At 47.3% G+C, this 478,601-nt stretch overlaps 2 protein-coding genes and 1 pseudogene across 6 annotated transcripts; 2 read left to right on the top strand and 1 right to left on the bottom strand.

The window, feature by feature from the left end:
- Nucleotides 1-10,264: 10,264 nt before the first annotated feature.
- LOC144758201 (uncharacterized) lies at nucleotides 10,265-132,579 on the top strand. Its single transcript, XM_078646416.1, has 23 exons — nucleotides 10,265-10,415; nucleotides 25,724-25,846; nucleotides 26,522-26,755; nucleotides 26,929-27,084; nucleotides 28,211-28,396; nucleotides 38,467-38,589; nucleotides 39,484-39,717; nucleotides 39,890-40,045; nucleotides 41,211-41,396; nucleotides 51,458-51,580; nucleotides 52,475-52,708; nucleotides 52,881-53,036; nucleotides 54,202-54,387; nucleotides 87,328-87,450; nucleotides 88,106-88,339; nucleotides 88,502-88,657; nucleotides 89,811-89,996; nucleotides 92,210-92,332; nucleotides 93,004-93,237; nucleotides 93,400-93,555; nucleotides 98,339-98,524; nucleotides 108,151-108,264; nucleotides 131,598-132,579. The coding sequence occupies exons 1-23, from the start codon at nucleotides 10,265-10,267 to the stop codon at nucleotides 131,603-131,605; spliced, it is 3,768 nt and encodes a 1,255-aa protein (XP_078502542.1). The 3' UTR covers nucleotides 131,606-132,579.
- Nucleotides 132,580-153,722: 21,143 nt separating this feature from the next.
- LOC144758185 (uncharacterized) lies at nucleotides 153,723-203,355 on the bottom strand (annotated as a pseudogene). The gene is made up of 4 exons (XR_013595596.1): nucleotides 203,194-203,355; nucleotides 194,056-195,538; nucleotides 173,509-173,790; nucleotides 153,723-156,125 (listed from the first exon to the last, which is right to left on the bottom strand). The product of XR_013595596.1 is annotated as an uncharacterized LOC144758185 (transcript).
- Nucleotides 203,356-203,956: 601 nt separating this feature from the next.
- Nucleotides 203,957-373,910, top strand: LOC144822806 (uncharacterized). Of its 4 annotated transcripts, XM_078680748.1 has the most exons (4): nucleotides 203,957-204,066; nucleotides 226,375-226,435; nucleotides 325,549-325,602; nucleotides 367,670-373,910. In XM_078680748.1, exon 4 carries the CDS (start codon nucleotides 368,863-368,865, stop codon nucleotides 370,255-370,257), a length of 1,395 nt encoding a protein of 464 aa, XP_078536874.1. In that variant the 5' UTR covers nucleotides 203,957-204,066; nucleotides 226,375-226,435; nucleotides 325,549-325,602; nucleotides 367,670-368,862; the 3' UTR covers nucleotides 370,258-373,910. The 4 variants fall into 4 exon arrangements, with proteins under 4 accessions (XP_078536874.1, XP_078537042.1, XP_078536952.1 ...); XM_078680916.1 differs by lacking the exon at nucleotides 325,549-325,602; XM_078680826.1 differs by lacking the exons at nucleotides 203,957-204,066; nucleotides 226,375-226,435 and adding an exon at nucleotides 284,002-284,347.
- The last annotated feature ends 104,691 nt before the right edge of the window (nucleotides 373,911-478,601 follow it).

Below are 478,601 nucleotides of genomic sequence, written 5' to 3'. Positions count from 1 at the left end.
CCGTCAATGCGCCAACACCTTGTACCTGCCTTTCAGCAACTATGACGTCTTACCGCTCTGCATTTTATTGGTTTAGCTTGTCCTCGACATCTTGACTGGTTAGTTGATATTAATAAATCAAACATGTCCCCTGTTGAAATGCTTTCAGTTTCAATTCCTTGCTGGGGGCAGAGCCAGCTGCTGTTACCTTCCAGCTGTGAAGGGCTCCGCGCACTCGTGAATAATTAGCGTGGCGGCCAAAATAATAGCCGGACACTGTTCATTAGTTAACTGCGTGGTCCTGACTGCTGGAGCCGGGCCACGCCTCTTTGTTTATACCTAGTGCGTGACGACACGCACCAACGCTACCACCCCGAAGGACATTACATTCCTTCCAACCTTTATTAAACAATAAACAAAACATCAAACATATAGATCCGTTACCAGTCACCATCCACTGCGAGTCCTTGGTTCAACACACCATGAACCCTGCTAGGTGGGAGGAGGGAGCCGGATTGCTCCTCAAGCCTTATCTGGAATGTTCTCCCAGTGAGGGTGAACGGGATGGGGCAACTTCCTGTGATCCCCAGCCCTCTGGAGATCTCCCTGGGTATCCTGGCAGTCCTCTGTCTGGAGTTCCGAGCAGCGATGGGATGACTCTGTCAGATCTGTCTGGATCTTCCATGGGGATCATCCCCTGGCCTCCATCTATTTTTTTTTAATGGACTGTTGATTTAGCCTTGCATCCATACTGTCCGATATCGGCTGGTCAGGAGTTCCGGCATGGACTTTTTTGAAGAAAGATATGTTGTGTGTGAGTTCTTCGGTCCATCTCTGGGCTATTATCATCGTGCCGGTTCGGCGGATCACTGTCCAAGGACATCATTCAAAGGTAAGACGGAATTTGCTCCCTGGGTACCTGTCTTTGACATAGACCCTGTCCCTTATGTGAATGGTCGATGATTTTCTGTCCTGTTGGTTAGGACCTTTGAGGTGTCGATCTGAGACGGGGTCCAGTTTGGGTGATGAGGGCTGCTGTCTCGCACCACTCGACCCATGCTTGCTGGTCAAAGGGCTGTCTCAGTCGTGATATGGGGCATCAAATGGTATTCTCTCAGGAAACTGTAGATGGCTCTCTCTAGGGGAGCTCCATCAGCGTGCACAATGCGTATCACCTTGTTGAGAGTGCGCATGAATCTCTCTACTTCCCCGTTTGCTTGAGGCCAGCGCGGGGTCACTTTTCGGTGTTGAATGTCCCAGGTCTTGAGATAGTCTGCAAATTCTTGCCCCTGGAAAGGCGGACCGTTATCCGTTCTCACCACCTCAAATATTCTGTGAGTTGCAATGGTTTTCTCCATTTTGGAAATCACATCCGTGGCTGTTTGACTTCCCACGAATTCAATCTCGGGGTACTTTGTGTAATCATCAATAATCACAAGGGTGCAGCGCCCATCCGGAAGATGCCCAAAGTCAACACTAATGCACTCCCATGGCCGTCGGGGGCTGTCCTCGGTGATGACGGGGTGAGGACGATCCGGTTGGCCTGATACCTGGCACCATGAGCATGTTCTGACTGCTGGACCATCGTGTCCATCTCCAGGAACCACACCTTTGCTCTTAGCCGACTCTTTGTTTTTACCATGCCTTGGTGTCCTCTGTGCGCGAGGTCCACAGCTTGTTGAGCAAGGCTTGATGGGATCACCAGTCATGGACCTCTGAGTAGGTACCCACTGATGTGGACAGAAAGTTCTTCCTTGATCCGCATGATTGACTAGAGGATGGTCTTTGCTTGGGGTGTCCATCGGGTCATCGTGGACTGAATGGGACGCCAGTCGATTGCTCGAACTGCGACAATGGCCAGTTGCAGGCATTCATCATTCCGGGTGGCTTCCACAATAGCTTCAAGGCTCATCGAAAGTGGTTGGGACCTTTCCGCTATGAATCAGACTTATTCCTCAGTGTCCTTGGCATCCTCTTCTTTTGCTTTTGTTGCGGCCCTGGGATGTCTCGACAGGTAGTCCGCAGGGTTGGATGAGCCTGGCTTGTATTCCACTGGGTAATCATAACCCTGCAGATGAAGGATCCATTTTTCAATCCTCAGGGAAGGCTTGGATGCCGACCCTTGAAACAGGGGGATGAAGGGCTTGTGGTCGGTGGATGACCATACACGTAGACATGGAACAGCCGACAGGCCCAATGGATGGCAATTGCTTCTCTCTTTATCTGAGAGTAGGGCTGTTCCATGTCTGTCAGGGAGCGGCTCGCGTATGCAATCAGGCACACTCCCCATTGCCTTGTAACTGCATGAGCAGTGCCCCTAGCCGGTAGGGACTGGCGTCAATGGCGACATTGGTGGGCTGGGCCAGGTTGAAGTACTACAGCGTGGTGTCTGCCGAAAGGGCTGCTTTGGTGTCCTTAAAAACTTGTTCCTGGTCAGGGCCCCACTGCCATGTGGTGATGGACTTCGTCAGCCCCCTGAGGGACTTTGTGCGGGTGCATAAGTCCGGGACAAAGCGCCCACAGACGTTTACCATCCCTAGGAAGCTCCGTACTTCTGAGATGTTGGAGGGTGCTGGGGCTTCCTGGACGTCTCGCACCTTGTCAGGGTCAGGGGCTACTCCTTTGTCGGAAAACGTGTAGCCAAAGGAACTGATCTTGTTCTTTAAGAACTGGCACTTTTCTCTGTGCAGGGTAAGTCCGGACTCTTTGATCCTTTGGAAAACACTGCGAAGTCGACGGTGATGATCTTCCATTGACGATGCATATACCAACAAGTCGTCACTTACATTCAAGACTCCCAGGGGTCCGCTGAGGACTTCACGGATGGTGTTCTGTAACACCTTCGCGGCACTCGAGATCCCGAAATTGAGGCGTCGGTATTTCCGCAGGCGCTGTGCCTAGAGAAAGTAGTAATGTATCGAGAGTCCGGGTGTATGGGCAGTTGGTGATAGCCGGACCGTAGGTCCATTTTTGAAAACCACACTGTGCCGTTCAGTTCCCCCAGGATGTCGTCGATGGTATGAGTTAGGTGGGGTTCCCTTTTTACAGCTACGTTTGGGAGGCGCATGTCGACACAGATGCGGACCTGCCCTGGCAGTTTTGGCTTCCGTGCCACTATGATCGGGGATACCCATGGGGTGGGTCCACTGACCTTCTCTATAATTCCTTGCTACTCTAGTGCTTCCAGCTCTTCTTCGAACGTCTTTTGCAAGCGGAATGCAATGCGCCTGTGCCTCAGCGCTACCGGTTGGACTGACGGGTCAATGTGGAGAAAGACTTCTTTCCCTTTCAGGCATCCAATGCCCTTGAAGACGTTGTCAAACTCTTCCATGATGGCCTCTAGTTCCTCTTCTTGTACCGCCAGGGCAAAGGAGATCAGTTTCAGCTCTTCTGCTGTCTGTCCGCTTACCAGCATTCCACTTCCTTCTTTGGTCACATACACTGTGGTGGGGATCTTGAGGTCCTGGTGCCAAAGCTCAGTTTTAAAACATCCTAGGAGTGGCGTAGGGGTTTTCTCTCCGTAGGCAAATACCAGAATCTTTGCTTCGCACACAGGTGGGCGTGGGCTTAATTCGTTGTATACATTGGCAGCCATCAGTTTGATCGAGGCCCCTGTGTCTATGGTGGCTCTTACGTATGGTGGTGGATCTTGAGTATGCACCTTGGAAGTCATCGTCTCTTCCGTCGTGGTTGGTCCACCACGAATACATAATGGACAGGGTAGTCTCCTGTGTCATCGTCCATGTCTTCACTATCTTGTGCTTCAGCCACTGTCCGTGCTGCTTCTTTACGGGACTTTGATGACCTGCATACTGCTGCGAAGTGGTTCATCCACCCGTAAGCTGTGCACCACCTCCCTCTCACTGGGCAGTCCTGCATGTGATGGGGAGTGCATCAACAGTAGCACAATCCTTTTTTTTGTCTTGCTGTCTTTTTCCTGGGTTTTGGCGTGATTTGGGTCTCACCACGTTCACCTTCTCCACCACGTTGACTTGTTCCGTCTTGATGGGGCGGTGGAGGCAGCCTCCATATGGGCTCTGGCCTGCGAAAGTTCTTTTGACCGACCCAGGGTGAGGATGTCAGCCAAGGATTTACCTGACTCCTGAAGGATATTCACTCTGAGCTTGGACAAGTAGCATCCCTATATTATTTGACCCCGGATCTCCTCTTGTTCGTCTTGGAAGCCGCACGTGCTGGCCAGTTCCTTAAAATGGCCGTGGAACGCGTCCAACGATTCTTCTGTTTCCTGATTGTCCTGGCGAAAGATGAACCTTTCAAAGTCTCTGTTCGCCATCGTCTCAAAGTGTGCATTGAGAGTATTGAGCAGTGTCACATACGTTTTGGGTGTGGCCTCCACTAGTGTTTTGTAAATGCGGTGTATGTCCTTGCCCCCTAGGTGGAGGAGTAGGGCTCTGCGCCTGTCCCAGGCTATACCTTTCCCTTCAAAATAGATCTGGAGACGGGCGGTCCAGTCCCTCCATCGCAGGGCGAGGGATGAAGGGGCACCGTCCACAACAATGGGCTGAATGGCTGGGATCGACGCCATTCTGATGCAGGTGCGGTCACACCCCGCGGCACGTGCACTGCCTCCCTTCTGGGCGTGGCGGCAGCCACCTGGCTGAGAGTGACGGTGGACCAGTCGGGCTTCTCCCTTGCGCTCTGTGGGTGCTTGGCCTCACTTTCACACCCACCTCCTCCAGGGTGCTGGGGCAGTCAAGTGCGTGGGCTCAGACAGAAGGTATCAAGAGAGGGTCCCTAGTCCACACAGGCACTCCCAAAGGCTGCAGGGCTTTCACAGGAGGCAGCAGGCTTGCACTGAGCAATGGCAGGCATGCACAGTTCAGCTGGCACCTCACGTGACTGCAAGGCCTGCATCAAAGGCTCAGGCCACTCATGGATATCAGCACAACAAAGGCAGCAATTAGGGTTCGTTTACATAGCCAGTGTGAAGGGCTCAGCGCGCGGGTGAATAATAGCGTGGCTGCCGCAATTATAGCAAGACACTGTTCATTTGTTAACTGCATGGTCCCAACTGCTGGAGCCAGGCCACGCCTCTTTATTTATACCTAGCGTGTGACGACACGTGCCAGCGCTCACGTAACACCTCCAAGCGCGGGTAGACTGCAACGCTACCCCACTGGAGGACATTACACCTGCGTCTCCTGGAACACGTCATTGCATTAGAGCACAGTGGCATTCAACCCTGAGCTTCAATGCAGATGTACAGTCAAGCATATTCATCATTGTGGATGCAACACTCACCTGCGAGTACGGGTACACTCAAACACAGGAAAGCAGCGTGCGTCTGTCTGATATTTGAACACATTTTTATAAGGCAACAAGTAGTTCATAGTGCATGCAGCCCTTGCTATGTGGCCTTCAGCAAGCTTCGCAGCTCTTGATTAGTCAGTTTCCAGGAAATGAAAGGGACGTGTATTCAACCGGTCTTCTGAAAAGCATATCTTGCATGCTGGCATCACTCAGTTCAATTCAGTTGGACTTTATTGGAATTTGCAGCTCTTGCTTGCTGTATTATTATGTCTCGCACTTGCCAGGGCTAGATGTGCAATTGTTGGGATTGTCCCAGGATAGTGGATTACTGGGACAGTCTCCAAGTTGCTGGGACTGTCCCGGCAAAACAGGACAAATGGCAGCTATGGCTATCACATGGAAGAATGTTCACAAAACCAACTCCTACAGTGGCCATAACAACAGACGCCTCCCAGACGGGATGGGGAGCACACATGAACAATTTTAAAGCCAGAGGAGTCTTGAAGAACCAGGGTGCAGTGTAACACATGTACATCCTGGAGCTAAAAATAGTATTCCTAGCCTTAAAAGCCTTTCAGAAAGAGCTCTCACAAGTTTTTTAAGAATGGGGAACACCGGAGAAAGATCTCTTTGGGACACCCTAGAATGAGAAATGCCGAAGCTTAGTCTTCATACAACAGTGCCAGCAGTCAATTGGGAATGCACTGTCAATAGTTTGGTTCTGGAAATTTGCGTACGCCTTCCCCCCCGATACCACTTCTTCTCAAGGTGATCAGCAAATGCAAAATCAGCAGCATGACTCTAAAACGAATTACACCACAGTAGGCAGGACAAACATGGTTCTCAGAGCTAATTAAGCTGTCACAGGCGAATATCCACTACCAAGCAGGCAAGATCTGCTTTTTTTATTTTTTATTCTAAACAATTTGTATTGATTTTTTAACACACATAACCCACTTTTACATGGCAGCTTTACAATGGGACGCACAATTTGAAATACATTGCATGTATATTCAGCATCCATAGTTGAGACAACATCAACATCATTAGTCCATAACGTCTTGTATTACCTCCCGGTGACGTTGCTAATCAAGGTCTTCTCCAACATACACTTTTGAAGTCATCCCATGACGCAATGCTCCCTTAACTTAGTGCCTCCCACATGTACCTATCCTACTCCCCCCAACCCCTAACTGCCCCCACCGGTGTGCTCCAACAACATAAACAAGAATAATCTGGGATCTATTCGTGCCTGGGAATTCAGCTCTCCGATCTCGCTCCAGTCACTTTGCCAGTTCCGTGGATTCTACCCCCGCTCCCCCGAGAACTACTCATATCTAACTAAGTGCGTTGTGATCCGCGTGTTGCCTGAGGGCCCTCCAGTGAGTCTGTGTCTGAGTCCGCCTCCGGGCGTGTCAACAGCTCCACTAATGCCTCCCAAGCCTGCGCAGCTTCCATCGCTAGTTCACTATTCTCTCTCCTGGCCTGCTGAAGTCTAACCATGCTCTCACTGGATGCCCATTTTTCAAACTTCTCTCTCCATCGTTCTACACTAGGGCCCTGCCTGGATTTCCACTGCATTGTCAATTGTCGCTTAGCCAGCAATAACCCCAGGTCTAAGAACTTGCTTGTGACCTTAGTGCGCTCCGTGTGTGGAAACCAGTGCAGTATGCACGCCCCCATGTCAGGTTCTACCTATCTGTCCGTCACCCCGTTCAGGGCCTCCACATCACCTCCTCCCAATACGTTCCGAGCTGGGGGCAGCTCCATAGCATATGTTGGAAATCTGCTGCTTGTATGCTGCATCTGAGGGCAGCACACCGTCTCTACGCGAAAGTATTTAGCAATCCATTCAGGGGTTTAGGTAGGCCCTATGTACAATGTAGAAATGAATGAGCTGATACCTGGCATTCCGTGTACCTTTAAATGCCCTCTCTACTATTTTGGTCCATGCTGTCTCAGGAATATCTCTTCCCAAGTCCACTTCCCACTTTTCGCGCAGCTGCGTCAGTGGCTGCAGTCCTCCTCCACCATCCAGCTGTATAGGCATGTTAAAAAAAAATCTTTTATGAATAGGCAGCAAAAGCAAAACTTCAAGCGCTGCTGACATGGATGCTCTGCGTGGAAGCCTCAGAACAAGGCGTGCAGCAGCATTCTGGACCACTTGTCATTTTTTTAATCGTAGCTTTATTTGCGCCAGCAAGGAGAATATTGTAGTAGTCCAAATGCGAAAGGATTAGGGCCACTGCTATTGACTTCCTTGCAGGAAGCGGAATCAGATCAAAAAAAGACTTTAGTGATCTTATTAAGCTAAAACGGGACCCTGCTGTAGCTAATGCATGCGGCAGAAAAGACAAAGCGGTATCAAATTGTACCCCTAGGTTTTTTGCTACTTTGACGGTGTCTGGTGAGCGTAGTTCCCTCTGGCCACCACACCTCCGGAACGAAGGTTATTTCTCTCCCAATGGGCAGAATTTTTGTTTTATCAGTAGTACATTTCAGATGATTGTCCCTCATCCACTGTATGACTTGGGAAAGACAGCATTTAAAGTTCACCTCGGCATCTGTATTGTTGTTATCAAGGGATACAATAACAATTGAGTATCGTCTGCATAGGACGTTACTTCAATTCCAAAGGAGCTTATGAGAGATATGAGCAGGGCCATATAAATATTAAACAACAACGGGCTCAAAGAAGAGCCTTGTGGAACTCCTGTTGTTAAGATTTTCTCTGTTGGGAGAAAGGTACTTAAGGTCACAGCTTGTCTCCGATTGGAAAGGAATGATTTGATCCATTTTAGAACCGTACCTGAGATGCCGCTGCGCTCGAGTCTCATTAAAAGGATGTCATGCGAGACGGTATCGAACGCAGCTGACAAATCAAGTAGGATCAAAACTGCTTTCTTACCCTTGTCTGCTAAGTTTTTTAACCCCTCAGTAACCTCTAAAAGGGCTGAATCCGTTGAATGTTTCGGACGAAAGCCCGACTGTTGAGGATGGAGAATATTAGCTACTGCAAAAAATCTCGTACGTTCTTTATGTACAAATTTCTCAGTTATTTTACCCAACACTGGGAGCAATGAGATGGGCCGAAGGTTAGAAAGCACCGAGGGGGTCAATATTCTGTTTCTTTTTGAGAGGTTTTACCAACGCCAATTTCCACTCATCTGGAATAATGCCCGTCCTTAGTGAGGAATAAACTATTGAATTTACAACAGGATTGATTATGTCAATAATTTTATGGAAGATCATGGGAGGACATGCATCTAGGGGAGAACCTGATTTGCAGGCCCTGGTGGCCTCATAAGTCAATTCTGGTGCTACCAATTTAAAGGAATTAACGTAAGGAGCACTGAGACTAAAAGCAGGTTCAATGGGGTCATCCCTATATTTGCTGGGGCTAATAGGGACATTCTTTTGAATAATAAAGATTTTTTCTTCAAAGTAAGTTGCAATCTCGTTACACAATGTTTGTGAAGGAGGCAAATCCTTCTGCTGCCCATTGGGATGAGTAAAAGATTTGACAATCCTGAAGATCGCCTTTTGATCTAAATTGGCCTCCACTATTTTCTTAGAATTGTACTCTTTTTTAGCTTTTTTAATATGGTGATGATAGAGTTTCCTACTCCTTTTGTAAGCTATTCTGTCTGTGCTATTATACGATCTTCTCCATTTACGTTCCTGTTGCTTACAATTGGAATGATTTAAGGCTAAATCGGGGGTGAACCAGGGGGCCTTTTGAGTTTTTCATTTCTTGAAACATGCCTAGGCAGCCACCTGTCCTCTGGCCCATCCAGACCCCTAAATTCCCTAACTACTGCCTGCGTAAACCACTGTAATTGGGCCGCCAAGTAATACCCCTCAAAATCAGGGACTGCCCATCCTCCCTCGCCCTCAGGCCTCATCATCGTGGTCAGAGCCATCCTCTGTCTTCCAGTTCCCCACAGAAAGCCCTCCTCATGGACCGCAGTGTCTTTCATATTGAGCCCGGAACTCCGACTGGCAGCGTCCTGAAGTAATATAGTAATCTAGGAAGTGCTACCATCTTCAGCAGTGCCACTCTACCCGCTACTGAGAGCAGTAGAGTGCTCCAAAAGGCCATACTCCCTTTGATCCCTCGCACCGTCCTGTTCACATTGCCCTCCAAGAGGTTCGCCTGTTCATGGTAAATGTTAGTTCCCAGGTCTTGTAAGCAACAAGGCTCCCACCTCAATGTCTCCAGTCCTACTGGAGCTGTCATTGTCCTGCATGCCGGGAAAAAGCAAGTCTTCTCCCAGTTCACACCTAGCCCTGACACTTCCCCAAATGTCCACAACATCTCCGTCGCCCCCGTATTTACCTCAGCAGGGTCCGCCAGAAACATCAGCAGATCATCCGCGTAGAGTGAAGGCAAGATCTGCTCTTGATGCACGAAGGACGGGTGCTCCACCCACAATCGTAGTCTTTAAGCCTGGCAGCCTGGCTCCCGAATACTCAGAATTCGGATATCCGAAGTTACCGTAAAGGACAATGGCGGTCTTAAGAGAAGCTAGAAGAGCAACAGCTAGAAAGTGTTATTTAGCGAAATGGAAAAAATATTCACTCTGGTTCAGGAAAGAAGATTAATTTAAAAGGCTTTCCAGGGAGAAGACAGTGCTCAAATACTTAACATACCTTCTAGAGTGTGAGCTGACCTATTTATCTTTAAAGGTACATTTAGTATCAGCGGTGGCATACACAAGTGTCACATTGGGAGAAGTCTCTTCACATCACCAGTCATCAAACTGTTCTTAGAGGGGCAAAAAGAATTGTACCTCCAAAGAGGATGCCTGCTCCCACATGGAACCTAAATGTTGTGCTTACACAATTACTGAAGACTCCCTTTAAACCATTACATAAGGCTACATTACAAATGCTCACACTGAAGACTGCCTTCATAGTGACTATATCGTCACTATGCGGAGTTAGTGAGTTACAAGCACTCATATTACAGGAATCTTACTTTCAGCTTCACAAAGACAGAATTGTCATGAGAATGGACCCACAGTTCATGCGAAAAGTTATCTCACAGTTCCAAATGAACCACTGCATTCTGATACCAAGCTTCTTTCAAAAACCAAAGATGCATGCAGAAAGAATATTGCACACTGAAGACGAGCATGTCGGATGGATGTACGGAAACAGAAGTACAAAGTTCAAATGGCATGGGATAGTTTAACAGTGTACCACACAAAGTAGGACCAGCCTGACCCACCCTCAAAACATTCACGTTGAAAGGCCTCCTCCCAGTTCGACCCCCATCTCCCTGAGTTCCTGTTGCAGGGATTCCGTTCTCATACTGAACGTGCATAGAGACTTGGAACCTCAGTGAATTAGGGTGTGCCAAAACTCACCTTAGTACCCAAAATCCCCTAGCAGACTAGCTACAGTGTCTCATTGGTTATTACAAACTCCCAATGTTTAGACAAACCAGAACATGGACTTAGAACACCTCAGGTAACGTGGAAAACATGAACACTCTTTCGTTATACAATCATTTCAATCCAGAACAAGGAGTAAATGAGGCCGCATGCACATTTGAAATGTTTATTTTCTAATGCAGTGTTCTCAAGCGCAGTATCTTAGCTAATACAAGCAAACATATTATAAGAAACAAAGTAATCAGCATCGTTACTAGCCCATAGAATACAAAAGGTGAAAGCATGTTAAAATGCTAAAGCAAAGAAGGTTAAACAACACCTAATTCTCACCCTCCCGTGCTAGTATATTATATTATATCTAAGAAGGTCTCTTTGGGTTTTAGCAGAGCAGCCCATACCTCAGATCCTAGTGGTAAGGGATCACATCATCTTCCACCAGCTCTCTGCATGCGATGCACCATCAAGTGTGTGTGTATGCTCTGTGCAAAGCAATATAAAATGCGCCTAAAGCTAGAAATTGGCCACAGCTGCATGTATGTTACGTCTAGGAACGTGCGAAGATCAGACCTCACAACAACCACTGTGTCGAGATATCCTTGAAGGCTTCAGCACTCACTGTACAGACACAGCTGACCAAGCAAGGCTGATATCAGAGTAACAACATATTATTCTCGTGTGAATCAAAACACTCTACTAGGCTCAAAGCTAAAGTAACAGTTATGTGTTGTGTGCAGAACCAGCAGAAAGGTAAAATTGGTGTTTAAACTCCTAATAAGTTCATGATAACTTAACGCAGCATATAGGTAAAGCATATCTATATCACACCCTCCCATGATCCGAGCACGGATAAGATAAGATAAGATAAGATAAGGGGCTCATTTTTTAAATGCAGAGTTCAAGAACGATAGTCAGTCCAAATTTGAGTAAGTGAGAAAAAAATATTTTTGTCACCCAAAAAACCAAAATCTCACCATTATGACAATTTAGTGTTGGCTTTAATCAAAGTCAATAGGTCCGGGACTTAAAAGTTTTTTCATGTCTTAAAAAAAAAAATTACGAAAAATTTCAATGTCAACAAAGACATCGATAGATCTCAGCCTAGCACTGAATATGCAAAATAAGCAGCAACAGCTTCCAGAAGGAAGTCACTGTTATCATCCGAAAAAAATTCAGCCATCCAATTCAATAGTGGGAAAGAACAAACATGCTCTTCAATTACCGGAGCCTCTAGCACTATCAGAGGACAACTCGGTGGGTTCTCGATGAAGCTGTGTGCCAAGAAATCTTGCGCCACTGCAAATATATTCCAACAACCCAGTATTCCATGCATCGCTGCAAAGGGCATAATCCCTCCGTCAGATCAAAGCAATTCATGAGCAACTAAGGGGCTCATGAGTTGATTAAAATCCACTTCAGGAGACACCATATTGCAGAGACACAAATTCAGGGCCCAGTCGAAATCGCAGCTCAGGCAATAAAAGACAGGCTGGATACATGTAAAATAGGAAAATCAAAATGATAATCCATAAACTGCACTTAAGGTGGCGAGCGGCAGCGTTCCATAGTATTCAAGCATCCTGTTGCGAAACAGTGCCAGCCGCGACAGCTCGTCTTGGAACACAGGATGTGCATCCATTTTTAATAAAACAAAATAGCACCAGAACGCCTGCAGCCAGCGCCAGTAAAACGGGAAATCCACCAAATAGGCTGGAAAAGATTGAATGGAAGAAAGCAGAAATGACCCCAAATATCTTTGGAACCGAAGTCACAAGACCACTGCTAACTACTTTAAAAAAGTGCGCCAGCCCCGTTGTGGAGGATGCGCTAAAGATTGTATGAATCAGCTCACCGAAATGCAATGGTAGGTCAGTATTTATTAAAGCATGGACCTCTGTGCGGGTGTTAGCTACGTGAAGGACAAATGTTTCACGAGCAGATGTCAGGGCAACTTCTTTTTGGGACAATAGAGCTCTTATGCGACTCATCTTATTGAACTCTGCTTTCAAGGTCGGAATCCTCGGCCAGATGGAAACATCCAAGTTCCCATGCGTGGGTGGATACAACACATTTTTACAGCAAACCACACGTTCACTGACTGTAACGACATAAGCAATGCCTTTTATTAACCCACAGCAATCCTCATTATTTAAAAGTAAATAACTGCTGTTTGCCCGTAATGTGAATGTGGGGACGATAGCGGGCACGGGGGTACCTTTCAAAACACAGGCTAAATTAGGCTGTTCTTTATTACAAGAGTCGTGTAATTGAATATGTCTACACATTAATGAGTGATCTGGTGTTTCGGTGCACTCTTCACCTTTCAGATAAACTTCCGTCAGTAAAAGGGAGCGACCAGGCTTCATGTAGATAGGGGCTACCAAGAGGCTCGTATCTACCAATGGCAAAATACTTCATACAATTTTTAAATTCGAAAAGAGCCATGGATATGCCACGTTGCAGTACAATTCTCTGCCACAGAGAATTGTAAAGACTCCAATCGTTCAATGTGTAACATGGAAAAAGATGCATCTCTCATTGAAAGCAAATGTTGCTTATCAGGCAAATTAAATGGGGCAAAGAGAGAAGAGGTATTCATGTAATTCCAAGGCACTCTCCCGGCCTTAAGCGTCTGCAGGGTCCACGCAAACTGCATAATAGAACGAAATTGATTTTGACCACGGTATAATACAGACACATCGGGCCCGATTCACAGAACTAACTTAAGACAAAATCCTAAACTTACTACTTTTGGTATTCACAGCAATTAGGATTTTGTCTTAAATTTGTCTTAAGACAGACTTAAGTTAGGATTTTGTCTTAAGTCTGTCTTAAATCTGTCTTAAGACAAACTTAAGACAAAATCCTAATTTCTGTGAATACCAAAAGTAGTAAGTTTAGGATTTTGTCTTAAGTTAGTTCTGTGAATCGGGCCCAACATCTTGCACAATATCAACAACAGATGAGACAATATTATCCAATATGTAAATGCGGGAAGAAAGCGGGTTAATGCTATTATCCACAACTGCAAGCACTTTTTCTAGATTAGCTTGATCAATAGCCCTAAAGCGGGTAGCCGCCTCAATTTGTGATGTTTTCCAGATTTCACTATAAACTGCATATATCCATCTTCTAGATCTACCTCTAGCCGGGCCTTTTATGAAATCATTCAAATCAACATCGTCAGTCAGTTTAGATAAATGCAGTTTAACTGACGCCAAGGTAGAATGTTTGAGCCAATTCTGACATAATTTTCCTAATGAATAGGTGGTTACAGAATGGTAACTCTCAAAACGGGGATCGACCCTGACCTGTGTAAAGCCATCAGCTAAACCCAGAAAACGATGTTGGCACGAGTCAGCACTTCTGTGCCAGAGCAACCAACCCTTGGGATCCAAACTGGATATGTTAAAGGACGAATTTAGCAATAGAGTTTGCAACTCTCTGATCGAAAATTTTGTAGTATTACTCCAACCTGAATATTCTATCAAATCAGGGAAGGAAGGGGTATTTAATTTTTTAGAAGTAGCCAATCCAAAGCATGTTGTCTGTGAAATGGTAGAAGTCAAAAACAACATATGATTCGGGTTGAGACATGCACGGTGCAAAGCCTCAGTGCCTTGTACCTGCCAATTTTTAGATAGAACCCCAAACAGATTTAAGGTCAACTGTTTCCTTCCATAACCCGTAGCCTCCAACAGCTAGCTGGTCTAGAAAGGACTTCGAGTACAATAATTTAGTATCGGTAAGTCTAACCTTGGACATGGACTTTTCTGTCATTTTAAAATAAAATGAAGCGGGATTGGACTGATTAAAGTCAGTAAAATAAGTGTACTTTTTCAAAAAGGTACTCGAACTGCCTCGCAAAGGAGCTGGGCAATGCTCCCATTGTGTGTAATTCACATTGCTCCTCCTGGAATTAGTTTTATGTAGGTAGTGGTTACCAAAATGTTGGGAAAAAAATAAATCACCATAATTAGCAGATTCTAAATACAAATCTTCAGCATCAAAGGCAGCATAATATTTCAAATCAGAAAACAGTGCCTCTACGGCCTGAACATCCTAATCATCAGAACGTATGTTTTGTTTAACTACATCCCCCATGTTAACTCTAAGCACATTATAACATTTATAACCTCAGTGGGGCCATGGATTTGAAATTTAACAGCATCCCATACAATCCCATCCAGGACAGGCCAAGCAGTGATGTTAACAAAAGCCAAGTCTCTCTTCAATCTGTGTGCAGTATGCGATGAGTAATGGGGTGCCAATGTTCCATTAAGATGTCGAATGCATGTTCTCTCTTCGACATAGTGTCCATTGACGATTCGGAAAAAATAAAACACAAAACCAATTGACATAAAAAGGTAAATCAAAAAAGCACCAGCCAAATATATGTCCAAGGGGGAATCAAAAAATTTTTTTTAAATAATCTTGCATAGACTGTAATCCGTGAGGGCTTTCCTGATGTGTGTGAACAATGTCAAATGAAAATCTGCATTCTGTGGCTAAACGAGTTTGTAAATCAGGCATCGATAAGTCAGTTGGGTAAGTGAAGTCAGTTTCATCAAGTTGAGTACCAGGCAATGTACTCAATAAAGGACTAGAAATTGCAGGCATCTCGAGGGCCACCTCCGGCTCAGGATTCGAAGCAGTGGCCAATACAGAATTTCTCACAATTGAAGGACAGGAGACCGCCGGTGTCATACTAAGAAGAATCGGCCACTCTGTGTATCTTGACATTGTAAATGGAGATATACCTGTTTTCTTTACGACCAGGATGTGGTGGTAAAATGACTGTGCTTGTGCCCTTCACCCCAAGCAGAGGAACTGGAGCTCGGTAAGAGGGACTAAATTCCTTCTTGTTTTCGATCTTCTCCCGAACCAATTCTCCAACTTGGGGTAGCCAGCCAACTACCGGGATCTGCAATGCATCATCCGAAGCGGAGGGCAAATGTTCCTTTGCAAGACTGTCTCTTGTCTTTTGTAGAGTCTGTAAAACATTGCAATGTTCACCTATGTCAAAGGAGGCAGCAACAGCCACTGAGTCTAGACCGTCAAGGTCCGGTACATACATCTTGATACCAAAGAGCATTTCGTATAGGGTCCGCCCACCCAGAGACCTTCTAGGGAGATTATTGAGAGCACGCTGCACGCCATTGAGATGGGCCAGCCAGTTCCTGCCAGTGCCTATAACTCGAGCTGTCAATGATTGCTTTAAGTCACGGTTCATTCGTTCCACTACACTATTATCCTCAGGTCTGTATGGAGACGAAAACTTTACTTGAACCCCCAACGAAGCCATGGCATCCTTATACGCCTTAGAGGCGAAAGCAGGACCCTGATCCGAATGGAAGGTACCACAGGCAAAAATCCCTACAAAGACACGCAAATCTCTTATGACAGTCCGTGAATCAGCCTGCGGTGAGGGCAGACCCATAAAAAGCATGTGCATGAATCAACTGCGACTAAGACATACTTATATGCAATATCAGATGAAAAAGGACCGCAGTGATCTAAATAAACACAACCTAGTGGTTTATTAGAAATGAACAACTGTGTTTGGGGCGGACGCGCAGCAGTTGAAGGCTTAATCTGCTGGCAAATGTCACATTATTATTATTATTATTATTTGCTGTTTTATAACGCGCTCCATTACTCCAGAGTATCCTGGCGCGAAATTGAAGGACATAATCGCGCGTCTGTTTGTACAGTCCCCGCCACCAAAAACGCTGTTGTAATTGAGACACAGTGGCAGAAACGCCCGCATGCGCAGACGCAACACCTTCATGGGCCGCTGTGATCAATATATTTCTGCGATCCGAGTTGGGAATCAATCTCTCCCCAACGTCAGGTATTTTCACATAAGGAAACTTACCGGGACTTAAGTGGTATGAGTACTTCGAAGGGAACCCCTAAGGATATTTAATTCCCTTCTCAGTGGCAGCAACAGCTGCCAAGATATCATCATCAATCTTACTTTTGGACCGTGTAACTGCTGCAACTAAATATGTCGATACTGCTGATTTCGCTGCCTCATCAGCAAGCGAGTTGCCAACAGCGTGGACTCCCACGCGCTGATGACCAAGAGTATGAATTACAAACACGAGTGGTAACTGCTCTTTAAGCTCAGCCACTCGGACCCAGATCATTTTATGTTTTATTGTGCTACCCTTGGAATCACGAAAATCATTCTGAATCCAAAAGAACAAGTTTTCATTGTAAGACTGGACACAGTAGTAAGAATCACTTACAATAAGAGTAGTCGGATTGGTGTCACTACAACGCATGCTTTTACCACGCATGCCTTTACAACGCGGTTTTTACCACGCAGTCCATTACAACGCATAATGCTTTTAGGCGCTGGATAGTGAATTATTTAATTTACTATTCCAACTCCAGTCCCCGTGGATAGCAGGGAAGGTGTTGGATAGTATATTAAATACATTCCCTATCCTAGAGCGCCCCCCAGCGCATTGCGTTGTAATGGTTTGCGTGGTAAAAGTTGCGATGTAATGGTAGTGCGTTGTAAAAAATTCGTTGTAACCGTGCTACACCGAGTAGTCACACTAGGATCAGCGTACTCCAATGCAAGCATCAGAGCACGAAGCTCTCCTAATTGTGCGGTGCAGTCCCCTAGAGTCTGCGTGTGCACGACTCTGGACTTGAACTCATCGTTCACCATGGCACCTACCACAATGGCACATGCAGAAACGTATGCATGTTTAAACCCATGCGCAACCTGCACCGAACCATCAGTGTATATGATGCAATGGATCCAAAGGCCGCATAGCCAAAGGTGCAGGATGAACAAATTCATATTGCAAAAACTCCTGCGACCGTCAGGAGGCATCAAAAATAAATGTGACATCCGTAGATGTCAATGAAGTAGCCCATTGTATCCACTGAGGGTGCAAAGCTTTAGACTATGGTACACTGGCTCTCGTAACTGCCTCCAAAGCAGGACACGGGTTAACAACCAACATGCGTTTTCCCTGTGACAGAGCACATTCCTTAAGAATCGCCATCTGTACAGCCGTCAAAACTTTCTCCACAGTGGAAAATCGTATTTCAGACGAAGTGTACAAGTGTGACTTGTAGGCAATAGGTACTGTGTCTCCTTCATTAAAAGTAAGGTATGTGAAACCCACCGCCCCAGGGACGATTCTTATCACCAGGTTGGTGTGGTTATCACGAGTCAGTAAGTATTTAGATTCAAGCAGATCAGCCTGCAAAGATTGCAGAATAGCTGAGTGTTCTGGCAGCCAGCATGATTTGGTAAAAGTTGGTTGTATCAAGGCATACAGAGGCTTGATACGCTGGGCATATTCCGGAATGTATGTCCTTCCGGAATTTAAAAATCCCAGCAAAGACTGTAATTTCTTCAGAGTTATATAAGCGCGCAGTTGTGCGCATTTCTCCAAGAAGTGAGGAGCCAAACCTCTACTTTCATTGTTGAGCTCGTAGCCCAGAAACAACACTGTGTACTCTGCAATGTGCGAAGTTGAATTTGTAACCGAAGTCCGCAAAGATACAAATTATGCGACACAGATGCTCCCAAAGTTCGTCGTCTGTGAGATAAATGTCATCCACATACGAGCATGCATCAGGGTTGATTCTCTCTAAGAGAGAGACAATGCGGGCAGCAAATACCCCAGGACTATTCTTATAGCCCATCGGTAAACGCCTGAACTGTTTTTGTTCGCCGCCGCATGTAAAACTGGTCCATTGGGAACTTAGACCATCCAAATGGTGGGCATAAAAACCGTTGGAAATGTCAAGCGTGGTCTTAAACCGCTTACGCACAAGACTATCCACTAAGGCAGAGTCGTGAGTATTCTGTACTGCACAGGTACGGCAATGCAAGTTTAAATCCCGGTAATCCAATACCAAACGATATGATCCGTCAGGCTTGGTCACAGTAAAAAGAAGGTTATTCATTGGTGACACACATGTTTCAATCACTCCTTGATATTCCAATTGTTCAAGGATTTCAGCAATGGAAGCCTTAGCTTCACGTCTAATGGGATATTGAGGTTGAAGCTGTGGCTGAGACTGCAAAGGTATTTCGTGGTGTGGGGAAAATGTATCCCAACCACAGTGTGTACGGTACAGAGCCGGCGCAAGGGCTATAGCCCACTCTTCTGCAAAATTCAGCACATGCTCCTTCGAGACCATGTGCGCGAAACTAGGGAGGATTACCTCCTCCCCTCTTGGAGCTGCGAGAACAAAAGGTGGGGGCTAGTCACCCTCCACTAACAAAATGTCATAGGTAGTTGTAAGATTCTCCCAAAACACCTCCTTTATGGTACGCTGTATGTCACCTTCAATGAACAAGACTATTTCATAAAGTCTATCAGGGGGAGCTACTCTGGTGTCAGCTGTCTCCACAACAACATAACGATCAGTCGCTGTCACCATCAGAAGTGGACGCAGGGCCTCTCGCACTATGGTGATCTCCGCCGAGCTGTCCAGCAAGGTCAGAGCCCATGTCTCATTCTGAAGCTGCGTTCTCACTATCTGTGTCATATCTCGCTGGTAAAGCGGTGACTTTCTTTTTCTGAAACTGGGATCTCTTCGGCGTAGAATCGTCCTGCTTGCCTTTACCGTCTTTCGGGCGGGGCTGGTCGCGTCCTTGCTTGCCACCCCGACCCCTGCCGCCGCCTACACCACCAGTCGATGAGGCCGATGACTCCTGAAAAGAACGTGGAGAGCGTTGATCAGAAACCTGAAAACGATCAGGTGATTTTATCATCGCGCGATCGCGCAAGTCATAAATACGTTCTGGGGCGCAGGCAAAGGAGACGCAGGACGAGACTCCTGTCTCTGTTTCTGTTGTTTTCCCTGTTTTTGTTTTTTCGGCCAATTTTGTTTTTTTGTCTTGGACTGTTCGTCAGTTTCTGACTTCTGCCCTTGGGGTTGTTTTTTCTCTTTAGTAGAAAAAGGCTTGAGACCCACACTATTGCGGCCCATGGTTTTATAAGCCGCCACAATAATCCTTGCCAACTGTCGGGGTTTTTCGACATCGGGAATCGCCTGCAAAGCATTGGACACCTGAAAGTTCCGCATCCCCCTTGGCATTTAGAAGTATGAGATCGGAAACTACATTAATGGAGCCACATAGGCGCATACCCAATTCAACAGCCGCCTCAGGTCCGTGCTCATCCTGAACACGCTTAAGGACTGTTGTCAGGACAGTCATAGGCGGAGTGCCGTAACACCTCGCATAGACTGCCGCAAATGTTCTACCCCATGTTTCACAGTCACCAATTTCTGGGGTCAAGTCTTTCGGCATGCTAATTGTCAGAATCCTGTGTTTTTCACCAGGAGTCGTGTTAGGAAATACTGCTTCCGGCTGGTCAAACTTTTCGGCAAGCCAGAAAGGAAAATCATCCTTATCCTGGGGACGCTTGCCCATCACAGCGTTGACTATTACAGGACTAAGCTTCATTCCGCCCTGTCCGCCAGGAATGTAAATGTAAATGTACAGGAATTTATATAGCGCAAATCACCAAGCGGTTTCTAAGCGCTTGCTTAGGGAACCCGTCCTGGTATTCCCCTGTGAGATAACCCCCGCAGGGTATCCGCAAGGTGAAAGCCAGGCATCCCGCCGCGAGGGGCCGTTGTGGAGATTAAGCAAGCTATTGCCCAGAGTCGCAGAGTGTGAACCCGTGAATCGAGTAGGCACCGGAGCGAGAATTGTCGAGTCCATGGACATTTTAGGACTCAAGACCCCGCCGAGCCAGGAATTGAACCCTGGTCCCGGGCTGACCTCTGCTTCCAGGTCTGCCTCCTCTAACCAGTGAGCCACACTTCTCCACCACCAGGAAGCGCCACACCACCTGGGGCCCCGCCCGGGAGATTACGGGTTATGTATTGCACTAACGACCTAATCACGCTAATTGCGACTACGTGTAGTCGTCTTAACTCACGGAACACGCCCCGTGTTGAGGATGAGGTGTAAATCCAGCCAAAACAGGCCAATTTGCGCCGGGAATGGACAAAGGACCTAACCTCGGAGCTGTCAAAGAGTGGGGTAGGACGCCATCAAACCAAACGCGGTACTGCCAAGCATCATTAGGAACTTCCTGTGCCCTATATGGAGTATATTCCTGTGGCACAGCAGTGGGAGTGTACGTGTCGAACACAGTAGTATTGGCGTTCACAGCCGGGAAGGTGACCCACGAGTAAAACATTTCGTATGGGTAAGCCACCTCTGCACTCACCACCATTATTACGGCCATGCCATCCACGGGAACATTATAAGTCTGCAAATGATTACGCACCGCAATGCGACTATGTTGCGGAATGTTCACCGTGGCCATAGTGACACAGAAAGAAAGAGGTACAAAGTAAACTTTGTAACACAACTGGGTAGTAATTCAAGAAAACCGTTTAGAAAGATTCAAGCTTGAAAAGACCTATGTAAATACAGGTAGGTTTGTCCGACACCACCGTTAACCGGAAACAATAGTGAAGGGGTTAAGGACTGAACATTGCACTACTCAAGTGTCATGTAATAAGACCACCAACGATTGAGCGCCATGTCGCAGGGATTCCATTCTCATACAGAACTGTGCATAGAGACTTGGAACCTCAGTGAATTAGGGTGTGCCAAAACTCACCTTAGTACCCAAAATCCCCTACCAGATTAGCTACAGAGTCTCATTGGTTATTACAAACTCCCAGTGTTTAGACAAACCAGAACATGGACTTAATACACCTCAGGTAACGTGGAACACATGAACACTCTTTCGTTATACAATCATTTCAATCCAGAACAAGGAGTAAATGAGGACGCTTGCACATTTGAAATGTTTATTTTCTAATGCAGTGTTCTCAAACGCAGTATCTTAGCTAATACAAGTAAACAAATTATAAGAAACAAAGTAATCAGCATAGTTACTAGTCCATAGAATACAAAAGGTGAAAGCATGTTAAAATGCTAAAGCGAAGAAGGTTAAACAACACCTAATTCTCACCCTCCCTAGCTAGTATATTATATTATATCTAAGAAGGTCTCTTTGGGTTTTAGCAGGGCGGCCCCATACCTCAGATCCTAATAGTAAGGGATCACATCATCTTCCACCAGCTCTCTGCATGCGAAGCACCATCAAGTGTGTGTGTATGCTCTGTGCAAAGCAATGTAAAACGCGCCTAAATCTAGAATTTGGCCGCAGCTGCATGTATGTTATGTCTAGGAACGTGCGAAGATCAGACCTCACAACAACCACTGTGTCGAGATATCCTTGAAGGCTTCAGCACTCATTGTACAGACACAGCTGACCAAGCAAGGCTGATATCAGAGTAACAACATATTATTCTCGTGTGAATCATAACACTCTAATAGGCTCAAAGCTAAAGTAACAGTTATGTGTTGTGTGCAGAAGCAGCAGAAAGGTAAAATGGCGTTTAAACTCCTAATAAGTTCATGCTAACTTAACACAGCATCTAGGTAAAGCATATCTACATGACATTCCCTCCAAGGTACCCAGATCTTCCTCCATTTTTTAGCACATCCACTACCTTTGTAGATGGTTTCCTCCGCTCTCTGACACCAATCGAGATCTCGCACCCATTGATCACACTGTGGAGGAGCCTGCGCCCCCCAGGCCCTGGCTACATTTCTGTGTGCGACACAAGCTGCCACCTCCAGCCAAAGTTCCCCAAATCTAGTCCAGTCTGTGGCCCCCTTGATCATTAGTAGTAGCCTCCTGGGTTCCCTTGGTACTGGAGAGCCCACCACCTCAGCCATCGTATCCGTGACCCTGGCCCAGAAGGGCACTATCTTAGGGCACTCCCACAAGATATGATAGAAGGAGCCCTCCCCTTGGCATCCCCTTACGCATAGGGACGACTGACACCTGCCCCATGTATACAAGTGGGTGCGCGGTTAGTACACATGATGCGCTGCGAGGACTCCGGGTAGTTACGCGCTATACAAGTGCAATTTTTCATTTCATTTCATTTCATTTCACATGATGTAAGATTTTGAGCTGTACCAACCGGAACCAGACGCAAATCGCAATTTCTCGAGGGCTCTGCAGGGCGTCCTGCCAATCTTCATCTTCCAATCCGCTCCCACTGCGCTCTCAGCGACACTAGGGGGTCGGGCATATTATTTATGAGCTCACAATAGATCGTTGATGCAGGCTTCCCAGGGATGGGATCAGGGAGAAGGCGATCCTCCATTGGAGAGTACTCCGGGATGGAGCTGCCTCCTCTAATGTGGGTGCGCAAGGCGTATGTGAGGCGCAGGTAGTGACACCTCTACGAGTCGTGCATGTCGTATTCTTTCTTCAAATATTCAAAGGAGCGGGGGCGGCCCCCTTCCACACGTCTCCCAGCCTCCAACCGCTGAAGCCCACCAAGCGGGACACCTCTGCCAACTGCTCACCCATCCACAGGGGGTCCTATCAGTCAAGGAATCCGACAACCCCAGAAATTTGTTCACCTATCTCCAGCGCTGTACCACCATCCCAGTGTAGGAGGGCCAGTCCGCACGCGGCCTGCGGGCATATAACAATGGTTCACAGTTCCCTCCCGGTATCACCAGCCGGTCCACCCTATATGCCGGCTCCACCCTATATGCCGGTTCAGATCTGTAATATGACAAATATCTTCTCTCTTGTGGTTACAGAGGTGACACATCCTCTCACTACTCATCATTTTCCATGCAGGGGCGTCTCCAAGAAATTGGCTATTTCCAACTCGGAAATTCATAAGCTTCAGCATTGCCCTTTGGCTATTTGAGTCTTCTAGCTAGCTCTGAGGTTTTAAGATACGGTACGAAGCAATAACTGTCCACGTATGGGATATCTTTGCCAGTACTGCTTTATCCCATAAAGACGACAATTTTTTACTACACCCATTTATAACTTTATTAAAAGCCGCCTGTGAAAGTGGTCAGGCCCATAGTTGTTTCGCCTTGAACATGTCTATCGCCAGTTTACAATATTCATGAGCTGCTTAGGTTTGTTATCACATATTGCCTCCCAGACCACTGTCATAAGCAAGGAATTATTATCCCTTCTAATTTTATGCCAGCATTTTAAATATGCTCCTAAACCATTTAGGTTCTGTCGTTTAATTCCGAAATCAAGTCGGATTTGCTGTGAAAAAAGAAGAAAAAAACGGTCAGTGGACTGGCCTATCTCTACTTCGGTTTTACCGTCACCACACCCGAAGAAAAGAATTTTAAGGGAACGCAAAAGGAAAAGAAAGAAAATTCGGCTTCTAGACTACTCCTATGAGTCAACGCCAGGATACCGTGAGCTTTCTTTCATAGCCTAGAAACGGTCTGGTTTAGGGGATTCCTTCTCCCCTATTCAAAACAGCCATCCGGAAGCCAAAACCCAGGGAAAGGAAAATAAAAGGAAACGTTGAAAAGGTGTGAGGGATGAAGGAACTTTCTCTCAAGAGACGTGACAATAGTTCCACGGTCTTTACAGGAGCAGCAGCTTGCAGTCAGCACCTCTAAAAGGGAAACATCCTTTACAACGCAACTTTTACAACGCAGTGCCTTTACGACGCAACTATTTCAACGAAAACCATTACAACGCATTGCACTGGGGGCGCTCTAGGATAGGGAATAGATTTAATTTACTATCCAACACCTTCCCTAGTGTCCACGGGGACTGGAGTTGGAATAGTAAATTAAACTATTCACTATCCAGCACCCCTAAGCACTATGCGTTGTAATGGTTTGCGTTGTAAAAGTTGCGTCGTAAAGGCATGCGTGGTAAAAGCATGCGTTGTAACGACGTACATCCCCTCTAAAAATGCTGGGGTAGTGTGGAATAACAACAACCAAAGACCCGTGGTGCATTACCGGCAGAAAAGGAATTTAAAGGTCAGTTTTCAGTTAGGTACTCTCTCTAAATTTGCTATGTCGATCGAGTAATTAACAATTGTGAAGTAAAGGGTGTTGAAAGGAAGTGCCCTACGCATGAGTGAGGAACTTATCTTGCTGATTGATATGAAACCATGACTAGGAAGATGAAAAGGCAATGCCGTCTGCTCATCATGCATGTAGTTTGGACTTTACTACCAATGCCTTCTGCTCCTCTTGTTTGTAGTTTGCACTTTCCTACCAATGCCTTTTGATCATCATGCTTGTAGTTTGCACTTTCCTACCAATGCCGTCTGCTCCTCATGCTTGTAGTTTGGAGTTTACTACCAATGCCTTGTGCTCAGCATGCTTGTAGTTTGGAGTTTACCACCAATGCCTTTTGATCATCATGCTTGTAGTTTGCACTTTCCTACCAATGCCGTCTGCTCCTCATGCTTGTAGTTTGGAGTTTACTACCAATGCCTTTTGATCATCATGCTTGTAGTTTGGACTTTACCACCAATGCCTTGTGCTCAGCATGCTTGTAGTTTGGAGTTTACTACCAGTGCCTTCTGCTCATCATGCTTGTAGTTTGGAGTTTACTACCAGTGCCTTCTGCTCCTCATGCTTGTAGTTTGGATTTTACTAGCAGTGCCTTCTGCTCATCATGCTTGTAATTTGGACTTTACTACCAGTGCCGTCTGGTCATCATGCTTGTAGTTTGGAGTTTACTACCAGTGCCTTCTGCTCATCATGCTTGTAGTTTGGAGTTTACTACCAGTGCCTTCTGCTCATCATGCTTGTAGTTTGGAGTTTACTACCAGTGCCTTCTGCTCATCATACTTGTAGTTTGGAGTTTACTACCAATGCCTTCTGCTCATCATACTTGTAGTTTGGAGTTTACTACCAATGCCTTCTGCTCATCATGCTTGTAGTTTGGAGTTTACTACCAGTGCCTTCTGCTCATCATGCTTGTAGTTTGGAGTTTACTACCAGTGCCTTCTGCTCATCATACTTGTAGTTTGGAGTTTACTACCAATGCATTCTGCTCATCATGCTTGTAGTTTGGAGTTTACTACCAGTGCCTTCTGCTCATCATGCTTGTAGTTTGGAGTTTACTACCAGTGCCTTCTGCTCCTCATGCTTGTAGTTTGGACTTTACTACCAGTGCCTTCTGCTCATCATGCTTGTAGTTTGGACTTTACTACCTCTTTCTAACATGCTGTTCCTCTTTCGTGTTGCTCAGGGTTCGGTGGCCAGAATTGCGAGATCAACATTGATGGCTGTCCAGGCCATAAGTGCAGGAACGGAGGGACTTGTGTGGACGGGGTGAACACCTACAGCTGCCGGTGTGCTCCGGAGTGGACTGGTAAGAAGGATTTGAAGGGAGAGGAGTCCTTGTTGGTTAGCCCCTGCCCCCTCCTCTTTACCCACAGCACCAGCACATGCTCTCCGGGAACTGCTGAGGTCTTGTCCTGGTTCTGGTTCTGAAAGCCTTGCTCCCCCACCCATCATGGTGGAAGCATTGGAGCTTGCTTTTTCATGCTATTCACCCTTTACCATCGCGCTGTGGAGGAGTAGGGTGATATGAAATGGATACACTTTCCAAGAAAGCTGCAGTGAAGCTGTTTTGAGAAGAAGCTTCTCGTTCAGGGGGCTTCCACATGAGATAGATGGTCCCCCAAGTGAGAGCTGTGAGCCAGACTGGCACAGCACGATGGAGTCCGTTTCACAGAAAGGGAGGGTGTTTCCATGTCTTATTCAGGAGCTTAAGAACAAGGACGCCTCAGTAATATTGAGACTTTTAGGGAGGTATGGTCCCTCATCTTACTGTGAAGTGCCTTGAAGCCCTGCTTCACCTTCACTACCGTACAAGGCGTAACAAGTGTTCCAAGTCCTGAATTCTACAGGAACGCTGTGCCACCTCTTCAATTAATGGAGAAACCCACAGATTGTAGGTTGTGAATAGATTTTCACTTCTGGATGATGGTTAGTTTTATATTTGACTTTATCCTTCTCTTTCCTTCCTTCTCATAACTATTAGGTCAGTTCTGCACAGAAGATGTGGACGAATGCCGGCTGCAGCCCAATCCGTGCCACAATGGTGGGACCTGTTCCAATACCCACGGTGGCCACACCTGCGTCTGTGTGAATGGCTGGACAGGCAAGAGCTGCAGTGAGAACATTGACGACTGTGCGAATGCCGTTTGTTTCAATGGGGCCACCTGCCATGACAGAGTGGCTTCTTTCTACTGCGAGTGTCCAATGGGGAAGACTGGTGAGTAGAGCCTCGGGGAGACTCTGGGAGCCTCGAGGAGCTAAGTTACTCATAGAAAAATGTCTCTTTTTTTAGATCACTCTCCTAGCAGGTGGAATTGTGGCCGGCCTCTAGGGCTCTGATGGATTTTACACTACTTCAGTTATGAGCTTTTATTTTTTTCAATCTTCCAGGTCTGCTTTGCCACCTGGACGATATATGCATCAGTAACCCATGCCACGAAAATGAAATGTGTGACACCAACCCAGTGAACGGCCGTGTCATCTGCTCCTGCCCTCCTGGCCTCACTGGCCGTGCTTGTGACCAGGATGTTGACGAGTGCTCCATAGGTAAGTTAAGGTGGTCACCGTTGGAGCAGCTCTCCCTGGGCTGGCTCCGCGTTATGCCGTCCAAAAAAGGTAATTGATCATCGTACTGCTATCTGAAGTATTAATGGCATTTAGTTGGCAAGTGTAATCCATAGTGTAGGGAAATCTTGAGTTCTTGACATGGCTCTTGAAGCAGGCAGTTATGGGAATTGATCTGCTTGTTTTACAGGCTTTGAGTTGTCTTCGGCCCTGGCCTTGCTGACCCTAAAGGGCAGAATAACCGGCCTCATCCATCCATGCATGCCTTAGCACCAGAGTCTTACTAACTTTATGTAGCAGCGTCCATCAGTGAGAAGAATGCTCTTGAGGTTGAAGGTAGAGGTGTATTCATTCTGGAAGGTTGGTAGCTCAGTTATGGACTATGATACCTTTAGCTGGTCAGTCTCTCATTAGAGCAGTGCAGGTTTGTTGGACGCTCTTGCAGCTGTGGTGTCCACAGTACGGTATTTTATCTGCTTTGGAGTGGCGATGTTGTAGGATTGAAGCCCCGTCCAGTGCAAGAGCGCTGCTCTCCTCTAGAGACATCCTCCAGGGGAGCAGACGTACACCAGTAACATCGGCTGTGTTTGGGTTTCCAGAATCGTGTCCTTCATAGTGTTGAGCCAGTGAACGGCTGAGGAGTGGCACAGATTGGGAAGACGCCAACATATCTTGTGTGGGTTTTAAACAGCTTCATAGTGTGTGCAGGTATGATTTGAAGAGTTATGAACTTGAGTCCTGAAGGTAATCCTTCATCTCTAAATTGTATAGGGAATCGTAGGCGCCAGATCTGCAACACAATCATTCATTCATTGATTGGACCCCTTCGCCAACTTACCCACAGAACTTGAGCAGTGCCTGTTGCTTCATGCCAGACAAGATTTTGACGTACCAGGTCCCCATCCCTTGTGAGTCTCATATGTGGGTCAGAGACTGCTAGCTAATCAACGAAGGCCCTCCAGAGTGACCCTGCCATGTCCAGGTGAGTGCTCAGAGATTAGTTTAAGAGGCCAGACGGTCATTCCCTGGAGGGTGCCATTGTTTCGGTTGTAGTGATGAAAGAAGTTGCTGCCTCCTTCATCAGGTCGTCTTTTCTCCTTGTTTCTAGGTGCCAATCCATGTGAGCACTTTGGAAAGTGTGTAAACACACGGGGCTCCTTCCAGTGCCAATGTGGAAAGGGGTACACGGGTCCCCGCTGTGAGACCGACATTAACGAGTGCCTGTCCATGCCGTGCCAGAATAACGCCAGCTGCGTGGACCGCATTGGAGGGTTCACCTGCATCTGCATGTCTGGTAGGATATAGTGTCTGCTAGGGAGCGCCAGTGTCTCAAGACTCTCAGTTTACAACGCTGCTCATCTTTTACATGCTGTAGATCGCAAACTCACTCGACTGCATTGGTGGTGCCACAAGGTTGGGAACTTAAAAGTATAATAATAATAATAATAATAATAATAATAATAATAATAAGTCAGAGACAGACTGTGGCATAGTCTGTCGGGAGCTGCTGTGACTCATGGTAACTTCTAACTGGCATTTACGCGCTGCATGTTGTAATCTGCATTTTTAAAAGAACAAATGTTTTAAAACTTACTCACTGTTAGAATCTGTGCATCTCCTCCTGCCCCGATCCGTCACGGCGTGGTCTGTGCCGATTTAACGGAGGGCAGGGAAGGAAGGAGTGGTACTTCCGGTCTCCCAGTTCTACACCCAGTCAGAGGTCTAGTGTGGAGGCATGAGGGGACTACTTCGGGCGCATGTCAGGTAGGACGCGCAGCAGACGCACGCAGCGGGCACGCCAAAGGCAAACCCATCTGTGCCCTTCCGCTCCCGGCCGGGACCAGGGGCCATGAACCCTGGCAGTTTTCAACCAACTCTTACCTATAACGCCCAGATACTATAAACCTGCATGGAGTCTCGGTCACTAAATGTCTACACTCACTGACCCTCGCTAACAGTCCCACCAATTGCCCTCACTGCGACTTGCTCCCTCATTGAAGATCTCAAACCTGACATTTTATTCCTGACAGAGACCTGGTTGCAGGATGAAGCTGATCCATCCATCATCCAGATCCTGCAGTCAGGGTACTTAATACACAGAGTGGATCGCAAGACAGGAAGAGGCGGAGGGCTAGCTATTATCTTTAAAGATAATTATTGCTGCCGGTCTTCTACGGAGGATTTACCTGACGTTGAGAGCATCATCTTCACCTTAGAACTCTCATCTACCAATTCTTTCTCGGGCCTGCTACTCTACCATCCCCCTGGTCCCTTAGGTCAGTTTCTCAACTCACTTCCCTTCTTTGTTTCCGATTTAGCCCTAACCTCTGCTAATTTTACCGTACTAGGTGATCTTAATATGCATCTGGACGACCCCTCCGACCATATTTATTTATTTATTTGTGTATTTTATAGAGCGCACAGCTGCCCCAACGGGGCGTCCCGGCGCTGAGATCTTTCAAAGTGGAGGGCACAGAAGTATGTTAAAGGGAGAATAGGTGGGTCTTCAGGGACTTGCGGAAGGACAATTCTGTTTGGGAGGAACGTAGGACCAACGGGAGCTTGTTCCAATGCTGAGTGGCAAAGACCTCAAAGGTTTTTCCACCTGCACGTGAGCGTTTGAATCGTGGGGTTTCCAGGAGGAGAAGAGAGTTGGACCGTAGAGCCCTTTGATTGGTGTACGGCCGCAGGGTGTTTTTCAAATGGGCGGACCCCATGCCCCGCGAGGCACGGTGAGCCAGCGTCATAGCTTTGAAAATGCACCTCTTGGCTATAGGCAGCCAGTGCAGTCTGCGGAGGTGGGGAGAGATATGGTGTCTGAAGGGGATTCTTTCCACTAGCCGAGCGACGGCTTTTTGGACCATCTGGAGTTTTTGACATTGGCCTGCTGTGATACCTAGATACAGGGCATTAGCATAATCAAGATGTGAAATGATCAGTGTCTGGATCACAGTCTTACGGCAGTCCTCGGGTAGATATTTAATAAGCCGTTTGATGGTCCTGATCTTGCCAAAGCAGGAGGCTGTCACTGTTTGTACCTGGGCGTTGAAGCTGAGGTGGTTATCCCAACGGATCCCAAGGTTTCTTACCGAGTCTTTCGGCGTGGGGGCTTGGCTCAGATATTCTGGCCACCATAAATTGGAGTCCAGAGGGGATGGAGAATTAAAAAACAGAATCTCCGTTTTTCCTGCATTGAGTCGAAGGGAGTTGGCATCCATCCACTTAGAGATGTCCCTAAGGCAGGTTTTTAGCGGATCAAAAGCAGAGGAAGAGGGGGAGTCAAAAGTGAAAAGAAGCTGAATGTCATCAGCGTAGGAAGTGGATTTGATCCCTGTCTGAGCGATCAGCTTTGACAGGGGGGTGAAATAAACATTAAATAGGAGCAGGCTGAGAGAGGAGCCCTCTGAGACTCCCCATTTGAGAGGTCTGGCTGTGGAAGTGAACGGAGGGGTGAAGACCTGCTGTGTACGGTCTGAGAGATATGACGTGAGCCAATTCAACACAGTGCCGCCCACGCCTAGGTCCACCAGCCTCCTCAGCAGGATCCTGTGAGAGACAGGGTTGAATGCTGCTGAAAGATCCAGCAGCACTAACACCGCCCTTGACCCTCGGTCGAGCGTCCACCTCACCGAGTCGGCCATTTCAAGAAGGGCCGACTCCGTGCTGTGGCCCGACCTGAAGCCGTGTTGGGACTCATGAAGTAACCCGTTGGTTTCAATGAAATTCGCCAACTGGGAATGAACCGGTTTTTCCAAAACTTTAGCGGGGGCGGGCAGGAGGGAGATGGGCCTGTAGTTGCAGGGGAGATCCGGATCCAGATTTGGTTTTTTAAGGATGGGGACCAAGGAGGCGTGTTTCCACTTAGCGGGGAAACTGCCTGATCTGAGGGAGTCGTTCCAGATGAGGTTCAGGAAGGGATTCAGAAGGGGTACCAGTTTTTTATATTGATGGCAGGCCATGGGTCGTTGGGGGAACCTGATTTACATTTTAGTAATTCGGACAAGGTGTCTGCTTCCGGGATGGCTAAAAATTCGGAAAAGGTAGCCTGTGGCGTCGAGAGAGTGGAGGGTGCCTCTTCCCAGTCTTCTTTATTAGGGATGGGGAAGGAAGAATAAATGGTCTCAATTTTATCCTCGAAGAATTGTGAAAGTTTGTCGCATAATGACTGTGATGCGGGCTGAGTTCGGGTCAGAGCGTTGGGATTTGTAAAAGAGCGAACAATGTTGAAAATCTCTCTAGAACTATTGCTAGCTTGTGTGATACTGGCGGCTAGAAAGACCCGTTTATGTTCTTCGATCATTCTCCGATATTCTTTGAGTGCTGTTTTGTATGTGCTTTTCCTTTCGGGAGAGAAGGTCTGTCTCCAAAGGCGTTCGAGAGACTTACAGGCAGATTTTTTCTGCCGGAGCTCGTCTGAATACCAGGGTGCTGAGGGTGCGGTCCGATAGGTCTTAATGGGTTTAAGAGGGGCTAGGGCATCTAGGGCCTGGCAGATCCAAGCATCGAAGTGATCGATCTTTCGGTCAAGGTCAGGGAGCTGGCTAGGGTAGGAGTTTTTTAGATAGTCCAGAAGAGTATCGGGGGTGATGCGGCTCCAGTTTCTACCTGCGGTTTTTGGGGCGATGGTGGTTCTGAAGGAATGGGGAATACTGATCTCAAAAGGGATAAGGAAGTGATCTGACCAAATAACCGGTGTAGGGGGGGTCACCTGGATGGAAGATAGGTTGGAACAGATCAGATCCAATGTGTTGCCTGCTTTATGCGTCGGTAGAGTTAGTAGTTGGACTAGGTTGCAGGCCATAAGGCAAAAGACCTACTAGCGAGCCTCTCGGCACTCCAAATTGTGAAGAAAGGCTTTGCCTTTCCCCCAAAGAACCACCGACTAAGGACTAAGTTTGAAGATTTATTACAAAGCCAAAAACAACTGAATGTATAAACACCTCAGCAAAAGGTTTAGAAGATAAACAGGCACTAATACAAACATAACCCTACGGAAGAGTCTCAGACAGCTCAGGAATAATACAAGAATAAATTCAAGAATCATCAGGCTAACAAGAATTGCTATAACCTGAGTTCTAGTATGCATTGATAAAAAGTATAAATTCAGGTTAATCTGTCCCTACACTATACTAAGTGATATCCCTACTCAACAATAGCCCAATCTAATAAAGGTGTCAGCAGTGGCGCCTTCCAAAGAAGTTCACTCTCTTTCTTACGACTTAGTCTAAAGACTCCTCAGCCATAGCTAAGCTCTCTGCCTGGTCAACCGCTCCCTCTCGCTCCTCGGCTCATCTACTCTAACTTCTCCCTCGGGGTGCTGTCCCTAATACAAAACCCCACAATGCGGACAACACGCCTTCAGGTACGCCCCTCTCGAAGGTGTTGGTTTTCAGATTTTTCCATTATGGCACCTTTCCATCCTTGTCCGTTAAAACGTCCTTGGGTCCCAGGCTCTCCTTCGCTTCAAGTTGCTTCCTTAAATTCCTCGGCTACTCCTCCATGTCTGAGCCTAGTATCCTAACACTCATACACAATGGGCCTTTCTACTCCACTATCTACTTGGTCCTGCACCTGCAAAGGAATACATGTGAATCGGCTCACAATTTCTTAATTTTGCAATTGACTTTAGCTAAAGGCAGCTTTCTCCAAAAACATTTCTACGATTTAATGCTAAGCAAGGCATCTTCGATCAGGCCTGCGCCCAACATCCTAACATAAACAATATCTTTCGTTCTTTAAGCCTCCATATTTAAAGCAAAATACATGTTTCTATCTCAAGCAATTTTATCACGTTTAAAAGGTACAACTATGAATTTTAATAAAGCAGATCTAGAGTCACAATGATGATCTATTAAAACACATCTCTTATTAATGAAAGACTTCACATCAAACGACATCTCTATGTTAAAACGGCATTATTGATTTTCAAACTCTTAACATTAGCTCTCCATGTAATTCTAATACCAAGTACATTAGTTCTCAGCCCTACATTGCATTTGAACACGATTAGTAAATCCTCTAAATATGCGGGTGTTAACTACTTGTGCATATGATACACCCCTACAAATTTTACTTCTGTTTGGCGCTCTCTCAGATAATATCCTGAGACTTTATCGAAATCTTTTGCTTCCCTTTCTTAGTTAGTTGACATTATAGCTAGGTCATCCGCATATACTAAAATCGTAGTATCTCCTCCAATCGAATGGATGGCCTCTATCTTATCATTCTCCGCAATTTTTCTAATTAAAGGATCTATTTAGAGTGCAAATAATAGCAGAGAGTCGAGGCACCCTTGCCGCGTACCTTGACTAATTTTAATTAGATCAGATGTGTGGCCCATCATAGCTGATGACCGCTCAGCCCTCCACAGGGCTTGGTCGCCCCACTCACTGCTGCCGCTCCTGCCTGCCTTTGCCACCTCCTGCCTGCAGATTCCTTCGCTCGCTGCCCGCTGCTCCTGGGAATTCCCCGCTGCTCCTGGGAATTTCCCGCTGCCCGCTGCTTCTTGGAATTTCCCGCCGCTGCCTCTCTGCGTCCCTGCCCCCCTGTGATTCCATTCGCCGCCCCGCTCCCGCCCCCCAGCTGCTCCTCCCTCCCGGCTCCTTACTTAAGGGGACCGTAGGGGACCACAGAGTGTGACCGCTCAGCCCTCCACAGGGCTTGGTCTCCCCACTCACTGCTGCCGCTCCTGCCTGCCTTTGCCGCCTCCTGCCTGCAGATTCCTTCGCTCGCTGCCCGCTGCTCCTGGGAATTTCCCGCTGCTCCTGGGAATTTCCCGCTGCCCACTGCTTCTTGGAATTTCCCGCCGCTGCCTCCCTGCGGCCCCGCCCCCCTGTGATTCCATTCGCCGCCCCGCTCCCGCCACCCAGCTGCTCCTCCCTCCCGGCTCCTTACTTATGACGCCCCCAGAGCGACCGCACAGCGGGAGCGCCGAAGGTGCGCCAAAGGTAAGCCCGTCTGCGCCCGTCTTCGCCTGGCCTGCGCCCAGCGCCAGGACCCCTGGCCCTCCCCGCCGAGGCAAGACGACCCGACTGACCTATGACGCCGCCACTCTCAACGCACTCAATGCCGGCCGGACCCACGCCTGCTGCCGAGCCACCCCGAGACGCACCCACGGACCCTTCACCTGCTACACCTGCAAGTTCACCTGCCTCCGAACCTTCCCCGCACCCGCCAAGACAAACACCAGCAGCAACCACCTCAAGTGCATCCTGATCAACACCCGCTCCGTCCACAGACACGCCGTGGAACTCTGGAACCTCCTCGACGCTACATCACCGGACGTCGCCTTCCTCACGGAAACCTGGAGGAACGCCTCCTCTGCACCCGACATCGCCATCGCCATCCCGGACGGGTACAAGATCATCAGGAGGGACCGCATCAACCAGACCGGAGGTGGCATCGCCATCGTCCACAGGAACACCATCCGCATCACGACCGACGCCAACGACTCCTTCGCCGCAGCCGAACATCTCCACTTCCAGATTCACACCTAAGACAACCCTCAGAGGCACCCTCGTCTACAGACCCCCGGGACCACGCACACAATTCAGCGAAGACATCACAGACTTCATCAACCCGCACGCCCTCCCCTCCACTGACTACATCCTCCTCGGGGACCTCAACTTCCACCTGGAGAACAACAAGGACCGCAACACCACCGCCCTGCTGGAAAACCTCGCCAACCTCGGACTCAAGCAACTGGTCAACACCCCCACCCACTACGCCGGCCACACGCTTGATCCCGTCTTCTCTTCCAGCAAGTACATCACCTTCAGCCACGCCACCGGACTCCACTGGACCGACCACAGCTGCGTCCACTTCAGCTTCAAAAGATCCACGACCCATCACCACCCGCAACAGGTACCTCACAGGAATTGGAGCAAGATCACCGCAGACCAGCTCACCACCTCCCTCAGCCAGATCCCACCCGCCAACACAACGGACCCCAACGAAGCAGCCCGCAACTTCACACAGTGGCTGACCGCCTGCGCCGACGACCTCGTGCCACTAAAGAACCCTCCCAGCAGACCCAGAAGCAAGAAGGCATCCTGTTCACCGACGACCTCAAGGACTCCAAGAAGACCTGCCGCACCCTCAAGAAAGCCTGGCTCCTCGACCGGACCACCGACAACATGACCGCCCTCAAACACGCTACCCGCAAGCACCACCAGCTCATCCGCGCCACCAAGAAGAAATCCCTGAAGGAACGACTGGATAACAATGCCCACGACAGCAAAGAGCTCTTCACTATCGTCAAGGAGTTCTCCAACCCCAGCACCGGCACCAACGACATCACTCCGTCACAAGACCTCTGCGACTCCCTCGCCTCGTTCTTCCACCGCAAGATCGCCGAACTCCACAACAGCTTCGGCGCCCCACCCAGGCACCCAACCGTCGAACCAACGCCCCCCACCGCCACCCTTCGCACCTGGACCACGGTGACCACCGAAGACACAGCCCGCACGATGAACACCATCCACTCCGGATCACCGACCGACCCCTGCCCAGACCACGTCTTCAACAAGGCCGACTCCACCATCGCACCCCAACTCCGGAACATCATCAATGCCTCCTTCAACACCGCCACCTTCCCGGAGAGCTGGAAGCACGCCGAGATCAGCGCCCTCCTGAAGAAACCTACAGCGGACCCCACCGATCTCAAAAACTTCCGCCCCATCTCGCTCCTCCCTTTTCCTGCTAAAGTCATCGAGAAGATCGTCAACAGACAGCTGACCGCCTTCCTCGAGACGAACGGATCTCTCGACCCCTCGCAGTCCAGCTTCAGAGCCAACCACAGCACCGAGACCACCCTCATCGCAGCCACCGACGACATCCGGACCCTGCTCGACAAGGGGGAAACAGTGGCCCTCATCCTCCTGGACCTCTCCGCTGCGTTCGACACGGTCTGCCACCGCACCCTAGTCCAGCGCCTCAGCAACATCGGTATCCAAGAGAAGGCACTGGAGTGGATCATCTCGTTCCTTGCCGGAAGAACACAAAGAGTCCGCCTCCCCCCGTTTCCCTCCGAGGCCACCGAAGTCATCTGCGGCGTCCCGCAAGGATCTTCACTCAGCCCCACCCTCTTCAACATCTACATGAAACCTCTCGCAGCCATCGCACGCCAGCACAACCTCAACATCATCTCTTACGCCGACGACACCCAGCTGATCCTCTCCCTCACCAGAGACCCCGACACCGCCAGAACCTGCCTACACGAAGGGATGAAAGATGTCGCTGAGTGGATGAAGGACAGCCGCCTGAAACTGAACTCGGACAAGACGGAAGTCCTCATCCTGGGATCTTCGCCCTCCGCCTGGGACGACTCCTGGTGGCCCCCAGCCCTGGGCACCGCACCCAAGCCAACCGACCACGCACGCAACCTGGGCTTGATCCTGGACCCCTCCCTCTCGATGACCAGACAAGTCAACGCCGTCTCCTCATCGTGCTTCAACACCCTGCGTATGCTTCGCAAGATCTTCCGCTGGATCCCGACCGAGACCAGGAAGACTGTCACCCAGGCACTTGTCACCAGCCGACTGGACTACGGAAACGCCCTCTACGCCGGAACCACAGCCAAGCTACAGAAAAGACTCCAGCGCATCCAGAACGCCTCCGCCCAACTCATCCTGGATGTCCCCCGACGCAGCAACATCTGCAGCCACCTGAGGAACCTGCACTGGCTCCCCGTCGACAAGAGGATCACGTTCCGGCTCCTCACCCACGCACACAAGTCTCTCCACGACCTGGGCCCCAAGTACCTCAACGACCGCCTGACCTTCTACACGCCCACCCGCCAGCTACGGTCCACCAGCCTCGCCCTCGCAGCCGTACCACGCATCCGAAGAGCCACCGCCGGAGGAAGATCCTTATCTTACCTGGCAGCCAAGACATGGAACTCCCTCCCCATCCACCTCCGGCTGACACAGGACCATCTCGCCTTCAGGAAACATCTCAAGACCTGGCTGTTCGAGGAGTAGCATACCCCTCCCCACAAGCGCCTTGAGACCCTCCCGGGTGAGTAGTGCGCTATACAAATGGCATGATTGATTGATTGATTGATAGCTATTCTAGCCACGGGTTACTGATACATACATCTGATAGCTCCATTAAAATCCTTGCCCAAACCTTTCCTTTCCATAATTGCCCATAAAAAGGGCCAGGAGACCCTATTGAACGCTTTTTCAGCATCCAGTAGTATTGCAGCCATAGGGTCTCCTGAAACCTTTGTATAATCAAATAGCGTGAATATACGCCGGATGTGTTCCGTCGTGCCCCTTCCCGGGACAAACCCATGTTGGAACGGCGATACTAGCTTCTTAATAACTACGGCTAGCCTATTTGCCAAGATTTTAGAGAAGATTTTTACATCACTATTAACCAGCGTAATTGGCCGGTACGAACCCATTTTTTTGTGTGGATTTGCCTTTTTTTAGGAAAACTATAATATTAGTGCTTTTCCAGGAATCGGGTGCCAACAAATCTGATTGTGCTCTGCGAAATACCTCCAGCATGGGTGCCAAAATCTGTATCCTAAACTTTTTATAAAATTCCCATGGTATTAAATCCGTTCCCACGGCTTTACCCAATGGTATAGAATCTATTGCTGCTTTTAATTCATCCATTGTAAATGGCGCACATAAGCTATCTTTCTCTTCAAGGGATAACTGATCAAAAATGTGCCCCTTTAAATAATCCTCAACTTCTTGATCCCTGATAACATTTTTGAAATGCAGTAAGGTTGGCTTCAGGCTCACTTACCATACCTATGCTAGGGTCTCTAATTTCACTGATCCGAGTTTGTACTATTTCTCCCTCGTACGTTCAGCAAGTAGGTGACCCACCCTCTCACTATTCTCATAAACCCTGCTCCGCCACGCCATATACTTCCCAGTCGATTTCTTGATAGATATCTCAGTAATGGCAGATCTAGCAATAATAATCTTTGATTGGGCTGTCTCCGATTCTTCCCCTTCAGACACTACCTTAATTAAGTCGGCTTCTGCTTTACCTAATTCCTCATACAGGGTTTGTGACAAGATTGTATCCTTCCTTTGTGCCTCCCAGCCATACTTAGAGGTTTCTCCTCTGACCCCTGCTTTTTAATGTATCCCATACTAAGCCTATATTGATACTTCCTAAATTCTCTCCAATGAACCTAGGAATCCACTCCTCAAAGTGCTGTATGTTCTCTTCTTCACTTAATAGAGCACTATTAAATGTCCATCGTGTCTGTGAGGATTCTAGCTTGATATTTATTTCTATCACCAATGGATTGTGATCAGACATAACATTGGGATATTTACTTTACTATTTACTTTACTACCACTTTCTAACATGCTGTTCCTCTTTTGTGCTGCTCAGGGTTCGGTGGCCAGAATTGCGAGATCAACGTTGACGACTGTCCAGGCCATAAGTGTAGGAACGGAGGGACTTGTGTGGACGGGGTGAACACCTACAGCTGCCGGTGTGCTCCGGAGTTGACTGGTAAGAAGGGTTTGAAGGGTGAGGAGTCATTTTTGGTTAGACCCTGACCCCTTCTCTTTACCCACAACACCAGCACATGCTTCTTCATGCTTTGCACCCCTTCCCATAGCGTTGTGCAGGAGTAGGGTGATATGAAATAGATACACTGTCCAAGAACCTGCAGTGAACCAGATTTGAGAAGAAGCTTCTCGTTCAGGGGGCTGCCACATGAGATAGATGGTCCCCCAAGTGAGAGCTGTGAGCCAAACAGGCACAGCACAATCGAGTCTGTTTCACAGAAAGGGAGAGTGTTTCCATGTCTTATTCAGAAGCTTAAGAACGAGGACAACTTAGTAATATTGAGACTTTTAGGGAGGTCTGGTCCCTCAACTTACTGTGAAGCCCCTTGAAGCCCTGCTTAACCCCTTGGCCGCGGCAGTAATTCCGCCGCGGTGCTAGGGGGGAGGGGTTTGCGCGGCGCCACTTTGTTTGTGATAGAACCATTCCGTCACGAGCCAAGGGCGCGCTGTGCTCATGACGGACTGGTTCCGTCATGGCCCGCCCGCTCATTAATTCACCCACGCAGGCGGGGAATTGATGCCGCGTGGGCGGAGCGGCCGCGGCGTGATGGAACCACTCCGTCATGAGCACAGTGCGCCCGTCGCTCGTGACGGAGTGGTTCTGTCATTAGCACGGGACGGGTTAAACGTTCTGGTGCTCTGGATTTCACATTCCCTACTGTGCAAGGCGTAACAAGTGTTCCAAGTCCTGAATTCTACAGGAACGCTGTGCCACTTCTTCATTTAATGGGTAAACCCACAAGTTGTAGCTTGTGAATAGATTCTCGCTACTAGATGATGGTTAGTTTTATATTTGACTTTAACCTTCTCTTTCCTTCATTCTCATAACTATTAGGTCAGTTCTGCACAGAAGATGTGGACGAATGCCAGCTGCAGCCCAATCTGTGCCACAACGGTGGGACATGTTACAATACCCACGGTGGCCACACCTGCGTCTGTGTGAATGGCTGGACTGGCAAGAGCTGCAGTGAGAACATTGATGACTGTGCGTCTGCCACTTGTTTCAATGGGGCCACCTGCCATGACAGAGTGGCTTCTTTCTACTGCGAGTGTCCAATGGGGAAGACTGGTGAGTAGAGCCTCGGGGAGACTCTGGGAGCCTCGTGGAGCTAAGTTACTCATAGAAAAATGTCTCTTTTCTTAGATCACTCTCCTAGCAGGTGGAATTGTGACCGGCGTCTAGAGCTATGATGGATTTTATACTACTTCAGTTATGAGCTTTTATTTTTTCAATCTTCCAGGGCTGCTTTGCCACCTGGACGATATATGCATCAGTAACCCATGCCACGAAAATGAAATATGTGACACCAACCCAGTGAACGGCCGTGCCATCTGCTACTGCCCTCCTAGCTTCACTGGCAGTGCTTGTGACCAAGATGTTGATGAGTGCTCCATAGGTAAGTTAAGGTGGTCACCCTCGGAGCAGCTCTCCCTCGGCTGGCTCTGGTTTACGCCGTGCAAAAAAGGTAATTCTAATGAGAAGTATGGATATGTGTTGATCTTCGTACCGCTATCCGAAGTATTCATGGCATTTAGTTGGCAAGTGAAACTCATAGTGTAGGGACAGCTTGAGTTCTTGCCATGGCTCTTGAAGCAGACAGTTATGGGAATTGATCTGCTTGTTTTCAAGGCTTTGAGTTGTCTCCGGCCCTGGCCTTGCTGACCCCAAAGAGCAGAAGGACCATCCTCACCCATCCATGCATGCCTTAGCACCAGAGTCTTACTAACTTTATGTAGCAGCGTCCATCAGTGAGAAGAATGCTCTTGAGGTTGAAGGTAGAGGTGTATTCATTCTGGAAGGTTGGTAGCCCAGTTACGGACTAGGATACCTTTAGCTGGTCTGTCTCTCATTAGAGCAGTGCATGTCTGTTGGAAGCGTTGGTAGGTCCTGCAGATGTTGTGTCCACAGTACTGTATTTTATCTGCTGTGGAGTGGTGATGTTGTAGCATTGAAGCCCCATCCAGTGCAAGACTGCTGCTCCTTGACTCTAGAGACATCCTTCAGGGGAGCAGACGTACACCAGTAACATCGGCTGTTTTTGGGTTTCCAGAATCGTGTACTTCATAGTGTTGAGCCAGAGAACGGCTGAATGAGTGGCACAGATTGGGAAGACGCCAACATATCTTGTGTGGGTTTTAAACAGCTTCATAGTATGTGCAGGTATGATTTGAAGAGTTTTGAACTTCAGTCCTGAAGGTAATCCTTCATCTGTAAATTGTATAGGGAATCGTAGATACCAGATCTGCAACACAATCATTCATTCATTGATTGGACCCCTTCGCCAACTTACCCACAGAACTTGAGCAGTGCCTGTTGCTTCATGGCAGACAAGATGTTGACGTACCAGGTCCCCATCCCTTGAGAGCCTCATATGTGGGTCAAAGACCGCTAGCTAATCAATGAAAGGCCCTCCAGAGTGACCCTGCCATGTCCAGGTGAGTGTTCAGAGATTAGTTTAAGAGGGCAGACGGTCATTCCTTGGAGGGTGCCATTGTTTTGGTTGTAGAGATGAAAGAAGTTGCTGCCTCCTTCATCAGGTCGTCTTTTCTCCTTGTTTCTAGGTGCCAATCCCTGTGAGCACTTTGGAAAGTGTGTAAACACACAGGGCTCCTTCCAGTGCCAATGTGGAAAGGGGTACACGGGTCCCCGCTGTGAGTCCGACATTAACGAGTGCCTGTCCATGCCGTGCCAGAATAACGCCAGCTGCGTGGACCGCATTGGAGGGTTCACCTGCATCTGCATGTCAGGTAGGATATAGTGTCTGCTAGGGAGCGCCAGTGTCTCAAGACTCTCAGTTTACAACGCTGCTCATCTCTGACATTCTGTAGATCGCAAGCACACTCGACTGCATTGGTGGTGCCACAAGGTTGGCAACTTAAAAGTATAATAATAATAATACTAATTATAATAATAAGTCAGAGACAGACAGTGGCATAGTCTGTCGGGAGCTGCTGTAACGCATGGTAACTTCTAACTGGCATTTACGCGCTGCATGTTGTAATCTGCACTTTTAAAAGAGAAAAGGTTTTAAAACTCACTCACTGTTAGAATCTGTGCATCTCCTCCTGCCCCGATCCGTCACGGCGTGGTCTGTGCCGATTTAACGGAGGGCAGGGAAGGAAGGAGTGGTACTTCCGGTCTCCCAGTTCTACACCCAGTCAGAGGTCTAGTGTGGAGGCATGAGGGGACTACTTCGGGCGCATGTCAGGTAGGACGCGCAGCAGACCCACGCAGCGGGCACGCCAAAGGCAAACCCATCTGTGCCCTTCCGCTCCCGGCCGGGACCAGGGGCCATGAACCCTGGCAGTTTTCAACCAACTCTTACCTATAACGCCCAGATACTATAAACCTGCATGGAGTCTCGGTCACTAAATGTCTACACTCACTGACCCTCGCTAACAGTCCCACCAATTGCCCTCACTGCGACTTGCTCCCTCATTGAAGATCTCATACCTGACATTTTATTCCTGACAGAGACCTGGTTGCAGGATGAAGCTGATCCATCCATCATCCAGATCCTGCAGTCAGGGTACTTAATACACAGAGTGGATCGCAAGACAGGAAGAGGCGGAGGGCTAGCTATTATCTTTAAAGATAATTATTGCTGCCGGTCTTCTACGGAGGATTTACCTGACGTTGAGAGCATCATCTTCACCTTAGAACTCTCATCTACCAATTCTTTCTCGGGCCTGCTACTCTACCATCCCCCTGGTCCCTTAGGTCAGTTTCTCAACTCACTTCCCTTCTTTGTTTCCGATTTAGCCCTAACCTCTGCTAATTTTACCGTACTAGGTGATCTTAATATGCATCTGGACGACCCCTCCGACCATATTTATTTATTTATTTGTGTATTTTATAGAGCGCACAGCTGCCCCAACGGGGCGTCCCGGCGCTGAGATCTTTCAAAGTGGAGGGCACAGAAGTATGTTAAAGGGAGAATAGGTGGGTCTTCAGGGACTTGCGGAAGGACAATTCTGTTTGGGAGGAACGTAGGACCAACGGGAGCTTGTTCCAATGCTGAGTGGCAAAGACCTCAAAGGTTTTTCCACCTGCACGTGAGCGTTTGAATCGTGGGGTTTCCAGGAGGAGAAGAGAGTTGGACCGTAGAGCCCTTTGATTGGTGTACGGCCGCAGGGTGTTTTTCAAATGGGCGGACCCCATGCCCCGCGAGGCACGGTGAGCCAGCGTCATAGCTTTGAAAATGCACCTCTTGGCTATAGGCAGCCAGTGCAGTCTGCGGAGGTGGGGAGAGATATGGTGTCTGAAGGGGATTCTTTCCACTAGCCGAGCGACGGCGTTTTGGACCATCTGGAGTTTTTGACATTGGCCTGCTGTGATACCTAGATACAGGGCATTAGCATAATCAAGATGTGAAATGATCAGTGTCTGGATCACAGTCTTACGGCAGTCCTCGGGTAGATATTTAATAAGCCGTTTGATGGTCCTGATCTTGCCAAAGCAGGAGGCTGTCACTGTTTGTACCTGGGCGTTGAAGCTGAGGTGGTTATCCCAACGGATCCCAAGGTTTCTTACCGAGTCTTTCGGCGTGGGGGCTTGGCTCAGATATTCTGGCCACCATAAATTGGAGTCCAGAGGGGATGGAGAATTAAAAAACAGAATCTCCGTTTTTCCTGCATTGAGTCGAAGGGAGTTGGCATCCATCCACTTAGAGATGTCCCTAAGGCAGGTTTTTAGCGGATCAAAAGCAGAGGAAGAGGGGGAGTCAAAAGTGAAAAGAAGCTGAATGTCATCAGCGTAGGAAGTGGATTTGATCCCTGTCTGAGCGATCAGCTTTGGCAGGGGGGTGAAATAAACATTAAATAGGAGCAGGCTGAGAGAGGAGCCCTCTGAGACTCCCCATTTGAGAGGTCTGGCTGTGGAAGTGAACGGAGGGGTGAAGACCTGCTGTGTACGGTCTGAGAGATATGACGTGAGCCAATTCAACACAGTGCCGCCCACGCCTAGGTCCACCAGCCTCCTCAGCAGGATCCTGTGAGAGACAGGGTTGAATGCTGCTGAAAGATCCAGCAGCACTAACACCGCCCTTGACCCTCGGTCGAGCGTCCACCTCACCGAGTCGGCCATTTCAAGAAGGGCCGACTCCGTGCTGTGGCCCGACCTGAAGCCGTGTTGGGACTCATGAAGTAACCCGTTGGTTTCAATGAAATTCGCCAACTGGGAATGAACCGGTTTTTCCAAAACTTTAGCGGGGGCGGGCAGGAGGGAGATGGGCCTGTAGTTGCAGGGGAGATCCGGATCCAGATTTGGTTTTTTAAGGATGGGGACCAAGGAGGCGTGTTTCCACTTAGCGGGGAAACTGCCTGATCTGAGGGAGTCGTTCCAGATGAGGTTCAGGAAGGGATTCAGAAGGGGTACCAGTTTTTTATATTGATGGCAGGCCATGGGTCGTTGGGGGAACCTGATTTACATTTTAGTAATTCGGACAAGGTGTCTGCTTCCGGGATGGCTAAAAATTCGGAAAAGGTAGCCTGTGGCATCGAGAGAGTGGAGGGTGCCTCTTCCCAGTCTTCTTTATTAGGGATGGGGAAGGAAGAATAAATGGTCTCAATTTTATCCTCGAAGAATTGTGAAAGTTTGTCGCATAATGACTGTGATGCGGGCTGAGTTCGGGTCAGAGCGTTGGGATTTGTAAAAGAGCGAACAATGTTGAAAATCTCTCTAGAACTATTGCTAGCTTGTGTGATACTGGCGGCTAGAAAGACCCGTTTATGTTCTTCGATCATTCTCCGATATTCTTTGAGTGCTGTTTTGTATGTGCTTTTCCTTTCGGGAGAGAAGGTCTGTCTCCAAAGGCGTTCGAGAGACTTACAGGCAGATTTTTTCTGCCGGAGCTCGTCTGAATACCAGGGTGCTGAGGGTGCGGTCCGATAGGTCTTAATGGGTTTAAGAGGGGCTAGGGCATCTAGGGCCTGGCAGATCCAAGCATCGAAGTGATCGATCTTTCGGTCAAGGTCAGGGAGCTGGCTAGGGTAGGAGTTTTTTAGATAGTCCAGAAGAGTATCGGGGGTGATGCGGCTCCAGTTTCTACCTGCGGTTTTTGGGGCGATGGTGGTTCTGAAGGAATGGGGAATACTGATCTCAAAAGGGATAAGGAAGTGATCTGACCAAATAACCGGTGTAGGGGGGGTCACCTGGATGGAAGATAGGTTGGAACAGATCAGATCCAATGTGTTGCCTGCTTTATGCGTCGGTAGAGTTAGTAGTTGGACTAGGTTGCAGGCCATAAGGCAAAAGACCTACTAGCGAGCCTCTCGGCACTCCAAATTGTGAAGAAAGGCTTTGCCTTTCCCCCAAAGAACCACCGACTAAGGACTAAGTTTGAAGATTTATTACAAAGCCAAAAACAACTGAATGTATAAACACCTCAGCAAAAGGTTTAGAAGATAAACAGGCACTAATACAAACATAACCCTACGGAAGAGTCTCAGACAGCTCAGGAATAATACAAGAATAAATTCAAGAATCATCAGGCTAACAAGAATTGCTATAACCTGAGTTCTAGTATGCATTGATAAAAAGTATAAATTCAGGTTAATCTGTCCCTACACTATACTAAGTGATATCCCTACTCAACAATAGCCCAATCTAATAAAGGTGTCAGCAGTGGCGCCTTCCAAAGAAGTTCACTCTCTTTCTTACGACTTAGTCTAAAGACTCCTCAGCCATAGCTAAGCTCTCTGCCTGGTCAACCGCTCCCTCTCGCTCCTCGGCTCATCTACTCTAACTTCTCCCTCGGGGTGCTGTCCCTAATACAAAACCCCACAATGCGGACAACACGCCTTCAGGTACGCCCCTCTCGAAGGTGTTGGTTTTCAGATTTTTCCATTATGGCACCTTTCCATCCTTGTCCGTTAAAACGTCCTTGGGTCCCAGGCTCTCCTTCGCTTCAAGTTGCTTCCTTAAATTCCTCGGCTACTCCTCCATGTCTGAGCCTAGTATCCTAACACTCATACACAATGGGCCTTTCTACTCCACTATCTACTTGGTCCTGCACCTGCAAAGGAATACATGTGAATCGGCTCACAATTTCTTAATTTTGCAATTGACTTTAGCTAAAGGCAGCTTTCTCCAAAAACATTTCTACGATTTAATGCTAAGCAAGGCATCTTCGATCAGGCCTGCGCCCAACATCCTAACATAAACAATATCTTTCGTTCTTTAAGCCTCCATATTTAAAGCAAAATACATGTTTCTATCTCAAGCAATTTTATCACGTTTAAAAGGTACAACTATGAATTTTAATAAAGCAGATCTAGAGTCACAATGATGATCTATTAAAACACATCTCTTATTAATGAAAGACTTCACATCAAACGACATCTCTATGTTAAAACGGCATTATTGATTTTCAAACTCTTAACATTAGCTCTCCATGTAATTCTAATACCAAGTACATTAGTTCTCAGCCCTACATTGCATTTGAACACGATTAGTAAATCCTCTAAATATGCGGGTGTTAACTACTTGTGCATATGATACACCCCTACAAATTTTACTTCTGTTTGGCGCTCTCTCAGATAATATCCTGAGACTTTATCGAAATCTTTTGCTTCCCTTTCTTAGTTAGTTGACATTATAGCTAGGTCATCCGCATATACTAAAATCGTAGTATCTCCTCCAATCGAATGGATGGCCTCTATCTTATCATTCTCCGCAATTTTTCTAATTAAAGGATCTATTTAGAGTGCAAATAATAGCAGAGAGTCGAGGCACCCTTGCCGCGTACCTTGACTAATTTTAATTAGATCAGATGTGTGGCCCATCATAGCTGATGACCGCTCAGCCCTCCACAGGGCTTGGTCGCCCCACTCACTGCTGCCGCTCCTGCCTGCCTTTGCCACCTCCTGCCTGCAGATTCCTTCGCTCGCTGCCCGCTGCTCCTGGGAATTCCCCGCTGCTCCTGGGAATTTCCCGCTGCCCGCTGCTTCTTGGAATTTCCCGCCGCTGCCTCTCTGCGTCCCTGCCCCCCTGTGATTCCATTCGCCGCCCCGCTCCCGCCCCCCAGCTGCTCCTCCCTCCCGGCTCCTTACTTAAGGGGACCGTAGGGGACCACAGAGTGTGACCGCTCAGCCCTCCACAGGGCTTGGTCTCCCCACTCACTGCTGCCGCTCCTGCCTGCCTTTGCCGCCTCCTGCCTGCAGATTCCTTCGCTCGCTGCCCGCTGCTCCTGGGAATTTCCCGCTGCTCCTGGGAATTTCCCGCTGCCCACTGCTTCTTGGAATTTCCCGCCGCTGCCTCCCTGCGGCCCCGCCCCCCTGTGATTCCATTCGCCGCCCCGCTCCCGCCACCCAGCTGCTCCTCCCTCCCGGCTCCTTACTTATGACGCCCCCAGAGCGACCGCACAGCGGGAGCGCCGAAGGTGCGCCAAAGGTAAGCCCGTCTGCGCCCGTCTTCGCCTGGCCTGCGCCCAGCGCCAGGACCCCTGGCCCTCCCCGCCGAGGCAAGACGACCCGACTGACCTATGACGCCGCCACTCTCAACGCACTCAATGCCGGCTGGACCCACGCCTGCTGCCGAGCCACCCCGAGACGCACCCACGGACCCTTCACCTGCTACACCTGCAAGTTCACCTGCCTCCGAACCTTCCCCGCACCCGCCAAGACAAACACCAGCAGCAACCACCTCAAGTGCATCCTGATCAACACCCGCTCCGTCCACAGACACGCCGTGGAACTCTGGAACCTCCTCGACGCTACATCACCGGACGTCGCCTTCCTCACGGAAACCTGGATGAACGCCTCCTCTGCACCCGAAATCGCCATCGCCATCCCGGACGGGTACAAGATCATCAGGAGGGACCGCATCAACCAGACCGGAGGTGGCATCGCCATCGTCCACAGGAACACCATCCGCATCACGACCGACGCCAACGACTCCTTCGCCACAGCCGAACATCTCCACTTCCAGATTCACACCTAAGACAACCCTCAGAGGCACCCTCGTCTACAGACCCCCGGGACCACGCACACAATTCAGCGAAGACATCACAGACTTCATCAACCCGCACGCCCTCCCCTCCACTGACTACATCCTCCTCGGGGACCTCAACTTCCACCTGGAGAACAACAAGGACCGCAACACCACCGCCCTGCTGGAAAACCTCGCCAACCTCGGACTCAAGCAACTGGTCAACACCCCCACCCACTACGCCGGCCACACGCTTGATCCCGTCTTCTCTTCCAGCAAGTACATCACCTTCAGCCACGCCACCGGACTCCACTGGACCGACCACAGCTGCGTCCACTTCAGCTTCAAAAGATCCACGACCCATCACCACCCGCAACAGGTACCTCACAGGAATTGGAGCAAGATCACCGCAGACCAGCTCACCACCTCCCTCAGCCAGAGCCCACCCGCCAACACAACGGACCCCAACGAAGCAGCCCGCAACTTCACACAGTGGCTGACCGCCTGCGCCGACGACCTCGTGCCACTAAAGAACCCTCCCAGCAGACCCAGAAGCAAGAAGGCATCCTGTTCACCGACGACCTCAAGGACTCCAAGAAGACCTGCCGCACCCTCAAGAAAGCCTGGCTCCTCGACCGGACCACCGACAACATGACCGCCCTCAAACACGCTACCCGCAAGCACCACCAGCTCATCCGCGCCACCAAGAAGAAATCCCTGAAGGAACGACTGGATAACAATGCCCACGACAGCAAAGAGCTCTTCACTATCGTCAAGGAGTTCTCCAACCCCAGCACCGGCACCAACGACATCACTCCGTCACAAGACCTCTGCGACTCCCTCGCCTCGTTCTTCCACCGCAAGATCGCCGAACTCCACAACAGCTTCGGCGCCCCACCCAGGCACCCAACCGTCGAACCAACGCCCCCCACCGCCACCCTTCGCACCTGGACCACGGTGACCACCGAAGACACAGCCCGCACGATGAACACCATCCACTCCGGATCACCGACCGACCCCTGCCCAGACCACGTCTTCAACAAGGCCGACTCCACCATCGCACCCCAACTCCGGAACATCATCAATGCCTCCTTCAACACCGCCACCTTCCCGGAGAGCTGGAAGCACGCCGAGATCAGCGCCCTCCTGAAGAAACCTACAGCGGACCCCACCGATCTCAAAAACTTCCGCCCCATCTCGCTCCTCCCTTTTCCTGCTAAAGTCATCGAGAAGATCGTCAACAGACAGCTGACCGCCTTCCTCGAGACGAACGGATCTCTCGACCCCTCGCAGTCCAGCTTCAGAGCCAACCACAGCACCGAGACCACCCTCATCGCAGCCACCGACGACATCCGGACCCTGCTCGACAAGGGGGAAACAGTGGCCCTCATCCTCCTGGACCTCTCCGCTGCGTTCGACACGGTCTGCCACCGCACCCTAGTCCAGCGCCTCAGCAACATCGGTATCCAAGAGAAGGCACTGGAGTGGATCATCTCGTTCCTTGCCGGAAGAACACAAAGAGTCCGCCTCCCCCCGTTTCCCTCCGAGGCCACCGAAGTCATCTGCGGCGTCCCGCAAGGATCTTCACTCAGCCCCACCCTCTTCAACATCTACATGAAACCTCTCGCAGCCATCGCACGCCAGCACAACCTCAACATCATCTCTTACGCCGACGACACCCAGCTGATCCTCTCCCTCACCAGAGACCCCGACACCGCCAGAACCTGCCTACACGAAGGGATGAAAGATGTCGCTGAGTGGATGAAGGACAGCCGCCTGAAACTGAACTCGGACAAGACGGAAGTCCTCATCCTGGGATCTTCGCCCTCCGCCTGGGACGACTCCTGGTGGCCCCCAGCCCTGGGCACCGCACCCAAGCCAACCGACCACGCACGCAACCTGGGCTTGATCCTGGACCCCTCCCTCTCGATGACCAGACAAGTCAACGCCGTCTCCTCATCGTGCTTCAACACCCTGCGTATGCTTCGCAAGATCTTCCGCTGGATCCCGACCGAGACCAGGAAGACTGTCACCCAGGCACTTGTCACCAGCCGACTGGACTACGGAAACGCCCTCTACGCCGGAACCACAGCCAAGCTACAGAAAAGACTCCAGCGCATCCAGAACGCCTCCGCCCAACTCATCCTGGATGTCCCCCGACGCAGCAACATCTGCAGCCACCTGAGGAACCTGCACTGGCTCCCCGTCGACAAGAGGATCACGTTCCGGCTCCTCACCCACGCACACAAGTCTCTCCACGACCTGGGCCCCAAGTACCTCAACGACCGCCTGACCTTCTACACGCCCACCCGCCAGCTACGGTCCACCAGCCTCGCCCTCGCAGCCGTACCACGCATCCGAAGAGCCACCGCCGGAGGAAGATCCTTATCTTACCTGGCAGCCAAGACATGGAACTCCCTCCCCATCCACCTCCGGCTGACACAGGACCATCTCGCCTTCAGGAAACATCTCAAGACCTGGCTGTTCGAGGAGTAGCATACCCCTCCCCACAAGCGCCTTGAGACCCTCCCGGGTGAGTAGTGCGCTATACAAATGGCATGATTGATTGATTGATTGATAGCTATTCTAGCCACGGGTTACTGATACATACATCTGATAGCTCCATTAAAATCCTTGCCCAAACCTTTCCTTTCCATAATTGCCCATAAAAAGGGCCAGGAGACCCTATTGAACGCTTTTTCAGCATCCAGTAGTATTGCAGCCATAGGGTCTCCTGAAACCTTTGTATAATCAAATAGCGTGAATATACGCCGGATGTGTTCCGTCGTGCCCCTTCCCGGGACAAACCCATGTTGGAACGGCGATACTAGCTTCTTAATAACTACGGCTAGCCTATTTGCCAAGATTTTAGAGAAGATTTTTACATCACTATTAACCAGCGTAATTGGCCGGTACGAACCCATTTTTTTGTGTGGATTTGCCTTTTTTTAGGAAAACTATAATATTAGTGCTTTTCCAGGAATCGGGTGCCAACAAATCTGATTGTGCTCTGCGAAATACCTCCAGCATGGGTGCCAAAATCTGTATCCTAAACTTTTTATAAAATTCCCATGGTATTAAATCCGTTCCCACGGCTTTACCCAATGGTATAGAATCTATTGCTGCTTTTAATTCATCCATTGTAAATGGCGCACATAAGCTATCTTTCTCTTCAAGGGATAACTGATCAAAAATGTGCCCCTTTAAATAATCCTCAACTTCTTGATCCCTGATAACATTTTTGAAATGCAGTAAGGTTGGCTTCAGGCTCACTTACCATACCTATGCTAGGGTCTCTAATTTCACTGATCCGAGTTTGTACTATTTCTCCCTCGTACGTTCAGCAAGTAGGTGACCCACCCTCTCACTATTCTCATAAACCCTGCTCCGCCACGCCATATACTTCCCAGTCGATTTCTTGATAGATATCTCAGTAATGGCAGATCTAGCAATAATAATCTTTGATTGGGCTGTCTCCGATTCTTCCCCTTCAGACACTACCTTAATTAAGTCGGCTTCTGCTTTACCTAATTCCTCATACAGGGTTTGTGACAAGATTGTATCCTTCCTTTGTGCCTCCCAGCCATACTTAGAGGTTTCTCCTCTGACCCCTGCTTTTTAATGTATCCCATACTAAGCCTATATTGATACTTCCTAAATTCTCTCCAATGAACCTAGGAATCCACTCCTCAAAGTGCTGTATGTTCTCTTCTTCACTTAATAGAGCACTATTAAATGTCCATCGTGTCTGTGAGGATTCTAGCTTGATATTTATTTCTATCACCAATGGATTGTGATCAGACATAACATTGGGATATTTACTTTACTATTTACTTTACTACCACTTTCTAACATGCTGTTCCTCTTTTGTGCTGCTCAGGGTTCGGTGGCCAGAATTGCGAGATCAACGTTGACGACTGTCCAGGCCATAAGTGTAGGAACGGAGGGACTTGTGTGGACGGGGTGAACACCTACAGCTGCCGGTGTGCTCCGGAGTTGACTGGTAAGAAGGGTTTGAAGGGTGAGGAGTCATTTTTGGTTAGACCCTGACCCCTTCTCTTTACCCACAACACCAGCACATGCTTCTTCATGCTTTGCACCCCTTCCCATAGCGTTGTGCAGGAGTAGGGTGATATGAAATAGATACACTGTCCAAGAACCTGCAGTGAACCAGATTTGAGAAGAAGCTTCTCGTTCAGGGGGCTGCCACATGAGATAGATGGTCCCCCAAGTGAGAGCTGTGAGCCAAACAGGCACAGCACAATCGAGTCTGTTTCACAGAAAGGGAGAGTGTTTCCATGTCTTATTCAGAAGCTTAAGAACGAGGACAACTTAGTAATATTGAGACTTTTAGGGAGGTCTGGTCCCTCAACTTACTGTGAAGCCCCTTGAAGCCCTGCTTAACCCCTTGGCCGCGGCAGTAATTCCGCCGCGGTGCTAGGGGGGAGGGGTTTGCGCGGCGCCACTTTGTTTGTGATAGAACCATTCCGTCACGAGCCAAGGGCGCGCTGTGCTCATGACGGACTGGTTCCGTCATGGCCCGCCCGCTCATTAATTCACCCACGCAGGCGGGGAATTGATGCCGCGTGGGCGGAGCGGCCGCGGCGTGATGGAACCACTCCGTCATGAGCACAGTGCGCCCGTCGCTCGTGACGGAGTGGTTCTGTCATTAGCACGGGACGGGTTAAACGTTCTGGTGCTCTGGATTTCACATTCCCTACTGTGCAAGGCGTAACAAGTGTTCCAAGTCCTGAATTCTACAGGAACGCTGTGCCACTTCTTCATTTAATGGGTAAACCCACAAGTTGTAGCTTGTGAATAGATTCTCGCTACTAGATGATGGTTAGTTTTATATTTGATTTTAACCTTCTCTTTCCTTCATTCTCATAACTATTAGGTCAGTTCTGCACAGAAGATGTGGACGAATGCCAGCTGCAGCCCAATCTGTGCCACAACGGTGGGACATGTTACAATACCCACGGTGGCCACACCTGCGTCTGTGTGAATGGCTGGACTGGCAAGAGCTGCAGTGAGAACATTGATGACTGTGCGTCTGCCACTTGTTTCAATGGGGCCACCTGCCATGACAGAGTGGCTTCTTTCTACTGCGAGTGTCCAATGGGGAAGACTGGTGAGTAGAGCCTCGGGGAGACTCTGGGAGCCTCGTGGAGCTAAGTTACTCATAGAAAAATGTCTCTTTTCTTAGATCACTCTCCTAGCAGGTGGAATTGTGACCGGCGTCTAGAGCTATGATGGATTTTATACTACTTCAGTTATGAGCTTTTATTTTTTCAATCTTCCAGGGCTGCTTTGCCACCTGGACGATATATGCATCAGTAACCCATGCCACGAAAATGAAATATGTGACACCAACCCAGTGAACGGCCGTGCCATCTGCTACTGCCCTCCTAGCTTCACTGGCAGTGCTTGTGACCAAGATGTTGATGAGTGCTCCATAGGTAAGTTAAGGTGGTCACCCTCGGAGCAGCTCTCCCTCGGCTGGCTCTGGTTTACGCCGTGCAAAAAAGGTAATTCTAATGAGAAGTATGGATATGTGTTGATCTTCGTACCGCTATCCGAAGTATTCATGGCATTTAGTTGGCAAGTGAAACTCATAGTGTAGGGACAGCTTGAGTTCTTGCCATGGCTCTTGAAGCAGACAGTTATGGGAATTGATCTGCTTGTTTTCAAGGCTTTGAGTTGTCTCCGGCCCTGGCCTTGCTGACCCCAAAGAGCAGAAGGACCATCCTCACCCATCCATGCATGCCTTAGCACCAGAGTCTTACTAACTTTATGTAGCAGCGTCCATCAGTGAGAAGAATGCTCTTGAGGTTGAAGGTAGAGGTGTATTCATTCTGGAAGGTTGGTAGCCCAGTTACGGACTAGGATACCTTTAGCTGGTCTGTCTCTCATTAGAGCAGTGCATGTCTGTTGGAAGCGTTGGTAGGTCCTGCAGATGTTGTGTCCACAGTACTGTATTTTATCTGCTGTGGAGTGGTGATGTTGTAGCATTGAAGCCCCATCCAGTGCAAGACTGCTGCTCCTTGACTCTAGAGACATCCTTCAGGGGAGCAGACGTACACCAGTAACATCGGCTGTTTTTGGGTTTCCAGAATCGTGTACTTCATAGTGTTGAGCCAGAGAACGGCTGAATGAGTGGCACAGATTGGGAAGACGCCAACATATCTTGTGTGGGTTTTAAACAGCTTCATAGTATGTGCAGGTATGATTTGAAGAGTTTTGAACTTCAGTCCTGAAGGTAATCCTTCATCTGTAAATTGTATAGGGAATCGTAGATACCAGATCTGCAACACAATCATTCATTCATTGATTGGACCCCTTCGCCAACTTACCCACAGAACTTGAGCAGTGCCTGTTGCTTCATGGCAGACAAGATGTTGACGTACCAGGTCCCCATCCCTTGAGAGCCTCATATGTGGGTCAAAGACCGCTAGCTAATCAATGAAAGGCCCTCCAGAGTGACCCTGCCATGTCCAGGTGAGTGTTCAGAGATTAGTTTAAGAGGGCAGACGGTCATTCCTTGGAGGGTGCCATTGTTTTGGTTGTAGAGATGAAAGAAGTTGCTGCCTCCTTCATCAGGTCGTCTTTTCTCCTTGTTTCTAGGTGCCAATCCCTGTGAGCACTTTGGAAAGTGTGTAAACACACAGGGCTCCTTCCAGTGCCAATGTGGAAAGGGGTACACGGGTCCCCGCTGTGAGTCCGACATTAACGAGTGCCTGTCCATGCCGTGCCAGAATAACGCCAGCTGCGTGGACCGCATTGGAGGGTTCACCTGCATCTGCATGTCAGGTAGGATATAGTGTCTGCTAGGGAGCGCCAGTGTCTCAAGACTCTCAGTTTACAACGCTGCTCATCTCTGACATTCTGTAGATCGCAAGCACACTCGACTGCATTGGTGGTGCCACAAGGTTGGCAACTTAAAAGTATAATAATAATAATACTAATTATAATAATAAGTCAGAGACAGACAGTGGCATAGTCTGTCGGGAGCTGCTGTAACGCATGGTAACTTCTAACTGGCATTTACGCGCTGCATGTTGTAATCTGCACTTTTAAAAGAGCAAAGGTTTTAAAACTCACTCACTGTTAGAATCTGTGCATCTCCTCCTGCCCCGATCCGTCACGGCGTGGTCTGTGCCGATTTAACGGAGGGCAGGGAAGGAAGGAGTGGTACTTCCGGTCTCCCAGTTCTACACCCAGTCAGAGGTCTAGTGTGGAGGCATGAGGGGACTACTTCGGGCGCATGTCAGGTAGGACGCGCAGCAGACGCACGCAGCGGGCACGCCAAAGGCAAACCCATCTGTGCCCTTCCGCTCCCGGCCGGGACCAGGGGCCATGAACCCTGGCAGTTTTCAACCAACTCTTACCTATAACTCCCAGATACTATAAACCTGCATGGAGTCTCGGTCACTAAATGTCTACACTCACTGACCCTCGCTAACAGTCCCACCAATTGCCCTCACTGCGACTTGCTCCCTCATTGAAGATCTCATACCTGACATTTTATTCCTGACAGAGACCTGGTTGCAGGATGAAGCTGATCCATCCATCATCCAGATCCTGCAGTCAGGGTACTTAATACACAGAGTGGATCGCAAGACAGGAAGAGGCGGAGGGCTAGCTATTATCTTTAAAGATAATTATTGCTGCCGGTCTTCTACGGAGGATTTACCTGACGTTGAGAGCATCATCTTCACCTTAGAACTCTCATCTACCAATTCTTTCTCGGGCCTGCTACTCTACCATCCACCTGGTCCCTTAGGTCAGTTTCTCAACTCACTTCCCTTCTTTGTTTCCGATTTAGCCCTAACCTCTGCTAATTTTACCGTACTAGGTGATCTTAATATCCATCTGGACGACCCCTCCGACCATATTTATTTTTTTATTTGTGTATTTTATAGAGCGCACAGCTGCCCCAACGGGGCGTCCCGGCGCTGACAACTTTGCAAGTGGAGGGCACAGAAGTATGTTAAAGGGAGAATAGGTGGGTCTTCTGGGACTTGCGGAAGGACAATTCTGTTTGGGAGGAACGTAGGACCAACGGGAGCTTGTTCCAATGCTGAGTGGCACAGACCTCAAAGGTTTTTCCACCTGCACGTGAGCGTTTGAATCGTGGGCTTTCCAGGAGGAGAAGAGAGTTGGACCGTAGAGCCCTTTGATTGGTGTACGGCCGTAGGGTGTTTTTCAAATGGGCGGACCCCATGCCCCGCGAGGCACGGTGGGCCAGCGTCATAGCTTTGAAAATGCACCTCTTGGCTATAGGCAGCCAGTGCAGTCTGCGGGGGTGGGGAGAGATATGGTGTCTGAAGGGGATTCTTTCCACTAGCCGAGCGGCGGCGTTTTGGACCATCTGGAGTTTTTGACATTGGCCTGCTGTGATACCTAGATACAGGGCATTAGCATAATCAAGATGTGAAATGATCAGTGTCTGGATCACAGTCTTACGGCAGTCCTCGGGTAGATATTTAATAAGCCGTTTGATGGTCCTGATCTTGCCAAAGCAGGAGGCTGTCACTGTTTGTACCTGGGCGTTGAAGCTGAGGTGGTTATCCCAACAGACCCCAAGGTTTCTTACCGAGTCTTTCGGCGTGGGGGCTTGGCTCAGATCTTCTGGCCACCATAACACCATAAATTGGAGTCCAGAGGGGATGGAGAATTAAAAAACAGAATCTCTGTTTTTCCTGCATTGAGTCGAAGGGAGTTGGCATCCATCCACTTAGAGATGTCCCTAAGGCAGGTTTTTAGTGGATCAAAAGCAAAGGAAGAGGGGGAGTCAAAAGCGAAAAGAAGCTGAATGTCATCAGCGTAGGAAGTGGATTTGATCCCTGTCTGAGCGATCAGCTTTGACAGGGGGGTGAAATAAACATTAAATAGGAGCAGGCTGAGAGAGGAGCCCTGTGGGACTCCCCATTTGAGAGGTCTGGCTGTGGAAGTGAAGGGAGGGGTGAAGACCTGCTGTGTACGGTCTGAGAGATATGACGTGAGCCAATTCAGCACAGTGCCGCCCACGCCTAGGTCCACCAGCCTCCTCAGCAGGATCCTGTGAGAGACGGTGTCGAATGCTGCTGAAAGATCCAGCAGCACTAACACCGCCCTTGACCCTCGGTCGAGCGTCCACCTCACCGAGTCGGCCATTTCAAGAAGGGCCGACTCCGTGCTGTGGCCCGACCTGAAGCCGTGTTGGGACTCATGAAGTAACCCGTTGTTTTCGATGAAATTCGCCAACTGGGAATGAACCAGTTTTTCCAAAACTTTAGCGGGGGCGGGCAGGAGGGAGATGGGCCTGTAGTTGCAGGGGAGATCCGGATCCAGATTTGGTTTTTTAAGGATGGGGACCAAGGAGGCGTGTTTCCACTTAGCGGGGAAACTGCCTGATCTGAGGGAGTCGTTCCAGATGAGGTTCAGGAAGGGATTCAGAAGGGGTACCAGTTTTTTATATTGATGGCAGGCCATGGGTCGTTGGGGGAACCTGATTTACATTTTAGTAATTCGGACAAGGTGTCTGCTTCCGGGATGGCTAAAAATTCGGAAAAGGTAGCCTGTGGCGTCGAGAGAGTGGAGGGTGCCTCTTCCCAGTCTTCTTTATTAGGGATGGGGAAGGAAGAATAAATGGTCTCAATTTTATCCTCGAAGAATTGTGAAAGTTTGTCGCATAACTACTGTGATGCGGGCTGAGTTCGGGTCAGAGCGTTGGGATTTGTAAAAGAGCGAACAATGTTGAAAATCTCTCTAGAACTATTGCTAGCTTGTGTGATTCTGGCGGCTAGAAAGACCCGTTTATGTTCTTCGATCATTCTCCGATATTCTTTGAGTGCTGTTTTGTATGTGCTTTTCCTTTCGGGAGAGAAGGTCTGTCTCCAAAGGCGTTCGAGAGACTTACAGGCAGATTTTTTCTGCCGGAGCTCGTCTGAATACCAGGGTGCTGAGGGTGCGGTCCGATAGGTCTTAATGGGTTTAAGAGGGGCTAGGGCATCTAGGGCCTGGCAGATCCAAGCATCGAAGTGATCGATCTTTCGGTCAAGGTCAGGGGGCTGGCTAGGGTAGAAGTTTTTTAGATAGTCCAGAAGAGTATCGGGGGTGATGCGGCTCCAGTTTCTACCTGCGGTTTTTGGGGCGATGGTGGTTCTGAAGGAAAGGGGAATACTGATCTCAAAAGGGATAAGGAAGTGATCTGACCAAATAACCGGTGTGGGGGGGGTCACCTGGATGGAAGATAGGTTGGAACAGATCAGATCCAATGTGTTGCCTGATTTATGCGTCGGTAGAGTTAGTAGTTGGACTAGGTTGCAGGCCATATGGCAAAAGACCTACTAGCTAGCCTCTCGGCACTCCAAATTGTGAAGAAAGTCTTTGCCCCCAAGCACATCAAGGGTCATCTCCTCGATCCTGTGCTCAGTAATGATCAGGCTCTCTTGGTAGGATCCCCCATCCCTCTTCCCTGGACTGATCATTTGCTAGTTCCCTTGGTCTGGGAAACTGTAGTCTCTCCTCCTCCGCAGAGTTTTAATCCACGGCTGGAAAGGAAATGGGGAAACTTATGCCCTAGCCGGTGGTCTACGACTTTAGCTGCCACTACCCCCCTCGATATAGATCCAGAAAGGGCAAACAGCAATTTCAATTTCTGGATCCAAAACTCATTGGACACACTACTCCCAAAAAAGCTTTCCTGTAAGAAACCCAAACAAAAGCTGGCACCTTGGTTCTCCACCAAATTAAGAGAACTTAAACAAATATGCAGGAAACTTGAAAGGAATTGGAGACGGAACCTGGCGGACGAAAGGAAAATGTTTACAGAGAGGCAATAATAAATTATACGGCAGAAATTAAAATCGCGCAATCCTCACTTTACGAGGAGATTAGTTCAGCTGCAAACTCCCCCAAAGAAATCTTTCGTATCATCTAATTTCTCACCACCATACCTCACAAACCCCGCAACTCAGACGATGCACAAGTTCGTTGTGACAACCTAGCAAAATATTTCCATCAAAAAATTCACTTGATATCCCAATCCTTCACTCCCCTCCAGAATGGGTCTGCAGCCCCCAGCACCAAGAGTTCCTTCTCCAAACCACAGTGTTCACTAGCCGAGTTTCCACTTTTAGATGAGGTGACATTGAACACTAGGGTCACCTCCGGCTCACCTATGGACCCGGCTCCCCCGCAACATCTCACTCTAGTAATGGAAGCCATATGCCCAGTAATTCTGAAGACCATTAATGCCTCTATCGCCATGGGAAAGGTACCCTCAGCCTGGAAATGTGCCCAGGTCAGAGCCCTTCTGAAAAAACCAAACCTTGACACCTCCAACCTGGCCAACTACCAACCCCTTTCCTTTCTTCCCTGGCTGAGTAAGCTGATTGCGAGGCACATAAACTCTACTCTAGTCCACTACCTGGAGTCAACCAATCTACTCCATGAGTCCCAGACAGGGTTTTGTCCTAAGTTTGGGACAGAGACTGCCCTACTGGCAGTAACAGAAGAAACCAGGAGACTGGTAGACCAGGGTGGCTCAGCAGCAATCATCTTGCTGGATCTCAGTGCCGCTTTTGACACTGTTGATCATACCATCTTGCTTGAGTGTCTAAAAATCTTGGAGTGACGCACATGGCTCTCACTTGGTTCCAGTCTTTTTTACAGGATCACTTCTTTCAGGTTACTAAGGACACCGTAACATCTAACCTTAGCTGTGGGTCCCCAGGGCTTCTCCCTGAGCCCTACGCTTTTTAACACCTATATGGCTCCTTTGGCAGGGATAGTACTTCAATTCGGCATTCATATCACCAACTAAGCAGATGATACCCATCTGTTGGTGGCACTAAACCATCTAAAGGGTTCATCTTGCTCTCTGGGCACCTGCCTAGAGGCGGTTGCCGAATGGATGGAACTATCTCACCTTAAGCTAAACGGTGACAAGACAGAAATAATGTTCCTGGGCAAATCACCTTCACCTCCCTTGACACTATCCTGGCCGACCTGTCTTGGCACCATGCCTGCTCCAAAGCAGCAGATTAAGAGCCTTGGCATATGGCTCGACAGTTCCCTCTGCTCCAACCATCAAGCCGCCAAGCTCTCAGCTACGTGCTTTGGCCTCATGAGGGTGCTAAGGAAAATCCTTCCTGTACTCCCCTATCAGGCACGCCGGATTTTGTTGCAAGCCCTTATCCTGTCCCGTCTGGATTACGGGACCACCCTTTATCTGGGCGCCCCTCTTGCCACTGTCAAAAAACTTCAAGTGATCCAAAATTGCACAGCCCGCCTGCTCCTCCAGATCCCTTGGAGGCAGTCTGCGAGCCCCACTATGAGGACACTTCACTGGCTTCCCATTCAATCTAGAATATGTTTCAAGGCCATGTGCCTGGCACATGGACCTATTCGAAAAACCGGACCGGCCATTCTTCACCCTCTGGTGTCCCCCTACTTTCCCTCCAGGAGTGTTTGCTCCAGCGATGCCTTCCTTGCCTCTACAAGGAGTGTTCAGAGATCCAGATGTGGCAGACGCTCCTTTTCTTTGAATGCCTCCAACCTCTGGAATTCTCTTCCCCTGACTCTCCGTAGGGAACCCAATCTTCAAATCTTCCATAAATTGCTAAAAACCTACCTCTTTAGTGCCATTACTAACTAGCTGTGCTATCTTCTGCCAGATCATAAGCGCTACCAGGCCTCAGGGTAGACACTTGCTATAGAAAACCTATTTCATTCATTCAAGTGAGCTTGTAAAGGGCCTGGTTGCACTCACTAGTGTGTCCCTGCGCTACAGTCAATCGCCCTGTCTGTAGCAGTAACTCTGAGAAGGCTAAGTGGTGAAACCTATATATGGAGGAGCCAGGTCTTTAATTTTTTCCAGAAGAACTTTCCTGATGGTTCCATCCGGAGAGCAGGAGGGAGGGCATTCCAGTGCTTAGCGGCTACGTAGCGGAAGGATCGGCCACCTATTCTCACTCTTTTAATTACTGGTATCTTAACCTGTCCCATCCCCTGGGACTGCAAGGCCCGGGTAGGAGTGTAGGGGGACATTAGACTATGTAGGTAGCTAGGTCCATTTCCCTGCAGGATGCGTTGACAGACACATAGGGCCTCAAAAGGATTCTCTCCCTCACCAGGAGCCTGTGTAGGGAAGCGAGGGCATTCTTGGGGGATGCTCTCCTGGGGAGCATCAGAACAAGCCGGGCCACGTGTTCTGAATGCATTGTAGTCTCTGAACACTCTTACGACTGGCTCCTAGGTATAGAGCGTTTCTATAGTCCAGGCGGGAAGTCACCAGCGCATGGACTAGTGTTTTCCTGACACTAATGCAGTATAGAGCCCTGAGGGATCCCTTGAGCCAGCCCAATGCTCTTTGAATAATATGGTCTTTGGGACACTTGGAAGCTTCTGTCCCGTAAAAAGGATCTTAGCCACTTCAAGACCAGATTATCCAGTCCTTTCTTTCTGGAGGCACTGTAGGAGTAATGGCTGGGCTACGGTGCTGAATGAGGTGCTGAGGTCCAGCAGGACCAACGCCACCATCTTCCCTTTGTCTGCGTGCCTGCGTATGGTTTCTGTAGACAGAAGCAGTGCTGACTCCGTGGAATAAAGTAGACCGAAAACCCGATTGTGTAGGGTGGAGTAAACTGTGCTGGTTAATGTGCATTGTCGGTTGAGCTTTGACCAATTTTCTGCTATTTTTTGGCAAAGTACAGCAAGAGCAATACCGTTTGTAAGTTCTCCAGCTGACTTGCACTCCCACCTGGCTTTTCATTATAGGGGATAACTACCGCTTCTTTCTACCTTTGTGGGACTATCCCTGAATCAAAGGAGAGTTTAAGGAGGTGCCTGATATAGGGGACTAGGATCTTCATGCTCTCCCTCAGGGTTTTTGGTGTCATAGGGTCCCTTGGTGAGCCGGAATTAATGCTCAAGGCCGTGGTTTTGAGATCGTCACAGGAGGGGAGGTTAAATCTGGAGAGGCAGAGTGCCTCCTCCATATTGCACACTCTCGTCCACTCCGAACTCCCATTACGTGCCTCCTCCAGGAAGGTGGTATAAATCCTTGCTACCTTCTCTGCGAAAAAGTCTGCTATCAGGTTGCAAGACTCCACTGAGTTGCTGTTTGGAGCTGTTGTTCTGACAAGCGAATATAAGTCCTTAAAAATTAGAAATAGCTCTCTAGAATAGTTTTCGTCCTGCTCTATCTTAGTGTTGTAATAAGCGGCCCGAGTTTTCCTTATGAGCGAGTGGTAGTGTTTGAGACTAGTTTTGAAGTTGGCTTCCTCTGCTCCAACTTCTTTCCAAATGCTTACATGAACTCTTAGCAGTTCTGAGTTCTTCAAAGAACCAAGGGGTAGATTTTGACTGTCTCCTCAGTGCACTAGTGGACCATGTGGCAGCTGTATCTAGCGCCTCAGTGATCTGTTCATCTAGCGCGTTACAGGCAGTTTCTATATAATTTCCCCCCGGTGGCTCGTCTTGCTGAAGGGTTGATTGAAGTTGGCTGCTGAGAATCTAGCCCATTTCCTCTGCAGTCTCCCTGCACTTGACTTCTTCAAGGGTGGATTATTGGGTATCATAGTGCTAAAAGGGATCATATAATGGTCTGTCCATGGGACTGCGTTAGGGTTCTCAACCATTAGCTCCACCCAGTTGGCAAAAATTGGATCTAATAAGTGGTCAAGTTGGTGGGTAGGGAGGGAGGATTGCAGCAGCAACTGTAACGCGGGCAGTTCTTGACAGAGCTCTTGGGCTGCGGTATTATCCATAGCGTCAAGGTGTAGGTTCATGTCTCCTAACACCAGCACTGTAGATTCCCGCCGTGCCGGTTGCATAACTTGTTCTCTCAGGCTAGATGCAAGCTGGGCGATAGGGCCTGGTGGTCTGTAGATTAAGAAAACTTTCATAACATAATTAGGGGCATATTATCAAGAAACAGAGTTAAAATTATCGCCGCTTTTGCGGCAGAAAACCGCCGCTAAAGCGGCGATAATGGGCTTGATAATATGCCCTTGTGAATTCCCGCAGAAGCCCATGTTCTGATGTGAACATGGGCTTTTATGGGAATTCTCTACAGCGTATTATCAAGCCCATTATTGCTGCTTTAGTGGCAGTTTTCTGCGTTCACTTGACGACCCAGTCTAGCGATCCTATAATTCAGAGGGAGGGCCTCAAGGATTTCAGGCGCAGAATCCTCATTCAACCATGTTTCATTGAGAAACATGATATCTGGCTGGTTATCAACAAGATGGTCGTGAAGCTCATATTTGTGCTTGTTGAGGGACCTGCAGTTAACTAGTATAATTTTAAAATCCTGTCATTTTTAGTTTGTTTCTGGTTTATCAAAATGGTATAGGGACAGTGACTGCATTTCTGCGTGTGTAATTGCTATGAGGTATATGTCTGAGTAGTTAAAAAATGGGCAGGGGTTCTGGCCCCAGGCCCTGAATGGTCGCGGATGGGCTCAGACGGGCTTGCCTTTGGCGCGCCGGTGGCGCACCCGCTGCACGTGTCCGCTGCGCGTCCGTTCAGGCATGCGTGTTACGTAGTGTCCTCCCGCCTCTACACTAGACCGCTAACTGCAGCCCAGACCGGGAAACCAGAAGTGCTTCACTTCCTTTCCCTGCCCTCCATTCAATCGGCACTCAAACGCTGCGACGGACCGGGGCGGGAAAGAAAACTCAGACCAGATGATCAGTGCATTATTTAGAACCGTGAGTTACCATTAAATTAAAAATTGTACTTTCAGTGAGATAAAAAAAACAGGATTCTCTTTGGAGATGGTGCAGATTCAAGCAATTTATAAAAAATGGCTTGTATTGCCGTTCGCTGTTACTACCTCAAAATGGGTCACAGCAGACACTGCCACTGTCTGCATTTTGCCCCTTAACAAAATCTTTTCCCATCTGTATTTAATAGGTATTGGTGGTTCATAAAATTATTCATTTTAAATGAAACCTATCTTGCATATCCTAAACGTTTTTCCTTTTTAAATTCATCTATACCCACCGGCCAATGGCTGCAGTGGATAGCATTTTTTGAAGATTTGATGCTGCTCAATAGCAGTGTGTGGCGGGGTTGTAGAAAGGGGCCAGAGACTGGATCTCGGTAGATAAGGTTTTATTTTTATAAAGGTTTTATTTTTTCTCAACGTGAGTCTTTCACCGGATAGTATAGCAGGGTCCGTTGTTGCTGGTATACTCTGGGGTTTTCTCAGCTTCTTAGCTTCTCTCACGTGGCCCACTTGAGTCTGCTCTTCCTCGGTTACTCCACCGCAGGTCATGCAGAAAAGAAAGATAAAGTGGCCGTCAGGTAACAGTCCTGTTCACACAATACCCAGGAGGAACCAAGGAGTGAGGGGGAAGCACCGCAGACAAATGTGTATATACACGGATTACCTTTATACACGAAGTCGGTGAGCGAATCGTGAGGAGAGTGTGAGACGGGTAGGGAACAATGGGAGGAAAGGGGAAGGAAGGGACGGAGTATATACAAAGAATGCCCCGCAGGCAGAAGCCGGTCGGATGAGCTAGCATAGAGACGAGTCTCCCGGCCTCCCAACCCAGCCCGACACACGCTGCCGTAACTGGTTGAGCCACACTCCTCCGAGAGTGTGGCTGGGCGACTCGTTCCTCAATTTGTTGTATACTTACTGCACGGATCCCCCGTGGAACTTTTCTGGTTACCAAGAGTGTAGTAGACACTGCTTGGCCCACACATTCAGTCCAATTGCTACTATACATACTCTACCGAGTAGTGGTAGTGGGCCGCCTACCCATAATGGAGGACGTCCCCGGATTAAGTTTTGATGAAGAGGCAATAGCTGAAGCCCTGAGATCTGCCCCCTCACTCTTTGGAGCTGGAGGCCAGGCAGCCTCGGGTTCAACTACCGACGAATGGATCACCATAACCCCGCTTAAAAAGGACTGGCTTAGAATTACCGTCCATGGTGCACTCATGGCTGAGTATTAAGGTCCAACATCGCCCCACAGGGCCTGATAGTCAATATACTGCCACAGCTTTTTCTTGAAGATGGTCCTTTTAAACAAGACTGGTGCCAGGTCTCCTGGAAATGCACGAAAGACTTAATGTTTCTAATAGTGAAAACCGACAAAAGATTGGCAGATGCTCTCTTGGTTAAAATACAGGCAGCTGAGGCTGCACTTAAGAGCTCAATGCCCACTAAAACGGCTTGCACCACGAAGCTAGCCGAGATCAACAACGAAATCTCAGACAATAAAGAGTTTTTGCTCAAACAAAAAATGGCTAAATTACAAAAGGACATCACTAAGGAAAAAGTTTACAAAGTTCCCCGAAAGGGCTATGGAGGAGTGTGTGTTTTGGCGTAGAGGGTGGAGTAAAGTGTCTACACTTTCACTGCCCTCTCACACGCATGCACCATATGGCTGGAACAAAAGATCTCCGATAAAGAGCCCCTTCGCGGGTGCCTGTCAGACATTGCAGCGCCAGTCTGACGAGGAGCAGAACCCATATGATGAAGCATGGCACCTAGCTTGCTGGGTGTGTGAGGGTTTTAGTTCCAAAAAGGGAATCCCCCCTCCTTGTACTCCACCCTCTGCGCCAAAACACACACTCCTCCATAGCCCTTTCGGGGAACTTTGTACCCATCTTGTGTTATTAGTCGTTTGGACATGTACACTGGAACCCGTTAAATATTGTCCACCTTTGGTTCCTACCTTTGTTGCAAGGAAAAAGTTTACCCTTACCTCAAGGATGGTTATAAAACAATCAAAAACGGCTACTCCTCTGACGACAGCTCAGACACAGGAAGTAGATGGGGCTCTACCAACAGTGACTCCAGCGAGGGCAGCTACGGCACTCGCAACCAACGGCGACATAATGTGATGCAAGGCTATGAAAATGGCCCCGTATTCCATGGACCACCCCAGTTGCCCCCACCATGGCACTACCCTATGTACTCTCAAGGCCCCCCACAGTTCTACCCCATGAATAACCCCCCTTTTTTAGGCAGAGGTTGGGACGACTCCAATGGTAGAAACGAGGAGCACAACCAGAGGAAAGAGAGCCTAGTGGTTCACCTCACTGGGAGAACCCTTACACAGACGGAGACTAATGTTCTAGAGAAAGGTTTGGGCTTTGTCCCAACACCAGTCCCGGATGATTTTAAGGAGATTTGCCAATTGAAACAATTCTTCAGGAAGATCCGCTTACGGGCATACTTCCGCGACAGCCCAGATATCGAACATGAGGACACGGGCCTACGTACCCCCTCAACCTTCACCCCCACAAATAACATGGTCCCGCCTGAAATCCTGGCTTTTGAGGGGGCTGTCATGAAGGATCTTTAGAACAGACCTCATACTCGTATATATCATAACTTGAGTAAAATTGAAAGAGAAGCAATCCACTCCCTTGATAATGACCCTACCATAATTATCAAACAGGCTGACAAGGGGGGAGCGACTGTCATACAATCGATAATTGACTATGACACTGAATGCAGAAGGCAACTGGCAAACACCACTCACTATGCCCCTCTCACGGTTGACCCTACCCCCAGACTCGTGACCCAAATCACCACACTGGTCACAGAGGGTGAAAACAATGGTTGGATCAGTAGAAATGAGGCACTATTCCTGATCACCGCCAACCCAAAAACTCCATATTTCTATACCCTCCCTAAGATACACAAAAACATCGTACCGGTCCCTGACAGACCGATTGTCTCGGGCATAGGGTCAATATTGGAACCATTATCAAAATTTTGCGACCACTTTTTACAGCCTGTAGTGATAAAGATCCCTTCATTCCTACAGGACCCAAGGGATGTACTCCGTCTTATTGACAGCATTGATGGGAGGGATAATGTGGACTTCATAATGACCCTTGACGTGGAAGCCTTATACACTAGCATTCCTCAACAGGCCACTTTGGAAGCAGTGGAAACTACCCTGCTCAAAGAGAATTGGTAATCTCCCACACCAATCTCATTCATTATGGAATGCGCAACTATAGCCCTGACAGAAAACTTATTTGAATATGAGTCCCAATTGTTCCACCAAATACAGGGTACTTCGATGGGCAGTAGCTTTGCCCCCAGTGTAGCCTGTATCTATATGGCCACCTTTGAAGAAACCACCATCTGGGGCCCCAACAACCCTTACAGAGAAAATCTAACTCTGTGGCGCAGGTACATTGATGATATCCTGATCCTATGGAAAGGGGACCATAACTCCTGCTTAGCCTTCTGCGATTGGATCAACTCCCAGAACCCCTACCTCAGGTTCACTAACACCATCTCTGACTCCAGTATCCCGTTCCTTGATTTGAGGATCTGCCTTTCCAAGAGTGGCCTCAGTACTGATTTACACCGTAAGGAAACTGATAGGAACAGTCTCCTTCTCTATGGAAGCCACCATCCCAAATCCCTGCGGGACAACCTCCCCTTCGGACAGTTTCTCTGTATACGGAGGAACTGTTCCAACTTGTCCGAATTCAAGAAAGAGTCCCGTCAATTACAGCACAAGTTACATGACAGGGACTACCCCTCAACACTAGTTCACAACTCCTTTAAGAGGGCTATGAACAATCCCAGAGAATCACTACTTGAAACAAAAGTAAGGGAGTCCTCAGATGTAATCACCTGTGTGACATCATTTGCCAAGAACTCTAACTTCACCAAAAAAATGATTAATAAACATTGGGGTATCATTAACTCAGGTGAACTATGTATCCCCCGCCCGAGATTTGCATTCAAGCGCACAGCCAATTTGAAGGACGCACTAATACACACAAGACCAAAACCAAAAGAAGTGGTTACCCAGAGCACCCTATGGGGATTACCACCTGTCACTGGCCACTATCCATGTGGGAATTGTGCAGTCTGTAACCAGACGAGTCCTTGTAAGGAGATCAGCCTTACAGACACCTTCAATTGGCACATCAAACGCCATACTAATTGCAATACAGCAAAATGTATCTACCTTCTCACCTGCCCTTGTGGGCAGAGATACATAGGAATGACCATGAGACAGGTCAAACTGAGGATTACAGAACACAAAAGCAACATTAGATGTAACAAAACTAACACAAAACTGTACAACCATTGCAAATAAAAGGGCCATGCTGCAGAGAGCATTAGGTGGGTTATACTTGAATCACACCAACACATTTCCCACCAAGAGCTATTCAGGGTGGCGCAGAGATGGGTACACTGCCTCTCAACTGATACTCATGGTCTTAATGACTCTATCCCATGGTGCTCACTAACAAATGTCTAAGAAGTGTGTAAACCCCTAACATCACATGAGCCCGGTGCATCAGCCCCTTCCCATATTCATGTTGATAAACTGCCAAATCCCTCGTTTTTCATTCTGCAGATAGTCACAATGATACCCTTAAACAAAGTCTTTGGTGCCCATACATCACCACTGTTATTTTTCCATTCGCCCCTCTGAAGCCTATGACTCAGAATCCAATTTTGACCACAAACGATAGCCCACCACCGAAAATTGACTTCCCTTTACAAATGGCCGCCACGCTGCAACCACTAGTATAACACTCTAATGTAGCACTTGCGTGCAGAGCCGCCGTTCCTGCCGCGCATGCGCGGACTATCTAGGGACACCCAGCACGTGACCAAGGAAAACCGGAAATGAGAGTGAGACTTAAGGTACCGGGAGACCGCCGTCTCGTTGCTCCGGCTTCCTCCACCCCTGGCCAGCGTGCAGGTAGGTCTTATCGAGAAGTTCACATTGCGGACAGATAAGCATTGCGACCAGGCAAACTCTGTACATTAGCGTGTTTACTTTTGACGCGCTCAGTGTTGGGACACGATCTTTAGCTATTTGCCTACTATCTCGGCCCGGCCTGGTGCTCCCCACAGTGTAACACTCTAGATGTGGCCGCCTCACTCCCGGGACCTCTCCAACACACTGGGGGCAGACTGCGGAGTTCATGTGGATCGCGGCTTCGCGGACCATCACGGTCTCCCTTGTCACTCTTTAAGATGTGGGGATTTGTTTCTGGTCGGGGCGGTCTCTTCGCTGAGACAACACCTAGGCTGGCATCCACCGAGCCTACTGTGGTGGGGTGCCATCCGGCTACTTAGGGGCCGATATGTTGAGGCTCTGTACAACATGACTGCAATTTTTAACGGACATAACGCTTGTGATTGTGTAGTCACGTCATCTGTTTCTCTCATACCCTCTGAAGGTACCAACAACAGTGGTACTAACGCTCGGGAGAAGTCCGGTGACGTCATTCTTCTACACAAGTTGGGTAAGAGTATTTTACCTCGCCTGTGTTATTCCCTCATCCAACGATCCTTGACAATTGTCGGTTCTATTGCCTCTTTGATTATCTTAAATTTTATTGTTTTAATCAGTTAGGGTTGTTTTTAATACTTAGCTTGCATGCATATCGCAGCAGACCACTTAGGAGTCAGAACCAAGCACACTGTAATCTAAGTTTTGGAGTACAAGTACAAATGTTTGTGTTACACTTTTGGTTTTTTGTCACCCTTCTCTTAGGTTCCACTATTTGTGGTAGGACCAATCGGCCTGCTACTGGTTACTTGTGGAAGGTAACACTTGCCCTTCCCTGATATGTGTAGGACAATTTACATATAGGTCCTGATGAATTGCTAGTTTTAGCATGAAACATGTTGACCGACCACTAGGTAGAGCATACCTCACTGGATCCTAGCACCCGTGAGTATACCTCCCTACACTGTTTTTAATAAGGTAGTTAAGCCACACTAATAAAAATTCTCGTGGACTTCCTAACCTTTTTTAATCTGCACCACCTCACTCCTTGCTCACGCCTACACTTCACCTAAAACCCTCACACCCACATGCACCAACTGGCAGGAACAAAAGATCTCTGATAAAGAGCCCCTTCGCGGGTGCCCGTCAGACATTGCAGCGCCAGTCTGACGAGGAGCAGAACCCAGATGATGAAGCATGACACCAAGCTTGCTGGGTGTGTGAGGGTTTTAGTTCCGAAAGGGGGCCTTCCCCCCACTCCACTGCCCTTGGTTTCTTTGCATCTCCTACCTAGGGGGAACAGTGTATTCTTTTTAGTTTGACGGTGGCCTCCTAGCACAGCAACTCCCTCCAGTAGTTCTGCTCCCGTTTTCTTCTCATGGCTACCTCCTTTTCCGCACTCCACTCGCTCTCCGCAGCACACCACAAACTCCTCCAGGGTGTCATCACACGCCGTTCTTCTTACTTCCTTCATTTTGTCCAATCCCGTCGGGCGTGCATCATCTGTGGGTGGGGCCTCTTCATTAATGTACGCCCAATTAAAGGAACCTTCTGATGTTTCGCTGGTTTGGGCATTCCATAGTGACCGTGAGTCCGTATTCCAGTCGCTCTGGTTTGGGTGGAGAGAGGGGGGTGTATTAGAGTCAGCGACTCACCATTCTCCATATGGGGAAACCCCTTCTCCTTGCCTATTCTCCCCGCTACGCACCTCCCCCCCCTGGTTTCTCCCGATCGGGGAGAAGACAAGACCTAAATAAGATATCTGCATTACAATTCTCCGTACTCTTTTTGTGTCGGATGTCAAAGGAAAAGGGTTGTAAAAACAAGAACCACCTAAGGATTCTGGGATTCTGGGTCTCTATTGAATGTACTAAACTTAATTGTGTGTGTGCCAGCTAACTCAGAGGTCACTAGAAACTTTCTCGAATACACAAGAAGGGATTAGTTTCTGACAACCGATAAACATGACTACTTTGTTTCCCAGAGTCGCGGAAACAATAGATAAGTATTTCACCTAGTCAATCGTGCATGCTTCGTTACTACAGAGTTGCAGAGAAAATACAGAGACGGGCGTTTTCAATAAAAGGGTTTATTGAACAGTCTTCTTTCTCATGCAAGAGGAATGAACTGCTACATTCTTTATGCAGACTGCAAAGTATAATTCGTACAGCGAGAATAGAATTATAAAATAATACTGTCAGAGCATTTTATGGTTTCTAACCCAAATAAAAATATATACATAAATAACATTGACTAAAATACTCAACTGGTGCTTCTAAAATACGCCTACCCCAATGTACCTAACCTAAGTCTAGTACGAGGGAAGAAGTAAGTATTGTGTTACATAGGTTTAGTTTTGCAAGAATCTACCAAAGGTTTCTCTAGGTTCTAATCAGCGCCATACCTTGGTTTAGAATGAAGGAAGTCTGGTATCTCTTTCTCTGGACTCGATTTCCCAACACCTCGCAAGGGGAGCCGGAAACACTGGAGCTGGATTCTCGGCAGGAGAAAGGCAGCTTCTTGATCAGTGTGTCAGCTGGAGAGTCGGCTTCCTTGTGCACTTGCTGTAGCGAACTGCGTCGGGAAAGTAGGTCTTCGAACTGCTCCGAACCACCGTATCTAGCTAGAGCAAGTGAAGGTATATTTATACCTTGAAGGCGTTTAGGAATGCCATAGTTTGACGTAAAGTCAGGCTGATGAACATCAGGAAAGAACCCCTAGGGAATAGTTGTTCTTTGTAAAGTAACTGAGTTCTTGGACAAATCAATATTCAAGCAAGGGGAAGTTCCCTAACTGCTTAAGCTGGTTTTCCAAGAAATCGTTGTGACATTTGGTACGGGTGGAAGTAGCCATGCCTGTATTTTGGTAGCATAGGCTATGTCTAAATAAGGGCTTGATTTCTATGCCTATATAAGGGCAATGTGAATTGGACCTATATAAGGGCATGAATCGGGAAAATTCACTCGGAGCTTAAAACGCCACACAGCACTAGGTCATCCGCATATGCTAAAATCGTAGTATCTCCTCTAATTGAATGGATGGCCTGTATATAGAGTGAAAATAATAGCGGAGAGCCGAGGCACCCTTACCGCATACCTCGACTAATTTTAATGAGATCAGAAGTGTGGCCCATCATAGCTATTCTAGCCACGGGTTCCTGATACATACATCTGATAGCTCCATTAAAATCCTTGCCCAAACCTTTCCTTTCCATAATTGCCCATAAAAAGGGCCAGGAGACCCTATTGAACGCTTTTTCAGCATCCAGTAGTATTGCAGCCATAGGGTCTCCTGAAATCTTTGTATAATCAAATAACGTGATTATACGCTGGATGTGTTCCGTCGTGCCCCTTCCCGGGATAAACCCATGTTGGAACGGGGATACTAGCTTGTTAATAACTACGGCTAGCCTATTTACCAAGATTTTAGAGAAGATTTTTACATCACTATTAACCAGCGGAATTAGCCTGTACAAACCCAATTCCTTTGTGGATTTGCCTTTATTAGGGAAAACTATAATATTAGTGCTTTTCCAGGAATCGGGTGCCAACAAATATGATTGTGCTCTGCAAAATACCTCCAGCATGAGTGCCAAAATCTGTATCCCTGGTATTAAATCGGTTCCCATGGCTTTAGCCAATTGTTTAGAACATGGGTACTCACAAACTTTCTCTCGGGGGTCAAATTTACAGTGTGGTTTGTGTCTGAGGGCCGCTCCGGTGGGGGCGGGGTCAGTGGGGGAGGGGTTGGGGTTAGAGCAACAAAAAAACTGTGACCATGAGGTTGAACACAGGTCCCTGCAGTAGACGCCTTCGTCCACTGAGCCACCAGACCCGGCATACACACATCTCCCTCTCTCTTTCTCTTTCTATCTCTCTCTCTCTCTCTGTCTCCCTCCCTCTCTCTATCTCTCTCTCTCTCTCTCTCTCTCTCTCTCTGTCTCCCTCCCTCTCTCTATCTCTCTCTGTCTCACTCCCTCTCTCTCCCTCTCTCTCTCTCTGTCTCCCTCTGTCTCCCTCGCTCTCTCTCTGTCTCCTTCTCTCTCCTTCCCTCTCCCTCGCTCTCTCTCTCTCCCTCGCTCTCTCTCTTTCTCTCTCCCTCACTCAGTCTCTCTCTCTCACTCAGTCTCTCTCTCTCCTTCCCTCTCCCTCACTCAGTCTCCCTCACTCAGTCTCCCTCTCCTTCCATCTGTCTCCCTCCCTCCGTCTCCTTCTGTGATGTATTCTTATAGGTTCTGTATCGATCCCCCTATTCCTGACCCTATTCTGGTTAACAAGTTAACTAGCAGCCATCCCATGATGCAGAAAACCCCCATGATGCAGTAACCGTTATCTGATTAAGCCACACTACGGCACAGGAACGTGTTATCTGATTAGGTCATAACGCTTGCCATCTAATTAGACAAGCGATATTCCTCCAGCCCCTGATAAGGCATACGGAGTTCTCAAAACAAATCAAACCTATGGCAACCTGGGAAAAACCCTGCGGCCATTGTTTTGATTTCATCGAGAACTTCAGCAAATGAATGTGCTAACGACCAGCTCGTATGACATCCTTATTGACGTATCTATGTCCATCCTTACGTCAATCTCGGCACCTTACAGGTATAAATATTACCGATATTGCCCTATGCAAACACACGCGGTGGTGACGAGATCGGAGCAGCCAGACTTGCCGAAGCCCTGAGCAGAGCAGACCCCGCTGGCGCAGCCCCGCCTTCCTGACGCGCTGAGAACGAGACGCTGCTTTCTCCTGCCGAGAAATCCAGCTCCAGCGTTTCCGGGTAGCCCTCGCAGGCAGCCTGGAATATCGAGACCAGAGACGAGAGATACCATCCCTCATTCATCCTAGATTCCAGGTACAGAACTGAATAACCCCTCGCAGAGAATTCTTTAGTCAGTCACTTGGCAAAACAAACTTAACTTAAACTGTAACTTTCTATTCCCGCCCACGTATTAGGCTTAGGTCAGGTACACTGGGGTAGGCGTAGTAAGAAACACCAGTTGAGTACGATTAGTCAAATGTATATGTGTATGTATCTATTTTATTCATTTTAAACCATCATATGGCTTAGAAACCATATCAATGTGTTTACAGTATTATTTTATACTTCTGCTTTTAATGTATGCACTTTACTTAACCATAAGTATTGCAATAATATCGATCCATTTCTCTTGTATGAGAAAAGAGACTGATCAATAAATACCATCTTTCATTGAACACGCCCGTCTCTTCCTTTTCTCTACAATCTGGTGAAACTAAGAATGCACGTACTGACTGAGTAAAATAAGTTGTCTTTTGTTTTCACACGACTCTAGAGATACACTCTTGATTAGGGGAGAGCAAAGTTGTCATGTTCTATGGTTGTCAGAAACTAAATCCCTTCTTGTCTATCCAGGGAGGTTCAACTCCTCCTTGCCTATTCGAGAAAGTTTCTAGTGAACTCTGAGCTAGCTGGCAAACCCAAAAGTTTAAGTCTAATATCGACAGTAGAAGACCTAGTTAACGTCTGGTCTAGGCCTATACTATTGAAGGTATTATTCCAATGCGCAGAGCCTATTGGGATAATAGGAACTACACTACATGGCGCCCAAACGTTTGGAAAGGCGATAAAACTAACGCAAGACATTTAGAGTAACTCAGTCGTGCTTTTTCACTCAGACCCCTTTTTTCCCATAATACTCCAAAGACGTCTGGAGTGGGTGAAAGGTAATATCCGCCAGACCTCGCAGGAGGAAACTCCTATGTATGGTTCTTGGTTTAGTCAACGTTGAAGGATACACTGTTCCAAAATATTGTGCATCTAATCTTTGTTTCCACAAGAAACCTGATCTGCAAACAAACGAAATACCCTTCTGGACAGTACAATGTCAGACAGTGAAGGAGAAAGAGAGGCAGCTAGAATAACAGCTGAACTCGCAGCAGCTGATACTGCTATGCAAGAAGCAGACCCGGGTATAATAATCATCCCGGTCAACATAAGAAAATCTATAACCTTAAAACTTATAGAAAATGGACTGACACCTAGAGGTGGCACAGTCATATTCGTAATTGAGGCACACGAATATCGGCAGACAGAGGTATTCTACACATGGATAAACTTTCCAGCAGCTAACGCTGTAACAAAGGTCTTCCACTATTACAAAACAGAGGAACCTCCTGAAGAGTACACTCCTTTCGAGGAGGTGGAAGTACCACTTAAATTTCAAGAGCACCTGCTCTTATTTAATGGCGCCCTAAAACATAATAATCACATCACCAGGCTCGGTCCCTTAGGTAGACCAGGAGCAACGTGGCCGGTCCTAGCCGGATACACACCACATCCAGACATCAACGGGATGTCTGCAGCAGAGCTTTTAACACAGCTAAAACAATTAATAAAATTACATAGACAATTAGTACAATATGTGATGCGGACTTCAACAATCCAACCAGCAATTAAAATTCCACAGCTGACCCCTCATCAGGGGAACACAAATAAAATTACACCACAAAACATACAGTCCTGCCTAGGTAAAGTACCAGCTAAACGGGAACAAAATACCATTCTGGTTAGCACAAAAAATCACCCAAATAGAGGCGGTGTTTCCAGACACCACCCCGTTAGAAAAACACAGGATTCTGACTATCTGTCTTCCAATGGGAATCGCACCACACGTGGAGGACTGTGACACTTGGGGTACAGTCTTTGCTTCCATTTACACAAAAACGCATGGCGTTCCATCCATCTCGGTAATACCAGATGTGCTAAAACAAATTCAAGATGAATACGGTCCAGAACCCGCTTTAACTCTTGGTATGAAATTACTGTAAGACTTCAAGCAGGTCTCGGCTATATTATTAGCCAACATAAAGGGAGAAGCAGCAAACGTGGCGATCCGCCAGAGGTTAAAAGAAATAGATATAGCAGAACAACCAGCTGAAATTGCCAGAATTATAGAAAAATCCTATGAGGAACTAGGTAGAGATAGTTTAGGTGGAATACCAGTAAAACCACAACTGATTGAAAGTCCTGAAAAAATATTTTTTAATAATAATTCAACATCACAAAAAAAGAGCTGGGATGGAAACAAACAATCCAATCCTAAAGAAAAGAAATTCCAGTCCAGAGGAAGGTCTCCTCGGCGGAGAGAAAGATCTCCAAACCAAGGACACAGGTCTCCCCAAAGTGAGCCCTCTGGGAAAAGATACAACCTTAGAAATAGGGATAATATTAAGAAGCCTGATAGATATCAAGATTTTGATACACGCCCCTCTCAATCTTTTCAGACTTCCTCGCAGAAATCGGAAAGAAGAGGACGATCAGAACAAAGAGAAGAGCACGCCAAGTCCAAAGACAAGGAACCTGCTCATCTAAAAAAGAAATTACAATTTCCAAAAAAGAAGGTAGCCAGTATTAAAATAGTTAACAATGCCGAGAATACTGAGGACACAACTGAAAAACGGAGAATGGGCTCAGACAATGCTAGACAGCGCAGCAGAAGTGAGCATAGCTCGCAAAGTCCTTATGAATCATCTGGAGACAGTGGACACGAATGAATATCTTCAAGTGGAAACTGCAGACACCAGAGTTAGCAAACCTCACAAAATATATGAAATAACTTTACGTATAGAAGGGGATAAAACTAGAAAAATAAGGGGACTATTTTGGGATAATCTCTCCAAGGGCTATGACATCCTTCTAGCCGAAAAAGACTGGCCACCAGAGTTTGTCAGGGACTGCCCTCATGGCGAAGAAATAATTATGCCTGCCTTCTCAAATCATATCCCAATTCATAAAAAATACACACTTGCTAGAAAGTGGGCAGTAGCTCAAGCTCCTGCTTTATATAAAAATCACGTAGGATGGGATGAGGACTCTCCTCACAAAATCCAGTTAAAATCACAACCTACTGCACAAAGACAGTACCCAATTAAGCAAGAAGCTAAAAAACAGGTAAAAGAAATCCTAGATCAATTAGAATACCAGGGGGTGATTGAAACTTGCTCCTCACAAATGAACAACCCTTTGTTTCCGGTCTCCAAACCAGACAATTCATATCGTCTAGTTTTGGATTACAGACACCTTAACTCATGTTGCAAAACTTTTGCAGTGCAAAACTCGCATAGTGCTGCACTAATGAATAACATAGTGCGCAAAAAATACAAAACAACATTAGACATCTCTAATGGATTCTTTTGTCAAAACATAGCACCAGAGAGCAGATATTTGTCTGCGTTCTCAATAAATGGCACTCAAAAACAATTCTGTCGGTTAGCCCAGGGGTACAAGAACAGCCCAGGGGTATTCTCAGCGAGAGTAACAGAATTACTACAAACATATGATGATGAAGCATTATCTTATGTCGACGACATATACCTAACAGATGATGACTTGGATACTCACTTGAAGAGAGTGAACACCATAATACTTGGGTTCGCATCAGAGGGTTACAAATTCAACTTTAAAAAATCCAGAATTGCCCATCTGACAGTCCTGTTCTTAGGATATGAATTATCAAGTGAAGGCAAAAGCCTGGCTGACAATTTCCTAGAGAAATGTGCCGTACTCCAAGCACCTAGAACACTAAAAAACCTACAGTCAAATCTAGGCTTCCTAAATTTCGGAAGAACATACATTGCAAATTACGCAGAAAGGGTAAAACCCCTTTATGATCTAATAAAACCAGATTTTAAAAGAACGAATTGGACTCAAATACACACAGAAATTCTGAGATCCTTACAAACAGACATGTTAATTAAAACAAAATTAGAAACACGTGATAACACACGCAATCTTGTGATTCGAGTCATCCCAGGAAGATGCGGATTCACATACTTGACCTCTAATGAGGGAGAAAAGGTACCAATTGCATTCAAATCACACTTGTACACAGAAGCTGAAAAGAAGTTCAGTATTAAAGAAAACATTGTTCAGGCAGTTCAAACCGCAATAGCTAGAGAAAAACGTAAAGCTGACGGTAGACATATCACTGTCAGAACAGCAGAATCAGCCTTTGAGGCATTAACAACACCATGTAATTTACCAACAACAGCATTGAATCCTGAATGGATACAATGGGTGAATTCAATTACAACGGAGAAAGTATACTACTACTTTGATCCAGAATTAGAGGAATTAAAAAATCTAGAATATGAAAGAACATTCCCTCTGCCAATCGACATTCTGCCCTTACGACAATACGCTTGTGTAATCTATACAGACGGACGTGCTCAATCCTCCGTTTGGGGAGAACAAGCATACAACCCCACATGTGAGATTACAAAAGAAGTGTGGCGTGGAGGTAAACTGAGACCTCTATTAACAAAAACACACTCAGTAGAAACTAATTCAGAACAACAGACTGAAATAATAGCATTGAAAATGGCGCTAGATAATGCAGATCGCGAATTCCCGACACTTATAGTGTCCGATTCATATTACTGCGTCAAATCATATAACAACGATTTGCAGACATGGATTCAAAACGGTTACAAAGATGACACAGGTGCAACAATAAAGCAAAAACTGCTTTGGGAACAAATAGTTCTGTTATAAAAAGAACTACCAAAGACTCACGTGACACACTCACTGAGTCATCAGCGTGATGGCGTTCACGTTGCAGGGAATTCATTGGCTGAGACAGCCACAGCGGTAGCAACTAAATCGGCTTCCGTAGTCAGAAAAAAGCGTACAATAAAATACATTGACGGTGAAACAGTGCTGGCGGTGAAAACGTCATCAAAAGGCGACTGCTCAGCGCTACCGATCAACTATCCACTCAATTATACATACATAATCGATGCAAACTCCGTCCCTTTTGCTCGAATCCCTGGAGTGGGGGATAGAGTAATTCCAAACATGGACAGGAGAACGTTGTTAATTGCAGACGCACATATGGGTGAGGGTCTCTCACACCTCAAACTAAAGGATTCTCTGGAAGAATTACAATCAGTGTACTGGTGGCCAGGCATGAGCCTGCAGCATCACATGTTTGTAAAAAAAATGCCCGGACTGCAACAGGGATCGCAGTGGCGAGAGAAACGGTATACTACCGTGGCGTTTCACTCCAGAAAGAACAAACAGTAAAAAACAAAGCGTCCGATTAACATATACAGGCTAGTTTCCACTTATAATGTAGATCCCCAGCACTCGGCTGACGTCTGGACTGTTATACAAAGATTAGCGAGTCTAAATGGCATATACGCTAGGAACATGCTACGTTTGACCAATGTTTTCACATTAGCCCTCAAGCCTGTGGGGAAACATGGCCAAATGAGCATAGCACAGCGGAATTCTTCTCACTTCCTTCCTGAGGGATACGGGATGGTGTAAAGAAAAAACCAAGGCATAGAGCTATCTATAACGGAAAGGATATTAGGTTCGGGAGCTAGTTGGGTCAAACATCTAATAAGTGTCCAACGTAGTCTAAATAACCTGCCAAGAAATTCTCTGAAGGGATTCAGTCCGTACGAATTATTGTTTGGAACTAGGATGTTAGTCTTAGACCTCGACAGTCAGACTTCAGTGGTGAAGGAAAAAAGCTTTGATATCAAAGATCGTTTGGCTATTTTACAGGACTTAAACGAAACAAGAAAAGACCTGAGCAACATAAAGTTGAAACAACAGCCAACAACCACTGAAGAACCACCACCTGTCCCAGCAAGACCTGTCTGGATTCCAAAAGTCGGGGATCTAGTCAGAGAAAAGATCGCGGTAAAGAAGGAATTTGGGCCTTCTTACAGAAAAGCAGTTCCTGTCTTGTCTATCAACGGGACAAGATCAGTTGTACTACCGCCGCTTGCTGGTAAAAAGGAGAACCGAGTTGTATCCATCGACCTGGTAAAACCACAATCATGTGGCCGATAACAAATAGTAGGCCAAGTGGACTCCCCATAAGTAGCAGAACACCAAGGTTTGCTACCAATACAGAGGTCCTAACTAAGAGGCTAATCACATTCGAAACGCCTACAGAAGAACAACAAGGACTATGCAACAATGCAATGAAACTTAAACCTCTGAAAACCCAAATAAATACATTTAGCAGAGACACACCAACCTACAATGAAGTAACAAACGAATATGCAAGAAACAGTAATCCTGAAGCAATTGGAACAATTGACAGAACTGCATCCGGCTACTTCATAAACTTCGATGATTCCTCAGAAGACCTCACTGAATCAAAAACACAGCCATCAACAAAAACCTTTAAAGATAAAGCTAAAGAACTTTTGAAACAACTGAAAGAAACATATCTGATTTCTCCATGGATTGAATTTTGGGTGGGTTTTGGTGCATTTATCCTCATACTTTGGCTCATCATGGTACTAACTTTGGGACGCTTCATTGAGGGAAAATATGCTAAAATGGACACAGCAAGTCAGAAAATCAACTTGATCCTCAAGCCACACACATCTTCACACGTCGAGAAAAGAGAACTTTCTTCAGTCAACTTCACAGCCAATCCTATACCGGGTGGGGTAGCATGGGACAACACTGACTACGAAATTTATGGTCCGGTTGAAATCCTGAAATATCCACACCAAATCAAGATCTCATTGAGTGACTTTGTAAAACCAAGCTCATTTGCTGATGATTGGGACTTCGAAAGCATTAATAACATGATGTCTGACTTAGTGATGTCTGCTAAATTTACCAAACATGATTATTTGCAGGGTTCGACAAATTATGATAGTATGTACTGTTATAACCACTATGGTAACCATTTTCTACATAAATCTGCACAACCTAGAAATGTTTTAAATTATAATCAATGGGAACATTGTGCAACCCCTCCAAAAGGAAGCTCAAGAACCGTTTATGACAAATATTCATACTTTTCAGGTTTTAACACAAGTAATGCTGAAACATTTTATTTTAAATTGTCAAATAAGACAGGGACAAAGACCATGATAACAAACACGAAATTGATATATTCAGACTCATTCTTTGAACAAATGAATACTTTTGGTTTTGATTATTGGGACAAAAATGTTGAATTAAAAAGTGTTTGGGGTACAAAAGAATGGCAAGTACAAGGTATAGAATCATTGTTTAGAGCCTGCATGATCCCAGAACAAATTATATTTTTAAATGACACTGTTCAACAAACTACCTGTCTTGGCCTAGCCAAAATCAAAGACTTAAATAAACCGTCTATTCCAAAGCCAACAATGAACAGCAATAGCTCTACAGATGAAGAGATAGACGAAAACTATGTATTAAACCAAAACAGAACACATCCTGATTGGAAACAGTGGTTGATCTGGCCCACAGATACTAATAACTGTCAAGACAGATTCCTGAACAAAACACAGGGGTTCAAATTGACCAGGCCAGACCCTAGATATTCCCAAAGACAACACCCAGGGATAATAACCACCTACAGTGTGGGCAAATTATGCCTTCAATGGCTACAAACTTCCACACTGGCAGAAATTAAGCAACACCTAACTTTAATTACTGATGGTGCTGACTTGCGTGATTTCATTATGGGACCACGCAAACAGCGTCAAAAGCGTTTCATAGCAGCCTCTGTATATGCAGCATACAACGAGGCCTGGAAGGTGACTCAAATTGAAACAGCAGAAAGTATACGGGAAATTGACCGTATTAATTTGGAAAAATCACTTTCTGTAGTGGACAATGGGTTAATGACTCTGTCCTCCAGAATTTTTTCTTTGGACAGCATTGTGTCTTCAGCAATCGACATATTATCGCAAGACTTACTGTTGTTACAACACGGTCAGTCTCAATTGCGTTCTATTGTACAGCTTGGCTGGACGTTACAAAATCTGCGTTCAGGCTATGTGCCTTGGCGTTTAATCAACACAACGTCACTATTCAATATCTTTAACCTTACTGATAAACAAATCAGTATGGCACAAAAGGGTGCTGATTATACAATCCTGAGCATTGAGAAACTCGAGAGATTACCAGTGACAATGTCAGAACGACCTGTCAGTGAATGGATAATACATGGGATAATTAATATTCCAATTTCAACCTTCAGGTTTCAATACTGCCAAAAATATATACAGGCTGGCATGTACGAAAAGCTGGGAAAGGGGTACATTAAAACAACATGGATCTTGCCCTATTCACATGCATGTGTCAGTAATAAAGGACAGAAAGTGTTTCTTAGTGGCAATAATTGTGCGATGTCACTAAGCGGTACACTTCTGTGTAATGGAATTAGTTTGCATGGAGCCTGTGAAGGGAATTCATATAACCTTTCATGTCACCAGCAAGGCGCACCTGCAGCAGAGATAGAACCATTCTTTCAAAGACTCTATAATGGGAGTTACATTCTAATTGTAGATCGCAGATGTTGTAGTCTTATGCCCGGGACTCCTTATCTCATAACTACGACTGCGAAGGTCAAGTGCTGTGGACGCTCATTGTTCCCCAGCTCCTTTCCAGACAAGGAGGCAAGGGCATGGCCCAACTTGAAAATTACTTCTATTCGAATAGATACTTTAAGCAGAATGAAAACAGTGCTTCTTCAGACGCCAACCAGACTCACGTCATCAAAAGAAACGTATGATCTCCTAGTCGCAAGGACGACTGCAGAGATTCACTCATTGTTATCAACTAATTCCCCCATACATTTCTCAGAAATCCTGAATGAAATCTTAAATATTTCTGATACCAGTGGAGTCTCAAAAGTATTTAAGACAGTATTTTCGATGGCATTAACACCATTCAAAGACATCCTGGGTATTTTTCCAGATTTCGTCCATTCGATTTTTGGCGAACTTCCCCTCATTTTGGGACTAATTGCAGGAATCCTATTCTTGGTCCTAATATTTCGTTATGGCAAACCGTGTCACAGACAAAACACCTGCGACAAGGGAAGAAACAATCCGAGCCATTGGATACCGGGACCGGATATCAAAAATCCTGGGACTATCCCGGCTTAGAGACCTGAACATGACTTGGTTTCTATCATTTCGACCAATGTGGCATCGATGTGTTTTACCTGTATTAAGGTGCTTGCTATGCGGAGAAGAATGCGTGTTAGACACCTGTCTGACGCTACAATCGGATGCGCCAATGGATGCAGAAACATTGTTGAGTCCAATAAAGGCTCATGCTTTGTGCTGCCCTCAACGGCTACCAATCCTGATGACGGCATTCGTGGAAACTTCACCACTACGATTGAGGGGTAGTGAAGTTCAAGATGAAAGCAGCATCGATCAGGTACGACCTTCTGTCAGCAATACTAATAAAAACGTCAATGGAGACAATCATGCGCACGAATGCATGGTTACACCTTTTTCCGAGTTAGTGGAACTCTCCCAGGAAGCTGTTGACAGCTTTTTCGACAGTCTAAATGATATGATGTTCTCACCAGAGCAGAAATAGAGACTTTTGAGCAAGCTAGCACACGGCGTTCCCAACACCCTGAATTTGGCCTTCAACTTTAATAATAAAGTCACATGAACAATTTTCCTTCCAGTTCACGGACAGCAATTTTTTTCAGCAGCCCAAAAATATTTTTACAATTTTTCGGGACACTTATCTTCTGCTTAAAGTAAGAACTATTCTTAGAGAACTAAACATTTCTATTTTTAGATACTTTATAGACATTAGCTGCCCGCTGGTATGTTCATAATTATTTTATTCTGTGATGGAATGGTCTCGAACCTTTTTCCTGTATTAAGAGCCATTTCATGTGTAAATTCTCATATACAAATTAGTGATAATGTATAGATATGCGTGATTACTTTAGCATTATTCTACAGCTTGAGTGCATATAATACATGTGACTGCCTTTTTCCGTATATTAGATAATTTCAAAATGCATTTATGTATTTTGGGGTGGTAAGGTATACACAATACTCTACAGTATGTTTTACTATGCCTAGATTCGTAAATATGTCCATAGTTAGCGTGGAGTGGGTGTGATGTATTCCTATAGGTTCTGTATCGATCCCCCTATTCCTGACCCTATTCTGGTTAACAAGTTAACTAGCAGCCATCCCATGATGCAGAAAACCCCCATGATGCAGTAACCGTTATCTGATTAAGTCACACTACGGCACAGGAACGTGTTATCTGATTAGGTCATAACGCTTGCCATCTAATTAGACAAGCGATATTCCTCCAGCCCCTGATAAGGTATACGGAGTTCTCAAAACAAATCAAACCTATGACAACCTGGGAAAAACCCTGCGGCCATTGTTTTGATTTCATCGAGAACTTCAGCAAAAGAATGTGCTAACGACCAGCTCGTATGACATCCTTATTGACGTATCTATGTCCCTCCTTACGTCAATCTCGGCACCTTACAGGTATAAATATTACCGATATTGCCCTATGCAAACACACGCGGTGGGGACGAGATCGGAGCAGCCAGACTTGCCGAAGCCCAGAGCAGAGCAGACCCCGCTGGCGCAGCCCCGCCTTCCTGACGCGCTGAGAACGAGACGCTGCTTTCTCCTGCCGAGAAATCCAGCTCCGGCGTTTCCGGGTAGCCCTCGCAGGCAGCCTGGAATATCGAGACGAGAGATACCATCCCTCATTCATCCTAGATTCCAGGTACAGAACTGAATAACCCCTCGCAGAGAATTCTTTAGTCAGTCACTTGGCAAAACAAACTTAACTTAAACTGTAACTTTCTATTCCCGCCCACGTATTAGGCTTAGGTCAGGTACACTGGGGTAGGCGTAGTTAGAAACACCAGTTGAGTACGATTAGTCAAATGTATATGTGTATGTATCTATTTTATTCATTTTAAACCATCATATGGCTTAGAAACCATATCAATGTTTTTACAGTATTATTTTATACTTCTGCTTTTAATGTATGCACTTTACTTAACCATAAGTATTGCAATAATATCGATCCATTTCTCTTGTATGAGAAAAGAGACTGATCAATAAATACCATCTTTTATTGAACACGCCCGTCTCTTCCTTTTCTCTACAATCTGGTGAAACTAAGAATGCACGTACTGACTGAGTAAAATAAGTTGTCTTTTGTTTTCACACGACTCTAGAGATACACTCTTGATTAGGGGAGAGCAAAGTTGTCATGTTCTATGGTTGTCAGAAACTAAATCCCTTCTTGTCTATCCAGAGAGGTTCAACTCCTCCTTGCCTATTCGAGAAAGTTTCTAGTGAACTCTGAGCTAGCTGGCAAACCCAAAACTTTAAGTCTAATATCGACAGTAGAAGACCTAGTTAACGTCTGGTCTAGGCCTATACTATTGAAGGTATTATTCCAATGCGCAGAGCCTATTGGGATAATAGGAACTACACTACACTTCCCTCCGTCTCCCTCTCCCTCTCCCTCTATCTGTCCCCCTCCCTCCGTCTCCCTCTCCTTCTATCTGTCTCCCTCCCTCCATCTCCATATCCCTCTCCCTCTATCTGTCTCCCTCCCTGCGTCTCCCTCTCCCTCTATCTGTCTCCCTCCCTCCGTCTCCCTCTCCTTCTATTTGTCTCCCTCCCTTCGTCTCCCTCTCCCTCAATCTGTCTCCCTCCCTCCGTCTCCCTCTCCCTCTATCTGTCTCCCACCCTCTATCGCCCTCCTCCCTCTGTGTCTCCCTCCATCTGTCTGTCTCCCTCCCTCCCTCTGTCTCCCTACCTCTGTCTCTCTCCCTCTGTCACCCTCCCTCTGTCTCCCACCCTCTGTCTCCCACCCTCTGTCTCCCACCCTCTGTCTCCCACCCTCTGTCTCCCACCCTCTGTCACCCTCACTCTGTCACCCTCACTCTGTCTCCCCCCTCTCTCTGTATCGGTCCGTCTGTCTCCGTACGTCTGTCTTCCTCCGTCTGTCTCCCTCGGTCTCCCTTTCTCTGTCTCCCTCTCCCTTCCTCTGTCTCCCTCCTCCCTCTGTCTGTCTCCCTCTATCTGTATCCCTCTGTATGTGTTCCTCTGTCTGTCTCCCTCCCTCTGTCTGTCTCCCTCCATCTGTCTCCTTCCTCCCTCCCTCCGTCTCCCTCTCTCTGTCTCTCTCCTCCCTCTGTCTGCTCCCTCTGTCCGCCTCCCTCCCTACCTCTGACTCCATCTCCTTCCCTCCCTCTCCCTCTGTCACCCTCCCTCTCCCTCTGTCTCCCTCCCTCTGTCTCCCTCCTCCCTCTGTCTCCCTCCTCCCTTTGTCTGTCTCCCTCTCTGTCTCCCTCCCTCTGTCTCTCTCTTCCTATGTCTGTCTCCCTCCCTCTCTGTCTCCCTTCCTCTGTCTGTCACCCGCTGTCTTCCTCCCCCTGTCTTCCTCCCTCTCCCTTTCTCTGTCTCCCTCCTCCCTCTGTCTGTCTCACACCCTCTGTCTCCCTCCCTCTGTCTGTCTGTCTCCCTCCATCTGTCTCCTTCCTCCCTCTGTCTACCTCCTCCCTCTGTCTGCCTCCCTCTCTCTCTGTCTCTTTCCTCCCTCTGTCTGCCTCACTCCCTCCCGCTGTCTCCATCTCCCTCCCTCTCCCTCCTTCTCCCTCCCTCTGTCACCCTCCCCCTCCCTCTATCTTCCTCCCTCTGTCTCCCTCCTCCTTCTGTCTCCCTCTTCCCTTTGTCTGTCTCCCTCTGTCTGTCTCCCTCCCCCTGTCTCTCTCCCTCTGTCTGTCTTCCTCCCTCTCTGTCTCCCTTCCTCTGTCTGTCACCCTCTGTCTTCCTCCCCCTGTCTCCCTCCCTCTCCCTTTCTCTGTCTCCCTTTCTCTGTCTCACTCTCTCTGTCTCCCTCTCCCTCAACCTCCTTCCCTCTCCCTTCCTCTCTTTCCCTCCCTCCCTTTCCCTCTGTCTCCCTCCCTTTCCCTCCCTCCCTCTCCCTGTCTTCCTCTGTCTCCCTCCCTTTCCCTCCCTCTCCCTCAGTCTCCCTCCATTTCCCTCCCTCCCTCTCCCTCTGTCTGCCTCTATCTCCCTCCGTTTCCCTCCCTTCCTCTGTCCCCCTCCCTCTACCTCCCTCTGTCATCTTACCCTGCCTGTGTGTGCAGGGGCTGAGACAGCTTCCCGGGCACACAGACACATCTGCACCCGAGCACTTCACAGGTCTTTAAAATACCATTTGTATGTTAATGAGGCTTTTGTATTTCACCTCTTCTTAGCGCCCCTGCATCTCCACTCTGACTATCACTGGAATGCCGGGCCCCCACAGAGCAGCAGAGTCTCTCAGAGTCGCGCGCAGTGTTTGCAGACACTCTGTAAATGTTTTTTTTAAAAACATGGGTATGAGGTCTGCAAGATCAGCGGGCTGCCACGGAAGTCTTGCCGGGCAATTGGCAGCCCGGGGGCCGTACTATGAGTGCCCGAGGTATAGAATCTATTGCTGCTTTTAATTCATCCATTGTAAATGGCGCACCTAAGCTATCTTTCTCTTCAGGGGATACCGGATCAAAAATGTGCCCCTTTAAATAATCCTCAATGTATTGATCCCTATCTTGAATATCCTCAGTATATAATCTTTGATAAAAATATTTAAAGGCAGTAAGGATGGCTTTAGGCTCTCTTACCATACCTACGCTAGGGTCTTTAATTTCACTGATCCGAGTTTGTACTATTTTCTCCCTAGTACGTACAGCAAGTAGGTGACCCACCCTCTCACTATTCTCCTAAACCCTGCTCCACCATGCCATATACTTCCCAGTCGATTTCTTGATAGATATCTTAGTAATGGCAGATCTAGCAATAATAATCTTTAATTGGGCTGTCTCCGATCCTCCCCCTTCAGACAATACGTTAATTAATTTGGCTTCTGCCGTACCTAATTCCTCATATAGAGTTTGTGAAAAGATGTTATCCTTCCTTTGTTCCTCCCAGCCGTACTTAGAAGTTTCTCCTCTGAACTTTGCTTTTAATGTATCCCATACTATGCTTATATTGGTACTTCCTAAATTCTCTCCAATGAACCTAGGAATCCACTCCTCAAAGTGCTGTATGTTCTCTTCTTCACTTAATAGAGCCCTATTAAATGTCCATCGTGTCTGTGAGGATTCTAGCTTGATATTTATATCTATCCCCAATGGATTGTGATCAGACATAACTTTGGGATATTTACTTTACTACCACTTTCTAACATGCTTTCATCTTTTGTGCTGCTCAGGGTTCGGAGGCCAGAATTGCGAGATCAACGTTGATGACTGTCCAGGCCATAAGTGTAGGAACGGAGGGACTTGTGTGGACGGGGTGAACACCTACAGCTGCCGGTGTGCTCCGGAGTGGACTGGTGAGAAGAAATTCAAAGGAAGAGGAGTCCTTGTTGGTTAGCCCCTGCCCCCTCCTCTTTACCCACAGCACCAGCACATGCTCTCCAGGAACTGCTGATGACTTGTCCCGGTTCTGAAAGCCTTGCCCCTCCACCCATCATGGTGGAAGCATTGGAGCTTGCTTTTTCATGCTATCCACCCCTTCCCATCGTGCTGTGAAGGAGTAGGGTGATATGAAATGGATACACTGTCCAAGAACCTGCAGTGAAGCTGATTTGAGAAGAAGCTTCCCATTCAGGGGGCTGCCACATGAGATAGATGGTCCCCCAAGTGAGAACTGTGTGCCAGACTGGCACAGCATAATGGCGTCCGTTTCATAGAAAGGGAGGGTGTTTCTATGTCTTATTCAGGACCTTAAGAATGAGGACACCTCAGTAATATTGAGACTTTTAGGGAGGTCTGGTCCCTCATCTTACTGTGAAGTGCCTTGAAGCCCTGCTTCCCTTTCACTACCGTGCAAGGCGTAACAAGTGTTCCAAGTCCTGAATTCTACAGGAACGCTGTGCCACCTCTTCATTTAATGGGTGAACCCACAGGTTGTAGGTTGTAATGAGATGATGGTTAGTTATATATTTGACTTTAACCTTCTCTTTCCTTCATTCTAATAACTATTAGGTCAGTTCTGCAAAAAAGATGTGGACGAATGCTGGCTGCAGCCCAATCTGTGCCACAACGGTGGAACCTGTTTCAATACTCGCGGTGGCCACGCCTGCGTCTGTGTGAATGGCTGGACTGGCAAGAGCTGCAGTGAGAACATTGATGACTGTGCGTCTGCCACTTGTTTCAATGGGGCCACCTGCCATGACAGAGTGGCTTCTTTCTACTGCGAGTGTCCAATGGGGAAGACTGGTGAGTAAAGTCTCTGGGAGACTCTGGGAGCTAAGTTACTCATAGAAAAATGTCTCTTTTCTTATTTCACTCTCCTAGCAGGTGGAATTGTGGCCGGCCTCTAGAGCTATGATGGATTGTATACTACTTCAGTTATGAGCTTTTATTTTTTCAATCTTCCAGGTCTGCTTTGCCACCTGGACGATCAATGCGTCAGTAACCCATGCCACAAAAATGAAATGTGTGACACCAACCCAGTGAACGGCCGTGTCATCTGCTCCTGCCCTCCTGGCCTCACTGGCGGTGCTTGTGACCAGGATGTTGACGAGTGCTCCATAGGTAAGTTAAGGTGGTCACCCCGGAGCAGCTCTCCCTGGGCTGGCTCCGGATTATGCTGTGCAAAAAAGGTAATTCTAATGCAAAGTATGCATTTGTGTTGATCTTCATACTGCTAGCTAAAGTATTCATGGCATTTAGTTGGCAAGTGAAACCCATAGTGTAGGGACAGCTTCAGTTCTTGCCATGGCTCTTGAAGCAGACAGTTATGGGAATTGATCTGCTTGTTTTACAGGCTTTGAGTTGTCTCCGGCCCTGGCCTTGCTGACTCCAAAGAGCAGAAGGACCATCCTCACCCATCCATGCATGCCTTACTACCAGAGTCTTACTAACTTTATGTAGCAGCGTCCATCAGTGAGAAGAATGCTCATGAGTTTGAAGGTAGAGGTGTATTCATTCTGGAAGGTTGGTTGCTCAGTTATGGTCTGGTATACCGTTAGCTGGTCAGTCTCTCATTAGAGCAGTGCAGGTTTGTTGGACGCTCTTGCACCTGTGGTGTCCACAGTACTGTATTTTATCTGCTTTGGAGTGGCGAAGTTGTAGGATTGAAACCCCGTCCAGTGCAAGAGCGCTGCTCGCCTCTAGAGACATCCTCCAGGAGAGCAGACGTACACCAGTAACATCGGCTGTGTTTGGGTTTCCAGAATTGTGTCCTTCATAGTGTTGAGCCAGAGAACGGCTGAGGAGTGGCGCAGATTGGGAAGACGCCAACATATCTTGTGTGGGTTTTAAACAGCTTCATAGTGTGTGCAGGTTGATTTGAAGAGTTATGAACTCGATTCCTGAAGGTAATCCTTCATCTGTAAATTGTATAGAGAATCGTAGGCGCCAGATCTGCAACACAATCATTCATTCATTGATTGGACTCCTTTGCCAACTTACCCACAGAAATTGAGCAGTGTCTGTTGCTTCGTGCCAGATAAGATCTTGATGTACCAGGTCCCCATCCCTTGTGAGTCTCATCATATGTGGGTCAGAGACTGCTAGCTAATCAGTTAAAGGCCCTCCAGAATGACTCTGCCATGTCCAGGTGAGTGCTCAGAGATTAGTTTAAGAGGCCAGATGGTCATTCCCTGGAGGGTGCCATTGTTTTGGTTGTAGTGATGAAAGAAGTTGCTGCCTCCTTCATCAGGTCGTCTTTTCTCCTTGTTTTTAGGTATCAACCCCTGTGAGCACTTTGGAAAGTGTGTAAACACACAGGGCTCCTTCCAGTGCCAATGTGGAAAGGGGTACACGGGTCCCCGCTGTGAGACCGACATTAACGAGTGCCTGTCCATGCCATGCCAGAATAACGCCAGCTGTGTGGACCGCATTGGAGAGTTCACCTGCATCTGCATGTCAGGTAGGATATAGTGTCTGCTAGGGAGCGCCAGTGTCTCAAGACTCAGCAGACAACGCTGCTCATCTCTATGACATTCTGTAGATTGCAAGCACGCTCGACTGCATTGGAGACCTCGCCTGCATCTGCATGTCAGGAAGGATATAGTGTCTGCTAGGGAGCGCCAGTACCCTGGGGTCTCAGTAGACAACGATGCTCATCTACTACGACGCTCTGTAGATTGTAAGCTAAGCAGTATCATTGTAAATTACTGCTAATTTTTAGTTTGTTTCTGGTTTATCGCCATCGTATAGGGACAGTGATTGCATTTCTGCGTACTGGATCTCATGTGCATACTATGCTTACATGAATCTGGGATGGGGGGACACATTGTGTGTAATTGCTCTGATGTATATGTCTGAGTAGTTAAAAAATGGGCATGGGTTCTGGCCCCAGGCCTCGAACGGCTGCTTGCCTTTGGCGCGCCGGTGGCGTGCCCGCTCTGCGTGTCGGCTGTGCGTCCATTCAGGCATGCGCGTTATTTAGTGTCCTCCCGCCTCCATACTAGACCGCTAACTGCAGCCCAGACCGGGAGACCAGAAGTGCTTCACTTCCTTTCCCTGCCCTCCGTTCAATCGGCACTCAAACGCACGACGGACCAGTGCGGAAAATAAAACTCAGACCAGATGATCAGTGCGTTATCACATCACTCATGACATCATCCACGTTACAATCTGATGCACATACTGAGTGATGTCATCAGTGATGTCATTTGAGATGTCATCAGTGATATCACTGACCATGTCATGAGTGATGTAATATGTGACATCATCAGCAGTGCATTGCGGGCGCGCGAGTTATAGTTAGCTCAACTAACTATAGCAGGCGAATTTCTCTGATTTTATATGAGTCTAATGTGCAACTAACTATAACGTCACAGAAACCTATTTTTTTTAGTGAATTTCTAAGGTTTTTTAAATGCTAATTCCTAACTATAACGTGCCTGAAACCTATGGTTTTTTTCAGTGAACGCGTTTCGAGCTGAAAAGCTCTTGTTCACTGGCATAAACCGGTCGACATTGGGATGCTGATATATATATAACATTTTTTAATTTGCAATGTGGATTGTGTAATTACACTTGTGAAGTAAAGGTGAGAGTTGAAAGGAAGTGCCCTATGCACGGGTGAGGAACATATCTTGCGGATTGATATGTAACCATGGCTAAGAAGATGAAAAGGCAATACCTACTTCTCATCATGCTTGTAGTTTAGACTTTACTACCAATGCCTTCTGCTCATCATGTTTGTAGTTTGGACTTTACTACCAATGCCTTCTGCTCATCATGGTTGTAGTTTGGACTTTACTACCAATGCCTTCTGCTCATCATGCTTGTAGTTTGGTCTTTACTACAAATGCCTTGCCTTCTTCTCATCATGTTTGTAGTTTGGACTTTGCTACCAATGCCTTCTGCTCATCATGCTTGTAGTTTGGACTTTGCTACCAATGCCTTCTGCTCATCATGTTTGTAGTTTGGACTTTACTACCAATGCCTTCTGCTCATCATGCTTGTAGTTTGGCCTTTACTACCAATGCCTTGCCTTCTTCTTATCATGTTTTTAGTTTGCCCTTTGCTACCAGTGCCTTCTGCTCCTCATGTTTGTAGTTTGGACTTTACTACCAATGCCTTCTTCTCATCATGTTTTTAGTTTGCACTTTGCTACCAATGCCTTCTGCTCATCATGTTTGTAGTTTGGACTTTACTACCAATGCCTTCTTCTCATCATGTTTTTAGTTTGCACTTTGCTACCAATGCCTTCTGCTCATCATGTTTGTTGTTTGGACTTTACTACTAATGCCTTCTTCTCATCATGTTTTTAGTTTGCACTTTGCTACCAATGCCTTCTGCTCATCATGCTTGTAGTTTGGACTTTACTACCAATGCCTTCTGCTCATCATGCTTGTAGTTTGGACTTTACTACCAATGCCTTCTGCTCATCATGCTTGTAGTTTGGACTTTACTACAGATGCCTTCTGCTCATCATGTTTGTAGTTTGGACTTTACCACAATTCCTTCTGCTCCTCATGCTTGTAGTTTGGACTTTATTACCAATGCCTTGCCCTCTGCTTATCATGTTTTTAGGTTGCACTTTACTACCAATGCCTTCTGCTCATCATGCTTGTAGTTTGGACTTTACTACCACTTTCTAACATGCTGTTCCTCTTTTGTGCTGCTCAGGGTTCGGTGGTCAGTATTGCGAGATCAACGTTGATGACTGTCCAGGCCATAAGTGTAGGAACGGAGGGACTTGTGTGGACGGGGTGAACACCTACAGCTGCCGGTGTGCTCCGGAGTGGACTGGTAAGAAGGATTCGAAGGGAGAGGAGTCCTTGTTGGTTAGCCCCTGCCCCCTCCTCTTTACCCACAGCACCAGCACATGCTCTCCGGGAACTGCTGAGAACTTGTCCTGGTTCTGAAAGCCTTTCCCCTCCCCACCCATCATGATGGAAGCATTGGAGCTTGCTTTTTCATGCTATGCACCCTTTACCATCGCGCTGTGGAGGAGTAGGGTGATATGAAATGGATGCAATTTCCAAGAAAGCTGCAGTGAAGCTGTTTTGAGAAGAAGCTTCTCGTTCAGGGGGCTTCCACATGAGATAGATGGTCCCCCAAGTGAGAGCTGTGAGCCAGACTGGCACAGCATGATGGCGTCCGTTTCATAGAAAGGGAGGGGGTTTCCATGTTTTAGTCAGGATCTTAAGAATGAGGACACCTCAGTAATATTGAGACTTTTAGGGAGGTCTGGTCCCTCATCTTACTGTGAAGTCCCTCGAAGCCCTGCTTAAACGTTCACCTTCACTACCGTGCAAGGCGTAATAAGTGTTCCAAGCCCTGAATTCTACAGGAACGCTGTGTCACCTCTTCATTTAAACCCACAGGTTGTAGGTTGTGAATAGATTTTCACTTCTAGATGATGGTTAGTTTTATATTTGACTTTAACCTTCTCTTTCCTTCATTCTTATTACTATTAGGTCAGTTCTGCACAGAAGATGTGGACGAATGCCGGCTGCAGCCCTATCCGTGCCACAACGGTGGGACCTGTCACAATACCCACGGTGGCCACGCCTGCGTCTGTGTGAATGGCTGGACTGGCGAGAGCTGCAGTGAGAACATTGATGACTGTGCGTACCACGCTTGTTTCAGTGGGGCCACCTGCCATGACAGAGTGGCTTCTTTCTACTGCGAGTGTCCAATGGGGAGGACTGGTGAGTAGAGCCTCGGGGAGCCTCAGGAAGCGAAGTCCCTCATAAAAAAATGTCTCTTTTCTTAGATCACTCTCCTAACAGGTGAAATTGTGGCCGGCCTCTAGAGCTATGATGGATTGTATACTACTTCAGTTATGAGCTTTTTTTTTTTCAATCTTCCAGGTCTGCTTTGCCACCTGAATGATCAATGCGTCAGTAACCCATGCCCCGAAAATGCAATCTGTGACACCAACCCAGTGAACGGCCGTGTCATCTGCTCCTGCCCTCCTGGCCTCACTGGCCGTGCTTGTGACCAGGATGTTGACGAGTGCTCCATAGGTAAGTTAGGGTGGTCACCCTCAGAGCAGCTCTCCCTGGGCTGGCTTCGGCTTATGCCGTGCATATAAGGTAATTCTAATGAGAAGTATGGATTTGTGTTGATCTTCGTACTCCTATCTGAAGTATTCATGGTATTTAGTTGGCAAGTGAAACCCATAGTGTGGGGACAGCTTGAGTTCTTGCCATGGCTCTTGAAGCAGACAGTTATGGGAATTGATCTGCTTGTTTTACAGGCTTTGAGTTGTCTTAGGCCCTGACCTTGCTGACCCCAAAGAGCAGAACAACTGGCCTCATCCATCCATGCATGCCTGAGCACCAGAGTCTTACTAACTTTATGTAGCAGCGTCCATCAGTGAGAAGAATGCTCTTGAATTTGAAGGTAGAGGTGTACTCATTCTGGAAGGTTGGTAGCTCAGATATGGTCTAGGATACCTTTAGCTGGTCAGTCTCTCATTAGAGCAGTGCAGGTTTGTTGGACGCTCTTGCAGCTGTGGTGTCCACAGTACTGTATTTTATCTGCTTTGGAGTGGCGATGTTGTAGGATTGAAACCCCGTCCAGTGCAAGAGCGCTGCTCTCCTCTAGAGACATCCTCCAGGAGAGCAGACGTACACCAGTAACATCGGCTGTGTTTGGGTTTCCAGAATTGTGTCCTTCATAGGGTTGAGCCAGAGAACGGCTGAGGAGTGGCGCAGATTGGGAATTATTATTATTATTATTATTATTATTATTCAGACATTTATTAAGCGCACAGCTACCCCCAACGGGGGTGTCCCGGCGCTGAGGAATGCAGATCAAGGGGGAAGAAATTTATTGACCCGAAAATAGAAAGGTTTTTAATTTGCCCCTGAATTGAGACTCAATGTCAATGAGCCGAAGGCTGATGGGTAGTGAATTCCAGAGTTTTGACACTACCACTGCAAATGCTCTGCCACCCTTTCTTACTAGACGGAATCTAGGGGTGAGCAGAAGGTTAAGATGGTTAGACCTGAGATTAAGGGAAGAATGGACTGGTTTTAATCTATGTTTCAGGTATTTTGGGCCTTTTCCGTTGAGAGCCCTGAAAGCAAGGACCAGCGCCTTAAATTTGACACAGGCCGTGATCGGGAGCCAATGTAATTTCCTTAAATGGGGGGAGATAGAGTGTCGATAAGGGACTTTGCAGATCAACCTAGCAGCGGCGTTCTGCACAATCTGCAGCCTATGGAGGAGGTACGCCGGTAGTCCCACAAACAGGCAGTTCGCATAGTCCAAATGCGAGGTGATCAGGGCATGTATCACAGTCTTCAGTGCTTCCGTCGGGAGGAAGGGGGAAATTTTCTTTATCATGTGAAGTTTCCCGAAACATGCTGCGGTGACTTTCTGGATGTGTGTTTTAAAAGATAAATCATTGTCAAATTGGACTCCAAGATTGCGAGCCACTTTTACCGGAATAGGTGGAGGGTTGAGTTCCTTTGGCCACCAGGTGGAGGGCGACGAAGGGACAGTTTGATTAAAAAACAGCACCTCCGTCTTATCCGTATTAAGTTTTAGCGTATTGGCGGTCATCCAGGCCACAATATTGGAGAGACAGATTTTAAAATTTTCAGAGCCAGAAAGTGAGTTATCTCGGAGGGAGACAATAAGCTGCGTATCGTCAGCGTAAGATATTACTCTAACCCCCAGAGACTCAATCAGCTTTGCCAAAGGTGCCACGTAAATATTTAAAAAAAGGGGACTGAGGGCAGATCCTTGGGGCACCCCGCAGCCTAGCGGTTTCCTGTCCTTAGACCAGAAAGGATGGCACCAGACTTGTTGTGTGCGATCAGTAAGAAAGGAGGAAATCCAGGAAAGCGGGGAGCCACCGATTCCCAGCTCTCGTAGTCTGCTCAGGAGAATGGCATGGGAGACCGTGTCAAAGGCTGCGGACAGGTCGAGGAGCACAAGCATGGCTACCTCTCCCCTGTCCACAGTCTCACGCACGGTCTCCGCCACCTCCAGAAGGGCTGTCTCCGTGCTATAACCGGTCCTAAAGCCGGATTGTGAGTCGTGTAGCAGACCATTGCTTTCAACAAAGTCCGACAGTTGTTCTTGCACAATTTTTTCCAACACTTTGGCCGGTTTAGGTAGGAGAGATATCGGCCGGTAGTTACTGAGCACAGCAGGGTCTGCATCAGATTTTTTCAGCAAAGGAATAAGAGTTGCCTGCTTCCAGGTCTCCGGGAACTGGCCAGAAGCCAGAGAAGAGTTCCATATTGACAGGAGGGGCTGAACAATCGCAGGGGCGACTGTAGAGAAGACTTGAGCGGGCATAAGGTCTAAGGGTGAGCCTGATTTGCATAGTTGAAGTTTCTTCATTGCCGTATCTAAGGTGATGGGTTTAAACGCCCCAAGCCCATTGACCTTGGGCGTGAGATCACTGGGAGGTAGGCACGCTATGTCTAAGTTATTTTCTACCTTAAATGAGGCATAAATGAGGGCAATTTTCTCATGAAAATAATCAGACAGTTTATCGCAGAGTTCTTGGCAAGGTTCTGTTTTGCGCAGAAGGGCTGCGGGATTGGTGAAGTATTTCACCACTTGAAAAAGTACCTTGGCCGAGTTGTCTGCCGATTTGATTTTGTTGGAAAAATACTCCCTCATAGTTGTTTGTTTGAGTTTGTGAAACTTTTTCAGTGCCACCCTATACGATAATTTGGCGGCTGGGTCATAAGAACGACGCCAAAAGAAAAGATAAGGTCCAGCGTGTGACCGGCCATGTGTGTAGGGCCCACGACTTTCTGACAGAGATTAATGCCCTCCATTGTATCTAACAAGGAGCACGCCTTTGCGCAATTACTATCATCAGCATGTACATTAAAATCCCCCAGAACAGTGAAGTGAGGGTGTTTCAGGGAAAGGTCAGCTGAGATCGTGAGGAGATCTGTCATATGGGTGGGAGGGGTGCTGGGAGGGTTATAGATAAGTACCCCTGCACAGATCGAACGAGCTGCCTCCGAGATGCTAAAGTACATTGCTTCTATGGGTCCCAGATTGTCTAATTTTCTTGAAGCTATTTTCCAGTGGGATCTGAGAATAATAGCTATTCCCCCCCCCTGCTTTAGGTCCAGATCTATTCAGTCCAACAAATTGATAGTCAGGAGGGACTGCAAGGGCAATATCCGGATGCGAGACGTCTTTAGTCCACGTTTCAGTGAGGAACATCAGGTCCCAGGCGTTAGTTGTAAAAGAAAGCCAAATGTCGCTAGCATGTTTAGGTAAGGAGCGGCAATTGATTAAACAGGCCTTTACAACCCGAGGCAGAGGAGTGGGAGAGCTACTCTTGCTGGCGTCCCCACAAATATACCGTGGAGTTACACGGAGGGAAAATTGACAGGTTGGGCAGGTGTACCGTTGTTTAGCCAGCACTGGATTATACCTTATGTGATTGTCGGCTAAAAGAGGTCTGAGTTCTAAGAGGCTTTCTCTAGACCAGCTGCGACGTTCTACCAGATCGATTTGGGCATAGTGACCAGCGCTGGGCGCGGGACAGGCGCGGACGGGCGCAGACGGGCTTGCCTTAGGCGCGCCCGCTGCGCGTTCGGTGACACATGGGATATAAAGGGAGCGGAGTTCAAGATCAGCTCCGCCCCATGTGCTGCCGGCAACGCCCTGGGCGTTCTGGTGCCGGCCCTCCACTCAAACAGCACACAGCTGCGGGGACCGAGGCGGGAGCACAAAGGTACTGTGTATGTGCAAATAGCAAAGTTACATGTTAAAAAAATCGTATTTCATTTTTAAAACATAGCGAGTGGCAAATTCAAATGTTTATAAAATCGTGAATCACTTTACAACATTTAAAAGTACAGCAAAGGTTTACAATAATAATCTCCCACAGTGCTCAGAAATCGAGTGAACCACCTCAGGGGAGACACAAAAGGATGTAAGTGGGGTCAGGCAGCCGCCTACTCACCGCAATCCTCAGTGTGCAGTGAAGCCACTAGGCTTAAGTATTGAGCGGAGCTCAAGATCAGCTCCGCCCCATGTGCTGCCGGCAACGCCCTGGGCGTTCTGGTGCCGGTCTCCACGCCCTCCACTCAAACAGCACACAGCTGCGGGGACCGAGGCGGGAGCACAAAGGTACTGTGTATGTGCAAATAGCAAAGTTACATGTTAAAAAAATCGTATTTCATTTTTAAAACATAGCGAGTGGCAAATTCAAATGTTTATAAAATCGTGAATCACTTTACAACATTTAAAAGTACAGCAAAGGTTTACAATAATAATCTCCCACAGTGCTCAGAAATCGAGTGAACCACCTCAGGGGAGACACAAAAGGATGTAAGTGGGGTCAGGCAGCCGCCTACTCACCACAAGAAGGCGGCATATCTTATTTGTGCTTTAAACAGCTTCATAGTGTGTGCAGGTATGATTTGAAGAGTTATGAACTCGATTCCTGAAGGAAAGCACTATATCAGTGATTGTCCCTGGAAGAGTAGGCACCAGATCTGCAACACAATCATTCATTCATTGATTGGACCCCTTCGCCAACTTACCCACAGAAATTGAGCAGTGTCTGTTGCTTCGTGCCAGATAAGATCTTGATGTACCAGGTCCCCATCCCTTGTGAGTCTCATATGTGGGTCAGAGACTGCTAGCTAATCAGTTAAAGGCCCTCCAGAATGACCCTGCCATGTCCAGGAGAGTGCTCAGAGATTAGTTTAAGAGGCCAGACGGTCATTCCCTGGAGGGTGCCATTGTTTCGGTTGTAGTGATGAAAGAAGTTGCTGCCTCCTTCAGCAGATGGTCTTTTCTCCTTGTTTCTAGGTGCCAACCCCTGTGAGCACTTTGGAAAGTGTTTAAACACACAGGGCTCCTTCCAGTGCCAATGTGGAAAGGGGTACACGGGTCCCCGATGTGAGACCGACATTAACGAGTGCCTGTCCATGCCGTGCCAGAATAACGCCAGCTGTGTGGACCGCATTGGAGAGTTCACCTGCATCTGCATGTCAGGTAGGATATAGTGTCTGCTAGGGAGTGCCAGTGTCTCAAGACTCTCAGCAGACAACGCTGCCCATCTCCATGACATTCTGTAGATTGCAACCACACTCGACTGCATTGGAGACTTCGCCTGCATCTGCATGTCCGGTAGGATATAGTGTCTGCTAGGGAGCGCCAGTGTCTCAAGACTCTCAGCAGACAATGCTGCTCATCTCTATGACATTCTGTAGATTGCAAGCACACTCGACTGCATTAGAGACTTCGCCTGCATCAGCATGTCCGGTAGGATATAGTGTCTGCTAGGGAGCGCCAGTGTCTCAAGACTCTCAGCAGACAACGCTGCTCATCTACTACAACACTCTGTACATTGCAAGCACACTCGACTGCATTGGAGACTTCGCCTCCCTGTGGAGAAAAGAGTCACTTTCAAAATCCTCACTCATGCCTACACAACAACGGACCCGAATACCTCAAAGACAGAATCAACTTACACGTAGCCAAAAAAATCCTCCGATCTCCCAACCTCGCACTGGCCGAAATCTCACGCATCTACAGAGCCAGAGCAGGCAGAAGATCCTTCTCTCACATTGCAGCCAAGACCTGGAACGAGCTGCCGGCAGACATCAGACACGCCCCCTCCCTGAACACCTTCAGGAAGACCCTCAAGACCTGGCTCTTCGGCTAAACAAATCTGCGGACCTCCCCCCCTCAGCACCTTGAGACCCTCACAGGTGAGCAGCGTGCTTACCATTCCGTGATTGATTGATTGATTGATTGATTGAAGGACTCTTTCCCTGGGCTGGTGATCCTCCTGCTGAGAAGGGGCAGACCACCCTGTGCTCTGAGATCCTGCCTGCCTCGGATTCTAGTTTTCAATCACAGCTATCGTCAGAAAATTCATACACCTGCTGCTCTCTTTCTAGGTCTGAGCTCTGACAGCAGAGCTGTCAAATAGATGCATTGCCGCAATATGGGTAGAGGCCTTAGGGTCCACCCTACAGCCATTGGCTTGCTTTAACAAGACTCTTTCAGCCATTGGATGTCGATCCTGTCGATCAAGTGTCGGCTCAGCCCAGTGGAGTATACACTTCACATCTACTGCTTTTGGGTGGTTGAGTATATCCTTCCGCCTTCACTGCATGGGGGACTACTTCACAACTACGGATCTATGATTACTCCTGCTGGCAGCCCCTCGCGTGCCTCACTGCAGTATTAGCACATTAAAACCATTCCTTCCGGCTTGCTAGTGCTTATTGGGAAAACAAACTCAGGCAGAGAATATTGAAATAATGGAATTAATGTACTGGTTGAAACTGTTGGTACATCCAATTTTGGGCTGTTGTGGCAGCCTCCTAGTGGACGATGCGAATGGCCACTTCACGCCCATGGCCTTATCTTTCCTGCATTTTTTCTGATAAAAGTGAGAGAATTGAGAGAACACCTACTAGTGTCAGAAATCGCTGTGGTCAGCCTCCCCCCGCTCCTTCTCCAAAACCATACCCCTACCTAACGCTCCCTCCCACCGCAGAAGAGCGAAGGCCTATCTTGCATCTAACGATATCAAGGACCTACTCATTTCCTACTCAATCACCTTAGACACCAAAAAGATCACAGAGGGTCAAATTCTAACCATTCACGATACCCCTACAGAGAACACCCTCACAACCCTAGAGGCTCCAATATTGACAACCTTATGAGAGTGAACATCATACAGTCGCCTCCCCCTCATACACCGGTCTAACTTAAATGCGTACTACTCAACTGCAGGTCAGCCAGCAAACACGCCTCTGAAACATTCGACCTCATCCAACAAAATGAGATATATATCATCATCCATCATCGACCCATAAGAGAGGTTCTACCCTTGACCTTATCATCTCCAAAGAGGGCGCTATTCAACTGGAGTCAATCCAACCTTGTGACTGGTCAGATCACCATATTGCCTCCTTCCTCATCAAGGAAAAAACCAGACTTAACTCAGTTCAACCCCCTAAGCACAAAGTGTGGAAAAGAGACTTGAAGAAACTCAACCCAAACTCCCTACCACCCAACAGCTGCAATCGGCTACTTCCCCCTCCCGGCGATACAGACGTTCAACTTCTGACTGACCACTATCTCAATACTATGTCCACAATAATCGATGAGGTGGCGCCCATGCAACTGAAAAGAGTCTCGTCCAAGAAGACTTCCAACCCATGGTATGACGGAAGCCTCAATGAGGATAGACGGGCGATGCGAATGGCAGAGCGCACCTGGAGGTCAGCCCCTTCTGCAGTGCACCTAAAAAGTCTAAAGAAACAGAGAAACGCCTACTTCAGGAAAATAAAACGCTCAAAAAGAGACTTCTTCAGCCTCCAGCTCGCCCAAGCTAAAAACCGTCCAAGAAAACTGTTTGAGTTAGTCAGAACACAATCCAAAGAGCAACCCCAGACAATCAGCTCCATGGACGTTACCCCTTCCTGCGAAGACTTCTCTGCCTTCTTTATCCAAAAAACTGAGAGAATAAGAAGCGATCTCCTCAATGACGCTATCCTGTACTCCAACCCCTGACAAACAGCAGTGCCTCAACCAAAGAACAATGCTACTTGGTCATCCTTTGACACTTACTCCGTAGAAGAAATTGGCAGACTGCTCAGCGCCTTGAAACCTTCCAATCACCTCTCTGACCCCCTTCCTGCTAACGCTGTAAAAGACTTTTCCCCTTGGCTTCTCCCACTCTGGTCTAAGATTATCAATAGCTCTCTTCAACAAGGATCCATCCCCAACGCCCTCAAAGTAGGGCAAGTCACACCGCTACTAAAAAAACCAACAGCAGACCCCACTGATCTAAACAATTACCGCCCTATTACAAACATTCCCACTCTCGCTAAACTGTTGGAAAAATGCGTACAACTACAATTGACTAAACACATAGATAAGTTTGCTCTCCTAAACGCTCATCAGTCAGGCTTCCGAGCAGGGCACAGTACTGAAACTGCCATGACTCACATAGTGGACGACGCCCTCCAAATCCTAGACCAAAACGATACCTGTCTCCTCATCCTTCTGGATCTCTCCTCAGCATTCGATACAGTTAAACATGAGAACTTACTCGAACTGTTAAACACAAGAATGGGCATATCTGGGACTGTTCTAAAGTGGTTCACCTCATTTCTACACAACCGGACACAAAGAATCAAAAGCAACAACCTGCTGTCCTCTCCGGTACCTGTATCGCTAGGCGTCCCTCAAGGATCCTCCCTCTCCCCAACACTGTTCAACCTAGTTATGGAACCTCTCACTACGTTGTTACAGGCTTCTAATGTGCACTTTCACATGTATGCCGACGACACCCAACTTTATCTCAAAATACAATCTCCCAAGGACATCATGCTGCTGAACACCACGATCAGAAACACCCAATCCTGGCTTGCTGAGAATCACCTCAAACTCAATGCTCTGAAGACCGAATTCCTCCTGATCTCACCTCCCGCTAAAATATCCACGGCTCAAACATGGCTCAAGCAATTAACAGCTCTAAATGTACAGCCCATCGTAGTAGACTCAGCAAAATCTTTAGGCATAACACTTGACACCAATCTCAACATGCAGCAGCACATCAGCAAGGCAACCAAAGGAGCAAACTTCCAAATCAATACCCTGAGAAAACTTAAACCCTTCCTTCCTGCCAAAGACTTCCAAACTGCAGTACAATCTATAGTCATCCCGCACATAGAATACGGTAGCACCGCCCTCTGCGGGCTCCCCCTAACTACAACGGCACCCCTAAGAGCGTCCCTTAACGCCGCAGCGAGACTCGTCACAGGCTCAAAAAAACACTCGCATATCTCCCCGGACTTTAAATCACTGAACTGGCTACCTTTTGGAGCCAGAATTCAACTGAAAATCGCATGCATGACACACAAGGCTGTGCATGTGAATTCACCCGCCTACCTCACTCAAAAGTTGACAATTTCGGGTGGCTCCCGAACTACTAGAAGCACAAACAATCTTTTGCTGAAACCTCGAAGATTTCGGAAGGAAAAAACGTATAAACGCTCCTTTTCAGGAATGGCACCCAGGATCTGGAACTCACTCCCTCCTGAAACAAGGCTCATCTCCTCCAACACAATCTTTAAGAAAGAAGTTAAAGCGATCCTCATGGCAAAATACACATGACCTATTACTCCGTATCACTCATGAATCTGCTCTGTAAGTCCTGCCCGACCTTGGCCTATTGTACCACCCGTATTATCGAATTACGTAATTGTATACGCTCACTCTTTGTATTTTGTTATAATGTTTGATGCACCTGGTTGATTATGTATATTGTTATATTGTTGACGCACCTGGTTGACTTTGCACACTTTACCCTCTCCACCCCAACGATCCTTACTTCCCTTCTACTGTCGCACCTGTGGGACTATACATCCTGCACACACCCACCTCAACTTGGCCCACCTTTAAACTCTAAATACTCTAAACACGCTTAAGCAAGTATATGCTCCTTGTTATTGCACTTTATGCTATTGACGCAATTGTTTGTCTATACTCAGTGTACCTACACTACCACACCTGTGACCTACCTCATGTCCTTTGACCTACCTATGTAACTAGCACCTTGTACCTAACTACCTCATATATCACTTTGTATATACGCTTTATTACTTTGTATTTTTACTTTGTATTTTTACTTGTAAAGCGCTCTGATATCTGCAAAGATCTTGTTCGCGCTGTATAAAACTCTCAAAATAAATAAATCCTCACCGAAACTTGGCTCAATCCCGCTTCCACTCCCTTCCTAGACCTCTTGCTGCCTCCTACCCAAGACATAATCCATCTAGATAGAGTTTGAAGACGGGTGGTGGCCTAGCTTCTACTCCCTTCCTAGACCTCTTACTGCCTCCTACCCATGACATAATCCATCTAGACAGAGCTTTGAATATGGGTGGTGGCCTAGATTGCATATATCGGAGCTCACTATCGGTCTCATGCGAATACCTTTGTATCAATATCTTTAGTCACAACCTTCCGGTTTGCAAACTACACACATTTTACCACCCTCCTGGGGACAACCTCCCCTTCATTGAGCAATTAATGGAAATCATCTCTGGCAATGTTGATTCCGCTATGACCCAAATCTTTCTTGGTGATTTCAACTTGCACTGGTCCAACCTCAATGACCAAGCTGTTACATGCCTCAAATCATTCTTAAATGATCATGAACTGATCCAACACTGTGACCAGCCAAACCATAATATAGGAGAAATTCTGCACCTCATCATCTCCAAAGTTCACACCATCACACTGGACACCATTTCCCTGTGCGATTGGTCCAATCATCACAGCATCTTATTTTTTATCAACTTGGAAGTCTCTCTGAGGAAGGCTGAACCAGCAAAATCGAAGATTTGGAAAAGGGACCTCAGAAATATCCGTACAGCCGATCTAGCAACCCACTATATATCTGCCCTCTCTCCACAAGCTGACATGACCGAGATACATGCACTCACCAACTTCTACAACTCTGCTATCACTAGCATTAAGGATTCCATTGCTCAACTCCAACATAAAAAAAGCCTCAACTAAAATTTCCAAACCATGGGTTAGTGACAACTTAAACACGGAGCGCCGACACCTCAGGGCAGTTGAACACTCATGGAAATTGAATCCATCCTTGGACCAATTAACAATCCTTAGAACGATTAGGAGCTTTGATAACAAACAAATCAAGATTGCTAAAGCCGACTACTTCAGATCCAAACTTAATCAAGCCGCTAATAGCCCCAAGAAACTTTTTAGGCTGGTGAAACAACAATCGGTGGAAACGCCAAATTGCTCTGTCTCTGAGGTCAACCAACCTTCTTGCGAGAATCTGGCCGCCTTCTTTACTGAGAAATGCAGACGCATCAATATTGATCTTGACTCCAGGGAAGCTATCTTGCTATCCGGGGGTTCGGCGTCCCCTTCGACCTTATCAGAGAAGTTTGAACTGACCGGCCTGAGCACAAAGATCAATGCCTCTTGGGCCACCTTCACTCCCCTCAGCGAAAAAGACACCAACAAGATTTTTCAGAGTATCATTCAGAGTAATCATTTTAGCGAACTGTTACCACCGTTCATCTTCAAAGAACTGAAGGAGGTCCTCACCCCCATCTGGACAAAGATTGTCAATGCGTCTCTCACACAAGGTATGATCCTGGATTGTCTAAAAGCTGCTCAGTTAACACATGTCCTTAAAAAGCCTACAGCTAATAGTATGGACCTTAACAACTTCTGTCCTATCTCTAACATCCCCACCCTTGCCAAACTCCTAGAAAAATGAGACCATTCTCAACTCTGTGCCCACATCCAGAATTTCTATCTCCTGGATCAACACCAATTTGGCTTCTGGAGTGGGCACAGCACAGATAAGGCTCTCACGCACATCTTTAACCCTCAATGCTGATCCTCGGCTCTGCTGACCAGATGAACCTCAAAACAGCTGCCATTGACCACAGCCTTACATTTTACCTGGACATTGACACATCCACTCTTAAGAACACGTGCTCCTATTCTGCTAGCTGAGACCTCTGAACATCAAACAAACGTCTGCTTGGCCACAGATCTCTAGAGATGGTATTTGTTACACGGATGCAGTTTCTGTGGTTACTAAACAGTCTGCATGAGGTGGCCTGAAGATGCCCCTTTTTTATCAGTTCAGCAATGACTTAAGGGCACAGTCAATACTTATCACTGGTAAGGCCATTCTGAGAGCACAGAGTCCCGCCGCCTGAGCCTTTGTTTCTTGAAAGTAAAACTGCTTGTACCCGAAATCCACCACTCGACAGCTCTCTGTGGTCAAAGGCCACAGACTGTCCAACCATTCTCTGCCACACATTAGAAATAATGAATCCGATTGGGCAGGGATCTGAAAGACTTCACAAAGGTCTGCATTCCTTGTGACATGCTACAATAGTATTGAGAAAACATAATACTAAAACCAGTTTGTGTGTATAAAGAAATGAGAAAATGCTAGTTATTTTTAGTTTTATATAGCGCTGGGTAGACCCGGAGGTATCAGAGCACTTTGCATGAGGATCTGTGGGTTACAGGTTACGAAAATTACATATAGGCTTAGGAGAAAAACATGAGATTACACAATAATATTAGTTATTAGCGCGTAGCATAGCCAAGACATGGGGAACGGAAGGTGGTGGGGAGGTAAACAGGGGAGAGGAATGCAGGCAGAGCTGAAACAGCCCCCAGTGTAGCTGTTGAAGCTCACGCCACCAGTAGGGGCGCCCTTCGGTCTTTGCGCACCTGAGGCCAGGTTGGAACCTCACACCAGTGTTACGCAGAAGTTGTGTTTTTCCCTACCAAGGGCTGCTGCGTTCACCTGCTCCCTGAGTGTGTGTTTATTTTGCCAGCACAGTCCACTGCGTGGGGTGAAATATCCCCACGTGTTCTCTTGTAGGCAGAGGTTTGAGTCTTGAACCTCCACCTCCTTTCTTATGGAAAAGCCCCTTCAGGCACAGACTGTTCATTGCGTGCATAAAGGTTCTTTACTATCGGCTGTTCAAACCAGATCACAGCATCATACAGACTGCAATTATATATTATGCTATCAAGCAGTTATTTTTTGTTTTAGTTTCTTGTTCTTCTGTCCCATGAAGAAGGATTCCTTGGAGTGGCTGAAACCCAGCTGCTCTCTTTCCCATCTCTTCCGTCCTCTTATAAATATGGCGGCTTCTGCTCGGAATGGCGCGGGGTCAGCACACTGTCATCCCTGGGATGGCGCGGGTCAGCCCACTGTCCTCCCTGGGATGGCGCGGGTCAGCACACTGTCCTCCCTGGGATGGCGCCCTGGGATGGCGTGGGGTCAGCACACTGTCCTCCCTGGGATGGCGCAGGGTCAGCACACTGTCCTCCCTGGGATGGCGCAGGCCAGCACACTGTCTTCCCTGGGATGGTGCGGGTCAGCACACTGTCCTCCCTGGGATGGCGCGGGTCAGCACACTGTCCTCCCTGGGATGGCGCGGGTCAGCACTCTGTCCTCCCTGGGATGGCGCGGGTCAGCACTCTGTCCTCCCTGGGATGGCGCGGGGTCAGCACACTGTCCTCCCTGGGATGGCGCAGGGTCAGCACACTGTCCTCCCTGGGATGGCGCGGGGTCAGCACACTGTCCTCCCTGGGATGGCGCGGGTCAGCACACTGTCCTCCCTGGGATGGCGCGGGGTCAGCACACTGTCCTCCCTGGGATGGCGCGGGGTCAGCACACTGTCCTCCCTGGGATGGCGCGGGGTCAGCACACTGTCCTCCCTGGGATGGCGTGGGGCCAGCACACTGTCCTCCCTGGGATGGCGCGGGTCAGCACACTGTCCTCCCTGGGATGGCGCGGGGTCAGCACACTGTCCTCCATGGGATGACGCGGGGTCAGCACACTGTCCTCCCTGGGATGGCGTGGGGTCAGCACACTGTCCTCCCTGGGATGGCGCGGGGTCAGCACACTGTCCTCCCTGGGATGGCGCGGGGTCAGCACACTGTCCTCCCTCTGGAAGAGCGGTGCGGGGCAGACTCCCAGCACAAAGGACATGCTCGTACTCCACTTCGCAGCATTGGAGGAGGACTTTGAGACTCTGCTTCTCAAACAGGCCTGTCCAAACCAGGGCTGCATGGAGCAAGCCCCTGACACTGTCCCTAAACCTCTCGAGCTCTTTCCAGATACGGTTTCTCTTTCCATAGTAATGCGACAATCAAAATACCCATTTTTTAATCTCAGCGCAGTCCCCATTTCTAAAACTTAAACTCCATACACTTTTATTTTGGTCCACTGGTCTGTTCTTAAGCTTACAAGCTGTCCCTACATGAGTTGTGTTACTGGGGAGATGTTTTAAAATCCCCATCCACCTGCCTGCCTTTGGCTAACAAGGCTTGTGGGAAATACAAGGGCGCCATTTCGGGTCTCTAATTCATGGCGATCAATTTACTTTCTGCCAGCATTTAATGTCCCAGTCTGTGTTATTTAACATGCTAGCCTCCAGAAAGAGTTTGAGTCAGACTTCATAGTTCACATCCGGGTGGACTCAACATAGTCTGAACCACAACCTAGAAAATAGCCTTGTCCTAATGTGCAAGTTTTTAATGACTGGGCCTACATCTACTGCTCTGTGGCTTCTGAGCACTGACCCATGAACAGCTCCCCTTCAGGCTGTACAGATAGGTTTCAGGTTTGCTATGTCTTCTGTGAATGTCAGGGCGCTGGCGGTCCATTGGCGAGCCAGTGAGCAGCCGCAAAAGGCTTGAGGTCAATGTCGGAACTGATCCATCTTCCTGACTAGAGGGGTTTTCATGTGTCATGTTTTTCCTCTCACATTTCATTGTCTCCTACATCACAAACTTAAACACAGTTGATGTTGTCTTGTACACACTCGAGACAACTGAGTTGTGTGTAGCTCAAGGGCAGTTGGGCACCTCACACAACCTTTCGACAAGAGGCAAGGAAGACAGAGTAGAACAAGGAGGGAAGCTAGTTCTAGGTGAATACCCTGTTTAGCAGCCTTTATTCCCCTGGCTGTCCTTCACTTGGGACTGTCAGCTGGTTTTAGAAGTGGTCATTTGTTCTGTACCCAAAGGGCTGACTCTGTTGACTTCAGATTTGACCTCTGCTCTTCCCACAGGATTCGCCGGCTCCAGGTGTCAGGTAGATATAGACGAGTGTGCCAGCACGCCATGCCAACATGGAGCCGAGTGTGTGGACCGCACTAATGGATATGAATGTAGGCATGCCAATGGTGAGTAGAGGTGTGTAAATGTGTGTTTGTGTGTGTTGGAAATGGGATCCCCGGCTGGCCAGGGCTTTCGCCAAAGTCAGTCAGAGACCACCACTCCCTAGTCAGGGCAAGGGAGTTACACGCCAAGATAACCCCTACTCACCCTCTAGGTAACGTGGCGCGAGCAGCAAGGCTAAACTTGGAGGCGATGTAGGTTAAGTATTTGCGCACGCACCCCAGCAACAACACCCAAAGGCCCACCACAAAGGAAACTCCACACAAGGTTATATAAAAATAGCCTTTGTATTATAAGAAACATACATTAGATAAGACACACATCTTATTACACTGTGCCAGAGGCACGGGCAGAATTTACAAGGGATATTGTACAGGACAGGGCCTCTTGGACCACTGTCAGGGGTATCAGCACTTTCAGAACTTAGCACTTTGTAGAAAGTAAAATCAGTGTAGCACACAAATAGAACTTGTAACACACAACCAGTAATCACTGGTAACAGGACCTCACTAGCACCACCTGTACTAGGGAGAAAACAACCACCTACATATCACAATACCTGTAGGGGTGCAAGAACAGAACACATGATGTAATGCATAACATTCATTCAGAGGTGTAGCAATAAAACACATGATGTATCAAAACACATTCAGCGGTGTAGAAACAAGGCACATGACGCATAAAAACACATTCAGAGGTGCAAGCACAAGCAATTGCGCAAAAACCCACATGAGCCACAACCTGTGGCTGTCCCTGTGTCCCAATGTCAGGGCCTAAACGTGGCAGTTGCCCACAAAGTGCTGGGCAACTGTGCAGGGAAAGTTTAGGGCAACGTTGGAGCCTCTCTGGCTCAAGGACAACGAACTGGCACCCCGAGCCTCTCGGGGCTCGCAAAGCAACTGTGGGCGCCAGAGCCTCTCGGGCTCGAAATACGCAGATTGCCCCCAGGAGCCTCTCTGGGCTCTTAACAAATGACTGGCCCCTTTGAGCCTCCTGGCTCGGAAAGAAGATGCCCCCTCTGAGCCTCTCAGGGCTCAACACAAAATGCGCCGTCTCCAGAGCCTCTCCGGGCTCAACAACACAGGTAAGGCCCCCCTCGAGTCTCTCAGGACTCGAGACTGCACTGGCAGGTACATTGGAGTCCCTCACGGGGGACTCAGAGCAGGGGCAACAGCCCCAAGAGCCTCAACCGGCTCTACGCAAAGGAATGCTCTCTTGAAGCCCTCGTGGCTTCACTCTGTCACTTAGCGCTATCTCGCGCTACCGGCACTTCCACACTCACCGGCTGTCTGGCGGCGGCTCTGGTGCCGCGGGCGGGCTCCTCTCCCTCTCCTCAGGCTTCTTCCGATGCGGGGCTCTCTTCTCCTCACGGGAGCCCCGCGAGCAGCGCCACCCTTTCTCCCCTTCTCACGCTGCGGCGCCGGGGGCGGGACTTCCGGTCCTTCTCCCGGTCAGGCCGCGTAGGGATTGGCCGGCCGGCCCTTCACTTCCGGGTCACCGCGGGCAGCGCGGCGGCCCGATTCAGGCAGGCAGGCGGGGTGTAAGCAGACGATGACTCAACCGAGGGGTTGGCTCCCTCGAGTTGATCCACAACGGGGCAATCAATGCCGGGTGGGCACCGGCCGAAGCAATCAAGGCGGCGCCAGGCAAATCTAAAGCTCTCCAAGCGCTATATGTGGAAAATAAAGCGCTCCCTGCGCTAGGACGCCATTAAAGCGCTCACAGGCGCTTGTGGGGGGCAAAATACAGCGCTCCCAGCGCTGGGACAAAATCAAGCGCTCCAAGCGCTAGAGGACCAAGATAGAGCGCTCCCAGGCGCTATAAGAAAAATAAAGGTCCAGCAGAGTCCTTCAGCAAGGCAGGGGGGCAAGGCTGGGCCCAGAGCCAGCACACTGGGTCTCCAGGCAGGGAGACACCCCAAGTGGCGGTCCTCTGGCCCAGCAGCAGCAACAGCCCCCTCAGGATCCTGGAAGAGAACAAAACTGTGGGGACACAGCCCCATTTTTATACAGTGCATTCCTTTGTCTGAAGGTGCAGGGTGGGGGCGGAACCAGTCGCAGCTGGTTCTTGAGTACTCTGTTTACCTCAACCACCCTCTCTATTCACTGGCAGGGCTTGGGTCATTAGACACACCACAGGGGGGCAGAGCCAGCATTGTGTGGGGAAAACCCAGCCCATCCAGGACACAGGTACACTCCTTCCACACATCACTCATGCTAATCTCCCACTCACCACCGGGCAGACCCATCCAGACTTCCTGGAGCCTGGCATGCCAGCCAGCTCCAGCCAATCACACTCCAGCACCCTCACAGCACACGTACAGCCATGTCTAGAAATGGCGCTTCCCTACTAGACATATACAAGCCGCACATACCGTTGCGCAGCATTCATTCTCACGAGTTCACACATACCAGACTCAAGCCTGTACACCCCACGCATCAGGAACTACCAGGGACACATACATTCCCCATGCATTCCTATGGGCGGGCAGGCCTAGCTCAGCACATGCACTCAGAGTGCGCACGCACTTTCCACTGGGACACAGTGAAAGTGCGCAGAATCCCAAAAATCACCATTGCCAGGTCACCATTTCAAGCAAAAAGTCTAGGGGTGAACCTGCCCTAAGGCCCAAGTCCAACACAACCCCCTTCCAGCCAAAACGCAGGGTAGACCAATCACCACCGTGATGGACTTCCCTGCTTGGGGTGATAGAACACGGACGCGGGCCCGCAACTGCAGGGACACCCTCCTGTTCTACGCCACAGTGAACCCATGGGATTCCTTCTAGAACCACTATCCGGACCAACTGGGCTACCCCACTGGTACTCCCGAGCTGTCCGCGGCCAGGACCAGGCCCTGGGCCACCCAGGTGCCACCGGTCCTTGCCTATCCACAGAGTGGGGGGTAGTAACCCCTGGCACATAGTGTCCATTCTCCACTCTTCCTGTTTGCAAGACAGGGCTAGACTGCCACTGGTTCTCCAGCCTAGGGTCTACAACCTCAGGCGGACCAGGAGTCTCAGGGAAGGCTCTCCTCCCCTTACCTCTTCTTTTAGGGTTCCTCCTCCGGCGAGGGGGACACCTAGAACGCCATTCCAACCCAGGGTTTAACCCCTCAGGTTGCACCGGGGTCAGAGGCGGGCTCTCCCACCCTCTGCACCCCCTTCCAGAGTTCTGCACCCTCCCAACTGGAGAGGTACCCCTGGAAGAAGCACTGGCTAAGACTCTGGTTACAGACGTCCCACCCTTCAGGTCAGGCCGATCCTGAACCTGGCCTCCCAACCTTCGGTCTAAACCGATAGGTGGGATAATTGCCTGGCACTCCAGGACTTCTGGGGACTCACTCACCATCCCCCTGAGGCTAACACATGACTCATGTGCTGTGTGACTGTCTGTCTGGCGCAGATCTCCCGTCCCCTGTCCACCTGACAGTGCGGGAAGATCCCCCAGAACAGAAGTGGTGTCACCATGGTCACTAACCGGGAACTTCGCCCAACTGGGTAGTCCCTGACCCACTGGTTCTCCCACTGGGGAACACATCCCCCATTCACTCCTCACTTTGGACGTCTGTGCCTCCCCAACGGGAGCGGCACTGCCGGACACCAGAACCACTGGAACACTATTTAAAGATACTCCAGGTTCTCTAGACACTAGGAGATCCCCCTCAAGGGGCCTAACAGGACAGCCTAGGCCCCCAACCTGGTGTTCCCTCAAGAAACCATCCAGGTTCTGAGACTGGGTTTCGGGCACCTGGGAACACTCAGTCCCCCGCTCACTCTTACTCCACTGAGACAAGACGTGAGCCCCTACACCCCTCTCGCTACACTGGGACCTAGCTGGGCTACTCTGAGCCTCTTCCACCACACTGGTCTGGAAGATACCTGACCCACTACTCTCGGGTTCACTCACCCATGACGTGTCAGAACCTCCGGCACCTTCCCAGCGGTCTGCTTCCTCTGCAAGCTTCCAAGGACTAACATAGTCACCTCTTGACAGGTGTTTGCGCAACTCTGGCACAAAACAATTGAACAGCTGCTCTCTGATAACTAGGTTGAGCAGACCCTCAAAATCAGGTTCCCCATGAACCTCTAGCCAATCAAGCAGGGCATCATGACAATCATCCACATAGTCAGCCCAATCCTGGTGAGGCAGTCTCCTACTGCCCCTGAACTTCAATCTGTACCTGTCCTCTCGGGAACAAGGTACCACTCTTTGGAAACGGGGCATGGCACTTCCCGCACCAAACTCTCTAATGCTGCCACCACTGGATCCAACCCTCCCTGGGGAATCCAGAAAACTAGGACTGCGGTCAGGGGATAACCTACCCTCCAGGGCTATCTTCTCCCTGGCCAAGGCTCTCTCAGCCTCCGCAATCCACTCATTCACACCCAGCTGCGCCATCTCTCTGGCATACTCTAACCTGAGCTTCTCCATGACCAGCTGGTGCTCCCTCTCTTCTCTCCTATCCAACCACTCATCTGGGGACAGGGAAGGGGATGGGGTGCTACATCTGACACTGGACCCAGCAAGGGACTCCCTATCTAGGGGGTACTCGCTCTCTGCTGGCGCCCATCCACTGTCAAACTCACTCTCCACATCAGACTCTTCAGGGCTCCCCTCAGACCCACCACCCTCCTGGTGTGCGGCCCGGGCCCTCTCTCTCTCACTGTGCTCGCGTTCCCAGTCATCCTTCTGCCATAGGATCAGGTTATCCCTAAGCTTGGACTGGGTGTCTGACTCACTCACTGGGATGTCTCTCTCCTCACAAAACCGTACCAACTCATGCACACTGTACTTAAACAGGCCACAGAGGTTAAAAGGAGATTCAATCTTGACAGGATGCTCACAGACACGGGCAACACAGGGGACTTAACTGTCAGAGCTGAAGCACGAGTACACAGTTCCAAAATGTCAACAATCTCCTTAAAAAAGAGAACTCACTCATGCGTCCAGGAAAACACACCATTCATCCACACACACCCTCCCCTCGGATCGGTAAGGCAGTTTCTACCACCCCTGACTTCTCAACCTGACCAAAAGTGACACAGGTACCAAACTCTGGAAGCAGGGCGGGGGACAAATGTACTGAACACAATTATCAAATGACACTCTTCAGGAGAAGAAACAATGGAATTTCACCAAAAACAATAATCCCCAAAATGTGGTTGTCTAAAAATGTAGAGCTTTGAAGTGCGGCCAGCCGCTACTGTGGTACAACGCAAACACAAATCCTTATCCCACTCGCTGCCGCCAATGTTGGAAATGGGATCCCCGGCTGGCCAGGGCTTTCGCCAAAGTCAGTCAGAGACCACCACACCCAAGTCAGGGCAAGGGAGTTACACGCCAAGATAACCCCTACTCACCCTCTAGATAACGTGGCGCGAGCAGCAAGGCTAAACTTGGAGGCGATGTAGGTTAAGTATTTGCGCACGCACCCCAGCAACAACACCCAAAGGCCCACCACAAAGGAAACTCCACACAAGGTTATATAAAAATAGCCTTTGTATTATAAGAAACATACATTAGATAAGACACACATTGTTAGACGGGGACCCTGAGGGTCGGCCGGATACCGAGGGAGAGATCCCCGAGGGGGACCGTCTCCGGCGATCGTACAGACAAGTACCCTCCCTCCCCACAAACAGGCACCACACCAAGTCGAGTTCAAGGCTTTATATAAGGTTCTTAAGGCAAGGATATCAGCGATACAGGATAACTTGGACCCGGGGGTCCTCTCACTTCTAGTCTCTGTAGGGAAAGGGGGTAGCGGGACAGTCTTAGTACCGGATCGGTACTGGTGGTGGTAAAAGGCGAGCTCACAATCCTCGAGCTGGAGGGTCTGTGGATCGGGCCGCGGCAGCGCCAGCAGGCCAAGGTGATAGTCTCATAAAGCAGAGGGCCGCGGCAGCGCCAGCAGGCCAAGTCGATGGTTTCACGAGGCAGAGGGCCGCGGCAGCGCCAGCAGGCCAAGATGGTTTCACGAGGCAGAGGGCCGCGGCAGCGCCAGCAGGCCAAGACGATGGTTTCACGAGGCAGAGGGCCGCGGCAGCGCCAGCAGGCCAAGACGATGGTTTCACGAGGCAGAGGGCCGCGGCAGCGCCAGCAGGCCAAGACGATGGTTTCACGAGGCAGAGGGCCGCGGCAGCGCCAGCAGGCCAAGACGATGGTTTCACGAGGCAGAGGGCCGCGGCAGCGCCAGCAGGCCAAGTCACGGATGAGTTCTTCTCGGGTCTCTCGACTCCAGGATACAACTGCCTTCCTGGTCTGGTCCTGCCCCAGTTATAGGTCTGGTCCCCTTTGATGTCCGGACCCTCGCGCCTGGGGGCCGGGAGGTCCGGGATGAGGGAGTCCAGACACCCAGCAGGGGGGTGGAGCCAGCGCCCAGGCGGCCTGGGGTGATCGACACCTGGCGGAGGAGAGCCGTTGACGATTCCTTCTCCCATTGACTCGCCAAGTGGTCACTCTGCCTCCTGGGGGGAGGTTGGTGCCTCGATGTCGGGCCCGGCCGGGCCCAGGGTGAGGGTCGAGTTGAGGCCACGCGGCCTCGTGCTGCAGTGCCCCAAGATGGCGGCCGGGTCGATGTCGTGGGGTAGATGGTGACCCGGGCCAGCTGGGTCCGGAGCTGGTGTCTTGTAGTGGAGGGATTGCGGGGTACTTCGGGTGGTCGTTGGTGGACTCTGGCTGGGGATGCAGGGAGAGCCAGGGTCCTGGTCCCATTGCGGGGAGGGGGTACAGCTCGAACATGCGGCCTGTCCAACAGGCGTCCCCCCTAGCTGAAGGCGGGGAGAGTCAGCCATCTTCCTGGGGACTCTCCTCGCTGAGGCGGAAAAAGCGGGACAGGCCGTCGGCGTTGGCGTGGTCCTGGCCTGGACGATGTTCCACCGTGAAGTCCATCCCCTGCAGGGAGATGGACCAGCGCAACAGCTTCGGGTTCTCCCCCCGCATTTGCATCAGCCATTGCAGGGGTCGGTGGTCTGTTTGCACCCGGAAGTGGGTGCCGAAGAGGTATGGCCGGAGCTTCTTGAGTGCCCAGACTACGGCGAAGGCCTCCCTCTCAATGGTGCTCCAGCGCTGTTCTCGGGGCAAGAGGCGTCTGCTGATGAAGACCACCGGATGGTCGACCCCTTCGGCGTTGAGTTGGGAGAGGACGGCCCCCACACCATGATCGGAGGCGTCCGTCTGCACAATGAATTCCCGGCTGTAGTCGGGAGCCTGGAGCACGGGGGCCGTGCACATGGCGGTCTTTAGCTTCTCGAAGGCTGATTGGCAGCCCGGGGTCCAGTTGACGGTTTTGGGGCTCTTTTTGGAGGTGAGCTCTGTGAGGGGCCCCACGATGCTGCCATAGTCCTTCACGAACCGCCGGTAGTATCCGGTGAGCCCCAGGAAGGCCCGGACCTCCGTTTGGCTCGTAGGGGGTTGCCAGGCCTGGATGGCAGCAATCTTGAGTTGGAGAGGGGCCACCAGCCCGCTTCCCACTTGGTGTCCCAGGTAGGTCACGGACCCTTGGCCAACTTGGCACTTGCTGGCCTTGATGGTGAGCCCGGCTTGCTGGAGGGCGAGTAGAACCTCCCGCAGGTGGCGGAGGTGGTCGGTCCACTGGTGGCTGTACACAGCAATGTCGTCCAGGTAGGCGGCGCTGAAGTCTTCCAGGCCCGCCAGTACCTGGTTTACCAGCCGTTGGAACGTTGCCGGGGCGTTTTTCATGCCGAAGGGCATGACTTTAAAGTGGTAGTGCCCGTCTGGGGTAGAGAAGGCGGATCGTTCTTGGGCCCTAGGGGTGAGGCCGATCTGCCAGTAGCCCGCTGTTAAGTCGAAGATGCTCAGGTAGCGGGCGGCCCCCATCCGGTCAATTAGCTCGTCTGCCCGGGGGATGGGATGAGCGTCGGTCCGGGTAACTGCATTCAGCCCTCGATAGTCCACGCAGAACCGGAGCTCAGGGGCAACGCCCGGGGCAGCTGCCTTGGGAACCAGGACGACTGGGCTCGCCCAGGGACTGTCTGAGGGTTCGATCACTCCTAGGGTCAGCATCTTGGACACCTCGGTCTGGATGCAGGCTCGTACCCGGTCTGGTACGCGGTATGCTCGGTGTCGAATAGGAGGGCTGTCCCCGGTGTCCACATCGTGGAGGCACCAGGGGGTGACTCCGGGGGTGAGGGAGAACAGGGAGGCGAACTGCCTCAGGAGCGTTTGGCAGTCTTGGCGTTGCTCCGGGGACAGGGCCTCGGAGAGCTGGACCCCTTCCACTGAGCCATCCTGCTCGAAGGCCCTCAGTAACTCCGGAAGGGGTTCGGAGTCTTCTTCTGTCCCAGTATCGGTAGCCATTAGGAGGCTGAGTTCGGATCGCACAAAATGGGGTTTGAGCCTGTTGGCATGGAGGACCCGTAGGGGGTTCCGGGCAGTCTCCATGTCGATTAAATAGGTGACGGGCCCCTTGCGTTCGATTACCTTGAAGGGCCCGGACCATCTGTCTTGGAGGGCACAGGGCTCAACCGGGGACATCACCCAGACCTGTTGTCCAGGTTCGAACTCAATGGAGGACGTGTGCTGATCGTACCACCTCTTCATGTCCTCCTGACTGGCCTCGAGGTTGGCTTTGGCGGTGTCTCGGAACCGCCGGGTCTGGTTGCGGAGAGCCAGGAGATACCGGTAGATGTCCGGGGGAGTTTTCTGGGGTGGCTGCTCCCAACCTTCTTTGACTAGGCTGAGGGGGCCCCGGACGGGGTGTCCGTACAGTAGTTCAAAGGGGCTGAAGCCGAGGGACTTCTGCGGGACCTCCCGATAGGCAAACAGGAGGCATGGCAGCAGTACGTCCCACTGGCGTCGAAGGGGTTCTTCTAGACCCATAATCATCCCCTTGAGGGTGCGGTTGAATCTCTCGACCAGTCCGTTTCCTTGCGGGTGATAGGGGGTCGTGAATTTGTAGGTGACCCCGCATTGCTGCCAGAGGGACTTCATATATCTGGAGATAAAGTTCGTGCCCCTGTCACTGACGACCTCCCGGGGGAACCCCACCCGGGAGAAGATCCCCATCAGGGCCCGGCCCACCACGGGGGCCGTCACAGTCCGAAGAGGGATGGCCTCGGGATAGCGGGTGGCGTGGTCTAGGCGTGGTCTACCAGGACCAGGATGAACCGGTGTCCTTGGGCTGTTCGAGGGTCGAGGGGCCCCACAATGTCTATTCCCACTCGTTCAAACGGGGTGGTGACGACAGGAAAGGGTTGTAATGGTGCTTTGATTTTTCGGCCACTTTTTCCGCTGGCCTGGCAGGTGGGGCAGGCCTTGCAGTGGTTGGTGACATCCTTCCGCATGTGGGGCCAGAAAAAATGGGTCACCAGGCGGTCGTAGGTTTTATCCTGCCCCAGGTGTCCGGCAAGGGGGACATCGTGGGCTAAGTTCAGGAGGAAGTCTCGGAAGCGAAGGGGCACCACCAGCACCCGACTGGCCCCTAGTTCTGCAATTTTCTGCTCGCTGTAGAGCAGGTCTTGGTCCCAGTAGATCCAGTGGGCCCCCGAGGTATCCCCGGTGCTCTGGGCCAGGGCTTGCTGCCGGAGTCCTTCGAGAGAAGGACAGGTTTGTTGCTCGGCCCGGAATTGTTCCTGCGTGGGGCCTCCCTCCTGCCGCCATTGTGCCAGGTCAGGGACGTCCCGAAGCTGGTCGGGTCCTTCTTCGGTTTGGGTCAAGGGAATGGCTTCTGGGGCGGCCTCCTCTGGGATGAGCGCGGGAGGAGGTTCTGGCCACTCAGGCTCTTCTGGGCTGGGGACCGCGCGGGCGGTCATGGACCGGGTCGTGACGCAGACCCATTCGGGGAGGCCAAGCATCCCCAGGTGCTCCCTCCGTTCGACAGCTGCCCAGGGAGAGCTTTCAAGGTCGTTTCCTAGGAGGCAGTCCACGGGGGCATCATCGCGGACAGTTACTTTTAACATCCCTGTTACTCCTCCCCACTCGAAGGGGACGCAGGCCATGTGGCATAGGCTTTCGGAGTTGTCGGCTGATCGAACAGGGCAAAGAATGTTCGGCAAGATTTGGTCTGGAGTGACGAAGTGGCGTCGGACCGCCGTTACACTGGCCCCGGTGTCGCAGAGGGCTTCCGCCCGGCGGCCATTGATGTTGACCCATTGACCGTACTTCTGTGTGTTGGCGGGAAGGGGGGCCCGCGGAATCATGTCTCTCTCCCCTAAGCAGACCAGTGCCATGGCGGCGGGTGCCCATTCAGAGGGATCGGTCTCGTACTCCTCTTGGTCTTCCGGGATTATTTCTTCCCCTAGGGCCGCCGCTGCAACTTGGCGGGGAGTAGTGTTCGGATTCTTTGGGCAGCTGGGATCACTGGCGTAGTGGCCGGGTCGCTGGCACCTGTGGCACGTAATGTTGGCCCGGAAACCGGCCCGGACGGCAGGACTTCCCCGGCCAACCGGGGTCGAGGGGTTTCTGGGGGGTGACGAGGGGCCGGGGTCTCTCCCCCGACCCTGACTTCCTCCTCCCCCTCGGGGGCGATACGATCTGGATACTTCGCTGGGTGCGCTCCGGCCAACTCGGGTGCTTTCCCACCGGTCGGCTTCGGCGGCGAGTTGTCGAGGGTCGGTTAGCTTGCTGTCCAGGAGGTGTTGCCGGAGCTCCACGAAGCAGTTGTTCGACAGGTGTTCCCATACGATAAGGTCAAAGAGTTGGTCGTAGGTGGTTACTTTGTTGCCCTTGATCCACCCCTCGAAGGCTCGGCTAAAAAAGTTCACGTACTCCACCCAAGTTGTACCCGGAATCCGTTTGCAGTCGCGGAACCGTTGGCGGTACATCTCAGGTGTGAGCCCGTATCGAGTGAGGAGGGCGGCCTTCATGTGGTCGTAGGAGGTCATCAGCTGGTCCGGGAGTTGCAGCAGGGCGTCCCGCCCTTCGTTGACAAACCTCCCCCATAGTCCGGCTCCCCAATCGCTTCGGGGAATCCGGTGGGAGGTCATTGCCACCTCATAGGCTTTAAACCACTGCTGGATATCATCGTTCTTGTGGTATTCCCGGATGACATCTTTGGGGATGTGAACCTTGGGTTCGGTCGAGGCAGACGGGGTCGGTCGTTCGGGGAGCCCGAGGTCTTTATTCTGTTTCTGAATCTCCAGTGCTTTGAGATTGCGCTCATGTTCGTATTCTAGTCTCTTTTCCTCTAGCTCCCTCTGTCTTTGCTTGTCTTCCCGCTCTTCCCTGAGTCGTAAGTGTTCCAGGGTTATTTTTTGTTCTGCCAGCTTGAGTTCCCCATCCAAGCGAAGTCGGGCAAGTTCTAATTCGTGGAGTCTGGTTTTTTCTCTTTCTCGGATCTCTTCCAGGGAGAGATCCGTTCTTTCTTTAGTTGGTGCGGGGCTCGTTTCGGTTGTTTGTGTTCGGGGTACGGCCGTACCCGTTTCTGCCCAAGCTTCTAGGGCTCGTTTGAAGTCTTCCTTTGTGCTAAGACCTGTGGTTGGAAGTCCAAGTTCTATGCAATATTGCTTCAGTTCCCGGTGGTTGTAGTCTTCCAATTTTTCCATCTGAAATTTTTCCGTTGTTCCGCTCTCTATTGACATGGTTGTTGTGTGTGGTGGGGCGAGTGACTTTCTGTACGATTATGCGTAGGTTCGGATCCCGTCGCTGGCCACCAATGTTAGACGGGGACCCTGAGGGTCGGCCGGATACCGAGGGAGAGATCCCCGAGGGGGACCGTCTCCGGCGATCGTACAGACAAGTACCCTCCCTCCCCACAAACAGGCACCACACCAAGTCGAGTTCAAGGCTTTATATAAGGTTCTTAAGGCAAGGATATCAGCGATACAGGATAACTTGGACCCGGGGGTCCTCTCACTTCTAGTCTCTGTAGGGAAAGGGGGTAGCGGGACAGTCTTAGTACCGGATCGGTACTGGTGGTGGTAAAAGGCGAGCTCACAATCCTCGAGCTGGAGGGTCTGTGGATCGGGCCGCGGCAGCGCCAGCAGGCCAAGGTGATAGTCTCATAAAGCAGAGGGCCGCGGCAGCGCCAGCAGGCCAAGTCGATGGTTTCACGAGGCAGAGGGCCGCGGCAGCGCCAGCAGGCCAAGATGGTTTCACGAGGCAGAGGGCCGCGGCAGCGCCAGCAGGCCAAGACGATGGTTTCACGAGGCAGAGGGCCGCGGCAGCGCCAGCAGGCCAAGACGATGGTTTCACGAGGCAGAGGGCCGCGGCAGCGCCAGCAGGCCAAGACGATGGTTTCACGAGGCAGAGGGCCGCGGCAGCGCCAGCAGGCCAAGACGATGGTTTCACGAGGCAGAGGGCCGCGGCAGCGCCAGCAGGCCAAGTCACGGATGAGTTCTTCTCGGGTCTCTCGACTCCAGGATACAACTGCCTTCCTGGTCTGGTCCTGCCCCAGTTATAGGTCTGGTCCCCTTTGATGTCCGGACCCTCGCGCCTGGGGGCCGGGAGGTCCGGGATGAGGGAGTCCAGACACCCAGCAGGGGGGTGGAGCCAGCGCCCAGGCGGCCTGGGGTGATCGACACCTGGCGGAGGAGAGCCGTTGACGATTCCTTCTCCCATTGACTCGCCAAGTGGTCACTCTGCCTCCTGGGGGGAGGTTGGTGCCTCGATGTCGGGCCCGGCCGGGCCCAGGGTGAGGGTCGAGTTGAGGCCACGCGGCCTCGTGCTGCAGTGCCCCAAGATGGCGGCCGGGTCGATGTCGTGGGGTAGATGGTGACCCGGGCCAGCTGGGTCCGGAGCTGGTGTCTTGTAGTGGAGGGATTGCGGGGTACTTCGGGTGGTCGTTGGTGGACTCTGGCTGGGGATGCAGGGAGAGCCAGGGTCCTGGTCCCATTGCGGGGAGGGGGTACAGCTCGAACATGCGGCCTGTCCAACAGGCGTCCCCCCTAGCTGAAGGCGGGGAGAGTCAGCCATCTTCCTGGGGACTCTCCTCGCTGAGGCGGAAAAAGCGGGACAGGCCGTCGGCGTTGGCGTGGTCCTGGCCTGGACGATGTTCCACCGTGAAGTCCATCCCCTGCAGGGAGATGGACCAGCGCAACAGCTTCGGGTTCTCCCCCCGCATTTGCATCAGCCATTGCAGGGGTCGGTGGTCTGTTTGCACCCGGAAGTGGGTGCCGAAGAGGTATGGCCGGAGCTTCTTGAGTGCCCAGACTACGGCGAAGGCCTCCCTCTCAATGGTGCTCCAGCGCTGTTCTCGGGGCAAGAGGCGTCTGCTGATGAAGACCACCGGATGGTCGACCCCTTCGGCGTTGAGTTGGGAGAGGACGGCCCCCACACCATGATCGGAGGCGTCCGTCTGCACAATGAATTCCCGGCTGTAGTCGGGAGCCTGGAGCACGGGGGCCGTGCACATGGCGGTCTTTAGCTTCTCGAAGGCTGATTGGCAGCCCGGGGTCCAGTTGACGGTTTTGGGGCTCTTTTTGGAGGTGAGCTCTGTGAGGGGCCCCACGATGCTGCCATAGTCCTTCACGAACCGCCGGTAGTATCCGGTGAGCCCCAGGAAGGCCCGGACCTCCGTTTGGCTCATAGGGGGTTGCCAGGCCTGGATGGCAGCAATCTTGAGTTGGAGAGGGGCCACCAGCCCGCTTCCCACTTGGTGTCCCAGGTAGGTCACGGACCCTTGGCCAACTTGGCACTTGCTGGCCTTGATGGTGAGCCCGGCTTGCTGGAGGGCGAGTAGAACCTCCCGCAGGTGGCGGAGGTGGTCGGTCCACTGGTGGCTGTACACAGCAATGTCGTCCAGGTAGGCGGCGCTGAAGTCTTCCAGGCCCGCCAGTACCTGGTTTACCAGCCGTTGGAACGTTGCCGGGGCGTTTTTCATGCCGAAGGGCATGACTTTAAAGTGGTAGTGCCCGTCTGGGGTAGAGAAGGCGGATCGTTCTTGGGCCCTAGGGGTGAGGCCGATCTGCCAGTAGCCCGCTGTTAAGTCGAAGATGCTCAGGTAGCGGGCGGCCCCCATCCGGTCAATTAGCTCGTCTGCCCGGGGGATGGGATGAGCGTCGGTCCGGGTAACTGCATTCAGCCCTCGATAGTCCACGCAGAACCGGAGCTCAGGGGCAACGCCCGGGGCAGCTGCCTTGGGAACCAGGACGACTGGGCTCGCCCAGGGACTGTCTGAGGGTTCGATCACTCCTAGGGTCAGCATCTTGGACACCTCGGTCTGGATGCAGGCTCGTACCCGGTCTGGTACGCGGTATGCTCGGTGTCGAATAGGAGGGCTGTCCCCGGTGTCCACATCGTGGAGGCACCAGGGGGTGACTCCGGGGGTGAGGGAGAACAGGGAGGCGAACTGCCTCAGGAGCGTTTGGCAGTCTTGGCGTTGCTCCGGGGACAGGGCCTCGGAGAGCTGGACCCCTTCCACTGAGCCATCCTGCTCGAAGGCCCTCAGTAAGTCCGGAAGGGGTTCGGAGTCTTCTTCTGTCCCAGTATCGGTAGCCATTAGGAGGCTGAGTTCGGATCGCACAAAATGGGGTTTGAGCCTGTTGGCATGGAGGACCCGTAGGGGGTTCCGGGCAGTCTCCATGTCGATTAAATAGGTGACGGGCCCCTTGCGTTCGATTACCTTGAAGGGCCCGGACCATCTGTCTTGGAGGGCACAGGGCTCAACCGGGGACATCACCCAGACCTGTTGTCCAGGTTCGAACTCAATGGAGGACGTGTGCTGATCGTACCACCTCTTCATGTCCTCCTGACTGGCCTCGAGGTTGGCTTTGGCGGTGTCTCGGAACCGCCGGGTCTGGTTGCGGAGAGCCAGGAGATACCGGTAGATGTCCGGGGGAGTTTTCTGGGGTGGCTGCTCCCAACCTTCTTTGACTAGGCTGAGGGGGCCCCGGACGGGGTGTCCGTACAGTAGTTCAAAGGGGCTGAAGCCGAGGGACTTCTGCGGGACCTCCCGATAGGCAAACAGGAGGCATGGCAGCAGTACGTCCCACTGGCGTCGAAGGGGTTCTTCTAGACCCATAATCATCCCCTTGAGGGTGCGGTTGAATCTCTCGACCAGTCCGTTTCCTTGCGGGTGATAGGGGGTCGTGAATTTGTAGGTGACCCCGCATTGCTGCCAGAGGGACTTCATATATCTGGAGATAAAGTTCGTGCCCCTGTCACTGACGACCTCCCGGGGGAACCCCACCCGGGAGAAGATCCCCATCAGGGCCCGGCCCACCACGGGGGCCGTCACAGTCCGAAGAGGGATGGCCTCGGGATAGCGGGTGGCGTGGTCTACCAGGACCAGGATGAACCGGTGTCCTTGGGCTGTTCGAGGGTCGAGGGGCCCCACAATGTCTATTCCCACTCGTTCAAACGGGGTGGTGACGACAGGAAAGGGTTGTACTGGTGCTTTGATTTTTCGGCCACTTTTTCCGCTGGCCTGGCAGGTGGGGCAGGCCTTGCAGTGGTTGGTGACATCCTTCCGCATGTGGGGCCAGAAAAAATGGGTCACCAGGCGGTCGTAGGTTTTATCCTGCCCCAGGTGTCCGGCAAGGGGGACATCGTGGGCTAAGTTCAGGAGGAAGTCTCGGAAGCGAAGGGGCACCACCAGCACCCGACTGGCCCCTAGTTCTGCAATTTTCTGCTCGCTGTAGAGCAGGTCTTGGTCCCAGTAGATCCAGTGGGCCCCCGAGGTATCCCCGGTGCTCTGGGCCAGGGCTTGCTGCCGGAGTCCTTCGAGAGAAGGACAGGTTTGTTGCTCGGCCCGGAATTGTTCCTGCGTGGGGCCTCCCTCCTGCCGCCATTGTGCCAGGTCAGGGACGTCCCGAAGCTGGTCGGGTCCTTCTTCGGTTTGGGTCAAGGGAATGGCTTCTGGGGCGGCCTCCTCTGGGATGAGCGCGGGAGGAGGTTCTGGCCACTCGGGCTCTTCTGGGCTGGGGACCGCGCGGGCGGTCATGGACCGGGTCGTGACGCAGACCCATTCGGGGAGGCCAAGCATCCCCAGGTGCTCCCTCCGTTCGACAGCTGCCCAGGGAGAGCTTTCAAGGTCGTTTCCTAGGAGGCAGTCCACGGGGGCATCATCGCGGACAGTTACTTTTAACATCCCTGTTACTCCTCCCCACTCGAAGGGGACGCAGGCCATGTGGCATAGGCTTTCGGAGTTGTCGGCTGATCGAACAGGGCAAAGAATGTTCGGCAAGATTTGGTCTGGAGTGACGAGGTGGCGTCGGACCGCCGTTACACTGGCCCCGGTGTCGCGGAGGGCTTCCGCCCGGCGGCCATTGATGTTGACCCATTGACCGTACTTCTGTGTGTTGGCGGGAAGGGGGGCCCGCGGAATCATGTCTCTCTCCCCTAAGCAGACCAGTGCCATGGCGGCGGGTGCCCATTCAGAGGGATCGGTCTCGTACTCCTCTTGGTCTTCCGGGATTATTTCTTCCCCTAGGGCCGCCGCTGCAACTTGGCGGGGAGTAGTGTTCGGATTCTTTGGGCAGCTGGGATCACTGGCGTAGTGGCCGGGTCGCTGGCACCTGTGGCACGTAATGTTGGCCCGGAAACCGGCCCGGACGGCAGGACTTCCCCGGCCAACCGGGGTCGAGGGGTTTCTGGGGGGTGACGAGGGGCCGGGGTCTCTCCCCCGACCCTGACTTCCTCCTCCCCCTCGGGGGCGATACGATCTGGATACTTCGCTGGGTGCGCTCCGGCCAACTCGGGTGCTTTCCCACCGGTCGGCTTCGGCGGCGAGTTGTCGAGGGTCGGTTAGCTTGCTGTCCAGGAGGTGTTGCCGGAGCTCCACGAAGCAGTTGTTCGACAGGTGTTCCCATACGATAAGGTCAAAGAGTTGGTCGTAGGTGGTTACTTTGTTGCCCTTGATCCACCCCTCGAAGGCTCGGCTAAAAAAGTTCACGTACTCCACCCAAGTTGTACCCGGAATCCGTTTGCAGTCGCGGAACCGTTGGCGGTACATCTCAGGTGTGAGCCCGTATCGAGTGAGGAGGGCGGCCTTCATGTGGTCGTAGGAGGTCATCAGCTGGTCCGGGAGTTGCAGCAGGGCGTCCCGCCCTTCGTTGACAAACCTCCCCCATAGTCCGGCTCCCCAATCGCTTCGGGGAATCCGGTGGGAGGTCATTGCCACCTCATAGGCTTTAAACCACTGCTGGATATCATCGTTCTTGTGGTATTCCCGGATGACATCTTTGGGGATGTGAACCTTGGGTTCGGTCGAGGCAGACGGGGTCGGTCGTTCGGGGAGCCCGAGGTCTTTATTCTGTTTCTGAATCTCCAGTGCTTTGAGATTGCGCTCATGTTCGTATTCTAGTCTCTTTTCCTCTAGCTCCCTCTGTCTTTGCTTGTCTTCCCGCTCTTCCCTGAGTCGTAAGTGTTCCAGGGTTATTTTTTGTTCTGCCAGCTTGAGTTCCCCATCCAAGCGAAGTCGGGCAAGTTCTAATTCGTGGAGTCTGGTTTTTTCTCTTTCTCGGATCTCTTCCAGGGAGAGATCCGTTCTTTCTTTAGTTGGTGCGGGGCTCGTTTCGGTTGTTTGTGTTCGGGGTACGGCCGTACCCGTTTCTGCCCAAGCTTCTAGGGCTCGTTTGAAGTCTTCCTTTGTGCTAAGACCTGTGGTTGGAAGTCCAAGTTCTATGCAATATTGCTTCAGTTCCCGGTGGTTGTAGTCTTCCAATTTTTCCATCTGAAATTTTTCCGTTGTTCCGCTCTCTATTGACATGGTTGTTGTGTGTGGTGGGGCGAGTGACTTTCTGTACGATTATGCGTAGGTTCGGATCCCGTCGCTGGCCACCAATGTTAGACGGGGACCCTGAGGGTCGGCCGGATACCGAGGGAGAGATCCCCGAGGGGGACCGTCTCCGGCGATCGTACAGACAAGTACCCTCCCTCCCCACAAACAGGCACCACACCAAGTCGAGTTCAAGGCTTTATATAAGGTTCTTAAGGCAAGGATATCAGCGATACAGGATAACTTGGACCCGGGGGTCCTCTCACTTCTAGTCTCTGTAGGGAAAGGGGGTAGCGGGACAGTCTTAGTACCGGATCGGTACTGGTGGTGGTAAAAGGCGAGCTCACAATCCTCGAGCTGGAGGGTCTGTGGATCGGGCCGCGGCAGCGCCAGCAGGCCAAGGTGATAGTCTCATAAAGCAGAGGGCCGCGGCAGCGCCAGCAGGCCAAGTCGATGGTTTCACGAGGCAGAGGGCCGCGGCAGCGCCAGCAGGCCAAGATGGTTTCACGAGGCAGAGGGCCGCGGCAGCGCCAGCAGGCCAAGACGATGGTTTCACGAGGCAGAGGGCCGCGGCAGCGCCAGCAGGCCAAGACGATGGTTTCACGAGGCAGAGGGCCGCGGCAGCGCCAGCAGGCCAAGACGATGGTTTCACGAGGCAGAGGGCCGCGGCAGCGCCAGCAGGCCAAGACGATGGTTTCACGAGGCAGAGGGCCGCGGCAGCGCCAGCAGGCCAAGTCACGGGTGAGTTCTTCTCGGGTCTCTCGACTCCAGGATACAACTGCCTTCCTGGTCTGGTCCTGCCCCAGTTATAGGTCTGGTCCCCTTTGATGTCCGGACCCTCGCGCCTGGGGGCCGGGAGGTCCGGGATGAGGGAGTCCAGACACCCAGCAGGGGGGTGGAGCCAGCGCCCAGGCGGCCTGGGGTGATCGACACCTGGCGGAGGAGAGCCGTTGACGATTCCTTCTCCCATTGACTCGCCAAGTGGTCACTCTGCCTCCTGGGGGGAGGTTGGTGCCTCGATGTCGGGCCCGGCCGGGCCCAGGGTGAGGGTCGAGTTGAGGCCACGCGGCCTCGTGCTGCAGTGCCCCAAGATGGCGGCCGGGTCGATGTCGTGGGGTAGATGGTGACCCGGGCCAGCTGGGTCCGGAGCTGGTGTCTTGTAGTGGAGGGATTGCGGGGTACTTCGGGTGGTCGTTGGTGGACTCTGGCTGGGGATGCAGGGAGAGCCAGGGTCCTGGTCCCATTGCGGGGAGGGGGTACAGCTCGAACATGCGGCCTGTCCAACACACATCTTATTACACTGTGCCAGAGGCACGGGCAGAATTTACAAGGGATATTGTACAGGACAGGGCCTCTTGGACCACTGTCAGGGGTATCAGCACTTTCAGAACTTAGCACTTTGTAGAAAGTAAAATCAGTGTAGCACACAAATAGAACTTGTAACACACAACCAGTAATCACTGGTAACAGGACCTCACTAGCACCACCTGTACTAGGGAGAAAACAACCACCTACATATCACAATACCTGTAGGGGTGCAAGAACAGAACACATGATGCAATGCATAACATTCATTCAGAGGTGTAGCAATAAAACACATGATGTATCAAAACACATTCAGCGGTGTAGAAACAAGGCACATGTCGCATAAAAACACATTCAGAGGTGCAAGCACAAGCAATTGCGCAAAAACCCACATGAGCCACAACCTGTGGCTGTCCCTGTGTCCCAATGTCAGGGCCTAAACGTGGCAGTTGCCCACAAAGTGCTGGGCAACTGTGCAGGGAAAGTTTAGGGCAACGTTGGAGCCTCTCTGGCTCAAGGACAACGAACTGGCACCCCGAGCCTCTCGGGGCTCGCAAAGCAACTGTGGGCGCCAGAGCCTCTCGGGCTCGAAATACGCAGATTGCCCCCAGGAGCCTCTCTGGGCTCTTAACAAATGACTGGCCCCTCTGAGCCTCCTGGCTCGGAAAGAAGATGCCCCCTCTGAGCCTCTCAGGGCTCAACACAAAATGCGCTGTCTCCAGAGCCTCTCCGGGCTCAACAACACAGGTAAGGCCCCCCTCGAGTCTCTCAGGACTCGAGACTGCACTGGCAGGTACGTTGGAGTCCCTCACGGGGGACTCAGAGCAGGGGCAACAGCCCCAAGAGCCTCAACCGGCTCTACGCAAAGGAATGCTCTCTTGAAGCCCTCGTGGCTTCACTCTGTCACTTAGCGCTATCTCGCGCTACCGGCACTTCCACACTCACCGGCTGTCTGGCGGCGGCTCTGGTGCCGCGGGCGGGCTCCTCTCCCTCTCCTCAGGCTTCTTCCGATGCGGGGCTCTCTTCTCCTCACGGGAGCCCCGCGAGCAGCGCCACCCTTTCTCCCCTTCTCACGCTGCGGCGCCGGGGGCGGGACTTCCGGTCCTTCTCCCGGTCAGGCCGCGTAGGGATTGGCCGGCCGGCCCTTCACTTCCGGGTCACCGCGGGCAGCGCGGCGGCCCGATTCAGGCAGGCAGGCGGGGTGTAAGCAGACGATGACTCAACCGAGGGGTTGGCTCCCTCGAGTTGATCCACAACGGGGCAATCAATGCCGGGTGGGCACCGGCCGAAGCAATCAAGGCGGCGCCAGGCAAATCTAAAGCGCTCCAAGCGCTATATGTGGAAAATAAAGCGCTCCCTGCGCTAGGACACCATTAAAGCGCTCACAGGCGCTTGTGGGGGGCAAAATACAGCGCTCCCAGCGCTGGGACAAAATCAAGCGCTCCCAAGCGCTAGAGGACCAAGATAGAGCGCTCCCAGGTGCTATAAGAAAAATAAAGGTCCAGCAGAGTCCTTCAGCAAGGCAGGGGGGCAAGGCTGGGCCCAGAGCCAGCACACTGGGTCTCCAGGCAGGGAGACACCCCAAGTGGCGGTCCTCTGGCCCAGCAGCAGCAACAGCCCCCTCAGGATCCTGGAAGAGAACAAAACTGTGGGGACACAGCCCCATTTTTATACAGTGCATTCCTTTGTCTGAAGGTGCAGGGTGGGGGCGGAACCAGTCGCAGCTGGTTCTTGAGTACTCTGTTTACCTCAGTGTTTGAAAAAAGCAATTAGGAACTAGTGTTAGAAACCATGGACAGAGACGGACTAGTGACAGCACAGACTATAGTAGGACAGAAAGCATGATACAAAATTATTTTATTAAATTTTCATTATAGTAAAAAGCACAGTTGTCATTTGGATGTACATGATTATTATGTGCATGCCTTCATTATATATGTGACTTGTTATCTACATATACAGACTTATATTGTCAGATCCTATACAGATTTCATGATAGTGTAGCTAGAATTGGGATCTATGCGAAGGCTTATTGTAAAGATATTTATACATTAAAACATGGCTGAATATATCATCTACGCGCGTTTCGGCTGGAGGCCTTCATCAGGGAGCCATGTAGATATCCAAGTGGACCTGAACATGTGGTTGAATGTTGGTTCTCACATAGGTAAAGTTGAATTGGTTGTGCGAGATGGAGGATGGTCTATCTTGAAGATTTAAGCTGTGCAGTATATCGTTAGTCTATGTTCTGCACTTCAGTTTTCACATATCTTGTTATTTGAGAGTAGCCTCTGGTGTTTAAGCTGTGGAGTTGCTCTTAATTGGCAAGAAGCTACATGCTGTGGGTATCTAGTAGCTGATGTATAGATGACCTGGTGAATCGATCTAGTAGTTCTATAGATTGTGGTCTGTTGACGGTTCTGGTCACATTGGCAATCTAAAGGTACGTCAACGAAGTATCGCAGAGGGGATCTGGAAGCTGCAGAGCGGACGCCGGCGGTTGCCGTCCCGTTAATAGCAGTACGTCGTCGCACTGGCACTCTTGGTTATGCGTCAGCGCGGTATCCTGCGCAGGGTCTGTCGGCTTCACGGTGTGAGCCAATGGTTGCCGTCCTCTTGTCAGCAGTACGTGGACGTATGGGGTAACTGGTATTTTTATTTTAGTCGTGTTCCAATCGTGGGGTCTGGTCGGCGTCCGTCTGCATGCGATCTCTGTTTACCTCAACCACCCTATCTATTCACTGGCAGGGCTTGGGTCATTAGACACACCACAGGGGGGCGGAGCCAGCATTGTGTGGGGAAAACCCAGCCCATCCAGGACACAGGTACACTCCTCCCACACATCACTCATGCTAATCTCCCACTCACCACCGGGCAGACCCATCCAGACTTCCTGGAGCCTGGCATGCCAGCCAGCTCCAGCCAATCACACTCCAGCACCATCACAGCACACGTACAGCCATGCCTAGAAATGGCGCTTCCCTACTAGACACATACAAGCCGCACATACCGTTGCGCAGCATTCATTCTCACGAGTTCACACATACCAGACTCAAGCCTGTACACCCCACGCATCAGGAACTACCAGGGACACATACATTCCCCATGCATTCCTATGGGCGGGCAGGCCTAGCTCAGCACATGCACTCAGAGTGCGCACGCACTTTCCACTGGGACACAGTGAAAGTGCGCAGAATCCCAAAAATCACCATTGCCAGGTCACCATTTCAAGCAAAAAGTCTAGGGGTGAACCTGCCCTAAGGCCCAAGTCCAACAGTGTGCCTGCCTGTGTGTGAGGTCTAAATGTTACTAAGGAGGCTGGAGCTGCACAGTGTTAAATGATTGGAACAAATGGTCTGATGGACACTGTGGCGACAATGCAAGCTCTTTAGATCCGATCCACATGAGTGAAATGAGGTTGAAAGTTAACCGTTCCCTTTATATATCAGTGCTTGATTTACTGATCACAAGTGCGTATTTCACCATTGTCTAGGCAATGCTTTGGATGTTGCTACATTCACAGTCAGTTGAGTAATAGGATTGCCACTATTCGCAATAATAGAAAATGATGAAATTGGTGCAGTAACCCCTACATTAAACGTTATTTGTCTGCATGAATCGTAATTATGGAGCCACTGGTTCGGCATAATGTAGATATCAAGGGGCAAATTTACAAGCCCCCTGCGCCACCATTGTGTCACTTTTTGTGACGTCCTGGCGGCACATTTCACTTCTCCATACTTACAAGGAGAGGAAAAGCCACCCTGTGTGTCTTTTCCTCTCCATGTAAATACAGCCCCTTTACACGCAGCAGTTTGCGTGGAAGGGGCGTTCCATGGGTGTTGCGGTGGGTGATCCCTCGCAACACCCATGGACCCAGACACATTTCCAGATTTATGAGCAATCGTTAATCTGGAAATGCGTGTCAATGCTATGTCTCCCCCGGGGAGGCGTGGCGAGGCGCAACGAGGAGAATTGTTTTAATTTCTCCTTGTTTTTTCCTCTTTCAAAGCGTGCTGCATTCTCCAGCATGCATTGAACGAGGAAACCACCTCAATTGATTGTTTTTGTGCAGGAAGGTGCCCCTTCCTGCACAGAAACAATCCCCCCATGACGCAGGCATGCTTGCACCATGGTTCAAGGGTGCCTGTGACGGCGCATTGCAGCAGTTTTTGCACCAGCGCAGTGGGAAGCACAGAGATGCGACATGTTGTAAATATGTCGCATCCCTGTGCTTCGAAACTAATGCCGCACGGCACAGCAAAATGACTTGCAGCATCGCGCTTTTAGTTTCTTGTTGATCTGACCCCTAGTCGTTAGACTCGGAATTGCATCCCGTCACACGTGAACCGCTGGAGTGTTGACATAAAGCCTGCAATGCGCCTGATCAGCTTTATTCATTCTTCCATTCAAGGACTGTGAAGTCGGAGCGGTGACTGGAGAAGAACAAGGACCCCCGTGGAGCACGTGAGGACCAGGAATGGTGCCGCAGGATGTTTGACTGCTTCTGAAATAGGTCACACAGAAGACTACCATTCTTGTATCGCTCATTTTCAAACCCTATTTGAAGATTTCCAAGTCTTGCCATGAAGAGAATAACCTCTGTTTTGCTGTGAGTGGGATCAGCAGGACGCGTGCATATCGCGCACAGCTTGTAATCTTCATCCTGCAGGGAACCATGATGGGACCAGAAGGGAGGTTTGTGCACATTTTGTGGTACTGAAAATTTTGGACCTGTGTCAAACATCGTCGTATCATGACGATTTTGATATCAGCAGACCGAGAATGGCTAGTACACTATGCGCAAGCATTTTCGTCATATTCAAGTGACAGAATCACCCTGAAATCAGAGTTTTCGTCCTGAACCCTCAGGTTCCATTTTGTGAACGGCAGCCATTTTGTGATTGCCCTCACATAGGCCAGTGACTAAAGCCAAAAACGATTCTGAAGGACACGTACACCTTTGCTGACTTCTCTGTGACCTCAGCATGCTGACTCCACTGCCTGAAGCCAAACCTGTTTGGCCAGTTCCTTTCCCAGTGGCCGATCGAGATAGTATCAAGGCACAGCATGCCATAAACCTTTATTGCACACAACTATGTCTTATCTTACTCACACCTGTCTCTGCTCCTTTCGTTATGGCCTGTTTACGATGGGGGTGTGCCGGGTTTTTATTATGGGTTTCTGCAGCTTGTGTAAGAAGGAATGTTGGGTTTTTACTTGTTTGCAAAAGCTAGGACTGCCCCTTACTTTTGTACTGAGTCATGTAACGCTAAAAACATATAAAAGGCCTCTGTCCTCTGTGTTCCTTAGACTACCTCGTTCAGTTGCTACGGCTTCTGGGTGACGTGGCCTCACTATGTTTAGTTTAATAAAGATGGCTTTTCATATTTTCAGATTCTGTGCCAAGTTCTTGTTATATTAGTAAGTATTCCCTGAGACTATAAATTACAGTACTTCAGATGGCGCAGCCAACGCGGGGATCATCAGAGAAGTGGCTTTCTGTGGGAGTGATCTGGTCAGGAGACTGAAAATCTACTGAGGAGCACAGAACAGGATTCTACTAAGAAAGTACTCTGTGCACAGGGATTCTGGAGATTCTTTAATTCTGCAGCCCGGTATATTTGTGATCTTCCTGATTTTGATCCTCCACATGATGTCACTCCTGACCGATAACCTTTTTGCGTGAGTATTCTAAAAAGACCGTTAGGTCATGTAGAACTTGACAGTTAGAATTTGGATAACCTTTTGATTAGTAAAAGTAAGAGTTAAGTATAAGTGGGCCGCTCCCAGTCCTTTGGTCCTTAGTTTGGTTCTTAGTTTGTTTGGTCCTTAGTTTTATTTGAAGATTGCAATGTTCAAAAACCGAGGGTCTTGTAAATTTACGAGTGTATCGATAGAGATAGCCCCTTGAAGTTTGAAGCTAGATTAGTGAGCTATAAGATGCCTGATCTTAGCAAATTTGGGGCTTTGTGTTGGCCAACTTTGTATACGTTTGGATTAGCCGGCTTCCCCTAAAGGGGATATCTAAATAGGTTTAGATTTTTTTTAAAAAAAACATATTTCTTCCTTGGTGATTTTGTATCCCCAGGGAATTAAAATATGACATAATACAAAACAAGGATCCTTTGTTCTGTGCAATATTATGAATGGAGATATGCAGAACGATTTTTGGTGTTCTGGCAGCCAAAGCTAGTGAATTAAGTGTATTGTGGCTTCGTGCACATACAGCAGTCTGCTGGGCTGTGTTTTTTTTTGTTTTTTTTTGCAGTCTTTTGGAACCCTATTGAGACGTGTTTCTTGAAAATATGACTTACAACTAATATTTGAGTACAGTCTGTGGGCTGTCCTTTCTTTTCGTCCTGAGTGTTGATTTGTGGGTTCAATGTGTGTTTCAATGTCTATGTGGGTTTTTTCATTGGTTTAACTTCAGTATGTGAATTGCGATGGCAATTTATGAAACAATAGCTACAGCACTGTATTGTGTGTCCTGAGTGTTTGAATCCTTTCTCTTTATGTTTGCAATGAGCTCAATGTGTTTGTGGGTTTCTTGATGTTTTCAGTCTGTTAAGTAAAATGTCAGATTAATTAATATTAAGTAGAAATTAAATAACACTCCAGCAATTTACTATGTCACATGCTAAAATCGTTATATGTTGCTATTTAATTTACAGACTAAGCAAAAACGCATATGTGCAAATTGTTAAATGCTTAAAATAGATAAGTTAAAATTCACATTCACTAGGAATATGAAGGGCCTAAAAAATAATTGTGTGTTTTGTAGCAAAACGAATTTATAGCATTTTTTACTTACATGCATTGTAGTACATGTAAAAGGCGAACACCTCAGCTAAAGTGAATTTTTTTCTTGCTAGATTTAAATGCATCTTTTTGCACGCGCATTTTTAAAACTTGAAATGTCTGTTTTCAGTAAAACTGAAAGCGTGCTCAGGTTTCAGCACTATGCAAGGCCTTTCCTGACAACAGATGTTGTTTTTCGAAGGCCATAAATAGCAAAGGAATGTTTATTTAGCCCAGGACTTAGCTGTTAGTTAATCACAGTTGGCCTTTTTCATTTCAGAATAGTGTTTTAGAGGGTTACAAAAATAAGGTTCATCACTTTGTATCACTGGAAGACATTCCAAATGCGGTTTTCCTCTCTTAAAGCATTTTTTTTCAAAGTATATTTTTGGTTCTGTTGAAAATACTGATTGCCCTTTAAAAAATGGCGCGAAAAATGTCATGTTTTAAGTTAGGCTTTTTGTGCGTAGGCGCATAAATGAAGGCATCTACAAATGATAGGCAAGGGATGCAGCTTACCTTTATATGTGGAGTTATCATAAAAACAGATAATTGGTTTCATTGAACGAAAAATTATTAATTATGGAAAAATTATTTGAGAAAAAAATAAGTGCTTTTTAAAATCGTTTTTTGATATTTATAAAGCTTAATACTCATACTATGACCTCCTAGTATTAAAATTTGATTTAAGTTATGTGTTACGGTGTAATTAGGTAATTTGCATGTTGGTTTTCACCTGGCGCAGGCGTAAAAAACTTATTTTTCCAAGGATTTACATGAGATATGACTAATGTCTAATATCTGTAATGTGTAAAGAACATTCTGAGGATGATTAATATGTAAAACAATTATAGGATATTTATTTTTAAGTGCCCCAAAGATAAAAGTCGAAATTGAGTTAAATGGGTTTTTAACACAGATTCTTGTCATTTACCATAGCTTGAAAGTGTCTCTGGCTTCAGTAAATGCATACATTTGTGCATAATACAAACTTGTGGGTTGTTATTGAGGTTGTTTTTCATAGCTCAGTGAGCCAATGTGCCTGGTGCAGAGGTTTGTGTTTAATATTAGGGTTGAGGGTTCTAACTTTAGCGGGGCCCATTCAGACGTTCATCAATGTTAGGTTGCTAAAATGAGTACCATTGTATAGGGTGGTCGCAAGCATTTGTTCTAAAAACTGATATGTGTGAATCCTTCACAGTAAATGTAGTAGGCCTTCTGTCTTTGTCATGTTGACATTGTGACCTTTTAAATTCGAGCCTTGTCTCTGTGAAATGCAGAATAACCTTGCTAAACAGGCCTCAGAAATGTGGAATTTCTGGTTTAAAGTTAAAGACTTAATTCCAAAGGGAAATATAAAAAAGGTTTCTTAAAAAGGTTTTCTTTAAAAGTCCCAACATCATGACATTTGTATTTTTGCTCTAAAAAAATAATGTCTGCTAGTCGCTTTTATTTGACAGAGAGCAAGTGTTGCATTCCGTTTTAGACAAAAAATAAGATGCAGCCTTTTACTAAAATTTTGAAGCCTACATGAATAAGTAAAAACGATTTGCCAATTAAGAATTATTTTTTATCGTAGAGGCTGTGGCACAAGGCTAACATGCAGTGTCAGGGAAAATATTTTACTTTTAGAAAGTTAAAAGGGATTCATGTTGCAAGGTGACTGACAAGATGGTAACAGTTAAGTAATGGTAATTTATTTTTGTGTTTGTTAATGTGTATCATGTTTTGTCTTCTGCTTAAAAGTTACAATTGATGTCTGTTTATTATGAGAAATGTCTCTCTTTTGTGTGCTGTGTATTTTTTCTTTTCGCTTCTGCTCACAGATCATTCATGGATTGCTCTGGGGGATTTTAAGCCTAACAAGACACGTGAGTTTGGTTGGTTGAAATGAGATGTTATTTTTTTTCCGCAACTCCTTTGAAAAGAAATGTCCATGCGTTTTTCATGTTTGTGTATTTTGTTCTATCATGAATTGTTCTTGCTGGTTCTGTGTGTCCGAAAGTTGTGTTTTGACAGCAGATACCCACTATTGGTGATCTACTGTTAAAAAGGAGGGGATTTTTAAACCTGAAACGGTATTATGCGTCACCGCTCATTTATATATGCTATTGTTCTACAGCGAGTATATCTGATGGCTTGACGTCCGTTTTGTGCGTTTTTGCATGTTTTATGTTGCTGCTTAAGAAATTATTACAAATTCACCCGTGTTGTTGTGAGGGGACATGTATGACGATACGTGTCGCTGTAACAGTTGGGTAAAATTTTCGCTGATACTAAAATTCACAGAAATGATTTTTTTTTACATATTGTGAACCAGACAGACAACACTTAACCAGTGTATGTCAAATTTGGCTATAGGTATTGAAGAAAAATAAACAGCAAATTGTGTCATCTGTAGTCACGATATTGCCCTTTCCTGTAAGGAACAGGCAGCCCTAAAATTATATATCCTGATTGGACATAAGGATAAATTATAGATTTGTGACTCTTGTACATGGTGACCTAATTTCTATATTACATTAGTCAGTTTGATTCTGCTTCCTAAGAAGTATATGGCTTTGTACCATAAAAGAAACCAGGTTTCATTTTTTCCCCTGAAGAAGGAACTGGAACATTAGCTGAGATTACCGTATATGGTGTAGTGGCCAGCGGTAGAGTTAAATTTATAAACTATTGTGATTTTTTTTGTGTGTATCACCCATACTCTTGGTATTGTGTCACATGCCTGACTATCACCCAAGCGCATCGTGCCTAGTTATTGGGGATTTTAGCTGTGTCCTAGTCCCATTCCTCTTTTCCGTATTCCTTTCACCAGTCAGCTTTTATTATTATTAGTGTATTGTTCAGGTTCACACTTTCAGATTGCAGTAATGTATCATGGACCCCCATCTTATGTATAATCCCCTTTTGCATAACTAGACTGGTTCTAAGAATTTTCTTTAGGCCTATTCTGATGTTTTTCCAGTCTGTCTGTTAAGGTAGTCATGGACTGATTAACTGACTCAATACTATGATACAATAAGCTTCCCATCTCAATAGGAGACACCTTACGTTTTTTCTGAATAGGACAAATTCAATGCCTATTCTAATTTGGTTTTTAGTTCCTTTTTCTGCTGCTTTAATTTTAATGGACCAGATGTATTTTAAATAATGGAAATACCAGGACTCTAGTTCTTGTCTTTTGTTCCCACATCTTGATCATTAGCTTTTGCATTGCATAGTCCCACCTGATGCACAATTATTATGATAATATGTATGTGATCCCGCTTTTGAGATGTTCTAGATGAGGAATTTAGGAACACCTATATGTAATAATTGAGATAACATGTGTTTGCCCCATTAGACATGCCACTATGTGCGAGGACATCCATTCAGATAGAATTCCCATGTCGATGTTTACCCTTAAATGGTGAAGGATATGCTCTCACACGGAAACCCAATTGAAGAGCCTAGAGGCACTGTCTTGCCTATTGCCTTTGTGTTTGTATTGCCTTTGAGAATGACAGTGTATTTCAACGCAGAATTGTCCCATGGCGTGTGGCCACTCCTTTGAAGATCGCAGGCCACCTGTTTGCAGTCCCCTTGTTATACAATGAACTGTTTAAAGCATCACACTTGCTTCATCAAGGCGTTCAACATCAGAAAAGAAGGAGGAGCTGGTTTTGCCACAGAACCAGATTTTTAGTGCAAAAGAGCGCCTGTCATGTGCTGGTTAACCTCTGACAGTGTGCAGTCCCTTGAGATTTCAGTGCAAAAGAGCGCCTGTCATGTGCTGGTTAACCTCTGACAGTGTGCAGTCTCTTGAGCCCCTTGGCCTGAGTTTTGGCCACGCACCCCCTTTTTTTCCTTTGCTTCAACGGAAGTGCAGTGCACCGGAGGATCCAAGAGTGGCAAAAGGCACTCCATTCTGGTGCCCATGAAAGAGCGGCCTGAGCGTCCTCTGACACTGAATGATGAGTGTTGGAGTCTGAGAATGGTCCCGGGTCTGCACGAGATGATCTGTGCCCATGACTAATGAAGAGCACAATATCTGTAGTGTCTGCCGCAGAGGAGAGATACGGTGCACTGCCTTGAGACTTTGAGACTTTTTGAATGAGCTATGAGTGTTTGCCAGGAGGGCACTCCAACAGATACTGAGCATCAGAGCATGGGAGGCCTGAATCCAAAGGCCCATGCAACAACGGGAGCAGGCTTGATGGACAATAGAAGCCTGCCAGAGAGGCTTTTTGAACGGACTCTGGGCATAATTGGTTTCACAAGAGGTTTCCGTGTGATTTATAGACTAAGTGTTAGGAGAAGGATTTTATTGTTCAACTGGCATTATTTTTAAGTAGTATTCTGTTTAGTAAAAGCAGAATAAAGTCAATTTTCTGTGAAAGAGTATCCCCTTTTCACCTCAGAGCATTATTGAGGGTCACCACTGTTTCACTTGAACATATAATAAATTACAGAAATGCATAGGAAGACCTAAAAATGGTACTAGATAATTTTAGGATTTACCTTTTATTTAGGGTTGTGAAGAATTATAATTTTGTTTGTAATAGTGGTCACTACTTTTTCCTGTTGTCTATATGTTCTTAATAACGTGTTTTCTAGTGTTTTTTTTAAACATGGCATTGTCTCTTATGGGTGGGATTGTTTTTGCTACCCAATTCACATCTGTACCCACATCCCAACCTATGTCTTTTCCTACTCCTACTTCTTTGCATTCTTTCCATACTTTACCTGAACATGAACTAGTTAGGAGGTCAGAGTTTATTAATAATTCCTTTGTACAGCTTTTGCATCAACACCAGTTAATAGTGAACATCACTAATTGTTGGGTGTGTAGTCTTATGCCACATACTACAGATAGAGGTATTCCCTATTTTTTTCCTTTCCTTGCCATATATGGCCTTTGTGCTACTACGTTTGTAAGGAGACCTGTCCCGAGAGAGTTGCTAAGTAATAGGATTATGCTTCAGCAACATCTTGATGATTTGATAAATATAGACCTGGACTCAGACTAGCGTGAGTATAGGTTATTGCCTATGTAAGGGCAAAAGGAGGGTCTGTGGTACTGAAAATTTTAGACCTGTGTCATAAACATCGTCGTATCATGACGATTTTGATATCAGCAGACCGAGAATGGCTAGTACACTATGCACAAGCATTTTCGTCATATTCAAGTGACAGAATCACCCTGAAATCAGAGTTTTCGTCCTGAACCCTCGGGTTCCATTTTGTGAACGGCAGCGATTTTGTGATTGCCCTCACATAGGCCAGTGACTAAAGCCAAAAACGATTCTGAAGGACACGTACACCTTTGCTGACTTCTCTGTGACCGGAGCAAGCTGACTCCACTGCCTGAAGCCAAACCTGTTCGGCCAGTTCCTTTCCCAGTGGCCGATCGAGATAGTATCAAGGCACAGCATGCCATAAACCTTTATTGCACACAACAATGTCTTATCTTATTCACACCTGTCTCTGCTCCTTTCTTTATGGCCTGTTTACGATGGGGATGTGCCGGGTTTTTATTATGGGTTTCTGCAGCTTGTGTAAGAAGGAATGTTGGGTTTTTACTTGTTTGCAAAAGCTAGGACTGCCCCTTACTTTTGTACTGAGTCTTGTAACGCTAAAAACATATAAAAGGCCTCTGTCCTCTGTGTTCCTCAGACTACCTCGTTCAGTTGCTACGGCTTCTGGGTGACGTGGCCTCACTATGTTAAGTTTAATAAAGATGTCTTTTCATATTTTCAGATTCTGTGCCAAGTTCTTGTTATATTAGTAAGTATTCCCTGAGACTATAAATTACAGTACTTCAATTTCAGGGCTCATGGCTTCAAAATGCATAAACATGGTCTTTGCTTCTTACACACAGGTGTTGCAGCTGATGTAAAAAAAATAATGATTTCTCATGGACCTGGACAGTTTTAAAATGTGAACCAAAGAAGAATGGAAGATTTAAGGGAACATGGTCTTTGGCCTGCTTCCCACAGAACCTAACCCAGCCGGAACGCATAAGCTGAGGAAAGCGTCCACGTGTGTGGGTTATTGTCCTTCAGATATGGAGTCACCCTTCGCATGCTTATTGTCAAGGCCCAGGTTTTTCATCCAAGGAGGATGGTGTGTCTGGCCCAACCAACCAATAAATGGCAGTTATGTACAGCTTGGTACTCTGTAATGAGGTCCAAGCTGCAAAACAGCTGCTGGTGGTTAAGTATCTCTTCTCCACAAGAAATAAACCAAGGTGTCTAGGCAGCAAGATATGTGTATCTTACCAGGGCTCACGATACTGTGGCTAGATACTCGAGGAGTGTGGTAAGAGCCTTTTGGTTTTTAATCGTGAGAGGAAGTTTGTGAGATCGTTTGAGACTCTACAGAACACATGAAAGGCTGTATCCTCTCCTGCTTGGACTGCAGAAGACCATGTGCAGATTGAATGTTTTCTTAGAAGGATTCGTTGTCTAAGAAGGGCTCTGTGTCTAAGGAGGGCTCTTTGCCTCAGAAGGGTTATGTGTCTAAGGAGGGCTCTTTGTCTAAGGAGGGCTCTTTGTCTAAGGAGGGCTCTATGTATAAGACAGGCTCTGTGTCTAAGACGGGCTCTGTGTCTAAGAAGGGCTGTGTGTCTAAGAAAGGCTCTGTGTCTAAGAGGGGCTCTCTGTCTAAGATAATGAGGGCTCTGTGTCTAAGGAGGGCTCTTTGCCTCAGAAGGGTTATGTGTCTAAGGAGGGCTCTTTGTCTAAGGAGGGCTCTGTGTATAAGACAGGCTCTGTGTCTAAGACGGGCTCTGTGTCTAAGACGGGCTCTGTGTCTAAGACGGGCTCTGTGTCTAAGACGGGCTCTGTGTCTAAGAAGGGCTCTGTGTCTAAGAAGGTCTCTGTGTCTAAGAAGGGCTCTGTGTCTAAGACGGGCTCTGTGTCTAAGAAGGGCTCTGTGTCTAAGAAGGTCTCTGTGTCTAAGAAGGGCTCTGTGTCTAAGGAGGGCTCTGTGTCTAAGAAGGGCTCTGTGTCTAAGAAGGGCTCTGTGTCTAAGAGGGGCTCTCTGTCTAAGATAATGAGGGCTCTGTGTCTAAAGAGGGCTCTTTGCCTCAGAAGGGTTATGTGTCTCAGAAGGGCTCTGTGTCTGAGAAGGGCTCTGTGTCTGAGAGAGGCTCTGTGTCTATGCAGGGCTCTGTGTCTATACTGGGCTCTGTGTCTAAGAGGGGCTCTGTGTCTAAGAAGGGCTCTGTGTCTAAGAAGGGCTCTGTGTATATGCAGGGCTCTGTGTCTACGAAGGGCTCTGTGTCTTAGGGGGCTCTGAGTCTAAGGGGGGCTCTGTGTCTAAGAAGGGCACTGTGTATATGCAGGGCTCTGTGTATAAGAAGGGCTCTGTGTCTAAGAAGGGCTCTGTGTCTAAGAAGGGCTCTGTGTCTAAGAAAGGCTCTGTGTCTAAGAAAGGCTCTGTGTCTAAGAAAGGCTCTGTGTCTAAGAAAGGCTCTGTGTCTAAGAAAGGCTCTGTGTCTAAGAAGGGCTCTGTGTCTAAGAAGGGCTCTGTGTCTAAGAAGGGCTCTGTGTCTAAGAAGGGCTCTGTGTCTAAGAAGGGCTCTGTGTCTAAGAAGGGCTCTGTGTCTAAGAAGGGCTCTGTGTCTAAGGAGGGCTCTGTGTCTAAGAAGGGCTCTGTGTCTAAGAAGGGCAACAGAGATGCAGAAAGAGGAAAGTAAGGTGCAGAAAGAGGGAAAAGAGTACAGAAAGAGGGAAAGGGAGAGCAGAAAGAGGGTAGTGAGGTGCATAAAGAAGCAAGAGAAGTGCAGAAAGAAGCAACAGAGGTGCAGAAAGAGGCAGGAGAGGTGCATAAAGAAGCAATAAAACTGCAGAAAGAAGTAACAGAGGTGCAGAAATAGGCAAGAGAAGAACCGAAAGAAGTAAATCATCTTCCAATCCCCCCAGTCCTATTCCTCCCCCCCTCCCTCGTCCTCGGCATAAGACAGCCTCCTTTAGCGGTGGCCTTATCAATGCCAGATCCTTAGCGCGACACGGACAAGACATCCATGATCTTATCATAGCATCCGATCTGGATGCCTTGTTCATCACTGAATCTTGGTTGCACGATGCTTCAAATCCCGATCTTGCCACCGCTCTCCCCCCTGATTACACCATCCTCAGACGAGACAGACCTATTGGTCGGGGAGGCGGATTGGCCATCATTGTAAAAAAAGCACTTAAGTGCCACACTTTTGACCTGGCCTCCTTTAAGGACTGCGAATCCCTGGGATTTGTTATCCACACTAGTTCCTCCTCTGCCTTTTCAGGCGCACTTGTCTATCGCCCCCCCGGAAATGCCACTACATTCTTGGCCTCCCTTGATGAAACTCTGGCAGCTTTTCTTATCCATTACCCCACCTTCACTCTTCTTGGAGACTTCAATCTTCATCTGGAATCTGACACTGACCCCCACACTCTCAATTTCCGCCACTCACTGGAGATTTTCGGTCTCTCCCAATTAGTCTCCCTTCCTACCCATTGTGCCGGGCACACCTTGGACGGCATTTGTACCAATCTGTTCTCCTTAGATGCCGCTACCCCCGTACCACAAATATGGACAGATCACTGTCTCATTCCCTTCTCCATTAATAACAAAACCTTGCCCCCTCCTCCCATTAAACTCCCTCACACCCCTTTCCCTGTTAATTGGAAAAAGGTAGCTGAATACATCAAACTCAATCCACAACCGGCAGTACCCCCCCTACCATCACGGGCGACGCCTCATTAGATTCCACAAACTTCCACCTGTGGATTGAGAGAGTAATCTCTGTAAATGCAAAATCCGTCAGCCAAAAAAACGTCCGAGGAAAAAAGAAACCCAATGCCCCCTGGTATACTCCGGCCCTCGCTGACTGCCACCTCAAGTGTAGGCTTTTGGAGAGAGAATGGAGGAAAACCTACAACTCAACGTCCAGATCCACTTACACTCTCCAGAGAAAGCTATATCTCTCCGATATAAAAAAAGCAAAAAAGGCATTCTTCACTCTAGCAATAGATGCAGCAAAACAGAAACAACATACGATTTTCAATATCGTAAAATCTTTCACTCATCCCAAAGCACTGGCACTTGAAATTCCCCCCTCACAAGCCCTCTGTGATCAAATCGCTGATTTCTTTGAGGAGAAAATCAATAATATCCATAAGGACTTCCCCCCGGCTCCCATCCTAATCCAAGCGTCTGACACATCTACTCCCTCACTAAACCAATTTACAGCAGTCTCCCTATTGCAAACGCACAAAGCCATACTAGCCTGTAAATCAGGTGCACCCACAGACTCCTGCCCCCCAGTCATCTTGCACCACCTCATTGAGTCCGTCAACCCTCTAATCAATGCGATTGTGAACGAATCCCTTGACTCCGGTATTGTTCCTATTGAGTGGAAGAAGGCCACAGTCAAGCCCCTCATGAAAAAGCAAAATAAATCCCCTACTGATCTGTCCAATATGCGCCCAATCTCACTCCTCCCTGCACTAGGCAAAATTACCGAGCAACTAGTCCACGAGGAATTAAAGAATTTTGTGGAAAATCAATGCATCTTACACCCGCAGCAATCCGGTTTTCGTTCCGGCCACTCCACAGAGACCGCTTTGATTGAGTTGTCTGACACCATCAAGTTCTTGCAGGATGAGGGCAGGCAGGCCGTCCTCATCCTGCTCGACTTAACCGCGGCCTTCGACACCATCTCACACACTATTCTAATTAATAGGATGCGTGAGATCGGTGTCTCGGGCTCCGCACTTGCTTGGATTACATCATTTCTATCCAATCGCTCTCAATCGATCTCCTTAGGCCCCTTTGTTTCCGGTGAACGATCCATCACCTCAGGGGTACCACAGGGTTCCATCCTGAGCCCCCTCTTTTTTAACGTGTATATGGCCCCCCTTCTTGAGTTGATTGAATCACATGGGATTCTCGTGACATCCTACGCTGATGACACCCAGCTTGTCGTCACTATTGATAAAAGACTCCCGGTTGCTGCCATCAAATTCCAAAACTGTCTGTCAGAAGTCTTTTCTTGGCTCAACCTGCACCATTTAAAATGCAACAGCGCCAAAACAGAAATAATTCCCCTCGGTAAAGGCACATTCTTTTCCCCCAAAGACTGGTGGCCTCATAATTCCGAAGCACCACCGAGCGCGGTAGCCTCAGCACGCAACTTGGGTGTTCAATTTGATGCTTCCCTCAGCTTCGATGAACATGTGCGCATTACCGCAGGGCGCTGTTTCAGTCTGATCAGGCAATTAAAGAAATTTTTTAATTTTCTGCCTATCAGTGCCAGGAAATCAGTCGCGGTGGCGCTTATCCTCTCCCGGCTGGATTATTGTAACGGCCTCCTGGCAGGTATCAAGAAGTCCTCTCTGAAAAAGCTACAAACTGTCCAACATGCAGCAGCCAGGCTTGTTCTGAAACTTCCCCGCAGGTCCTCGGCCTCTGCAGCCCTCAACGCCCTCCACTGGCTGCCCCTCCACAAGAGAATCCTTTTCAAGCTCTTAGTCACTGTATTTAAAGCTAACAGGTGCTTGGGTCCATCCTACCTGATTAAGCGCTTCCAGCGCTACAATCCAACTTGCTGTTTGAGGTCATCGGGCGCCAACTTCATCTCTGAACCCCGTATAAAATTAAAATCCAAGGGTGGAAAGACCTTTTCTTTTCTGGCGGCCAAGGCATGGAACCGCCTTCCCCCCAGCCTTAGGCACGCCCCCTCCGAAAGCCTATTTAGGAAATTCCTGAAAACTTGGATTTATACTCAGTCCGACTCCTCAGTTCTCGCAGCCATTTGATCCATGCTCCCCATAGACGACTTTCTGTGTGCTCAGCGCCAAGATGCTCCCTCCGGAGCGAAAGTCAGCGCTTTACAAATGACAATAAATATCAAATATCAAAATAAAGAGGTGCAGAAAGAGAAAGAAAAGTACAGAAAGAAGCAACAAGTGCAGAAAGAGGCAAGAGAAGGGCAGAAAGAAGCAAGGGGAGTACAGGAAGAGGCACGAAAAGTCCTGAAAGAAGCAGGAGAGGTGCTAAAAGATGTACGAGAAGTGCAGAAAGAAACAAGAGAAGTGAAGAAAGAAGCAATAGAGGTGCTGAAAGAGGCAACAGAAGTGCATAAGGACGGAAGAGAGGTGCACAACGAGACAAGAGAGGTGCAGAACCTGGGAAAACAAGTACAGAAAGAGGCAAGAGGAGTGCATAAAAAAGAAACCAAAATGCAGAAAGAGACAAGAGAAGTACCGAAAGAAGTAACAGATATGCAGAAATAGGCAAGATAAGTGCAGTAAGAGGCAAGAGTTATGCAAAAAGAGGCAAGAGAGGTACAGAAAGAGGCACGAGCATTGCAGAAAGAAGCAAGAGAACTGCAGAAAGAAGCAAGAGGAGTGTAGAAAGAACCAACAGAGATGCATAAAGAGACAAGAGAGGTGTAGAAAGAGGTAAGAGAAGTGCATCAAGAGGCAAGAGAGCTACAGAAAGAGGGAAGAGAGGTGCAGAAAGAGGCAATAGGGGTGCAGAAAGAAGCACTAAATATGCAGAAAGAAGCAGGAGAAGTTCAGAAAGAAGAACCAGAGGTGCAGAAAGAGGCAAGAGGTGCAGAAAGAGGGAAAAGGAATACAGAAAGAGGGAAAGGGAGTACAGAGAGAGGCAAGAAAGATGCAGATAGAAGCAGGAGAAGTGCAGAAAGAAGCAAATAAGGTGCAGAAAGAGGGAAGAGAAAAGCAGAAAGAAGCAACAGAGATTAATAAAGAGGCAAGAGAACTGCAGAAAGAGGGAAGAATGGTGCGAGAGGGGTGCAAAAAGACGCAAGAGAGGTACAGAAAGAAGCAAGAGAAGTAGAGAAAAAAGCAACAGAGGTGCAGAAAGAGGCAACAGAAGTGCAGAAAGAGGCAAGAGAGATGCACAAAAAGACAAGAGTGGTGCAGAAAGAGGGAAGACGAGTGCAGAAAGAGGCAAGAGGGGTGCTGAAAGAAGCAAGAGAAGTGCAGAAAGAGGCAACAGAAGTACAGAAAGAATAACAGAGGTGCAGAAAGAAGCCAGAGAAGTACAGAAAGAACCAACATAGGCGCATAAAGAAGTGAGAGGCGTACAAGGAGGCAAGAGAAGTACAGAAAGAGGAAAGAGGTGCTGAACGAGGCAAGTGAGTTACAGAAAGAGCAAAGATGAGTGCAGTAAGAGGCAAGAGGGGTGGAGAAAAAAGCAAGAGAAATGCAGAAAGAGGTAAGAGAAGTGCAGAAAGAGGCAAGAGAGGTGCAGAAATAGGGAAGAGTGTTGCAGTAAGAGGCAAGCGGGGCACAGAAAGAAGCAAGAGAGGTGTAGAAAGCAGCAAGAGAAGTATAGAAATAAGCAAGAGAAGTACAGAAAGAACCAACAGAGGTGCATAAAGAAGCAAGAGGTGTAGAAGGAGGCAAGAGAAGTACAGAAAGAGGAAAGAGAGGTGCTGAAAGAGGCAAGTGAGTTACAGAAAGAGGGAAGAGCAGTGCAGAAAGAGGCAATAGGGGTGCAGAAAGAAGCAATAGAGGTGCAGAAAGAAGTAACAGAGGTGCAGAAAGAAGCAACAGAAGTGCAGAAAGAAGCAAATGATGTGCAGAAAGAGGGAAGAGAACTGCAGAAACACCACATTCATCTGCAGTATCTCACTCTGTTAGAGACACCTAGACCCCTTTTTTCCCCACAACTTTTTTAAATCCTCCATATGCATATCGTGAGCATCATCTCTGTCCCCCTCTTCAGCGCCATCCTTTCATCTGATTTACTGCAACAATCTCCCACACAAACACCACCACCGGCAGTAAGCACTGCATTTTGTTACTCTGTGCACTGTTGTGTAACTCCTCCAAACACTTTCCCACAGGTACAATTTGCACATGTGTGACCATCACTCTCTGTGGTGTGTGGAGAGGACAAAGAGTGGAGGTGCGTGCAGTCTGAACAGCAAAAGGAGCCACTGATATGCACTGTGAGAAGCTGACACTCCACTCTGGCTCAAATCCAGAGCGGGAATATAAAAGAAGGGAAGTCCCTGACTTATCCAATGTGGGACAAGGGGAGGTACAACGTAAAAATAGAAGGGTCCCAAGTATGCATGCAGCGCTTAGGTTTGCCTTTCTAACATCTGTATACAAAATTATTGGTACATCACACACTAAGCATAGGTATCACTAGTACAGATCATTCTATTCGTACACTCAAATATATTATTATAAGATGGAACAATAAAGTCCCCGTCTGACGCGTGGAATTTCAAAAAAACGCGTGTTAACAAATAATAAGTAAAACTTTATATTTAAAAAAAACGAACGATACAAACTGTGGGTGTGTAACAAACAGCCGCATGTGATAGGACAAAATTCAACCTATTGGCTTCGGTCTTATATTTAAAGACCTTGCCTGACAACCAATTAGATCTTGCGATATTCAAGTCGGCGAACGGTGGCGTCTACCGCGGTTCTAACTACAGTCGGAGCAGGGAGGCCTTATCTACAGACCCGGGTAAGCGCACCACGAATTTCGGGCAGAGTAACCAAACCCATGAGTAGTTTTTATATTGTCTAAATTTCCTAGACTGTCACTGCTCTTAATGACCATAGTGAAACAGTGACGATTGACCACAATGTTGCTGTATTTGAGCTTGTATGTACCCACACCTCTTGAAGCAGATCGGCTGATAGAGACGTAATTATTGAAAATCTTGCCGCTGACCTATAATATTAAAATAAAGTCGGCTTATCGTATCCACAGAAATTGGTCCAAATTGAAGAGAGACCTATCCAGGAGGCTATCCCCGTGAATGGTAATCCAAGCAAAAGGAGGATCTTAACAGACCTTTACACGGGATTATCCACACCTGTATACTAAATCAGGTGAGTAGGTCTACCAGATCACCAGTGTACACTCTACATAATCCAACTAGTAAACACCGAGTATTAATACAAAGTTGTATGTGTTTCGGCTCCTATAAAAAGCATTTATAACCGTAAACGGTGGCTCCGCTGTAGTTAGCAAAGGGAACTGCCTTCAAGAAGCAAGGTAATATATTAAGCTTCCCCAAACAACCCAGCGTAATGTAATCCCTTTATGATGATAATACTAATTGGGATTATTTACGTCTAGGTATAAGCTCTAAAATAATACCCATATTGAGAAAGGTGGTAAATAGAGCTTTTGAACTACATGTACGTGGGAAAATGGAAATGTCCCCAGTGTGCTGCTAAACTAAAGGTATGCAGTATGGTAGATATCACTTTGACTTGACTAAAGAAATAGAAATGTTATAACAATGTGCTGCTAGCTTTATCCTGTTTAATAAAATATCGTCTGAGCTATAAAGCTAGCATAAGACTTAGATGTAAAGACATACTTTTTGTCAAATCCTCCTCGCACTATGTATGAAAAGAGCATAAGCCAACCACTAGATTCACGTGTTTAATCATTACAATGTGTAGAATTTCGCTAAAGCATAGGGAAACTGAGAGTGTGAAAAGCTGAATGTCGACAAATGTAAAGCACCATATTATAAAAATCATCGTGACTGTCACCTTGTCTTGTAACTGATAATAATTATGTGTTTTTATTGATTTAGAAACTGTCCTGAAGAAGGTGTTTTTAACTTCAAAAACCAAAAAGCTGCGTCGACATAATGTTTCTTCTTTTTTAACCTTTATTTGTGGAATATATTTACAGTACAGTGATACTGATTTTTATATAAGTTAAAAATGGAGAAAGTGGAGATTCCACTTGCAAGTGGAGTTGTGCACAGTGTTATCCTGACCCTGATGGTCTCATACTCATTCTTGTATTTTTTATGTGAAAAAACGTATTCACTCTTTGTTGGAAATTTCACATCATTTCTTTTTATTTTCGTCGTTTTTCAAAGTCAATTGAATTACTCCATTCATTTATGACAATTAAAAGTTCTAACATTTAACTTCTACCCAATGCATTTCGGGTCGAGGTTGACCCTTCCTCGGGGGTCTGTGAGGGAAACAAGGAATTGTATGAGCATTACAGCGATTACAACAAGCTTTCACAGTAATCAGTATATAACTGTTCAGTCTATTCATATCAGCAAAAATATCAAATCGAGAGCAATATACCACATTTATCATGATGTTCGAGTGCATCCCACTTCTATTGTGTATTATCAGCAAACTTCCCAAACATTTGAACTAAACAGTAAAAAACGATCAAATTATATGTTCTACACGTCAATTTAAGTTTGCCATGACTAAAACAAACGTCTCATTCTTATTCGCATTGAAATAACCAAAAGCAAGTTTACTGCGATTAGGACAAACGTTTCGTTCTTACTCACAGTTAAATGCCAAGAGTTACGCGTCGTTTCCGCTCAACCAATCGTTATGCGTGTCACACATCCAAGTCTAATTTTACTGGTTAAAGCCTCCGTGATTGGTTCCTGTCGCGATCACATGATCGCTACTCGATTCTGTACTGCGAATACTAATTAAAACCACAATAAAATGTGATTTAACATCCCGGCTAAATCAAAAACGTCTGTTTTTGTGTAACCTCCTATTTACATGATATTATTCTAAACTTATTATTGTTAAACAATTTAAACAAAAAATCAAGAGTACAATGTATACTATGTGCATATGAAAAAATAAAAACCAAAAAGAAATAAAAAAAAATATATGTGTTTAAACAGTGTAAACAAGATTCAACATTTGAGAAATGTGGCAGCCATCTTGGAATGGGATCATAGTACTCTCTTCAGTGTGTTATAAACAGGGATTTAATAAAGCTTTTTTAACTGTTCATAAAAAGCAGGATAGCTCTATCCTGTCATTCAGTCCCTGTGGATGTAGGCTTCCCAATTTATGAATCCAGAAGTATTCTGATCTTAGTCTTTGTTTATGAGTGTCCTGATCAGATCTGGGTTTGATCACCTCTAGTATGGTGAACCGTAATTGAGCTATATTGTGACCTGTTTCAACCCAATGAGTTGCTACTGTTGACTTGACATTTTTCAAACGGATATTGCTTTTATGTTCCGTAATTCTTATTTTAATCTTGCGCTCTGTTTGACCAATGTATAATTTGCCGCAAGGGCATTTAATGCCATAGATCACTCCTTTGGTATCACAAGTACTTGAATGTAATAAAGGAATCTTTTTGCCTGTCATAGGATGTGTGAACATTCTTCCCACTATCACGTTGTTGCAATGCATGCAATTTTCACATCTCTGCATCCCTTTATGAGTTACTTCAGGAGCCTCAGGTGTTCGTTTTTTAAGTAATTCTTGCATGTTCTTTGACCGATGATATGCAAAAGTGATCTCTTTGGAAAATAATGAATGTAGATCTGGTTCATCCGTGACCAAATGCCAGTGTTGTCTCATGATATTCGCAATTTTTGCTGATTGCGTAGAATGTTTCAAAACACATACTGTGAGTTTAGTGTCAGGCTTTTCTTTAGGATGTAGCAATGTTTCTCTATTCATGGTTAATACTTTGTTCTTAGATTCTTCTAGCAAATTTTTGGGATATCCTCGTATTAGGTACTTTTGGATCTGTTTTTCGAACGTGGTGGCAAGATTCATGGGATCAGATGTAATCCTTTTCTGTCGTATGAACTGAGATAATGGTAAATGCTTTTTAAGTGAATGAGGGTGAAAGCTAGTAAAGTGCCAGACGAATCATAACAGAGACTGATTTTTATATACTCTTGTTGAGATTTTTAAACTGATTATAATATTAAATGTTGATTTATTACTGTGGATATAATAAACTTGTATCGTGCAAAACTTTGTGACGGTCTTATATATGGTGACTTGGTATAATTCTGTAATTTGGGAAACTTCTGAAAATATTTGAGTGTACGAATAGAATGATCTGTACTAGTGATACCTATGCTTAGTGTGTGATGTACCAATAATTTTGTATACAGATGTTAGAAAGGCAAACCTAAGCGCTGCATGCATACTTGGGACCCTTCTATTTTTACTTCAAATCCAGAGCGGCCAATCACATCCCATCATAATCACACACCAACAATTTCTACTCAATAACACACCTGGATGCAGCACAGTTTACAGTATACACTGCACAAGTGCCTTGGGTTGCATACTAAACTACTACACAACATTTGGAAACACAAATCCTCTTAGGTAAAGCAGGATGAAATAATGTGTTTTAGGTGGACTGGTAGTGGTGCGCCGCAGCACAGTGAACATGAAATACAAAGTGCTAAAGAAAGCAAGTGCTTGTAGCTATTAAACAAAAAGGTTTAGGCGATCCTCTAAATAAAAACGTTTGTTGATCCTCAGTTACAATTGACACACATACAGCATTGTTCCTGTGTCTTAGTAAGCATGTAAAGTAGCGCAGATGGTTAACGCATCCACTGCGGACATCTGCAGCACGCAGAGCACAGGCTTGAAGCCTTTTAAGATGCAACACGTCCTCGACCCTTCTTTTGTGAAGGAGTCCCCTCCCTATGATGGGGAATCCTATTCAACACTTGGAGTGCAGTATAATGGACATAAGGCGTGGATATTCTTAAAAAGGTTAATGCGTGTGTGTGTATGTCTGTTTTGTATTTCCAAAACGCTTGCAGGTATAATCCTATGTGCTGTTCATCCACTAAAATCTAACTTTGCCGTTAAATTTAGGAAGCAAACTGTGTTGTTAAATGAAACATACTGGAAACTTACTTTAGGTAGAATGAAGTCCTGCATGAACTAAGAAGAGGTAGACGAAGGGTTCCTGCCGCTCAGGCGTCGGCAGTGCAGAGACTCGTAATAACGATCATTTTATCTGATCATGGTCCTGAGAGATGGACTCTCCTTCCAAAAAGTACAGCCCTCCATCAGTGCTAGCAGTGACCCCCAGCTCTGGTTTATGCATATTTTTGGAAAGACGAGGATGCCATGAGCTCAGGTGCAAGCGAAGGAAATCACCTATTTCAATGTTGTTGGGCTGCTAATATACAGTAATTTACAAGATTCAATAGGCCCCTCACAGCCCTGGAACCCGTGCCACTGCACCTGCTGCACCAATGGTAAAGTGCACAGAAGCATAAAGAGTCAGCAAGCACCAGCAGGAGTGTGTGATGAATGGAGCAAGAACAGCAGGAGTATCTGCCGTCCGCTGGGAAAACACGAACATGGACTTCAAACAAAATATTATCTCCAAGCCTAAGACTGAAAGAGATATCTTCAATCATGAGGAGCACAAATAAATGAATGCTTTCAGTGATGAATTTGTTTAAAAAAAACAAACCTGTGCCAGTGCTCATGCCACCACTGTTGCTGCACACGTGCAAAGCTGATGCTGCACCATTAGTTTAGTGCCCTATTGGCTAGTTCTCCTGCTGGGGGAGTAAATCATTAGGGGCCACTTGTACAAAGCATTTTTAAAATCAGAAACGTCCAACCTCAAAAATGCTTTTACAAATGTACCAAATACAAATTGTGATTCGGTAACACGCTACCTATTCGCAATTTGCGTTTGCGATTTGGTATTTAAAAGGGGAGGGTTTACGGCATTTCTTCCAATTACTGTATCTGAATGGGCTGTATGAAAGTTTTGGGACCGAATTAAGGTCAATTTTTACTGACTCCCTGAAGTAGGTGGTAACCCATTTGCAAATAGGTACGGGTCCTTTGAGATGGAAAACAAATATTTATAAGAGCATGCGGCTGTCCCACGGACCCCACTGGCTACTTTAAAAAAATTAAACGAAAAAGCTTATTTTTTTTCCTTTTTAAATGCATCCCATTATCCTTTAAGGAAAACGGGCTGCATTAAAAAAAAACAGACTGCTTTATTTAAAACCAATGATAGACATTGTGGTCTGCTGACCTCAGCAGGCTGCCATCTCTGTGATGGTTGTGATTCCTAATGGGTCTCAAATTGCGACCTACCTCACTAATATGCATGAGGTAGGTCTATTTGAATCTCGCTAGCAATCGCTAATGAACCTCAAACGAGTTTCCTACATTAGGAATTCCAATTTCCAAATTGCGACTCAGAGAATCGCAAATAGGAAATCAGTATTCCTGATGCTAGTACATCCTGCCCTAAGTCTTGTTTTATTTTGCATTCTTCAAATGAGGAAAGCAACAGAACTGGGATGAAAAAATACATTTAAAAAATCAGTCTGGACACAGTACTTACTACTTACAAGAGGTAAATCAAGTTATACCTGGCGGCACTCATAGATAAGGGGCTGCTCAGTGGGTTCCCTGCTTTGTAGTTGGTTGCGGCAGCACTCTTTACTACCGAAGCCTGAGCGCTGTAGAGCTTACAGAGCGACACAAAAATAAATGTGAGCCCTATAGGAGGGGATCTTAAATGCACACAATGCTGACTCAAACCCATTCTAATGAAAGATACAGCAGGATTTATTGAGGAAAAGAGGTCTACATACATCTGCAATAAACAAAGTTCAACTACTAACTCTTAAACATATGTGGGAAAAGGTATGATGGGAAGGGAAAAGAGCCCACGTTTCTTTCTGCAGGTCCAACGGTAATCACACACCACAAAGAGCGAGCAGCACCTGGGCTGAAGACGGAAGCAAGTCTGTTCCGAGAGGCGAGTAGGGACTTTGGCATCTGTGAATAGGGGGCTGTGCTGAGAGCCCAAGCTGTGAGCTAAAAGTTGTTGTGACGTGTAAGTAGTAGTTTAGTGTGTGTTTTGTAAGACGGTGTGATAGCGTTGCGGCTGTGCCCTCATGTAATGGCGTGAGCGAGGTAGTAAATGAATCCTGTATTCGGTTGGTACAATAGAATCAACTAGCAGTGAGAAAGACTCAGAACATTTATAAAGAAATAACACAAGGATGTGATTGGTTACCAATCATATCTCCTTACATTCTTGTACGGCTGCTCGCAATCACGCTTCACAGGTGACCAGAGCTGCAATTACAGAGCCCAGGTCTAGGCCGGGAAAATGACTCATCTTAATGATGCTGCCTCACTGGGGGCACATATGACTTGGCATGCTTGTGGCAGGGTCAGAAATGACTTCTCTAAATAAGTTTAGCACAGGCATACCATTATGCACTGAGTGCTTGCCTTTGAACACTTTTAGCTGGGACTTAAACATCAGTATGCTGTACATCTTGCCCTTAAATACTGAACAATGCTAATTAGAGCATGGCCTTTTAAATTAAATTAGTCTGCAAGGCACGGATCACGCCCAGAGAGCCACAGCTGCCTGTAAAGCCCTGCAGCCTCTCTCTCCGAAACTAGTGCAGCAAAAGGCATGCGAAGAAAGATGATGCACAACTTGTGACCCTCGGCAACCCGATACACTGCCATTTAAGAGGCACGCTGCAACGTTCTCCCCTCTTCAACAGTGGTATGTTGCTAGGTCCAAGATCTGCTCTCTGTACTCCTTCACAAATGGTGCCTCAGTGATGTGTGAAGTGTATGCGCTTCGCAACGGAGCGTGCGCACTCAGGGTTATTACACTAAATGCACGTACCCTACAGGGAACACGGGCCATTAGGCATTTTTTACTATAAGCTTTCACTAAGTTACAACATTCCAGTAAAACTTACTTTGGGGTAAGCAGGACATAAGATTGTTACAGTGAAAATGAATCTATCTTGTTTGTATTAATTGGTGTTGTAGAAACGTTCAATTTGAGTGAGGTTCCTGCCATAAACTGGGCAGTGATAGTGTTCAGTTTAGTGTGCATTATTTGGTGCCGTTGCATATGTGCCTTTCGAATAAAGCTCTTCTCTCACTCAGTGCAGCGATGAGGGCTTCTCACTGGAGTGTAACCTTCAGAGCCGTAGAAGATGTGCCTTACCAGTAAAGCTCTTCTCACACACAGTGCAGTGATAAGGCCTCTTTCCTGTGTGTACACTTTGATGCCGTACATGGCCTTTCTTTCTGAGAAAAGCGCTTGGAAGACACTTTGCAGTGATAATGTTTCTCTCCTGTGTGTTTGGTGTTACAAGACTTGACTTTTGATTTAAGCTCTTCTCGCACACAGTGCAGTGAAAAGGCTTCTCTCATATGTGTACGCTTTGATGCCGTACAAGGCCTCCGTTCTGGGAAAAGCGCTTTGAACACACAGTGCAGTGATAAGGTCTCTCTCCGGTGTGTATTAGTTGGTGCGTTCGAAGATTTGCCTTTTGATTGAAGCTCTTCTTGCACACAGTGCAGCAAAAAGGCTTTTCTCCTGTGTGTATGTGTTGATGCTCCTGAAGGATTTTCTTTAGAGTGAAGCTCTTGGCACAAACAGAGCAGTGATAAGGCCTCTCTTCACTGTGTGTTCTTTAGTGATGTACAAGGCCTCCCTTATAAGCAAAGCGATTGGAAGACAGAGTGCAGTGATACGGCTTCTCTCCTGTGTGTGTTCTTTGATGCAGCACAAGGGTCGCCTTACGAGAAAAGCGCTTTGAACACACAGTGCAGTGATAAGGCCTCTCTGGTGTGTGTTCTTTGATGCCGAACAAGGTTTGCCTTCTGAGAAAAGAACTTTGAACACACATTGCAATGATAAGGTTTCTCCCCTGTGTGTTTTATTTGGTGCCGAAGTAGATTTGCCTTTTTATTGAAGCTCTTCTCACACATGGTGCAGCAATAAGGCTTTTCTCCTGTGTGTATGCGTTGATGCTGAAGAAGAATTTTCTTTCGAGTGAAGCTCTTTGCACATACAGTACAGTGATAAGGCCTCTCTCCAGTGTGTACGCTTTGATGAGGCCTCTCTCTTGTGTGTACGCTTTGATGAGGCCTCTCTCCTGTGTGTATGATTTGATGAGGCCTCTCTCCTGTATGTACACTTTGATGAGGCCTCTCTCCTGTGTGTATGCTTTGATGCCGTTCAAGGCCTTTCTTATAAGCAAAGCGCTTGGAACACACTGTGCAGTGATTAGGCCTCTCTCCAGTGTGTGTTCTTTGATGCTGTAAAAAAGTTGCCTTTTGAGTGAAACACTTTTTACACGTTTCGCAGGGATATGGCCTGAGGCTGGTGTGTCCTTTTTTGTGCTTCACAAGAAGTGTCTTACTGATAAATCCTTTGTCACACACATTACAAGCAAAGCGTCTCTCCCTCATGTGCATTCTATGCCGTTTTTTAAAGTAGATATTTTGAGTAAAATTCATCTCGCCTCCGGAACCTTTATGGCTTTCTTTCCCATTCATACTTTCTACATGTGATTGTTGTGCTGCAAAATAGAAAAAACATTGAAAATTACATGAAGAAAATACTTCTTGAAAAAGCTGCATTGTTATAATATGGAGAAGTGAACAGTTACAATTCAGGGAAAAAAATATATGTTCTAGGAAAAAGAGTCACACTTCCATTTGAGACACAAATGGTGGCTAGTCCTCCTACACAAAGTGCGGTGACTTAGTCCTGTAGCAGGAGCATGCTGGGAAATCAAGTGATTCACAAGAACCACTGTTGGACATGGGGTTTCTGGTTGGCTAGGGTAGGCACCTTAGCCAGGCAGAATCCACCACTCCAGTCAGGGTAAGCCAGATACACACCTGAGATAATCTGCGCTCACCCTCTGGTAGCTTGGCGCAGAGCAGTCAGGATAGTTTATAGAGGCAATGCGCAAAGCATTTGTATAACACACTCGCGCAGCAACACAGTGAGTTAACCACAAAAGGGAACCCAAGCAGGATTATGTAAAAATAGATTCTATATTGCACATCAATCAAGACCAAAATGACTTAAATCACACCGCTAGTGCAAATAATGCAGGTTTGACAGACAAAAACACAAACTACTGAGAAAACATAGGTCACTGCGCACCTGCACTCCGATTACACTTCATACGGTAACTGTAGTGAACGTGGTTGAAGTGATTGCATTTCGAAACCAAACGTAGGGCGCAGGAGCACCTAATAAACGCTAAACAGTAATTGAGCTTGAGTCTTCCAGCAGTTCTCCTCTATGGACAGCCCTGCACCATTCTTGAGGTCATCTCCAGAGCAGAGACAATGCTGAACAAGAAATGCCCCTCACGCTCTTGTGAATTTGGAACCCGCCGGGGCCGCTTGAATTGCGTCTCTTTGCCCAAGGGAAACCAAGCCACCCGTGAAGGGGAGCAGTGCGGCTTTACCACTTTTCTGGGCCTCACAGTACCTTTGTGGGTGCAGGGTCCGTGTCCTCAGGGCATCTGTAACTTGCTAACAATGTTGTCATGTCTCGGGAGTGGGACCAGACATTGAGAGCTTCGTGCAGTATATGCGTTAAAACCACAGGGCGAGGCTGGCTGGAATGAGCCTCAGAATGCTGGCCCGCCACATGTTACAGAACAACGTGTCGTTGAAACGCCTGCCTTGAAGCCTTTGTGCAGCTCCTGTAGCTCTGCTACCTTAGACGCTGCACTGTACCACCTCAGAGCAGTACAAGTCTTCAGGGGGGTGTTCCTCGAGTCTCATGGCCAGAGGTGCCGCACTAGTTTGTTCTTGGTGGCATCTGACGGTGGCGATATCTTGCCAGACTGGGGGGTGAGGTTCACAATACAATGCAGCTGCAGTGAGCACGCTGGCTCAAGGACGTGTTTGTTTCTCTGGTAACGCCTCCAGGCGAAACAACGCTGTTCTCACTGGAGAAAAAAAGCTCACCACGTGCTGGTTTGCAAAATATGGAGCACATCCCTAGAATGCACAAAGGCACTCACCTGGTCAGAGCGCTGCACTGTAGGCCCTTGGTGCACTGTACTGTAATGCACAAAGATTTACCTTGGTGCAGAAGGGAGCACTGGCGACATGCTAGCCCTTCTAAAATGGGCTCACCCAGCAGAAGTCTTGGAGAAAAGAGGCAACATGGTCTTTGATGGCTCTGAGACCTCGAAAGAACAGGGGGCAAGCAAACAAACCCTTGGAGAGCACTTAGGGGCACAAAAGGAGGTGGCAGGCAGCAAGCAGCACATACAGTTAGGTTGCAAATTGGCAGTCCCTCCTGCAGCCCAGCAGCAGTAGGTCAACACAACAAGGAAGTTAGTCAAAATGGTGGTTGCTCCTGGCTGCAGAGCAGTTCTCATGGCAATGAACAGTTTGTTGAGCCAACAGTGTCTCAATCAATCAATCAAGTCATTTCTAAAGCGCACTACTCACCCGTAGGGTCTCAAGGCGCTGGGAGGGGGGGGGTGCCGTTACTGCTCGAACAGCCAGGTCTTGAGCTTCTTCCTGAAGGAGAGGTGGTCTTGGGTCAGGCGCAGGTCGGACGGGAGTGAGTTCCAGGTCTTGGCCGCCAGGTGGGAGAAGGACCTTCCTCCTGTTGTCGCTCTTCGGATGCGGGGGACGGCGGCGAGGGCGTGGCTGGTTGATCTGAGGAGGCGCGTGGGAGTGTAGAAGTTGATCCTGTTGTTGAGGTAGCTCGGGCCTTGGTCGTGTAGGGCTTTGTGCGCGTGGGTGAGGAGGCGGAAGGAGATTCTCTTGTTGACCGGGAGCCAGTGCAGGTCTCTCAGGTGTCCGGAGATGTGGCTGTTTCGTGGGATGTCGAGGATGAGTCTGGCTGAGGCGTTCTGGATCCGCTGGAGTCTCTTCTGGAGCTTGGCGGTGGTTCCGGCGTAGAGGGCGTTGCCGTAGTCCAGTCGGCTAGTGACGAGGGCCTGGGTGACAGTCTTCCTGGTCTCGGTGGGGATCCACCGGAAGATCTTCCGTAGCATGCGCAGGATGTTGAAGCATGACGAGGAGACGGCGTTGACTTGTCTGGTCATGGAGAGGGAGGAGTCCAGGATGAAGCCCAGGTTGCGTGCGTGGTCCGTCGGTTTGGGTGCGGTGCCCAGGGCGGGGGGCCACCAGGAGTCGTCCCAGGCGGAGGGCGAGGAGCCCAGGATGAGGACCTCCGTCTTGTCTGAGTTCAGTTTCAGGCGGCTGGTCGTCATCCATTCGGCTACCTCTCTCATCCCTTCGTGCAGGTTGGCTCTGGCGGCGTCGGGGTCGTTGGTCAGGGAGAGGATCAGCTGGGTGTCATCGGCGTAGGAGATGATGTTCAGGTTGTGTTGGCGTGCGATGGTCGCGAGGGGGCTCATGTAGACGTTGAAGAGGGTTGGGCTCAGCGAGGATCCCTGGGGTACGCCGCAGATGACTTCGGTGGCCTCTGACTTGTACGGTGGTAGACGGACTCTCTGTGTTCTTCCGTCGAGGAAGGAGGTGATCCATTCCAGTGCCTTGTCCTGGATTCCGATGTTGCCGAGGCGCTGTACTAGGGTGCGGTGGCAGACAGTGTCGAAAGCCGCGGAGAGGTCCAGGAGGATGAGGGCCGCTGTTTCCCCGTTGTCCATCAGAGTTCGAAGGTCATCGGTGGCGGCGATGAGGGCGGTCTCGGTGCTGTGGTTCGCTCGGAAGCCAGACTGTGAGGGGTCGAGGGATCCATTCGTCTCGAGGAAGGCGGCCAGTTGTTTGTTGACGGTCTTCTCGATGACTTTGGCCTCAAGTCCCAAGCAGCGTCTAAAAACATGGGATCAGAGCTCCAGTACATATACTCAAAAATGTCTTTCATGAACGGGTGACTTCAAATGAACCCTCAGAAGTGTGCAACAATCCCTTGCAGCCCAGTCCTGGCTCCAGACGATCAGTAGGGGGTAATTCAGCCTTTTGAGTGCGGGCAGGACACAACCTATTCAAATTTAAGTGTGAATCACCTCTCTCCCAGCCAGAGAAGACTATCAGCGTGCAGATGAATGCAGATGTATCCCGTCACACCCAGCCCCTTCCATTGGGAAAGCTTGGTTGTCATGGTTCTTCCAAACATGACAGTTGCAGGGGTTTCCTCTGTGGTTGAGTGAGGGGGTCAAACGTTAAACTCAAAGAATAGTGTTCAAAACACCTTCGAGGTCGAGCTTTCCAAATGCAGAATGCTGAACAGCTTTCTTTAGAGTATTTATGAGGTGTTCTACCAGACCATTGGCCTCGGGTCAAAGGGGAGTGCTTTTTTGATGCTTTATATTGAGGTGATTTAGAACGTTTGTGAATTCTCGACTATTAAAAGGCGGGTCGTTGTCATACCAGATTGGGTATTGGGTCACCTTTATGAGCCGCTGTATGGTGTACCATAGGTACACTATGGCATAGGTGCATCCAAGGCCTACCAGGGGCTGCAGCATGTATTATGCCACCCCTGGCTGGTGCTCCAAACTGACACCGCAGGTCTGTTCACACAGCCTGGGTAAGGTGGTGTAATCACCCCTTACTTAGATATAGTATACCTACCTTATATATAGACACATATGAACCTATAAGTCACTCCTATGGCAGGCCTTATCAATCCTGGAGGCAGAGTGCGTGGTTATATGTGAGAGGGTACCATAGCATGAGCTGAGTCCCTCTGGAGCTTTCGGAACCATCTCCTTCTAGCTGTTCTATGATATAGCCATACCATACCCGTGTCCTTCAAGACCACCATCCTTGAATAAAGTTTCGCCCCAACAAATCAGAATAGGCCAGTTAAATGTAAGATCCATGCAAAAACATTGCTCGGAAATTTACGAGCTACTTTCTAACTATTCTTTAGACATCTTGTTTTTGACAGAAACGTGGCTGCAAGACGACATGAACTCTGTTATCAATCTAGCCACCCCCTTAAGATATACTACACATACGCTGAATAGATACACCAGGGGAGGGGGTATAGCAATCATGGCTAAATCGGACTTTACTTGCCACATATCGAAACTAGAAATTAAGGAGAGTGAATGTGCACTATTCACAATTAAGATAAACTCTCAACTTAGTCTGATAGGTCTTCTGATATATAGACCCCCGGGAGCAAGCACGAATTTCACTACTTCGCTCCTGGAGCATTTATGCTCTTTGATCGCCGACACTGCCAACTTCACCATTATAGGTGACTTAAACATTCATTTTGATCTTACCTCTGATACCAAGATCAATACCTTGCTAGCTGATTTAGATGCTTTTCAACTCCGACAGTTAGTGAGTGGCTCAACACATAGCGGTGGGCATCTCTTAGACCCCATTTTTTCCAATCTAAATAATGCGACTGCTGAACCCCCCATCCCGATGGTTTGGACCGACCACTGTTTGGTGATTATGACGATCCCTTTTGCTAGTGACACTAACTCAAAACCCACTCAACAAGTCCTGAAAAGACCCTGGAGGAAGCTTCGCCTTGAAGACATCCATGCACTCCTTACTATGAATTCCCCCCAATTAAGCGAACACCTTGATCAAAACTATCAACAGTTTTGTGAGTGGATCAAAAAGGCCTTAGATATTCTGATACCAGCTAAATGGATCAAAGCGCGTACACATGAATCTAGTCCCTGGTTCCCTGCAAAAGAAGGAATTCAAAAAAGCGGAACGAAAATGGAGGAGAGACTATGATCCCTCACTTAAAACCCTCTATATTCAAATGCAAAAAAGCTATCATCGGAACATTTGCAGGACTAGAACGGATTACTACACCACGGAAATCAAGAACAGTGATAATGCCTCCCAAACTATCTTCAGGATATTGAAAGAGCTCAGTGCTAAGAAAGCGACATACAACCCTAATATATCTTCTGCATTTTGTGACACTATGGCGTCTTTTTTTATCGACAAAATTAAGAAAATCTATAGTACCTTCCCAACAAACACTGTCCTCGCTCCTCAAGCTGACTTGAATGGGCCCAACCTATCCGAAATTCCAGCACTTAATCAAGTCGACTTCCTAAAACTATGCAATAAAATCAAATCAGGCTCACCTGCAGATCCCCTGAAACCGGAACTATTCAGAAACTCTGACTGGACGGTCTTAGGCCCTCTTAGAGACATTATAAATCTTTCCTTCATGACAGCCAACATACCCATTAAATGGAAGCAAGCCTGGGTGACTCCCATCACCAAAAAACCCACACTAGATCCTGCCCTACCCGAAAGCTTCAGACCCATTTCTCTCCTCCCCTGCCCGGCAAAAATCGCAGAAGCCCACGTCAACTCCATTCTGACCAACTACTTGATATCCAATGTCATTCTGGATAGATCTCAACACGGCTTCCGCGCGGGCCACAGCACTGAAACAGCTCTTCTTAGTGTGACAGAACACCTCCGTACCATATTGGACTCTGGGGGGACGGCAGCACTGATTCTTTTAGATCTCAGTGCTGCCTTCGATACGGTGTCACATGAGATCTTGCTATCAAGGCTGGAGGGGATAGGAATAACAGGGCTTGCCCTCAAATGGTTCAAAGCTTTCCTTTCGGGCAGATCCTTTAGAGTCTCTACCCCTCCTTTTTTTGTCTAAAGAACACCCCATTGAACAGGGTGTGCCCCAAGGGTCAGCTCTGAGCCCTACCCTGTTCAATGTATATGTCCAACCCTTGGCAGAAATAGCTAGAAAACATGGTCTCTCACTAGTGACATATGCCGATGATACCCAGCTGGTGGTGTCACTGGACAATGAAAACGGCCTTAGTGCACAACATTTTAAGCAGACACTTATTGACATCACCAGCTGGATGACAACAAACTGTCTCCAGCTGAACGCTGGAAAAATGGAAGTGTTACTGGTGGGAAAAGAAACAACGACCTGGGGAAACAATTGGTGGCCAGAAATTCTCGTCCAACCTCCCGAATGTAGAGACCACGTAAGAAACTTGGGAGTCTGGATGGACACCGAGCTGTCTTTCACTCTCCATACCAAAAGGGTAGCAGCTACCTGTTTTGGTATCTTACGCAACCTTAGACCCATCCTTAAGTTCTTTGACCACCAAACCCGCCAAATTGTGGTGCAGTCAGAAATCCTGTCAAGACTAGACTACGCCAGCTCTCTCTTGTTAGGGGCAAACGTAGCAGAGAAAGCGAGGCTCCAGCGAGTTCAGAACGCTGCAGCGAGAGCGCCAACCGGTATCCCACGCTACAAGTCTGTGTCTACTGTCCTTTTGAAACTTCATTGGCTTCCTGTTGAAAAAAGGATCCATTACAAAACTCTTTGTTTGGCGTTCAAAATCCTTAAAACTGCCTCTCCCCCCATGCTAAGTTCCCTCCTCACATCGTACGTTCCCCGACGTATGCTGCGTTCAGAAGGACAGAACCTGGCAGTAGTACCCCGCTTCAAACTGGAAAGAATGGGCGGTAGGTCATTTAGACACCTCGCCGCAAGACTTTGGAATGGACTCCCTATCCATATTCGAAAAATTGAAGAACTTCTACCTTTCAGGAAAGCGATAAACACCCACCTTTTCTGCTAATGTTCAACGACCTCACTGTGACAGAACTATCAATCTTTCTGACACACTTCTTACAGCAAGCGCCGGGACGCCCCTTGGCTGGGGCAGCTGTGCGCGGTACAAGTTCATTTAACATTAACATTAACATTAACATATACTCTTAAGTGCATTATAATCCTCACGATTAATGCTAACTTTGGTTTGGCTTTATCAAAACATGTTGTGTAAGGTGTCAAACACTTTGGAATACTACCACCCCACCAGTCCTGGTGGCGGGGGTAGCATTCCACCCTTCTAGAGGAGGAAGACATGTAGTTACTGGTAAACCCGGTTAAAGTTAAACAGACCCTCAGCATCACAAAATGGATGCTGCTGCTACAGACACAAGTTTGACCTCCTACTCCTGGATGACACTCCGGCAGGGGAGGCCTGGACAATAGGTTTCCTGTCCAAGGAGGTGATGGCACCTCCCCAGATAGGCTGATGTGTATTGGGGTAGGGAGGGGTGCATTCAGTGAATGTTTTTCCAGACACTGCCTGGGGCACACAAGGTGCTCCATGAATAGCCCGGTTCAAACCAGTTGCTGGGGCACTCTAGCTCTGCTCTGGCGCGAAACTGGACAAAGGGAAAGGGGTGTAACCACCCCCTTCCCAGGTCCACCCATAGGAGGGACCTGCCAGGTAGTCCAACCCCTAAACTTAGTATAGCTGTGTCCCTAGGACTTTGGATTACCCTGGACGAAACTTTGAAAGACATATCCTGGACCTTCGACATTCCATTTCGACTGGAAGATGGAAGACATCTCCCTTGTGGTCAAGGAGTGACCACCCTGTGCAAACAGGCACCACTAGTAACTTGCCGGTCTGCATTGTAAAGTAAAGTCCACATTTGTAAAGCGCACAATCACCCGTAAGGGTCTCTAGGCGCTGGGGGCCGTCGGGAAGATTAAGCGAGCTATTGCCCAGAGTCACATGGTGCTGGGCTAACCTGCCGCCGGGGATCGAACCGTGGTCCCCAGATTCCAGCGTCAGTCGCCCTGGCCGCGGCGCCACACCTCTCCCCGTCTCCCGCTGAAACTCGAAGACTCTGCGACTCCAGACATGGACTTCCAGACATCTCTGACGCTGCTCGGCGACCCCAGCAAAGCTGAGACCCGTGGAGGACACGAGAGATGTGGGACCGGAACTCCTGGACATCCTGCATTTTGTTAATTGCATCGACTCCCGAGGTATTTCACAGTTGTGCATTCTCCACGAGTTCCTAGTCCGTTGGCTAGTGAGCCCCCGGAGGACTCCATCTTGAATCTAACTTGCTTTCCTGGTTGCCCCAGGCTTGCTCCAGCTTCACTGCAAAGGAGAAGCGCCACAGACCTTGCTGGTCTGCACCAAGCCAATCTTCATCTCCTGCGTGGATTGCATTTGCCAAGGCTTGTTGTGTCCAATCCGGATACCGACACCGCAGTCAACTAGACCCTTCGTGGGAGAGCTCGAATCCAGCTCCTGGTCGTCGTCGACACCTTCTGGACCTCGTGGCTGCAGAGACAAGCTTCACCTCTTCACCTGAGATCAACGCAACATCGCCTGGTTCCTTCCTGGTCACTGGCTAGTGACCCAGACTCTGTCCCTTCTGCTTTCAGGTTCTTCAGATCTTCAATTGACCCTTGGATCCACCCGGACACCTTTCCTCTGGTCGTCTGCAGCACTTCTTTGCAGATCTCCAATGAAAACGACGACGAAACCCGACACCAAAAGGCACCTATGCACCCGGCTTCCTTGGGTGAGGTAACACGAGTACTCCGGTGCTCCCGTGGGTCTTGACTCTCGAAGTGTCCTAGTCTAAAGGGGTTTTGTCGTAGACCATCCGGAAGTGCCCTTAAACAGTAACTTTGCAACTTCTTCGTTTCCCATAGAAAGTCAATGGTAACTCGCGTCTGTGTTTAGACACTGCACGCGTCTCCCGTGGGCCTCCTACTACCTAACCTTTGGTTGTTTAGTGCAGCCCCAGCAATTCCCTAGGCCTACTTTCTATTCCAGACATGGTTCTTATACCACTATTTTAGTATATGGTTTGTGAGGCCCCTAGGGCAAAACGTATACTGTGCAACTTATCGTATGCTAATTAAGTAACTTGTATTGTGCTTTTACCTCTGACCTCATAAAGAGTGCAGAGGGGTTGTGTTTAGAATAAATACATATACATTTGATATATACCTTGTGTGGTGTCCTTTCATTTGGTACTCAAGGGATTATAATTGGTAAAACAACTTGCTTAACATCGCCTACGAAGTCTTAGCCTGATGACTGCTGGTCCACGCTACCACTAGGATAGCTTTCTATAAGGTTGACTTTACAACCACCATCAATAAGGGTCGATTAGACTGGTGCAAGGTGCCCACTAGAACTGGTGGAAATCATATGCCAGGCTAACTTCTCACACCAGGGCATACTCAGCCAGTTTCTGATCTTTCCCTGGACGATGAAGAATTGTGTAGTTGTATTCTTGTGACCTCAAACCCCAACACTCAAATCTAGGAGACATTTTTGCTGTGGGATTGCCGAATACCATCAATAATGCTTGGTGATCAGCCACTGATGGGAGGGGCTTTCCATACACAAACACATGGAAATAATTCACAAGCCCAAACCAGTGCCAAACTTTCTTTCCCAGGGTGCCAGTATGCGAGTTCAGTTTGTTGTAGGCTCTTATTGGCATGTACCACGATATTTCTCAGGGAATTTGGCGATCCCTTGTGCTGTTCAAGGATTGCGCCTAACCCTACAGGGTTCAACCCAGATCTTTTGACTGGGTGTGAGTGTTTGATTGGTTCAGATGCTCCGTGCATCACCACCCCCTTTTGTACTGCTTTGTTCGCCATAAGTTTGGCAGGGTATGCTCAGACGTGAGTCCCTTGCTCACTCTGCCACTGGATTCAAGCAAGCCTGGCTGAAGACGGCTGGAATGCCAGAAACCGGTCCTAGGAAGCTCGTTTCCGGTCCAGGGAAGGCATGGCTTGGCAGTTCGGGCTGGACTGTTCCCATAAGGCACAGGGTCAGACTGATTTGCATATGGCCATGTCTGAACTGGGGTGGCAGAGTGGGCTAAAGAACGGTGATGGATTCAACCCAGATCTTTTGACTGGGTGTGAGTGTTTGATTGGTTCAGATGCTCCGTCCATCACCACCCCCTTTTGTACCACTTTGCTCGCCATAAGTTTGGCAGGGTATGCTCAGAAGTGAGTCCCTTGCTCACTTTGCCACTGGATTCAAGAAAGCCTGGCTGAAGACGGCGGGAATGCCAGAAACCGGTCCTAGGAAGCTTGTTTCCGGTCCAGGGAAGGCATGGCTTGGCAGTTCGGGCTGGACTGTTCCAATAAGGCACAGGGTCAGACTTATTTGCATATGGCCATATCTGAACTGGGGTGGCAGAGTGGGCTAAAGAACGGTGATGGATTCAACCCAGATCTTTTGACTGGGTGTGAGTGTTTGATTGGTTCAGATGCTCCGTCCATCACCACCCCCTTTTGTACCGCTTACCCTACAGGGCTAGCATCAACTACAACCTCTGTATGGAGTTCGGGATCAAAGTTGGCCATTTCAATGGCGCTCTCAATGGCTTGCTTCATTTTCTGGATGCTCTGTTGGCCTTCCGCAAGCTCCTGAAAACCCATCTCTTCAAGGGATCGCTCTAACATTGCTGTTCCTCTGCCGCTCGGTCCATAAGCGCTGGGAGGCCTCAGGGTAGCTAAGCGGTATATAAACTTAAATTCATTCATTCATTCTTCTCACACTCATGTGACCAATGAAAAGGCACATACTTTTTGGTTAGTTCTGGTTCAAAGTCTTGCATGTATCTAGAACAGTAATTGACCGTTCCAAGAAATAATCGTAAGGTAGAAAAGCCTTGTGGGGGATTTGCAGTAGACAATGCTTGTACTCTAGATGGATCAGGTTTCATATCCCATCACAAAAGACATGGCTGAAAAAAGTAAAGCTTTTCTTGTGGAATTCACATTTTTCATCATTCAGAGTTAAGGCTGCATCATTCAGCAAACGGCATATTTGCATGAGAGTTTTGTAATGCTCTTACTGTGCAGCCCCACAATACCAATATATCACTATGGTTAAATGCATTTACTACAGGCTATATGATAAGTCAAATGACGTCTTGGAAAAGTTCTGCAGCAGAGGATATACCAAAACTCAATCGCTTTTAGCAAAACAAACCAATATGCGTAGAAAAGGTTGCAACGTATTTGGATTTTTCTTCAAGTTCCAATTGGTAAGATCATTTATTTAGGTTGAGTCGAGAGAAGAACTCTGCGCCATTCAATTCAGTTATTATATCAGCAATGTGCGGACTGTGAGGTTTCTCTCACTCAGTTGCCTTGTTGGCCTGACGCATGTCAACACTTATGCGTACAGGTCCTTCCCTGTCTCTTTTAGGCACTGTTACAATGGGAGAAAGCCGTGGTGTCGGACCACTGTAGAGTTCAATGATGCCACGTATAAGTAAAAAATGAAGTTCCTTTTCAACAGCTTCTTGCAAGAAACGCAACTCGTCTGTGTCTTTGATGAAAATTCTCATTTATGTGTAACCTTACTTTCATTGTTTGACTTTTCCCAAACCATGAAATAATGAAGGAAATCGACTTACAATTTCACGACGATCTTCCTGTTGTACAGCTGGGTTATTTTATTCCATACTCAAAAGTTGAAGAGTGAAGCCTAGTTTAAAATGGAAAAAGTATCGCCGCCTGCGTGCTGCACGCACCGAGTACAGTAATTATTTCCCATGACAGCGGGCACTATTGTGTGACAGAGGCCCGTGCAGAGGTGTTGGGTGTGCTGGTCCACGCAGCACGGTATAACTGAGGCCGTTTTCTTTTGGTAGGGCCGCGGGGCTATGTTTTGTAGCAGAGGCCTGCGACCGTAGGCGACCCAGGGCCTGCATCTGGCTTTCAGTGGTAGACACAGGGCTCTGTTGTGGTACACAGAGCCAGGGTCTGGATTTGAGTAGCCAATGGGCCTGCACAAGCCTCTCCTGGGAAGTGAGCAATATTCTTATGTCTTACGTTTGTATAGTGGCGTGACATTGCAGCGCTGTTAGAGGTCCCTGGATGACTTTTCCAGCCGTTCCGAGGTTTCCACCTTGTGTGACAAAGGCCTGTTTCAGGGACGTCATTGGACCCGCAAATGCCTGTCTGGGATGCATAGCGATGGAAGGACAAGACATTACCTTGAGCCTTTTGTCTCTAAGCCCCGTTCTTTTCAGACTGGGCGACCTGACTTCATGCTGCGGTAAAAGGTTCCTTATCTTCTTTATGAGGCCATATGTACCCATAAAGAAGATAAGGAACCTTTTACTTCAGCAGTAAGTCAAGTCACCCAGTCTGAAAAGGACGGGGCTTAAATAGAAAGAAGAACGTCACTAAGACCTCTTCTCCAATGGCTGGCTACCGTTTAGGAGGCTAGCCAATGGGGAAGAGGGGCTTAACCTCGCTAGTGATGTTCTCTCTATCCCATTAGTCTCGCCAGCTCGAATGCGCATGTGCGCAGTCTTTCACAGGCGGAGACCTAATGAGGTCCCAGTGCCACCTACTGTCCCTTCTATTACTTCATGCCAGTAAAAACAACTCTCAACAAAGTCCCGCAAAATTACAGTGTCAGAGACAATTTACATCACTGACACCTAGTGACCCCTCCTAACATATCTCACCATTAAAATGAACTCTCAACGAAGTTCCACTGTGTTAAAGTGCAAGATGTTCTCTTGCGAGTATACTGTGTCTTTCTATCTACACTGATATTCTAAGCCTACATGGTGATTGTTTTGCCCATCTTCTTCCAATATTATCTCGTGCATATACTGTCATCTCAAGTTGATGCTGCTTCCTATCCTACCATGTGCCTATAGCAGTGACCCATCCTTTGTGATGTCTACTAGTCTATGCTGATATTGATATACTACCTATAATTTGGGTGTATAACTTGTATATATGCCCTCGAATATAAAGGACGTTTCTGCAGACTGACCAATAAGCTCCATCACAACCTCCAGCTCCTAGATACCATGGCCACTAAGAACCCAGTGACATCAACACGCCCACTGGCGCTTTTCGGCATTCAAGGCCCCCTTTTCCTCAAAGGGATCCTACCAGATCGCCTTGGTTACCTTCTTCACAAGCCTCTGACACTTGCATCCCACTCTTCCAAAGAAGTGCCCACCAACCGGCCACTAAAGGGCCCAATGTTACAATCAGGCAGCGATCTCAGCTGTTGGAGGCCGCCTCTTGACCACTATGCACACCTCTGAATGCTTCTCCTGAAGTCTAACTTTGGTTATCTCCAGAAACAACTTCTGAGTATCACTTCAACTTCGGGAGCGTGGAAAGATACGCCACCAACTCATTTCTGCAAAACCTCTCCAAACATGCTGCTAAAAAGTACAAACACAAAATCCTTAAAGAACACCCAGAGACACTAATAACAGACATCTTCTACAATACAACACACGCAAGTCTTAAAATGGACTTCATCTTCTACACTCCGAAACCCGCCAAAAGGAAAGAAAACGTCATTCAACGCTTTCATGTAATAATGCTACCAATGTCCCTTATGGATCTAAACAAACTATATCCCTATCCCAGAACTTTAGCAGAGATCGGTCCATAAGTATTTACAGAAATGGGAACATCCTAATCCAAGCCACTAAACAAAATTATCTATTTTCCTTTTTCTGGAAAGGGGCTCTGGTTTACCGCCCCCCAGAACCCCTAGCCGACTTCTCCCTCACCCTCATGGAACTTATAGCCCCACACGTGATTTCCTCTAACAACTTCATACTCTTGGGGGATTTCAACATCCATAGCGAGAACCTTGACAAGACAGACACTATATCCTTCCTCTCTGACCTTGCCACACTCAATCTCACTAAAATTAGCAATGGTCCGTCTCACTCAGCTGGTCACGCTTTAGATGTGGTTTTCACCAATTCCACCTTCCTCACATGCGAAACCCCGATATCAGTCAGCTGGACAGACCATGCAATCATCCACCTCCAACTGGAGGACCCCAAGGCATGCCAACAGCCAATCCCACGCAAACAATCGCAGTTCAGACAATGGCACAGAGTCAACCCAGCCACCTTCGCGATCACCAAAAACTGGCCATGTAATAACACTGAAGATAGCCTCTCCCTTTTTAATGAATCTATCCTAGATGTCATTGACCGGATCGCACCGGTAAAAGTGGGGCACCCCAAAACCAAAGCCCTTCAGGCGGTGTGGTTCTCCATAAAACTCCAGAAAGAAAGAACAGGGTGTCAAAATCTTGAAAGGAAATGGCATCGCACCAACCTCTCAGTCAACAAGGAAAACCTCAAGGCCACCCTTACCCTGTATCCCAAAAACATTAAAATCGCACGTAAAGCACACATAGTCCTCCAACTTAGCCAGGCTGACAATTCGCCCAAAGCTATGTACCAAATCCAGAAAACCTTCACAAACCCCAAAGCCTGTGAATCAGAAGACACTACCTCCCAAACGCTATGTGATAAAATTAGTAAACACTTTATACTCTCCTTCCAAAAAGTACAGCCCTCCATCAGTGCTAGCAGTGACCCCCAGCTCTGGTTTATGCATATTTTTGGAAAGACGAGGATGCCATGAGCTCAGGTGCAAGCAAAGAAAATCACCAATTTGACTGTTGTTGGGCTGCTAATATACAGTAATTTACAAGATTCAATAGGCCCCTCACAGCCCTGGAACCCGTGCCACTGCACCTGCTGCACCAATGGTAAAGTGCACAGAAGCATAAAGAGTCAGCAAGCACCAGCAGGAGTGTGTGATGAATGGAGCAAGAACAGCAGGAGTATCTGCCGTCCGCTGGTAAAACACAAACATGGACTTTAAACAAAATATTATCTCCAAGCCTAAGACTGAAAGAGATATCTTCAATCATGAGGAGCACAAATAAATGAATGCTTTCAGTGACGAATTTGTTTAAAAAAAAAAAACCTGTGCCAGTGCTCATGCCACCACTGTTGCTGCACACGTGCAAAGCTGATGCTGCACCATTAGTTTAGTGCCCTATTGGCTAGTTCTCCTGCTGGGGGAGTAAATCATTAGGGGCCACTTGTACAAAGCATTTTTAAAATCAGAAACGTCCAACCTCAAAAATGCTTTTACAAATGTACCAAATACAAATTGTGATTCGGTAACACGCTACCTACTCGCAATTTGCGTTTGCGATTTGGTATTTAAAAGGGGAGGGTTTACGGCATTTCTTCCAATTACTGTATCTGAATGGGCTGTATGAAAGTTTTGGGACCGAATTAAGGTCAATTTTTACTGACTCCCTGAAGTAGGTGGTAACCCATTTGCAAATAGGTACGGGTCCTTTGAGATGGAAAACAAATATTTATAAGAGCATGCGGCTGTCCCACGGACCCCACTGGCTACTTTAAAAAAATTAAACGAAAAAGCTTATTTTTTTTCCTTTTTAAATGCATCCCATTATCCGTTAAGGAAAACGGGCTGCATAAAAAAAAAAAACAGACTGCTTTATTTAAAACCAATGATAGACATTGTGGTCTGCTGACCTCAGCAGGCTGCCATCTCTGTGATGGTTGTGATTCCTAATGGGTCTCAAATTGCGACCTACCTCACTAATATGCATGAGGTAGGTCTATTTGAATCTCGCTAGCAATCGCTAATGAACCTCAAACGAGTTTCCTACATTAGGAATTCCAATTTCCAAATTGCGACTCAGAGAATCGCAAATAGGAAATCAGTATTCCTGATGCTAGTACATCCTGCCCTAAGTCTTGTTTTATTTTGCATTCTTCAAATGAGGAAAGCAACAGAACTGGGATGAAAAAAGACATTTAAAAAATCAGTCTGGACACAGTACTTACTCCTTACAAGAGGTAAATCAAGTTATACCTGGCGGCACTCATAGATAAGGGGCTGCTCAGTGGGTTCGCTGCTTTGTAGTTGGTTGCGGCAGCACTCTTCACTACCGAAGCCTGAGCGCTGTAGAGCTTACAGAGCGACACAAAAATAAATGTGAGCCCTATAGGAGGGGATCTTAAATGCACACAATGCTGACTCAAACCCATTCTAATGAAAGATACAGCAGGATTTATTGAGGAAAAGAGGTCTACATACATCTGCAATAAACAAAGTTCAACTACTAACTCTTAAACATATGTGGGAAAAGGTATGATGGGAAGGGAAAAGAGCCCACGTTTCTTTCTGCAGCTCCAACGGTAATCACACACCACAAAGAGCGAGCAGCACCTGGGCTGAAGACGGAAGCAAGTCTGTTCCGAGAGGCGAGTAGGGACTTTGGCATCTGTGAATAGGGGGCTGTGCTGAGAGCCCAAGCTGTGAGCTAAAAGTTGTTGTGACGTGTAAGTAGTAGTTTAGTGTGTGTTTTGTAAGACGGTGTGATAGCGTTGCGGCTGTGCCCTCATGTAATGGCGTGAGCGAGGTAGTAAATGAATCCTATATTCGGTTGGTACAATAGAATCAACTAGCAGTGAGAAAGACTCAGAACATTTATAAAGAAATAACACAAGGATGTGATTGGTTACCAATCATATCTCCTTACATTCTTGTACGGCTGCTCGCAATCACGCTTCACAGGTGACCAGAGCTGCAATTACAGAGCCCAGGTCTAGGCCGGGAAAATGACTCATCTTAATGATGCTGCCTCACTGGGGGCACATATGACTTGGCATGCTTGTGGCAGGGTCAGAAATGACTTCTCTAAATAAGTTTAGCACAGGCATACCATTATGCACTGAGTGCTTGCCTTTGAACACTTTTAGCTGGGACTTAAACATCAGTATGCTGTACATCTTGCCCTTAAATACTGAACAATGCTAATTAGAGCATGGCCTTTTAAATTAAATTAGTCTGCAAGGCACGGATCACGCCCAGAGAGCCACAGCTGCCTGTAAAGCCCTGCAGCCTCTCTCTCCGAAACTAGTGCAGCAAAAGGCATGCGAAGAAAGATGATGCACAACTTGTGACCCTCGGCAACCCGATACACTGCCATTTAAGAGGCACGCTGCAACGTTCTCCCCTCTTCAACAGTGGTATGTTGCTAGGTCCAAGATCTGCTCTCTATACTCCTTCACAAATGGTGCCTCAGTGATGTGTGAAGTGTATGCGCTTCGCAACGGAGCGTGCGCACTCAGGGTTATTACACTAAATGCACGTACCCTACAGGGAACACGGGCCATTAGGCATTTTTTACTATAAGCTTTCACTAAGTTACAACATTCCAGTAAAACTTACTTTGGGGTAAGCAGGACATAAGATTGTTACAGTGAAAATGAATCTATCTTGTTTGTATTAATTGGTGTTGTAGAAGCGCTTGGAACACACTGTGCAGTGATTAGGCCTCTCTCCAGTGTGTGTTCTTTGATGCTGTAAAAAAGTTGCCTTTTGAGTGAAACACTTTTTACACGTTTCGCAGGGATATGGCCTGAGGCTGGTGTGTCCTTTTTTGTGCCTCACAAGAAGTGTCTTACTGATAAATCCTTTGTCACACACATTACAAGCAAAGCGTCTCTCCCTCATGTGCATTCTATGCCGTTTTTTAAAGTAGATATTTTGAGTAAAATTCATCTCGCCTCCGGAACCTTTATGGCTTTCTTTCCCATTCATACTTTCTACATGTGATTGTTGTGCTGCAAAATAGAAAAAACATTGAAAATTACATGAAGAAAATACTTCTTGAAAAAGCTGCATTGTTATAATATGGAGAAAAGAACAGTTACAATTCAGGGAAAAAAATATATGTTCTAGGAAAAAGAGTCACACTTCCATTTGAGACACAAATGGTGGCTAGTCCTCCTACACAAAGTGCGGTGACTTAGTCCTGTAGCAGGAGCATGCTGGGAAATCAAGTGATTCACAAGAACCACTGTTGGACATGGGGTTTCTGGTTGGCTAGGGTAGGCACCTTAGCCAGGCAGAATCCACCACTCCAGTCAGGGTAAGCCAGATACACACCTGAGATAATCTGCGCTCACCCTCTGGTAGCTTGGCGCAGAGCAGTCAGGATAGTTTATAGAGGCAATGCGCAAAGCATTTGTATAACACACTCGCGCAGCAACACAGTGAGTTAACCACAAAAGGGAACCCAAGCAGGATTATGTAAAAATAGATTCTATATTGCACATCAATCAAGACCAAAATGACTTAAATCACACCGCTAGTGCAAATAATGCAGGTTTGACAGACAAAAACACAAACTACTGAGAAAACATAGGTCACTGCGCACCTGCACTCCGATTACACTTCATACGGTAACTGTAGTGAACGTGGTTGAAGTGATTGCAACTCTGAGCCCTACCCTGTTCAATGTATATGTCCAACCCTTGGCAGAAATAGCTAGAAAACATGGTCTCTCACTAGTGACATATGCCGATGATACCCAGCTGGTGGTGTCACTGGACAATGAAAACGGCCTTAGTGCACAACATTTTAAGCAGACACTTATTGACATCACCAGCTGGATGACAACAAACTGTCTCCAGCTGAACGCTGGAAAAACGGAAGTGTTACTGGTGGGAAAAGAAACAACGACCTGGGGAAACAATTGGTGGCCAGAAATTCTCGACCAACCTCCCGAATGTAGAGACCACGTAAGAAACTTGGGAGTCTGGATGGACACCGAGCTGTCTTTCACTCTCCATACCAAAAGGGTAGCAGCTACCTGTTTTGGTATCTTACGCAACCTTAGACCCATCCTTAAGTTCTTTGACCACCAAACCCGCCAAATTGTGGTGCAGTCAGAAATCCTGTCAAGACTAGACTACGCCAGCTCTCTCTTGTTAGGGGCAAACGTAGCAGAGAAAGCGAGGCTCCAGCGAGTTCAGAACTCTGCAGCGAGAGCGCCAACCGGTATCCCACGCTACAAGTCTGTGTCTACTGTCCTTTTGAAACTTCATTGGCTTCCTGTTGAAAAAAGGATCCATTACAAAACTCTTTGTTTGGCGTTCAAAATCCTTAAAACTGCCTCTCCCCCCATGCTAAGTTCCCTCCTCACATCGTACGTTCCCCGACGTATGCTGCGTTCAGAAGGACAGAACCTGGCAGTAGTACCCCGCTTCAAACTGGAAAGAATGGGCGGTAGGTCATTTAGACACCTCGCCGCAAGACTTTGGAATGGACTCCCTATCCATATTCGAAAAATTGAAGAACTTCTACCTTTCAGGAAAGCGATAAACACCCACCTTTTCTGCTAATGTTCAACGACCTCACTGTGACAGAACTATCACTCTTTCTGACACACTTCTTACAGCAAGCGCCGGGACGCCCCTTGGCTGGGGCAGCTGTGCGCGGTACAAGTTCATTTAACATTAACATTAACATTAACATATACTCTTAAGTGCATTATAATCCTCACGATTAATGCTAACTTTGGTTTGGCTTTATCAAAACATGTTGTGTAAGGTGTCAAACACTTTGGAATACTACCACCCCACCAGTCCTGGTGGCGGGGGTAGCATTCCACCCTTCTAGAGGAGGAAGACATGTAGTTACTGGTAAACCCGGTTAAAGTTAAACAGACCCTCAGCATCACAAAATGGATGCTGCTGCTACAGACACAAGTTTGACCTCCTACTCCTGGATGACACTCCGGCAGGGGAGGCCTGGACAATAGGTTTCCTGTCCAAGGAGGTGATGGCACCTCCCCAGATAGGCTGATGTGTATTGGGGTAGGGAGGGGTGCATTCAGTGAATGTTTTTCCAGACACTGCCTGGGGCACACAAGGTGCTCCATGCATAGCCCGGTTCAAACCAGTTGCTGGGGCACTCTAGCTCTGCTCTGGCGCGAAACTGGACAAAGGGAAAGGGGTGTAACCACCCCCTTCCCAGGTCCACCCATAGGAGGGACCTGCCAGGTAGTCCAACCCCTAAACTTAGTATAGCTGTGTCCCTAGGACTTTGGATTACCCTGGACGAAACTTTGAAAGACATATCCTGGACCTTCGACATTCCATTTCGACTGGAAGATGGAAGACATCTCCCTTGTGGTCAAGGAGTGACCACCCTGTGCAAACAGGCACCACTAGTAACTTGCCGGTCTGCATTGTAAAGTAAAGTCCACATTTGTAAAGCGCACAATCACCCGTAAGGGTCTCTAGGCGCTGGGGGCCGTCGGGAAGATTAAGCGAGCTATTGCCCAGAGTCACATGGTGCTGGGCTAACCTGCCGCCGGAGCCGGGGATCGAACCGTGGTCCCCAGATTCCAGCGTCAGTCGCCCTGGCCGCGGCGCCACACCTCTCCCCGTCTCCCGCTGAAACTCGAAGACTCTGCGACTCCAGACATGGACTTCCAGACATCTCTGACGCTGCTCGGCGACCCCAGCAAAGCTGAGACCCGTGGAGGACACGAGAGATGTGGGACCGGAACTCCTGGACATCCTGCATTTTGTTAATTGCATCGACTCCCGAGGTATTTCACAGTTGTGCATTCTCCATGAGTTCCTAGTCCGTTGGCTAGTGAGCCCCCGGAGGACTCCATCTTGAATCTAACTTGCTTTCCTGGTTGCCCCAGGCTTGCTCCAGCTTCACTGCAAAGGAGAAGCGCCACAGACCTTGCTGGTCTGCACCAAGCCAATCTTCATCTCCTGCGTGGATTGCGTTTGCCAAGGCTTGTTGTGTCCAATCCGGATACCGACACCGCAGTTAACTAGACCCTTCGTGGGAGAGCTCGAATCCAGCTCCTGGTCGTCGTCGACACCTTCTGGACCTCGTGGCTGCAGAGACAAGCTTCACCTCTTCACCTGAGATCAACGCAACATCGCCTGGTTCCTTCCTGGTTCCTTCCTGGTCACTGGCTAGTGACCCAGACTCTGTCCCTTCTGCTTTCAGGTTCTTCAGATCTTCAATCGACCCTTGGATCCACCCGGACACCTTTCCTCTGGTCGTCTGCAGCACTTCTTTGCAGATCTCCAATGAAAACGACGACGAAACCCGACACCAAAAGGCACCTATGCACCCGGCTTCCTTGGGTGAGGTAACACGAGTACTCCGGTGCTCCCGTGGGTCTTGACTCTCGAAGTGTCCTAGTCTAAAGGGGTTTTGTCGTAGACCATCCGGAAGTGCCCTTAAACGGTAACTTTGCAACTTCTTTGTTTCCCATAGAAAGTCAATGGTAACTCACGTCTGTGTTGAGACACTGCACGCGTCTCCCGTGGGCCTCCTACTACCTAACCTTTGGTTGTTTAGTGCAGCCCCAGCAATTCCCTAGGCCTACTTTCTATTCCAGACATGGTTCTTATACCACTATTTTAGTATATGGTTTGTGAGGCCCCTAGGGCAAAACGTATACTGTGCAACTTATCGTATGCTAATTAAGTAACTTGTATTGTGCTTTTACCTCTGACCTCATAAAGAGTGCAGAGGGGTTGTGTTTAGAATAAATACATATACATTTGATATATACCTTGTGTGGTGTCCTTTCATTTGGTACTCAAGGGATTATAATTGGTAAAACAACTTGCTTAACATCGCCTACGAAGTCTTAGCCTGATGACTGCTGGTCCACGCTACCACTAGGATAGCTTTCTATAAGGTTGACTTTACAACCACCATCAATAAGGGTCGATTAGACTGGTGCAAGGTGCCCACTAGAACTGGTGGAAATCATATGCCAGGCTAACTTCTCACACCAGGGCATACTCAGCCAGTTTCTGATCTTTCCCTGGACGATGAAGAATTGTGTAGTTGTATTCTTGTGACCTCAAACCCCAACACTCAAATCTAGGAGACATTTTTGCTGTGGGATTGCCGAATACCATCAATAATGCTTGGTGATCAGCCACTGATGTGAGGGGCTTTCCATACACAAACACATGGAAATAATTCACAAGCCCAAACCAGTGCCAAACTTTCTTTCCCAGGGTGCCAGTATGCGAGTTCAGTTTGTTGTAGGCTCTTATTGGCATGTACCACGATATTTCTCAGGGAATTTGGCGATCCCTTGTGCTGTTCAAGGATTGCGCCTAACCCTACAGGGTTCAACCCAGATCTTTTGACTGGGTGTGAGTGTTTGATTGGTTCAGATGCTCCGTGCATCACCACCCCCTTTTGTACTGCTTTGTTCGCCATAAGTTTGGCAGGGTATGCTCAGACGTGAGTCCCTTGCTCACTTTGCCACTGGATTCAAGCAAGCCTGGCTGAAGACGGCTGGAATGCCAGAAACCGGTCCTAGGAAGCTCGTTTCCGGTCCAGGGAAGGCATGGCTTGGCAGTTCGGGCTGGACTGTTCCCATAAGGCACAGGGTCAGACTGATTTGCATATGGCCATGTCTGAACTGGGGTGGCAGAGTGGGCTAAAGAACGGTGATGGATTCAACCCAGATCTTTTGACTGGGTGTGAGTGTTTGATTGGTTCAGATGCTCCGTCCATCACCACCCCCTTTTGTACCACTTTGTTCGCCATAAGTTTGGCAGGGTATGCTCAGAAGTGAGTCCCTTGCTCACTTTGCCACTGGATTCAAGAAAGCCTGGCTGAAGACGGCGGGAATGCCAGAAACCGGTCCTAGGAAGCTTGTTTCCGGTCCAGGGAAGGCATGGCTTGGCAGTTCGGGCTGGACTGTTCCAATAAGGCACAGGGTCAGACTTATTTGCATATGGCCATATCTGAACTGGGGTGGCAGAGTGGGCTAAATAACGGTGATGGATTCAACCCAGATCTTTTGACTGGGTGTGAGTGTTTGATTGGTTCAGATGCTCCGTCCATCACCACCCCCTTTTGTACCGCTTACCCTACAGGGCTAGCATCAACTACAACCTCTGTATGGAGTTCGGGATCAAAGTTGGCCATTTCAATGGCGCTCTCAATGGCTTGCTTCATTTTCTGGATGCTCTGTTGGCCTTACGCAAGCTCCTGAAAACCCATCTCTTCAAGGGATCGCTCTAACATTGCTGTTCCTCTGCCGCTCGGTCCATAAGCGCTGGGAGGCCTCAGGGTAGCTAAGCGGTATATAAACTTAAATTCATTCATTCATTCTTCTCACACTCATGTGACCAATGAAAAGGCACATACTTTTTGGTTAGTTCTGGTTCAAAGTCTTGCATGTATCTAGAACAGTAATTGACCGTTCCAAGAAATAATCGTAAGGTAGAAAAGCCTTGTGGGGGATTTGCAGTAGACAATGCTTGTACTCTAGATGGATCAGGTTTCATATCCCATCACAAAAGACATGGCTGAAAAAAGTAAAGCTTTTCTTGTGGAATTCACATTTTTCATCATTCAGAGTTAAGGCTGCATCATTCAGCAAACGGCATATTTGCATGAGAGTTTTGTAATGCTCTTACTGTGCAGCCCCACAATACCAATATATCACTATGGTTAAATGCATTTACTACAGGCTATATGATAAGTCAAATGACGTCTTGGAAAAGTTCTGCAGCTGAGGATATACCAAAACTCAATCGCTTTTAGCAAAACAAACCAATATGCGTAGAAAAGGTTGCAACGTATTTGGATTTTTCTTCAAGTTCCAATTGGTAAGATCATTTATTTAGGTTGAGTCGAGAGAAGAACTCTGCGCCATTCAATTAAGTTATTATATCAGCAATGTGCGGACTGTGAGGTTTCTCTCACTCAGTTGCCTTGTTGGCCTGACGCATGTCAACACTTATGCGTACAGGTCCTTCCCTGTCTCTTTTAGGCACTGTTACAATGGGAGAAAGCCGTGGTGTCGGACCACTGTAGAGTTCAATGATGCCACGTATAAGTAAAAAATGAAGTTCCTTTTCAACAGCTTCTTGCAAGAAACGCAACTCGTCTGTGTCTTTGATGAAAATTCTCATTTATGTGTAACCCTACTTTCATTGTTTGACTTTTCCCAAACCATGAAATAATGAAGGAAATCGACTTACAATTTCACGACGATCTTCCTGTTGTACAGCTGGGTTATTTTATTCCATACTCAAAAGTTGAAGAGTGAAGCCTAGTTTAAAATGGAAAAAGTATCGCCGCCTGCGTGCTGCACGCACCGAGTACAGTAATTATTTCCCATGACAGCGGGCACTATTGTGTGACAGAGGCCCGTGCAGAGGTGTTGGGTGTGCTGGTCCACGCAGCACGGTATAACTGAGGCAGTTTTCTTTTGGTAGGGCCGCGGGGCTATGTTTTGTAGCAGAGGCCTGCGACCGTAGGCGACCCAGGGCCTGCATCTGGCTTTCAGTGGTAGACACAGGGCTCTGTTGTGGTACACAGAGCCAGGGTCTGGATTTGAGTAGCCAATGGGCCTGCACAAGCCTCTCCTGGGAAGTGAGCAATATTCTTATGTCTTACGTTTGTATAGTGGCGTGACATTGCAGCGCTGTTAGAGGTCCCTGGATGACTTTTCCAGCCGTTCCGAGGTTTCCACCTTGTGTGACAAAGGCCTGTTTCAGGGACGTCATTGGACCCGCAAATGCCTGTCTGGCATGCATAGCGATGGAAGGACAAGACATTACCTTGAGCCTTTTGTCTCTAAGCCCCGTTCTTTTCAGACTGGGCGACCTGACTTCATGCTGCGGTAAAAGGTTCCTTATCTTCTTTATGAGGCCATATGTACCCATAAAGAAGATAAGGAACCTTTTACTTCAGCAGTAAGTCAAGTCACCCAGTCTGAAAAGGACGGGGCTTAAATAGAAAGAAGAACGTCACTAAGACCTCTTCTCCAATGGCTGGCTACCGTTTAGGAGGCTAGCCAATGGGGAAGAGGGGCTTAACCTCGCTAGTGATGTTCTCTCTATCCCATTAAGTCTCGCCAGCTCGAATGCGCATGTGCGCAGTCTTTCACAGGCGGAGACCTAATGAGGTCCCAGTGCCACCTACTGTCCCTTCTATTACTTCATGCCAGTAAAAACAACTCTCAACAAAGTCCCGCAAAATTACAGTGTCAGAGACAATTTACATCACTGACACCTAGTGACCCCTCCTAACATATCTCACCATTAAAATGAACTCTCAACGAAGTTCCACTGTGTCAAAGTGCAAGATGTTCTCTTGCGAGTATACTGTGTCTTTCTATCTACACTGATATTCTAAGCCTACATGGTGATTGTTTTGCCCATCTTCTTCCAATATTATCTCGTGCATATACTGTCATCTCAAGTTGATGCTGCTTCCTATCCTACCATGTGCCTATAGCAGTGACCCATCCTTTGTGATGTCTACTAGTCTATGCTGATATTGATATACTACCTATAATTTGGGTGTATAACTTGTATATATGCCCTCGAATATAAAGGACGTTTCTGCAGACTGACCAATAAGCTCCATCACAACCTCCAGCTCCTAGATACCATGGCCACTAAGAACCCAGTGACATCAACACGCCCACTGGCGCTTTTCGGCATTCAAGGCCCCCTTTTCCTCAAAGGGATCCTACCAGATCGCCTTGGTGACCTTCTTCACAAGCCTCTGACACTTGCATCCTACTCTTCCAAAGAAGTGCCCACCAACCGGCCACTAAAGGGCCCAATGTTACAATCAGGCAGCGATCTCAGCTATTGGAGGCCGCCTCTTGACCACTATGCACACCTCTGAATGCTTCTCCTGAAGTCTAACTTTGGTTATCTCCAGAAACAACTTCTGAGTATCACTTCAACTTCGGGAGCGTGGAAAGATACACCCCCCAACTCATTTCTGCAAAACCTCTCCAAACATGCTGCTAAAAAGTACAAACACAAAATCCTTAAAGAACACCCAGAGACACTAATAACAGACATCTTCTACAATACAACACACGCAAGTCTTAAAATGGACTTCATCTTCTACACTCCGAAACCCGCCAAAAGGAAAGAAAACGTCATTCAACGCTTTCATGTAATAATGCTACCAATGTCCCTTATGGATCTAAACAAACTATATCCCTATCCCAGAACTTTAGCAGAGATCGGTCCATAACTACTTACAGAAATGGGAACATCCTAATCCAAGCCACTAAACAAAATTATCTATTTTCCTTTTTCCGGAAAGGGGCTCTGGTTTACCGCCCCCAGAACCCCTAGCCGACTTCTCCCTCACCCTCATGGAACTTATAGCCCCACACGTGATTTCCTCTAACAACTTCATACTCTTGGGGGATTTCAACATCCATAGCGAGAACCTTGACAAGACAGACACTATATCCTTCCTCTCTGACCTTGCCACACTCAATCTCACTAAAATTAGCAATGGTCCGTCTCACTCAGCTGGTCACGCTTTAGATGTGGTTTTCACCAATTCCACCTTCCTCACATGCGAAACCCCGATATCAGTCAGCTGGACAGACCATGCAATCATCCACCTCCAACTGGAGGACCCCAAGGCATGCCAACAGCCAATCCCACGCAAACAATTGCAGTTCAGACAATGGCACAGAGTCAACCCAGCCACCTTCGCGATCACCAAAAACTGGCCATGTAATAACACTGAAGATAGCCTCTCCCTTTTTAATGAATCTATCCTAGATGTCATTGACCGGATCGCACCGGTAAAAGTGGGGCACCCCAAAACCAAAGCCCTTCAGGCGGCGTGGTTCTCCATAAAACTCCAGAAAGAAAGAACAGGGTGTCAAAATCTTGAAAGGAAATGGCGTCGCACCAACCTCTCAGTCAACAAGGAAAACCTCAAGGCCACCCTTACCCTGTATCCCAAAAACATTAAAATCGCACGTAAAGCACACATAGTCCTCCAACTTAGCCAGGCTGACAATTCGCCCAAAGCTATGTACCAAATCCAGAAAACCTTCACAAACCCCAAAGCCTGTGAATCAGAAGACACTACCTCCCAAACGCTATGTGATAAAATTAGTAACCACTTTATACAAAAAATTGAAAACATCTACAATAATATTTTTACTACTAAACCTCCCTCTCCCCCAGATTTCACTCCTGACACCCCCGCTAGACCCATACCGAACCCTGACACCCTTTTAAATTTCCCCCCTCTAACCCGCGAAGAAACCAAAACCGCCATGATGGCCATAAAATCAGGCTCCCCACTTGATACCATACCTGCCAAAATCATGGTTTCCCTTATCTCCCCGGCACAACAAGGAAAACCCTAACACAGGCCCTGTTACTAAGCAAGCTAGACAATTGCAACGCCCTATTGATCGCAGCAAATGAGTCCTCCTTAAACCGATTGCAAATGATACAGAACACAGCCGCCCGTACGGTTCTGAATGCTCCCCCCAGCTATCTGGGGCAATGGCCCTCCCTATCTAGTAGAGAAACTAGTACTTTGTGCTCCAGCTCCCAATCGCTCCTCAAAACCCCCAACATTAAAAAGGCTAGATCCGGAGGCAGGTCCTTCTTGTACCAAGCACCCCTCATCTGGAATCAACTACCGCTGGCCTAAGACAGTGCCCGGACCATCTTAAATTCAGATGACTATTGAAAACTGCCCTGTTCTAACCCCCCTTTAACTACCTATGCTGCGCTTCTAAGCACCGAGATACCCCCCCAGGGGGTGATTCAAGCGCTATACAAATAATTAAATCAAATCAAATCAAATTGGCGGTGGATTAACCATTATACACAAAAACTATCTGTGCTTAACTCCATTCCTCAACACGAAATACCCTACCTTTGAATATGTAAGAGTTCAACTCTCGTCCAAAGGCTCCAACTCTATCAAAATTCATGTCATCTAACACCCTCCTGGTGAAAAATGACAAATCTTTGAGGACTAAGCAAACCTATTAACGCAAAACTACCTTAAAGGCAGCGCAGACGACTAGGAGACCTGAACCTGCACTTGAACAATGCCGATGATCCAACAGTACAAGCCCTATCCACCCTCCTGGAAGCGAACAATCTCACCCAACACTACAATAAACAAACTCATACCAAGGGCTCTACCCTTGATGCAATCATCTCTAAGCAGAACACCTTATCCCTCGATTCTATCCTACCCACCGACTGAAATGACCACCACCTAATTCTTTTCAATCTCAACGCCATCCAACCAAAGGCCCACCCCCAAAATACCTGGTACAAGCACTGAGCGAGGAACATACATTGAATCTCCCAGGCAGAGTTAGAAGCATTAGTCAGTTCCCAAATTCCAAAGTGATGATCTCACCGCCCACTACAACAGAAAAATGGGAGAACAACTTGACATAGATGCCCCTTTGAAACTCAAGAAATCAAGAAGTATTCCTTCTAGAGCTTGGTTTAACAACAACCTTAACAAAGAGGCAACAACTCCGATTGGCTGTAAGAAACTGGAGACAACAAACCTTGTTAACACATCTTGCGATACCGGGAGATAAACGCATAAAATACAAAAAACATATCTTCAGAGAAAAATTCCCCTTTTCCTGAGCCCAACTTGACGGTTCTAGGAACAGACCTAAAGACCTTCTGAACATCATCAAACAGCAAACCTCCTCTTTCCCTCAACGCTTAACCCCTTCGGCGCTGATGACAAAGCCAGCTCGTCATCAGCGTTACCTGCGCTGCGCGGATGACGAGCTGGCTTTGTCACAAACAAGCCATTTTTTAAATTTCAGCGCACAGCGGGAAAACGCGGTAGCGCGGTAGGGGTTAATAAATGAACATTCTTCTCTGAAAAAATTCTAACATTGAAATCTCTCTTGACCCACCCATCTCTCCGTCCTACACCAAAGATGTCCCCCCTAGCAAAGAGTGTCTACCCACGGCCCTACCTCCAACTAATGGTCGTCTCACCAAACTCACCCTATGTCAGTTGGACTGAATTCGACTATTTCAAGAAGAAGAGCTCAAATTACTCGCTTGCATGAAACCAACATCGCACCTTTCCGATCTTCTCCCTCCTGAGCGTATCAAGAATCTCAGTCACATCATATCTCGCCTGCATGGACCAAAATCATCAACTCCTCCTTTTCGTGAAGCTCCATGCCAACATCCCTCAAACTCGGCCAAGTCACCCCCTCATCAAACAACACAGACGCCGACTAGAACAACCTTAACAATTACAGACCTATATTTATTCACATATACCTTCAGAAGCAAGTCTCATCAATGCACAAGAGTGCCTGACAAACTTAGAAGTCCATACGCTGGTACTTTTCAGACTGGATTATTGGAACTCTTTCCTGTCTGGCCTTCCCCGAGAAAATTAGCATCACTGAGAAAATGCTTCACACAGTTATACACTTTGTGGCAGGTCACAAAGTTTTTAAATCGCATTTCTTCTATACTTCGCATCCTACAATGGCTTCCAATTGAAGCAGCAGACCAATGTAACACTGAATGCATCACCCACAAAGCCCTCCACAACTCCACACCCTCCTACGTGGTTGAAAAACTAAAAATCCCGGTTTCTGAATAAGGATCGAGAATTCGTAAAGTCGTCCTGCTGGAACAAGCGGCATTCAGGCAAGAACGCTTTATAAAGCTCACCTTCTCTGCCAGCGCTACAAGGATCTTGAACTCCCTCCCACAACCACCTTGAACAACCACAAGTCTTGCCACAATTATAAACTCAAAATCCTCCTATTTGAGAGACGCTCTGAATAATAAATCTGTGGTCACTTTTCTTCATCCACTTTTCCAATGTATCCAGATATTAACTGTTTGAACTTTCTCCCCTGACGTGAACTGTGGGATTAGTCTATTGCTTATCTGTTATTTTATGGCACAGCTAATCTGCATTTTGGTCTTTCTTCTTTAGAAAAGTGCTTCAATGCCCTTCAGCAAAGATTGTACTATATAAAACCACAAAAATAAACACATTTGGTATAATAAAGAGGAACCAGAAAAAAACTCTTTTTGAAAAGAAATAATTGCTTTTCAAAAGAAACTCTTATAACCACAAACTACGTGGGAGGGAAAGAAGGAAGAGCAGAAGAGAGAGAGAGAGTGAGAGAGAAAGAGAAATAGAAAGGAAGAAAGATAGAAAGAAAGAGAAAGACAAACAGAGAAACAGAGAAAGAGTGACAGAGAGAGACAAAGATAGAGAGAAAGAGAGAAGGCTAGAAAGAAAGAGAAACAGAGAAAGAGAGGGAGAGAAAGAGACAGAGACACCATGGTTTAAGTGAGTTGCAAATAATTTTTAAAAATAATTTAAGATGTTAAAAGCAATCCCAATAATAAACTTCAACGTGACCTTTGTGCTTTAGATCCAAGACTACCAGACTGCGCTAAAGACATTTTGAGGATATTCAGGAAGCATCAGTGGGAATACATTCCACCCATTCCTTACCATTGGATTTGTGATTTGTAATTCACATCCGTCCCTCCCGCTGCTCAAACCTTGTTTACTGTATTCTTCCACAAGCACGCTTTCTTTAAAAAGGCCTTTAAATCTTGTTTTTATCTGGTCACATTTGCTGTGCATTCAAAGACAGAGGTCAAATGTCAAGCTCTTTCTTTGAGAAAGCTTGGTGTTTACTTTTCTTCCAATGACTTCAAAGTGAGAGAATGTATGTGACAATTCTGCTGAGTATCCATACAAGAGGAGAAGGTGTAAGATTGTTTTCCTAGCACACGACAAAAAACAAGCACTGGCAAAGCCAATTGGTCTTGCCTTGTGAACCTACTGACTTTGCAAATGACTTTTAGCAGTGCCCCACACCATCAGTCGAAAAATAAATATCCTACTGCATTTTGCCGGGTTACAAAGATTGACACGTATTTAATGAGGCCTACCCTTTGAATTTCAATCAAATGTTGTGGATATGATTAATGAAAATAGAATGCCGGGAACGGAGAGTTATTACTGTGCCATCAATAAGCTCCTTAGGTACTGCACCTAAAAATGCTGATATTACATTTTTTTCTGAACGCCGGGAATGGGAACTATTAGTCTGATAAGAAACTAGATATGGTTGCTCTCTGTTGCAGGGAATCCCAGCCCACAATCAGAGCCTGAGAAGTCTCTCCCCAGTGTGAGGATGTTATTTTTGAAAAGTAGTTTGGCCTCGCCGCCGGTATTTGATTATTTTCCTAAAGATACCACTAGCAAAGTGCCCAATAATTTCCAAATCAGCCCACGGGCTTGCCGTCTTTCACGGTATTGGGTGTAAATGCCTGGGATGTCCTGATGATTTTCTGCTTCAATATGGCCACCATGCAGGCAGCATCGAGGGTGCTGGCATTGCAGGACATGAAGGTAATTTTTCAGCCCTCACACACCTTCTTCACAGCAGGCCCCAGGTGTGTGTGGAGGGGATCTCCCCGCACTCAGGTGTGTTATTTATTTATTAATTCAGTGTTTTATATAGCGCAAACATGACCCAACTGGGTATCAGAGTGATTCACAATTCTATAGCATTGTACTTCTGACATTTGGTTTGATTAGTCCTTTAAACAAACTACCAAGTATATATATTCACTTTTAAGTGGAAAGCATTTCTACTTTACAAATAATACATGTCCTAAACATTACTAGAGATCAACTTGCATTACAATAGTATGTGTCCTAAATATTACAACATGTGACATTTTAGAAATACATGTACTAAGAAGACCTCATATCATTTAGTACATTGGATTGTATGTAGCAAACAGACTGGTTACAGAATTTATAGCTATTATCCTATACTGTTTTTGGCCCGGAAACGTCGTACAGATGTGGCAGGGTCGCGTCATGATGCTGCTGGTGAGAGCTGCCAGAAGATGCTTCAATGGCACGGGCCACTGTACATGCCAATGTCCCCTCCACCCCAAGCCGTCCTTCCAGTACCTTAGGTGCCAACTTTACAGTCGACAGTGAAGTTTCTGGTCGGCAGCAGTAGACATGAGCACTTTAGTTGAAACAGCTGCTACCATTATGCGAAGGGGAGGCGGTGAAGGCAAGAAAATGAAGTCATTTGCTTTTATAAATAACAAGCAAGGAGAGGCAAGCAGCGATGAGTGAGACGGTGAGGAACTGGCTCTCTTACTTGGAAGTCAGAGAAGGAACAGGCTGTTTAGGGGAAACATCGTCTGACATTTGATCTCGGTCTGTGAATGAACAGCAAATGTGACGAGATATGAACAAGAATTACAGCCGTTTACAAAAAAGCTTTGAGCGAGTGAAAAAAGTGCGCATATGAAGTGCTCCTAGACAAAGAAAAAAGAAAAAGTGCCTAAAGCAGTTGATAATATGGGACCAATGCAAGAATACAAGTAACGGGCGGTGCTCTGTGGGAGGGAACAATCTACGAAAAGGAGGGACAATTAGGAAAGATTAGCCATTTGGAAACAAGGCTGTTTAAAGGAGATTCGAAGAAACAAATAAAAAGCAATGGGTGGGCAGTAAGCCCACAAAGTTAAGCGCTGTTGCGGCAAGACCTAAAAAAAAAAAAGAACTGGGCTGATGTTTCAGAATATATCAGAATTAGTACTAATGAAGCACATTTGTTTTGGATTACTGAAGTGTGGAGAAAAATATTTGAATAAGATTTTAACACATTAATACACTAGGGGATGACATTTGCAAACATTATCATTTATGTGCAGTAAAACCATATTTCGATGTAAATGTAATGATCATTTCAATTGAAAATGTATTGTCTGTAATGGCGGTGCGCTACCACACCAAGTATACTCCACACTATGCCACTCCACTCCAATCTATGCCACTCACTCCATGAAACAACACTCCACGCTCTCTACTCCACACCACTTACTCCACTCCAATCCACCCCACTCCACTCCAATCCACCCCACTCCACTCAAATCTATCCCACTCCCCTCCAAAGTGCCCCAATCCATCCACCTCCAATTCAACCCATTCCAATCTATCCATTACCAATTTACCCACCGCAATCTACCCCACTCTTACTCAATCTACCCCACTCTGCTCCAATGTAACCCAGTCTACCCCACTCCACTTCAATCTACCCCAACTCTAATCTACTCCAATCTAACTGACTTCACCCCAACCTACCTCACTCTACTTCAGTCCAATTTACCAAACTCCATTTCAATTTATCCAACTGCAATCTATTCAACTCAACTACACTCATACCACAATCTACCCACTCCAAACTACCACAATCTATCCAACTTCAATCTACCATAATCTACTGCACTCCACTGTAATCTACCCCACTCCACCCAATCTAAACCCTTTCCACTCCATCCTAATCTACCCCAAAAAAGCTCCACTCCAATCTAACCAATTCTACTCCACCCAACTCTACCCAAACCTTCCTCATTCCAGTCGAATCTAATCCACTCCACCCTACTCCAATCTATCCTACACCACTCCATTCCAAACGTACCTATCCCAATCTACCCCATCCAATCTACCCCACTCAAATCTACTCCCATCAATTCCACCACACTCTACCCCACCCCAACCCAATCTACCCTAAACCATTCTATATAACTCCACTCCATTCTACTCCAGTCAAATGTACCGCAATCCAAACTACCCCAATATACTGCACGCTAATCTACTCCACTCCAGTCTTCTCCACTCTACTCCAATCTACCTCATTCCACCCCACTCTTTCCCAATCTATCCCACTCCAATCCACCCCGATCCATCCTACTCCACCTCAATCTACTCCACTCCACCCAAATCTACCTCAATTCAATCAACCCCACTTGACTCCAATCTACCCCATTCCACTCTACCCCAATCTATCCCCCTTCTACCTACCCCACCAACCTCGTGCCACTAACTTTTAGCCATGTCGAACAGCAGTCACACTCGTGTACATAATGGCTGAAACTCGTTGCCAAAGCCAATAACTTTCGGATAGGAAACACCTATTTGTTTTGACAATGCTTGTTTTCAGTGGGTGTTTTTTTCATAATATTCACACGCAACAGTTCCCTACAGCCAACTCCAAGCAGGCACAGGTGTTCAACTGTGCCTGGGCACAGCAGGGGAATCCCTAAAGGGCCTGGCTTATGTTTCTTTATTTTAAATTTTTAAGGGTTCCGGACACTTTCTTGGGGTTCTCGGACCCTTGCAAACTTGTGTATCCTTATTGGATATCGATAGGGTTTCGGACCGAGCAGCAGGTCTCCGAACATCCCAAATGCCCACCAGGGTACAAGGCAAATTACTGTACCTGCGCACACACCTGCCTAAGGTTTGCGGACCTCAAGGGTCATGATGGGGAATCCAACTTCTGTTCAAAATCAGCAATTTCTTTCTACATTTTAACATTAGGCAGCCCCTGTGCCAGGAAGAGACAGGACGATACAGAAAAGGGGGTGGTGATGAACAGAGTGTCTGAATTAAGCAGACCACTCTTACCCAGTCCAAAGATCAGGGCTTGATCCATCACCGTTATTTATCTCACTGCCCCATCCCAGCTCAGAACCTGGCTATATGCAAATTAGTCTGTCCCTGGCCCAGTGCATCATGGGAACAGGGCAGACCAAACTACCAAGCCAATTCTTCACCAGAAAGGAGACAAGCTACCGGGGACCGGTTTCTGGCATTTCAGCCTCTTCGGCCCGGCTTGCTTGAATCCTGATGGAGCAGTGAGAAAGGGACTCATGTCTGAGTATACCCTGCCACACCTATAGTGGCCAAAAACGATACAGAAAAGGGGGTGGTGATGAACAGAGTGTCTGAATTAAGCAGACCACTCTTACCCAGTCCAAAGATCAGGGCTTGATCCATCACCGTTATTTATCTCACTGCCCCATCCCAGCTCAGAACCTGGCTATATGCAAATTAGTCTGTCCCTGGCCCAGTGCATCATGGGAACAGGGCAGACCAAACTACCAAGCCAATTCTTCACCAGAAAGGAGACAAGCTACCGGGGACCGGTTTCTGGCATTTCAGCCTCTTCGGCCCGGCTTGCTTGAATCCTGATGGAGCAGTGAGAAAGGGACTCATGTCTGAGTATACCCTGCCACACCTATAGTGGCCAAAAACGATACAGAAAAGGGGGTGGTGATGAACAGAGTGTCTGAATTAAGCAGACCACTCTTACCCAGTCCAAAGATCAGGGCTTGATCCATCACCGTTATTTATCTCACTGCCCCATCCCAGCTCAGAACCTGGCTATATGCAAATTAGTCTGTCCCTGGCCCAGTGCATCATGGGAACAGGGCAGACCAAACTACCAAGCCAATTCTTCACCAGAAAGGAGACAAGCTACCGGGGACCGGTTTCTGGCATTTCAGCCTCTTCGGCCCGGCTTGCTTGAATCCTGATGGAGCAGTGAGAAAGGGACTCATGTCTGAGTATACCCTGCCACACCTTCCCAGTATAAGAAGTGGCTTGGTAGTTTGGTTTGTCCTGTTCCCATCATGCACTGGGACAGGAACGGACTAATTTGCATATAGCCAAGTTCTGAGCTGGGATGGTGCAGTGAGCTAAAAAACGGTGATGGATCAAGCCCTGATCTTTGGACTGGGTAAGAGTGGTCTGCTTAATTCAGGCACTCTGTTCATCACCACCCCCTTTTCTGAATCATTTTGTCCACCATAAGCGTGGAAGGGTATACTCAGATGTGAGTCCCTTGCTCATTGCACCATCAGGATTCAAGCAAGCCGGGCCGACGAGGCTGAAATGCCAGAAACCGGTCCCCGGTAGCTTGTTTCCTTCCCAGTATAAGAAGTGGCTTGGTAGTTTGGTTTGTCCTGTTCCCATCATGCACTGGGACAGGAACGGACTAATTTGCATATAGCCAAGTTCTGAGCTGGGATGGTGCAGTGAGCTAAAAAACGGTGATGGATCAAGCCCTGATCTTTGGACTGGGTAAGAGTGGTCTGCTTAATTCAGGCACTCTGTTCATCACCACCCCCTTTTCTGAATCATTTTGTCCACCATAAGCGTGGAAGGGTATACTCAGATGTGAGTCCCTTGCTCATTGCACCATCAGGATTCAAGCAAGCCGGGCCGACGAGGCTGAAATGCCAGAAACCGGTCCCCGGTAGCTTGTTTCCTTCCCAGTATAAGAAGTGGCTTGGTAGTTTGGTTTGTCCTGTTCCCATCATGCACTGGGACAGGAACGGACTAATTTGCATATAGCCAAGTTCTGAGCTGGGATGGTGCAGTGAGCTAAAAAACGGTGATGGATCAAGCCCTGATCTTTGGACTGGGTAAGAGTGGTCTGCTTAATTCAGGCACTCTGTTCATCACCACCCCCTTTTCTGAATCATTTTGTCCACCATAAGCGTGGAAGGGTATACTCAGATGTGAGTCCCTTGCTCATTGCACCATCAGGATTCAAGCAAGCCGGGCCGACGAGGCTGAAATGCCAGAAACCGGTCCCCGGTAGCTTGTTTCCTTCCCAGTATAAGAAGTGGCTTGGTAGTTTGGTTTGTCCTGTTCCCATCATGCACTGGGACAGGAACGGACTAATTTGCATATAGCCAAGTTCTGAGCTGGGATGGTGCAGTGAGCTAAAAAACGGTGATGGATCAAGCCCTGATCTTTGGACTGGGTAAGAGTGGTCTGCTTAATTCAGGCACTCTGTTCATCACCACCCCCTTTTCTGAATCATTTTGTCCACCATAAGCGTGGAAGGGTATACTCAGATGTGAGTCCCTTGCTCATTGCACCATCAGGATTCAAGCAAGCCGGGCCGACGAGGCTGAAATGCCAGAAACCGGTCCCCGGTAGCTTGTTTCCTTCCCAGTATAAGAAGTGGCTTGGTAGTTTGGTTTGTCCTGTTCCCATCATGCACTGGGACAGGAACGGACTAATTTGCATATAGCCAAGTTCTGAGCTGGGATGGTGCAGTGAGCTAAAAAACGGTGATGGATCAAGCCCTGATCTTTGGACTGGGTAAGAGTGGTCTGCTTAATTCAGGCACTCTGTTCATCACCACCCCCTTTTCTGAATCAGGAAGAGACAGGACGGCACCACGGCTCTTTATGCTTCTTTAGTATTTTTACAGAATGCGGGGAACAAGTCTCTTCATCATGTAATGGTTCAAGAGGTAGCCAGCCAATCAGGGAGCTTCAGGTCCGTAGACCCAACTTTGGGTTTATATATCCGAAAGGGATGGGCGAACAAGCTCCCTCATCCAATCGGATCCAATATATTTTTACATTTGGGTCCGCGAGTTAAATGATTAGTGGCTTAATTTGAGGACCACAAAAAAACACTGCATGAAACTAGCCATGCCAATCCCAAGTAGTTTTGTGCATATTCATTGAACTGTGCCAAAGTTATTATATGTCTATATATATAATTATATGACATGGGATTCTGTAATCCCTGTGTAAATGGCAGTCTCTAATTTCTTTATAATCAGGAATTTGTGATGCACCAAGTCAGTGATTATGAAGAAGAGACGTCAGAACTCGGCTTTTATAAGTTATTACAGTCGAGTTCTGAGGACACAATGCCTGCTGCCAGCGCCAGCAGCTGATGTGAAAAGAAGGTCAAGTCACGAAGCATAATTGAAGCAGCTGTTTAAAGCAACAAACAGAACTTTGCTTTTATTACTTCTGCTGTATGTTACTAGTTTACTATGAGAAGCAGAGAGAATATGTTTATTAGTTTCCTTAGATGAAGGAAGGGTGGAATCTTTCTACATGTTTCTACACGTTCGAAGCTACTGCAGCTTTTTTTTTTTCAATGGACATTTATTGAACTGTTTCTAACATCTTTTTGCAACAAATATCTAACAGTTTTTATTTTTACTTTTGCACAAGAGGTTTTAAGTTCATTCTTCATGTTTGCAAACATGTTAGCTGCTGCATATATAGGAGCTACGCACCAAGGTTTGTGGGAAAGGTGATGGTGTGACCATGTATTATATGGGATAAAGTACCATCTGGTGCATATAATAAGATTATTGCAAGTCACCTCATAGTTCCAAAACCTTTGTGTATCTGTCTATCACCAGGTGGTGTGCACTCCTGGAGAACCCTGCAGTGACAACAACATCCCTGGTCAGCCCTGCTGTTGAGGCTGGGGGTCAGTATCGCTCAGTGGGTTCCATCCAAACCATAATCCTCCCTTCAGAGACTTTCTAAAATCTGCCCATACGCATTTTGAAGAGGTTACATGTGTTAGTATGCACTCCGAGAGACTATTTATAGTGAAACACATACCTGGGGTAGCTTCGAACAGCAATAAATGTGATTTTGTATTTCCTCTCTCCATTGAGTCTTCATCTGCAGTATTTGTATCCAGTCCTAGGAATGATGGAGGCACAGACTTACCCCGCTCATCAGGACAGAGCAGTTCTGCCTTGCAGTTCTGATGTTGATGCTGTGATTCAGGGTGCAGTGGTTCGAGTATGTAGTTCTGATCTGAACCCTCTGCATCAGTACAGAGAGGTTTTAGCTTGCGATTCTGATCTGAACCATGTGCATCTGTACAGGCCGGTTCTAGATTGTCATTTTTATCTGGTTCCTGTGCTTCAGGGCGCATAGATTCCAGCTCATAGTTCACGATTGGATCCTGCACATAAGGAAGTTCCTGCTTCAAACATAGGTGTTGCTGTAGGCACTGGGTTTGTTGTGACCCCAACTCATCAAAGGACAATAGCCCAGACTCTAAGTGTTCGTCTGATGACTTCCCATCAGGTGACACAGGTTGTAGGCACTGGTTCTCCTGGCGAACTTGGAAATCAGAACTCATCAATTCTTCTTCCAAGGGATCATCAGGTCCATTCCCATCTGGCAGAGCAGGGTGTATACGGTGGTTTTGCTGTGGTTCGTGTCTATCAGGAAATAGTGGGTGTGGTCAGAGGTTCTGTTGCTGGTCCCAGCTATTAGCAGACAATGGGGATGGTTCTTGCTTCAGGGGCTCATCTGGCTCCCACTCTTCTGGGAACGCTGACTGGACGCTCTGGTCTTGCTCAGGTCTCTGCCCATCAACAAATTCTGAGGGAAGACACAGCTTTGCCTCCTGTGATCTGCATGGAGGATCTGTCTGAGGGCACCGGGATAGAGGACAATCCTGCTGTACTCCATTTCTACCTAGAAACCCAGGTTGCACGCACTGGTCCTGCTGTGGGTGATGTCGATCAGGAAACATTGGCTGTAGACAAAGGCTTGGCTCCTCTGGACGCCCTTGAACATCAGTTGGCGAGGAGAGCGTACAGTCCAGCTTTGGTGCATGCTCATCAGAGACACCGGCTGAAGACACAAGCTCGGCTCCTCTGACCTGTCCAGTTGAGGTGTCGCAGGAGACCGGCTAACAGCACAATCTCTAATACTCGCCGGATAGACCACCTTCAACGTCACTCCAGCATTATCTAGGGAACCTTGATCCTTTTCTATCCAGATTTTCTTAATCAGCCCAGCGACTCTAGAAGGTACGTCCTCCACAGTATTCATCAAGTTATCCAGTTTTGCTTCCAACTCCTCCAGCATGGATAGAAGGATAATGTGGGGCAGGTTCTCCGAAAGCGGTTCCAGGTCATTGTCCCTCTGCGTATCTTTTCGAAATCCTGAAGTTGAGACGTCATGGAGAGGTAAATATGGGACTGTAGGTCTTGTGGATTCAAGTGAACACTGCGCTGTCACTTTCTTTTCTGGAGCCCGTCTTCTGCCCATTCTGGTAAATTGATGTTCAAGTCTCAAGTGTCTGCAGAGGAGAGGAAAAGAGGAAAGAGAACACATTATCACAGGACAGTTGGGTCAAAATACTCCTTCCTGTCTCACCAACCTCAGTGTGATGAGAAAATTGCTCACTTCTAAAACCAGAAAAAAATGAATCCTTAAAATGTCACAACACCCGCAACATAGTTCATATATTATGAAAGGCACGGATTTGAAATGTGTTTCCAACATTACGTCTGTTCCTTGATCTGCTCAAATTGTACACTGTGCTACCACAAAAAGAGAATACTGTAACAGCCTTGCAGCAATGAAAGGTTTGTAATACCCTAGCAGACCAGAGTGCGCTATCATCCTCACTTGCACTGTACACCTCTCTTTTGCAGTATTCAGTTCAGTGACTGAAGCGCACGCCAACATACCAAACCTCTACAGGATCTACAAACGCTTGTTATGTCATTGCATATATAGAGAGCATGTTCAACTTGGGGTTTCTTGGCACTGAATCAGAAATACATAAAAGAGGAGAAAACGAACCATAACGGGGAAGAATCTAGTCTGAATAGGCTTGTGGGCTGTCAGATTTCCCGATGAAAGGAGCTTGTACCAAAGCTGCGTCCACCTGATCTTCTGTAATTTTGGAATAGAAAGTAAATTTAAGTGAGGCAATCTCTGGTTTTGTACGGGTGTATGTATTTCCACTAGGTTTGCAATGAAGTGAGGGGCTTAACCTCTCAACCCTTTAGGGCTGAGGCACAGGGTCTGATAGTGGATTTGTTATTTCAATATAGGTGTGGCGCGTGAATGGTGATATTGGGTATTCTTACATATACACGGTTGGCATTATGCGATCTAGATAGGACTACGGCCACCGCTATTGACAAATACAAACTCTGGAGTGTTTAAGGATTACTCTATAGGTTTTATACTGGAATGGTGTGTTTCCAGTACGAATCCTATGCTTGACAGCACACACACCTCTGGCTTATGGTGTAAAGGTTATGTGTGGCACTAGGTAGACTGTGTACTAGTGCAGGGGTAGTGAGCAGCAGCGTGCTGTATTTCATAAATCTAGCTCAGCGTGGCTCTCTCCCCCTCGCACATCACAGCGCTGCACCTAACTGCTGAACTATGCTGCACTAAAAAATAATAAATCTGCTCCGTAGTGTGCATGCGTGGTCTGCCCAGCCTCAACCCTCACCTTCTCTTGTGCATGCGTGGTCTGCCCAACCTCAACCCTCACATTCTCCCGTGCATGCTTGGTCTGCCCAGCCTTAACCCTCACATTCTCTTGTGCATGCGTGGTCTGCCCAGCCTCAACCCTCACATTCTCTTGTGCACGCGTGGTGTGCCCGGATTTAACCCTCACATTCTCCTGTGCATGCTTGGTCTGCCCAGCCTTAACCCTTACATTCTCTTGTGCATGCTTGGTCTGCCCAGCCTCAACCCTCACCTTCTCTTGTGCATGCGTGGTCTGCCCAACCTCAACCCTCACATTCTCCAGTGCATGCTTGGTGTGCCCAGCCGTAACCCTCACATTCTCTTGTGCATGCGTGGTCTGCCCAGCCTCAACCCTCACATTCTCTTGGGCACGCATGGTGTGCCCGGATTTAACCCTCACATTCTCCTGTGCATGCGTGGTCTGCCCAGCCTCAACCCTCACCTTCTCTTGTGCATGCTTGGTCTGCCCAGCCTCAACCCTCACATTCTCTTGTGCATGCTTGGTCTGCCCAGCCTCAACCCTCACATTCTCTTGTGCGTGCTTGGTGTGCTCAGCCTCAACCCTCATATTCTCTTGTGCATGCTTGGTCTGCTCATCTTCAACCCTCACATTCTCCTGTGTATGCGTGGTCTACCCAGCCTCACCTCAGAGTTGAGTTCTGTGTGATTATAAGATAAACCATGTCATCTGTAATTCTACGTGCTTGGTCACCAGCACTAATGATATGTTTTACACCAAGCGCGTAGAATTACAGATGACGTGGTAATCTTATAATCACAGTGAACTTTCGCCAGCACTTATTTAGTTGGAAATGACAAGGTGCCGTACATGACGATGCGGAATTAATGCTTTTCGCAAAAGCACGTAAAAAAATCAAGAAAAATGTTTAGGTTAACAGCAATGACCTAATGTTTAATTTACATACTGCATGATGATTTTAATACAATGTCTCACGATGTATCTCCCTACATTGACTAAACAAGTCTGTTTTTCCAGCTCCGAGGACGTTCAAACACCTTGAATCTGTTGTCACTGTTTATTACGTAGAGGTGTGTTACATGATATTGTATAAACACTGTGATTTGCATTGCACTCGTACTTGTGAACAAGAAGATTGCCTCCGAAACGCGCTGAGTGACTTGGCTTAAAATAAAAACACGCTGAAAAGGAATACTTGTGGCCCTTGCATCGTTTGTGGGAAACCGGCAAAATTATTGCTGTTGAGATTTGGGGTTCGCGACCCCGCCAAGGCCCGCCACTGAAAGCGGCTCGTGTTTAGCTGTAGGTTTACACATATATAGAAGTTGAGATGGACAAGGCAGGGGAAGTGAAATAAAGAGAAAGTTATTCGAATTTCACAAATGCGATGGCGAAAATCCTGAGATCGGTGCTTTGAATCTCGCTGCTGCAGCAGAAATGCCTATGGTGAAAGGGGATTTATTTGTAATTACAAATATTCAGCCACTAAGGCTACACGTTCAAGTGCTTTATGTATAAGTCTTTTTAGGTCGAGCCTGTCCCATTCCGCAGGAATGGATAGGATCGAATTCATGTCGGCAAAATCCTCTTCAAACTAAGGGGTTTCAGCCTGCCGTTTTCTTGCAGTTCACGTGAACATGCACGAGCATTCACGGCCAGGGCTTCTCCTCCCCTAGCAGTACTCCTCCCACACCAGCAACTCCCCCCTCCCACACCAGCACCTCCCCTCTCACTCCCCGCAAACACAGCCTTGCCGTAGCAGCACTCCTCCCACACCAGCACCTCCCCCCTCCCACACCAGCACCTCCCCTCTCTCTCCCCGCAAACACAGCCTTCCTTTCATTTCTCCTCCCCCTCCCCAGCCAGCTTCCCCCAGGCCGTGTTCCCTCAGATATGCTATTGCATATCGTTTGCTACCTCTTGTATTTTGTTGCTCTTGATACTTGCACAACTGTCACTATTGTCTCATGTAACGTAACGTTTGCTTTTGTAACATGCTCACTTGTAATTTTGGCTTCATGTATCTAAAAATGCCTCCCTCGCGCTCCTTTCTCCCTCTCTCCCGCTGCCTAGTCCTCCCACCCCCTCCCTCTCCAGCGCGCGCTCCACTCGCATCTGCCTGCTGCTCCCCGCCCAGCCCCCCACTCCCCCGTCCAGCAATGCCGAGAAGCTTGTTTCCTCTAAGAACATATCGTTTGCTACCTCTTGTATTTTGTTGCTCTTGATACTTGCACAACTGTCACTATTGTCTCATGTAACGTAACGTTTGCTTTTGTAACATGCTCACTTGTAATTTTTGGAGGGACGCGTTGTAATGCTCGAAGGCTCACAAGCCCCCCGACTGCGGAGCTACACTATCTTATCTCGAAAAGACGTCCGGAATTCCGAGAGCTTGGCAGGCCGCTTTGGGCCATGGAGGCACGCTCACATCTTGCCTATGTACAGACTTCACTCTCACACAGAAGCTACAGCAGAACAAGCATTGGCATAGCCAATAGGTCTCGCTTGTGGGACCTTAAAAGTATTTAGTTACAAGGATATTGTGCTGCAAAACAAAATAATTATAAGGTCCCACAAGCGAGACCTATTGGCTATGCCAATGCTTGTTATTGTAATGTTATGCACTAGTCCACTAAACCTAGAACACATAACCTATAACAGGATTTCCTGCAATAGGAGTAACAAGCTGACTGGACAGCCACATAAATCCTTTTGCAAGAAACAATATAGACTCAAACGCAAAACGAAATACCTTTATCAATGTTTGTTCAAGCTTCTTTGATAGTACTTGGCTGGTGAACTGTAGCCAGCTTGGGCTTCTAGATGCTTTTGACGGCCCTGGGTTCTGAAGTTTTACCATTATTAAATATTTTTGAGGTATCACACGGACTTCAATGACCCTAAAAGTGGTAATAAATTCAAATGTATTCCAAATAGGGAGCCCCAAATATGTGTTGCCCGGGCCCCACAAATTATTAGCATATCAACGATCTAGAAGTCAGCTTCATATGCTAGTTATGAATAAAACAACCACCTTACTTTAGGGAACAAAGTTCGGATATCAAAGGATTCAATGTACAGAACTGTGGATAAAGGTGCCTAATAAAGATATGTATTCTGAGAGAAGAAACGAAGTTCTGTAAAAATATGCTTTTGTTTCCTCCTAGTATACCTCTTAATCCATTGCAGAGACAAACTCCCACTGAATACAAACATTAAAAAACAAGGTCTGAGCAGGTATTCATGAAAATGAGTAACAACTCCAAACGGACCCATTCTGGACGAATGTATGACGTTACAACGCATGCACTTACAAAGCATGCACTTACAACTCAGTACGCCTGCCCCCTGTACCCCCTGATGATGGTATGAGGTCAGTACACCTGCCCCCTGTACCCCCTAATGATGGTGTGAGGTCAGTGCCCCTGCACCCCCTGATGATGGTATGAGGTCAGTACACCTTCCCCCTGCACCCCCTGTTGATGGTGTGAGGTCAGTACACCTGCCCTCTACACCCCCTGATGGTGGTATGAGGTCAGTACACCTGCCCCCTGCGCCCCCTGATGATGATCTGAGGTCAGCACACCTGCCCCCTGCACCCTCTGATGATGGTGTGAGGTCAGCACACCTGCCCCCTGCACCCCCTTATGATGGTGAGAGGTCAGTACACTTGCCCCCTGTACCCCCTGATGATGGTGTGAAGTCAGTGCCCCTGCACCCCCTGATGATGGTGTGAGATCAGTACACCTGACCCTTGCACCCGCTGATGATGGTGTGAGGTCAGTACACCTGCCCCCTGCACCCCCTGATGATGGTGTGAGGTCAGTACACCTGGCCCCTGCACCCCCTGATGATGGTGTGAGGTCAGTACACCTGCCCTCTACACCCCTTGATGATGGTATGAGGTCAGGACACCTGCCCCCTGTACCCCCTGATGATGGTGTGAGGTCAGTAAACCTGCCCCCTGCACCCTCTGATGATGGTGTGAGGTCAGCACACCTGCCCCCTGCACCCCCTTATGATGGTGAGAGGTCAGTACACTTGCCCCCTGTACCCCCTGATGGTGGTGTGAGGTCTGTGCCCCTGCACCCCTGATGATGGTGTGAGGTCAGTACACCTGCCCCCCTGATGATGGTGTGAGGTCAGTACACCTGCCCCCTGCACCGCCTGATGATGGTGTGAGGTCAGTACACCTGCCCCCTGTACCCCCTGATGATGGTGTGAGGTCAGTGCCCCTGTACCCCCTGATGATGGTGTGAGGGCAGCGCCCCTGCACACCCTGATGATGGTGTGAGGTCAGTACACCTGCCCCTGCACCCCCTGATGACGGTGTGAGGTCAGTACACCTGCCCCCTGCACCCCCTGTTGATGGTGTGAGGTCAGTACACCTGCCCCCTGTACCCCCTGATGATGGTATGAGGTCAGTACACCTGCCCCCTGTACCCCCTGATGATGGTGTGAAGTCAGTGCCCCTGCACCCCCTGATGATGGTGTGAAGTCAGTGCCCCTGCACCCCCTGATGATGGTGTGAGGTCAGTACACCTGCCCCCTGTACCCCCTGATGATGGTATGAGGTCAGTACACCTGCCCCCTGCACCCCCTGATGATGGTGTGAGGTCAGTACACCTTCCCCCTGCACCCCCTGATGATGGTGTGAGGTTAGTACACCTGCACCCCCTGATGATGGTGTGAGGTCAGTACACCTGACCCTTGCACCCCCTGATGATGGTGTGAGGTCAGTACACCTGCCCCCTGCACCCCCTGATGATGGTGTGAGGTCAGTACACCTGGCCCCTGCACCCCCTGATGATGGTGTGAGGTCAGTACACCTGCCCCCTGCACCCCCTGTTGATGGTGTGAGGTCAGTACACCTGCCCCCTGCACCCCCAATGATGGTGTGAGGTCAGTACACCTCAGGCTGCACCCCCTGATGATGGTGTGGGGTCAGTACACTTGTCCCCTGCATCCCCCGATGATGGTGTGAGGTCAGTACACCTGCCCTCTACACCCCCTGATGATGGTGTGAGGTCAGCACACCTGCCCCCTGCACCCCCTTATGATGGTGAGAGGTCAGTACACCTGCCCCCTGTACCCCCTGATGGTGGTGTGAGGTCTGTGCCCCTGTAGCCCCTGATGATGGTGTGAGGTCAGTGCCCCTGCACCCCTGATGATGGTGTGAGGTCAGTACACCTGCCCCCCTGATGATGGTGTGAGGTCAGTACACCTGCCCCCTGCACCGCCTGATGATGGTGTGAGGTCAGTACACCTGCCCCCTGTACCCCCTGATGATGGTGTGAGGTCAGTGCCCCTGTACCCCCTGATGATGGTGTGAGGGCAGCGCCCCTGCACACCCTGATGATGGTGTGAGGTCAGTACACCTGCCCCTGCACCCCCTGATGACGGTGTGAGGTCAGTACACCTGCCCCCTGTACCCCCTGATGATGGTATGAGGTCAGTACACCTGCCCCCTGTACCCCCTGATGATGGTGTGAGGTCAGTACACCTGCCCCCTGCACCCCCTGATGATGATCTGAGGTCAGTACACCTGTAGCCCCTGATGATGGTGTGAGGTCAGTGCCCCTGCACCCCCTGATGATGGTGTGAGGTCAATACACCTGCCCCCCCTGATGATGGTGTGAGGTCAGTACACCTGCCCCCTGCACCACCTGATGATGGTGTGAGGTCAGTACACCTGCCCCCTGTACCCCCTGATGATGGTGTGAGGTCAGTACACCTGCCCCCTGTACCCCCTGATGATGGTGTGAGGTCAGCGCCCCTGCACCCCCTGATGATGGTATGAGGTCAGTACACCTGCCCCTGCACCCCCTGATGATGGTGTGAGGTCAGTACACCTGCCCCCTGCATCCCCTGTTGATGGTGTGAGGTCAGTACACCTGCCCCCTGTACCCCCTGATGATGGTATGAGGTCAGTACACCTGCCCTCTGTACCCCCTGATGATGGTGTGAGGTCAGTGCCCCTGCACCCCCTGATGATGGTATGAGGTCAGTACACCTGCCCCCTGCGCCCCCTGATGATGATCTGAGGTCAGTACACCTGCCCCCTGCACCCCCTGATGATGGTGTGAGGTCAGTACACCTTCCCCCTGCACCCCCTGATGATGGTGTGAGGTCAGTACACCTGCAGGCTGCACCCCCTGATGATGGAGTGAGGTTAGTACACCTGCTACTGCACCCCCTGATGATGGTATGAGGTCAGTACACCTGTCCCCTGCACCCCCTGATGATGGTGTGAGGTCAGTACACCTGCCCCCTGCACCCCCTGTTGATGGTGTGGTCAGTTCACTTGCCTCCTACACCCCCTGATGATGGTATGAGGTCAGTACATTGCCCCCTCTTCCCCCTGATGATGGTGTGAGGTCGGTACACCTGCGGCCTGCACCCCCCCCCCCCCGATGAAGGTGTTAGGTCAGTACACCCCCTGGCTGTATTCACACCTCTTGGTTGTGAGAGGTCTCACTTACCCCTGATGTGTCTATGATTGAAACTGATGGTAACTGCAGCCAAGCTCCTCCTCTCCACTGGACAGACAGACAGACAGACCTTCAGGGCTCCTCCTCTCCACTGGACAGACAGACAGACCCTCAGGGCTCCTCCTTCCACTGGACAGACAGACAGACCCTCAGGGCTCCTCCTTCCTCTGGACAGACAGACCCTCAGGGCTCCTCCTAACCCTGGACAGACAGATCCTCGGGGCTCCTCCTTCCACTGGACGGACAGACAGACCCTCAGGGCTCCTCCTTCCTCTGGACAGACAGACAGACCCTCAGGGCTCCTCCTCCCTGGCCAGACAGACAGACAGACCCTAAGGGCTCCTCCTTCCCCTGGACAGACAGACAGACAGACCCTCAGGGCTCCTCCTTCCTCTGGACATACAGACCGACCCTCAGGGCTCCTCCTTCCACTGGACGGACGGACAGACCCTCAGGGCTCCTCCTTCCTCTGGACTGACAGACCGACCCTCAGGTGCTCTGGGCTCAGCTGCTAGTGCTGACTCTGCCCCCGCTGACCCGGACACTGTTCTACCTGCAGGCCTGAGGAGCCAATCACCAGCCGATACTAGAGGAGACTCTGCCGCCGCTGACCCAGAAGCAGACATGGGTGAGCGAGAGGGGGCGGGGCTTATGGTATGCTGAGAAGAGGCCTCATTCCGCCTTCGCTGCTGATGCTGACGCTACCCCCGTGACCCGGAGACTGTTCCCCTCTCAGGCCTGAGGAGAGCTCCATCGGCTCCGCTGCTGCTGCCCCGGAAGAGAAACTGATCATGAGTTTCCAACAGAGTGAAGGAGAAGAGAAGAGAAGAGAAGAGAAAAGAAGAGAAGAGAAGAGAAGAGAGGGTGAGACTTAGAGGAGGGGGGAGAGGAGGGAGGAGGGAGGAGGGGGGGCGAGGGGCAGAGGAGGGAGGAGGGAGGAGGGAGGAGGGGAGGAGGGAGGTGGGAGGTGGGAGGTGGGAGGAGGGGGGGGCGAGGGGCAGAGGAGGGGGGTGAGGATTTACAATGTAAAGGATGTTACATTTCTAGCTATGTCACTACTAACCCTGCAGCCATCTTGTCTGGTATCGATGACACTAATAAGGGCGCTCCTTGGAACCACCATCCTGAGAAGAAGACGACAGGTGGGGGTTAAGAATGTTACACAAGTCTTGAGTTTGTATGGTATAGGTTACGTAGGCTGCTGTTCAGGGTTCTTTCATCTCTGTGATGTTTGAGTGCCGTGTGCTCGGTCACTTAGGACGCTTAGGACTTGGGATGCATCTCTCTGTTATTTCGAACTACACAATTCTATGTACTTCTTTCTATACTGATCCATATAGTATCACTATTGGTCCAACCAATTATTTATTTCTGTATTGATTAGCACTTCAAGAAGGCCACTAAGACCTTGGCAATCTCTCTCGTAGAGTCTCGATAAAACCAGGCCTAAGAACTCTGCATTGGCTCCCCATCAAGGAAAGAATTAAATTTAAATCACTGTGTATAGCCCATCAAGCATTTTGGAAAACCGGCCCCGAAATTAATCATTCCCTGATTTCACCCTACCAACCTAACAAATCGCTCCGATCATCTAATGCCTTTCTGGCTAAAGTCCCTAGGATCCAGAGAGCCAGAGCAGGAGGCCAATCTTTTGTCTACAATGTCTCCAATCTATGGAATGCCCTTCCCTACCTCCTAAGAAGCAATTCCAATCTGTTGAGCTTTCGTAAGCAGCTCAAAACTCTTCTGTTTCAGTAATTTCTGACCTTCCTTGGTTTTCCACTTAGTAGACCCTATTCCAGTTATAGCGCCTGGACGCCTCAGGGCAGCTCTTGCGCTCAACAAAAACGCTTTTCATTTCATTCATTTCATTTCATTTCATTTCATTCATTCATTCATTTCAATGCACTTCGACCATTTCATGTAGATAGTCTTTGTCCTACAACATGGTTCATTATTGGTAGTGAATAGAGGGCGTACTAGCCTTGTTCTCCTGAAGCACCACTTCAGTCAAATAAAAACGTAAGTAACATTTAATGCTGCTTTTTTTACCAAAAGGTTTTGACCAGATGTCATGCCTGGCAACAGTTCCAATAATATATAGAAACGGCTGTAATCCTTAGAACCCTAGCTGTATCAATATCTGCAGAGGGGCGGTGATTGTCATAGGCAGTGGAATATTTGAAAGTCTTCTTCTGAATTATTAAATGTGAAAGGGTAGACCCACACTGCCAGAGCAGGGTCCCTTGTAGAGGTTAGGGTCTCACACTCGGGCGGAGATTCTGTGTTCATGCAGTGATGAAGCTAATCTCATTCCCTACTCAGAGCAGGAGTTGGAACACAATACTACAGTTGCTGGTACCAGCTATGTTTTCTGCAGATCCTGACACTGCAGAGAATTGGGCTTCGCACTATTATATTTTACTCTTCAGTGAAGGCAACCATACAGGTTTCCTCCGATTATGTTACATAAAGCGAGTGAACATGGTTTGCAGCATGAGCAGAGCAAGTGGCAAGCATAATCCCAAAATCTAGTTTTACTGTTAAATACACCATTATTATTTTAAGTTCAGGTATGCTATCTGACTTTACAGTACAGTAGCAGCTCCCGTGAAAGCTGTGCTTGTAGTTTAGCAACACTGTCCAACAGTGCAGGTTCTGCCTTATGTGTGTACAAGTGCAGGCAGCCCTGCTGAGAAGTGCAGGCACTGTCCTAGTCAAAGTACAGCAGCCCTGCCTAGAAGTGCAGGTACTGGACCATTCAAGGTCTTGTTGAAAACGGAAGGCACTGTCCTATTCAAAGTACAGTAGCCCTGCTGAGAAGTGCAGGCCCTGTCTTATTCAAATAGATCATCCCTGCTGAGACTTGTAGGCACTGTCCTATTCAAACACAGCAGCCCTGCTGAGAAGTTAATTTTAACAACTCGTATAAGGCATGTCCGAATTATTGTGGGTCACTCCCAAGCCAAAGGTAATTATTGTATTTGACAGCCTTGTCATGATGCACTGGAACTTTCCAGTCGAAACACGTTCAGTGCTGTTATTCAGAGCATGAAATGCGACCTAGAGAAAGGCCTACTTGTAGCCCAGCAAGTGCTTCTTAGGATCCGCTAGCGCACATGCCTTTTGAAAGGTTTGCATGGGTGCCATTGTTCAAACAGCAAGAACAAAGGAGAGAATGCTGTCGATCCAGAAAGAGGAAGGCAGATGTAGCAATGCACTTGCAGGACCCAGACGAAGAGGGGGCTCAAATAGAGATGTCCAGGAAGAAGCAGTATGAACAGGCTTCCTGTGAGAATGGCTCTGGTAGAAGTTCACACCTGAAAAAGATGCTGGCGAATGCAGGAGTGGTTTCTCTCCATTTGATGTTCACCGGTTCACTCCAGTGAGAGCATCTCCTCTGCCGATCCTTGGGTTTGGAAGCAAAGATGTTGTTTGGAAGAATATGCAAGAATCAAAAAGGGCCTTGACTCCTTACTCAGAAAGGCTAAGTCCAACCAGACTAAATAAACAACACAAAAGCCAAATTCTGGGATATCAATTCAACAACCAAAAAAATTGCAAAGAGAGCTGCTTTGATTGAAACAAAAACAACCTGTTTGTCATTAACACCATGAAGGTTTATTCCTATTTATAACATGATCATTTTCTTTTTAGCACACTATTTGTCGTGCTTGGAAAATACAACATACAAAATGCAAAACTTTTTTATATACAATATATACAACCATATAAATATACAATTTCAAACATGCTTAACCATTCATTCATACACAATCCTTACAAGACAGTGAAAACAATAATAAGAAATAATAATACGAAAACAGTGCGTCCAAACATCGGTTAGTAGATCAGTCCTAAATATTTCTTTTCATATTTTAGCGATTTGTTGCAGTTTGTAATTGTCACAAGAACTCTCGTGAAACCAAATAAATGCAAAACAAGATTAGGGGTAACCAGACGTTGGACAAAAAGGTGGTCGACGCGTTTCAAACCCCTATCATTAGGGTGGGGTTCTCCTCAGGACCGGATTGGTTCTGAAACAATAAAGATGACTGAATTTAGCGCGTGTGTCTAGAACAAAGGAGAGAATGCTGTCGATCCAGAAAGAGGAAGGCAGATGTAGCAATGCACTTGCAGGACCCAGACGAAGAGGGGGCTCAAATAGAGATGTCCAGGAAGAAGCAGTATGAACAGGCTTCCTGCGAGAATGGCTCTGGTAGAAGTTCACACCTGAAAAAGATGCTGGCGAATGCAGGAGTGGTTTCTCTCCATTTGATGTTCACCGGTTCACTCCAGTGAGAGCATCTCCTCTGCCGATCCTTGGGTTTGGAAGCAAAGATGTTGTTTGGAAGAATATGGGCACCTTGATCTTTCCATCGGGCACGAGGCGGGCTCTGCAGCGCACGAGGCCAGGGCATGTTTGAATAGAGCATGCGCAAATGCAAAACATTAGGGGGTACACTGAAAGATGGTGGGCGTGGTGGGACATCATGTGCCGTAATGTGCGCATGCGCAAAACGGGGAAGGGGGAGTACAGAGCTCGATAGCACGCCGGCTCTGCTGCCTTATAAAGTGCCCTGACCCCCGAGCCCTCGCCGGAGGCGCTATAAATACCCAGAGAGGTCCCGCAGGTCTATTCTGCGGCAGAAGCGCGCGGCGTCCAGTGAATCCTCCGCACTCCAGGTCGGTGCAGCCCCCCCCCCCCGGAACTTACTTCACTTTTAAAGCCCCCCACCCCGGGGCTGACGTCACTTTTAAAGCCCCCCACCCTGTAACGTACTTCACTTTTAAAGCCCCCCACCCCGGGGCTGACGTCACTTGTAAAGCCCCCCACCCAGGGGCTGACGTCACTTTTAAAGCCCCCCACCCCGGGGCTGATGTCACTTTTAAAGCTCCCCACCCCGGAACTTACTTCACTTTTAAAGCTCCCACCCCGGGGCTAACGTCACTTTTAAAGCCCCCCACCCTGGGGCTGAAGTCACTTTTAAAGCCCCCCACCCCGGGGCTGACGTCACTTTTAAAGCCCCCCACCCCGGGGCTGATGTCACTTTTAAAGCCCCCCACCCTGCAACTTACTTCACTTTTAAAGCCCCCCCACCCCGGGGCTGACGTCACTTTTAAAGCCCCCACCCCGGAACTTACTTCACTTTTAAAGCCCCCCACCCCGGGGCTGACGTCACTTTTAAAGCCCCCCACCCCGGAACTTACTTCACTTTTAAAGCCCCCCACCCCGGGCTGACGTCACGTGTAAAGCCCCCCACCCCGGAACTTACTTCACTTTTAAAGCCCCCCACCCCAGGGCTGACGTCACTTTTAAAGCCCCCCACCCCGGGGCTGACGTCACTTTTAAAGCCCCCCACCCCGGGACTGACGTCACTTTTAAAGCGCCACACCCCGGGGGTGACGTCACTTTTAAAGCCCCCCACCCCGGAACTTACTTCACCCCGGACTGACGTCACTTTTAAAGCGCCACACCCCGGGTCTGACGTCACTTTTAAAGCCCACCATCCCCAGGCCTGACGTCACATTTAAAGCCCCCCCTACCCCGGGTCTGACGTCACTTTTAAAGCCCCCCACCCTGGGGCTGATGTCACTTTTAAAGCCCCCCCCTCCCCGTCTTCATATCACTTATTTATTATTTTTATTTTATTTCATTTGATGCGTTTTTACCTCGCGCGGACTTTACCCGAAGGTGTCAGAGGCTTCACATGAGGAACAATTACAAGTGAACACATTACAAAAGTAAAGATTGACTTGTGTTAGTTTATTGGTTTATAGAAACCGAAACCATCAAAGCATTCACTCAACCATCACTAAAGAAGTCTAAAAACCTGACCCGAGCCCAGGCCTAAAACTAAAGACAATCCGTCTAACTCTCGCAGTAGATGATAAACACAGCGCCTCTATTCAGAGTATCGCAGACACAGCGCTTTATCACGACATATTCAGGGCCTCCTATGGATCCCTCACAGCAGCAGATGATAAACACAGCGCCTCTATTCAGAGTATCGCAGACACAGCACTTTATCACGACATATTCAGGGCCTCCTATGGATCCCTCACAGCAGCAGATGATAAACACAGCGCCTCTATTCAGAGTATCGAGACACAGCGCTTTATCACGACATATTCAAGTCCTCCTATGGATCCCTCACAGCAGCAGATGATAAAAACAGCGCCGATATTCAGAGTATCGCAGACACAGCGATTTATCACGACATATTCAGGGCATCCTTTGGATCCCTCACAGCAGCAGATGATAAACACAGCGCCTCTATTCAGAGTATCCAGACACAGCGCTTTATCACGACATATTCAAGGCCTCCCATGGATCCCTCACGGCAGCAGATGATAAACACAGCGCCTATATTCAGAGTATCGCAGACACAGCGCTTTATCACGACATATTCAAGGTCTCCTATGGATCCCTCCCAGCAGCAGATGATAAACACAGCGCCTATATTCAGAGTATCGCAGACACAGCGCTTTATCACGACATATTCAAGGCCTCCCATGGATCCCTCACGGCAGCAGATGATAAACACAGCGCCTATATTTAGAGTATCGCAGACACAGCGCTTTATCACGACATATTCAAGTCCTCCTATGGATCCCTCACAGCAGCAGATGATAAAAACAGCGCCGATATTCAGAGTATCGCAGACACAGCGCTTTATCACGACATATTCAGGGCATCCTTTGGATCCCTCACAGCAGCAGATGATAAACACAGCGCCTCTATTCAGAGTATCCAGACACAGCGCTTTATCACGACATATTCAAGGCCTCCTATGGATCCCTTTACAGCAGCAGATGATAAACACAGTGCCTATATTCAGAGTATCGCAGACACAGCGCTTTATCACAACATATTCAGGGCATCCTGTGGATCCCTCACAGCAGCAGATGATAAACACAGCGCCTATATTCAGAGTATCGCAGACCCAGCGCTTTATCACTACATATTCAGGGCATCCTATGGATCCCTCACAGCAGCAGATGATAAACACAGCGCCTATATTCAGAGTATCGCAGACACAGCGCTTTATCACAACATATTCAAGGCCTCCTATGGATCCCTCACAGCAGCAGATGATAAACGCAGCACCTATATTCAGAGTATCGCAGACACAGCGCTTTATCACGACATATTCAAGGCCTCCTATGGATCCCTCACAGCAGCAGATGATAAACACAGCGCCTATATGCAGAGTATGGCAGACACAGCGCTTTATCACAACATATTCAAGGCATCCTATGGATCCCTCACAGCAGCAGATGGAATAAACCTGGACATGGCCACATGGGTATTATAATGTACATAAAGTGCATCGCAAAGCTCTGATGCACCCAGCTCCCCCCTTGGGATTCTTAGATCTGCCCATGAAACGTTCAGGGACCCATAACAGCATTTAACTCAGGTGGGTAAATAATCATTTACAAAAGCAAAAACATAATCAAAACACAGGCTTGGGCGCATCCGCTCGACCAGAGCAGCAGATATTGTAGAGAGGGCTTAAGTCTCATCATGTCAACCGCATCGCTGCGGCGGCTTTTCCCGCTGTATGCGGTAATTTTGAGCGCACGTCAGGTTACGCTCATGACGAGCTGAGCTCTTCATCAGCCTGGAAGGGGTTAAAACACCCAAAGAGTCCCTCTCCCCGTCATAACATAGACAAGTGTTAAAGTAAAAAGTTAATAAGGTGCCAAGTGACTAGGTTCAAAGTGACCGGGTGCAAAGTGACTGAGCGCCAAGTGCCAGGGTGCCAAGTGACTAGGTTCAAAGTGACTAGGTGCAAAGTGACTGGGCGCAAAGTGACTGGGTGCAAAGTGACTGGGTGCAAAGTGACTGGGTGCAAAGTGACTGGGTGCAAAGTGACTGGGTGCAAAGTGACTGGGCGCCAAGTGACTGAAGCAAAGTGACTGGGTGCAAAGTGCAACAAGTTCCCCTCCTGAACCCAGGAGCGAAGAGCATGTAGGATCTTGGGTCCACCTCACCCGGGATAGAGGGTGCAGAATTCCTCTCAGGCCTCATGTGCCCCTGGCAGCCTGTCTCTGGGAGCCCACTGTGCCCACACGCGCCAGACTGTTGGCACCCATTCTGAATGAAGGCGGACTCAGACCCTGCCAGGAGAGGTCCTTTACCCTAATCAAGCCTTTAAAATTGTCAAGAAACTGCATCAGCCGAATGTTCAATTGGATGTTTCGGGGGTTTAAAGACCCCACGGCCGCTGAGCGGCAAGTTCTTATTGCTAAGGCTAAGAATTCATGAGGTGGCAGGTCCCCCCGAGGCCCAGTAGGCGCGGGCAGAGGATGGGCACGAATGTTTTCTTTGTCCAGTGGCAAGTGTCCCTCCTCCGGCCACTTAGGCTTAAAGCCCAGGCTAGGGAGCAACCCAAATCTCATTAACATAAGTTTCCTCTTGATGGTCACAGAATATGCTGCTTCGAATAGGGCTGTTGCTGTCTGGCATCGCACTTTTTACTTTAACACTAGCCACCCATGTGGGAGCTTGGCTAACGCCATTTTATCCTCCAACCAACTTTTTAGCCGGATACATTTGGTCAAGGAATGGCGATAACATTATCGCCGCTTTAGCGGCAGGAAGCTGCCGCTAAAGCATCGATAAGGGGCTTGATAATATGTCCTTGTGAATTCCCATAGAAGGCCAGGTTTGATGTCCTTCATCATCAGTTTCCTGCCACAAAAGCGGCGATAATGTTAACGCTGTTCCTTGATAATATGGCCCTGCTTTCTTAAAAACGTGCTCCTTGTTTCCAGGAGCCACATATCGCCAAGGTTCTAAGTACTGTCCTGTAAATACTTATTGAAGCATCCTTTCACTCTTTGTAAGTTAATTTAATTAAACCTAAGTTGCCATCGAGTCATTAGGAGCGCTCCTCTTTGTGGCTGCATTCTCAGAAGGCCCCTTGTCTAGCTAAAGATTGCTTTACCAGTGAAACTCAAGTCGGACGTGCTCAGGCGAAGGTGAGGCCGACCTATGCAACTGAAGGACTCATTATAGGTCCATATTATGCGCTTACGCAAGAGCTGTACATCTTCACCAAGCATTATTGCGCCGCCATACGATAAAGTCGGGAGCAATTTTGACTTTATCACTGTGATGAACGATTTAAGGTTATGACCTCAGACACTATTCAATAATGTTAAAAGGCAAATTTGAGCGCAGTTGCTTTCCCTCTAATACTTCCTTTTTTTGCCGCGTAGGAGGCCCTTGAGTCCAGCATAACACCCATATATTTGTATGAGACTGTTTTCTTCTGATAGGGGCCCTTTGAGCAGCCATTTCCCTGCTTATCAATTTACCAGTTTAAAGACATTACTTTCGTTTTTTAGGTCGAGCATTTTTAAGAACTGTTGTAATTTCTCATGTTGGCTTAAAGCCATCACCCTGCTTTTGATTTGCTTGTTTCAGTGTCCTTCAAAAGTCCTTGCTTGTCAGTGGTCATCCCTGCCTCTTTCACCCTCCTTTTTCTCTTCCGTCCTTCCCAGCAGCAGGGGCTAAGTACTGTATCATTATTCTGTTGCTCTGTATCTGTTCCTTAGGGGACTATTTCTTCTTGGTTTCCTTCTCTGTTATTGTTTACCTGTGTTCAGCTTCAGAGTCATTGCTGCTTACACTGTAATATATAATTCCTCCCTCTCATCTCTTCTTAATGTCACAGTTGTATTCGTGCTGCCTGCCGCGCCTTTGCCCGCTCCGTTGCTTGTATTTTTTATTACTTTTTTTGCAATCTTTCATGTCGATTGTCAGTTGGGATTGTTTTGGTTAGATGTTAGTTTGATTTTGGGCTTCCTTTTAAGGGGGTTTGGGCTTGTTTTCCGTGGAGCCCACGATTCATTGCGGTTATCGTTAGGTGAGTGGTTACCACCTTATCCTTATAATGATAATGGTTTTTGGCTGGTGGAACACACCGTGACTTCCCTAATTAAATGTCCCTAATGCAAGTTCTATCTGACTTTGCAGGCTGCCATCCCTCCCCCCACCACAGTCCTGATGAAGACCCGCCTTGACTACACAATATGCCGCATATAGGGTTGAAACGTCGACGATATACACCTGGTCCAGCTAAAGGCTCTGCTTGCTGAGATACTGAAATGAAATAGAGTAGCAGGGTGATTTTTAGGTAGAGCCTTCGCAGTGCCTGCGCTGAAAAGGAAAATGACCTTTTCCGAGCGCTCTGTCTTTTCAGCCAAGAACGTGCACGCGTTCCATTGCCTTCAATGCACGTCAGGAGATCCACTCGTGTGGCGTGCGTGGACCATCTGGTTGCAATTATTGCTCCCGCGAGTGAATCCCACCCCCCTCCTGCTTTTTTTCTTGTTTCCCATTCCCATAGCCACATCCTCAACTTTAATTCCCCTGCCCCTCCATGTTCTATGTTTTCCCTTTGCATCACCTCCACGTGCATCCATTGCTGTTATACCCTACTTGCTCTCAGTGGTGCTGCTAGGGGAGAGGTGTGGCGCCACGGCCAGGGCGACTGACGCTGGAATCTGGGGACCACGGTTCGATCCCCGGCTCCGGCGGCAGGTTAGCCCAGCACCATGTGACTCTGGGCAATAGCTCGCTTAATCTTCCCGACGGCCCCCAGCGCCTAGAGACCCTTATGGGTGATTGTGCGTTTTACAAATGTGGACTTTACTTTACTTTTACTGCCAAGTGGCATTCACTTTATCTCCCTATTCCCCACCACTCCTCTGCTAAACGGCATCAGCCGCAAGCATTTAAAAAAAATATACTTTTTGCAGATTCACGGAAATAAAAGGCCTGCACAAAGCATGAACTATCGACATTGCACAATGTCTGTTTAATTGCAATCGGATACTTTTAATCCTCGTTTTGCACTGAAATAAACAGCAGGACTGCCAGTACGAGACTTGGAGCAGCTGAGGTACGCACCACTGGAAATAGGAAACTTACGACATTTGTCGCCCCACTTCCCAGCTCGGAAAGAAAATATTTGCCGGCCGTTGCAGCCAATTTCAACTAGCAGCCCTGCCAAGTATCGTGCATCACGCATTAGACAAATGCCTTTCAGTGTGGTGATCCGCATCACCGCACTGAAATGCATTGTCATGCATATTAGGCAGAGCTCGCGCCTCTGCTGTCAAGCCGGTGGGCTTCTATTATGACTAAACTAAGCTGGAGTGAGTGGCTGGCATCGCGCTGTGGTGAGCGAGCTGTTCACGCACCGCTTGGGGATTGGCTGAGGTAGATGTTGCAAGTGCTACAAAGTTTCATTGAGACTTTACGATTCCCCCTCGGCGCAGCATAGTTTTGAGTGACGTCATAGGCGCCCCCCGACGTTACGCCCTGCAAGCTGCTCGTGCTGCAGTAAGATTGTGCAATGGAAGTCACAGCAGTACTGCTCGCACCGCCGCATGGTGGTAAATTGGAACCCATGATCCTACTACCGCCCGACCTAACCCCACGGGACCGCAGCGCTGTGGATGCCACTGTGCAGCAGAGGCACCTGATGCTGAGCTTCAGTGCGTCTGATGCCGGGGGTGACACACCATGCACGTTTGCAGAGGGAGAGACTGTTGTTACAGCGGCCGAGATTCTGAGGAGAAAGGCGGGCGGCTGACCCACAAACTAAACTGCCAGTGCAAGCGTCTCAGTCAAGTAAGTGACAGTGACACTGTGAGACTCAGAGTCAGGCGAGTCCAAATCCATAAATTAGTTTTTTAGTGGCAACGCGATCAGCTGCCTGCAGGTCGGTGTCTGGACTGGGGTCTCTTTTCACATGCTTCATGTAAAACAGGAAATGTAAATCCAATCCAGAAAGGATCTTGTGACCTTCTATATATCGGTTTTTAGGTCTCGCTGGTGATGCAGCGAGGAAGCGCTGTCGCCAGCGAGATCTATTGTGGTCGTCTTGCCTGCCAAGTGGGACAGACTGGGGCACGCGCCGATTGATGTCTGTGGATGCGCTTCTAAAGAGTCGCGCTTGCGTAAACGTACTTCCATATACACACACAGCCCCTGCTTTCGCTTGGCTAGCATGCACTAACGACGCGCACACACACACACACACAGCCAGCCCCCCTTCCTTGAGCACACACACAAACACGCACACACAGACACATACACCTGCACACATACACCTGCACACATACACACACACATACACACACGCACACATACACACGCACACGCGCATTCCCCCCCACCCCACTCACCATCGGTGGCCTCAGCCGCCACTCCTGACTTCTGCCGCCACCGCGGGGCTCTCCCTCAGGCATGGGAGCCCCGCGTCAGTACTGCTTCTCTGGGCCAGCCACTCCGTGGGCGTGGGCTTCCCATAGAAGACGGAAGTCCCGCCCCACGACAGGCGTGACGCACCCAAACTTCCGGTTTCGGGATGTGCACGCTCACGGCTACACATCCCGACATCACGGCCTCTGGCAGGAAGTTTTCATTTTTACTGAAAAGGGGCACGGGAGCTCGCACAGAGGAGCTGGGAGCAGCATCCGCGCGGAGTCCCTCCCTGAACAGCCAACGCCGGCCACTGACCGCTCTGACCCGGGCACCCGCGAGCACCCCGTCCCGGAGGCACAAGGGCGGGTCATCATGCAGCCAGCTGGACGAGAGCAAGTGCGCCTACATCCGAGGTACGGCACCTTCGGGCGGGTGGTGGGGAGATGGGACTAGTTCTTAAAAGTCATCACTAGTGCCCGTGCGTAGCTCGCAGCATGACTCAGGAGTTGGTCACCATGGTAATACGAACACACTTGTTCTATAGTTGCAATGGTTTTTAATAACTGCGCGAATAAAGATGTGAGACATGAAAGTGTTTAAGACCACCACAGAGCACACGCTAGAAACTGAAGCAGGCTGGGTTCCAAGTGTATCCCTAGCAGGGCTTTAAGTGGGATGAAAAAACAAGGGGGTCTCTCAAAGGGGTGTCGCCAATGTAAAGGACATGGCATAAAAAACACCTAAGCCAAAAATCTGTGCTTAGCATAGTGTGCCGCCCAATTTGTATTTTGCTGTTTGAAACTCGCTTGTTCTTTCTTTTGAATGACATGTGTGTTGGCGTGTTGGGAGTTGCCAAGAGCAGAGTGCCTGGAAGGGTGAGGATGGGCCCTCTCGGCGCTTCCTGTCTGTTCACCCCGCCCCACCCCAGTGACTGATCTTCGTGTGCCCGCGCCCTGGACATCTTTAGGGAATCCTGATAGTGCGCCCACCTCGTCCTGAAACACTTGAGTAAGGTAAGACCCTGCGCATGCGCCCAGCCCTGAAAAACCGAGGGAGGTGTGAGCCTGGAGAAGGTGCTGTCAAGAGTGGAGAAGGCGCAGTGGCACCGGGGCCGACACTTTGACTCTTGCACTGCATTTGCATGTTCATGGCTAACCCATCGGGTCACAGCGCTTTTCACGCAGGAACCGCCGTCCCCCCTTCCCCCAATGCACCGACAGGCAGGGGCAGAGCTCCCACTCCCTTCACTTTGATGCCCGGTGCTAATTACCGCACTTCCTGTGAGTGATCCGGGCTGACCTTTCACTACAGTGACAATCATCAGGACTGGGCACCATTAAACACCCCGTGTATTAGCATGTCAGTGAAGTCTACAGCTGTGTGTGGGGGTGTAATACAGTATTACACCCCCACAAACAGCTGTAGACTTCACTGCCATGGATGGGATCGTTAATCCTCCCCAAGTGGCTAGTACCACACCCAGGGATGGGGGGGGATGCTTGGTGCAGTGCGATGACTCGACAGTGAAGGGTCTGTCTCTTACACCACTAAAACGCACATGCACTATGTGAAAGCAGGCCAGAGGGAGACTTTGAGAAAGTATTTTGAACATAAATTCATGGGGGGAGGGGTGCATTTTTGCCTCGTTGACGTCCGATTTACAGCGCTCTGACACCTTCGGGTAATGTCCGCGCTTTATAAAAAATACACTAAATAAATAAAATTTTAACTCATGAAGAATGAGGCCTGCGTGAATGATGGTTGGAGGATTTTCTTTTGTATTCTCCTTCTCAACCATTACTTTAATTTATCGTAAATGGACCCTGGATTCCCGCATGTTAACAATACCTGGTCCACGGTATTGTGTTCTGTGCTGAAGCATTGCCATAGGCTATTGGCTCCCCTTTCAGCCAATGGCAGTCACCTGCTGCTACTGTGTGAAAGGTCATCCCATTGTCTCTTGTTTTTAAGAGGGACCAGCCCGACCTCTTCGAATTTCTCCTCACTCAGTTTAGTAACCGGAGCAGCCAATAGGAAGACAGTTTTGTTAAAGCAGCAAATGGGAGGACACACACACACACACAACCACACACACACAACCACACACACAACCACACACACCACACACACAACTACACACACACACAACTGCAGACACAACTGCAGACACAACTGCACACACAACTGCACACACAACTGCACACACACTCAACCACACCGTCAGTGCACACTTTCACCAGGCAAAAACACTATCAGTCGTCAGTGCACGCTTTCACCAGGCACAAACACCACCAGTCATCAGTGCACGCTTTCACCGCCAATCAGAGATAGGGACCACTGGCACGTGGAGTAGGCCTCTCTACTGCGAAATATATGCCAGGGGTTCAAAGTATTGAAGGGCAGCCTTCAAGGAGGGCAGTGACCGCTCGGTATCTGCTCTGTGAGGACGCAGTGCTTGAGGCAGGGGGGGCTTGTCTGTCGTTTATTGCAATATTACCCTTTTACCTGTGCTTGGTTCTCTTTTGTAACATGCACATGTCACTTTTCTCTTGTAACACACTGTCTGCTACCTCTTACATTTTGTTTGCTTTCGATACTTGCACAAGTGCCACAATTGCCTACGTAACGTTTGTTCTTGTGTTTGAGTGTCCTCCATTTATTGCAGTACTATACCTCTACTTGTACTTTGTACGCTTCTGTAACCTGCACACTTGTCACTTTTTCCTCCTGTAATGCACCGTTTGCTACCTCTTGTATTTTGCTTGCTCACGATTGTCACTTTTGCCTCATGTAATGTAACGGTTGCTTTTGTAATTTGTTCACTTGTAATTTTCTCCTCATGTATCAGTTCTGTTCCTATTGTGAAGCCTCTGACACCTTCGGGTAAAGTCCGCGCTATAGAAAAACGTATAAAATTAAAAAATTTAAAAAAGTTAAACACATTTTTCATTTGTGTTGATTCAGTTGAGCAATCACACCCGAAAACATTTTTTTTTTCTTCAATGCGCAGGAGTGGGGCATTGTGTGCTCGCTGACATGGGGTTACCTGGTAACTAAACATACAAGGCAGTCTTTCCTGCCTCTGTAACATATTGTGATATTTTCTTTGAGCTTTACTGAACAACATGTGTCATTCATCCACTATTAATGTTCAGTAAGTGCTGCTCTTTTTGCTGTAGTACAGACTGTTCCAACATTCTAGTTTTTCTATCCGTATTTGCGGTTTCAAGTGTATGTTTCAAAGGGGCAAAACATGCCTTTACTGATTTCCCCCGCGTACCAGATTTTAGGTAAAAATGGCAGCTTGTCATTACAATATTGACAAGGTGGTAACCACAGAGGAAAGTGGAAATTATTTCACCTCAAAGGAGGGGGCAGTGAGTGTGGAGTTTCCATATCAAGGTGGATTAACACTGCTTTGGAAACACCATTTTGTTAATTTAACCTGTATTTAGACCATACTTGTGGCACAGCAGTGACGAAACTTGACATGACACCTGTCAACTTTTAACCTATACACTTATGGTTTGGGCACATCTGTTCAGATTGCCGTTTCTAAAATTGACATATATTGTGCTCCAGGTGTGATAACACTTTTGTTTAGGTCAGAGTAATCGTCATCTAAGTTCTTTAGTGCTTCTTTTGTGCTCATTCCTGGAGAAACCATTATATATGGCAGAAGGTATACCCTACTATACATTTCTAAGGATAAGGCTGGTTCCAAAAAGTGGTGACCATATTAAGGAACAATGCTGACGAATTCTTTACACAGTCGTGTAATCTCAGGAAGACTTGCAATGTATTTGTTAAGGCCACCTACGTGGTGTGTTATGGTGCAAAAAACATACCAAGCCTAGGGTGGCCAATACTTTGAAACCACCCAGGGTATACTTTGGGTGGCCTCACTAGACTAAGCTGCTGTAATTACAACACAGTGGCGACATCGTTAAGATCAAGGAGACTGGCACTGAGTGTCTATTCTGCTTTCCTGAAGAGACTGACATTACTTATAACATGTTTTCCAGGTCCTAGGTGCCCTTTGCATACACAAACTAAGGAACCAAAATCTACTCATTCCTATTTTGGGGAAAGTCCCACACTGTAAGCAGTTAAGACAAAACATCAGCACCCACATACTGATCACTCTGTGTCTAAGATCACACATATGGTTAGAATATGGACTTTTCTGGATTGCTGAGATGCATGTTGCTTTAGCTATGTTCTAAAGTGATTGAGTGTATCACTTATGTGTTGTGTTTCACCAAACTTTGATGCAAGGACATTGCGGTGTGTAGTAAATGAAGTACCTCAGCCGACTAGGGCAGCCAATGCACAGATATGTCTGAAGGTCACAAGTTTGAGTCTTGACTGGTTCACTCTTCTCCTGCTCTAATTCGGTTAAAGGTGATAAAATGAGGACTGTTGTTATTGGCACCCAGAGAAGATATGATTTTGTTTGTTTTGTAGGCTAAATAACTAGTAATCCGTATTATATGACATGAACTCCTTATAAGCATACAATCTCTGCGTATTGTTTCTGTAATAAGACATGATTACTCAACTGTAATAAGCTTTGAGCTGCCACCCTACATTCTTCTTTAAATAGTGCAGCCCTCTTTTGCATCTCATCACAGGCTGACTCGCACTTTGTTCTTGCATCGCTAGTCACTGACAAGTCACCTATAGACTAACTTGAGCCTCAGGCCTCAACACACTAGTAGCTCACCGCAACCAAACATTGACCCAATCATATGATAACTCGCATTCAATCTTCATATCGCACACCCAGCCAATCAGATGTTGAATCTCCTCATGGCCTGCAAACAATCCTTTCCTACAGTTCATTCTCTCCCTCTGGGTCCCCCTTCTCAGTCAGACATGCACTCTAGACGTGTTGTTACTCTGAATGCATACAGTCCCTATGGCTCCAGAAGAGGTTGTTCGGATCCCCTCCTGAGTCCTATTCTACTCTGACAAGGGGCTGTACCTAACCCCTTAACCCACCAAAGGAATGTCCTTATCACGATGTATCATTTACTCTAGAAATAGATTCTGTTTCACAACACTCCCATTACAGCTGCTATACCAATCTATTGGAAAACACTCAAATGCATTAGATCCTTCAACATTTTTTAATGAAAATCGGGTACACCCTTCTGAAAGTCTAGAAAGAGACATATTGCTCAAAAAGAGTTTGGCTAGCAGTAGGTCAGTTGAGATTACCCTGACAGCACAATAGCAATTTATTAGGTATTCTACAATCACTAAGATAGTGGTGTACCCTTTGACAAACCAAATATCTGCATGAAATCCAGAAAGATAGCATTACAAAGCCTTACTGGTACTAGGACAATCTGACAGTCCTTCATGTGTTGTGTGCTCATTCCCCTTGAATGTATTTAGAGCATCTGATACAGCTTTTTATAGCAGTCCATCCAATCGTCCACTAAAAATGCTTTTGATTGTGATCCTCCGTTATTCAGCTACTTAGGTTTACAACACCAATGAGGATGTGTATAATACAAACTTTTAAACCTTTTTCTTAGGTGGGTACATAGCTAAGCCACATCTTTGGTCATCATCAAAGCTTTATTCGATATAGAAATATCATAAAAGCACAGAGCAATAAAAATACAATTCATGTTATTAATCAAAACACTTAATAAATAATTAAAAAAAAGAAAATAAAACAGCATTAAACAATTTACAGCTTTGGGATAATTAAGAAAAAAATGACAGGGGATCGCCAGAGAAAAACTCATCACATAGCTTTGAGTCTGATCACCCACGCCCAGCTAAGAAATTTAGCTACCCCACAGGCTAGTACTGTATTAGGATCAGATTGTAAGATTCTTAACGCTGGGGCATAGCCTCTAGTCTCGAGTAGGCGACAGACTGGTTTTAGCCATTTGGATCTAGGCTTGTTATAGGCACTGCAGACAAAAAAGACATGTGCAATGGTTTCCAGTTCAGCGTCGCAGTGTGGGCAAGTGACAGGTGTCTGATGGGGTGGTTTCCATTTAGAAGTGCTTTCACGGACTGGTAGAGTTCCCATTCTAAACTGGATATATAAGGCCCTATCTTTAGGTTTTCTAATGAAGTCCATATATAGTTCAAGCAAGGGTACTGTCTTGTGCAGACGAAACTCGTCTGTGAGTCTACCTAGATTATCCACTCTAGATTCTTGGGCATCGACCCACAACCAGTATGCCCGCTTAACCTCCAGTTTAGATTTTGAAGCACCGGATTCCCATATAACCCACAGGCCAATGGCCATTAGGAGCTCCTTCATTTTGGAAAGCCAAACAATTTTGTGAGACCCCTGCAAGTTCATAACTTCTTTAAGGCCGTCAGCGTAGCTCTTTAGCTCTGGTGTGCGCCACAGGCTGGCTCACTAAAGAAGCGGACGCAGAATTATAAGATCTTTGATAGATCTGCGTCCAAGATCCTATTGGATGGGTTTGTTTGGGGTACTCTTAGGGACAGACAAAAGCTCCTTATAAAATTTATTCTCTGCCATTACGAGGGAATCAACATTATTGAAGCCCCAGAGCTCTGCTCCGTACAGTGCACTGCCTACTGCTTTTGCAGAATAAATCTCCAAAGCGGGAGCTATGGGTCTTGATACTGAAGATCTATGCTCCCTGCCTATGACGCCCACAACCCGTTTGTGGTTTAAAGCCATTTTTTCAATGTGAGAGTTCCATTTAAGTTGGTCGGATATCCTAATCCCAAGGTAGTCAAACATTTTGACCCGCTCCAATGGCTCTTCATTAAGTGTGAGCGGGCGATTGGCTTTCCTACTGGGATTAAAATAAAGGAGCTTGGTTTTAGAGGTGTTAATAACCAAGCCCCTTAAATTACAAAAAACACAGAACCGATCCAGCAATTTTTGGAGCCCCATGGGCGTTTTGGAGACTAGTAGCGTATCATCAGCAAAAAGCATGGCTGGAACTTTCACACCGGCCAAGCTAGGGGCATCAATATCAGATAAAAAAGAAACCACCCCATTAACAAATAAAGAGAAGAGGGTCGGCGCCAAGACGCATCCTTGGCGGACACCTCTATTCACCGTGATTTTTGCTGTTTTCTGCTCCTGCGTGCCCCACTGGATGCATGCATACGTTCCATTGTGCATGCGGGCCAACAGGTTCAGAATGGGCAGAGGAAACCCCATCTCATGAAGAACCGCCCACAGGCGCCCTCGGGGGACCAGGTCGAAAGCGGTCTTCAAATCGATAAAGGCCAAGTGCAAGCTGCCCTTACCGATCGAGACTGTCTTCCAATGGAGTAATAACAGCCTGAAAGCCTGATCTACAGTGCTTGTACAAGCCCTAAAACCTGCCTGGAAGGGGGAGATAATGTTGTTCTCCTCTGCCCAAGAGAGGATCCTTTCCAGAAGGACTCTTCCAACCACCTTCTGACCAGCATCGATCAAGCTGATCGGACGATAGTTGGCAGGGTCGCCCCTTGGCCCCTTCTTGTAAATAGGTATCACTTCAGCCCCCATCTTTGGTGATAGTGAGTTCTTTTCAGCTACTCACTTCTACATTTAGGGGTGGTAAAATCCAGAGGGTTCATATTCTGGAAATCCTTTTTGATGTAACATTCGTCAAGCCTCGGCTTTAATGATGTATTGGATTGGCATTTCTTCCAATGAGTCCTTGTCATTTTGAGTTATTGCTTGTGCTTTTCTATTGGAATGTTCTAGAGTGAGAGAGTAGTCAGAAAACAAGCATTGGCATAGCCAATAGGTCTCGCCTTGGGGACCTTATAAGTGTTTTGTTATTCAGCACAATATCCTTGGTGCAACTACATCTACTATTGCATGGCTAAACACTTATACAGTCCCAAAGGCGACCTATTGGCTATGCCAATGCTTGTTTAGTATTTTTGTTTACCCTGTCCTCTTCCACTACTTGTAGATATCTTAATCACCTTGTACATATCACGCATCCAGACATGTCACTGAGCACAGTATGTCACTTGATCACAACTCACCTTGACTTTCACCTTGTTGGCAGCCGTGTATACGAAATTTATTAAATGTTTAGTATATATAAATGATGCAATTTATATAAAATATGCCAATGCCTTGAAACACTGATTCTGTGCTTTTATTGTGTGTTCCAGAAAATGTTTTCACATTTAACCTGTGCATAAAATAACTTGTTCCTAAATTGAATTGTATTTATAAGAAAAATTTTGGTTACACCCGACAGAACCATTGTACTTTTTGCAAGACTAAACCCAGGTTCTAAGGGACACAGGATCACCCCATTGTTTATTGAGCATGATTCATTGCAGCCACTCCATTTCTCCCTTGTTCAGCCTGGTGGCGGATTCCCATGCCATGGTCCTTTCTTATTTCCTATACGGCCCGCTTGTTTATACCCTCTGCTTTCATGCTGCTTTGTTGTTCTCACCAGTATATTCCATTCTTAGCCGTTTATGGTAGCAGGCTACTCATTTAGGAGGTTAATGTTTTTCTGAATACACAGTTTGTAGATCGAGGCAACAAAGTCTTGCGCTTTGTAAACCTGTCGCTGCTTCTGATGGCCAACGGCCGTCGCGCCCACTACCTCCGTAGTGCTGGGCACGTCCGTTGGCCGTCTCGGCCCCACCCACTACACTAAACCGCCGCACTGCGGCGGAATAGCCGCCGTGGTTAAGCAGCTAAAATAAACAGCAAAGATTTGTAAACCTTGTTTCTAGTATAGTAATTTCCTTACTAATGTTTCTCTTTTAAGACGGCCGCCAATGTTGTTCTCGGCCAACATGGCCTACCCAGCTTGTTTCTCTTGTCCTTCTTCAATGTCTATGGATCGCCTGCAAACACAACAAGCTTTCATGTGGTTGCACAGCAGCAGCAATTGTCCCCGCAAGTGCTGAGCTAGTTTCAGCATGGCTGCCACACGCCCCTCTTTTTATCAGCGCGGGGCCCTTCCCTTGCCTCCCTGACTAGGAGTGCAAGTAATTCACTTCCCATCATTGAGTACAAAGTCTCCCATGCATTGCTACTGTGCATGCAGTGTCTCTTGTAGCACGTGTGCTGTCGGCAGCACGCGCAACCCGAGCTCCTCCTGTGATGTGCACCCACGCTCCCGGGGAGCCCCAGCCGGGCAGCCTTGACACCGGTCCTGGACCCCTTTCACCCCAGACAGACGCATGGAAACCACTGAGCTCTAGTAAATGCATAAGGTCTGGTTTCATCAGCTGCTGTTGCGAACTGGGTTCTGCCATTGGAGTACGTAGGCCTTGTTACACAAGCACAGCTCTTGGGAGTACAGATCCGTGCACTCTCCCTCCTCAACAAGCAATAACAGGCCCACTTTGTGCTTGTGAGAGTCTGGGACGAGGGTGAGAAGACTGTATTCAGTCTAATATTTACTGCTGTCTGTCCAACTCCACAAGTGGCAGCGGGACAGCAGAAAATCACCAAAAATGAGCACACACAGCCGACAGCCGACAGTGGCAGTGCGCCTGCCCACCCAAACTCTGTGGTAAGGCATCCTGAGGGTGTCCCCAACTTACTCTCCATTGTTTACATTAACTTTATTGGCTGCCCAAAGCACATGTGTGTCAGCAGTATTGGAATGTCAATAAACATACACAGAACAGAAGCTGAGGCAGCATATTGAGAAGTGTTGTATGTCCTGTGCTTGAGGGGACTCACAGACCCATAATTCTCCTTCACCATCTTCCTATATTTCTGCAAACCTTTATTTTTTTGCAGATTTATATAACTCTACATGAGCGCCAGATAACATGTCACATTTTTTAGGCACATAGATTTGCCTAGAATCACATGATGTTGAGCCGAGCCTGGGACTTAAGCCTGATTCCCCAGTTCCAAAGTTGGCTGCTCTGCCCATTATGGCACATCTCTCATACCCATAAAATTCACAGCTCTGTTCCTCCACTGCAGCGGGAATTCCAAGTCAAGACTAGGTATGTACCTGTCGGAGACACATGACGGCACCAACATGGACTGCCCACACAAGGGGAGAGGAGTTGGCCCAATAGCTAGGGCGGTCGACCTTGAATCTGGGGAACCGTGTTCGAGTCTCGGCAGTGATGCGAAACATCCTGTGATGCAGGGCAAATCACGTAATCTTCCCGTGCCTAACAAAAAAATTAATGTGTCCTCATGTAACGCAACGGGTGCTATGTAAAGCACTCTGATACCCGATACCTTTGGGTCAACCGTTTTGCCCTCAAAAGCTTTTGCAGGATGCTCCATGACTTTCCCTACATTTGTCACGTGGCACGAGGTCAAATGCTGCCTTGAAATCCACAGAGCACATGTGCAGCGGCGTCTTACACTCTTCGTGATCAGACACACAGCCATCAGATTGGATAGGATCCCTTGGTTCTCTGTGAAGCCCGTCTGATTCAAGGGCAGTCTTCCAGCTTCTAATGCCCACTCAGACAGGCCTTGTGACAACAGGGTTGAGAAGTATTTGACATCCACTTCTGTCAAGGCCCTACTTGTACACTCACTGTCCTCAGTTCACTCACAGTAGCAGAATGATGTGAGTTCTCTTTTCCCCCTGCAGACCTCTACACAAGTCTTCTAGTTACAAGCTCTCGCATGAACCCCGAAGGGAAAGGGGACAGAGAAGAGACTGCCTTGCTTCTGGGTTCACTTCTGCACCGCCAGGCACCCACTGTTGCTAATCTGGAGTAACACTTCTATGAGAACTGCAATTAAATAACATCAAATTAATAAGCTTCTCTAACTTATTCTTTTACACTATTTTACTCTCTTATTGAATACATTCACTTATACCACCTTTGTGAAGGCTTAGCCTCTCTTCAATGAGTCTTTTTGTACCTTTAACTTATAACTACAGAGGTATCCGGGACCATGCTCCAAATTGAAATTTTCAGACAGTCTCCAAATATTTCTTATAACTAAAACTGTATCTTTTTTCTTTCAGGTACTTGCAGTTATAAAGACTGGATTCTACTCCTTGATGCAGACCTCCGTGAGGTGAACAGGTGAGTGTAACTGATTTGCTATGAACAAGTTTCTCCAATATTTACATTCTACTCCTATTTAATAAATATATTAATATCCTATCTGGCTCATCGTCACATGAGACGCTAGCTACCCTAAAACTGATTCTACAAATGAACTTGAGCTACACTAAACCCTGACTACCTAAGAAAATTTCTCAGCTCTCCTTCTCTCTCAAACCGTTGTTGAAGTGCGCAGCTTCGAACGCTGCCAATGCACTTCACTGCTGAGCGGCTGTCCTCGCGCCTTTAAAGGCTGTGACCGGCAACTTCTGAGTCTTTAACGCGTGCCTGCAGTGATCTTTCTCTGATCACTGCAGTGGGCGCGTTCAAATCAGACAAAGCATAGCTCAATCTGTGTACCCCGATCCGACTGCAATAGATTACGGCTACACAGTCTGCCGCACAGGCAGTCGGACGCGGAGCCTTGACAGTACCCCTCTGCAAGGAACACCTCCTGGCTTGGGTTTGTGAGGATACTGATGATGAAAGGCTCGTATTAATCTAGGAGCATGAACGTCAGATCTCTCCTCCCACGATCTTTCCTCTAGTCCATAGCTTTTCCAATTGATCAAATAATGTCTTTTCTCTAACCATTTTTGAATCTAGAATCCTTTTTAACTTCATATTTTTCCTTGCCTTCAATCAACAATGGTTTCGGAGGTTGTGTTTCCATAAAATATGGTGACACCTTTTTTAACAGAGACACATTAAAGACGGGATGTATTTTGACCTGCGAAGGGAGTTTTAGCCTGTTAGTCACGGGATTTATTAACTGATCTACTGAGTATGGACCTACAAAACAGGGATGACATTTTCTATTTCCTCTGAGCCTCAGATTCTTAGTGCTCATCCTCACCATATCTCTCTTCTGCAAATTTGCCCCTGGTCTCCTCTTCTTAGTCGCACTTAATCTGTAACGTTCTTTCACTAGAGCCAAATTTCTAGTTGCTGATTCTTGAACTTTTGTTAGATGTTGAACTAGATCTTGTACGGCAGGCACCATCACCTCTTGAAATGCGACAGAAGAGTTTAGGTGCCGCCCATAATTTAAATAGAAAGGGGAAAACCCTGTGGAAGCATTTTTAGCATTGTTGTGTGCGAATTCAGCTGCCCAAACGAGATCTGGCCAATCACCTTCCTGATCTAACAGAAACAACCGTAAGTATTTTTCTAATTCCTGATTGGTTCTCTCTGTCTGACCATCAGTTTGTGGGTGAAAACTTGTGGAATACCTAATTTCTATGCCCTGCATTCTAGTAAAGGCCTTCCAATAATGAGACAAGAATTGAGATCCTTGATCAGTAATCAGAATCTTAGGGATTCCATTAATCTTAATCAAATGCGGATTGAACTGCATGGCTAACTGTTTGGCATTTGGGTTTCCCTTTAAGGCGACAAAGGGAGCCATCTTAGAGAAAGCTTCCACCATTATTAATATTAAACTGTATCCCTGACTGGAGGGAAAATCCACTATCAGAACCATGGTGACAGTGTGCCATGGGTGAGGAGGAGTGGGTAAGGGTTGTTACAGACCGTGAGGGGCTTGCCGATCCGACTTTCCTCGTGCACAAATCTTGCATCCTACTACATATTGTTGAACATCTTTTGTCATGCTGGGCCACCAAAATTGTCTCTTAAGTAATTCTTCCGTATGAGGAATTTCAGAATGGCCGGCCAAGGGACTGTCATGGCAGTCAAACAATGCTTGCTGTTGGAGTTCACAAGTTGGCCAATACAATGTGTCTGTGTGGTAATGCAATCGCTGGCGAATCTCTCTCCCAGGACCTTCTTCAACCCATTTTCGTATTTCCTCAAGCGTCATTTCTTTCCTGATCTTTTCTTCTATTAATAATAATAATCTTTATTTAGATATTACACAGATATCTTTAAAAGAAACTTACAAAGTTCACATTATATAAAAGCTATTAAAATTGGGAGAAAGCAAGCGAACGCTTCAGTGGCTATTATAAAAATGGGAATCTTCCTCGTCCTGGACCTCCTAATTCTGTAACATTTTAAAAAGGAACAAGCAAGAATTTAAAAAGTTATATAAAAAGCTGTTCACCCCTTTTTAGTTACACTGACTGTCAGAATACCGCATTCATATCAAAGACAACTGGAATTCCTAAAGGAGCAATTCGATGTATTAAACTGTCAGGTTGCAAAACATAATATCATTTCGTGTCTCTTCCCTTAAGTTTTATTAGCGGGCCTCTTTTGAGTAAGGGAACGGTATGCTTGTAGGATAAAAGTTGTTAATCCTAAATTTAAAACTGTGTTTTCAGGGTTCAGAGCCACGATAATGGCTTGCCTACATGTCCGCACACCCAACCTATTCCATTCTGCTTTGAGTTTAAGCTTACGCTGGGAATTAAAGGCTGGGCAGAGGCAAACCATGTGTAACAAAGTTTCAGATGCCTTACTACACCCTCTACAGGTTAGGTCATCCGCCGTTCGTCGCCAAGAAGGCAGATCTTGCAGGAAGCGCCAGTCACCCATTCTAATTGCCATTAGACTTCTTTTATGTACAATGAATATGTGCAAGGCAGATAGGTGGCCGGTGTTACCCGCTCGTAAGAATTGACAAGAGCCCAAGCATGCCTACGTTTGGAAAAGAGTGCTTTGTCTATTGCGAGGGAACTAATTCTCACACATTTTTTAATGACGGTTTCGAATGCCATCCGACTGGGGTTGAGAGCCCAAAGGTCGCTCGCCGACAATTGATTAATATAGTCCTTGAAAAGTCGACCAAACGTACCTCCTGGATTTTTCTGGGTAATTTCTAGCCAGACTAAGGATTCCAGTGTGCCAATGTCCGCCTGTCTCAGTTTATGACAGAGGTTTAAGTATGAGCCGATGTTAGAGGCCTCATAATTTAATAGCCCTAGCTCTAGTCTTACCTGTGCTGCAGATGCAGAGTTTGGGAGATGGAGTACTTTTTTATAGATTTTTGTTGTGTGTCGATTTAAGGCAGTGTTTAATTTGCCCCTAAATATCTCAATTCCGTATGATAGAGTAGGGCCAATTTTTGCTCTCAAGACTTCTAAGAGTGGCAGGAGAGTTGGGCCAGAAAGATTTTTTTTAGATCTTGGCTAATGAGACCGCAAGGGTCATAGCTTTAACTGCTATCTCATTCCGATGTTTGATGAGGTTACCCCTAGAGTCCAGATGGACACCTAGGTACTTATATGTAACCCTGAGCGAAGGACTACGCTACGCTCGCGTAGTTCGCGAAGTTTGTGCAACTTCGCACTACGCGAGCTGCACGTAGCACAGTGCGAACATGCGTAGCGCAGCGTAGCGTAGTGCTGCGGTCATTTTTTTGCTTGTTATTATTATTATTATGGAAATTTCTAAAGCGCCTGGTTACGCCAACCGTCGTGTCCCCGCGCTGTGGTGAGGGGCAACAAGCACAACCCTACTCAATTAATCCAGTGTAGAGCAGAATAGATGGGTTTTTAGAGCTCTCCGGAACTTAGCCTCCGAAGGTTCAAGACGTAGTTCCATAGGGAGCCTGTTCCAGCTCTTAGCTGCAAGATGTCTGAAAGATCTACCTCCCATTCGAGCTTTCTTGATTTTGGGAACAACTACTAGGCCAACACCGGTAGATCTAAGTACCCGACTAGGTTTATACGGTGTGATGAGGCTCAGCAAGGGGGTGGGCGCCTTGCCCCCGATAATGCGATGACATATGCATAGCACCTTAAAAACAATCCTCTCCTTAATGGGAAGCCAATGGAGAGCCCTTAAGGCGACTTTGGAGGCTGTTCTTTTAGGGAGCCTCAGTACAAGCCGTGCTGCGGCATTCTGTAACACCTGCAGGCGACTTAGACCTTTAACCGTAGTCCCCAGATAAAGAAGGTTGGCATAGTCTAGCCGTGAGGTTACTAGTGCATGTACCAGCGTACGTCTCGCACCAACCGGAAGCAGGTCCAGAGTCTTCCGCAGGTTTTTGAGAACGCCAACACATGTCCCAACCACACGACCAATCTGGGGAGTAAATGAAAGGTCCGAGTCAAACATTACCCCAAGATTTTTGGCCTGCTGGCAGGGTACAGGAGTACTGTCAAGGCATGCCGGCCACCATGCCGATGTCCACACAGATGGCTCGCCCCCTACCACGAGCACCTCAGTTTTGGCACCATTCAGCTTCAGGCAGTTATTAGACATCCATGAAGCTAGCTCCTTCATGCAAGCACTGAAGTTGGATGCCGCCACCTCCGGCGCCCGCGACAGCGAGACGACCAGCTGAGTGTCATCGGCGTATGACACAATTTGCAGGCCATGACTCTCCACGATGTTCGCTACAGGGGCCACATACAGGTTGAACAGGGTTGGACTCAAGGCAGAGCCTTGTGGCACTCCTTGGTCCAATTTGATCATACGGGAATAATATTCCCCCTGCCTAACCTGAAATCCCCTATTAGACAGAAAAGATTGGATCCACTTCAGTGCAGTCCCCACAACTCCACCTTTGTTCAGACACTGTAGCAGAGTGGAATGAGCTACAGTGTCGAACGCTGCACTTAAGTCGAGTAAAATAAGGGCCATCGTGTGCCCCTCATCCACTCCTTGTCTAATGGATTCAGTGGCCATCAGCAGTGCTGACTCAGTGGAGTGACGGGAGCGAAAGCCAAACTGAGTTGGATGAAGCAGGCTAGTCCTCTCCACATGAGTAATCAGCTGAAGATTAGCCACCTTCTCTGCCACTTTGGCCAAATAGGGCAACAGAGAAATTGGGCGAAGGTTATCCAGCCTCTCCCAGCTCACGTTCGGCTTTTTTTGAAGTGGAAGTACCACTGCTTGCTTCCATTTTTCAGGTACCGTATGAGTACTAAACGAAAGATCCAGTACATCTCTAATATAGGGCTCTAGGATCTCAATACTTCCCACGAGTAGCTTGGGTGAGGCCGGATCAACGGGGGATCCTGACTTAATGGATCGACATATCTGTATCAGGCTTTCATACGATGGCGTAAGAAAGTGCATGAGCCTGTTTTCCTCCCTAATATCCAGTTCTGTCTCTTTAAAATCAGAGCCCCTTCTATCACCACCCGAAAAGGCAGAGTATATAGCAGAGTATATAGTTTGCGGTCCTCAACGTCATGTTCGCGACCGCGAGCAAGCAAAATGACATCTCGGCGAGATTCTCAATGCGGGGAGGTCAGGTTTCTCATTGCGAGTGGTCGTGCATGCTCACGACCGCTCGTGATGAGAAACTACCAGTTCGCATTGAGAAAGCTGCCGCTCGAGTAAAAATCTACTCGAGCGGCAGAAAACTACAGCTCGTACTGTGCAAGATGCCGTTTTCAATGATTGCACAGTGCCGGATGCTTGTTCGCACTGTGCAATCATTGAAAATGCATCTTGCACAGTGCGAACATGCTACTACGCAGTTCGCGTAGTGCTACGTGAAGTTCGCGTAGTGCGAAGTGCACTTTGCGTAGCTTCGCGTAGCGCTACTTCGCGAACTACGCCCAGGGTTACTTATATGATTGACCTATAGCGAGGCGTATGTTGTTATATGACCATCCTCCGCCCGCATGATATTTCCTACCAAAGGGGACAACTTGGGTTTTCTTTAAATTAACCTCTAGTTGATTTATGGTCGTATAAATGAGCAGTTTATCGAGGAGCCTTTGCAACCCAACCCTCGTAAGGCTGAAAAGTGCCAGATCATGGGCATATAAAACAGATTGCTTAATGCCGTGCCTCCTATTTTTGGGGAATGACTGTTGGTTTCGTCCAGTGTAGTTGACAGATCTGCTATAAACAGATTGAAAAGCATTGGGGCCAGCACGCATCCCTGCTTCACACCTCTAGTTGTCAAGATTTTCCGCGAGAGATGCGTGCCGGACCCCAGCTTCACCCTAACCCAAGTATTCGAATGGAGTTGAATATTTGCGTCCAATAATCTATCAGGAATCCCCCTTTCCTCAACTTTTCCCACAAAGCCGCCCTTGGGACCCTGTCAAACGCGGCTTTAAAGTCGACAAGATTCACTTAAGTATACCCTTCCACGCTTATGGTGGACAAAATGATTCAGAAAAGGGGGTGGTGATGAACAGACTGTCTGAATTAAGCAGACCACTCTTACCCAGTCCAAAGATCAGGGCTTGATCCATCACCGTTATTTAGCTCACTGCCCCATCCCAGCTCAGAACCTGGCTGTATGCAAATTAGTCTGTCCCTGGCCCAGTGCATCATGGGAACAGGGCAGACCAAACTACCAAGCCAATTCTTCACCAGAAAGGAGACAAGCTTCCGGGGACCGGTTTCTGCCATTTCAGGCGTCGTTGGCCCGGCTTGCTTGAATCCTATTGGAGCAGTGAGCAAGGGACTCATGTCTGAGTATACCCTTCCACGCTTATGGTGGACAAAATGATTCAGAAAAGGGGGTGGTGATGAACAGAGTGTCTGAATTAAGCAGACCACTCTTACCCAGTCCAAAGATCAGGGCTTGATCCATCACCGTTATTTAGCTCACTGCCCCATCCCAGCTCAGAACCTGGCTATATGCAAATTAGTCTGTCCCTGGCCCAGTGCATCATGGGAACAGGGCAGACCAAACTACCAAGCCAATTCTTCACCAGAAAGGAGACAAGCTTCCGGGGACCGGTTTCTGCCATTTCAGGCGTCGTCGGCCCGGCTTGCTTGAATCCTGATGGAGCAGTGAGCAAGGGACTCATGTCTGAGTATACCCTTCCACGCTTATGGTGGACAAAATGATTCAGAAAAGGGGGTGGTGATGAACAGAGTGTCTGAATTAAGCAGACCACTCTTACCCAGTCCAAAGATCAGGGCTTGATCCATCACCGTTATTTAGCTCACTGCCCCATCCCAGCTCAGAACCTGGCTATATGCAAATTAGTCTGTCCCTGGCCCAGTGCATCATGGGAACAGGGCAGACCAAACTACCAAGCCAATTCTTCACCAGAAAGGAGACAAGCGTGGAAGGGTATACTCAGATGTGAGTCCCTTGCTCATTGCACCATCAGGATTCAAGCAAGCCGGGCCGACGAGGCTGAAATGCCAGAAACTGGTCCCCGGTAGCTTGTTTCCTTCCCAGTATAAGAATTGGCTTGGTAGTTTGGTTTGCCCTGTTCCCATCATGCACTGGGACAGGAACAGACTAATTTGCATATAGCCAAGTTCTGAGCTGGGATGGTGCAGTGAGCTAAAAAACGGTGATGGATCAAGCCCTGATCTTTGGACTGGGTAAGAGTGGTCTGCTTAATTCAGGCACTCTGTTCATCACCACCCCCTTTTTTGAATCATTTTGTCCACCATAAGCGTGGAAGGGTATACTCAGATGTGAGTCCCTTGCTCATTGCACCATCAGGATTCAAGCAAGCCGGGCCGACGAGGCTGAAATGCCAGAAACCGGTCCCCGGTAGCTTGTTTCCTTCCCAGTATAAGAATTGGCTTGGTAGTTTGGTTTGCCCTGTTCCCATCATGTACTGGGACAGGAACAGACTAATTTGCATATAGCCAAGTTCTGAGCTGGGATGGTGCAGTGAGCTAAAAAACGGTGATGGATCAAGCCCTGATCTTTGGACTGGGTAAGAGTGGTCTGCTTAATTCAGGCACTCTGTTCATCACCACCCCCTTTTCTGAATCATTTTGTCCACCATAAGCGTGGAAGGGTATACTCAGATGTGAGTCCCTTGCTCATTGCACCATCAGGATTCAAGCAAGCCGGGCCGACGAGGCTGAAATGCCAGAAACCGGTCCCCGGTAGCTTGTTTCCTTCCCAGTATAAGAATGTGCTTGGTAGTTTGGTTTGCCCTGTTCCCATCATGCACTGGGACAGGAACAGACTAATTTGCATATAGCCAAGTTCTGAGCTGGGATGGTGCAGTGAGCTAAAAAACGGTGATGGATCAAGCCCTGATCTTTGGACTGGGTAAGAGTGGTCTGCTTAATTCAGGCACTCTGTTCATCACCACCCCCTTTTCTGAATCATTTAAAGTCGACAAAGCAGCAAAGCACTGGCCTAGATGTTGAGAGTGCTTTGTCGACAATAGTTGACAGTGCTAATAGATTGGTCATTGTCCCAGAGTTGGCAACTAAACCTGTTTGGTTCATTGGGATCAGTTTATGGTCCTTTGCCCATGTCCTCAGCTCCTCCAGGAGGAGGCCAGCGTAATGCTTCGCCTCTATATCCAAAAGTGCTATATGTCTATAATTGTTAGGAGAGGCGCGGGGTCCCGATTTATAAATAGGTTGGATGATTGCACCCCGCCATGAGTCTGGGATTGTTGCAGTTCTTAGAGCATAATTGAAGAGGTTTGTCAGCAAGCCTGACCAGAGAGCTATATCAGATATAAACAGTTTCTGTGGCAGGCCATTTGGGCCCGGCGCTCAATCTGATCTGGCTCTTGACACAGCCGTAGCAACCTCTTCTTGCGACATCTGGATGTCCTCGTTGACAGCGTGAGAGCACTCAGGGGCTGTGATCTGCATATTACTAGTTTCTGTGTCATTCTCACTTAGAGGGCTGTTCTCTGTTGTTCCTGAGCGTTCTGGAGACCGAAAGTGCTCTGTAAGGAAAGTTACCCAGTCCGATTCCTGGATGTTTGCCGATCCAAACCTTGATGTACTCTGATATGAATGGTTGATTAGGGCCCAGAATTTTCGTGAATTGCGGATCTTGCTCTCCCAAACTAACTTGCACCAGAATTGGTTTTCGTGCGTCCGTTTGTCATTGGTGATCGCCAGCCTAAATGACTTTTGAGCTGCTTGATATAAGTTTAAACATTCGCTATTCCCCGGTGCCTTTCCGAGTAGCTATAGAGCTTTATTTCTCTCTTTCTTAAGTAGCTTTGACAGTTGTGAGAGTATAAACTGGCGTGAGGAGGTACTCCTTGGGGGACGCGGATTTGCTGGAAATAGGTTAATAAGGTGCGTAGCGTCGTCCATGTCGCAATCGGGGAGACATTCTGATCACTTCCATCACTAATCAAATCCATGCTTGCTTGTAAAATATTTGGACTAATATCCTCACTCCATCTGAGGCGCTTTAAGTTTTCAGAATGTATTCCCCTACAGGTTGGAGATGCTGGTTTATGCTTCTCTGAGTTAATGTTGAAGGATATAACCTGAGGCCGGTGATCGCTTTCAGATCGTGGATGGATACAGAAACTGACCAAGCAATGGAGCAGAGCTGAATTACAGATGGTGTAATCCAGGTAGGATCGTTTGTTTCCGTTTGTCCAAGACCAGTTGGGGGGGGGTATCACCCTCCGATCTACCATTCATTACCAGGTAGCCTGCACTATAGAATCGCATCACACAAAATTCTCCTAGACCGCAGTAGGCTTGATTAGGCGGATTAGTTTGGATTACTGCCTCGGTCAAGGAAAATAAGAAAGGCCCCTCGGTTTCGGCTGTTTTTCCTTGGAATAAATTAGTATTAAAGTCCCCTGTGGCAATGCAGTCTGAGTTGGGATTGTCTGCGGCTAAGTCACTCATAATTACCGTTAGACGTGTGAGATGTTCTCTTTTTGTGCGTGTACTTGGGTTGATGTACACATTTAAGAGGAAGAGTGAGCGTTGTTCCCGCCATGCGTTGATTTTGACCCCAATTAGCCAGTCTTCATCCAATTTTAGTTGTGTAATTGGGCCTTTTAAGTTGTTTGATATATATGTTTACAGGCCGCCTTTTGGGTGACCATAGCGGCTAACCCTGAGTGCTGGTTTCCATAGTTCGGTGAAGCCAATAACCGGGCATCCTTGTGTGGCCCAGGTTTCCTGCAGGGCTATTACTGTATGCCTACAAATGAAGGAATGGACTTCTGAGTTCCTTAATTTCTGCTGAAGACCGCTGATGTTCCACGAACACATTAAAAAGGTGGGATCTACTGCTAGATTGTACGCTGTAGCGGGTGAGGCAACTTGAAGGCTTATATTTTCCTGGAATTTGCGGGTTTGATCCGCGGGGACTACTCCTTGTGGTCAGTCTGAGTTTTTTGTTGACAGGGTGGCTGGAAGCCAACTCCAGCATTGACTTGAGTCGTCATTAAAGGCTGCTGTTGGAAAGGGAGTTTTCAGTACTTCAGATCCTAATGCATTTTTTAAAATCGAAAGCGGTCTAGTGTTAGGGGCAGGCATGCGAGTACCAACTTTTGCGTGTGGTGTTGGTTGGTTTAGTAATGCTGGAGGGTACCCTGGGGTGGAGTATGGATAGACTCTGATGCCCCAGTCCCGCAGGGTAGCCTTATGATCTAAGAATACTCCTGCCCAATAGGCCGACTTGAATGACACCAGGGTTACCTCAGAAGGTTGTGTACCTCTAGGTGGAAGGAATACGATTGATTCAATGTCGTCCGATACCAGACCTTCAAACCCTGGGGTGTCATTCACTAGTTTGATAATATTAGATCTGTTAAGAATGTCTTGCCGCCCTTTTGATGTATAGTCAGGAGCTAATATAATATGGGAGAGTTGCAAGTCGCTTTTGTTCTCTTTACTGCATAGGCTTGGAACTGTCTTATTAATTTTAGCGATCGGTGGGCCTGCTTCTGGTTCCTCCTGCTGTTGTGTCTGATGTTGAGGAGCCTTCCTCACTATCAGACTGTTTTTGAGCAAGGGTGTTTTAAGATTGTAAATTGTTTTTGTTAAATTCGGTCTGGTCATTAAGTTGTCCGTCCAAGATGGTATTGAATCTGGTGCTGGGTTAGGAACAACTGAAATTGCTGTAGTCCCTGATAAACTTGGTTTGTTAGCTTCCACCCTTTGTTTTTCTTTAACGTTGCTTAGATCTTCTGTCACTGTTCCCGCAACTGACTCAATTAGAGCTTGTTTGCGGCCCTGGGTCTGTTGGATGACAGTTGCAGCTGAGTCCCCTTTTTGTTGGGTTGCACTAAGGTTTACTAGGGGTAGTGATGTATCAGTTTCACTTACGGCTTTTTTGTTGGCTGCCATTGCAAAGAGAGGAAAGAAGGTTGTGGGGACAGTTGTAACTTTTGCCCTTGTTTTGTTTCTATGTTTGCGCTGGCGTTTGCGCTCTCTCTTGCTACAAGGTGGTAGGGGGGCTAACTGCCTTTCCGGGTTTGGTGGTGCCAAGGCTGATGAACCGGCCTCTGGCGCTGCCTCGATTTGGGTTATACAAATTGTGTGCCCGCTTGGGGACCGGGCATTTTTGGTTGTTGCTTCAATCAGCTCAGAGCCTGTTAATTCGGTTTGGGGTCGGTCAGCTATTAACTGCTCGCTTGGCTGGTTTGTGGCAGGGACTTTCCCTGCACTCTGCTGGGTTCCTTTTTCCGTGATAGTTGAGGGATGAGCTGGTTCTTGATTCATGCATGGCAGTACGTGCGATTGCGGACAGAGAGTTGTAAGTGAGTTACCTCCCTTCAGCAGTTTGACTTCATCTATGACATTTGATAGAAAAGCTGGAAGCGACGAAAGGGAGTCGATGATTGGAGAGCAACAACAGACCGACTGGATGAGCTTTGCAGAGGATTGCGCTCCTACTATTAGGTTGTTCAGTTTGTCCAGTTTGTTGTCAATGCCTGCAGTGAACAACGCCAAGGTATTCAGAAGATCGACCTGCACATCCAGTTTGTCAGAGTGATAGTTGAATGCATTAACAGTTTGTTAAAAGGTTTGTAGGAGCTGAGGCCAGACACCTGTTGCTGTGGGCTCCTCTTGGTTAGGCTTTGGATTTGACGTACGTTTAGGTGAGTTTTGAGAGTTTTTAAGAAAAAATGACAAGTCCGCTCAAAACTGGTCATGTGAGTCGGATTTTTTTTATGGTTTTTGCGGTGATGTCATTACTACCGGTGTTGGTGAGAATACAATTTGCTGGGGACTGGACACGGCCCGATGATCCTTTGGAGTACTTATAGTTTGGGGCAATTGAGCAGAACCTAAAATTTTGTTACAAACGTGGGAGTTTTGCACGTGAATTTGCGGAAAGATTAATTGGCGATGAGGGACCGTTATAGATTCCTCTAATGCGGCTAAATCTTGACATGACGATGATACTGATGTTTCTGGTTTCTGGGCTTGGTCTTTGAGGGGACTTGAGATATGCGAAGGGCTCAACTGAAGGGTTTCCGAAAAACAGGCTTCTTGCTTAGACATAGAAATAGACATAGAAATAGGTGGAGAGACCTGGCCTGAGTGCAGTTGTTGATGATGATTAGATTGAGGGGTTTCTTTTAGGCTGATCCCCCCAGGCCGGGGTGCGATTGAAACATTAAGAGCGGAGCCAAAAGTAAAAACATCCGAAAGTAGTACCTGATGTAAAGAATGCGGTAGAAATGGGAGCATACTTATTTTGGCCAGTTGGTCCGGTGCTCCGAGCCTGGTAGCCTCCGATGGCTGGAACTGTGTAAGAGTGTTCGACATAGATGGAATTTTTTTATAATAGTCCAACAGATTGGAAGGTTTAGAGGTGTTTGATGTGACCATACTCTTGCCGTTGTGAGTGGTGTTACTGTTGCCATTGCTAATTGGCGACGTTTTTGCTGTGTTCCCTGTTTCATTGCTTCCTTGATGGGGCTCCACACCCGTTATCGACTGTTTTGGTTTCCTCCGTTTTGGAGCGGATGCTGTTTTTCTAATTTTCCCAGATCTCATGGCTTCTGTTAGTTGAAACGGTTCAAGGCGCGCTGCGATGGATGACCTTGTCAAGAAACCGATAAGGTAGCTCTACCGAGCTGTTTCGGAGTTTGAAAACTGGTGGATCTGATGATTCTGGTAACTCTGGTGGGTCAGAAGGTGTTATCTCTGGCTAGCTAAAGTTGACCTGAGTTTTGAGTCTGTGCTGTCAGTACTATCCTGCGAGATTAATTTATTCTCGCAAGGCTACCAGAGCAACCAGGTCTGTTAATAACTGGCGTTCTTCGTAAATTGCTTTTGGCGCTTCGGTGGAGTCGCACCAGTGCTTTAATCAATACTTTACTAGTGGCACCCCCCCCCCGCACTTTTGTATTCCCAGCCCCTGTCCTCCCGCCTGCGCCTGCCCGCTCGCTGCACCACTCGTGCCTCAGGCCAGGAGACCAGATCCTGACCCTGTATTCCCCCCTCCCCTAACTGAAGCCACACAGGTACTGGGGCAAACGCTGGGGAGTTGGGATGAGACAGGACGGCTCAACCAGCCTGTGGCCCAGGTTGGCAGCGAAACTGGTGAACGCTTGGTGGATTCGAGGGGGAGCAGCCCCAGAGCTGGGTAAGAGGCCAAGTACCCCGCTCGCCCGAGAGGCCAGGCAGGGAGGTGGAAGCTGCGAGGGAGAATGGACAGGCCACGGACACAGGAGACAGGAGCCGGGGGCCGGAAGATCGCGGTGAGCGAGAAGGGCACCCTGCGGCTTGAAAAGCAGCGCAGGGAGGGAGGGGGGTTAGGTAGGCTGCAACAATCGGCACACTGCAACACCATGCGGCACCCGGGGGCGGCGGAGGGGGGCTTAAGGCACGGAGCCAGGGACCGGGGTCTGGGTCTGGCCCGTTTTCACCCAGCCGCCAGCCAGCCAACCAAATGCCCTGCTCACTCCGCCAGCGGTGACAAAGATGACCCTTGCGCCTCACAGCCACACACCCGCTTCTGCCGACTTACCGATGCGCCACGGAACCACTGCAGCCTCCCCCCTGTGCTGACAATGCCGGAGAGGAGAAGGGGGCCAACTCTCTCTCAGCTCTCAGCTCTCCCAGCTCGACCCGACTCGGCTCACGGCTCGTGCCGACGTCCAGCTCCACCCACCGCTCCAACAACAACTCGCCTCACCTGACAGCACGTCCAGAAGCACTGCAACTCCTCCCGTTAGTGGGGCGCGGCCTTAGCAAAAAAACAGACTCTGTGGATTCTTCTATTAATTCCTTCACAGTGGCCCCAATTATTTTGGTTTCAGGAATGATTCGCAGCTCCTGCAAACATGTTTTTTTCACTTCATTATCAATTCTGGATAAGGCATGCGCCTTTCCATTATTCTTGCCTGGTCGATTGGTGATGACAAAGTCGTAGTCAGCGAAGTATAGGGACCATGGTAGTTGTTGAGGAGCCAGGGTTCTGGCTGATTTAAAAAAATTGCAAATTCCTGTGGTCCGTAAATACTGTCACTACATGATTTGCCCCTAAAAGATTGTGTCTCCACTCCTGAAAAGCATTCTTGATGGCCAATAATTCTTTTTCCGTAATAGTGTAGTTGATTGCTGCCGGAAGTAGTTTCCTAGAATGATATGCGATTGGATGCAACTGTCAGGTATCTTTATGGCGCTGTGACAAGACTCCTCTGATAGCTTCCTCTGAAGCATCAGTTTCTACGTAAAATTGTTGACTTGGATCAGCATGGAACAACACTGGTGCTGAGGTAAAGCTTTCCTTTAAAGACTGAAAGACTTCTTCTGCCCCAGTAGAACATTGGAAAGGAGTTGTCTTTTTTAAAGTCTGGTGATTGGTATGACCTTCTGAGAAAAATCCTTAATGAACCTCCTGTAGAAATTGGCAAAGCCAGTAAAGATTAGTATTTCCTTCACAGTTGCTTGAGGAGACCATTCAAGTACCACTTCAATCCTTTTTCTTGTCCACAGTCAGACCCTCTGGAGCGACGATGAATCCTAAGAAATCCACTGATCTTACACCAAAGGTCCATTTCTCTAACTTTGCGTACAAACTGTTTTCTCTTAGACGCTGTAAAATTCTTTTGAAAGTGGGCCCCTAATTTTACCAATTTTCATTGGTTCGACTCCCAATTATTTCTCCAACGTTTTTATGAAGTCTGTTTGTCCTCGATCGAATCTAAGAATACTTGTGCAAAATGATCTTCTTTTCTCTCAGAGGCGGTAACCGATTTGCAGTACAAGGTCTATCAAAGCAGACACCTCATTGGGAAGATTGAGAATTTGTGCCAAGGCATCCTTCAGCCCATCCTTCAAATCTCTATAGAATAAAGCTGCTCTCTTTCATTTGGGCCACTCAGTCTCTACCACTAATTTATTGAATTGCGATAAATAAGTCAGCAGTTCACAATTTCCTTGTCTTAATTTCAGCAATTCGTTATCTGTTGCCTGAGCCATCTTTCTTCGATCAAAGATTCGCCAACATTTTTTAACTCTTCATAATCATATAGTATTGGCTCATCTTGCGTGACCAGTGGCATTGACCATGAAGCTGCATCTCCACTGAAATGGGAGAGGATAAAAGCAATACAAGACTGTGCATCTGGAAAGACGGTTGGACGGCACATGAAATGTAATGAACACTGAGTGAGGAAGATCTGAGCCTTTTGGGGTCTCCTCTAAAACGTTCTGGTGGAGCTAGGGGAATGACTGGGGCAAAGGAATGCACTACTTGTGTGGTACTACCTGGATTCAGGTTTGCACTGGTACTTGTCGTAGCTGAACTAGAAGTGGAATGGTGAAATTTAGCCCCAGGACCCTCACTCTTCAACTTGACCGCCAATTCTAAGGTTTTCCTCTTAGAGGCTTCAATTTCAGTCTTTAGGGCCATATTCTCCTCTCTAACCGCCATTAACTCCTGCTGTATTACTTCTAGAATTTTCCCTAGACTCTTCTAATCATAATGTTCCGCCATTCTGCTTGGGTGAGTTCACTTCTTGGGCACATCACTCTGTCAAGGCCCTACTTGTATACTCACTGTCCTCAGTACACTCACAGGAGCAGAATGATGCGAGTTCCAAATTCCCCCTGCAGACCTCCACACGATTCCTCTAGTTACAAGCTCTCGCATGAACCCCACAGGGGAAAGGGGAAGGGGACAGAGAAGAGACTGCCTTGCTTCTGGGTTCACTTCTGCACCGCTTGGCACCCACTGTTGCTTCTTCTGGAGTAACACTTCTGTGCTAACTGCAATTAAATAACATCAAATTAATAATCTCCAATATTTACACTCTACTATTTAATAGATATATTAATATCCTATCTAACTCCTCGTCGCACACAAGACGCTAGCTATCCTAAAAATGAACTGGGCTATACTAAACCCTGACTAACTAAGAAAATTCCTGAGCTCTCCTTCACTTTCAAACCATTGGTTAAGTGCATGGCTTTGAACGCTGCCAAAGCACCTCAAGGCTGATCAGCCTTCAAAGGCTGTGACGACTAGACCAGCAACTTCTGAGTCTTTAACGCGCACCCGCAGTGATCTCTCAGATCACTGCAGGGGGCGCGTTCAAATGGCGACAAAGCATAGCTCAATCTGCGTCCCCCAATCCGACTGCGATAGATTACAGCCACACAGTGTGCCGCACGGGCAGTAGGACGGGGAGCCTTGATAACATCTAACATCGCTATCAAGCGATATATATATTATATATATATATATACATTCTCATTTTCAAACAATCCCTTTCCCAAGAACAGATGCGAACACATGTGTCGACACCCATTCTTTGGAAGGGGATTGCTGGAATCTTTAAATATGGAGATGCGTCTCCATTTTGCCGATACTCCCCCGAGCTTTGCTTTGGAGTACAGCAGTTACGGCATTCTTGTTCGGATATATATATATATATATATATATATATATATATATATATATATATATATATATTATTGCTCCAAACACACCATCCTGCGAGTCACTCTCATAGCGGGTGCTATTACGCGGTGGTGTACCGCGTAAATATCGACGCTCCAAAGTTCTCCACCCAATCTTTGCATTGGGAAGAAATATAGCACTGAAGGGATCATCAGCAAAAAACTGATTTTATTTCAAAGACATTTGTCGTCGCTGTGCTGCGTTTATCCTGCTCTCCCCGTAGGTTTGTTTCCTTTTCCTTCATCCAATTTAACAGTGGCGACGGTGCTCTCGCTAGTAATCCATTATTGCTCCAAACACACCATCCTGCGAGTCACTCTCATAGCGGGTGCTATAACGCGGTGGTGTACCGCGTAAATATCGACGCTCCAAAGTTCTCCACCCAAACTTTGCATTGGGAAGAAATATAGCACTCACGGGATCATCAGCAAAAAACGGATTTTATTTCAAAGACATTTGTCGTCGCTGTGCTGCGTTTATCCTGCTCTCCCCGTCTCTGGTAGGTTTGTTTCCTTTTCCTTCGTCCAATTTAACAGTGGCGACGGTGCTCTCGCTAGTAATCCATTATTGCTCCCAACACACCATCCTGCGAGTCACTCTCATAGCGGGTGCTATAACGAGGTGGTGATCCAGAGACGGAATGGATTACTAGCGAGAGCACCGTCGCCACTGTTAAATTGGACGAAGGAAAAGGACACAAACCTACCAGAGACGGGGAGAGCAGGATAAACGCAGCACAGCGACGACAAATGTCTTTGAAATAAAATCCGTTTTTTGCTGATGATCCCGTGAGTGCTATATTTCTTCCCAATGCAAAGTTTGGGTGGAGAACTTTGGAGCGTCGATATATATCTCCTACTGGCGGTCACCAGTAGGTAGTTATAGTTAGGACCTTGTTTCTATTCAAAAAGCGTTTTTTCTATTGCCAATTTCCTGTCTTGAAAGTTTCTGCGTGATTCGTCAAGCGGGGCCGAGCAAAAAAGGGGGTCCCAAAACACGTTTTCGCCATGTTAATTACCATATGAATTTTGGAACTTGCTACAGCCCGAACTGCTGAACAGAATAACACCAAATTTGGCAAAAATGTAGTTCTTGGTTCAAAAAGCAACCTTTTTTTTAATTTTAGAATTTTTTTATTGAATATTTCAGTACAGCAGCTTGAATACATTGCATGTGCGGATGAGAGTACATCTGAACAGGGGTAGGGTCAGAAGGACAATTATGGCAGACACACCTTAGAAGGATTGATCACGGTAGTTTCTGTTACATTCAAATGTGACCATGGATCTTGCAGATAACACAGCATATTCAAGAAGCTTTATTGAGTCGGAGATCAAAGAGGAACAGAGGAGAGAAAGAATAGAGTTGTAGAAGATGATGAGAGGGAAGGAACAAGAGAAAGAGAAGATGAAGAGCGCCACAATGGAGCACCACGGTTCTGGTCATTTCAGTATATCTAGAGGTGTGTATGTTCTGTGCTATTGCTATGGACTCCGTGGCGATCTGGAAGTCAGGAGTGGTGGCAGATCATGGGGGTTTATGGGTTTCAAAAAGCAACCTTTTTTTAAATGGTGTAAATCCGTTCAGCAGATCCTGAGAAATTAAAACAATTCAAATATCAATATCTGAGCCCCGAGGAGGATTCGCGAATCCTCCCGAGCACAAACTTAATTGGGATTGGCTGCCAACACTTCAAACTAGAAAGTGTTGGCAGCCATCTTGTGACTCGGTTGAACCGAGTTACAAGAAAACATTAAAAAAAAGGATAAAAAACAAGAAAAGGGGGACGGATAGAAACACCATGACCCCCTAGGCCTGCTCAGGGGTTCCACTGGGACCCCCAGGCCCCAAAAAAGTATTGTTTTAAAATTTTCCACCAAATTTCTGCTGTTTGCGCAAATCCAGTTGAAATAATAAAAAAAACAAAAGCGAAGGCTACAGTGCTTTGTTTTCCTTAAGCTCCCGGGTGGGCCAGGTCCCGGGGGCAATTTATTATTGGTATGCGGGGGCTTTCTCTCAGCTTGTGGCACCTGAGGGGAGGGAAGTGACTGATTTTGCATAGCTTGAATTGCACATTGCACACGGCACATAGACCGGGGGGTGCTTAGGTGCCTCTGGGTTTCTTGCAGTGGCGGCTGATCCATTAGGGTGTTGGAGCGCCACCCCACTGCTTTCTCACAGTGCGTGAAGCAGAAAATAAAATGGTATTTTGAATACCATTTTATTTTCTGCTTCTCGCGCTGCGAGAAAGCAGAAGGCATGGATATGCCTGGTTGGGGGTGGGTATGCCTGGTTGGTTATGCCTGGTTGGGGCCGGGCAGGTGGGTGAGTCGGGGAGGAGTGGCTTGCACCACTCTGAATGCTCTGACTGTTTGGTCGGCCCTGGGGCCGACCAGCGCAGTCATGCACACTCGACATTTTCTCTATGTAGGCTCCGTGCAGCCTACATAGAGAAAATGGAGTCCCTACTGGTGCATGGCTGGGCACTGTCCGGGACTCCCCACCAATCGCAAAGCTGCCATGGCAGCATTGTGATTGGCTACAGGAGGGGAGGGAGCATGCCTGTTCCTCGGCCTAGGAGCAGTCGGCGCAGGACTGGTCAGGTAGGTTTAATTTATTTTTATTTTAACTTCCACCCCGCAGTAACCCCAGTGTGTAACCCCGTTCGACCCCCCCCCCCCACCCCGCGAGTGTTGCGAGCTACGACCGCACTGAAGGTTGTTGAGAATGGCGCTGAGATGTCTGGCTTCTCTGCGCTAGAAAGACCTCTTCCTGCTGCTTTTAAATTGGCTTTGAGAAGAGCAGTAGCAGTTTTCGTGAGGCCCGCTAGCATTCCGTTGATGTTATTGAGGTGTTAGTTTGTTTTGCAGTCCTGCACTCACAATGTCTGACGGGACGGCTGACTGAGCCCTGGAGTTTTCTGAGTGAATTATTTCCTAGCCCCTCTTAAACCCACCCTCCTTACCCATCTTACTCATGTGTGTATAGAATCATATCTTGAATTGAGTGCTGTATTATTTTTTAATTATGGTGCAGTGGCAAAATTGTAAAGATGGCCCAAGGCCAGAAAGTATTCTCACTGTTTGTTGTGTCACATTTGAGCCTTTAGGCATGTTAAAATAGGCTTTGTACACAAAAAAAGACCAAACTCACTTTTATGCTTCAGTTGGCCGTCCCTGGGTTATGATTGGTCCACTGTGTTAATGATCCTAGGTCCATCTTCTGACTCTGACAAGGCTGGACTCTTGCACCTGGTCAGTGGTGCAGCTTCTAGTAGCCACATGGCAGGTGTGATGCCCTCAGCTAGACCTTGCGTCTTACTCGGCAGCTCTTATTCTGGCCCAGGAAGTTCATTAGTCTAATAGGAGGATCCGAATTCTTAAAGATTGAGATATAAGTAATAAGAAAGCCCCTGCCTTTGGCCCTCCTGGAGAAGAGTGGGTAATAGATCAGCTTGTGTGTAATTCAATACAAATTTATATCATTAAAGTTGCATACGTTGATCTAAAACTTGCTTATTCCTCTCGGATCAAATTAAGATTGTACCATCTTAAACAGCTTGCAGGCAAATGTAGGCAAAGGCTTTTGATGCTACATGGAGCAGAGGTAATCTAACTTACTTAATACCAGATTTAGTATGTAAATGGTAAAAAGATTAATTTAACATTTCGGCATTGATACTTGGCCCTCTGTGTGTCATTGTTGTTTTTTGTTACTATGGACTTTGATTTAACTTTCCACATGTGTGCGTCGAAAGCCTTACTGCGACACATTTGAGATATTTTACTTTTACATAACCTTTGCAGTGCTGGCCACGTTTATCAGCAACTTAGCTCAGTGAAAGGAGGCACCTGCTGCACAGATATGTGCATATATAGGAGGTCTCTCTATGTAGATACATCAAATGGATAAAGTGCCTTATGCAGTACGCTGTATTCAATTTTATGTCATGGACTGAATCCTAGTAAAAAATATTGGTGAGTTCGTGCATTTGTAGTTGTGGAGACCCGTGCAAAACCTGAATTAGGTTACAAGTTCCAAACGTCACAACATCACCAAAGACTTGCACGTACTAAATTAAAACACAGTCCCTTAAACATCGCAAACGTCACACGAACTGGTACTTGGGGATCGTATAAAACTTTCCTGAAACTCGTTGCTCTTGATTGGTTATGAAGGCCGTTTTGAAGTGGTAGTTGGCAGTAAAACATGGCCAGGTGTTCCTCAGGCATGCCAATTAGTCTTACCTGCAGTCAATAGACATGTCAGCTTCCTCCCTGCCTGTTTCATCACCATGGCTACCTGATTGACATGAATGTGCGGCCAACTGATCCCCACTATCACGTGAGGTGAGCTGCCATGGCAGCCATTACCAGTATGGCCATTATGTTTTCTGTGCGACGGGATGTGCAGGCGATATTTAGATGATTTGTGTTTGGTTTCACATGACTTACACATTTGCTTCACTGTTTGCGACCTCGTTCCTGCGAAACGTGGAGGCCGTAGCAGCATGCACTTCTCGCAGTGTGCTGTTATACATTTTGGTAACATTGCAGAGTTTTGCGTATTTAAAGTCCACATAATTAACAGCATGGACCATGTTGCATAGTACATAGGTTGTGTTACAAACCCTGATGGGAGGGCTTGCATTGCATTTGGAGTGAAACAAGGCCCTCATCCTTTTCCTATTCCTGTTCAGGAAATGCTGAATATTTATTGGGCAAAATGTGCCTGATTCGAGCCTCCTTCCCTAGGTGGCACACAGCAGCAGCATCATGTCACAGTTGATGTGGTTGTACTTGTGTGTGTCTCCGCCATGGTGTTATGCTTCCATTGTTGCTGGCCTCACTTATACTGCATCAAAATAGCCTTGTGTACAGTGAAAGATGAGCCAAGACCTCTCCTGTTATCCTTTGAAGGTCTGCGACGTTTAAAGCCATCCCCGAATAGTAGTTATGTAGGGATCACCCGCAGTGGCACAATCTGTCATCTTGTTACGCATCCAGAATGCTTGGGCGTTAAGGGCACAGCCAAGGCACATGCCCTAAGTGCCAACCATGACGCAGATTCGCGGGAGCTTTGATCATCACCTGCTGGTTTATCTTGCAAGATTCTTTTCCGCCATCCTTGACTTCTGCTTTCTTCTGTATGTTCACCTCGTCCATCCTTCACACCCTCATTGTCTTTTAACCTTTTTAGGTCAAGCTATTTATAGCTCTGAACTATTGGGTTTAAACAAACTCTTGAACAAGCGGATTTCTCACAATGCATGTTGTCTACTGGAGCGTGAAGCTTTGCCAGGCGCGCGCTTGGCCTCACTCACACCGCATATGCCTGCTCCCTCTCCCCCGCCCCCCACACCTCGCACCAGACTTCATTGGAATGCGCTCGTTCCCTCCCACTCGCTCGCTGCCCTGCTTTCAAAGCAATCCCTTCCGCTCCCCGGCCACACCAGCCACGTCACACCACCATTTGTCGCTTTCCTGCCATCGGCTACGGAATTTGCTTAACTTAAAGTGCACGTACTTCGAACTCACACAAAGGAATGCGCTCCCCCGCCTTATTACCTTTCTTCCATATCTTGCATTTACTTCCTTTCCGCTGCCTAGCTCCCTTCCTCCTTGCCTTACATTTTATATTTCTTACATGTTACACTTCACCATTTCGTTATTCCTTTATCGTTTAACTCTTCCTTATTTAAACATGTATTTCCTTCTTTCTTTTTCTTGGTTAACGTTTTTCATTCAGCCTGTAATTCAGTTGCTTTTGTTTTTGTGATGGGTTTCCTCTTTATTATCTTTGTCGTTCTCTCTCACCTTCGTTTCTTTCATTGCCTCTTCTTTTCTAATGTCATTGCTTCTACAGGTTCACTTTTCAATGCTGTCCTTCTTTGCCTTTTTCGTTCCAGTCTCTTTCCTAATTTTGTTTCCCCTTTCTTACGCCCTCTCTTTGTTGCTTCTTCTTTCCCTTTCTTCCCCCCTCCTTTTTTAGGGCTCGCACTGCGACGCAATCGCGAAGCGATTGTCGCTGTGGAGCCCTATTGTAATCAGTTTAGCTTTCAAGGAGTTCAAGGGGAGACAAGAGACTGTCACGCGCAGCCTGCCGGAATCGGATCAGGTCGTGCGCATAAACACGCGCTCCGATTCCGGCAGGCTGATCCCCGTCAAAATGGAGCGTGCACATAGACAGACACACACGCGGGCACACGCACACACACAGACACACGAGCACACACACGCCACCACCCGCCCCCCCGGTGCGCGCGCACACACACACGAGCACACAGAAAGTGCCGATCTTACCTTGCGCATTCCACCAGAAGACCGAGAAACCGGATGTTCCTTTGATGTTCACCTGTCACTTGCAAAAAACCCATATCCCTCTGTCTCGAGCGCTGTCGTTGGCAGCCTATTGTACCCGGGAGATAGGCATGGTCCGAGCAAAGAAAATGCACCACTAATCCCCTGCCAAACCAAGTTAACCCGTCATTGCGCATGCGCAGTACAGACCCGGCGCAGGCGCACTCCTGCCAATTGCTGTTCGATGGGTAAAATAAGAGTCCGGCCCGGCAGGGAACAGGTAAGAAGCAGCCAGAAGGAGAGGAAACACCGGGGTGGCTCAGGGCAGGGGCAGCGCATTAGAGGGAGGGCAGTCAACACTCGTGGCTGGCCGTGCACGGGCAACGCTTGGGGCTTACGGCATCTAGCGCGAGTCAGAGCACCAAAGAAGCCGAGACTGCTGTGCCCTTCACCGCAGGGAGAGGACACCGGGGTCCCGGGGAGGCTGCACGCGCTGCATGGTGGGAAGGAACATAGCTCCAAAAGCCTGCACTCCTGAGGTGGTTGCAAAAGCAGAGTAGTGCTGTCCTCTTCAGAAAATCGGCATCGCCCTTGTCGGACGGTACTTAATGACTGTCACTGATTGTTTTTGTTCCGTGGTATCATTATTATACGATTGCCTTTCTCCACCCTGAAAAGTATTTCAACCATTTTTGTTGCTGAGGAAAATGAACTGTTCTCGTGTGCCTGCTCGGATGGTTCTCAGCGCTAGGAAGCTTCCAGGAGTAGCCGCGCACTTTACAAAACACTTTTATTCATTCATTCTTTGGAATATTGCGGTTACAGAGCTTATGTCAGCCCTGGAGTTTAGGTTTTCCTTGAAAGGTTGCATGACGAGTTCCTTCACTTAGCAACACTATTATCCCAAAAGGGGCGTACATGTATTTTTTGCATATTATATAACTAACACCTCTAAGCCATCAGGGGTGTTTATTAGTAGTTAATTGCTCGCTTCTTTATGTTTATATTATAAAAGTACTCTTTATTGGAGAGCAACGGCATCTGTTAACTTTCTTTGTGAAGTTTACCTCAGCATAACTTTCACCCATTTTTAGGTCTCGCGCCTGCGATTGCAGGCCAAAGGCCTGCAGTCGCAAAGCGAAACTATTGGAATCATTCTGAATTCCAAGGACTAACGAGGTTTGGGACAACAGACTGGCACGCGCACGAACGCAGCCTGCCGGAATCGGATCAGGTCGCGCGCGTCAACACGCGCTCCGATTCCGGCAGGCTGTTCAACCTGAGGAAAATTGAATTTTGCCTTGTCATGTGTGCCTACGTGTTCCCCATCCTATGTAATATGTGCATGATCGATATGCATATATCCCCCTATGATCGATTAAAGACGCAATTATAGTTGTGTCCAACGTTAGTATGCTAGTATCCAGTCCCTGTGAAAGCAACGAGTATTAGGCCTATGTTGCCAACGTTTTACATTATGCACGTTAATTTATTGAATTGTCCCCGTTTCTAGGCCTCAAAGGGCCTGAACACCAGATTCAAGCTCCAGTCTCCTGAAACCACTCTGAGGAGCGATGCAGCCCCTCCCGTATCCCTGACCCTTCGCTTACTTCCTGCCACGCAGCGCGGTGCCCGGCCTGGCTCTGCCTGCCTGTCTGCCAAGAATATGTTATGCCTCTAGTTATCAGTTCAGCTCTCCGTCTTCACATTCCTAAGCTAACGAACCGCATAAACATCTCCAGTTATAGTCTAGTCTTTCTGTCTCCATGTAAGAGAATTACTGTATTAATTCATAGAAGATTCATAGCACACGCAATACATGAAGAATATATGCATGCACCAGCCTTAGTGTCAAGTAGCCTTTGCCCTGATAACTTTTAGATTCTATCAACATGTACTCCAAACATAAGATACTAGATATGCTATAGGTACATGTCGTCCTGACATCGCAGACTTTAGTCTCCTCTTCTAGTGCAGAAGTCAGAGCCCCCAGTTCTCCCAGTTACACGTCATGGTCCGTTTGTGCGCACCACTAGGTTAAAGGTTCCAGCTGCCCAGGTAGCCCCCTCCATGTATCCACCCATTTATGACACTTCTGTGACGTTCTCATCACATGTCTTCGTGCACGCCCTGTGCACGCCTTCTTTTTACGCCCATGTGTTCTTATCTTACGTTTGTCACTTGTTACGCCTACTGTATTCAATGCAATTGTAACGTTTTACTATATATATCATGTACTGTTAATGAAACGTCGCAGCTGCCAGTCCATGCCATTCTATTTCAGGCTGTTCCGATCCTGTCCCTTCCCTTGTGCCTGATTAAAGCCTGTTAGACTCAGATTCCACGGATCCTGCCTCTTATTTATTGAGCTATCTGTTTTCATTAATGTATTCAAAAATAGTACCGGTAATTAATTATTTATTTACCACAAAATGGCGCCCGAATAGGGACGAGCCCCTTCCCCACGCGCCGGCGATGTAACGCAGGCCCCCTGACCCTTCTACAGCCGTGACGGAACCTTTACTGCGCACCGGCAGATATTTCTGCTCAAGTCTCCCTCAGGCCCACGGAGGAGACGGAGACTGCGGTCCGGCATCCAGACGAGGCGGTGAGGAATGCGGTTCGTCCCGACCAGAGCCCAAGCCGAGAGAGCAAGGTCCGAGGTATCCGGAGGCCCACCTGTTTCTGAAGTCCGAAGTTCGTAGTTCGACGTCGTAGCAGTCCAGTCCAGTCCGAGGCCTTCAGTTTCTGCTTCCCGGTGAGTACCGTTGCGGGGGAAGTATCTAGACAGGTTCATTAGTTTGTCCCTGGTCCGCTGGGTTTGGGTACACAGATCCAGTCCGAAGTATTCACCTAGGTGGATACGGTATGACGTGTCTCTTTATGAGACCGGTATGTTCTGTACTGTTTTAGCAGTGCATCCAGTAATTCTAGTAAGTCCGTTCTCGAGAAATTCAAGTATGTTTTCAGTGTATCAGGTAGTATTCTGTTCGAACTGTTATTAATGTATTTTTTATGTCGTGGTATGAGTGATTTGTTTGCCATTTCATTACTGTGATTATTGTGTTTAGTTCAAGTACGACTCGATTATGCCTCTGTTTTCGAAATTACGTCAGATAAAAACCAGAAAAGGGTTACTCGAAGAATCAGTTCCTGTCCCTCCTAGGGACAGCCCTGGACACTTTATGTATCACAAGCATGGCTTAAATGCCATATTATATCTAGACTTATGGGTGGATTACACAAAGGATCTTGAAGAGAAATATAGATGGCCTGTAACAGGTACATGGGATGCCGAGTGCATCATGCGAGTAGAAGAAGCATTATGGAAAAAGAAAGCCAGACAATCCCAGAAAGATGCCATCGAGTTATGGCGCAAAGAATCTCATAAAAGAACCGAAAAAGAATTCAGAAAAGCAGAATTAAGTAGGGAATCCTCAGAAAAAGCCCAAGAAAGGGAATTAATCGAAGAAGGTGAACGAGTTAGAGCAGAACAGTCAGACAGATAGAGAAATGCCCTTATTAAAGGTATGTATCCTCTTCTTGCCGAGGGCTTGCCGAAGGCAACCCCGGAAGCACCCTGTAATTTACCGCCACCATTGGTCCCGATTATGCTACGTCATAAACCGACTGCAGCTGAAATTTTTCTTTCGTCCTACTTGGACGATACAGTCCCAGCATATGCAAATCCTATTCCGCCTGCTCACCAGCTACACCCTGTTAATAATGTAATTCCTGTTCCTCCAGTCACTGGTCCCGGGGACCACGTTAATGTGCCAGTACCCCCGGACCAGCCCACATTAGGTGTGCCCGTTTTGCCAGTCACTTTACCAGCACGTACAGTATTAACTGACGATTCCAGTTCAGGAGGAGCGGGGGGAGGTGCTCCTATCACCCCGCCTCAAGTAAGACGACTGACGCCGCGAGAAGCAGCGTCACAGCGTACGCCAAAAGTGGCTACATACGCAGACCTCAAGCGACATCTTACTGACTGTATATATGATCCAGTTCCAGGCGAAGATCACATGATATTATATTCAGTACGTTTAAGACGGGTTGCCAACTTTTTGGTCACCCTGCCTGACATGAAAGAACATCTAGACAGAATATATCATTTTGTCCGTACAGGAGAGAATCCAGGAAGTATTCATGAAGCTATGGCACACAGGAAAGCCGAGATTCAAAATATGATTTTACAGTTCTTGATTAACTGTTTAATAAGAGAACAAGATTATCCTGATAAAGACAAAGACGAGATGAAAGTCCTGACTAGGTGGAGTGACAATATAGCCGAGGGAAAACACAAGACACAAGGTAGTGTAGAAAGTATGTACAGGAAAATTTGTAAGGAAATTATAAGTATACACCAGAAGGAGGAAGCAAAAAGAGCAACCGAGAAAGAGAATGACTCTTCAAGTGAAGAGGTAGACAGCGAGAATCCCGCCAGAATAGCGTATGTAGGTAGAACTAGATTTTCCGACAGACATTCACGTCTAGATTACAAGAAAGTTTTTCCTCCTCCCGTACCAGAACAGTGTTCTCTTGAACAAGTATTCCAGGCCACCGATAAAATTCTGGAACTACGAATAGGTTATAGTGAGCTTAGTACCATGCATGAACAAGAACTAGCCCGATCAGCTGTTCGATGGACTAGTGATTCTACCACGTTTCCAGATGAAATAGTGGCCCAAACGTTTCTGAAACTGCCCCCAGCCGAGCAGCGTCTGGTGGGTACGTATATGATCCAGCACCTCATTACATTGTATGAGGATCAGCATTCTGATCCAGGTCCTTTACATGATGTACTGAACGAGTTACTCCTAAACAGATGGAAAGGTCTAGGTACCGATTTAATTTGTGTTATTTTAGAACAGCGCCACAAATACAGAACGTTCCTGAATCGACATTTTGTTCCTGTTCCACCCCCAGTAAGAAAATCATTCTACATAGACAGACAGAATCCGTTGCGAGAAGTACATCCAGTTAAGGGAGAGGGGGGTGATCTAGAACGAGTATTTGTTTACACCCCTATCACGAAAATAGAACTTCTAGAAATGAAAAAGTTAATACCCTGTCACGATAAAGATCCAGCAGGGTTCCACCGTGAATTAAAGGACATGCTCCGTATGGGAGAATACACGTATCCTGATATCATTAAAATGTTAAAGGTCCTGTTGCCTGCGGGCATATATGAAAAACTCAAAGAAAAAGAATGGGAGGTGGGAGAGAAAAAGATAGATTGGACCGCATTAGAAACTGAGGATAATACACGAGTTCCAGGTACTGGTCTTGGGGATAAAGCTAAAGCATTGCCCAAATTGTTAATACAAGTCTTGCCAAGATTACTAGCCACGAAAAAGGAAGACTGGGATGCCATCTCAGCCTGTAAACAGAAACAGGACGAAGACACTAGTGATTTTTATTCTAGATTTGAGAAATGTTTCATTATTAATAGTGGTCTGAAAACAAGTAGTGAATCGTATCCACATCTTTTCGTTACCAAACTAGTTGAAAATTCTTTACCACAAGTTAAAAATAGAGTACTGAAAGTCGAAAGTACCTGGCAAGCTAATACTCCGTCACAAATGCTTCAGATGCTCCAGTATCACCAGAACAGAATCAGGGAGGAGCAGGAACATGAAAGGAGACGTATGAAAGACACGAAAATGAAAGTACTGGTTGCACAGTCTGTTCCACAAGACAGTCAGAAGAGGGGTCCGAATCAAACTAGTCATCCTGCAGCTCCCGTTAAAGGGACCTGCAATTACTGTAAACAGCCAGGTCATTATATAAACGAATGTGCAGTTCTGAAACACAACATAGCTACTGGTAAAACGAAAGAGAGACCACGTCCTCCTAGACAAGAACAAGTTCCGCAGAATTCTCAACCGCCGCAGAACGCACAACAGACAGTTACAGTACCGCAGCCTATAGCTGCCACACAACACGTTACACAACAGATGTACCAGTACGCACAGTCAGAGTATCCAGACTATCAGCAGTATTCATGAAACTGCCTAGAGAGGGAGGTTGGCTTGCCTCTCATCGAGATTCCTGTAGATCAAGAGGGTCCCTATGTACACAGTCAAGTATTAGGGAAAGACAGAAAGTTTCTGATTGATACAGGGGCAAGTAGGACTACCATCAGTCATGACGAGGTTCCAGGGGCTCCACTCTCAGGCTCTAGAAATGTTTCCCTTGGATTTTCAGGAAAGCCTATTGTTAATGAAATATCGAAACCAGTTTCCCTAGAAGTTGGTCCATTGTCCCGAACTACAGACTTGTTACTTACGAAATCATGTCCAGAAAATTTACTAGGCATTAAGACATTGAAAGAATTAGGAGCAGTCATATGCTGCTCCCCAGAAGGAGTACGATTGTTTTTGCGAGATTTTAAAGGTCATTATGTATTACGTGATTTTGATCCAAGATTATTGAATGTACCTCAGCATTTATGGGCGCAAGGTCCAACTGATGTAGGTTGTATGCACATTACACCCTATCGTGTCACTCTGAAGCAAGGTGTTGTATTACCACGAATCCGACAGTACAAATTGCCACCTGAGGCTGTAGCAGCCTTATCAAAAATTATTGACAAGCTCATTGCTCAAGGAGTGGTTGTAGAAACTGACTCCAATGTATGTAATTCTCCTATCATTCCGATTCTAAAACGTACTGATCCCAATGCACCTCCAGTTTATCGATTAGTGATTGACCTTCGAGAACTTAATAAATGTATCATACCCCAGTACCCAGTGGTTCCAGATATTTCTTCCCTATTGACTGCCATTGATTCCGAAGCTACGTTCTTTACTGTTATTGATCTCAAGAACGCATTTTTTAGTGTCCCCATTCATCCAGACAGCCAGTTTCTTTTCGGATTCTGTTTAAATGGAAGGAGCTATAAATTTACACGAGCTCCTCAAGGTTTCACAGAAAGTCCTAGCATTTACAGTCAAGCACTTAAAAGACAACTAGACAATATGCATATGCCAACTGACACTGCCCTGCTCCAGTATGTCGATGATCTATTGATCACAGCCCGTTCTGAACGTGACTGCGAATGTGCGTCACTTACAGTCTTGTATTTCCTGGCCGAGATGGGGCACAAGGTGTCCCCTTCGAAACTGCAATTCTGTGTCCAGCAAGTGGTCTACCTTGGACACTTACTGTCCAAGAGGGGTAGGCAGTTGACACCAGACCGTATCCAGTTAATAGCACATCTTCCACAGCCCAAGACTCAGAAGGAGGTACGAGCTTTTATCGGCCTCACTTCTTACTGCAGACAATGGATTCCTCAGTACGCATATCTAGCCAAGCCACTGATACAGTTAACGACACAGGAGGCAGCCGTATCGACTGTCCTCCCTTGGACCCAAGAACATACACTTGTTTTCAATGAGTTAAAGAAAGCTTTATGCCAAGCACCTGTATTAGCGACACCGAACTACAGTAAGCCTTTTACACTTTTTGTTACTGAACGTGATGGTACTGCATTCTTTATTCTCACACAAGATCAAGCAGGACAATACAAGCCCTGTGCTTATTTTTCTAGCACATTAGATCCGGTGGCCCAGGCTCTGCCTGCGTGCCTCAAGTCAGTTGCAGCCACAGCTCTAGCTATCAGACAGAGTGATTCCATAGTGTTAGGACACTCCCTGACAGTACAAGTTCCACACTCCGTGGAAGTTCTTTTAAACCGAACACAGACACAGCACTTGACTATTGCACGTTTAACAGGATATGAACTGACATTGTTTCAGCCACACATAGAAATCAGACGCTGCAACATTTGGAATCCCGCTACACTGTTACCCTCAGTTACTTCAAATCCTGCCACACATGACTGTGTGGAAGTTGTTAACACCATGACAAAGCCAAGACAAGACTTGACCGACATTGCATTACCTGATCCCGACCTGACACTTTATGTGGATGGTTCATGTATGAGAACAAGTACAGGAGAACTAGTAGCCGCGTATGCAGAGACTACTGAAACTGAAGTTATAGAAACACATCGTATTGACACCCTGTCTGCCCAAGCAGCAGAGCTCGTCGCTCTGACCCAAGCCTGCATACGAGCCAAGAACCTGAAAGTAAACATATACACAGATTCATGTTATGCATTCGGAGTCGTACACGACTTTGGAGTGCTCTGGCAAGAAAGAGGTTTTATGACTTCTCATGGAACCAAGATTCAGCATGGCCCCCTCATTCAAGCTCTGTTAGATGCAATACATTTACCGACAGCTATCGCTATCATGAAGTGCAAGGCACATACGAAAGTCACTGACATCATTTCCCAGGGTAACGACCTGGCAGATCGAACAGCCAAGCTTACAGCTCAGACTCCAGACATTCCAGTTAACACGACACAGACAGACGTTCCAGTTCAGACGACTTGTATGACAGTTAAGGACCCTACACAAGACGTACTAGATATACAGTCACATGCTACTCCCGATGAAAACAAGAAATGGTCCGAACAAGGAGGGGTCCAGACAGATCAAGGATGGTTGACGAAGGGAAAAGCCACATGGTTTCTCCCCGACTCTATGGTTCAAGTCATTATTAACACTGCACCTAGTCCAGCACACTTAGGAGAAAAAGCCATGTTAGACAGTATTCAGAACCTCTGGTTTAACAAGCATTTACGAGCAGCAGCCAAGCAGAAAGTGCGTACCTGTATGATATGTTGTCAGTTCAATCCAGGTAAAGGTGTCCCGGTGGAACAAGGTGGATTTCATCCTCCTGACCACCCTTTTGAAGTCCTCCAGATGGATTATATTCAGATGGATCGATGTCGAGGTTTCAAGTATGTCCTCGTAGTTGTATGCGCTTTGTCCAGATGGACAGAAGCATATCCAGTCCCAGATTACACTGCCGCGACCACTGCCAGGCAGTTGGTTCGTGAGTATTTCCCCCGCTATGGTTTACCTAGGGTCGTGTATTCAGATAACGGCCAGCCATTCTCATCCGAACTCATGAAACAAGTATCCCTTCTGTTAGGGTACCAGTGGAAGTTCCACTGTGTACGACATCCCGAAGCAGCTGGTCTCGTAGAGAGACATAATCAGACTCTGAAAATCCGCATTGCCAAGGTATGCGCAGAGAAAGGCGTAGATTGGATGGTAGCACTGCCAGTCGCCCTTTTTTACATGAGAATGGTCGCTCACTCACGTTCAGGTCTCTCACCTTTCGAGGTAGTTTTCGGTCGTCCCCCAAACATGTGGGGTACACCTAAGCCACGTAAAATAACTGATGTTGACAGTAATATGCTGACAGATTACCTGGCTTCCTTGATGTCTGCACTACTCTCTTGGCGTTCACAGGTTGCCGCTGCTTTTCCAGACAACACTCAAGTGAAACCGCACGAGGTCATACCAGGCGACCTCGTTCTGATTCGAAATTTTGATCGTTCAAGTCCGCTGGAGCCCCGATGGAAAGAACCAAAACTCGTCCTGATGACAACAAGAACTGCAATCAAGGTCGAGGGTCGTAAGGGGTGGTTGCACTCCAGTCACGTGAAGCGATTCCATGGACTCCGTACAAAAACTTTTTTCAAGGACTGCCCCGTTCTCAAGGACTGCCCAGATACTGACTCTAAACTTCCCCTGTTAGAGAAAACTCCGCAGCAGGAGTATAAAGAAAAATTACGGTCTAGTAAGTCAGCCAGTTTAATTGTCTAAGTCCCTCTCGGGTGAAACGGTTAGACAGGTTCCTGACATGTATGAGATAGACCCACATAGTGAGAGAGTTAGTCATAACTCTAAGAGAATACGTTATCAGAAAAATCTTCGAAGTCGATGCATTGTTACTCTATTATTCATGTTATTTCTGAGTCTTATGGTTACCTGCATAAGTTATGCCTTACATTTATGTTTTCCTATTGATTCACATGTACATTTTTCTTCTAATGATACAGTAGAGCACACCTTTAGTGAACTGCCTCCTCACGAGTTATCCTATCGTCTTGCCATGCGCCATAATACTTTTATCCGAATGTTACACTATTCACACCAGACCAGCAATGCCACTAATTGTTGGGTGTGTGGTCGACTCCCCCCTTTCCAGACACCGAAGGGAGTTCTGCCACTCTTTCCCTATCCGTTTTCACACAATGGTTCGTGTGGAGCATGGTCCACGTTAACGTCATCCTCAAACGATATGTCCCTTCTGAATAGAACATGTTTCCCAGACAAGGAAGGTCTTTCCCATAGAACAGGGTTAGATCTAGAAAATGAAGTATATGATCTAGGTAATTATTCCTCGAATTTCATGGTTTTGAATGTTCAGTCCGAGACTACTCCAGATTTGCCTGCTATTACAGTTCTACCAGTGAAAGGCGAATTATGTGTCAGAAAGAATGGTTCAGTACATCTAGGACACAGTGATTGTAATACTGTGGTCGAGTATAGTGACAGTGGGAAATCTACTTTCAAAGCCTCACGTCATTCTTATTTTGTATGTGGTCAGACCGCATATGTACGTCTGCCCCTAGATTGGGATGGAACATGTTACATTGCCTTCCTACTGCCACCAGTTTTCCTAGCCCCGTCCGATTATCACAGAAATACAGTAGACATAGAAGGGAGGTCGAGTCCCCAATTGTCGATCAGACTGAAACTGCTCTAGAACAATATCAAGACTTCAATAAAGGTTTCTTTTTCTTCATAGGTCCCGTCCAGAATAGTAAGTTAATACGTAGGTTAACCAGAACCCTTGAAGCAGTAGTGAATGAGACTACTTCTGCTCTAGGTAACTTAACTGAAGAACAATCTGCTATGAGATTTGTCGTGCTCCAAAATCGTCTCGTCCTTGACGTCATATTGGCCGATAGGGGCGGGGCTTGTAGAGTCATCGGATCTAGTTGCTGCCTTTTCATTCCTAATAACGCACCGTCTGTTTATTCAGCTATAACCAGACTTCATAAAATTGCCCATCAGTTACACCAGAATCCAGGCACCTGGACATGGTCCGGTTGGCTCTGGAGTATAATATCTGCCTGGGGATGGAAAGTATTGTCATTCCTGGGTATAGCAGTAATGATCATATTCAGTTGCTGCCTATGTTTACAATGTGGCCCTGCGATTTGCGGCTTGTGTGCTACCTCTTGTATTCCTAGTCCAAAGTCCCGTTCCAAGACAATTCGAGACGAGCAAATGATGCTATATGAAATGATAGATGGTATCATGAATATTGATGTTTCCTGATGGAAACGTAGGGCACAAGGCGGGAATGAGGAAAATTGAATTTTGCCTTGTCATGTGTGCCTACGTGTTCCCCATCCTATGTAATATGTGCATGATCGATATGCATATATCCCCCTATGATCGATTAAAGACGCAATTATAGTTGTGTCCAACGTTAGTATGCTAGTATCCAGTCCCTGTGAAAGCAACGAGTATTAGGCCTATGTTGCCAACGTTTTACATTATGCACGTTAATTTATTGAATTGTCCCCGTTTCTAGGCCTCAAAGGGCCTGAACACCAGATTCAAGCTCCAGTCTCCTGAAACCACTCTGAGGAGCGATGCAGCCCCTCCCGTATCCCTGACCCTTCGCTTACTTCCTGCCACGCAGCGCGGTGCCCGGCCTGGCTCTGCCTGCCTGTCTGCCAAGAATATGTTATGCCTCTAGTTATCAGTTCAGCTCTCCGTCTTCACATTCCTAAGCTAACGAACCGCATAAACATCTCCAGTTATAGTCTAGTCTTTCTGTCTCCATGTAAGAGAATTACTGTATTAATTCATAGAAGATTCATAGCACACGCAATACATGAAGAATATATGCATGCACCAGCCTTAGTGTCAAGTAGCCTTTGCCCTGATAACTTTTAGATTCTATCAACATGTACTCCAAACACAAGATACTAGATATGCTATAGGTACATGTCGTCCTGACATCGCAGACTTTAGTCTCCTCTTCTAGTGCAGAAGTCAGAGCCCCCAGTTCTCCCAGTTACACGTCATGGTCCGTTTGTGCGCACCACTAGGTTAAAGGTTCCAGCTGCCCAGGTAGCCCCCTCCATGTATCCACCCATTTATGACACTTCTGTGACATTCTCATCACATGTCTTCGTGCACGCCCTGTGCACGCCTTCTTTTTACGCCCATGTGTTCTTATCTTACGTTTGTCACTTGTTACGCCTACTGTATTCAATGCAATTGTAACGTTTTACTATATATATCATGTACTGTTAATGAAACGTCGCAGCTGCCAGTCCATGCCATTCTATTTCAGGCTGTTCCGATCCTGTCCCTTCCCTTGTGCCTGATTAAAGCCTGTTAGACTCAGATTCCACGGATCCTGCCTCTTATTTATTGAGCTATCTGTTTTCATTAATGTATTCAAAAATAGTACCGGTAATTATTTATTTATTTACCACAAACCAGACATGTACACACACATACAGAGCCCCCCCCCGCCGCCGCACACACACACACACATACACACTAGCACACCTACACACACACAGAGACCCCCCTCCCGCCGCACACACACCAGCGCACCTACACACATGCACGCACACATACAGAGACCCTCGCCCCCCCCGCCGCCGCACACATACACACACACACACAAGCGCACCCCCCTCCCCCCTACAACTAAGCTCCACTTACCGCCATTCTGGACTTCTGCAGCCTCCGCGGGGCTCTCCCTCGGGCATGGGAGACACGCTCTCAGGCACTCCGTGGGCGAGTGCGCGGGACTTCAGGAACTGGCTCTTCTGTACGGCACTGACGCTTCGGATACGGGAATTTCACACCGAAAATACATTCATATCAGGAAAGAAATGTCTCGGCAGAACTCAGAAACGGTGAGTAATGTGCTCGGAGAGAAAGAAGGTTGACGGAGGACTGCCAAGGTGCGGTAGATGTATTCATGCAATGAAAGACGTGAGTTTTGTGAATGCGATTTGTGACATTTCACTTAAAAGTGATTTGCGGGGAACTAACTCTCAGTAACAGTTTACAACAAGCATTAGAAATGCAATCGGGCTCGGATTTATTTGAGTTTGAGCTAATGGCATTGTAATGCCAATGTATTGTTGCTATGTGTTATGGAGTGTGTTCATGTGGTGTGTACTGCCAGTGATCTCCTTGTGAGTGTGAGAATATTGCACCGTTACTGCCTGTGATGTCCTTCTTGTGAGTGTGAGAAGCTTGCACCTCTGCTGCCTGTGGTCTCCTTGTGAGTGTAAGAAGCTTGCACTGCTTCTGCCTGTGATGTCGTTCTTGTGAGTGGGAGAAGATTGCACCTCAGCTGCCTGTGGTCTCCTTGTGAGTGTAAGAAGCTTGCACAGCTGCTGCCTGTGATGTCCTACTCACTACTCTACTCTACTCACTACTCTACTCACTACTCTGCACTCACTACTCACTACTCTACTCACTACTCTACTCACTACTCTGCACTCACTACTCACTACTCACTACTCACTACTCACTACTCTGCACTCACTACTCACTACTCACTACTCACTTCTCACTACTCTACTCACTACTCTACTCACTACTCACTACTCTACTCACTACTCTGCACTGACTACTCACTACTCTACTCACTACTCACTACTCTCCACTCACTACTCTACTCACTACTCACTACTCTACTCATTACTCTACTCACTACTCACTACTCTACTCACTACTCTGCACTGACTACTCACTACTCTACTCACTACTCACTACTCTACTCACTACTCACTACTCTACTCACTACTCACTTCTCTACTCACTACTCTGCACTCACTACTTTACTCACTACTCTACTCACCTCACTACTCTACTCACTACTCTACTCACTACTCTGCACTTACTACTCACTACACTGCACTTACTACTCACTACTCTATTCACTACTCACTACTCTACTCACTACTCACTACTCTATTCACTACTCACTACTCACTACTCACTACTCTACTCACTACTCTACTCACTACATGAAAGGCATAACCAACATTGCAGTGTTGGTCCTCCAAACTCAAAAGTTCTTTCTCATGTAGCATTGCTGTGTGCCCACTGTTTAACCCATGTGTTTCTTTTAGGCTATGGACGTCTCTGACAGTGGCTACCTATTAGTTAATTATTTGGATATTAAGTTATTTGACAATCCCCTATGTTGCAGGACTGCCTTTACGCTTCCACTGAATCCCCACGTTACTGGAGCAATGCCTTAATTACATGGATTTTAGCAACATTATAGCCATACATTTAGTAAATGTATAGATGTTAAAGCTATATATACTCTATAGCCAGATATACTGCGTAGTTTATTATAAACATATGTGGAATGCAGTCAGATATTATAGTAAAGATGCAAGCACATATAGCTCTACATGCAGTAAAGACCTACATCAAAGCTAATGGTATAGTAAATATATACAATTAACTGTAGCCAGATATATGATAACAGGATAAAGCGCGGTTAAGCATCCAATAAAGGCATGCCTGCAGTGTAGACGGGCTTACACTATAGAGAGATACGCAGTATAGAAACAAACTATAGCTAAACACGCCCTAGACATGCAGATGTAGCATGGCTGCTATTAAACAGACATACAGCCCTGACAACTAGTGGGATTGTGTGCGCCAATGGTGCAGACAGATGCGCACCATGCAGCCAGGCCACGTCAGAGACGTGTGCACGAACACACCGACGTCTGAGTGTTTGCATTGTAGCACAGGTACACTCTCGGCTGCCTTAAAAACAGCAGGCAGACAGAACGGCTGACATGGAGCTCTGACAAGGGGGAAATAGCACGGGTACCCAATGGGGTGGGTGGCAGGGAGGGAGGCAGATAACAAACAGGCAAACGGAGGTACTGACTGACCTGCAGGTCTGCGGGGATACATACTAGCACCGATACACTTGGAGGTGGGGGCAGGGAGGTATATACAACGCATGTAGACAGACGGACTGACTGACGTGCACGGTGGACGGATTTAAAAAACACGCATACAATGACCGGGATGTTGACATAAAACAAGCAGACGGGCAGACGGACAGACGGACAGCTGACGTGGAGCTCTGGCGGAGACGGATATTAGCTCAGGTACAACGAGGGTTGGGGGAGGTGCATATAACCCAAGCAGGCAGGCAGACGAACTGACTGACTGACGTGGAGCTCTGGCGGAGATGAAACGGGACAGATGGAGCGAGATCTCTGGTAGTTTGTCGGTCTGCTCTTACGCTCATGTAAATACCTTGCTCCAGGCTCCTGTGCGTCTCGCGGCGCCTCGCTTCTCCCGCTCTCGTTGACCAGCCACGGTCTCTGACTGAAATCCGGCCCCATCTTCAACCCTCGGCAGACTGCGGAGGCGCGAGCAGCCCATCTCTGCCGGAGACGATGCCACCCGCCGCCCCTCCGTCCCCTCTATTACAAATTCCCGGAGGTAATTCTGATTTTTAAAGGGGGAACTTTATTCACAAGTTTATGGGCCTTCCCTCTTGCTTGTGGTTTCTGACTTTAAAGGGTTCTCGTCTGAACCTTCACGTGCAGAGCCTGAGAGCTGGCCGAGAATCTTCCTTCAGCCCGCCACTGAGCCTGGACAGCCACAGGCCTGCAGTGAGCCAGACGCCCCTCGCCCTGTCTGTCTCACGACAGCGCAGATGTACACAGGGAAAGGCCGCAGCGTACAGTAGCAGGCGTGACCAGTAATAACGAAAGAGATCTTAAATAGAAAAACCGATACCATTTCCTTATCCACCGAAAGCATTGCCACCCTCTCCCGTCCCCACACCAGGCCATTCACCAAGTGCCGAAAATTAAATACATTTGAGATCTAGAGACATGTCACTAAGACATAGGTTAGATTCTTCTATAATCGAAATGCAGACATCGCCTGAGGACACTCGCTATGCCTGTGTGCACGTGAGGAGGACGCGTGCCCGACAAACGCAGTGCTCGATGGTGAACGTGCGCACACCATCTGGAATGCATTACACGGCCACCCTGACAGCTCCTAATTGATATTTATGGACGGCCGTGTGCGAAACCGCCGAGAATATGCCAACATGGACGCCTAATGCCCTATGGCATCAAGACTACTACAAAAACAGAACCGCGACGACCAATCAACATTCAGATAAGAAAAAACTAAGGAATGTGTCTTTCCCGAGGCCCTAAAGACTCTTTTTTTTCTAATGCATAAGAGCTCGGAAGCTCCGCCCCACTTCGTGGTGACGTAGGCCCGAGCCCTAAAAAGATGACTGTCTTTCTGTTTTGAAGATGTGTTTACGTGGCTGGGGAGCATGTTAAATTTAGAATTAAGAAGCAGCCTAAACAAATTGAGTGCACAACTGGAATTATGGCTGTGAATGAGGCTGCTTTAACCTGCATAGGCTTCGGAAACGGGAGCGCCTGCGAGCAAGGAAGCCTGCTCTTCTCCAGCCGCCCTCTTCTTTTCTGTGAACAAAACTCACGGGCACAGAGTCCATGGACTCGGTTTTCCCCAGAAGACGTTTTGCCCCTGTTGTGCAAATGTTCTGACCCGCGGTCTGTATTCTGTAGCCACGTGGGTCTCAGTTTTTAATTCCGGACATGCTTGGTGTCTTGTTGGCCACGCCCCCTGAGTGAAAACACGAATGCTGTCGCGCCTCCTCCAGTTCAGAACATATTCCGTTTCCCGCCCCTCCATTTCATATTACACATGGGGCCTCATTTATGAGGCCCTGCGTGAGTTTTGCGCTTCCGATGCGTCACTTTTTGTGACGCATCGGGGGCGTAAAACATGCCTCCTGATGCGCACTATTTACAAAGTGACGCATCTAAGCAAATGCGTCACTTTGTAAACCCCTGCGCTACATTATACCTGCGTCAGGTATAAGGTATGCAGAGGGGGCGTTCACCCGCAAAAAGCCTCGTAATAGTGACGCAGTGAAATCTATGAGATTTCACTGCGTCACTTTTAGGATGCTGTTGTGTCAAAATCTTGCGCCTGCCTCACAGCAGGTGTAAGACTGATGCAGGCCCTTTAACATGGGGCTTTCCCCATGTGAAAGGACGCATTGCTGGAGTTGCGTCACTTTTGTGACACACTCCAGCAATGCGTCACTTTTGCGCTTACAGATACGTCAGAAATACTGACGTATCTGTAACTCCTTGCGACATGATGCGTCATATTATAAATTTGACGCATCAATCATGTCGCAGGGAGAGCACAGTGAAAAGTGACGTATCTCTGTTTTCACGCAGCGATGCGTCCCTTTTCATAAATGAGGCCCATTGTGCCCAGCCAGGTCTTCCCACTGCCCTTTTAAAGCGTAGACGCGCCCTGTCACCTTTCCTACAATTCAGTCCACGCCTGTTGGTCTGCCCCACCAATTCAAAACGTGAGCTGCCCTGTGGCTTCTTTGTAAAACGGACCTGGGGCATTTCTCCACTAGTTGAAAACATACTCGTCTGGTGCCCCCCCTTAAGACCCAGTTCACACCGTACTGGTGGACTGCCCCCGCTGGGGTTAGGAAGAGGGTCGATAGAGTGGGGTCGGGGGCTGTAAAATGTTATCTATGTATGTTTTTATTGTTTTTAAGACTTTTTTCTAAATGTAAATAAACCCATCCCATGTGTGTATTGCCTCCTCTGCCACCCTTACAGCCCACACTTTGTGTGCCAGCTGTCATGCCATCTTCTCACTCTGCGCCCTCATTTCAACGCGTGCCTGTCACAGGCAGACTCCTGTCAATGCCAGACTGTGCCTGGTTCCCTATCCCGTCCAAAGCAGGCCCTCTACCATTCCATTTAAATCGCCTGTTGTATGCCAACCCAGCTGCCCACTGGCACGCATTTCTGTCCTAACGTGTCCCAATGCTAGCGCCTAAGGCAAGCCCGTCTGCGCCCGTCCGCGCCCGTCCGTGCCAAGACCGCGACAGGCGCAGGAGACTCTGGACCCGGACTCCCCACTGTAAGTTACCAGGCCAACTTTCTTTTAAACCTACGCACTGGCAACAACTGTGCTTGTAAAGTTGACATGAATACCATCAAGGGGCCATTCAGCTGCAGGCTATGCAGATGGACCTCTTCCCCGGTCAAGACCACAGTCCCCCAAACAAACCTTAGGGACAATAGTCTACTTTTTAAAGGAGGCTTGATCAATGCACGCTCCATGTGCTGCCACAACCAAGACATAAAAGATCTCATCCAGGAATTAGACCTTGACTGCCTTCTCATAACCGAAACCTGGCTTACGGACAACAGCAATCCTGACTTAGCCGCTGCCCTCCCACAAGGCTATACTATCTTCAGGCAAGACAGACTGAAGGGGAGAGGCGGAGGAGTAGCCCTGTTGCTACGCAACTCCTTCAAATGCCATACCTTCACCCTTGACTCCCTCAAACTTAATGAGTCCGCTTCCTTCTCAGGAGGACTTATCTACCGCCCCCCAGGTACTGCTACCAGATTTCTAGAAACTCTCAGTGATGCCCTAGGTCAGCTCCTGACCCGATACCCACACGTCACTCTCCTGGGCGACTTTAATCTGCACCTCGACTCCACAGAGGACGCTCAGGCACTAAATTTCCACCAAACTTTGGAAATTTTCAACCTTCAACAAAGGGTCAAGCAACCCACTCATCTAGCCGGACACACACTAGATGGGGTTTGTTCTAACTTTCCCCTTCTAGAAACCCAAACCCCTGTCCCACAAATCTGGACAGATCATAACCTGATCCCGTTCTTCATCAGAACCCCGCGCCCTAAAAACTCAATCAAACCCAGCCCACTTTCAGAGAACCACGTCAACTGGAAAACGGTAGAAGACACCTTTAAACTCAAGCCTACCATCGAGACTCAGATCCCTAGCTTGACGGGTAACGTAGAACAGGACTCCAAACTCTTCCATAACTGGATACAACATGAAATCAGAGTACGCGCCCCACCTAAACGCACCAAGAAAATAGATAAAAAAGGCAAAATAAACGCCCCCTGGTTCACGCCAGAATTAGCTAAGGCCCATCTACTCTGCAAAAAAGGTGAACGCAATTGGCGTAAAACCTACGACAGTACGGACAGAAACTCCTATGTCCAACTAAGGAAGAGTTACCACTCCATTATAAAAAGCGCCAAAAAGACTTCTACATCAAAGCCATCAATGAGGCGAAGCAAAAACAAAAAACCCTGTTCGCAATAGTTAAAACCTTCACTCATCCCAAAGCTTTACAGCCCGAAATACCTCCCTCCCAAGATTTCTGCGATCAAATAGCAGACTTCTTTGAAGAGAAAATCAACCTTATTCAGAAAGACTTTCCCCCATACCAAATCTCCCAGTCCCCCACCCTCTCGGAACAAGTAGGAAAAATAACTGGAAATCTAAAAACATTCTCACAGGTCAGTCTAGCCCAAACCCGGGAAGTAATTCTAGCGTGCAAGTCAGGTGCCCCCTCCGACTCCTGCCCTCCTAGAATTCTTCACCAGCTTATTGAAGTTGTTAATCCCATCATAAACAAAATAGTAAATACCTCCCTCAGCACAGGCACTGTTCCTAGAGAATGGAAACAAGGCATCGTAAAGCCCTTAATGAAAAAAACGAATAAATACCCCTCAGACCTTACCAATCTTCGCCCAATCTCACTCCTCCCAGTTTTGGGAAAAATTACGGAACAGATAGTCTACAGGGAACTCAAAAACCACCTACAAACTAACAGTATCCTCCACCCCCAACAATCAGGCTTCCGCCCCCATCACTCAACGGAAACAGCTCTGATAGAATTGACTGATTCCATAAAACTATTACAGGACCAAAGAAAGAACGCCGTGCTGATTCTATTGGACCTTACAGCAGCGTTCGACACAATCTCCCACTCTATACTCCTGGATAGACTTAAGGACATTGGTATCTCCGACATGGCATTGGACTGGATAACATCCTTTCTAACAGAAAGATCACAATCCATCACACTAGGACCTTTCAGCTCTGCAGAGAAAAAGATTCGATCTGGAGTCCCACAAGGCTCCATTTTAAGCCCCCTGCTTTTTAACGTCTACCTTATCCCCCTCATTTCCCTGATCGAATCATTCGGCATAACTGTTACATCATACGCCGACGACACCCAACTCATAGTCCCGTTAGACGAAAACTCAACGAATGCCGAACAAAATCTTAAAAACTGCTTGAAAGACGTCTTTCTGTGGATGGAAACAAACCACCTTAAGTGCAATACAAGCAAGACAGAAATCCTCCCCATGGGGAAAAATGTCAACTTCTGTCCTAACCTATGGTGGCCAGAGGACTCCACTGCTCCCCCCCAGACCGTTACAACAGCAAGAAACCTCGGAGTCATATTCGATACTGACCTATCCTTTACCAACACGTCAGGAATGTGGCCGGAAGCTGCTTCGGGATTATCAAATCCCTAAAAAAATTCTTTGATTTCCTACCAACAGATGCTAGAAAGGCGGTAGCCGTCGCGCTAATCCTCTCGCGCCTTGACTATTGCAACGGTCTAATGGCAGGTGTGAAAAAAATCACACTCAAAAAACTGCAGAGCGTCCAGCATTCCGCCGCCAGACTGGTGCTTAAACTCCCCAGGAGGTCCTCAGCATCAACTGCTCTGAGAACCCTCCACTGGCTGCCTCTGCATAAAAGGATTCTTTTTAAGATCCTAATCGTTGCCTTCCGGGCATTTAACCACACTGGCCCCAAATACCTAATTAAACGCTACCCACACTACAACCCCCAGAGGACCTTGAGATCCTCCAACAATAACCTGCTTCAACTCGCCAAATTCAACCTAAAAACCAAAGGGGGTAAAACCCTGACCCATCTATCCTCCAAAGCATGCCCCACCACCTGAGGTCACAGACCAAAGAAACTCATTTTAGGAAACAACTGAAAACATGGATCTTCAGTCTCTCATCTAACCCTGCCTCTGTAACTCCAAACTGTATGCATACTTTCCAGTTAGCGCCAGGATGCTCCTTCCGGAGCGGTAGTTGCGCTCTACAAATACCAAAATACAAATACAAATACAAATACTAGTGGGCGCGTTTGACTGCCGGCGCTGCCTGCCCCTGTACTTTCTAAAGTGACCTTGTCAAGTGACTGACGCTCGTGTGAATGCCCACATTGAAGGCTAGTGATCCAGCGGGCTATAGAAAATATATCATAAACTACGCTACCCAACTTCATAACCTATAAACAAAATTCTATACTAAACATGGACCCATTTATGAACCTGATATATTTTGGGCCTACTGAATCAGGTGGTCAGAATAGATCTATATACACATTATCTACACAATATATACATTTTTATACATTTGCAGAAAGAATATCGTCATTAGAATAAAACTCAACCATTTAAACGACCACCATAGGCGACGTGATCTAGCTAATGGTAACCTATACTTCTAAATAACCAAGACCAGCTTGTTTGTCAAAAGTAAGATTTTATTTTCTAAATTATGGTATATAAGTTGTAAGTTTTATAAATGAAATTTATTTGCAATAAAACAAGCATGATAGTAAGAAATAAGAAAAATACAATTTAAGCAATTGAATCAGTTTAAAGAAATTATATAAAGTTTAGCATTTCTAAAATCTATTTCCCTAACTGAGCTAAATAGACAGAAATTAAAGTAAAGTTCTTTGAGGATTCTTACGTGCTCCACGCAAAGTCCAGCAGCACATCACCCTCATCGGAAAGTCAGAAAGCAGCAGCCAGCCCAACCCTAAGGGCATGACTTTTTATACCTTTCTACGCTAACTAAACTAGCAAAGGAAAGTTTTCAGAAATACTCGACGTCCCATTGGCTGAGAGTGACAAGTGACATGTCACCCGATTCTTAAAAAGTTCCACAAAATCATGTCTTACAAAGACCATTGTCTCTTCCACGTGAAGCCAGAAGCTTCCTGCGATTGCAACTATGTATTAAGTCATCCTCGCAGCTTCCATAGTCTTTCAGTACAACTTCCGCGGATGCCAAGTTAAGGACTGACAAAAAGTTCACTTTCGACCTTGGCCATGTCCGACAGAATGATGTCAGCTCATCAGTTTTTGCTTTGTGAATGCAGCTTCAATAAACGTTTTAATTCAGAATGGGCGTCTCGTGACTTTCTGCAGAATTATAGTTCAACTCTCATTTTGCGGCTCAAATAGCTAGGCCTCAAAAGCAGGCAACTTATGATTTCTAGTATAAAACAAACACAAGAAAAGTATTAATGTAAGAAATAAAGTATATTCTGTATCCACCCCATGGTTTACTAAATAATTAACCCACCCGATTAATCAAATGTTACCTAGCCATTGCAAACAAATAAAGCAGCGTTTATATTTACCAGTCTCCGTTTTTCTATGAGACCCATATGCACCTAGAATAGTAGAAATGACATCACACAGACAAGGAAAAGCAAAACAAGCACATGCTTATTTTAAATATGCAGCAGTTAGTAATGACAAAAACGAAAACAATAAATTATTTTATTATTTTGCACGAACAAAAAAGATGCAACATTTATGCACGTTTATGAGCACACATGTTAGTCCCCCCACGTGTAAAGTTTAATCTAGGTTGTATTAGCACGACATATCACAAATCATTAATAATTTTATTCATGTTATGGAAATGTGACTTTGCGAGTTTAAACAAAATTTTGTTTTCTATCTCGCTCCATCAACTCCCTCATCTGGTGATTAACAAATCACCACACCAGCACTCAAAATTTTGGTAAATTAAATTTATAAGAAATCGATTCAAATTCATTGTATTAGTAAACCTAAAAGTCTGTTTCAGCATAATCTTTGCAATTAACATGACGCTCTCTATGTAACTCCTGCAACTCAATCTCCCTTTCCTCTTCTTTTCTGAGTTTATAAATTCTCTTCTTTTCTCTTAAATGCTTCTTTCTTTTATGCAACAGACATCCTACTTTAGTCAAAATAAAAATAAATATAATTATAATCAAAGGTGCCAGAATCTTGCCAAGAATTGAACTTCCGATATTATGAAACCAGTTTTTAATTGCTTGAAACCTATTTGAAAGTTTCCCAGTAAAATCTTCTTCTTCTAAAGGAATTATTTCAGAATGCATTTGTGTAATATTCTTAATATACATTTCAATATTTTTACTTTCATCCGGTATATATGTACAGCAATGTTGGACATGTAAAATGCCACAGACTCCTCCCTCCTTTGCTAGGAGTATGTCTAAAGCAAGACGATCTTGAATTACCATGGATCTAATTGCAATAACTTCAACATTCACTAATTGAAATCCATCAGCAGTGTCAGTTGATAATCTATCAACTATAGTGGACAATTTTCTGATTCTCCCTGCATTTAGGGTTATACCAACAAAAGGTATTACAGCTTGGAAAATATCTCCCAGAACTTCAGTAAAAGTTTCTCTTTTAGCTCTATTTACATAATTATGAATTTTAAATAATCCTTCTGAATCTCTGTCAACATGAAACACTTTAGGAAAAACAATTCCCACATAACAAGTTCCATACCAATGGTCTGGAAGGTTGTAGTAGGCCTTGTCACCACAAACAAAATAAATTCCAGGAAAGATAGGATCTTTTCCACCTTTAAATCCCCAACCTCCCAAAATCTGATAAGTATCTTCACAGTTGCTTGCACCTACAAAATAATTATCAAAAAGTGTGTTATCTCTTCTAATGCAAAGCTTTCCACTAACAGGTTTGTCTATGTGAATTGCAATATTTTCAAGCATTTTGCCATTTAGTTTCTCATCCTCTTTTTGCCAGAATGATGACTTAGTCTGCTTGACTAATTCATTTCTCTTATAAATTGCTCTTCTCTCCTCAACCATATTCAGAAATTTCTTCCCTTCAGCACTTAATTTACATGTTAGATTATTCTTGTAAGCATACTCATAAGTGAGTTCGTTAGTAACAAGGAAATATTCTCTCAATTGTTTAGCTTTCTTATGCTTATTTAAAGCATTATCAATCTTGACATTAGCAAAAATCTCATCATAATTTGAATAGTAATATTCTAAACGACCAGTTTGATAAAATAAACTAGTTAATACACTACATGTTACAGCATAAGTGAGAGGAAGCATATTATATGTTACTCCCTCAGAAACAGAAGCGGGTAACTTAACGCATACATAACAATCCTTTGCATCCATTACCTTTACATATTCACTCAAAAGCTTTGTGAAAGTATTGCTTGAAAAATCACCTATTGATTTATCTTGATGAATGTTAGGCTGATGATCAATTACTTTTGCAGATGCACTATGTTTAGTTTGGCTAACCAGAGCTTTGCTTGTTAAGTTAACTTTGTGTAATTCTCTATTCATTTCTAAAGGTATAATCACAGCTAGTACCAACCAGAGCAGAACTAAAATGAGCAGACACACCAGAGTCATCTTACAGCATCTTTTAAAAACAGAGCATTTTGAAGTGCTCTCCTTAATGTAAGGCATTTTTAGGTTAGTTTTAGCCTCAAAAATAAAATAAAAAATAAATTTTAAAATTTATATACACCCCCCTTTTAAAATATATTTTTCTTTTATAACCCTAAACAAGATTTCTTCGACCTTATGTCATACATAAGTTTTCTTCTATTAGACAGTTTTTCTTCGACCTTGTGTCAACTAACAGGATTTCTTCAGCCTTATGCCAATTTAATAATTTTGTACTTCAATCATTGTCACTAATTTCTTGGATTTCGTTTTCTTCTTCACTACTATCATATATGTCTATAACAGGTGGAATTACTAAGTAAGTCCACTCAGGAGACTTGTATTTCTGGTTTGGTCTAATTATTCTCTTCCCTTTTCTCGATATCACTTCTATTTTCCTTCCAACTCCAACTTCTTTTCCAGGACTCTTTTGACTACTGATTTCTTCAACTTGTTCTATTGGCTTTTTAATCAATCTGACTCTCAATCTTCCACCAGGCCAGTAGTCTGCTTTTCTCACGTACTTTTTCTTCGGTTCAGAATTATTCGATTCAGATTTCCAAGTCCTTTTCTTTCTGCTTTCACTTCCACCTTCCACGTCACTTTCCTCAGTTTCGTAGTCTGAAATTTCAATTGACTCAGGAACTTCTCTATTCGGCAATTTCACTCCTTCAGGAACTTCACTTTGTCTTCCATCACTGGTACTCGGTAATTCGTTCTCCTCCTCTTCCTCAATTACCTCTAGCTTCCCAGATTTCGGATTTTTGTTCCTTACTTCAGAGCTTGTTCTCTGCCTTTCGATACTCTCCTGGTCTGAAACTTCTTTTGGTTCAGCTTCTTTGTCTTCAATATAGACAACCGAACCCTCAGTTATCTTTCCTTTTAACAGATTCTCTTCACCTTCAGAATCTATTTCAATTATTTCTAAGTCTTTTCTTGTCAGATTTCCATTCACTGGCACAGTTTCCAGATGTCGACTTACTTGTCGATCTTCAGAATCTGGAATTACTTCACCTTCTGTTCTGTCTTCTGCTTCAGAATCAGAGTCATCTGTGGTATCACTTTCAACATCAGAACTCTCAGGAGTTGGTATTGGAATAGTATGACTTGGATGAATCCAGCGCTTCAATCCTCTGCACTTTACAGCATTAGTAGTGATCAAGATTACCTGCCTAGGTTTCTGCCATCTAGGAGATAGACAATTCCTCCTCCGATGTACTTTCGTTCTGACCCAGTCTCCAGGTCTCAGATCATGTGTCAAAACTTTGTCATTTGATTGTGCTTCAGTTCCCACCTGATTAGACACAGAAGTTACCATATCAGATAACCTTTTACAGTAATCCAAAATTGCACTGTCATTTATGCTCAACAGTTTACCTACAGGTACAAAAGCTTGCCTCATAACTCTTCCCATCAAAATTTCATGAGGACTCAAACCTGTCTTTTTATCTGGTGTACTTCTTATTGACATCAAAACAAGTGGAAGAGCATCAGTCCACTTAACTCCTGTCTCTAGACACATTTTTCCAATTCTGTTTTTGATAGTTCCATTTATTTGTTCAACTACACCTGATGCCTCTGGTCTGTATGCACAGTGTATTTTCTGCTCAATACTCATAGCTTCGCAAATTAACTTCAACAGTTTATTATCAAAATGGCTTCCTCCATCACTCTCAATAGTAACTGGAAAACCGTACCTTGGGATGATTTCTCTGAGCATTAGTTTTGCTACTGTAATTGAATCACAATGTCGTGTAGGAAAAGCTTCTACCCACCTTGAGAATAAGCATACAATTACAAGTACATATTTCAAACAGTTGTGTAAGGGCATTTCAATGAAATCTATTTGTAACCTGGTGAAGGGACCACCCTCTCGACCAATTATTCCTGTCCCCACCACTGATTTTCTGTTTGGATTCATTTGTTGGCATGACAAACACCTTTGACAAAAAGATTCTGCAATGGTTCTAAATTTGGTATTGAACCATGTTTCTTTAAACAGTCTGACCATAGAATCTCTTCCTAAATGTGCAGGACCATGATATAATCTGGCCATGTCAGAAATCATGCAATTTGGTAAAACTACTCTGCCATCTTTGTAAACCCACACTCCATCTTCATCACGTTGTCTACAATCTGATCTTAACCACTGGTCTTTTTCTTCATCATCTGCTTCGTTTTGTAAATCTCTAATCTCATTCCATGTTTCTACAATAGTTGTTAGCATTAATGAATTTGAATCAGTTTCTGTACTTCTATTCCGATTGTAAGAATAATTTTTCCTTGCGCAGTACTTTGCTGTTTCGTCTGCGAAGGCATTTCCTTTGGAAATATAATCAGTTCCTCTAGTGTGCGCTGCACACTTGACTATGGCAATTTCTTTTGGCAATTGTATTGCTTCAATTAATCTTCTAATGAAAACTGCATTTTTAATTGGTGACCCTGTTGATGTCATGTATCCTCTCTGTGACCAGAGTTGTCCATAATCATGCACAACTCCGTACCCATACTGACTATCAGTAATGATGGTAACTCTTATATCTTTTGATACTTCACAGGCACGAATTAAAGCAATCAATTCAGCCACTTGTGCTGAACGAACTCCTTCAAGACATGATGCTTCTTTAATGTTTTCGACTGTACAAACTGAGTATGAAGCTTTCAAGACACCACCTTCGGATCTTAAGCATGAGCCATCTACAAAGTAGACAAAATCCGATTCAGGCAAAGGTCTGTCTTTGATGTCTTTTCTTGGTTTTGTGCAGAATTCCATGACATCTAAACATTCATGTTCTGTCTCGATGTCATTAACGATTTCTGAATCAGGCAGTAATGTAGAAGGATTCAGATTCAAACATCTTGAAATCGAAACATTATCTGCTCCTAGTATGATTTTCTCATACTTTGTCAATCTGCTACTTGTTAAATGTTGAGTCTTACCTCTTGTCAGTAATATTTCAACTGAATGAGGCACAAAAACTTTCACAGGAAATCCCATAATGATTCCTTCACTTTGTTCAAGACTGATACTTGTAGCTGCAACTGCTTTCAAACAACCTGGTAATGCTTTTGCAATTGGATCAAGAACTGCAGAAAAATATGCAATAGGTTTCTTTAGGTTTCCATGTCTCTGAATTAACACAGATAATGCACATCCTTCTCTCTCACTGCAATACAATTCAAAATCTTTCTCATAATTTGGCATACCCAAAGCAGGAGCTTGGCATAAGCTCTTTTTCAAGTTTTCAAAAGATTCCATCTCAACATCACTGAGAATAATTGGATCTTTTACATCTGATTTGGTCAGTCTTTGTAGTGGTTTCGCAATTACTGAAAATCCACTTATCCATTGTCGACAGTAACCTACCATTCCCAGGAACATTCTGACCTGTCTTTGTGTTCTTGGCGGTAACATTGCTTGAATCATTTTTATTCTCTCTATTGTTACTTGTCTTTTTCCCTTTGCAATTCTGTGACCAAGATATTTCACTTCCTGTTTGCAAAACTGTAATTTTGCTGGGGACACTTTATGTCCTTCTTCTGCAAGGCGATTTAACAGAATTATTGTGTCTGTTACACAATTTTCTCTTGTCTTAGCAGCTATTAACAAATCATCAATATACTGCACCAGCGTAGACCTACCTGGTAAGTCTAAATCTTCTAATGATCTTTTTAACAGTTCGTTAAAGATTGAAGGACTTTCTGTATAGCCCTGAGGGATTCTTGTCCATCCAAGGGTCTTACCTTGGAATCTGAAAGCAAAGATTTCATAACTGTCTGGGTGTAGAGGAACAGTAAAGAATGCATTGCAAAGGTCAATGACTGTGTACCATTCAGCATCATATGGAATCTGAAATAGAATTACTGCTGGATTTGGAACCACAGGACAACATGGAATAACAATTTGATTAACCTTTCTCAGATCTTGTACGATCCTAAATGTTCCGTTAGCCTTTTTAACTCCCATAATTGGTGAATTACAAGAGCTACTCTTCATTTCTTCCAATACACCTTGCTTGATTAATTTTTCAATTACAGGTGTAATACCTTCAATTGTCTCTGTTTTCATTTTATATTGTGGAGTGTTTGGAAATTCTATTCCCTGCTTCAATGCAATTTTAACAGGATCTACGTTTTTCATCAGACCCATCTCATTCCCAGTAAAATCCCATATTTCAGATTTCACTGTTTCTTTTAGCTCTTCAGGTAAATCTTTTTCTTCAAATGCAGGAAACAATTTTGTTTCTTCTGCTTCCATCATCATCATTGTCATTCTGTACAAACCATCTTCCTCCATTGTTTGTAATTCAACTCCTTCAGGAGAACAATATATTCTGCAATTCATTTTACATAGTATGTCTCTACCTAATAGATTTACTGGACTACTATTACAAACCACAAATCTGTGTTTGTCTCTGTAATTTCCAATTTCAACTGGTACTGGATCAGTTAAGTCTGTTTTAATTTGCTGATTACTTACTCCGACAACTTGGATGGTATCCCCAGAGAGAGGTAGGTTTTCAATTTCCACTGATCTAACAGTAGAACGGGTAGCACCAGTGTCCACTAGAAAAGTGATGTCTACATCATTAACTTTCCCGTTTACATAAGGACCGGACTGGTCAACCTCAAGAGTGGCTCCAACAACACACTCTTCCTCCTCTCTCGGGCACCGTCAGCAATAATCATCAGAATCACTGTCTTGGCTTTCTGTCAATAAAAATTGTTGTGAAGCATTTTGCATTTGAACCCTTTGCTGCTTTTGCTGTTTTTGTGGTTTTATTACCTGTTCACATCCCTGAAATCCCACGTTTGGATTATATTTTTGAACTCCCCCACAATTCGGAAAAGGTGGTTGTGGCAACTGGTCCTGACGATTATTCACCTGTTGTTGTTGCTGTTGTTGTAACTGTCGCTGAATATTAAATTCATTTAACCCCTGTTGCATCTGTAGCTGTTGCTGCACGTTAACACCATTCTGCATCTGTGGATTCAATAAGGGATTCTTTAAGTTTCTAGGAGGATGAGGACACTCGTCCCTCCAATGTCCAATTTCGCCACAATTAAAACAAGGTAATCTTTGTTTCAGTTCTTCTATCTTTGGGCTAAATTTCTTTTGGAAATTATTACCTTTAAACTTTCCTTGTATCTGGTTCGTATTTCCAGTTTGAACAAAATTAGTGTTCTTATTTCCCATGCTGGCAATCTGTTGCTCAGCCACTTTTACCTGTGCCCACATGGCTTTCTCCTTCAGCTTCTTCTGTTTTACTTCTAATTCATCGCTACAATATTTTGCTTTTCTCAGAATATCATCTATAGATAGTGCTTGCCATCCGACAATGCTAGTTCTGATCATTTCTCCAATTTCAGGTTTTAGTCCATAAACAAATCTATAGATAAAATGACTCATGTCTTTCTCATCTAATTTTTCATAACCACTGTATTGTTTAAAGATTAACAGTAGTCTTTCATAAAAAGAATGAACTGATTCTTTTGTTTCCTGCTCTGTTCTTTCTATTTTAACCCAATCAACTTCTTTGGGTGGAATTTTGTTTTTCATCCAAACAATTACTTTCTCATAAAAATCCATTACAAGTGGATTTGGGGCACCTGTTTCTTTAATTCGCTCAGGTTCTGTTTTTGGCCAACTAATAGATATTTTACATTCTGTCCAAAGATCAGATGGAACAACAATGTCAAAAAATCCATCCAAATCAATCCACAGAACTTTTGACACTTTGATAAATCTATCGACTTGCCTGTACCACTCAACAGGTTTCTCTCTTAATTTAGGAAAATCATTTGTAAATAACAGAATGTCCTGTCTCGACCATGGGACATGAACATATCCTCCACCTGCAACTTCTCTCATTGGAAATTGTTTTGACATTCTTTCTAATCTTTCATCTTCCTTCCTTTTAGTCCATTTCACTCTCCATTTGTTCAGTTCTCCTAGCTTTTTGATATAGACAATTAAATCTTTAATGTGAACTATTCTTCCCATTGAGTTCAAACTCTCAATGTCGCTTTCTGAGAAATCTAATCTGTAATGTTTTGCAAAATTCTTTTGTTTACTCACATCGATTTCAAGTTCTGCAGCTAGATCCTCTAATTGATCATATTTATTTTTCGTTTTCCATTGAATACTTTTGCAAATGAATAATAGTTCATCATCCCGATAGTAATTTAAACTATCTGGGCCAATTGTTCCAATTATTAATTCTTCTATATTCGCTTTTAATTTGGCCACATCAAGCTTTGGTGTAGTTACCCTGACTTCAGGACTTCCTACATCTGACATAGCACCCATTGGTGTTTTTGGAGATAAATCCTCATTAAAAGTTAAATCAGGCATTCTCGATCTAGAAGTGTTTAATTCTGTCAAATCTGAATAAAATTTTTCAGCAGGCTTTTGAATTTCTGTATTTAAAGGAATAGTTAATCCAGTTTTGTTTGTATTTCTTTGATCAAATACAGGCTGAACAGGACCTATTGTTACTGGAACTGTGACAGCTTCCATGCCTTTTGTCATTCTTTTGATTAATTCTTCTTTAGACCTTAAGTATTCATTATAATCGACATCCTCAACATTTCTTGTCTCTCTTGTATAATCTTTTGGAGGTTCCCTTGCTCTTGGAGTCATTGAAAAATGTCTACCCTCATTTCGAGCATTCTCAAATTCTGATCTTCTAGGAGTTTCAGTGATTTCACAATTATTTGGATAAAGTTTAGGAGCTTCATTAATTGGAGGTGCACTCGGTGAAGTTTCAGTAGAAACCACCGGAGTAGACCATGATCTAGAAGGTCTCAAAGACTGATTAGGCTGTTTATTTTTAGCAGTTGTATATATTTCTTCCATAATTGCATCCTCAGATTCACTTTCCATAGATTTTCCTGTAGGAGAACCCATTACCATTTCATGAATTAAATACAATCCTTCACTCATGTTTCCCTGTCTCCACATTCGTAATCTATCTTCATGAGTTTCTCTTTTCCATGATGGATTTTTAGAAGGTCTTTTAATTCCACTAGCTTCTCTTTGTAACTGATACATCTCATCTTCCCACTCAACTAAAGCTTCAAATTGAGTTGGTCTCGGTTTTGGAACAAGAGCATTCATTTTCTCTCGTAAGTTTCTTAAAACTCTTACATTAAATGAACCATCATCAGGCCAAGCCAAAACACCATCGTTTTTAGTATAACGTTTCCAACTGTCGAACCATAAGACAGTATGATATCCATATTCACCTTCCATGTACGCTGCAGGTGTTTTATACTTATGAAGTAGTTTACCACCTCGCGTTTCGATTTTCTTGTCAGGTGAAAATAAATTCTTAAATTTCTGAAATAATGTTGTCTTTTTCTCAACATGTTTAAAATGATAACTCATTTTTAAAAGTTAAATTTAATTCACAAAATCGTTCGTAAAATATTTCCGGGATGTTCCGCAAAACAACCAATCCGTGCGCGAAACACACCAACAAGCCAACGGCAGTTGAGCTACGTCACTTTTCAGCTCGACCAATAATTTTGGAGATTTTCCTAAGGACCAATCAGCTCACAGGCCGTCAGAGACTCAGGAGCCAATCAGAATACAGCTTGTGACGTAGGTCACCCAATCCCAGCGCGGCTCTGTGACGTACACAGCAGCTGCGGTTTCTCGCTTCTCACTCCTTGCGCTTACCCCTCCTTCACAAAATCTTTTCACAGCGCCATTTTAAGAACACTTTTCAGTGTAAATTAATTCTTAACAATGACTTATAAAGACAACATCTGTTCGTTTCACTAATTAGGATAGTTTACACACATTCAAGTATCCACACTTCGGAATAGACGGCGCTATTCACACTAAGGATAATATTCAATTGTCAGTAGAGTAACCTTACTCCACCCTTCTAACACGTATAATTATGAACTCGCTTTGCTCTGAACCCACCGCGAAGTGAAAGTTCTAAGAGTTCCACTTGAACATAAAATACAATTCAAACTCGCACTTTTACACGGAAAATTCCCTAAATTCAAACACACACGAAATCCGTACAGGACTCTCACCTGTTTATAGAAATCATGCACCGTTAGCAAAATAACGACGTTATCCGTACAGGGCTCTCACCTGTTTATAGATATGAAACATGTACCCGTACAGGACTCTAACCTGTTTATAGATAATCATGCACCGACGTTAAATTTTACCCTTCACTCAAGCTTGGATATAACTAATACTCTCATCACAGTGAGTTTTATGGAAGGCGCTTTGTCCCTATTCTCATGCTGCTTTGATTTCTTAGAAAATCCTCACTATACAAGAATCAGACCTAGCCCTAAAACTGTGCTGCTCGGCGACAACACTATGGTACACGGCGATACCTCTTGTGATACTCGGCGATATCACTACAAACGAACAGATGGCTTGCGTGACTAATTTCTCGCCACACAATCTATACCGGTATAGCTTACAGATAGGCACGAAAAACGAACTTAACGAGTGTTAAAACATTAATCCTATTTGCATACCATGACGCAATCCTTAGCAACCAACATGTTACCTTGGTTACCGCTTAGCAACCATCAATTTCTGCTACCAGATAATTGATCCAGCGGGCTATAGAAAATATATCATAAACTACGCTACCCAACTTCATAACCTATAAACAAAATTCTATACTAAACATGGACCCATTTATGAACCTGATATATTTTGGGCCTACTGAATCAGGTGGTCAGAATAGATCTATATACACATTATCTACACAATATATACATTTTTATACATTTGCAGAAAGAATATCGTCATTAGAATAAAACTCAACCATTTAAACGACCACCATAGGCGACGTGATCTAGCTAATGGTAACCTATACTTCTAAATAACCAAGACCAGCTTGTTTGTCAAAAGTAAGATTTTATTTTCTAAATTATGGTATATAAGTTGTAAGTTTTATAAATGAAATTTATTTGCAATAAAACAAGCATGATAGTAAGAAATAAGAAAAATACAATTTAAGCAATTGAATCAGTTTAAAGAAATTATATAAAGTTTAGCATTTCTAAAATCTATTTCCCTAACTGAGCTAAATAGACAGAAATTAAAGTAAAGTTCTTTGAGGATTCTTACGTGCTCCACGCAAAGTCCAGCAGCACATCACCCTCATCGGAAAGTCAGAAAGCAGCAGCCAGCCCAACCCTAAGGGCATGACTTTTTATACCTTTCTACGCTAACTAAACTAGCAAAGGAAAGTTTTCAGAAATACTCGACGTCCCATTGGCTGAGAGTGACAAGTGACATGTCACCCGATTCTTAAAAAGTTCCACAAAATCATGTCTTACAAAGACCATTGTCTCTTCCACGTGAAGCCAGAAGCTTCCTGCGATTGCAACTATGTATTAAGTCATCCTCGCAGCTTCCATAGTCTTTCAGTACAACTTCCGCGGATGCCAAGTTAAGGACTGACAAAAAGTTCACTTTCGACCTTGGCCATGTCCGACAGAATGATGTCAGCTCATCAGTTTTTGCTTTGTGAATGCAGCTTCAATAAACGTTTTAATTCAGAATGGGCGTCTCGTGACTTTCTGCAGAATTATAGTTCAACTCTCATTTTGCGGCTCAAATAGCTAGGCCTCAAAAGCAGGCAACTTATGATTTCTAGTATAAAACAAACACAAGAAAAGTATTAATGTAAGAAATAAAGTATATTCTGTATCCACCCCATGGTTTACTAAATAATTAACCCACCCGATTAATCAAATGTTACCTAGCCATTGCAAACAAATAAAGCAGCGTTTATATTTACCAGTCTCCGTTTTTCTATGAGACCCATATGCACCTAGAATAGTAGAAATGACATCACACAGACAAGGAAAAGCAAAACAAGCACATGCTTATTTTAAATATGCAGCAGTTAGTAATGACAAAAACGAAAACAATAAATTATTTTATTATTTTGCACGAACAAAAAAGATGCAACATTTATGCACGTTTATGAGCACACATGTTAGTCCCCCCACGTGTAAAGTTTAATCTAGGTTGTATTAGCACGACATATCACAAATCATTAATAATTTTATTCATGTTATGGAAATGTGACTTTGCGAGTTTAAACAAAATTTTGTTTTCTATCTCGCTCCATCACTAGCTCCTCTGTGACGTGTAAATTATTGATGGGCGCTGCACAGGGGCCCGGCTCGCCCTGGGTGAGCGCACGGACGGTGTACGGTTACACTTCCCGTGTAACCGGTTCGTCCTCATTTGTCGAGATGTCTCAGCAGGGTGGAGCAGAGACTGCGCTGCCACCAGCCGGGAGCTCACTTCAGGGAAGCTCGGCGCACTCGCGAGCTCGCACTGTGATCCGTGACACATCCCGGGCAGGGGAGGGCCGGCCCTGCTGTGCCAGGATCCTTATCTCCCGAGGAGGGCAGGGAGGGGAGGGGCAGGGGCAGCCCTGCTGTGCCAGGATCCTTATCTCCCGAGGAGGGCGGGGAGGGGAGGGGCAGCCCTGCTGATCCTGTCTCCCGAGGAGGGCAGGGGTGCAGCAGGGGGAGGGCCGAGCAGGGGGGCCGCGGCTGCACCCAGGTGTCTGCTGAACCAGTCCGAGGAGGCCCAGGCGCCGGAAGTGCCCGGGGCACGCGCTGCTTTTATTTCACTTCACTTTTCGGACTTCTTTGTATGGATTTCATGGCATGGAAGCGACGCCTGCTGGACACGTGTGAAGAGGTAAGGACAGATGGCAGCGTTGTGGGGGCAAGAGGGGGGTCGCGCTGTTGTGGCTGTGACAGGCAGGCGTGGAGCCAGGAAAGCTTTAAAGCGCTGCTGAAGAAGTGCAGAGCACTCACAGCCCATGGGCACTTCGACCGTTCCCATTGTCCGGGGTCTGGAGCCACTTACTAACCTCGCGCCGTGAAGCTTGTCTTCTAGGCGTGCTTTCGAGTGGTGTTACTAGCCTAGAATGCACCGACCAGGCTGACTTGCTTCATCCCCGTTCTGTCCCATGTGAAGGTCACCGCAGTTGTGTGAATGTTCTGCGCGCCCGAATGAATCTTTTATTTCCCCTTCTGTTTAACACCCTCAGTAAAATACCGCGGCGAAGAGTGACTTAGAAACACATTTGCATTCAGGGTAAGATTGCTCCCAAACCGCAGTCCCTTGCAGGCAGTGTGCTCAGTGTGCCCCGGAATAAGTAAGATTGCGTACTTGGAGGGGTCCTTACACACAACTTTTGGGGATCATTTCTACAGGTCGTAACAAAACGTGTCTAATGATTGTTTTAATATTATGCTGCTTGTGCGCAACGGAATGGAACAAACAGCTTGTGCTCCACTTGTGAAAATGTCTTTTTTTGTCTACTTCTTAAAATGGCGACATCAGAGATAGTGTGAAACCAGTTTGCTCCTTATACTGTATTCATGTGAATTTTCTGTATTTCACACGCCAGTTTCTGGGATGTGGCCCCGATGGATTATGCTGCAAACAATGTCGCTGAATTTGTAAGACTGAGTTGGAGAGCCCCAACCCCCATTTGAGACCAGAGTAGCAGTGCAGAGAGGCCATCGCTTCTAGAGCCTCCTGCCCTTGCACTCACCTCAGAGTTTATTCAGAAGGCACCTCTTTCAGAGCGTCAGGCTCGTGCTCAGTGATTGCCAGTAACATTTGTTAAATCACAGGGCCTTCACTATTATGTGGCGTGTTAGCTGCACCCTTGACGAATCTGTCAAAGGGAAATAATGTTTACGCTTTGCAGTGAGAAATGGGTACTAAGTAAATGGGTCGTCCTGAGAGTGCACATACCTAACCGGCCACCAGGGGTCAGCAGTGCTCTGGTGTGGGAGACACACACCACACAGCCCCACACACAGCCCCACACACACCACACACACACACACCACACATACACCACACACACCCCACACACACCACACACACCACACACACACCACCCACACAACACACATACACCACACACATCCCCCCACACACCACACACACACCACACACACAACACACACATTCCCCCATACAGCCCCACACACTTCCCCCCACACACACCCCCCCCACACACACACACAACCACTCACACACACACAACCACTCACAACCCCACACAACCACACACAACCCCCGCTGCCACACACAACTCCCGCTCCCACACACAACTCCCGCTCCCACACACACAACCACACACACACAACCACACCCACAACCACACCAAGCATTGACATACCCAATAGGTCTCGCCTTTGGGACCTTATTAGTGTTTAGCCACACAACGACTCACACTGCTACACGCATCACACTGCAGCATGCCTCGCACTGCTGCACGCCTCACACTGCTGCATGCCTCACACTGCTGCACGCCACACACTGCTGCACGCCTCACACTGCTGCACTCCTGACACTGCTGCACGCCTGACACTGCTGCACGCCTATCACTGCTGCACGCCTATCACTGCTGCACGCCTGACACTGCTGCACGCCTGACACTGCTGCACGCCTGACACTGCTGCACGCCTCACACTGCTGCACACTGCTGCATGCCTCACACTGCTGCACGCCTCACACTGCTGCACGCCTCACACTGCTGTACACTGCTACACACTGCTGCATTACTCACACTGCTGCATGCCCCTCACTGCTGCATGCTGCACACTGCTGCATGCTGCACACTGCTGCATTACTCACACTGATGCATGCTGCACACTGCTGCATGCCTCACACTGCTGCACGCCTCACACTGCAGCACTGCTGCATTACTCACACTGCTGCACGCTGCACACTGCTGCACGCCTCACACTGCTGCACGCCTCACACTGCTGCACGCCTCACACTGCTGCATTACTCACACTGCTGCATGATGCACACTGCTGCAGGCTGCACACTGCTGTATGCCTCACACTGCTGCACGCCACACACTGCTGCACGCCTCACACTGCTGCACGCCTCACACTGCTGCACACCTCACACTGCTGCACGCCTCACACTGCTGCATGCCTCACACTGCTGCACGCCACACACTGCTGCACGCCACACACTGCTGACGCCACACTCTGCTGCATGCCACACTCTGCTGCACGCCACACTCTGCTGCAAGCCTCACACTGCTGCACGCCTCACACTGCTGCATGATGCACACTGCTGCATGCTGCACACTGCTGCATGCCTCACACTACTGCACGCCTCACACTGCTGCACGCCTCACACTGCTGCATGCCTCACACTACTGCACGCCACACACTGCTGCACACCTCACACTGCTGCATGCCTCACACTGCTGCACGCCTCACACTGCTGCACGCCTCACACTGCTGCATGCCTCACACTGCTGCACGCCTCACACTGCTGCACGCCTCACACTGCTGCACGCCACACACTGCTGCACGCCATACACTCCTGCACGCCACACACTGCTGCATGCCACACTCTGCTGCACGCCACACTCTGCTGCACGCCACACTCTGCTGCACGCCACACTCTGCTGCACGCCTCACACTGCTGCACGCCCCAGCACGCTTCACACTGCTGAACGCCACGCAACAGCACCACATCACTCTGGGACACCACCACATCACTCCGGGACAGAACAACATCACTCTGGGACACCACCACATCACTCTGGGACACCACCACATCATCACTCAGCACCACACCAGCATCACTCAGCACCACAACAGCACTGTCCTTGCTTGCTGCCCACAAGCATTGCCATAGCCAATAGGATTCGCATTAGGAAAGTGTAAGCTATTGGCTTTGTGAATAAAAATGCTATTAAATTATATATTTTTAAAGCCAACACATCACACACACAGCCCCCCACACAGCCCCACACAGCCCCACACACCCCACATACAACCCCCCACACACACAACGACACACAACCACACACAACCTCCCACACAACCCCCCCCATACACACAACCACACACACAACAACACCAAGCATTGGCATAGCCAATAGGTCTCTATTGGGACCTTATAAGTGTTTAGCCACGCAACAACAACTCACACTGCTGCACGCCTCACACTGCTGCACGCCACACACTGCTGCACGCCACACACTGCTGCAGGCCTCACACTGCTGCACACCTCACACTGCTGCACGCCTCACACTGCTGCACACCTCACACTGCTGCACGCCACACACTGCTGCACGCCTCACACTGCTGCACACCTCACACTGCTGCACACCTCACACTGCTGCACACCTCACACTGCTGCATGCCACACACTGCTGCACGCCTCACACTGCTGCACACCTCACACTGCTGCACGCCTCACACTGCTACACGCCTCACACTGCTACACGCCTCACACTGCTGTACGCCTCACACTGCTGCACACTGCTGCATTACTCACACTGCTGCATGCTGCACACTGCTGCGCGCCTCACACTGCTGCACGCCTCACACTGCTGTGCACTGCTGCATTACTAACACTGCTGCACGCCTCACACTGCTGCATTACTAACACTGCTGCATTTCTAACACTGCTGCACGCCTCACACTGCTGCACGCCTCACACTGCTGCACACCTCACACTACTGCACGCCTCACACTGCTGCACGCCTCACACTGCTGCACGCCTCACACTGCTGCACACTGCTGCGTTACTCACACTGCTGCATGCTGCACACTGCTACACACTGCACACTGCTGCATTACTCAAACTGCTGCACGCCGCACACTGCTGCACGCCTCACACTGCTGCACGCCTCACACTGCTGCACGCCTCACACTGCTGCACGCCTCACACTGCTGCACGCCTCACACTGCTGCAAGCCTCACACTGCTGCACACCTCACACTGCTGCACACCTCACACTGCAGCACGCCTCACACTTCTGCATTACTCACACTGCTGCACGCCTCACACTGCTGCATGCTACACACTGCTGCATGCTGCACACTGCTGCACGCCTCACACTGCTGCACGCCGCACACTGCTGCACACTGCTGCATTACTCTCACTGCTGCACACCTCACACTGCTGCACGCCTCACACTGCTGCACGCCTCACACTGCTGCACGCCTAACACTGCTGCACGCCTCACACTACTGCATTACGCACACTGCTGCATGCTGCACGACACACTGCTACATGTCTCACACTGCTGCACGCCACACACTGCTGCACGCCTCACACTGCTGCACGCCTCACACTGCTGCACGCCTCACACTGCTGCACGCCTCACACTGCTGCACGCCTCACACTGCTGCACGCCACACACTGCTGCACGCCTCACACTGCTGCACACTGCTGCATTACTCACACTGCTGCACACTGCTGCATGCTGCACACTGCTGCCGACTCACACTGCTGCCGACTCACACTGCTGCCGACTCACACTGCTGCACGACTCACACTGCTTCACGCCACACACTGCTTCACGCCACACACTGCTTCACGCCACACGCTGCTTCACGCCACACGCTGCTTCACGCCACACGCTGGTGCACGCCACACGCTGCTGCACGCCACACGCTGGTGCACGCCTCACGCTGCTGCACGCCTCATGCTGCTGCATGCCTCACACTGCTGAACGCCACACAACACCACCACATCGCTCAAGGACACCACCACATCACCCAGGGACACCACCATATGACTCTAGGACACCACCACATCACTCAGGGGCACCACCACATCACTCAGGGACACCTCCACATCAATCAGGAACATCACCACATCACTCAGGAACACCACCACATCACTCAGGAACACCACCACATCACTCAGAAACACCACCACATCACTCGGGGACACCACCACATCACTCGGGGACACCACCACATCACTCAGAAACACCACCACATCACTCGGGGACACCACCACATCACTCGGGGACACCACCACATCACTCGGGGACACCACCACATCACTCGGGGATACCACCACTTCACTCGGGGATACCACCACATCACTCTGGGACACCACCACATCACTCTGGGACACCACCACATCACTCTGGGACACCACCACATCACTCTGGGACACCACCACATCACTCTGGGACACCACCACATCCCTCTGGGACACCACCACATCACTCTGGGACACCACCACATCACTCTGGGACACCACCACATCCCTCTGGGACACCACCACATCACTCTAATACACATCCACATCATCACTCAGCCCAACCACATCAACACTCAGCACCACAACAGCATCACTCAGCACCACAACAGCACTGTCCTTGCTTGCTACCAACAAGCATTGCCATAGCCAATAGGACTCTCATTAGGAAAGTGTAAGCTATTGGCTTTGCGAATAACAATGCTATACAATTATATATTTTCAAAGCCAACACATATTTTAAAAAAAATGTAATTTACAATACCAATAGCTCACACTTTCCTAATGCGAGACCTATTGCATTGCAAATGCTTGTTCCTGAATTCCCAATACCTCAACATTAACTCCATGTTACCCTAGCAACCTAAACATCCATACACATTGCAGCCGCACAGCAGTCAATCCACCAGGCAAGTTCAGCTTACAGTGAATCCTATCCAGACTTTTTAACTGCATCAACAAAAGCAACTAGAACCTCGGCTCCATACTGCCTCACCCCGCTCATTTTTAGGTTGAGCCTCGGCGGCGCATGCGCTGTGCGAGGCGTGCAGTATTGGAGTATGGCTTTGAAGCCCCGCCCACTCTCCGGCCATATTTGTAATTGTAAACAATGGCTTCCGATTTGTTATTAGGCTTATTAGTCCCTTCTTTGTACCGCCTTGTCTGCATTTCTTACCTCCCATAACGACTGGACCTTTTACTTGTCTTTTTACACGGTCTGCTTTATCTTGGCTGTGAGCACTATTTTGTTTAATGATTTGCCCCTATGCCACCCACTACGTCGCAGCACACCGCCCACTTTTATTTTATTTACTAATGGGGGTCCGCTTTAACTATACCAGCCTCGTTTCTTTATTTATTATAGCTTTAAGTATAGGGGCCACGCATACTTATTTTTTTGTTTACTAGCACCCATGCGGCGCTTTCACATTCATGGAGGTCACACCCCTTTCTTTAGACAAGCGGCATCTAAAGAAAGGGGCACAGCGCTATTAAAGTCAAACCGCAGCATGGGGTGTTTTTACAAAAAAAAGATCCGTTTGTCAACTTGCCAAACGGATGCTTTTTTTGGTCAAAGCGCCACATGCCACGGTTTCACTTTAATGTCGGCCACGCCCATTTCTTTAGATACTTCTTGCGTAAAGAAAGGGGTACGGCCTCCATTAATGTGAAAGCGCCGCATGGGCACTAGTAATTTGCAATGCAATAGGTCTCGCAGTTGCAAGAGTTGAAGCTATTGCATTTCCAATAGCTCAAACACTCGTAAATGCGAGACCTATTGAATTGCAAATGCTTGTCCCTCTTTCCCCTCTCCCACACTCCCTGGTCTACTATATCCCTCGACCAGCCGTTGCCCTTACCTCCCTCTCCTCCTGCCCCTCACCTCACCATCCTGCCCGATTCTGGGCTGCAAGAACAGCAGCAGCTCGCGTGGCAGATTGCCGCCTAATTAGTTCAGAAGAGAAAACTTAATTGAATTAAGTTTTTCACAACTCCTGCAGCCTGACAGTTGGGGCCCTCTTTCAGCGGCTCTCCTCCATCTCCTTGATCTAATTAACTTGTTTAGCAACCTGCCTTAGTCCCAAAAAAACAGCAGCCGCCCCTGACCCTAGCAGCTGAGGGCAGGGAGCGAGTCAGAGGGTGCTTTAAAAGAGATCTCCAGCCCTGACAGATTAAAAGGTTACAGAAGAAAACCAGACACTTCTGACACGAGGACATTAGAATATCCCATTTCTGAGCAGTGGTACCATGCAGAGGGCACATGTGTGATGGGTGAATGCAGGCCACCAGTGACGCCAATAGAGGCACACATTCACAGCATTTGTAGCAGATGCCATTCACTGCAGTCCAAGGCAGGGCTCCGATAACAGGCATTGCCAATGTTATTAAATATATGATATAGGTTAGCCAGCAATAGCCATATGATAACCTTTTCCATCTTGCTATGGAAATCTCGTAAATCTCCGATTGTAAACCTCCTTAGAACGCTTTATGAACAATACATGGTGACATCTCTTTGAGAAGAATCTAGAATTTGTAATGATTTTTTTGCTTTACTTACTGCAGAAATAATAGTTTTGGGCATATCAATGATATTTTATGACAAAACGTACTTTATTCACATGTTCTCCATTACTTCATCTCTTTGCAAGGAGAATGTTTCTCACTCGGTACTACTGGCCCGGATGTGTTGTTGCACAGCAGTCTACTGACCGGTTCCTTGGCCTAGTCGCGCCTCATAAAACTTCAAAAAGAAACATATTTGGAAATGTCCTTATATGAATGGAAGCCTTATTCCGTATATAAAACCGGTCTAAAATTTCCATAACAGTTTTTATTGGTCGTCTGTAATAAGATTACGTATCTAATCAAGTGATTAGATACGATTGGGGAGAGGAGTTGGCCTAACGGCTAAGGCGCTCGACCTCGGACCTGGGGATCTGGGTTCGAGTCTCGGTAACGACGCCAAAACCTCCTGTGATTCTGGGCAAATCACTTAATCTCCCCGTGCCTAAAAAAAAAAAAAAAACATGAAAGTGTGTGTCGTCATGTAAAAACGTAACTTGTGCAATGTAAAGCGCTCTGATAACTGATTCTGTTCGGTTCTAGTTCGCGCTATATAAAACTCAAAAAAAAAAAGTGCAAGGACACAATCCGTGGTGCCAGAGCCAGTACACTGTATAAAAGGTTAGGCAACAGAATTAACACTGCTATTTGAACAAAGAAATTGATACAGCTAACAGTCCTAAGTAAATAATGTCGGCAGCATGTTTACTGTTTGCACAGCAATATTTCTTTACAGAAAGCTAAAACGTATCTACTCAGGGGCACCACTCAGGGGCAACACCACATCACTCAGGAACACCACCACATCACTCGGGAACACCACCACATCACTCAGGGACACCACCACATCACTCAGGAACACCACCACATCACTCAGGGACACCACCACATCACTCAGGGACACCACCACATCACTCAGGGGCACCACTCAGGGGCACCACCACATCACTCAGGAACACTACCACATCACTCGGGAACACTACCACATCAGGAACACCACCACATCACTCAGGGACACAACCACATCACTCAGGGACACACCCACATCACTCAGGGACACCACCACATCACTCAGGGACACCACCACATCACTCAGGGGCACCACCACATCACTCAGGGGCACCACTCAGGGGCAACACCACATCACTCGGGAACACCACCACATCACTCAGGGACACCACCACATCACTCAGGAACACCACCACATCACTCAGGGGCACCACTCAGGGGCACCACCACATCACTCAGGGGCACCACCTCATCACTCAGGGGCACCACCTCATCACTCAGGGACACCACCACATCACTCGGGAACACTACCACATCACTCGGGAACACCACCACATAACTCAGGAACACCACCACATCACTCAGGGACACCACCACATCACTCAGGGACACACCCACATCACTCAGGGACACCACCACATCACTCAGGGACACCACCACATCACTCAGGGACACCACCACATCACTCAGGGACACCACCACATCACTCGGGAACACTACCACATCACTCGGGAACACCACCACATCACTCGGGAACACCACCACATCACTCAGGGACATCACCACATCACTCAGGGGCACCACTCGGGGACACCACCGCATCACTCAGGGACACCACCACATAACTCAGGGACACCACCACATAACTCAGGAACACCACCACATAACTCAGGGACACCACCACATAACTCAGGAACACCACCACATCACTCGGGAACACCACCACATCACTCAGGGACACCACCACATAACTCAGGGGCACCACCACATAACTCAGGAACACCACCACATCACTCGGGAACACCACCACCACCGCATCACTCAGGGACACCACCACATCACTCAGGGGCACCACTCAGGGGCACCACCTCATCACTCAGGGACACCACCACATCACTCAGGAACACTACCACATCACTCGGGAACACTACCACATCACTCGGGAACACCACCACATAACTCAGGAACACCACCACATCACTCAGGGACACCACCACATCACTCAGGGACACCACCACATCACTCAGGGACACCACCACATCACTCGGGAACACTACCACATCACTCGGGAACACCACCACATCACTCGGGAACACCACCACATCACTCAGGGACATCACCACATCACTCAGGGGCACCACTCGGGGACACCACCGCATCACTCAGGGACACCACCACATCACTCAGGGACACCACCACATCACTCAGGGGCACCACCACATTACTCAGGGGCACCACCTCATCACTCAGGGACACCACCACATCACTCGGGGACACCACCACATCACTCGGGGACACCACCACATCACTCGGGGGCACCACTCATGGGCAACACGACATCACTCGAGGACACCACCACATCACTCAGGGACACCACCACATCACTCAGGGACACCACCACATCACTGAGGGACACCACCACATCACTGAGGGACACCACCACATCACTCGGGGATATCACCACATCACTCAGAGGCACCACTCGGGGACACCACCGCATCACTCAGGGACACCACCACATAACTCAGGGACACCACCACATAACTCAGGGACACCACCACATAACTCAGGAACACCACCACATCACTCGGGGACACCACCACATCACTCAGGGACACCACTACAATCTCTCGGGGACACCACCACATCACTCAGGAACACCACCACATCACTCGGGGACACCACCACATCACTCGGGAACACCACCACATCACTCGGGGACACCACCACATCACTCGGGGGCACCACTCAGGGGCAACACGACATCACTCGGGGACACCACCACATCACTCAGGGATACCACAACATCACTCAGGGACACCACCACATCACTGAGGGACACCACCACATCACTGAGGGACACCACCACATCACTCGGGGACACCACCGCATCACTCAGGGACACCACCACATAACTCAGGGACACCAGCACATAACTCAGGGACACCACCACATAACTCAGGAACACCACCACATCACTCAAGGACACCACCACATCACTCAGGGGCACCACCACATCACTCAGGGGCACCACCACATCACTCAGGGGCACCACTCAGGGGCACCACCTCATCACTCAGGGACACCACCACATCACTCAGGGACACCACCACATCACTCGGGAACACTACCACATCACTCGGGAACACCACCACATCACTCGGGAACACCACCACATCACTCAGGGACATCACCACATCACTCAGGGGCACCACTCGGGAACACCACCGCATCACTCAGGGACACCACCACATAACTCAGGAACACCACCACATCACTCAGGGACACCACCACATCACTCAGGGACACCACCACACCACCACATCACTCAGGGGCACCACTCAGGGGCACCACCTCATCACTCAGGGACATCACTCAGGGACACCACCACATCACTCAGGGGCACCACTCAGGGGCACCACCACATCACTCAGGGGCACCACCTCATCACTCAGGGACACCACCACATCACTCAGGGACACCACCACATCACTCGGGAACACTACCACATCACTCGGGAACACTACCACATCACTCGGGAACACCACCACATCACTCGGGAACACCACCACATCACTCTGGAACACCACCACATCACTCTGGAACACCACCACATCACTCGGGAACACCACCACATCACTCGGGAACACCACCACATCACTCGGGAACACCACCACATCACTCGGGAACACCACCACATCACTCAGGGACATCGCCACATCACTCAGGGGTACCACTCGGGGACACCACTACATCACTCGGGGACACCACTACATCACTCGGGGACACCACCACATCACTCAGGGGCACCACTGGTTAGAGGCGGCAGACCCGGGAGCAGAAGTCGGCCCGGGACCAGGGTTCAATTCCCGACGGGGCAGGGTCGTGGACTTGGGTCAGCGGACTCGATAATTCTCGCTTCGGTGCTTACTCTAATCAGGGGTTCCACTCGGCAACTCTGGGCATTAGCTTGCCTAATCTCCATAACGGCCCCATCAATTCCAGGGATGCCTGGCTCCACCTTGGGGACTCCCAGCAGGGACCATCCCACAGGGAAAGCCAGGACGGGTTCCCCAGAGTTATACAGCGCCAGGAAACCTACGGACGGGTAGCAGTGCGCTTTACAAGCGCAAATACATTTACATTTACATTTACATTTACATTTACACCACTGCCTTGGGAGGGTGGCCGCATGGCCCCTTCCAGTTTATTTTTTATTTTCTAAATGGCTCAAGCCCTGGGGGATGGGCTATTGATTGGTTGTCTGAGCATCTGTATGGGTGCCTGAGTGTCTGTGTGGGTGTGTGGGAGGTGTGACTGTGCATAGATGTGGGGGGATGGGGCCCCCAGGGCCCAAAAAATACTAAAAGAAGGGGGGCACACAGCCTTCCTTTTAAAAAGCACAAAAGAAAACAGAAGCCGTGGTGTCTTTCTTCTTCCCGCGTCGTCCTCCTCGTGTCCGTGTAGGAATTACGTCTTCTGTGAACTGTGCATGCGCAGTTCACGAGCTAACTATAACTCGCGCCCCCGCAATGCACTGCTGATGACGTCACATATTACATCATTCATGACCTGGTCATTGACATCACTGATGATATCACTGATGACATCTCAAATGACGACATCATCCAGTGACCATGTGTTTCTATAAAATATAAATGTTTTATATATATATGCCAAGGTGTATTGAAGAATGAATGGGTGTATAAGAGTCAGGATGGATAATTAAGTAGGTGTGTGACTGACTGTATAAGTGAGTGATTGTATCTTACTTAATGCAGGTATTAGTGACTGATACAGACATTCACACAGTTTAGGTTGTCAGTTGGTGTGTAAGTGGTTGCATGGGTTGGTTAGCAGCTAAATGAGGAGCTATATGGGCTATTGATTGGTTGTCTGAGTATCTGTCTGGGTGCCTGAGTGTCTGTGTGGGTGTGTGGGAGGTGTGACTGTGCATAGATGTGAGTGGATAATTCACTGGGTATATGTGTTCAAGTCTGTATCTGTGAAGAGCTGTATGGCTGGGTGAGTGTGTGTATGGGTGTGTTGGTGAGTGAATGGATGCCTCAGTGGTACATGTGTGAGTAACTGCATATGTGAAAGACAGTATATGTGAGTGTTGGACTGTATAAATGACTATATGTGAGAGTGAGTGATTGTGAGAGTGCCTGTATGGATCGGTGTGTGCTTGTATTAGTTATTGTATTGGAGTGTAAGTATGTGTTAGTATATGTTTAAATAAGTGAGGTGGTATGTGTATAATTGTACAGGTGAGTAAATGAAAGTACGATTGAATATTTCCATTACTGACTATGTGTGTGAATAACTCTATGAATGAGAGGCGTTGTGTGTGTGTGTCTGTATAGATATGTGACTGGATATGATAATGCTGTATTGATGGCTGACTATGTATGAGTGACTATGGGTGAATGAATGGATGTGTGTGTAGACCTAGGAATTAGTGAGTGGATATGTAATAATTGGAATTGATGTGTTCATGGTTTCGAAATGTATAGTCTGTATTTTAGAGTGGGTGTATCAAGTGTTATATTAGGGTCTTATGAGGTGCATCAGATTTTCACGTGGATGATGTCATCAGTGATGTCATCCATTATGTCATTTGAGATGTCATCAGTGATATCACTGACCATGTCATGAATGATGTAATATGTGATGTCATCAGCAGTGCATTGCAGGGGCGCGAGTTATAGTTAGCTCAACTAACTATAACAGTGGAATTTCTATCATTTTGTATGAGTGAGATGTCCAACTAACTATAACGTCCCTGAAACCTATGTTTTGTTTTCAGTGAATATATATTATATATATATATATATATCACAAAGTTTTGTCCCCAAAATGAGTCCGCACTCCTAAATCAGGTTGGTTACTTTCCATTTATTACTCCACTTCAAGCGGGCATCTTAGTCCAATTTGCACTCTCCTCTATTACTGCCGATGCGTTTCGGAGAAACATTCTCCTTCTTCCAAGGCAATTGGGTAAATTGAAGCGCCACAGAACGCCCCTTCCTCATGGACAGCCACACAAACAGCATACCAGTTTCACCTCCGTAATTCAAACGCCATTTATTTGAATTGTGACACCCTGAGTGGGTGTGATTTACAATGAAGTGGAGCAGCTTTCCACGATCCAGGCAGACCGTTGAGTTAATTCAATAAGCAATGCTTGAGTTAATTCAATTGCGCTTTCGGAAAGGCTCACTACGGCACTCCCCGCCCTCCGGGTCGATGCAGCTCCCGATCAACTTCAGAAGTAGTTACAGCTAGAACCTAGTTTCCATAGGAAAAGCGTTTTTCGTTTTCCCAATAACTTTGGCGCCGAATGACAAATCTTCTTCAAAGTTTCAAAACTTGTGGCTACGGTCAGCTCCTATCCTGAAAGTTTCAGTGAGATTTGCTAAGCGGGGCCGAGAAAAAATGGGGGTCCCAAAACGTGTTTTTTCCATAGGAAAGTTTAGACACGGCTACAGCCCGAACTGCTTAACGAAACAGTTTCAGTGAGATTTGCTAAGCGGGGCCGAGAAAAAATGGGGGTCCCAAAACGTGTTTTTTCCATAGGCAAGTTTAGACACGGCTACAGCCCGAACTGCTTAACGAAATTACACGAAATTTGGCAAATAGGTAGCCCTTTTTTCAGAAAGAACACTTATTCTTAAATGGTGTAAATCCTTTCAGTAGTTGCTGAGAAAATCAAAAAATAAAAGTTTCGATATATAGAAGTGTGTTGGATCCACGCACCCTCCCGACCACAAGCTTTATTCTAATTGGCTGTCAACACTCCAATACAGGAAGTGTTGGCAGCCAAGAAAACAGAAAAACAAACGCAAAATACAAGAAGAGGGGGCAGGGTAGATACACCCTGACCCCCTAGCCCTGCTCAGGGGGTCCCACAAGGACCCCCGAGGCCAAAAAAAAGTATTTTTTATCGGTGAGATTCGCGCACCCAGCGCAAATTTTGCCCCCCCCCCCAAAAAAAACGAAGCGCCGGCTCCCACGCTTTGTTATTATTTAGCCCCCGGGTGGGCAAGTCCCGGGGGCATGCAATATTGTATTTGCCATCTGGGTGAGGGTGCTTCTTCTTACCAGGCACTGATAGCTTAGGGACCGCTTCCAGTGCCGCCCCTACCGCAGCCATGACACTGACATCCAAGGGTCAGTACTGAGTGTGGCCACTGGCGGCTGCAGTCGGGTGCTGGATTCATAGGGTAAACCTTGGACGAAGGCACTGCTGCAGCTCACACACTGCCCAGGTAGGGGGTAGTAATGGGTGTGTGCCTTGCTGAAGGCCAGGCACTAGGAGCATAGGGGTCAGTACAGGGCTAGGGCATTGGTGCAGCACAGACACTAGCAGGGTATTGTTCGTGCAGGGTGAGGGCACGTCTGCGCTCAGAACACTGGCTGCCCGGGTACATTTTTGGGAGAGTTCATAGCAGTACCGAGTGCATGGACTGGGGAGGGGAGCAATGCACCGAAGAAAGTTTGAGAACTGTGATAAGATGGGCTTGTAGTTAAAAGCAGACTGGTTTGTATCCAGTCTTGAGACAACATCTGTTCAAGTGTTTTAATGAAACTCCTGAGATAGTGCATAGAGGGTCCTCTGCTCACTGACTGTGGCTTACACCTGGGGGATGGGGTGGGGGGAGGGAGGTGGGTAGGAGCACACCTGGACGGGGTTTTGTGCTCCTTTTTGCATGTGAGTGTGTGTAAATTCTGCATGCATTCTTCATTGTACAGGTGTTTGCCCGTTTGTGTGTCCGAGTTTATTTGCTAGTGCGTGTGCATTTGTGAGTCTATCTATATTCGTATTTTGGAATGTATGCATGTGAGGTGTGTGTACACGTGTGTATGATTTTAAATGTTTGCGATCTGTTTGTGAGTGTGTCTCAGTTTTTGCATCTTTGCTTCGGTGTCGCACATGTCTTTGCTTGCATACGTACCATGTATGTGTTTGTATCGTGGTGCATGTATTTGCTTCTGTGCATGCGTGCTTATGGCTGCTGCACGTGTTTGTGACTGGATGGTATGCCCTAGTTGTGCTGTAATCTCTGCAGACACTTCACACCCGGCTGCTCTTTGCCTGGCAGACACACACCGTACACCGATCCCCACTCTACATCTCTGCGGTGTATTTATGAAGGACGAGTTATTTTAGGCACATCCCTTAACAGTGGATCACTTCACTGTTGTTAAAAACTCAGCGTTGTTAAAACATCAGCAGGCGTCAATAACAATGACTAATAATGAATAATGAACGCTCCAGACAGAAAGAAAGGACTTGTGGCGTGGACCGCACATTCAGCGGCGCTAGAAACTCGATGAATACTTTTTTTCTAATGGCACCCACAGGGCAGTTTCTGAGGGGGCCCTCGCGGTTATTTTGGGAAGCAAAGGGGTCATCTGGTTGTGTAGTGTTTTTGTGAACCTATATATGCAGATGCATCGGATGAGCCATGATATTCGACCAGGTGGACTGCGCCTGGATGCCACACCTAGGGTTATAGCGGTACATAAAACCTACAAAATATTCTGGTGAAGACAACTGATCTCCGGAGCATGGCGTACAGCGGCCTGGAAGCAGGGGCGGGTGTGGCGGCATTTAGGGCAGTATGAGAGTAAATGGGGAGACGTGGGAGCAGAGAAGCAAAAATGGCAGCGTACAGGTAGCTTAAAGGGTAAGCCTGGTCGTGTAGAGGCTGGCCAAGCAGGAAAGAAGCATGTACTGGATCTGCGCCTACTGGACTAGGAGGGGAGTTAATCCACACCTCGGAGAGCACTGTGGCAGGTCCTAGGTGCCTTAATGACCTGTTACCATATCATGTGATCTGAGAACACAGAAACTGCTAGAAAAGCAGTAGGCCCAGAACACACGGGCAGGCCTGGTGATATAGGGACAGACCTTTGAGAACAGGGCAAGAAGGCCTGTCAGTTCACAGGGAGTTCTGGGAACCACATTACAGCTTGCAGCACAAGGATGGCCTGACGAAATAATAGAGGCCAAGTGCCCCACTGGTCAGCCCTGAAGCCCAGGGGAGGCCTGGCAGCAAGTGAGCCTTCCTGTTAGCAGAAAGTGCACAGCTCCTATCCAGTGTACAGACACTTGCCTTGGCTGTACATTTTTAGGTCTCGCCTGTCGATGCGCATGCGCATCGAGCTTGCGAGACTATTGGGGCGTAAACAGTCTTTAACCAACTTGCAAGGAATCGTGGCGATTCCTTGCAGTGCCCGTGAAATTGAAGCTTAATGCGCATGCGCTTAAAAGCGCGTGCACATGCCCTCAGCCGCCTGCCTGCCCCTGCTGCTTTCACACCCTCTCGCCGTCTGTTCCCCCTGCTGCGTCATCAAAGGCTTTCACGGCGGCCGGCCATGCTTTCAGTTTCACTGCCGGCCGGCCGTGTAAAGTGCACTTCAAAGGCCGCTCTCCCTGCTCCGCCCCCTGTAAGTGCTCTTGTTTTACTCGTTTACTTGTTTTTCAAACATTTCTCCCACCCGTCTTCCTTCTCTGTAATCCATCCCGCCCCCTCCAGCTACACGTTCTTTGTTTCCCAGCCTCTTGTTTAACTTATCCCATCCCCTTACTGTTTCTTCTACCCTGTCCCTGTTTTTCCTGCCACCTCCTATACGTGCCCCATCCCCCTTCCCCACTACAGAGCGCCCAAAGCAAAGAAACATTTGCCACCCCCTCCCTGCTGCTGCTCTTCCCAGCGCGTGCACTACACCCCCTTCTCCCAACGCTCTCAGCTCCTTGGCGCAGTTCACGGCTGAGCACACAAGCAACAGACCCTCTGTATTGTCCGTTTGATGCTGGCCTCTGGCTTTCCGTCTCACTTGTTATGTTTCATTGCCTGCTTACTCCTGTTTATTTAATCTTTTAAACTATCTACACTTCTAAACTCCTGCTACATTAACGTTTTAAATTACAAATTAAAGCGTGCGCTCTGCCTCAGGCATCTGAGCCGTCCCTACGCTCCCCACCCACCCCCATCCTTCACACCCCCTGCTTCACAGCCATCTGTTCCTCTCTCCCCGCACACAGCCTCTCTGACTTCCCCTCTCTGCTGCCAGCCTTAGGGCCGCCTCTGGGTTCCCATCCTCGGCTCTGCTGGCATCTCGTCTCCTCTCGCTCCCACCGCTCCTTTCCCCCACTCCTTGTTACTTCTGAATTCCCCGATATTACTGCAGCATAAAGGAGGTGTCTGTCACACACAACCATGAAGGGGCTCACTCATTTTTCACTTGTTTAACTTATCCCATCCCCTTACTGTTTCTTCTACCCTGTCCCTGTTTTTCCTGCCACCTCCTATACGTGCCCCATCCCCCTTCCCCACTACAGAGCGCCCAAAGCAAAGAACCATTTGCCACCCCCTCCCTGCTGCTGCTCTTCCCAGCGCGTGCACTACACCCCCTTCTCCCAACGCTCTCAGCTCCTTGGTGCAGGTCACGGCTGAGCACACAAGCAACAGACCCTCTGTATTGTCCGTTTGATGCTGGCCTCTGGCTTTCCGTCTCACTTGTTATGTTTCATTGCCTGCTTACTCCTGTTTATTTAATCTTTTAAACTATCTACACTTCTAAACTCCTGCTACATTAACGTTTTAAATTACAAATTAAAGCTTCCCCGTGCGTTTTAACCTCTATAGAATCAGAAAGATTTGCCTGCCTGTTTCTTTTATGTTTTCACCTACCTCTCTGTTTATTAAATATCCTCCTTCCCCACATGGTTTCGCAGGTTTGCTGTTAATATAGTTTTACATCATAAATATTTGCTTTCCCGTCCTGGTTCATTTGTGTCCTCCGGCATAAAACCTTTGTCTGCATGTTTCTCTTTAATTTCCACTGCAGCCAGGTAATTTCTCATGTTTCCTGTTGATTTAAACTTTTACATTATAAACATTGTATTTCCGGTTACATGTCCTCCTCCTCACAATACCAAAGCAGTGCCTGCATCTTTTCTTAACTTTGAAGCCTTTGCTGCATCTTTTGTTATTGTTTTTACTACTCTCTGGGCTCTTCAACCACCAATCTGCGCCTCTTCTGTTTATCACGTCATTTGTGCCCTACATATTCATTAAAGATGGACATACCTGCTATGTCGTACGCCCGTTTACTCCTAAACATAACACATTATAAATCACAGCCCTTGCCGCCCGGTTTCCACTCCATCATCCCCCCCACTCCATCCATCCCTCCCCCCACTCCATCATCCCCCCCACTCCATCCATCCATCTCCCCACTCCATCCATCCATCCATCCCCCCCCCACTCCATCCATCCATCCCCCCCCCACTCCATCCATCCATCCCCCCCCACTCCATCCATCCATCTCCCCACTCCATCCATCCCCCCACTCCATCCATCCATCCATCCCACTCCATCCATCCATCCATCCATCCCACTCCATCCATCCATCCATCCCACTCCATCCAACTCCATCCATCCATCCATCCATCCATCCCACTCCATCCATCAATCCCCCACTCCATCCATCCCCCACTCCATCCATACATCCCCCCACTCCATCCATCCATTCCCCACTCCATCCATCCCACTTCATCCATCCATCCATCCCACTCCATCCATCCATCCATCCATCCATCCATCCCACTCCATCCATCCCCCACTCCATCCATCCATCCCCCACTCCATCCATCCATCCATCCATCCATCCCCCACTCCATCCATCCATCCCCCCACTCCATCCATCCATCCCACTCCATCCATCCATCCCACTCCATCCATCCATCCATCCCCCCACTCCATCCATCCATCCCCCACTCCATCCATCCATCCCACTCCATCCATCCATCCCCCCACTCCATCCATCCATCCCCCACTCCATCCATCCATCCCAACACCACTCACACACGCAACACCACTCACACACGCAACACCACTCACACACGCAGCGCCACTCACACACGCAACGCCACTCACACACGCAACGCCACTCACACACGCAACGCCACTCACACACGCAACGCATCCACGCAACCCCACTCATCCACGCAACCCCACTCATCCACGCAACCCCACTCAAACACGCAACGCCACTCATCCACGCAACGCCACTCATCCACGCAACGCCACTCATCCACGCAACGCCACTCATCCACGCAACGCCACTCATCCACGCAACGCCACTCATCCATTTGCAAAACGAAAAAGGTCAAACTATTCTATTGCGAGACCTATTGCATTTTCAATGCTTGTCTTCTTTTACGGGAATTGCGCTTTCGTTGAGGTATTAGAGCAAGTACTTCACCGGGAAAAAAAACATTATGGGAAATAACAGCATGCATCCGTTTTGCAAGTAGAAGCCATTCATTCGTGCGTTTGCAGCTGCACTGGAGAAAAACATTTATTGTATGCATATAACATGGGAATGCTATCCGTTTTGGAATACCGCTTCATTGTGAAATGATTGCTGTTTAATCCATTAGTATTTTCTATTTACTTATGGGTTAATGCATTTTGCATATGCCAAAAGCTGGCAACCCGTTCTCTAAAAACTGATTTGACAACGTTTGTTTTGGCGTCAGTCAACACTGATATTCCATTATGTTCCCCGAGGTCTGTTTTGATTTGGCTTGGCCGCCACGTGTTAGCTCGGCATCCTGCGCGTGGCCGCAGCCCAGCAGCGGCATTCATTCAAACTCGGACTCCGGCCCCTTGACGTGTATGACACGTGCAACCCCTGCGAGCCTGGGGGCCCTGAGGGCGCGCGCGAAAAGACTTGAGATAAATGGAATGCGCCAAAACGAGAAGGGCTCTCTTTTCGAAGGCATGATTTCTTGTTTAGATGCACGTTTATATTTTTTCACCTTTCCTTCTCGGCAATTTCTTGGATCTGTGCCAGTCATTGGCACATAATTATATTCCCCTTACTTGCAGTTGCGTGACTAGGGTACCACGTACCAGGCAGGCAAAAAAAAATAACTCCCTTCCCCATCATTAGGTAGGGAGATTCCATCATGATTGGTTTAGTGAGGGACCCTGGAACTATTGGGCCACAGTGACATTGCAGAGGTGGCACCAATATAGCTGCACATCTTTTTACTTGTGCATTTGTTGCATCTATTGTTATGGGTGGTTGTTAGAGTAAGGCTCCTGGGGTACCATCCCAATATGCCACAGTTTGCCCTTACTAATAGTAACTGTTACCTCCGCGGTACTGCATTTCATTGTTGTGTACAATTACAAGCATCAGGGACCCTCTTTTTGCTAAACCCAGGGCTTTAAGTGGGCTGGGTCCTCCTGCCGGTGCTCATCACCAGCAATTCTAAAAAAACAGATACTAAGACGGGTCCCTATCGGGCTCTCCATTTTTGCTCTCACCCTCTGGATAAAAAAAAAGCTCAACTCTGCAGCAGTACCTTTGCTTAAAGCCTTTGATGTGACTTCAAAGAGACTCTTTTAATTTCTTGCACACTCTCATCATTTCAGAAACTGAAGCATTTTCAATATGCTATACTACGAAGGCTTGATTGTTTCTGATTTATGTTATGCAACTAACAACCATTGATAAAAGCCAATAGTACTGGCTTGTTGTAGGTGTAATGTTACTTGTATTATGTATCTGGATGCAATGACAGAAGCAGCAAATTATCTATTGGGCGGCACACTATGCTAAGCACAGGTTTTTAGCATGCTTTTTAAAGCCACGCCCTAATTACATTGGCCACGCCCGTTTGAGAGCCCCTCATTTTTTCATATTACTTAAAGCCCTGGATAAACCTATAACAATCAAAGGAGAAGCGGAAGGCTTAAAATGCAGTATCTGGGATGGTAAAAATGCTTTCACTGCATTCATGCTTCAATGGTTTTAGGCCATGGGGAAGGGAGTGTGAGGTGAGCGAGAGTCATCTGTCTTGTGGTTAATGCTTCTTTCTGTCTACAATTTACTGCTTGCATGTTTCACAGGGTAGGTGGATTGAAATTACATTTGACCAGTTGCTAATGAGTTCTGCTGGATCCCCTTGTGGCATGTGGAGTTTGGAAATTAGATTTGAAGTACCCAACACAAATGTGAAGTTCTAAAATAAATACCAAGCAAATCAAAGGGCACTAGCAGTCTATTCCAAGATGCAGCTCGAGCCAACTGGACATTTCTCAGAGCAGGTCATTGTGTATCCAAAACACAATATGCTATTCAGTAGTAACCATTTATAACTGGTCAAATTATATTACACCAGGAAAGCTAGCATAAAATAGCAATTTAGTACCCTGCAACCAGGACTACAAAAATACTCCATTTTCCAAAAGGTTTTTGTCATTTAAAATGTCCTTGCAGTCATACCTTGAAATGCAAACTAATGTATTGAATAATATTGTAATAGAGGTTGAAGCATATGCATAACGTGTTTATATGAAAATACAATTTGATATTTGGGGCAAAATGTAGTTCATATCACAGTTTCATGCATTATTACCAAGCTCATAATAAAAACCTAAGATTGGGCGTCTACAGAATTGATCAAATTCAAAACATGGAAGGTGTCCAAGGCACACCTCCCGAGTTCTGCTGTGCTGATCATTCTCGAAACCCATTCCTCGCAATGGAGCTAATTTGTGAGCAGACTCTACTCAAAGCATCCACCCTCTCAGAAACTGCGTCCGCGCAGATCCATCATGTGGGAACACGAGTGTCGATGTGGAATAGTGAGGAGCGACCACAGGCATTTCTAGAATCTCTTTGAGGTTGGCTGCTGTTGAAAGGGACTCATTAGAAACAGAGAGAGAGCAGTCTTCTTTCCAGATTCCTCCAGGACATAAAAATCAGCTGCGTGTGTTCAAATTTGGGAGGGAGATGAGAGAATTCAGTCATGGTGCGATTTGTTATACTGGCACAACCCTACTTTATGTATTTATTGCTGGTTTATTCTAATATTCAAGGGGGATGGACAGTTTAGCTCACAGTATCGAGGTCACTATTATCGGTCTGCATGTATATCGACACCACATTATCAACTACCACTATATCATCAAGGTAAGCATATACAGAGAAGTATAGATTTACTATTCTAACTCCTCATCTACTTTCCTTGACAATTCGTTGGTAGTCGATATCGTAGTGTCGATATGAGTGCAGGTCATTATCAAGACTTGAATATAATGGTACAACACCAATGGAGGCTTTTAGTGAAAGAAGTTGCCCTATATAATGAGTACATATTAACAAAAGGGATTTTATATTCATTACGTTAATTTCAAATGATTTGCGAATTGACAGAGAACAAAAGGGATTACCCACCCCCTCAATAAGGCTTGTAGAGCCAGCATTTACCCCACCTTTTCCCCTTGCTCATATTTTACATTTAAGTCTGTCTAAAGCAAGCTCCACTTTAATTGTAAAAAGGGAGCTCAACTCGTATTTAGCTAGGATTAACATTTGTAGGTACTCTGCATCTGGAGGTTCTTGATCTCTTTCCCTAAGGACCTGCAACCTTTTCCTCATGGCTTTTTGTTTTGTTTGTTTGTTTCTTCGTGCTGTTGCAGAGTCTTTCATCGTAGAGCCCCCAGGTCAGATTTTGCATCAACCACAAGACTTGCTAAGACTGAACTATTAGTTAGGTTTAGGTAATCCTATAAATGGTCCGTCAGTTTCTTCTTTTCCCTTGGTGGCGTGTACCTGAAGATATTTATCCTCCAAATTAGGCATCCAGAGATTGTAAGGGGTAGCATAAGCTCTGTTTTGATCTCTGCATGATGGTAAAACCCCACTTCCAATATTTTACACTAGACCCATGGTAGGAGATGTTTGCTGATCAAAACGAGATCTATTCTGCATCCTGTCCTTTATCCTTGGACAATAATGCGTGTTCCTCCTGGTTGGATGCAGAAGCCTCCAGAGTTCTAGTAATGTATTTATAAGCAAAAAGGTATGCAGTTCCTAGTGAACACTGTAGGTCGACGTGCATTAGTTGTGTGGTGGGTCACACACTGATAGGCAGGAAAGGGTACCAGCGGGGCTGGCGTAGCAGGGGTAGGTCTACGGACATGAGCGTGGAATCTTCCTAGACACTGAACTATTCAGTGGTTGAGCCCTCCGGCCACCGATGTAACATCACCGTGACCCTGATTGGGTTGACTCCAAATTGATCCACAGGTACCACTTTTTAGGGTGCTGTAAGGGTGGTCACTATATTTATTAATTGTGTACCACCATCAAAAAGTGTGGATAGATCTCTGTTAAAGTCCTGAAGAATTGCCTTCTAATTGAAGTAATGGCAAGAAACATGTTGACCGTAAATGCGCACAATCCTGTGACCTTATAACAGGGGTGCACCAACTTTCACAGGATGGTGGCCACAATCATTAAAATAGTACTGGGTGGACCACTACTTCCTGTTTTAACCTCACTTCTACACTCTCCACATCTACACTCACTAGGGCCCTCACACGCATGGCACCTTACGGCAAAGGAAATAAAGATCTCCGCCAAAAGGCCCCGGCAAGGGTGCCGATCGGGTATTGCAGCGCCGACCCGATTAGGACCAGACCAGATGATAAAGCAAGACACCCCACTGTTGAGGGGTGTGTGAGGGTCTCTTTTCCAAAAGAAGGAATTTTTCTCCTGCCTACAAGTGTGTGACCCCCCACACAACTAATGCACGTCGACCTACAGTGTTCTCTAGGAACTGCATACCTTTCTGCTTATAAATTCTCCTGGGCACGCATGCTGGACCTGGATAAATATTGCCCATAGTCCTCCTTTTTGTTCAATATTCTAGTAATGTATTCACACAATGTCAGGTCTAGAACTAAGCCCCTCTCTTCTATGTTAGCTGCGGAGACCGAACCTATACGATCAGTATCAGCTCTGGAAACAGATTCCAGTCTTTCCCAACAATCACCCGTATCAAGAGATAATTCATCAAAAAGTATATTTAAAGAAGTGAAAACGTCTTTTTTATTCTTGTTGGTGCACATAATGATCCAATGAGTGTTTTTGCACTTGGATTTTAGCAAATACAAAATTCCCATTAAGACAATTCCTTGTGTTCTGGATGTGGACTGTGAGACGTTTATTGAACAATGTTTCTAGTCTTCCTTTTTGTAGTAGTGCGTTTCAGCTGTTTGATTATCTGGATGTACTGCATGACCAGAAGATGCTGCTACTTATGTACTACATGACCAGAAGATGCTGCTACTTGGCCCACTCACTCTCTTTTCAACTTCTCAGATTCAGACAGGAAGAGATATATCTCTCGGAAAATCACCGTAGCCGGACTTTTCTGTCTGTATATTACAGTACCTTATTTCTTTTGACATAACTGGAAAGGCTGTTGACAAAGAGGGGCCATAGGGATAGATTCCTCAATGCAGTCAATATTACTACCATCTTCAAATTGTAAACAGTCTACTAATTCCGTTAGGAGCACAAATAGTAGTCACTATGATACCTTTGTGCTCTTAACCCGTTTACCGTGGCGGCAACTCTGCCGTGGTGCAGGGCCTTCCATTATGTGGGCGGGGCCGCGTCAGCCAACGGACGTGTGCAGTACTACCGAGGTTGTGCTCGCGATGGCCGTTAGCCAATGGGCGCACTTAAGGTGTTAAATTATTCCTGCACAGCCCCATTTAGGTGAAAGCACTCACTTCTCTTAGCTTTTTCCTTGGTGCATACAATAAGCTGGGTGTAACCTGTATGGCTCACAGTGAGTCCTATTAAACATGGTCATGATCTCTATATAATAATAAAAAAGGAACTCTCTACCATGTCATTACTTTTTCCTCCTATAGTAGTGTTAAGTCCCTGCTTCAGTACACTAGTGATAAGACACTGGTGAAGTGGTTTTTAGTGTGGAGTGACATGATTCAGGCTCCTCATGAGTGCTCAATGGAGGAAGTAAATGGTGTTTTAGATTTTTCTCTACCTTTGGCAGGGATCTCTTCTGAACAGTTATTACGGTCTTCTTCACTCTGAGGTGCTAATTATTATGTGGTGTTTGTCACATGATGCTAATCAGACTCTCTCAATCTTGGTTCATGTTCCGTTTTGTTGTGTGCTGTGCCTCCAGGGTAAATCATTTCCATTGCCATCTCCTCCATGGCCTCAAATTGTTTCTCAAATTCAACCAGATCATGCTGTTTTTGCTGTCAATTGTCACCAACATTGTTGCAGATTCACGAAGGTTAAATCTAATATCCCATTTTCTTAGAAGTTGTCAAAGTGCCACAAAACTTTTTCTAGTGAAATTGGTCTCGTAAGCAAAGTCTTCTCAGAATAAAATATGTGTTTCGTGTCTCAAGTATAAGCCATGTTTCTTTGCCACTTCTACCATCTGTCTTGCTACTTTGTGGGACAGGAAGCACATTATAGTGGGCGTATGGACATATGATTTGGTCTGCAGTCTACACCAGGTTCTGTGTGCTCATTGGAATTCGATAAATGAGAAGATATTGTCACTTTGGTTTTTTCAGGGATTCCAAAAATCCTAATATTTGACCACCTGTTGCAATATTCCAGTTCTAACACTTTCTGATGAACTTTCCACAAATAATTACTTGAGTGTGAGATGCCCATGAATGTGTCACCCATATCATCCACTTTCCTTGTGTTGTTTTCCAGTCTGACTTTGAAGGCTATGAGTTTCATTCCAATTGTTTTCACTTCTCTGTTTGTGCTGTTGCTTGTTTGGCTGCAATCATGGAGAGTTTTGTTGCCTTCAATTCCTAAAGGAGAGTGTCCAGCGTGGTATTCAATACAGCTATTTCTATCATACAGTGTTTTGTCAGTCCTGATATTGCCTTCAAGGACAATGGCTGTGATGAAGCCTTTGCCCCTGACATGAAGCAGGCCAATTTCAGCAGGGGTAGCTCTTCATGCCACACTCATGTTCATATCCTAGTATGAAATCAGACCTTTTTCTAAATATCATGTGGTCACTTAGGATGATCAGCAATGCTTGTGGTAGCATAGCAAGCAGATAATGACCATACTCCTATAGGGCACTTGTGTCAGCTTTGTCTTTGTCTGTTCTTCATTTGTACATTTTACAGATGTGGAAGGGAGATTTCCGCCTGTAGGGCAAATTGTCTTTGATGGGGGACTCTGTAGGAATAAGCAATGCATCCTATCTGTCCCATAGCAATATTGCTGCGTTGGTCTCACCGGAGTACAGAGAAAGATGGCGACCTCCACAGGTTTGAGTGAAATAATCTTTGCTTGCTGAGCCCAATTCAAAAAGTCTGCTGATCTTGCAGCAGTGCGGTCAAGAGGTAGAGAAATCTATTTGAAGCGGCCACTCTGGCAATGCAAGTATCTTCAGGGCATTACCAACACTCCCATAACATTCGTACTGCTAAACTGTTGTTTGGTCATTCACTCTGCTGACACTCCTCTCCCAGCAGTAAACTTGGGTTTATCTCCCATAGTTGCAGTTTACCACTGAAGATTCCAGGACCCATGCCAGCACCATCACCCCTCTGTCTCGCTACCTGTAGTCAATGCAATCCATTCATCAATTAGGGTGCCACAGCATGTCCTCCACAGATTGGGTTGATATGGCAGTTTACTTCTTGTAATCTAAAAGGCCTAAGAATGTTTTCATTCAGTTTCACCTCTCTTCTGGAATAAAACAGCACACCCCATTATGTTGTTGGTTTCTCTGTGGTTTTCTAGCCTCCCCATTCCATTCTGTCAGTGGGACAGAATGGAACGGGGAAGTGAGAGCTACTTCCGTGCATATTTCCTACTTATTGAGCTGGCATGGACGGGAGGCATTAACATTCAGCCATCTTCTCTCGCTTCTCTCGTTGTTAAGCCTCGCCTCCCTCGATATTGTTGAGAAGAGGTGTGGCACTGCGGCTAGGGCGACTGACTCCGGAATGTGGGTATCATGGTTCGATCCCCGGCACCGGCGGCAGAATAGCCCAGCACCATGTGACTCTGGGCAATAGCTTGCTTAATCTTCCTGACGGCCCCAAGCGCCTAGAGACGCTTACGGGTGATTGTGCGCTTTACAAATGGATTATTATTATTATTATTATTTTGGATGTGAAGATTTGTGGTATGATGCTGGCTTTTCCACTTGACCAAAATGGTGCAATTACTTCAATAGTTTTTACAGTTCTTTAGTTTTGACAAATTGAGGAGTGCTGGTACATTACAACCAATGTGTTGGTGAAGACATAAATAAAAACAAGCATTGGCATAGCCAATAGTGCTCGCCTTTGGGACCTTATATGTATTTAATTATGCAGCAAAATATCCTTGGTGCAACATCAACTGTTGCATGGCTAAACACTTATAATGTCCCAAAGGCGAGAACTATTGGCTATGCCAATGCTGTTTAGACATGGTAGTGTGTGTTTGGATGTGATCTCTGAGCTTGTTGGGTGTTTGTGTAGTGTCAGAAATAGGAATGATATTTGGTATTTTGGCTGTTTGTAGTAGAATGTGAAACGTAGAGTGAAACCACGTTTGTATGGGGGAGGGGCATGGGGGTTCTAGTTTTGTTCAGGTCGCAAACTTCTGTTGTACCTTGTCAGCCATAAGCTGGTTTTACAACTTTTTGTGTTCACTGGAAACAAGCTAGTGTTGGTATTGCTCGTCTGGTTACACAACAGCTCAAAGGCTCGGATGAGTTTTTATTTGGAAATTGGGTGGAAAGTTTTTTTTTTTTTTTAAATCAAAAGAAGATTGCTGTTGAATTAGTAAAGGGTTCAAGTATTTCACACAACGAGAAGGGAACCGGAAATATGTTAGAAATGGAAGACGGCTTCCTTGGCAGTCTGGGTTGGCGGGTTTCTTTTGGGGAGGGCCTGGACTGGGTTGCATATTTTTGGCACTACTCTGCTATGGCAGACAAGCTAAAAAATGTGGAATAGAATGCTACTGAAAGGAATTCTCGTTGCTGAAGCTCTTTGACCAAACTGTGTGATCTTGGGCAAATTCCATCATCTCTTTGTGACGTCCATTTTCTGACCTATTTGGGAGCACTTGAAAAAGACTAAAGACCTCTACCTTAAACTACACATTTATATGTGTGTGGGTACATTACACGTACATACATAATTGTTGTGCTAGACCATGCATGTGAGATGACGGATGGCTGCTCGTGCACCACAACACCGAAGCGCCAGCACCACTTGCTTTGCTATTTATTTACTGATCCAAGGTGGTGGATGCCACTTGGTTCGGTAAGTAAAAAAAATGTAAGAATATTTTTCGCCCAAAACTGGAAGAAAGCCTCGCGCTGCAGCAGGAGAGAGAGGCGCAGGGGTGCGCGCGCGCTGGAGAGATCAGTCTGCTCTTTTTCAAAGCACATACTCGTGCTTGTGGTGCACCGCTGCGCACTCCTGCAAGGCGTATGCCGCCACAAGCATGAGTATGTGCTTTGAAAAAGAGCTGTACGACGGCTAAAGGTCTCTTATGAAGCGAATGCGCGCTGTGTAAGCGAGACCCAAAAAGGGTGGGTCAGAATTTAACAGTTTTGGAGTATGTTTGTTATATATCGTACTTGAATTCCATTCTGCTGATTTCAAGTGAAATGAGGATCTTGTCTCTATCTATCTATCTATTTTGAAGTAACTACATCTAGATGAAGGAAATTCAGTCTTCTCTAGTGTGTCCCCTATTTTTAGGTCGAGCAGACGTACTCTCAATGCGTGAGCATTGAGGTGTCTGCTTCAGACCTAATGCTGCCCGTATTTAGGAATGTGGACACCAATCTGACACGCGCTTTTCCTTTCCAGTTTTGACCGCGTGAGCGCGCGTCTGAGCCGCGCATGCGCAGAGTAACTTGCTCACACACAGACACAGGCAGCCCTCACCCCCTCTGCATGCACGCACACACACACACACAGGCGAGCGCATGCACACGCAGGCACACACATACAGGCACACGGCACACAGCACACATACAGGCACACGGCACACAGCCCCTCCCTCCCTCCCCTCCCTTTAACTCACCGGAGACGGACTGGTCGCACCATCTGTTCAGGGAGCCCCGCAGAGCACTCGAGGTCCTCTGGCACTCTCCCAAAAAGCGGAGCTCTCCCCATAGGCATGGGGGCCCCGCAGTCTCCTCGCTGGTCTTCACCCGGGCCCCCTCCTGGGACCCGGGACTTCATGCGGCAGTTCTCTTCTCCGGGATCGCGCTCCGACCTGAAAACGAAACTGAGGCGTGGCGCGCATGCGCAGGCAGCCCCTGCCCTCCCACTCCTCCACGGCCGGCGAAAAGCTGATGGTAGCGCAGGGCTGGTTTTGCGGATGCTGTACTCTTAGTAAGCATGCCATTTGATATGTCACCCCAATACTACAAGTACGTCATTCACATGCTGAATGGAGCAATAAAAACTTTCGTGTATTTCGTATCCCTTTGCAGGATCTATTTACATTTTTTTACAGCATTTTGTGTGTTTCTTTTTACTAACTATCGTTTTAAAACCCTGCAATTACTGCACGTATATTATATATTTGCCGTACATTATTACGGTTATAATTACTTGCCTGTCATGTGCCGTTTTAAATCTGTCATAAAATATTTAAACAAACTATAACTGCGTATAAAATAAAATAAAACACTTTCACTTGCGCAGCGAGCTTCAGTTCGGTTCTGGAAGGATCTCCCTCTAATAGACCCCGCAATACTTCCTGTAATCTGGTTACCGTGGGGCTCGGAGGACACTCGTAAACACGTACTAGCATGTGCTGTTGTAAAACAGCGTGTGTTTTGCTTCAAAATTCCGCCATGCCACATTAATTCCCTTTATGCTTTGTTCTTCAGCGCAACTGTTAAAATTGTCTTGTTTTTTCTTGAGAGTGGTGGCTAGCGTGACACAGCGTTATGGTCACCGGCGGTAGATTAGCTCCGGCTGGGAAAGAATATCATTAAAGTCCGGGCCTCCGGGGTTAAGTTAAAGGCCCTGCACTGGCCCCTGCCTTTCTTGCAGCCTTCTTCTATCCGGGGCCGCGCAGTGGCATTGTACTTACTTGCACGCAGTCAGATGCCCTGTGCCCGAGCCGGAGGCAAAGTTTGCTCAGGGCAGGCCATGGACTCGCATGAAGTAAACAGTAAAGTGCGAGTGTGATGTGAACCAGGAGTGATGACTCCGAGTCCAAGGCCTGCCTAGAGCCATCATGCCTCTGTCTGCACGCACATTGCGTTCTGAATATCTCCTAACCCTCCCTAGCCCGTAGATCGCTACTGTCTATGTTAACTGCTCCCTACATTCAATAACCTGAGGAGCAAGACAGCAAGATGTCCTCGAGAGCCGCAGTCTCTGACAAAGTCATCACTGCAGTAGCACGTCTATAGATTGTGCTCTCCGGACTGTTCGGTAGATCTGTGGCTGACGGCCGACTCTGCAGTGATGTATTATATTCATATCAGCGCCTAAAGGATTCAGAGCGCTATATAACTGAGAAGGGCATTTGTGCTCGGTTTAATGGCTCTTTCTTATTTTTAAACAATGCTGTCAGTATCTGTCTACATTAAGTTTAATGCACATCTTTTTAGTTTTCAGTATTATTTATTTTGTATTCGGTGAAAACATTAAGTTTCAACTAGAATATTTCGATTCCTATTTAGTGTTAAATGTGCACCCACTTATGATTCCTGACAGTTTTCAGCACAATAACAAGCTGTTTTTCCCACAGGACTGCACTCGTATGAAAACATTAGATCATTGCGCAAAGACAAGTGCTCAGTTCTAGTTACTTAAGCAGCACGCCTTTATGTGACTATTCCCCCTCTCCGCCCCCCCTCCCCGTTGCTGCCTGTGTGAACAGACCCTGGCCTGGCTGCAGGACAGAGGCCTGGGAAGACACTCGGAAAATGAACTGTATCTTCCATTAAAAAAAAACGAGTCTGGTGCAAGCAAAATTTAACATCTGCGTTCATGTATAATAGTACGTTTAATTGAAAAGTATGAGTCAAATCAACATTAATTGTTATGGATGTTTCTTTAGATTCAGTGAACCACCTTTGCAGGGACACTTCCAGAGGGTACAGGTCAGGACGCTTCAAAACTGTGCTCCCTTCCTTAATTTCCGTCAGATTTCTTTTGAATTGCACATCTCATATTTGTAAAAGTACATTACTATATCGTAATTGATTTGGGGTTATGTACATTAGGCCTCTTCCTGGTACCATGTGAACGCACTTAAATTGAATTTAGATGCAGCGCTGCTCTTCGTACAAGTATAAAATGTATTTTGTTATTTAAAAGATGTGACTTTACACAGACAAATGGATTTACTCACTAGTACACTTATGAGAGCATGCTGTCATTCGAAGTGTGTGAATATCTACACACAGTGGAAAGGAGTAGGTGATGTGATGCCTTGAAAGTAGGCAAACACCCATAAGTTGCTGGTTTCTTGTGTGTGTTCTTCTACAAACGATTGTGAATTCCAGCCTTGGGTAATGTCAAATATTTACTTCTGTGTAGGTAAGAGTGGGAAGAGAACAGAAAGGGCTTCCTACATGAAAAGAAGAGTCGTGTCTATAGATTGTATAGTTGTGTAAAGCTGTAGATACAAGTCAATAAAATATGCACAGACCTACAAAGTGAGACCGCAATTGCATTAAGCGCTATATGAAAAGAGCATGTTACATTGATAGGCTGATGATCTGACTCTGACGGAAGGAAACGGTGCTCCCAATCTGCTACTGAAATGAACGCAGCCTCTGCCAACTCTTGGGGGGGGGATTGACCGAGGTCGGTGCGACCAAAGCTTATTAGCTGCAGTCACACCTGATCCCGTGCAGAGAGAGCCCCGTCGGAGCTCCGAGTGGAAACAGAGGCCGAGACTGCGCCTGCCCGCCCGCGAGGCAGGCACCAATTTCGTGGGCGAATATTCTCATAAAAAATAATAAGATAACATTTTATTCAACACTAGCGACGGGCAGGCTGCGTATAAATCTCTGAAGGGATTACTTGCACGGCAAGGAATCCAGTGTACATTCAGCCCTTGGTCTCTTTAGCTGCAAGGATGGAGTCGTGTCCATTCAGTGGGTGGCCTCTCTGCTGGAAAGATGAGGCCACCCTTGCTCCGTGCACAATCCGTTACTAGCCTCTGCAAACAGTGTGCAAGGCCTTTAAGTCCTTGGCCTTTGTTGAATATGAATGCCCTATGCAGGCGAAAGGAGTTCAGTCTGCTTGTTTTTTTTTTATTCTTTGAGTCCGTTGTCCATTCCTGCCGCAAACTATCCTTCTGCATCCTCTGTTGGTCTCGTGTCTGTTTCCGCGCGCGCACACGCGCATCTGTCTGTATGTGTACGCTTGGTTGCACGTGTATTTTATTTGTTCTTTCACAACCCAGTGTTCAAATCATCCCTTCACACGTTCGCTCCCATTAAGAGTGCACGATTCAACCCCCATTCACACGCAATCGCATTCGTACGTTTATCACTTGATCTATGAATATGATAGTCTGCGGAAGCTACCGTTTAAGCGGCCAGGTGCAGGCAGAACAGGATCATAATAGGTTCCCAGTCCCATTTCCGACTTGCTGTGACAAGTCACACTTTTAGTCAAAATGTAGGGAAACCACAGAACGGGGCTTCAGCTAGTCAGGCATCCTTATATGTTTGAGAATCATTTCAGTCAGCCCAGTTCTGGGGGAATATTGTCCTGAATATTACTTTCATAATGGGGACATCCTAAAGACATGAGTGTATTGTCCACGGTAACCGCAGGAGGGTTCCATAGTGCCTTGATATTAAGAACCTTCATTGAACCCACTCTGCCATTTGGGAATGAATGTACCTGTGCTACGCCAGGGTTGCACCAGAAATTGCTTGAATTATCCAGGTGGTTGTTCACGTCTGAGACATAAGGGATGAGAACCTCCCCTGATGCTGTCCACCCTCATACACCGCACCCTCACACACACTGCACCCTCACACACACTGCACCCTCACACACCGCACCCTCACACACCGCACCCTCACACACCGCACCTTCACACACTGCACCCTCACACACCGCAACCTCACACACACTGCACACTCACACACACCGCACCCTCACACACACCGCACCCTCACACACACCGCACCCTCACACACACACCGCACCCTCGCACACACACCGCACCCTCACACACTGCACCCTCACACACTGCACCCTCACACACTGAACCCTCACACACTGCACCCTCACACACCTCACCCACACACACCCACACACACACCGCACACACCCACACCCATACACTGTACCCACACACACACCGCACCCACACACACCGCACCCACACACACCGCACCCACACACACACCACACACACACTCTGCACCCTCACACACACACTCTGCACCCTCACACACTCTGCACCCTCACACACTCTGCACCCTCACACACAGCTTATCTGTTATTTTCTTCATTCATTGGAAAGTTTACTCCCTTTAAAATCTGAACACAGCTGCCTGGTCCTGTTTATGGCTAATAGATCATGTCTGTAGCCACACTGCACCCTCACACACACTGCACCCTCACACACCGCAACCTTACACACACTGCACCCTCACACACACTGCACCCTCACAGACACTGCACCCTTACACACCGCACCCTCACACACACTGTTCCCTCACGCACACACTGCACCCTCACGCACACACTGCACCTTCACACACCGCACCCTCACATACCGCACCCTCACACACCGCACCCTCACACACACTGAACCCTCACACACTGCACACTCACACACCACACACACACACACCTCACCCACACACACACACCGCACCCACACACACACCGCACCCACACACACACCGCACCCACACACACCGCACCCACACACAAACACTCTGCACCCTCACACACACTGCACCCTCACACACACTGCACCCTCACACACAGCTTATTTGTTGTTTTCTTCATTCATTGGAAAGTTTGCTCCCTTTAAGATCTGAGCACAGCTGCCTGGTCCTGTTTATGGCTGATAGATCATGTCTGTTGCCACACTGCACCCTCACACACACTGCACCCTCACACACCACACCCTCACACACCGCACCCTCACACACCGCACCCTCACACACCGCACCCTCACACACTGCACCCTCACACACCGCACCCTCACACACCGCACCCTCACACACCGCACCCTCACACACCGCCCCCCACACACACCGCCCCCCACACACACCGCACCCTCACACACTGCACCCACACACACCGCACCCACACACACCGCACCCACACACACCGCCCCCCACACACACCGCACCCTCACACACTGCACCCACACACACCGCACCCACACACACCGCACCCACACACACACCGCACCCTCACACACCGCACCCATACACACACACTGCACCCTCACACACACTGCACCCTCACACACACTGCACCCTCACACACACTACCCCCTCACACGCCACACCCTCACACCCCACCCTCACACACCGCACCCTCACACACCGCACCCTCACACACCGCACCCTCACACACACTGCACCCTCACACGCACACTGCACCCACACACACACTGCACCCGCACATACACTGCACCCGCACATACACCGCACCTGCACACACACTGCACCCTCACACACACTGCACCCTCACACAAACTGCACACACACTGCACCCTCACACACACTGCACCCTCACACACACTGCACCCTCACACTGCACCCTCACACACACCGCACCCTCACACACACTGCACCCTCACACACGCTGCACCCTCACACACTGCACCCTCACACACTGCATCCTCACACACACTGCACCCTCACACACACTGCACCCTCACACACTCTGCACCCTCACACACTCTGCACCCTCACACACTGCACCCTCACACGCCGCACCCTCACACACCGCACCCTCACACACCGCACCCTCACACACCGCACCCTCACACACCGCACCCTCACACACTGCACCCGCACACACACTGCACCGGCACACACACTGCACCCGCACACACACTGCACCCTCACACACACTGCACCCTCACACACACTGCACACTCTGCACCCTCACACACTCTTCACCCTCACACACTCTGCACCCTCACACACTCTGCAATGGAACATACACTCCAAATACCACTCAGTGCCACATAATTATATGCAACATAATTGCACACCTCATACTTACACTCTACTCAATGCAACATAAATACACTTTATCTATCTGTCTATCTGTCTATCGCACTCACTCTATCGCCCTCATCTATCGCACTTACTCTATCTATCGCACTCACTCTATCTAGCTATCGCATCACTACAGCATCACTCAGCACCACCACAGCATCACTCAGGTGCACCACAACATCACTATGCGCTACCACAGCATCATTGAACGCCACAGCATCACTCGTCACCACCACAACATCACTCAGCGCCACCACTGCATCAATATGTGCAACCATTCAACAACAACTGGTTCAAATATGTTCTCTCAATGTTTCAAGCTTTATTACAAATGTCACAAAAAGATGTTAATATTTCACTTCTGTTCTTGGATTTCCGTCACAATAAAATACAATGAACATAATCTTTAAATATTTACAAAAGCTATTGCCATTATAAATTACAATAACTTTTATTTAAGTATTAATTCTTAAAAAAATTAAAAGCCATTTTTATTTGTAATATCAATACATCTAGGTCACGTAAATACAACACATATTGCATTACAAATGCTATAGGTGTCACATTTGCGAAAGTTAAAACTATTGGCATTGTAAATGACAAAGCTATTAATTTCACTATTTTCAAAACCAACACATAAATAAAAATTTTGTCATTTACAGTACCAATAGCTCAAACTTTCCTAATGCGAGACCTATTGCATTGCAAATGCTTGTTCCTCTAATTGTTGTTCACTATTCCTCTAATTACTGTACACTTTTCCTCAAATTGCTCTTAACTAGTCCTCTTATTGCTGTACAGGACTTCTTTAATTTACTATTCCTCTAAATACTGTACATTATTCCTCTAATTGCTGTTCACTATTCCTCTAATTGCTGTTCACTATTCCTCTAATTCTGTTCACCTATTCCTCTAATTGCTGTTCACTATTCCTCTAATTACTGTACACTATTCCTCAAATTGCTCTTCAATAGTCCTCTTATTGCTGTACAGGACTTCTTTATTTGTTCACCATTCCTCTAAATACTGTACATTATTCCTCTAATTGCTGTTCACTATTCCTCTAATTGCTGTTCACTATTTCTCTAAATGCTGTTCACTATTCCTCTAATTTCTGTACACTATTCCTCTAATTGCTGTTCACTATTCCTCTAATTGCTGTTCACTATTCCTCTCATTTCTGTTCACTATTCCTCTAATTGCTGTTCACTATTCCTCTAATTGCTCTTCACTAGTTCTCTTATTGCTGTACAGGACTTCTCTAATTGTTGTTCACTATTCCTCTAATTGCTGTTCACTATTCCTCTCATTTCTGTACACTATTCCTCTAATTGCTGTTCACTATTCCTCTAACTGTTGTTCACTATTCCTCTAATTGTTGTTCACTATTCCTCTAATTGTTGTTCACTATTCCTCTAATTGCTGTTCACTATTCATCTAATTGCTGTTCACTATTCATCTAATTGTTGTCCACTGTTCCTCTAATTGCTGTTCACTATTCCTCTAATTTCTGTACACTATTCCTCTAATTGTTCTTCACTAGTTCTCTTATTGCTGTACAGGACCTCTCTAATTGCTGTTCACTATTCCTCTAATTGCTCTTCACTAGTTCTCATATTGCTGTACAGGACTTCTCTAATTGTTGGTCACTATTCCTCTAATTGCTGTTCACTATTCCTCTAATTTCTGTACACTTTTCCTCTAATTGTTGTTCACTATTCCTCTAATTGCTGTTCACTATTCATCTAATTGTTGTCCACTGTTCCTCTAATTGCTGTTCCCTATTCCTCTAATTGCTGTTCACTATTCCTCTAATTGCTGTTCACTATTCCTCTAATTGCTCGCCACTAGTCCTCATATTGCTGTACAGGACTTCCTTAATTGTTGTTCACTATTCCTCTAATTGCTGTTCATTATTCCTCTAATTACTGTTCACTATTCCTCTAATTTCTGTACACTATTCCTCTAATTGCTGTACAGGACTTCTTTAATTGTTCACTATTCCTCTAATTGCTCTTCACTAGTCGTCTTATTGCTGTACAGGACTTCTCTAATTGTTGTTCACTATTCCTCTAATTTCTGTACACTATTCCTCTAATTGCTCTTCACTAGTCCTCTTATTGCTGTACAGGACTTCTTTAATTGTTCACTATTCCTCTAATTTCTGTACACTATTCCTCTAATTGCTCTTCACTAGTCCTCTTATTGCTGTACAGGACTTCTCTAATTGTTCACTATTCCTCAAATTGCTGTTCACTGCTGCTCTGTTTGTGGTCTATCACTTCTCTCATTCGATTAGCTGCAGATCTTTGAATTGGCGCCTCTTGGCACTTTGAAAGGATATCTTGATTATGTCTCTGGCAGCTAGACTGTGACTGTTTTACATTCCTGTGAACTTCAGGCACGAGGAGGGTGCTCACAAGTGTGACGAGGTCCGTTGATGCGTGGTTCAAGAATGCGATTTAAACATGCAATCCAACAGTTTCTTTGCTCTTTGTTGAATGTTACTCCTCTGATCCCACTAGTGCTCTGTGTGACTTTTTCTCCTCAAAACCCCCAGAAGACAGTGTTTAAGCGCATCCAGTGGCATTGTTCTGACACTTGCCAGGGATTACACCATGACTGTTAGCCTGGGGTGGCGGGGCCGGCACCCTGCCAGACATGTACACATGGAATCAAAGGCTACTGTTAGTGGCTGTCTCGTTAATTGTGTTTACATGTTCTTGTCACATCCTCCGGAGTAACTTCTATTTGCATCGCTTTAAGCCGTGGAGGAGCATTTTTTTAAGGGGCAGAGGGGGGAGGTTGAGGCAGTTACCTGCTCCAGCACAAACAAACCAGCGTTTCCTGTGCTGTGAAGAGGTGTCAATAGTTGTACAAAAGGCTGGACAGACTTCAAAGCACTTTACACTCTTATGGTATTCAATTATGGGTGTCTGCTTGTGCATGCGTATAAACATACAGAGGGCATGCGCATACACTAACACACTCAGCACCCACACCTGTACAGAAACAAACATGCACACAGAAAGATATGAGTGTAAATACAGATCCACACGTATTTACCTTAGACGCACCTGCGCGTGCATGGCCGTAGAACTCTGGTGGCCATATGTCGAGTTAAGGGGGTTATGGTTTGCTTCATTCCTTTGCTTTGTTCATGTTACAACCGAATAACTAACAGCGCAGCAGTGTGATGGGCAGTAAACACGCTACACTCCAGTCTTTTGTTTCTGTGCCTTTATGCCTTTCTAGACATGCAAGTGCTTGACACATTATTAAGAAATCTGGCAGAGAGTTAGAAGTTTGGCAGCTACAAGTTTAATTTTTAGTGAAGCCCCACCACTGCATCTGGACTGTGAAGCACGGGGGAATCTGGGACTGGTAGTCCCCAAAACTAACGTTATGCTGAATCAATCCGGAGCAGGTGAGCCCGCCACCACTTGGAGGAGGAGCTTAAAAGGAATCCCTGGGTGGGTTAACGCTGCTAACGGACTGGGCATCTGAAGAAGGCATGAGCTGAAACCGGTAGTGCCAATGTCCTTTTAATAAACAAATAGTTACCTGCCAAACTTCGCTGTTGTCTCTAGTCTTCTTCGCCACGGAGGGGTAAAGTCTTCTGAAGAGTGGAGGGATTGACTTTTCATATATATATATATATATATTTACTAAAAAAAAACATAGGTTTCAGGCATGTTATAGTTAGAAATTAGCATTTAAAAAAAACTTTGAAATTCACTGAAAAAACCATAGGGTTCAGGCACGTTATAGAATTTAAAAAACCTTAAAGGTTTCAGGGGCGTTATAGTTAGTTGGACATTTCACTCGTACAAAACCAGTGAAATTCCCTCGTTATAGGTTTTTCAGCTAGCTATAACTCGCGCCCCCGCAATGCACTGCTGAGGACGTCACATATTATATCAATCATGACATGGTCAGTGACATCACTGATGACATCATCCAATGACTGTGTGTTTCCGTAAAGTTTAAATATGTTTAATATATATATATGTAGGGAAAGGCGTATTGAAGAATGAATGGGTGTATGAGTGTCTGAATGGATGATTTAGTAGGTGCGTGACTGACTCTATAAGTGAGTGATTAAACGTATCTTACTGAATACATGGGTTAGTGACTAAACTGTGTGAATGTCTGTATCCGTCTGGACCTGCCTGGGCCGACTGCACAGGCACTATCTTTTGCTTTTCTCTGCCAAATCCATATATTTTGGAGAGACATGGGAAAGAGAGAGGCTGTGTATTAAGACATTGTAATGTTGAGAGCAGCGGGCCTATATCAGGCTTTAGAGGCTGCTGCTGCCCCTTGTGTTCAAAGGAGATCTCTACATTCCAATGTTCTAAGCTTTTTCCTGCGAAGGTTTGAGTCCAAATTCCAGCTCTTGAGTCGCCGTCCTTTGGGGCTTTCAAGACACCGACCCTCCACATTATCCCTTTAGATAATTTATAAATAAAAAGCGGCAACACATTGATGCCTTGTTTAAAAAAATGTTTCTAAGGCTACGTATGAGTATAAATCCAACAAAGGAGGGCACCCGTTCTTGGATCAAACAGTGGCCGGATTCTAATTGTAGATTCTGTGGATGGCCTCAGGAAACTCTTGTACATAGTTGATTAATCTTAGACCTTATTTTCTGATGAGTGGTGTGAGATCTGCACGTCAGGCTTTAATCAGGTCATTATCCGGTGAATCGGTTCCACTACTATGTCAACTGGTAAAAAGGTTGAAAAAGGTTTAATATAGGGCAGATTCCCTCTAATTCTATGTCCTTGTAGCAATTAATTTTAACGTTTTTTAAATTTCATTAATTAAATATTTTTGCTACAATGGTATTAATTTGAAATGTAATAACAGCCCGTTTACCATCGCAGCCAACTGATGTACTTTCTTCACATTAGCACTTTTGAAAAGATGGCAAATGAATGCTTATTGGTTGATAATATTCCTTTGTGATATTCATGGAAATAGTATGCAAAGCACTCCGTCACTTTAAAATGTATTTATGGCATTGTTTTTGTATTATGTGGAAAGAAGATCTCTTGTTTTAAATGTAAATGTGTTTAATTTTGGTGAATTAAGATGCTGTGTTTTATTTTGGTGAATTAACATGTTGTTATTGAAATGATTGTAATTAATCAAGCAATAAAGACTATATATACTCACATTGATGCCTTGTTGCCTGTTTCTTCTTTCTCTTTTTACTCTCTCTATCTCGGTTTGTGTCTCTCCAACTTCAGTATTTGACTCCCTCCTTACACTATTCTTGTTGCTATCAGACTTCCGATGACAACCTGATGGAACATGTTGGGTGCCTAGTGCAGGTCAGGTTCCTTATCAGGTCAGGATGCACTGGGCTGTGAGCACTTGCCTCCTGTTCCTTTACAATTGGTGCATTTCTCTCCTCCTCTACACCACGTGATACTATCCTCCCTATGTCTGTTCTTTCTGCATCTCTTCTCTCTGGATCTGACTTCCACCTCTTTACGTCCTCCCATCATGACCTTTTCTGTCTTCTTTGCCACTTTAGGGGTCATGCTGGGTACTTGTGGTGAGAGTGGAAGATAGTCTATTTTTTCTCTTGTTCCTCTGTTTGTTTTGTGTTTTTTCTTTTCTTGCCCTTTTTAGTTTCCTTTACTGTTGTGATGTTTTTCCTTTGTCAGGTGTTGCAGTGCCTGGGCCCTGTCGGAGGAGTGTGATGAGTTTCAGGCCACAAAGTAAGTCCTTATCATCCCCACAATTTGAAATGGTGAATTCCACTGAGCTAACTAGACACAGCCTCAGTCTATGGTGGCATTTGAAGCAGTGATTACAACAGGCCAATTCCCTTGTTCAATTAAATTGCCCTTTCATAGATCACTGGAAAAAAATAATAAATGAACACTTCCAGTGTGCAGTGTTTCAATTTCAGTTTATTGCTTATTGTTATTAGTTAATAAAAACTGTCACAATACAAGTTAGATGCATATAAAAAATTATAACCCATTTTCATTAAAACATTGATAAATATTGGTGCAACACAAAATAATATCATGGATTTGTTAAAATAGAACGTTATTAAAATGCATTAAATTCATAATTGTTGGGACACTTCACCAGATTCTTAGTGTAGAGTATGCATCGGTAAGAAGAGACAGAAATTCGGTAGTTCTAGATATCGTCATCCTGCTATTGTTTTATCATCATATCGATGTCATATAATCTTGCGTCTGGACAGGATCCTTGTGTTGTTGAATACTACTTACAATCCTGTTTTACTGCTTTATCATGAGGTTGTAAAAACTTCAGTTTACAATTTAGCTGGGGATCTGTGGAGTCCAGACTTCTCATAATGGCTGTTCTACACGTACGAATCCCTCGCTCGTTAAATAAGCGCTTTAAAAGTACTCGACATGCATTGTTCAGTTTGGGACATATACAGACCAAATGCACAAAGTCCTCGCCTGGGGCATCACATAGTCTGCACATTTTTGATCCTTTATATCGCCAAAGTGGTTTGTCTGACAGAGACGGTAGATCACCTAGGCGCATGGCCAATAGTTTTTTCTTAAGATGCACCAGATAGATTAGCTGAAGGTAAGTTGCCGGTAGCATTGGGCTCGCCGTGAAAATATACTTTTATCATCAACTAACAAATTAATTTTTGCCGCTTTATTCATGGCCTGACAAAACGTAGGATGCGACAAGTTCAAGTCCCACAAATCACCCGCATTGGTTAGTTGTAAAGATGAGAACAGATATTTATTGTAACTTGAATTGTCATTGTTGGACACGGCTTCCCCTAACGTGCTGACTAGAGGGCTAGATTGATTATTTTGTATTTTGTGCATGGTTTTAATGAACTGGTACCTTCTTGCTATGTTTGGCTGTGTTAGTCCAAATTCCAAATGAATTTGGGCTGGGGAGGCATTACAGGGCAAATGAAATACCTGTTTGTATGTTTTGATTTGTAATCTGTCTAACATTTTGGAATCCCTACCATGCATCACCATACTTGCATAGGTTAGAGAGGGAAGCAATTTTGCTTTAATTACAGAGAGAAGTGGTTGGTAGGAGGGACCTCTAGTTTTTTTGGGAGCAAGCTGTATGCGTGTATTAAAGCATTGTTCTTCCTAACCACATACTGCTGATGGGCATGAAAGTTAAATTTTTTTATCAAAATTAAAACCCAATTACTTATAGGTACTGACTTCTTCTATGGTTACATTATCCAGCTTGATCTTTAAAGAGACACAGAGATTGTTCCCAATAAGCATGGATTTTGTTTAAGCAATGTTTATTTCTAATTTAAGTTTTGTATACACCGCTGTTTCTTTGATCAATCCTTGAAGTCCGATTTCTCTATGACTCAGCAGCACAATGTCATCAGTGTATGCTAGATGGGATATCGTCAGTTGACGTAACCTTGGAGCATGTGAGTTAACTAGATCCAGGTGGGTAGTCAAATCTGCCATAAATAGGTTAAACAGATGTGGAGCTAGCACACACCCTTCCTTAAGACCCCTTGTGTTTGGTATTTTCCTTGGTAGTTTGGTCCTGTCCCCTACCTTGATTTGAATCCTTGTTTCAGTATATAATGATTCAATTGCTCTTATAAAAATTTCTTGTATACCCAACGTCTTAATTTAGCCCATAGGAGGGGTCGATCCACCCGATCAAAAGCATCTTTCAGATCTATAAAGCAGAGTTGTAATTTTTTCTTTAGGCGTTTGCTTTTTTCCGCAATTAGTGCTACTGTTAACATATTAATTGAGGTACCATACCCTTTCCGGAAGCCTGTTTGATGGGGTGGAATCAGATTCTTAGCATTTGACCACTCTATTAGATCTTCCAATATTATTGATGCATAATAGTTTGCTTCAGAGTCAATAAGGGCTATTAATCTGTAATTAGATGGTTTTGTTTTGTCTGCGCCCTTAAAGATGGGGTTTATTATAGATCCCCTCCAACCATCTGGAATCATACCTGTATTTTCCACCTCTTTAAATAGGGGCATTATTGGATTGGCCCAATATTTTGGGTCCAATTTAAATATGGCCTGTGGGATGCCATTTGGTCCTGGGGCACTGTCACTTCTTCCTGATTTAATAACATTTTCGACTCTAGTAAGCGTACACGATGTATCATCTAAAGTGGGTACGAGCTCATGATATGGCAATATTTTAATCTCGATTTCTAACCCACGTTCAGTAGTTTTCTTAATTTTGTTGTTTTTATTTACTTTCAGCTGTTCGTCGTCAATAAAAAGTTTTTTTAGATACGCAACCCAATCTTCCTCTGTAACATTCGATGATGCTATTACTTTGTGAGTCTTGTTTAAATCATTTATTGTTTTCCAAAATGCTTTGACATTTGATTGTTTGCAATTGTAAACCAACTTTGCCCAGAACTCATCTGTTGTTTTTCTTTTTTCTTACCAAACGTTTTTCTTAAATTCCTTCTTAAGTTGTTTTAACTTGCCCCATGCATCTGGTTGGTTTCCTTGTTGTTTTACCTTCCTTATTTCTTTTCTCAGGCCCTTTTTTAGCTCTTTGACTTTTCTGTAAGGATGGGTGAATATAGATTTTGGTCCGTCTCAATGTTGAATTGATTTCGGTTTCGTTACTTAAATCACAAATTTGATCCAGGCATTCAATACGGTGGAAGATAACGATATACTATCCTCCAATATTGTTTTGGCTTTGCCTGCGAGTTCCGGAAGTTGATTAGATGACCAATTCACTAGTTTGTGAGTAGTTACTGTACTTCCCTCATCGATTGTTGGAACGGACTGGAATCTGTCCAGATGTATGTTTATTGCTATTTGCTAAATTCAATGATTGCTATCCGTTGTGCACTTAATTTTAAACGTGCTTAGTTGTTGGATTAGTGGCAAGGAAAGAATAGTATAGTCAATGACAGACCCCAAAGTTGGTCCATAATGTGTTAAACTTGGTTGATTATCATCCAGTGTTCTCCCGTTGATTACTCTCAAACCTAAATGTTCTACAGTGGTGACCAATTCCTTACCTACTTTATTAGGTATCCTCCATGGATGGGCCGTTTGATGATTTAACATACCAAATTTCATTTTTTACTGTTAGCTGGTCGTCTTCGTCTGGTGTAAAAATAAGATGGGTATTGAAATCTCCTGTTATGGCTATTTCCCAATTCGGGGTATTATATCTTACTGTGGATATTTCATGTATTAACTTTTTGAATATTATTGATTTATCTTGGACGTTTGGATGAGCGTATATGTTGAAGAAAATTAAAGAGATTATCCAGTGATTGCCGCCAAAATTGAGTCTTATAATTTGTATATTATTTGAAGTTGTCGACATTTGTTCTGTTTCTACCTTAATGTTGTTTGATATGTAGACCGATAGACTGCCCTTTGGTCTTCCGAAGCGGTTCGTTTTTACGGCATTCACCTGGTGTAATGTAAATCCCGGCAATTGAATTGAACCGGTCAGCCAGGTTTCTTGCAGTGCTATGATGTCACATAGAGCCCAGATTTCCATTAGAGTCCTATCGGTAAGCTTGGTTATTGCACCTGTAATATTCCAGGAAAATATATTTAGGTTATCAGATTGCAGGGCACATGTTGGTTCGGTAACTGGTCATTTCATATTTACGTTTTTTTATATTCGCGGTGACCAATGCCTATAGTTATGCTTTCTTTCTATTGGAGTTACTGTTTTTGTACCCATGGGTCCTCGAGCAGTATGCAAAATCGAATATACAGAAGAATGGGTGCTATTCTTATTATCCCAATGTGCCAATGGAGAGGGGTAACGCAGTGGTGTACATTTTAATTAATGTTATGCCCCATGATTCGAATTGCTCTTTGGCATCAAGCATTTGATTTCCTATTTTTTCTGACTTCCCTGATGTTACAGTTATCTCTGTCAGTTGATTATGTGTGTTTGGCCGAAACTTCACCGATATTAAGTCTGTTGTTTCGATAAAACGTAATGTTCGCACCTCCCCTAGCAGCTACAAAATGTTTCCCCTATTTAAGATATCTTGCTTGCCTCTTGACATGTATAGAGGGATTATGTGATTTGCCACCGGTCGCTGGAATCCTTTGTTTCTGTTGGTAAAATCTCTTCAGACAATACTTAATTTATATGATCCTGCATTGGAGTTTTATATTTTATTTGGCCTGTACAATTAGAAGAATTATTTCTTAATTTGATCATCATTGGGGAGCAGTGTACTGCTTCTTGTATAATAAGGCTCATACTCCGTGTTACTTGCTAATGGGGGACATGTGATCACAATTGTTTTGTCCACCCTAGAAGTTATTATATCAATTCTATATGCTCTAAACTGGGTGAATACATCGACTATCAGCTACAACCACTCATGAAGGACCTACCATCATTTATTCGGGACACTAAGGATATTCTCCTCACATTAAACAACATCCCATGGAACAATGACTGCCTGCACACCTCAATTCGTCACGATGATGGACTGGAGGCAGTTCATAAATCATTGGCTACTAAATCAGTTCATTTCTTAGAGTCTAATGGGATGATCCTTGAGATGCTTCACTTTTGTCTCACAAACAATGTGTTCACATTTAATTCCAAACACTAACTACAGACCCAAGGAAGTGCAATTGGAGCTAAATTCGCTTCTCCATATGCCTGCATTCTCATAGGGCTTGTTGAAAAATACTGGCTATGGGACGATAAGTTCACAGAGTACACCACCCACATAACCTAATGGGGTAGATACATTGATGATATTTTATGCATCTGGCAGGGAACAGAATCCATGCTGAAAGAGTTACTTCACAAGATCAACACAAACAGATGGAATATTCAAACAACCAATAACATCTCAGCTAGCCTAATAGATTTCTTAGACCTAACCATATATGTGGAAGACAACTGTGAGAAGTTGGCCTGATAGGTGATGTTTCCAATTCTGGAACCACCTGATATCAGACCAAACAATCCCTTATGGTGTCTGGTTGTAAGTCAACCTTATTAGACAAGCTATCCTAGGGGTAGCATGGACTAAGCAGCCTAAAGGCTTAACTTAAGAGGTCGTGTTAAGCGAGCTGTTTTACCACATACAATCCTGTAATATCAAATGAAAGGACACCACACAAGTATATATTATAAAAATATATGTATTTATTACTAAAAACAATCCCCAGTATTCTTTATGAATAAAGGGGCACAAGCGTTAAATCAAAAGCACAGTTTAAACATACAAAGTTGCACAATTATGGATGAGGGCGGGTGGCCACTCAAACCATATACTAAACAAGTGGTATAAGAGATGCCACTCGAACAGTGGTTAGGCCTAGGGCCTAGGGAATCGCTGGGAGCAGTCGGGACAAGCAATGCTGAAGTCGGGAACGGCCCACGGGATTCGGGAGCAGTGCGGAAAGCGCACGCATGCACCAATGTTACCCAATGGTGCGTAAAAGTTGTAAAGTTAGAGTTTAAGGACACTTCCGCTGAACCTAGAGGAACACAACTTAAGACACAGACCCTAGAGATGTGTACCAGTGTGGGAACACCGGCGGAGCAAAGTTACCTCACCCACAGGAAGCGGGTGCACAGGGTCGAAGTTGAGTCGGGTTTCGTCACGCAGGCTCTTGGTGCTTGAAGCTGAAAGGGCTGCAGGTGGGGTGAAAGTGAAGTGTCCGGTGGAGTCCAAGGGTGGACTCAAGTCGAAGAGTACCTGAAAGCAGAGGGGACAGAGTCTGGGTCACTCAGCAGTGACCAGGGTGGAACCAGGACGGAACCAGGCAATGTCGGGCGCAATCAGGTGGTCGTCGAGGAGCTTCTCTCCGCTGTCACGTGGGCTCTGGGGCATCTGCGACGTCCAGGAGCGGGTCACGATCTGTCCCACGAAGGCTCTCACCGTCGGTGCAGTCGGCTTCAAGTTTGGAGCAAACAACACTTGGCAAGAGCAATCCATGCGGAACCGGGAGATTGCTTCTCACTCGAACCAGGAGGGTCAGAGTGGGGGCTCCTTTTCAGGGGAGCTGGTGCAAGTCTGGGGTCACCAAAATCACAAGTCGTATTCATAGTTTCGTCGGCACAGGGACCACTAGCCAGCTGGCAAGTGACCGGGCCAACGCGTTGAGCCAAATGGAGCAGAAGGGCCCCACGCAGCACTCGTCGAGTGTGGAGGGCTGAACTTCGGTGCAAGAGTGGCTCAGGGTGGGGGCTTCTCAAACCCCGGTGTACAGCTTCGAGGGTCACTCGTGGGCTGCACGGTCAGCGTCTCGTGGTCAATTCAAGATGGCGTGCCCCACGCTTCCGGTCGCCTCCACGGGTCTCAGCTCTGCAGGGACTGTGGATCGGGCTGTTGGAAGGCAGGCAAGCTTGATCTCGTCGATCTCTGTTGCTCGAGTTCCGGCGGGAACTGCAACAAAGTAGACGTCGAGGGCTGGATGGTGCCTGTTTGCACAGGGTGGTCACTCCTTGACCACAAGGGAGATTCTTCGGGCTTCCACGTTGAGTAGGATGTCGAAGGGTCCAGAGTTTCGTTTCTTATGTTTCGTCAGGAAATCTGAAGTGCATTGGCACTGCTCCCACTCTTATTCGAATCTGGGGGGCGTGATTACCTGCTAGGTCCCCTCCTATGGGTGGGACCCAGGAAGTGGGTGGATACACCCCCTTCCTTTGATCCAGGCCGCCCTGGCACGAGGGCTGGAGTGCCCCAGAACCGGTTTGGCCGGATTATGCAAGGGGCAGCCTTGTGCGCCCCAAGCAGTGTCTGGTTTCTTTCAAACCTCCCTGCTACAATCCACTATCTCCTGTCTGGAGGGTGGTAACACCCTCCTGCGACAGGAAACCCTTTGTCCAGGCCCCATTTGGCTGAGTTTCGGTCAGCTGCAGGGGGCCAGACTCTTGTCTGTGGCAGAGGCATCCATTTTGTGGATCTAAGGTCCTTTTAGAAATTAACCGCATTTAAGTAAAGTAACATGTCTTACCCCTCTAGAGGGGTGGAATGCTATCCCCGTCGCCAGAACTGGCGAGGGGATAGTATTCCAAATCGTATGACACCTTACACGACATGTTTTGATAAAGCCAAACCAGAGTTGCTATATAACCGCGAGGATTATAAGGCACTTAAGAGTATATGGTATGGCATTATCCTGAAACAGCTTAGGGAGTTGTTCCCGACAGCTGCAGACAGGCTCAGCTCATGCTAGAGCTCCATCTCACATTAAACCACGCACTCTGCCTCCAGGATTGATGAGGCCTTCCATAGGAGTGGCTCACAGGTTTATATGTGCCCAGATATAGGTTTAGATATAGGTATACTATATCTAAGTAAGGGGTGATTACACCACCTTACCCCAGCTGAGTGATCAGCCAGTTGTGTCAATTTAAGAACCAGCCAGGGGTGGCAAAAGATATGCTGCAGCCCCTGGTAGGCCTTGGTGGCCCCTATGCCCTTGGCACCTATAGTGCATTATACAGGGGCTGACAAGGAGTCCATTTCCAATTGTGGTATGTGCCTATAGCACATGTATCAGTAATTTAGTGAGAGAACAGCAGGCTGGGGGTCTGATCAGCAGGCCCACAGCCTCAGTAGTCGCAAACCAGTGAAGCAAAAAGCAAAAATTTGGGGTGACCATAGGATAGCAGACCCTACTCTCCTACACAACCCTCCCCCCAAACGCAGGGACATTAAACTAACCTTGACCAGATAAGTCTTCATGTTCTAAGTGGAAGTACCTGGAGAGACCATCTGCATTACCATGGTCAGTCCCTGGGCGGTGCTCCACTGTAAAGTCCATCCCCTGCAGGGAAATGGACCACCTGAGCAGTTTGGGATTTTCACCCTTCATCTGATTGAGCCACAAGAGGGGCTTTTGGTCTGTCTGAACTAGGAAGTGAGTTCCAAACAAGTAGGACCTCAACTTCTTCAGGGCCCAAACCACAGCAAAGGCCTCCCTCTCAATGGCTGACCAACGTTTCTCTCTAGGGGTCAGCCTTCTGCTAATGAAAGCAATGGGCTGGTCTTGACCATCTTGATTAAGTTGTGAGAGCACAGCTCCCACCCCCAACTCAGAAGCATCTGTCTGTACAATGAACTGTTTGGAGTAGTCAGGACTCTTCAGGATAGGTGCAGAGCACATGGCCTTTTTCAGGTCATCAAATGCCTTCTGACAGCTAACTGTCCACTGAACCTTTTTTGGCATCTTCTTGGATGTCAAGTCATTTAATGGTGTCACTATAGACCCATAGTTTTTCACAAACTTTCTGTAATACCCAGTCAGGCCCAAGAAGGCTCTGACTTGTGTCTGGGTAACTGGAGGAGCCCAGTCCTGTATGGTCTGGATTTTGCTCTCCAGTGGCTGAACCTGACCTCCACCTACTAGGTGGCCCAGGTATACAACCTTACTCTGCCCTATCTGGCACTTAGTAGCCTTGATAGTTAGGCCTGCCTTTTGCAGGGCCTCCAAAACTTTCTTCAGGTGGATCAGGTGATCCTCCCAGGTGGAGCTAAAGACAGCAATATCATCTAGATATGCTGCACAAAAGTCATCCAACCCAGCAAGGACTTGGTTCACCAACCTTTGGAAAGTGGCAGGTGCATTCTTCAAACCAAAGGGCATTACCACAAACTGATAATGTCCACTAGGGGTAGAGAATGCTGTTTTGGCTTTTGACTCTTCAGCTAGTCTGATTTGCCAGTAGCCAGCTGTCAAATCAAATGTGCTCAGAAACTTGGCAGAAGCCAATCTGTCAATGAGCTCATCTGCTCTTGGAATGGGGTGAGCATCTGTCCTAGTGACAGCATTGAGACCCCTGTAGTCCACGCAAAATCTCATTTCTCTCTTTCCATCTTGGGTATGAGGTTTTGGCACAAGGACTACTGGGCTGGCCCATGGGCTCTCTGATGGCTCAATCACTCCAAGCTCCAACATCTTTTGCACCTCAGCCTTGATGCAATCCCTGACATGGTCAGGTTGCCTGTAGATCTTATTCTTCACAGGCAGACTGTCACCAGTGTCCACCACATGGGTACACCAGTCAGTCTGGCTGGGTGTGAGTGAAAACAAATGCCTGTGGGCCTGCAAAACTTGTCTGCAGTCCATCTGTTGCTGGTCAGTGAGGCTGCCCGCCAAGGCTACTCCATCAACTGAACCATCATCAGGGTTCTGAGAAAGCAGGTCTGGGAGAGGGTCACTCTCTTCCTCCTGATCCCCATCTGTGGCCATGAGCAAGCTCATGTCCTCCCTGTCCACAAATGCTTTCAAACGATTCACAAGGATTACCCTGTGAGGGCTCCTGGGGGTTCCAAAGTCAACCAAGTAGGTGACCTCTCCCTTTTTCTCAATGATAGGATAGGGTCCACTCCATTTGTCCTGGAGTGCTGCTGTGGCCACTGGCTCCAGTACCCACACCTTCTGTCCTGGTTGGAACTCTACCAGTACAGCCTTTTGGTCATGCCAAGCTTTTTGTAATTCTTGGCTGGCCTCCAGGTTTTTGGATGCTCTCTCCATGTATTCAGCCATCCTGGAGCGGAGACCAAGTACATAGTCCACTATGTCTAGCTTAGGCGTTTTGAGAGGTAACTCCCATCCTTCCTTCACCAAACACAATGGACCCCTCACAGGGTGGCCAAACAAAAGTTCAAAAGGGCTGTAGCCAACCCCCTTCTGTGGGACCTCTCTGTAAGCAAAGAGCAGGCAAGGTAAAAGAATGTCCCATTTCCGCCTGAGCTTCTCTGGTAATCCCTTTATCATGCCTTTTAGGGTCTTGTTAAATCTCTCCACAAGCCCATTGCACTGTGGATGGTAGGGGGTGGTAAACTTGTAGTTTACTCCACACTCCTTCCACATTGCTTTCAGATAGCTAGACATAAAATTTGTGCCTCTATCTGATAGTACCTCCTTTGGAAAGCCCACTCTTGAGAAAACTGCAATGAGGGCTTTTGCCACCACAGGTGCTGTGGTGGTCCTCAGGGGAATAGCCTCTGGATACCTGGTGGCATGATCCACTACCACCAGTATAAATCTGTTCCCAGATGCTGTTTGGGGGTCCATTGGACCCACAATATCAATTCCAACTCTTTCAAAGGGAACCCCCACCACAGGTAGTGGTATTAGGGGGGCCTTTGTTGTGCCACCTGACTTACCACTGGCTTGGCAAGTGACACAGGAGCGACAAAACTCCTTGACATTTTCTGACATATGAGGCCAGTGAAAGTGTGAAACAAGCCTGTCCCACGTCTTGTTCTGGCCTAAGTGTCCTGCAAGGGGAATATCATGGGCCAAGGTAAGGAGGAACCCCCTAAACTGCAGAGGTATAACCAACCTCCTGGTCATGCCAGGCTTGGGGTCTCTAGCCTCTGAGTAAAGGAGTCCATCATCCCAATACACAGTATGGGTACCTTGGGCATCCCCAGCAGCCTCAGCAGCAGCCTGCTGTCTGAGGGGTTCAAGGGAAGGGCAATCTAATTGAGCCTGCCTCAGGTCTGCCCTTGAGGGTCCCCCTGTCCCCAGAAACTCAACCTGGTCAGGTTCAAGTTCCTCAGAGACAGTCTCCTCTTGGACTGCAGAATCAGTTTCCTCTGAAACTTGATCCTCAACCTGGGGCAAGGTGGAAGGCTCAGCCTTTCCTCTCTTGCTCCTTCTCTTGGGTTGTGGTTGGTCTATTGTTCCAAGATCCACCACTGGTTCAGGAAGGCACTTCTTAGCCTGAGACCTTGTCACTGCAAGGACATGAGCTGAAATCCCTAGCATTTCTGCATGTGTCCTGTACTCCACTTCTGACCAAACTGAGCTTTCAAGATCATTGCCTAACAGACAGTCTACTGGCAGGTCTGCACTCACAACAACTTTCTTTAGGCCATCTACCCCTCCCCAGGAGAAGTTCACAACTGCCACACTATGGGAAGTAGTGGAGTTGCTTGCATTGGTCACTAGGTAACTTTCACCTAGTACAATCTGTCCAGGGTCCACAAAGTCAGGTGTCACCATTGTGACACTGGCACATGTGTCCCTGTAGGCCTGAGCCAGTTTCTCATTGATTAAAGGCGTCTGCCTATACTTGCCCAGGTTACTGGGACTCACTGTAGTGGACAAATCTATGTCCACATCATATAGGAGAACTGCCTGAGTAGGGGTTCTGACTAGGCCAGATCCTACTTCAATACCCAGGGTCAACCCTGCTACACCCTTGGACTGTGTTCCACCACTGCTTACTGGACTAGGGGTTGCAGTTGCTTTAGGAGCTGGAGTGGTGGGGACTGGATTTGTCTTGGTGCATTCACTGCCCCAGTGCGAAACTGATTTGCAGGTATTACACCAAGGTTTCTTTGGGCCATTATTCTTCTTCTTTTTGTTTCCATTCTGGGAACCACCCTCCTTACTATTAGTTTGGGGGCCTGAAGACTTCTGGTCTTTTTCTTTATCTTTCTGATTTCCACCCTTCTGGTCTGTTTTCTTCTGGTCACCACCTTGGTTCTGGGGTTTCTGCTTAATCCTTGTTCTGACCCATTTGTCTGCCTTCTTTCCCAATTCTTGGGGAGAGGTCAGATCAGAGTCAATAAGGTATTGATGCAACAGCTGGTTTGTACAGTTATTAAGGATCTGTTCTCTCATTATAAGATTGTACAATCCTGTATAGTCTGAAACTTTACTTCCCTGCAACCAACCCTCCAGAGCCTTAGTGGCACAATCCACGAAATCAGTCCAGTCTTGAGTCTGTGCTTTTTGGGTGTCTCTGAACAACAACCTGTATTGCTCAGTGGTTAGGCCAAACCCTTCAATAAGAGCACTCTTCAAGACAGTGTAGTTTTTGGCATCCTCAGGTCTAACTGTGAGGAGCCTGTCCCTCCCTTTCTCAGAAAAGGAGTACCATAAAATTGCAGCCCACTGATCCTGAGGAACCTGCTGTACCATGCAGGCTCTCTCAAGAGCAGTCATCCATTTGTGGATGTCATCCCCTTCCTTGTAGGGGGCCACAATTTTTGTCAGGTTTCTATTATCATAGCTCCTGTCTTTTTCTCTAGGAATATTGCTGCCACCAGTGGCATCTAAGCCACTTAATTTCTGCTCTCTTGCCAAGGCAAGTCTAGCTTGAGCCAAGGCTACCTCCTCCCTCTCTATTTGGAGTTTGACAGCCCTCATTCTGGCCCTATGCTCTAGCTTTTGAGAAGCAGTCATGCCTCTCTGTGATTCTCTTGAGGCACTAGAAATATGAGAGTCCCCTGAGGGAGATCTCACTCTTCTGTTGCCTGGGAGAATGTTATAGGGTCTGGGGAGGTGCTGGCCCTCTCCATTCCCTAGTAGGTCTAAGTTGGCCTGGTTAAGCCTGGCAACTTGGACCTGGCTACCCCTCTGATCCTGATCTTCTGTGTCCTCAACATCTGAGTCCTCTTCCCCCTCTTCTCCTTCTTCTCCTTCTTCCTCCTGAGGGGTACCAGTTACAGGTGGGTTTACTCCATCTCCTGACTCTAAGGGAATTCCATTCGCCTTCTCTAAGTCATCCTGTTCTAGAATGGCTATCAGGATAGGACAGGTGGGACTTCTGCCCCTTTTTAACCCTCTTGATACGCACAAGGCAATCAAGTCCTTTCGGGTTAGTTTGTCATAGCTGGAAGTTGCCTGGGTAAGGTCAACTGTCACAGGAGCAGACCCTGAGGCTTTTCCTGTGTCAGACATGATACTAGTGAGGTGTAAGTGGTGCACTTACCTACACTAAGTGTTTTCCTACTGTACCTTGCTAGTGAGTTGTAGTCAGGGTGTGCTAATCCCTTTAATCTACACCTACTAAGTTCAGTAGAACTTAATATGCTAAGCTTTTGATTTATATGTACCTAGAGGTACTTGATGTGATCTTTCAATTTGATAAAAGATTGCAATGGTAAAACAACAGCAAGCTCAAATCCGCACCGCTGCTCACCAATGTGAGAAGTTGGCCTGATAGGTGATGTTTCCGATTCTGGAACCACCTGATATCAGACCAAACAATCCCTTATGGTGTCTGGTTGTAAGTCAACCTTATTAGACAAGCTATCCTAGGGGTAGCATGGACTAAGCAGCCTAAAGGCTTAACTTAAGAGGTCGTGTTAAGCGAGCTGTTTTACCACATACAATCCTGTAATATCAAATGAAAGGACACCACACAAGCAATGTTCCCTCTAATTTTTTTCTTCTGTGTGCGGCAGTGTAGGGTCTCTGTGCGCTGCAGCCATGGCTATGTGCGCCAGGAACCAGACCGTGCGTGTGTGCAGCGCCAAATATCCCTCCAAACTTTTGCTTAAAAATCTGAAAAGATGGTGCATTTCCACACATACAGTGCCACGTTAAACTATACTATGTTGTGTGGTTAGGTTTGCCGTAATTTTTAGCTGACAAAATAGCAAATACAAGTTCAAAGCACTTAAAAAGTATTTTAAGTTGTGTAAACTAATTACAGTCTGTGGTACTCGTAGTACTGCCCGCAGGCCGTCAGCGGCCCGGCGACGGCGCACGGACCTTGCCTTGTCGTTTCTAGGCAAAGTGGAGATGCATGGGCTGTAAGAAGGAGTGAAAAAAACAACAAAGCTTCATTAACAAGTAAATGGAAGACATGTGAAGTACTCAGGTGCGGCTGTGTGCGCGCCCGGGAAGCTGTCTCAGCCAGGGCTGCCACAAACGGATGGGTAAGTGGGGGGGTAAGCTGGGGCTTAAGCCCTTTGAGCCCAATGGGCATTGCACACCTGGATGTAAGCACATTCAGAATTTGGAAAATTGCGCCTAGAGACAGAGACAGATAGGGACATAAACAGACAGATAGGGAAAGAGACAGAGACAGAAAGGGACAGAGACAGAAAGGGACAGAGACAGAAAGGGACGGAGACAGAAAGGGACGGAGACAGATAGGGACGGAGACAGATAGGGACAGATAGAGAGAGAGAGAGAGAGAGAGAGAGAGAGGAAGGTAGAGGGAGGGAGGGAGGGAAGTAGAGGGAGGGAGAAGGGGGTAGAGGGTGGGTAAGGGAGGTAGAGAGAGGGAGAGGGAGAGAGAGGTAGAGAGGAAGAGGGAGGGGCAGCGAGGTAGAGGGAGGGAAAGGGAGGTAGAGGGAAAGGGAGGTAAAGGGAGAGGGAGGTAAAGGGAGAGGGAGGTAAAGGGAGAGGGAGCTAGAGGGAGAGGGAGCTAGAGGGAGAGGGAGCTAGAGGGAGAGGGAGCTAGAGGGAGAGGGAGCTAGAGGAAGAGGGAGCTAGAGGAAGAGGGAGCTAGAGGAAGAGGGAGCTAGAGGGAGGGACAGAGAGGAAGAGGTAGGGGAGGGTAGAAGGAGAGGGAGGTAGAGGAGGGAAAGGGAGAGGGAGGGACAGAGAGGTAGAGAGAGGGAGGTAAAGGTAGAGGGAAGGAGAGGGAGGGAGGTAAAAGGAGAGGGAGGGACAGAGGGAGAGGGAGGGACAGAGGTAGAGGGAGAAGGAGGGACAGAGGTAGGTAGAGGGAGGGACAGAGCGGGAGAGGTAGGTAGAGACAGGGAGGTAGAGGGAGAGGGAGGGACAGAGTTAGAGGGAGAAGGAGGGACAGAGGTAGAGGTAGGTAGAGGGAGGGACAGAGCGGGAGAGGTAGGTAGAGATAGGGAGGGAGAGGGAAGGGAGAGGGAGGGAGAGTGAGGGACAGAGCGGGAGAGGTAGGTAGAGACAGAGACAGAGAGGGAGGGAGAGGGAGGGAAAGGGAGAGGGAGGGACAGAGCGGGAGAGGTAGGAAGGGAGAGGGAGGGACAGGTAGAGGGAGGGAAAGGGAGGTAGAGGGAGAGGGACGGAAAGGGAGAGGGAGGAAGAGGGAGCTAGAGGGAGAGGGAGGGACAGAGAGGTAGAGGGAGAGAAAGGGAAAGGGAGATAGAGGGAGGGACAGAGAGGTAGAGGGAGAGGGAGGGACAGAGAAGTAGAGGGAGGGTAAGGGAGAGCGAGGGACAGAGGTAGAGGGATGGGCAGAGCGGTAGAGGGAGAAGGAGGTAGAGGGAGGGACAGAGCGGTAGAGGTAGGTAGAGACAGACAGAGAGGGAGGTAGAGGGAGAGGGAGCTAGAGGGAGGGACAGAGGTAGAGTGAGGTAGAAGGAAAGGGAGGTAGAGGAGGGAAAGGGAGAGGGAAGTAGAGGGAGGGAGAGGAAGGTAGAGGGAGGGAAGTAGAGGGGGTAGAGGTAGAGGGAGGGAGAGGGAGGGACAGAGAGGGACAGAGCGGGAGAGGGAGGTAGACGGAGGGACAGAGCGGGAGAGGGGGGGAGAGGGAGGTAGACGGAGGGACAGAGCGGGAGAGGGAGGGAGAGGGAGAGCGGTAGAGGGAGGGACAGAGCGAGAAAGGGAGGGAGGGAGATAGATAGAGGGAGGGAGAAGGAGATAGAGGGAGGGAGAGGTAGAGTATTTGCTACTTTTGTGGATAATGTGCAGCCTTTAATTTTAAACTTTTGTGTGTTCTAGGAGCGAAGTTGAATATTTCCAGATTCGTTTTTGTCCTATCCTAACAAGGGTGTAAACGTTGATATAGGTGTTTCACTGGTAGTAAGGTCAAAATGTCCGGTGTTAATTTCGGAGGGCGGTTGTGGGCAGGGCCGGACTGGCCGTAGCGGGCACCGGGCAATCCCCCGGTGCGCCGCACGGGTGGGGGCTGGTTTGGGGCCCCTGGGGGCTGTTTTTGTTACAGGTCTGTTCCCTGTAACAAAATCGTCCGAAAACCGGCCCTGGCAAAGAGCTCGGCGGCACCCTCAACCCTACCGGGGGGGCGGCCGCGCACTTTGACAGGGCCTGGTTGTGGGGTAGATCATTAGCGTCAAATAGCCCAGCATTGTTCATGATAAAATCAGTATTGAGGCAATGCTATCGTTTTTAAGAGAACAATGAGACTTTGTTTTTATTAACCCTATTTTGCTTAGTAGTTTAGAGTATAGCCCTCATATGCTAGAGTCTGCATCAGGGTCATCGGATACTTCTTAAGTCAACACTATACTTCCTAAATTACATTCCACATCACTATGTACCACTTCATAACACACCATACAACTCAACTCAATGCCACTCCATAACAATGCACTCTACTTCACGTTAGAAAGCTTCACTCCACGCCACTTTGCACCAGTAATTTTTAGCCATACTGAATAGCAGCCACACTGCTGTACAACATGGCTAAGATATATTGGCAAAGCTGTAGGCGAGATCTATTGATTATGCCAGTGCTTGTTGTTTATACTTAAGCACATTATAGGATCTCCTTCATATTTTGTCACTTTTGATGTCAATACCAGCTGGGTAGCAGGAGTTTTAAATGCAACACTGCACGAATGGACCATCTCAATCTCCTTGCCCACTTCGTCTGGTTTATTGCTCTCTATCAAGGGTAGACCTATATTAGAAGCATAGTTGACTGATCTTTTTCGCACAGTAACTACAAGTTAAAGGCATTCAATGCTCTATTATTTCAATCTCCATTCGTTTTCGTTAGTATACTGCTGATTTTCTTCGTATTGTCTGGTACATCGTTTTCAGATTCCTGGGTATGTTGTGGTAAAAATATATTTTCTGAATGGCCTTCAAGACGATGTGGTTCATTAAAAAAACACGATGTCCATTCAATGCCACTAGGAACTCGTTTTTTCCCATTAAACGTTTAATCAAAAAGTTTTGCTTTCAACTTAAGTTCAGTTCAAGATCTAAAGAAATATAGCCTTGGTTTAAGTTTCATCTGCTTCCCAAGTCGAATTGAAAAGTGTCTCCTCAATTCATCTTTGCAGTGTTTCATTGTCATCTTGTGTCAACAGAAGCAGTATTGGTCCAGACGATTTGGACTCCCACGTTTTTTTTGTTTTTGACATTGCCAGTTTATAGTTTTTTAGAGAAAGTAAGAATTGTTTTTTGAGCAGATACTAACCTATGGCTCCTCTTCCTAATTCTCATCAGAATGGGAAAATTGTTCCATTGTGTTAATTTGCTGCAATTGACGTGCAAACCTTTCTTGTCACTACTGAAAACCGAAATCTTTGGACTATAGTCTACATATTTTGAGCTACTATGAACTATCTGCACTACAGTTTGGTTAAAAAAGAGTGCAGTTGTAACAAATAATATTGTCATGATCATGAGGGAGGCACTGATTGCTGACATCATGCAAGCCTAACTTAGGTAACATCCTTTACACAGTAGGCAGACAGAAAATGAAACATCCTGAAAAGACAGACACTAAACATAACCCTGTTTACTCGCAGCACGTTGGAAAAAATTGTATTCATGTCAGTTTTCAGTGTTTTTAGATCCTCTGCACTTTTTTGCTCATGTTCTGTTTTCTTCTTTCAAGGGTTGCTATAAACTCTTTCTGGGACTGATAGTGGAAAATTATTTCTGTTCGTGATTTGGATAGTGCTTCTGAATAGTATGGTGGGAAATATAAACTGAAGCTAATGGGCACTCAGTAGGGAACCCTGGCCTTATGGGCAACCTTGTTATTAAATATACAGACTGCACCTATGGCCAATGCAAAATGATACTTTTTTTGCATGCTTTTTCCTCACCCACCCACCAGCTGGTGGAACGATGCATAGCATGTGAATCCTGAGTAGAATCATACTGCAAAATATTCACAGCCTCAGCCACCAAGCACCCTTTTTGTTAGTCCACGAATCTTTCCATCAACAGCATAAAGTTAATGTCTAGCAATTTTGTTTTCCATGTCATGCTTCATCTCATCTTCATTACTCAATGTTGCTACTGTCCTGCTCTTACCACCGACTAACCAGGTCCCCAAAATCCGTTTTGTTCAACTTTTTTTTTCCCCTGTTCATCAAATTACTCCAGCTTCACGGGGAAGGGGCATATTCAAACTGTTACTTCTGTGGACACTGTGGACAGTGTCTAAGTTATTACTGCGTGCTTGATAGACTGTCTCTCCAATATCTTGCCACTTTGTTTTTTACATAAAAGTCTTGCAGCGTTTTAAATAAACGTTCTTCTAAAGCTATTGCAGCGTTTTTAAATAAAGTTGCTTGCACTTGCCTCTCCCCCTTCTTTCTTTCCTCTATCTTCGTCGCTCCTTTCTCCTTTCATTCTACTTGTTCACCCATCACCGACCTCACCTCACTCCTCTCAATCTTAATCTCTGTCACCTATTCTTGAGTGAAGAGGCTCAGAGGCAGAGCAGAGGCCTGGCCGGGGCCTCTCGTGCGCACTGCGCTATTTAAATATAATGAGAGAGGTGAGCCTCTCTCCTGACTCGGGGCCCTGGCGTGCGTGTGCAGTTCACCACTTAATTTATTAAGAGCCTTAATTCTTCTTGATGAAGTGAGGGGGCCCCTGGAGCGTGCCTCCCCCCCCTTCCCCTACCTCCGCAACACGAGGGCTGCGGGGGTCTGTGTTACGCCCCTGGTCCTCTGTCTGTTTCAAGAGCAGAGAACAGGGAATCCGTGTGTCTCAGGAAAAGGCAGGCTGAATGTGATTGGTTGCGGATTTCGACTATGCAGATTTTTAAAGCAGTGAGTTACCCAGGATCTTCTGAGAATACTTTATTGCGAAGAATGTGTCTGCCTGTGCATCTTTAGATTATTATTTTGTGTTGTTATACAGCCATATGTTTGTTAGAGTTGGTGATGCCGAAACTTTTCTTACTGTATGTATGAAGGGTTTTTACATTACCAGAGATTGTTTCCGTAGATTTTAATCGAGGAAATACGTTTCTAAAGTGTGTGATCTTTGCAAACCGTGAGGAAGAGTTGTAACCTTACGAGCGCAAAGCGACTTTGACGTTCCACATTACGTTTCTTTTAGTGCACACCTGCTGGTGTGCGCTGCAATTAGCATTAATACCAATCCCGCAGCGTCTCCCACAACGAGGAAATGGCAGTTTTTCACGCCGCTCGCATTTTGAAAGCGGCGGCACGATGGTGTCGCGGGAGTGCGCGCTAAATACAGCTCACTGCGCGCTAAGGATGACTTCTGTGCGCGCGTGCTCACGCGCGCAGCTTATTGGGAACAGTGCACACAAGTATATATTATAAAAATATATGTATTTATTACTAAAAACAATCCCCAGTATTCTTTATGAATAAAGGGGCACAAGCGTTAAATCAAAAGCACAGTTTAAACATACAAAGTTGCACAATTATGGATGAGGGCGGGTGGCCACTCAAACCATATACTAAACAAGTGGTATAAGAGATGCCACTCGAACAGTGGTTAGGCCTAGGGCCTAGGGAATCGCTGGGAGCAGTCGGGACAAGCAATGCTGAAGTCGGGAACGGCCCACGGGATTCGGGAGCAGTGCGGAAAGCGCACGCATGCACCAATGTTACCCAATGGTGCGTAAAAGTTGTAAAGTTAGAGTTTAAGGACACTTCCGCTGAACCTAGAGGATCAAAACTTAAGACACAGACCCTAGAGATGTGTACCAGTGTGGGAACACCGGCGGAGCAAAGTTACCTCACCCACAGGAAGCAGGTGCACAGGGTCGAAGTTGAGTCGGGTTTCGTCACGCAGGCTCTTGGTGCTTGAAGCTGAAAGGGCTGCAGGTGGGGTGAAAGTGAAGTGTCCGGTGGAGTCCAAGGGTGGACTCAAGTCGAAGAGTACCTGAAAGCAGAGGGGACAGAGTCTGGGTCACTCAGCAGTGACCAGGGTGGAACCAGGACGGAACCAGGCAATGTCGGGCGCAATCAGGTGGTCGTCGAGGAGCTTCTCTCCGCTGTCACGTGGGCTCTGGGGCATCTGCGACGTCCAGGAGCGGGTCACGATCTGTCCCACGAAGGCTCTCACCGTCGGTGCAGTCGGCTTCAAGTTTGGAGCAAACAACACTTGGCAAGAGCAATCCACGCGGAACCGGGAGATTGCTTCTCACTCAAACCAGGAGGGTCAGAGTGGGGGCTCCTTTTCAGGGGAGCTGGTGCAAGTCTGGGGTCACCAGAATCACAAGTCGTATTCGTAGTTTCGTCGGCACAGGGACCACTAGCCAGCTGGCAAGTGACCGGGCCAACGCGTTGAGCCAAATGGAGCAGAAGGGCCCCACGCAGCACTCGTCGAGTGTGGAGGGCTGAACTTCGGTGCAAGAGTGGCTCAGGGTGGGGGCTTCTCAAACCCCGGTGTACAGCTTCGAGGGTCACTCGTGGGCTGCACGGTCAGCGTCTCGTGGTCAATTCAAGATGGTGTGCCCCACGCTTCCGGTCGCGTCCACGGGTCTCAGCTCTGCAGGGACTGTGGATCGGGCTGTTGGAAGGCAGGCAAGCTTGATCTCGTCGATCTCTGTCGCTCGAGTTCCGGCAGGAACTGCAACAAAGTAGACGTCGAGGGCTGGATGGTGCCTGTTTGCACAGGGTGGTCACTCCTTGACCACAAGGGAGATTCTTCGGGCTTCCACGTTGAGTAGGATGTCGAAGGGTCCAGAGTTTCGTTTGTTATGTTTCGTCAGGAAATCTGAAGTGCATTGGCACTGCTCCCACTCTTATTCGAATCTGGGGGGCGTGATTACCTGCTAGGTCCCCTCCTATGGGTGGGACCCAGTAAGTGGGTGGATACACCCCCTTCCTTTGATCCAGGCCGCCCTGGCACGAGGGCTGGAGTGCCCCAGAACCGGTTTGGCCGGATTATGCAAGGGGCAGCCTTGTGCGCCCCAAGCAGTGTCTGGTTTCTTTCAAACCTCCCTGCTACAATCCACTATCTCCTGTCTGGAGGGTGGTAACACCCTCCTGCGACAGGAAACCCTTTGTCCAGGCCCCATTTGGCTGAGTTTCGGTCAGCTGCAGGGGGCCAGACTCTTGTCTGTGGCAGAGGCATCCATTTTGTGGATCTAAGGTCCTTTTAGAAATTAACCGCATTTAAGTAAAGTAACATGTCTTACCCCTCTAGAGGGGTGGAATGCTATCCCCGTCGCCAGAACTGGCGAGGGGATAGTATTCCAAATCGTATGACACCTTACACGACATGTTTTGATAAAGCCAAACCAGAGTTGCTATATAACCGCGAGGATTATAAGGCACTTAAGAGTATATGGTATGGCATTATCCTGAAACAGCTTAGGGAGTTGTTCCCGACAGCTGCAGACAGGCTCAGCTCATGCTAGAGCTCCATCTCACATTAAACCACGCACTCTGCCTCCAGGATTGATGAGGCCTTCCATAGGAGTGGCTCACAGGTTTATATGTGTCCAGATATAGGTTTAGATATAGGTATACTATATCTAAGTAAGGGGTGATTACACCACCTTACCCCAGCTGAGTGATCAGCCAGTTGTGTCAATTTAAGAACCAGCCAGGGGTGGCAAAAGGTATGCTGCAGCCCCTGGTAGGCCTTGGTGGCCCCTATGCCCTGGGCACCTATAGTGCATTATACAGGGGCTGACAAGGAGTCCATTTCCAATTGTGGTATGTGCCTATAGCACATGTGTCAGTAATTTAGTGAGAGAACAGCAGGCTGGGGGTCTGATCAGCAGGCCCACAGCCTCAGTAGTCGCAAACCAGTGAAGCAAAAAGCAAAAATTTGGGGTGACCATAGGATAGCAGACCCTACTCTCCTACAACAACAAATTGCAAACCAGGACCTTTCGCAAACCTACATCAGCAAAATCCATTCTGGCAGATAGCTGGCACCCACATAAAACCACCGGCAATATTCCTAAAGGGGAATATCAACGCATGAGAAGAAATTGCAGCAAACTAGAGGTCTATAAAGAAAGTTAAGAACTCTTAACCAAGAGATGTCTCAATCTGGGATGCCTGGAAAAACTCCTGGAGAAGACATCTAAGGATTGCGAAAAACTGTCAAGAGAAGATTTACTCAAACCTAGAGAGGTCACAGAAAACGAGATACCCAATAAGATCCGGTTCCTCACAGATTATCACAACGGACATCATCACATCAGAAAAACTTTGAAGAGACACTGGTACCTCCTAACTAGCAACTCATCACTAACCGACCAAATGGAGGAATATGCCCAAATGGGCTCCAGTAGAGCTAAGAATCTCAAACAAATTCTGTGTGAATCAGAATTCAAGGACAAAAGGACCAAAACAAAGACTAACTTTCTTACCAAGCCCTGTGGATTCTACATCTGCCATGATTGCAATGTGTGCAAACTAGGAGCGAATGAACAAAAGGAATACCAACATGACTCACACACTACCATCCGGATCATGGATTGGATTACCTGTACGTCAACGTATGTAATCTACATCATTATTTGCCCCTGTAACAAAATCTATATCGGGAGCACCATCGGGTCACTCAAAATAAGAATCATGGAACACTACCAGAATATCAACAAAGAAGAGGTGCGACCACCGCTAACGGAACACTTCCAAGAATTTCATCCGCACAGAAAGACCTTAAAATTCTTTGGACTGGAAATTGTCAAACCAGTTTCCAAGGTGGAAATCGGGAGCTGACCATGAGACGCAGAGAGAGTGAATTCATCATGCGTCTAAACGCCACCACTCTTGGACTCAACAAAGATGCAGAAATGCACGTTTGGATGTACTAAGAAGGTGGCCCCATTTAAATCGGTTGCCCTCATAAGGAACATACACCATACTGACAGGGCTCCAGCCATTAAGCCTAGATCCACACTCATTATGTCCTTAACTCTCTTTAGCTTCTGTATACTCTATCACATTTGCATGACATTTCCAATGTATTGACTCACGTGTGGTGACTCTCAATGGGGACTACCGTGGGCTCTATTATTCCCTTGGACCGAACGCTGCAACATACATGATAAGTATTCTTAATTCTCTATATATAACCTTGTTTCCCCTTTCAGATTAGCGGGGTGCTAATTTAGTGTATATATACCTCATCCATATCCCAGTTGCACGACAATTCCTATTTATGGACTTAGATATGGACTTACATGTGGTAACTTTGGGGACTACCATGGGTCCCATTACTCTCTTTTGCCGCTACTTACCTCACAGATTCCGTGGCAAATGACATGTACTTTCCCTTTGCACCTAACGCTGCAACCTAATTGTCAAGGACTCTTATTTCTTCCAATATAACCTTGTTTCCCTTCTCAGATTAGCAGGATTTTTAACTAGTGGAGATCTATTTCAATCTGCCTTGACTTTTCCTAGCTAGTCCCTTTGAATACTCCGACTCTCCTGGTTATAATATTTATGGCCTTCAAGTTCCATTTAATCCCAGCATCCATAACCAGCATTGTTCATAATCCTATCGTTAACCAGACTCTCCTTTACTATAGTTCTTTAACTATGGCCTTTTAACTTCATTGCTGAGCATAGTAACTCTTCAGTGGCCCCTGTAACATGCCACGCGTCAGAATGACTGAATTGACTGACGTCAGGACACGAGTCACAGTATAATTGACGGCGGGGAACGGAACTCCTATTGCTCCAGGACCACAGAAACGGAATACCGGCCTTTTAGAGGTAAGACATGAACGCTGACAGTAGCACAGGTCAAAAGGCTTTAAGCATTATAACACAGACCTGCAATTATTTTTAGTCAGCGCTCCCGTTTCCAGCGAGGCTCCTTGTTTCTTAATTAGCAGTGTTTTCACTTCACTCAGCATCCACTGATCACAGTCTTTTGCCCTCCCCCTCAAAGCTTTCACAGCGCGGGTCGAGGATTTGAAGGGTACATTTCAGCCTCTGCTTCTGACTGCAAATCCTTCCAACCGGGCCTCTTTCCAGCACGTCCTTGACTTCTGGCTAAATGCGTTTCTAGCACACCTCTCTAACACATAGGAGAATGGGCTGCCAGCATCACTACCCCCTTCCAGCTGTAATGACCGCTGCTGTCCTCAGGGCCTCCTAGCCCAATTCTCTATAAGCGTGCCTCCCTCACACGCAATATGTATTAATATATATTCCATATTTTGTCTCTACCTCAGAATCACAAACCTCACCTGAATACATACCTGAACTTTGGTAAGCGCGTTTCTCAATCTTTAAAATGGTACAGCTCCACTTATTTTTCAGCAGACTTAGTGGATTTATTACTTTAGGAATGCCTCCATTCTGCTGTTTTTACTCTGACTGAATAGCTGAAATCATGCCCATACATACACCACCTTCACGTATGGAACCACTAAGCATGATTACTCTATTTGAATTTGTGACACTACTGCTTTTGCATACAACACTCTCTTTTTCCGTTTTATACATTCTCAAGAATTATGTGAGAACACAGGTGGGCTCACCGGTTGAATATAGATGATTTGATTTGAAAAGGATATGTGTTAATACCAGTTTCTACAGCTTTTGCTACATTTGTAATTGCATAATATTATACCGATCATGAATCGCCTGTTGATTGAATCATCCTCTATGCACAGATAATTGACCTTGCATTGTTTTATTCAGATTTTTGACTTTCCGTGTCTACAATATTTTGAAAAAGTATGTTTAAATGTTTTACATCATTGCACTTTATTTAAATGTCACCTTCTCTCCCATTTATTTTTCTCCTTTCCTTTCTTTTCCCTCGCTCAGTCCCTTTTCCTCCTTATTTCTCCTTCCCTCCTCTACTGTGGTTTTTCTATGTTTCATCTCTCCTTCTTTCCCTATCTGATTCTCACCATTCTGCCCTGTCCTGCTTCCCCACTATCTTCTCACATTCACTCTCTAACCTTCCCTGTCTTATCTTTGGTCTTTGTCCCTCTGTCCCACGTTTTGACATCACTTTCTCCTCCATGGCTTTTGATTTTCCTACATCAACACCCTATCGGCCTTGAAAAAGCCCACAGCCATTAGGCCACCAGGGCGAAACACATGTCGGCTGTTCTTTTTTCGCATGCAACAATAAATAAAAACCACGCACGCAAAACCATTGAACGCTTGAAATTTCTTTTTGGACCAATTTTGACAGATCGGGAGGGCACAATCCTCCATTTTCCTCTATAGAAGTTATTATACGTTTGTGCTTGTTATTTTTATTACGGTGATTAATTTGGTGGAACCACTAGTGGGCTGTTATTGGTAAGTTTGGGCCTTTCCTTTTTTTTTTATTATTCTTTTTTATTGTCAACAAAAAAGCAAAGTATATAGCCAATTTAGACAAGCTAAATCTTAATCCCAGAGGTGATCATAATAATCAAGCCTTTTACCTCACATTAAAGAAAAAGAGGAAAAAAAATAAAAAAAATACAAAAGCGTAAGCGATCAGCAATATAGTAACATACATTATTCTAACACCAGAGAGCAGGATGAATAGATATCCAATTTATATATTCATTTCAAAAATTACAATTTGCCTTTTAGTGCAGTGGTCCCCAGATTAAATTAAATTTACACATGGGCTTAACGCCCTTCGATTTGGCTAGTGCTTCCTCCATATCATGTATTTGCCTAACTAATAGCCACCAATCCTTAACTGTGGGAGCTTTTGGCGATATCCAGACCCGTGCTATTGTCAATCTTGCACAGACAAGCACAATTCTTAAAAGATCTTCATTACCAAATCTCGGGTCCCTTGCCCACAACAATATTTCCATGACCGTTAGTGGTGTTTCTATCCCCAATTTTTGCATCAAAATTTGTTCCACTTTCTGCCAAAATAATGAAAGTTCAGTGCATGGAACGAACATATGTTGTATGTCTGCTGCATATTACTCGCACCTTGGACATTTTGTCCTATCATTTGCCTGATTATTTAATGACCATTTTGGAATTCGACCCAAGTGTAATATAATAAGCAGATTGTACGGAACTGTTGAATTCGCAAACTGGAAGAATGTACTACCCTACCAATTTTACTGAGTGAATATGTTATATTTTTAGCTGAGACTGGTGTCCCCGTAATTCTAGTCCAACGGGCAGCTATTCTTGGGCTATCCTCCAATCTGTGACCACATAAGCTTTCATATGCTCTGCTAATCATAGATTTATAATTAGAACCCTGTAAACAGTCCCATATATCTGAATGGGATAGATTCACCAGTTTCAGATGATTAACAAAATAGTCATGAATCTGTATATATTTAAACTGCATATTATCCGTAAGCTTATAGACAATCAGCATTTTACCGAAATTCATAAAACCATCATAGTCGTATAGGTCCCTGTTGTACACAGAAAGTCCAGTAGCCAGGTATACAAAACAGGATAGCTTTATTATTCAGGCTTAAGGTCCAGGTTACGTTCAGGATAAGAAGATGAGTAGATGGAAATGTAAACCCCACCAGGAGCGACCTCCCTGTCGCTCAGCCTGCCTGCCCTCAACTGCCACTCTACACTCAAGCCATGCACCCAAAAATTCCATGAGGTCATCAGGCATTCTAGCACACATACTAGCTGAGCAACAGGGAAGACACCACCAGAGTAATGAAAGGCATAAGTCACTTATAACACATCCCCCTTCCTTATGGAAACAATAATACAGCAGTGAAAGAAAGAGATGTGAACATCAAGAAAAACACTGCATTACATCTTCAAAAACACTGCATTACATCCTCAAAAACGCTGCATTACATCTTCAAAAATATTGCATTACATCTTCAAGAATAAAAACATTAAGATTAGCCCCATCCCGCTCCCATCGGAAGATACACAACACAAAAGCGGTGAAACAGAACAGGCACGCACCCACGACCAACATGTAACGGGGTACACACCACCCTGTGGACCAGTATTGGGGCAAAGATTGCCCCACAACCTATATGTGACAGGGTACACACTACCATGTGGCCCAGTATTGGGACAAACACTGCCCCACAACCTATATGTGACAGGGTACACACCACCCTGTGGCCCAGTATTGGGACAAAGACTGCCCATCAACCTATATGTAACAGGGTACACACCACCCTGTGGAACAAAATTGGAGCACTTATCGCTCCATAACCAACATGTAACAGGGTACATACAACCGTGTGAACCAGTACTGGGACACAAACTGCCCCACAACCTACATGTAACAGGGTACACACCACCCTGTGTAACAAAATTGGAGCACTTATCGCTCCACAACCAACATGTAACAGAGTACATAACGCCCTGTATAACATGCCTGAGCCACTGAGCTCCCACAACCATATCGCAAAAGGGTAAACCACCCTAGCAAAAAAAATTATAATATTTAGCACTTAGCTCCTGCAACCACCACACAATTCTACGCAAGACTGGCACACCTCACAGCAAAGAGTACTCACCACCCTAAGAAAAAAACTGGGGGACTTAGTTACACCACCCCACAACCTCCCCGCAACAGGGAACCTCTCTATGAAGCTATAACTGGGGCCCTTAATTCCCAGAAACTACACGTAAAAGATGACAACCAAATACATCACTAAGAAACATAACTAGGGCAAAATCTCAACATAAAATAAAAATACACCCCTCCTTAAAAACAAATCTCAACCCCCACCACCATCCTCACAAAACAATTTTGTCGCAATTATCAGATTGAGCAAATAGCAAATGTGTTGCTCCAGTGAGCGATCTCTCACCCGAGGTCCTCACCACACTGACTCATTAGTTGCAAGTTTCTGCCACTCAATGCGCCGGTACACCAAGTTCACTGCTGAAGACTTCATGACCGGGGGCACACGAGAGACGCACCATACAGGCCGACAAAAATAGTATGCTCCCTCACCATTCTGACCCGCAACAGCGCCACTGTCCCAAAGTCTGCATGGGATGAAGACAGCTTGGGACGTCGAGGCGAACTGCAGGCCACCGGAGGACTTCAATGCTTAGGAAACTTTATTGACAAAAGTTGTACACCACAGCAACAATTGCAGAGTAGAAGTGAGGCAAGATGGCGGCACACAGCACACGCTGTACCGGGTGGCTTTCCGCATGTTGCTGCTGGAAGACGCGTAACAGCAGCAATGAAAACTGGAATGAAGTGAAACGTCACAGAAGACTGTCTGGCTGAAGCGCGTGAAAAGGTGAGTAGCGCATGATAGTGCAAGCTGAGCACATTTGAATATTTGAATGTTGCGCAAAGAATGCAGCCACATGACAGTTGCTCAATGACATCAAAAAGGAAACTGACCAACGCTTAGTATCAAAGCAAAACCGCAAGTTTCTTCCTCAAAGTGCGATGAAAACCGGGATACCTCAATACATGGCAGTCATTTAATTACGTGTTTCGCTTGTGCTGCTTGCTGCTAAAACAAACAAACACAGAGTTAGTGGCCTGCACTGTGCGCTGCTCTCCCCCCCCTGGTGCCAAACAGCGCAGCAGGCACCAATCTCCCCAGAGGCAAAATAAAAGTTGTGTGTTTAACTGCTGATAACTGATGAAAGAGGCGTCCCTTTCCTCAAACAAGACACTCGTCCATGTAAACTCCTCTGGCGTGTCAAAGGGTGCTCAAGCCCTCTGGCATAGTTCACATGCATTACAAGAATCAGCACTTAGAAATGTCTCACTGGGTGTCTGTTGGTTTTGTCAGAATAAAAAGCTGCTGCCAATTCAATACAGAAGCGCAATCGTCACAGTAGTTACACGGATACTGAGAGTAGGGGTCAAACGCCTTGGGCAGCAGGCTGTCCAAATGGCAAAGGACACTGGTGGGGTTAGGCAAGGCGTTTCCATGTATTTTTAAGTAATGTCCTTTGTTTCAGTAGGCTCTTATAAGCAGATTCTCCTCTTTGCTGTAGTTTCTTTGTTTCCAATATTTCAAATACTTTTCTCTCAGTAGGTTATTTGTTTCCAATATTTCAAATGCTTTTTTCTCTGTAGGTTGCTTGGTACCTTTAGGCATAGAATCTTTAGTGCACGTTGTAGGTTCTTTAAAACGTCGCCAACATGTTGTACACAGAAAGTCCAGTAGTCAGGTATACAAAACAGGATAGCTTTATTATTCAGGCTTAAGTTCCAGGTTACGTTCAGGATAAGAAGATGAGTAGATGGAAATGTAAACCCCACCAGGAGCGACCTCCCTGTCGCTCAGCCTGCCTGCCCTCAACTGCCACTCTACACTCAAGCCATGTACCGAAACATTCCATGAGGTCATCAGGCATTCTAGCACACATACTAGCTGAGCAACAGGGAAGACACCACGAGAGTAATGAAAGGCATAAGTCACTTATAACAGTCTCCTAGGCATGTTACCCCATAATTGATCCAGCGATTACTTGCCGGGTGCTTGCCAACCCTGGATTACCCTCGCGAATCATCTTAAATTGAACTCTTTTATAATAGTTTGGGTCACTAGTTCTTAACAAAAATAAATTGCTCTCTGCTGACAACATAAATTTGTGATAGTAGGTTCTCTTCTCTCAGTGAATAAAGCTACGGAGGCGACCAAAAAAAGCAGCCCAAAAATAAATTCTAAAATCCGGGAAATTTAGACCGCAGGGCTAAAGGGGAGTTTTTAACAGATCCAGAGCTTTTCTCGCTTTTTTATAGCCCCAAATAAAACTGCTGAGAATCCCGTCTAATCGCTTAAAAAAAGACCTAGACAATCACAACTGAACAGATCTAAACAGGTACAGAAATTTGGGAAGAATCTTCATATTTATGTTGTTTATACTCTCTATAATACCAATAGGCAGCATATGCCAATTCTTAATGATTTACCCGTCTCCTTCAGCAGAGTCTCGTAATTTAAAGGAATTATTCCTTCAATCTGTGCCGCCATCTTAACTCCCAAATATATTGCAGTTGAACAAACCCCCTGTATCGGAAGCGCTAATTTTATAGTTCAGTAGAATCTGAGTCTTGTTGATATTCAGTTTGTACCCAGATATCAAACCGAACTTTTGCGCTTCATCTGTAATCACTTGGATAGCCCCCTGCAGGTCCATTGAGAACACCGCTATGTCATCGGCATATTCGATGACTTTAAGGGAGTTTTCCCCCAAGCGAGAAGGGGCGGATTAGCTGCTGATTTTGGAGGATTGGAACAAAAGGCTCTATATAAAGAGCCAATAAAAGTGGTGATAGGGGGCACCCTTGCCAGGTGCCCCGGAGAATCGAAAAAGCAATTGATTGTAAACCTGCATACATTAATTTAGCCCTGGGTTTATTATATAGAGCTTTTATCCAAGGGAGATATTGCCCCTTAATGCCGAAAGCGTCAAGTATGGCCCACAAGAAGTCCCACCCCACTCGGTCGAATGCTTTCTCAGCATCTAACAATATCATACCGAGTGAGGTTGACTGTATTTTTGCTGCATAGAAAGCAGAGACAGCCATATTCACATGTGCAGTCGTGTCTCTCCCTTGAATAAAGCAATGCTGGTAAGGCAACCCCATACTAGGTAACACTAGAGATAATCGATTCGCTAGTATTTTTGCAAAAATCTTTGCGTCGGCGTTAATGAGTGATATCGGTCGATACGACCCGTACTCATCTGCCGTTTTATTCTCTTTAGAGAAAAAAATGATTTGCGTTACTTTACATGAGTCAGGAGCCCTGCCTTCTTCACCAATAAATCCTATTACCTGACTAAGTGGTATCAATAGTTTCTCCATAAATTGCTTATAAAATTCCAAAGGAATGGTATCGTCTCCTACTGCTTTGCCTGATGGTAGGGAAGTAATTGCTAACCTTATCTCTTCCATTGTTATGTCCCTAGCTAGAGAATTGGTTATTTCCGCCTCCATACTTAACACGGGATTATCTTGTATATAATTATATATTTCCTCTTCCTTTGGCTAATTATCCGGAGTATATAGCTCTTGGTAATAAGCCACACATTGTTCCAATATTTGATTTGGGCGTTCATATAATTTATTTTCGATCCCCTTAATCTTCTTTATAGTTGTCTTGGCCCTGTCATCAGCTACTCTAAAAGCTAAAGCTAAAATCTCACCTATCTTTTCCCCAGACTCATACTGCGAAAGACGATACTTATTCAGTTTCACTATACTCCTCTCCCTGAATGTCTTTTTCAGTGCTGATCTAAGATCCACTAGTTTGCACCCCAGCTCGTCTTGGTTTTGATGGCCTCTGGTAACTGCCTCTATATGATCATTTTCTATCTTCCGTATTTCCTATTTCGTTTTCTGCTCTTTGTTTTGCCTCAAAATAAATTGCTGGACAAATTCTCCAGTTGTTGCCTTAAATCTGTCCCATACTACCATGGGAGAGGCTGACCCTATGTTAGATTAAGAAACAACTTAAGGAGTTCTTTGAAATTGAGTCGTAAACCCTTCATCTGTCCGCATATATCTGGGAAAGGACAAAGATCGAGTGCTTTTATGCTCGGGGGAGATTTTAAGTATGAAAAGAACAGGGTTATGGTCTGACTTGACCCTCAGACATATTTCCATATTGCTCAACCATAAGATATTATCTGATGCCCAAGCCATATCAATTCTTGAATATAGCTTATGAGGGGCAGAGTAGTACGTATAACCTGCTATATTGGGATAGAGGGTCCTCCAAACATCCTTGATTGCCAGCAAACGCCCCAGCTCCCATATAGCTGCCCGTGTTTTCCTCATCCTTTGAAAAGCCCCTCTCCTTGTAGTGTCTACTCCATAATCCATTATACAATTAATATCCCCCATCACCAACCGCTCCCCTTGCCAATTTAATAACTCCAAAGTCGCTGCCTCTATTATAGTAGGATCGTCTATGTTTGGGTCGTAGAGTGAACAAAACACATACTTTTCACCGACTATTTTCACTTGCGCGATAGCCCATCTACCCCCTTTATCGGACTATGTCCTTCAAAATTCTGCTCCAAATCGGTTACTCTTCAAAATAGCTACCCCCCGAATAGACACAGTTTGCGCCGAGCTAACTATCACTTCATAACCTAAATGTCTCAGAAAAACTCTATCTTTGTAAGAAAGGTGTGTTTCTCACAGCATAACAATCTGGGGGTTATACATTTTAAGTTCTTCTGCTACTAACTGTCTCTTAATCTTGCTGTTGAGACCAACCACATTCCATGCTAAGCACTTTATCACTGCCATCCTAGCATTAATTCCTCCCTGCTTTTTCTATTATTTACTTCCATTAGCTTTTGAATATTTTTTTGATTACTTTGTTGCTTACTTTCCATCTTAGATATGCACTTGCTTTTTTCCACCTTTATCCCTACAATTGTGTTGACTTTTTCCCCTTTAACACACCACCCTCCACCTCCCGCCCCCACAAACTAAAGGAGGAATCAACCCCTTCCTGTTGCTGCCAGTGCTCTGGAAACTGGAAACCTGCAGCCATGATGGCCGCCAAGTAGTCACAATCCCCTAATACAATTAGCCGGAGAGAAAAAAAACATACGAGGTGGCTGAGTCTTCTGCAATCTGAGTGACAGTAAAAAAGAAAAAAAGAAAGAGGAAAAAAAAAAGGGGAATAAGAAAACCAGTTTAATGCAACAAGGATGATTAGGATAGCTAGCCACGAGCAAGGAGGAGCCAGCTTATCCCCTTTAACTAGTTTTAGGCCTTAACATTACAGCTACTAATCCCTTCTCAATCTTTAGCAGTCCCCTCTTTCTGCCATTTTAATAACACCTCCTTTGCCTCAAGTTCAGACGTAAAAGATAACATTTGGCCACTCCTGATGATCTTCAGGCGAGCTGGCTCCTGTAAAAAAAGCATGTGCCCCGGTAGCTTTTAGGGGGTCAATTAACTGTCTCAACCGCCATCGCCTGTCCATAGTTGCCTTTCAAAAGTCAGAGCAGAAAAAAATCGAGTAATACCCTACAGCGACCGCGGTGCGGGCTCACTTTTAAAGAAACTGCTTGTCTCAGCAAATAGTTCCCAAAATATAATAAAAACGGCCTTGAATAGCGGTCATTATTTCGACGCTTAACTAGAGGGAGTCTGTGAGCCCTCTGGATCTGGCAGTCCCAGTTCCAGTCCACCAGATCCGGGAAGGCCTTCTGCATTACTTGGACAATGGCTGATCTGGTGCCTGAACCCTCTTGCCCTTCAGGGATACCAAATAATTTAAAATGTTGCCTCCTTTGCCTATTTTCCAACTCTTCAAGTTTAAATTAGAGGCTTGCTAACTGGTCGTCATGCTGCTGTGTTAAATTTACTACTTTAGCAGTAACCTCCTCAGTAGTGACCACTCTATGCTGTATCTCTGTTATCTCGCCGGTCATTTCCCCAACTTTCCCTGTTACTTCCTTCAAGGATAGTTGAATACTAAGATTGTCTGCCCTAATCTGGGCAAAGAGATCTCTCGTCTCCTCCCTCTGATCTTTTAAGGCTTGTAATATCAAGAAGAGTATTGGAGCATCGTTTTCCTTGGAGCGCCTTCTTTGCGAATCCTCGCCCGGGCTCAACGAGTGAGATAATTGAAATGAACCACGTGAACCAGATACCGTAAGTGGTCCATTTTGGCCTGAGTCACCATTTCTCTTAGGCGTTATGCAGGATTCTGAATCAAGGTCAGTTTCTGAGCAGCTTGCACCACGTACACTGGTGACATTTGTAGCCTTGTCCGTCAATCCTACATCAGATAACCTTGACATAACAGTTTTTATCCCTCCTTTTGATGGAACCCATCTCCGCATGGGGCTGTTAGCAGACAATCCCTTAATTTGTTCCTTCTTATTGGCAGACCCGACACTGGATATACTCTGTCTCCTATTTATGTTTTCCCCAATTTTGACCTTTGGGCTCTTCTTTTTTTTCAAGGAGAGGGAGACCAATGAAACTTGATTGTTGATGATGCTGGTATGGTGCAGCAAGTTTATGCAAACACAAGTGAAGTGCAATATAATTATACAAATATCCCGGCACTCAAAAGTGACATCTCCTGTTCGTAGTTAGTCATAACACACTACATTGTTCATACTTATAATATCACTGGCAACAAACAGATTTGAGTTAAAAAAACAGTGATTATGTAATCCAAACAATCATTTAAGACATGGTTTACAAAAAGGACCAAGAAGAGACCATTTCCCCTCAAAAATATATAACATTCAAGAGAATCCGATTGATGGTTATGTCCTCATAATCTTGATCCAAATACACGACAGCCGACACCAAGTGACTTCCTTAAGGCTTGTTCCCGATTTTAAGGGCGTGAGAAGCTGCACAATAGTTTGATTCCCGAAGTCTTCCACTGTGGATGGCGTCGACCAGGGAAGTTGCTGGTCAATAAGGAAAGTCCATCTATTTCTTGTTTCAAATATTAGAGCAAAAAAGCCGCCTATGAAAGTAATTCAAAAGGACGTGTCATGCGAATAAATACTAGGTATGTCTCATGTATTCTCAATAATTAGTTCAAAGTGATGTTGATGTTGAAAGTATTTGTAAAGCGCACTGTGACCAAGCGGTTTCCTGGCGCTAGGGTTGATAGTGTCAGAAGGTGGGGGCAGCCAGGAGTTTACAGATTTGTAAAGGCTTGTGTAAACAGATGGGTTTTTAGCGCTTTACGAAAAAGCAAATAATCAGTTATGGATCTAAGGGTAAGTGGGAGACTGTTCCAGAAACGGGGGGCGAGAATGGAAAAACTAGTGCCACCGGTTCTGGATTTGCGGAAACGGGGGACTGTGAGGAGGGCCTGAGTGGAGGAACGAAGGTTGCGACAAGGGTGATAATGAGCAATCAAGGAATTGATGAAAAGGGGGGCAGTACAGGCTTGAGCCCTAAAAACTAGACATCCCATCTTGAAGAGAGTTCTCTGTAGGATGGGGAGCCAGTGAAGGGATTTGAGTAGGGGAGTGGCATGGTTGGACCTGGGAAGCCGATGAATAAGGCGGGCAGCCTCATTCTGTATAATCTGGAGGCGCCGAAGTTCATAAGCAGGGATGCCCACATACAGGCAATTCCCATAGTCCAACCGTGAAAGAATCATAGCCAAAACAATTATTTTAAGGGCATCAGTAGAAAAAAAACGAGAAATTTTACGGATTATCCTAAGGGAAAGGAAGCAGGATGACACAACAGAGCTAACCTGGGGACGCATGGAAAGGTCCTAACTGATTTTAATACCCAGAGTTCTAACTGTTCCCAAAGGGACCGGGGGGGGCCGAAGATGGAAGGCCAAAAGGCAGGAGTCCAAAGACTGGCGGCACCCCCAGTCAGGACCAACTCCGTTTTGTCCGAGTTTAGCTTGAGATGATTTTGATTCATCCATTTGGAAATAAAAATAAGTACAGATTGGAATTTAAGGCAAGAATCAGGGCCAGGGGAAAGATCAAAAACTAGCTGAAGGTCATCTGCGTAATTATACACAGAGACCTCCATGCTAAGCAGAGAAACGATAAGGGGATAGATATAAAGATTCAAAAAAAGAGGGGATAGAGAGGAACCCTGGGGGACCCCACAGGGTAATGGCCGGGGGTGGGGGGCAGAGAGACGAACGGCCTGCGTCCTGCCCTGGAGGAATGAGGAGAGCCAGGAGAAGGCGGTGCCTTGGATGCCCGCTGCCCTGACACGGTCGAGAAGGATGGAATGGTCCACCGTGTCAAAGGCAGCGGACAGATCGAGAAGCACCAAGGCCTGGGGAGAGTTAGAGTCCCAGTTGGAACCGTAATACTGTTGACTTTCATTAGCTTCAGTATAGTTATCCTGCTATTTTGTGTGCCACCGAGACAGTTGTTGAAAATCAGGCTGGCTATGATAGGCTCCGCAAGTTTTTCTGACTGTGTACCAACAGCGCGGACTCAACTCGGCACGTTCATGATAGGGTTCCCGTGTGAAGTGCAAACGACCTCTCCGGTATTATTGGTAAGTTTGGGCCTTTCCAAGAGGTTCTGTTCAGAGCAATTACACAATGGTACCTCGGGGTGACTAGTTGATGGAATGTCATGTTCAGTATCTGAAGTTAATGTCTCCATTTGCAAGGTGTCTGGAAAGCCACCCTTTTGAAAAAAAAATCTATTTGCATCTATTTCCTTTAGAGGTAAGGCTGGTTTGGGTAGGGTTTGCTTGTCTTTGTCCTTCTGACTTGCCTTCCACTTTTTTGCGCTATTTTCATTAGATTTATTTTTTAACTTATTAGAACGAGGGGGCGAAATTCTATCCGCTGATTGAACCATTAGCGTACATTTTTCTTCTACGATCTTTGTTTCTGGAAGAGATTTCTTTTCTTTGCGTAGCACTAAACAGTGAGTAGAATGTTTTGGCCTCTGCATCGTTTTGCGTGGGACCATTCATGTTCTGTCTTCCCTTTCTAGCACGTTTTTTTTGCCTTTTTGTTAATACTTGGGTGAATGTGTTTTTTGCTTTTGTAGTAAGAGATTGTAGGCCACTAGTTGTTAACTGGATCAGCTATATATCGTTTTGGGTTTCTTTTGTATTTACACAACCTGACACATTTGGTTGTCCTCCCTGTTGTTCATAGGTTTCCTTTTTTGGTGAGTTGTCTAATAACTGCAATTGCTCTTTGTGTGTTCCTCTGGAATTTGCCTTAAAATTAGTTTATGATCGGCCTTGTGCTTTATTTCTTTCAATATATCAATTAGTATAGCTGGCAGAGTACTTAATTTATCTATTATTTGGTCGCATTTGCAGATACATTGTGGATCTGTGCTCTTAGGTGATTGGACCTTCTTCAGCTGTTTAGTATTAACACCAAAATAGATATACTTACCAGAGACATGTGTTTCCATAATGTTCATAGGGTCGATCTGAAGATCTAATTTATCAGATTGCATATTTAGTGCTGATATCGACGTTTGCAGAATGCTTTATAATGAGGAGTGTAAAGAGGATAGGTTGCCTGTCTCCGTTTGGTTGATATATTTTTTCGGTTTACAGGTTTCGTATCCTCCTGTTTTGGAATTATTCTGCTGAAATGACGAAATACTTAAACTATTTTCATGTTTGTATATCAAATTGATCCTGCCTTGAGTTGAGTACTGAACCATGTATTGAATAATTCTTTAGGTCTGTTAGATTTGAGAAGAAGAGTGGCTTGATGTTTCTATAATTGAGGAAAGGTCCTGCTTTGTTTCAGTGCCAATTGATCTTGTTGCAGGAACTTGTTTTGTTTTGTATAATTGATTTGTAGTTTCTATTTGTGAGGTTACAGGAGTAATTGCCAAGTTTGACTGATTTTTTTTTTTTGTCTCCAGGGCTTTTACAAGTTCAGCATTGTCCAATATTAATGTGGAGTGCAACCATGAACTTTGCTGACCGTCCTTCTTTGAAGCCTTTATATCACAGGGTGTTGAAGGGGAATCGTAGCATCGATTCTCCTCAACCTGTTTATCTCTGTTAGGAGTTGAGTGAAAGTGATCCAGTGTTTTGAACTTGGATGCTATTGCTATTTCATCCTGTTGACTGTTTCTTTTTTTAGGTTCAGTAGTCAGTTCTATACATGTTTGCTTAATGTCTTCCAAATCGCTCTTGTGATTATTCACTGAGTGTATAATTGCCTGTACAATTTTTTTTTCCTACTTTTTGTTTAGTGTGTTTTTAGCTGATTTTCCTCATCTATTGAATTTGTTAACATTTGTTCCATTTTTCCTACACTTTCCCTGTGTTTGGGCTCTGTAAATGGTGCCATTGCATAAGGTGCTGGTTGTTGTGCCTCTTGCGTTTCCGAAGCCATTGGTTTTTGTGGGGCAAGAGATGTGAGCAAACCCTTTATTAGGTTTTGCCTAGCAAATGCGTACGAAGTACGCATGCGCTAGGAAAAATCTTATGATCTGTGTGTGGGGTCGGGTATCCGCCCCCTCCTCCCATTGGCTAGCTCCATAAATGGAGGCTAGCCATTGGGAGAGGGCTCTGTCCGTCAATCTCGGACCAGATTCGGGGGCGTTTCCGAGAATTTTTGGCTTTTGGCTACGTCAGCCGAAAGCCTGTTCTCGGGAACGCCCCCGAATCTGTGCTGGCATTGACGGCACCCGCCCTCATTGCACTCCCTGCCAAAGGCACGATGCCGATTTCAGCCGTACAAGCTGCTAATGACAAACCTGGCCGTCTCCAATCTTCTCACCAATTGTCTGGCCTCAGTGGCCGGAAGTCTCGGCTGCCGGGTGAGGGGAGGTTGCAGCATTTCTGTCAACCCCGTCATCTCTACCTGTGGGGGTGTGGAGCAGTGCAGCGCCCCGGACCAGTTGTCAGCCTCCGTGAAGCTTGTGTGCACACGAGGATTGCGTTGCAGCTTGTGTGCACACGAGGAGTGAGCTGCGGCTTGTGTGTGCACACGAGTGTGCACTTCCTATGCACACCTCGACTCCGCGGGGCCTCCTCCCTCGGAAGGCTGTCAGCTGCCTGTAGAGTTGCTCTCCCTGCCGTCAATGCCCCCAGCGAAGACGAAGTGAGCGTCAGGCAGGGCTCCTCAGGTGTCATCTCACCCTACTCCCGACCAATGAGGGGCGGTGTGGCGGGAGGGGCAGGCGGAGGGCAGGAACTCCGCTCTGAAGGACGTTCCAGCCCCTGTGAAGCGGAGCACACTCACCTCCCCTCTGCACCCACCCATGCCAGCCCTACCCCGCCCTCCACACCCCTCCTTGCCCACTCAACACGAAGGCTCTGACCACATTTGAACTTTAGTGGCCGTCAGTGCATTAGAAGCGAGAAGCCTTTGTATGCTCTTAAAGGAGCCGCCGACCATTCCCCGGAGCCCGAGGCAGGGCAGAAAGTGGAACTTGAACCCTCGGCGGTGAGAGAAATGCGCTTGTTTTAATTACTACTGAGCGCGGGGACACCATGCTCGGTTTGGCAGCCTCCCGATGTATATATAGCAGGCCTGTTCCGCAAGATGCCCGCGAACAGCAGGGATGGCGCTCAGGAGGTCGGTACATCAGCGGCACAGTGAGTACAGGTGAGGGGGGAGGACCTCGGTAGGGTGAGGGTGAAGTGTGTCTGGCAGAGGGCTCCGGGAGGCAGCAGGGAGCACCGGGCAGTGTGGAGGTGGCGCTCTGAGAGGACAGGCCAGCGGCGAGGGAGGAGCAGTGACGGTTACTTGAAAAGCCGTCCCTTTCCGTAAACTGCCCGAAGTGCAATGGTGGGAAAATTAAATAGAAGAGGGAGGAAAAATAAACTGTGCCCATTGTCGTTTTGGGATTCCGCGCAGTTACGTGACTTTCTTTGCAAGAGGCGCGCTCTGGAGTAAGAGCAATAAACAAGTCCAGTACTTTCCTCTAATTGGTTGTGTGGGCTACACAAACAGTCCCAGGGCCTATCTCAGCTGATCGTTTCGGAAGAGGGCGGGTTAAACGCAGAGGGTCATTGAGGATAGCTCATTCCTGCTGCTGCTCTCTGTCCAGCTGCTGTTACCACTAATCAGCTTAAACTCCTCTCCCTTTCCAACAGGTAAGAAACTTCACTCTATGCCGATGGACGATGCGCCACATTACCCTGTATTGGGATGAAGCCAGGAACCACATTTTCCTCTGACTCCAAGATTAGTTACGGCGAACTGCAGCTGCTTCAGTGGAAGGGAGAGGAAAGCGTGTTTCGTGTCAGACAAAAGTGCCCTTTAAGCTTAACTAAAGAGAGTGATGTTTGGGTTGGGGCCACTAAAGGTTCCTCAAAATCGCTTCTAGTCTGGCCCAACTGAATGCGAAAAAAGGCTACTCGAATTAAAAGCAAAAAAAACAAACAGTCAAGCAAGCACTTGCTCAATTGACAATCTTCTTCACAACAGACGAAGGGCGAGGGACGGGTGGGAAGAGTGTAGTGTAAGAGGAGGAGACCGTGTGGGAAGAGTACTAGGGGAGGGAATTGAAGGACGAGAGTGTGCATGAAGAGCAGTGCTTGAAGAGTGCCAGGGCATTCCCCGGTAAAGCCAACAATGAACACTGAAGCAGACCCTATGGGGCACTCTACTTCCGTCATTTGCCAGCTGAAAAACCCGACCTTCTCGTATGTCACAGGCTAGTGATGCAACTCGATGTCACCACAAGTCACCACACATTCATTTCATTATTGGTACTTCTGTGAAGCGCTCTGACACCTTCGGGTAAAGTCCGCGCTATATAAAGTTGCATAAATAAATAGATAAAAACACAGGGACTGAGACAGGCGGCTACGTGTGTTTACCATTGGTGTTCCAGGGCCTAAAGCATTATTTCATGGCAACTGAATAACTAATGTACTGAAACTTTTAAATGCCTCATGGTGTAATTGCTTCTGGTCCTGCGTAAAGGTGCTATGTTTGTGGTAAATCCATGAATATTTGGGACTTGCATTTAGGTTTTGCCTGGAGGGGGCTCGCAGTGTGTGGGGGGGCTCTGTGTGGGTGTGTGGGGGGCTCTGTGTGGGTGTGTGGGGGGCTCTGTGTGGGTGTGTGGAGGGCTCTGTGTGAGGGGCTCTGTGTGGGTGTGTGGAGGGCTCTGTGTGGGTGTGTGGGGGGCTCTGTGTGGGTGTGTGGGTGTGTGGGAGGGCTCTGTGTGGGGGGCTCTGTGTGGGTGTGTGGAGGGCTCTGTGTGGGTGTGTGGGGGGGCTCGCAGTGTGTGTGGGGGCTCTGTGTGGCTGTGTGTGGGGAGCTGTGTGTGGGGGGCTCTGTGTGGGGGGGCCCTGTGTCTGTGGGGGGAGCTCTGTGTGGAGGGGCTCTGTGTGGGTGTATATGGGTGGCATTTGCGAGAGATTAAGCTATTGGCATTGTAAATGACAATGCCATTTATTTAGCTGTTGTGCTGTAGCTATCATGGGACAGCGAACGTGATCATTTGTAGCTCGTCCATGTATTTTAGGTAGTGTGAAGTCCTTGCTCCTGTGTTCTACTGGGTGCCACCAACTCGAAGAGTGCCACTGTGTTTTCAAGGTGAAACATTATAATAGAGGCGAAAGTAGAGCTTTACGGCGACAAGTGAAATGCATGTAAAGAATGCCAACATCTATTGCTGACATTTCTGCTTACCGGCATCAGGATATCAATTAGAACTGAAGTTCCATGGGTCTCTTAAACACAAGTGCATTCACATTTTAGCCTCTTGCACTCTTACATGTAGGCACATTTTCAGAACAAAGAAAGGGGCGTGGCAGTTATTTTGATGAGGAGAAAAGATATTGTGCCAGAAGGTGTGTGGGGGGGGCTCTGTGTGGGTGTGTGTGGAGGGCTCTGTGTGGGTGTGTGTGGGGGGCTTTGTGTGGCTGTGTGTGTGGGGGGCTTTGTGTGGCTGTGTGTGTGGGGGGCTCTGTGTGTGTTTGGGGGGGCTCTCTATGGGTGTTTGTGTGTGTCATTTGCGAAAGATAAAGCTAGTGGCATTGTAAATGACAATGCCATTTATTTATGTTAAAAAAAACATAAATAAAAATAATGTCAAGAGCAATGCCAATAGCTCTAACTTTAACAAAGGCAAAACCATTGCATTGTAAATGCTTGTGCTTCCTGTTTCCGATAAGATTGCTGCTGCCAGGTCTTTCAGAAAATAAAATGTATTTATTTCTCGTTCCGACCTTTTCGCTTTTCCAAAATTGGTTTCCAGTGGAGGAAGTATTGGGCTGGGATGGTTTCCTATCCCTTGGGATCTTGTTGATGTCCCCCTTGTTGTAGTTGACTTTTTTTGTGACTTTTTAGTTTGTGTGATTTTTGTAGCGGGGGCACCTGCCTAATCCGCCCTGATCTAATTTCGCTTATACCACTTTTCTGGTGTGACACCAATTAGAGGTTGCCGTCCGGGTTTCCTTTTTTTAATTGCCTGCCGGTTTAATACAGCAAGATTCCTCACTGTCAGCAAAGGTCAAAGGGCAGATAGCACAATTGCTGGAGCCAGCCCGGCCCTCCACCCACTCCCAGTGTGCAGTGGAATAAATAGCATCTGATAATTCATTAAAAGTATTACAAATATATTGGCTGCGTGTGATAATAAGTGTTAGAATACATGTCTAACTTGTGATTCTTTCCTAAAGATTCACTTGTTTTGCTTTCACAACCTTGAGTTCCAGTGTTTCCAAGCTCCCTTTCTACACAGTGTCCCCGAGCTGTTTCACCACTATTAGAAATGCAACTCAAACTGATTGCCTATCTTGCTTCTATATATGCCTTCATTCTGCAAAGTACAAAGTCATAAATATTTGTTCTTTATGTTGATTTACAATATCACATTCTATTCCTCCAGGTGACTGAAGCATGAACAGAAAAAAGAAGGTTTTAATTTAGTGAAACACAATAAAAAGGATTATTTCAAGGAAAGTTAAAACATCCTCGAGCTCTAGAGGAGAAACATATTATATGTGCCAGGAATGTTGATGAATTTGGAGCGTAAGAAACTGCTGAGTGTGAAATTTGTCAAATATTTAAAGAAATTACGGTAAATGTTTACGAAGAGTCATTTACTGAGATTGAGGACTCTCTGAAGTATGAATGGAACTCGAGAGTAAATTGAAAGTCTGCATCTACTAATTGTAAAAATATTTTCACTTAAAAGAAACATTTCAAGATTGGTTGGACAAAGAACATTTGCTACATTGGATACCCACACAGTGTATTTGAGAATAATCAGTGTTGAAAATTCTGTCTGATGGTTTATGAGAAATGCCCTGGAGACCCAAACCCCTCCTAAAAAAACAGTATTTGTGCATGTGATGTGACAGAATTGTCAGAACGACAAATAACTGCAGTTTAAAAGAACGAGCTTTTGTCTACGTCTCAAGTGATTGTTAGAGAGAAGACATTGTTAAGAAAAAAACAAATTGTAAATGCTCTTTCTCATTACAGCAAAGACGCTGTATTATCATCTCCAATATCGAAACATTATCCCCCATCAACTCTGTCTCTTGGGTTGATCAGAGTATTTTCAAAGTGGCTCGGACTACCAAAGTTGATCATGTACTTGCCCTAGCCACTAGAGTGGCAAAGAATGTACCTGCACAAAGTTTAAAAGAGGCCAGTGCTATGTATTGATAATTCATAAAACCACCCTGGCATGCCCTAATCACCTGTCATTACTTGTATGAACAAATATACTTTAACGGCAAAAACTAAACCCCAAAGACCTTATCAGTTATTTTAAAACTTCTAAATCGAATCTGATAAACCGGAGTCACAAAATGAGTTAATTCAACTTGATAGAACTCACTCGGGCATAACTTGGAGAAAATGAGCCCATCTCACTAATTCAAGGGGCTCCTCAGTGAATGTTTATAAAACAGGTTAGACAGGCTGCCTTTAAAAGTAGGAAAATAGTCTCCAGATAAAAGATATAATTAGTTAAATACAAATGTTAAGAAGAGCATCTGCCGTGTATTTTAGAAGTTAATGCTGAGTGTAGCATAAACGAGTACAAACTCTGGAATCAGATACAGTCTTCACATGGCCGGTGTCCAGGAGCAAACCCAACATGAAAATTCCCATAACGCGAATAGGAGTAATGGATTTGAGAACAGCTTTAGTTATCAATCCCACCCCACTAAACACGAGAGAACTGACACTGGACAAAAACCTTATCAGTGTCCTGAATGCCAGAAATGCTTTACTCAAAAATCCTCTCTCATTCAACATGTGACAATCCACACTGGGGTAAAACCATATCAGTGCACGGAGTGCCAGAAAAGCTTCAGTAAGAAAAGTAGTCTCACACGACATGAATGGATTCACAGTGGGTACAAACCTTATCAGTGCTCAGAGTGCCAAATAAGCTTCAGTCGTCAGGACAGTCTAATTTCTCATGAGAAAATCCACACTGGGCTAAATCTTTATCAGTGCTCAGAGTGCCAGAAAAGCTTTAGTCGGAAAGACTGCCTCATTCAACATGAAAGAACACACACTGGACTAAAACCTTATCAGTGCTCTGAATGCCTGAAAAGCTTCAGTCATAATAGTCATCTCACTCAACATAAGATAACACACACTGGCTACAAACCTTATCAGTGCTCAGAATGCCAAAAACGTTTCCGTTGTAAAGGAAATCTCAATCGACATGAGAGAATCCACACTGGGCAAAAACCTTATCAGTGCTCTGAATGCCACATAAGCTTCAACCGGGAATCAAGTCTTGCTCAACATGAGAGAACACACACTGGTGAAAGACCTTATAAGTGCACCGAATGCCAGAAAAGCTACAGTCAGAAAGGTAATCTCACTGAACATAAGAAAACACACACTGGGTACAAACCTTATCAGTGCTCAAAGTGCCCAAAAAGTTTCAGTTGTAAGGGCAGACTCATTAAACATGAAAGAATCCACACTGGGCAAAAACCTTATCAGTGCTCTGAATGCATGAAAAGCTTCATTTGGAAAAGTTATCTCACTCGGCATGAGATAAAACACACTGGGTACAAACCTTATCAGTGCTCAAAGTGCCCAAAACGGTTTAGTTGTAAGGCCAGTCTCATTAAACATGAGAGAGCTCACACTGGTGAAAGACCTTATCAGTGCACCGAATGCCAGAAAATGTTCAGTCAGAAAAGAAATCTCACTGAACATAAGAAAACACACACAGAGGACAAACCTTATCCGTGCTCAGAGTGCCAAAAAAGCTTTGTTTGTAAGGTCAATCTCATTCAACACCAGAGAATCCACACTGGGGAAAAACCTTATCAGTGCTCTGAATGCCAGAAAAGCTTCAACCGGGAATCAAGTCTTGCTCAACATGAGAGAACACACACTGGTGAAAGACCTTATCAGTGCACTGAATGCCAGAGAAGCTTCAGTCAGAAAAGTAATCTCACTCAACATAAGAAAACACACAATATTTACAAATGGTAGTGGTGGTCCTGCTGGTAGCACATCACTCTCTAAGTGCATTAGATATTAAGTCACAGTATTGGTGCCCCTCAAGTTTATAGATTTTCACCCCACTCCCTAAGGTGTTATCCACTGTTCTCAAAGAGCCCAGTGGCAATGTCAAAGATAATAGATAAACCTTGGCACTCAAGTCAGTTTAATTTGATTCATACAAAAAGATTTTTTATTTGATGTATCTACAAACAGTGAGTTTCATAGAGAAATTCAAAATGTCATTGCTTGTTGTTCAATAGAGTAAATATATAAATCAAACGCATTTAGATCATATGTTTGGAAACAGATGACATATGGTTTAATGATGGAAAGCTTGATACAGTAATCCTTCCACATGGTTGGACCGGCAGCCGACACATGTTTCTGTTGGAACTGCAACACCCTCCCTAAATAATAATGGAGGTAGGGACGTCCAATAAAATCCCATAGGAACTAATCTGACATTAAATATTGTAAAGTAGATAAAAATCTAAATAAATGGAATTGAATGGCAAAAAATAGCTAAAAAGAAAGCATTTTATTATTTTGAGATTTTGTAAAAATTATTCACTCATATAACTTTCATTTTTAGAAAAGTATAAATTATCTTTTTTGTACTCATTCCACCGTCAGTCACTAGTTAACCTAGTCGATGGACTGAGAAACTCCTTACTGTAGATGTGACTGCGTGTCTTGCTGAATAGTATTATACACACTACAGTCCAGCATCAACTCAGCAAAGTTATGGTGTAATCATTGAACTAATAGGATTCGCTTGCTAGGTTACAAAAGGAGACCTATGCTTTGAAGCTTCTTTATTGTTATACTCTAGGTCTAGTTGACTCTTACACCTTACTGACTTAATCCAGTCTAGTTCGGACAGCAGAACCAGAGAAATGATTTGGTGCTCATTGAGGTTAATCAATGCCAAGTCTACACCAAGGGATATCAGAGAGTGTCTTATCTTTACTTCACAGCCCGTGAGTTCCTCTACATAGTCACCTAGTCATTCCAGTAACGTTTCAGCATAGGACAATCCATGAACTTATGCTTGTTGTCTGCTTCCGTCATATTGCATCTCTTCCAACCTGGGGATACTTGAGAGTACGCGAGTGAAGAGATGGTTTTGCTTCAGCGGTGTAGACTTTACTGTTTTATCAAGAAGATTTCTAGATACTTCCAGAGGTCTTCCACAGCCAGCTGCCACAGGTCTTTCTCCCACATTCGGTGTGGGTCTATATTCTTCTTGTCCTCTGCAGCTATCATGTCCCAGTACCACAAAGATACTTCCTTTTTAATCCATTTATCCCCATTGAAGAGTGTTTTGTGTTCCCAGGGCTCTATTTTTGTTAGTCTCTGAGCTGACCACCGTGAAAAAAGCTGCAGATATTTAAACTTTGAGATTTCCCTTACCGTTAACAAATGGAGGTCCTACCCTGCAATAAAGATGTGTCTCGACTTCAGATCCCTCCGGGTACTAGAGTTTACCTTTTGTAGTTGGAGACTGAGTTCATCCCTCAACCACGAAGGAGTCCCAGGAAAGTCCTAAATGGGAGCTGAGTCTGTATAGCAGTGGATCCCCGGAGCCTTCATTCAGTGTACCCTATCCTTGAGTGCTGCCAAATGGACTTTACTCCCTTACTTACTTAGAAAATGTAGGCTCTCCAAATTATATAAAAAGATTCTCAGCACTCAGGGATGTCAACATAGCAGAATATATATGGTTCAGCTGCGACTGATTGAGCGTCCTAGCTAAAGATCGAAGCTTTTTAAACTGAAAAGCAAAGCAGGGGATCTGGAAATCGAGTAAGGCTTAATGTGGGCCTGAAAATGGAGGTGCTAAGAGCTCTGGGAGCCTCTGTTAAGTTTAAATTCCTCGCCAAGTTGAAGGTTATATGGAATAATGAGATGCACAGTCTTAGAGAGGGGAGAGGATGCAGATGAATTAATCAGAAATATTTAGTTAACAACAGCCTTTAAGAGTTTGTGGGCCAGGAAGAGGTGAAGATCTGGTGGGAGAACGGTCTAGAGAAGGGTAATGTGGGTAGGTCTCCAGTAGTAGATAGTGGAATGTCTGAGACAAGCCGGACGAATCCCTGGAGCTCCCTGCGACCGACATCAACCTGCAGCCATGTTCCCATTCCCTTCTGCTCCTCGTAAAGTATAATTACATTTATTATCATTATCTCTCTACAACTCATTTAATAGTTCTTAATACATAATGGAAATGTTACTTTATGTGTGAAACTTTTAATTCAAGCTGAAGAAAAGATACACATTAATATATTACACTTGGGTGGAGCTCTCTCTGTAAAAACATAGGACAAATTAAAAAAGTTTATTGAACTTGAAAAAAATGAAATATTTTTGTTTAATATCAATGTAAATTTATTTTATGTACTTGAAATGTTGAACAAAATGAAAAATGCTACAATATTTGTAATTTGTATTTTAATTAAATATTTAATTAATTTTAAATGCGTTAAATAAAAATGTCTTTAAAGATTTGTTGTAAAAAATCACATGGAAAATGAAATTGTGTTTTTTTTGTTATGTACTCAGAATATCTAAATTGCCATACACATATCTGTTTAGAGAGGACACTGCCTTACAAAGAGTTATGTATATAATTATTTCTAATTATTTTCTTAATAGTTATAATATTTTTTAAATTAAAAGTTTAAAATTTTTATCATGACAAGAGACAGGTAGCGGTGCACTGGGGTCGTCGTGCATTGCCTACATTTACTGCATGGGTACAGGATGTGACATACGGCAACACACAGCTCGAGCACTACTGGGAAACGATGCCTACCGCTTCCCGTCCTAGGGACATCTGGGAGCCTTTCACACAGTGGTCACGGGAGCGTGCAGTCTCCCCTGACTCCGCGCAGTCGCTGCCGGGAGAAGTGTCTGATGATATGGGTTGACACCTTTTGTCATGTAATTGTGCTCTCCTGCGGTGGTATGACCTGAGGCGTAGCTGTTCTACGCGGATGCCTGATGGAGGTAGTTGAGCCTTGCTTGTGTCTATGTGCCTATGACTCTAACTGCCTTGCTGTAATTCTGCCGTGGCCTACTGGCCCCCAATTGTGTCTCCGCTCCTCCCTTTCCTTTCAACTGTCATGGTCCCCCTTTCTGACGTGGTCTCTGCTGCTGCCTGCACATGTGATGTTTAGCACCTTGCCCGGAGACACTGATCCCTCCACACCGTGGTCATTCTGCCCGTTTGATGCTCTTCCTCTGCACCAGAGTTGTTTTTTTGTTGCTGTTTTTTTGGGAGAGGGGGAAAAAGGGGGATTGTAGACATCGCTTGATTTGCACTGTTTGCTTTCTTTTTGACCTATAGTGCATATATACTTGTACTGCTTCTTCTTCCACCTCCTCCTATAGTATGCTGCATGTCTATTAACCCGAGAAAATGTAAGACACATTGCTCTACTACTGTTGCATATGCTCACTGTCGACATATCTAAACCGTAACTAATGATATTGCATTTGTGTAAAGGTTGCTACGACGCCTAGAACATGATGTCATACGATTTGATAGCGGCCAGCCTCAGGGATGTCGGCGTGACGCTGTGTAACTATGCCAAGCTCTAATAAACGTTTTACACCAAAAAAAAAAAAAAAATTTTAGCATGAAGAAATTATTTTAGTTATTTTGTAAAACAAAATTTAATTTGTATGCAGGCTAAATAAATCCTTTTAATTCATCTTAATTTCCTATTGGGTTCTATTTTTAAGTCTCTGTCTCCAGTATTTTCCAAGGGAGAGTTTTGTATTACCGTTGACTGGCTATGTGTGGGGCTGCACTTTCTATTGCTCAACTTTAGGTGTAATAAGTTACATTTGGTAAATTTTGCCCCACCTCAGTTTAATGGCGTAGAGACGCGCAGTTCTACATGTTTTAGTGTGTTTACGCTCGTAATGTTGGATAGCTAAAAGTAGCACAGTAAGTCTCAGAGAGCATCCATGCATGTGCAGAGTACTCACAGGTGTAAGATACCTTTGTGAATAGCCCTCAAGGTGTCCATCTCGACGAGTGTTTAATTTTTGTAGTAAAGCTAAAGTGGATGCGATTACTTGGGCTGTTAGAGTGAAAGGGAGGATCCTGCGCGAACACCAGAGCACTCGTCCAATGTGTTTGACGGAGGAGCGGCAACAAATATCTTGAAGTCATTTTCCTGGACTTGCCACATCACTCATCCTCCAGAGGGCCTGTTGTAACAGTGATTCGATACTGCAGTAGTAGGATCGGGTTATTTCTCCTTGTTGTTAACCGTGTTATCGTAACTTGTTTTTATATTTTCCCTACTCGACCGTTCACCTGATTTTGTTATGTTTACCACCTCATAGGCACTGAAATAGACTTTGCTGCTGAATGGTCCTGAGATCTTATTATTCATGTACATTTTTATACGATGAACAGTTGTTTTTCCTCACTGTACGGCTACAGTGTAGGCACCAAGAGCCCAAAACCTGAGATCCCTCCACCTTGATCTGCCTTTATTGGTATTCCATTTTTCCACTTGAATAATTGAGATATGAGTTGAATTGCTGATCATCCTTTGAACCTGCTGTGGTATAGCTTGGCTGTCACAAGTTTCATGTTTGTACTGTCCGTATGAGCTCCCATACGCTACTTTTTCTCACACCACGTTCTGTGCGTTGGTCCAGATCATCAACCTTGAACCATCTCCATAACATGGAAACCCTGAACGCATTGCATCTGTTTTAATTGCCTGATGTTTGACGCATTTTGATGGCCAAGATTTAGGTTTGACTTGATGAATCAACTCTTCTTTGTGACTATTTTGCACTTAATGCCAGTTCAGTGCATCTCGTCACCTTCTCTGACTGGTTCTGCCCAAAACCTTGCATCAAATTCCAGTGTTAATCATCACCGGAGACTAGACTTAACAGTTCCCCTTCGAGGACAGCTTGTACCTTTTTTTTTAAGTTGCTTCAACATTGTTTCAGTGGATCTTTTTTATTTTTATTTATTACTTTACCTTTTTTGTGCATTTGAATACATGACTGAGCGTCTTTTTTTTTTTTTTTTTTAGATCAGTTTTTGCTAATCATTAATCCTTAAATCATGGACCTGTTTTTGATTTTGCTTCTTGTAATTATCAAATATTCTTGTTGGTATAAACTTGGTTTGACTCAGGAAGCCCCATGTCTCTTTATAAGACACTGTATTGAAATGTGTAACTTCCACTGTTTTGCTTTACCTTCGAGCGTGGCCTTACTGTTCAAGACACTTTACTATAGGAAAGCCAAGAACACTTTAGTGCAAGACACATTTACCTTTGTTGTCCGCACTATGGGAACAAAGCAGGCTGATTCCAGGAAGCAAACTTCCCAGCTGAAAAGGTTGCCATTGTGCTTTTTGATTGGGCTTGTGCTCCCGTATGTAAATGAGCCTCTGTGACCAGAAAACCCAGGCTTTTATCTTCTTTAATATTGATGATGATGTAAGAACTGCAACAGAATCACAAACAAGGGCTATATTGAGAAATAATTGGCATCCAAGTCACACAATTGTGGTTATGTAATTATTTATTCGTTTTTTAAATTTGAGTTAATTTGCAGCAGTTCTGCAGGTTACTTATTACTAAGTATATCACTAATGAATGTTTATTCATTAGTATTATGCATTTACCAAGTGTTTTATTATTGCTTGCATATACATATATATCTCTATATACATTTGCATTTGGCATCTGGGAAAGCCTTTCCGTTAGAGAGCATTGCATGAATAAACTCCAAGGCTTTTTTTTTAAAATGCATTTCTTTATTAGGTTTTCGCCAAATCGGCAGTTCACATCCAAAACAACTTGTATACATTTCGTCCAACTCAGCCGAGGTGAGGAACATCACAGTAAGAATACATGTCAAAAATAATGTCTGAGTTTGCAACCGTGGAGAGTCCACTATCTTCAACATTATCTTTGGTTTGTCTTTTTATATGCATAATCAAACCCAACTGTATTAAACTCCCCTGCCTCCCATCCCCTCACCCATCCCAACATCCCCCCTCAGTGCCCTCCCCCCCTCTGCTGGGTCTATGTAACTCAAGGTCCATGTATCGAAGTAATCATGTGGGGCCACCCTGTGTCTCCATCACCTGTCCTGGGCCCCCTCCCTCCACGGCGGACATCTCAACTGTGCTACTATGGTGACTAGGGATGCCTGTCCTGCTATCTCCTGCATCATCGCTCCCCATGCCATTAACACCTCGGGCAGTTTGGCATACCTCCTGGTGCTCCGTATATGCCCTTCCTCTGCTAGGGCCCACTCCCGTAGATCCTTCCTCCATTTGACCAGTAGCGGTCCTTGCTGAGTTAACCAGTGTATCGCAATACGCCTCTTGGCTATAACTAGACCCACGATCAGGAATAAATCCCAGTAGACAAGCACGTGGATCCAATGCTATAGTCCATCCCGTTATCCGGGTCAGATCCCTGAGAGCCACCCCCCAATACATCTGGCTAGTTGGGCACGTCCATACCATATGCAGAAAATCTGCCGGATCATAGCGACATCTGGGGCAGTGAGGGTCTCTGGAGCCATCAATGGCGTGCAACCTCCTGGGTGAGAGGTACGTCATATGTATTATGCTGTACTGGATTTGCTTAAAGCGGCTGCTCACCAACACCTTCCGCACACTCCCATGTATCTTTTCCCAATCTCGCGTTGTGACCTCTTGTGGACACACCTGCTGCCATTTTTTTTCTATTTTTAGGGGACCATACTTTTTATTGTCCCTCAATGCCCTATAGAGGTGAGTAACACATTTTCGCCCTCCCGCCATAACAATCATAGTAACCAGGGGTTTGGGTGTGCCCCAGGGCTTCCAGAAATGTGGGCCATAGTTGCTGTGCCGTTGCCGCTATTTTTGCATATTGCAAAAACTGCCCTGTCCCCAACTCAAAGGTGGTCACTGCCTCCTGATAAGTGATACATTTACCGTCCGGGTAGAGGTCAGACAACATCAGGCAGCCTCCCCTTCCAGGCCTCTAATCACATCACCTGGTCACTGTGAGCAAAGGGCGGCATCAGCCAGAAGTCCGCCTCCGGAGCGAAAGGTCTTTCCTGAATTATTCTACAGACCAATCGATTCCAAATTGCAGCCCCAAGCCGTACCAAAGGAGGGCGTGCACCGTGAACCCCCCGGCCTGCCATTACAATGCCCCGAGCTGTCGGTCCCCGTACGTACGTGCCAGCAGGGACCTCTCCCAGGAGGGATCCACGTCCAACCAGGCTATGGCATGTTGCAATTGCGATGCAAAATAATAAAGTTCCAAGTCTGGGATCTCCAAACCCCCTTTACCCCAACTACGTTTCATGACTTCTAAACTAACCATGCATTGCTTTCCGTTTCATAATAGTTGGACCAGCAGTGCATCAAGTTCCCTGAATACCCGGTGTGGAATTTCAAAGAAGGAGCCTTTCATGGTATGGAGACATCGGGGCAGGACTACCATCTTTATTAGTGCAATCTTTCCCAACAGGGAGAGGTTAAGTGTGTTCCAAAAAGTAATACTACCCTGCAGCCCCCGGATTATCCTCCCCATGTTGTGCTGATAAAACACTGCCTCAGTCCTACCAACCCATATCCCTAGGTATCGGACCCTGTCCTCTGCCCATGGAAGCTCCAGCACTGGGCGTTGGCCCCCCCAGTCGCTCTCCATTCCAATCGCCTAGAGCTGTGACTTTGTTCTGTAAATGTAAAGCCCGGAGGCATCAGCGAATTGGGCCAGTGCTGTTATCAATGCCCGCAATGACTGGGACGGTTGATTCATGTATATTAACGCATCATCGGCGTACATTGACACCACTTGCTCCGAACCCCCCACACGTATGCCCTGTCCTACAAGTATCTTGCGCAGATGACACGCCAACGGCTCCATTGCCAGGGCAAATAGCAAGGGGGATAGCGGGCAACCCTGCCGCGTCCCTTGCTATAGGAAATGTGTCTGACACGTAACGTCCCGTAGGATCCTCGCCATCGGACGAGCATATAGTATTTTAATCCAGTTTACAAACCCCTCCCCTAGAACCATTTTAAGCAGTACCTGCCATAGTTAATCCCATCTGATCAAATCGAACTTCTGTTCGATATCTAAGAAAAACCAAGGTGCTCTATTGGGCCCGTCCCTCCAAAGATTGCATAATGTCCGCCAGGCGGCCGATATTCCGCAACATATTTCTGCCCAGTATAAACCTGGACTGGTCGTCATGGACCAGCTGCCGCAGATAGGGGAGGAGCCTAGATGCCAACACCTGGCTGATAATTTTAAGATCAACATTCAGCATAGAATGGGCCTATATGAGCCGGGGAGGAGGGGTTCCTTCCCAGGTTTGGGGATTATCAAGATCAGTGCTTCCCGCCTGAAGTCCGGGAGCATTCTGCGTTCCTCGGCCTCCACTTTGATCTCTAGTAGTTTGGGGATCAGCACTCCGCCGTACTCTGTATAGAGTTCGGCTGCTATACCATCCATTCCCGGGGACTTTGCTGTCTTTAGGTGGGTGATTGCCGTCCCTTATTTCCTTCCCACTAAAGGGGCCCCCCAGGGCTTCCTGACTGTCCGCGTCTATACTAGGCAATTCCACTCCTGCCAGATAGGCCTCCACAGCCTCAAGGGTCGTGGGTGACTGGGTCTTGGAGTATATTTTATGTAAGTGGGCCAGGAAAACGTTATTTATTTCATGTTGAGCATACACCATCTGTCCAAGGTCGTTTTTAAGTGCCAGGATTGGGTAAGGCTGAGTCTCCACCCTAATCAGGCACGCCAGAAGCCGCACTGCCTTATCCCCTTCCTTATACCAGCGATCTCGGTCTCGCCAGCGAGTAAGCAATTAGGAGTGGGGAATGGTCAGCCAAATAGCGGTCTAGGTATTGCGTCTCTGCCATCCGATATATCGCCGTCTTTTGAATGAAGTAGTCTAATCTATTATAGGTATTGGCAGCAGGTATGTGCCACGAGTACATTCTAAGACTAGGGTTACGGTGGCGGCACACGTCCAGCAAGCCATAATTGTGAAGCATTTCGCCCATCGCTTCTCTGACTCTAGGTTTGGCATCCAGTTTTGGGGGGAATCGGTCGAGCCCCCCATCCTTGGCACAGTTAAAGTCACCTGCCACTACCAATCCTGTATCCGGGTCCAGATCCAGCTGTCCCATAACTCGGCTCAAAAACCCACCATCATCGCTATTCGGGCATAAACATTTACAAGGCATATACTGCACCCAACTAGGGTCCCCTCCACCACTACAAACCTCCCTACAGGATCCTGTTTAACATGCACCACCTTAAAGGGGACTCCCGGTGCCTAAGGTATGATGCCACCCAGATCCGTTTCACCCTATTATTGAGCCCCCGAACATTCCATGTGATCAGTTTGTAATTCTGGTTATCCCCTGGCATGAGTGAACAATTTTCGGTATCACATTCCCCCGCCTGTGGTGTGGGGACCCCACCCAGTAGTGTCATAGCTTGCCCCCGAAAGAGGAGGACATCTTCGATCTCCTCTGTAACAACATAGACCAGACCCGGCAGCAACCCCAACAAACCCACAACTGGAAACCCCAACTCCCCCCACCCACAGGCGGTAGCCCTTCATTCTCACAGCCAGTCCTGGTTTGAGGACTCTGAACCCCGCCCCAAAGCTCCACCCACCCCTTAGAATACCCCTCTCAACTTGAAAGAACGATTACAACCACGCTTACCCACCCAGGTCCGTTTAAACCTCCCTTCCCACTTAGACTCTGTGAATCAGCCGACTGACTGGCACCGCGCAGCCCCGCCCGACCGAGGTCTAGCCAGGTTGCCTCGGCACTCCACAACCGGCGAACCTAACCAGCATATACGCGAAATAGCGCACCCTCCTCCCTCACTTATCAAACCCCACCCCCTCAAGTCCATTCGGCTCAATGCCCGTTCATACGAGTCTCGCAGTAGAGTCAAGTGCCCTGTGGGCCAAAGCTGGTACTCACAGTGTCTATGGTTTAGAACCTCCCGATCTCAGTGTCAGGTCCCTCAATCACTTGTTTCCAGAGCCCTCTACAGCAGGGCCAGTGGCACCATCCTAGTATGACTGTGTTTCCTTGTTAGACCTGGCAGCCTTGGCGTGGGTCTCCTTACATTCTTTCCCACTAAGCCCCCGTGTCTGTCCCAGTCTTCCAGCTAAACTCCTTTGTGCCTCACCCCTGAACACCGTGTGATGCCACATCCTAATCAGTTAGCCCCGACCCCCACGCATTCACCCGACCCCGGGGGAGTAATAGAAACTCCAGAATAGCGCCCCATCCCCCGGGTCCACGAGACCTACCTGTAGCATAGACCTGTAGCACCCCCCAGCGTAGGAAAACCCAGTCCTGTAAGATCCCTGACTCCCTATCACCCCCACCGTGCTTCAGGCCATGAGAGACATAGGGCCGGAAACACCCTGCCAAGTTGTCCCCCAGCCTGGTGTTAAGCATGCAGGCACTAAATGAGGGGGGTGGAGGAGTTTCGGCCAAACATCCTGTCTCCCCCGAGGCTTTCCCCGCTGGCCGTCTGAGCACCCTGCCCCCAGCTGGAGAGGAGCCGGATGCCATCTGGCAGGAAGCCCGGGCCAGGAGGGGGAGGACATCAAGGAAACCTCTGTCGACGGCATCACGGCTCTGTCGACTCGGACCTCCAGAGCCCTGCTGACTTCGTTGCGGCTCTGTCGACTCGGACCTCCAGAGCCCTGCTGACTTCGTTGTGGCTCTGTCGACTCGGACCTCTAGAGCCCTGCGGAAGGCGTCACAGCTCTGTTGACTCGGACCTCCAGATCCTTGCTGACATTGTCGCAGCTCCATCCTGCAAGTATGGCTCGTACTCTTGCCCGCACCCGCTGGTGCGTCTCGTTGATCCTCAGCCTGCCGGTGCGCTCCGTACCCCTGCACGCCCCCGCTGGTGCGCATCCTTGAATCTCCACCTTGTGAGTACGGCTCGTACCCTTGCCTGCACCCGCTGGTGCGCCTCGTTGATCCTCAGCCTGCCGGTACGCTCCGTACCCCTGCACGCACCCGCTGGTGCGCATCCTTGGTCTCCATCCCGCGAGTATGGTCCGTACTCTGGCACGCACCAGCTGGTGCGCATCCTGGAATTCCAGCCGGCGAGTACGCCTCCTACTCTTGGACGCACCCGCTGGTGCGCCCCGCTCCATTAATACCAACCGTGAGTACGCCTCGTACTCCTGGACTCACCTGCTGGTGCGCAGTGAAGTACTGGGTTTTTAAGAACCCAGCGGTGCCAGGGAACACACCCTAAGACTTCGAGTCCTTCCTGTCCCAGACTACAGAAACACAGACTCTTCTTGGTGAAGTCAAAAATCGAATTTATTGGCTGCACCCAGTAACATGTATCCTAGAAGTACAACACAGTGTATATTCTCAGGAGACTGCTCAACTTACAAAGCCAGCCATCCCTTTTTATACAAAATATTATGCTTTAGGCAGACATTCCTTATTTTACAGTTGACCATTCACATATTTTCACAACAAAGAAAAAGCAGAATCATGATGACAAGCCCATTTTTTAGTTCGCCCAGCCCACAATCAATTTTCCGGCAAGGCCCAATACTTTCCTCAGATATCGAACGGACCCCTAATAAAATCGGGCACCTCCTCATCGTAAAGCAGGCCATAAAGCAAGAAACAGAGACAGGTGTGTGTAAGATTAGGCATAGTTGTGTGCGATGAAAGGTTTAAGGTATGCTGTGCCTTGATACTAATCTCGAGCGGCCACTGGGAAAGGAACTGGCCGAACAAGTTTGGCTTCGGGCAGTGGAGTCAGCTTGCCCAGGTCGCATAGAAGTCAGCTAAAGGTGTACGTGTCCCAAATGACTTATTCCGCCTTAGTCATCGGCCTATGTGAGGGCAACCACAAAATGGCTGCTATACACAAAATGGAACCCGAGGGTTCAGAACGGAAATCTTGATTTAATGGCGTTCTCGCCACTCAAATACGCCGAAAATGCCTGTATATAGTATACTCGTCATTCTCGGTCTGCTGATTCCAAAATCGTCATGATTCGACGATGTTAATGACACGGGTCCAGAATTTTCAGTACCACAGACCCTCCTTTTGCCCTTACATAGGCAATCAACCTACACTCACGCTAATCTGAGTCCAGGTCTATATTCCTAAAATCATTGAGATGTTGCTGTAGCATCATCTTATTACTTAGCTCGTCCCTTGATGCAGGTTTCCTTATACATGATGTAGCACAGAGGCCACATATAGCAGGAGCACACTGTACGCACAGACAGAACAGGATCAGAATGGCTAAGATCATCCCAATGACCATCAGAATCTTCCATCCCCAGGCGGATAACAGTTCCCAGAACCACCCCATCAACGACCAATCTCCGTTATCCACATGAATAGATTCAGAGATCGTATGTAGTCTGGAAATGGCCTGGTACACTGTTGGAGCATTATCTGGAATGAAAACACAGCAACTTGATTGGATCACTTTGCATACCCCACCTCGGTCTGCAAGTATGACATCTAGCGCAACTCTGTTCTGAAGAGTCATAAGGCGATCCGACTGGAGCTCAGCAGTCAAGTTACTAAGGGCACCGGCAGTTTCAACTACGGTGGATTCAACCACCCTTGTCAATTACCGTATGTTCCTGCTGTTAACCATGGGTCCCCAAAACGGCAGAAAACCCTTCAAGAAATCTCCCAATTCTTGTCCTGCAGTGTCTTCTTTACTGAGGACACCTCTAACTATCCTTGTCGTGTGGTAATCTGCCGCTGCGGTGTAGGTGGGAGGCAACAGGAACGAAACAAAACATGTGCCCGAGAAGTCCGGGGGCAACCATGTGTAGGCTCTATCATGACAGATGAAATAGGTACCCTTAGCTGCTAGGAACGAAGGGGAAGTCTGAGACGCAAAGACATATGTCTCCGTGCAGATACTCTTTCTAAACTGAGCTCTGGGATTCTTGCCATTACCTTGCAGACATAAGTGACCTTGATGGGGTACAATCCAAATCGGGGAGGATCTCTTTGCTCGCTGGTTCTCACTCAGAGTAACTCCATATCCGGTCACGTTCCATCCAATATATGCTAGTGTCTCATCTCTCGGGATAGTCTCATAGGAAGTAGCTTCTCTAATCATATCTACTATACCCTTAACTAGAGCACTATTCTTCGGATTATCTTTTACAGAACGTAGGGGGTGGACTTCATGAGCATAGATGAACATTGTTCTGTATGCCCACACAGAACCATTATAGCTGAATGGCAGGACCAGATAAGGGATACCTTTATCAGTAGTATGAGGCATAAGACCACACACCCAACAGTTAGTCGTGTTCACTACTAATTGGTGTTGGTGAAAAAGCTGAACAAAGGAGTTATTGATAAACTCTAATCTCCTAACGGACTCATGTTCAGGTAAAGGGTGAAAAGAATGAGAGGAAGCAGTAGAAGGAAACATGGGCTGTGCAGTGGGCGCAAATGTTACTCGAAAAGAGAATAAAACATATCCTATTAAAAACATCATTACACTAAACAACATGAAAATGCATAACATCAAAAAGCGTTTCTTGGTCATCATTATACACATTTTGGCTTTAAAGTTCATCTCTTTCGCAGGTCTCGCCATCTCGAAAAACTCCATCCTCTAACTTTGATGCTCGCGTAGGTAGGGTGTTCCGTGCTAAGGAATGCGCCTGTCAGTCCAAGGGAAACGCCCAAGGACCAACAAGAACCATCGACCTTGTGTCTTCGGCTTGCACTCCAAAGACTTGTCGCCCGCGACCCTACAGCTGAACCCAGATGGTGGTTCGAAAAACAAAATAAAAAACTTTCTCAGATGAGAGAGCTGCACTTTCAAAAATAGCAAAGTATAAAAAATGTATTTGTCCATAGTTCTCGGCCTCAGATTAAAACGGCTTTTTCCAGGTAATGTCTGGTCTCGGAACAAGAGTTCAGGCTCGGTAGTGTCCAATCGAATTGACGGTGGCACAGCTTCCTGCAAAAGATTGTCACTTTCACGTTCAGAATTTGTTCCTTTTACACGTGCATCGCTGAAAGGCAGAAAACGAGGCACAGTCTCAGTCTCAGAGTCAGCAATACCCTCCTGGACCCACCGGTTGTACGGCAGAGGCAAAGGGACCCTCTTGCAGTGTACGCCGTGGATCAAGTTTTTCTTCCCTTCCACTCGCACGGCTGATCTCGTTGACAAGAGGACTAGGTGGGGGCCGGTCCAACGGGGCTGATCATTCTTTGTCCGCTGGAAGTTTTTAACCAAGACCCACGAACCAGGATTGATATTGTGTCCTGGATCTTCAGACACCTGAGGCAGAGTATCGTGAACCTGTTGGTGTAAAACACGCAATTTAGCCGTCAAATCATACAAGTAATCAAGCAGTACAGGGTGTTCAATTTCACTGAATTCTGTCGGCCTAGGCACTCCCCATATGTTGGCCGGGCGGCCGAACACAATTTCATAAGGACTAAGTCCCACTCGGGAATGCACAGTCATTCTTGTCGATAGAAGTGCTAATGGTAAGGCATCGGGCCATTTGAGGCCAGAGCTCGCTTGTATCTTGGCCAGTTTCAGTTTTAACGTGCCATTGTAGCATTCTACTAGTCCAGCTGATTGGGGGTGATTTGCAGCGTGAAATTTCTGGCGTATGCCTAACCCTTCACATACTCTCTTCATCGCTCGACCCACAAATTCGCTCCCATTATCACTCCAGACCATTCTCGGCAAGCCAAATCTAGGGAAAAACTCTTTGACAAGGGCTTTAGCTGTGGATAGGGCAGTATTGTCCTTCAGGGGATATGCTTCTACCCATCTCGAAAAGGCACAAACAACAACGAGTACGTATTTCAGGTTGTTGCACCTCTCCATGTGGATGAAATGTAGCTGCAAAACCTCGAACGGATACGTTGGAGGCACAAAATGACCAGCTGGAGTTGGGGTTCCCCTACCAGGATTGTATTTCAGACACACCATGCAATTCTTGACCACATTCTCTGCACACTTAGGAATTCCAGCATTTTGCCATACTGGAGCCAACAACTTACAAATCCCTTTCACACTGATGTGAGCCATTCCATGGGCCATTGTAACTACTGCAAGCACATACGCATCGGGTAACAACCATCGCTGATGCTCTGACAATTCGACCCAACAACCATTGCATCCAATTTACCCGTACTCTCTCTCCACACACTCAACTCTTTCTCTGTAGCTTCAGCTTGAATAGACTTCACACTCCCTATCGTATCTTCACACATTCCAATGTCACCAACCCATCTCGCAGGGCCTGCAACATACATTCAACTCATCACATCCCTTGCTGTTTCTTTCGCAACTTCATCAGCAAATGCATTGCCATGACCAACATCATCAGTAACCTTCTTATGTGCACTGCATTTCACAATCACGACTTGCAGCGGCAAATTAAGTGACTCAAGAAGCTCATTCACCAACTGACCATGCCGTATCTTGGCTCCATGCGAAGTCAGAAACCCACGCTCTTTCCACAATCGTTCAAAACTATGAGCCACACCAAATGCATACTGGCTGTCAGTATATATGGTCACTTTCATTCCTTTTGATAACACACACACTCTTGTAAGTGCAATCAACTCTGCTGCTTGAGCTGAATTATGTGGGATACGTGCAGCTTCAACAATCGTATGCAACGTCGTAACAGCATATGCCGCAGTCGTATCACCATTCGGAAGCTTGAAGCATGAACCATCCACCCATAAGGTACCATCACACTTCGCAAGAGGAGTGTCTTTGAGATCTATTCTCCCTTTCGTTTCTTCCTCTGTTTTAAGAAAGCAATGCTGTTCAGAAACATCTGTTTCTGCTACAATCGGCAACAACGTAGCTGGATTCAATGTGTTGCATCTTTTTATGTGCACATGACTCACTAAAAGTGTCAACTCGTAACCTGACAATCGAGCACTAGTTAAGTGCTGTGTCTTGGTCCTGTTTAACAAAACGTCCACTGCATGTGGAACCATTACAATCAACATAATATTCATCACTAAACCAGCAGACTGCCGAATAGAAACTGCTGCTGCCGCTGTGGCTCTCAAGCAACTCGGCAACGCTCTAGCTACCGGGTCCAAAGTCGACGAAAAATACGCGCATGGACGTTGCTTGTCCCCAAAAGACTGTTTCAACACTGACCATGCACATCCTTCTTTCTCATGGACATACAGTGTAAAAGGCTTACTGTAGTCGGGGGTATCCAACACAGGAGCCGAACACAATGCATCACGCAAATCGGAAAAACTTTTCTGACAATCTTCAGACCATGGAAGGGGATTCGGTGTATCCTTACAAGTCAATGCTACCAAAGGTTTGGCCAGCAGAGAAAAATTCGGTATCCATTGTCTGCAGTAGGATGTGATACCCAAGAAAGCACGCACTTCTCTCTGTGTCCTTGGCACACTCAATTTTGCAATTGCCTGAATTCTTTCTGGGGTCAGTTTCCTTCCCTCCTTCGATAAGAGATGACCTAAGTAGGTCACTTCTTGTCGACAATATTGTAATTTCGAAAGGGACACTTTGTGATGCAAATCGGACAAATGACGCAACAACGACAACGTGGCTTCTTTACAAATCTCCTCAGTATCTGCAGCAACTAGTAAATCGTCAACGTACTGAATAAGGGTAGCGCCATCAGGTAAAACAATCGTATAAAGCTGTGTTTTTAACGCCCGACTATATATCGATGGACTTTCACAGTAGCCTTGGGGAGCGCGTTTGAACCGGAAGCTTCGACCTCCTAAACTGAAGCCGAAAATATCCCTGCTCTCCTCGGCAATCGGGATGCTGAAGAAAGCATTCTTCAAGTCAATCACCGAGAACCAAGTCGCAGAAGCTGGAATCATAGTCAATAGGGCAGTGATATCAGGAACAACTGGAAATTGTGGCACAGCTATTTTATTCACCTCTCTAAGATCGATTACAAATCTGTAAACGTGTGGCTGAGAAGGGTCAGTACGCTTCAAAACAGGCAGAACGGGGCTATTGCAAACGTTGCCTCTTGTCTCTTCAATCACATCTTTTTCAATCAAATCATAAATGATCTCTAGCAACGCTTTTTCACCTTCACTAGAGATCTTGTATTGGGGAATGTGTGGCATTTTAACATTGGCTTTCAATGCCACAACATATGGTGGTATTTCCAAAAGACCCACATCATTAGGACCAGTAGCCCAAAGAATATCAGGAAGAAGTGACAATTCTGTCGGAAGTTTGTCCTTCGACAAATACATTGGGGAGACCACTTTCTTACCCAGTGTAAGTTGTACTCCTGAAGGGGAACAATACAAGGTCGCATACAATCTTTTCAACAGATCCAATCCTAACAAGTTCTCACCACAACCTGTCGTCAAAATAAGCGGTGCTTCTAATTCACAAGGTCCAACAGAAAGAGACATAGGACTAGAAATCGGGTTCCTAACCGGGGCGCCAGAAAAACCTACTGAAACATTTGTTTCGCCAGACAAAGGTGCACCAGGGAGTTTAGAGTGCATAATAGAACTCTTTGTAGCACCAGTATCCAACAGAAAAGGCTCTGACACACCTGATGTAATCACCTCAACATAAGGTCCACTCTGATCTACTGGAACTGAAACAACTCCCTCTCTATGTCTATGGCTGTCCTAGCAATCATTACCTTCCATATTCTCATCTTCCACATAGTAGTCATCAGCATAGTACTGAGGCGTCCTACCAGACGCGTTGTTCTGCTGATCAAAACTATTCATCGAATTCTGTGGTGGAAAAGTACCCGCGTTCTGGGGGAAATTTCCACGTCCTCTACCTCTAGGCGCTTGTGGAGTACCTCGACCTCGTGCGCTAGAAACACCATTCATACGCTTTAACAAAGCAGGGCAGCTACTTTTTAAATGACCCTCTTCTTTGCAATATGCACACTGAAAAGGGCCTATAGGAAAACGTGGTTGAGAAAACTCAACACTTTGCGAGTTTTTCTGAAACTGCTGGGGTTGCTGATAATCACGCTGACCATTACGAGGCGGATACGCCTGCTGTAAAAGAATCTTCGTCTTCAATTCTTTAGTTTTGTTGTCTGCTCTATCCTTCTCATCCTTATCTCTATTTTCATAATACTGTGCCGTAGCTAATATTTGTGCTGAAGAGGAAACGGCCCAAGAACTCTCTGAATCTTTCAATTTTTTACACAACTCGGGAAGCAAATTGTGAACAAACTTGTCAATGAACAACCGTTGACCACCTTCTGTACTAATGTCTTGACCACTGTGGTCGATAAACGTCTCTTCAAACCTGGTGAAGAAATCAGACACAGTTTCCTCTTTCTTCTGCTTACATGCAGACAATTTATCCCAATTTACACGCATCGCTGGCATTAAAGTCTTTATATAAATAACGATCTTGCCAGGAAGTTCTGCAACTAAAGGCTCAGGTTTAGCACCACCAACTTGTCGGCCATCTGCAGCAGCAATATTAACCCAGGTATCACCTAACTCTTGCGCAGGAGCAGTATGACGAATCAATCCCCACAAAGGCTGTGGAACCAAATTTCCAAATAACATGTCTATGTCAGCTAGATTCATAACACATGAGTCTGCAGTCTGTGATAGTTCCTTATAATACCCTGCAGGATTTTTACGGGGGTCAGGCAAAGTCTGCTTAAGAGCCAGAACTTCAGCTCGCTTCCAAGGAACATGTACAAAAACACGCTGAAAGTGTGCTGGCACAGCATCGACGTGATTAGCGACATCAGCTGCAACGGCATCCTTCCATACCGGAGGAACCTCTCTCATTGGGTATTGTCTCACTTTCCTCCTAACTGAGGAATCATGCTCAAACAATGACCGAGAAACACCCTCACTCCTAAACGACAACTTGTCGCAACTGCTTTTTCAACATCGGAACCCACAATTGTGCCTTTTGCAAACTCGTACCGTACACGACACAGCTCAGGTGGATTGCATTCTAAATTATTTTCCTTTAATTCCTCACAAAGAAAAGCACACATTTTCTCGAAAACGTATCTCTGCTTCGGTGCTTCCCACTGATGGAAGACATCCATAACAGAATCTAGCTCATATCTTGTGGGGTCTGTAACCCATTTGTGTGCCAAATAATTCAATGTTTCCCGCTCTCTAGAGTCGGGCAGCTGACTACGCAGCTGTTTGTGCGTTGAAACAGGGGTCATACTTGCTGCCCCAAAAAGAGGAGATAGGAGACTAGCAACGGTGTTAGTCATTCTCTGTCGAACAGAAGGAGAAGTCGACGAAAGAACAGGAGGAAAATAGAGTGAGGCAAAGCAGACGCAGATGCAGACGCAGTATCAGGAGGAATATCAGAAGAGGTAGTTGATGCAGTAGGCAAAGTTGTAGGGAGTAAAGGCAGAGCAGGTAGCAAGGTCGGCGGGAGCTGGCGGTTGTGGAAGAACCTGAGGCACAACAACCGGAGGTTGCACAACTAAAGGTTGCGGAGGCGCAGTAGCACTCTGCGCATAGGGGGGTGGCGAACTTAATAAGTGAGACATTAAAGGATCTTTCTCAAGTTCTTTTGCTGCATCTTGCTGAAGAGGCGGCAAAACTGGATAACATTTACCGATCGCCATTTTACGTTGCCTGTGCATAGCAGCTTGCATTATCGAGATACCCTTTTCTCTTTTATTCCTTTTAGCTAATTTAATTTCTTTCTGTTTGGCTTCCTTTCGCCACAGGCGGAAAGAGTCAAACATCGCCGGCCGGGCTTTCTTCTTAAAAAGTCTAACCTCTAGATTATCTAAGATTTCCGTGTCAAAACTACCATATTGGGGCCATTTTAAAACACCATCCTTCCTGGTGTATCGGATCCATACTTCATTATATGTGATGGGGCCCACGCCATGCTTCACATAGAGCTCATAGGTTGGAGTTCCAATCGGAGGAACCGGACACGAGTCCTCCAATCGGAAATCCCTATTACAACCAAGACAAATCAAATTCCCAAGTCTGCTAAGACCAGGTATCTTCACTCTCTAGTCTAGCTTCAAACTTCAAAGGTTTATCGAATTACGATAGTCTTGTGAATACACGAGTCCCTCGGCTTTGGTACTTGCAAGTTCCAAATCAAAGATCCCAAGAGGATACCCAAACTAAGAACCAAACTAAGGACTGGGAGACGTTCCACTCATACTTAACTGAGGTATCGATGACGTCACCAGAAGACTCCTCTATCGTTTCGCTCTACAAACCATCAAAGGGTCCAAGACAGGGCGATAGTCAGGGCAGAAGTCCTTCGTAGCCGTCGGGAAGCGGGGAACCTCGCAGCAAAGACTTTCGGACCACGACGACATACAGGGGTCAATGAAGTGGTTGGCCTTCCTCCAGAATTTCACACGAAGCTCCTCACGAACCTCTGGCTTGGACCGGTACCGCTGAAATAGCCCCTAGTTGGGCGCCAACTGAAGTACTGGGTTTTTAAGAACCCAGCGGTGCCAGGGAACACACCCTAAGACTTCGAGTCCTTCCTGTCCCAGAGTACAGAAACACAGAGTCTTCTTGGTGAAGTCAAAGATCGCATTTATTGGCTGCAGCCAGTAACAGGTATCCTAGAAGTACAACACGGTGTATATTCTCAGGAGACTGCTCAACTTACAAAGCCAGCAATCCCTTTTTATACAAAATATTATGCTTTAGGCAGACATTCCTTATTTTACAGTTGACCATTCACATATTTTCACAACAAAGAAAACGCAGAATCATGATGACAAGCCCATTTTTCTGTTCGCCCAGCCCACAATCAATTTCTTGGCAAGGCCCAATACTTTAATCAGATATCGAACGGACCCCTAATAAAATCGGGCACCTCCTCATCGTAAAGCAGGCCATAAAGCAAGAAACAGAGACAGGTGTGTGTAAGATTAGGCATAGTTGTGTGCGATGAAAGGTTTATGGTATGCTGTGCCTTGATACTAATCTCGAGCGGCCACTGGGAAAGGAACTGGCCGAACAGGTTTGGCTTCGGGCAGTGGAGTCAGCTTGCCCAGGTCGCATAGAAGTCAGCTAAAGGTGTACGTGTCCCAAATGACTTATTCGGCCTTAGTCATCGGCCTATGTGAGGGCAACCACAAAATGGCTGCTATACACAAAATGGAACCCGAGGGTTCAGAACGGAAATCTTGATTTAATGGCGTTCTCACCACTCAAATCCGCCGAAAATGTCTGTATATAGTATACTCGTCATTCTCGGTCTGCTGATTCCAAAATCGTCATGATTCGACGATGTTAATGACACGGGTCCCGAATTTTCAGTACCACAGCAGCGCGTCTTCACCGGTAGCTTGAAGGGACTACCCCGACCAAGGAGTGCGGGCCGTACACTGGGTACGCCTCGCACTTGGGCACCTTCGTATCACGCGGCTCAAGGATTGGGAGCCGTACGCCTGATACACCCGCAGCAGTCTTCCATCAATACCCACGTGGCTCGAGGATTGAGAGCCGGCCGCCAGGCAACCACACCACTGCTGCTCTTCACGTTCTTGCGGGACCGAACCGGGCGAGGGACTTCAGGCCCGTGGACTGTTAGTACTGAGAAACCACTGCATCTATATCCCGATCGGACTGTCTCCTACACCCCTTGTGCTGATAGATACCCCTAACCCCTATTCGGATGACATAGTGTATCCGTGGATCTTGCCATCTTGTTGACCCCTGTTATATAAAGAATCCCTTTCTACCTGTAATCCACTGGTGTGTTGTCCTTTTGTGGTAGAGTGGGATCTCTCTGTGTGCAACTATCAATGCGTAACCCTCCCATCTGAGGGTCAGACCCCAAGTGCTCGGCAACGTTCCTGGGAGAGGGGGTTCCCTGTGGGGTCCGCAGTAATTACCTCGGGCACACCCAGTGACCTCCTCCTTCTAACATTCCTGCACCAGACAGAGCGGAGAGAACTGGTTCTGCGTCGGGATCGCCTCTCGCACCGTAAGAAGTGTGCCATTTGGTCCCACCACGATGCGTCCTCCGTCTGCCCAATCTCATTCTCGCCGCTGCTGTCCTTCTTCACGATGTTGCTGGTTCCTCTGTCGATTGCTCTGGCATCTCTGCTCCTGCCCTCCCTGGTTTTGGTCCAGACCGGCCAGTCCCAGCGAGTCCATTAAGTATGGGCGAAATTTGCGAATTCGCGGCACGTGAATTCGTGCGAAAGTGAATTCGCGTTCCGCATAATCCGTGAATTTGTGTGAATTTGCAGTTTTTTTTTGCATGTTCGCGGGGCGCTTTGCGTGTTTGCTGGCCTCTTGCAGCGCACCGACCGCGAAGTTACCCATGCGATCGTACATGGGCGCGGCCTTCTTGTTCGCGTTACGTATTTCCGTTTCCGCTTGTTGCATGCTCGCATTGGGCGTGGGTCTCGATTACATGGTCGCGAGGGACTTAAGGCCCGTGGACTGTGAGTACTGAGAAACCACTGCATCTATATCCCGATCGGACTGTCTCCTACACCCCTTGTGCTGACGGATACCCCTAACCCCTATCCGGATGACATAGTGTACCCGTGGATCTTGCAAGCTTATTGACCCCTGTTATATAAAGAATCCCTTTCGACCTGTAATCCACTGGTGTGTTGTCCTTTTGTGGGAGGGTGGGATCTCGCTGTGTGCAACTATCAATGCGTAACCCTCCCATCTGAGTATCAGACCCCAAGTGCTCGGCAATGCTCCTGGGAGAGGGGGGTCCCTGTGTGGTCCGCAGTAACTACCTCGGCCACCCAGTGACCTCCCCCTTCTAACACTGGAAGCAACGGAAGGATCCGAACCGGCATTGTTAGTTGCTGCACAGTGAGTTACTGACCTGCTACCTCGCAAAGACAAACAGTAACGCTGCCCTGAGGTGGGGAAAACAAGCCCTGTTTGTCCGAAGTTCGCCATAACTAGTAAAGGAGAGTCTTGCACCCCGACAGTAATGAGTCTTACCAACACCAATGTGAATCAGACCTTTCAGGAAAAACAACTAGAAAATTACACCCATAGGGAGCTAAAACAATTCTGTAAAGACTTACAAATCCCTACCACTGGCCTAAGCACCAAGGAAGATGTCCAAAAAGCCCTGAGGGCCTGGGTAGAGTCCAGGGCCCCTCCCCCCATGTAGAGGGGAACAGCATTGGGGCGCAGGACGAACCCGGGGGCCCTGGGAAAGAGGGAGCAGTCTCCCCTTCGCGTAGCAGCGCATCAGAAAGGGGCCCCTCCGCAGATGAGGTGGCGGACCGAGAGAAAAGCAGAGCCCACGAATTAGAGCTGGCTAAGCTCCGAATTGAAGGGGAATGAAAGTTAGCATAGAGGAAGTTAGCGATGGAGGAACTAAGGTTGCAAGGGGAGTTGGAGGAGAAAAAGCTACAGCGGGAGCATGAGGGCAGGAGACTACAGTTAGAACATGAACGGAGCTTGAGGGAGCTTGAGCTCAAGGCTAGGAAGGAAGAAGCCGGACCCCCGTGAAACCGAGGGGCCACTCCCCCTGTAGAAGCCAAGGTCCACATCCCCAAAGACGTAGTAAAGGAATACTATAGGAATGACGACATTCAACAGTGGTTTAAAGTCTACGAGGTAGCCATGACCTCCCACGGGTCCCTGAGAAGGATTGGGGTGCCGGGTTATGGGGGCGGTTCCTGAGCGAGGGGCGGGATACCTTGCTAGAACTACCCTCCACGGTACTGAATTCCTACAGCCACATGAAGGAGGCCCTGTTTGCTAGGTATGGGCTCACCCCCGAGATGTACCGACAACGATTCAGGGACTGCAAAAAGCTCCCTGGTACCACTTGGGTAGAGTATGTTAACTTTTACAGCAGAGCCTAAGAAGGTTGGATCAAGGACAGCAAGGTCACCACTTTTGAAGACTTATTTGATTTGATAGCCTGGGAACACTTGTCCTTAAATTGCTTTGTAGAACTGCACCAGCACCTACTCGACTACAAACTTACTGACCCTAGGAGGCTTGCTGCGGAGGCAGACCGCTGGGTGAACACCCGGGTCCCCAGTAAGGGTCGGCTGAAAATTAGTTTCGCTCGCGAAATTTGTGGATTTTACGCGATTTTGCGATCCGCGAATCTCGTGAAATTGCGGTAAAATCCGCGAATCCGTGAGCGGGACGAATTTTCAGCCAAGCACTTACAGGGTTACAGCAGTAGGTGCAAAAGTTGAAGCTAATTTCTTTGTAACCTTTTACAAAAGGGTTACAAAGAAATAAACTTCAATTTGGGCACCAGCTGCTGTAAGCCTGTAAGTGCTTCCTGGCGCCTCGTTGCCTACTTGCAACTATTCTCTGACCCTGCTCTGATACTTGAAGCAGGGTCAGAGAATAGTTACAAGTAGGCAATGAGGCGCCTGTCACGAAAATTAAACCGCAACAGGAAGCACTGACAGATATAAATGATAGAAATGATGCTGTGGGGGACCTCTGCCACCCTGCCAGACAAAGAGCCAGCTCGCAGCGTCATTTGACAGGGGTGTTAAAAATACTCCTATCTAAAATGGTGTGATATATGAGAATAGATTAATAAACAGCAGACATTCCTCGTGTTCATTACGCTGAGTTCATCAATGACTGAATTCCGGTCACACTCCGAGATTAGGCACTGAAAACGCTAATTGTCTGCATACTCAACATTAAGATTAAATACATAAATCCTGCATAGAAAGAAGCCTGCTCAGGGCCGTGCTCCGGGCCCCAAGTAACTGCAAAAAAAGCTCAAAGAGACGCACATGTCCTGTGATTTATTGAACATGGGAAAGCTTTTTAAACAAGCGGTTTAAACTATGAAGAAAATTAAGGGGCAACAATGGTATGTTGTGCAGAATTTCAAAATCTGTTTAACAACCACTTTATCGCAACTGAAATAAATTCAGCTCCTATCAAGAAAATGTATATCTTCCTTAGATTTAGACGAGGCACAACACACAGGTGGTGACTGAAGGCACATGGATAGCTCTTGCATTGGGGTTCGCATAGGTAGACTATGTAATGCCCTCCTGAAACTGAATGCACAAGGCACCTTCATTTTAGATGTAAACATCTAGATATGGACAGGAGTCTCTTAGTTACACATCTGGGTTGGAATGGAGCTAAGATTATAGGACTGAAGGCAAAACAGCATTTTGTCTGCTTTGCGTAGGCTGGGCTTGGATGAAATTCGAAGTGGCTATCGCTGTTGTGTGCCAGTGTGTTGTTATCAATGAGTGTATGTATGTGTGCTGCTTGTTTGCCTTTTTGCTTTGTCAGTACAAAGGTGTCCCCATGCACAGTGTCTGTGTGAGACTGGGCGCCTAAATGTGAATCTCTAACAGCATGTCCATTGTCTTTTGTGCATGTGTTGTGTGCCAGTGTGTGAGGTGGTTTTTGCGCATGGGTATCTGTATGTCTGTTGTCACTTTTGGTAGGGTGTTTATAGATCTATGAGCATTATTATGCATATCTGTGCATAGGTATTTGTAGTCAATGTGTACAGGGACCTGTAGCTATATTTATCTGCGTGCACGGACGTCTCAAAATAAGTTACTGTCTGCTTGTGCATGTATGAGTGCTGGGTTCTCTAGTTGTTTGTGTGGTGTGTGCATCTGAATGTATCAAGTATTCAAAACCAACCCTACTGGCTTTGCCAAGCCTTGTTAGATAAAGCTTGCGATTAGAGCTGTCCACGTCACTTTCGTCCAGCGCCTTGAAAAGCTGCAGTTAGAACTTTAGCCGGCACAGCTCGGCCATTGCCGCTCCTCTCCAGCCGAGGAGCGTGTTATCTGTGCCCCACAGCCCCCCTGCGTCCCGAGGAGCTCCGGGGAGGGCAGTGTCACTCACGCTGGCGGTGTGGCTGCGCTGATCGCTCACGACGAGGGCCTCCCTCTGTGCATTACTTCACACTGCTCACTTATCCTCACTTGACCTCCAGGGCGCGAGGCCGGTCATGCGCAGGGGCCTCGTGAACGGTGTGTTCTTGTTCAGGTTCGAGGTGCCAGTCACGCGCAGGGGCCTCGTGAACGGTCTGTTCTTGTTCAGGTTCGAGATGCCGGTCATGCGCAGGGGCCTCGTGAACGGTCTGTTCTTGTTCAGGTTCGAGATGCCGGTCATGCGCAGGGGCCTCGTGAACGGTCTGTTCTTGTTCAGGGACGTGAGGTTATCACATATTCATGACCTCAGGCCACCTTTGTACCCATTTTAAAGGCTCCAAATGCACAAACCTGAATGAGCACAGCTGCGCTTCTCATTGTGTGCTTGGCTTCATGATTTGTGTCACTGCACTACTTTAGCTTCTGTTATTTCACAAGGTACAGTTCCGCACCTCTCCACGGTCTCCTCATACTAACCAGTAGTGTTACCTGTTTTTCAGTGGATAGATGTATTACAAGTCTTGGTGCCTCCCGTCACTTCCTCCTTCTGGCCGCTACACTTTCGTTTTCTGCTTCTGCAGCTTTTTTTTAAATTCCTCTTAATGCGCAGGAGCGTCTGTTTAGTGAATACAGGACGACGCATGCGCACCATAGCCGCCTGGACAGGTCAGGCACAATAAAGTGCGAGACAGAGCCAGCCAATCCAATGAGAAAACAAGCATTTCAAAATGCAGTAAGACTCGTCTTACGCGAGCCCTATTGCATTATAAACAAGTGTGTGTGTGTCCAAGAAGGCATGATCGGGAGGGGGGGGGGGGAGGGGGGTGGTAGGGAGCGAAGTTACAGACTGCTGGATGGAAGGAGGGGGGGCAGAGTAACAAAAGAGTTTATAAAGTGAAGGGGCCGATAGCCATGGAAGGAGAAAAATGACGACATGGCTGTTAGGAGGAGGGACAAACAAGCTGAAAACAAATCAGGATGCAGCATTTCTGATATAAGCCAATCAGAAACATGGACGTAAAGTGGGCGGAGCTTCCCCCACTATACTGTATACTGCATGTCTCGCTAAGCGAACAGGGAGTTCCCCTTCAACGCTATGCGTGCCCTAAAAAAAGCAGGTGCCTGAGTTGAAGGTCAAATTCAGTAACATGAAAAAAATTGTGAGGTGAGCAAGGTCGAGGCTGGGCAAGTGAAAAGGCTTTCTCACCTACATAAATTCACATGGGAAGTTAGCTGTTTAAAAAACCTCAGCTGAGACCATCATAAAAGTTCTCAAGCATATTATTAATTATTAATAAATATGTTAAAAATGCTCCTAACATGCTTTTTTAAATCTGCTCTCTTTCAAAAGTACCGTAAAACTGTATCACCAACTCTTTTTGTTTGTCACAGAAAGAAGCCCCTGCTCGTTCACAGTGTTCATAAATACACATCATAGCGCTAGTGTGTGTGGTGTGCAGGGCTTTAATGCGAGTTCACATGCCTCTTGTTTTAAAGGGTCAGAGGCCGAGCAGGGCAGCAGATGAGGAGAAAGCAGGCTCCTGGTCACAAGAGCAATGCTCTGGGGGGCCCTATCTCCCCAATGCTGCGTCAAGCCTTACGCCTGCTTCAAGCAGGCACAGGGTTTTGACGCAAAAACAGCACAGATGCGTCACGCATCTGTGCCGTAAAAGCAGCGCATTGCTGGAGCTGCGTCGCAAGCATGATGCAGCTCCAGCAATGCTCTGGGGGGCCCTATCTCCCCAATGCTGCGTCAAGCCTTGCGCCTGCTTCAAAGTGACTGGCTGAGTGAAATCTACAAGATTTCACTCACTTTTAGGAGGCGTTCCTGCGCAGGAACGCCCTCCCCTGTGCCGGAACGCCTCCTGATGGCGCAGGGCTTTACAACGTGACCCATCTCTCAGATGCGTCACGTTGTTAATTCCCAGCACCATGGCGCATCTTTTGTGCTGCCGCTGCGTCAACAAAGTGACCCAACTGCGGCGCAAAAGAGGCGCAAGCGGCTTGTAAATCTGCCCCATAGTGCTTTTACTACACTGCAGCTGCGTAAAGGGCCAGAAGATGTGTCTCCAGTGACCATGTGTGCCTGTGCCTGTGTTACAGGCACACATGGTCACTGGAGACACATCTTCTGGCCCTTTACGCAGCTGCAGTGTAGTAAAAGCCCTATACATTTACCCAATGATGGAGCACTTACTGGATTAGCCAGTAGAAAGTACTCCAGGGCAAATCGCAAAAAAATCAGCGATTTCGTGGGAAAATCTGAGAATTCGTGGATTTTTTTTGCAATTTCGCGCGAATTCGCAAATTTCGCCCATACTTAGTCCCCAGGGGTCCCGTGGGCGACTATGCCAGGAATGGGCAGGGTCCCCGAAAGCGAGGAGGGGGAGGCCAAGGTAGGCAGCGGGAATCCCAACCCAGGCCCCAGCATGGTCCCAAGGGCACCAGTCCCGGGGCCCAACAGGCCGACCGGGCCTAAGGAATGCCATGTCATGTTACAAATGCCAACAACCAGGCCACTATGCCAGTGATACCCAGTGTCCCCTCTACAAAAAGCCAGATCCCTCTGGCGACCCAACCCACCAGGTAGCCACTGTCGCCCTAGGGGAGTAAGTAGAGGATACCGAGGAGTGAGAGCCCGTAGCAATGTCCCTGGTCTCCCTGGGGGATGGAGAAATGGTCCCGGGGACCCCGCTGCCGGCCAACACTAAGAAATACCAGCAGTGGGTGACCATCAATGGGCACTGGGTAGGGGCCCTCCGCGACACCGGTGTGAGTGTCACCGCTGCCCGCTGTCACCTGGTCTCTAAAGAGCAAATTGTACCTGTCTTCTGTCCTGTCATTTCCACGGACAACTCTGAGAGTCTCTGCAAAATGGCCCAAATCCCCTTTGTCTCAGGCACCTTGCAAGTAGCTGTCGGACCCGCCATGCCAGTAGATTGTTTACTGGGCAATGATCTGGAGAGTTCGCCGTGGGCGCAGGTGGAGCGGAAGGCTCACCTGGGCAGGCTGGGACTGCCCGAGTGGGTGTGCGCCACCACTCGGTCCATGGTCGCCAAGGTGGGTGCTCCAGAGGACTTGGAGCCAGAGAGCGCGGCCCAGACCCCCGCCCTACGGAGGGAGGGGGAGCACGGGCGACCGGACCCCCCCAGCTCCACCCCCCAGGAGGAGGCAAACCCTGAGGGGGATGACCTGGACCTTACCAAAGACCAGGTCACGGAACTGGGTGACCTACCTGGTGGCGACAAGAGGGTGGACCTTCCCGGGAAGTGTTCTGCCAGGAACAGACCACCTGCCCCTCCCTCATAGGCGAGTGGCAGCAGGCCACCGCCTAGGTGGCCGGCGACCAGTCCGGGTCCCACTGGATCTACTGGGAGAATGGCCTCTTATATAGCGAGCCGAAGTCTGCGGAGCTAGGGTCAGCCCGGGTGCTGGTGGTACCCCTATGCCTCCGAGACTTCCTCCTAAACCTGGCTCATGACGTGCCCTTAGCAGGACACCTGGGACAGGATAAGACCTACCACCAGCTGGTCACCCATTTCTGTTGGCCCTGGATGCACCTAAACGTAGAAACGCACTGCAAGTCCTGCCCGACCTGCCAGGCAAGTGGGAAGAGTGGGGGAAGGCGCAAGGCTCCCCTCCAGTCCTTCCCGGTGGTCAGTACCCCATTTGAGCGGGTGGGGATCGACATTGTGGGACCTCTGGACCCCCCGACCGCCCTGAAGCCATCCCCCTCCGAACCGTGTCAGCCCCCGTGGTGGGGCGGGCCCTAATGGGCATATTCTCCCGGGTGGGATTCCCCTGCGAGGTGGTGAGCGACAGGGGGACAAACTTCATTTCCAAATACATGAAGTCCCTATGGCAGGATTGTGGGGTCACTTACAAATTCACTACCCCATACCACCCCAAGGCAATGGTCTGGTTGAGAGGTTCAACCGGACCCTCAAGGGGATGATCATGGGCCTCGAAAAGCCCCTGAGGCGTAAGTGGGACATCCTCCTCCCCTGCCTCCTGTTCGCCTACCTAGAGGTTCCCCAGAAGTCCTTAGGGTTCAGCCCTTTTGAGCTGCTCTATGGCCACCCCGTCTGAGGACCTCTCAGCCTGGTCAAAGAGGGCTGGGAAACAGCCCCCGGAACCCTCCCCAAGATGTCTTTCGATACATCCTGGCACTAAGGAATCAGACTCGGAAATTCAGGCAACTCGCCGAGGCGAACCTAGAGGCTAGCCAGGAGGCAATGAAGCGCTGGTACGACCAGAATGCCACTCTGGTAGAGTTCCAGCCTGGTCAGCAGGTGTGGGTGATGGCCCCGGTGGAACCTTGCGCTCTCCAGGACAAATGGAACGGTCCCTTCAAGGTAGTGGAACGCAAGAGACAGGTCACCTACCTAGTGGATGTGCAGTCTCCCAGGAACCCCTTGGGGGTCCTCCATGTGAACCGCCTTAAACCCCACTTCGAGCTGTCTGAGGTGAGCATGCTCCTAGCCACCGATGATGGAGTGGAAGAGGAAAGGGAGCCTCTACCCGATCTCCTGTGTGCTAAAGAAAAGGATGGCTCCGTGGAGGGGGTAGTTCTCTTCCCCCTCCCTGACCCTGGAACAGCACGAAGACTGTCGCCAGTTACTGAGACAGTTCGCTGACCTGTTCTCCCTGGTCCCCAGTGTCACTTATTGGTGTGTCCACGATGTAGACACTGGGGACAGCCCTCCGGTGCGACACAAAGCCAACCACGTACCAGACAGAGTTCGGTCCTGTATTAAGGAGGAAGTCTCCAAAATGTTTGCCCTAGGGGTAGTAGAATCCTCTGACAGCCCTTGGGCCAGCCCCGTGGTCCTGGTCCCAAAGGCGGCCGCGTCTGGTACCACCCCCGAGCTGAGGTTCTGCATGGATTACCGTGGACTCAATGCGGTCACTCGAACAGATGCGCACCCCATCCCCAGAGCAGATGAACTCATTGACGGCCTGGGTTCGGCACTCTACCTCAGCACCTTCGACCTGACCTCAGGGTACTGGAAAATCGCCCTCACAGTGGGGGCAAAGGAGAGGTCCGCCTTATCCACCCCCAATGGGCACTACCAGTTCCGGGTGATGCCCTTTGGGATGAAGAATGCCCCTGCCACCTTCCAGAGACTGGTCAACTGGGTACTGGCAGGGCTGGAGGGATTATGTGCCGTGTACCTGAATGACATTTCCGTGTTCAGCACTGACTGGAGAGAACACTTGCGACACCTCTGGGAGGTGTTGATGGCCTTGCGCCGGGTTGGACTCCCCATCAAGGCCAGTAAGTGCCAAATTGGACAAGGGTCAGTAGTCTACCTAGGGCACCAGGTAGGGAGCGGCCAGGTGGTGCCCCTCCAACCCAAAATCGACGCCATCCTGGCTTGGGAATCCCCCACGACCCAGACAGAGGTGAGGGCCTTCCTAGGCCTCACCGGTTACTACCGGAGATTTATCAAAGGGTATGGCGGCATGGTGGGGCCACTCACAGAATTGACCTCTAAGAAACAGCCTAAGAAGGTGCACTGGACCCCCACCTGTCAGAAGGCTTTTGACACCTTGAAGACAGCCATGTGCACAGCCCCAGTACTCCAGGCCCCTGACTACTCCCGAGAATTTGTTGTCCAGACAGATGCCTCAGAGCATGGCACAGGGGCAGTGTTATCACAGCTGAATGATGAGGGCCTAGACCAGCCAGTAGCATTCATTAGCAGGAGGTTGCTACCCAGGGAACAAAGGTGGAGCACCATCGAGCGGGAGGCCTTTGCGGTTGTCTGGGCCCTGAAGAAACTGAGGCCCTGCCTGTTCGGAACTCACTTCCGGGTCCAAACCGACCACAGGCCCCTCAGGTGGTTAATGCAGATGAGGGGGGAGAATCCCAAGCTGTTGAGATGGTCCATTTCTCTCCAGGGGATGGACTTCACCGTAGAACACCGCCCTGGTACCGACCACGCCAACGTGGATGGTCTGTCCTCAGTGAAGAGAACTCCCAAGGCGATGGGTAGTTCTCCCTGCCTTTCAGCTGGGGGGGATGCGTGTTAGACCTGGCAGCCTTGGCGTGGGTCTCCTTACATTCTTTCCCCCTAAGACCCCGTGTCTGTCCCAGTCTTCCAGCTAAACTCCTTCGTGCCTTACCCCCGAACACCGCGTGAGGCCACATCCTAATCAGTTAACCTTGGACCCCACGCATTCACCCGACCCTGGGGGAGTAACAGAAACTCCAGAATAGCGCCCCATCCCCCGGGTCCACGAGACCTACCCGTAGCCTAGACCTGTAGCACCCCCCAGCGTAGGAAAACCTGGTCCTGTAAGATCCCTGTCTCCCTATCACCCCCACCGTGCTTTGGGCCATGAGAGACATAGGGCCGGAAACACCCTGCCAAGTTGTCCCCCAGCCTGGTGTTAAGCATGCAGGCACTAAATGAGGGGGGTGGAGGAGTTTCGGCCAAACGTCCTGTCTCCCCCGAGGCCGTCCCCGCTCCCCGCTGGCCGTCTGAGCACCCTGCCCCCAGAGAGGAGCCAGATGCCATCTGGCAGAAAGCCCGGGCCAGGGAGGAGAGGACATCAAGGAAACCCCTGGCCGATCAAAGAACTTCAAAGGGGTGAGGCCCTATAACTGGAGGCCCCTTCCCCACTGGCGGCGGTTGACTTGCGGAATCTCGAAAGCCCTGCTGACTTCGTCGCAACTCTGTCGACTCGGACCTCCAGAGCCCTGCTGACTTCGTCGCGGCTCTGTCGACTCGGACCTCCAGAGCCCTGCTGACGTTGTCGCAGCTCCATCCTGCGAGTGCAGCTCATACTCTTGCCCACACCCGCTGGTGTGCCTCGTTGATCCTCAGCCTGCCGGTACGCTCCGTACCCCTGCACGCATCCGTTGGTGCGCATCCTTGAATCTCCGATTTTGGAAAAGGGGGTGGTGATGGACAGAGTTTCTGAATGATGCAGAATACTCTCACCAAGTCAAGAGATCATGGTTTTAATCCATCACCGTTTTTTAGCTCACTGCACCATCCCAGCTCAGAACCTAATTATATGCAAATTAGTCTGTTCCTGTCCCAGTGCATGATGGGAACAGGGCAAACCAAACTACCAAGCCAATTCTTATACTGGGAAGGAAACAAGCTTCCGGGGACCGGTTTCTGGCATCACAGCCTTCTTCGGCCCGGCTTGCTTGAATCCTGATGGTGCAATGAGCAAGGGACTCACGTCTGAGTATACCCTCCCACACATAGTGTGGATAAAACCGATTTTGGAAAAGGGGGTGGTGATGGACAGAGTTTCTGAATGATGCAGAATACTCTTACCAAGTCAAAAGATCATGGTTTTAATCCATCACCGTTTTTTAGCTCACTGCACCATCCCAGCTCAGAACCTGGCTATATGCAAATTAGTCTGTTCCTGTCCCAGTGCATGATGGGAACAGGGCAAACCAAACTATCAAGCCAATTCTTATACTGGGAAGGAAACAAGCTTCCGGTGACCGGTTTCTGGCATCACAGCCTTCTTCGGCCCGGCTTGCTTGAATCCTGATGGTGCAATCAGCAAGGGACTCACGTCTGAGTATACCCTCCCACACATAGTGTGGATAAAACCGATTTTGGAAAAGGGGGTGGTGATGGACAGAGTTTCTGAATGATGCAGAATACTCTTACCAAGTCAAGAGATCATGGTTTTAACTCATCACCATTTTTTAGTTCACTGCACCATCCCAGCTCAGAACCTGGCTATATGCAAATTAGTCTGTTCCTGTCCCAGTGCATGATGGGAACAGGGCAAACCAAACTACCAAGCCAATTCTTATACTGGGAAGGAAACAAGCTTCCGGGGACCGGTTTCTGGCATCACAGCCTTCTTCGGCCCGGCTTGCTTGAATCCTGATGGTGCAATGAGCAAGGGACTCACGTCTGAGTATACCCTCCCACACATAGTGTAGATAAAACCGATTTTGGAAAAGGGGGTGGTGATGGACAGAGTTTCTGAATGATGCAGAATACTCTTACCAAGTCAAGAGATCATGGTTTTGAATCTCCACCTTGTGAGTACGGCTCGTACCCTTGCCCGCACCCGCTGGTTTGCCTCGTTGATCCTCAGCCTGCCGGTACGCTCCGTACCCCTGCACGCACCCGCTGGTGCGCATCCTTGGTCTCCATCCCGCGAGTATGTTCCGTACTCTGGCACGCACCCGATGGTGCGCATCCTGGATCTCACGCCGGTGAGTATGCCTCGTTCTCTTGGACGCACCCTCTAGTGTGCGCCGTTCCATTAATACCAACTGCTAGTACGCCTCGTACTCCTGGATGCACCCGCCGGTGCGCAGCGCGTCTTCACCGGTCGCCTGAAGGGACTACCCTGACCAAGGAGTGCGGGCCGTGCACTGGGTATGCCTGGCAAGTAGGCACCTTCGTTTCACGCGGCTCAAGGATTGGGAGCCGTACGCCTGATACGCCCACAGCAGTCTTCCATCAATACCCACGTGGTTCGAGGATTGAGAACCGGCCGCCAGGCAACCACACCACTGCTGCTCTTCACGGTCTTGCAGGACCGACCCGGGCGAGGGACTTCAGGCCCGTGGACTGTGAGTACTGAGATCTTGCCATCTTGTTGACCCCTGTTATATAAAGAATCCCTTTCTACCTGTAATCCACTGGTGTGTTGTCCTTTTGTGGTAGGGTGGGATCTCGCTGTGTGCAACTATCAATGCGTAACCCTCCCATCTGAGGGTCAGACCCCAAGTGCTCGGCAACGTTCCTGGGAGAGGGGGGTCCCAGTGGGGTCCGCAGTAACTACCTTGGGCACACCCAGTGACCTCTCCCTTCTAACATTCCTGCACCAGACAGAGCGGAGAGAACTGGTTCTGCGTTGGGATCGCCTCTCTCCCCGTAAGAAGAGTGCTATTCGGTCCGACCACGATGCGTCCTCCGCCTGCCCAATCTCATTCTCGCCGCTGCTGTCCTTCTTCATGATGTTGCTGGTTCCTCTGTCGATTGTTCTGGCATCTCTGCTCCTGCCATCCCAGGTTTTGGTCCAGACCGGCCAGGCCCGGCGAGTCCATCAAGTATGGGCGAAATTTGCAAATTCGAGGCACGTGAATTCGTGCGAAAGCGAATTCGCGTTCCGCATAATCTGCGAATTTGTAGAATTTTTTTTTGCTTGTTCGCGGGGCGCTTTGCGTGTTTGCGGGCCTCTTGCATGCGGTTGTACATGGGCGTGGCCTTCTTGTTCTCGTTGCGTATTTCCGTTTCCGCTAGTTGCATGCTCGCATTGTGCGCGGGGCGCCATTACGTGGTCGCGTGCGTTTTTGCGTGCTCGCGGGGGAAATATCGCGCAAACTTACCCACGCGGTTCTCAATGGATGCGGCCATCTTGTCTTTCATTCATTGTTATGGTTCTGGGCATGCTTTTTCAATCCTCCCCTAATCTTTGCAATCCTTTGTTTCTTTGAATTTTTTTTAGATTGAGCCTGTCAATGCGGTTGCGCATTGAGCTTACGAGAGATAAAGGGGCTTAACCAGAGCTTAACCATCGGCGGCGATTTGATGCTGTGCCCGTGAAAAAAGCGCGTGCACAATGCACATCAAAGCCACCAGCCACCCTCCCACAAGCTTCCCCCAGCGTGCGCTCTGCCTCAGGCATTTCTCCTCCCCTAATTTATTCACTGCTCACGTACTTTCACGGCCGCCAGGCCATGTCTCGTTTTCCCTCTCTCTCTGCCGCGCTCTCTTTCTCGTTATTTCTGCCCCTTCCGCCTCGTTCTTCTTCATACACCGTCGCCGCCCCTTTCACTAATTTATTTGCTGTTTTCCTTCCCTCAAATATTCAGGGTTGTGCAAGCTCCGGTGTTAGCAGCTCTTCTGTGCTTCTCTGTCCATGTGAAAGTTTAGTCTTACTTCTATTTCTGTGAAGTGTCCCGGTATTTGGTTCGAAATATCCGGTCACATTATGCTCACCGATTTTGGTTCACCCTTTACTCTGCCATCCTCATGTCCCTTCAACATCACTCTCGGTTTCTCACTTTTCACTTAATGAACCCTAGCTCTCACTCGCCTGTCCTCTGCCCCTTCCAACCCTTCTCCCCCTGTCTTCTCTTTCTGTCTCTTCCCCCCAGGCTGTCATATACACACAGTCTCGATCAGAGGCTCACACAAGCAGTCTCGTTCTCACTCACCTCTCTCGGTGGCACTTTTTCTCTGCCGCGCTCTCTTTCTCGTTATTTCTGCCCCTTCCGCCTCGTTCTCCTTCATACACCGTCTCCACCCCTTTCACTAATTTATTTGCTGTTTTCCTTCCCACAAATATTCAGGATTGTGCAAGCTCCGGTGTTAGCAGCTCTTCTGTGCCTCTCTATCCATGTGAAAGTTTAGTCTTACTTCTATTTTTGTGAAGTGTCCCGGTATTTGGTTTGAAATATCCGGTCACCTTATGCTCACCGATTTTGGTTCACCCTTTTCTCTGCCACCCTCATGTCCCTTCAACATCACTCTCAGTTTTTCACTTTTCACTTAATGAACCCTAGCTCTCACTCTCACTCGCCTGTCCTCTACCCCTTCCAACCCTTCTCCCCCTGTCTTCTCTTTCTGTCTCTTCCCCCCAGGCTGTCATATACACACACTCTCGATCAGAGGCTCACACAAGCAGTCTCGTTCTCACTCACCTTTCTCAGTGGTGCTTTTGTGCAGTGTTTGCACTGTCTCACTCCCTGATCACCACCACTCTCGCTTGCTCAACCTCCCCCACCCACCCCACCACCCCACCCCACCTCTGCCCTTCGCCGACTATCTCGCTCTCTATCCTGCCTTCCTCTCTCTTTCTCTGACTCTCCGCGGTCTGGTGTGTTTTTTTGTCTGACTCCTTCCTCCCTGCCTGACTCAGGAAAGCGCTTTGATCTATATCACTCCTCCCTCCTCCCACTTGCTCCTGCTGAGCCTCACAAAGTGGTTGCATCTCAGCCACAAACTTCCTGGCTCACACGCATTACGTTAAAAGACCAACAGTGTATTTAATGCTGCCTGCTCCCTCAGTTTCCTACTAGGGCACCCCATCACGGGGCATTACAGCACCTCATCCCTCAGCATTGATAACTGCGCCCCAGCTTACCTCTCGTTCCTAAACCTCCCGCAACGGCCATATTAGAAGCCGCTTCTCATTCTTATGCCTCACCCCCCGCCCCAACAGGCTCTCGCCCTTGTGTCACAGCATTGCCGTCCCATGCCTCACAGTCTTACAACTGTGTAACATAATCATACCACGGGACACTCCTCCATCAAGCGCTTCGCATCTCAGTCACCCGAGAGGCATATTTGGTGCTTTTTTACCCGCCTGTGCGTTACAGCACAAATCAACACCTCAACAGGAATAGTAAGGCGCTATGTAAATAAATATATACATCCAGTTCATGCCACCCTGTTAGCCTATTGCAATTGTGTCACATTGCATGGTGATACTGCAGCAAGCCCTTCACATCTCACCAGACACCTCTAACTGCGTTAGAGGTGACATCAACAGTATATGTGGTGCTTCCCAGCCTTGTGAGTGGTACTCAACAGTACACACACACACAACCACACACACACGCAAAACCCCCCACACACACAACCGCACACACACACAACCCCACACACACACAACCCCCCACTCACAAAGTGGTTGCATCTCAGCCACAGACTTCCTGGCTCGCACGCATTATGTTAAAAGACCAACAGTGTATTTAATGCTGTCAGCTCCCTCAGTTTCCTACCAGGGCACCCCATCACGGGGCTTTACAGCACCTTATCCCTCAGCATTGATAACTGCGCCATAGCTAACCTCTCGCTCCTAAGCCTCCCGGAACAGCCATATTAGAAGCCGCTTCTCATTCTTGTGCCTCATCCCCCCCCAACAGGCTCTCGCCCTTGTGTCACAGCATTGCCGTCCCATGCCACACAGTCTTACAACTGTGTAACATAATAACACCACGGGACACTCCTCCATCAAGCGCTTCGCATCCCAGTCACCCGAGAGGCATATTTGGTGCTTTTTTTAGCCGCCTCAACAGGACACACACACACATGCAAAACCCCCCACACACACACAACCCCCCCCACACACACAACCCCCCACACACACACAGCCCCCCACACACACATACCCCCCACACACACACAACCACACACACACAACGACACACAACCCACTCACACACTGCCCCTCACACACTGCCCCCTCTCACACACACACACCCCACACCTACAACCACACGCACAACCCTCACAGACAACCCTCACACACTGCACCCTCACACACTCTGCACCCACACACACTCTGCACCCACACACACTCTGCACCCACACACACTCTGTACCCTAACACACTCTGCACCCTCACACACTCTGCACCCTCACACACTCAATACAACATACACTCCAAATACCACTCAGTGCCACATAATTACACACCACATAATTACACTCTACTGAATTCAACACACACTCCACACAATACCACTCAGTGCCACATAATTACATGCTACATAATTACACTGCGCTCAACGCAACATACACTCCAAATACCACTCAGTGCCACATAATTACACGCCACATAATTACACTGGACTCAATGCAACATACACTCCAAATACCACTCAGTGCCACATAAGTACACGCCACATAATTACACTCTACTGAATGCAACACACACTCCATTCAATAGCACTCAGTGTCACATTATTATATGCTACATAATTACACTGCACTCAATGCAACATACACCCCAAAGACCACTCAGTGCCACATAATTACACGCCACATAATTACTCTACTGAATGCAACACACACCCCACACAATACCACTCAGCGCCACATAATTATATGCTACATAATTACACTGCACTCAATGCAACAAACACTCCAAACAATACCACACAGTGCCACATAATTACACGCCACACAATTACACTCTACTGAATACAACATACATCACACAATAGCACTCAGTGCCACATAATTATATGCTACATAATTACACTGCGCTCAACGCAACATACACTCCAAATACCACTCAGTTCCACATAGTTACACGCCACATAATCACACTGCACTCAATGCAACATACACTCCAAAGACCACTCAGTGCCACATAATTACACGCCACATAATTACTCTACTGAATGCAACACACACTCCACACAATACCACTCAGCGCCACATAATTATATGCTACATAATTACACTGCCCTCAATGCAACATACACTCCAAACAATACCACTCAGTGCCATATAATTATATGCTACATAATTACACTGCACTCAATGCAACATACACTCCAAAGACCACTCAGTGCCACATAATTACACGCCACATAATTACACTCTTCTCAATGCAAAGTAAATACACCCCACATAATACCACTCAGTGCCACATAATTACACACCTTATACTTACACTACTCAATGCAACATAAATACACTCTATCTGACTATCTATCTATCGCCCTCACTCTCTATCTATCGCACTCATTTTATATATCACCATCACTCTATCTATCTATCTATCTATCTATCTATCTATCTATCTATCTATCTATCTATCTATCTATCTATCTATCTATCTATCTATCTATCGATCGCCCTCACTCTATCTATCTGCCTATCTATCTTTTGCCCACACTCTATCTATCTCCTTCACTCTATCTATCTCCTTCACTCTATCTATCGCCCTCACTCTATCTATCTATCGCCCTCACTCTATCTATCTATCTATCTATCTATCTATCTATCTATCTATCTATCTATCTATCTATCGCTTCACCACAGCATCACTCAGCACCACCACAGCATCACTCAGGGGAAATACAACATCACTAGGCACTACAACAGCATCACTGAACGCCACAGCATCACTCTTCGCCACCACAACATCACTCAGCGCCACCACAGCATTAATCTGTTCAACCATTCAACAACAACTGGTTCAAATATGTTCTCTCAATGTTTTAAGCTTTATTACAAATGTCACAAAAAGATGTTAATATTTCACTTCTGTGCTTGGGTTTTCGTCATAGTAAAATACAATTAACATAATCTTCACAAAAATTATTTACAAACGTTTAAGCTATTGCCATTATAAATTACAATAACTTTAATTTAAGTATTAATTATTAAAACATTTAAAAGCCATTGTCATTTGTAATATCAATATATCTAAGTCAAGTAAATACAACACATATTGCATTACAAATGCTATAGGTGTCACATTGGCGAAAGTTAAAACTATTGCCATTGTAAATGACAAAGATAATAGTTTCGCTATTTTCAAAACCAACACATAAATAAAAAATGTGTCATTTACAATACCAACAGCTCAAACTTTCCTAATGAGAGACCTATTGCATTGCAAATGCTTGTTTGATCTTTTTTTACTGAATATTTATCCCTCTCTTTTTCTACATCTATATTTTGTGTTTTTTTCTTTTATTTACTTTTTCCCTATTCTTTCCTATTTTTTATTTAACTTTCCTAGTGTCCAGGACCATGGCCAAGGAAGCCGGGAAAAACAGCAAGGGAAAGGGTCCTGCACCCCGTACCCGTGTCCCAGGCGGGCGCTTAAGGGGGGAGGCAGTAGTAGCCCGGGAGATTTTCAGCGCGGTGGAGGTGGCCGCACTGGTTTATTCCGTCCAGCGCCACCCTCCCAAGACCGTCGCAGCAGGCCCGGTCTCGGGTACGGGCTCCGGGAGCGTGGCCAGCTATGGGGGAAGGTGTGCCGGTCCATCTATCGGGAGTCTGGGGCCCGGCGCACCTACAGCCAGGCGACGCACCGGTGGTCAGACATCCTGGACCAGGAACACGACCTGCTCGACCTGCTTGGAGTCGAGATCCCGGGCCTTGGTGAGTAGTAGTAGCTAGTATTTAATCACTACTTTGTTTTCTCCTTCTCTGTGTTATTATGATATTCAAAATATTTGTTTTTTCACATTGCAGGTAAATTAAAATTATGTTTCAAAAGCTTCTGTGATAGCAGGTGCTCGCCTGGCGCTCACTGGCGGTGCTACTATGCTTAGTACTTGTTTTCAATTTTGTGCTCATTTGGCCTGGGTGATGATGATTATGTATCAGTGTACTTTACAGAACTGCATAGTGCTAGACATTAGAGACTCAAGTTCAGTCCTTCCTTTGTACTCCTGCCACTAAGAAGTGATAGTGGTGGTGATCATGACGGACTGTGTCTGTCACTTTGCGGGCTGTGTAGTGCTGCCTGCCAGTCCTAGTGGAACCTTTTTGTAGTTGGTTTAGTGAGTTACATAACTTTCCAAGTAGGCCTTCAGTGAATCCAGCAATACTATATCCTAGTAGACCACACGAGATATGGGTCAATAAATGTAGTGCAATTGTTGTCTATTTCCCCAAAATAATTTGTTATTGTTTTTTTTAAATGTTTGATGTGGTTGACAACAATCATCCATGTTTGTGTCTTTCTTTCATGTTGTACATCAGGTCCCCCCAGGGGCAAGGGGACACAGGAGGAGGAAGCGGCGCCGGCGGAGCAGGGATAACAGCAGGAAGGCCAGGATCGGTCCGCCGAGGGCTCCTTTGCTGGCACCAGTAAGTTTTCCTGTTAATATTAATAATTATACTTCACTATATTTTACAGCACCTGTATTTTTTCCAAACAATCCTCATTCTACTTTTTCCTAAATCGTCTTTGATGTTCTTGTAGGGTGTTTCTAAATTCTTATCCTGCCTCTAGTATGACTGCCTGTGGTACTACTAGATTATTATTAGTCTGTCTGTGTAGCTAACTAAGCTTGCACAGTTGGCAAAAGGTGTTAAACAAAACTCCTATTCTATTCAGCAATAGCTCAATGCACTGAGTGCAGTCCTCTGGGTTGTCCATAATGTCTATTGAAGTCTTCTAAATGTTTATGCTTTGACATTTCCCAACATTAAAATGTCAATGGCCACCAAGAATAAAATACTAGTTTACTTTTTTATTGGATAGGAGGACAATCCATACTACTACTGTTGCAGGGACTATTCTGCGCAAACAGAACTATGGACAAGAAATAGGGCATTGGTTATAAATTATAATAGGCGAGTTAGACTTTCCACATACCTCAGTGCTAACAGAAGTTTAACCCCCAATCTCCTTACTGACTAGCTAGTGTGTCAGAGTCCTTATTTAGCTCCCCAATGCAGCGATGATTGATCCCCAATGATTATACAACCCAGGATATAAGACTACGGAGTCAGATTCCTGACCTCTTTGAGCCACGGACTCATGCTTGCAAATTGCAAACCCTTTCGCTCACTCACTCATGACCAAAACCCACAGAGTCTATGTAAGTTTAAAAGCTTTTTTAAAAGTAAAAACATTTATTAAAATCAACTTCATCATATAAACGGTGAAGGATTCAAAACTGAAAAGTGGCTGATTGCACACATTAATTGTGGGAGAGCCCTCACCTGGTTGGAACTTCAAGTCTTCTTTGTGGGGATGAATCGTTGCTGACTCCGTCCAAGTGATGATGATCTGATCTTGCTCTTGTTCTTAGAAGGGAAGCTTCTGTCTGTTATGAGAAAAATGGTGCGTATTAAAAAGCAAGCATTCATCAGTTGTGCCAAAAAGTGTAGCAAGACATGTTACGGCTAAGCATAAATAAAAAACACCCTTCCCTGAAGAAAGGGGAATTTGTAGTTTACAGACTAGAGAGTCACAAATTATTAAATTTGTCTAGGTAGTACTAGTAACATTTTTTCATTCCTAGACGAAATAGGGAGTGGTGTATATGGCATCTAAGATTATGAAATGTATTTTCTAGACGGAACATCGGCACAGCCATCCACCGGTGCCGGGGCCAGCGCGGAGGTGGGCACTCCTGGGGCAGAGGCGGTGCAACAGCCTTCTGGAACTGCTGTGGGGGAGGCCACAGGAGTGGCGGGCAGTGGTAAGCTATTATATTCCTTACTTATTGAGATTGCAGACTGCAGAGTGTGCTCTCTGCACAGGTGTATATGTTGTACAGTACAAGTACACTTTACTGTTAAGAAGACTTACAAATTTAGAACTAAGTTTTTGTCAACCAGGTAGAAGACATTCACCCTTGACTTCGCATTAGCAATAGCATTAGCGGCGGGAGTTGACGAGTAACCAATGGCCTCCTCTAAATTTTACTTCAATTCAGCTGTGAAAGTTTAATTGAGAAGGGGCGTGGCTAAGGCGCGTAGCGGAATGGCTGCCTTCTGAGGGAGCTCCGCGCGCCAGAATATCCTTTTGAGATAATACCATCCTTTTCGTCCCTCCTGCTGGTGCTGAATCTCACCCAAGGCATTGCGGGTGGTCAGGAGAGCAAACTGGCAAACTGTGGCGACTATTACTACCGAGGGCTGCTCTGCAGATCGCCGTGATAGTGCTGACGAGTGAAACTAGAAAATGGCGGCGCCCTTACGATTGGGCTGAGAGAGCGGAGGAGCAGTGAGTGGAGATCGGCCGAGCACAGCACTTCCGGGGACGCGGAGGCCAGCAGCAGCCCTTGGGCGTTAGAGGACACCCTCCGGTTTGTTGCGAGCGCTCACACTAGTGAAGTGATGGCTGAGCGGGCGGACATTTTGAAGCACCGAAACTACGGAGGCGCATCGGGAGGCAGGGCGGAGCGGCCGGTGCCGGAGAAGGAGGTCGCCTGCGGAGCCGCTCTGCGGGAGATCTGTGGTGCACGCTGGTTGGCCCAGGACGGGCGGAGAGAGAGCAGCGGACCGGCCTTGACGACTTGACCCGGGGCGGGCCTGCCGGGCAGAGGTAAGCGGGGGGCAGGTTGGAGCAGGGCCTGGTGGGCCTTACCGGCGCTGGGCGGGCAGGTCTCTGTGCCCGAACGTGGGCTGGTGCCTCGGTTGTCCGTGGGGTACGGCTGCGGTGGGCGGCGGATCCGGCTAGGCTCCTCTCCCCGACTGGCAGGCCCTGGCACTGTATCCTGTTCTTGGGGCTGCTCTTGGGGGTCAGCTGTTCCCCACTGCTGCCCTTACGTAGGGCGAGTGGGGGTGGTGGCGTCCGGCAAGCGTCTCTTGCGTGGGAGTTGTGTTGGGGGCGCAGTCCCAGGACTGGGCCATAAGCTGTGTGCCTTCTATAATTCCTTGTGGCGTGATACTGCTCCCGGCAAAAAGAGTTTGTGCCGACAAAAAAGCTACTGAGAGAAGCGGCCATGCCTTACGCAATGTTGTATCCAGCTAAGTTAAAGGTCACGCATGAGGAACAATCTCACTTTTTCACGGATGCGAAATCGGCCCTAAAATTTACAAAACACATTTGCAAGACGAAATCCAAGATGCAGTCAGCTGAACTAACGATGCTGGAGTCAGGACTAGAGGATGTGGACTGAGATGATGGGAGCTGCATCAGTGACCTACGGATCGATCAGGGGGCTTTAAGTGGGCTTACAGCGAACGCTGGGGAACTTAATTGAGAAAGAGCGACTGGGGGAACGCAGATCTGTTATTGTTTTTGGAGAGGATGATTCTGATAATCGGGGGAGTTCAGTCTTATTGTTAGCAGTATTTGTACAGGAGACAAGCAAGGGGGGTCCACTAGTGATTCCGGCAACCGCACCTAGGTGGGTGTATAGGCGCCGTGCATCTCCCCCATTTGGGTGATCCCCACATGGTACCTGGGGCTACTGGGTGCACGACGAAGAGGTTGGGGGAGGTAATTGTGTCCGACCTGATTGGGAAGTTGGAGTGGGTGGTGGACAGGGTGGGATGGAGCGGGATGGGTCATTGTTGGTTACTTTGTGTTTTTTTTTTTTTGTTTGCAGGCAATTCACATTTCTTAGCTGTTTGTATGAGATGGTGCCGCTATTAGGCACTATTGGGCGCTGGGTCCTTGAGACACTGATCAGATGGCGATCTAGCACGATCTTTACCCTACTAGATGGCAGGTTGATGTAGATTATTAACCTGGAATATGCGTGGTCTCAACTCTCCCAAAAAAGTACGGCAGGTTGTGGCATACCTGAATAGACACAAGATTCAAATTGCTATATTGCAGGAAACGCACTTGACCAAACATACAGAGCGGGAGGTGGCCCGCAGATGGGCGGGATTCCGGCAAGCTGCATCATACTCATCTTATGCACGAGGTGTGCTGATACTGATCAAGAAAGGGCTGAAGTTCACACCGCTACACACATATGCTGACGATGAGGGGAGATGTGCAATGGTGTGTGGTAAACACATGGTGTGCTGATATCTATTGTCAATATGTATGGTCCGATCTTGGATGATCCGGCATGTATGGATCGCATATTTGGTAAACTGCGCGAGTGGCCGACTTCTTCTGTAATATGGGGAGGGGACCTTAATACCTATCTGAATGTGACGTTAGACAAGTCTAGCCCCATCTCGCATAGGACCCCTAAGGTAGATAAGAGCGTAGTCAGAGCCATTGCGGAGTTTGGACTATACGATGCATGGAGAGAACGACACCCGGAAGAGAGGGAGGGTACGCACGCCACGCCTGTATATGGCAGCTGGTCACGACTAGACTATTGGCTGATTGGGGGAGAGGTGATGGACTGGGTGGCTGAGGTGACACCAATGGCTCGGACGCTGTCGGATCACATTCCGGTGGTCCTGGAAGTAGTGGTTCCCGGGACGCTGAGACACCCCTTCACTTGGAGATTGCGCTCAGAGGCGCTTCTTGACCCACTGTTCGAGTCAACGGTAAGGGAGGCTATAGTGCAGTATTTTACATTAAACAAAGGGTCTTTGAAGGAGTCCTCTACCCTTTGGGAGGCCTTCAAGGCTACAATCAGGGGAGTTTGCATAGGAACAGAGGCGGGCATACTAAAAGATATACGCACACAGCTTCAACGTGTGGAAAGTCAATTGCGCGTGTTGGAGAGGGAGTACTCGGTCATGCCGGAGGAAGTGACACTGGCTCGCATACAGGGACTGATCGGAGAATATGAAGACCTAGCCGACACAGAGATAAAATATTTGTCTAGAAGATGCACGGCGAGGCACTATGGTGAGGCTGGTTGCACGCTGGCGCTCAAAATTAAGGAGAGACTTGACCAGCCTAGGGTGGATAGGATAGTTGATGACCTTGGGGGCGAACATTATCGACCTGAGGATATAGTGGAACAATTCTGTAGCTTCTATGCAGATCTTTACACGTCGCGTTGCTCGGCTACGGCACAGGACTTTGAGATGTACTTGGACGACATTGCCTGAGCCTGGCTCTCTGACGTGCAGAGAAAATATTTATGCTTACCCATAGACGAATGAGATGTTAAGATGGTGTTAGCTGCGCTGTCCAATGATAAGCCGCCTGGCCCGGACGGGCTTATGGTTGAATTCTATAAGAAATATGCAGATTTGCTTGCCCCGTACCTCCTGGAGATGTACGCTGAGGCGTATGAGAGCGGGGTGCTCACCTCATCCCTGAGAGAGGCTCTGGTCATCACGCTCCTCAAAAAGGAAAAGGCTCCAGAGAAGTGTGAATCCTATCGACCGCTATCGCTTATCAATATTGATGCCAAGATCTTGGTGGACAAGTTACAACCATTACTGCAGGGCCTAGTGCTGCCTGATCAGGCGGGCTTCGTTCCTGACAGATCCACTTCACATAAACTGCGCACGATTTTTTCAATGGTTCATGTGTTAGATCCTAGTTTGGAAGCGGCGGCGGTATTATTAGACGCGGCTAAAGTGTTTGACTCAGTGGAGTGGCCCTATCTGTATCGAGTCCTGCGGCGCATGGGCTTCCCCCCGCTTTTCGTGCAGTGGATCAAAGTGCTGTACACGGCACCGAATGCGAGAGTGCGTGTGGGTGGGCTGACGTCCGGGCCGTTTCGGTTTGAGAGAGGCACCAGACAAGGCTGTTCACTGTTGCCGTTGCTGTTTGTGATAGTCCTGGAGCCACTGGCCTGTGTGATTCGACAGAGGCATAGGGAAACTGCACTTAATTTTAATCACAGACCGGTGGCGATATCCTGGTATGCTGATGATATGGTTCTCTATGTGCGAGAGCCAGCTACATTTTTAACGCAACTACTCCGAGAATACGTCCGATTCGGGTACATATCTGGACTCCACATAAACTGGGATAAATCATACGTCATTCTGCTAACGGAGTGCACCCCTAAGCCCAGTCTCAAATTCCCACTAGTGTGGACGACTGATCCTGTCAGATATCTGGGAGTCTGGATACACTGAGACCCTGTGGTTGTAATCCGCGAGAATCATGGCAAGAAGTGCTCGAAATTGGAAGATTGGGTGGATGTTTGGATAGGGCTTCCTCTCTCATTGGCAGACCGAATTGCGTTGATCAAGATGGTGGTGTTGCCACGATTTCTGTATCTATTTATGAATATTCCTGTTGTCCTCACTAAGACTTTTTTTTAAAAACTTCGAAGCCAGCTGATTCGGCTGGTATGGGGGGGCAAGGGGGCGAGAGTGCAGTGGTCAATTCTCACGAGGTGTTATGAGAGGGGAGGCTTTGCTGCTCCAGACTTTTATGTCTATTATTTGAGTGTGCAGGCTCAGTATGCTTACTATTGGTACAGGCCACACACCTATACGCCACATGTCGCAGTTGAGGAGGGTGATGCTGATCCAATCCCGCTTCATAGTATTATTACTCATGACGCGCGTGGTACTCCGAAAGCGGAAATTAATGCGGTAGACGCCGCGATAGCGGCCTGGGGCCCTATTGGGCGCCTGATAGGGAAGCTACCGCTCTATGCGTCGCTTATGCATTTAGAACATCACCCCGCGCTGTCGGTTACGCATGAGGCCCCCTCCATGAGATTGCTGCGGGAAGGCGGACTAGAACGCATGCGTGGTATTTATCCGCAAGGCTTACTTATAGACTCAGAGGCGCTGCAATTTATCAGCAACCAGTCACTTCTTTTCTGGTTTGCATTACATCGACTGAGACACGCGATCCGGAAACATTACCCTACGTGCCCGCAGGAACCCCCTGAACTAACGTCACTGCAGTTTGTGATTTCCACACCCACTAATACAAAATTGGTCTCCAAATTATACAAGATGATTAAGGATGAGATTGTTGAGGTGCCAGATAAAAGTTGGGAATGGTGGAATGATTGTTTGCCGAGTCCTGTTACAGAAGAGAATTGGGTACACGTTTGTGCCCTGACGGGGACTCTCACTATGAATGGTAATTTTCGGATTATTCATTTTAAATTTATACACCAGGTTTATCATACCCCAGTGAGGCTATTTCGCTACGGGTTGAGGGAGAGTGACCGCTGTGTCCGATGTGGTCAGGATGGCGCAGATTTTATGCATCTGGCGTGGAGCTGTCGGAAGGTGGGTGAGTTTTGGAACACTGTGGTGGGCAGCGTCATGAAGATGGTTGGGGTAAATGTACAATGCACTCCGCTGGTGTGTTTGCTTTGCTGTGTTCTGCATATTCGTGGAGTGACTGGTACCTTTGTAAGACTGGCATTGCTACTGGCTGCACGGAGAGTGGCGGTTACATGGGGTGGCACATCTAAGCCTACACTCAAAGCTTGGTTGTCTGACTTAGTCTACTGCAGAGACATCATCAATACATATGTGGAGGAGTTGCCAGTCCGGTCACACCCGCGAGACATCTGGGAACCGTTGAAATTATATCTAATTAATGGTTCGACGTGATGCAATACATGTGTGATAGTTGGGGGGAGAGGCACACGTAATGCCATAATGCCAGTGAGGTGGGTGGATTTACTCTTGAATGGCTGGACAGGACAGGACAATGGTGCCCGTAGGACGGATGCAGGAGTCTTTGTGGATTGCCCTTTCTTCTTAGTTTTTTTTCTTCTTCTTTTTGATGGATTATTTGAGTATGTTATATTGTATATCCCCACCGAGACCAGGAAGACCGTCACCCAGGCCCTCGTCACCAGCCGACTGGACTACGGCAACGCCCTCTACGCCGGTACCACCGCCAAGCTCCAGAAGAGACTCCAGCGGATCCAGAACGCCTCAGCCAGACTCATCCTCGACATCCCACGAACCAGCCACATCTCCGGACACCTGAGAGACCTCCACTGGCTCCCCGTCAACAAAAGAATCACCTTCCGCCTCCTCACCCACGCACACAAAGCCCTACACGACCAAGGCCCGAGCTACCTCAACAACCGGATCAACTTCTACGCTCCCAAACGCCACCTCCGATCAGCCAACCACGCCCTCGCCGCCGTCCCCCGCATCCGAAGAGCGACCACAGGAGGAAGGTCCTTCTCCTACCTGGCCGCCAAGACCTGGAACTCCCTCCCGACCGACCTGCGCCTGACCCGAGACCACCTCTCCTTCAGGAAGAAGCTGAAGACCTGGCTGTTCGAGCAGTAGCGGCACCCCCCCTCCCCCAGCGCCTTGAGACCCTACGGGTATGTAGCGCGCTATATAAATGTCATTGATTGATTGATTATATTGTTTAATGCCATATGATTGTTGCTTCCACTACCGCTGCACACCTCTGTAATGTTATTGAATACGTATGTCAACTGAAGGACATAATAGGTGGATAAGTAGAGACTTGAATCTGTTTGATTATGGTCACTGTTTTTCTTCTTCTTTAGTGCTTAGCATATAATTGTATATTGCCCATGATGTACAGATGGAGTATCATTTATGTTGTTTCTCTCAATAAAAAACTTTTAAAAAAACAAAAAACTATACAGGTCCAAATTGCTGAGTAGGTTAGTGATCATGTCTGAGTCCACTCACACCTTGCACTCCAGCAGATAAACCCATCTAGCTGTGCATATGTCCAGGTGCTGTTTTTTATTTGTTCCTGTTAAAATACCCTTTTGTCAACAACGGAGCTCATGTGGCCTGTTTCATAATAAAGTATTGCCTTTTGTTTACAAAAATAAAAGTTTTATCGAGAAACCAAGTCAGATCAGAGATGACCTTGATGGATGGGATGAACGAAAAGGGAAAGAAGGGTGTAAGGAAGGACGAGCGAGTTAAAAGTAATGACTGGCAAAGAATGATAAGTGTTTTTGAATGCTGCCCGAGTTGGCTCGGAATATGATGCATGGGTGGTTGAAGGCTGAAGCAAGGATGGGTGGAAGAAGAAAGGGAAGAGAGGACTGCCTGGGTGGGTGAAACAGAAACTGTATGTGTGCGCAATATATCCTTTGCTTCAAATTCAAATGCCAGTCAAGCACGGATGCATGGCTGGCGGGTTCCAAAATAAAATAAAAAGGTAGTTTTTCTGTGAGAAAAACGAAGGTTTGTCCAGTTGAGACATTAAGAAGAATGATTGACATTTACTTTGAATGGATGGATGCCTGGATGATGGTACTATCTTACTCATAGATAGCATAGGTGTATGTAGACCGAGTAAATGGTGACTGGATGAATTAAGTGTTACTTTGAAGAGCATGTAACACCGCACCCGCACGTCCGTTCCAGTGTAGCAAAGGCGAGGAAAAGAAGTTGTAATTTTTCAGAATACTACCCAGACTAGTAACAGTAGTTTGCAAGCACAGTATATATCGTGCGATTACGGGGGACACTCACTACCTCTGTTAACAATTTTATTACAACTCTGTCATTCATGTGTGTCCTATCAGTGTTCACTCAATAAAAAACAAAGCACCTAAAGTCATCCCATATGTAAGCAAATATCCTGTGAAGGAATAGATAATCATACATTTATTTATCTTCATTTAGAGCTACACCACCTGCATGTACTAGAGTGGTACAGTAACGCAAGTCTGTGACATCATGGCTTGCGTCTGTTTTTCTCGGGTGCAATTTGACTGCGCTGGCATTATGCCGGCTTCCAGAAATTTACGTAGCAATTTTGCTAAACAAGAGAGAAGAAGAATAAGAAGACTGGTGTACTGTCTGAGTCTAATGTAGCGAGTCCATATAGTGCTAGTAGAATTGATTCCTGAAACTCCCACTAATGTTAGAGCAGAGGCCGACGAAGTGGGAGGTTAGATAGATACAGGCCACAAATGTTATGTACTGTGCTTGCAAGTTGCTAGTGCTATTGTGACAACTTTCTGCTGAATTATTTTGTGTGAATCTTAAAGAGCATTGGTTACAGTATGTTTTTCTTTCTTCATATAGATGCTCCTTCCAAACTAACACGGAAGGAGCTGGCTAGACGGGCCCGGCAAAGTAAGCTGGAGGCGATTGTCGCCGAATATCGACGGTTGGTGGCTCGGGAAGAGGAGGACACGCAGTCTCAGTCGACAACATCCAGCACGACAGTTGCATCCTCCTCCGTGCACCCTGGGTCAGCCAGTCAGCGCAAGCCTCCAGCGGTACGGAGCCGTGGTACCGCAGCCACCCGTCACCACCAAGCAGCCAAAAAATCAACTGCCCCCCACAGCAGGTGCGAGGCACGCGTACACCGCCTAACCCTCAGGGTGTCCTACCATGAGCAGGAGATGCAGAGAGTGAAAACCCTGCTCAAGAAGAACCTCCGCAAGGAGCAACGGGACCACCTGGCCAAAGGACACCGCCGCCGGCAGTAGAGGAGAGACTGTCCCTAGCCCCTTTTTTAAAGACTTTTGGGGGGGGGGGGATTGGGAGTTGGGTTTTTTGGACTTTGGGGACTTTTTATTTCACGGACATTCTTTGGGGTTAGGGAGGGGGGTGGGTCGGGTCTTGTGGGATAGTTTATTTTTGTTAGGGATAAAAATAATTATTTACTTATAACTGAAACATAGCAGACGCATTTTTACTGTTTTGCGGGAGAGTTGGGGGGGTTAACTGTACGTTTGTTTTCCTGAAACTTAACTGGCTGCTTGATTCAAATTGTCTAAGTAATCGCCCAAATGTTTACAAAAGTAAGTGCTTTTCAATTGTCCTACAACTTTACTAGTACTACCGTCAGTCTCTCCTCTCTCCTCCTACTCCATTATTCTTCCTCCCCCAAACGCTTATCTTACCTGTGATTCGTGTTTGAAAATAGGGCTAGGCACAGGGCTGGCTGCATGGCAAATGATGATTAAGGTTGGCAATCCTGGGCGGATGAAATGGCATTGTTGTGGTGGTAGTAGTGGTGGTACACAGTGGCAGTAGCAGCATATGAAAAAAAGGAAAATGAAACCTTGAGTAGCCTGAGCGGAGCATTAGAACGGTGTTGGACTTGGGCCTTAGGGCAGGTTCACCCCTAGACTTTTTGCTTGAAATGGTGACCTGGCAATGGTGATTTTTGGGATTCTGCGCACTTTCACTGTGTCCCAGTGGAAAGTGCGTACGCACTCTGAGTGCATGTGCTGAGCTAGGCCTGCCCGCCCATAGGAATGCATGGGGAATGTATGTGTCCCTGGTAGTTCCTGATGCGTGGGGTGTACAGGCTTGAGTCTGGTATGTGTGAACTCGTGGGAGTGAATGCTGCGCAACGGTATGTGCGGCTTGTATGTGTCTAGTGGGGAAGTGTCATTCCTAGACATGGCTGTACGTGTGCAGTGAGGGTGCTGGAGTGTGATTGGCTGGAGCTGGCTGGCATGCCAGGCTCCAGGAAGTCTGGATGGGTCTGCCCGGTGGTGAGTGGGAGATTAGCATGAGTGATGTGTGGGAGGAGTGTACCTGTGTCCTGGATGGGCTGGGTTTTCCCCACACAATGCTGGCTCCGCCCCCCTGTGGTGTGTCTAACGACCCTAGCCCTGCCAGTGAATAGAGAGGGTGGTTGAGGTAAACAGAGTACTCAAGAACCAGCTGCGACTGGTTCCGCACCCACCCTGCCCTCAGACAAAGGAAAATGGTGTATAAAGATGGGGCTGTGTCCCCACAGAAGTTGTTCTTTTCCTGATCCTACTTGAGGGGGGCTGCTGCTGCTGCTGGGGCCAGGAGGAACCGCCACTTGGACTGCCTCCCTGCCTGGGGGGCCAGTGAGCTGGCCCCTGGCCCAGCCTTGCCCCCCCCTGCCTGCCAAGGAGGACTTTTGCTGGACTTGTGTTTCCCCGAAGCGCCTGGAAGCGCTTTATTTTGTCTACCAGCGCTGGGAGCGCTTTATCTGCCTGAGGGTACCTGGGAGCGCTGTGTCTGTACTTCTAGCGCTTAAGAGCGCTTTATTTTGTCCTGGCGCTGTAGTTTGTGCCCACAGCGCTTGGGAACGCTTTCTGTAAGGCAGGTGCCCACCCTGCATTTCGCTGCTCGAGCGGCTGCCCACGCCGCATATTTGTTCGATTTATTTAACTCGAGGGAGCCCACTCCTCGGTTAACTATTCCCCAACCTAAGGAGTGCCGGAAACGGGCCGCCGCGCTGCCCGGGACGACCCGGAAGTGTCCTGCCGGCCGGCAAATTAGAGAGCGGGCCGACCGGAAGTCCCGCCCCGCAGCCGCGACCTGGAAGTCAGGCAGGCCGGGGGCAGGAGAGAGGCAGGCGGAAGCTGCCTGCCGGGGCTCCCACGTGAAGGGAGAGCCCCGGGGCAAAGGAGCAGAGGCAGGGAGCCCCGCCCGCGGCTGACCGGCGAGGCCCCGGAGAGGAGGAGCCCCGCCCGCGGTACCCGAGGAGCTTGCAGCTGGAGAAGGAGCCGCCCCCCGATTAAGAGAAGCCGGTGAGTGCGGCGCCTCTGCGGAGAGCTCCTCAGCTCTTGGGGGCATAGTTGTTTCGAGTCCCCCGAGTGGGACTCCAACGTACTGGGGCATTGCGTGATGTTCTGAGCCCTGAGAGGCTCCACGGGCATTGGTATTTCGAGCCCAGAGAGGTTCCCACGTCGTGGGGGCAATTCTTGCTTCAAGAGCCCTGAGAGGCTCTGGGAGGGCCATAGTTGCTTCGAGTCCCCAGGAGGGGGGACTCCGACGAAGGTGGCATTTCGTGTGTGAGCCTGAGAGGCTCTTGGGGGCACACCATTTGTTAGAACCACGAGAGGCTCTTGAGGGGCACATCATGAGTTAAGAGCCCAGAGAGGCTCAGGCGACCCCATTGTTGTTTAAGAGCCCCGAGAGGCTCAGGGGCCAATTGTGTATTCAGAGCCCAGCGAGGCTCCAAGGGGCAGTCCTTCTGCAGAGCCTGTGAGGCTCCCCCATCGTGTTGGCCCCATCATTGTGCTACCCAGTTGCCCAGCACTTTGTGGGCAACTGCTCCGTTTAGGCCCCCCTGACATTGGACACAGGGCGTCCTAGCCCCAATAAGGCCAGTTTGCCTAGGGACAGTCACAGGTGGTGACTTATGTGAGTTTGACCCAATTGTTCATTTTACACCTCTGAATGTATTGTTGATGCATCATGTGTTTTCCTCCTTACACCTCTGAATGAATGTTATGCACTGCATCATGTGTTATGTTCCTTATACCCCTACAGGTATTGTGATGTGTAGGTGGTTGTTTTCTCCCTAGTACAGGCGGTGCTAGTGAGGTCCTGGTTACCAGTGATTACTGGTTGTGTACTATTTTGTGCTAAAGTAATTTTATACTAAAGTGCTATTTCTGAAAGTGTTACTTCTGATTCCTGACAGTGGTCCAGGTGGCCCTGTCTTGTACATATCCCCTGTAAATTCTGCCCGTGCCTCTGGCACATTGTAAAGTGTGTGTTTTATCTAATGTGTTTTGGTGTAATACAAAGGCTATTTTTATATAACCTTGTGTGGAGTTTCCTTTGTGGTGGGTCCTGGGTGTTGTTGCTGGGGTGCGTGCGCAAATACTTAACTTACATCGCCTCCAAGTTTAGCCTTGTTGCTCGCGCCACGTTACCTAGAGGGTGAGTAGGGGTTATCTTGGCGTGTAACTCCCTTGCCCTGACTTGGGAGTGGTGGTCTCTGACTGACTTTGGCGAAAGCCCTGGCCAGCCGGGGATCCCATTTCCAACCTTGGCGGCAAGCGGTGAGGATAAGGATTTGTGTTTGCGTTGTACCACAGTAGTAACTGGCCACACTACAAAGCTCTGCATTTTAGATGACCACATTTTAGGGGATTGTTTTTTGAAGTTTCATATTTTCTTCTCCTGAAGGTATCATTGTGCAATTGTGTCCAGTGCATTTGTCCCCCACCCTGCGCCCAGAGTCGGTACCTGTGTCACGTGTAGTCAGGTTGAGGAATCAGGGGTGGTAGAAACTGCCTTACTAGTCTGAGGGGGGGGGTTGTGTGTGGATGAATGGTGTGAGGCACTAGGCAAATGAGTGTGAGTTCTCTGGGGTAGAGAGCTTGCTGATACCTTTGTGAATTGTGTACTCCTGTGTTAGCTCAGACCCCTAGGTTCCCTGTGTGATCTCTTCTCTAGAACGTCCGCCAGAATGGAGCCTGCTTTTGATTTCTGTGATCTGTTTAGATACAGTATGGGAGAGTTGGTAAGGTTCTGTGAAGAGACAGACATAGGGGTGGATGAGTCAGACACTCAGTCCGAACTTAGGAGCAGCCTGATCCTATGGCAAAAGGGTCAGTGGGATCTTGAGCGCAGTGAGGAAAGGGCCCGGGCTTCACACCAGGAGGGTGGTGGGTCTGTGGGGAGCCCTGAAGATTCAGAAGAGGAGGAGGAAGATGACAGCACAGGGACGCCAGCAGATAGTGAGGACCCCATAGATAGGGAGTCCCTTGCTGGGTCCAGCGTAGGAGGCAGCGCCTCATCCCTTTACCTGTCCCCAGAGGAGCTGGAAGATAGGAGGAGAGAAAGGGAGCACCAGCTGGCTTTAGAGAAGCTCAAGTTAGAGCATGCCCAGGCTATGGCACAGCTGGGCGTTAGAAAGCAACAGCTGGAGGTTAAGAAGCAACAGCTAGAGACCGAGAGGGTCTTAGCGCAGGAAAGGATAGAGGAGGCTGAGAGGGCCTCCACCAGAGGCAAAGTAGCTCTGGAGGGTAGACTATCCCCTGCGCGCAGTGTTGAGTTTCTGGGCTCCCCAGGGTGTGTTGAGTCCAGTGGTGGCAGCTATATAGAGCCCAGTGCGAGCAGTCCCAGTCCCAGTTCCCCCAGTATGGTACCTGTTTCCCAGGAAGAGGAGTATAGGTTGAAATTCAGGGGCAGTAGGAAGCTGCCTCACCAGTCATGGGAGGAGTTTGAGGATGAATGTTGTGGGACACTGTTTGCTTGGGTGCAGGTTCACACGAGAGATGATTTTGGAGTCTTGTTTGATCTGATTGTCAAAGAGCAGGTGCTCAGTGGTTGTTGTCCAGAGTTGCGCTAACACCTGTTGGAATATGGGTCTCCTTGTTCAGAGCAGCTTGCCATGGAAGCAGACCGCTGGGAGAGGGCCAGAGGTTCTTTAGAGTCCCTAGTGAGTGAGTCCAAAAGTAGTGGTTCAGGTATCTTCCAGCCCAGCGTGGTGGAAGAGGCTCAGTGTAGCCCAGCTAGGTCCCAGGATAGCGAGGAGGGTGTAGGGGCTCACTGCCTGGCTCAGTGGAGCAGGAGTGAGGGGGAGACCGAGGTTCCCCAGACGCCCGAAGCCCTGCCTCAGGACTTGGATGGTTTCTGTAGGGAACACCAGGTTGGGGACCTAGGCTGTCCTGTCAGTCCATTTGAGGAGGATCTCCTAGTGAGTAGAGGACCTGGAGCGTCTGTAACCAGAGCTCCTGTGGTTCTAGAGGCTGGCAGTACCGCTCCGGTAGGGAGGGTACAGGAGTCCAGCGTGAGGAGTTATTGGGGGATGAGTTTCCCAGTGGATGCACCAGTAGACCAGGGACTAGCCAGTTGGGCTAGATCTTCTTGGGGGGACCCGGGTGGCGCCACTTCTGGTCTGGGGGATCGTCACGCACTGTCAGGTGGACAGGGGATGGGAGATCTGCGCCAGACAGACAGTCACGCAACAGATGTGTCATTTGTTAGCCTCAGGGGGATTGTGTGTGAATGCCCAGAAGTCCTGGAGTGCCAGGCAATTGTTCCACCGAAGGTTTTAGACCAGAGGTTGGAAGGCCAGGTTCAGGATCAGCCTGACCTGAAGGGTAGGACGACTGTAACCAGTGTCCTGACTGGTTCTTCTTCCAGAGGAACTTCTCCAGGTGGAAGAGGGCAGACCTCTGGAAGGGGGTGCAGAGGGTGGGAGAGCCCAACTCTGACCCCGGTGCAACCTGAGTGGATAAGCCCTGGGTTGGAATGGCGTTCTAGGTGTACCCCTCGCCGGAGGAGGAGGAACCCTAGGAGAAGAGGTAGGGGGAGGAGAGCCTTCCCCGAGACTCCTGGTCCGTCTGAGGTTGTAGGCCCTAGGCTGGAGAACCAGTGGCAGTCTAGTCCTGTCTTGCAGACAGGAAGAGTGGAGAATGGCTCCTATGTGCCAGGGGTTACTACCCCCCGCTCTGCGACTAGGCAAGGACCGGTGGCACCTGGGTGGCCCAGGGCCTGGTCCTGGCCGCGGACAACTTGGGAGTACCAGTGGGGTAGCCCAGTTGGTCCAGACAGTGTGTTGAGAAGGAATCCCATGGGTTCACCGTGGCGTAGAACAGGAGGGTGTCCCTGCAGTTGCGGGCCCGCGTCCGTGTTCTATCGCCCCAAGCAGGGAAGTCCATCACGGTGGTGATTGGTCTACCCTGCGTTTTGGCTGGAAGGGGGTTGTGTTGGACTTGGGCCTTAGGGCAGGTTCACCCCTAGACTTTTTGCTTGAAATGGTGACCTGGCAATGGTGATTTTTGGGATTCTGCGCACTTTCACTGTGTCCCAGTGGAAAGTGCGTGCGCACTCTGAGTGCATGTGCTGAGCTAGGCCTGCCCGCCCATAGGAATGCATGGGGAATGTATGTGTCCCTGGTAGTTCCTGATGCGTGGGGTGTACAGGCTTGAGTCTGGTATGTGTGAACTCGTGGGAGTGAATGCTGCGCAACGGTATGTGCGGCTTGTATGTGTCTAGTGGGGAAGTGTCATTCCTAGACATGGCTGTACGTGTGCAGTGAGGGTGCTGGAGTGTGATTGGCTGGAGCTGGCTGGCATGCCAGGCTCCAGGAAGTCTGGATGGGTCTGCCCGGTGGTGAGTGGGAGATTAGCATGAGTGATGTGTGGGAGGAGTGTACCTGTGTCCTGGATGGGCTGGGTTTTCTCCACACAATGCTGGCTCCGCCCCCCTGTGGTGTGTCTAACGACCCTAGCCCTGCCAGTGAATAGAGAGGGTGGTTGAGGTAAACAGAGTACTCAAGAACCAGCTGCGACTGGTTCCGCCCCCACCCTGCCCTCAGACAAAGGAAAATGGTGTATAAAGATGGGGTTGTGTCCCCACAGAAGTTGTTCTTTTCCTGATCCTACTTGAGGGGGGCTGCTGCTGCTGCTGGGGCCAGGAGGAACCGCCACTTGGACTGCCTCCCTGCCTGGAGGGCCAGTGAGCTGGCCCCTGGCCCAGCCTTGCCCCCCCCCCTGCCTGCCAAGGAGCACTTTTGCTGGACTTGTGTTTCCCCGAAGCGCCTGGAAGCGCTTTATTTTGTCTACCAGCGCTGGGAGCGCTTTATCTGCCTGAGGGTACCTGGGAGCGCTATGTCTGTGCTTCTAGTGCTTAAGAGCGCTGTAGTTTGTGCCCACAGCGCTTGGGAGCGCTTTCTGTAAGGCAGCTGCCCACCCTGCATTTCGCTGCTCGAGCGGCTGCCCACGCCGCATATTTGTTCGATTTATTTAACTCGAGGGAGCCCACTCCTCTGTTAACTATTTCCCAACCTAAGGAGTGCCGGAAACGGGCCGCCGCGCTGCCCGCGACGACCCGGAAGTGTCCTGCCGGCCGGCCAATTAGAGAGCAGGCCGACCGGAAGTCCCGCCCCACAGCCGCGACCTGGAAGTCAGGCAGGCCGGGGGCAGGAGAGAGGCAGGCGGAAGCTGCCTGCCGGGGCTCCCACGTGAAGGGAGAGCCCCGGGGCAAAGGAGCAGAGGCAGGGAGCCCCGCCCGCAGCTGACCGGCGAGGCCCCGGAGAGGAGGAGCCCCGCCCGCGGTACCCGAGGAGCTTGCATCTGGAGAAGGAGCTGCCCCCCGATTAAGAGAAGCCGGTGAGTGCGGCGCCTCTGCGGAGAGCTCCTCAGCTCTTGGGGGCATAGTTGTTTCGAGTCCCCGAGTGGGACTCCAACGTATTGGGGCATTGCGTGATGTTCTGAGCCCTGAGAGGCTCCACGGGCATTGGTATTTCGAGCCCAGAGAGGCTCCCACGTCGTGGGGGCAATTCTTGCTTCAAGAGCCCTGAGAGGCTCTGGGAGGGCCATAGTTGCTTCGAGTCCCCAGGAGGGGGGACTCCGACGAAGGTGGCATTTCGTGTGTGAGCCTGAGAGGCTCTTGGGGGCACACCATTTGTTAGAACCACGAGAGGCTCTTGAGGGGCACATCATGAGTTAAGAGCCCAGAGAGGCTCAGGCGACCCCATTGTTGTTTAAGAGCCCTGAGAGGCTCAGGGGCCAATTGTGTATTCAGAGCCCAGCGAGGCTCCAAGGGGCAGTCATTCTGCAGAGCCTGTGAGGCTCCCCCATCGTGTTGGCCCCATCATTGTGCTACCCAGTTGCCCAGCACTTTGTGGGCAACTGCTCCGTTTAGGCCCCCATGACATTGGACACAGGGCGTCCTAGCCCCAATAAGGCCAGTTGGCCTAGGGACAGTCACAGGTGGTGACTTACGTGAGTTTGGCGCAATTGTTCATTTTACACCTCTGAATGTATTGTTGATGCATCATGTGTTTTCCTCCTTACACCTCTGAATGAATGTTATGCATTGCATCATGTGTTATGTTCCTTATACCCCTACAGGTATTGTGATGTGTAGGTGGTTGTTTTCTCCCTAGTACAGGTGGTGCTAGTGAGGTCCTGGTTACCAGTGATTACTGGTTGTGTACTATTTTGTGCTAAAGTAATTTTATTCTAAAGTGCTATTTCTGAAAGTGTTACTTCTGATTCCTGACAGTGGTCCAGGTGGCCCTGTCTTGTACATATCCCCTGTAAATTCTGCCCGTGCCTCTGGCACATTGTAAAGTGTGTGTTTTATCTAATGTGTTTTGGTGTAATACAAAGGCTATTTTTATAGAACCTTGTGTGGAGTTTCCTTTGTGGTGGGTCCTGGGTGTTGTTGCTGGGGTGCAAATACTTAACTTACATCGCCTCCAAGTTTAGCCTTGCTGCTCGCGCCACGTTACCTAGAGGGTGAGTAGGGGTTATCTTGGCGTGTAACTCCCTTGCCCTGACTTGGGAGTGGTGGTCTCTGACTGACTTTGGCGAAAGCCCTGGCCAGCTGGGGATCCCATTTCCAACAAACGGTACGATGGATAGCACAGTACTCAAGAACAGTGCCATAATTTAGCCTAACAAATGCTAAAGTATTCAAAGTATAACTACTAGTTGTGTGGAGTTTGGCTTTGGCTACTACAAGAAATAGTCCTGAAGGACACAGTGTAGTATGTTTATTTAGGGACCTGTATCGATACTCCTATTTCTGACCCTTGTCCGGTTCTAATTCACTAATATCCATACAACGGCACAGAAACCCGTTTCAAATTAGTCATAGCGCATGCTGTCACATTAAGCAAGCACTATTCCTCCAGCCCCCTAGAAAGCACACCGAGTTCTTAAACAAATCCAAGCCTCGAGCAAACCTGGGAAATCCCCGCCTGCTATGTTTTGATTTAGTCCAAGAACTCCTGTAAAGCACTGCAAGAACGCTCAGTTCGTAGTGACATCCTTATTGACGTCTTATGTCCATCCTTACGTCAAACCCAGCACCTCTCAGGTATAAATATACCAACGCTGCCCTAAGCAGAGACACGGTGGTGATGAGCTTGGAGCAGCGACTACTTGCCGGAGAGCCCAGCTGATGCGCGAGCCCACGGACGCTGCCCCTCCCCTTTTGACGCGCTGAGGAAGACGCTGTCTTTTTCTCTTGCCGAGAAATCCAGCCTCGAGCGTTTCCAGCTTACCCTTGCGGGTGACTGGGATACCGAGTCCTGAGAAAGAGATACCAGCCCTCCAGCCTTCTAAATCCCAGGTACTGAACTGACTAAACCCTTACAGAGAATTCTTGAGTCAGATTCTTGGCAAAACAAACTTAACTTAAACTGCTACTTACTTACTCTCTCCCATGTATTAGGCTTAGGTCAGGTACACCGGGGTAGGCGTAGTTAGAAGCACCAATTGCGTACGATTAGTTAATGTATATATGCATGTATATCTTTTATCCATTTTAAAGTATCATATGGCTAAGAAACCATATCAATGCTTTTACAGTATTATTTTATAATCCTGCTTTTACTGTATGCACTTTACTTAACTATAAGTATTGCAATTGTAGCGATTCATTTCTCTTGTATGAGAAAAGAGACTGATCAATAAATAACACCTTTTATTGAAAACGCCCGTCTCTTCTTTTCTCTACAATCTGGTGAAACTAAGTATGCACGTATTGACTGAGTAAAATAGCTGTCTTTTGTTTTCACACGACTCTAGAGATATACTCTTGATCAGGGAGAGCAAAGTTGTCATGTTCTATGGTTGTCAGAAACTAAATCCCTTCTTGTCTATCCAGGGAGGTTAAAATCCTCCTCGCCTATTCGAGAAAGTTTCTAGTGAACTCTGAGCTAGCTGGCACACAAAACTTAAGTCTAATATCGTCAGTAGAAGACCTAGTTAACCTCTGTCCTACGTCTATACTATTGAAGATATTATTCCAATGCGCAGAGCCTATTGGGAATATAGGAACTACACTACAACAGCAGCGTAATCCTTTGCCACGTGTAGGAGGAGGATGTTCTTGATGAACAATCCAGTTGATGGCGCCCATGAAAATCAGATTTGATTTGCAAAAAGTCATGGGTCTGTGTTAAGCTGAGTAAGAATATATCCTCGGATTCCTTCACCAGCCTTGAAATTTAATTAATTTTCTGTTGTTATGACCTTATCCTCCCCAGCAAGTGTGTGGAATTATTGTTGTCATTTACTCACACCTCAATGAAAACCACACAGCCCGGGGGAAGAGGGTTAGGGTTTGGAAATTGGATGGGAATGGGGTTTTTGGGGAAAGTTTTGTTGAGAGAGTAAAAAAAAAAGCACAGCATGGACAAACAACAAATGAAGATAAACAAATCTTTGGATACAAAGCTATCCATAAATCTTTTAAGGGATATAAAGGAAGTTCAGGCACTACTGCATGCATTAAGTTGTTTGCTAAATGGATAGGTTACTGAAAAGTAAGTAGTACTTTCTACAACGTACTATGAAGAAACAATGTGACAGTACAGGGCTGCAGTAATTACGCAATTTCACATGCCTATCTGCCCTCAGAGAGAATAACCACTTAGTACATTAAATTAGTTTAAAAAATAGCAAAGGAAAGCGTATACAGAGAGCAAACAAATTCAAAGTCACACTCATAGAAGTTCACAGCAATAACATTACTTAAAAAAAGATAAGTAGAAATGAAGATGGATACTGTAACTGTATGTTGTAGTTGTCCTGTTGAATTTGGGAAGTTGCATGCATCCAGCCATTCCTCTTATTCGCGGTACTCCTCCATTCCACCTGACGCTCCGTCGATCAATGTTGGTGACCAGAAGACACACTGTCCACTGCCTGCCTGGCTGATGCGGAATTGCGGCTCGCTAATGGTAAGCCTCAGTTAAGCATTTTTGCAATCGCACATGGTAAAAGCCGGCCTGTAATTGTTGATGGAAAAACAGGAAGTGATATTAAAACACCACGGAGAAAAAAAATATAAGGTACGCTGTGTAGTGCAAAAATAACACTTTCAGTTTCACAGAGGCGACAGTATTACATACAAGCATCATTTCGAAAGTGTATACTCTGAGTCTCCCTTTCAAGGATAGTAACTGTATGGGCGAATCGTGCGGACCTGCAGTCTGTGAATTTGCGCGAAGGCGCACACAAAACCGCGAATTCACGGATTTTTCTGTAAACTCGCGGATTTTTCTGCGATTTGCATAACTATTACTGGAGTACTTTGTACTGGCTAATCCAGTAAGTGCTACCTCGTTGGGTAAATGTATAGTGCTTTTCCTACACTACAGCTGCGGAAAGTGCCAGAAGAGTTGTCTCCAGTGACATCTGCAATAACACATTACCGGCAATGTTAGCCTATGGGCCGGAATGCACCTTTCAAACAGGGCCAAATCACCTTTCCCCTCAACTTACAGACAAACTACTAGTTGTCCCCTAAGCGAGATCTTCCCACCGTGCCTCCCAAACCCCTAAACCCACTCCCAAAAATCTAGAACACCCCCAAATAGCCCCCCGAAAACATGCAATACTGCTACCTGGCAGAGGCCTAAGTGAAAATCGTGCCAAAACGCTCTCTGCGACTAGGCCCAAACCCCCCTTTTCCACCATGGATTTTCTTCAAACCACTTGCAATCAAAATTAGACCTTCCCATGAGTGCTCCCAGACCCCTAAACCCAGTCGCAAAACTCTAGAACACCCCCAAGTAGGCCCCCAAAAACATGAGATACTGCTACCTGGCGCAGAGGCCCAATTGAAAATCGTGCCAAAACGCACTCTGAAAGTAGGCCCAAAACCCCCCTTTTCCACCATGGATTTTCTTCAAACCACTTGCAATCAAAATTAGACATTCCCTTCAAAAGAAAATGTGATTGGCCCTGTGGTACATCTCGTAGCAGCGCTTGAAATAATAAGCCTAATGATGTTGCCTCTATCTCCCCCGCCAGGGGTCTAAAGTTTTTAAAATGGAAAGCATGGCAGTACATCAATAGATCAGGGAAGGCCAAACCTCCTGTTTTTAAAGTTCTCCTGAGCTTCTTCCATGCTACCCTTGGCGATTATGAATTCCAGATAAAGGAACCCAGTTTCCCTTGCAACTTTTTGATAGATGCAGTATTACAAGATAAGGGGATGGAATTGAATAGGAAAGTAAGTTTAGGAAGGATGATCATCTTAATTAGATTGACCCTTCCAAAGATGTTTAAAGGGAGTGATGACCATCTTTGCAGTAGAGCACAAACCTCCTTAGATACCTTATCCATGTTAGTTTTAGTGATGTCCTCCATTTTATGGGTCAAAAGGACCCCCAGGTACCTCATTTTTAACTTGGCTCCTACCGTACTAACCTCTTGGTTCCACTCCATGATTTCGGTTTTATCTTTATTAATGGAATGACCGGAGACCTCCCCGAATTCTTCAGCTAGAGCTATCATTCTGGACAAGGCAACCCCTGGGTTTGAAGTGAACATAAGAAGGTCATCTGCATATAATTCAAATTTTAATTCTAAATCAGAAATCATAAAGGGTTTAAATGCTAAATCAGATCTAAGTAAACAAATAAAGGGCTCAATATACAAATCAAACAATAAAGGTGACAGCGGACAGCCCTGCCTGGTCCCACGAGCAATTGGTACCCAGTTGGTTAAGAGACCGTTGATTAATATCTTTGCCCATGGGGAGCAGTAAAGAGACCTCATAGCAGTTATGAACTTGGTTGGAAAGCCAAAGGCATCCAGAACCCTCCATAAATATAGCAGGCACAAGATAATCCTGATTGCCCTGGATTAGCATTGATCACTGACACTAGTACGTGCATAACATCAAATCCTCCACTTGATCAAATGCAGGGGCCTTCCTTATTCGCGGAACTGTCTGAAGAAAGAGTAGTCAAAGCACTGACTAAAGGGAGACATGATGGAGCACCAGGCCCGAATGGCCTGCCGCAGAGGCTATTCAAGTCCGACGTCCCTTTCTGGTCCAAAGTACTGTTAAATCTTTTCAACTACACCCTGACCTACCAAATCATCCCGGATTCTTGGAGAGGTGCCATTATCCATCCCATCTACAAAGCCGGACCACGAGGCAACCCGAACAACTATAGATTAATTGCCTTGTTGGACATAGAGGCAAAACATTTTGCTGGCCTCATTTTGGAGGATCTCAGACAATGGGCAAAGGATAAAAATCTGATTCCTTTTAATCAGACAGGGTTTGTTGCCAAATCAGGAACAATGACAAACCTACTGGCAACCTCCACCATCATTGATAAAGCCCTCACAAACTCTAGGTTGGTCTTCTGCTGCTTTGTCGACTTCAAAGCAGCATTCGACAGGGTGCCCAGGGCAGCGCTGTGGCAAAAACTGAAGCAGTGGGGAATCCCAGACAACATCTTGAATCCTATTATCCTGCTGTACTCCAATACATGGGTTCGAGTGAAGTTAGGGTCTGGCGCGCATCTCTCCCGGAAAATCTGGACCTCTCGTGGTGTCAAACAGGGATGCGTGCTGGCTCCCCTTCTCTTCAATCTATTCATTGCGGACCTATCAAGTACTCTAGAGGAAGTAATTAGTCATTCACCAAAAGTAGGAGGCACGGCATTATGCAATCTCTTATATGCCGACGACTTGGCTCTCTTCAGTCTCACCAGAGTGGGGCTACAGAGACTTCTGGACGCCTTAATGCAATACACGGCCAACAACCAGTTAGAAATCAACATGAAAAAAACAATGGTTGTCCCGTTTGGCAAAAAACGCTACAACGGTGGAGGCTGGACAATAAACAAAGAAAGCATTTCAATCGGCCAATCATATAAATACCTAGGGGTCCATTTGGACTCCAGGGGCAATTTCACCAAACAGAGTACTGTGATCGCAGACAAGGCAACAGCGCTAATGATATCCCTGGCCAAGCTATCGAGGAGACTTACAGGCCCCACGGTTCTGCCCTTACTGGAAGTGCTTAGAGCAAAGATCGGGCCCACACTTTCGTATGGCATAGAGATATTTAAGGGAAAAATGAACAAATCCCTAAACAAACTGACAACTAAACTCTATAATAAATTGCTTCACCTGCCGAGTTCCTCCTCGCCAGCACAGGTCAGACTAGAGCTGGGCTTAACTAACTATGAATCCTCCAATGTTGGCTCATATCTAAATCTGATCCACAAACTAAGGAAGGCAGAAGCTGGCACCTTGGAACTCCTGGTTTGGAATGAAATTAGTATGAGCAATCCAGGAGGAACATACGGCCGCCTCCTAAATAACTATATCCATCAAACGTCTGCTGCGGATCTCTGGGCCCTCAACCCAAGTCAGACTGCCTTCAAAAACACAATTAAAAAAGTTATAAAACTGAAATCTCTGATTATGGACAAAGCTCTCCTTGCGAAACGCAGCCACGCTTGGGCAGTAGCCAACTCCTATAAACGACTCTACCCGGCAGATTATCTTTCGATAACATTTTCCTACCATTTAAAGCGATGTCTGATTGCCCTAAGATTGGGAGACTGGCGCTTCCTACAAAATCTCCCTGTATGGCGGCAAAAAAGGGCTGATCAAATGTGTAGAGGGTGTGGGTCAGTAAGCGAAACTTTTTTGCATGTGCTTTGTATATGCCCCTTCTTCACTTCCCAACGCAGACGCCTACTCAGGCCGGAATGGAACAGGCTGGGAGTTCGGACTTGCAGACACGCCATTACCGCTGCTCTGTCCTTAGAGAACACTGACTTAAACATAAAATTGGCCAAATTCGTTCTACATGCCTACAGGCTTCTAGAAAAATTAGACTACCGTGTAGCATAATGTACATCTAACCCCATCTGCATTGTCCGGGAGTGCTATTTCTAAATCGATATGTTGCAGTAAGCACTGATAAGAAAGTCACGTTTTATTCTGCTTTTATTTTTCTCATTTTTAATCTCTTTTAAGCTGTAAGATTGTATTAATGTGCTGGAAGAATCTTTTAAAGATATGTTTTTATATCTAAATAAAGAATTTTGTATCATCATTATCATAAATATAGCCAATCTACCTGATCAAACGCCTTGGCGGCGTCCACTGCCGCCAGGGTCAAAGGAAGCCTCTTGCTGATGGCGACATCTATCGCTGCGATAACCTGAAATGTCAGTTAATTTAGTTGTCTATGTGGAATGAAGCCCCTTTGATCCTGATGGATGATTGTCTTTACCGTTTTGGCCAGTCTGGCTGCGAGCACGCCGGCAAAAACCTTGTAGTCTGTATTTAACAGCGAGACTGGCCTATAGGATTCGATCTTTAGTGGATCCTTATTTGGTTTCAGGATTAAGGTTACAGTAGCCTCTGCCCATGAATCAGTCCCTCTTTGTGCTGTTTCTAACTCTCCAGACACCCATAAGGTTATAATCTTTAACTAAGTTTTTGAGCTCTCTCCGGGATTTCACTGGGGGTGTAAATTTAACCCTCGATGTTCGATCCAGCTTGTCATCCAAAATCAAATTGAAATCGCCCCCTAAGATAACTGGCCCTGTGTAATCTAAAAGAGTTGTTCTAAGCTTCAGGAGTACCCCTGGAAGATCTTGATTAGGGCCATAGTATACAGCACATACAAAAGGAATACTCTGACATTGTAGAGACGCCACCAGCCACCTTCCTGACTGATCAGTTTCATATTTCACAACCTTAATCCCTGCATTAGCTCTGATCAATATTGCTACCCCTCTAGTGCTACCATTCTGGTCTGAACATAGGACTTCTTGTATCCACCTAGCCCTTCCCAGCCCGGACTCACACTCCCTTCTCTCTAAGTGGGTCTCTTCCAATAAACAAACCTGAGCCCCTGTCTTAAATAAATATTCCTTAACCCTTAAGAGTTTCCTCCTGTCTCTTAGGCCATTCACATTCCAGCTGATAAACTTAATTGTGTTATTCATATTAACCATTCCACCTACCACCACAAGCCCTGCTCCCTTCCATATCCAGTATATTCATTAATGTGTATATGAGATTTTTTTTTACCCCTTTTACCCCTGCCACCCTACAAACCACCCACCCCCCCTGAGGAACCCCTCCCATACCTACTTTGGCAATCTTGTTGCCTGTAGGGGCTCCCGTGGTCTGACCTAGATCCCTCCCGTCAGTTACTTAAAAAAAAAAAAACGGACACCTATATATGAGAATTTAAAACAAGAACTGACAAGAGGGAAACGTATGCGCAAAAGGTAGTGTTCTCTTATATAATCCAACTTGTTTGGTCATCTAGTTAATGCTCTAAGGTGGAGATACAACCCTTGTCAAAAGTTGTAATCAAACAGGCATACAGAGTATGTCAGTTATATATAATTCTCAACAATTCTCAACCTGAGCAATTCTAGGTAAAAAGTCAATAAAGTCCAATCAAAGTACTGATTTTCCAGTTAAATAGTTTTCAAAATATTTTCTTCTTTATTTCTTCAACAGTTCATATGCAGTCACAACGCACAGTTCTTCCAATCATTTTCTTAGCGTACAATGCATTGCCAACACGTGTTTCGTCCGGCTAATAAGCCTAAGGACTTAGTCAGGGCTAGAAACAAGTGACATATACACTTGATTAGATGTTAATACAATAAGCCATAATAAGTTCATTTTTAACTGGATACTGTATATTAGATGTTCAGTATACTCTCACGTGTAAACACAGGGAAAAACATTTCATAGATTTGTATGACTTCTAGGTGATATTCTTAACATTCAGTTGGTTATAAAAATGTAACAACAAGATAAAGTGCTATTACTGGATAAACAAAGAAAGATAAATAAAGTCCTACACCAAAGGATACACCGTGCCATTAAGAAGGCGCTAAAAGCAGAATTGTGTCAAATCTACTCTAAATGGCCTAATACATGATAATACATGATGATATAAAAGATCTCCTATGTATAGGAGTGTCACTAAAAGTTAATATAGTGCTAGACTTACCAGTTAACAAAAGGTCTCAGTAGAGTAGTATCTAATGGGTTTGTTCTTTTTGTGAGGAAATTAACCTATTAGAAGAGTACACATATTTTAATTAGATATATACATTCTAAGGTGTTACCAACCAACAAATTACTATCGTTATTTATCTTCCTATTATGAATAGAGCCAAAATATATCTTTAGATTGGGCGGCGGTACACCAATACTTAAGGTACTTTGATTAAATATAAAGGCCCTTCATATAACTCGAAGGTGCTCTTATATATAAATCTGAAAGGAAAATCAACCTCATACTTCTAAGTTGAACACAGCATATATCGCCTTCATTAATTGTAAGGTGAAATAGCCTGATATTAATCTTTAATATCAGGTATACTTACTAGATCACGATATTTATTAGTTTACTCATATTTCTATATGTACCTATATATGAGCCGGGTACCTTATCATGTCTTCTAACTAGTGAGAAAAAAAAAAACCTTTTTCCTTTCTTTTTTTTTCCATCCTTTTTTCCCTTCGCCTCTTTCCTTCCCTTTTTTTTCTTTTTTCCTTCCCCTTTTTGGGTTTCGCCTGCCGAAGGCTGCGCTCTGCGCAGCTCTTCAGCGCAGGTGAAATCCTATGTTGTCAATAAGGACTCCTGGAACGTCCCCCGGCTCTCATTGGTTAGCTCCATAAATGGAGGCTAGCCATTGAGTGCCGGATCTGTCCATCAAGGCTGGACCAGATTCGGGGGCGTTCCGGAGATTTTTTCCCAGGGCGGAGTTACGTTTTTTCCCGTTCCCTCCCCTTTCACTGAAAGTGAATTCAGATGCGCTGTCCATTCCCGCCCCCTCCGTGTGCCTTTCCGCCCCCCTTGCTGTCCTGTGCACGTTTCCCGCCGTCTGTGTCCTCTCCCACCCCCTCCCGCCGTTCGTGTCCTCTCCCGCCCCCTCCCGCCGTCCGTGTCCTCTCACGCCCCCAGCGAGTGCCCACCTCGCGATTTCTGCCCGCCTGCCTGCCTAGCGAGGGCCGCCGCGCTGCCCGCGGCGACCCGGAAGTACCTGGCCGGCCGGCCAATCCCTTCGCGGCCGGCCGGAAGTCCCGCACCCGCAGCCCGGGGGAGGGAAAGGGAAGCCTTGCTGTTTGCCGCTTCCCCCTGCCTGGGGGAAGCCTTTGCCGGTGTTGCCGGTCTCCCATGCCTGGAGGGAGACCGGAGAGGAGCCTGACGAGGGTGGAGCGGAGGGGGCGCGGGGCACATTGTGGTGCCCGCCCCCACCGCAAATCCGTACCGGCAGCAAGGAGGAGGGCAGCAGCGATCAGGTAAGGATCAGCGGAAGACGTTAGAACCGTGCAGATCTCACCACCCACGGAGCACGGCTCTCCTCGCGGAGGCTCCCTTCCCCCGTTCAGGCTGTAGAATTTCCTATGAAAGCTCAAATGGAAAATCGCTATTTTTTTCACTCCCTTTTAACTTTGTTCCTATGGACAGATCTTCACGAAACATGGCGTGCCAAAACTTGACTGACTGATTTCGCTGAGTTTTCTGGTAATCTATCCACAAGGTCAAAAGTTTTAGGCAATTTAAACAATGTAATTCTATGAAAATTGTGACTCAAGCATAACTACGCAGTGGCTATCACCACTGTGTGTGCGCGCGCATTGGTGCTTTCATTGCACAAAATGCTGTGGCATAAAACTCAATATTTGAGAGGGACCCATAAAATATGGAAAATATTTCACAGCTGGTTCCTGTCAAATTTAGAAAATATTTCAGAGCTCCTCTTGAAATAAGGGTTTCTGGATTGTTACAACTGTAAACCACTACACAGTGCTTTACCATTGTTCAATAACCATTCGATTAATGAAAGGTAAACAAAAACTGAACCCTTTAAATCTAATCAGTACCCATCGTGAGCTGTACCATATAGAGTACAGCTTCAACCGTCGCTTCCTTCTACAGACTGTACTTTCAACAAAGCAGTGTGTGTTTTTCTAAAATTGAACATTCCTACCTATGATCAGTATTTTTCGCTCCATTTTACTAAAGATAAAGAGCATAGTTAAGTATTTCAATTTACTAATTTAAACAAAAAAATCCCTTTCTGAGAAAACACTCTTTTCAAGTTAAGTGTCCTAAAATAAAAATCTGCTGCAAAATGTGGTCAGTAAATAAACCTTTGTTAAGTAACTGAAGAAACTGACTTTGTTCCATTTCTTTTTTACATTCAAGCAGAAAAAATCGTGCAAACTTTCCATCTTTTGCATTTGAAAAGCAGAGACAACTGTTTGCTCCACTTTCCCCTGTTTTGCAAACACATCACTAATAATTAGAAAATACTATGTCTGAATTTTGTAAAAAAATGTTTGCTCTGCTGCAAAAAAAGTATTTGAAAATGCTGCTCGTTATGTTGTCTATTCTCAAGTAGCAACACAGGTGCATAATCTGTTTCCTCCATTTTTGCAACAATGGAATACTTTATGTAATACTGAAGCAATCTCTTTGAGGTTGTACTACGAGATCTAGTGTGTGAGGTATCGATGTCTTGGTGTGGTGACGGCGCATTGTACGAAAATGACCGAAAAGTTAGCCTGAATGCACAAATATTTAAGCTAAAGCCTAGGAGCGTGAATCCTTCTTGACTGTATGTTTTAATTTGCTCCAACATGTATACACCTGAACTGTTAATTTCTCCTCCTTGTAAGGCAGGGCAGTGTTGGTGTGTGAGCCTTGTTTTTAGAACAGAAAACAGTATGTTGTTTAAGAGAAAACCTTTGTGAAGCTCACTGTAAAATATTTATGCTTTTAAAAATGTAGATATTCTAAAATCTAACAATTCTGCTGCTTGAAAAGATTTAAGGGCCACCTACGTCTTCTCCCATACTAGTACAGTGTTAATTATTCGTCCAGCCTCACAAATGGATATTGGTATGTTTGTAGGAGCTGCGGTGTTTGCCTTTTCATAGACACACCACCCTTCTTCCTATTACACTTACAGTTCGCCTTTCTCAAACATAACAAGCACAACAGACTTCCTGACATCCTTTCAATCTAGCAGGAAAGCCTTGCAGAGAGCACCTTGCTGCAAACTCAACAGCACTGTTCCTGCACCATTACACCCTATCCTAGAGCCAGTCAAATAAACTAAGGTAACCATATCATAAATCGATGCACAGAGCACTGTCATAACTTGGCAACCAATACTGCATAGGTCAAGCGGTGGCTAACCAACCACCCAACCCAAAGAAAAATGTCAGAGTCTTTCAGCATTCCTATCCCTGCAAAGGGCACACAGCCAAGATCAAACTCACCATATTTTCACATTAACATGAGCCATTACTGAACTGGCCTCTTAAGAAATCTCCAATAACTAACTATACACTAAATAAAAAATCACAAATCAGTAAAAAGCCCAGTACTGTTACAAAATCATACCCATATTAGGTTAGTACTAGGATGATATAGTAATTTTAGAAGGCACCAACACAAAATGCTGATGGCATAATGGATGGCTGTATCTGCTGTAAAGTTCTGAAACCACAAAAACCTACTTTTTGAGCGGCCTCTACATTATCCTTCTTTGCTTGGAAACTAAACGCCCTTCTCAAAAATAGAAACATAGAAGCACAGGTGAAGATTTAGATCTCCGCCTGAGCCATTTTGAAATTCACAAACATCACCAGAAGTGTATCTGGAAACCTGTACTGTGTCTTGCATGCAGGGAACTGCAAAGGGAAAAGTGGATTATCTTGTGCAAATGCACATTTTTTATTCCTCTGTAGGGAATACATTTTACTCTGTGGAGAAAGCTCTTTCCCCAAGTTCACAGCAAATCTTGGAGTGATCCCTTCTCCTTTTCATCTGCATTCCCGAACTTTCAAGGCTAGCGTCTAGGGGCGCCTACTTTCCATTTCGTGAGTGGCATTTGCTGCTTCTGATTTCTCCACTATCCCGGTAGAGAAAAATGCGAATAAAGCTATTTTATTGATTGAAAATGATTGTCTCCTTCTGACTTCAGTGATGATTTTTGTCCACTAAAAGATTTTAATAATCCTTCATTAGCAGTGTGGCCACAATTTAGGAGTGTGCAGGGGGCTTTTCCTGGCTTTTCTCCCCGTCAACTTACATGGAGCCCTGCTACTTCATTGGGCGCCCTTGACTGACCGCCTTCCTTTGTGTGCGGCAACAATTCTGTGCAACTCTCATGCGGGACGGAGGCAACCAACTTGAAATCTGGCAGCAGGCTACATGTGTTTCCTGCGTGGACCTCATTCTGTTTGGTAAGCATATTTGATTGAACGTGTGGGTGAGCAGGTCTATTGGGCTGGTCCCTGTTCCTGTTCCTGCCTTTACTTTTGTGCTTCCTTTCCCACTTCGTCAAACAGGGGGGTGCTGGATTGTTAACTATTTCCTGCACTTCAGTGTTAACTCCTGATTGAGACACAGCCTTAAACTATGATCACCTCCTTGTAAGGGTTTCCCCCTTATCTCCTCGGCGCTTGTTAGTGTTGACTCTTCTGAACTTCCTGGTGCAGATACATTGTCCGGGGGATTGGGTTGTGTGTTCCGCTTTATTGTTATTTGTAGTTTGAAAAATGTACTATGCAGTTGTTTATTTTATTTTATTATTATATTTTATGTAGTCTGGCAATTCACCTTGGTAGTTTTGTAGCTTTTAGCAAGGTAGTGGCTCGTGTCCTTCGTCAACAGCTAGACTAGAGTGTCCATGTCTGTATCTCTGCTCCCATGTAACTCTTTTATTGTGGAGTGGCAGTGTGTGTGTCCTGTAACTTCCCAGGTCTGGCATTCTTTTTGTTTGTGTCTTCCTGTAGCTACCCAAGAGTGGAATACAGGGGCTCCGCTCCCAATGGTGCAGCAGGTGCTGTGGCACCTGGACCAAGAGGCTTTAGGCGTGCACTGAACCCAGTTTCGTATATATTAGCCATCCAACAATATGGAGACCCATTTGGCATGCTGGGACCCATGCCCACAGCACTCTTGGTATACGACTGGTGGTAGAACTGTGGATCCCATATGTTTGGGACTCGAATCTGATATTAAACATTTCAGATGATGTAAAGTGAAAAGCAGGTCTTTAAAAGGCTAACACACCCACTCATCATGCAGCACCATGGCTGATGTTAGGTAGAACTCTCACATGCCCAATCCCCTTTATTACCTCTGGCAACCACCAAGACCAATTGATTTAATTAAAAAGGTATGTATGATTACAGAGGCTTCCAACCAGGCCTCTTCATTCATTGCTCTGTTGCTGTTTCATTCATATTTTTATTCCGCCTACTCTAGCGTACAGCTTGGAACAATGGGTAATGCAATAGTCTATGGGAACGAAACTGGGTATTAAGTGGTAAAAGGCATTGTATGCATCACACTTGATTTGAACTTATGCAAATTATAGGTATTTTGTGCACTTAAATATATTAAAATCCTCAATTTTTTGTTTTTAGTGTTGCCGCCTTTGATTTGTGCAGTCTTTAGTTTGACGGTGTTCCCCGGTGTCTGTCCCGCCGAGTAAGATTAGAGTGGTTGCATTGATTGAAGCCGGCCAGTCTCCAGGGGTGTGCTGGACAATGCACTTTCTACACTGAACCGTAGGGTGGTAGAATAGCATAGATGCTAACTGTGCAGTCTCTTTAGCGGTCTCTTTCTATTGGGCATTTGTAAACCTCAAGCATGCATTTGTGGTTTCCTTGGGGTATCTCCATTTTGCATGGCTGGTAGTGGTGCAACAAATTCTGCTCCATTGACAGTTTTCAGGCAGAAGACTGACTCCCTAAATCAGACTGTAATGGAACTTGCTTGGCCACTGCTAGCTTAATATTGAGCCCTAAGACACAATTATGAGGGAGTAAGGGATCAAAATGTGTAATTGTTGGCTAAATTATGCAGCAAGAAAAAAGAATTATGCTGTACATTGTGGCACATTTTGTAATATTGTGATATTTTACACAGTTATTTGTCTCGGCAAAAGTTGTTTATTCTTTGCAACGGGTCTGCCACAAAACAGCCCCAAGTGTTCGGCTTGTGTTTTTTAGTGCGCGTTAGCAACAATATTGTTCTTGGTGAAAACTCCAAATTATGTGGCAAAGGCTGTGTTGTGTGGTAAGTGCTGTAAGTTCATGAGTATTGCATTGCAAAATTTGTATAGAACTTACTACCTCTGTGGGGCACAGAAGCATTGGCATACAAAGTTAGTACAGTATGTAAAGGTGTGTGGTTAGAGGAGTATGCAAAGGTTTGTGGTTAGAAACGTGTTTGTTTTGATCCATTGTGACCAGTGTTTCCATGCCATGAATTCGAAAAATGTAATCAACACAATGACAAAAAATCCAATAAGGTGAGATTGAGAGATTCATTTTAAAACGTTTTAAATCGGAATAGCGCCAAGAAAGACAAAGTGTCAATGATATTCAATGGTCATAGTAGACCGGGACCTAGGCACCATTACACATTGGCCGTGATAGAGCGTAGGTTGGATACACTAACCAGCTTCGTCCTGGTCAGAGGTTTTACTTTCTAACTTTAATACTTTTAAGTCCCAGTCCACGAAGGTGTACACGTTAAAGAGCCCCAGGAACTTAAGCACAGCACTTGGAGACTCACAGGGTGTCAAGCAGAGGCCAGCAGTAGGGTCCAATCCAGGTCCAGCTGCCGCTGGGCACTTGCATTAAAGGCTTGTTGTAGACGTGTAGCTTGAGAAGTGGGTTAGCATTATGGCCCTTTGAGTCCACTTCTTTGTCCTGGGTACAACAGGGAGCCTATTCAGGACTTTGAGGCTCCTCTCAGGTCACTGCTTGTGCCTCCGTGTGCCCCTGTTGCCTGCTTGTGCCTCAGTTTTCGTGCCCCTGTCGCCTGCTTGTGCCTCAGTTTTCGTGCCCCTGTTGCCTGCTTGTGCCTCAGTTTTCGTGCCCCTGTTGCCTGCTTGTGCCTCCGTGTGCCCCTGTTGCCTGCTTGTCCCTCCGTGTGCCCCTGTTGCCTGCTTGTGCCTCCGTGTGCCCCTGTTGCCTGCTTGTGCCTCCATGTGCCCCTGTTGCCTGCTTGTGCCATGTGGGTGTGTGTGGAGGGCTCTGTGTAGCTGTGTGTGTGGGGAGCTTTGTGTGGCTGTGTGTGGGGAGCTTTGTGTGGCTGTGTGTGTAGGGAGCTTTGTGTGGCTGTGTGTGTGGGGAGCTTTGTGTGGCTGTGTGTGTGGGGAGCTTTGTGTGGCTGTGTGTGTGGGGAGCTTTGTGTGGCTGTGTGTGGGGAGCTTTGTGTGGCTGTGTGTGGGGAGCTTTGTGTGGCTGTGTGTGTGGAGGGCTTTGTGTGGCTGTGTGTGTGGGGGGCTGTTTGTGGGTGTGTGTGTGGGGGGGCTCTGTGTGTGTCATTTGCGAGGGATAAAGCTAGTGGCATTGTAAATGACAATGCCATTTATTTATGTTAAAAAATACATAAATAAAAATGTCAAGAGCAATGCCAATAGCTCTAACTTTAACAAAGGCGAAACCATTGCATTGTAAATGCTTGTTTCTTCTTCTTTCCCATCCTCCCCATGCAGTGTATATGAAAACAACAAGAAAAACTATTATTATTTTTTCTTCCTTCCTTCCTCTCCCTTTTCTTCTCTCTTCATTTTCCTTTCCCTCCCCTCTCTTATATATATTTTCTATTTTTTATATTTTGAGTACTCCTTATCCTCTGTTTCCCCTCTGTTCCCCCTCCTAAATGCTCCAAGTAACCATCTGCTGCCCCCGTCTTATCCATCTTCCTGCTTCTCTCCACTTAGATCTTTTAATTTTGTTTAGTTTCCATTAGGAAGTTCTACTAAGGATTCTCTCTTATTAAAGTTATGAAGGAGTCAACTTCATGTGGGGATAGAAAGTTATGGGTCTTATTCCTCCAAACAACTTTTAGGAATGCATGGAATTTCATTTGAACCTGGGCGCCCAGGCTCCTCAGGTCAGGCATTCTATTTCCCAGCTCCCACTGCCTTTGTGCTGTGGCCTTTCCTACATCTGATCTAATCAGATATTTGATAGAGTCTATCTGGAGGGTTGTATCAGATAGTGCTCTACTCAATATTAGCTTCTTTACTGTATAGGTGAGGAAATTCACCAGGATTTTCCTGGGCGCCTTCCTCTCCTTGTGAAGCCTATAAGGGTCTCTGTGAGCTCTTTGAATTTCGCCCTCAAGGTCTATGTCCGGCCTGTTTTTTTTTTAGTACCCCATCTCTAAGCAGGTTGCAAATAAATAATTTAACATCCCCTTTCTCGACTCCCTCAGGAATCTTTAGAAATTTGAGATTGTTCCTTCTCGAATGTATCTCGAGTCTCTCAATATCCATTTGGAGATTTTTGTTTTGCAGTCTGAGAGCCTCTAGGTCCCTCTCGTGTCGCTGGGATGCCCCTGCAAGCAGGGACACATCTTCTTCCAATACGCCAGTTCGCTTAGACACTTCATCCAACTTAGCCTCCAAATTAGCACATTGTTCGTGAATGCTTTTCTGATTTGCCTCAGATACTACAAATTTGGATAACAAGTCCTCCTTCATATTAAGTAATAAGGACTCTAATAGAGAGAACCTGGGACCAACAGAGGTATCCATAGTCAACTGCGGGGCTTCCTCATCTACAGGTGGAACCTCTTCTGTTCCTAATTCACAATCTAAGACAGAATATCTGTTGGTTAGAGGTAAACCCCCTTGGGCCGTGGCAGCAACAACAGGGGATTGTGCAATAGAAATTGAGCCCCTCGATGGTTGGGCCGGGAGTTGTATCGCATTCGGAACACTCTTTAATGTTGACTTTGATGCAGACTTAGATAAAGAAGATAGAGGAGGTGAGCTGCCCCCCTTAGAGTCCATGGCCTGCTCCAAAATTTTAAAATAGGATTTCAAGGAGGGGGTTTGTTTACCTTCGGAAGCCTCTGTTTAGGCTCGCCAGCCCCCCTTTGAGCTTTTCCCCTTCTTTTCCTTCTTCCGCTACCTTAGGTGTGGAAGCGACAGTCCCAGACCCTGTCCCTGTTTCAGACCAGGCACCATACCGCCTGGAAACCCACCTTATGGAGCTCCGAGTTTGACCTGAGCTGGTACCTGTTCCTGGCGCCCCCCTGCTCTGAGACATCTTATAATCCTAACTGACTCAGGGAACATGGTAGAAATTCGAATTCAGTATGCCTGAACTTAGAATGATAAAATACATCTTTTAGTAAAGTTGGTTTTAACATTCTGTGTTTGAAAATACCACTTTTAGAAAGAAGGTATTTTCTTGCCTAACTGTCCAGGCCTGCCTCTGCTAGGATGTGTATTCCTTGTCTCGAGTTTGAGTGACAGGCTGGGGGATTCCAAGAGACAGACTGGGACAGCCCAGTGGTGAATAGAGAGATCTGCATCTAGATGGGAGGGAGGAGTTTCACCTGGGACCTGAATAGGGCTGGGCCTTCCCTCCACAATGCTGGCTCCACCTCCTGTGGTGTGTCTGATTTCTCTGCCCTGCACTGTGAAAGGAGAGAAGAAATCATGTCAACAAAGTGCTCCAGGGCTGTGCTTTCCCTCCACAGTGCAGGCTCTACCTCCTGTGGGGCATCTGATGTTTCTGCCCTGCACTGTGAAAGGAAGGAAAAAGTCCTGTAAACAAAGTGCTCAAGAACTGGTTTGGACTAGGCAGAGGCCTGTCTGTCTTGAGAGGACAAAGGATTTTGGGGTATAGATATTGGGACCCAGACCTTTTGCCAAGGAGAAGAACCAAGGAATCTGCAGGAGTTTGGACTGCCCCTCTGCCAGTGTGCTGTTTGCTGGGTTGGCCTGCAGTGGATTCTATGTTGCCAAGGAAAGGAGAAGGAACTTTTTAAAGACTTTCATCATCTTACAGAATATTCTCCAAGGGCTTGAACTTGTGCTTGCCTCCTACTGAAGTCTCAGGGACAATAGACTTCATCTCCAGCTCCCCTCAGAGTTTCCTTATGGGAATTCTGTCTACAAAAGCCTGCGTGTCGCTGGGAGCTGGAAGCGCGACGCAACGAGAAGAAGCGTGATGCCGCCGCAGCTAAAGTGGTCATATCGCCAGAGAAGCGCGCCACCGCCGCATCTCCCAGGAAGCGTGTGTTCGTTGAAGCTGCCTGTTGTCGTATCACCGAGGAAGCGTGTCGCAGGGCTTGTCACGGCTCCAAAGTACAGAGTCATCGCAAGGCTTCCAGGGTGTGATCGCATTGTCATCGTATCGTCGCATCAAGGGCGCCATCTTCTCGCATCACACCCGGAGTATCATATCACATCGAGGCGCCATCTTGCGCATCGCAACCAGGCCGCAGGACGAGAATGTACGCATCGCCTCCGCACCCTTAAGGATCACAACGCATCCCCTACTCTGCGCAGCATTGAGGCACGACGCATCGTCTCCCCTGGATCACGGAACCGACGGATCTCCCACTCTGCGAGCCTTTTGTTTGTTTTGCATGACGCATCCAGGTACTTTATTGAGAACTGTGTCGCATATATCATCAACTTGAACTAAGCAACTGTTATCATCTTTAGGTCAACTTTAATTACAGTATTGTGGATGTTTGTTGTTTGTGGTCTTGTGTTAAGTCTATATAAAGAATACTTATTTTTTTAAACCTGTTTGGTGTCCATCAGTAGTGTTTCCACTGTATTACTGTGTATATTCACAAATGCTTAACACACTGCCTCTGAGATAAGTCTGTCTGCTTGTGCCAAGCTACTAAGGGGGTGAGTAAGGGTTATCTAGGAGTGTAATCCTCTTGTCCTGACTTAGAAGCAAGGGTCCCTATTTGGTCAAAGGTGAACACCATTGCCAACTTTAGACCCCCAGTTCTAACAGTATTAATCAATGTTTCGTCTTACTAATAATTGCACCACACAACATTTTAGTATCTAGGGGAAGCTTTTCTATGTGCTTTTACTAACAGTAACCCGAGTGCATTAAAATGGCCGGCAAAAATGCGGGAACTCTTCTGCGCATGCGTCTGCCACACTCACGTGGTATGAGGTCTTTCGCTTTGGTGGGAAATCTTTGCAGCTGCGCACTAGTATTAAAGATGGCTGCTTCATGTTTTACATACTAAATCACCTGCTGCTGCTTTAATTAAACCATGTGCATTCTGCTTAACTATTAATGCTATAGTTATGTTAAAATAATGGGAATAGAGTAGAGATGAATGGGACACAGTGCATTCATTTATTTCTTTGTTCTAAATTGTTTCTCTTTGACTTTGCTGTTAGCGCGTATTTGGGCCTGGAGAATGGATTGTAACGCCATATTGAAACCCATGCCACGCAGGTGCCAGAATTCCGAGAGTCCTCAAGCCATGGCATGGAACCTATGCCAGTGACAGTCTTGCCTGCAATGCTCCTGGGAACCCGACCTCGTGAACTCTCCAGAGGAAGAGAAAATATAATTTGTTATATTTTATATATCATTTTGCTACAGTAATGCTGGGTGGAAAAAAAACATGGGAAAGTAAATTATGGGCGGGAACATTGATTTATATTTTGAATGAAAATTATTTCATACTGGTATAGTGTGATGAGCTCTCCTCGCCTTTTGACCAATCAAATTAAGGCAATACACGAATTTGAAACACTGGGGGGTGGTACATTGCCCTGAAAAATGATATAACTAAGGTAGACTTAGCTAGTTTGTTTGTCCGACTTGTCCGAATAGCTGACCTGTCACTGATCCAACGTATGCTGTAGGAGATCGAGAGCAGAGGTGCTGGCGGAGCAATCTGTCAGAAGAATTGGGAAATTGCAGAGGGAGAAGAATCAATAACCCAATCGGGGTCCGACTCACAGCCGCGGAGAGGGGTGTGACGCTGGCGTTGCACTTAACTGAGGGTACCTGTCTTGACCTGCACCTGTCCTGTCCTGATCTTCACCTGCCTTGTTCGTTTGAATCTGAACCTTGGGGACTCCTGTATCTTGTCCCAGTCCGTGGCTAGGGTTAGTCTTCATACCATTCTAGGTAAATATAATCTGTGTGGGTATGTCCTTGTGCTATTTCCCTTTCTCACCCTTCTCAGGTATCAATGTCTAATAGAAATCTTGCCATATTCCTACAGATCATCACTTTGATTATTATTTTCTTGCTTGAAAAGTCTTTACTTGAACTTTTATGGACTCTTGTGAATAAGAATTTACATAGATAAAGAGTTTAAACTTTTCCGAGTCTGTGGTTATTTTATGATGGTAATGATATATGCTACTCATTATTGTAACACCCTATTCGATCCCTTAGGATTTTTAACTGCAGGTGACAAGGATTGGTAAATCAAAGGTAAAGGACCTGAAGTGAATAAAATCCTGATAGGCAAGAGAGTAAAAAGTCAGGGTTACCTGTTCAAAGTGTGTATGTTTATGGGCCCAGGTGAGTATGGTAATTGAGCAGGTAACTCCGCACGCCATCAATGTCATTCCGTTAAGGCGTAAGGGTGCCATCGGGGACTGTTATGAGGCGGATGAATTGGGTGCAAAATCCTAATAGCCTGAGGAGACCAAACAGAAAAGGCCATTCTAGTGAATCAAACGCATTTGTGGTGCCAAGGAGGGCTGTGCCCGCCGCTAATGTGGGCTCCACACATTGCATGGCTGTGAGCTGTGTTCTGAGGTTATGTGCTGTTGAACGGACTGGGACAAAGTCTGATTGGTCGGGAGAATTATGTCTAGTAAAACAGGCCATATTCGATTGGCAATCAGTTTAGCTAGGATTTTGTTATCAATGTTAATCACTGACAACGGGCGATAAGAGTCACATAAATGTGGTGATTTCTTGGTTTTCTGTATGGAAATGATCAATGCTTCTCTTAAGGAGGGTGGCAGCATTTGGGCCTCTACATTCCAACCATATGGGGGACAAGCAGGGTAGCATATAATTTATAAAAAGAGGCAGGTTGGCCGTCCAGACCAGGGGCTTTGTCATTCTGGAGATTGTGGTTGACTTGCAGGACTTCCTCTTCAGTGTAGGGTGAATCAAAGTACTGTCACCGCATATCATGAAGCCACAGCAGTTCAAAGTTATCAAAGTATTCTATTAGCATTTCCTCAGGTATCTCATCTGTAGTATGGTAGAGATTAGAGTAGATGGAGGTCATCGTGTCGAGTATGGCCTGTGGGGAAGACTGGTTTGTTGATTGCTCATCCTGGAGTTCCGTAATATAGTGTTGAGCTCTAGGCCTGTGTAGCATATCTCCCAGGGTTTGCTGGCGCGTTTGCCCTCCCCGTACTGTCTCGCCTGGGATTTGCGGGTTAAATAGCGAAGTTAGCAGTTTGCTTCTTCCTCGTACTCAGTGACTTTCTCTCGTATTGACGCTAGTGTAGCAGGGGATCTCATGTCACATAGTAGCGTTTCGAGTTCCCGCAGATCTTTTTCCAGCAAGTCTGGAATGGATTGCTTTTAGCACCCCAGTCGGCTTTGTGATACAAGCCCCTCTTACCACAGCCTTGAAGGCCTCCCATAGTATCTGGGGGGAGCTGACTGAGCCCTCATTGACTACAAAAAATTATGTGATGGCGAATGTATTTCAGCCTAGAATACCTGATCACGCAGTGCACCGCTACGTGTGGCGCCATGTGAAGTCACAGTTTGAGGTCGAGAGAAGGGTACGCTCTAGAAGCACTAGAACATGGTCAGACAGTGTCCGATGGTGGCGTGTCATGGCTGTTGCTTTGACCATGTAGTCACGTTTCTGGTGGTCAGCCGTAGTCTATGCATGACCAGGCTTTGCGTGCCAATGCCACGCAAGTTCCCTCCCCATGGGTCCTGTTCTTATATCTAAATACATCATTTATGTTGAAATATTGCATTAAAGCATGGAGTTGTGATACTGCTTTAGGGTGGGGCTGCCGAGCAGCTCCCGATCTGTCTAGTTCAGATCTAGGATTACATTAAAATCTCCCCCGCAGGTTATAGCCCCGTGGCCCATTTTCACTATTTGCTGCCACAGCTCATGTAAAATTCTGGGTCATCTATGTTAGGGCCATATATGCAAACCAGCATGAGAGATTGCTGTTGGAGTTGTCCTGCTGCTATAGCATACCGCCCCTCTGTATCTTTTTTAATCTGACTGATCATCCATGGGATACCGTTCCTTATAGGTATTGCAGTGCCCCTGGCATAGTTGGGATTCAGGGAGTGGTGTACCTCTGCACACCAGCGCACCTCTAGGCGAGTGGAGGTGGGTGGGGTCAGGTGTATTTCCTGGAGGAAGCAGATATCTGTGTGGTGTCTGTTGAGGTATGTGTGGACAAGGCGAGCTATCCTGGGGTTGTTGAGTCGTGTAACATTCCATGTTAGGAGCCTAAGTCCTTTGGGTCCCATTGGTATGTTATGGGTATCTGGGTGATGGTATGTAGGGTCATCTTCTTGGTGTGCCATCTACTCGGTTGGGGTAAAGGTGAGCTTAGTCTGGTACAGTAGGTCAGTAGTATGGGATCTGTCCTATAGACTGTCTGCTTCAGTGTCTTACCTATGTGTATTTGACAGGGGCCTCCTCTAAAACTTAGACAAAATCTAACACTCTCAAAACAGTAGGATAATGAAACCCCCTATCTCTCCCTCCCCCTCGCCTTCCCCCTCCAATCCCTGAACTTGGTTGCTTAATCCATCCCCACCCCGTCCCCGGTCTGAATAGAAGAGCATGGGACTCATTCCTGGGGGCGAAGAGGAGCCTTGCGTACACCCAGCCTTCCTCCAGCTTCGTGGGTGAAACAGTGGCTCATGCCTTGTGGATGGCTCCATTGGCGGTAGATCACATAAACTGTGTTAAGGAACCCTGAAGTGGGCTCTGCACAGGTCTTCCCCGCCAGTTACAGTGCCGCTTTGTACTGTGGTGATTGTTTGAAGAGGATCAGAGAGGTTTGAGTTGAAAGTCAGTCACTTTCGTCCAGATTCCCTGATCTTGATACCTTGGAGAGTGTCTGGACAATGTTGCAATCAGCCCTTTAGCAAATTTGAGCGCTGCTTTGGCGTCAGTTAACTGATGAGCTCTGCCACCATCTGTTATGCGTCATTTGGATTGGTGGAGAGGAGCAGATTTTATCTCAGCTTTTTGGAGTAATTTTTTAGTTGGTAAAAATTCCTTACTGTCAGTCTGAACTATAATCGTGAAGTCCGGGTAAAAGGAGATCGTATTCCCTTGGTATTGTAGGTTGCTGCATTCACTTGAAAATCGCAGCACTGTGTCTCAATCCTTGATGTTTAGGATTCACGCTATAATGGGGCGGTTCGGTGCGCCTGGGGGTGGTCTGGGGTCCAGTGTTGTGTGAGCCCGCTCTATTATGAATCAGGATAGAACACTTCTCCGAACAGTTCCTTGATCATGTTTGTTACGTATTTTTCCATATTGTCAATGGCCGTGGACTTCTGGACTTCAATAATTCTCAGGTTATTTTGTCTAGATTGTGCCTCTAGGTCTTCAAGTATTTTCTCCATCTTGAGTAGTTGTTCATTCCACTTTGTTTGGTCATTCCCTTCGTCAGAGACTCTAGTTTCAAGGTGCTCTAGTCTATTATTGTATTTATCCACCTGTTCCTTTATTCTGTTGAGGTGACTGGCCATGAGGTCTAGTTTGGCGTCTATGTTGCAGAGACTGGACTTAACTTCCACCAAGATTTCTTTGATGTCGACATCTTGGGCGTATTCCTCCTGGGGGTTGACTAGGCTGGTCGCGGGTTGTGGTGTGTCCACTTGGCCTGTCTTTTATTCCCTTTTGAAAGGGAGTTTGGTCTGTCTAGTGTCAGGTTTGCCCATGTTGTTGAAGATTCTAGTTATTGCTTTCACTTTCCCGCCGCAGCAGGTATCACCTCTTCTGTATGAAGATCAGCAGGGGGCTCTCACGGACACTCACAGTGCAAGTTTCGCAGGTTGAGTTTTGTGTGCTAACGCCATTGTTCTGAGCGACCTCTGTCTCATCCGGGGGCCGTCCCAGAGTCCCACGGGGCCTGCGCTCCCAGGGAGGGGGGCCACAGGAAAGCGTATACTCTCTGCCCCGGGTTCTGGCTGCAATGGTGGGTCTGCTTTTCCTCAAGTGCAGTCCCATCAGGGTGAGCTGCCGGACCCCCGTCCCCTCCAACAGATGTCGTGTTGTAGAAGGAGTTATAAGGGGCCTTGCCCGTCCCGCCTCGGCTTCCGATTCGACCAGTCTCTCGTCTTTGCGAGACTCAACCTCGTCAGGCCTGTTGCTCATCATCAGCTTCAAAGCCCCCTCTTGTGCACTTTTTGTGGTGGGCCAGCTTGTATGTTAGTATAGCAGGTCATCTTCCCGGCATCAGTGTCGGGGGTATTCAGTGGGTTCGCAATAGAATGGGGTGGGCAGTCGCATCATCTATCTGCAACACTGAGGGGTATATTCTCAAGGAGCTAACGTGGAGTTAACAGCACTTTATCGCAGCCAAAGTAGTGATAAATTTATCTCTCCATTCACAAGCAGGTGTTAACAGCCCACAGCACCAGTTCAACCGCGATAGCAGCTGCAAAAAACATTGCCACAGATGACTCCCTCAACTATTGCTAATGAGATGCAGAGTAGGCGTTCCCGTGCCAAAAGCTGCGACAACACCACTCCACAACATTCACAACGACCAGACAGAACTGCAATAAGAACACAAAACAGGTGATAAGGCACATTAGCACCAGGAAAATAACACCTTCTCTGACCTGGTGCAAATTCAGACCACAGCCTGCACCACAAAAGGGAGCACAGCCCACAGCCACATCGGAAGGGCAACAGATGCCATGGAGCCACTGGTCATGCGGCCCAGACACCCAAGAGGGCCACAACACCCACCGCCACCACCCCAGGAACCCAACGCACACCCGGAACACCCCTCCAGAACACCACAGAGGCAACGTAGACAAAGACAACTGACCCCCAGGAAATGCACCAGCCTCTCAGACCCAACACCTGACAATGTCATTGCCCACTACAGGCCCAAAAGGACAGCCATCCTACGCATCTTGGCCAACAAGGCCCAACAGGCCGACTGAACCAACACAGCGGACAACCAACATCCCACTCCACACAAAGCTGCTGGCTGTGGTCCACCTGTTGGCCCCTGGTACCCTCCAACCAACACCCGCAAGAGTCGGAGGAGTCACACAGCCAGCCACATCCAAGTACCTCACACTTGTCCTGGACATCACCACAGCCAGGTACCCCAGTCCCTATAAGTCCAACACAATGTGCAGGATCCGATGGACACCAAGCAGGGACCATACGCCATAGCTGGATGCACGCACGTCTTGGGGGCAATCCACAGCACACATGTCATACCTGTGCCCCCTGCCAACATACCACACAATTGCCGCAACAGAAAGCACATGTCTCACATCAATGTGCAGGCAATAACAGAACACTGTGGAACCCCCACCAATGTCGCCTCCAACTACCCAGCCAGTGTGCATGATACCTCCATCCTCCGACAGTCCATCAGCAACCAGCGTTCCCAGGATGTCACCAAGGGAAATGCACAGCCCCTTGGTAATTTCCAAATTAACACTCCATTCACCTCAACTCCACAACCATGCAACCCACAACCCTTGCAATGCAAACATCACAAATTCACAACCAACATGCAAAACAACATGCCCACCCACCAGAAACGACAGAACAACTCACAATTTTTTTTTTCTCACAATGGTAACCTGGGCAAGCCCTGCACATGAGCCATCAACGGCATGGCACCTCAGCCTCACACTAGCCAAATATGAGGAGAGGTGGCAACCAGGCATGTGTGAAGGAGACAGGAGAGCTATGATTGGGAAGGTACACAATGCCAAGTGTGGGATAGATGTGCTAGACATACTGCAGTATGCAGAACACACCCATATACATGGCGACATACACCTCTGGTGTATGTAGTGTGGTGGACCGTGGACGCAACTATGTCATTCTGGCCAGTGGGGGAGTACGCAGAAATGTTGCCTGTTATGTCCTCCCCTTAAGCGTGCGCAGAGTGGGATGGCCCGGTGTATGCCAGGTCAGCGTAGGGTTGTGAATAAAAAGCACGTAGACCTGGGCGTGGTCCTCTTCCGGAAAGCCCAATATCTCTGCCAGGGTGGTGCCACTCCACGAGGCCGATGCCATCCACTTGAGCGGAGTTGCCTGCGATCCTGTACACCTGCCGTACCCCAGCCAGCTGGACTCCAAACCAGTCAGGCTCCGCCCTGCGCAGCCAGGCCACTCTAATTACCTTCAGACACCAGTGTGTGTCACGTAGGGACGACCACGTGCAGGTGAAAGCTCCAAGCCCGAGGGCCGCAACCCTGGCAGCCTTTCAGACCATTGCTGGCCCCCAACACTGGCCCACATTTCTCCATCCTCATTCACATACTACACCGGCATCATCTTCAGCCCAGTAGGTACCATATGTGAAGCTGTGTCCTGAGGCCTGAATGGCAGTGACCCCAAAGCCGGGGCAGTGGCCCCAGCACCAGACCCCCGATCAGTGAGGCATAGTTCCATATGGGCATCTTGCGACACGTGGTGCCACTAACCCTGTTCAACGCAACCCGGCAACAAGTGGATGAAGGACCAGGACGACCCTGCAGACCAGTAGGACCCACATCCAGCACCTAGTTGCAAATCACGAATCGCAGAGTCCACAGCAGTGGTCGCACGGAGGGGAGTAAGAGGAAGATGCGGCTCAGTCCGGATGAAAGCCGGGTCATATTCACGGAGGGTACCGAACACTATCAACAACTGACCAGGTGCCATCGACCCTGTTCATCGCAAGTCTGCATCCCTGAGGAAAAGTCAGCCCATAACGCACCTGATGCCCAGGCTGCTGGCGCAGGACGCCTCTTAGTTCCCATCTTGAACAATTACCAAATAAAGAGACGGACGCTGGAAGCAGGAAAACAAGAACAGAGTTTTATTTCTCATGAGGAGAGCCTGTCATTTCGGACACTCGCATAGTGTCTTCAGGAGGTGCTCTCCCTGGCCTCTCTGAGGCCTGGTCTTTTATACACTGGTTTAAGACATGAGAACGCTCTTTATTACAATAAAGACATTGTGAAGTATGAAGATGACATCCCCGGTACCCCCCCAGTTCCGGCTCATTCCAACACGTGGCTACAGTAGAGGCCCTTACCCCCCATACAATAGGAGGGGGCTATCACGCAGCTGAGTGTTCTGCCGATTCCTTTGGAATGTGTGCGCCTGATCGAATCCCAGGGGGTGGGAAGTTCATGATCAATAGTAGCTCCTTTGAAGAGGGGCGAGTGCATACAGTAGTGGGCAATAAACTGTATCCTCAGGCTAAGGGATGACCAGCGGTCCGTGCAAACAATCGGGCTCAGAGGAGGGGGTCATCAAAGGAGAGATATTCATGAAAGGAAGGATCGGTGTGGACAATCGAGCGTAGAGGAAGGGTTTATCAAAAGAGGGGTATTCATGGAAGAAAAGGAGGTGTTGGTCAGGCGCGGGGTGTGATTCCCAGAGACAGAGTCATGCAGAAGGAGAGGGTTTTATGGCCGATGCAGGAGCAGTGCGCGCGGGGAGGGGTGCCGGGGGTTTAACAAACGGGCAGAGAGGCCATGGTGCCTAAAATGGCTGTCATGTACGTGCGTGCATGGGTCTACGCTGGCGGGATAACACAGTCAGTCTGATGCAATATACGTTCTGCTTACAACAAGGGGTACAGTGAACACAAATGAACGCCGCTTATGTGCATATACATTGCCATTTTCAACATCCCATGGTGCCACTGGAGCTTAACTACGCCGGCTGGTGGGGCCATCCAAACCTATGCTGGTGACACTCAGTGAATGGCCTGTGCTGACCGCTGCCACAGACCTACACCGCGGTCCAATAGGTCACACATGTGGAACTGTGTCTTGGGTAAGATGTGGAGAACTCCACACCATTGGACACGCCGCATTGCAGGAGGCATCCCCTAACAGTACTGGTGTCACTAACTCTGTGCGCAGAGTCATGGGCATCATATGGTTGGACCTTAGTGGCATCAGAGCCCATGGCCTGGTGGTTTTCTCCATCTTCTTCTGGCTAGACTAGACTTGGTGTCCGACATGTATCTGTTCCATTCATCTCCACCATGGTGAATGTATCAGAGTGGGCCTGCCCTCTGCTTTCTGCCCTGTGGGTACACCTTCCACTGTCCATCGTTACACTCTGCGACAAGGCCCCTTGTCATCCCGTGAACCTGTTCTGCACCTGTGACGCTGCCCCAGTGCACCGCAAGTCAGCGGCCCGTGGCGGCAGGCCCATGCAGGACACACTGCATCTGTAGCTACTAACTCTGTGCAGCACAAATCATAGGGCCTTTATGGTTGAATGGTTATGTCCTTTATGTTGTACACTGTTGTTAGTTTCTGTAAGTGTGCCTGATAATAAATGTGGCCGTACGCACGTGCCCGTAGCCATTTTCTCTTTTTACAAGGTAGAGGCAGCCACTAACAATTGCTCGCTGGCCAGGGAAAGCGCTACGCTGTCTAATATTGTTTTAGCTGCTAGTTGGATTGTTATTCTTGCTGCTAGCGCATTTTGCATAGCGCGATCGCACACATCTTTTAATCGTTTTTACTTCCAAAATCTGCTTTTAAATACCTTGGGGCTTTGATACACTGCATGTGACTCCCCGGTCCACCATAGCTTTCAGAGCTGCCTGTTGTGGAGGGAGGCTCACTTTCCTAACTTCCCGACTTCCTGGTGGCCATCAAGCAATGGCCATCTTTGAAATTGGCGCTCTAGTCTATCACCGCATTAGGGGGCAGATCACATCAAGCATGGCACCGACGCAGAGCAGGCGCGCCAAAGGCACGTCTGCACCCGTCCGTGTCCATCCGGGACCAGGGGCCAGGAACCCTGCCTAAATCACCTCACTCCCTGGAAACGTATTTACCTACACTAACACAGACCTTGTAGCCTTAAACACAGCAGCCCAGCCACCGTGCAAGCACAACCATTGAGCTGCCCGGCCTGTGGGTTCACAGGAATAACCAGGGAGCACCATGTACAGGGACTGGATGCCAGAACGGCTCAATGTAAAGTCATGAAATAAATTGGAATTAATTAATAGCAGATCCCTACCCAAGCATGCGGTGGAAATCATACTCTTAATAGAAGACGAGGAATTGGAGGTCCTATTTCCTAACCGAAAGCTGGCTTAGGGAAAGTTCAGCCCCTGAAATAATAGAGGCTTTACCACTGGGTTATGAAATTCCCCCCCTTGATAGAGCGGGAGCCACAGTGGGAGGCATAGCAATTATTCACAAGGTGCAGTTAGGATGCACAACATCCCCCTTTAATATCGTAAAATGTGAGGCCCTCAGCTTTAGAGTTTCTCTTTCCGTGACATGTTCTTTCTCAGGGGGACTGATTTACAGACCCCCAGGACCATGCGGGTAGTTTCTAGAATCAGCCCCGGACCTGTTGGCAAGCATGCTCATTGAGAAGAGTGCCATTACAGTGTTAGGTGACTTTAACATCCACCTGGATGAGCCGAATGATCCTGCAGCCAGGAGATGCCTCGCTGATATGGAAGCTTTACAGCTTTCACAATTTGTACTGTCGACCACCCATGGGAAAGGCCACCTCTTAGACCCTATTTTCTCAAATGACCGGAGACCGAAGGTACTCGATCCCATATTAATGCCGTGGATTGATCATGCCCTGATTCCACTGCATCTCCGGATACCTTTGGTAGGGGAACAAAAGAAAGAACACACAATAGTAGGAAGAAAATGGCCTAGGGCAGTTCTGGAGGCCTGGATCTGCGACCTGAAGTCCTCTGTGCCTCCAGACACAAAAGACCTAGAAGAGGCCCATGGCAACTGGCTAACATGGATCAATAGTTCTATTGCCAGGAATTTTAGGAAGCCAGGCCCTCTAACTCACAAAAATTCGAATAGATCCTCTTGGTTCTCACCTATGCTGGTTGCACAAAAAAAACTGTAAAACATTGGAACAAGACTGGAGGAAGTCTTATGACCATGAACTAAAAAGATCTTATAAAATAGCTATGCAGCTCTATCATAAGAGCATTAGGAAAGCTCAGGCTGTTTTCTATGAAGAAAAATTGCAAAATCTTCCAACTCCTCTAAGGAGCTCTTTAAAATTGTTAAATCACTTACTACCGTAGACCAGGGAGTAAACAGCCCCCAATATTCCAAAGAAAGCTGCAATGGGTTGGCCACTTTCTTTAAAAGCAAAGTGGAACATATCTACAACTCTCTTCCCCCTAATCCAATGCTGACCTTAGGAGCCCCACAATAACCTTATAATATGTCACAAAGTGAGCATAGGGAATCAATTCACCTGCTCTCATGTCCATCCCGCCAGTAAATACAGATCATATATCTTCTCTACTACAGAAAATTAAGTCAGGATCCCCACTGGACCCGGCCCACCGCATATCCTTGCACTGTGGGGGAAAACCCGTTATCACCCAACTATGCAACCTAATTAACCTCTCTTTTGGAAAAGGCAAGGTACCCAGAGTGTGGAAACATGCAAATATTAAGCCCCTGCTGAAAAAAACACATTTGGACCCCGCTGACTATTCATCAGACTCAGATGGGGTTGAGACCCAAACATACTACTGAGTCAGCCCTGTTGATGGTCACGGAAAAACTCAAATCTATCCTTGACCAAGGAAGAACTGCGGCTGTGGTACTCTAAGATTTGAGTGCCGCTTTTGATACGGTAGACCACTCAGTACTGACTTAGAGGTTGGAAAAAGTTGGAATTGGAGGAACAGTGAAGCAATGGGTTGCGTCATTCCTGAGCGACAGGACCTTCCAATGTATGGTGGCTGGCTTTAAGTCAGACTCTCTCTCAGCACCATGGGGAGTCCCGCAGGGATCCTCCCTGAGTCCGACTCTTTTTAATATTTACCCCTAGTGCTTTGGCCCATATAATACAGGAATTCGGTATCTCCATTGTGTCATATGCAGATGACACGCAACTAGTGTATTCAATCTCAGACGCTCTCAACTCGGATCACCGGCAACTTGTTCCCTGCCACGAAAAAATTGGATCATGGATGTCGAACTGTAGACTCGAGTTGAACGGGGATAAGACAGAACTGATGATTCTGGGTAACAACTTCAATCCTCGATTAGAGATCCTCTGACCATCAAGTTGGGGGCCATCTCCTTCCCCCGAAGCAGTCATAAAAAACCTAGGCATGTGGCTGGACCAGAATTCAACTATGTAGGTACAGGCCAAAAAACTGTCTGGGTCCTGTTTTGGGATGTTACGCCTGATTAGAAAAATCATATCCCTACTCCCAGATTATGCAAGGAGGACCATAGTCCAGGCCTTAGTTATATCGATACTGGACTACGGCAACTCTCTCTTTCTGGGCTCTCCTAAATATGTAACAAACAGACTACACATTGTTCAGATTGCTGCTGCCCGACTGCTTCTGAACATACCCTGACGTCAATCAGTCAAATCAGGATTGAGGGAATTGCATTAGCTCCCGATCCAAGCCAGAATCAAATTTAAGTCCTTAAGCCTTGCCCATTGAGCCAAGTATGGGAGGGGCCCTGCCCTTATCCAAAAGCTGGTCGCTCACTATTTGCCCCACCGACATCTCAGATCAAGTTCAAAATTCCTGATGAAAGCGGCTACAACCAAAAGAACCAGATGGGGTGGACGATCCTTCCCCCATCTGGTACCCATGCTCTGGAACAGCCTAGACCCAGAGCTCCGACTCACTGAAAATGAAGCCTCCTTTAGGAAAAGACTTAAGACATGGCTCTTCCCGTAGGACTGAGTGTTGATTGCCTTTACCTCTGAATCACCCCAGCGCTGAGATGGACGCCCAAGGGTAGTCAAGCGCTTCACAAATCCCATGAACATAAACATAAACATCTGAGCAAGTGTGCCTGTGTGTTCATTGTGTCAGCATGATGGGCACGGGCCCTGCAACATCACAGTGTGCTGTCTTCTGTGGACGTTGCCATGTCACCTCAGCATTGGCAGTGACCCTTGACATGTAGCCCCACATCTGCCCCCCTGTATGCACAGGCTGCGTGTGTTGGTTCGGCAGATGGGGCAGGGGATGGTCCAGACATGTGCTGGTGCATGAAGTATGGTAAGTGTGTCTTTGTTTTGGGGTATTGTTGCCACCAGTGCCACAGTACACGATGTTGCAATGTGGCATGTAGGGCGGGCCTGCCGGGACGGGGACATGTAGGGGCGCAAGGAAGCTTGGGTTCTTGGCACATGCATGCCAGGTGTCAGGTGTTTCAGTCCTGCAGATGCATTAGTCTGTTGCCTGGCCTCATTCGCAGCGCGATCCCAGTCAGCCATGTGCTGAACACCTGTGTCCGACCTGTCTAGACCATTGTCCTACACACATGTGGGCACAAACCTTAGAAGGCCAACGTTATTGTTGGCATGGCGCTGGACATGCACGGACGGACATTAGAATGGTGTCAAATAGGAGCACGTGATGCAACCGTGCAGCACACACAAGTGTGGGTGCCTGTGGCAGGGAGGTGCAGCTGTGTGTCAACGTGACACATAGAATCCGCTCATGTGCATCGTGCTGGGCATGTCATCCATAAATTCCAGTGTCGCAGACGTCCCACCACACCCACGACCTGCCTCTGTACGCCTCCGGTATGCATGCAGCTGTTGAAGTTAATGTAGGGTTGAAAGGTCCTTTGTCTGTAATATCAGGCAGTAGCACATCTGCAGCTCCAAGCAGGAACTTGCATGTGCCTAGCACCCCATGACAGATAAAATGGCATTTGTTTGCGACTCACACACTTCGTACTGCCCAACATGAGTCCAACGTGTACACAATCCCCACGCAGTAGTCCTTGGTCATAGTTGGTGCGCGTAAAATGGCCTTCACACGTACTCCCACCCTAATCAAGGTCTGCACCCATTGCACACAGACACTGCTCATTGCACCGAGCTGTGCCATTTCATCCACCGGACTGTCTCAGGGCAAGCCAGTGCCGCTTCAAGCAGAGCCACTGACGCAATGGCAGACCATCCCAGACACATGCTCAACTCCAGTCACGTGGAGTTGTATCATGCACATCTGCTGCATGTACTGGGGGCACTGCCGTTGGCAGTGCTGCATAACAGTTACAGGCTGAGCTGCCACCTTGTGCATGTTACTTGTGTGCAGCCTGTGTTGCATTGTCGCTCATGCATATTCAAGTGGCCCATGGATGTCTGCCTCTTCAAAGTAACGGTAGCTGACCTGGATTACTAGGTGTGTGTGCAGCCCCTGTAGGCCCACGACCAAGAGTGTCACCAGGATGACCGCTTATGACATGCATGGATCTTCAGCATGCAGGCTGAAAACTGGACCTGGGAGATTGCAAGAGTTGTAGTGTGCAGTGAGCACATTGAGCCACTACCCGATTGGGCTTTGGTTCACAATGGGTCCAGTGGTTGGAGTCAGCACATCTGTCCAGGTCAGCTGATGGATTATGTCGGCGACATGTCAGATGTTGTGGACGATGATCGCTCATTTGAGATGTTGGCCTACGCAGCTGCAGTTGCGTTCATGGATGAGTGACAAGGTACCTGCAGCCACAACTGGATGTGATCCATTGCACGTGTCCCGACGCATAGTTGCATGTTGTAGGTATGGTCACATGTCCCAAGATGACAGTGGACATGGCTGCAATGGCCTGGATTCTTGTTCCAGACGCGGACAACCAACACGGGTTGGCACTGACTTGTGTTGGTGAGTTACTGACCCGGGGTGGACATGGGCGCTTTCCTACGTTCCTCATTCTGACATTCTGCTGCTGTTGTCTGCATATCGTGGCACTTCTCTTAATGTAGTTTGTTTGTTTGTTTGTTTATTTTATTGTTCAGTTAGTTAAAACCATAACAATATACTGAATTCTAATTTTAACAATTCTGCGTCACATAAAAATTACATCTCTGTAAAAGCATAAAATCCTAGAAAGTTATATAATTGTAAAATGCGTATCATATTATTACTGTGATTTAACATTCAGTTCGTGCCTGTGGATTCGTAAAAATGTAATCAATTTGCAGTTCATTTGGGGGTCGTTGGAGTCTAGTCCACATATGATAGCTGACCTGCACAATCTTTTGCCTCTGTCCTGAAATGCCTGCCGCAATATTGGGGTTCGGGCTGGTTTCAATGTCTTACAGTGACATACAAGATGAATCAAATCTTCTTTTTTATAACCACAATGCTGGCAATTTTCATTTTCTTTTAGTTTCCAGTGAGGGGCTTCCGCAAGAATAGGGAACTGTCCGAACCTTAACATTATTAATTTCCTCTTTATGTAGATTGAATAAGTAGAGTCTAGATAGGCTGCTTGTTTCAAGGTTTTATAGGTGTTGATCAGTGTACCACGAGTGACTTCTTGTGCAAAAAAGATCTTTATCGGTCAGTAATGAGTGGCACCTTGCAGCTTTATTTATTATTAATTTGAATGCTTGGTAAGGCATTTGTTTACTCCACAGCTCCCTTGTGCTTGTGATCTTTAAGGAGTGTTCAAGAAATGTGCGTGCTGGCGAGTATTTATGTTGATCCATTTCCTGCCATAGGGCTTCATTAAGGCCTTTTTTTTCTACATTTTGTTTTATTTGATGCCATACTTTAATGTATGAGTAGAGCCTACCCAATGTTTCATTCATTAGCCTGAACTCCAAGCGCATCTGAGCTGGTGAGGCAGTCTTTGGAAGTAGAAGAACCTTTTTGTAAATGCGTATTATTAGACTGTTTAGGGTTTCTGCGTCGTTTCCATGCATTGCAGCGCTGGCGTATGATAATGTTGGCAGAGCTTTGGGTGACATTATCGTTACTAATGGTTTCAAGGACGGACCCTCCAACTTCTTTGCCAGGGTTTTGAGGGCAAATGTTAGGGCCCCTTCTCATTGTTTCGTGTACTTTTGGTGATCATGAAATGAAAGTTTATCGCAAATGAAAAATCCCAGATATTTATAGCATGATACTTTCTCCAGCGGGTTACCCTTTAGTCTAATTCGTTGAGTCGTAGCTGATCGATTTGTAATAAGCATCGTTTTGCTTTTTGAGAGATTTAATTCCAGGTTGTTTGCCAACAGAAAATCGGAGAGTTCATTTAATATCCTTATCAGACCTACCTTCGACAGGCTTAAGAGAACAATATCATCTGCATAGGCCAGGTACGATAATAAAAGTTTTCCTAATTTAGGTGGGTGTGAGTTAATTCCTTCTAGTTTTCTTGAAAGGTCTGAAATAAATAAATTAAAAAGGTACGGTGCTAGTACGCACCCCTGCTTTAGACCCATGTGGGTGTACACTTTCCTTGATAGTCTGGCTCCATTTCCAAGTTTCATACATACCCAGGTATCTGTATAGGAAAGTAGTAGACCTTTCAATATCCTTTCAGGTATACCCCAGGATTTTAATTTGGACAAGAGTTTCCGATCGACACTGTCAAAGGCAGCTTTTATATCGATGTAACACAGATGGAGATCTTGTTTTCTGTTTTTACATCTTTCTGCGATCAACAAAAGTGACAACATTTATTTGTAGGGATTCCGATGCCCTTCCTAAATCCAGTTAGATTGATTAGTATTAGGTTACTATCACTAGACCATTCAGATAGATCTTTAAGGATTAATGAGGCAACATATTTGGCTTCAACATCCTGTAAGGCGTTTAGCCTAAAATTTTTGGACTCGTTCTGGTCCCTCCTTTGTAAATGGGAGTAATGATTGATCCTTTCCAGCTTTCTGGGATTTGATTGATTAATTCTACATCAGTGTATAGTTTCCCTAGTATTGGGCTCCAGTACTCCGAATCATATTTAAAAGTAGCCTGGGGAATGCCATTTGGACCGGGAGCACCATCACTTTTGCCTTTCTTTATTATGTTTGTTATTTCTTCTGTTGAGTAGTTTACTCCAGTGATCTGCAATTTTATTCCTTTTTTCACTAATGTGCTTCACAGTTGGTAAATGGAAGTTGTCCAGGTCATGTGGTTGTTCTTCTTTAAATTTCTCCCTGAGGAAATTAACCCACTCCTGCTCCTGTATATGCGATGTTGAGATATTTCGATGTCTCCACAGGTTGTTTATTGACTTCTCTTGGCCGTACTGACTCGCACTTGTTGATAAAGTGTCTGCACTTTTACTTGTCTCCAACTGTGGTGTGTCTTGAATTGTATGCCAATGTGTGTGTTACGGACTCTCTGGCTCCCTGCCATACGTGCATTGCTACCCCATCAGGACTGTGTGTTTGTACTTGGGCATTATCATGTCCCTGTTTTGTGCTTTGCCAGTTGCGTATGGACGTTTACCGCCACAGGCGGGTGCACTGTGTCCTGTGCTTGTTTGTGCACAAGTTTGTGTTTGTACCACATTGTGTTCGATGTTGGTGTGCTCTGCTTTCTATGTGTGTGTGTGCTGCATTGTGTGTTAGATGTACCTTCTGCTCTGATGTGGCTCACCCTTCTTCCTTTCAGGTTGTGTAGTCTTCACTTCTGTGCTTGTTCAGTGGTGTGACATTGCCGTGCTGTGTGACTTGTGCTCCTGGTTGGTTTTGTTACTCTTGGCTTGGTTTGTCTGCAGTTGTGCTGTGCTTAGGTGTGCATGTGTGCCATTGTCCCCACCTCCCGCCTTCCCCCAGTCCCTGCTGGTTCCTCTCCCTGTTGCTTGTTGTATCTGTTGTTTGGTGCAGTTTCCTGTCCCTGAGTCATGCCACTGTCTCCAGACTGATGTGGTGGGCACCATTTCCTCCATGTCATCCAGTTCCTGGTGTGGCGCTGGACTCCCACCTCCAGTGTGCATTGCTGCCTTCTTGTTTTTGGCATGTTTCTGCTTATTTGTGTGTTTCGCATAATTTCTGCAGTTTTTGTTTTCTGCCAGTCGCCTCCTCCACTTTCAGGCTGCATTCATCTTGTCCAAGATGTCCTCCAATGTACAATGTTTTGTTGCCAATGGGTTTGGTGGGGTTGTCTGCTGGCTCAGGTTGCCTCCATTGTGTTTGGCAGTTGTTTTCTATGTGCTCTGTCTTACTTTTTCAGGCTTTTGTTGTGCTTACTCCCGCCTGCCGTGTGTTTTGCGGTCCTGACGGTACTTATCCCTGCTTTCCTCATCACGAATGGGCTCATCTCACGTTTTCTGGTGTTGTGGTTTGTGTTTTTATCTCTGTCAGGGTGGTTGTATCGCTGACATTGGGCGCGTTTTTGGCAGACTATCGCATGCTACCGCCGGGTTGTGAATTCTACATTAACACAGGGTTATTTTCCCGTGATGGGCTGCGATGTTTAAAGTTGCGTTAGCAATTTTTGGTGATGTTTATCACACGGTCTTGTGAATATACCCCTGAATTTTAGTCCTAGGCGCAGCACATTCTCGGCACAGCTCTTAGCATGGTTTACTTCTGCTCAGAATTGTCTCAGACTGCCGCAAATCCAGTGCATTAGAGAGAAGGGGTCCCAAGCAGGATATTCGGCAGCCCCTGGCCCCCACCGCAGCCATATATTGGGCGCACCTCACCCAGCCCTTCAGCGTATCGTCGCTTATTGAGTGCTCTCGATTCATCGCCCACCATGGCCGTTTGCCGTGCTGTATCACTATGCGTGGCCAGTGTTTGTCTTTGTGAGTCTATGTCCCCGCCGACATTTGTAGTCTCCCTTTTTGCCGGTGCTGTGCTGTTTTTTGACTAGTCTGACTGGGATCCTGCTAATCAGGACCCCAGTCTATCTGTTTTCTCCTTACAACTGGTATGATATGTGCTAGGTACACTCCAGATTGGATACTGGGGTACCCTTGTCAGTCCATAGTATATAGTACACCAGGGCATAGGTACCCCCAGAGGTCTCTCATGGGCTGAAGCATGTATTATGCCACCCATGAGAGACCATGCAAAATGGAAATACAGGACTGCCATTGAAGCCTGTGTAAAATTTTACAAAAGATATAGGTTTACTATATCTATAGGTCACTACACTTAAAACCTATCAGTCACCCCATAGCAGGCCTTGATAATCCTGAAGGCAGGGTGCTGGGTTTCACGTGAGAAGGTGCCCCTGCATGAGCAGAGTACCCATGCAGCCTACGGAGACCCTTCTCCCGGGCTGCTGGTGACGCAACCAAACATAGACATAGAGGTGCATCATATGCTCGCGCAAAATGCTATCTCGAAAACGGCTGCAACAAATCATGTCGTGTTTGGTATCAAATAGCTTGGAATTGTACCTCCACCCCAGTAACCGGTGTGGGAGGTATGATTCCACCCTTCTGAAGCGAGCCTTGTGGGGTCCCTGGTCTTCCCGGTACCAGCCTTCTCGAACCGGACAGCACAAAATGGTTGCTGCTAACCAGAGACACATTTCTGCCCTCCTGCTGTTGAGCCAAGATCGAACAGGGGAAGGCAGAACAATAGGCATCCTGTCACAGGGAGGTGTGACCACCTCCAAGACAGGATTTGGTATTGGGGCTTGGTGGGTCCACTTCCAAAGTGTCTGAAAGATAGCACGAGAGGCACACTTGCTGTCCCTGTGCATAGTCCAGCTCAAACCAGTTCTGGGAGCCGATGGCTCCCACTCTGGCGTGAAACTGAACAAAGGACAGAGGAGTATCCTCCCCACTGTCCAGACCTCCCCTGGGAGGATCCCCAGAATCTGTCCAACCCTCTCCTCTGGGTACAAAGGGGCTTACCTGGCTGTAGGACCATAGATTCGACTTGGACAAGATTCTGAACCAGAAACCACTGAACTTTGATTTACTATGTCTTCAAGAGGTGCATGTTGCCTGGGCTAATAGGGGGTATTTGAAAAACTTGGGGTTGGAGCTAGTAGTATGCTCTAAACAAACTGGTATTAAGAGAGGGGTTGCAATATTGATAAAACGCGGTTTGGGTGTCTGTGTAAAATCTTCAGCAGATAAATAGGGCCGTTGGGCTATCACTGAATTTAAGATCAATCAGTGCAGATTTACACTCTGTAATTTGTATGGCCCTAATTTGGATGATGCAGAACTTTTTAATTATTTGAATACAGGGTTAGCACAATGGGTACAACCACTGATAATGTGTGGTGATTTTAATATACATATTGACGCTGGGTTGGACATGAGAAGCCCCATTATATATATATATAGGTAGGAAGAAGTTGGTGTACACTTCATTAAGGGGGTTAATTTTAGAGCATGGATTATATGATGTGTGGAACTCATTCTATTCTGGTGATTCTGGGTTTACTTTTTTTTCAGCTCCGCACTCCAAATTTGTTAGATTAGACTATTTTTTTGTTGCATCTGCACTGTTAGGGAAAGTAAATGCTGAGATTCAACCGAAATTGGTTTCTGATCATAATCCAGTAATATTGGAGTTGACCTTGTATTATGAGATGAAGGAAAAGAGTCAAATGTGGTCCTTTGAGCGAAAATTGCTACTCGATGAAGAGTATTGTCAACATATGGCGAAGATAATTCAGGATTTTTTTAAATTTAACAAAGGGTCAGCAGAACAGACAGTAGTTTGGGATACTTTTAAATCTATCGCCAGAGGTGAAACTCTTAATTTCGTTAGTTTTAAACGTAAAAGGGTCTGGGCTAAACATAAGAAGGATTTTGACGCGGTCATATTGGCGGAGCATAAACTTGCGGAAGCAGTGAGGTTGGGTGTAGATTCTACGATAGCTCAAAGAGATCTAACTATAAAAAGGACGAGTGCTTATGCTAATATTGCTGATCAAATAGCGGAAAAGGCTGCTCTGCACAAGGAAGAGGTTTACGAATTTAGTGAACAAACAGGTAGAATCTTGGCTAAAAGACTAAGGGATAAAGCGGTGTTTAATGACATTGTTAAAATTACTGATTTAAATGGTGTTTTGCAAGAAACCAAGGAGGGCGTACTAGAAGCCTTCAAAGGATCCTACCAATCTCTGTATAGTTGCCCTTGGTTAGAATCTGGATTAGTGGACGAGGGTGAATATTTAAAGGATTTGGCACCGAATGGTCTGCAGGAAACACAAAAAATGATATTATCTGCACCGTTGGTCTGGGAGGAAATTGAGGTGGCGTTTTTAGGATTGGCCCAGGGAAAAGCTATGGGTCCCGATAGCATCCCGCTCGAATTTTACCGGACATTTAAGAATATGTTAAAAATTGAATTGTTAGAAATTTGCCAACAAGTCTTTTGTGGTAATGCTCCTGATTCTTGGTCCCAGGCAACGATTGTTGTTTTTAAGAAGAAAGGGAAGAAAGATATTGAAATGGGGTCTTTTAGACCCATTTCGTTTTTAAACTCTGACAGCAAGATATACTCAAAGGTGCTTGCAAATAGACTGAAGGACTTAATGCCTGGTTTGGTCTCTCTGAAACAACATGGCTTTATTCAGCACAGAGACACTACAGATCATATAAAAAGGATCATATCCATGCTAGACTGGTCTTAGGGTACTAATTCTCCGGTAGGTTTGGCCCTGTTGGATGCTGAAAAAGCATTCGACAGGGTTTCGTGGAGATTTTTATGGTCAGTCTTAACATGGAAGGGGTTCCCCTTGGAGTTTATTAGAGCTATTCAGACTTTATATAGTAAGCCTTTGGCTGCTAATCATATTACTGGTAGGCTGTCAGGGAAGTTTGCAATAGCAAGGGGAACGAGGCAAGGTTGTCCCGGTTCCCAATTGCTATTCGCTCTTTATATTGAGCCCTTTATAAACACTTTGGAGAAAAATCCTGCAATAAAACCGGTTGAGATTAATAATAAGGTGTATAAAGTGTTTGCATATGCGGACGACATCGCTGTGGCTACTTCCGATATTATTAATGCTTTGCCTGGGATTATTGAAGCAGCGGATATATACGGCCGCTTCTCGTGTTATAAATTGAACATTAGTAAAACCCAACTGATTCATTCAGAGGCTGGCTGACCAGTTGATCCTAATTTTGAAACAGAAGCAATTTATCTCGGGAATAAAATATCACCTAAAATTGAGGATATTATTCTGTTGAATTTGGATCCACTAATTGCTTCTTCGGGTAAGACATTGGAAAGGATTGATAATCTTCATCTTTCTCTTTATGGGCGTACTAATGTGCTAAAAATGCTTATTTTCCCTAAAGTTTTGTACCTATTTCGGGCTATCCCATTGCTTATCTCAGCCTCCTTCTTTTCCCGTATCGAAAAAATGTGCACAAGATTCTTATGGAGTTATTCTCGTTCAAGGAGAGCTCTTAAATGGTTTATGTTACCGAGTTCGAGGGGTGGCTGGGGAGTACCTAATTTCTGTATATACCACTGGATAGCCATACTACAGCACATGGGGATGTTAATTTTACAAGATGATCCAACAGATGAATTCTCAGCGCCGTCTATTTATGAGATGTTATTGGGACCAGAAGCAAGACAATGCCTAAATCGAGTAATTGAACCTAGCTATTATGAGAGAACTAAATTTAAAGTTGTTATGACTGCTTATGAAATATGTAAAAAAAAAAGAAAGCAATTTGACATAGGGTTTAATTTGAATTTTTATACACCATTCGAGCATTGCCTTTTACTTCCAGGAATATTTAGAGACCAGCTTATGGATAGGTGGCAAAGTGTTGGAATTAATCAGACTAGGGATTTGTTATCAGGGAACCAGATAATGTCCTTCGAGATGTTGCTGCAAAAATATAATCTATCCCAAATGGACTTTTTTAAATATCTCCAAATCCGCAGCTTTTTGGATCGTAATATAATTCAAAAGACGATTGTATTACAAAAGATAGATGTGATTGAAGCTATTAAATTAAGATAAAAAATAGGCCCTTTATAGCAAATGATTTCTGAAAGATGTGAAGATGATCTTGCGATTTGTGAGGCAAAATGGCAAAATAATTTGGAGATAATCAATCAATCAATCAAAGCATTTATATAGCGCACTACTCACCCGGTGGGTCTCAAGGCGCTTGGGGAGGGGGGTCCGCTACTGCTCGAACAGCCAGGTCTTGAGCTGTTTCCTGAAGGCGAGGTGGTCTTTGGTCAGGCGGAGGTGTGTCGGGAGGGAGTTCCAAGTCTTGGCGGCCAGGTAGGAGAAGGACCTTCCTCCTGTGGTGGCTCTTCGGATGCGGGGGACGGCGGCGAGGGCGTGGCCGGTCGATCGAAGCTGGCGTGTGGGATTGTAGAAGTTGAGGCGGCTGTTGAGGTATCCTGGGCCTTGGTTGTGTAAGGCTTTGTGTGCGTGGGTGAGGAGCCGGAAGGTGATTCTCTTGTTGACCGGGAGCCAGTGCAGGTCTCTCAGGTGTCCGGAGATGTGGCTGTGTCGGGGGATGTCGAGGATGAGTCTTGCTGAGGCGTTCTGGATTCGCTGGTGTCTCTTCTGGAGTTTGGCAGTGGTTCCGGCGTAGAGGGAGTTGCCGTAGTCCAGTCGGCTGGTGACGAGGGCCTGGGTGACCGTCTTCCTGGTCCCGGTGGGGATCCACCGGAAGATCTTACGTAGCATGCGCAGGATGTTGAAGCACGACGAGGAGACGGCGTTGACTTCTCTGGTCATGGAGAGGGAGGAGTCCAGGATGAAGCCCAGGTTGCGTGTGTGGTCTGTTGGTTTGGGTGCGCTGCCCAGGGCGGGGGGCCACCAGGAGTCGTCCCAGGCGGAGGGCGAGGAGCCCAGGATGAGGACTTCCGTCTTGTCTGAGTTCAGTTTCAGGCGGCTGTTCATCATCCACTCGGCTACGTCTTTCATCCCCTCGTGCAGGTTGGCTATGGCAGTGGCGGGGTCGTTGGTGAGGGAGAGGATCAGCTGGGTGTCATCGGCGTAGGAGATGATGTTGAGGTTGTAATGGCGTGCGATGGCCGCAAGGGGGCTCATGTAGACATTGAAGAGGGTGGGGCTGAGCGAGGAGCCTTGAGGAACGCTGCAGATGACTTCGGTGACTTCTGATCTGAACGGGGGGAGGCGGACTCTCTGTGTCCTTCCGGCGAGGAAGGAGATGATCCATTCTAGTGCCTTCTCCTGGATTCCGACGTTGCAGAGGCGCTGTACTTAGGGGGGGGGAGGCAGACAGTCTTGAATGCCGCGGAGAGGTCCAGGAGGATGCGGGCCGCTGTTTCTCCGTTGTCGAGCAGGGCTCGGATGTCATCGGTGGCTGCGATGAGGGCGGTCTCGGTGCTGTGGTTGGCCCGGAAGCCAGACTGCGAGAGGTCGAGGGATCCGTTCGTCTCGAGGAAGGCAGCCAGCTGCTTGTTGACGATCTTCTCGATGACTTTGGCCGGAAACGGGAGGAGCGAGATGGGGCGGTAGTTTTTGAGTTCGGTGGGGTCCGCTGAAGGTTTCTTCAATAGAGCGCTGAGTTCGGCGTGCTTCCAGCTCTCCGTCAAGGTCGCGGTGTCGAAGGAGGTGTTGATGATGTCCCGCAGGTGGGGTGCGATGACAGAGTCAGCCTTGTTGAAGACGTGGTGAGGGCAGGGGTCGGTTGGAGATCCGGAGTGGATGGAGTTCCTCGTGCGGATGGTGTCTTCGGTGCTGATCGGGGTCCAGGCGAGGAGGGTGGTGGTGGGGGGCGTAGGTGCGGTCGTGGGGTGCGTCGGTTGTGAGCTGAAGCTGTTGTGTATGTCTGTGATCTTGTTGTGGAAGTAGGAGGCGAGGGAGTTGCAGAGGTCTTGTGAAGGGGTGATGTTGTTGTTTCCGGCGTTGGGGTTGGAGAGCTCTTTAACGATGTTGAAGAGTTCCTTGCTGTTGTGTGCGTTGTTGTCCAGTCGGTCCAGTCGGTCCTCCAACTGATCTTGGTGGCGTGGATCAGTTGGTGGTGTTTTCGGGTGGCGATCTTGAGGGTGGTCATGTTGTCTGGTGTTGGGTCTCTGCGCCAGGCTTTCTCGAGGGCTCGGCAGTTCTTGAAGCTCTTGAGTTCGTCGGTGAACCATGGGGCTTTCTTGCTGCCGGGTCTGTTGGGCGGGGTCCTCAGAGGGGCGAGGTCGTCTGCGCAGTTGCTGATCCACTTCGTGAGGTTGTTGGCGGCCTGGCTGGGGTTCGTTGCGATGGCGGGAGGGTTCTGGCTCAGGGAAGCGGCGAGCTGGTCGGCTGTGATCTTGTTCCAGCTTCTGCGTGCAACCTGTTGCTGGTGGTGGTGGATCGTGGTCCTTCTGAAGCTGAAGTGTACGCAGCTGTGGTCCGTCCAGTGGAGTCCGGTGGTGTGGCTGAAGGCGATGTCCTTGCTGGATGAGAAGACGGGGTCGAGTGTGTGTCCGGCGTAGTGGGTGGGGGTGGACACCAGTTGCTTGAGACCGAGGTTGGCGAGGTTGTCCAGCAGGGTGGTGGTGTTGCGGTCGTTGTTGTTCTCCAGGTGGAAGTTCAGGTCCCCGAGGAGGATGTAGTCCGCGGAGGGGAGGGCGTGCGGGCTGATGAAGTCGGCGATGTCTTCGCAGAATTGTGTGCGTGGTCCCGGGGGTCTGTAGATGAGGGTGCCTCTGAGGGTGGTCTTGGGGTCGGTGTGGATCTGGAAGTGCAGGTGTTCGGCGGCTTTGAGGTTGTGATGCGGATGGTGTTCCTTTGGACGATGGCGATGCCTCCTCCTGTCTGGTTGACGCGGTCCCTTCGGGTGATCTTGTATCCGTCCGGGATGGCGATGGCGATGTCGGGCGCTGAGGAGGCGTTCATCCAGGTTTCCGTGAGGAAGGCGACGTCTGGAGATGTGGTGTCGAGGAGGTTCCAGAGTTCGATGGCGTGTCTGTGGACGGAGCGGGTGTTGAGCAGGATGCACTTCAGGTGGTTGCTGATGGTGCTCGACTTTGTGGGTGCGGGTGTCGTGCAGGTCCGGATGCAGGAGAACTTGCAGGAGTGGCAGCTGAAGGGTCCGTGGGTGCGTCTCGGGGTGGCTCGGCAGCATCCCGGGATTCGGCCGGCGTTGAGTGCGATGAGTTTGGTGGAGTCGTAGGTCGGGCGGGTGGGCTGGTGTCTGCGGGGTCCAGGGGTCCTGGCACTGGGCGCGGTCCAGGCGCGGACGGGCGCAGACGGGCTTACCTTTGGCGCGCCTTCGGCACACAATCGGCGCGCCCGCTGCGCGACGACCGGTCGCCATTTATGGCGAAGTGCGAGGGAGGGAGGAGCAGCTGGGAGGCGTGAGCGGGGAGGGCACAGAAAGAAAGGGGGCGTGTCCGATCACTCGGTGGCGGGAAGCGGGGCGGGAGGGCACAGGGGGCAACAGCGGCGAAGACAACACAGGGGGGGCACACGGAGGAGAGAAAAGGGTCACAAAGGCATAAATAAGCAGTAAGGCAACAGAAAGGCAACAGAAGTCAGTTCAGCACACACGGACTGCAGGAGACCACGCCGAGCGACGGCAGGGGACGTGGTCAGCAGGCAGCAGGTCGGCTCAGCGAGGCAGGCGGGGGACACACGCAGCAGCTGGTGGCCGTGCGGCGCGGGGGTGTCCTAGGAATAGGTAGAGATAGAACGAATTAACTTAGAGAAAATTATTTGGTTAGCCATAGAAGTATTATATAATGGCCCTTCAAAAAGCCAACACTTCATGTCTATCTTTGATTTATACTATACTCCAAGAAAACTTGCTAAGAGGAAATCTACAAGGGGTAACCAGTGTAATCGATGTGGGTTATATGCTGCTGATGCAGCGCATATGTTTTTCTTTTGCCCCAAACTTTTGCAATTTATTAAGGAAGTGGAGCATTTTTTGATACATGGCCTGGGTATCCGAACTCATTTATCAGCTGAATTGGTGATTCTTGGCTGGCAAGACAATGCGGGTAGTCCTATGTCGAGATCCGAAGAAGGATTTTTGTTTATCTGTATGTCCATTTTCCGCCTATGTATTACATCTCAATGGCTGGATGCTAATCCGCCAACTTTCATTAATTGGCAATCCAGATTATTGTCTATTTATCATTTTGAGATTTCTGTGTACAAAACAAAGGGTGTTAGAAAGAAAATGCAAGGTTTGAAATTGTGGTCTCCTATTGTTAAATGGTTATGATGGTACGATACTTTCTAGCATTATGATTTATTGATTACGAATGATTTTGAAGTGTAAATATGAGGGTATATATATTTTGATTATCTATATAACATCGTTTTTATCTTGTTTGTATGATGACAGAAAAGCTCAATAAGAAAATATGAAAAGAAATAAATAAAAAAAAAAAAAAGAAACCACTGAACTTCGACCGCCTGGACACTTGGACTTCGCTGGACTTTGTTTGGGCCCGTCTTCATCTCCCACTCAGTCTGCTGCATTGTCTGTGCCTGTGCACCATACAGGATCTGTGCAGGGCCTGTGGAGCATCAAGGACAACTGAAGAGATCTCTCTTGGAGGGAAGGAGTCACTCCCTTGCATCCACAGGCACCACATCCCAAAGTACCAGTCAGATGTTCCTGAGCTCCTATGGACTCCAAAGATCCCTGCAACACAGGAGGTAGGTCCCTACATCTCTTAAGGCCCAAGGTGCCCTTTCACCACGTTTCAGGTCAGAATCCCTTGTGGGGGCTGCAAAACCTGAACTCCTGTGCACTGCATGCCTTTGCAAGTGCATATGCTTGTTGGCTGTTGCTAGACAAGTGTGTTGGGCTACTGATAGCCCTAATCTCTGGGCACATTTCTTACCAAGATCTTTGTCCTCCTCACACTGAGTGCTCCATGGACTTTCATCTTGTGAATCCACCTAAGGTCCTCTCGCGACTCCTATGCCTCTGGCCTGTGAGTCCACTTGAGGGTCAACTTTGTTTTCCATTGGCTTCCCTAGTTGCTCCAGGCTTGCCCTGACTCCTATTCCTGTGGTGAATCTCCTGGACTTTGCTGGTCCAAACCATTACTCTTCTTGACCTTCTGCGTGGGTTGCCATTGCCAAGGTTTTTTGGTGTCCACGCAGGAGACCGACCCCCAAGCATTTGACATCCTTTGTGGGACAGCTTGCATCCAGCCGCTGGTTTTCTTCAACATCTGTGGGTCCCCGTGGCTGCAGATTCAAAAACACCGTCAACGCAGCTGAAGCGCCCGACATCGGTGGGCATTCGTCTACCGTGCCCCTGGTCACTCCTAGTGACCCAGACTCTGTCCCCTCTGCTTTCAGATACTCTTCATCCCGAATACATGTTTGGATTCCACCAGACGTTCTTCATCCTTCCAGCAGTGACTCTTCTTTGAAGTCTCCCATTGAGATCGACGGCGGTTTCCAACGCCACTACAGACCTATGCACCCGGCTTCCCTGGGATAGGTAACTCTGGTACTACGGTATCCATGGATGGGGTGACTCTCCAACCTCCTAACTTCCACGGGGTTTCTTCTAAGCACACTTTAATTCACTCTGTCTGGTGCACAGAGCGGTACGCGATCTGGGCTCAGTCCCATTACAGGAAAAGTTTTCCTGGTACCTCCCTAAGAGGCAGCTTAGCTCCTCCAGCGCAAGTCTGCTGGTAATTCCTAGATTCAAGCGTTCTAGGATGGGGAGGGCTTTCAGCGTGGCTGCTGCTCACCATTGGAATGAGCTAACTTAGAGTATTAGGCAAATCAACTCTCTAATTGAGTTCAGAAAGAGCCTGAAAACTTGGCTCTTCCCCAAGGCATGATCCCTCCGTCTTCAGTTTCTCTGGACCCTCCGCTTGACGGTTACTTCTTCTAGTCTGAGCGCCAGGATGCTCATAGGGTGGCAGTTTGTGCTGTAGAAGAACTTTTTACATTATGTGGTAAATAAATAAATAATACCTCTATTTTTGACTAGATATAACAATAACAGATAGCTCAATAAATAAGAGTCAAGATTCGAGGTAGTAGGAGTTTGCAGGTTTAATACAGCATAAAGGACAGGAACAGGACAACCTGCACGGGCAAGATCTGGGATGGCTAGCAACTTTTAATAACCGTGCACAAGCATATATAGTTAAACAAAATACATGATGTTCAATACAATAGGCGTAGCAGTGGGCAGGGCCTGTAGCAGTCGCGAAAGATAAGGCAGAAAGTAGGTGTAACAAGAGGCGTGAACATAGACATGTGATGTAAACGTAACGGAATATGTCATAAATGGGGCGGAAACATGGAGGGGGCTACCTAAGGAGCCGGGACCTCTAACCTAGTGGTGCGCGCAAACTGACAA

The sequence above is a fragment of the Lissotriton helveticus genome, chromosome 1_1 (assembly GCF_964261635.1).
Source record: "Lissotriton helveticus chromosome 1_1, aLisHel1.1, whole genome shotgun sequence".
In the NCBI taxonomy this organism is placed as follows: Eukaryota; Metazoa; Chordata; class Amphibia; order Caudata; family Salamandridae; genus Lissotriton; species Lissotriton helveticus.
Note: the sequence above shows the minus strand (reverse complement) of the source record. Positions and strands in the feature narration are given on the sequence as shown.

What these genes read in the sequence shown, in the direction of transcription:
- LOC144822806 (XM_078680916.1), top strand. Translation starts at nt 368,863, where the DNA reads ATGGCCGGTGTCCAGGAGCAAACCCAACATGAAAATTCCCATAACGCG.
- LOC144758201 (XM_078646416.1), top strand. Translation starts at nt 10,265, where the DNA reads ATGGACCCACAGTTCATGCGAAAAGTTATCTCACAGTTCCAAATGAAC. An exon ending in TGTTGATGAGTGCTCCATAG is followed by an intron (nt 53,037 to 54,201) that starts GTAAGTTAAGGT and finishes CCTTGTTTCTAG; the next exon opens with GTGCCAATCCCTGTGAGCAC. An exon ending in GTGTGCTCCGGAGTGGACTG is followed by an intron (nt 87,451 to 88,105) that starts GTGAGAAGAAAT and finishes AATAACTATTAG; the next exon opens with GTCAGTTCTGCAAAAAAGAT.